This window comes from Podarcis filfolensis (genome assembly GCF_964270895.1).
Source record: "Podarcis filfolensis genome assembly, chromosome: 1".
NCBI lineage: Eukaryota > Metazoa > Chordata > Lepidosauria > Squamata > Lacertidae > Podarcis > Podarcis filfolensis.
This window is the reverse complement of record NC_139604.1, coordinates 10,990,400-11,567,115: the sequence shown is the minus strand read 5'-3', so window position 1 is coordinate 11,567,115 and position 576,716 is coordinate 10,990,400. Positions and strand designations below refer to the sequence as shown.

At 42.7% G+C, this 576,716-nt stretch overlaps 8 protein-coding genes and 1 long non-coding RNA gene across 39 annotated transcripts; 5 read left to right on the top strand and 4 right to left on the bottom strand.

The window, feature by feature from the left end:
• Nucleotides 1-124,701: 124,701 nt before the first annotated feature.
• Nucleotides 124,702-146,630, bottom strand: LOC310742126 (SUN domain-containing protein 2-like). 3 transcript variants are annotated; one of them, XM_083571012.1, is made up of 14 exons: nucleotides 146,467-146,630; nucleotides 145,538-145,664; nucleotides 144,852-144,965; nucleotides 143,829-143,971; nucleotides 139,386-139,502; nucleotides 135,921-136,022; nucleotides 132,026-132,097; nucleotides 131,102-131,165; nucleotides 129,501-129,627; nucleotides 127,977-128,055; nucleotides 126,378-126,481; nucleotides 125,487-125,654; nucleotides 125,220-125,315; nucleotides 124,702-124,857 (listed from the first exon to the last, which is right to left on the bottom strand). In XM_083571012.1, exons 3-14 carry the CDS (start codon nucleotides 144,959-144,961, stop codon nucleotides 124,744-124,746), a joined length of 1,296 nt encoding a protein of 431 aa, XP_083427138.1. In that variant the 5' UTR covers nucleotides 144,962-144,965; nucleotides 145,538-145,664; nucleotides 146,467-146,630; the 3' UTR covers nucleotides 124,702-124,743. The 3 variants fall into 3 exon arrangements, with proteins under 3 accessions (XP_083427138.1, XP_083427137.1, XP_083427139.1); XM_083571011.1 differs by having other exon boundaries at nucleotides 144,852-144,962; XM_083571013.1 differs by having other exon boundaries at nucleotides 144,852-144,962; nucleotides 145,576-145,664.
• Nucleotides 140,858-516,863, bottom strand: COQ10B (coenzyme Q10B). 3 transcript variants are annotated; one of them, XR_014538770.1, is made up of 6 exons: nucleotides 516,590-516,750; nucleotides 510,542-510,691; nucleotides 508,680-508,872; nucleotides 506,305-507,966; nucleotides 502,871-505,973; nucleotides 500,019-502,814 (listed from the first exon to the last, which is right to left on the bottom strand). XR_014538770.1 is itself a non-coding variant. In XM_083573035.1 (5 exons), the coding sequence occupies exons 1-5, from the start codon at nucleotides 516,664-516,666 to the stop codon at nucleotides 501,329-501,331; spliced, it is 690 nt and encodes a 229-aa protein (XP_083429161.1). In that variant the 5' UTR covers nucleotides 516,667-516,863; the 3' UTR covers nucleotides 500,019-501,328. The 3 variants fall into 3 exon arrangements, 1 of the variants encoding a protein (XP_083429161.1); XR_014538769.1 differs by lacking the exons at nucleotides 500,019-502,814; nucleotides 502,871-505,973 and adding an exon at nucleotides 140,858-140,932 and having other exon boundaries at nucleotides 506,920-507,966; XM_083573035.1 differs by lacking the exon at nucleotides 502,871-505,973 and having other exon boundaries at nucleotides 500,019-501,496; nucleotides 507,865-507,966; nucleotides 516,590-516,863.
• Nucleotides 165,933-351,802, bottom strand: PLCL1 (phospholipase C like 1 (inactive)). 3 transcript variants are annotated; one of them, XM_083626703.1, is made up of 6 exons: nucleotides 351,029-351,802; nucleotides 206,423-208,894; nucleotides 202,327-202,530; nucleotides 197,730-197,805; nucleotides 190,737-190,846; nucleotides 165,933-166,253 (listed from the first exon to the last, which is right to left on the bottom strand). In XM_083626703.1, the coding sequence occupies exons 1-6, from the start codon at nucleotides 351,209-351,211 to the stop codon at nucleotides 166,077-166,079; spliced, it is 3,222 nt and encodes a 1,073-aa protein (XP_083482829.1). In that variant the 5' UTR covers nucleotides 351,212-351,802; the 3' UTR covers nucleotides 165,933-166,076. The 3 variants fall into 3 exon arrangements, 2 of the variants coding, with proteins under 2 accessions (XP_083482829.1, XP_083482828.1); XM_083626702.1 differs by lacking the exon at nucleotides 351,029-351,802 and adding an exon at nucleotides 210,985-211,546; XR_014551352.1 differs by lacking the exons at nucleotides 165,933-166,253; nucleotides 190,737-190,846; nucleotides 197,730-197,805 and adding an exon at nucleotides 201,602-201,989 and having other exon boundaries at nucleotides 202,184-202,530; nucleotides 351,029-351,775.
• Nucleotides 365,946-401,401, top strand: BOLL (boule homolog, RNA binding protein). 13 transcript variants are annotated; one of them, XM_083572301.1, is made up of 12 exons: nucleotides 366,246-366,416; nucleotides 379,015-379,158; nucleotides 379,782-379,873; nucleotides 381,505-381,559; nucleotides 382,820-382,895; nucleotides 384,933-385,060; nucleotides 385,960-386,031; nucleotides 387,105-387,152; nucleotides 388,122-388,250; nucleotides 392,671-392,766; nucleotides 396,259-396,297; nucleotides 397,657-401,401. In XM_083572301.1, exons 2-11 carry the CDS (start codon nucleotides 379,030-379,032, stop codon nucleotides 396,286-396,288), a joined length of 855 nt encoding a protein of 284 aa, XP_083428427.1. In that variant the 5' UTR covers nucleotides 366,246-366,416; nucleotides 379,015-379,029; the 3' UTR covers nucleotides 396,289-396,297; nucleotides 397,657-401,401. The 13 variants fall into 13 exon arrangements, 9 of the variants coding, with proteins under 9 accessions (XP_083428432.1, XP_083428427.1, XP_083428431.1 ...); XR_014538680.1 differs by lacking the exon at nucleotides 366,246-366,416 and adding an exon at nucleotides 368,634-369,349 and having other exon boundaries at nucleotides 391,813-392,766; XM_083572303.1 differs by lacking the exons at nucleotides 366,246-366,416; nucleotides 396,259-396,297 and adding an exon at nucleotides 368,634-369,349 and having other exon boundaries at nucleotides 397,657-397,847; nucleotides 398,507-401,401.
• Nucleotides 397,657-451,934, top strand: RFTN2 (raftlin family member 2). Of its 3 annotated transcripts, XM_083629709.1 has the most exons (11): nucleotides 397,721-397,847; nucleotides 402,365-402,562; nucleotides 405,270-405,483; nucleotides 409,990-410,173; nucleotides 410,479-410,590; nucleotides 412,176-412,491; nucleotides 416,934-417,137; nucleotides 419,584-419,705; nucleotides 422,505-422,608; nucleotides 446,189-446,267; nucleotides 451,135-451,934. In XM_083629709.1, exons 1-11 carry the CDS (start codon nucleotides 397,842-397,844, stop codon nucleotides 451,399-451,401), a joined length of 1,806 nt encoding a protein of 601 aa, XP_083485835.1. In that variant the 5' UTR covers nucleotides 397,721-397,841; the 3' UTR covers nucleotides 451,402-451,934. The 3 variants fall into 3 exon arrangements, with proteins under 3 accessions (XP_083485836.1, XP_083485835.1, XP_083485837.1); XM_083629710.1 differs by lacking the exon at nucleotides 402,365-402,562 and having other exon boundaries at nucleotides 397,657-397,847; XM_083629711.1 differs by lacking the exons at nucleotides 397,721-397,847; nucleotides 402,365-402,562 and having other exon boundaries at nucleotides 404,792-405,483; nucleotides 451,138-451,934.
• On the bottom strand, nucleotides 452,451-484,623 carry LOC310743017 (MOB-like protein phocein). Of its 2 annotated transcripts, XM_083573054.1 has the most exons (8): nucleotides 472,479-472,623; nucleotides 462,089-462,151; nucleotides 461,131-461,231; nucleotides 460,279-460,321; nucleotides 460,000-460,086; nucleotides 455,912-455,991; nucleotides 455,246-455,357; nucleotides 452,451-454,728 (listed from the first exon to the last, which is right to left on the bottom strand). In XM_083573054.1, exons 1-8 carry the CDS (start codon nucleotides 472,536-472,538, stop codon nucleotides 454,597-454,599), a joined length of 678 nt encoding a protein of 225 aa, XP_083429180.1. In that variant the 5' UTR covers nucleotides 472,539-472,623; the 3' UTR covers nucleotides 452,451-454,596. The 2 variants fall into 2 exon arrangements, with proteins under 2 accessions (XP_083429180.1, XP_083429181.1); XM_083573055.1 differs by lacking the exons at nucleotides 452,451-454,728; nucleotides 455,246-455,357; nucleotides 455,912-455,991; ... (3 more) ...; nucleotides 462,089-462,151; nucleotides 472,479-472,623 and adding exons at nucleotides 478,473-478,708; nucleotides 479,702-479,791; nucleotides 481,192-481,356; nucleotides 484,489-484,623.
• LOC310743450 lies at nucleotides 472,749-479,695 on the top strand. Of its 4 annotated transcripts, none has more exons than XR_014539031.1 (3): nucleotides 472,749-472,763; nucleotides 474,858-474,996; nucleotides 479,195-479,686. It is a non-coding gene; the product is annotated as an uncharacterized lncRNA (long non-coding RNA). The 4 variants fall into 4 exon arrangements; XR_014539028.1 differs by lacking the exon at nucleotides 472,749-472,763 and adding an exon at nucleotides 472,827-472,928 and having other exon boundaries at nucleotides 479,195-479,695; XR_014539029.1 differs by lacking the exon at nucleotides 472,749-472,763 and adding an exon at nucleotides 472,889-472,904 and having other exon boundaries at nucleotides 479,195-479,695.
• On the top strand, nucleotides 484,943-500,168 carry HSPD1 (heat shock protein family D (Hsp60) member 1). Of its 2 annotated transcripts, none has more exons than XM_083629599.1 (12): nucleotides 484,943-485,254; nucleotides 487,337-487,512; nucleotides 490,131-490,383; nucleotides 492,701-492,783; nucleotides 493,053-493,148; nucleotides 493,354-493,447; nucleotides 494,476-494,644; nucleotides 495,381-495,480; nucleotides 497,321-497,566; nucleotides 498,447-498,621; nucleotides 499,294-499,472; nucleotides 499,573-500,168. In XM_083629599.1, exons 1-12 carry the CDS (start codon nucleotides 485,062-485,064, stop codon nucleotides 499,717-499,719), a joined length of 1,911 nt encoding a protein of 636 aa, XP_083485725.1. In that variant the 5' UTR covers nucleotides 484,943-485,061; the 3' UTR covers nucleotides 499,720-500,168. The 2 variants fall into 2 exon arrangements, with proteins under 2 accessions (XP_083485725.1, XP_083485726.1); XM_083629600.1 differs by lacking the exon at nucleotides 484,943-485,254 and adding an exon at nucleotides 485,300-485,911.
• A 23,232-nt stretch (nucleotides 516,864-540,095) lies between the features above and the next one.
• SF3B1 (splicing factor 3b subunit 1) lies at nucleotides 540,096-568,689 on the top strand. Of its 6 annotated transcripts, XM_083626281.1 has the most exons (25): nucleotides 540,096-540,942; nucleotides 548,340-548,506; nucleotides 548,714-548,815; nucleotides 550,235-550,349; nucleotides 552,156-552,235; nucleotides 553,254-553,421; nucleotides 553,979-554,216; nucleotides 554,738-554,950; nucleotides 555,212-555,333; nucleotides 557,059-557,256; nucleotides 557,349-557,450; nucleotides 558,042-558,221; nucleotides 558,740-558,826; nucleotides 559,067-559,337; nucleotides 560,770-560,915; nucleotides 561,010-561,156; nucleotides 561,704-561,829; nucleotides 562,548-562,769; nucleotides 564,024-564,206; nucleotides 564,303-564,414; nucleotides 564,510-564,630; nucleotides 564,872-565,003; nucleotides 565,671-565,943; nucleotides 567,094-567,310; nucleotides 568,047-568,689. In XM_083626281.1, the coding sequence occupies exons 1-25, from the start codon at nucleotides 540,708-540,710 to the stop codon at nucleotides 568,203-568,205; spliced, it is 4,116 nt and encodes a 1,371-aa protein (XP_083482407.1). In that variant the 5' UTR covers nucleotides 540,096-540,707; the 3' UTR covers nucleotides 568,206-568,689. The 6 variants fall into 6 exon arrangements, 3 of the variants coding, with proteins under 3 accessions (XP_083482407.1, XP_083482409.1, XP_083482408.1); XM_083626282.1 differs by lacking the exons at nucleotides 540,096-540,942; nucleotides 548,340-548,506; nucleotides 548,714-548,815; nucleotides 550,235-550,349 and adding an exon at nucleotides 550,406-551,826; XR_014551280.1 differs by lacking the exons at nucleotides 558,042-558,221; nucleotides 558,740-558,826; nucleotides 559,067-559,337; ... (9 more) ...; nucleotides 567,094-567,310; nucleotides 568,047-568,689 and adding an exon at nucleotides 551,771-551,826 and having other exon boundaries at nucleotides 540,777-540,942; nucleotides 557,349-557,400.
• The last annotated feature ends 8,027 nt before the right edge of the window (nucleotides 568,690-576,716 follow it).

The following is a 576,716-nucleotide window of genomic DNA, read 5'->3' as shown; positions in this document are numbered from 1 at the left end:
TGGCCAAAGTCTCTCCCCCTGGACACCAGGCCCATTTCCCCGATGATGATGATTATGATGATGATGATAAGTGCATAAAGAGGAATGTACACAAGTTTAATCCCTGTAAGTTGCATGCTCTATTTATCTCCCGCTTGGGCTTCTGCAATGTGCTCTACGCGGGGCTACCTTTGAAGGTGACCCGGAAACTACAATTAATCCAGAATGCGGCAGCTAGACTGGTGACTGGGAATGGCCGCCAAGATCCTATAACACCGGTCCTGAAAGACCTACATTGGCCCGCCAGTATGTTTCCAAACACAACACAAAATGTTGGTGCTGACCTTTAAAGCCTTAAACGGCCTCGGCCCAGTATACCTGAAGGAGCGTCTCCACCCCCATCATTCAGTCTGGACACTGAGGTCCAGCTCCAAGGGCCTTCTGGTGGTTCCCTCATTGTGAGAAGTGAAGTTACAGGGAACCAGGCAGAGGACCTTCTCGGTGGTGGAGCCCTCTCTGTGGAACACCCTCCCATCAGATGTCAAATAAATAAACAACTATCTGACTTTTAGAAGACATCTGAAGGCAGCCCTGTTTAGGGAAGTTTTTAATATTCTGTTGAGAGCCGCCCAGAGTGGCTGGGGAAACTCAGCCAGATGGATGGGATTCAAATAATAAATTCTTCTTCTTCTTCTTCTTCTTCTTCTTCTTCTTCTTCTTCTTCTTCTTCTTCTTCTTCTTCTTCTTCCCATGATCCTTGCTGTGCGGCTCCTTGAGGAAGGGGACAAGTGACCCAAGTGCAGTGTTGGTACAACCTGTTCTTCCTCCATGTGCTTCCTTTCCATGCTCTTTTAGTTTCCATAACTCTCTCCCCGTCGCAGCTTATGCCTGTCTCTACTGCAGTTTGTTTGTTTGATATTGTTGCTATGAAATTGTGATTCCAACTACTGCAACCCATCCTAAGTGATGTGCACACATTAGAAGTGTGAGGTAAAAAAGTGTGACTGGCCCAAGAATTGCTGCAAGAACATCAAACCTATCCATTTTGAAGGAAATCAGCCCTGAGTGCTCACTGGAAGGACAGATCCTGAAGCTGAGGCTCCAACACTTTGGCCACCTCATGAGAAGAGAAGACTCCCTAGAAAAGACCCTGATGTTGGGAAAGATGGAGGGCACAAGGAGAAGGGGACGACAGAGGACGAGATGGTTGGACAGTGTTCTCGAAGCTACCAGCATGAGTTTGACCAAACTGCGGGAGGCAGTGGAAGACAGGAGTGCCTGGTGTACTCTGGTCCATGGGGTCACGAAGAGTCAGACACGACTAAACGACTAAACAACAACAACAACATGTGCCAGACCTGCTTAGATCTGAAAAACCTCATGTCCAGGACATGCATGGTGGGTAGACCACCACAAAACATGGCTGCAACTTTTATAGATCAAATGCAATGGCTGCAGAAGCAAGAATCCATGGAACTGGCTCCCAAATAAGGATTTGGGAACTTGCATCCTACAGCCAAACATTTTTCAGCACCTAAAGCAAAAGGGAACCATAAAATCACGAAAAAGGAAGGTTAAAAAAATCATTGCAGAATTAAAACCCTATCCTTAATGTATTTTGCCTGAAATAATTGATAGCCTGCTGTTGGCATATTACTGAATTGCTGGTAAAATATCTAACTATGTAATACAGTGTAGCCTGAGGGTAGAAAGGAGGGCCAATAGGATATAATTTTCTTTTTTTTTACTCTTCCCAAATGCCATGACAGTACCTGCTTTACAACTTTGTACAAACTGAAGAGCCACTCATCTATGTCTAAATGAAAATGACATTACATATTTTCTATGATTTATTAGTAAACTACTAAGTAGTAACATCAAGCTTTTAGGAAAAGATTAACAACATTATGCTGCAGTAACCTGTCATTTTCATTTAAGTAAAAGCTGTTGAAAATGCTCACTCTTTGCAGTGGAACATACAAAATCCCTTGCCTAATGGATGTAGAAATGGCCTTAAATCCCTTTTGCACCATAGCATTAAAAACAAGTTATTTGTGTTTGTGTGTGTTCTTCATACCCTGCCCTCGCTACACACACACAATTATGCTAGAGCAAACAAGGCTATCTGAGGATGTTCCTTTCATGGGTTTGCTTTCTTTATTTTCTGATTGTGTCTAACCATTTGAGGGGCCTTCAACAACATCTGTTGCCCCCTTTCCATTCTGTCGCTTATATTCCCTTTCCTGATCCTTTGGCACATGAATTTATTCCCTTGAATTTAGTGGTATGTGCTGTTTCTGTTTTACTTCTAATTGTATATATTATATAAAAAAATGCACATTTAAAAATGTTTTTCAGTTCATTTACACAGATGGCGTTAAAAATTCTGCACACACTAGGCCACACTCCCAACCTAGACTCCAAAAACTGGCAGCATTCATAGCAGCACAGAATCTGCACATCACAATTCTCTCAGAATTGCTGGAGGGGATGCGGGAAAAGAGGCGCCATTCTCCATCTATAGTAGGGCTGCCCACAGGTATTTAAATTCTGGACAGTGCTTTTGTTAAGTTGTGGGTGAACATATCAGACGACACAGCGATTCTTCAAACAGCTCTTGTTTATTCACAGGCCAGAACAGAACTGAACTGAAGGGTTCAGTCAGCCTGCTTATATACAGCTCCAGTAAAACGTAACTGTAACAATTTTCTAAAACTATCCAATCACTGAACGTCACTTTCGATCCCTTATTTGCATAACTATCTACAGTATCCCCCTGCTGGCCCAGGGTGAGAACTTCAGTACATAACAGGTTTGTCAAGAAATAACCAAATTACTCAAACATCCCATTCCAACCTCACAGCCAATTTGTTTACTAAATCCATGAGACAATTAGCTGAAGAAGTTCAATTCACAGGAACTCTTGACACGGTTGTTGGTGGCTGCCAGAACTTCAATTGCCCCCAAATGGAAAACCTTGTGGGAATGGTAATTTTCACTTTGGGATAAAAAATATGTGGAGATTTGCATTAGCTAAAAAAAAAAAAAAACACAGCTCCCAAAGTATGTGTTGTGAAAGGCTCAGAGGATCCTGAAAAAACTGTCAAACAGCTATTGCCATTAGAAATAATAATATAATAATAATTTATTATTTATACCCCGCCCATCTGGCTGGGCTTCCCCAGCCACTCTGGGTGGTGTGGTGTTTCCCATCCTAGGTGTGTGACATCATACTGGGTTCATAAGGAAAGGGTTAACTAAGTGTAATAGGACTAACCTATAGGAACCCAAGGGGAGGAGTTAGAGTTAGAGTTGTTAAGAAGTCAGTCTGGAGTTAGAGAAGAGGGAGGGAGGATAAGTCTGTGGGTTGGGCTAGTCTGATGTGAGAGAATGAGAGAATCTGTTAAGAAGAGTCAGTCAAACAGTTGAGATAATCAGTCAGAAGGTATTAGGAAGGTATAGGCCGGTAAAGAAACTAAGGTTAATAAACTGACAAGAAAATTATCTGAGAAACCATAAACTTGTTAATGCTTCTAAAATAAATGTGTTTATTTGGTTTAATTTTAACAACTGTCTGGACTCAGTGTGTACCTGAGAGAAATGGGTTGGTGGCAGCGGGGAAGCAATCACAGTGGTGGCACAGGGATCAATAGACCGTCAAACGTCCAGGGACCCTGTGTGATCGCCACAGGCAGCTTCCAACAAAACATTAAAATACAGTAATGCATCAAACATTAAAAGCTTCCCTAAACAGGGCCACCTTCCTAACGTTTTGCCAGAGTCTCTTTTCTTGTAAGCTGAATCCACTGGTTTCGGTTCTGCCTTCTGCAAAACAAACTTGTGTCACCATCCATGCGGCAGCCCTTTAGATACTTGAAAGTTGCTATCATGCCAACTCTTCTCCAAGCTAAACATGCCCAGCTGTCAGGGACTGGGCAGAGGAGGAATGGTGGAGACCGCCTCCCCAGCCTGACCCTTCCAGAGAAGAAGGAGACAGTTCAGAATTACAACAGGGGTTTGAGGGAGGTCACAGCTCAGGGGCAGATGAGGGGGAAAGCTGGGAAATAACAGGAGAGGAGGAGGAAGAAGAAGAACATGCACCAGGGGAGAGATAACTGATGGACTCAGTGTCTTTAGAAAGCATTCCAGACCCACCCCCTTTACCAGAAAGCCACTTCCGACCTCAGGAGGAGGTGGTGGTGTGGGCTTCATGTCCCCAACACTTTTTGCGGAGGCTGGCTCCCAGCCCCGTGTGATCAGGGGAATCCTCTGCCGAGTCATACCCCTGGCCAGCCAGTCGGCTGGCTCAGGGGGTGTGGCTTGCCGCATTTAAGGCAAGAGGAACGTCCTCTTTTGCCGCCGATCAGCTGGGGAATTTCCCACCCACCCACCCTTCAAGGTTTCTCCTTTGACCTTGCTATGGACTTTGGTTGGTCGCCGTTAAGGGGCCTGGTAGGAATTTTTCCACTTGGCAAATTGGCACCAGCCATTTGGTTTTTTCGCCTACTTCGTAGCAAATCATCACAACTCCCTCAGTTTGGCAGTTTGGCATTGGTAGGGGTATTGTTATGTAGATCAATGGGGGGAGGAGCGCCATCACCTCCCCCGGATATTGAAGGATAGTCCGGTAAAGGATTCCGGGGGCATGGCCCCGTCCGAAGCCTAGGGAGGCCAGGGCCCAAGGCACGCCCCAAAGCAGTGACCCCGGGGGAGTGCCTAGTTGATGTGCATCAGCAGGGCTCCCTCTGCTGGTGTTAACCCTTCCCAGCCTTCAGGCAAACAGACTGAAGCCGGAAAGTCGATTAGGACCAATGCCTAAGCCAATACCACTCATCACCTGTAACCAATAAAGTTGTGGCCAATTTTAGCCCATTAACCTAAAGAATGGTGTCTTGTGTCTTTATTTCTACTGGTGGGAGGCGGGAATTTGCCACGCAACCCGGCGGGCCTTGAAAGTAGGAGAGCAAAGAGCTCAAAGGCAAAAGGCCCTTCCCAGCACCCATAGCAATGACTCATGAGGAAGTGGGAGAGACGGGGGGTGGGGTGTTTTGCTCGGAGCAACCCCGTTACTCCAAGAGGCTGCATTTCTAAGCCTCTCTCTGTGAATATTGAATAAAAAACATTGGTAAGAACTTTCCTTGTCTTACCCATTCCTGGCAACCTACCGTAGGGGGTTGGATCCTCTGGCGCTTGACACCAGCTCCCTCGGCTGTTTCAGGCAATACTAGTTACGTTTGAATTCCACTAAAATGAATGAGGAAGGTTAACTTTCTGTGAACTGGAGCTTTGATTTAGATTCAGTCTCCATTTCCCATCACTGCCCCGCTCATGATATTACAATACATCTAAAGGTAAAGGGACCCCTGACCATTAGGTCCAGTCGTGACCGACTCTGGGGTTGCGGCACTCATCTTGCTTTATTGGCCGAGGGAGCCGGCGTACAGCTTCCGGGTCATGTGGCCAGCATGACTAAGCTGCTTCTGGCAAACCAGAGCAGCGCACGGAAACGCCGTTTACCTTCCCGCTGGAGCGGTACCTATTTATCTACTTGCACGTTGATGTGCTTCCGAACTGCTAGGTTGGCAGGAGCAGGGACCGAGCAACGGATTCGAACCGCCAACCTTCTGATCGGCAAGTTCTAGGCTCTGTGGTTTAACCCACAGCGCCACCCGCGTCCCTCCACAATACATCTAGGCTATGTCAAATAAATTCAGGTATTATTCAAGCGTTCTTTTTCCTATAAACAAATTACTGATGTTTCATTCCCAAAGCTGTTCATTCCCAAATCATTGATAGACAAGCACAGCCAAAGATGGCTTCAAGATAAACAAAGACAAATGGAAAAAGAGGACTGTTGGGTTTGGCTGTCAATTGTCAGATGAAAGAGGTGCTTAAAACATCATTGGAAACAATAGAAATACTTTTTTATGGCCTTTGTGTCAGGTCCTCAGTGCTGGAATTGTATAAAAGGGTGTCTATGTAATATACAGACCAGTGCATGTTTTATGTTGCAAATAGCATGAAGTCAGCATTACAATTTTCTAATGCAGTAGCAGAACATCTGGAAAAATAAATTTGTTTAGCTTGAATAGCAGATCTATTTATTGAGCCTTCTTTCAAGAATATGCACATATCAACACTGGGATTGGATTCTCAAAACGGGGGGAGTGAAGGGAGGGGGTGAAGGGGTCTGGTGAATTCAAATTGATGCACTACTTATTCCACAATAGTAATTCAATTAATGATTTTATAGACCCTATCAGTCAAATGGAATATAGAATCAAAGCAATTAACTTGGTTTGCCAATGCAGCAGTCTCAATCTCCACAAAGTGCATTGCAAAAATTTACCTTTTGCTGTGTGCCAGACAGAGCAAATTGCTTTTGAGGTTTGGAACTTCTGTTTTCCACACTGAATTCCTTGAAATAATATCAGGACGTTTCTTGCCGTGACCTTGAGGCATTTTCATGATGGTGTTCCAGCTACAGTGGACTTTTGCACGTATGCCAGTATTGCTACTATTGGGAGATATAAAACAATTCCCTTGGGTGGTTGTTGTTGTTTTTACTTTCTCTTGCAAGGAACTCTTGAAAAATAAACCCATTTGGGCTTTGGAGTCCAATACCCAAATCTGTGCCCAAAGTAGAATATCTAAGCAAATTGCCATCTGCCACTCTGAAAGAAGATTGAATGCACCTTTTTCTCAATTCACTAAGAAAATATGACTGCACAGTTTCTGTCAAAGCGATGGCAAATGTTGATGCTTTGCCCTTGCATCGATGCAAAGTCCCTGGTGTGCTCAATGTACGAACAGCCACAGGGTTGCAGGAGAGCTAATGTCGCTTTCCACTTAGATCTGCGACCATTAATGAGATTTTCTCAGGATATGCATGGGAAGTGATATGAAGGACAGGAGCATCTGAACACTTTTTGGGACCTGGGAGATGCTGGGGAGGAGTGTAGGTGTAGGGTTGCCATATAGCCCAGTTGGCCAGGTGTTGACTATGTCCTAGCCATTGCACTGTCGGACTTGAGTTCGACCGGGCTACTCCTCCGGTCGAGTCCTCCGACTGTGATTAACGACCTGAGCCTTTGATGAGGCTCCAGGCACATTCCCTCATTATTCAGAGTGTCCAAGCAGCAGAAGAGGATGAGAAATATGAGCTACATTGCTAAGAGTTTCATTTCTAACTACACAGACAGAAAAGAAATATACATCCTCTCTCTGTGAAAACATCTTGAACTAGAACTAGTTCCTTTTTTAAATGAACTGTCCAAGCTCTGATTGTGACATAACCAGAGCTTAAGCACCATGGAAACCAAGTTGTTGGGGTGTTATGTTTTAGGCAACCACTGAACCTCTTGGGCTTGCTGATCAGAAAGTCGGCAGTTTGAATCCCTGCAACGGGGTGAGCTCCCGTTGCTCTGTCCCAGCTCCTGCCAACCTAGCAGTTTGAAAGCACGTCAAAGTGCAAGTAAATAAATAGGTACCACTCCGGCAGGAAGGTAAATGGTGTTTCTGTGCACTGGTTTCCGTCACAGTGTTCTGTTGCGCCAGAAGCAGTTTAGTCATGCTGGCCACGTGACCCGGTTTGTCTGTGGACAAACGCCATCTCCCTTGGCCTGAAAGTGAGATGAGCGCCACAACCCCATAGTCACTTTTAACTGGACTTAACCATCTGGGGGTCCTTTACTTTTACCTTTTATCTCAACCTTGTGCCCTCCAGATGATTTGGACTAGAATTCCCAACATCCCTGACCATTTGTTGGAGCCAGTGTGAGTTGTACACATGAGGTAGAGGCAGCAATACCTATTACACTTATCTGTTTACCCAAGTTTTTATGGGCTTTTTAAAAAAAAAACGTTTCATATACTTCTCGGTTTTCTCATCGTTTTGTTGCATTGTGATCTCACTTTATCTCATTTTTAGGAAATTGCATTGACAGTTATTGGTGTGTTTTTACTGAGTCAAAAATTATATTAAGGGATATAAAATTGTAATAATTAATGATAGTCCCAAATATATCAAGGACACCAAGCTGGGGGGGGGGGGCTAATATATAGGCATTTGCTAAGTCACAGAGGCTGCAGATGTGACAGATATTTGATTTGATTTTATAAAAAAATGCACTCTATTCTGAACAATATGGCTTGGGTGGGGACCTGAGGCCCAATGTGGTCCTGTAGGCATCTCTGTTTGGCCCCTGAGATGACACCCCTCACTTGCCCTCCTCCATACCCTCCTCATGTTGGTGACCCACTTTTTAGACACAAATCATTTCGTGACACAGTAATTTACTCACAAACCAGAGGTTAAACTAACCCCTTTCTGGCCCTGGGAGGAGCACAGTGAGCATTCACATGACACACCGACAGTCTGCAGCCGACACACTAACATGTCGCGACACACAGTTTGGAAAGCTCTGAGCTAGGGGATTCATTTTGTTGTTTTTGTTTAATTCATCTTTATTGATTTAAAATATCATCTTACATATATATTACAGACAGTTACATCAAAATTAAACACAAAAATATAATAGAAAAAAGATAAAGAAAATAAAAAGCGAAAAACAGTTAACAATAAAAAGTGACTATTGGTTATAACATCCTGTCTTTTCTGATAAAGTATTCTGAAAGAGACTTCCAATCGTTCTCGTCGTACTTTTTCTATTGTCTTAATTTTATCGCACAGTTTGTTTTATAACTTTTCCTGTATATTCATCTAGTATATTTATTCCTTTTGTTTATTATGTACAAGTATCATTCAGTTCTGCTAGGATAACGTCATTATTACAATATAATCTTATATATTCTTTGAATAGTCTCCATTCTCTGAATATTTTTTGATTTGGGGCTCCTCTGACTTTTCCACTCAGCTTTGCTAATTGAAAATACCTGAGCCAGGGGATTCAAATTCCTGCAGTTCAGAAAATAATGTTTCACCATACTCAGAAACACATGCATATTCTGTGCTATACAACTATAGTAAAAAGAAAATGAAGATGAACTGCTATTTATCTTTTGAGAAAGATTTCAAAAATCATAGGTCAGGGTGTGGGGAGGGGGAGATACTAATGTTTGGTTTTAAGTCTTCATCTGACATGGCATTCAAGACGTCAGTCCTTCCAGGTCAGGAAAAGCAAGATTCAAATTTCATCAAAGGCATTTTCCCCCTCATATTTGTTCATGGTTCATAATCATCTCTGCTATTGTCTCTTCTGGAGGTTATTGTTATGCTGTTGATTACAATTTGTAGATTTACAGGGAATGTAAAAGCAACCACAATGCTTGATCTCAAAGATCCCAAGGACAATATTGGCTTGAATTCATACATCAATGCAGGCTTTGTGCTTCACTGTTGAAAATATCTACCCAGATGGAAACACCAGGACATGATTCAAAGCTCATTGCAGTAAAATGAATCCAAAGACTCCCAATGGGGGGAAAATATATCCCATGCATTGGGAAACTTATGCCTTGGGACAAAGATAGTTGGTTCATTTGTTCATTTTTACCTCAGACCCAGTCACATTAGTGTCATGTCCAATCTTCTGACCCAGTTGATTATTTTCTTTCTTTTGACTTGATTTCCAAGAGGTGATGGTTCTCAAGATTTTGCTCACATAATCCAGACCTTCGGTGTCAGTGCCTGAAATGAATTACTGTTTATATTAGAAACTTCGTTTAATAAATTAGGTCTGGTCTATGAACTGTCAAAGTTCTGCTACGTCTGTAATTCATATAGAACAGATGCCTTTTGCAAGACTCTTAGTTAGAAAGTAGGCAACATGATTGCTTCCTTTTTGCCATTACTAGGTTCTGTGGGTTGAGCTATCTACTGCCTATAGAGAATTAAAAACAATTTAAGAGGGCATCTGGTAGAAAGCACTCTAAGGCACCAAAAAAAATTGTTCCATATACAATGCGCTTCTGTTTAGGCCAGAGAATTATTCAGTAATTGGCACTTGTTTAAATAGACCATTCAGAATCAGTTTGGCTTTGGTTTTCCAATTGCAGATTGAGTTACTGAACTTTCTTCTTTCCAAACAAGAAACTTGGGGAGTCCTGATTTTTTCCAGCATATTCATGGCACCACTGTGATTAAGAGCAACAGCTAATTTTTGTACAAGAAACAAACACATTTTTCAAAAAGTGACATAAATAATTCAGACATTTTTTCCCCAGATTGTTTATAAATTATATATATTTAGTTTACTCTGGCCTAGTTTTTTTTTGTAAAACTGATTTTTTGTTTTTTAATGAAAGGTAACAGCAGCAATTTTTTAACTGCAGAATTGTAAATGGTAAGGGGAGTCACTGATGTGCCATTTTAACTTTTGGGCTAGCAGTTTTATTTAAGATAGTAAGCCAAATATCCTCTGATTAGACTGGGCTGTTGGAAGCCGACCATTCCATTGTTTATATTTTGCAAAGCACTCTTAATGTGGGAACAGTTGTCACATGAAAAGTTAATAATGAAGCATATCTATAAGGATATAAAATAATGTTGTGGAAACATCAGTTCGCATCAACTGTTATAAGTTCAGACACTTGGAAATTTTCCTTCTATAGCTTTAGGTGACAACATTATGCTTATTTTCCCCCCTTATTTCTTAAAGCTTGATTTGTGCATTCTAATTCTTTTTGGGTTCATCCTCCCCAAAAAAATGCCTGTCTGAAGACAAGCCGTTTTGAGTGGAACAGCTGTCCAATGAAAATTTCATTGTTCTCCCTAGTAACACATTAAGATTTCAATAAAAGCTAAACCCATCGCTGGGGGAATTGAGAGTGAGTTTCCTGTGTTCCTGTGCCTAAGAAATGAAAATGAAGCAGTTAACCACGGGAAGTCGCGATGGCAGATGTGTGTCACAAGTGAATCGAGATTGGTCAGTTTATGGCGGATGTGGCCTGCCAGCAGTTGCTCACCTTTGGCCATTGAAGCTAAGAACATCTGAACTGGGACAGGTTCCCGGCCTCGGATCTATATTAAGCAAACCTCACAACCAAGACTGCAGTGCTAACCCCACTTATCTGGTGCTTCCGAGTAGACATGGTTAAGTTTGCACAGCAACCATTGATGAGCAAATTATCCATTTTGGTTTCTCTCTCTTTTTGCAATTTTAAGTTCACTTCTCCATGTTTTCACACCAGTTTGTGATTTTTTAATTTTATTTAAAAAGTCCCTGTGAAAATTCATCAGCATGTCAGTCAAAATTTATCCTAACACGCACACAGTTTTTGCCTAATGCACACATTTTTGCAAAGGAAATTTCCCTAATATAATGCATGTTTGCACATTATTCTCACTATAAAGTATCCATTTCAATGTTTGCCTTACTATGCGATTTTTATTTTTATTTTTATTTTTTGCATACTTTACTAGCCTGGACAACCTCATGCAAAATTCAAAGAAGCGCAAATTTTGAAGAATGGCTGTACTTCAAGTTTGTGTCGTGGTTCAGAAAGTGAGAATTGGGTAGATTTGCCATTAAATGTACTGAAATTCTCCTTCAGCCATAAATGCCCAGGTAGGACCACTTAGGAAAACAATCTATGGTCCCTGTTGCTGTCTCTAAAAATAATATTGATTTGATGGAGTGGCATTTTGTACAGAGACTTCATTTGAAGTGGATTTGGGAGTGATTTGTTTTTCTTAACTTGGAAAGAATACATTTTAATTATAATTCCTGGGTTCTTAGAATTCAGATTTCATGTTAACCTGTAGAGAACCTAAGGCTGCATGGGTTGATATGTTCTTGATACTGCCACCGGTAAGGCAGTGTTGGGTTTTAACAACAGTGCAGGACCATCTGTACCTGGTCCTCAGAACACATTCTACATCCAATTTCAAACCTGGTCAGCTTTTAAAGACAATATGTAGATAGTAGGAATATAGGGTTTCTGAAGGCTAAGGGTTAAATGGTAAAACCCTGCCATAGATTATGAATAGTCTGAGGGAACTTTTGATGGAATAATGGAGTTATCCAGGGGTTGCCAACTGACTAGAAAGAAATGGCCCAGACTGCTCCCATGCCTTCAGTAGCTGTCTCATCAGAAAAATGACAGCTGACACTTTTCATGCTGTGGACATCAGCATTAACATCTGCCCATGTATCTAGTTCAGAGGTCGGCAAACTACGGCCCGTGGGCTGGATACGGCCCGAGGGGCTCGTTAAACCAGTCCCCGGCCCTTGCCACCCGCTCAGTCAGTCCCTGCACAGAGCTAAACCAGCGCGGCGCACCGGCTTAGCTCCACACGGGGACTGACTTCCGGGACCCAACCACAGCTTCCTATTGGCTGCAGGAAGCTCCTGCAGCCAATAGAAAGCCGTAGGTGGCGCCTCCTCCCTCGCCATGGCTCCGAAAGCACATACGCACAGGTGTGCGTGCCCCCTTGCATGGGCGCTCCGGCCCGCCGGCAGAAAAGTTTGCCGACCCCTGATCTAGTTCTCAACAGCACCACAACAAAATCTGATTTTAAACGCTGGCAATGTTATTGTACTTCAAGCATTGCCTCCTCCTAAGTGTACCTCATGTGCACTTTCAGATCAGATTCACGGGACTCCCGTCCCTAACCCCGGGGTGAAGTGGGTGATTACAGAGTCTTCCTGGTGGTGGCTTCCCTTTTTCAAGAGGCTAAAAAAAGCTCATGAAAATGTATTTGTTTGATCGTGTGTATCAAACACAAGATTTTGGTTTTATTTTTTATCATTGCAAAGTGCCCTGGTATTTTATGGCGTGGTGATCTAGAAATATAAAATATAAGATGAATAAATCGATTCTTCTTCTTCCCTATAGTGATATAGGGTGAGTTACAAATATTTTCATTTCAAATATGAAATGATAAAACTAAATCCTTCATCAACAGGGAGAATCCGCCAATCTCTGCAACAAGTGCAATATTCTCTGCTGGAAAACAGAATTCCCTCTCATCCCATTCAGTTTAACAGCATCCCTGTTTCTCCAAACTCCTGGCTGCCTGAGCGATTTGGATGTAAATTTTGCAAGGCACTTTGAAGATTGAACGTCTGCTGTACTGCAAAGCCAAATTAATTGCTTGATTCTGTATTCCAATTGACTGAGAATACAATGTTGCATCTATATATAATTATAAATTGAATTACTATTATGAAATAAGGAATGCATTTCTTCTGCATTTGCCTTTCCCCCTGCCTCCTATTGATGAGACCTAAATTGTATCATCGGCCAATGAAGTTTGTGTGGCTCATCATAGGCTATCAGACCAACTTCCCAGGGTGCCTAAGTTGTGGCCCTTCAGATGTTGTTCAACTCCAAATCCCATCAGCCTCAGCCAGCATGGATGATGGAAGTTGTAGTGCAGCAGCATCTGTCAGTCTGCAGGTTAGTTTCCCTTTTCTTAGGCTCAGGAAAGCTTTACAGCAATGTAAGAGCTATCATGATTCTAAAGTAACTCACCTCCTGTGTTTTTCCAGGAGTTCTGCTTTATGTGTGTTTTTTCCTAGCCAGCAGGAGAAAGAGGGTACAGTCTGTTAAGGGAATACCATAAGAAGACAATCCACACTACTGAAGAACAAGAGACTTCCCCAGTCTAGCAATCTGTTTCAATCCAGGCAGAGGGCCTTCTTGGTAGTGGCACCCGCCCTGTGGAACACCCTCCCATCAGATGTCAAACAGATAAACAACTATTAGACTTTTAGAAGACATCCGAAGGCAGCCCTGTTCAGGGAAGTTTTTAATAGCTGGTGTTTTACTGTGTTTTTAATATTTTGTTGGGAGCCACCCAGAGTGCCTAGGGCAACCCAATCAGACGGGTAGCATATTGGCGCTGTGGTCTAAACCACTGAGCCTCTTCAAATTGCCTATTGGAAGGTCAGCAGTTCGAATCCACGTGACGGGGTGAGCTCCCGTTGCTTTGTCCCAGCTTCTGCCAGCCTAGCAGTTTGAAAGCATGCCGGTGCAAGTAGATAAATAGGTACCGCTACGACGGGAAGGTAAACGGCGTTTCTGTGCGTGCTGGTTTCCGTCACGGTGTTCCGTTGCACCAGAAGCAGTTTAGTCATGCTGGCCACAGGACCCGGAAAGCTGTCTGTGGACAAACGCTGGCTCCCTCAGCCTGAAAGCGAGATGAGCGCCACAACCCCATAGTCACCTTTGACTGGACTTAACCGTCCACGGGTCCTTTTCCTTTCTTCTTCTTCTTCTTCTTCTTCTTCTTATTATTATTATTATTATTATTATTGTTATTTCTAATAGTGACCAGCTAGATGCCTACAGGAGACTGCAAGCTAGGTGTATAGACAATAGTCTTCTGCCATATTATGTTCCTTGCTCCAGACACTCAGAAGTACACTGCCTAATATGAAGGTTTCATTCACTGAAAGCCCTGTCCATAACGTTGCTTCTAACTCATGGGTAGGCAAACTAAGGCCCGGGGGGTGGATCCGGCCCAATCACCTTCTAAATCCGGCCCATGGATGGTCCAGGAATCAGCGTGTTTTTCCACGAGTAGAATGTGTCCTTTTATTTGAAATGCATCTCTGGGTTACTCGTGGGGCATAGGAATTCGTTCATTTGTTTTTTCCCAAAATATAGTCCGGCCCCCCACAAGGTCTGAGGGACGGTGGACAGGGCCCCCTGCTGAAAAAGTTTGCTGCCTCTCAATGAAGTACCAGCAGTCACTGTTGCTCTTGTTTGTAGGGAAGGGTATCTGTCTGGAGCTGGTGGGAATCTGTACATGTCTGCCCTGTGTGGTGAATTACTGAACTGCAGGTGGCAGCCATATTTGGTGGAGAAACTTCCAACCAGACTCCGCCCATCCAGGCTATTGCAAAGCAGACAGAAAGGAGTATAAGGGTTTTCTTTGACAATTGCGTGTTGCTGGAGCAACTAGAGCTTTCTTGGTTCAGGGAGGCTTGTGCATCCTTAGTTATTCATTGGTTTGTGCCAAGGGTTCTGGTTCCTGGCTGGAGGCCCACCCCAGACTCATGGCTGAGCCCTTGTAGTGCCCACTGCAATATGCCTTGCCTTTGAGTGTCCATAACAGGAACCCTCACGTGGTATTTTTCAATGGGATTTTAAAAGGGAAGAAAACGATCTCACTGTAGCAAAAAAGATCCTGCCTTGTCATAATCCAACTCAGGGTTTGCAGCTCAGAAAACCTACTCCTCGGCTTCCCCTGAAGCATACAAAATCTCACATTGATTTCATTGTTAAATGGATTAAGCCATTTATTATGGAGAGCTTTAGTTAATGGGATTTGTACCATTGTCAAAAGTAGTTTGCTAATCATTCAAGCTGCGGCAAATTATTGAGGAATATTCATTCGGAGCAAAATCCTTGACTTCAAACTGAGTGTGTTTGCAAAACACAAGGCTTGCCGCACTGCAAAAGAGGGGATATTGAATGGAAAGGAGAATATTGCCTCAACGGAGCACATAAGTGTCTGACAGTTCTCTTCGAAGAAGGATTACTTTGCTCAGTTCTACCCTAGCCTTTCCCATATGGCAACAATGGTGTTCAGAATGTCTGGCTAGGATATGAGAGATTAGGGTTGCCATATTCCTGAAAGTGAAAATCCAGAGTTGTTGAGCTTTGCTTTGATTTTTGTAAGATTTCTTTTTACAGTCACACCTCAGGTTAAGTACTTAATTCATTCCAGAGGTCCGTACTTAACCTGAAACTGTTCTTAACCTGAAGCACCACTTTAGCTAATGGGGCCTCCTGCTGCTGCCGCACCGCCGGAGCACAATTTCTGTTCTCATCCTGAAGCAAAGTTCTTAACCCAAGGTACTATTTCTGGGTTAGCGGAGTCTGTAGCCTGAAGCGTATGTAACCTGAAGCGTATGTAACCCGAGGTACCGCTGTATAAAAATAGCCCAGCTTGCCATTCGTCTGGGTTTCCCCATACATTTTGCCGATTCAGCAAAAATCTGCCCACACGCCGTTTTAGTGAGCAATTCCTGGACATCTCCAGGAAAACCCAGATAGATAGATAGATAGAGATAAACTTTATTCGCATTAGCCAATGGCCATAGCAACATAAAACAAGCGATATATACAAATAAAATATATACAAATAAAAAAGACAGCAATGGGTAAAAAGGGCAATCAAATGGCCAAGATTATCGTTCAGATAGTGGCCCTTAATCTCATTGGACCTTCGATAAACGTAGCAACCTTTGGACATATGGTAGCCCCATGGGAGATCATGGGTTCAAATGCCCACTCAGCCATGATGCCTACCTTGGGCCAGTCATTATTTCTCAGCCCAACCTGACCTCAGATGGTTTTGTGAAGAAGAAGAGTTTGGATTTGATATCCCGCTTTATCACTACCCTAAGGAGTCTCAAAGCGGCTAACATTCTCCTTTTCCTTCCCACACAACAAACATTCTGTGAGGTAAGTGAGGCTGAGAAACTTCAGAGAAGTGTGACTGGCCCAAGGTCACCCAGCAGCTGCATGTGGAGGAGCGGGGACGTGAACCCAGTTCACCAGATTACGAGTCCACCACTCTTAACCACTACACCACACTGGCACACTGGTTTTGTGAGCATAAGATGGAGAGTAGGAGAGAAACATACCCACCACCTTGAGCTTCTTGGATGAAAGATATATAAACAGTGGCTATACCCTAAACAAAACAAAACAAAAACATGTGAGGGAGCCCAGAAGGGCCAAAGTATATTTCTAGGTGGGTCAGTTGTGTCCCGCATGTTAAGAACTCTGGAAGAAAAATAGCAGCATGTGTTAATAAAAAGGGTCCAGCAATGTGAACCCTCTGCCCAGCACCACCCATAGATATAAATATAATAAAGAAATAAACTGGATTACGGTTTCTTGTAGGCCCAGAAGTTCTGCTCTCCCACTTCTGCAGCCATACAAGCACTGCAGTGTGTAAGACCTCTCTTCTATGAGTTGGGAAGTTCTCCCCTAGGTGCCCAGTGATAGGTCCCTAGTGATGAGCAGAACCTGGAAAAATCTGGAAGTCTCTGGGCTACCAGACATAATTCTGTGTGTGTAAGCAGAGGCCCTGCGGAGAATATTGGGCTATCCTCTTTACCAGTGTAGCTCTCATCTTTCCATGGTTTTGCTGCATTTTCTCTTCACTAACCACTACACCAAGCTATTTGCTTTTTTTAAAAAAGACATGGGTGAAAATATTTTTGGACGCCTGCTGCAATAGGATTTATATTGTGCCAAGCCTACATCTGACCCACTGCTGCTCCTGATTATAGGGCTGTGTGTTCTGTAATGAAAAACAAGCATATTTATAGAGACAGGTTTCCTATTATCCTAAGAGGCAGCTGTTGCTCTGCTGAGATCCTTTCTTTCTTTAATTAGTTTAGCGGAGTAGTGTCTGTTAATTTCACTCTTGACAGTGATCTTTGGCCCCAGTTTCTGGAGCCTTAAACAATATTGTCCCCTTTTAAAAAATAAAAATAAAAACCTCAAGGCCCTCCACCATTAAATATTTGATTTGATTTGTTCTATTATACAGTATATTAAATGTTATTCTGCCAGCTAAGTATATATGGGTGTGATCCAAGGGCAATTGAAGTTAATGGCTCTCTTTCAATTAGCGTCAATGGTCTTTTTTTATTAAGCACCGTAGACGTGCTTTCTAAATAGCACTAATAATGTTCTGACTACACTAATAAGGGAATTTCTTATGAGCCACACATATGAGACATGCATGGTTCACCAGGCATGACTGCAATGCGAGCAGGGGGATAAGTGATTGGGTGAGTGAGGGTCCGTTTCATCACCCTAAATAGCAGTTCCTCCATCAATTTTTAAGTCGTTGGAGAAGGGTCAGACACAATCGTCCAAGGACCATTCCCTGGAAAGCTGTATTTATTTTAAGCAGTGTGTCGGCAGCAGGGCTTTTCCTCAGCCAGAACTCACCGAAACTCAGTTCCGGCACCTCTCTGGTGTGCACTATTGCCATTATAAGAGAACAAGGAAAACGTAACGTAGACAATGTAACTTTTTAATGGTCAACTCTGCAAAGGAGATACTTGTTGAAGGTCTTCTCTGGACTTGAAACTGTTGCTTGTTTTCTTGAGGGGGACTTAGGAAAAGATTCTTTATTGTAACTTTAATGACTGCTACAGTGTCCCCCTAGAGGAACATTGAAGCTGTACATCCAGTTGGGGGATTTTTCCATTCTGGACTTTGGGGATTTTCCACGGTAAGACTTGATCGTGGGATCGACCTTGACTCATAGACAAAAGTGTGATGACTGATAGGACAACAAGATCGGGCAAGGCTAGAGTGCAGCAGCCCAGCACAGTTTCCCAACAACGTAGATCATCTGTTCCCGGCCCTCCTGTGACACAGGGGGAAGATTTTGCACAAGCTGGGTCAAAAGGAATGGCTTCAGAAGGGGATTTTACTTCTGTGTTAAATAAAATTTATGAAAAATTGGAAGGCCTAAGCAAACAAGTTACGGAACAATCAACTAAAATAGACAGGAATACTGCCAGCATTAATAATCTGGGACAGAAGGTGAATTCCAATACAGAATCTATTGAAAAATTGCTGGAAGAATCTGCGTCTAATCGAAAAATAGCTGAGGAAGCAAAAGAAAAAGCAGTGGCTGTAGAGGAAGAAATAAAACCTATGCGCAAACAGATTGGGGATCATCAGTCACTTCTGTCTATGATTGAACTGAGGGAGAAACAGACCAATCTGAGGATCAGGGCAGTACCGGAACTTGAAAAAGATAACCTAAGTGACTACCTTACGCAGGAATTTGGAAAATTTTGGAATTTGGAGCTGGAGAAAGACTTTAAGATAGTAAGTGTGTTCAGACTTGGAAGAGGAGGGAGAAAAAACAGGGTGAGAGACTGTTTGGTTACCCTCCAAACGAAAGAAGAGAGAGATAAAATACTGAGTGCGCACTTCCAGAAGACTTTGGAGATCAACGACTCGAGAGTGGAGATTTTTAAGGATATACCGAAACATCTATTGGATCTTAGAACCAACTACGGAGATCTGGTGGCCCTACTGAGAAGAAACAGAATTGTCTTTAGGTGGGAATTCCCCCAGGGACTATCTTTTACCTTTAAAGGGAAAAAGTTCAAAATAAGATCAGTGGAAGATAAGGAAAATTTTTTGAGAGACCACGAAGAAGACCTGCGAAAAGAAGTACTAGAAGAGCTAAGAGCTTTAAGATCAGGAGTACTAGACATAGTACCACCACCTTTGGGACTGGACAAACTAAAAAAAGCGATACCACCGTCAGAACAAGAAGAACTTTTGGGAGCAGTTGGAGGAGAATAGAATAACCACACCATGTCTCTGCAATTATTAAGTTGGAACATTCATGGATTTAATTCCCCGGAGAAGAGGAAGAAAGTCTTTCATTTATTGAAAAAGGAACAATTGGACTTAATTTGTTTACAGGAAACTCATGTGATAAGGCTTCACAGGAAAGTACTGATTAATAAAAGATTGGCTCAAGAGTTTATTTCATCGGACAAGGTTAAAAAGAGGGGAGTTGTTATTTATGCCAAAGAGAGCCTATCACCGAAATTTGTTTTCAAAGATGAACAAGGAAGATTTGTGGCAATTGAGATTCAATCACAAGGAGAAAAATTCCTGATTGTAGGAGTTTATGCACCAAATGAGGGGAAATCTGAATTCTTCAAGAAATTGCATGAGACATTGCTTGACTACATGGACTACAACATTATTATGATGGGAGATATGAATGGAGTGGTATCTACAAATATGGATAAGTCGCAGAGACAGGTTGTAACTAAAGATGGCAGACTACCAAAAACCTTTTTTGAACTGACTGACAATATGGACTTGATTGACATCTGGAGAACTAGGAAGCCCCTTGGAAGAGAGGGAACATTCTTCTCTGAAGCCAAAATGACATGGACAAGAATTGACCAAATATGGATAACTAGAGGACTGGCACCTAAGACTCGAAAAGTGGAAATTTGCCCAAAAACTTGCTCCGACCATAATGCGGTGAAGATGGACATGAAACTAACACCAATCGGTTCCTTCAGATGGAGGATGAATGACACCTTATTTAGAGATCAAGAGGTTACCAAGAAGGCCCCAAAAATCTTGAGAGATTATTTTGAGATAAATTTGAATACCACGATTGAAAAAAGAGTAATCTGGGACGCAAACAAAGCGGTCATGAGAGGGTTTCTGATTCAACAGAACGCAATAAAGAAGAGAACTCAAAATGAGAAAAAAGATAAAATCTTGGAAAAAATAAAAGAAGGAGAGAAGAAATTAAGAGCGAAACCAAAGTCGCAAGAGATTCTGAGAGAAATAAAGCTATATCAAGTACAATACATGAAAATGATAAATCAGGAAGTAGAATGGAAAATTAAGCAGATGAGACAAAAGACATTTGAATCGGCTAATAAATGCGGGAAACTGCTAGCCTGGCAGATGAAAAAAGACAAAAATTAAACACCATCACAAATTTGGATGTGGAAGGAAAGAACATACAGAATCCATTGGAGATTAGAAAGTGCTTCCAGAGATATTTTAAACAATTATATACACAAGGGCCACAGAAAGAGATTGATATAGACCAATTTTTAAGAACAAATGGATTACAAAAAATCTCTCAAGAAAATAAGATAATGTTGAATCACAAAATTACAGAACAGGAGGTTGAAGGTGCCATTCAGAACATGCAGTTGGGTAAATCTCCAGGGCCGGATGGTCTAACCTCCAAATACTATAGATCTTTGAAAGACTGGTTAATTCAGCCACTAAAGGAGGTCTGTAATGAAATTTTGGAGGGGAAAAAGGCGCCAGAGTCGTGGAAGGAAGCTTACATTACACTCATACCGAAAACTGAGTCTGAAAAGACACAACTTAAGAACTACCGCCCCATATCTCTGCTTAATGTGGATTACAAAATTTTTGCTGATATCTTGGCTAATAGATTAAAAAAGAGATGCATGAAGAGATGCATAAAGTTCAAGCCGGCTTTCTCCCAGGTAGACATCTGTCTGACAATACGAGGAATATAATTAACATTTTGGAGAAGCTGCAAGTGAACATCAATACCAAAGCAGTTTTAATTTTTATAGATGCGGAAAAAGCTTTTGATAATATTTCTTGGAATTTTATGAAGAAAAATCTTCAGGGAATGGGGGTGGGCCAAGGGTCTGAAAATGGTATAAGTGCAATTTACTCAGAACAAAAGGCTAAGTTAATAGTTAATAATGTGATGACAGAGGAATTTAAGATAGAGAAAGGGACATGACAAGGCTGCCCAATTTCCCCATTGCTTTTTATTTCGGTTCTGGAGGTTTTGCTGAATATGATTAGAAGGGACCGTCTAATTAAAGGTATTCAGGTCAGAGCCAAACAATATAAATTGAAAGCTTTTGCAGATGACCTAGTTTTGACGTTACAGCAGCCAGAATCTAGTACGAAAAGAGTATTAGAATTGATTCAAGAATTTGGTCATGTGGCAGGATTTAAGTTGAACAAGTCAAAAACCAAAGTGCTTGAGAAAAATTTTACACCAATTGAGAAAGAGAGGTTTCAGAAGGAGACAGGTTTAACATTAGTTAAGAAAGTAAAATATTTGGGGGTTAATATGACTGCTAAGAATTTAAATTTATTTAAAGATAACTATGAGAAATGTTGGACAGAAGTGAAAAAAGATTTGGAAATATGGTCAAATTTGAAGCTTTCCCTGTTGGGTCGAATTGCAGCTATAAAGATGAATGTATTGCCAAAAATGTTATTTCTGTTTCAATCATTGCAAATTTTGGACAAGATGGACTGTTTCAAGAAGTGGCAGAGAGACATTTCCAGATGTGTCTGGCAGGGCAAGAAGCCTAGAATAAAATTTAAAATATTAACTGACGCAAAGGAAAGAGGTGGATTTGCCCTGCCAGACCTTAAACTTTATTATGAATCAGCAGCATTCTGCTGGTTGAAAGACTGGCTGCTTCTTGAGAACACAGACATTTTGGACCTAGAAGGTTTTAACAACGTTTTTGGATGGCATGCATATTTGTGGTACGACAAGGTTAAAGCACATAAAGCATTTAAAAACCATATTGTCAGGAAAGCATTGTTCAATGTCTGGATAAGATACAAAGATTTACTGGAAAATAAAACCCCAAGGTGGCTGTCACCAATGGAAGCGAAGGCTCAGAAAAATCTCAATATGGAGGCCAAATGGCCGAGATATTGGGAAATATTGGAACAAGAAGGAGACAAATTGAAATTGCAGAGTTTTGAGAAATTAAAAGATAAAGTGCGAGACTGGCTTCATTATTATCAAATAAGAGAGGCCTATAATTTGGATAAAAAAAATGGCTTCCAGGTGGAAAAATCAAAATTGGAAACAGAACTGTTAGATCCCAAAACTAAGAGACTTTCAAGAATGTATAACTTGCTGTTAAAATGGAATACGCAGGATGAAACGGTTAAATCTGCTATGATCAAATGGGCACAAGATATTGGTCACAACATTATGTTTGCTGACTGGGAACAGTTGTGGACCACTGGTATGAAATTTACGGCATGTAATGCCTTAAGAGAGAATATTATGAAAATGATTTACAGGTGGTACATGACACCAGTCAAGCTTGCAAAAATATATCATTTGCCCGATAATAAATGTTGGAAATGCAAAGAAAATGAAGGTACATTCTTTCACCTTTGGTGGACGTGCCCAAAGATTAAGGCTTTCTGGGAGATGATCTATAATGAAATGAAAAAGGTATTTAAATATACCTTCCTGAAGAAACCAGAGGCCTTTCTCCTGGGCATAGTCGGCCAAATGGTGCCAAAGAAGGATAGAACTTTCTTCATGTATGCTACAACAGCAGCAAGAATACTTATTGCAAAGTATTGGAAGACACAAGAGTTACCCACCCTGGAAGAGTGGCAGATGAAGGTGATGGACTATATGGAATTGGCGGAAATGACTGGCAGAATCCGAGACCTGGGAGAAGAGTTGGTGGAAGAAGATTGGAAGAAATTTAAAGACTATCTGCAGAAACACTGTAAAATTAATGAATGTTAAAATGATGTTGGATTGAAAATAAGTGGCATTAGCAACAAAGTTAATAAGAATATGCAAAAATGAATTGATAAATGGATGAAAATATAGAGTTATAATATGTTAAGATATAGAGTTAAGATAAACGAAAGAGGGTAAGGATTTGCTGATCTGACTGTTTAAATGGGAATACAAAAAGGGGAGGTGTGAGGAGGTCAAGGAAACAAGCTAATGAGTTTAAAGTTACTAAAAACGGATTTGTTTTTAATTCTTTGTTATCTATTTGTTTTTTGTATTTTGTATTTTTATTCTTCTTTTTTCTCTTTTATGTATTTTTCTATGTCTTCTTTTTTGTATCTTTTTCTTTCTATGTGACTTTTTTCTATTTTGCAAACTTATGTTTTTGTAAAATCTCAATAAATATCTTTTAAAAAAATAAATAAAAAAAAGAAACTTTCAAGGTTAGTGAGAATAAAGAGAAGGCCTCAAGGACCTTCGCCACCTGCGATCTGCCGATGACGCCATCAGCCTTGCTTAAGCTGAAGGCCTTGAAGGAAGCCTGAGGTAACTTGACAGGATTAGTGAGGAATGTGGACGCAGGATCCTTTTACAGAAGACCCCAATCCTATTCCTTGCAGAGACAGAAGTGAAAGAGGTGGGAGTTTATTGGCAGTCAGCAAAGAGCGCTAAAGAAATATACCAATATTAGCCAAATAATAAATCATATTGCAACTCCCCCTCACGTCCGCCTCTAAAGACATGTGAAGTGGCAACTAGACAGCGCCTCTAAGGAAGGGATAGAACAACAGCCACTTCTCATATCCAAAATGGTCTTCCACAGATATTCTGTACACAAAAGAAACCTCAAGGGTAAGTGAATTATAAAGCCACGAAGGGGAGCCTGTCTTAGTCTATAATGAGGCGTCTGAGAAAGAGTGGAAATATGAAAGAAGCTGGATTTTGACAATGGAAACCAGGAGGCAGTTGATTTTCACCAATAGTTTTGAATAACAGTAGCAACCTAACAGTAAAGAAAGAGAGTTTCATTTGAACAAAATGGTGCGGAAAAAGAAAAATCCAGTTTCCCTGTGGCTGTTTTACAGCTGGAGGAAAAGGTCTCTGCCTCAGATGTTCATTTGGTATTGATTTTAAACCGACTTTCAGTTGTTATTGTTTTTAACTATTGTATTTTTTAAAAAAAAAAACTATTTCAGCTGTTTCTATTATGTGTTTTTAAATTGACTTGATGCACATGTAAAAGATGATTCACATTTGCTTTTCCAGGCTGCAATCCAAATACCCATTTTGTTGGAAGGAAGTCCCATTGACTTCAATGGGACTCACTAGTGTGTAGGCAGCTGTACAATTGTGTTATCAGTTAAATAACAATACAGCACTGTATTTGGATATCTCAAACCAATGCTATCAGTGACTCAATATGCGTCCTGCTCATGGGTCACACGCCACAGAAAACTAATTTATACAGCGGTACCTCGGTTGCCGAATGCAATCTGTTCCGGAAGACCGTTCCATTTCCAAAACGTTCGACAACCGAGGCGCGATGGGCGATCAGCATATTCCATTGAGAAAATGGAGAGATGCGCCTGGGAAGCCGTTCGACTTCCGAGGTGCATTTGAAAACGGAAGCATTCTCTTCTGGATTTTTGGCGTTCAAAAACAGAAATGTTTGACTTCCGAGATGCTCGAAAGCTGAGGTTCCGCTGTACCAGCATCCCTCCATCTGGTGCTGTCCAGATGTTTTGGACTAAAAATCCCATAAACACCAAAACCAGCAAAAGGATAGTGGGAACTGTAGTAAAAAAATAAAATGAAAAATCTGAAGGGTACTAGGTTGAGGAAGGCTGACATGCTTATGATCAGCTGGTAGACAGATATGGCACGAGCCAGTAATTAAGAAAGCGATTTGCAAAAATATTTGATCAACAACACACTAAAAATATTCAGACATACACTGGTGCCAGAACTCACAACAAACGTTTTCCTTGTTCTCTTATAATGGCAATAGTGCACACCAGAGAGGTGCCGGAACTGAGTTTCGGTGAGTTCTGGCTGAGGAAAAGCCCTGCTGCCGACACACTGCTTAAAATAAATACAGCTTTCCAGGGAATGGTCCTTGGACGATTGTGTCTGACCCTTCTCCAACGACTTAAAAATTGATGGAGGAACTGCTATTTAGGGTGATGAAACGGACCCTCACTCACCCAATCACTTATCCCCCTGCTCGCATTGCAGTCATGCCTGGTGAACCATGCATGTCTCATATGTGTGGCTCATAAGAAATTCCCTTATTAGTGTAGTCAGAACATTATTAGTGCTATTTAGAAAGCACGTCTACGGTGCTTAATAAAAAAAGACCATTGACGCTAATTGAAAGAGAGCCATTAACTTCAATTGCCCTTGGATCACACCCATATATACTTAGCTGGCAGAATAACATTTAATATACTGTATAATAGAACAAATCAAATCAAATATTTAATGGTGAAGGGCCTTGAGGTTTTTATTTTTATTTTTTAAAAGGGGACAATATCGTTTAAGGCTCCAGAAACTGGGGCCAAAGATCACTGTCAAGAGTGAAATTAACAGACACTACTCCGCTAAACTAATTAAAGAAAGAAAGGATCTCAGCAGAGCAACAGCTGCCTCTTAGGATAATAGGAAACCTGTCTCTATAAATATGCTTGTTTTTCATTACAGAACACACAGCCCTATAATCAGGAGCAGCAGTGGGTCAGATGTAGGCTTGGCACAATATATATATTTTTTTTAAAGATATTTATTGAGATTTTACAAAAACATAAGTTTACAAAATAGAAAAAAGTCACATAGAAAGAAAAAAATACAAAAAAGAAGACATAGAAAAATACATAAAAGAGAAAAAAGAAGAATAAAAATACAAAATACCAAAAACAAATAGATAAAAAAGAATTAAAAAACAAATCCGTTTTTAGTAACTTTGAACTCATTAGCTTGTTTCCTTGGCCTCCTCACACCTCCCCTTTTTGTATTCTCATTTAAATAATCAAATCAGCAAATCCTTACCCTCTTTCGTTTATCTTAACTCTATATCTTAACATATTATAACTCTATATTTTCATCCATTTATCAATTCATTTTTGCATATTCTTATTAACTTTGTTGCTAATGCCACTTATTTTCAGTCCAACATCATTTTAACATTCATTAATTTTACAGTGTTTCTGATGATAGTCTTTAAATTTCTTCCAGTCTTCTTCCACCAACTCTTTTCCCAGGTCTCGGATTCTGCCAGTCATTTCCGCCAATTCCATATACTCCATCACCTTCATCTGCCACTCTTCCAGGGTGGGTAACTCTTGTGTCTTCCAATACTTTGCAATAAGTATTCTTGCTGCTGTTGTAGCATACATGAAGAAAGTTCTATCCTTCTTTGGCACCAATTGGCTGACTATGCCCAGGAGAAAGGCCTCTGGTTTCTTCAGGAAGGTATATTTAAATACCTTTTTCATTTCATTATAGATCATCTCCCAGAAAGGCTTAATCTTTGGGCACGTCCACCAAAGGTGAAAGAATGTACCTTCATTTTCTTTACATTTCCAACATTTATTATCGGGCAAATGATATATTTTTGCAAGCTTGACTGGTGTCATGTACCACCTGTAAATCATTTTCATAATATTCTCTCTTAAGGCATTACATGCCGTAAATTTCATACCGGTGGTCCACAACTGTTCCCAGTCAGCAAACATAATGTTGTGACCAATATCTTGTGCCCATTTGATCATAGCAGATTTAACCATTTCATCCTGCGTATTCCATTTTAACAGCAAGTTATACATTCTTGAAAGTATCTTAGTTTTGGGATCTAACAGTTCTGTTTCCAATTTTGATTTTTCCACCTGGAAGCCAATTTTTTTATCCAAATTATAGGCCTCTCTTATTTGATAATAATGAAGCCAGTCTCGCACTTTATCTTTTAATTTCTCAAAACTCTGCAATTTCAATTTGTCTCCTTCTTGTTCCAATATTTCCCAATATCTCGGCCATTTGGCCTCCATATTGAGCTTTTTCTGAGCCTTTGCTTCCATTGGTGACAACCACTTTGGGGTTTTATTTTCCAGTAAATCTTTGTATCTTATCCAGACATTGAACAATGCTTTCCTGACAATATGGTTTTTAAATGCTTTATGTGCTTTAACCTTGTCGTACCACAAATATGCATGCCATCCAAAAACGTTGTTAATACCTTCTAGGTCCAAAATGTCTGTGTTCTCAAGAAGCAGCCAGTCTTTCAACCAGCAGAATGCTGCTGATTCATAATAAAGTTTAAGGTCTGGCAGGGCAAATCCACCTCAAGAAAACAAGCAACAGTTTCAAGTCCAGAGAAGACCTTCAACAAGTATCTCCTTTGCAGAGTTGACCATTAAAAAGTTACATTGTCTATAAATAGTGCGACTCTCAGTGCAACAGTTCTAGTAAACCTGGCAGTCCGTTCCCAGGAGTTAGATAATTGTCTCTATTTTTTCCAGAAGTAAAAAAGTCACTTTTCCCTCTCCCCCCCCTCCACTAACCTGGGGGGGGGGGAGTTCTTTCACTTTGATGTTCGGATTTGGAGCTTTTAAAACACCGCTCTCCAGGTCTTAGCTTAAAAAAGTCTTTGCTTTGATCTGTGTACAGAAACGGAAGGCGGACTTCCTGTTTACACCTTCCCGCTTCAGTGCCAAATTAATCCCTTTTTTCTCCTTTTAGTCCCAATTTCTTAAGCTTCACCTACTCACGGGTAGTTGTTTAGCAGCCGAATTGTCACAGGAAAAAGGTCAGCGCTCTCCGGCAACAGCTGTGCGGCTTCACCCCACGGAAAGAGCGATTGACTCTCAGCACCGCGCCAAGCTCCCGTTACGCTCCGGAGCCCCTTGCGGGGTTCCTTCACAAATCCGGGGGGTGCTAAGGGTGCCCGCCGAGTCCCACGTTCACAGGCTTCTCCTGCCTGTGATTTTCGAAAGGGTCTCCGCTTCGCCGTAGCGGACAGACCCAATTTCCGCGGAGCTTCTCCCTCCAGACTAGAAGGAGACCGCCATTGCCGTTGGCGCCGCCACCTTGAAAGTTTCCTCCAGGTGGGAGGTGAATTTTAATTTTAATTTTAATTTCACCCTTCAGAATGAACTTTGAACTCCTCCTTAAATATCATTGTTCTGCACATGTAGATGTGCCTTAAGTTATTCACAAGACCACATGGGTCTTCTTCATTCTCATCCAGAGCACTCACAATGCTGTCCATTTGCACTGAGGCAACGTGCTACTTGCGACGGACAAAAAGAAAACATACAAAATGACTTCCAAAACAAAACGCTTGTGTGATTCCAGCCCTGTCTGCAGAAGGCTCAGAAGAGGGTTTATGAAAGCTAAGAAATGTGCATGTATTGAAAGTATAGCTGTTGGGTAAATGAAGCATAATAGGGCTAGATGCAACAGCTCTCTTTATGTGAAAATGAAACAAGGACAACCTGATCTGGAGCTCAGTTAATTGGAACAAAATGGATTTAAGCCAGCCTGACCCCATTGACTTCAATGGAACTAAACAACTGGGTAGGCATTTAAGGCATTTAACATTTTCCACTCTCTACATGTAGGGATTTCTCTAGCTGTTTGATTCAGTCGGGGCAATGTGCGGTCAGAAGTTGCACTCTTGGGCAGCCCAAGTGAGGTGGCTGCCTCAGGAAGCTGGTTTTTGGTGACATGAAAGGACAGCAAATCGTTGATTACTTAATTTATTATTGTTGGGTTTGTGGGACTTCCTTCCTCGGGGGGGGGGGGGATACCGTATTTTTCACTCTATAAGATGCACCAGACCATAAGACGCACCTAGTTTTTAGAGGAGGAAAACAAGAAAAAAAAATTTTGAATCCCAGAAGCCAGAACAGCAAGAGGGATCGTTGTGCAGCAAAAGCAGCGATCCCTCTCGCTGTTCTGGCTTCTGGGATAGCTGCGCAGCCTGCATTCTCTCCATAAGACGCACATACATTTCCCCTTACTTTTTAGGAGGGAAAAAGTGTGTCTTATAGAGCAAAAAATACAGTAACTATGCCACTCTTGGCTATTGTGCACTGGGTTTGTGCCTGATCCATCTCAGGCAACAAAAAGTATTTGGGGGATTGTTTTGTCTGGCAAGCTGCTATGTTTGCATAGATAGAACATTCATAATTGTGAGACGCTGAATTCTGCCCCATTTCTGTTGTTTTACTGCTGCTGTCTTTATCCTGATTTCATTGTTTTGATTCTTATTTTATTGTTGCATGCAGGCATTATTATCTTGCAAGCTGCTCTGGCATATATATTGAGGGACGGGATATATTGTTGGTGTCCGTCTTTCTCAAGAAACAATGGAGTACACCTCCAGGGAGATCACCAAACTGCTGCATTAGGAGCACTGAAGTGGGGAGCAAGGCTACACAGTGTGTATGGAGGTCCTGCCTAGATGACAAGATCCCCCTCTTAGCTTCGCTGATGTGGTCCAAAGGAAAGCAGGGCAATACATTTGTCACCAGCTCAGCTGCAGGATTATACTTGAGACATTCTGCATGCAAAGCAGATGTTCCGTCCCTGAGTTTTGGTTCTTCCCCACAGGAGCCCTAGCATCCTTTGCATATTTACACCTAAACTTTCCATATCAGTAAAAGTCAGTACAAACTTTTATAGAGGAGAACCAATTCACCTTCTAATAACCACAGCACTTGTTTAGCATAGTGTTAAATTTACTTAAATGTTTTAGCAAAGGAACAAAAACAAACCCGTAATGTTCTCACCTCTTCTGCTTCAATGCTGCAGTTGTTGCTGCAAGTTTGTGTGAACAGATGTGTGGGATCCGAAGAAGAAGAAGAAGAAGAAGAAGAAGAAGAAGAAGAAGAAGAAGAAGAAGTGATAGAGAGCCAGAGTGTGGTGTAGAGGTTAAGAGCGGTAGACTCGTAATCTGGTGAACCGGGTTCGCGTCTCCGCTCTTCCACATGCAGCTGCTGGGTGACCTTGGGCTAGTCACACTTCTCTGAAGTCTCTCAGCCCCACTCACCTCACAGAGTGTTTGTTGTGGAGGAGGAAGGGAAAGGAGAATGTTAGCCTCTTTGAGACTCCTTCGGGTAGTGATAAAGCGGGATATCAAATCCAAACTCTTCTTCTTATTCTTTGAATAACGCATTTGGTAAAAATAAAATAATGCTACTAAATAATGCTACAGTGAATGATGCAGATTACATGCAAAGGTAAATGTAAAGGTAAAGGACCCCTGGACGGTTCAGTCCAGTCAAAGGCGACTATGGGGTTGCAGCACTTATCTTGCTTTCAGGCCAAGGAAGCCGGCATTTGTCCACAGACAGCTTTCCAGGTCATGTGGCCAGCATAACTAAACCACTTCTGGCGCAACGGGACACTGTGATGGAAAGTAGAGTGCATGGAAACGCCGTTTACCTTCCTGCTGCAGTAATACCTATTTATCTACTTTCACTGGTGTGCTTTCAAACTGCTAGGTTGGCAGGAGCTGGGACAGAGCAACAGGAGCTCACTCCATCATGGGGATTTGAACTGCTGACCTTCTGATCAGCAAACCCAAGAGGCTCAGTGATTTAGACCACAGCACCACCTGTGTTCCTGCATGCAATGGACTGCGCCCCTGACCCCACCATCCAGCAATGTATTTCAATTTAGTCAAGGAGGTGTTTCAATGTTTGTCATGATTAGATTAAATGACTGCATACTATACTTTGCAGCAGATAGCAACAGAAAAAGCTTCCCTACCAGAAGCATTTTATAGAAGCTTTCGTGGAGGACTGAGGTAAGGACAGCGCTGCTCATAGCCTGCTGAGAGCACACCAAAGAAATATATGCTCACCTAAATCCCATGAACCATCTCCAATGATGCTGCCATCGCCTCCTTTTCTACTTCTCCCAAGGCACAGAATGGCAATGGAGGCAGAAGTGGCAAGAGGCAAGTGGCAAAAAGCCTGACAGGTTTTTTTTTTTTCTTCAGCACAAAAGATGCAGCAATTTTTGTGTGAGGCTGAATACCTCCCAGTCCTTGACTAGAAGAGACACTCGATAGCATGGCCTTTCCTCCAAACTGCTTTCGTGTGCTGGTCCCATGGGTTACCCAAGAGACAAGGTCCAAGTCCGGTCCGTGGTCAAAGGTGCAACATGGAGGCAGTCCGTAGTAGCTGAAGCTGGGTGCAGGGCAGGGAGTCAGGTGAAGTCAGGAACAAGCTTGCAAGCAGGGAGCCAGGGCGGGTCTGGAGCTCAGGCAGGAAAGCAGGACAGGGTTCAGGCAGGAACTAGCAACCAACAATGTTGCTCCCGCAACTTGGGACTGCAGCTGGCCGGCTTTTATCTGCCCCGAGGCATAGGCGACCCCAATCCTCAGGTGACTCGCCTCTCCTGGCCTGGAGGCGAGCACTCCTCCTGCAGGAACTTAGTTCCCTGAGCCTCTGCAGCTCAGGAGAGGCTGGAGGGTTACTGGACCCAGAGACAACCTCACCTTCCTCTGACGGGGCTGAGAGTGGAGCACCTGCAGGCAATGGGTCCTCCATCCCCTCAGGAGCCAGAGCAGACTCAGCTGATGCCTGCACCTGAGGATCCAGCACAGGCGAGGACCCTTCAGGCTCAGGTGCCAGCCCCAGCTCAGCTGGTTCTGGAGGCGGGGAATCCTGTGCAGGCTGGGATCTCTCCGAGTCTGAATGCGAGGCCATCACATTTCATGAGATTCCCACCTGTCCTTGGGATTCTTCACAGTTCTAACACTGCCAAGCATAGCGAGAAATGTTTGGATTGGATCTTCTTCATTCCAGGAAAATTGTGGAAGGAGGCCCGTTCCCAAAGAAGGCAGCGGGGCCTGGATTATATCACAAGAACCCATCTCACCGTCAGAATCACATGACTGCAAGTAGGTAGTGGACGGAGATTTCCCTTTTCACCACAGAGACCTGGGTTTTGATCCCTACCCACTCATGAAGTCCTCCTTGTAAATTACAATTTAGAAGCAAGATTGTGTGCAACCCAGGGAGGCGTAAAATGCTCGTTTTGCTAATAACCTTGGGATATTAAATTACATTCTGTACATATACAGCAGATAGCTGTATATAACTCTCTCTCAGCATCCTCTAAAAAGAAAAGTTAATGTGATGCCTCTGGATTTGTGCTCTCTAGTGCCTCACTGACTCCTGAGAACCTGACACTACATGAACCTTTTCTTCAGCACTGCCCCATGACCTGCACTTAATGGAAGTTAAGCACACTTCACGGATGACAATCCATGTATGAGTGACTCTCAAGGGTGCGACAGTCGTGGCTTTGGCTGCTTTGAAAAGACCGATTTGCTGCTTCTGAGGGCACGTTAGTGGTTTTAAATGTAAAGCGACTTAGGACCTCCTTCCCTTGATTATAAAACACTACTGTAAACAGCACCAACGGAAATGAAAGCAAGAACCTGTATTGTTCTTCTTCTTCTTCTACTACTACTACTTCTACTTCTACTTCTACTTCTTCTTTTTCTTCTTCGTCTTCTTCTTTTGCTTGGACTCATCTTGAGCTTGCTGACAGATTATCTTTGCCAATCCTCCAGAGGTTCTCCTTTTAAGATTTTTGACCAGGTCAGCAAACTAAAGCCATCAGCATCACATAGCATTCATCTGAGTAAAATCATGAGAGTTCTCCCACACATGCTGAAAAATCAAAACTGAAAAGGACAGCATGAAGCAAATAGCTTGGCTAGAAGAGGTGTGCCACTATTTCCCTGTCTTTAAGAAGAAGAAGAAGAAGAGTTTGGATTTGATATCCCGCCTTTCACTCCCTTTAAGGAGTCTCAAAGCGGCTAACATTCTCCTTTCCCTTCCTCCCCCACAACAAACACTCTGTGAGGTGAGTGGGGCTGAGAGACTTCAAAGAAGTGTGACTGGCCCAAGGTCACCCAGCAGCTGCATGTGGAGGAGCGGAGACGCAAACCCGGTTCCCCAGATTACGAGACTACCGCTCTTAACCACTACACCACACTGGCTCTCAAGCTCTTTCGAAGGAGCAAACTTCTAAACTGAATGTTAACAGAGTCTTTTCCCAATACACATTTGCGCATCGACGTCCCCAAGACACCCCCCAATAAAACACAATTGACACATGATTTTTAGTTTAAGGTTTTGGGCATAATTTTGGCCACAACTTTATTAAAATTACAAGCAATGTGAGTGGTTGCTTAGGCATTGGTTGCAATTATCTGACCCCGCACGGGGACAGACTGACATTCGCACGCCTGCGAAGTCAAAAAGGAAAACATTTTGGGGAGAGAGATGGGACTGGGTACCATGCCTCACCTCTCCCCAAATGCTCTCAGGGGCTCTTGCGTGGCCCTAGCCCCTTGCCAGGGGGTTTCGGACAAAAGCATGGTGAGCCCATAGCTGTCAACTTACAGATTTGAAAATAAGGGACCAGCAGCCTCGAAAATAAGGGATCAGCAGCCAAAATAAGGGATTTTAGTCAACCAGCTGAAATACGAAGTTAAAAGGTACCAGAGAATTTTGGAGAGCAGCGCCGGTTTTTAGCCCTTCATTTCCAGAGGTTGCTGCTCAAGACACCAGCCGATGAAACACTGCAATTAATTAACTACAGGCCTCAACCACTTTTCGCACAAAACAAAGTCCAAGCTACGAAGATGCTGCTGCAGTTCTGTATCTTTTCTCTTGTGCTCCATCTGCAGTTCTCAATTCCATCAGGTGGGACGGGAGGAAGGGGGGGGAATAGCACCTGAAGTAAACCCACAGATCAGACTATCTATGCTAGTCCACCACTACAAATCTATGGGAGAAGCACTTGTGGTCCTTCCCTTGTAGCCTTGGAATACCTGCCCGTGCCTTCGCCGCCTCCTCCTCTCTCTGAACTGCTTTCTCTATGGTTGCCCTCGCTCTCCTCTCAAAGCTCCTCAACAATTCATAGGCCATGCCAGGCTGCCCATCTCATCTGGGTCCTTTGGTGGCACAGCCGCAGTACGACCTAGCGGGAACGGGGGCGATGGGCAGAGGGGAGGCCCCAGGCAGAGACGCTCAGTTCGGTGGCACCGAGGAAGATGGCGGCGGAAGGCCTGAGGCTCCCGCCAGTCTTGGCGGGGAGGGGCTCCCAGGGGCTGAGGCTGGTGAGAGGAGGCCGGAGGTGGGTGGGCCGGGCAGCCAAGCAACACAGTTGGAACCTCCCTCCTCCTTGGCCGGCAGGGAGGGAGGGAGAGGAGCTGCTTCCTTTGAAAGCGGGGAAATTTAAGGGACATCATCAATAAGGGACAGCAGCGGGACACAGCGCTGGGATAAGGGACTGTCCCTCCAAATAAGGGACGCTTGACAGCTATGCTCAGGCCCAGCTTTCATCTCAGATGCAAGTACAGCTTCATATCCTCACCTCTCCTTTCATTTTCTGTTCCAATCATTCTCCATCTAGAGCAAGGAGGTGGAACTAGTAACCCTCATCTCTGACAGTTTGCCTTGCTGGCTGGGGCTCATGGGAGCTGGAGCCCCACAAATCACACCTAGTCCTATATAAAGTTCACTGCAGTTGTCTAACCTTGAAATGGCCGAGGCCTGAATGATGATCACGTCGCCTGCGGGTGCGAGAAAAGGGCACAGCCTTCTCACCAAGTGGAGATGGTTGTCTGACTCAAATGCAGGGGTGATATTGTAAGAATTGCAATATTACAAATCTAGGTTGGATGGCAGTGTATTTTGGACAGCCATCAATTTCTCCCCGATTCCATATCAGCTATGTTTGATGGGCATTTCTTCAAAAGGGTCTTGCATTCTGGCTAAACATGTGTTGTGTGGGTGTTTCTTTTCAGTTTGAGTCTTGCTCCTGTCTGTATTTGTCATATAGTGCTTATGCTTATGCGCTGCGCATTAGTAACTGCACAGCTGAACGCAGAAGTCTGTTATGTGGTTGGCATACCATAACAAAAATCGGAATAAAGGGAGAAAATCAGTAAAAAGAAGGTAGTATTTTAAGGAGCCTTCCCTGTGATTGTGTTATGTGTGCAATGTTAGACTTCTTTTAAAAACTACAAAACGCTTGCAGTACATAGAAGTTTAAAGTCAAGGATATGTCAATGTTTCCGCTCCTCTTCAAACTACCAGTAGATTGAAAATGCAACCTTTCTTTTCATAAAACATTAGAGGCAACAATTCAATTATTACTGCATTTCTGCCTGGTTTTGTATTTTAATTATTCCTTACCCCTTCACTACGGACTATTCAGCGTATTCACTCACCACTAGAGGAACAAAATGTTTCAGAAACACTTCAAAAAAAGACATTCTCCTTCAGGAATTAAGCACAGTTCTCAGTAAGAGTTCACTTAACTATTCAGAGAATAATGACCAAGATGTCAAATCCTTGAAACCCAAGCTTTGAATATATAACAGCAGATACTCATGGTGCCACCCACAAAAATATACACATATGTATATGTCCTTCAGTAAAAGTGAAAGCAACTTAGGATGCTGCCCATATTTCTTTTTTCCTTTTTTCCTTTTGTTTTATCTAGCACTACTGTGCTTTTCACTGTATTGTCTTCCTTTTCAAAAGAAAATTCAGATCTATGGAATTATACTGAGAACTTATCGGCCCTTAAAGCACAATTCCTATCTTAATAATGATAGCGACGGTAACAAGGTCTCTTAGCAATTCATCAGCAACTATCTGTTCAATTATCTCAGATAATTTCTTAAGCAGAGAGTTTGTTTTCCGTGGCATTCCATGACATGTGAGAGAAGAGCCCATTCTCCTTCATAAGGACCATTGTATTTGACGGTAACTGTATTAGCTCAGATGGCGAGCTTCTCTCCTGCCCTTTTCATTTCTGGAGAGTACAGAGCCTTTGTCGGAGAAGTTCACCAAACAACCTGCTTCAGCTCTCTGATTCTATTTTTCCAGTACAAAATAATAAGGGGAAAAGTTTGCTATTCAGCCTTCAAAGCAAGGCTGAGCTGAAACCATCCAGGAGGTCCTGGTTTTGTTACTGTTGGGAGGGGGGGGACTTCTATGGTTTAAATGTGTTTTCGGTGACCTCAGAAATTATTCTCCCCTGCTCCCAAGTCCATAATAATAAATAATAATAATAAATTTTTATTTATATCCCGCCCTCCCCAGCCGAAGCTGGGCTCAGGGCGGCTAACAACAATAAAATAATACAAGATTCTAAAATCATTTCATTATAAAATTAATTCAAATCAAATTGTTGGCAACCATTGGGCTAGAGTTCTGTGAAGATTGCCAAAGGAGGGAGTCAGGCTGTGCCCTGGCCAAAGGCTTGGTGGAACAGCTCTGTCTTGCAGGCCCTGCGGAAGGATGTCAAGTCCCGCAAAGCACTGCTCCCACGGGACTGATCATAAGACAAAGGGTTGCAGGGTCTTGTGAAGTTCAAGAAAGCTTAGAATATGCTGTCCATGGGCCAGTCTACAGGGGCTAAGCTTGAATTAGCTCTTCAACAGAACTGAGCAAAAACTCAGATTGCCATTATATAGCCATGAGTCATGGACTGGTTGGACTTCCCAAGGGAAGAAGGCCTGGGGAGTGGTGGGGGGATGACAATGAGTGGTCAGATGGAGAAGAAGGTGGGAGAAGGAATTTTCAGAGGCAAGTAACAGGGTTTAGTGAGCAGGAAGAGGCTGTGACAGAGAGCAGTCCGGAAGCGGAGGCAGAAGTGGAGGCTGGAGAGGAAGGGAGCCAAGAGGAAGAGATGAGGCGGGCTGGAGAGGAAGCCCGGCTGTCTTCCCCTCCTGCTACAACCAGTCCTTCTGCACGTCTCTCAGGACCAGAAGAGGCATGAAGAGGGTGGAACAGAGACAGACATGGCAAAGAAGTCTCAGATTGCTTGGGAAGGACCTGGGAAGAAGGAGACTTTGGGAAACTATGGGGAATTTCACTCCTCCCAACTGCCTCATAGGATTCAGATCTACTGGGAAGAGTTGCTATGCTCACTAGGCCAGAGCTGTTTTGTTTCTTTGAATACAGAGTTTTCACATGTGCCTTGAGAGTTATTCCTGACCTCCTCTTCACTCCCGCCTTGAAACTATGCACAGCTCCTCTCTTGAACCATGAGAATTAGGGTTTATCCACATGTACCTTCCCCCTAAGGGACGCGAGTGGCGCTGTGGGTTAAAGCACAGAGCCTAGGACTTGCCGATCAGAAGGTCGGCAGTTCAAATCCCCGCCACGGGGTGAGCTCCCATTGCTCGGTCCCTGCTCCTGCCCACCTAGCAGTTCAAAAGCACGTCAAAATGCAAGTAGATAAATAGGTACCGCTTCAGCGGGAAGGTAAACGGCGTTTCCATGCGATGCTCTGGTTCGCCAGAAGCGGCTTAGTCATGCTGGCCACATGACCCGGAAGCTGTACGCCAGCTCCCTCGGCCAATAAAACGAGATGAGCGCCGCAACCCCAGAGTCGGTCACGACTGGACCTAATGGTCAGGGGTCCCTTTACCTTACCTTCCCCCTGCTTTTTCCAGGCGTGGTCTGCACTTTAAAACTCCATGTCCAAGTGCCTTTTCTTGGTGTCAATAGAGCGCTATTTTCTCAGGGAAAGTTCTGGGACAAAAAACTCCACTCAGACACTGAGCTTTTAAGTGTGGACATATACCTGGGAAAAGTGTGGCAAAAGGTACGTGTGGATAAGCCCTGAAAGCAAGGATGGGGAACTGGATCTAAGAAGTGAGTCAGATTATTTCTTCTTCCACGCCACCCAATTTTGAAAGGAAGGTGTCAATCACCAGACATCGCTATGAAGCCTGCTTTAGAGGAGAGTGACTCTTAGCGCTAATCTGCAGATGGGCACTGAGAGCTATCTCCATTGAAGGGTATTTGCAAGCACTTTGAATATATACTACTACTACTAATAATAATAATATATTATTTATTATTTATGCCCCGCCCATCTGGCTGGGTTTCCCCAGCCGCTCTGGGTGGCTCCCAACACAATATTAAAAACACAATGAAACATCAAACATTAAAAACTTCCCTAAACAGGGCTGCCTTCAGATGTCTTCTAAAAGTCAGATAGCTGTTTATTTTCTTGACATCTGATGGGAGGGCGTTCCACAGGGCGGGCGTCACTACCCAAAAGGCCCTCTGCCTGGTTCCCTATAACTTCACTTTTCGCAGGGAGGGAACCGCCAGAAGGCCCTCAGAGCTGGACCTCAGTGTCCGGGCTGAACGATGGGGGTGAAGACACTCCTTCAGCTATACAAGCAAACAGACTTCAGAGGGGATGTCCTGCAATGCCCATCAGTTAAATATAAACAGCTTACAAATGGACTTCAGAGTGATGGCTTTCCATGACTGTCAGCTGATCTGTGCTATGAGGGAGTCCTACGTGCCAATGAATTGTCTGGAACACACTTTTAGCTCCAGGTTTCCCATTGCTGGGAAACCTACAGGAAAGGGAAACTGTTATGTACTGAGTTGAATAGGATCCAAAATGCAGCAGTCTGATTGGTCCTAGAACAATAGGATTCAGAATGCAGCAGTCTGATTGGTCCTAGAACAATAGGAATCCACAACCTGATTGGTCTACAGGAGAATCCTGGAATTAGCCAATCATGTGGGGCCCATTGTGTAATAATGTATGTAAAGCAGACATTCTGGGGGAACTTCCATTCCTCCTCACCACTATGAGCTGAATAAAGAGCATGAAATCCACTCTCAACTCCGAGTATATTTCAAGAACATACACAATTCCCAACAGGAAGGTAAGCTCAACCCCACACCCCCTGGAATGATAAAGTCTAATGAGCCTTGTGAATGATGTAAAACCACATCAACAGGTGCCTCTTTTTTGGGGGGGGGAGAGAAAACTTTCAAGAACTTGGACAGGGTTCAGTACAGCACATCTTTGGGGCTGCCTCCTGTGTTGCTCTGCACATTACTTTGTGTCTAGACTTGGATCACGCACACCCACACGCCCCTCTTTGTCTGTCATAAAGAGCAACTCTGCAGTGATGGGCATGAGAAAACAATCGCAATTGTCTCTAGGCAGAAGAGCACGAAGTAGCTCATGAGTGCCCCCTAAAGTCCTTGAGAAGTAAGACACCAGGAGTAGTAACACTGCGCAGGAAAACATGTCTGTTCCTAGAGAGCGCAGGAAGTCTGGCGGCTGGCCAAGCAACAGAGATGCTCTGACAGTGGGATTCGGATGTACAAATTAGGCTCAGAAAATGTCACTTGGAATGATTTTTTTTTTCCAAGGCACCTTCACTGCCAATTTTAAATCTTAGAGCAATAGAAGAAATAACTAACCTTATAAAGACAAACGTAAGGATAAAATAGGGACAGTGTGTTTCTAGGAAATAACAAACAGAGACTGGCCCTCATAAAGAGGAACAACAGGAGCATATGAACACCTATATATTTAATTGTACACCTATATATTTAATTGGACTGTGGTTTCCCAGTTTGTGTGCACTGGGTATGTTGTTGTTGTTTAGTTGTTTAGTCGTGTCCGACTCTTAGTGACCCCATGGACCAGAGCACGCCAGGCACTCCTGTCTTCCACAGCCTCCAACAGTTTGGTCAAACTCATGCTGGTAGCTTCGAGAACACTGTCCAACCATCTCGTCCTCTGTCGTCCCCTTCTCCTTGTGCCCTCCATCTTTCCCAACATCAGGGTCTTTTCCAGGGAGTCTTTTCTTCTCATGAGGTGGCCAAAGTATTGGAGCCTCAGCTTCAGGATCTGTCCTTCCAGTGAGCACTCAGGGCTGATTTCCTTCAGAATGGATAGGTTTGATCTTCTTGCAGTCCATGGGACTCTCAAGAGTCTCCTCCAGCACCACAATTCAAAAGCATCAATTCTTCGGCGATCAGCCTTCTTTATGGTCCAGCTCTCACTTCCATACATCACTACTAGGAAAACCATGGCTTTAACTATACGGAACTTTGTTGGCAAGGTCCACAAGCAGCTAAGTGCAGGCATGTGATAGTCATACCTGAGTAGCTAAACCATGCACTTTTTAAAAAACGTTTCTATTTAGGGATAGTGGGTGGGAACATTTTTTTTCAATGTGAGAAAACTAAACATAAATCTATGCCTAAAATTTAAATAAAGGAATATAACATGACTTTTAATTTTATTTATTTATTTGGAATATATACTGTGTTAGCCCTGAGACATTCTTTAACACAGCTTACAAAAGATTGTCAAGATCAAATCACACCTGGCTTACAGTTCAATCCTATGTGTGTCGTCTGAGAAGTAAGTCCCATTGTAAGACTGCCATCCCATAAGGCTTTCCGGAGAAGCTCCGTTGAATTTAATGGGGTCTACTTCTGAGTAATTAATAAGGTGGCCTGACTTAGGCAAGACAATAGATCCTGGTTCTATGAACATGAAGTATATTTAGCTGCTATTGATTTTGCTGCCATCAAATTAAATGGTAAACTTCCCCAGACTTCAAATAGAATTGCAATCTCATTTTTAATGTTGCAAGGAAGAATAATAATTAAATGCTGGCTTTCAGGTTGATGATTTCCACTATAGAAAAAAATTACAATAAATTATCTTTTTTTCTGCTGGAGAATGGAATAATGCAATGGAGGCTGGGTGTTTCAAGCACACATTTACACCCCCTATTACTATTAGAACATAAACAAAATCCACAATCAGTAGAGGAACCATTAAAATATTTTCCATTAACCAGGAATATATTTTCCTCCCATAGAAGTATCACATAGATGTCCTTTTAAAAAGGTAATTTCATATGGGATACCAAAGGCATTGTTAACGCCCTACTTTATTTGTTATGTACTGAAGTTCTCACCCTTGGGCCAGCAGGGGGATACTGTAGATAGTTACGCAAATGCAGGATCGAAAGTGACGTTCAGTGATTGGATAGTTTTAGAAAGTTGCTACAGTAACGTTGTACTGGAGCTCTATATAAGCAGGCTGACTGGGCCCTTCAGTTCAGTTCTGTTCTGGCCTCTGAATAAACAAGAGCTGCTTGAAGAATTGCCGTGTCGTCTGATATGTTCACCCACAACTTAACATTATTCATAGACCTAGTTTGCAGATAATGTTCAGCCAAACCATGGATTAGCAAAATGTTTGGGTTCCCAGAGCGAAGATTGAGATCACTCTGCTCCTTCCCTGTTCCTCCTGAAGCCTCACTCCCCCAAGTGTCTCCCCAGGCAAACCACGAACGACAAACCCAGAACAAACCTTGATTTTATCTTATGGTTTGGCCAGAGCGAGACAAACCACGTGCCCAAGTATTAGACGTAATTTTAAGCCAAACCATGGTTTCGCTCAGGGCCGTACAGCAGCAGCAGCATAACCAGGGGAGGAGCGCCGCGACTGCAGTCTTCGCTCCGGGAACTTTCTTGTTGACACTATAATCTACGATTTGGCTTGGCATAAAGTGCCAATGAAGCCCTAGCGTTCCATGTGAACTGGGCCATAGTGTTCTCAAAAGGAGAGCAGGGTTTAAAAGCACTAGCAGATTGAACATAAATTTGACTGAATATATATTTTTATTTATTGAACTTGTCTACCGCCCTATACCTGGAGGTCTCAGGGCAATTCACAGAAAAGATCACAATATATAAAATCAAAATAAAAGCAATAACCCAGTAACACCCCTCCCCTCCCAAAAGAGCCGCATTTTAAAAGGGTATAGGACAGGGGTCAGCAAACTTTTCAGCCGGGGGCCAGTCCACTGTCCCTCAGACCTTGTGGGGGGGGGCAGACTATATTTTGGAAAAAAAAACAAATGAATGAATTCCTATGCCCCACAAATAACCTAGAGATGCATTTTAAATAAAAGCACACATTCTACTCATGTAAAAACACCAGGCAGGCCCCACAAATAACCCAGAGATGCATTTTAAATAAAAGGCCACATTCTACTCATGTTAAAACATGCTGATTCCCGGACCATCCATGGGCTGGATTGAGAAGGCGATTGGGCCGGATCCAGCCCCCAGGCTTTAGTTTGCCTACCCATGGTATAGGATGATCAGGTTAAAAAAGGCCTGGTTAAAAACGAACGCTTTTGCCTGGTGCCTAACGGTGTATATTGAAGGCGCCAGGCAAACTTCCCTGGGGAGAGCATTCCACAGATGGGGAGCCACTGCAGAGAAGGCCCATTCTCATGTTGCCACCCTCCGAACCTCTGGAGGAGGAGGCACACGAAGAAGGGCCTCAGAAGATGATCTCAGCGTCCGGGTGGGTTCATATGGAAAGAGGCAGTCCTTGAGATATTGCGGTCCTGAGCCGTTTAAGGCTTCATAGGTCAAAACCAGCACTTTGAATTGGGCCCCGAAACTAATTGGTAGCCAGTGCAGCTGGACCAGGATCGGTGTAATATGCTCAAACCGTCTTGCAACCTGGCCGCTGAATTCTGCAATGGAACTATTGCATGACCTTCAGCAGCTTTCAGATGCATGAAGTAAGCATGGCATGCAAATTTTTCACCAAGGCAAGGGTCACCAATATATGCCCTCCAGATGTGGACTACATCTCCCATCATCCCTAATCATTGGCCATGCTGCTTGGGGCTGACTGAATTTGTAGTTCGCAACATCTGAAGGATGCCATATTGATTATTCCCTGAGATGATATCCAATTAAATTATTCTCAGAGTAGGCTCATTGGGTTATATCCAACATCAGTCATACGCCAAGTGGCATCTTAAGTCCATTTTTCTCAAGCAACTTTCCAAAATATATGGTAGATTATGGGTTCCCCTTTTCAAAAAATGCTGGTGCGGTTCTGCCAATGAGAACTTTTACTGAACACTGTGATGCACATGTATGTATTGCGTGGCGAGTTCATGCCTCCCCCCATAGAAATAAAGACACAGGACACAAGAATTCGAGTTAATGGGTCAAATTAGGCCACAGCTTTATTGATTACAGGAATTGAGCGGTATTGGCTTAGGCATTGGTCCTAACAAATAACCGGCTTGAAGGGTTAACCACCAGTGGGAGGAGTCCTGCTGAGGCACGTCAACTAGGACCTCCCCCGGGGTCACCGCGTGGGGGCGTGCCGTGGGCCCACACCTCCATAGGCTTAGGACGAGGCCACGCCCCCCGGAATCCTTTACCAGACTACCCTTTATTTAGGAGAAGGTGATGGCGCTCCCTCTCCCCCTTCATCTGCATAACAAGAGACTGTACCCCCACCAATGCCTACCGCCCATACCGTGGAGTTGTGACGGTTTGCTATGAGGTAGGCAAAAACCAAATGGCTGGAGCCAATCTGCCAGATGGAAAAACTCCTACCAGGCCCCTTGACGGCGACCAACCGAGATTCATAGCAACGTCAGAGAACCTAGCCTAATGGGTGGGAGGGAAGGGAAAGCCGGGTCAGCTGCGGCACAGGAAAGAGGGAGGTCCTCGGCCACGCCAGACCTAAGTAGGCGAGGCCACGCCCCCCACGCCCGCCGATTGGCTGGCACGGGGTATGACGCGGCCGAGGATTCCCTGCTATCGCGTGGGGCTGGAGTCAACCCCCGCAAGTGTGGGGAGGGGCGTGAAGCCCGTAACCCCTCCTCCTCCCTAGCTCGGAAGTGGATTTGTTGAAGGGCATGGTAAACAGATCAACAAAAGCGACAAGAAATTGATTTCATTGAAAAAAGCAAGAGAACGAAGAAGAGAGCACTGTATTTTAATAAAACCGTGAGCATGTTTATGGCTTGTTTCCTGTTTTCTCTAAAAAGCTTTCAACCTTATCTTAACCCTTGCTTTAGAAAATCCATTCAGTGCCTATAAGAATTCAGAAAGCATGGAGTTAAATAAGTTTGCTCACCCTCCCCCCCCCCAACCTCAAACAATTGGAATCAGCAGTTTGCATTATTTTAAAAATGAATGCTGAGAATCAGCAATTTTCCTTTTCTTTTTTGCCTTTCTTTTTTTTTAAGATCTCGTGTTGTTGGGTGTTTTTTTATATATATTTAAAGTGGAAAACTACATTAAGTGCAAGGCTCTCAACAAAGAAGCAGTCATAAAGCCTAAGTAGTCTTGGAGTTATAAAATATGTCCGTTGTGGCAATTCCACTGCCAACAATGAAGTTTTAAGCATTAATATGCCTTCATTGCAGTTTTAATGCCTTAATATTGACTCTATAGCTCTTTTGGGTAATTTTGCTTTCTGTGGTACTTGAAAGGTGATGATGTCAGCATTCTTCATACTGATTCATATGCAGGTTGATGAAGCTGAGTTATTTATTGAGTTCCATTATATTTTCTATAAACATTAGTTCTCAATAAACAGAGACATTTAGCCGAGGGTTTATTTATTAAATAGGTACTGTACAGATGGTTTTGCCACACATGATGTGCTGCAGAGGATATTACTCAGGAATAATCAGCTGTGTTATAGCTTGGCTAAATTAATAAGATGATAATGATGAAATTGATGCTTTTGAGCTAGGCTTGGTAAATGGTTTTTGCATAAACAAACTGATAAATTTGAGAAGCAATTACTTGCTTGTCAAAGATAAAAACACAACAGGGCCCATTTATAGTTAGGTCCTATTTATTTTTAAAGATTGTACCAGATTTTATGTTTAATACGCTGCAATTAAAAAATAATACTTAAATGAAGAATAATAAAAAAAACCCTAACTTTCTGAGTTTCTCCTTCAAATTTGAAGATGCAGCACTGCTTGGTTAGACATCAAGTAAACTTTTTTCAGGGCTTTCAGGGAGGAGAATGGGGTGGGGAATCAAGGCTGAGGCGTGAAAAATATTCACATGAGCTCATTGTTTACAAATGCAGCCTTTACAAATATAAAGATGTGTGTGTGTATGTAGTTAGATAGATCAACACCCATGCATATATATAGAAATATATATAAACACACACAAACGTTAACACAGAATACCCAAGCATTGACTTATCCTTGTGCCTTTCCTTGACACCCCCTCTCTGTGAGTGGAGAGCCGCATTCATGGGAGAAATGTACACAACAAATGACACACATCTGGGATGTCTAATAAGGGACCAGCTCTGCCCAAGACTCTACTTCGAAGATGGTGATATTCAGGTCTTTTCTCCAGGGGGAACTCACTGGAACTCAGTTCTGGCACCTCTCAGGCAGGTGCCACTGCCATTCTAAGAGAAAGAGGGAGGCGTTCATGGTGAGTTCCGGCACCTCTTTTTCTAGAAAAATAGCACTAGTGATATTAAATATCTAAACAAATCATTGTTGTTTAGTCGTGTCCGACTCTTCATAACCCCATGGACCAGAGCACGCCAGGCACTCCTGTCTTCCACTGCCTCCCACAGTTTGGTCAAACTCATGCTGGTAGCTTCGAGAACACTGTCCAACCATCTCGTCCTCTGTCGTCCCCTTCTCCTTGTGCCCTCCATCTTTCCCAACACCAGGGTCTTTTCCAGGGAGTCATCTCTTCTCATGAGGTGGCCAAAGTATTGCAGCCTCAGCTTCAGGATCTGTCCTTCCAGTGAGCACTCAGGGCTGATTTCCTTAAGAATGGATAGGTTTGATCTTCTTGCAGTCCATGGGACTCTCAAGAGTCTCCTTCAGCACCACAATTCAAAAGCATCAATTCTTCGGCGATCAGCCTTCTTTATGGTCCAGCTCTCACTTCCATACATCACTACTGGGAAAACCATAGCTTTAACTATACGGACCTTTGTCGGCAAGTGATGTCTCAGCTTTTTAAGATGCTGTCTAGGTTTGTCATTGCTCTAAATTAATAAGTAAATGTTATTGTCCATATTATAGGCCACACTGGCATTCAATATCTCATTCTTTGATTTAGCGGGTTCTCCTCCTATAGAGCACGTGTTGGGCAGAGATCACCAGAGCTACCCTTGTTGTTGCAGGTGGGTATGTTTGGATAGCCACAACTACCCTATTGGTCTCTAGGGTTGCTGGGAGTAATTTGGCCAATGGGAGAACATGCAAGCAGCAATATGAGAGACATATAAATACCGCTGCATGTTGCATAGAGATTTCTCTTTCGCTTCGTGCACCGGTTCACCGACCTGCCCTCCCTAATTTGGGGGTATATATGACCTTGCTGTGGGGACATGGGTGGCGCTGTGGGTTAAACCACAGAGCCTAGGACTTGCCAGTCAGAAGGTCAGTGGTTCGAATCCCCGCGACGGGGTGAGCTCCCGTTGCTCGGTCCCTGCTCCTGCCAACCTAGCAATTTGAAAGCATGTCAAAGTGCAAGTAGGTAAATAGGTACCGCTCCGGCGGGAAGGTAAATGGCGTTTCTGTGCACTGCTCTGGTTCGCCAGAAGTGGCTTAGTCATGCTGGCCACATGACCCGGAAGCTGTATGCCAACTCCTTCGGCCAGTAAAGCGAGATGAGCGCCACAACCGCAGAGTCGGCCATGACTGGACCTAATGGTCAGGGGTCCCTTTACCTTTACCTATGACCTTGTTGTGCCTGTCATGGGGTCACCCACTTTGGAGCGGGGACCCGGGGGGAATTTTGCCATTCGGCTGATTGGCTGGTGCCATTTGGTTGTCGCCTACCGCATAGCAAATTATCACAACTTTGTAAGGTTTGCGGTTAGGCATTGGTCAGTGTGATGGACAGGGTCCTCACTAAGCCATTTAATAATTGGCATTCATAGGCCTAAGTGCAATATGGTGCTGTATTAATCTTAAATTGTGACATCTTGAACTCAAATTAGAATCCCGCTTGCTATTGTTTCGTGTTAAAAGTGCAAAACGGTCAACTCCTAAAAAGTGCATTGATCCAACCAGACTTGTACCCATAAAGGTTGAGAGAATGATGACCTCGGGTACGTTTTGCAAAAATAATAGACGTTAACTTTGTTACTTTTGGTCTTCAAGTGGAAATACATGCTTACAACCATGTTCTGGGTTGCTTTCCCCCAGGAGAAAGCACTCTTTAGTGCTCAATCAGAGCAAATGGCGATTCGGGTTTCCTCCGGACTGACGTTTGTCCCAGTTTAGCACTAAAGAGCGGGTTTTCTCTAGGAAAGGAGTGCGGCAAGTGGGAAACAACTCAGGTCCAGATTTTCTCTGTTTCCCCCCATGCTTTCTAGGCAAGAGGATGAGACCCCAATTTAGCACAGGCTCTAGTTTTCCCCACCCCTTGACTCTGTTTGAAGTGCTTCTTTCTCACTCTCACTCTCTCTCTCTCTCTCCTCCTGCCCCCTCCCATATACATAGACACACTTATTTCAAAAATAGAAAAAAATGCATTTTCAATCACAAGTACAGTTTTGTCACCTTCTGTTCTACCAAAACATCAGGATCACACACACGGGAACTTTTCTCTTCCCTATAATGTGTGCCACCTCGCTCCTCTTTCATTCATGAGTAGAGTGATTTCATTGCCTACCAGAGTGGAATGCGAAAGTGACACTTTTGGACTGAGGACAGGAAGATGTTGCTTTTTTTATAATAATAATAAAAAAAGAATGAACACAAAGGTTCCACTTTACTACTGCTTGGAAGGAAAGGATGCAGCATGTGTGTGTGTGTGTGTGAGAGAGAGAGAGAGAGAGAGAGAGAGAGAGAGAGAGAGAGAGTGATTCCACTTCAACAGAGAAAAACACCTTCGGCATCAGTGGCCAATAAAACATCCTATCTGAGTGGAGTGAAGATGAGGCTCTCTTACAATTAAAGATGGCCAACAGGGGCATACTAGGCGATTGAAGTGTCCTTGGAGAATTCACCTGCATCTCTGAGAATAAAATGTGCAATGGTTTTAATGGGTATAGAAGGACGGTCCTGTTTTTACGCTAAATAAATGTATGAAGTTTAAAATGTAAAGAGCTATTAATAATTGCTATGCATATCTTGGCGGTACGAGGCTCAGCGCCTGGGCGACACACTTGATTGCATCCTAAGCAAGTCGGGGGCTTCAGCCTTGCCAGGTTTCAGCCTCTACCGCTTATCTTCAAGACACGTGATTAAAGCTGTCATAAAGGTTTGCAGAATTCAAAGAAATGCATCCACTTCGCAGACACCAGCCAACATGGTACAGACCAGGGAAATGGAAGTGGTTTCTGTTGGCCTCACCTGCAACAATGGAAGACCTAAAAAGGTAAAGGGACCCCTGACCATTAGGTCCAGTCGTGGCCGACTCTGGGGTTGCAGCGCTCGTTTCACTTTATTGGCCGAGGGAGCTGGCGTACAGCTTCCGGGTCATGTGGCCAGTATGACTAAACCGCTTCTGGCAAACCAGAGCAGCGCACGGAAATGCCGTTTACCTTCCCGCCAGAGCGGTACCTATTTATCTACTTGCACTGGTGTGCACTCCAAGTTGGCAGGAGCAGGGACCAAGCAACAGGAGCTCACTCCGTCACGGGGATTCGAACCGCCGACCTTCTGATCAGCAAGTCCTAGGCTCTGTGGTTTAACCCACAGTGCCACCCGTGTCCCTAATGGAAGACCTACAACCCCCAAATTAGTGCTCACTCCTTGGAGAGACTGTGGGTTGTGGGGGAAAGACGGGGAAGACAGTGGGGCTCGTTGGGGGACTGAAGAGGAACTGGATCTTGCTGCACTCCTAACTGCATCAGCTGGAGGCATGCAAATGTCCTCAGAATAAACAGGTATCCGAAACTAGATGGGGCAAAAATGGCACAATCGATAATGGCATGGGAGGGAGGGTTCATAGAAGGATCTGGTCCAGATTGAAACTGAAGCAGGGACTGGGGGAGTTAATTTCTTGTCCCGTCAGAGTTAGAATCTGAATCAGGGTGACCCACAGCTGCTATGAGCACCCAGGGGGGAATCCTAAAAGCTGAAGACTGCAACTGAAACAAAGGATTTCTGGCTTTCAGGATAAAGAATCGAAGTTTCAACAACAGATATTGAATAATGATTTTAAAATTTTGTCTAAAATGTATAAATTGCTGCTTGAATGGCACTTAAAAGATGAGGAGGTTAAGTCGGTTATGATTCATTGGGCCAAAGATTTCGGGTATAATATACAGCTGAGCGATTGGATAAAACTATGGAATGAAGGTTTAAAATTTACTGCATGTAATGCAGTAAAAGAAAATGTGATGAAAACGATGTATAGATGGTATATTACACCAGTGAAGTTAGTAAAAATGTATAAAGTCAGTAATAAATGTTGGAAATGCAAGGAAAAAGAGGGAACGTTTTATCACATGGTGGGAATGTAAAAAAGGTGAAATGCTTCTCGGAGATGATATATAACGAGTTGAAAAAAATGTTGAAATATACATTTATAAAGAATCCAGAAGCATTTCTCTTGGGTATTGTTGGAAATTATATAAATAGAAAGGAATATAAGCTTTTTCTATATGCAGTAACAGCAGCAAGAATGTTATTGGCCCAAAAATGGAGGCAAGAAGAATTACCAACGATGGAAGAATGGAGGATGAAATTAATGGACTATGCGGAACTTGACAAACTAACAGGAAGGATTCGAAACCGGCGGGACCAGAAATTCACCGAAGACTGGAGTAAATTTACGGATTATTTGAAAAGTATTTGTGATGACCAGACAACGTTTGTAGGTTTACAAGAAGTTCTGTGAGGAATAAGATAAGAAATATTGTAAAAATGTAGAAGGAGAGATGATATGTTAAAAGACGTAAAGGCAATATTAAGTTAGGAAATGCATAAGAAGTGATTAAGATGGAGGATTATCAGAGGTGCTGATGGAAGTCCAATAAGATTGTATTTGTGATAAACTGTGTGGTATGTTTTATAATTTTATATGATAAAAACCAATGAAAATGTTTTTTTTAAAAAAAAGAAACAAAGGATTTCTGCCCCCTCCATGAATGCATGCCCCCCACAGGAATTAAGCACCTCCCAAAGCTGTTATTACGCATGGTTTGTTTTTATTGTCATCATCTAACTTTGCTCAGGGTTTGGGGTGGTTGGGGAGAATAGTATGATTCTCCTGACACAGGGGGAAGCTTCTACAAGGAATGAGAGATCCTTGGACCGCTATTGTGAAAAGGAGATTCGCTTAGACGCTTCTTAACTGTGTCCACAGAATCATTCTAATTAGAACGGTGATTTAAACCCAGCTTGTGTCATTCTGATTAGGCAAATCCTACAGATCTAGACCACTCAGCTGAGGTGTGCTTCCGTTCGTGTTGCTGACAGATGCCGATGTCACTTCTCAGGGAGCTGAGCATGAATTCATTAAGCAGCTTCCCTTGAAATCCCTTGAACTATGATAATTCCTCAGATGCTTACCTGGGACAGTGGGAGAATTCAAATAACGGGAAGCCACTTTAGTTTGGGTCAGCCTGCCCCCTTAAAGAGCCTAAGTATGTAGGCAGAAAGCTTTTTCGGAGAATTGCTCTCCCACCTACCCCATGCTGTAGCATGGAAGATTCTAGAGCTCTGTGACAAGGCTACTGTCTTTGTAGCCGAAAAACATAATGATTTAAAGCTTCTTATTGCTCCAGTACAAGTTTAGTTGCCTTTAAAGTCCCAAACGGCCTTGGCCTAGTATACCTGAAGGAGCATCTCCACCCACATCGTTCAGTCCGGACACTGAGGTCCAGCTCCGAGGGCCTTCTGGTGGTTCCCTCACTGTGAGAAGTGAGGTTACAGGGAACCTGACAGAGGACCTTCTCGGTAGAGGCGCCCACCTTCTCGAACAACCCTCCCATCAGATGTCAAGGAAATGAACAACTATCTGACTTTTCTGAAACATGAAAAGATGTCTTTTCTAAGACATCTGAAGGCAGCCCTGTTTAGGGAAGTGTTTAATGTTTGATATTTGATCGTGTTTTTAATATTGTGTTGGGAGCCGCCCAGAGTAGCTGGGGAAACCCAGCCAGATGGGCAGGGTATGAATTATATTATTATTATTATTATCATTATTATTATTACTACTACTAAGTTGCACTCTCCTTTTTGAAGCAGTTGCCCAGACTGGCTTGTAACTCCCGCTTCACTTCCTATCCTTCTATCTATGGTGAATCCCAAGGAACCCTCTCTGTGGCTGCCTGGCTCTCTGCTTGGCCACACGCAACAAACACCTTGTTCTGAGAGGCAGGGCTTGCAGGCTGTCAGCAAAGAAACTGTCAGAGTGGCTTTGTGGTGGAATGGCCGAGTCTGATTCCTGTCCCTGTCCTGTCCTGGGGAACCTACCTGTTTCCTCCTCTCCATCATCCTTCAAGCTCCCAGCCTCCAGCACTTCCCAGCTTTTCCCCTCCTCTGGGGTGTGGCTGGTTTCTCACCACCAGGAGCCAGGAGCCAGGAGCCAGGAGCCAGGAGCCAGGAGCCAGGAGCCAGGAGCCAGGAGCCAGGAGCCAGGAGCCAGGAGCCCGTATCCAAATTCTCTCCCTCTGTGCTTTCCTGGGGGGGGGGCGATTCTTGGCTAGGCAGCTTCCACCACTCCTGCTTATCCAGCCAGTCCCTGATATTGGGTGTAGCTCAGGAGCATGAAGGGTATCTGGGCATCAGAAGCAAGCAACATAGAGAAAGCAGAGGTTTCTCATGTGCGTTCCAAGATATTCAAGAGACTCCACGACAATATTGCAACACAAAGCCAGTGTATTTTTCGGGCATCTCTGAAGACAGGCAGGCATTGTGTGTGTGTGTGTGTGTGTGTGTGTGTGTGTGTGTGTGTATTTGGTTGTGTGTGTGTGTGTGTGTGTGTGTGTGTGTGACAGCTGTCAACTTTTCCCTTTTCTTGCGAGGAATCCTATTCGGAATAAGGGAATTTCCCTTAAAAAAAGGGAAACGTTGACAGCTATGGGGGTGGGAGTGGAGGAGGAGGAGTGATCTTCAAAATAAATCCTGTGACAAGAGAGGCCTGGGGCATTGTGCAACCTGACTGAATTTCACACCAAAATAGGGGAGTCTGGAAGCATCCCTCTGCCACAGAGCTGTGACTTTTCTCCAACATGCATCTTTAAAGCCCTATATGGCTGAGGAGTGCGAGTCTTCAAGGGCTGCCCCTTCCCATATGAACCACCCCAGACTCTGCAGTCTTCGCCAGAGGCCCTTCTCTGTGTGTCCCACCTGAGGAAGTTGTGGAGGGTTAAGAACACAGGAGAACACCGCACAGACTCGTGTTCTTCCCTTGCCACACTGGCTGAGCCCTTAGAATGAAAATAGGGTCTGGGGCTGAGCCTGAGATGTCACACCTACATTCCCTCGACTTCCTGCCCCACCTCAGGAGACCTCTCTCTCTCTCTCTCTTTCTAAGTGGCCATTCCTTGATGTAACTGTGAAGAAGAGCCTCTGCTGTGGTGCCCCTCTGTGCCCCCACCTTTTCCACCCTTTTGACTGGCATGGAAGATCCTCAACGGGAAAGTGGATTCAAGTGCTGAGGGCAGGGCTTGGAAGCTGAGCTGCTGCACAGCTAGGCCCTCAAAATTCACTTTGTTCTTCTTCACATCCGGATAGGCAGCCTTCCTTATCTGTGACCAGTGGAGTGTTCTGTTTCCATCTGTGTATTTCATCTCAGCCCTCCCTCCCACCCTTTGCCGTGGAGAGTTAGGATGCTTTTCCAGCCTTCCCAATCTTCTTAATATGCGGCTTGACTATGCAGGTAGAATGAGTTCCTCTCAAAGCTGAGGCGCACACACACACACCCCATATGCACACTGAGAAGTGGGGGGAAGAAGCTCACGTCCGTGATTGATGCACTGTTTAATGCCTACGTACAGAGTCTCAAGTCGAACTTAGTGCTTGTTTGGGAAGGAGCCTTTCAAAAGGCACCCTTGACAGGAGAATCCACTCCCCCTGGTCTTTGAGGACAGAGCCACCAAAGGAGAAGGTAAAAGGTAAAGGCCCCCTGGACAGTTCAGTCCAGTCAAAGGCGACTATGGGGTTGTGGCGCTCGTCTCGCTTTCAGGCCAAGGGAGCCGGCGTCTGTCCACAGACAGCTTCCCAGGTCATGTGGCCAGCAGAACTAAACCGCTTCTGGTGCAATGGAACACTGTGATGGAAACCAGGGCGCACGGAAACACCGTTTCCCCTCCCGCCGCAGTGGTACCTATTTATCTACTTGCACTGGCGTGCTTTCCAACTGCTAGCTTGGCAGGAGCTGGGACAGAGCAACGGGAGCTCACTCCGTCACAGGGATTCGAACTGCCGACCTTCTGATCAGCAAGCCCAAGAGGCTTAGTGGTTTAGACCACAGTGCCACCCCTGTCCCTGTTACCAAAGGAGAAACCTTCAGGCAACTGCACTAAGAATGGAGAGGGCTTTGGTTTGTCTCTCCAGGTCTATCGTAGTGGTGGTGGGTAACACGGATATTTCAATACAATCGTCATTGGATTCTAGCAAATGCTGCAGGCATGCTAGAGAAATGGCAATAGAGGACATTTTCACATATAAGGGATGTAGCCCAGTCAGTGTGAAGACTCACTTAGTTCAGTGATGTGCCACAGGGGTCACCAATGTGGTGGGCACACACATGTCCTCGTGGCGCATGCCTGGTTGCAGTGTGTATGTTGTGCTCACAGCAGTTCCCCCAAGTTGGCAAATGTGCTCACAGGGCCTGTGACGTAGCAGCTAGACCACGACTGGGGATACCGAGGTTGGAATCCTCACTCAGGCACAAAGTTCATTGATATCGGTACTTCTCAGCCACAGGGACTTTCTGTTAGGATAAAATGGGTTGGAGGTGGGGAGAGATCTATGTCCATCACCTTGAGCTCATTGGAGACGGGTGAGAAATGGATGGAATAAATAAGTACACTTGTGAGGAACTGCAGCCTCGACACTTTGGTAAACCTAGCAAAGCAAAACTCTGAATTATCTAGGAGGTTAATTTGCTTTACAAAGGCCTGGGGCCAGCTTTCTCTTCTGGACCAGCAAAGCTAAGAAAAAAGAAAGGCACACGACCTCTAGGTTTCCTGCTCAGTGTGCACTTGATAACGGCCTGCAGCCAATTCTGGTACTGCGTTTCCTAGAACATGCCATTCACATAGGCTTTTTAGGCGCACACTTAGATGTATGCACAAAAAAGGTAATGTGTGGAGCCGTCCTTAAAGTCCATGTTTGAATATACAGTGGTACCTCAGGTTACATACGCTTCAGGTTACAGACTCCGCTAAACCAGAAATAGTACCTCGGGTTAAGTACTTTGCTTCAGGATGAGAACAGAAATCGTGTTCCGGCGATGCGGCAGCAGCAGGAGGCCCCACTAGCTAAAGTGGTACCTCAGGTTAAGAACAGTTTCAGGTTAAGAACAGACCTCCGGAACGAATTAAGTACTTAACCCGAGGTACCACTATATGATTTTTACTCTCCCCTTTGAGCTTAAATACAGCCGGTCGCAAAAATAAAATTAGATCCTCCACAGCCTCCAACATTTCTCTGATGGAAATAGGGACATCCCATTCCATAACAATAATTTTACTATTTATACCCCACACATCTTATTGGGTTGCCCCAGCACTTTTGGCAGCTTCCAACGTATACAAAAGCATAATAAAACAATAAATATTATTTTAAAAAACTCCCCTATGCAGGATTCCCTTCAGACGGCTTGGGGACTGGATAACTCCATACCCTCCAACGTTTCTCCAGTGAAAATAGGGACATCCCAAGGAAAAGTGGGACATTATGGAATCAAATCAGAAAGCGGGACAATTTCTCTAAATCAGGCACGTCCCTGGAAAATAGGGGCACTTGAAGGGTCTGAAACTGTAACATACCTGCGTGCGGCAATTCAGGACTTCTTGGCAAACCTAAATACTTGTCTAGAGGTATTTTCACACCTCAGGTTCTAATACATAATCAGAGCTTCGGTTCCATGGCTTGCACATCCAAATTAATTAGAAATTTATATGGCCAGGAGTTCAGTTCCGCCTGCATTTAAGACAGAGGCCATTACTGCTTCTGTATTTGCTCTCTTCATCATGGAATAATTATCTGCCCATTTAGAAAATGCAAAATTTGTTTCTGTTTTTAATAGAGGCTTCAAACCATAAAAAATATTCATCTGAACTGCAGAGCTTCAAAAGGCCCTCAGTGGAAAGCAAATGTTTGACTCCAGGTGCACTTTAAATGAGACAGCTAGTTGTCCATATAGATATGCCACTTGGATTTTATTTAACTAGCCATTTAGTCTGCCCTAACCCTGTGGTTCAGAGCGAGCAATGGCACTTCTGTATTTTATTCCAACATCATGGCAAACTTGTAAATTAGAGCGCCCTTCTTTCCTTGTGTGCTGATGAGGTGCTGAGAGGATCACCCAAAAGCATCCAGGAAATGTATTGCTAAGAAAAGATTTGAATCGAACCCTCTTAGGTCTGTCAGTCACACTTGCTAGCCAACGGATGCACCGAACTTTCGTTCGCTTTGACTTTACAAGAAAATAAACAAGTAAATAATGCTATCCTGAGCAAAGCTCACATGCTACTGGCAATATTGCATTCACACGACTCTCTTGAGTGGCCTGCCATGCAATAATTAGGACAAAGCCATGTTTATAATACCATGAAGATTTGGGGGCAATTGAGATGAAACTATGCACTGGTGGGCCTTGTTCATTCGTGTGAAGTTCATAATACAAACCCTATGTTTGTCTCTAATCCAGGGAAGTCCAGCTCAGGGCAAGAGAAAATGTCTATTAAGTGCTGAAGAAACACCCCCCCCAAGTTTTGCAGAAGTTTGCAGGAGATGGACGAGTAGCAAAATTCACAAAAGGGCCACATTTGTTGTTCTGAGATTGCAATTCTCTTCACATATATCAGGGATCAAGCCATGTGTGAATTCAACAGGCCTTAAAGGTAAAGGAGCCCTGACAGTTATGTCCAGCCGTGGACAACTCTGGGGTTGCAGCGCTCATCTTGCTTTACAGGTCAAGGGAGCCGGCGTTTGTCCGCAGACAGTTTTTCCGGGTCATGTGGCCAGCACGACTAAGCCGCTTCTGGTGCAATGGAACACCGAAACCAGAGCAGTGCACGGAAACGCCGTTTACCTTCCCGCTGGAGTGGTACCTATTTATCTACTTGCACTTTTTGGCTTGCTTCCAAACTGCTAGGTTTGACAGGAGCTGGGACCGAGCAACAGGAGCTCACCCCGTCGCGGGGATTCGAACCGCCGACCTTCTGATCAGCAAACCCAAGAGGCTCAGTGGTTTAGACCACAGTGCCACCATAAGCCTACATAGGATTGTGGAGCATTGCTACCATTTGCGGATATGAACTACTGGGCATGTTGACAAATAATAATAATTTGAATATCACTTTCCAGTTTGATGAAGAACTTACTGAACAGGGAAGTTCTCGTGAAGAAAGGTGGATTCGGTCTTGATTTCCTTGGGTATCAGCATCTAAGGCTGCGGTCCTCACCCTGTCTACTCAAATGTAAATCCTATTCAGTGGCACTTTACTCACAGGTAGGTGGGTTGCAGCCCCTATCTCCTGAAACCCTCTAGCATGTGGCAAAGAGCTTTTAAAAAAAACGTAGGGGAATGCAAATAAAATTTGACATATCCAAAATGACAAGAAGCCAGCACCCCACCCTGTACGGGAAACTTGTAGGAAACCAACATCACAGCTTTCTTCTTCTGTTAACCTTCTGTCAGAGTTCTTTCCAAGCAATTACCACCAAAGTGACTGAAAGGGAAATCTGGCAGGGTATATTTCTGCCAAATTTGTCTCACAGCAATACACAGTAGAAATATTATTTTGGATTGCTCATTTTGGGCCTGATCCCACCACTTTTAAAAAAAAATGTCTCTGTTGCTCTTCGCTCCAGTGTCAAAAAAATCAAAAAACCAGTTATCCTCTGAATAAGCTTCCATATACAATATGGTTGTGCCTATTGTTTCAACGAGAAGAAAGCAAGGAGAGAGAGAGAGAGAGCAGGTTGTGAGGGAACATTGTGTTAACATTAATGTCTGTAATGACTTGCGACATCACAATGTGCCTCAGGGTCTGTGTCTTGTTTGTGCTTTTAGCAGTCCTGTGTGATACAGCACCGGCACCCCCATTTTACAGATGGGGAACTGAGGCTGAAATATTCCATTCTTCCCAAAAGCCTCCCCTTAAAGGCATTACCCAAGGCCTCTTGGCTGAGCGTGGGATTGAACCCATGAAAGCATATTTGGATCCTGCACTCTTTCTGTTGACTTTACCATGCACTTAGAAGCAGTTATGTGATACCTGTGCAATAGCTATGTTCCACGACCTAGATCTGTCCTAGAACTGAGGTGCCAGCTTCTCAAAATAATTGAGGGGGTCCGCCGCGATATCCTGATGTCACACATGTGACATTCTGAAGAGCAAGGGGTTGGCACTGAAGGCCCTCTGAACATTGAGGGGACCCGGCCCCCTAAAAAAACAGGGGAGGGGACTATAGTACCTTGGCCCCCAGTAGCCCTAAACGGCCTCAGCCCAGTATACCTGAAGGAGCGTCTCCACCCCCATCGTTCAGCCCAGACACTGAGGTCCAGCGCTGAGGGCCTTCTGATGGTTCCCTCACTGCGAGAAACAAAGTTACAGGAAACCAGGCAGAGGGCCTTCTTGGTAGTGGCGCCCTCCCTGTGGAATGCCCTCCCATCAGATGTCAAAGAAATAAACAACTATCTGACGTTTAGAAGTTTTTAATGTTTGATGTTTTATCATGTTTTTAATATTCTGTTGGGAGCCGCCCAGAGTGGCTGGGGAAACCCTGCCCGATGGGCGGGGTATAAATATATTATTATTATTATTATTATTATTATTATTATTATTATTATTATATCATCATCATCATCATCATCATCATCATCATTATAGTTGACGCCTATGTCCTGGACAGAAACACACATTGCCTTGACTCCCCACCCCCTACCCCGCTTCACTTATGACTTTCTTAATATTGTCATTGAGATTGTCCTTCTTCGCTACAAATGAGACATTTAGACAGAGCTTCTTTTCAGCCGGAATTCACCGGAATTGAGTTCTAGCACCTCTCAGGAGGGCGCCATTGCCGTTATAAGAGAACAAGGGAGGCGTTCATGGTGAGATCTGACACCTCTTTTCCTAAAATATTATTATTATTATTATTATTATTATTATTATTATTATTAATATTAATATTATTATTATTTGTACCGCGTCCAACTGGCTGGGTTGCCCCAGCCACTTTGGGCGGCTTCCAGCATATATAAAAACACAGCCAAACATTAAACCTTAGAAAGCTTCCCTATACAGGACTGCCTTCAGATGTTTCCTAAATGTTACTGAATTAATCGTCTCCTTGACATCTGATGGGAGGGCATTCCACACGGCATTTAGAGCTCTTGTCTAGTCTACTACAGTGGTACCTCGGGTTACAGACGCTTCAGGTTACATACTCCGCTAACCCAGAAATAGTACCTCGGGTTAAGAAGTTTGCTTCAGGATGAGAACAGAAATGGTGCGGTGGCAGCGGGAGGCCCCATTAGCTAAAGTGCTACCTCAGGTTAAGAAAAGTTTCAGGTTAAGAACGGACCTCCAGAACAAATTAAGTTCTTAACCCGAGGTACCACTGTACTAGAACGGTTTTACTACAGATTGTAAGAAGTGAAAGGAGGACTCTTCAGCACGCCTATGCCCCTCAGACAAAATGCCACAAGGTTGATTGGGTCAAGAGATTTTTAACATGGGAAAATTTATCCAGTGGCAAGGTGGGGGAATCAAAGGAAAGTTTGTTGTTTCGTATTGGAATACAAGCCACAGCAGATCCTTATTCATTATCAGAAGAGATCTAAATATTAAATCAGCTGTAACTTCCCTCCTCTTTTGTATCATTTTTATTATTGTTCTTACCTTTGCCATTCATTTCATGCAATTAATTATTATTTTACGGTCTGTAGTATGATAAGCAATGACAAGTCATTGGGAAACTACTGTTTTATTGTAGGCTTAGTTAATGTGCTTTTTGAGAAATATTAACTTTTAAAGTGTTTAAAAAAAATAAAGGGGAAATCACTTCATGGCGAGGCTGCCACCACAAATTGGCATGCACCAACCTCCACAATAAACAGACTTTTGTGGCAAAACCTGGAGGAATTTTGGCATCGCCAAAGACTCTATTTGGTCCTTCTTTCTCCCATAACCCATAAAGAGCCTTAAGATGTTCAGAGGAGACCATTCTGGGAAAGAGTATTTACAGAAATAAGCAAAATCATGAATCAGAAGAAACAATGTAATTGAAGCCTTGGTTTATTAACAATATTCAAAAATATTCAACTTAATTTATTAAGTTGAACACCCTCCCATCAGATGTCAAGGAAATAAATGACTATTTGACTTTTAGAAGACATCTGAAGGCAGCACCGTTTAGGGAAGTTTTTAATGTTTGATGTTTTATCGTGTTTTTAATATTCTATTGGGAGCCACGCAGAGTGGATGGGGAAACCCAGCCAGATGGGTGGCATACAAATATTAAAACTGTTGTTGTTGTTACACAAGGAACTTATTGCTTTTCTTCTGGTGGTGTCACGATCACTCATAGCAAAGAACTGGAGAGGTCATGATTACGTCACATCACACAATGGAAACAGAGCACATGGAGTATGCTTTATCTGAGAAACAAAGAAGAAGAAGCTCCCGTTTTATCACTACCCTAAGGAGCACGTCAAAGTGCAAGTAGATAAAAAGGTACCGCTCCAGTGGGAAGGTAAACGGTGTTTCCATGTGCTGCTCTGGTTCGCCAGAAGTGGCTTAGTCTTGCTGGCCACATGACCCGGAAGCTGTACGCCGGCTCCCTCGGCCAATAAAGCGAGATGAGCGCCGCAACCCCAGAGTCGTCCGTGACTGGACCTAATGGTCAGGGGTCTCTTTACCTTTACCTTTAAGGAGACTCAAAGCGGCTAACATTCTCCTTTCCCCTCCTCCCCCACAATAAATACTCTGTGAGGTGAGTGGGGCTGAGAGACTTCAGAGAAGTGTGACTGGCCCAAGGTCACCCAGCAGCTGCATGTGGAGGAGCGGGGAAGCGAACCCGGTTCACCAGATTACGAGTCTACCGCTCTTAACCACTACACCACACTAGTGTACAAGCCCTGAACAATGCATCTGATATAGACATTTTTGTTGAAATATGGTGTTCAAATGATGGCAGGCACCCACTGACTACGCACATGGACTTATGGAAAAATCTGATGCCTTAGTCTTCTGTTCTGGGACTTGATGGGAATGGGGAAAACCAATTGTTCTGTTCATGTTTATATTTTTGAAAACCAATAAAAAAAATCTTTTAAAATAAAAAATACCTTCAGAGGAGGCTCTAGTCATAGTCCTACCCATGTCTGCAGTTCATTATGCAGTAAACTGGGACAGGGCCTTTTTTGTTGTGGCCTCACAGTTATAGACATCTCTTCCATTAGAAATGTCATAGTCTCTCCTGTTGTCAGCCTTTCATCACCAGATTAATGCATTTTTGTTCCGTTGTGCCTTTTGGAAAGCAGAGTGAGCAGAGAACTCTTTTTCTTAATAATGATTATTTTTTAAAAAAAATTACACATATTTGAAGACAGCTACAACACAGCAACAATGGACTTGTGCTGGCAATGCAGCTATTGCATGTCTTTCCCCCATGCTCCCCCAAAATCTTATTGGGGCACCCCACCCCCATAGCTGAATTTGAGGGTGCACAGGGGCTCATCTCAGAACAGGAGAACTGGATACTGCCCTATATTTGTAAAATCCCTGTTATATCTCCCTCTCAGTCAAACTGTGCTTGTTAATGGTGTGCAAGTCTGACACACTAAGAATGCTCTTGATCATTTGTTCCACTGTTTATTATCCAAATTTATGCTCTGCCCTTCAAGTAATGTATCAGGGTAACAATAAGAATATTATAAATTAGTATAATGGAACGTCAATTACTAAGGTTGAAGGGGGCAGGGGTAGATTTCCCATTGTTTCACTAGTGTTTTTCTCGTGACTGTGGAAGGAGGGCCACTCTCAAGAACTCACCCACATCCGTTTATTACGAAAATGAGCCAAAATGTATAATAAGGAAAACATAGGCCGGGAATCCATAATGACAATTCAGCGTCTTTCAACGACAACACGTCACGCCGCAGCAGTGGAAACAAAGGACTTGAGAAAACCACTTAGAATGGTAAAACACAGAACATTAACAAAAGGAGCGCCCAAACACAGGCATTTATTAACATGTAAATAGACTGAGTCAGCAATTAGTCAAGACTCATTATAATTGAAGAGACTATAGTAATTAAGCTGCCATCGATTTAATTGTTCCCATTTAATTTAAGGTAAATATTTACTATAACCACGGTTTCTTCTTGACTTCTGCATGGAACGGAAATATATTGATACAGGGCTTGGGATCAAACTTCCCTCGCAGCTTTAGGAAATGTGCGTTCCAACCAACTGTCATTCCAGAGTGTGTGTCTTAACTGCAGAAGCAGCTCAGCCAAGGCAGCGCTCTGGAGCTGACAGATCTTTTGAAACTATGCAAATCAGAAAGGCAGGTTTGACTCCAAATGGAGGCTCATTAAAAGTCGTTTCACATACTCAAGATTCAGTGTCTTTCCTCCTCCTCCTCCACCCCTTTTTTAAAAAAAACAACAACCCACAAATTTCATCGAACACCTCATGAGGCCTGTTCACGAGGTGAAATGAACATCCGTGAGGGGGCCGACCATGGCGTGAAGAGCCTTGCAACTGCCATGTTTGACGTCACATTGGCAGGCTCTGTGGTGGGGCCGAATTGCACAACCGTATTGAAGCAACACTGGGTGTTGAAATTTTGCACTCCTAAAAATTTTGTGCCCGGGGCAGCTGCCCCTGTGCTCCCTGGACCCCGCCCCCATGCTATGCTACTGGCAAAGGGGAAGGGACAGCGGGGCCCATTATCCAAATGGAATTATATCCATGGTTCTATAGATACAAGCGATAGATTCTATGGGTTCTATAGATACAATACATGGTTCTATAGATACAATAGCTCTATAGATCCATTCTTAAGGAAATCAGCCCTGAGTGCTCACTGGAAGGACAGATCCTGAAGCTGAGGCTCCAGTACTTTGGCCACCTCATGAGAAGAGAAGACTCCCTGGAAAAGACCCTGATGTTGGGAAAGATGGAGGGCACAAGGAGAAGGGGACGACAGAGGACGAGATGGTTGGATAGTGTTCTCGAAGCTACCAGCATGAGTTTGACCAAACTGCGGGAGGCAGTGGAAGACAGAAGTGCCTGGCGTGCTCTGGTCCATGGGGTCACGAAGAGTTGGACATGACTAAACGACTAAACAACAACAACATAGATACAAGCTACTGTATTGAAGGATGCGTCTCTATATATTTTGCATATAAATGTCATATTATATGTAGCGGGGAGACAGATGTGGTTCTGTGCCTGCCATACATTCTGATTTGTTATAAAAAGGCCTTTCTAGCCCACGCCTAAGTATGGTTACAGTGGGACCTCAGTTTTCGAACGTAATCTGTTCAGAAGTCCGTTCGAGTTCTGAAACGTTCAAAAACCGAGGACTCAACAGCCAACAACTAAATCTCTGGATCTTGCACTCAGCGGAAGCCGTGTGACATGTTCAACTTCCGAGGCATGTTCAAAAACCCTAGCATTTAACTTCCAGGTTTACGGCATTCGAAAACCGAAATGTCCGACTTTGTTCGAAAACCGAGGTACCATTGTACTTGGGTTTGGTGTGTGTCATCCCTTCCACCATCATAATGTTATTTAATTGTTGTGTAAACTACCTTGGGAGTCCTTTACAGGGCCAAACATCACATGCACACACACACACACACAAATACACTTTTTTAAGAAATAAAGTTCAGTGTCCAAAATTGTATCCTTACCACCCATTTAGAGCCCAATATGGGCATTTCACACCTCCCCTTCCTGCCCACCTGCCATCTTGAGAAACTAATCAACCACACCATTAGCAATGCCACTTCTGCACTGGCTGCAGAGGTGGCAGGAGGCCCACGCAGCTGCCATCTTGGGGGCTTTGGCTGCCTCAGTCTGCCTAATGGCAGAGCCACTCTGTCGCCACGGTAGCAGGGATGCAACCCTGCCTAGGAGAAGGCCAGGACACTGAGGGGATTCTCATGAGATTTTGCCCGTTGAGGAACCATATACGACAGGTGGAAGTGGGAAGCTGAAGAAGAGACACCTCAGGCCTTCGCTCCATTACCAGGAGACAAGACTGAGCAGGAGAAGGGAGAACCAAACACTTTTTTAATCCTTCTGCTCCATTTCTGAAGGAAGGAAGGGAAATCCAGGTGGGCCAAAGAGGGAACCATGACTGAGGCCTTGTTTAATCTACCTGCTGCAAGTGGAATAGCTCAAGGGCAGTGACATGCAGTCAGTGGACCTGGGGGACTAGGCTAGTCTCCTAAATGCTCCTGGTAAATTGGAGTATTAATATATTAAATCCTGTTGCCTCCTTCCCAAAGCATGGGAAGCTTATGCCCGGATTAGAGAAGGAGGTGCAATGCTCATGCATGCAATGTGGCCCCCAGTAACCCTCGCAAGTTTGGCGCCCCTGGACGCCAAAATACCACATGAAAAATACCACAGCACTCCCCTATGAAAAATACCACAGCACGCCACTTCTCAAGGGTGCTGCATTCAGGCATTGTAGCCCTAGTTCTAGGAAAAGTTATGTAAAGGACCTCTGGACAGTTAAGTCCAGTCAAAGGCGACTATGGGGTTGCGGCGCTCATCTCGCTTTCAGGCCAAGGGAGCTGGCGTTTGTCCACAGACAGCTTTCCGGATCATGTGGCCAACATGACGAAACTGCTTCTGGTGCAACAGGACACTGCGACAGAAAGCAGAGCGCACGGAAATGCCATTCACCTTCCCGCCGCAGCAGTACCTATTTATCTACTCGCACTGGCGTGCTTTCGAACTGTTGGGTTGGCAGGAGCTGGGACAGAGCAACAGGAGCTCACCCCGTCATGGGGATTTGACTGCCGAACTTCTAAACGGCAAGCCCCAGAAGCAGGCTTCCTCAACCTCGGCCCTCCAGATGTTTTGAGACTACAATTCCCATCATCCCTGACCACTGGTCCTGCTAGCTAGGGATCATGGGAGTTGTAGGCCAAAAAACATCTGGAGGGCCAAGGTTGAGGAAGCCTGCCCAAGAGGCTCTGTGATTTAGACCACAGCGCCACTAAGCCTCCAGAACAACTTGTTTTATGCAAACTTTCAATCTGGGAACCCTGTGGGCGACTATTTAGAGATGGGGTCTGTCATTTGAATTGAAATACAATCCCCATGGTTGAGAAGACCATGGCCTGTGGGCATTTCACTCTGCTGCCCAGTGATGCTAATGGATTACTTCAAGGCTCTCGCATCTTTGATTTCTTTTGTTCTTTAGTCGTTATTCGTGTCCGACTCTTCATGACCCCATGGACCAGAGCACGCCAGGCACTTGTGTCTTCCACTGCCTCCCACAGTTTGGTCAAACTCATGCTGGTAGCTTTGAGAACACCGTCCAACCATCTCGTCCTCTGTCGTCCCCTTCTCCTTGTGCCCTCCATCTTTCCCAACATCAGGGTCTTTTCCAGGGAGTCTTCTCTTCTCATGAGGTGGCCAAAGTATTGGAGCCTCAGCTTCAGGATCTGTCCTTCCAGTGAGCACTCAGGGCTGATTTCCTTCAGAATGGATCGGTTTGATCTTCTTGCAGTCCATGGGACTCTCAAGAGTCTCCTCCAGCACCATAATTCAAAGCATCAATTCTTCGGTGATCAGCCTTCTTTATGGTCCAGCTCTCACTTCCATACATCACTACTGGGAAAACCATAGCTTTAACTATACGGACCTTTGTTGGCAAGGTGATGTCTCTGCTTTTTAAGATGCTGTCTAGGTTTGTCATTGATTTCTTTACCTTAAATTAAGGCAGACTTTTAATAGAGGATTACTCTCTGATAGTCCTTCCTATTGAGGCTTCCTGCATACAGAGGACTGTTCTAAGTCAAGTAAAACACAAGGACACCCTGGTGCCTTTGCTTCATTGGGACAGCTTCTGCTTCTCCATTTTTCCATGTCAATCACTACTTTTCCACTGAGCAAACAGACCTTCACTTCCTCCCAAGCACACCCTGTTTCACTGGCCGTGGAGATTACTCTTTGTTCTTGCCAATTAAGGCAGCGCATTCAAACGGCTGTTGAAAAGTCACTGTGTCTAAACCAGGTTACATGCATGTGGAGTATGAATATTGTTCAATATCGCCTGAAAGGGGGGATTATTTTTTCCCCCTCTAAAAAAGAAATATAACAAAGTGAACATTTGTCAACTGGGCAGCAAACAATAAACGGATCTTTTTTTTTTTTCCTATATAAAAAAAATGACAATCCCCAAAACCAGTAATTCCTTTTTAAATAAAAACAAAAATGAGAAACAGTAACTATTAGAAAATCCCACCTGGTGCTTTTTCTGTGTTAATGATGCTTCTTAAATTGCATGTGGGTAAATGGTAATTTTGTCTCACACCATTAAAAACTAATGGAACCCTTGATGATAAGAAATGCCATAGCTAGCTTGTTGGAAAACGTTTAATTAATAAAGTAATAAAATTATTGTAAACTAGTGCAGTTTCACGGAGAATTCAATGGGATATAAAACAGATAAAACGTCCAAGAGAGTTGGTAGAAGAAATAAACGCTACTATACAGTAAAGGCAGGGTATAAAATGAAGCTAAAATTCAAATCAGCTGCTCAGCTAATAAAATGCTATTACACTTCCGTTCAGAGGCTGGGAGTGGGGGGGGGGAGGAATCGAACAGTCCAATTCACAATACAGTTAAACTAAAATCCTCAGATTTAAAGATAAATCTCCTTAGACACTAGTCTTTTCCTGTGCTAATTCACACAACCTTAAGTGCCTGGTGGGCTCCAGAGGGCAAGAAGGCAGGCATTTACTGAGGCGGAAAATAACAGAACAAAATGCCCAGACTAATGAACCACGTAGGCTGCATTCACACAGCAGTATATTCTGATTTCCCCATTATTTCCCAAAATATTTCAGCTTTCATGTGACGTGAAAGTCACTTAAGGAAGCCTAGCGGAATCTGGTGGAAGTTCCGCACTCATTTCTGTGTTACTTGCTTCCAGAAAAAGAAAAATCCACTTGCAAACCTATTACAGTGGTACCTCAGGTAATTCGTTCCAGAGGTCCGTACTTAACCTGAAACTGTTCTTAACCTGAAGCACCACTTTAGCTAATGGGGCCTCCAGCTGCTGCTGCGCCGCCGGAGCACGATTTCTGTTCTCATCCTGAAGCAAAGTTCTTAACCTGAAGCACTATTTCTGGTTTAGCGGAGTCTGTAACCTGAAGCGTATGTAACCTGAAGCGTATGTAACCCGAGGTACCACTGTAATCCACAAAAGTAAAGTGATGAAATCTGGGGCGACATACTGGCATACAGGGACGCGGGTGGCGCTGTGGGTTAAACCACAGAGCCTAGGGCTTGCCGATCAGAAGGTTGGCGGTTCGAATCCCCGTGACGGGGTGAGCTCCTGTTGCTCGGTCCCAGCTCCTGCCAACCTAGCAGTTTGAAAGCACATCAAAGTGCAAGTAGATAATTAGGTACCACTCCGGCGGGAAGGTAAACGGCATTTCCGTGTGCTGCTCTGGTTCGCCAGAAGCGGCTTAGTCATGCTGGCCACATGACCCAGAAGCTGTACGCCAGCTCCCTCAGCCAATAAAGCGAGATGAGCACGCAACCCCAGAGTCAGTCACGACTGGATCTAATGGTCAGCGGTCCCTTTACCTTTACCTTTTACTGGCATACAAACTTTTCCTGTTGTTTCCATGGTGGATCATGCAGGGAGGGGGCGGGGATAGAAGCACACATATTCAAACATATACAGCTTGTGAAATGGAGGTTTCATTCAGCTATCATGGCCAATAAATCTATCCATTTGTTTAATTCTTTTAAAAAAAAAAAAAAAACCAGCTATGTTAATGGCCACTGCCGTTCCTGGTGATTGATGGAAGCAGAACAGGTTAACACTTCACTGCTTAGAGTCCTCTCTCAGTTGCTGGAATTCAGCTCCCATGAGTCCCAGTCAGGATGGCCAGTGGTCAGGGATGGTGGGAATACTGTTCCAGCAATATCTGCAGGTTCCTCACATGTGGTTTAGATGAAGCATTACAAATTTCGCACATAAAGTTGGGTGCAAAGATGTTGCAGAATGCTACCCAAAGCAAAAAATGATTCAAAAGTTCAGTGTTCCAAAAGTGCTGCCAGACGCTAAGACAGTTTTTAGTCACATTTGTAGCACATCCATCATGATTCTCCATTTTTTCAGGGCCATGGCCATGTTTAGGAATATTGTCTTCTTTGTCTTTTTGTTTTTTAAAAAACAACAGATCATGTCACTATACATTACTCTCCAATTTACCCTTTCGGGGACTTCCGCGAGGTGGGACAACAGGACTTCCTTGCCCATAAACTCACCTCGGACAAAGTCGTTGAAAGTGTTCATTTCACTACCTACGTTTTCATGAGGGGAGGGGGAAAGACCCACCATCTCCTCAGTCAAGTGAAAGGCTGGCTAAGGGGCTTTCTCTCACGAAAGCACTGCTCCCTGTCAGTGTTAACTTTGCCATAAATGACATGTTTTCATTTGGCAAAAAAAGGAACGCGATTTTGATAACATTTTTTTTTCCTTCTGAGGCAGATAAATTGACTGCTTTGACATATATACATATTTTTAAGAACCTGTCAAGGATCTGTGTCTGTTAGTGAAACTCAAAGCAACATGCTGTTACCTTGTCAAATACTTTCTCGAGCTATTTAATATACCGCCCGTCCCCTGGGAGAGACATGGTTTGTTTGTCCAAAACAGCCACTCTGGTCAAAGGTCTGAGTCAATATTTAATTGTTTTTTGTCCCCGAACCTAACTCCCCCCCCCCCGGGGGGAATGTTTGTCCAGGTTGCCTACTTTGTTTATTGATGAATCTACATTCTTTTTTTTTTACAACTGCTTCTTTCTGGGTGATCTGATTGGTCCAGGTGGATCAGAACCTTCCATTTCAGATACCCCCACTCAAACCACTTTGAGCAGGCTTGTGTGGCGGCTTGGCAACATGGCGGCTTCTGCTCTTGGCGAAGGAGAAGAATAGCCCCATTCTGCATGAGCAAGAAGCCTCCCTCAGCAAAGGAAAATGCAGCTGCCACGAGAGCACATATGCTCAGATTCCTGTGAAGCTGGAGAGATGCCGTCAGCAGCTAGGAATTTGCATAGGAGTGGATTTTCTGCAATCTGGAGACCACTTCTGCAGCATCTGGTATTGCGATCACATCAACATGGTATGCATTTTTTTAAAAAAAAATTAAAAATGGAACCCATGAAGGAAGTCTCCTCAAGACCATAAAGTTTCTGAACATCTCATCCACACACAGTTAAGCAAATTCACCAACAGGATAGAGAAGAACTTCCAAATGCAGAGCATAGTACAGTGGTACCTCGGGTTAGGAACTTAATTCGTTCTGGAGGTCCCTTCTTAACCTGAAACTGTTCTTAACCTGAGGTACCACTTTAGCTAATGGGGCCTCCCACTGCCGCCACCGCCGCACGATTTCTGTTCTCATCCTGAAGCAAAGTTCTTAACCCGAGATACTGTTTCTGGGTTAGCGGAGTCTGTAACCTGAAGCGTCTTTAATCTGAAGCGTCTGTAACCAACCTGAAGCGTCTGTAACCTGAGGTACCACTGTAGTAGACTAGACAGGAGCTCTAAATGCAGTGTGGAAAGCCCTTCCATTAGATGTTAAGGAGATGAGTAATTCAATAACGTTTAGGAAACATCTGAAGGCAGCCCTGTATAGAAGAAGAAGAAGAAAAAGAAGAAGAAGAAGAAGAAGAAGAAGAAGAAGAAGAAGAAGAAGAAGAAGAAGAAGAAGAAAAAGAAGAGTAGTAGTAGTAGTAGTAGTAGTAGTTTGGATTTGATATCCCGCCTTTCACTCCCCTTCAGGAGTCTCAAAGCGGCTAACATTCTCCTTTCCCTTCCTCCCCCACAACAAACACTCTGTGAGGTGAGTGAGGCTGAGAGACTTCAGAGAAGTGTGACTAGCCCAAGGTCACCCAGCAGCTGCATGTGGAGGAGCGGGGAAGCGAACCCGGTTCCCCAGATTACGAGACTACCGCTCTTAACCACTACACCACACTGGAAGCTTTCTAAGGTTTAATGTTTGGCTGTGTTTTTATATATGCTGGAAGCCGCCCAAAGTGGCTGGGGTACCTCACCATGAACGCCTCCCTTGTTCTCTTATAACGGCAATGGCACCCACCTGAGAGGTGCTAGAACTCAATTCCGGTGAATTCCGGCTGAAAAGAAGACATGTCTAAATGTCCCATTTGTAGCCAAGAAGGACAAACTCAATGACAATATTAAGAAAGTCATAAGTGAAGTGGGGGAGTCAAGGCAATGTGCGTTTCTGTCTAGGACATAGGCGTCAACTATTATTATTATTATTATTATTATTATTATTATTATTATTATTATTATTATTTATACCCTGCCCAATTGGCTGGGTTTCCCCAGCCACTCTGGGCAGCTCCCAACAGAATATTAAAAACACAATAAAATATCAAACATTAAAAGCTTCCCTAAACAGGGCTGCCTTCAGATGTCTTCTAAAAGTCTGGTAGTTGTTGTTCCTTTTGACATCTGGTGGCAGGGCGTTCCACAGGGAGGGCGCCACTACCGAGAAGGCCCCCTGCCTGGTTCCCTGTAGCTTTGCTTCTCGCAGTGAGGGAACCGCCAGAAGGCACTCGGTGCTGGACCTCAGTGTCCAGGCTGAATGATGGGGGTGGAGACACTCCTTCGGGTATACTGGGCTGAGGCCGTTTTGGGCTTTAAAGGTCAGCACTAACACTTTGAATTGTGCTCGGAAATGTACTGGGAACCAATGTAGGTGTGATGGCCTGGGATTTGGACTCAGAGGCTGAACCTGAGGAATCCCAGCCTGCACAGGTGTCCCTGCCTCCAGAACCAGCTGATCCGGGGCTGGGGCCTGAGCCTGAAGGGTCCTCACCTGCGCTGGATCCTCAGGTGCAGGCATCAGGTGAGTCTGCTCTGGCTTCTGAGGTGATGGAAGACCCATTGCCTGCAGGTGCTCCACTCTCAGCCCCGTCAGAGGAAGCTGAGGTTGCCTCTGGGTCCGGTAACCCTCCAGCCTCTCCTGAGCTGCAGCGGCTCAGGGAAGAGAGGCGGAGGGAACTAAGTTCCTGCAGGAGGAGTGCTCGCTTCCAGGCCAGGAGAGGCAAGTCACCAGAGGATCGGGGCCGCCCTATGCCTTGGGGCAGATAAAAGCTGGCCAGCCCCACTCCCAGGTTGCAGGAGCAATGTTGTTGCTAGCCTGTTCCTGCCTGCACCCCGTCCTGATGGATCTCCTGACCTCACCCGACTCCCCGCCTTGGACCCAGCTTCAGCTTTGATGGACAGCCTCCATACCACACCATCGTCCTCGGACTGGACTCGGACCTCGTCTCTCGGTTAGCCCCCGGGACCAGCACAGCAGGTCTTTCAAGAGCGGTGTTATGTGATCTCGGTGGCCGCTCCCAGTCACCAGTCTAGCTGCTGCATTCTAGATTAGTTGTAGTTTCTGAGTCACCTTCAAAGGATAGCTCAATTGGTTAGAGCATGGGGCTGATAATGCCAAGGTTGCAGGTTCAAACCCCGTATGGCACAGCTGCATATTCCTCCATTGCAGAGGGTTGGACTTAGATGCACTGGCAGAGAAAGGGGGGGCGGGGGATTAATGGGGACATAGGAAACTGTCTTATACAGAGGCAGATCATTGTTCCGGCCAACTCAGTGTTTTCTATACACTATCAATACACTTCTACCTAGAGAAGCTGAGAATTGAGACCTTCCCCTCCATATTTTCCTCCAAAGCGACTGAGTAAGAATAATGTTGGATCTAGCACTGCGCTGAGCTTTTTTTGGGGGGCAGGCTTTAATTTCCGATTTCATTTCACCACTTTCTACGTTGGCTTGCTGGACTGGTGCAGGAAGACGGAAGGCCACCAGTCTTGACTTAACGAACCTGGTACAATATATCCCAGCGGGGCTGGTAATTTTGGGAGTTGGTGGCAGCAGAAGCAACAAATATGCTGGGGCTTCCTTGGGCTAGAGCCCACTTTATCAAAAGCATGGTGACCACCTAATTGGGTAAGTGTATACGCACATATGTAAAGAGAGGAGGAGGCAATGTGTGTTTACAGAGTCCAGAAGGCCAAGAAAAGGAAGAGAAAGGTTTCTCTTCTCACTCTGCAAAGCCCAGTTGCAAAACCCAATGTGCGTATGATCCAATCACAGTGGCTGTGACTCATTCCAGCCTACTGATGATGAATCAGCCTAGCAAGATGAATAGTGTAAAACGGGGATGGGGAACCTCAGACCCAAGGGCCAAATACACCTCCTGCATTTGGCCCCTGTGACTCTATTGAGCTCATGACTGTCAGAGGTTCAGCTTACACTCGAGTAGGACCCTGGCAGAGACACATGCCCGACAGGCATGTTCCCTCCCTCCTGGTCGCTCGTTCGGGAGCTTCAAAAGCTTTCTTCTGCCCGAACATCACAGCGACCGATGCCAACTGACACCGACACACTTAGGGATCCACAGAGTTTGCGCAGCTTGCAGTTTGCGCAGACCTCAGCAACTCAGCATTTTGGCTAATCTACTTTATTTACATATAAACACACATGTAGCACTGCAACATGGCTCCCTCTCTCTCTAGCATCAGACAGCAAAGAGAAAAAGACCAAAGGACAATAGTCCCACTTCACGGAACACAGTAACACAAACTTCCTGTCTCCATCACTTCCCACACTGTGGAGTCAAAACATATACCATCATGTGATAGACAAAAATCCCATGACTGCAATCATGAAGCAGGAATTCTAACAATGACCCCTCTCCAAGCCACACCCTTACCCATTCCTTCTCCAACTTCTCCGGTGGCTTAGCCTGGCTGGAATGTGTCTTCAAACTCCCCCTGTCCCACCCCCAGTTATATTGTATTAAATTTTCAAAGGAATTCACACATACACTCCAATGCATAATAATTTTTTCTTTCATTTTTTTTTGACTCCCCACCCTGTTATCCATGGTGTTGTTTTTTATTTCTCCCCCTTGCTGCACCCTATCTTCTCTGTCCTATACCATAATAACAATTCAATAATCTATAACTCCTTCTGTTGCTCATGGTTCAAATCCTGATCGCGAATTCCTCATACTACGTTATTTCTTTAAATAGTCCAAAAAGGCTTCCATTCTTTCTTCAACAAAATGACCACCATCGAGTTCTCTTACTTTAGCTGTTAACTTTGCCAGTTCCACATAGCAAGGAAGTGTCCTCAAGCTGTGCCTCTTGGCATTCAAGATGAAGAATGGCGGCATGTCTATGTGTGCAAAAACCTCTGGCTTTTGTGTGCTTGGGATGTAGCCTACTGTACAAAGGATGATCCCTTATATCATCCACATTTGCCTCTGGCCATACCCAATGCTTGTATATGGCCCCCAGAAGGCAATGTGGCCCTGGGGCAAAAAAAGGTGTAAATCAATACCTATGCAGAAGGAGTAAACACTGTTTATAGTCAGTGTGCTGGTTCCTACCTTTATTGAACCCGAATCTAAGTAGAGGAAGGGTGCCCATGCTGAACCGAAGATAACATGGCACCACCAGGAATACATATTCCATTTCTTTTTGAAAATCAGCCAAAATCTGGAGTTTGGCAATGCGTTCCGACATGTGAGACTTCGCACAGCTCAGGCAGAACTAATTAATCTCAGAGATCATGCCCCATTACATTCAAGATTTAAACTGTCAATCAGAGAAGGGAAATAACAAAACAGTCATTTGATCTCTTGTGTGCCAGGCATCTGTTCAGGTCTAAGGACCTGTTATAGTTCCAAAAGAACAGCAATGAAGCAACAGGAGATCAGCATATATAAAAGGCATTTTTTTAAAAAAATCTGTTTCAGAGAAGATGGCAGCCAATTGTTAATCCATACTTCTGAAGGTAAACTCAGAAAGATTTATAAGTGTGTGTGTAAATCGGGTAGCCAATGAAATGTAGGCGGGTTCCCACAAGGGAAGGCACAGTGAGACCAGCAAGAACCTTTATTGAACTAACAGAACTGCACAACAGGATTAAAGCAACTGCTTATATACATTTCTAAAGGCCTGGGCCACTCCCACTCCCAACGTGATTGGCTGACTAAACGTCCAAGCTGTGAATCATGACTCAGAGTTTAAGGGCCAATGGCAGAGGCCCAAAACCTGAAATGTTCTGTGATTGGATATCATGTATTGAATCAGAACACAGGGGCTCAGAATCCTTAGTCCAGACTCAAGCCCAGGCAAACACAGACCACTGAATACATAACAGCCAACATGGTGCTTGTGACGTTAACATATGAGAGTGCTGGAGGTGAAATAGTTAAACAGGTTACCCAATCAGAACCTGGGGGGTGGAGTCAGAGGGACTATAAAACCAGCTCTGGGAGGGGCAAAGGGAGGAGTACGTTGGGAGTTGGGTGGTTGGTTGGAGTGGGAGTGAATACAGATAGAGTCTGTGGGTAGGTTGAGTTAGTGTAGCGAAATAACCTGAGTCAGGAACAGTTAGGAGCTAGGAAGACAAGTACTGTGGTACCTCAGGTCAAGTACTTAATTCATTCTGGAGGTCCGTACTTAACCTGAAACTGTTCTTAATCTGAAGCATCACTTTAGCTAATGGGGCCTCCTGCTGCCGCTGCGCCGCCGGAGCACGATTTCTGTTCTCATCCTGAAGCAAAGTTCTTAACCTGAAGCACCATTTCTGGGTTAGCGGAGACTGTAACCTGAAGCGTATGTAACCTGAGGTACCACTGTAAATATCTGAGAGGTGGTTTAGTGAGTGAGAGCAGGTAGTGGAAGTTATAGGTCTGGATAGGCACCCCATGATTGTAATTGACTGAGACTGTTTATGAAACCACACGCTTGTTAAACTGCAATAAATAAACAGAAGTTTATGTTCCAACTCAACCCTGACTGGACTCAGTATTGTCCCAGGTAGTGCCTGGGTGGTGGCAACGAGAAATAAAGTGGTGGCACAGGGATCAATAGGCGGTGAAATGTCCGGGGATCCTGTGTGATCACCACAGTGCTCTCCAAATGTTGTTGGATTCCAACTCTCCTCCATTCCTGCCTGCCTCAGGGATGATGGAAGTTGTAGCCCAGCAAAATCTCAAAGGCATTATTTGACTTGGTTCTTCAGGCACCGTTCCTGGGGGGAAACAGTAACTGAGGGTACATGTATCTGCCCCACCTCCACCACAGTGAAGATGGAAGCAATGAATGCTTTGCAAACTCCCTCTTTTCCTCCCCAAATCCTTTCTCTCCTCTGCAAATAATTGCCCAAATAGTCTCCCTGGCTGGTTTCCTGCTTCCGATATAAGACTTAGTCATAGACATAGGGTGGATCTACACACGGGAGGGCGGAGAGAAACCCTATAAATAAGTCAGAAATTAAATCATTACAGTGGTACCTCGGGTTACATACGCTTCAGGTTACAGACTCCGCTAACCCAGAAATAGTTCTTCAGGTTAAGAACTTTGCTTCAGGATAAGAACAGAAATCGTGCTCCGGCAGCGCGGCAGCAGCAGGAGGCCTCATTAGCTAAAGTGGTGCTTCAGGTTAAGAACCATTTCAGGTTAAGAACAGACCTCCGGAACGAATTAAGTACTTAACCTGAGGTACCACTGTATAACAAAAGGGAGAAAAACACTGGAAAATCGCATAGAATTTTTTTTTTACTCTCTGGTGCCATCTGGTGCGGCATGTTTGTAAAGCATTCAAAACGGTGTTTCCTTACTAATGTAGCTAAGTCCAAAGTCCCATTTACGCTACACAGTCGTACCTTGGATCCCAAATGCCCTGGAACTCGGGGTGTTTTGGCTCCCGAACGCCGCAACCTTGCAAGTGATCGTTCCAGTTTGTGAACATTCTTTTGGAACCCGAACGTCCAATAGGGCTTCCGTGGCATCCGATTGGCTGCAGGAGCTTCCTGCAGCCAATCAGAAGCCACGCCTTGGTTTCCAAATGTTTTGGAAGTCGAACGGACTTCACAAACGGATTCCGTTCGACTTCCAAGGTACGACTATATATTAATTCATTCAAATCTGGGATCTGTGAAGTTGGCGTTTATATGATATTTAATTAGTGATAATTGGAAATGTGTCTGTTTGTCCAAGATGGTTGACGGCGGGGGTTGAAGTGACTCGTTTTGCTCTCCTCTTCTGAAGTTCCATATGCAAACATCCAAAGCCTGTCAGTGAGAATATCAGCTAGTTGTTCCTTTTACGTATGGTTGCCTTTTATTGTAAAAGAGTCAACCTGTTCATGGCATGCCTTTAAAAAAAATTTATTATTATTATGCAGATTTGTCAGGTTTAGTTTCTGTGGCGTAATATCGGGACACTGATGAACGCCTTTTGGTCAAAATACGCTTGGCATATGTTGAAATGTACTGTGTAGTATTCGGCCTGTTGAAGATTTATTATTGGAGTGTTCAATAAATAACAACAACAACAACAACAACAATTTATTATTTATACCTCGTCCATATGGCTGGGTTTCCCCAGCCACTCTGGGCAGCTCCCAACAGAATACATTACAAACACGATAAAGCATCAAACATTAAAATCTTCCCTAAACAGGGATGTCTTCTAAAAGTCAGATAGTTGTTTATTTCCTTGACATCTGATGGGAGGGCATTCCACAGGGTGGGCGCCACTACCGAGAAGGCCCTCTGCCTGGTTCCCTGTAACCTCACTTCTCGCAGGGAGGGAACTGCCAGAAGGCCGTCTAGTGGGCACAAATGAAATAAGGCATTTATTCAAGTAGAGAATATTTATCTAGAAAATGTTGTCTCCCTGTCCGACAATCTAAAAATACATTTATCTACTAAATTCTGCTATTGTATACCTCTTTAAAATCCTACATGGTTCCCTGAGATTCACTGTGTAGTATGTCCTAAAACTCAATGAAACGTTGAGTTCGCTTTCTGGTTTCATCGTCAATCTAAATATTATTCACAAACATATCCCCCTGTTATAGTCCTTTCTTTTATTGCTGCTCGTTCATTCAAATCTTATTCAAGAATAGTGTTCTTCCCTCCCTTTGCCTAGTAAATATCTTTTTATCTATCTCCTCCATCTATCATATGCATTTCTTTGTGCATAAAACCTTAGGAAATGAAAGACAAATGTTAGGAAATATTTAAACTATGGACAATATTCCTATGAAAGTTTAATGTTCCCAAGCCTACAGTTCCCTAATACCTAACAGTACGAGTTCTGTTGCAATATTTGCCCTAATGGAAAACGATAAGTGGCAGTCCTCCAATGCAAACCACCAAGAATTGAGCAATAAAACAGTAAAATAAAAAATAAAAATAAATGCTAGCTTGGCATTTGAAGAAAGAGGAGATGAAGCGAGAACTGCTTTCCGGGATAATAAAGAATTAACCACAAATCCCTTTTCTATTAAGCACAAAAACCCCTTATATTAAAATGACACACATCCCCAAATGCTCAAAGAGTTGTGTGCATTGCGATAGCTCTTCCACTTCCCTGAGACTCTCAAACCCGTGGAGCTCAAATATACATTGAACAGATTCTAACTCCCCACTCCCTGCTGACAAATAAAAATATATCTCTAATGCAAAGTCTATCTATGGAAAGCCTGTAGTTCAGTGGCGGAAGATCCTAGGTTCATTCCCCTAGCATCTTCAGGTAGGACTGGGAAAAACAGAGCCTGAAATCTCAGATAGTCACTGCCAGTCCGTCTCGTGAGCTAGAAACTGATGGGAAGACAGGTGAACTAATGCCAGTTCACTGGAACAAGCAAAGATTACCAAAGTTGAAGCAATGATTCTTCAATATCAACTTTGTTGGACCGGTCATGTTGTTCGGATGCCTGATCGTCTTCCAAAGCAACTACTCTATTCCAGACTTAAAAATGGAAAGCATAATGCTGGTGGTCAACAAAAGAGGTTCAAAGACTCTCTCAAGGCAAATCTTTAAAAATGTAGTATAAACACCGACAACTGGGAAACACTGGCCTGCCAGCGCTCCAGTTGGAGAACAGCCTTTACCAAGGGTGTGATGGGGTTTGAAGACACTCAAACTCAGGACACAAGGGAGAAACGTGCTAGAGGAAGGCACACTTGGCAAATCCACACTATGATCACCTCCCACCCCGGACACCTATGTCCCCACTGTGGAAGGATGTGTGGGTCCAGAATTGGCATCCGCAGTCACTTACGGACTCACTGTTAAGACCGTGTTCATGGAAGACAATCTTACTCAGCTATGAGTGATTGCCAAAGAAGAAGAAGACTAAGAAGACTGATGTAGATGGACCCACTAATAAGTATATTGTCTGTGTTTGTTTGGCAGTTTAATTTCTGTTCCTATTAAACCTAATAGACACGCTTCCGGTCTTTTGGGGAAAGTATATCTAAATATTTTTTTGAGTTCGTTATATTGATTCCCAAAAAATTGTTACCTTATCGCAGGTCCACCACATATGGAATAGTCCCCATCTGCCTTTTTACATTTCCAACGCTTTCTTTCCTTTTTTCCTATATTTGGAAATTTGGAAAATTTCCTATATTTTTCCTAAATTTGGAAAATTAATTTAAAAAATTGAAAAAATAAAAAATAACAATGTTGCTGACTTCTACTCTACAATTTTACAGCTCTCTGGTTCAGGTGAAATCAGTGCACATTTAAATAATTCCATTGCTGGAGATGTAGAAAAACTGACCCTTATTCTATCATCCGTTGGCACACAGGTAGATATTATTAGACTGACATATATAGCTCAGTTGGCAGAGCATGAGACTTAATTTCAGGGCTGTGGGTTTGAGCCCCACATTGGGCAAAAGATTCTTGCATTTCAGGGGATTGGATGAGTTGTCCCTCATTGTCCCTCCCTTCCAGTTGTGATTCTATGATTCTAGTAAGTTATATAAGGTCATAAAATAAAAGCATTGCTTCTTACATTTCATAAGCAGAGTAATGAGAAGAGATTTTAACCACTTTGATGCATTTTGCTTCAGCAGTGAGTCTTCAGGAGTTAGTAAATCCCTCAACAACAATCAATGCGATGAAACAGAAAAGTGTCCCATGTCGTCAAAATTGTACAAAATATTTTATTTCAAATACGTCGGCTAGCCATCATGTCAAGAAGAATGGGAAAGAATGAAAACAATGAGCTTTCCCAGACATTGTGTCAATTATAAATCTTGATGAGCAACAGTAGGAGCAGCAAGATTTGCCTGGCATGAGTAGGTTTTTTTGTGGGTTTTAGTCATTGTTTTTACTTTGCAGAACTGACAACAAATCAACAGGAACCGACAAAATAAAAAATCCTTCACTGAAAGACAATATTGCTACTTGCTATGGGTTGGTATCCAACAGTGGTTTTGTGCTAGTGGAAGCACTTCTGCAAGCACATGGCAAACTACCATATTTTCTCTCGCTCAATTGCAGCTTTCTGTGCCATATCCCAGATTTCTCTGTATCCTCTTTCCAACCCCTACACTTTCTCTCCCAAACATTTCTCTCTCATAGTTTTTGCCTGACTTGAATATATCTTTGAACTCTGATAATGATTATTTTATACATAGGTACCTGGAGCAGTACCTATTTATCTACTTGCACTTTGGCGTGCTTTCGAACTGCTAGGCTGGCAGGAGCTGGGACCGAGCAACGGGCGCTCACCCCGTCGCGGGGATTCGAACCGCCAACCTTCTGATCGGCAAGCCCTAGGCTCTGTGGTTTAACCCACAGCGCCACCCACGTCCCTTACATACCATCCAACATTTCTCCAATGAAAATAGGGACTATTTCATCATCATCATATAAACATATCCTCCAACATTTCTCCAATGAAAATTGTCATTGGTGTTGTTTTGTTTTTTAGTCATGTCCGACTCTTCGTGACCCCATGGACCAGAGCATGCCAGGCACTCCTGTCTTCCACTGCCTCCCGCAGTTTGGTCAAACTCATGCTGGTAGCTTCGAGAACACTGTCCAACCATCTCGTCCTCTGTCGTCCCCTTCTCCTTGTGCCCTCCATCTTTCGCAACCTCAGTGTCCTTTCCAGGGCGTCTTCTCTTCTCATGAGGTGGCCAAAGTATAGGAGTCTCAGCTTCACGATCTGTCCTTCCAGTGAGCACTCAGGGCTGATTTCCTTCAGAATGGATAGGTTTGATCTTCTTGCAGTCCATGGGACTCTCAAGAGTCTCTTCCAGCACCAGAATTCAAAAGCATAAATTCTTCAGCGATCAGCCTTCTTTATGGTCCAGCTCTCACTTCCATACATCACTACTGGGAAAACCATAGCTTTAACTATACGGACCTTTGTTGGCAAGGTTCAAAATAATAATATCTATTCAAAATATTCTATTCAATAACTATTCAAAAATAACTATTCAAAATAATAATAACAATAATAATAATTATATTATTTATACCCCACTGATTTGCCTGGGTTGCCACAGACACTCTGGGTGGCTTCCAACATATATAAAAACGTAATAAAACATTAAAAGCTACTACTGGGCTGCCTTCAGGTGTCTTCTAAAGGTTGTATGGTTACTTATCTCCTTGGTTCGGGGGGGTCACATAAGTCCATACCCTCCAACATTTCTCCAATAACAATAGGGGCGTCCTAAGGAAAAGGGGGGCATCCCAGGATCAAAACAGAAATCCATTATTATAGAATAGGGTGTCCCTGTTTTCTTCGGAGAAATGTTGGAGGGTATGTTAAAATAAGAGAAAGTGTGACCGCAAGGCAAGAATGTGGAAGCAGATGGGGCTCTCCTGAGTTGTCGCTAGGAGCTCAGCTTGTAGACTCAGTTCCAAGATTGAAAGGACAGGCTGAAAAAGATCCTACAGCTATCAGGTTATCCACACCTGTGATTCTGAGATAAAGAAGCAATGGCTATTCCCCCTTCACTTAAAAATTAAAGTCTGGCTTGTTGTAACCCCCGGTCTGTCCCAAAGTTTATATGAAACCATCTCCATCTTGGAACCGAATCTACAAGCTGACATCACAGCTGCAACATTCAGCCTATTTTTATTTTTTTTTTTTGCACTTTGGAGTTGTTGTTTTTGTTTTAATTCTGCCTGCCCACCCTCACCTTGCCAGATTATGGGCTCAGGATTGATAACTGGAAAGTTTGTCACACCTTTTGTGACAATTTGATTGCCCGCCACCCCACAAAAAAGGGAACTGCTTAGTTATAGATTGGGGAGTTTGAGGAGTGAAAAAAACGTTCCAGTCCTTTCTTGTATTTTTAAAACCTAAAATGAATTGAATTTAAAGTTGTTTTTAGGGGTTTTTAAAAAAAAAATCATGCAAGATCCACTGAGAAGAAAAGGCACTTTAGCCTTAGAGTGATTCTTTAGCGTATATATATATATATATATATATATATATATATATACAACTGAGATGGAGAGGCAAGTCCTTCACAAGTACTTCATAAAATACTAAACAGGAGTTCAGTAGGAAAGCTCTTGTCGCATCTCAGTTAGGGTGGTTAGTGCCGGTTTTTGAGCTACGGTACCATTTGCACTTGTCTCGCTCTCCCTTTTGAAAACGTATCAGAAAAGTTGTTGTTTAGGGGAATAAACTCTTTATCCATGCATATCTTATTTTCTCAGCACTAAGAAGGACTCTGATTCTGTCCCGGATATGCATGTCAGATGCATAACTGATTAGTGACAAGTGACACAGAAACAGAAAATGCTCCGTGTTATGATGAATAATAAACTCGGGCAATTTTATGCAAGGAAGCATAAGGCGATGACTTTCTGCACTTCCCCCCCCCTCCTATAAATAATATGGATCTCACCAAAATAGAGAAGTGCGGAAGGAAGAGAAAGTTGTTACGACGAAGTTATTGGGTGCATTTCCAGTTCCTGTATTAGACTCATACAATCACAGAATTGAGAAGTGGAAGGGACTTACAAAGGATCATATAGTCCAACCAACTGCAATGCCGGAATCTTTTGCTCAATGTAGGGCTTCCACCCAGGACCTGAGATTAAGAGTCACATGCATTACTGACTGAGCTATCCCAGGTTTGGAATACAGTGGTACCTCGGGTTAAGTACTTAATTCGTTCCGGAAGTCCGTACTTAACCTGAAACTGTTCTTAACCTGAAGCACCACTTTAGCTAATGGGGCCTCCCGCTGACGCCGCACCGCCGGAGCACGATTTCTGTTCTCATCCTGAAGCAAAGTTCTTAACCTGAAGCAATATTTCTGGGTTAGCAGAGACTGTAACCTGAAGCGTATGTAACCTGAGGTACCACTGTAATACTGAAAGAGTAACAATGGCAGCACAACCAAATGCAGAAAGAAGCACGTTCACACTTAGAGCCAGTGTGGTGTAGTGGTTAAGAGCGGTAGACTCATAATCTGGTGAACCGGGTTCGCTTCCCCGCTCCTCCACATGCAGCTGCTGGGTGGCCTTGGGCCAGTCACACTTCTCTGAAGTCTCTCAGCCCCACTCACCTCACAGAGTGTTTGTTGTGGGGGAGGAAGGGAAAGGAGAATGTTAGCCGCTTTGAGACTCCTTCAGGTAGTGATAAAGCAGGATATCATATCCAAACTCCTCCTCCTCCTCCTCCTCTTCTTCTTCTTCTTCTTCTTCTTCTGTTCTTCCCAGGGAAGCCTGTATACAGTCGTAACCTCGGAAGTCAAACAGAATCCGTTCCGGAAGTCAGTTCAACTTCCAAAACATTCGATTTCCAAAGTGCTGCTTCTGATTGGCTGCAGGAAGCTCCTGCAGCCAATCGGAAGCCCCGTCAAACCTTCGTCTTCCGAAAGAACATTCCAAAATGCAACAATCACTTCCGGTTTTCGATCATTCAGGAGCCAAAACGCTTGACTCCCGAGGTGTTCGGGAGCCGAGCTATGACTGTACAGTCACACCTCGAGTTGAATGCGTTTCGGGTTGAGCGCGTTCGAGTTGCGCTCCGTGGCAACCCGGAAGTAACGGAGCTCAAAATGACATCACACGCATGTGCGGTAGCGGCAAAATGTGACCCGCGCAGACACGCCGTCGCATCTTGCATTCCGTTCGGACTGCGAACGGGGCTCCGGAACAAATCCCGTTCACATACCGAGGTACCACTGTATAGGGCAGGGGTCAGTAAGCTAAGGTCCATGGGCCAGGGTCGTTTAACCAGCCCATGGACCCCCGCCGCCCACTCGGGGACACCTGCTCAGTCGGCTCCCGTGCGCCACACTAAACCAGTGTGGAGCAGAGCAGGGACCGCTGTGGCGATCACACAGGGCCCCGGACGTTTGACGGTCTATTGACCCTGTGCCACCACTGTGATTGCTTTCTTCGCTGCCACCAACCCGTTTCTCACGGGTATACACGGAGTCCAGTCATTAACAAATGATCAAGTTTATTTTATAGGCATGAACAAGCTTATGGTTTCAGTTTATTTTCCTAGGCAGTTTCTTAATCTTAGTTCCTTAACTGTCCTATGCGTTCCTAACAACTTCAAACTGATTATTCCAACTATCTATCTGACTCCACCTAACAATTCCTCTCACTCTCTCACCACACAACTCGACCAACCCACAGACTATTCTCCGTCCTCCTTCTCCAACTCCCAACTCTCAACTGACTTTCACACAACTCCCACTCTAACTCTAGCCCCTCCTATCAGTTTCTCTCTGGCCAATCACATCACACTTATTTAACCCTTTTCTTATGACCCACCTAGGAGGCAAACGCCACAACTGCCTTCCCCGATGCTGGCCAGCTTCCCATTGGCTGCAGGAAGCTCCTGCAGCCAACGGGAAGCTGCACTCGCCTCCTCCGTGCCAGAAGTAACATTTGCTCATGCGTGCATGCACATGCACTTTGGCCCACCGTGGCATCTGTGGGACCGTGAACCAGGCCAATCCACAAAAACTTTGCCAACTCCTGGTAGAGGGATTCAAGCCCAAAAGCTATCACCTTGATGGGGGGGCGGGGTAGATCATTGTAGTGATCATCCGTTTTAGATAAATGCACAAATAATCAAATAATTGATCAACGTGCCATATAGCAAAGAATAAGGCGAATGAGCTTGATTCCCACCCCCGGTTTGAATATCATAGTTCTCTGTGCTGACCAAGAAAATAGTTTTCTTAAAATATAGACTTTAAAAGCTTTCCTAAAGATCTATCTAGTATCCGAGGGTGGGGAAACAATCTGCATATGTCCACTTCAAAACATATTTTCCATTACTTTCATATTAAAAAATATTTACCATCTTTTCTAAATTCTATTACTAGCATGAAGAAAAATTAGATTTCTATGACTAATTAAAAACACTTGGTGGAAAATGAAATAGCAGGAGGGAAAGAGCACATACAACATAGACATTTCCGTGCTGAGGCTGGGATGAGCTGCTTCAAGCATACTCAGGAGTTTGGGGGTGTCTAATGGCATATCTTGAGAGTCCCCTGGACTGCAAGAAGATCAAACTTATCCATTCTGAAGGAAATCAGCCCCAAGTGCTCACTGGAAGGACAGATCCTGAAGCTGAGGCTCCAATACTTTGGCCACCTCTTGAGAAGAGAAGACTCCCTAGAAAAGACCCTGATGTTGGGAAAGATGGAGGGCACAAGGAGAAGGGGATGACAGAGGACGAGATGGTTGGATGGTGTTCTCAAAGCTACCAGCATGAGTTTGACCAAACTGCAGGAGGCAGTGGAAGACAGAAGTGCCTGGCGTGCTCTGGTCCATGGGGTCACGAAGAGTCGGACACGACTAAACGACTAAACAACAACAACAATGGCATATCTGAAACTATTTTTAAAAAAATTTAAAAACTGCCCTAATTCTGAAGGCAATTGGCTGATTTGGAACGCAACCTGGTTGGGTGGAATTTGAGAAATTGCCATCCTTCCACCATCGTTGCTTGGATATGCATAACAGTCTTGCACCTGGGGCAAGCGCCCCAAACCTACGCCACCGTTCTAGACCACCCCTTCCTCCTTTGCAAGCAAAGCACAATCTGGGTCTGTGTGTCAGTCCAATGACAACTTGAACCAGCCTCTGGTTGTCATAAGGTATTTATTCATTCATTCATTCATTCATTCATTCATTCCCCGCCCATCTGGCTGGGTTTCCCCAGCCACTCTGGGCATCTCCCAACAGAATATTAAAAGCATGATAAAACATCAAACATTAAAAACTTCCCTAAACAGGGCTGCCTTCAGGTGTCTTCTAAAAGTCAGTTGTTTATTTCCTTGACATCTGATGGGAGGGCGTTCCACAGGACAGGAGCCACTACCGAGAAGGCCCTCTGCCTGGCTCCCTGTAACCTCACTTCTCGCAGTGAGAGAACCGCGAGAAGGCCCTCGGTGCTGGACCTCAGTGTCCGGGATGTATGGTGGGGGTGGAGACGCTCCTTCAGATATACAGGGCCGAGGCTGTTTAGGGCTTTAAAGGTCAGCACCAACACTTTGAATTGTGCTCGGAAATGTACTGGGAGCCAATATAGGTCTTTCAGGACCATAGCTGTCAACTTTTCCCTTTTCTTGAGAGGAATCCTATTTGGAATAAGGGAATTTCCCTTTTAAAAAGGGAAATGTTGACAGGTATGTTCAGGACCAGTGTTATGTGGTCTTGGCAGCCACTCCCAGTCACCAGTCTAGCTGCCGCATTCCGGATTAGTTGTAGTTTCCTGGTCATCTTCAAAGCTAGCCCCAAGTAGATTGCAACATCACAACCAAGATAGTGTCTGCCATCTTGGTCAGATAAACTGCTGGGTAGCAGAGTGGGTGGTACAGCAATCCCAGTTTACTGAACCAAGGGCAACCTGGGCACCCTCATCCATGATTAAGTCATGAATAATTGAGGTCTTGTCATGTACTGGTCTTGCATTAAATAACCATGCACACAAGCTGGTTTGCACTGTGGACTAGCAAAGAGGAGCCCAGTTATTGGGGGGGGCAGGTGAGAGCAAAGAACAAAGCTAGCTCAATCTGTCATCTAGACCTACTACAGCCAAGGCCTCATACCAGGAGTCACTGACTCTGCCAGTTGTCTTCTTCTATCCAACCTGCCTGTTAAGGAGACAAGCTATAGAGATCAGGCCTTCAAAGCTTGCCCGTGTTCTCCGTACGAGGCCAAATTCTGTGTTCCAAAATACAATCACGGTTGTACGGATTTCTAGAATCCCTGACTATATGACCGAGCACTGTATAATCTACATAATCTGCTTTACTCTATTTGATTATAGTGTAACAAATGTATTTTGCACTTTATTTACATTTGGTAAACCTTTCCCAGATGCCCCATACTCTGATATTTTGTATCCCAATTCCTATACCATCAAAGCTGCGAGCAATTCAAAGAAAAGTTCTTCAAAGGCTTGTGACATTTGGAGAGAAATTGCGAAAACGCATCCTCTTTGAAAACTGGAGGGCTGCATGGGAAACGAAAGCAAAATAAAATACTATTTATATACACTGCTTCATTTTTTTAAAAGGAAATAGTAATTATCAAATGCCACCAGATTAATAAACAATTACCATAGTAACACCAGCAAGATCTGAAACATATGCTTATCCATTTTTAACGTGTAAATGGAAATAGAAGACAGCTGAAAGTTCCTTTGATTCCCTTTGTTCCAAAAAGACAAGTGACAAATCCATTAACAGATCCTTTCATGTCATCTCCTCCACTACTGCACTTTGGAACTGTATCTGTAAATACTGTGCTAGCAAGAAATGGCCATTCAGTCTTTTATTTTCATGGAGCATCTACCAAAAAACAAACAAACCCTGGACCTTATTCATGAGAACTACTCTCTGGACACATGTGAAATTACTATATTGCACAAAAAAGTACAGTGGTACCTCGGGTTAAGTACTTAATTCATTCTGGAGGTCCGTTCTTAACCTGAAACTCTTCTTAACCTGAAGCACCACTTTAGCTAATGGGGCCTCCTGCTCCCGCCGCGCCGCTAGAGCACGATTTCTGTTCTCATCCTGAAGCAAAGTTCTTAACCCGAGGTACTATTTCTAGGTTAGCGGAGTCTATAACCTGAAGCGTATGTAACCTGAGGTACCACTGTAAAGGTGCATCCATAAGGAAAACAAATTAAGTTAAAGCAATAAGACATTTCCGCTGCCCTAACAAAGGACTTCTTGGTTTTTCTATCCTATCTCATCGCTCCATTTGCCATAAATGCTTTCTATTGGAACACAGGAATTTGCCTTCCATGGAATCAGACCATGGCTCCATCTAAGTCAACGCTGGCTGTCCAAAATGACAGCTACTCTCTAAGGTCCATCTCGAGATACCAAGATTGGTTGGGTTTGTCTTCTCTGATAATATGCTGTAACTACACTAGAGATGTGGGAGGAATTGGGTCTACTTTGCGCAGCAGACCAACCAAATCTGACACTCCCAGACTTGCTTGAAGATCACAAAGGAACTCCCGCTCAGATCACACAATTCTCTGGATTTTGCAGTGCATCCGTGGCGCACAAAAGGGGCACACAAAATTGTATGTAAAAGATGCATACAAAATGAGTGTTTTGATGGTAAATGCATTGAGAAGCATTTATTTTCCTCCGTGTAACTGTGTGATGGGGATAAGGTGAAACATGTACTAATAGGCTGACCACTGTTTAATTATCAACAAAGCTATCCCTATAGGGATGCTCCACACACTATAGTTTATACCATGGGTACCAGTTTTCAGTCAGTGTTTCTAGATTTGTGTCCTTAAAATGCAAGAAGCCTCCTCTCATTCAGGGCTCCCAGCTAGTTTACATGTAAATTTAGTGGGACAGAGCTAAAACAGATTTAACAAGTTTTCTAATTTCATTGTTTGAACCTAAACTTTCAAATTTCGCCATTCGCACTTTTAATGCGAAACCCCATTGCTTAAGATTTTGACGGCATCTTTTTGTTGTTTGGGTTTGGCAGTTATCAGACATAAAACTTCCTAAGCTGTTGCTGTCAAATACTGTCTGATACTTAAAACCTCTGCACGCCACTCATCAAATACAATAAAATATTCGGCGCCATTGTGTGAAGCAGCAATACACTCTGATCAACGAAAGCTGCAAACCGCAATGGAAAGGAAAAAAAGAGATTGTACATACATCACAGAGGTCAACATTCATTCCATAAGCATGCTTGGATGGCAAAATACGCAGATGTTCTGTAAGAAACACATTTTCCCCAGTTTAACAGATTTCTGCGAGATCACATTCACCCGGTGCTATACCAGCTGCACTGGCTCCCGGTGGAGTACAGGATCAGGTTTAAGGTGCTGGTTTTAACCTTTAAAGCCCTATACGGCTTAGGACCCTCATACCTATGGGACCGCCTCTCCTGGTATGTCCCACAGAGGAACTTGCGGTCTTCAAATAAAAACATCCTGAAGGTCGCAGGCCACAGAGAGGTTAGGCTGGCCTCAGCTAGAGCCAGGGCTTTCTCAGCTGCGGCTCCGATCTGGTGGAACGCTCTGTCACAAGAGACTAGGGCCCTGCGGGACTTGACATCTTTCCGCAGGGCCTCCAAGACAGAGCTGTTCCACCAGGCCTTTGGTCAGGGCACAGCCTGACTCCCTCCTTTGGCAATCTGCACAGAATTTTTGCTTAATGGTTGCCATCAATTTGATTTTAATTAATTTTATAATGAAATGTTTTTAGAATGTTGCATTATTTGATTGTTGTTAGCCGCCCTGAGCCCGGAATCAGCTGGGGAGGGCGGGATATAAATAAAATTTATTATTATTATTATTATTATTATTATTATTATTATTCCTTTGGACATGCCCGTCAGAGTCCATTGCAGTTGAAAGGAAAGGCCCTGTTAACAACATGGAGCAATATAGGTAGCGTTTGGGACCACAATATTTGATGCTGTAAGGGAACCACATTTGGGGTTTGTGACTGGAGAGGGTTGGGGAGAAGGTTGCTCAGAATATGGCATGTCAAATAGAGTGGGAGGGGAAATCGACAGGAGGCTGGAATGGCAGGTGAGCTAGAGGTGGAAATTTTGTCCCTGCTGACGTCTGGAAGATGGAGAGAGGGTAGAGGGGATTAACTTGGTGGGAACGGGATTAGGAGATATCTGATCACATCGATCCCCCTTTTCAGTTTACAGTGGTACCTTGGGTTGCATACGCTTCAGGTTACATACGCTTCAGGTTACAGACTCCGCTAACCCAGAAATAGTACCTCGGGTTAAGAACTTTGCTTCAGGTTGAGAACAGAAATTGTGCTCCGGTGGCGCGGCGGCAGTGGGAGGCCCCAATAGCGAAAGTGGTGCTTCAGGTTAAGAACCGTTTCAGGTTAAGAACGGACCTCCGGAATGAATTAAGTTCTTAACTCGAGGTACCACTGTACTGTACATTTGCCTTCATTGTTCCTCGAATAAACCAGCTCTTGTTAACCCTGGGTAACCGTCAGCGAAACCCACGCTTAAAGGTTTTGAGCAGCTATTCCGATACCTCTACCTGCACGGAGCTGTTAGCACGGTAAGACAGGGACAATCGTGTAGACCCTTGGCACCTATTTGGGATCCGTTTATTTCTGATGGTTAGAAATCATACACTGGCAGGCGATTACTTTAATAAAAACGTTCTGATTTTGCAGAAAGCCATATTCAATATTTGCAGAAGGAAAGCAGGGTTTTTGTTTTAAGTATTTTAGACCTTGGAACGATGCTTCCTATCGAAATTTTAGAGGAGGGAAATATGACAAATCCTGCAGTTTTATTCTCCTCCGTAGCTTCCCGTTACTAAACCAGCCAAATGCCACCGTGGAAATGGGGACTTTGCATGTCATCTTGATCTGCGGCTTCCAACCCCCCCCCCCCTTCATTAAAGCTTTAATGCTGCAATTATGGTCACGTTGCCCTATTAAAAAAAAAGGAAAAGGCAGTTTACTTTAAAAAGTGAAATTGCATAGCCTACTATTTAATTATACACAAATGTAAATGGCCCATTTTTCCATAACTGGTTATTACAGCACTGTTTTACTTTCTGAGTTTTCACAATCTCTAAAACCTACAATGCTTCCTGCTATATAATTGTTTTGTTACATTATTGTTTTCATCTTATTTTTTTCTCCCCCCCTCTCTCTCTCTCCCTTTTTAATGCGAGTGCAGCAGGAGGATAAATCTTGGTTTTAAGCCAGCCAGTACTTTATCTACTTAAGCTTTTATAGATGAAGATTGCTGTAATTATCAGAATACCCGCTTATTTCTGAAGTATTATCTTGGCAACCTGCTGGCATTTACAACCAATTAACAAGCGTTGCCCATTAGTTGCGTAAGGAGTATCGTGGAGTAAACCTATTGTGTGTTAATTTTCTATTTTAGATAATCAGTTTGGCCATCCAAAATGGAAAGGGGAAGAAAAGAAAGGTTTGACACGCAGTGGCAAGCGTGTAAAAATTACAACGTGCTTCCGAGAGACAAAGGTATCCAACGACATAGTGATTACTTCACTGTCGTCACCATTGGGTCTTAAGTATTTATTCCTTTTATCTCTTCTGGAAGATAAATTATAAAGTACAGCTTCGGCAAAGTAATCATGTGCCTTCCTCTCCAACTCTCTCCCCCCCCCGCCCTCCCCAACCGACTGGCTTTTCCTCCTGTCCCCTCCTGTTTGTAATTACATCAAATTGTACAAGTGTTAAACACTATTTAAAAAGAATTTTTTTAAATTAAAAAAAGACAAAGAAAAGAAAACTGGCGGCCGATGGGGGGGGGGAACAGGCTCCTGTCGCCTTTCTATTACTATTAAAAAAGAGAAACATGAAGGACTCCTTGAAAAGATATCACTTGTAAGTGGCCTCATGTGCGCTGCATTTCCATCCAGCTTATCATCTTTGTTCCATTATTTGTGTTGCTCTCCCTGTTTTAAAAATGGGGCAGAGATAAAGGCAAAGGACCCCAGGATGTCCAGTCAAATTTGACTATGGGGTGTGGAACTCATCTCCACTTTCAGGCCGAGGGAACCGGCATTTGTCCGCAGGCAGCTTTCCAGGTCATGTGGCTGGCATGACTAAACCGCTTCTGGTGCAACGGGACACCGCGACGGGAACCAGAGCGCACGGAAATGCTGTTTACCTTCCTGCCACAATGGTACCTATTTATCTACTCATGCTGGTGTGCTTTCAAGCTGCTAGGTTGGCAGGAGCTGGGACAGAGCAACGGGAGCTCACCCCATCGCAGGGATTCAAACCGCCGACCTTCTGATCGGCAAGCCCAAGAGGCTCAGTGGTTTAGACCACAGCACCACCCGCGTCCATTAAAAAAAAATAATGGAGTAAACTCCATGAAGGGAGGCAAAGATGATGGGCAGAAAAGATTGACCCTTGAAGGAAAATGTGGGACACAGAAGAAACCCCTCTCAAAAGTGGGGAGTGCTTTAAATTCACACACTGAGGGAGACTCCTAGCCCTGGGGAGCAGCTCACCCTAGTAGAAAAAAATTGCCTCCTTCAGTACCAGTCCACTCATACCCCCATCAATCACTTTGGAAGCAAGGAGGGCTTTCTGCACAAATTATTCCCAGGTAAATTCCTTGTCTGTTCCTGGTTTCCTCATATGTGCCAAACTCAGCTCTTTAATATTTGTTGTCGTCAATTGCATCCAAGTGGTGAAGTGTCTGTTATTGCAGTATGCTGATTTATTTATTGATGATATTTATTTTAGATGCATAAAAGTTATTTTTAAAAGTCTAATGGGGAGATAATGGATCAGCCTTTCGAGTAAAGCTGAAAAGTTACTGCTTCATATGACTAACATGCAGAAAGATGTTCCCTAAGTTATGCAGGGATTCAAAGTCATTGAAATCATTGGAGGGTTGCCATACGTCTGGGAATTCCTGGACATGCCCTCTTTTGGGGCCCCTACATGCCTATCCGGGGGAATTTTACAATGTACCAGAATGCGGCAGCTAGATGGTGACTGGGAGTGGCCACCGAGACCATATAACACAAGACTTGAAAGGCCTACATTGGCTCCCAGTACGTTGCCGATCACAACTGAAAGTGTTGGTGCTGACCTTGAAAGCCCTAAACGGCCTCAGTCCTGTATACCTGAAGGAGTGTCTCCACCCCCATCGTTCAGCCCAGACACTGAGGTCCATCGCCGAGGGCCTTCTGGCGGTTCCCTCACTCCGAGAATTGGGGTTACAGGGAACCAGACAGAGGGCCTTCTCGGTAGTGGCGCCCACCCTGTGGAACAGCCTCCCATCTGATGTGAGGAAATAAATAACTGTCTGACTTTTAGAAGACATCTGAAGGCAGTCCAGTTTATGGAAGTTTTGAATGTTTGATGTTTTATTATTATTATTACAGTGGTACCTCGGGTTACAGATGCTTCAGGTTACAGACGCTTCAGGTCACAGACTCCACTAACCCAGAAATAGTACCTCGGCTTAAGAACTTTGCTTCAGGGTGAGAACAGAAATCGCACGGCGGCAGCGGGAGGCCCCATTAGCTAAAGTGGTACCTCAGGTTAAGAACAGTTTCAGATTAAGAATGGACCTCCAGAATAAATTAAGTTCTTAACCTGAGGTACCACTGTATTATGGTTGGTGGTGGTGGTGGTGGTGGTGTTGTGTTGGGAGCTGCCCAGAGTGGTTAAAGAAACCCAGCCAGATGGTCGGGGTATAAATAATAATAATTTATTATTATTATTATTATTATTATTATTATTATTATTAGTTTTAATTTTGTGTGTGTGTGCACCCAGTGGCAGAGGGACTATCTGGTGATTGCCCTATTAAAAAGCTCAACAACTTTCTGTGTCTGGATTTTTGACTCTTGAAATATGGCAACCCTATAAAAGTGTTATTTTGACTGGATCATGCCTATTATTATTAATTATTGTTATTGTTGTTATTTTTAACAAAAACAATAAACTTGACAAAGAAAGCAAAGGGTTCAAGATCCTGTTATTACAAAAATGGTGCCATTACAAAATCCCATTATTGCCAAAGATGGCTATTATCTACTGAGTTTTAAAGACTTAAGCAGGTTTTTTTTAAAAGCATGGTTAGATCCCAACTATTCCACAGATCAGGATGGTTGAATGGTTCCTGCTGTAAAATGAAAAGAAATGTATTTTATTAAATGAAGTGAACTGTACAATGATGCCTTTTATTTTCCTCCTGTGGATTGGTTTCATATTTTGCCTCAGCATAAGTTAAACAAAATTAAGACTATGATTATGCTAAAACGATGGAGCCCATTAAAGGAAAAGATAGAAAATGTTGAACTCCTCCAACAAAGTCATAAAGAATTATCAACTGTGCAATTAGTAAAGACTGAGCATACAAAGTGAAGTCTATTAAGTCATAAATGAAGGAGAAAAATGTTGTGCTTGGCAAACTGATGAGTAGATTTGGCTTAATTATTTTGAATTAATTGCTATTGGCTACAATAATTGGAAAATTAAAAATTTAAGGTATGGCCATAAAACCATTCCCATAAAATGAATCTGGTAATACAACCAGGCCATTTGTTTAACTATTTAGCATACAAAAGGCAAAGCAATAATAAGGATTATCTGGCAGAACTGTTCGGAGGAAGGAAGGCTTAGAAAACTGTGTTGCCTGTTCATGTCATGTTCAAGCTGAAGAATGTCAGTATTTGTCCGGAAATTCCATTTTGGTGAACTAAGGCCAGAACCCTAAGCGCTGCTTATCCTTCAGCCCCATTAAATACAATGGGACTTACTTCTGAGTAAGCATGTATAGGCTAACACTTCCTTATTCCTTCAGAAACATATTTGTGTTAGAATTTGGCCCGTATCTTATCGTCTCTTAGAGCAGAAGGAGCAAACTACCATTTGCAGACAACTTTTGTTCTGTAATAAGATGATAGATAGATAGATAGATAGATAGATAGATAGATAGATAGATAGAAGATAGACAGGCAGAAGCTGTTTTTCTATAGTCCGTATATGCTCAGGAGTATTTGGCCCAAGATGCCAGAATATTTGCAAATTTATGTTGGAGTATTAGAAATGGATATGAAACAACTGGTTGGTTCAAAATTGGGAAAGGAGTATGACAAGGCTGTATATTGTCTCCCTGCTTATTTAACTTATACAGTGGCACCTCGGGTTAAGTACTTAATTCGTTCTGGAGGTCCGTTCTTAACCTGAAACTGTTCTTAACCTGAAGCACCACTTTAGCTAATGGGGCCTCCTGCTGCTGCTGCGCTGCTGGAGCACAATTTCTGTTCTCATCCTGAAGCAAAGTTCTTAACCCGAGGTACTATTTCTGGGTTAGCAGAGTCTGTAACCTGAAGCGTATGTAACCTGAAGCGTATGTAACCCGAGGTACCACTGTATGCAGAATTCATCATGCAAAAGGCTGGGCTGGATGAAGCCCAAGCCAGAATTAAGTCTGCCGGAAGAAATATCAACAACCTCAGATATGACACAACCTTGATGGCAGAAAGTGAGGAGGAATTAAAGAACCTTTTAATGAGGGTGAAAGAGGAGAGCACAAAATATGGTCTGAAGCTCAATATCAAAAAAACTAAGATCATGGCCACTAAGCCCATTACCTCCTGGCAAGTAGAAGGGGAAGAAATGGAGGCAGGGAGAGATTTTACTTTCTTGGGCTCCATGATCACTGCAGATGGTGACAGCAGTCATGAAATTAAAAGACGCCTGCTTCTTGGGAGAAAAGCAATGACAAACCTAGACAGCATCTTAAAAAGCAGAGACTTCACCTTGCCGAAAAAGGCCCATATAGTTAAAGCTATGGTTTTCCCAGTAGTGATGTATGGAAGTGAGAGCTGGACCATAAAGAAGGCTGATCGCCAAAGAATTGATGCTTTTGAATTCTGGTGCTGGAGGAGACTCTTGAGAGCCCCATGGACTGCAAGAAGATCAAACCTATCCATTCTTGAGGAAATCAGCCCTGAGTGCTCACTGGAAGGACAGGTCCTGAAGCTGAGGCTTCAATACTTTGGCCACCTCATGAGAAGAGAAGACGCCCTGGAAAGGACACTGAGGTTGCGAAAGATTGAGGGCACAAGGAGAAAAGGACGACAGAGGACGGGGTGGTTGCACAGTGTTCTCGAAGCTACCAGCATGAGTTTGACCAAACTGCGATAGGCAGTGGAAGACAGGAGTGTCTGGTCCATGGGGTCACGAAGAGTCAGACACGACTAAATGAATAAACAACAACAACAAATCGACCAAATGGAGAAGATTCAGTCGTTCTGTCTTCCACTCTCCACACCAACCAACCCATTCTCTTCATAGTGACAGGGGTTCTAATGGTATCAAGATGCATGATGTACAATTCTACGGCTAAAGCTAGGCAGGTTAGGGCCCGCAAATTCATGAATTTGAGACTTCAAAGGCTCAGCCCCTTAAAGGAAAAGTAAACTTGTAAGAAAGAAATGTTCCATTGTCAATTTGTAGTTTCCTTTACTGCCGAAAACAACAGAGGTCAAGGAAAGCCAAGGAAGCAGAAGGCGGGCACCGAAACAACTTTGATAGGATTGCTAATTCCTATCAAAATTATGAGGTCATGGTGACCATCTCTTGCTAGAATTGTGCTGCAGAAGTGTGAAACCTCCATGAAAAATGTCACCGGTTTTAGTGAAACATCTGAGGAAATGTCTTCAGATGTTTCTCAAGGAGAAGTCTAGAAAGTCATACTGAATGCGATGGGAAAGATCCCATGACAAGACAGGAACATACACACGCATGTACACACCTGAAAAATTTCATTTGGCTTTTCTAAAGTCTTTTGAGCTCTGTCAGCAATTTCTCAGATGTTTCCAATGGATTGTGGAGCTACCAAATTCTCATAAGCACCGCTGGGGAAGGTTTTCTGGTGGTAAAGTAAGTGACTGGGGTCAGAAAACCGATGATGTGCCAGAGGGCCGTCTCAGGAAAAGCAACCTGGTTGTGGCACCTTCTCCCCTCAGAGGTTCAGCTGGCGACCTTAGTCTTTCAACACCAGATGAAGATGTCCTTCCACCAGACCTTGTGAATGTGCTGTGAATGTGCCTCCGATGCACAAACCCTCCAACATTTCTCCAATGAAAATAAGGACATCCTATCCATAATGATTTTACAATTTATACCCCACCCATCTGACTGGGATGCCCCAGCCACTCTGGGCAGCTTCCAACATATATAAAAACATAATAAAACATTGAACTTTTTTTTAAAAAAAACCTCCTTACCTATGCCTTCAGATGTCTTCTAAAGGCGGTATAGCTACTTATCGCCTTGGCTTGGGGCTTAAGGGTTGCATAACTCCATACTCTCCAGCATTTCTCCAATAAAAAATAGGGATGTCCTAAGGAAAAGCAGGACATTCCAGGATCAAATCAGAAACCAGAATGGCTTCTGCAAATCAGGGACTGTCCATGGAAAATAGGGACACTTGGAGGGTCTGCAATGTACATATGTGTGTGGCCTCCTCCCTTTTCATCTCTCTTCTTCGCAGCAGGCCCCGTACCAGTGGTATCATGCATTTGAACATGTAACTGACATGGCTTCCTCCAAAGAATCATGGGCACTGTAGGTTGCCCACCCCAACAGAGCTACAGTCCCTAGCACCCTAAACAAATTACAGTGCCCAGGATTCTTTAGGGCAAGCCATGTGCTTTAAATGTGTGTTAAGTGTGCTTCAAATATGCGCTATGAGTAAGGTAAAAAGGTAAAGGATGCCTGGATGGTTAAGTACAGTGAAAGGCACTCATCTCACTTTCAGGTTGAGGGAGCTGGTGGTTGTCCACAGACAGCTTTTCAGATCAGACCATGTGGCCAGCATGACCAAACCGCTTCTGGCGCAACAGGACACCGTGACGGAAACCAGAGCGCACAGAAACGCCATTGACCTTCCCGCTGCAGCGGTACCTATTTATCTACTTGCACTGGTGTGCTTTCAAACTGCTAGGTTCGCAGGAGCTGGGACAGAGCAACAGGAGCTCACCCCATCGTGCAGATTCAAACCATCAAATTCTGATCTGCAAGCCCAAGAGGCTCAGTGGTTTAGACCACAGCGCTACCCGTGTCCCGGAGCTATGAATATGACCCTTCAGAAGGATTGGTTTACAATGATTTTTCACTGTATTTTGTTTTTGTGTGTATAGTTGCACTTTAAATTGTTGCACCTCACTTCGATATTACTTCTGAGGAGGGGTTGGATATAATTCTATAGATGAATGAAATAATTTCTACTCGATAAGCAGTACAACAGCAATTATGTTTTTTCCACTCTAGATCTACAGTGGTACCTCAGGTTACATACGCTTCAGGTTACAGATGCTTCAGGTTACAGACTCCGCTAACCCAGAAATAGTACCTCAGGTTAAGAACTTTGATTCAGGATGAGAACAGAAATCGTGCAGCGGCAGCGGGAGGCCCCGTTAGCTAAAGTGGTACCTCAGGTTAAGAACAGTTTCAGGTTAAGAACGGACCTCCAGAAAGAATTAAGTTTTTAACCCGAGGTACCACTGTATTCGCGCAGATTCACATTGTCAACCATGAATTGAGAACGAGGGATAGGCAGTCACTTACTTGGGTCGCAGACCTTGTCAGATACTTGTAGGCATAATCAGGTAAAGTGTTCTCTTTCCAATACACAAATAATACTAAATGTGGAAAGACTTAACATTTGTGAGGACCCTCCTAAAAATACCTTTCAAACACTGTGACTCTCCCACTAGTTACAAAAGTAATAAGCCGAAAGGGAAGAAATTCCCTCACACACTTCCAATTGCTGAATTAAAAATAATAATAACGTTAAGTCAGAAATGATTGATGCCTGTGACCCTACTTCATTCTTGCCCTCTTGTATTTTTCCCATTTGATTTCTGCTTGAGTGGAATATAAAAAAGTCTTGCCGTATCCATTATAAGACTTGAAGACAAGCAAGTTCACTGCCAGCAGCTACTCCACTTATTCTTTTAAATGGAAATTTGCCGTCTGCTATATCACACAGGGTGAGGGGAGGGGGAATACAGAACTATTTTTTGCAGCTTGTTCACTGAACAGATTATTGGAAGGGGGAAAGGCATTTTTCCCCCTCTTACAGATTTCCAAATACCATCTTGGCAACTTGAATTGGGGGAAACAGTCTTGCTCTCATATTTCTACTATGCTTCATTCGGAAATTGTAACTACATCCATGGCAATAATAATAATAATCCAAGCTCCGAGGAAATTACCTGTCGAAGGCTCCATTTCTAAACTCGCATTATGCACAGTGGTACTTACTTCCAAGTAGACGTGTGTTTCTTTTTCAGTAAATTCCTCAGGTGATTTGCAGGATTTGGTTTTTTAAAATAGAGGTTTGCAAGATTAGAAAAGACTGTCCGGCAGCAGTGGTGATGCCTAAACTTTTTTCTGATAAATTTATACGCTCAAACTCATCCAGTTTTGACAGCCACTAAAGTTCTATCTAAACCTCTCTGAAGTCATCAGGAGTTATCTGCTGACTGCAAGAAGTTTCTGATGAGACGTTAAGTGTGTGGTGTTGCCCAGCAGAGCTGCCTTTCCTGGAAATAGACTCCAAGCACCTCAGGTAAACTCAGACATGAACAGTTTTATTTAAGTGCAGTAGACTGGAGGCAGGTCTACACTTACGGTTTTTAACGCTAAAAAGGAGTTAAGGATTGGTTCTGAAAACCATATAGCCACATGACATTCTTTTTTAATGTTAAAAATGTGATACCAGAGGGCACTCAAGAGCTTTCCCCATCCACAAACGGGGGCAGACCTTGTGGAAGAGGAAGGGAAAGAGAAATCAAATGTCTTGACGTTTTTGAATGATATTTTAAATATCATTCTAATAACGTTTTAAAAGATGGGTGTAGATCCATCCCGGGAGTCCCGCTTGCACCTCAGCCTGAAGGTCTTTGTTGGCTTCTTCCTCTCAAATATTGTATTTTTCCATGTATAAGACTAGGGTTTTTTCCTAAACAAATAATGTCAAAAATTGGGGGGCATCTTATTCACGGGGGCCCTCTCCCCCCATTTTCTTCAACCGGAGTCCCCCAAAATAGGGGGCATCTTATACATGGGGGTGTCTTATAGACGGAAAAATACGGTACTTCTTACCCTAGGAACTAGGGTTTAACGGTATACACAAAGTAAGATTATATTGATGAAGAAGAAGAAGAGTTTGGATTTGATATCCCGCCTTTCACTCCCTTTAAGGAGTCTCAAAGCGGCTAACATTCTCCTTTCCCTTCCTCCCCCACAACAAACACTCTGTGAGGTGAGTGGGGCTGAGAGACTTCAGAGAAGTGTGACTAGCCCAAGGTCACCCAGCAGCTGCATGTGGAGGAGCGGGGAAGCGAACCCGGTTCACCAGATTACGAGTCTACCGCTCTTAACCACACTGGCTCTCATATTGATTAGGAATAGGGATAGAAGGTAAGGTTGGTCTGAATTGTGACTGCATATTCAATGCATGGTAGGCCCACCCATTAAGCGGAGTGAAGCAACTGTCTCAGGCTGCACCCCTGCAGATACTTCACCCACCCCACCTCCTCCACCACTGGCAGAGGACACCACCGGCATGTCCTGATCCCCTGGCCCACCTGGCAGACAGTGTGCCAAGATGAAGTTCCAAGTCCAGAAGCCAATCCACGCAAGCCAAGTCCAAAGATCAGGAAACGCAGTCCGGGGTCAGTCCAAGTAAGCCAAGAGACTTGCTCAGCTGTCAGTCTCGAAGTAGAAACCCGTGAAGGTCCAAGCAGAATCCCAGGCGAGGTCCCTGGACGTGGGCAGTTGAGTAGACACAGCACCTCAGCTCTGCTGTCTTCTTATACTGTGTCTGCTGTGACCCTCACCTGCTCTCAGCTTGCCCCAGCTGTGAAATCACATGCCTCCTTCCTCACCTGGCCAGCTAGTGAACTAGGCTGCGGGCCCTGCCCACTGTCCCCTACCCCTTAGGACCTGCCATATTCGTGGGGACAGGGGCTGCTCTGGCAAGGGGTCCCGCTGCTCAGCTTCCTGTGCACTAGCCCCTGCCCCTCATCATTCTCTGTCACCCCATGAGTATTGTCTACAACAACCTCTCCTTCCCCATCCCCAGCTTTCCCCCGTGTGACTCACTCCCAGTTGCGACACCTCACCAGAATCCTCTTCCTCTTCTTCCTCCTCCCCCGAAATCCTGCCAGTTCATGACATCCCGTCATCAGCCCCAATTTCCAGCAAAATCTCACCAGAATCTCATGAGAACTCACAGATCTCAGAGGCCAGGTGGCATTGCAGAGTAGAGCAGTGTTAAGAATAGTTGATTTAATTCACGCAGAAATGAAAGATGTACGTGTACTAATGGCTAAATGTATATTACTGGAGGGTTGCTAATACTGGGGTTTTCCCAATGGTGCTTTCTAAAGGACTCTAGGCTCCTTAATGGATTAATGAATGACTGTTGATTGTTTTCTGCTCTGTGCTGAGAGTAAACCATAGATCATGTGATGAAGGTATTGAGCTGCAAATTGCCCTTTTGAAGGGAGTTGCCATTGAACCAATGGCTTCAAGTTACAAGAAAGGAGATTCCGGCATACGAAAAGAATTTCTGACGGTAAGAGCTGTTTGACAGTGGAATGGTCTCCCTTGGGAGGTTGTGGACTCTCCTTCCTTGGAGGTATTTAAGCAGAAGTTGGATGGCCATCTGTCATGGATGCTTTAGCTGAGATTCCAGCAATGCAGGGAGTTGGAATTGACGCGGGTGGCACTGTGGGTTAAACCACAGAGCTTAGGACTTGCCGATCAGAAGGTCGGTGGTTCAAATCCCCGCGACGGGGTGAGCTCCCGTTGCTCTGTCCCTGCTCCTGCCAACCTAGCAGTTCGAAAGCACGTCAAAGTGCAAGTAGATAAATAGGTACTGCTCTGGTGGGAAGGTAAACGGCGTTTCCATGCGCTGCTCTGGTTCTCCAGAAGCGGCTTAGTCATGCTGGCCACATGACCTGGAAGGTGTACGCTGGCTCCCTCGGCCAATAAAGCGAGATGAGCGCCGCAACCCCTGAGTCGGTCACGACTGGACCTAACGGTCAGGGGCCCCATTACCCATTACCATTACAGGGTCCTTTCCAACTCTATGATTCTATAAAAATATGGATTGAATTTGAGATGCCACAGAGCTATGATTCTTCTCCAAGTTAAAGACCCCAGCTCTGCCTTGTAGAGAAGAAAGTCATGTATAATAGATAGGGATGGAAACAGGGTTGCCTCTCCTATGGAGCAGAACTGTTTTGAAATAAGATATTCCCCAGAAAGTCTAGGATGGGGTGGTTCTGAGGTTAGAGGGAAGAGATGGTCAATTGATATTGAAGGTGGTAGAAACAATATAGCTTGGATCTAAAGAACTGTGGGATGACACCCTCTACTGCAAGAGGGTTTTCCACCATGCCTTTCCCCATGCTCCTATGAAACCTACTCTTGAGGATCATGGGATGTCATGGAATGGCACACAAGACCACTACAGGGCCAAGCTGGAGGCAGGATGGTGGAAATCTGCCCTGCTGGGAGTCCGAGGGCCCTGTTGCCACTTCTCTCCACCTGGCCCAGGGCGTGGCCTGACAGACTTCATAAGAACTGCTGCTGCTGCTGCTGCCCAGCAAGGACTGGGATATTTTGGGGGAAGTTTTGTCGGGAGTTTTTGCTGTTATCGATATTAAATTTTTGTATCTTTATTTTTATCTGGAAATTGTTCAGCTTGGTTATGTAGTTTTTGTTGTGTTTTATTTATTTTTACGACTACTTTGATATGTTTGTAACTAGGTACCGTATTTTTCGCTCTATAAGACGCACCAGACCACAAGACACACCTAGTTTTTGGAGGAGGAAAACAAGAAAAAAAATATTCTGAATCTCAGAAGCCAGAACAGCAAGAGGGATCGCTACGCAGTGAAAGCAGCAATCCCTCTTGCTGTTCTGGCTTCTGGGATAGCTGCGCAGCCTGCATTCTCTCCATAAGACGCACACATGTTTCCCCTTACTTTTTAGGAGGGAAAAAGTGAGTCTTATAGAGCAAAAAATATGGTAAATCTTTTCATATTGTAAGCCGCCTTGAGTATTGTTTTAACTGTGGAAAGGCAGCATACAAATGATGATGATGAATGATGATGATGAATCTTGGACACGCAGAAAGAAACTCTTACTTGGAAGTAAGAAAGAGATCTTCATTCAGGCAAGTGATGGTAGACACAGTGGTCAGGAATCACAGCTGAGGAGTTCAGGAGCAGGGCAAGAAAATCAGAACTGGAAGAAAGTGACAAAGATGTCCCAACAAGTTTCCCCATCCCTCCTGCCAAGCTATTAAAGACAAGGTGTGTCATGCTTACTCTTGAGGCTCTCTTGCCTTGTGGAGATGGGAATGAGATTTCAAGAGGGTCTGCTCCCATCTACGAAGGTGGCATGTGGTTCTTTTCTCTTTTTTTCAAAAATTGTATTGATTTTCCACATTTATCACAAAAATGACATAATAAAACACACAGCAAAGTAAAACACATTACATACAATGAACAAAACGCATAGAAAAATTGTTTCTTCAAATTCCTAATTCTCATTACATTGATAACTGACTTCCTCGAATCCCCTCTAGCTGAATTTTCTTATATCACCTGTATAACAGTTCTCCATATTCATATTTCTAAAAATGTTAACTCCTTTCATTTACTAACCTCTTGTCCTTTATTAATATTCTAATCCTTAATATTTACTACCACACATTCTTATTCTACCCCTAAGCCTATTTATTACTTCCAAGTATTTTCTATTTATCTTATATCACAATATTTAGCTAGATATTCTTTAAATTTCTTCCAATCCTCTTGTGTCTCCTCCTCCTTCTGGTCGCGGATTCTTCCAGTCAGGTCAGTCAGCTCCAAAAAGTCCAACATCTTCATCTGCCATTTTTCTATTGTTGGTATTTCTTGCGATTTCCAGTTTTTGGCTAATAAATGTCTTGCCACTGTAGTGGCATACAAAAACAGTCTAACATCTTTTTTAGGCAATTCCAGTCCTAGTATTCCAAGTCGAAAGGCCTCTGGTTTCTTAATAAATGTATTTTTCAACATTTTTTTCAACTCATTATAAATCTTTTCCCAGAAGTCTTTAGGTGGCATCTGGTTCTAGGCAACAAGACTACAGCCTCCTAAGTTCAGACATGGCTTTCTCCTGTTCTGCCTCCCCACTTCACGGATCAAAGCCATCCCCAGCCTCCACTGAGGCTTTCTGTTGTTGTTGTTGTTGTTGTTTAGTCGTTTAGTCGTGTCCGACTCTTCATGACCCCATGGAACAGAGCACGCCAGACACTTCTGTCTTCCACTGCCTCCCGCAGTTTGGTCAAACTCATGCTGGTAGCTTCGAGAACACCATCCAACCATCTCATCCTCTGTCGTCCCCTTCTCCTTGTGCCCTCCATCTTTCCCAACATCAGGGTCTTTTCCAGGGAGTCTTCTCTTCTCATGAGGTGGACAAAGTCTTGGAGCCTCAGCTTCACGATCTGTCCTTCCAGTGAGCACTCAGGGCCGATTTCCTTAAGAATGGATAGGTTTGTTCTTCTTGCAGTCCATGCGACTCTCAAGAGTCTCCTCCAGCACCATAATTCAAAAGCATCAATTCTTCGGCAATCAGCCTTCTTTACGGTCCAGCTCTCACTTCTAATCCACATGAAATCTGGACGGGGGGAGCCAGCATTCCTCTTTCAAAACAACCGAAGTTGGGGCAGAGATTCCCATTCCCCCAACCCAAGTTCCCACCATTCAGGCCCCCCTATGTTTATTTCTCCCACCTCTTTCGTCAGGGCCTGCTGACCCCAACCTGACCCTGGCAGGCATCATCACTTCTTTGAAAGGAAGCATCAGAGCGACAATATGCCATTGTGGTCATGACTGCGCTGTTAGACTTTATTCAGTTGTTTTGCTATCTGCTGCATTCTGTCCCACCATTGGCAGTTTATAGCATCAAGTTTGGCTGAGAGATGGCAAGTTGCCCAAAGCCACTTGAGGGGCAGCACCAAACGAGTGAGGATTCCCCTTGTTCCTTGCTCTACATTCAAGTACGACTGCAGACTCTCTCTTTACCAACGCATAAATTCCTCCTGGTACCCTTCATGCTGCCACAATTGCTCTATTCACTTCTCTCAGGTGTGCTTCAAATTTGCTGGGGCTTCAGTGTCTGCGTTGCTAGGAAGCAGCTGTTCGCGGGTAAGGCCTTAGTGTGCAAGTTGTATTTGCCATAACGCGTTTGTCTCTCAGCAATGACACCTTGCTTTTCGATTCGCGGCGTTTTGAAATCCCCTTTCTTGTATAGCCTTTCATGTCGCTGTGGTCTCATTCATTTCCGTTTCTTGAGGAAAGCTTCCTAGACAAATGCTCAGGTTTTCCATCATTGTTCCTGACATTCTGCCACTTTCATCTGGAGCGGAGAATCTTAGGAGGCTCCTTCGGAGAGAATGTGGTTAATTATCGTTTCCCTTTGAGTGGAGACAACCATTTGGTTGATTTGCAACTTTGTCCCTGGCTATGGTACAAGGAGCACTGGAGAACAGGGTTTTTCCTCCTTTTGCTGCTAATAATCATAATATTTCTACCGGGGAGGGAAGGTGGCGTTCAGAAAGATGCATGCTTCCTGCTGAAGAAAAGACCTAACTACAGTCATACCTCATGTTATGTCAGCTTCATGTTAGGTTCTTTCAGGATACGTCCCGCGGGTACCCGGAAGTACCGGAAAGGGTTACTTCCGGGTTTCGCCGCTCATGAATGCGTAAACACACAAAATGATGTCACATGCATGCACAGAAGCGGCGAGTCGCAACCCGCGCATGCGCAGACGCGGGTTGCATTCTTTTCATGTTGCAAATGGGCCTCCGGAATGGATCCTGTTCGCAACCAGAGGTACCACTGTATTTGAGACACTGGTGAAATTGTTCAAGAATTTGCCTGCACTTCTGCCAATACTAGCGAGACCTTGACTGAGCTTTACTGAAACCACTGCACCCTAGAATCAGTTTTTAGGCATCCTCAGCTGGCTGCTTAAAATATTCTCTCCTTGCTTTTTTTTAATCATCTCCTTTTGGCATCCCTATGAATATAGTGAATATTCCCAGTGTGGAGGCTAGTCTCACATAAACAACTCATAGACATGGTTCTCACAGAAAGACATCAAAGTGCAGTGAATATGAAACCCAGTTCCTTCATTCGTACTCATTATTGCCATGTTGTCAATGCCTTAATGTTTCCACTTGAACAAACTGTTGGTAGCAGAAATGGTTAAAAGGGGGGGGAGAGACTGCAAAATAGTTTATAATAATCACCCATTTATATCTCAACTCCCCTAGAATTCTCTTTAGGCATTTGTAATGCACATTAGAGGGACGCGAGTGGTGCTGTGGGTTAAACCACAGAGCCTAGGGCTTGCCGATCAGAAGGTCGGCGGTTCAAATCCCCGCGACGGGGTGAGCTCCCGTTGCTCGGTCCCTGCTCCTGCCAACCTAGCAGTTCGAAAGCACATAAAAAGTGCAAGTAGATAAATAGGTACCGCTCCGGCGGGAAGGTAAACGGCGTTTCCATGCACTGCTCTGGTTCGCCAGAAGCAGCTTAGTCATGCTGGCCACATGACCCGGAAGCTGTATGCCGGCTCCCTCGGCCAATAAAGCGAGATGAGTGCCGCAACCCCAGAGTCGTCCACGACTGGACCTAATGGTCAGGGGTCCCTTTACCTTTTAATGTAGATTAAGGAAACAGACAGGATAAGGGCCAAAGCTGTTGTGATGAGGGATCTGAAAGCATTATGAAAAGAGGACTTCTCCAGAAGTGTCCAACAGTTCTCCAAATGTTGTCAATGGTGTATTTTTTAAAAAATAATTTTTATTAACTGGCCAATCACATCAAATTAAATCCCATCACATAAATTCCAAATTACAAAGCCAAATTTTTAAATTTTGTTGGGGGAACCCATACTTCAAGATCCAAAGGGGGATTCAGATCATCTTCTTATTACTGCGTTAATGTCCAAATCAGTCCCAATCAGTCCAAACAAAATTCATAATTCTATCCAGTCTTATCTTGGTGTTTCCACATCATATCTTGTTCATATAACTTCTATTTTTCCTTTACGATCTCCTCTGTTAGTCTCCTTAAGCTGATAAGCAAAATAATAATCCTGTGTGGATTTCCCGTTCCTCCACTAAGTCCAGATGGTTTCCATATATCTCCTTCGTAGATAACATCGCTCTTTCCATCATAAATTTGGCATTTGACGCTTTTAAGTCCCACCGAGAAGTTGATCCACGATATGTAAACAACTCTATTTCTCTCTTTCTCCTCCCAGACCCAAGAGCTCCAACAATGCCTCCCAAGATGGCGACGGCATTTTTAACTGCGTCATTCCAAAACTCTTAGCTTTCCAGCTTCATCTTGAAACATTGCTTTGGTTCGAAAGTTTATCTCCACACAGCCTTAAATCCACAGCTTAAGTCCTTAGTTTCTGACTCATTAGGGGAGGGGATTCTTGTTAAATCACATAAGAAAAAGGAAGGCAGGTTTTTCCCCCCCTCCCCCCTCAGTCATACCATATCTTGACGTATCTTCTCATATTTTATTCTTGTCATGTTATCAGAGATCTCTTCTTTCAGCAGTCTTTACTCCCCTTTTTCCTTGAAGCATGTGCAATTTATCTCGTCCAAATTGTTTCTTTTGAAGATGCTTGCAACTAGCGGCGCGAATCAGGGACGGCGTCCAGGAGTGCCGGAATCCCACAGGAGGGCTTTGTGCCTAGTGCCCCCACCCCCACAAATTCGGGGGTGGTATAGGGCACAGCAGGCAAGGGCCGTCCCCCCCACAATCCTGGGGGGGTTAAGGAGGCTAATTACCCCCATCATAACCTCCAAATTACCTTGTGTGGGTCGGAGAGATGTTATTGTCAGCCATCTTTCGATGCGCCACCTACTGACCCCCCCAAATGTTGTCAATGGTGCATTGTATCGGGGGGGGGGGCTACTTTGAAGGTCTGTAAGGCATGTATGTTCGAATATTTCTCGCTGTCCAATTTCTGTGATCATTCACCGAACTTTCTGGTCACACCTTGTATTTCATCCAGGGTTGAGGCAGCAGCAGAGCATGCTTTAATGCCCCCCTAGATGTGCGCATGGCCAGCCCTTGCCACCAATGCCAGAGCAACACCAGCTCCAGGCCACTTTGTGACTGTTTCGGTTGGTTTGCGAACTATTTTTGGAAGCCAAACGTCCAACAGGGCTTCCGTGGCTTCCGGTTGGCTGCAAGTGCTTCCTGCAGCCTATCAGAAGCCGTGCTTTGCTTTCAGAACATTTTGGAAGTCAAGCAGACCAGTACAGGCCACATGATCTCCTGCAATGATTTTGCAAAGTTTTTTTGCAGATAAAGTCGATCAGATTTGGAAAGAGGTGGACTCCACCGTGGGAGCAGGGCCAGGGCGGGAGAGTGCTAGAGTCCTGTCTAGTTAAGTTGTGTGGGATCAATTCCAATCTATTACCTCTGAGGATGTGGACAGGCTGCTTGGACGAATGAAACCAGCTTATAAAAGCTAGCCGGGAAGGGCAGGGTGATGGGCTTTGCGGGGTGGTGAATGCTTCTCTCTGTGAGGGAGCCTTTCCAGACCGGCTGAAAGAGGCGGTTATCAAACTGCTTCTTAAAAAACCATCTTTAGATGCTGCCAATATGGCCAGCTATCGCCCAGTCTCAAATCTTCCATTCTTGGGCAAGGTGATTGAGCAAGTGGTTGCTGAACAACTCCAGGCATGCCTGGAAGAAGCAGACCATTTGGATCCCTTCCAGTCGGGATTCAGGCCTCATCATGGGACTGAAACTGTCTTGGTCGCACTGGTCGATGATCTCCGGTGGGCCCGGGACAAAGGTGAGAAATGAGGAATCATTCTGGACTCACAGCTGTGCATGGACTCACAGCTGTCCATGGAGGCGCAGGTCAATTCTGTCTCCAGGGCAGCTGTTTATCAGCTCCATCTGGTACTCAGGCTGAGACCCTACCTGCCTGCAGGCTGTCTCGCCAGAGTGGTGCATGCTCTAGTTATCTCTTGCTTGGACTACTTGGTCACCTTTGAAGGTGACCCGGAAACTACAACTAATCCAGAATGCAGCAACTAGACTGGTGACTGGGAGTGGCCGCCGAGACCATATAACACCGGTCTTGAAAGACTTACACTGGCTCCCAGTACGTTTCCGAGCACAATTCAAAGTGTTGGTGCTGACCTTTAAAGCCCTAAACGGTCTTGGTCCAGTATACCTGAAGGAGTGTCTCCACCTCCATCGTTCTGCCCGGACACTGAGGTCCAGAGCCGAGGGCCTTCTGGCGGTTCCCTCGCTGCGAGAAGCCGAGTTACACGGAACCAGGCAGAGGGCCTTCTCTGTAGTGGCACCTGCCCTGTGGAACGTCCTCCCACCAGATGTCAAAGAGAAAAATAACTAACAAACTTTTAGAAGACATCTGAAGGCTGCACTGTTTAGGGAAGCTTTTGATGTTTAATAAGTTATTGTATTTTAGTGTTTTGTTGGAAGCCGCCCAGAGTGGCTGGGGAAACCCAGCCATATGGGTGGGGTATAAATAATAAATTATTATTATTATTATTATTATTATTATTATTATTATTATTCCAAGGTACGACTGTGTAAGAGAACAAGAGAGGCGTTCATGGTGAGTTCCGGCACCTCTTTTTCAAGAAAAAAACAAGACTAATATAGTTCTACCAGTTTTTTCACCAGATTTCTAAATGAAATCTCGTTTTTAATTCACCAATAATAATAATAATACTGCTGTGGCAAAAAACCATTCACAAAATGGCAAAAGACACATACTTGGCCAACTCAAAGGTTTAGAGGTCTGATCCAAATAACAGATCAATTCCATTGAACGCTTGATCCGAGTCTTCTGTTTTTAATGGTGGTATTGAATGAATATGCATTATATTAATGTGCATTTTTAATTAAGAGTGTTCATTTTTTTAATGTTCATATAATTTTATTTTATTTTTACATTTTGTAAGCCACTCCTATTTGGTCATTAAGTGGTATATAAGACGCAGTAGTAGTTTCAGGAGCCCTATGATTTCTTAAGACTTGCGAAGAGGAACAAATGATTCAAATTGCAGTCCTAAACACACCAGGGAGGAAACCCTGTTGAACATAATGTGATTGCACTGTAAAATATTAAGAACGAACAATTTGCTCATTTAGAAGACACATTTTAACCCCCAGATACTACTGAAATTCAGCCAAGCAGTGCTCTCGCACACTTTGAAATCAACGAAACTTTAAGAGTGTTTAATTTTGACGGGATTGAGACCATGTTAACGTAAACTGATTGTGGTGGGTGGAAGAGATGGAGTCCAAGTAACGATGAAGAAGGAGGTCGTGTCCGGTTTACCTGTCAACGGACAAGTTGACAAGGCTCCCTAACTTCACATTTTAGCAAACTTTTCAATTAGCACCCTCTCCCCTCCCCTTGCTATTTAAATATGCTTAAAGTAATGGTTTTCCGTAATTTCTCTCTCTCTCTTTTCCCCCTTTGGAAACATACCGTGCTATTGTCAGCTTTAAAAAGAAGCAATTTCCTGACTTTTTGAGATTGAGCAGGTCAAGGAAAAATTACTACTGTGGAAACCCTGTAATTAAATAGACTAGACAGCTGCACTTATGAGAAACTAAATTTAAGTTTATGCTATTAATACTTGATTTGGGGGTGGCACTTGGAGTTGTAAGCAGAAGTTAAATTTGCTGCCAACCACCCACCCTCCACTTGAAACACATTTTTCCCCTCCCTTTTTAAAGAAGAAAATCTTTTTTTTTTCTTCTCAAAATAGCCTTTCCTTTTTGGAAAATATATATATATTTCTAATTAGCTGATAGAGCAATTGGAACATGCATCTTAAGAAAAACTCCTCTCTCCCTTCCTTTTTAACTTTCAGTTATTATAATGTTATAATTTGGGCAAAATAGGTAAAGGTGAAAACAACATATATGCTCTTTACGATCATGGAACTAGAAAAACACTTTAAAACATTCAGCTAACTGAAATAAAACACAGTTTCCCAAACTGCACTAACAGTGCATATATACTTACATCTCACACATCAGTTTAAAAAAAAGTACAAATGCAGTCATTTTAATGTTTGCAGACTGCCAACTATATATAAAGGCAAGGTTTTCTGAAGAAAAATTTAAAAATATCTTAGATTCTTGGAAGATAAATAAAGGGATGGTTGTTATTATTTCTTCACAATATCACTATTTTGAAACGGGGGGGGGGGGATTGTCAGCCCATAGCATGAATCTCTGGAATAACTCTTTCAAAACTAAGTTTCCCAGAAACCCAAAATAAAAGTTGGCATATGACGAAACGAAGAAGGGGAAAAAGGAGAGAGGGGGGAGTTATTTTGAAGTGGCAATACTCATGATTTTCCACAATGGGGAGTTATTCTAAGTCTTGAGGTACATTTTGCTTTCGTTTTCTCAGAACACGTGTCACTGGCTAAATGGGACTCCTAATATTATTTTTGCCTTTGGGAAAATCATGGAAGTCTCTCTCTCTCTCTCTCTCTCTCTCTCTCTCTCTCTCTCACACACACACACACACACACACACACACACACATATACAAAACAAAAAAAGTCTTCACAACTTTCCCCCCAAATGCATGCAAAAGCAATTAATTAATACACCTTTAGCCAAAAGAACATTACAACTACATTGTTTCAGGCAGATTTTTATCTGTGACGCCATTCAAAAATCCTTTATTAGGCCTTTTATCCAGAATCTTTTTTTTATTATTATTGCCATCTCTTTGTTCCTTGCATTACAGAATATGTGGAAACTGAGAGCTTGCATCTTCGAGTGGGGCGGGAACTGAAGCCGGGTGTATGTGCTAAACCGATCCTTAGCAGTGTCAAAAGAAATATACATGTCCCAATAGGTGTGTTCCTAGTTATCATATATTTAACTAAATTGATTCAACAACCGCTGGTAGGTGACACGTATCAAAACATGTCACATATATGCACATTAGGTAGATTGATGAATACACCAATAAAGGAAGCAATAGTAACTGGCAAAATATTTCAGATCCATGTCTGCTTCGTGTTTTCGTTCCTGCGTCTGCTTGGCGAGTCGGTAGCTGCTTTTTCCCCTTTCGGTGTGTGTGTGTGGTGCTGGAATTCTGTTTTCCAGCTTCCCTGATTCCATGGAGTAAAGGAAAACTGAAAAGGAAAGCTTCTCATCAGTAGATGCAGGCATTGCAATAATAATATTAGATTCTCATGCTGTCACGAAGCAGTCTACATGTGAGCACATCCAGGGATAAACACACGCAAAGAAGACCTGCTTGGAAAGGGTGATTAGAGATTGCCACCTACCCAAACGAGCTTTGCTCACAAATCAGCAAATGTGTTCCTCTCCTTAAAAGACATGGCAGCGGCAAGAAGTGACGGCGACTATTTAAAGCATAATTATGCACTGCCTCCAGCGTGCAGAATGCTTTTGCTTAACTTCAACCAAGAGTTAATTGATAATGCCACTTTGCAAAAGCACTGGGCCTGCACCACGCAGTCGTGTTTCAGCTACGGCTCAAGCAAATGGTTAAAAAAAAAGAAGTCTTTTCGGATCAAGAAAGCTTGTCATTCTTCAGATCTGATTGTCGGCTCTTGTCAGCAGCTGTGAGGATCAGCAGAAATAGTAAAACATGTGTGCTATGGTATACCTGGTGAAATCTAATAATCGTTTTCTTAAGAAAGAAAAGAACACTTTTGCTGACTGAGCTGCTATTTTCAGCTCCAATGCAAGATTCAGATTGCTTTTACTTTTCTTACTTGCTTATCAAGTACTTCAAGGATGCTTTGTGAAATAAATACTTTTGGTCTTCCGTTGTTGTCAGTTGCGCTGGGATCTAGTGGAAATTCTAATGCAGTTGAACGAATCTAATGAACTATACAATGCACAATTTATAGGAAGCCCTCAAACTAAGGAGATTACTGGAAGTCTACACCTATGAAACTCCTTGCATGGCATGATCCACTGCGGTCATAATCTACCACAAGAAAGGAGTGGAAATAACTTCCGCTCCTTTTTGTATGGTCTTCGAAGACAGGAATTGCCTTGATATATATTTCCCCCCGATTCTGTTGGCCTTATTTTCAGTCCATGTTTTATGTGTATTGAGAACATTCTTTTCACATCTGAAGAAAAAGTAAGATCAATAATAGCAATCAATGGCACAGTAAGAAAAATGACAGCAGAATCATGGAACTTCTAGCTTTAAAGTTTTCTGCTTTTAAAAAGCATGCTTCTGTTGTCCAAGCAGAGAAAGGGATATACTTGGCTGTGAGCAGAAGAGTCACATCAGCTGGTGCTTTGGAGTGGATTGTGTTTCAGGCTAAAATAGAGCATGTCTGTTCACCAGTGTAAAAAGTGGTGATATATGTTCATAGGATATGCATGATTCAAGGAATGTGATAAGTATATTTCTGTTCCCAACTGAATCACTTTCCCCTTCCCTCTGCCCTGCTTCCTGGTCATTAAAAAAAAAAAAACTACCTGACATTATAATTATTAGTTGCTGTTTCTCTTCTCCCCCCCCCCCCCCCGAAAAATGAAACTCAAACTGACTTACAAAAATGAACGTTAAAAACAAGGCGAAAACTTACCGTATGTTTTGCTCTATAAGACTCACTTTTTCCCTCCTAAAAAGTAAGGGGAAACGTGTGTTCGTCTTATGGAGAGAATGCAGGCTGCGCAGCTATCCCAGAAGCCAGAACAGCAAGAGGGACTGCTGCTTTCACTGCGCAGCGATCCCTCTTGCTGTTCTGGCTTCTGAGATCCAGAATATTTTTTTTCTTGTTTTCCTCCTCCAAAAACTAGGTGCGTCTTGTGGTCTGGTGCGTCTTATAGAGCAAAAAATACAGTAAAATGCACAAGTAATGTAGACTAATACATCCAACTTAGCCCCATCCCACTAAAAGATATGCAGACAATTAAGATCCAAATGTCTGGGAGAACCAGAATGTTTTAGCCTGGTTCTCAAAAACAAATAGTGATAGTGTCATGTCCCTGTTTTCCAGGGACATCCCTTATTTAGAGAAGCCATCCCGATTTTTTATTTGATCCCAGAACGTCCCACTTTTCCTTAGGAGAAAGGAAAGGAGTTTCCACTGGAGAAATGTTGGAGGGTATGGAGTCATCCAACCCCCAAGCCATCTGAATGCAATCCTGTATAGGGATGTTTTTGTTATGTTTTTATATATGTGGGAAGCTGCCCAGAGTGCCGGGGGCAACCCAGTCAGATGTGTGGGGTATAAATAGTAAAGTTATCATTGTGAAATGGGACATCCCTATTTTCACAGGAGAAATCTTGGAGGGGATGACACCATGTCTTCGAAGCACATTTGAAGCACATCCATCACCGCCACTGCTAAGCATTGTGGACACTGTAGTTTACCCCTCATTGAGTTACCACTCACAGCAAACAAACTACAGTCCCCATAATTCTCTGGGGGGGATGTGTTATGAATGTGCTTTGAATGTATGGTGTATCCACAGATACAATTTATAATGAAACTCATCATCTGTTGGAGGTCCTCATGCACTTGCTCGTACCTGAACATGAGGAAACTGAATCATGAATATAATGGGCTGTTCCATGAACCCACAGACAGGTGGTAAATCATACTGAAATGTAGATATGAAAACCCCCTTGATTCACTGATCAAGTAGGGTACATAATCATGGTTTTGCACACGCGGGACATCTGTTCTGTATGCAAGTAGCCATGTGAAAGGACAAACCACCCCAGGGATTAGCCTGCCAAACATGTAAAACAGGATATTTACAGGCATTTAACACCCGCCGTACGTGTAAACAATGTGAAAGATGCAGGAACCAAATGACAGGAAGGGTGCAGGCTGCAAGTTGCTATCGGCCCCTGTTGCCCAGTGAGCTCTAAATCTGGATCCAGCCAGAAGTGGATTTAGGGGAGCGTGATCAGCTCAAACTCACTGCACGCAGAGCCATGGGGTCCCACAACTATGATGTAGAATGGATGGTGAGAGGAAGGGAAGCCAAATTTTGGCATCACAAAATTCCGCTGGAATTTGAGACCCCCAGGTCCACTACAGAACCTGCTCCTCATCTGTCTGCTACACATAGCATTAGGTTTAATTCTAAGCATACTTGTTTGCGAGTATAACTCACTGAAACCAGAGGGGTTTGTTCTTTAATAAACATTGTTCCGATTGTGCTGCAAGTCTGACACGTGTATTTGTAGTGCAAGACTTTGAGGCCAACAGCTAATGGGCAGCTTTAGTACGTCATTTGTACTTTTACCCTCCTTTTTTTTTTAAAAAAATGTTAGTATGAACATGTTTGTGTGTGTTGATCTAAGTGCATTTTCCCCACCTATACTGCCTTAAAAGTTGTGGCATCAGCTCACTTGTTCTTCCATGCAGTTGTTACAACGGCCTTAACTCAAACTATAGTTATGACCATTTTGTCATGCGGCTGTTTAGCCTTAGCGTGGACGTTTTATGCATCTTGTGGAACCTTTGACAAAATAATGTCGCGCAGCAACAAGTGATCTTGTTTAGAAAGCATACTTTTCAAAAGAAGCTTTCTGGCACGGATTCCTCAGTAAGCAGTAATCAACGGAGACGCTCCTTTGTAATTTTTCTGTTTCAGAAATAATATAGGAGTTTACTAACAGGAAGTTTGTGGGCAGGAACAGTAAACAGTCTCACGGTCCATCTGTTATTATGGGATGCAAGAAAGCTGAATAAGGACTTTCTTTTTTAAAGAGGCTATTTAGGTGGGGTTTTTTAGGGATCAGAGAACTTTATGGGCAAAGGGGAATAGTTTAAATATTATTAATCAACCAAAAATAAATAAATCTAGAAACCAGATCTCACTTTGTTTTCGTTTTCTGAATTAAACTATCTGACTTTAACCAAAAGTCTTATAGATGACCCAGATAAAATACTTTAAATGCTGAGGCACAATCCTGCCCATGTTAAGCATTTTAAAGTCCCATTAATTTCAATGGGCGTTTAGGAGGTAGTAAAACAAATGCTTGACTTCCATGGGAGCTAAAAAAAATAAATGCTGATGTTTGGCTGGATGTTGTCTTTTGTGTTCAGTTGTTAAGGAGGGAGCTTTCTTTGCCTTAACTACCAATTGGGTTGAAAAATCAGATGATACACTCCTGCTGGAATTTCCAGGAAAGTATCTGCTATCCTGGGTGGGGGGGGGGGTGACAGAGTTACCTTCGCTTGCTTTCTGGGGCGAACTGAAAAAGAGTTTCATGGAGAGAGAAGGATGTCACAAGAGCTGTAAAACAGACGGCGGAGGGGGGGGACTGGGTTATGGCTGGAACTTAATGCTTCATGTTCTGGTAAATAAGTGCTAACAACTATCGCACGTTGATTCCTGCAGCAGCGTAACTTCTTATACCATTGATTATAGCTTCCTTCCTTACAGAATTGACTCACAGATAAGGATGGAAGGATCTGTCAGCTTCACTTCTCTTGGTTTCTCGTTTGTTTGGTTTTTTCCTGTCTTAAATTTGGTTCTCCGCGTTTCTGGAGAAATTTGCAAGGGTTCTCTTTGAAAACCCTCCTGAAAATTCTTCGGCATTTCAGTGCCAGTTTCTCCTGATAAAACACATTTGTGGTATGGATGCCTGGCATTTTTGCAAGCCGTTTGTCCTAACATAATGCATTTTTGTATTGTACTATGCTGATACAAATGCACACTTCCACCAAATAAATGCATTTAAAAAAAAAAAAAAACCAACCACTGTTTAGAGAACAGCATAGCAAATTTCAGGTAAGTGCAAATTTCAAAGGAAGGTTTTTTTCATTTCCCATTTCAATTTGGAAAGTGCGAGCTCAATAAATTTTGCTTTAAATATGAACTGAATCTAATTTGTTCCCTATCCTTGTTTGCAGGGTGCGGGGTTGACATGCCATGGGAGGGTGCAAATGATTCGGGCTTGGTTTTTTAAAATTGCACTTAGCTCTGTTGGTACTTTTGTGAAATATTTTGGGTGATATATGCAACGTGGTGTCCTGCTTGTACAGATGGACTTCCCCTTCCTCTTCTTCTCTTCCTCCCAGCAGTAGCACCCACTGTTACGCACCCATATCTGCTTAAAAGGGTTGAGGAAGATTGCAGTTTGCAGAATCAGGGTAGGAGAAGAAATCAGATCATGTTAAATCTTTCCCTTTGGAATTAATTTCCCCTAGATAGAGCAATGGGAATCTAGAAGGAGAATGCAGTCACATGTATCATATGGTCACTTCTACAAAAAGAGATGGTGATTTGTCAGAGAAGAGGTTTGGACATAACATCTTCTCCTTCACATCAACGAATGATCTTCTAATCTACAGTAAAATATCAATGCTTACGAAAGCCTTTCTGTAACCAAAAGCCAAATCCGGAAGTATAAGTCAACCCAAATTTATATTTGAAGCAGTTTGGTTAAAATAATGTTTTTATTTTTCAAGTGAGTGAAATTGTTACTCAGCCCAATTATAACATTATCTGGATTCATCTCTAGGCTACTGCTGTGTTAAAATAAATGTTCCATTGGATGTGAATTTGACTTTCAAAAAAAGGCTTGTATTCACAAAACATAAGGACATGATTCAGCCAAATAGAAACAGTTTGTAGTCCCATTAATTTCTCTAAACAGAGACCATGCCCACACTATTTCAGTGTAAGAGATTAAAATCAGCATCACACATAGCATAATGCCATTTTGTAAATACTATATATCTATAGCCTGATTGCATGCATAATTCCTTCAAAGTAGCCCCCACTGACTTCAGTGAGATTACTCAGTGAGTAACAACACACAGCACTGCAACCCAACCTCCCAACCCCTCGCTAGTCGCAGATAATTTACAGGAGCAGATCTATTTACATGTTTTATTGTATGCATTCTAGGGTTGCCATATTTCAGAAAATGACAATCCGGACAAAAGAAGTTGACTTTCTTTGAGGAGAGTACCGAAGTTGTTGAGGTTTTCTTGCCCCCAATTTTTTTTCACCCCCCAAAAATGAAGTTATCCTGGTTACCATATGTCTGGGGAAACGGACATTTAAAAATCCGCACAGACACCATTTTCAGGATCAAAATCCCAGGGGTGTCTGGGATTTTATGGGTGTATGGCAGCCCTAATATATTCATGACAGTATTCAAAAATAATACCCAAATTGTGTTAGAAGCAAAAATGCATGCGTAGTGATATTGCAAACTTCAGGCACCTGAAATTACACAGGGGGGGGGGGATGTTTTGCGAAGGTAAGATGACAGATTCGTCTCTGCAGCACAGGAAAACAGATACACGGGTACAATACTATTTGCTAAATTGCAGAGGGGCAGGGAGCCATGCAAATCTTAGAACGATGGCCAACATACTGTTACGCGATGCCTTACAGACTAGGGCCACAGCCTTGCTTGGAAGAAGCGCTCTTGAACACCGTGGGACCAGCAAAGCGGCACAGCAGTGGGTTGTAGCAAATTTATTCTGGCAAAGGGTTTCATGGACTTGAGCCCACTTTGTGGTGCGATGGCTGTTTGGCGTTATTCCAGTGTTACCACTCGAACGCTAGATTTTCTTTCCACCCTCTGCAAGGGCGCCATCTTCTGGTTTTCCATTCGAAAATCAACCCTCTACCTGAAAGAAATGCAAATTTTACGGGGAGATTTTTACAGGGAAAAGGGTTTGTGTTGTTATGGAGGGGGAACTGCTCCTTTTCTCTTATGGGGTACCCAAGAGCCCATGTTGTTGTTGTTTAGTCATTTAGTCGTGTCCGACTCTTCGTGACCCCATGGACCAGAGCACGCCAGGCACTCCTGTCTTCCACTGCCTCCCGCAGTTTGGTCAAACTCATGCTGGTAGCTTCGAGAACACTGTCCCACCATCTCGTCCTCTGTCGTCCCCTTCTCCTTGTGCCCTCCATCTTTCCCAACATCAGGGTCTTTCCCAGGGAGTCTTCTCTTCTCATGAGCCCATATAGAGTCCTTTTGTAGATCCCTCTATCAGTAGGAGAAAATAACAGAGACCAACCAGAGAATATTGAGAAGCAAAGCAGCTAGTAAGCCTGATCTTTATTAAAGCTGTTGCAACAGGGTGCTCCCTGCACACACACACAGGGGGGGACACCCCGAGCCATGCACGCAAGCCCTTATATAGGCATTTTAAATTGCCCGCCCTGGAGTCCAAGACCACCCCCAGAAACATCATACATACCCTGTTTCCCCGAAAGTAAGACATCCCCCGAAAATAAGACCTAGTTCCAGTTTTGCCTCTCGCTGTAATATAAGGCTCCCCCGAATATAAGGCCTCCCCGATAATGCCACCCCAGAATATAAGGCCCCCGAAGCTACCATAAGACGTTGTACCGTATACAGGTAATAAATTTTCTTTTTTTTTTTTCAACAATAAATGTGTACCGTATTCTTCTTCATGGAAAAATAAGACATCCCTTGAAAATAAGACCTAGCGTGTCTTTGGGAGCAAAAATTAATATAAGACACTGTCTTATTTTCGGAGAAACAGGGTACATCACAGAAGGGGTGTGGCCCAAGACCACCTCCCAGATACATCAGAGAAGGGGCGGAAATCTGGGTGTGTTGTTTCTTCCTGTCTGCCAGGTTACCTGATTGGATTACCTGGGCATCCTGGCCACTCTTGTCTTATGATAACTAATCAATTCCTGAATCCAGGTCACAGGCTCACACCCTATTCATATCTTATATGTGTCCTCAAGACAGGATTTATGAAAGAGACATTGGGGAGATTTTCCATTTCCTTGCAGAGAAATATTTGAGGTCATTTTGGGAGAGAGAAAATGGTTTCAGGACTTTTCTGTGGGTTTCAGACATGTGGTTTACATATTTGCATGTGTTTGCTTGGTACATTTATGAACATCTATTTTATAGATGTATACCTTAAAATTCTTATAACAATGTCCATGAATTAAGTCTCATGTCTGAACTCGTAATTCTCAGAACTGTCATATCTTCAGACCTGAACAACACCTCACATTTTTTACTTCCCTCAGTCTCCTATATTTCCTACATTTTCTCTAGCTGGAAAATATCGATGGTTTTGTCGCTGCCATGACTTTGGTCGACACTTCAAATGATATTATATATCGCTTATTCGTTACACTTTCAATTGCATTGAGGAACGGGGAGAACTTCAATTCAGATCTCACTGGAAAAAACAGGATCTATAAAAATTCACGCCTTCCAAAACAGTGTGCAACCTAAAACACAGCTGTCTTCCAAAAATTTGCACTTCTCCCAGTTTGGCTAAGAAGTTTGCCAAGCAGACAAAAACACATACATTAGGGGGAAGTATGAACATTCAAATTGGCAGCCTTTAAAATACAGTTTTGCCGCTGTAGGGGGTGGAAACAGAAGGCTATTTTAATTCCCCACCATGTCCCCCATCAGAGCTGTCCGAAAATATTTTTCCTGCCTGAAGTGAAGGACAAAATGCTCCCTCCCACAATGCAGTGAGAAACTGACTGAAATGGCAGTTGAATCAGAGCCCCGCCACCATCTGCACTAGAAATATAAAGCAGAACCATACCACTTTAAGCCAGTTTTCACCAAAAAAAATCCTGGGAACTGTAGCTTGCTGAGAGTTTTTAGGAGAGCCATATTCTCCTCACAGAGCTACAATTCCCAGAGTTTCCCGGGAAGGGAGATTTTGACTCTTAATCCAGGATGGGAATCCGACTCCTTAATAACTCCTGTCAGTGGCCCTTTGGGTGTTGTTGGACTACAACTCCCATCATCCCTGACCATTGGCCATTCTGACTGGGACTGAGGAGAACTGTAGAGTCCAGGGAGATACCAAGGACTGAACCTGCGAACCTCTGCACACAAAGCATATGTGCTCTACCGCTGAGCTGTGATACACCTCCTTTTAGCTAGCAGGTTTATTTGCCATTTTTTCCACATTTTTTCATTCTTTTTTTAAAGAATTGTTTCTGGTGGAGATTTGGTGCGCTCCAGTGGCTGCGGGTAGACACTGCACCTATATTCAAATATTTCTTACCAGAAAATTATCAGAGCTTGTTACTCTCCACGTCCGTTCATGTGGTAATTTCCTCTCTGTTTTGGGGAAATGAGCTGTTGTCTGTGGCATTTCACTTCAGCGGAGCCTTTATCATCTTGTGATATATTCTGTATCACTGCTCTAAGCTCTCAAACTTCCTCTCCTTCCCAGGGCCGACTCAAGACATTTTGGCACCTGAGGCGAACCACATTTTGGCACCCCCTCCCCACCAAGGAAGAAGGGCTGAGTGAACATCTACATCAGGAACAAGGTAGAAATAAAGATATATATTGGGATCTGCTGCCCCTGTATTTGGGCCGCCTGAGCCAGTTGCCTTATGGGTGGGCCGGCCCCACCCCTTCCATATTTCTGAGGTATTTCATAGTTCACTTCCAGACAGATTGCAGTTCTCCCCCCCCCCATTATTTTTATTAAATTTTCTGTTTTACATTTTAGAATATTCATTTAAACCACCTTAAAATATCAGTGACTTCCCTTCTTCTCTTCCCATGTTTCATTTTGCATAACATAAATCCCTGCGTATTTCATATAAACTAAACCATTCAGTATTCTATTATTACATCCATCAAAACTTATTTACACTGTTGAATTTATCTTAATGCTGCCCACGTTTTCAAATATACACAATTTCCCCCCATATATTCAATAAACATTTTCCAATCTTCTTTAAACATATGTTTTTCTTGTTCTCTTTTTCTGTGTGTTAGGTCCACAAGCGGCACATATTTCATCAGTTTAAGTTGCCATTCTTCTTTGGTTGGGACCTCGCTCATTTTCCATTTGGGGGCTAACAAAACACGGGCTGCAGTAGTGGCATACATAAACAACCTTTTCTGACACCTGGGAATTTCCATCTGAATTAATCCCAACAAAAAGGACTCTGATTTTTTAGGGGAAAGTATTTTTAAACATTTTTTTTCCAATTCACTATGAATTATTTCCCAATACTCTTTTACCCTTTTACAGATCCACCACATATGACAGAATGTACCCTCGGTCTCATTGCATCTCCAGCAGTTCTAGAGCTTCAGCTGGACTTTGGGATTGCCGTTTAGTCTCAAATGGCAAATGTTGTCCATCTCTTCTTTTGTGTCCGTATCTTTTTCTTCACATTTAGACAGGAAGCTCATGTTCATACTCAAATGTAGGAAGCACATCTGGTTCCGTTCACATACCAGGGAAAGAAGTTCTTCATGTGCTCAGACAGACAAGTAGGGAAGGGCCAGTATCACCACAACCAGCTTCATGCATTTGATATCCCATACACACTTTCCTGGGAGTAAGGGCCCCTCCAGACATCTGTTTTATTCCTTCTCCTTGAGGGACTGCCTTCCCAGGTTGACAAGCCCACTCTGCCCCTCACTTCCCTTTACAATACATGCAGAAACCACCTTCTTGATTGTTGGACCTGCTAGGGGGTCTCGTCTGCTCAATCCACTAGAGCCTGTCTTTGCATGCAGGTAAAGTCCCTTAGTCACTGAAGGTTTGGGACCCATTGGCTACCCTCACCTGGTTTAGCCAGCCAGCTGAAGACATTGGCTCCCAGTATGTTTCCGAGCACAATTCAAAGTGTTGGTGCTGACCTTTAAAGCCCTAAACGGCCTCGGCCCAGTATACCTGAAAGAGCGTCTCCACCCCCTTCGTTCTGCCCAGACGCTGAGGTCCAGCACCGAGGGCCTTCTGGCGGTTCCCTCCCTGCGAGAAGTGAGGTTACAAGGAACCAGGCAGAGGGCCTTCTCGGTAGTGGCGCCCGCCCTGTGGAACGCCCACCCGCCAGATGTCAAGGAAATAAACAACTATCTGATTTTTAGAAGACATCTGAAGGCAGCCCTGTTTAGGGAAGTTTTTGATGTTTTATCATTTTAAAAAAATATTCTGTTGGGAGCCGCCCAGAGTGGCTGGGGAAACCCAGTCAAATGGGTGGGGTAGAAATAAATTGTTGTTGCTGCTGCTGCTGCTGTAGTTATTTCCTGGGATGTGGTCTCTGTCACAGGCTGACAGCTTCTAGGAGCCACAGGTGATAGCTAAGTGCAGGGTGGGGACCATAGGTGAACGAACTACCCTAAAAAGAGCAGGTTGTGTCCCCCACCAGAGGTACCACCCCTTCCCCAGTACCCCATAGTAAGCAAAGCCAAGCAAAACTGAAGCTGCAATCCTATATATACCTATTTGAGAGTAAGCCTCATTGTATACAGGGGCTTCATGCCAATAGGATTGGAGTGTGCAAGTCTTTGCAAAATAGTCATAATACATTCGCAGGACGCAGGTGACACTGTGGTCTAAACCACCGAGCCTCTTGGGCTTGCCGATTAGAAGTTCAGCGGTTTGAATCCACTCAACAGTGGTGAGCTCCTGTTGCTCTGTCCCAGCTTCTGCCAACCTAGCAGTTCAAAAGCACACCAGTGCAAGTAGATAGTTAGGTACCACTGCCGCGGGAAGGTAAACGGCATTTCCATGTGCTCTGGTTTCTGTCACGGTGTCCCATTGCACCACAAGTGGTTTAGTCATGCTGGCCACATGACCCGGAAAGCTGTCTGTGGACAAACACCGGCTCCCTCGGCCTGAAAGCAAGATGAGCGCCACAACCCCATAGTCAGCTTTGACTGGACTTACCCATCCAGGGGCCCTTTACTTTTTCCCCCTTACCATAATACAATACACTGATATATTCAATTGTCAGTGAAAGAAAATTGGGCTCTGCTTGTAGTTTGGCCTCAACATTTGTTTTTACTTCCTGCAGAGGGCTGCAATCCTTAGGTCATCAGAGAACTTGGGGAGGAGGGAGAGATTGAGCTTGCTCCATGAAATGCCCATATCTAAGATTGCGAGAAAATCAAAATTAGTTTTATCAGCCTAATAGGCTGCACTCATTTTGAGAGAAACCGTTTTATTCTGTCATGGGAATGAAATGTTCTGTGCCTGGGTGTGCTGGTCCTGGGGGCTAACCGAGAGGCGAGGTCCGAGTCCAGTCCGCAGTCGATGGTGAGGTATGAAGGCTGTCCATCAAAGCAGTAGCTGGGTCCAAGGCAGGGAGTCTGGTGGGGTCAGGAACTCCGGCAGAAGAGCAGGACAGGGTACAAGCAGGAACAGACTAGCAACAACGTTGCTCCCACAACCTGGGACTGGAGCTGGCTGGCTTTTGTCTGCCCCAAGGCATAGGGCCGCCCCGGTCCACAGGTGACTCGCCTCTCCTGGCCTGAAGGCGAGCACTCCTCCTGCGGGAACTTAGTTCCCTCCGCCTCTCTGCCCTGAGCCGCTGCAGCTCAGGAGAGGCTGGAGGGTTACCGGACCCAGAGGCGGCAACCTCCTCCTCCCCTGACAGGCCTGAGAGTGGAGCACCTGCAGGCAATGGGTCCTCCATCACCTCAGGAGCCAGAGTAGACTCAGCTGGTGCCTGCACCTGAGGATCCAGCACAGGTGAGGACCCTTCAGGCTCAAGCCCCAGCTCAGCTGGTTCTGGAGGCGGGGAATCCTGTGCAGGCTGGGTTTCCTCAGGTTCAGCCTCCGAGTCCGAATCCCAGGCCATGATACTGGGAAAGCATGCATTTACAAATCTATTAAATCAAGTGTTTTTTGAACACCACCCGGGTGAGACTATAACAGAGCAAGGACTTTATCCCTCATCCCATATGGCTGTGAATGTCTTCTGCACCTACACCCTGAGTGGCATCATTACCTTGCCTCTGCCCAGTTTTGGCATTGGGGCACACTGCCATTTCCCAAAGTATGCCTTCCATACAGAGTGTTCCTTTAGCTGACATACATGGGCATACATCTTGCCTCCTCAGGCAGACTTCTGTACAGCGGTACCTCGGTTTTCAAACATCTCCGGTAACAAACGTTTCGGTTTTCGAATGCGCCTCGCCTCGGAAGTCGAACATGAAACGTGGCTTCTGTATTGAGTTTTCCATTTTCAGGCTTCCGTACTGAGTTTTCTATATTGAGTTTTCCAATTTGATGCTTCCGTGCTGAGTTTTCTGGTTTCGGACGTTTCGGAACTCAAACGGTCTTCCAGAACGGATTACGCTCGAAAATAGGACTGTGATGTGCCTAGAGTTACATCTTGCATTCCCTTTCCTTTGCATTCCGTTTCCTTTTGCCGCATAGACTACGTTTTTCCTCCAGCTTAACCCATTTCATGCATCTGGTGCCATTGGCTCCAGATCACACAAAAGCTGATGGCACCAGAATGCAGGGGTTTGTACTTGCCGGTCTTTGCTCATTTGTCCCATGTCCAGCATGGAAATCAACCCAGCAAATATGATCTGCATTCGCTGTTGTCGCTTTCAGTCTGCAAACGATAGGTAATTGATTACATTTCCTCCTCCTCCCCACCCCCCTCAATCTGCATTGCATTTCCTTTGCATTGAAATGAATGGGGTCGAATAATGTAATGATAATAAGGGACCCGGGTGGCGCTGTGGGTTAAACCACAGAGCCTAGGACTTGCCGATCAGAAGGTTGGCGGTTCGAATCCCTGCGACGGGGTGAGCTCCCGTTGCTCGGTCCCTGCTCCTGCCAACCTAGCAGTGCGAAAGCACATCAGAGTGCAAGTAGATAAATAGGTACCGCTCTGGCAGGAAGGTAAATGCCGTTTCCGTGCGCTGCTCTGGTTCGCTAGAAGCGGCTTAGTCATGCTGGCCACATGACCTGGAAGCTGTACGCCAGCTCCCTCGGCCAATAAAGCGAGATGAACGCCGCAACCCCAGAGTCAGTCACGACTGGACCTAGTGGTCAGGGGTCCCTTTACCTTTACCTTTCATGTAATGATAACATAACTTAGGTAACTAATTACGTAGGTTGTGTTAGGTGACATAATTTTCACCGCAGCAGACAGCAAGATGAATAACATAGCGTCTGGTGGGAAACAAACCGCAGTGGAGTGGAAACAGTGTTGCAGAGAGGAATGGGAAATGAGGCCTCCCTAACAGTGATTGACCAAAGGATACCAATATCACTTTCACATAATACCAGATGTCAAAGAGAAAAACAACTATAGACTTTTAGAAGACAACTGAAAGGCAGACTACTGTATTTTAATATTTTGTTGGAAGCCACCCAGAGTGGCTGGGGAAACCCAGCCAGATGGGCAGGGTATAAATAGTTCAATTATTATTATTATTATTATTATTATTATTATTATTATTATTCTGTCTCAGACCACCGAGCAAGAGGGTCTGAGGTTGGAAACCCTAACGAAAAGCCACAATAACAATATTAGCCACAATAACAATAAAAATATGCTATGATGGGCTTGGCAGAAATGACGAGCAGAATCCGAAACCAGGGAAGAGAAGCAGCGCAAGAAGAATGGAAAAAATTCAAGGACTATTTAAAGAAATATTACAAAGTTAATGAAAGTTAGAATGATGTTGGACTGGAAAGTAAATGGTTACTATTAGTAATGGTTAAGACAAGGAGAATAAGGAAGAATAGTCTAAATTTAAATTAAAATAAGGGAAGATTTGCTGAACAATCGATAAGAATTTGGAATACAGAAAGGGGAGGCATGAGGAAGTCGGGGAAGATAGGATATGAAATTAGGATATGAAATGATACATGTTATTTGTTTTGGTTTTGTTTTTGTATGTTTATGTTTGTTGTATTGTGTTTATATCGAAAAATAAAAATATTATAAAAAAAAAATAAAAAAAAATATGCTATGATGTACCGTATTTATTATACTGAATTTCTCTGATCACTCCATTCGTTCTCCATACACACGAAACCCATAGATGCAGGTGTAGTTTGGATGGTCCCAGTTGCTCAAAATCTTCAAGAGCAGGTATTGAAATTTACCTGAATTTTCTCTCTGAAAATACAGGGACATAAATAAAAGGTTACTGTTTGCTTCCTGTAAAGTATATTTTGTTGCAGGAGTGCCAACTTGGCACCGCAAATGTGGGTGCCATGTAGCATGCATGAACCTGGCACAGAACCTGGCACTGTTGACCTCCTTTGTAATATTCTATTTTGAAATCTTTAAGATAAAAGTTTGGTTTTCTGTTAGTTATGTTGCTTTGACTGTATACTCCAAATTTGACTTTCTTCAGAAATGTTTGATTCTGTATAGTTTCACTGATGTTTTAATATGCTGTAAACCGCTTAGAGGTTTTTCTTAAAAATATAAAGCAATATAGAAATGAAATAGAATAATAATAATAATAATAATACCTCCAGCTTGAAAGTTTGCATAGGGAAACCATCGATTCTGTAGACAAATGACCCTAAAAAGTTCCCTTCCTCCTTCTCAAAATCATCTTTGAATCCCTGAGAAGAGACAAAAGGGGAAAGCTGAAGAGATATGATAAGAGGCTTCAAAGAAATGAACCAAAGGTTGTTATACAAACATTGATAAGTGTTCTTTTAAAAAAAACCAAAAACTTCCACCTTTAAAATTTCGCAATGCAAAGTCCTGAAAATCATAGGGAAATTACTCACGTAGATAGAGAAGTTCTTTGGAGCACTGGTTATTTCTTCTGTGTGAGAAATTTTCTTTGAAATGTGATCCAGGGTCACAGCGACCGGGCAGACGGCTTCAGACAATTTGATGACGACATAGCCTTGAGAGCCTTGCATGGCCCAGCAATTCCCAGGGGTGTTATCCCGCTGAAAAACAAAACAGTCTCATGCCTATCAAGAAGACAGCAGACACAAATCTGGAGAATTCAGAAAATAATTGTCGTTTGTATGCGAATTACACTAAAGACTCAAGTAACTCTTTACAAGTCCCCAACAGTTGGTGCTGCTGGGGGAAACAAGAGTTTGTCCCTACTTTGGCAGCCAACACAAGACAGAGGTCAACGTGTCTGGACACCTTTATCTGGTTGTCACTAGGAAGCAAAACTATTGGAAGAGTGTTAAGAGGTTGCTTTTGGTACAGAGTACCTTTCCTTAGACTTGCTCTTAGTGGGACGTTATCTGTTGCATTCCTGACCCCGTTGGTAGAACATATATAATAAGCCTGTCCCACCCTGTTATGCCCCACTCTGCCTGTTATGTACTGAAGTTCTCACCCTGCGCCAGCAGGAGGATACTGTAGATAGTTTTCACTCAGGTCCACATATGCAACTAAGGAATTGAAAGTGACGTTCAGTGATTGAATAGTTACAGTTTCATGTGTTGTGCTTTTACTGTATATTTCTTTTGTCTTAATGTGTATTAGTGTTTCCGGCTTTGGGGGGGCGCTCTTGGCTAAATAGGGGTGTACAAATAATCCATGCCATCAAGACTGGAGGGTAGGTGGATTTCTCTGCTGGATGCTTGAGAGGTAGTGGCAAGGAGTCAAAAAAATTGAGAAGGGCCCCAAACATCGCTTTCCAAGATTCCTACCTCAAGAATCACTTCTGGCGCTCGTGAGTAATCCCAGCACAGCCCCAACATGCAAACCTGCGCTCCTGTTTCATAGCTTTTGCTGAATTTTACGATCGATGCACCTACAGATATTAGGGCATTAAATAAGGAGGGTTCCCCCCCCACACACACACACAAAATCAAAAATTAGTAAGAGAAACATAGAGAATCCAATCAGAATTAAATTATCACAGTTGGCAAGTGCTAACCGCAAATCTATCGGGGTTTCCCAGTTCAAGTCAAACAGCCTCCAATATGGATTTGTTTCATTACTTCCACCACGACTCCTAGAATGAACATTTGGCAATGGAATGTCGCGTTCTTCATTTTTTTTTAATACATTTCTACAGAGTTCATCCCTCTCATTTTTCTTTGTTGAGTCTATCAGTAGCTGCCACGATGTGTGATCATCAAGCAAATCCTATAGGGCTTTTTTTAAATAAGGTGCCGGTACTCACCATAAAATTGTTACAGTAAGTGCCACACTTTCAATATTTGGGGGTGACAGTACTGCATACCCCTGAGTACCCCCGGGGGGAGCACTGCCTGTTTCTCCCCTCTTTCTACTATCCCTTCTCCCTCTTTCTCTCTCTCTGATAACTCAATCATCTTTCTCTCTTCCCATTCCTTTTCCTCCCCACCAAATTGGTTCCTGGGGGAGGGACAGATTGGTCTGGTCCTGAAGGATTCTCCTCCCCCCGCACCCGCCTTCCATCATGTCATCCATTTGGGCTTCCTTTCTCTCCCCCCCCTTTCCCTTCCGACATGTAATTTGGGGAACAGCTACCTGAAATGCCCTACCTTTGCCGTAAAGCCTACATAGTAGAATGGTGCGATTATACCATATCAGACCCTCTAAGTATCCCTATTTTCCAGGGACAGTCCCAGATTTACGGAAGCCCCCTAGTTTCTGATCTGATCCTGGAATGTCCCACTTTTCCTTAAGGTAAAGGTAAAGGGACCCCTGACCATTAGGTCCAGTCGCGGACGACTCTGGGGTTGTGGCGCTCATCTCGCTCTATAGGCCGAGGGAGCCAGTGTTTGTCCGCAGACAGCTTCCGGGTCATGTGGCCAGCATGACTAAGCCGCTTCTGGCGAACCAGAGCAGTGCACGGAAACGCCGTTTACCTTCCCACCAGAGCAGTACCTATTTCTCTACTTTCACTTTCTACTTGCTTTCGAACTGCTAGGTTGGCAGGAGCTCACCCCGTCGCGGGGATTCGAACTGCCGACCTTCTGATCGGCAAGCCCAAGCTCTGTGGTTTAGACCACAGCACCACCCGCGTCCCTATCACTTTTCCTTAGGACATCCCTATTTCCCTTGGAGAAATGTTGGAGGGTATTCCATATTAATATGAAGTTAGAAGCCTGCAGCCAATATTCTAGTGGATAAATATTTGCACACACCAGAAATCAACAGATTCAAGAGAGGAGTTATTCCCCTCATGCTATATCGCTGCTGCTTCCACCCCAACACCACCCTTCTTCCCCGCTCACTCCGTCTCTGTCTCACTGTTCCCTTGAAGCTCTGCTGCCTCCTAGTGTTTGTCTCCCACTCCATCTTTACCCTCTTCTTACCTGCAGATTTCAGGGCAAAGTCTTCTTTTTCAATCTGGTTGCTTTCTACTGCAGTGCCCCCCAATTGCTTGAAGAGATGCTGTCACAAAAAAATATACAATTGAGGTGTAGGAGAGAGAGCCCACCTGCCGCAATGCAAACACATGCCCGTTACTGCAGGTTATAGAAATAATTTCTCTTCACCCATCCTGAGTCGTTTTCCCCGGTTGATGTGGCCAAGTGGGGAATATACAATGTCTGGATGTGGGGGTTGTGGTGAGGGAGAAGCTTCAACAAAGCAGTCAGGGATCAGTGGAGGAAAATGAGGGGAACCACCAAGTAGAGGAGGAATGTTATGACTTTGGTGGACACACGAGTGCATCCATACCAGAAGTATTGTGTTGTTTTCTTCATAAGCAAAGACATCACCTTGCCAACAAAGGTCCGTATAGTTAAAGCTATGGTTTTCCCAGTAGTGATGTATGGAAGCGAGAGCTGGACCATAAAGAAGGCTGATCACCGAAGAATTGATGCTTTTGAATTAGGGTGCTGGAGGAGACTCTTGAGAGTCCCATGGACTGAAAGAAGATCAAACCTATCCATTCTTAAGGAAATCAGCCCTGAGCGCTCACTGGAAGGACAGATCCTGAAGCTGAGGCTCCAATATTTTGGCCACCTCATGAGAAGAGAAGACTCCTTGGAAAAGACCCTGATGTTGGGAAAGACTGAGGGCACAAGGAGAGGGGGACGACAGAGGACGAGATGGTTGGACAGTGTTCTCGAAGCTACCAACATGAGTTTGACCAAGCTGCGGGAGGCAGTGGAAGACAGGAGTGCCTGGCGTGCTCTGGTTCATGGGGTCACAAAGAGTCGGACACGACTAAATGACTAAACAACAACAACAAATTTAACTTTCATCTTCTTCTTCTTCTTCTTCTTCTTCTTCTTCACTGTCACCCTTAACCTCTACCAGCATTGATAGCCCTGTTTATGGCTGACTGTGGAGAGAAGGCATTTTGCACAAGGCTCTCCTCTTTGGGTGATTTCTTAGGAATCGCTGTGAAAAGACTGTAAAGGATTCATTTATTTATTAAACTCATATCCCACCTTAGACAGCTAACACTGACCCTATAAATACAAAAAGACCATCATATCAATTATATCACAAAGTGTTCATTTTTATTATCCCTGATTGTATGTGATTCTCAGTAGGCTACGTTCACCAATATGATCTGTGTGGGAAATATTTGGATTTTTAAGATTTTCTAGTAAATATTGTTTTTATAAACACCATCAAAATATTATTGCCTCTGTAGATTTTTTCTGAGATGGTCAAATTGAATGTCTTTTTTCATGACTAAAATTGTTACAAGAAATTTTAATCAACATATTGTGCCCGTCTTGGCTTACGTGGGCAAACTTCTTTGATTTGTCAGTTCACTTTCAAAGGGATGCATTACCTGATTGACTGCTAGCCAGTGATAACTGATAATTAGTTATTATAAGTCAGAAGCGTAAATAAATTGTAGCTCAGGTGATCCTCACCTTCTGGGACTCCCAGTGTCCATGGACACTTCCGAGGGCATCTACGAGGCTCTGGAGACCAATGACGTTTTGACGGAAAGTACTGATCTGTTTCTGAAGATTCTGCTGAAGGGCCTCATTCTGGCGACTAAGCAGAAATGTGCAAAACAATCAAAATATCCACAGTATTGCTTAAGCCTAAGCAAAATAGCTCACCATGGAGTCAAAGGATGGATTGTGTGGCTGTAGGGTCCTGGGGGTGGGGGGGATTTGCTCTTCTTTTAAAAAAAGAACAAATCAGAATATTATCAAATTTTAGAAGCAGAGAGGGATAGATATTAGACTTATTTTTCCAGGAGTCATACATCATAGGGAATTTGTATCTGAATTTCCAGATCTATATATCGGACATATTAAAATGGTCATTTGCCTTGTGCCAGTGATCGGAGAGCCGTATTAATTCCTTGTTTTATTATTGATTTCCTCCTGACACCTTTCATTGCAAGTGAGGGATGAGGGCCTTTTCTGCAAAACAACACCTACTACAAACCAGTTTTCTTCTTCATTCATACTGACAGGAAGGTCAGTGCTAAAATATTCTTTCGGTGCACAGCCTGCCAAAGGTTGCAGACACATCAATCTCTCTTCCTACTATATTTTAACAAACTTGCTGTTGAGTTGCCAGCCAGGACCTGAGTCGCATCTTTATCAGAGTATAATCATGTTTCTTTCTTATGGTGTGTGTGTGTGTAGATATCACCAGCCTTTTACAAGAACCACCTTCTGCCTTGCTGTGCAATTATCAGCTTGCATTTTAGGAGGCACAGATATCGCCATTCAAAACTAACCCATGGATTATGGCAGAGTTGGGGAACCTGTGGCCCTCCAGAGAGCATTGGACTTCAAATTTCCATCAGGCCCAGACTGTAGGGCCAATAGTAAGGAACGATGCAAAATCTGGAGGCCCACAGGTCCCCCATACTGGCCTTATCCAAGGGCAATAAACATCTGGCCCTCTATTATTATTATTATTATTATTATTATTATTATTATTTATACCCCACCCATCTGGCTGGGTTTCCCCAGCCACTCTAGGCGGCTTCCAACAGAATATTAAAATACAGAATATTAAAAGCTTCTCTAAACAGGGCTGCCTTCAGATGTCTTCTGAATGTCAGGTAGTTGTTTTTCTCTTTGACATCAGGTGGGAGGGCATTCCACAGGGCGGGCGCCACTACCAAGAAGGCCCTCTGCCTGGTTCCCTGTAACTTGGCTTCTCGCAGTGAGGCAACCACCAGTAGGCGCTCAGCGCTGGACCTCCATGTCCGGGCAGAACAATGGGGGTGGAGACGCTCCTTCAGGTATACTGGACCGAGGCCGTTTAGATGTGGCTGGCCTACATCTCCCATCATCCCTGATCATGGACCATTCTGGCTGCAGCTGATGCTGGTTGGAGACCAACAAGATCTGAAGAGCCACATGCCCCCATCTTTGGAGCATGGGTTTTCATCTTTGCCTCTGCTAAGCTCATTCAAGAGAATCAAACTGCATTTGCGTGTTTTTGCCTCAGGCTGAATTCAAAATGACAGTGTGCCTAACATCCATTGAGGAAGTTGTTTTACCTCAGCTGTACCTTCATCACCTGCTTGAAGGTATCAGAGGGGTTGCACAAGCCGTACAGAAATCCTAGAAGGAAACACGAACCACATTAATGGCTTTTTGAACCAATCAGAAAACCCATACACTTTTATCAGGATTAATCAGCAGAACGTTGTATTATGTCTCTTCTCTTGTGTAGCACAGTTGAAAATATGTTTATCCACTGAATTCAGTTAAGCATGCTTATTGTAGTGGAACAAAAATTGGCAAGATCCATATCATTTGGAAATCTGGATTCATCTCATGGCTATCCACTGGGCAGCTTAAAAATTACAGTGGTACCTCGGGTTAAGTACTTAATTCGTTCCGGAGGTCTGTTCTTAACCTGAAACTGTTCTTAACCTGAAGCATCACCTTAGCTAATGGGGCCTTCTCCTGCTGCTGCGCCGCCAGAGCACGATTTCTGTTCTTATCCTGAAGCAAAGTTCTTAACCTGAAGCACTATTTCTGGGTTAGCGGAGTCTGTAACCTGAAGCGTATGTAACCTGAAGCGTATGTAACCTGAGGTACCACTGTAATCCAAATCTGCCTGTTGGTTGGTGCTAGGCCTCAGAGGCAAGATGGCAATAGTAGACTTGTTCACGTTATGCTCAACACAGGTACAGACTGTACAAGTGTTTGTGTGAAAAAGGACATCCTTGTTGATTTGTAAAACTCTACAATTTGTGTACACAGACTACATACCCATTGAATGTTAACATGTGAACACCCCAGATATTTTTGCATGGCCACCACACACAAATTCACTCTTGTGTGTGCACGCACATAGACATACAGCACACATAAGTGTGACTTAGTAGAAGTCAAGGTCTCAATGGATCCCTGTTTTTAGTAGTCTGTATTTGATACACATTACAAATAAATGCACAGCTCTTTGAGGAACATACCAGAAAAGATGCCCAACAAGAATATTAGGGTCAGAAAAGCCAACATCTTCATGACAGGCCTTGGATGGTCTCCTGAGAAGATATAAATTCAAGTGGAAATCATGGAAATATATGATTTCTGAGCAATTGTAAATGGAGCATGCATACGCCTGAAAAAGGCTAACATTAGCAAGCAAGTCTATGTATGCTCTCTTCCTGTTATCAACATTGCTGCAGATTTTGGCTTTATTTATTTAGGATTTGTTTACTTAGGAAAGCAAGGGTCCCATCCTCTATAGGTAGAAAGGAGATGGGTGGAACAGTTTTGCTTGTTTTTATAATTGTGACTAGGGGTCTAAGAGGGCATCACTTTTTGTCCAGTCCTGTGGTTGTCACACGCAGCACTGTTTCTGCTCTGCTGCAAATTGTCTTCTGCTAAGAAGTACATTATTTGTCTTGTTGCCCACTATGACAAAATATAACTTATGTGATCTGTGTAGCTATTAGAGAATGTAATAAATTATGTCTCATTTGTGGGCTGAAAGCAACTACGGAAAATATGGATCATATTCACTGGACTTATTTCCGTTCCAGACATAGGACCAATGAGCAAGCATTGGCAATTTCTGCTCCCATTTCCATTTTTATCTGACTTGGCCAATATCCCTAACTGAGATTGGTTTATCTGTTTCTATAACTATATATTATGGGTTGTATCCATATATATAAATTCAATAAATAATAATAATCACAAAAGATGTCATGTTCAAACAAGGACTTTTGCTTGTGCAAAGGAATCTGCTCTGAAGGGTTGGGGTGAAACCTAAAACAGATTTGGGGGTGCAAAGAGGGAAGAGAGGAAATGAAAGTTCAGTAACATGAGCAGAAGTTCTTGCACAATTGGGATGACTTCACTGGATTCAATCCTATGTTGCTATAACACACCCTGGGACCTTAAGGTGAAGAGCGAGTCAGAATTCTTGTAGATAGATCTAGAACTCATTCTCCTTACTTCTCTATTTCTGTTCTCCAAGTGAAAATATTTCATCTTAGTTCAAAGCTTGTTATTTGAAGCCTGTTCTGATAATAATTTTATTAATTTTCAATTTGTTGTTTAGTCGTTTAGTCACGTCCGACTCTTCGTGACCCCATGGACCAGAGCACGCCAGGCACTCCTGTCTTCCACTGCCTCCCGCAGCTTGGTCAAACTCATGCTGCTAGCTTTGAGAACACTGTCCAACCATCTCATCCTCTGTCATCCCCTTCTCCTTGTGCCCTCCATCTTTCCCAACATCAGGGTCTTTTCCAGGGAGTCTTCTCTTCTCATGAGGTGGCCAAAGTATTGGAGCCTCATCTTCATGATCTGTCCCTCCAGTGAGCACTCAGGGTGATTTCCTTCAGAATGGATAGGTTTGATCTTTTTCCAGTCCATGGGACTCTCAAGAGTCTCCTCCAGCACCAGAATTCAAAAGCATCAATTCTTCGGCGATCAGCCTTCTTTATGGTCTAGCTCTCACTTCCATACATCACTACTGGGAAAACCATAGCTTTAACTATACGGACCTTTGTTGGCAAGGTGATGTCTCTGCTTCTTAAGATGCTAATTTTTTTTTTAAATTACCATTCAATAATATCCCCATTATAAAAATGCCAAATTATAATACAATTACTAATACCAATCATTCAAATACCGAATTATATAATTTAGATGCACAACCCCCTACGTGCTAGATTTGATGGTTTGATTATTTTCTTTATTTCTGCATTCCAAAATCTAACTAATTTCAATTACATTCCGGTCAAAATAAGAATCCCTTATACAACAACTGCAATATTAACAACTTCCATTCGTATACACATTCTATATCCTTGTTCTTCCTGTGTGTGGCAATTATTCTGTCTGTGGTGTTTTTTCCTGCCCTTGTAAAATTTTATGTCTCTCTTTTCCTTGTTGTTGCTGTTCTCCATCACGCCTTGGGTGGAGCCGCTATCCAATTGTTGTTTCAGAAATTTCTCCATCTCTCCATCCCATGCTTCTTTGTTTTGCAACTTTAACAACAGCTGCAAAAATCATCATCCCAATAAATAACCTGTTTTCACCATTTTCCCTCTGAGGCTGGGAAGAAGAGTGGTCTGTTGAACTGAAGATGACTCAGTAATGAACCTTATCAGTTCCTTGGCAAGTTCACAGACTTCTTTCATCCTTCCGTCCAACTGAAGATAAATGAGCATTTATACTTCCAATTAAAGCCTGTTGAAGCCCGTTCACACAATCAATTCACTGTTGATGGTTCTCATATACATCCACCAATGCATGCAATATTTGTCTTTTGGGAAGGTTGTGGTTCAAATTAGAGAACTTGATTAAGGGCAGAACATTGAGAAGATGCATGCTCTCCCTGTTTCCCTAAACCAGGGGTAGGGAATTTGTGGCCCCAACTCCTATCTACCCCAACCTGGATGATGCGGACCATTTGGATCCCTTCCAGTCGGGATTCAGGCCTCACCATGGGATTGAAACTGCCTTGGTCGTGCTGGTTGATGATCTCCGGCAGGCTAGGGACAAAGGTGAGAGCTGTTTCCTAGTTCTGCTGGATCTCTCAGCGGCCTTTGACACCATCGACCATAACATCCTTCTGGACTGTCTAGAGGGGCTGGGAGCTGGGGGCACTGCTATAAAGTGGTTCCGCTCCTTCCTCCTGGGCCGTGTTCAGAAAGTGGGGGGGGATGAGTGTTCAGACCCCTGGGCTCTCACTTGTGGGGTGCCTCAGGGTTCCGTCCTCTCCCCCATGCTTTTTAATATCTATATGAAGCCGCTGGGAGAGATCATCAGGGGGTTTGGGCTGGGTGTTCATCAGTATGCAGATGATACCCAGCTCTACCTCTCTTTTAAATCAGAACCAGTGAAGGCGGTGAAGGTCTTGTGTGAGTGCCTGGAGGCGGTTGGAGGATGGATGGCGGCTAACAGATTGAGGTTGAATCCTGACAAGACAGAAGTACTGTTTTGGGGGGATAGGGGGCGGGCGGGTATAGGGGACTCCCTGGTCCTGAATGGGGTAACTGTGCCCCTGAAGGACCAGGTGCGCAGCCTGGGAGTCATTTTGGACTCACAGCTGTTCATGGAGGCACAGGTTAATTCTGTGTCCAGGGCGGCTGTCTACCAGCTCCATCTGGTACGCAGGCTGAGACCCTACCTGCCTGCGGACTGTCTTGCCAGAGTGGTGCATGCTCTAGTTATCTCCCGCTTGGACTACTGCAATGTGCTCTACGTGGGGGTACCTTTGAAGGTGACCCAGAAACTGCAATTAATCCAGAATGCAGCAGCTAGACTGGTGACTGGGAGTGGCTGCCAGGACCACATAACACCAGTCCTGAGAGATCTGCATTGGCTCCCAGTACGTTTCCGAGCAAAATTCAAAGTGTTGGTGCTGACCTTTAAAGCCCTAAACAGCCTCGGTCCTGTATACCTGAAGGAGCGTCTCCACCCCCATCATTCAGCCTGGACACTGAGATCCAGCACCGAGGGCCTTCTGGCAGTTCCCTCATTGAGAGAAGTGAGGTTACAGGGAACCAGGCAGAGGGCCTTCTCGGTAGTGGCGCCCGCCCTGTGGAATGCCCTCCCTTCAGATGTGAAGGAAATAAGCAGCTATCTTCTCTTTAAAAGACATCTGAAGGCAGCTCTGTTTAGGGAAGTTTTTAATATTTAATGCTGTATTGTTTTTAACACTTGATTGGAAGCTGCCCAGAGTGGCTGGGGAAACTCAGCCAGATGGGTGGGGTATAAATAATTATTATTATTATTTTAACCAGCAAATGGTCCACAATCAGGGATGGTGGCAGAGGAGTTATCACCCAACAACATCCAGCTGGACCAAAGTTCCCCCACTTCTTCTCTAAAACTACTCAGCTAACCTACCTGCATGTTGGAAAGCAAGAGAAACTGGGTTGGTTCTCAGTTGTGTCCCGGCTCCGAGGAGAGATGGACTGCTGTAGCTCTTCATCTGCTGCACTTCTATAACTAGCAAAAGTAAAACGTCACCTCAATAAAGGTAAAGGAACCCCTGACCACTAGGTCCAGTCGTGACCGACTCTGGGGTTGCGGCGCTCATCTGGCTTTATTGGCCAAGGGAGCCGGCGTACAGCTTCTGGGTCGTGTGGCCAGCATGACTAAGCCGCTTCTGGTGAACCAGAGCAGCACACGGAAACGCCGTTTACCTTCCCACCAGAGCGGTACCTATTTATCTACTTGCACTTTGACGTGCTTTCGAACTGCTAGGTTGGCAGGAGCAGGGACCGAGCAATGGGAGCTCATCCCATCGCGGGGATTCGAACCGCTGACCTTCTTATCGGCAAGCCCTAGGCTCTGTGGTTTAACCACAGCGTCACCCGCGTCCCCACCTCAATAAGCATCTCTATTAAGGGCCAAGGGTCTGTAGCTCAGCGTCAGAGAACATGCTCTGCACGCAAGAGGAGTGCAGCTCAGTCTCTGGCACCTTCCATTTAAAAGGATCAGAGATCAGGTGATGAGAGAGGCTCTTCTTCATCTGAGACCCTGGAGAGATGCTATCAATCAGAGTAGACATTACTGGGCCTGAGGGACAAAGTAGCTTCCTAAGGCTGGCTTGCAATTTCTTACTTTCCCATGTTCTATATTTCCTCCATTTATTTTATTAGCAATATTTACAGACCACCCTGCAACCAAGTTCCCAGGATGGTGAGAAAGAGAGAGAGAGAGAGAGAGAGAGAGAGAGAGAGAGAGAGAGAGAGAGAGAAAGAATAGGGTAGAAATTGTTAAAAGAATTTAAAGGTCTCAAATGTCAAGTAAATATTTGGACAAAATAGGTCAAGGTAAATGTGAAAGCAACATACATGCTGCTCTTTACAATCATTGAACTAGAAAAACACTTTAAAATGTTCAGCTAACTGGGGGAGAATTCGGAACCGGCGAGACCAGAGATTTACCGAAGACTGGAACCAATTTGCAGAGTATATTAAGAATATATGTGAAGGTCAATTAACGTTTGTAGGTTTTCAAGAAGCTCTGTGATAATAATGGAAAGAAATATTGTTTTATAATAATTGTTAAGATTAATTTGGTTAAAAAAACAAAACAATATAGACGCAAGAAATTGAATAATTGTGAAAACATGAAAATTACCAGATAAACTGAAGGAAGTCTGAAAGTGGAAAGATTAGATTTGGATGTATAATTCAAAAGGAATGTTTTTTGTTTGTTTGTTTGTTTTTATTATTTACTGTTAAATTTGAAAATTTTATAAATAAAAATTTTTAAAAAACAATAAAAAAAGTTCAGCTAACTGAAATAAAACACAGTTTCCCAAACTGCATTTTCAGTGCATATATACTTACATCTCACACATCAGGTTTTAAATATATATATATACAAATGCGGTCATTTTAATGTTTGCAGACTGCCAACTATATATAAAGGCAAGGTTCTCTGAAGAAAAAAATTAAAAATACCTTAGATTCTTGGAAGATAAATAAAGGGATGGTAGTTATTATTACTTCACAATATCACTATTTTGAAACGAAAGGGAGGGGAGAAAAGAACTGTCAGCCCGTAACATGAATCTCTGGAGTAACTGAAATGACAACAGTGTAGGCCCCAGGAAATGCTCTCTAGAAAGGGCATTCTATAGCTGGGGTGCCACCACTTAAAAGGCCATATCCAGGAACAACAGCGGGTAAAACTGAGAAACATGCTCACTTACTCGCCTTACACTCTCTGAGGCCCCAAAACTGACTAGCTCCTTCCATTTCCCCAACTTCAGTTCCACATTTAGAAGAGAAGAGTTATACATTTGACGTGTTCTATTTTAGAGTAAAAGTTTGAATAATACTTTTATGGGTACGGACAATGATTTATTCCAAAAGGTGTCAGTTCTCATGCTTCCAGTTGCTTCAAATGGAGCAATATTAATTTCGGCAACAAGCCCATCAGTAATATTGGAGGATGCCCTCCATGGAGAAAACACCATGCTGAGGACGCCCTCAGAGCTGAAGTCATCCTTGACTGCAATGCTAAACAGCTACCACAAAGAGGACTATGTCTCTGACTGCCTGATGCAGAGTCCCCTTCCATCATGGACCTCTGTGCCTCTTCTCAACAGGTCATGTGCCCCATCTCCAAATGGAGCTTAAAATGGTAAAGGACCCCTGACACTTAAGTCCAGTCGCAGACGACTCTGGGGTTGCGGCACGTATCTCGCTTTACAGGCTGAGGGAGCTGGCATTTGTCCACAGACAGTTTTTCCAGGTCATGTGGCCAGCATGATTAAGCCGCTTCTGGTGCAACGGAACACCAAAACCAGAGCAGCGCACGGAAACGCCATTTACCTTCCCACCACAGCAGTACCTATTTATCTACTTGCACTGGTGTGCTTTCAAACTGCTAGGTTGGCAGGAGCTGGGACCGAGCAACGGGAGCTCACCCTGTCGTGGGGATTCGAACCACCAACCTTCTGATCGGCAAGCCCAAGAGGCTCAGTGGTTTAGACCACAGCGCCACCCGCGTCCCTAAATGGAGCTTAGAGGGAGCCATATTGCTGCTGCTAGCTAGCTTTGTTGTTGTTTAGTCGTTTAGTCGTGTCTGGCTCTTCGTGACCCCATGGACCAGAGCACACCAGGCACTTCCGTCTTCCACTGCCTCTCGCACTTTGGTCAAACGCATGCTGGTAGCCTCGAGAACACTGTCCAACCATCTCGTCCTCTATCGTCCCCTTCTCCTTGTGCCCTCCATCTTTCCCAACATCAGGGTCTTTTCCAGGGAGTCTTCTCTTCTCATGAGGTGGCCAAAGTATTGAAGTCTCAGCTTCAGGATCTGTCCTTCCAGTGAGCACTCAGGGCTGATTTCCTTCAGAATGGATGCGTTTGATCTTCTTGCAGTCCATGGGACTCTCAAGAGTCTCCTCCAGCACCAGAATTCAAAAGCATCAATTCTTCGGCGATCAGCCTTCTTTATGGTCCAGCTCGCACTTCCATACATTACTAATGGGAAAACCATAGTTTTACTATACGGACCTTTGTTGGCAAGGTGATGTCTCTACTTTTTAAGATGCTGTCTAGGTTTGTCATTGCTTTTCTCCCAAGAAGCAGGCGTCTTTTAATTTCGTGGCTGCTGTCACCATCTGCAGTGATCATGGAGCCCAAGTAAGTAAAAGTAAAAGTAAAATCTCTCACTGCCTCCATTTCTTCCCCTTCTATTTGCCAGGAGGTGATGGGACCAGTGGCCATGATCTTCGGGTTTTTTGATGTGGCGCTTCAGACCATATTTTGCGCTCTCCTCTTTCACCCTCAATAAAAGGTTCTTTAATTAGCTTACTTTTCAAGAGGAAATGTACCCAATACACAAACATACCTAGAACAAGTGGCTTCTGATCAGGGCACATCACGATGTTAGCGTTGGGTTCCATCGGTGGAGGAGTTTCAAAACAATGTTGTGCAATTAAAGGATTTTGATCAGGCAAGTCTTTACCTATTAGAGACAGATGACATCGTTAGCACAGAGGCCCAGAGGAATCAAGGAAGGAAGAGCTTGATGCTTTGGATTTGTATAACATGCACAATCAAGTAAGTAAGAAATGGGTTGCCCTCCCCAGACCCAGTGTTATGTACTGAGTTGAATAGGATCCAAAATGCAGCAGTCTGATTGGTCCTAGAACAATAGGATCCAGAATGCAGCAGTCTGATTGGTCCTAGAACAATAGGGTCCAGAATGCAGCCGTCTGATTGGTCCTGGAACAATGCAGCAGTATGATTGGTCTGCAGGAGCCACCCAATCCAGCTCCAGATGGAAGTGAATCCACAACCTGATTGGCCTACAGGAGAATTCCAGAATTAGCCAATCACGTGCAGCCCATTGTGTAAATAATGTTTATAAAGCTGATACTTTGGGGAAACTCTCATTCCTCCTCACCACTATGAGCTGAATAAAGAGCATGAAATCCACTCTTGACTCTGAGTATATTTCACCCAGCTTAAAGGTTTGCTGTGGAGACAGCGGGAGAATGACTGCATTCCTTGTGGACTCACATGCTCAAGGCAGATAGACCACTGAAAGTGCAGTGGGAAGGTTTTTCCCCACATAGAGAACTAAAGCATAAGTCTCACCACCACAACCACATGGCTTTTAAAAAGTAATGGACTATGTGATGTTTACAAAGCTGACAGCAGAATTAAGGGATCAAAATAATGAACATTTTATAGAAGAATGGAGGCCCTTTGTGGACTATTTGAAAAAACACTACAGTCAAATGAAATCATGGGCAGGATTCAAGATAGGAGCTGTGGAAGGAAAACCAGAAAGTACAGTCGTACCTCGGAAGTCGAACGCCTTGCGACTCAATCGTTTTGGCTCCCAAACGCCGCAAACCCGGAAGTGAGTGTTCCAGTTTGCAAACGTTCTTTGGAATCCGAACCAGAAAGGTCTCCCACCTAAGGTTTAGCATTACATGTGAACTCGACCACTTCATTTTTCAGAAAGTGCACCCTGATCTGCATCAGGACTACAGTGCACAGGGAAGGGAGGTTGACCCCTTTCCCCAATCCCCTTACTGTTTTCCAAGCCCTGCCCCCCTAGCAATCACTTTTTCCAGCTGTAATTTGACCATGAAAGCAAATGCATTGGTTCTCAAATGCCTTGATTCCCAAATGCCGAAAACCTGAAAGTAAGTGTTCCTTTTTTAAATGTTTTTCGGAAGCCGAATGTCCAATGCGGCTGTCGGCTATTGTTTTCAAGCACCAATCAGAAGCTGCGCCTTGGTTTTCAAACATTTCGGAAGTCAAACGGACTTCCAGAACGGATTAAGTTTGGCACTTTTGTTTCTGATATTTATTTTGTGTTTTTGTTTTTGAGGCTTTTTCAGTTAATTTGTTTTTGTGACTGTGTGGAACCCAATTCAGCTTCTGATTGATTGATTGATTGATTGATTGATTGTGTGACTGCAGAAATGGATAATGACTATCATCAATGCAGATAAGAAAAAATAATAATTTTAATGTTTATCATCTACAATACTGTCTTATTTATTTTATAGTACAGTACACTGATTATTGCTTTCATTTTATGGATCAGTGGCCTCGTTGGATAGTAAAATTCATGTTAAATTGCTGTTTTAGGGGTTGTTTTTAAAAGACTGGAACGGATTAATCCGTTTTGCATTACTTTCTATGGGAAAGAGCACCTTGGTTTTGAAACGCTTTGGTTTTGGAACGGACTTCCGGAATGGATTAAGTTTGAGAACCCAGGTGCCACTGTAATGTTTGCAGCAAAAAAAAAAAAAGTTAACCGCCTTCTTATAATTTGGCAAAAAGAGAATAAAGCTATAGAGACTAGTATGGCACAACATTTGAGCTAACTCATTCAAGATACCATATTGCACATTCCGTTTCCCACAGTGTTTACTTTAGGCCTTATCTCCTTCACCCCATAAAGCAAGTGTTGTGGGAAGTTGAACTCGATTCCAAATGCCGATTTGAGGATTATGTCCTAAGCACACCCACCAAACATCACTGTAATATCTCAGCGCTCAGTGGAAATGTTGCATTATGGTACATTTTTGTATCTTTCATAGCCCCTCTGAAAACCCGGACAGGAATCAAACTCGGGTCTGGAATGCAAAACTGCATTGTGGAGTTATGCATACCAGTTTTTATTCTGGAATCTCAATCTGCAAGGGAGATGCTGTTTTACAATATCATTCTTACCACTTTGATGCAAGGAATTAGAGACCAGGGGTTTGGTTTTTTTGCTTTGCTTTTAATGTTCCGATATTAATGGTATCGAACCTTTGGCATTCGGCTTGATTTTGCAGGCCTGCATTTTATGACTCCTGCGCTGCTTTCCCTTTCCTATCTGACCCTGAAAGTGGCGCAAATGGCAAGATGTTTTGCTATGTCTGCCGTGAGTTAGCGCCGCAATCGCCTTGAGAGCTTCCAAGGAACAGATAGGGGCAGGAATGTCAACAACCCTTTCGAAGGCCTGGATGCTGAGGAAACAGTGATAAAGGAGGACATCTGAGAACCCAATGTCCTGAGCAGTTAAGGGGCACCCCAAGGTAATTGTGCGGGTGAAGTTGCCAGTATGGAGCCATGCGTGTTTTACTTCTCATGACCTGTGGCCTTTCTTGATGTATGTAGAAGAATCATAGCTGTCAACTTAGAAATTTGAAAATAAGGGACCAGCAGCCTCAAAAATAAGGAATCAGCAGCCAAGATAAGGGATTTTCCAGGCACAGGTATGTTCAACTTCTGAGCCCCTCCGAGCCAAAGGCAGAAAGCCCAGCCAGCAGCCAAATGAAGCCTCAAGCGGTGGTTCCCACAGCGCAGCAACCCGGCAAAGGGGATGCAGCAAGGGAAACCACTGTCACCTCTCCGCTGGGAAGCGCTGATCAAAGGCGAGTCCCCAGGCAACGCAGCTGATTTGATTGGCACAAGGCATGCAAGCTCCACCCCCCAGTCGTTCTTAGACTCCTTATTGGGTGAGCAACGCAGCCAAGCAACCCAGTTGGAGCTTCCCTCCGCCCTGGCCGGCAGGGAGGGAGGGAGAGGAGCTGCTTCCTTTGAAACCCGGGAAATTTAAGGGACATCATCAATAAGGGACAGCAGCGGGACACAGCACTGGGATAAGGGGCTTTCCCGCCAAATAAGGGACGGTTGACAGCTATGAGAAGAATGCTTGACTCTTTGTGTGCTGTGTTTGAGCCACTATATAAGCTTTGTTCGGGACAGACTTTTTTAAACTGGTGGTTCAGCCAGAACAACCAGTTGCTAGAGCATGAGACCCTTCATCATGGGTCATGGGTTTGAGCTGCATGTTGGGTGAAAGTTTCCTGCATTGCAGTGCTCCTTTCCAACTCAACAAGTCTGTGATTCTGTGACATTCGGAATATGTTGAAACCCCATTAAACTGGGCTCTGTCCTATTGCAATACAGTGGTACCTCGGGTTACATACGCTCAGGTTACATACGCTTCAGGTTACAGACTCCGCTAACCCAGAAATATTACCTTGGGTTAAGAACTTTACCTCAGGATGAGAATAGAAATCGTGCGGCAGCAGCGGGAGGACCCATTAGCTAAAGTGGTGCTTCAGGTTAAGAACAGCTTCAGGTTAAGAATGGATATCCGGAACGAATTAAGTACTTAACCTGAGGTACCACTGTACAGTCATACCTCATGCTACGTCTGCTTCATGTTACATTCTCTCAGGTTACGTCCCACAGCGACCCGGAAGTACCAGAAAGGGTTACTTCCAGGTTTCACCGCTCGGGCAGTAGTGCGAAATGACATCATGCGCATGCGAAGAAGCGGCGAATCGCAACCCGCGCATGTGCAGACGCGCCACTGCGGGTTGTGATCTTTTCATGTTTTATGAACGGTCCTCCGGAACGGATCCCGTTCGCAACCAGAGGTACCACTGTAGTTAATAAACTGGATCCCTAACTGGATCTGCTTGCTGCAATTCACTTGGTCCCATTTTTATTTAAGCTTGGCTACGATTTAAAGTGACATGCCCATGTCTCGCTCGGCCACTGAGGGAGCAAAATTAAATCCAAATAAGGCCATTTGTGCTACACACAAACAAACAAAACTGCAGCTCGGTTGGTTCAAGCGTGGTGCTGATAACGGCGAGGTTGCAGGTTCAACCTCCTATGAGACAACCACACATTCTTGCATTGCAGGGGGTTGGACTAGATGACCCTCGGGATCCCTTCCAACTCTACGATGCTATGATACACACTGAACATGCGCAAGGCAAGTTAAACCAAAAGCCTCACTTCACTTGGCCAATGAGACACTCACTACAGCAAGGCTGCATCAGGTCTTCCGATCCACTGCTTTTCGCCCCCCAACTCTTCTGGGAGCAAGTCTCCTTCCAGGTTTTGGAATCCCATTTTGCTTCTGAGGCAAGAGAGTTGCGCTTCCTGCGGATTCTTTTGAAAACCCTGAGAAAAGAAAGCTCAAAGATTTTTTTTGTGGTGAGAGAGGGGACCTTACAGTGAGGGGAACCCATGGCTCAGCAGTACATGACTACATTGCCAAAGGAACCGGGTTCAAATCCTGGTGTTTCCAGGTAGGGCTGCCAAGGACCCGCTGCCTGAAACCCCGAAGAGCCACTGCAAGTCCGTTAAAGGTAAAGGTAAAGGGACCCCTGAACATTAGGTCCAGTCGTGGCCGACTCTGGGGTTGCGGCGCTCATCTCGCTTTATTGGCCGAGGGAGCCGGCGTACAGCTTCCGGGTCATGTGGCCAGCATGACTGAGCCGCTTCTGGCGAACCAGAGCAGCGCACGGAAACGCCGTTTACCTTCCCGCTGGAGCGGTATCTATTTATCTACTTGCACTTTTTATGTGCTTTCGAACTGCTTGGTTGGCAGGAGCAGGGACTGAGCAATGGGAGCTCACCCCGTCGCGGAGATTCGAACCGCCAATCTTCTGATCGGCAAGTCCTAGGCTCTGTGGTTTAACCCACAGTGCCACCCACGTCCCTTGTGAGTCCGTTAGGGAGGAAATGCCAAAATGGACAGATTTGCTCATCCTCTGCGAGTCTGTTAGGGATGAGCAAATCTGTCCCTTTTGGCATTTCCTCACTTTTTCTGTATCATCCAAAAAAACCGAAACCAAAAAACCACCCAACTGCAACCTCCCTCCAAGATGATTCCATCATGCAGTGCCAGCTCTGGTGCATTGCTTGTATAAGCAGAATCCTGAACCAAAGAGCAATGGGAAGAACACAAACCGTTTCCACAAACACTGCAATGCAAGCAGGCCACAGCACAATGTTATTCTTACATAAACCAGGGCACGGTACCCAAGCTCCCTTGTACCTCCTCACTCCCGTTTCTCGGTACGAAATGGGTTTCAGCCTTTGGAGAATGGCCAATCTTTCGCTGCGCCGTTCCAGTATAATCCTTTCGCTGTGGCATTCCATGGTCATCCTGCTCAACATGATCAATAATAATAATAATAATAATAATTTATTTATACTCCGCACATCTGGCTGGGTTTCCCCAGCTACTCTGGGCAGCTCCTGACAGAACATTAAAAACACGATAAAACATCAAACATTAAAAACATCCCTAAACAGGGCTGCCTTCAGATGTCTTCTAAAAGTCAGATAGTTGTTTATTTCCTTGACATCTGCTGGGAGGGCGTTCCACAGAGCAGGCGCCACTACCGAGAAGGCCCTCTGCCTGGTTCCCTGTAGCTTCACTTCTCGCAGGGAGGGACCTGCCAGAAGGCCCTCAGAGCTGGACCTCAGTGTCTGGGCTGAACGATGAGGGTGGAGATGCTCCTTCAGGTATACTGGGCCGAGGCCGTTTAGGGCTTTAAAGGTCAGCATCAGCCATATTGCACATGAAGTGTGATTTCACGCATCCAGAAATGCGATCCAACTGAATCACAATACGGGCAGCAAGAAACCACAGCGAAGGATATTCACCTTTTGTGCTCCTAATGTGCCACAGCAGGGAATAGTGCCATGTGCAGAAATCAACATCCCGATATATCTCACCTTTAACTTAGTTGGAAAAGCCAGTTTCTGGTCCTTACTGCTACAGAGATGGGTTTGGAACAGTGAGGGAAACGTATGGCAAAATCTCAGAATTGAGCAGAGCAACGAAATGTTTTTCACCGACTCCCTGCAAACCAGAACCAAGCAATAAATAAATCATTTCAATCTTCACTGTGAACCAAAATCAATGAAATTGGCTGAAGGAATTCCATGGGTACATTTGGAGTTGGTGCACGTTGCACAGCCTCCTGCTGAAACCATGCAACTTTTTATATATATATAAAAAAAATGTTTCAGGAGGGGCAAGTGCCCCTCTTTTGTTATGCTAAAGTGCAAGGTTACCCTCTGGGTGGCAAAATTGGAGAAGCAGAACGACTAATAAAGCAGAATTCTCTGTGGATAGTATAAACCCATCACTAACGCACTATTATTGCAGAATAAGGTAAAGGTAAAGGGACCCCTGACCATTAGGTCCAGTTGTGACTGACTCTGGGGTTGTGGCACTCATCTCGCTTTATTGGCCGAGGGAGCCGGCGTACAGCTTCTGGGTCATGTGGCCAGCATAACTAAGCCGCTTCTGGCGAACCAGAGCAGCGCACGGAAATGCTGTTTACCTTCCCGCCGGAGCGGTACCTATTTATCTACTTGCACTTTTTACATGCTTTTGAACTGCTAGGTGGACAGGAGCAGGGACCGAGCAACGGGAGCTCACCCCGTTGCAGGGATTCGAACTGCTGACCTTCTGATCGGCAAGTCCTAAGCTCTGTGGTTTAACCCACTGCGCCACCCGCGTCCCATTATTGCAGAATACAACTGCATAAAAACCCCCAACCAACCCAAGTCCAGGGGGACCCATCTATAACCCCTTACAGTTTCATTGCACTATCACAAGGAACGTTACAAATAATTCTATAAGAAGTATTACTGACCTTACAATGCCTAATCCTTCATCTCCCGACCTCAGTAACATCAACTTGAATGAAGGATATCCAAATGTGGTACTTCTATGTCCTGAAAGGGAAGTGATTCCAATGTATATGACTGGAAACAAATTGCATGTATTTCATCCTTGAGAGGCAGCATATATAGAGGCCTCCTATGAAACAGTTTGAAGGTAAAACAAAATGACCTCATAAACGACTTCACTTTGGTTACACTGCACCAGGTGTGAGGTCATGCAGGAGCCCCAGGAGCTGCACTGTGTCATTGACACTTAGGAAGAAAATCCTTCATCATATATATCCAAAAATCAACCTCTAGGCGTATGGCTCTTGGCTCTCCTATCGCTGGTACCCTGGATACATCATGGCAACTTTTCCATTTAGTATTCATTAAACTTCTGGTGCCTTTTATTTACTTAATTTGTTTCCTCTCTTCTTCTGCCTCTTCCCAACGCTCAGGGCAGTTAACAACAGGTTTGGTAGAGTGAAATATAATAAGAACAGGCATATCCCAATGGAAAATGTTAAAAATAACCCCCCAACCATCAGGTGTTAGCAATCAGCCTGGACAAGAAAGAGTAGACTGTGTATCGTCAACTATGATGGAGTACTAAGGAAAAGGAGATCCAACACTGAGAGACAACTGACTAAGGACACATTATGTTGTGTTTTTGTTGTTTGAAGGTGTTGCACAGACGGTACATTCATGATAGTCCTATTGATTGATCATCATGTCATGATGCAGCAGAAAGAAGAAAGCACCCTCTGCAATATGGAGGACCCAAGCTATTGGAATTGATGGAAGCTGGAAAGAGATTCATTAAATAGGTTGTCCTCTACTTCTGTAAAGCTTGCCCCTATTGAAATAACTGACTAGGACTAACATGGTTTACATGCTACCGGGAATGCGGGTGGGAGGCGGGCTGTGGCCTTAGATTTCCCTTTTCAAGTATTGCATGTATGAATGTGGCCCATAAACCACAGAGATCACATTGGGGAGAATTCCAATGGCAGTGGAGGTGTGTTTTTCAGAAACATAAAATGCTGAGAAATAATTTCTCCCCTATCAATAGGAGCCAATTGACAGCTACAAATGGGAGGTGGCTCTGAGACAAATAGGGATTGGACGAGGGAAGTCTGGCAACTTACACAACTATCTAAATTAACTGGAAGTTTTAGGTGAAGGGATGGAAGACAGCAAAAGCCGAGATTTGAGGAAGGATGTGTGCAGAGTGAAAAACAGGGAAACCAGGGATCTTGTGGATACATACAGGATCAGATGCAGCCTTCCTCAAAATACTAGTAGCTGAGGGACAGCAGTAGGAGACGACTGTTGCCCTCAGGTCAGTTTGTGGACTTCTCTTAGGCATCTGGTTCTCCAGTCAAGGAATCTGGCACTAGACTTGATAGACCTTTTGTCTGATCCAACAGGACTCTGATGTTCTGATAAACAAAGGCTAGGATAAGCCCATATTATTTTATTTACATCCCGCCCTCCCCGGCCAAGACTGGGCTCAGGGCAGCTAACATCAGGTATAAAAACAATTTATTAAAATACAACTTAAAAACAAGTGTAAAATACTACTTAAAATGCAGCCTCATTTCAGTAGAAGCCCAGATCAAAAACTGTTTGGGGGGGGAAAACGTCAAATCTTCACCAAGGCCAACTATCCAGACTGGTCCTACATGGGCCAGAAAAGCCAGGGAAGTCCCCAGATAGGGGTTCCAGCTCTTCTTCCTCCCCGAGCTCAGCAGAGGCGGCATTGGCAAGGGGGGTGGAGATATTCCGGGATCAAACCAGAAGCTGGGATGGCTTTCATAATTCTTAGACTGTCCCTGGAAAAGTAGGGATACTTGGAGAGTATGAAGCAGTCCAGATGAGAACATTAAAAGAGCAGCGGGGTTTTGTCATGGTTTAGAAAGGAGAATCTGGCATAGACAACACAACCTTCTTCAAAGCAGAGAGAGCAGCATTGTAGCTGCACAGCAAATTAGTCTAAAAGAGAAATCTGGTGTTCGTTTTTGATTCGGCCATCCTTTCAGACAACCGTATAAAATACATTCTTTTGATTATACTCCAGTGTTTAAAAAGGGAGGGAGAGGCATTATCTCGGTAGGAGTTCTTACTGCACATCATTGAATAACTTTGTGTGTAATAAGGTTGTTTTTTAAGCTGTGCATTCCCAGGCTGAACGGACCAACAATGTAAAAACTCAAATGATCTCTTAATGGTGTTTTAGGAGTCTTTTCTTTTAACTCACCAGCAACAGATCTGTTGTGAGTCATGCCAAAATTTCAATATATTGCCTTATAATGAGAGTAACCAAGTATAGAGAAAATCTATCTGAAACACCCAGACGAACAGCTGTAGGAATATGCCTCAAAGCTAGTTTTATGCTTTAATTAACAGGACACTTATTTAATGTTTAATTGTCTCAGACAGTCAGCCATTCCAATTCAAGAGGGAAAATTGAACCCAATAAGCAAGATAACCAGAAGCACAAAGGAACCGCAACAGGCTTGATTTTGTGGAGGAAATTAGGCCTCTACGTAGAAGTGTGGAAGTGCTCCTGGGCTCAGCTTTACATCCAGTGCTATTTTTATCACACAAAAAAAGAGGTTCTGGAACTCACCATCAACACCTCCCACATTCTCTGAGAATGGCAATGGCGCCCACCTGAGAGGTGCCAGAACTGAGTTCTGTCGTGTTCCGGCTGGAAAAAAAAGCCCTGTTTACATCTGAATGACCCAGTGGCACTGGGCACCTTTCTACAAGTTCAACTGGTGTACCACAGTGTCTCACACTAGATGTAAATGAATTGTGAAAAAGACTCTATGAATTGAAAGTGGAGATGCCCTACATACTTTGTTTGTTCTGTTTGTTCCATGAGAAAACCTTTAATAAAAAACTAATTAAAAATAATGAGTGTGCCATCAACTCTTGTTTCTGAGCACGTCAGGCCTGGCTATGGGGATATGTCAATTTCTATCCTGCCAATTTCCTTCTCAGCCCAATTCATAATATCGGCGATTAAATAGTTTATAATTCATAATATCGGCGATTAAATAGCAGTGAGAGATTTTACTTTCTTGGGCTCCATGATCACTGCAGATGGTGACAGCAGCCACAAAATTAAAAGACGCCTGCTTCTTGGGAGAAAAGCAATGACAAACCTAGACAGCATCTTAAAAAGCAGAGACATCACCTTGCCAACAAAGGTTCGTATAGTAAAAGCTATGGTTTTCCCAGTAGTGATGTATGGAAGTGAAAGCTGGACCATAAAGAAGGCTGATCACCGAAGAATTGATGCTTTTGAATTCTGGTGCTGGAGGAGACTCTTGAGAGTCCCATGGAGAACAAGAAGATCAAACCTCTCCATTCTGAAGGAAATCAGCCCTGAGTGCTCACTGGAAGGACAGATCCTGAAGCTGAGGCTCCAATACTTTGGCCACCTCATGAGAAGACAAGACTCCCTGGAAAAGACCCTGATTTTGGGAAAGATGGAGGGCACAAGGAGAAGGGGACGACAGAGGACGAGATGGTTGGATAGTGTTCTTGAAGCTACTAGCATGAGTTTTTTAAAATATATATATATAATTTTTATTAACAGGCCAATCAAATCACATTATTTCCAAATCACATTAGTTCCAAATTATACAGCCAGATTTTTAAATTTTTGTTGGGGGTACCCATACTTCAAGCTCCGAAAGGGGCCCAAACATCACTCATGTTGCTGCTTTAATTAAACAGTTCTATCCGGTTCTGTCCAGATAGTCTCTTTGTTACTTTCCTCATCTTCTTGTTGTTATCATATATTCCTTTCTTTGCGATCTCTGATAATCTTCACAAGCGGGTTGAAAACAAACATCCTCTGTGTGGGTTTTACACTCTTCAAAAGTCATATCACATAAAGGACAGACGCCATTTCCACACCTCCGTAAAGAACTTTCCCTCAGTCTGTCCGTTGATTTCCCCAGGCTTGCCAAACATATCTCAGGGGGCTCTGCCAGGTCAAGATCACATTCCGATAACCATACATTCACATTCCGATGACCCTGGTCCTCCTCCCCCTCGTCCTTCTATAGGCAAGCCTGTCTTAGCGAGACGCTATTTGTAACTGTGTCATAAAACTTTCTTCCATTCCCCGATGTTTTTACCAGTCCTCTCTTTGATCAGTAATTCATTCCACACAGTTCTTGAACTCCTGCTTGTGATTAATAAATTGCAATGATGCTTCTCTCTGGAGGGGAGGGTTATTGATACTCACATAAGACAAAAAAAGAAAAGTTTTTTCCTCCCCCCCCTTTCCGTTTCTCTCCAACATATCAGTCTTTTAATGATCATTCATCACTTGATTTATTTGTCCAGCCCGTCACTTCGCTCACAGAGATCCATTAATCAGCAGTCTTTACTCCCGATCTTCACTTGATGCATGTGCATTAGCTTCTTTCCAATTATATATTTCCAATTATATATTTCGAGCTAATGCGAACCAGTGCGTGAATTAGAGACAGCGTCAGGGAGAGCCGGCCTCACTCGAGGGCTTTGTGCCAAGTGCCCACACCCCCTTCTTTCAAATCCAGGGGTGAATTATGGACACAGCTGGCAAGGCAGTCCCCCCCCATTCCCTTGGGGGGGCAAGGGAGGCTACATACTCCCATAGCAGCCTCTTAATTACCTCGTGTGGGTCGGAGAGATGTTATTGTCGGCCATCTTCCAATGCGCCCCCTGGTGGCCTCCCCGCTACCAGCATGAGTTTGACCAAACTGCGGGAGGCAGTGGAAGACATAAGTGCCCGGCGTGCTCTGCTCCATGGGGTCACGAAGAGTCGGACACGACTAAACGACTAAACAACAACAAATAGATTTTGTCCAGGACCACCTCCTCCTGTACCTCCTCCTGCCTCATCTCTAAGGTCAGAAAGACCACTCCCCACATTAAATGGGGGGGGGTGCCCTTTGCGTGGTCGCGCGCAGCCCCCTGGACCCTATGCGGCACCATTAGCACAGGCTTGGCTTCGCCTTCCCCAGGTGGGATACCTGGAGGTCTCCGCCTACCTCAGCCAGTTACGCAATCCTGCCTGTGGAGGCGTTGCCAAGGTGATCAGGCCAGGTAGGGGAAGGGGCCACCTGCCCACACAATAGGGGGAGGATCTTACCTGGGAATCGTCAGTCATCTCCAGAGCTTCTCCCACCCTACCCACCCTCAGTTAAGACTTCTTTTGCAGGTGAACCTTTTCTCCACAGGTACGTGGGCGCTGCTATGTCAGGGTCGCTGTTGAAGGGCCGGAAAGGAATTCTCCTGCATTGGCAGGTTTGCCTTTCCCATAGCAAAACGTCACAACTTTGGCAGTATCAGGCCTTGGGTGGAATCCTTTAGTCTATCTTCCGTAAATGGGGGTGGGCGTGTAGCATTGACCCACGCCCCCCTCCTCTTTGCGGCGGCGATACAAGGGTTCCCTGTTAAAGGGGTTGTTTGAGGGAAGGATTTGGCCGTATGCCTAGAGGTTGTCATTGCTCTCCCCTGCGACGGCGGCGTAACAGGGGCGGGCTCTCTCTGCTTGAACATATGTTCTCCAGAGCCAGCCCAATCCCCACACATTCTGGATAACCCTGATGTTCCCCAGATCCCCGGCGGGGGACTGGGAGGGATAAACGCCCAATGCCTGAGCCAAGGTCTACCCACATCTGAAACATAATAAAGTTGTGGCCAATTTTAATCCCATGACACGTTGTCTTGAGTCGTTATTCCACATGGGGGGCGCCCTGGGTTTGGGGGACTCCGCCTGTCCATACAATGAAAATAACTTCCCTGTGTCCCAGCCAGAGGGTAGGCACAGTTGATGACAGAAAGAGCCAATATCTTTTCAGTGGCTGCAGCAATATTATGGAACACCTTGCCCTATTAAGAACAGTCGCTCCCCACCCCACCCCACTCAGTGGTCTTTCACTGGTGGATAAATACATATTTATTCCAGCAGGCTTTTCCCTGCTAAATATATGCTGTTTTACATGCAGGCTATGTTTTTATCTGTGCTTTCTGCAATGAAAGTATTTTTATTGCATTAATAAATATTTTTATTGTTATAGGTTAATATGCAATTTTATTAATGAATTTTAGCGTATTCATCTGCAGCATCTTATTCCTATAGTTTTAGAACCACATTTGCTCCGGGTTTGTTTCCAAGCCCAGTCCAAAGTGCTGGTTGTGGTCTTTGAAAGCACTAAGCAGTGAGGTTATCTGAAGGATGGCTTATCTTCATAGAAGACTGCCCATCATTTGAGAACTTGAGCGAGTCTCTGCCTTGTGTCCCATTATTGTTCAAAACTAGGCTGGTGGGGATTGTAAGGCCGAGTGTCTCTGTGCGGTGACACCCGGGTGGAATCTAGACACATATAAAAATGTTTTAAAATATATAAAAATTCTTTTTTAAAAAAAGTTTTGAAAAACATATTGAATCTGCCATAGCTCACCATCGCCATCTAGTGTCACATTTGTTTAATGCACTTTACAATGTTTTATTGGCAGAGTCCCCAGTCTTTGGAACTCTCCTTCTGAATGCCTCCTCTCGTTTTCCTTTCTGAATGCAGGTTAAGGTCGTTCCTTTTTTTTTGGCAAGCATTTTGCAGTGGTTGAGTCTGATGTTGTATCTCTTTGGATGTCTAAAGCATTTTCTTAAATTGTGCATGTGTGTTTCAACCTGTGAGATTCTTTTCAGCAAAAATGCCACACAGAACTAAAATAAGAACACCTCCTTTTCTATACTTTCTGGTTTTCCTAAAGAAAGGTCCCCGACTTCTCATTCCTTGCCTACACAAAATATTCTGAATGTATAAAATGTGCTTTTATGATAGAAATCCTCAAAGCATTGCGGAGACACAATGTGCCAGAAGTTTCTGTTCTTCACAGACTGTATTTGCACACTGGGTGACTAGCAGCAGATTCCCATTTTGTCTAAAATAACCAAGAACTGGGGTGCTGTCTTCTCTTTGAAGCTGCATTTCAAAAGAACCATGTCAGCTTCATATTCCAAGAACTGTTTCCATAGATGTATAGGACAAATTACCATTTTGCACACCATTTCTCTCTCTCTCTCTCTCTTTTTTGAGAAATAATTAAGTTATGGGGTGTCTCAAAAGACCTGATTTCCCTCAGATTAGGTCTCCAAATTACTTCCACCACCCAAAATAAGCTCACATAGATTGAATCTCTTGCAGTCATATTATTTACTTACTTATAGCATTCATAATTTATAATTCCTCTTATATAAAAATTTATAATTCCTCTTATAATTTATAATTCCTCTTTTGGCTAAGAGGAAGGCGCGTGATCAACTCCCACTCAGAAACCAATGTCCCCACTATGGAAGGATGTGTGGATCCAGAATTGGCCTCCACAGTCACTTACGGACCCACCGTTAAAGACCATATTCATGGAAGACAATCTTACTTGGCTACGAGTGATCACCAATGTTAAGTTGTGGGTGAACATATCAGACGACACAGCGATTCTTCAAACATCTCTTGTTTATTCACAGGCCAGGACAGAACTGAACTGAAGGGTTCAGTCAGCCTGCTTATATAGAGCTCCAGTATAACGTTACTGTAACAACTTTCTAAAACTATCCAATCACTGAACGTCACTTTCAATCCCTTATTTGCATAACTATCTACAGTATCCCCCTGCTGGCCCAGGGTGAGAACTTCAGTACATAACAACCAAAGAAGAAGGAGTATTTATATGTCATACTTTAGCTTAGCCAAAAAGACCCCAGCTGACCTAATTGATCACAAGATGTAGTGTGCACACACTATTTAAATAGCAATGCCCATTAACTCGGGGGGGGGGGGGCAGCACCCTCAAATATTTTATTGGTGGACCAAAGGGACCTTGGCCCCTGGGAGTTGACTCCTATGTGTCATATGGTTCTTCCCTCAGACAGCTGACTTACTTCATTTATATGCCAAATTTAAAGAAATCTTTAAGAGGTTTGCAACATAGGTGAAACCATCTCAAATATAAAGAAAATGCAAAAACAAAAAACCCCAGAAAATGTCACCTTAAATATATATTTAAAAATGAAACACTAAATAAAGCATTTGGTGTCAAAACAAGCATTGCATCTAGAAATCAGCTACAAAAAAACAAAGAAAGAAAACCCTGTATTGTAAAACAGTAAACAGCTAGACACAGTATCTTATCATCATCCAGAAATGAAATATTACAGATGAAAATTAACAAATATAAATTACTCATTTTTAAATAATATAACTGATGACAAGGCAAAAGAAAAATCAACTCCAAATTATTTCCATTTTTGGGGAGAAATAAATTGGTTTTCTCTTATTTCATTGCATTTCTCTTATACAATTGTTTGATGCTGATGAAGACTTAATTCAACCAGCTGTACCCCACACTGCGATTTGTACTATACCACAGTAGCAGAGGAAGAATCTATTTTGTGTACACACAAAGTTTCTGTTTGAACCGCAGAAGAGGGAATGGAACAGATCAAACTTGAAAGTTAAAGTGTTTATAAGTTTCACGATCTTCAGATTCCCTCATTTCTCCTAGATTCCTTTTTTCTTTGAGCAAGACTAAGGTGAGCAACGCAGCCTTCGTATCATGTTCACCCCTCTGGAATTATTCTGAAATAAAGCAGTCTGTCATGTGAAGCAGTCTCTCTGTCATCCATGCGCCGCTTAATTTATCAATAGCTGAAGCATGAATGCCTGGCATCATCCACAGCCTATCATTTGTTCAAGAATCTGTTGCCATTCTCCAGCTAGGTTGCAAAAGAGCCAAATCATGGATGGCAAAGTCGTTACATTTGTAAAGTACATTCTAATGGGTGCTTTTCATCACTTCAGGGTTTTCCCCAGCATTTATTCATACAGCTAGCAGATGCGAAGTGCTTGAACACGTTGTCCCATTTAAGCTACATGTTGTTATTTACTTACCTCTTAATGCAGCATACATATCTTAAAACTCAGATCCTAGCATTCATTTCATACATTCACTGCCAACCTAGCAGTTCGAAAGCACGCCAGCGCAAGTAGATAAATAGGTATCGCTGCAGAGGGAAGGTAAACGGCGTTTCCGTGTGCTCTGGTTTCCATCACAGTGTCCTGTTGCGCCAGAAGTGGTTTAGTCATGCTGGCCACATGACATGGAAAGCTGTCTGTGGACAAACACTGGCTCCCTCAGCCTGTAAAGTGAGATGAGCGCCACAACCTCAGAGTCGCCTTTGACTGGACATAACCGTCCAGGGATCCTTTACCTTTACCTTTTTACATTCACGTATGTGTTCAGCTTAGGATAGTTCCTTACCTTACCTCCAAAGTCCACTGTTGTGTATATCAGCAATAAAATACCTTTAGCCACATTTGTGGGTTGTTGTTTTTCTTAATCATACGTTTTTATTGATTTTCATAAAATTTAACAAATTAAATTCAGTTTCCACACAATATTCCCTTAGCATTTTGACTTCCCACCCTTACTTCCATGACGTTTCTGTTCAAATAATTTTATCCACTGCCTTAAATATAATATAACATATATCCTACTTTATCATTCTCATTCCTTTGCTTATATTTCCAGGCCTGTCCACGATTTCACTTGACTATAATATTTTCTCAGATGAACCGAAAAGGGCCTCCACTCTTCCACAAACCCACACACATTTTGTGAATTATAAAAGTTAGTTTTGGACACTATTTACCACACCTCTGCACCTTGTGTTGTAAAAATTCCCCTCAGTGGTAGACAGGATTGTCATCTGACCATCCAGGGTGGAAGAGCTTTCACCCCCAGTATAAAGCAGCTTCCTAAAATTTAACATTTAATACACACTGGAAATTCTAGTGCTTTTAATCTCTGCTATTTTTCAAGAAAAATTGGTGCCCCAACTCTCCATCAACACCTCCCTTGCTCTCTTAGAATGGCAATGGTGCCCACCTGAGAGGCACCAGAACTGAGTTCCAGTGAGTTCTGCCTGGGGAAAAAAGCCCTAGATATACAATTTTTTTTGAAAAGCATTGAAAGTACTCAATTAACTGAGGTTCTCCCCCACCCCTTGGCTACACCCATGCTCAGCGCCTCTGCTTCATAAGGTCTGTGAAGCTAAAAATGTTGCTCAGAGCTGCTTGGTGGAAGGATGCAATGAACATAACTAAAATGAAAAGGGAATCTCACTTGACTGAGATTCCAACCACTAGCCCAGGCATTCAAGATAAGAAGGAACACTCGCCACTTTTCACAGAAAATAGATAGTAACGCGTCAGTAAGCTGTGAGTAATTCAATACAGTGAGAAGCGACTGGCTCAAGTCAGCATGTCTTACATCAACTTCGATCTCCTCATTTCGAAATCAATCTCCATTAAATATACAGCTTCTAAAGGAAATGTATGAGCCCAATAGCCAAGGCAAACACAATTGAATTGATGGTGGTGGTTTTTTTCTGCTTTTCTGCCAAGATAGATAGATAAATAGACAGACAGACAGACAGACAGACAGACAGACAGACAGATAAATGATAGATGATAGATGATAGATGATAGATAGATAGATAGATAGATAGATAGAGAGAGAGATAGATAGATAGATAGATAGATAGATAGATAGATAGATAGAACAACAACAATCTTTATTACGGTCCAGAGACCCAACAAATCGTTACAAAGCAATACACAATTCATACAGCCTACCTCCAGGTTAAACAAGCATTTTGTTCAGAATATAGGGATCATTGGTTCTTGCAACCACCAATAAGAACTTTGCCACTGCTAATGTTCTAGCATTTTTCTGGTCTTCCAACAGGAACCTGACATAGTGAGCCTCTGATTTTCCCGGGAAAGGTACCAGCAACGATAGTATCAGTCAGTGGCGTAGCGTGGGGGGTGCAGGGGGGGCCGGCCGCACCGGGCGCAACATCTGGGGGTTAGGGTTAGGGGGCGCAAATCCACGGGTTAGGGGGCGCAAATTACTTGCCTTGCCCCGGGTGCTGACAACCCACGCTACGCCACTGCTATCAGTTCAACCCTGGCTTGCTCATATTTTGCACAGTGCAACAAAATATATTTTATGGAATCGATGTCTTGAGCACACGAGCAAAGTCTGTCCTGGTAGGGAACTCCTCTCAACCTGATAGATAGATAGATAGATAGATAGATAGATAGATAGATAGATGATAGATTAAGGTTACCAGATTTTTTCAATGAATCCAGGAACACTTTTCAACTTCAATGGATTTTGTATGGGGACTGATTTGTAAATCCAGGGACTGTCCCCGGGAAACAGGGACATCTGGTAACCTTATGATAGATAGTGTGTGTGTGTGTGTGTGTGTGTGTGTGTGTGTGTGTGTGACCATCCAGATACAGCTATAGCACGAACTTGCTTTGCTGCAATAATCAACCCAATTCTCGGCTCACTGAAATATCTGAAGTATGAATTTAAATGTGGAGATACTAAACCAGAACTAAAGCAACTTTTCAACGTCAGGGACCACTCCAGATATTACTCTGGAAACCAGAACCACCCAACCCTTCCATGATGGTTGTTCTACACACTCAAGTTGGTTTCGCCTAGCACAAGTGTGGGGAACTTTTGGCCCTCAAGGTCTCACTGAACTACAACTCCCAAAAATGACCCCTATTCCTCTCAGAGACCTATAGTCCACAGAGTTCTCTGAGAAGAGGGATTACCTGTTAAACCTGTCTGGGAACTGTAGTTCTGTGAGGGGAATATGGGTCTCCAACAATTCTCCACACTTTTAACAAATCACACTTCCCAGAATCCTTTGGGGGAAGCTGTGGCAGTTGGAAGCAGTATGATACTTGCTTTAAATGTCTAGTGCAGATGAGGCTAATAGAACTATGCCCCTTAAATTCTCGTTTTCTTCCATTTTTTGGTATCCCTTAAGTTTATATACCTTTTTGTTCTCATTCAGAGGGGAGGTGGGGAGATAACTTTGTGCTGCAGAAAGAAATACCATGCAATTTAAAGGTCAGTCCATTCAGGGTTTTGTTTTTTAAATCAACTTTATTTTTAGCAAAGATCAATAATTTGCTATTCAGGTGACTGTCAAAGAACTTGACTCTCTGGGACACTTGAAGAGAGATGTTGGTTGGGCATTCAATTCCGTAGGGCTTGCTTCTGAATAGACGGCAGTCAGGGTTGCTCTGTGAATGGGAACCTCCATGTTCATAGGGACTATAACCTTGAATACCAGTTGCTGAGGACAGTGGGGTGGTAATAGGAGGAGAGGACTGTCAATCAGTCCATCTTCCCACTGTGGAAATTGGGATGCTATTCTTGATTATCTGATGCAGCAGCGCTCTGCTTAATTTCTTATTGTCCGCATCATATCCACCAACGTATGCAAAGCTACAGATTGGGGTTGTTGTCACATTTCAGAACACGGAGAAATTAAGCAGGCGATTCCCTACTCTGAGCAGTGAGATTGGAAAGGCTACACGTTTTGATTTCTGTCTGTCAGAAGGATGTGAAAAGATCCTTGTTTGCAAAGTACCATCGACGTGGTTAGTAAAGGTAAAGGGACCCCTGACCATCAGGTCCAGTCGTGACCGACTCTGGGGTTGCGGTGCTCATCTCGCTTTATTGGCCGAGGGAGCCGGCATACAGCTTCCGGGTCATGTGGCCAGCATGACTAAGCCGCTTCTGGCGAACCAGAGCAGCGCACGGAAACACCGTTTACCTTCCCGCCAGAGCGGTACCTATTTATCTACTTGCACTTTGAGGTGCTTTCGAACTGCTAGGTTGGCAGGAGCAGGGACCGAGCAACGGGAGCTCACCCCATCATCGCCGTGGTTAAGAGTGTGCAAAAGCTGTTGGTCTCCACATAAATATGACACAGGAAGAAGTAAAACAGATTTCTCCACTGTTGCCTGCAGCACAATGCCTTTCCCAGCCTGTTGCCTTATTGGGGATTAGACGTTGGTGTATAATGCCAGTGGCAGATGTTTGTGAGAGGTGTGGAGAAGAGTCTTTTTGTGTGTATGTGTGTGTCTTTGCCAGTAGAGGGTGCACACACCATACTTCCCTTAAAACACACAAGCGTTCATTGTCAAGTCTATTTACAAAGGGCACATTCAGACATCAAAAATTTGCTCCACGCACCTAAGGTTCTCACATTTTGTACTAACCTTGCAGGCTTGTTTGTTTTAATTTTTTGGTTTTACGGGAGGGGGGGATATTCAAAGAAATTTAGCAGGTGAAATCTGCCCCTTTCCCTTTGTGCGAGACAAAGCTCGCCCAGTTTTATTCCGGTTATGCTGCTGCTAAAGGGATACGAGCGAAGCCAATATAAACATCGACAGCCGTATTTACAGTCCTGGGCCAATTTTATGATAGAACCAGCGATCTGGGAAGGATCTAAGGAATGTGAGACTTCATTCCAATGAGCAGAGCACCCAAACCAAAATTTAAACTTGCCCCATCCTCACTAATTGTTTTAGTTACAAAATTTCTGTTCAGTATTGCCTTAGCTACCGTATTTCTAGGGACGCGGGTGGCGCTGTGGGTTAAACCACAGGGCCTAGGACTTGCCGATCAGAAGGTCAGCGGTTCGAATCCCCGTGATGGCGTGAGCTCCCGTTGCTCGGTCCCTGCTCCTGCCAACCTAGCAGTTCGAAAGCATGTCAAAGTGCAAGTAGATAAATAGGTACCACTCTGGCAGGAAGGTAAACGGCGTTTCCGTGTGCTGCTCTGGTTCGCCAGAAGCGGCTTAGTCCTGCTGGCCACATGACCCGGAAGCTGTACGCCGGCTTCCTCAGCCAGTAAAGCGAGATGAGCGCTGCAACCCCAGAGTCGGTCAGGACTGGACCTAATGGTCAGGGGTCCCTTTACCTTTACCTTACCGTATTTCTACTCTCATCAAAAATCCATCAAAAAATTGTCTTAGAGAGATTAACATTAATGCAACAATTAAAAAAAGCAATGTCGTTTGACTTCATAGTGACTTTGCTATCAATCCAGTTGAGGCTACAGCTTGCCTAGGATTATGGGATCATTTTCGGTTGATGGAGCCAGTTGATGTGGACCACCAGCTTGCTGTCTGTGATTTATCCAACCATATACCCTCTGGAGGCCTGCTCTTCATGGCTGATTAAAGTCAGCCAGAGTGGGGTGGCTGGGAGAATCCAGAGTGTTGCGATGGGGAGCTGACAGCCACACTTAAAGAGGCCGTGGTACACCTGCTCCTTAAAAAGCCCATGTTTAAACTCAATGGCATGGCATATCTACCAGCCAGCTGCCCATATTTCAGGAGTGACAGAGAGAGTGTGGTGGCAGAGTAACAGCAAGAGTTCCTGATGATACAAAACCATTCCCAAAGTCATTTCATCCCCTAAAAATATTTATGACCTATTTTTCCACGAGTCCCTTCCAACTCTACAATTCACGACTGTATGAATAAGTAAAAGGAAACAGAAGTTAGCTATAGGGTTTTCTGAAGGTTTTACTCTGGATGTAAAATGGCTGGATTCTGTAATTAAAAGAAGAAAATACACAAAAACTTGTTTAACGAAGAGAATTCTGAAATTTATTTGGAAAAATAGGTCATAAATATTTATGGGGGGGGGAGACTCTGGGAATGGTTTTGTATCATTGGCTGAAAAAGAGAGAGAGAAAGCTGTTGCTGTTTTCATCAAAAATAATGTTATAGAAACCTCTGTTACAATCTGAATGGCTGTGTCTTCCTCACTGACATAGTCTCTAGCAACGCGCATCAAATTCAAGATAATATCCCCATAGGAGGTGTCCTGCACTGCCGATTTCTCAGCTGAAATTGCAGCGACAATCCAGTTTCTTCTCTAAAGGAATAACCAGTAGTTTCGATTAATTCAGCATTTTAGCTATGGCTTGCTGAACGTTGCTTTCATCACACCTGCCACAGAGGAGATTCACCACTCTTTGCCAAACACATCTCTGTGTGTCGTCAACGCACTGGTAACTGTTTCTAGGTGCATTTCCATGGCCTCGTGTGAAAACTCACAGCTACCAAATATGCATTTACTTCCCAGTGCTAACAAAGATTTGTTTTGCAGTGCTATATGAATGGGACTAAGTGACTGAAGGCACAAACAAGCAGGCTTGGCTCACTTTCATGGTGGATGATTCAATCAATTGCCTCCAACAGCACGGCTTTCCTTACAGTCGAATGCTCTACTTCATTGGAGTTTGTGGGTTCTTGAACTTTGTTGATAATTCCCAGTGAGATGACTGCATGCTGATGGATCTGCAGCAGTCCCAGAAGCTTCACAGATATCAATGGAGCTCAGGTCAAAGTCATAGGGGTCATCCTGGAGATGAGTTGGGAGGATCATCACGATTCTGTTGAGTTTTCAATATATTCTGCCAGCACATCGCTTGAATGCAACAGAAGGCAATATTAGCTTGATTATGACGACTTTGATTGATTTGGGAGGAGGGCCACTTTACATATTGGGTGCTATTCAGCTAAATAAGTAGCGCAAAAGTTTTGGGCCGTGCAGGTGAACTCTCCCCCTTCTCTTATATAGGCTGCTTATCTTTAAACTAGACTTGGACTGGATATTGCTGAAAAGGTGGAGACCTTCAAAGGACACCTTCAACTAGAAGGCTGTTCTCTGTCAAGTGGGAGATACGGCCACCCTGGAATTGCTACAGCCACAAAGTTCAGCTCTCGGGCTTGTTCAGTAGCAATTGCAGTTCTCACTTCGCTTGGTTCTTCTGTCTCCCTGTGCAGAGCTCTGCAGTCCTTGGGAGGCAAACTGTGCCAGCATATGTGGTCCTGCTTGCATCCAACTCAGGCATGTGGACTCCTTAGCAAAGGAGGAATGCACTGCATTACCCTATATAGCTTTATCCCAGCCACATTCTGATACTGTCAATCAGAATATTCTGGTCCTGGCCTGACTAAATCCTAGCACGTCTGGAAGATGGAGAGACCCTTTGCCACCTTTAAAGATCTCCATGTGTGCGTGGGCAGAAAAGCTCTGAAGACTTTGCTCCCAATAAGAATATGAGTTCTAATTTCATCATTTAGAAAGATCAAGTGATTCTTTAGTTGGATTTAACCCATAGCTGTCAACTTTCAGATTTGAAAATAAGGGATCAGCAGCCTCGAAAATAAGGGATCAGCAGCCTCACCTGTCCCGGGGACAGTCTATGGGATATCTAACAATCCAGGACAGCAACAGGAAGCAGCGGGAAACAGCGGTGGAATAAGGGAATTTCCCACAAAAAAAGGGAAGGTTGACAGCTATGATTTAACCATATCAGCCAGCAGTTAACCAGCAGCATGTTTGCCAGGACTAAGCCAGGGCTGATCCATTCTCAGTAAATTACTTTGTTCTCAATTTGTGGTGTGGTTTAATGAGTAGGTCTGTTGCCTCATAATATTCCATGTATCTCTGTTTAGTAAGTGATTGATCTAAAGTGAAATTAATATAGTTTTCCTACTGTTCACATGCTATTGAAGGCAAAATTCTGAACATGTATTTCATCAGTGTGCAGTAATTGACTTAAAACATGGCTCATTTTTTTTCCATAGCTTTACTCTCTCAGAAATGTGCAACATGAACATAATAGTGTTAAGGAATCAGAAAAATAAAACAAAATAACTTAATGCATACAAGATTTTCAGACTGTCAAAATTTCAACAATTGGCCTTTCTGTTGAGTAAAATCAGCACATTTGTTAATCAAATTAATTTAAAAAGCTTTTCAAAATAAAAGCAATGCTTAAATAAATATAGTCTCTTATATCAATAGAACACTACTTTCTAATAGAGGTAATGCAGATACATACTCAAGCACTGAGAAGACTGAAATATAGGAACACCATTAAGAATGTTTGAGCCAGACACTTTGAAGGATGGTAAAATGAAGACTTTTTGTTTTTGGTTTGATTATGTCCTCCAGCTTCACCCTGAGACAGAACCCTAGCAGACAACAGTTTCAGCATGAAGTTGAGAATCGCTGGCAATCATTAAATTTCCCAAGCTATTTATTTCTGCTACTATGCCTTCTGTCAAATTCCTTCAAATTTCTAGCACATCACATTCACCGAATCACACTGGCGTGGTGGAAATGTGACTTGAGTAGACTGGGGAGGAGCCATGTTTGCGCTGGAATCGTCATGTGACTCATGCACCACTGTTGACGCACTGCCAGCTTTGTCACAGCCCAGCAAATTAGTGTATTTATATAATGACATCAATACGCATAACACTCCACTTAGTAACATGGTAAGTTTGATAGTGTGATTTCCAATAGCTGGTCGGATTAGAGTTTCATTCAACCACTCAGCTCTCACCAGATCATCCCTCTCTTCCACCAGCTATATTTCGTTGTGTGCCTGCCCTTGGACATAGCAAAATTAGGCTATTGTGTGTTTGCCTTAGGCCTGCTTCTCATGTTAAAAGTGTGAGTTTATTCTCACAACTCTCCCTGAAAAGACACGCTGAGAGAATAACACCACACACAACTAGCGCTAGAGAGAAAAGACTTGAGAACTGCAGAGCAACGGCAGTTCAGCAAGTCTTTCTTCTGAGTAGCATCATTCCATGATGTTATCTCTACAGTGGTACCTCAGGTTACATATGCTTCAGGTTACAGACTCCGCTAACCCAGAAATAGTGCTTCAGGTTAAGAACTTTGCTTCAGGATGAGAACAGAAATCATGCAGTGGCGGCGCAGCGGCAACAGCAGGAGGCCCCATTAGCTAAAGTGGTGCTTCAGGTTAAGAACAGTTTCAGGTTAAGAACAGACCTCCGGAACGAATTAAGTACGTAACCCAAGGTACCACTGTATTTTGAAAAAAATAATAACGAATTCCTAGGCCCCACAAATAACCCAGAGATGCATTTTAAATACAGTGGTACCTCAGGTTACATACGCTTCAGGTTACAGACTCCGCTAACCCAGAAATATTACCTCGGGTTAAGAACTTTACTTCAGGATGAGAACAGAAATCATGCTCCGGTGGCGCAGCAGCAGTAGGAGGCCCCATAGGCTAAAGTGGTGCTTCAGGTTAAGAACAGTTTCAGGTTAAGAACAGACCTCCGGAACGAATTAAGTACTTAACCCGAGGTACCACTGTATTTTGAAAAAAATAATAACGAATTCCTAGGCCCCACAAATAACCCAGAGATACATTTTAAATACAGTGGTACCTCAGGTTACATACGCTTCAGGTTACAGTCTCTGCTAACCCAGAAATATTGCTTCAGGTTAAGAACTTTGCTTCAGGATGAGAACAGAAATCGTGCTCCGGCGGTGCGGCAGCAGCGGGAGGCCCCATTAGCTAAAGTGGTGTTTCAGGTTAAGAACAGTTTCAGGTTAAGAACGGACCTCCAGAACGAATTAAGTACTTAACCCGAGGTACCACTGTACTTGTATTCCTAGCCAGACGCGTAACTTCCGTTTGAATGCAGGCCCATGTTTGACATGTATCATGAGAAATAGCCCTTGCTAGTTTTATGCGGGATTGTTCATAGGAACAAAGTAAGCAGAATGAAGTTCTTTGAGCTTTATCTCAAGCTCACAGTTTGTATAAACTTCCTTCAGGTAATGACGCTGGGAAACATTCCAGAGTTACTAAGGAGCACCTTCGTATTCTATTATGTCTAAAGGAATATTTGATATCTCACATTTCATAACCAAAGCTTGGAAATCACCCCATCCCTAATTTTGCAGAGCTGAAATATCACCCTGGCTTCCTTGCATGAAACAAAATGGCCAATTTATTCTATTAATGTGAGTGCATTGCAAATCATGATTAGCAAAAAAAAAAAAAAAAAAGTTAGTGGAATGTTCATCAGAAGTCCCATTGAGATCTATCCAAAAAAATTCTGATTGTTTAATATTTCATCAACTTAATTTAATAGGTAAATTAATTATTTATCATTCCCACTATGCTGAGGAATCCATTATTCATCCATGCCAATAAAAGATTAGGTTCGTGTGTGTGCTTTCTTCTGCTGGTAAAATCTGTATTACATAGTTGGAACAGCACAGTTTATTAGAAGCTGCCACTAAAGCAACAGTATGGTACAAAGAAGCATTAAAACTAATGTGTTATGCATTCTCTCTATCCACCAAGATCTGCAGAATGATAAAACCAGTGCTTTTTTCTGGGGGGACGCAGGGGTACACATACCTCTAAACATTTTGTGAATCTAAATTTGTCCTCAATGAGGGGCAGTATTTCAATATGAGTAGGAAAATGAGAGTACCCCTAAACATTTTTTAAAGAAAAAAAGCACTGGATAAAACTCTGATCAAAGATGCCAAAATAAATAAGGAAAAGGGCTAACAATGTAACTTCATGACAGAGCATTTACTAGATCTCCCCACACAAACACACACACACACACACAGCTTGGATTTATTAGAAATATCACTACTTCAAGAGTTTAAACTTGGATAAATGAACTCAAATAAAACACTGGCATTGTGAGGATTTTAATACTTCTGATATCCGGTAGAGGGCAATCTAGTGCGGTCTTTTCTCTTTCTCTTTTTAAATGTGTTAAAAAAATAATTTCGGGCTATTGAAATATATGCCATTGCCAGACAGCGATGGTCTTCTTTCACAGCCTCCCATTCTCATCGCCAGTCTCCTTTTCTTCTATTGCCTCCAGGCACCGTTTGGACTTGGCATCCAAAATCCCGGTTCTGCTGAGTCCACATGACAAACAAGCCAGTTGGACCTGCTTCATGTTCTCTATGGCTTCGTTCTTGGCGTTCTTCAGTAGATCACCTTGTCCCTACAAATACACAACAAGCACACAGAAAGAAGATGAGTCGTGAATAATGCAAGTCCTTAAAAAGATAAAGAAGGGCTGTCTTTCCTTTCTCTCTCTCTCTCTCTCTCTCTCTCTCTCTCTCACACACACACACACACACACACAAACACATACACTTTGTCACAGCATAACATGCACAGACAACTAGTCTCAGCCAAGAGTGAATGATAGTGGATGCAGCTGTTCTCTCCGATTTAATACATTATGAGCTGCTGGCAATTCAAGTGAGTTATTAACGCCTCTTTAACCCATCTCCTGGCACTAGAGAAAATGGACAAAATCCAGCTAGCAAAAAGGTGCCTTAAATCCTATTGAAAATAACAGTTCTTAATCATGTACACCCATGCTATGGACTGATGAAGCTGACTCCTGTCTGGACAATGCTGCTGAGAGCAAATGCTTAAGGGGGGGGGGGAGCACCTTTGGAGAACCTAAGAATCAAACCAGAGTAGATATTTGTTAATCAGCTGAAACACTGAGCCAGCATCAGAACGAACATTTACATCCTCTATTCTTGTTAATGTTTTAGTTGTAATAGTATCCATGGTATAATTATTCAATAGTTTTATATAAAATCAAGAGTGGATCCAAAATAGTCAGATTCCCCCCCCCCATTTCAACTAAAGGGCTTATTGGGGTGGGGGGTTAGCAAACTCCAGAAAAGCTGTAATGAACATATTTTCCCCATTCCATTCTGTTTGTAGGCTCACTCTGTCCTGCATTCCTAATTCCCCTTGCCTTCTAGTTCAGCTTGCAAAGTTTCCAAAATTAATTTTGGAATTGGCACATACAGTTTACTGTAGTACAGGTTACTGGCGAGTACCAAGGAATAAACACATTAATAAACTAAATCACAGTGCAAAACTAATAAAACCCAATCCATGCAATGATGCAATCACATCAGAAAGGTTCACCATCACCACCCCAAACCTCCACACAGAGAAAGCACATGTAAGTGCTTTGGTGGTGATGTAAAGGGCCTCAGATGGGGTCCCTTCAGACAACTGCTTGATGTATCTCCAGTGGGAGTAACTCTGCTACGTTCAGCACATGAAGGAGAAGGTCTTGTGAACGAGAAAGAATTAATTTCCGTGCTGTGATTATTTAATCAATGAATATGTGCATGTCAGCAATCTTATAAGGCAGGAAAATGCAAACCAAACTATGGCAAACTGCGCATGCACAGCCATCTGAACTTAAGTCTGGAACTCAAAACCAGATCCCAGCACTTTGACAGAGTTCCACCAGCTTTTAGATTTGATTTTTGGCATTAGCTGGACAGATCATGAGAGTAATGATGATGCTTTGGAGACAAGACCAGGTCACCAGGAACCACAAAACTGCGTGAGAAATTCACATGGGGAGGAATCTGTAAGCATCCCTACAGAAAAGCTCCTCTTTGGGGACATTTTAGAAGAGCACTGCAGCCACCGAGGATCAAAGGCATGCAGGTCCTTAAAAACACTAGCCATAAAAATAGAATGGAGAAATCTGTCAAGCACAACTCCCACAGACGGAACTGTAAGCTTTGCGTTCTAGCTGAAGGGCAGAAGAGAACAATTCAAATAAATGAAGCTTAGGGCTTACACCTTTCCAGGAAACACAGGATTGCTTCCAAAAACAGAAGCTCCATGCCCACAGAAAACTCCATGCCCACACCTGCACTGCCAGTAATGTGGAGCAGGCAAGGAAGCAGCACAATGCAATGATGCCAGTATTCACATAGCCTAGAAATTTCAGCCCATCACCACATTCTCCACAAAGGATAGAACCGGAACACAAGAGAGGAAATATCCTCTTGCTACTGTGCATCTGTGCACTGAGACCACCATATTTCTTACAATGATTACAATTCACCTTTTTCTCCCCACAGAGAATGATCCCAGCGTGGTGTGGAATACGAACCTGCAAATGACCAAAGGGAACAATCTCAAGAAGCGTGAGAAATACATTTTTGCCACATTCAGTGCAAACCCGCAGACATCTGCCATCACTCAGCTCATGCACAATCCCCCCCTTTTAGCAAAATTTGGCACTTGGTGAGAACCTGTTGTGACTCGATGATGCACTGACACATGCCATGTGATTCTGCATTCGCCCCATTACTCCAGTCCTGGCAAAGAAGTTGAGAGAGACAATGGTAGCTGGCAAGGTTCAGAACCAGTAAACAATGCTTGGGAACAATAGCAACTAGATATACCAGCATGAGCTAAGATTGCATCACAAACTGATAACGTCCGGGGTCATTCAGTCATTCTGCTAAACAACTTAGTGATACAAAGGAGCCCCTGTTCAACAGGATGGCTCTAGTGTGATTTCTGTGCCCATCCAGCCCTTTATGCCAGACTTCTTTTAAATATCATTACAGCTTTAACTGGTCGACTGCTTCACGACTCCTACAAAGAGAGCATGTAGGTATGAGCACAAAACCTATAGGTAGCTTATAACACAGTGTAACTGCACACAGTGTTTCCATTCCATCCATGCACACTAAATACATGGACATGAAGTGAAAATACTCATGTAAGAGACAATCAGACATTATGATCTGCAGATCTGCTTCAGTTATGGAGAAAGCGCAGATAAGCATCTGTGAATATGTGTATGTGTATGGATGGATGGATAGATAGATAGATAGATAGATAGATAGATAGATAGATAGATAAATAGATAGATAGATGATAGATAGATAGATAGATAGATAGATAGATAGATAGATAGATAGACAGAGATAGAGATACAGGTAAGATAGTCTCTAGGATGGATAGAATCCAAATCTTTCACTGAGACCCAGGAGCAGGGATGAAAGTTGTAAGGGCCACTCATCTTGCATTCGTTATTGTTGTATTGAATGATCATCCCAGAAAATCACCCTACGATTTCCTGTTTTGAAGCTGCCAGCAACAGATTGTATCACTGGATTACCTGGGGATCATGCAATAAACTAACTGGCAATCATAAATGTTTGTGAATCATTCATATACTCCCATGTTGATCAAAGCTAAATACCATGGGTAGACAGATGGATTGGCATTGCATCATTGATGAAATGCAGTGATTTCTTGTCAACTGATGGCTCTAACAAGACTGTTCTCAGAGTTCAGTCACGACAGAGGGATGTAAAGCAATTCAGTTTGAGCACTAAAAAAATATCAGGGCTATACTGTTCACCACAAATCTAAAACGTATAATCCTTCACATTGCCTCTACATAGATTTTCTTCTATTTAAGTCACTTGTTCTTAGAGTGGCATGTACAGAATTTTTGAAGGAAATTTGGCAAGCGTTTTCCTGCTCAAGTTAATATTGCTTTGTAGTCTGTTTTCTACAGATTTGGCCTGGGGATGGGAGAAAAATTGGATTCGGCTCACATTCATAAATCTACCTAATTTGCACTTTATAAAACAGTTTGTGAACTGAAGGACAGCCATTCTTCAAAAGTTGCCCTTCTCCAAATTTTGCAATGCAGTTCTCCAGCCAAGTAGTGCGTACACTTTATCTTAGCATACACATTATTATTATTATTATTATTATTATTATTATTACCTACCACTTCAGCAATTAAAAAATAAAACATCAAGAACATAAGAAGAGCCATGCTAAATCAGACAGATGGCTGCATGAATCCTGCAAGCATTCTCCTCTCCTGCTATTTCCAACAACTGGAATTCAGAGGTATACTGACTCATTCAGTGGAGGCAGAACATAACCCTCAAGAATAGTAGCCATAAAGGTAAAGATAAAGGGACCCCTGATCATTAGGTCCAGTCGTGGCCGACTCTGGGGTTGCGGCGCTCATCTCGCTTTACTGGCCGAGGGAGCTGACGTACAGCTTCCAGGTCATGTGGCCAGCATGACTAAGCCACTTCTGGCAATCCAGAGCAGCGCACGGAAACGCCGTTTACCTTCCCGCCAGAGCGGTACCTATTTATCTACTTGCACTTTGACGTGCTTTCGAACTGCTAGGTGGGCAGGAGCTGGGACCGAACAACGGGCGCTCACCCCATCGCTGGGATTTGAACCACCGACCTTCTGATCGGCAAGTCCTAGGCTCTGTGGTTTAACCCACAGCGCCACCCGTGTCCCTATCCTCCGTAAATAAGCCGTCCAAGTTGGTGGGCATCTCTGCCTCTTGTGAGAGCGAATGCCATAGTTCTGCTATGCACTATGTGAAGAAGCACTTTTTTTGTCTGTCCTAAATCCTCCTGCTTTTAGTTTTATGCGTTTTAATTTTAGGAGAGAGAAATAAAAACATTCCCCTATTCAAATTGCAATGACAATGTATATTGCAATTTGTTATGTACATCCCCACTCCCCAATTTTCATTAAAGTTTTGTTGGCCTTTGAGGAAAACACACACACACCTGCTTCATGTGAGCAAGGTGAGAAAACAAATAATGGTTCTGAGTAACATCTCACAAGAAAATGAATGACAAACAATGTGGCAATGCTGTTATACTTCTGCAAGGGATAATTTCCGCGGACATGCTCTTGTTGAGAAGCCATCTGTTTGCTTTGAGAAAATTGGTTGTGAATATAATCTACTTAAAAGGGGGGGGGGTGCCAGCAAAATTATGTCAACACCTTAACAAAACCAAATACTAGAAAGAATGTGGGGTTAGTTCCAAAAATCTGGTTAAACCAAAATAACCCCTGGAAATAAGTCACTGCAATAACCTGAGAGCACAGAACCATTTTCTTGGCGCACACACACATAAAGAACTCGTTATTTCTGTCAGACAAAGAAAAATCACATTCCTCTATCCTAGCCTTCGAAGGCTCCTGCTTCTTTAGCTATTGATGTTATCATAGAGTCTAGAAATAAGTATTAAACCGTAAGAAAAGGTTAAAGACAGTGTCTGATAGGATGATACAGTAGGATGTTTAATGCTGTATTGTGTTTTTAATATTCGATTGGGAGCCGCCCAGAGTGGCTGGGGAAACCCAGCCAGATGGGCGGGGTATATATAATAAATTATTATTATTATTATTATTATTATTATTATTATTATTATTATTATTTTAATAAAATAGTAAAGGGCTTATATAAAAGGTGGAAACATTTGGCAAACACCATTCCCTTGAACAAAACACACTCCCCCTTTCATCAATTTTTCAAGAAGGCCATCTTCCGAACAGTCATCTTCAGAGGGAACATCCTCCAACACACATTTAGGTGGGCGATACCTGATCAGGTAGCTCAAAGTAACTGGACTTCACTAGCAGCTTCTCCATGGTTCCAGTCCAGAAGGCTCAGCAAACATTTATACACCATTTTATTTCAGCACCATTTTGGTTTGAAAACTAACCCTCCTAAGTCACAGCGACATCATTGCACAGCCAATCCTATTGACAAAACGGAGGGCAAACATGATCACTGTAGTCAAATCTGATTGGGTGGAGGATGAGGTCACTGTTACTAGGAAGAAGGAGGGCTATTTTTTCAAAGAAGACGATATTGAAGTCACCGCCATCTATAAATATAAGCAACATGGTTTTGCTGAGGCCATCTGGCGAGCTATGGCCCCGCTAAGGGCTGAAAAGCAGAAATGAAACACGTGCCTTCATTCTACTATGTGATCATGAGAGCACCAGTGTACCACACAAATCACACAGGTTGGTTTCACCTACACTGAGGACACATCTGATGTGCAACCGACTCACAGATCTGTGCTTTTGCAGGCACAGAATGACAATCAGCCTCTTACATATACACATTTGTGGGCACATGTAAAGCTAGGGATAAAAGAGGAATCACTGGTGGTATTTTTGAGCCCATCACCGATGATTACTTCAGTTGAGATACTGTTCAGGAGGTTGCGTTTGGCATTTATTTGCTCCCTGGTGAGCCACTGCTTTGCCTAATGATGGCTCACGCTCTTCCAGACTTTCCTTCAAGGAACTTGCCAAAGCAACCATCTGCATATATAGTAAGCACACCACAAAGGAGTACCAGATAGAGTTGCTAGTAATGTTTGTTTCAGTGAACATTAAGGGCCCTGGATTATTCTCCAGCTCAGATTACCATCTAAATCAGAATTCTTGGTTTACCCCCTCCCACCCACTCAGCCTCCCCCCTCCCCCCAGTTTCCCACCCACCTCTTTTAAAACACTTTTTCCTGATCACCAGCCTGGCAGCAATAAGACGGATGCTCCAGGCACTACGAGAGATAAGGAAGGCGGTACTGAAGTAGCCCTGGGGAAATCACTTTCCCACGGACCCCTGTAACCTTTTGTCCTGGTACACTGGTGTAACATGTCAGGTGCCGGGAAGGAAAAGGAGGGAGAGACCTCATTTTCTTTGCCTCCCTGTGGCTGGAGTGCCACTGTCACTGGATTGACCAGTAGGTAGTGTTAAAGTGTCGGAGAACAGGGTGCTTGGGTCAAGGATTCTGCTTTGACTCAGAAATCAGTCTAGCTATTTCATTTGGGAAAAGTAACTTGGCTGATTTCCAAGCCAAAGCTTACGCAACCTGAGGGTGGTTCACCCATCACAGTAGCCAAGACAGTAAGTTATGTATTCAGAACTGGGAAGTAAGAAAATGGAGCAACAGCAGTAGAAAGTTATTCCTTTTAAGGCCTTAGAAGTAAAATCTAGAATGCATGTCAGCTGGAAATCTGAAGGCATGCTTTCATAATTTCTGTACGGAAGGTTCACAATAAATGAGTAACTAGAAACATTTTACAAAGATAATATACATGAAGGGGCTTAGCTAATGTATGGTAGGTGCAATGATATATTAAGTATTGTTTTTAAATATTGTTTTTAAGCTAAGGATTAAACACCACAAATCTGGAATGGAGTCCCTAAAATGGTTGCGAAGCTGGTGCCAAACCTATTGCTCTGCTTTCCTTCGGACCATATCAACAAGGTTTGAGGGGGTATATTGTCACCTAGACAGCCCAGGCCCTCCATACACACTGCCGAGGCTTGTGCCCCAGGGAGGTCACTTTGGTGATGCTAATGCAGTTGTTGAAGCTACCAGCATGAGTTTGACTAAACTGTGCAGCGCTCCGTCTCGCTGTTCTAGCTTGGGGTTAGCTGCGCAAAGCCTCCGCAGGACAGCGGGGTGCCTTCACCCTGCTGCCCTGCAGAGGCTTCACAGGCTGTCCCCGAAGCCAGAGCAGCAAGAGGCTATCCCAGAAGCCAGATCCCTCTTGCTGTTCTGGCTTCTGGGGTTCAGATTTTTTTCTTCTTGTTTCCTCCCCCCCCCCCAAACTAGGTGCGTCTTATCGTCCGGTGCGTCCTATAGAGCGAAAAATACGGTATTTCTAAAGATTTTTATTATCTGTAGCAGATTTGTGTGCTTTTCAAAAGTGACAACAGGAGAGAAGAACAGAGACAGTGAAAGAGTAGGGGTTTAAGAGGGTTGCTTATATTTCAAGTACAGGTGAAATGAGTTACCAGAGGCAGGGCTTATAGCACCCAACAGCTGGAATTAACAACCCCCCACCCATTTTTCTATCCTTCCCACGTTAGATAGGACTCATTCATTAGTATCCCCTGTCAAAACAAAAGCAGGCTGTGAACAAGAGAGACAACACATGGGATTTAACCTGTGGGCCATCAGTGAGGGGCAACAGAGAAACCGTTCAAATAATCAAGGAAAAATCTTAGCAGCCATAGGCTAGAGGTCATTTCATAGCATCTGACTCCTTTAACAGCTTCCAGCCACTGATCTGAGCCACAGGGGTTCTATTTGCATGTTTAAGACATGAACTCTGGCGCTCAATGGGTGAAGTGAATTCCTGCTTAACTATTCTCCACACTGGAATATGTATTTACACAATTTTGATAAGCGCTTAGACAATAACTCTTATGAAGCTGTCACAAAGCTAAAGGTACAAAACAGCTAGCAAGATGAAACCAACCTGTAATCTACATACATGTCAATTACCCGTCAGATTTTATTTCCTTGACATTGAACATCTGAACATATTTGGAACTGCATCACAAGTAAAAGGCTTTGTTACACAATTTCCTGAATCAATGGTTGCCACATGTAATTGTATCTATGCAGTCCTTAACATTGTTAAACATGGCAAAGACTTTCAGTGCCTAAACTTAAGCTTTCACTGAGAGCTGTATATTAAATAGCCCCTTCACTTTATTTAAAGTGCAAAATCAGACATCCTACAACAAAAGAATCTTAAACAAGTTAATTATGAGGCTTTATGCTTTCCTCAGTTCTGAAAGGCCTGGACTGTGGATTATGACTAAACAGGCCTATTAAAGCAGAGAAGATTAGTTTGGCTAATTCCATAATAGTCTGGAGAGAATTCGCTGTACTGCTAACTGGCTGTTTCAAGGCCCAAGGCAAAATCTGAGCAACTGAAGTGGCAGAGAGAGAGAGAGAGAGAGAGAGAGAGAGAGAGAGAGAGAGCGCACAGCTGTCTTGCCTGCTGCAATACCTTCAGTTAATTAAGACATTGTGTATCTCAGCTTTTTTCCAGATGTTGGAAGAAGGCAGTCTGAAAACACCTTGGGACAGAGCAATGGGAGCTCACCCCGTCACAGGGATTTGAACCCCTGACCTTCTGATCAGCAAACTGAAGAGGCTCAGTGGTTTAGACCACAGCGCCACCCGCATCCCTAAGGAAGATAACCACCTGTAAACTGAATATCTCGAAGTCACAGAGCAGCCAATGAAAGATACATCCCAAATGGGATGTATGTATCACCAAGGCAAAATTTTGGTCACAATTTTGGTACTGAAACAAACAAACAAAGCCAAATGACCAGATGCCTGATAGATGGTGAGGGTAAAATCAGAAATATAAGCCTAGAGAAGATAAGTCCTCAGCCTGTATATATATATATTTTTAAAAAAAGATAAATAAAATGGAAAGTTTTGGTATTAACATGTAGAAATCATCAAGCTAGACTAAAAGTTGCTCCAAAATGTTGGAAGACCCTGCAGGAACTCGTGGAATATGGTGCATAGAACTGCATTAAATAATCAGCAAATATTGGATGCAACACCTTACATGAATAGAAGGATGTTCCATTAGTCCAAAGGTATCACTGGATAGAACCTTAGCTCCGTATCTTAAAAGTGGACAGTTAACCACCCAACCTCTACCTAGCTAATATTTAGCTTCTCCTAGTTTGACTTATTAGCCAAAATTCAGAGCAGCCATCAACAACAACCTCCTACCAATTTATTCTCACTTCAGAGTAATGTAAGATGGCTTGGATGACCACCAAAGATTTTGGACCTCAGTAATAAAAGCCAATTAAAACATCATGCTATATTATGCCACTGTGCTTTAAACAAAATTCTGTGCCAGAACCTAAGGTGAGTTCTTAGAGATCAGTGGTACAGTGCAAGATTCTTGTTTTGCTATGTCAAGCAAGATTTTTACAGCCAAAATGAGAACAGGCTTAAATGCAAATGATATTTTTTTCCCATCACCTTGTTATGCAAGCTAAATTATTGTGTATTAGCCTGTCAAATGTAACTAAAAATGACAATCTGTACCTCAAAAATTGTGATATTGGAATATCTGTTTCTCGAGAAAAGTAGAAGTGAATTTGATGTCTACAATATGTCTTAATCCTCAAGATCTCCACTGGACTCAATAACTGAATCCTGCTGTTTCTCTAATATAGTCCTTTCCAAGTTCATCATTACAACAACATAGAAAAGCTGATATAACCACATCAGCAAGGCACAAAACTTTAACTAAGGTTCAGCTTGCAGATTATTTTAGCTGAATACTGACAGAGGTTTTAAATGTGAAATGTGACGTTAACAAGAACATATATTATACAGGTACCAGTGGGGTCTGCAAGATAATGATGTGGTACTTCTGTTTGGGATTCCAGGTGCTCCATGCTATTTCATCACACCTGTTCCTTTTGCCAATCCTGACGCTGCATTCAATGCCTACAATGTTTTTTGTACTTCTCCAAACCTCAGAGGAACTCTGAGTCTGCTGATACCTCCCCTCTTATCATGGATGGTGCCATTTTGGCTACACAAAGACAGCACTCAGAGCGTTGAGATCACTAACAGCAGCATATACAACATTCATCTAGAAGCTGGGATTGACCTCAACTCCTTGATGTTACCCAGATTCCCACAGGTGTAACATGCAAAACATAGGGGGAAAAGATGGTGTGAAATGCAAAGGAGTTTGTTTGTTTTGTCTGCCTCTCTTTTCTCATTCTGGAACAAACTTTGTCCCTTCTTCAATCTGGTACCACCAGATATTTTGGCCTTCAGTTCCCATCACCCCCAGGCAGTTGGGCTAGAGGCCATATATACTGGAAGTTGTAGTCCATAATAACCTGAAGGGCACCGGATTGAGAAAGGCTGCCTTAGACAGAAAGAGACTTGAAAGATGCCTGCTCTTGTGCCTGTATACACAACTTTCAAGGTTTTATCCATCTAATAATGTGAATCCAGAAACAACTATCTCCGTTCTCACCAGAGAATTGCACGGTGAACCTAAAGATGAGAATATGACAGCCTAGCCTGCGATTCTGCGCCAGCCCCTCCTGGGATCAGTGTGTCTGATGCTTCTCTGTTATACACTCAGATGACTCTCTCACAGCATATCTGACGTAGGAGTTGTCACCTTTTTCCTATTGTTGTCTAAAAATAAATCGAAGCCTTCAGGGATTGCCTCTCTGTGAAGTTTGGGCAAGCAGCGCTTCTTTAAAAAGCAAAGCAAAACAAAAACTATTAGTAGGAGGAATGAACAGAGGCTTTACTGCTCTATGCTCTTCTTGACATTCTCTGGTTCACTTGACCTATTTAAAGCTAGCTGTAAGCTGTCAAGGATACAAATTCAAATGACTGGCGTTTTCTAGCATTGTTTTTACTGTAAAGCCTTCTTTTTATCGAGAGCACTGTAATCCTTTGATCAGTTTAGCGACTCTGACAGCTCTGGTACAAATCCTCTTCAACACCTTCTACCTTAAGAGCTCATAAAAGCTGCCAGTCTCACCGTAGCTGGAGAAACAGCAGCAGTAAAACAGCTGCTCTTTGGTCTTGAGCCATCCGAATTCAATACAATATTACAAGGCTTTTGTTTTACCTGTGTAAACTAGAGGCTCTCCCAATCCCCACCTGCCACTCACATGCCACAGCTAAGCACCCCAAATGGTCAGGAAGCAATAAGAAGCAAACAAAAATAAAGATTTTGTCCAGGCTCAAAGATGAAAAATTATCCCTGCACAGTGAAGATATAGTTGGGTATGGGCAGCAGGAAAGTTGTTTGACACCTGTGGAATCCAGGCAAATCTTGTAAGGTCCTGGCCAATTTGGTAATACACGCTGCAGTATTACACTCTTTCCTCTTATGCTTTCTCCTTGTTGGGTAAACAGTTAGGAAGCTTCCCTTCTCTACACTTCTAAAGTGACTGCTATGACTTTGAAGTGACTACTCTGATATCTAACCCAATTACAGGGACATTTCCTTCTTGGCACAAAGCAATTCTCATGCAGCAAACAGCTCGACATACAGTTCTTGGGAGGTCAAGCATGGGAGATCTCTTCTGGTTGTAACAGTAAACATCAGGACGCTCCAATGTTATGTTTGAAGATAGATTCAAGTGATTGTCAGGAGATGAAGTGTTATGGTTGCATTATCTTGTTGTTGTTACCAAGTGCCTGATGATACAAAAAGCTCTCTGCACATGGAAAGCTTGTAATTGGGAAGAAATGTTCCAGCCCAGCTGTCTTCCTGAGATGCTCATTTTCTAAGTGCACATAATTTTGTTGTGCACATAATTTTGTTTTACATGGGCATTATTCAGTCACGTGACAACTCGATTCCCATCTGCCAAATGTTCCTAATACAGTCCAGGAACATTTTGCCACTTTACCTACTTACCTACAACCTACCTACTACATTCACGTGAAATGATTTCCAGGCTGTCAAATGATTTCCAAAGAAAGTATCCTTCCACAAAGAAGGAAGTCTCCCATCAATTTAACACAGTATAGTAGTATTGATTTTATTTAAACCCAAGATGTTATTTTATTGGGGCAACATTATGGCTCTTGTTTTTAAGGCCTGCTCAGGAAGCCACACCAGCATAAAAATACATTTGTTTATTCAGTACTGTTTATGTTAGCATGGGATCTCAGAACATCAATTGCTTTTTTTTAAAGGATCTATTTAAAAGTACAGTAATTCATGTTAAGTTAATTTCGTTTCTAACTGGAGAAAAGAAGGACCATCAGAGATGAGAAGATAAAACCAGTACTCCCAGAGAAGTATTTTTAGCTTTTAAGGCAAATGATCATGAAATTTAAAATTGCATTACGTGTTTTTGCAATAATACATCTGTGTGATTAAACCCAGCTCTTCAGAGATAAGACCATTACTAATGGACAACAGGATATTTATAAGCGCCAAATGACCACAAATATACTGTAAAGATAAAGCTGTACAAAAAGGGACAGATTCGCATAACATTACCTTGGCAACCCTTTTAAACAGGAAAAGCTGCCTTTGGAGGAGTAACCTGATACTGAAGATCATATGTTGCGGGTAGGGGCTCAACAATTCCATGCCTGCTGTTTCCTTATTCCAAATCACTCCACCTCTGGACTTTGAGATACAGTACAGTCGTACCTTGGTTTTGGAACAGCTTAGTTCTCGAACATTTTGGATCCCGAACGCCACAAACCCGGAAGTGAGTGTTCCAGTTTGCAAACCTTTTTTGGAAGCCAAACGTCCTCTGCAGCTTCCATGGCTTCCGATTGAGTGCTGGAAGCTCCCGCAGCCAATTGGAAGCCGCGCCTTGGATTGTGAACGTTTTCAGAAGTCAAACGGACTTCCGGAATGGATTACGTTCGAGAACCAAGGTACGACTGTACTGGCAAATGCACATTTGGACTCCCCTGCGGTTCAGGAGCCACCAGTAGGTAATTTAGATTGGGAAATGGATTGTGTATACACACACCCCACTGGCGCTCCTATTCTCTTTGCGCATTGAGAGGTGGCTTTGCATGTTTAGAAGGGGCTGAAATAACATTAGGCCAGGGGTCCCCAAACTAAGGCCTGCGGGCCAGATAAGGCCCAAGGGACTCGTTTATCTGGCCTGCGGCTACCCCTGCCGCCCACTGCCGCCGCCCACTCTTACCGGCGCTGCGCTACATGGCTGCCCATTTCCAGGTTGGAGGAGCACTGGAAATAGCTTGTGCGCATGCGCATGCATTATTTGTGCATGTGCAAGCATTATTTCCTGTGCACATTCGGGTCGGAGGAGGCCCGTGCACATGCGCACAAGCTATTTCCGGTGCTCCTCTGACCAGGAAGTGCGCCGGAAATAGCATGTGCACACGCGTATGGGCACGCGCTCCCCCGCCCTCCGCGCGATCGGCACTGGAGACACCGGCCCGAGGCGCGGTAAGTTTGCTGACTCCTGCATTAGGCACATCTAACAAAGAACAGTTTCTTGTTCTTCACTGCTCACGCACCTTGGAAGCGTTATCAAATATTGTGCATCAAAGTTACATCTACTCCACATTCAGGAAGAAATCACAATACTTAAAAAAAAAAGTCTTTTCTCAAATATATACCGTATTTTTTGCTCTGTAAGACTCACTTTTTCCCTCCTAAAAAGTAAGGGGAAATGTGTGTGCATCTTATGGAGCGAATGCAGGCTGCGCAGCTATCCCAGAAGCCAGAACAGCAAGAGGGATCGCTGCTTTTGCTGCACAACGATCCCTCTTGTTGTTCTGGCTTCTGAGATCAGAATATTTTTTTTTTGTTTTCCTCCTCCAAAAACTAGGTGCGTCTTATAGAGCGAAAAATACGGTGAATGATGCAATTTGGGCAAATCCATATGACTGCCCATCCTGCACCATTTACCTTGCCAGTCATGTTGATGGGTGAAGGAACTAGTGCCCCGCATAATATTGGTCATCATATTCTGAGATTTCACCAGGAACTCTCCACATACTTTAAAGTTATATATTTGCAGCCTGGATTGTGCAGGCTTTTCTATGCCAACTGTACCCTTTAAACTGATGTAAATGAACAGCATTCCTTTCTGTCACCTTGCCTTGCTTCCTTTAATTAGTGCTCTGCAGGAGCAAAGCTTTGATGTTCATGCCCTAGTTAAAAATGTCATCATTTCAAATAGAGGGACAACCATGCGCAGGATATACTTCCAAGATATACAGGTAGTATATTCAAGAGGACTGGAAGTATAAAAACAACAGCCCCATGCTCTTAGGGAAGCAGTCCTCTTCTATCAAGGAGGCTGCAGCTGCCTCATTTTCCACTAGGAGATTAAATAATCTGAAGCACCCCTCTGAGAACTTTCTATGTAAACAGTATTCCTTTTACACTCAACAGCTCTGCTCGTGTTCTGTGTACAAAGTCATAGCTACTGAAATTAATGGCTAACATAAATCCTTGTTACCCCCGGAAAGTCAACAGTGCAACTGATTCTGAGACAGATGTTGCCTATATTCCAATCCTTAACCCATTTAACTTGGAAGTTATCTCCTATGGATCTCAAGAGCAATTTGCTTCCAAGAGCACAGCCTAAGGGTCGCACACATTTCATGTTTAAGAGTACACCCAATATAGTTTAAGTGTGTACGTCTAAAAGGGTTAAGTGTGAAAGTGACAAATACATATATCATACCAACAACAGAGGGGGAAAGCACTAGAAAAAAAACCCACAGCTGCAAATAAAAAAAGTCTAGTTTAAATTCTAAAAGCAGAAAATAAGCAACCTGTGAAAACACGGAGTTTAAAATAATAACAATAATAATTTATTATTTGTACCCCGCCCATCTGAAGAAGAGGCTAATGAGTATAAAGACTGAGATTTCTACCCAAAATATAAGGACAGTAGAGCCTAGAGCACAATATTTAAAGACGTCCAACAGCTCTTTTTCCCATAGAAAGACATCAGTGCAACTCCCTGTTCCCTTTTCAAACGACACCAAATTAGATGAGGAATTTGGCGCCTCCGACATTTCTACGGCAACAACACCTAAAGAACTCTATGTTGCTGACAATCTGGAGATATCCAGCACCAAATCTACATCTGGACCTTTGCCTAATGTTCCAAAAACTTATCAGAATGATCAGCCTTCTCTACTGTACTCCTGGCGAGACAGGATGGACAGATCTTTCAAATTCGAATCTGGCTCTTTGTTGGCCAGTGATCCACATTTTATAACACATACCTCATTAATACTTCCACAGCCACAGATAGAACCAACAATCCTCCAATTAACTCAGGAGGGAGAGGGGGATTGACAGTTAATGAAACACCATGGGACTGTCCCCCCTGCTTGGGGTACGGTTGGTTGGGTTTTATCTTCTAGGGATACTTACCCTACCAGACCTCCACCTCTTTCCCATACCATTTTGACCCAGGAGTCCTGGCCCAAGGATGACTTGTTATTGAGGGGATGTTACCCATCTATTGGGGAGGCTAGTATGGGATCTGGGATTTCCACAATTGAAGGGCTAGGGAGGAATGGCGGTGGGGCTAGATATCTCTATCGGCGAAGGGTTTCAAGATGCAGTGATCCTCGAACCCCTTCCAATCTATGCCCCATCCCAAGGGATGAGGGTAGGGAGAGCAAGGATTACACACCTCCGTCATTGGTGCTGTGCAATGCCAGGTCCATAGGCAACAAAACCGCCACCATGCGTGACTTTTTTGTCTCGCAGGGGATTGACCTGGCTTGCGTGACGGAGACCTGGGTACGGGAAGGCGAAGTAGTCTCCCTACATGAGATAACACCCCCAGGTTTCTCTGTCCTCCATCAATCGCGGACTGTGGGTCGGGGGGGAGGAGTAGCGTTGTTATTCCAGGAGGATTGCTCTTTCAGAGCTCTGCCATCACCGGCGATCTCCGGCATTGAATGTGTTGGTCTTGTGTGGGGCACCAAGGAGAGCTTGGCTGTCTGGCTGGTGTACCGACCACCCAGCACACCTGCAGCCACCCTGTCAGACCTGCTGGAGGTGGTGGTGGGCTGGGCCTTGGAGTTCCCAAACCTACTGGGTTTGGGAGACTTCAACGTCCATGCCGATGCCGCTCCCTCCTCACAGGCTCTGGACCTAGTGACTTCCATGGCAACACTAGGGCTCTCCCAGTTTGTTTTGGGCCCCACTCATCAAGCAGGCCACACGCTGGATCTGATCTTTGGGGCTGGCATAGCTGTGATCATGCTCCCCGCTGTGGAAGTGCCATGGTCTGATCACTACGCTCTGAAAGCCAAGATTGACTTCCTGCTCCTCCCCGGCTCGGGTGGCGAACCTATTTGGGCTCGTCCGCGAAAACTGATGGATCCTGATAGATTCCGACAAGCCTTGCGGAACCCTGCTCCTCCTGGCGACTCATTAGATGACCTTGTTGAGGACTGGAATAACCGGCTCTTGGCAGCCATTGATGAGATCGCGCCTAAGCGCCCTCTGCGACCCCGTCATAACCGGGCACCTTGGTTTACTGAGGAGCTCCGGAAAATGAAGCGGGATCTCAGACGGCTAGAGCGAGTATGGCGACGGACTCGTGACGGAGCCTCAAGAACATCTTATAGGACGCTTATGAAAGCCTATGAGATGGCTATGAAAGCTGCTAAGAAATCTTACTTTGCAGCTTCCATTGCATCCGCTAGCTCTCGCCCGGCACAACTTTTTAGAATAATTAGGTCAATAACATCCTTAGGAGGACAACCAAATTTAAGCACAAATTCGACCCACAGCTGTGAGGCATTCGCGAGCTTTTTTGCGGAGAAAGTCCTGTTGCTCTGCCGTGACCTCCCTGCCAATTTAGATACAGTGACTGAACTGGAGGCCCCTCGACTGACTTCAGGTCCAGTGTTGGACCATTTCGATCGGATACTCCCTACTGATGTGGATAAATTCCTCCAAGTTGGTAGACCCACCACCTGCCTCCTTGATCCGTGCCCGTCTTGGCTGATTAGGGAGTGTCCAGATGTTGCGCGGACCGCCCTGGTTGAAATTATCAATTTGTCCCTTGACACGGGGACATTCCATGGGGAACTGAAGGAAGCAGTGGTGTGTCACTCTTAAAGAAAACTTCATTAGATCCCTTAGACCTATCCAATTACCGCCCAGTTTCAAATCTTCCATACCTGGGTAAGGTAATTGAGAGAGCAGTTGCTGAACAGCTTGGTAGGTTTCTGGAGGAAACATCGGCATTAGATCCATTTCAGTCCGGTTTCCGTCCTGGTTTTGGGACGGAGACGGCTCTGGTTGCCCTAACAGATGATCTCCGTAGACAACTGGATCGAGGCGGGTCAGGACTGCTGATCCTTTTAGATTTGTCAGCAGCCTTTGACATGGTCGATCATGATCTTCTGGACCACCGCCTCGCAGACGTGGGGATACAGGGCATAGCCCGTAACTGGCTGTGCTCTTTTATCTCTGGTCGGGGACAGAGGGTGGCACTAGGGAGGGAAATGTCGTCGCGCCACTCCTTGGTGTGTGGAGTGCCGCATGGCGCAATTCTCTCCCCGATGCTTTTTAACATCTTTATGCGCCCCCCTTGCCCAATTATCCGGAGCTTTGGGCTGGGCTGTCACCAATATGCTGATGACACTCAGCTCTATCTGCTGATGGATGGCCACACCGACTCGGCCCCGAACACACTGACCAGATGCTTGGAAGCTGTGGCTGGATGGTTTCGTGGGAGCCGATTGAAACTAAATCCTTCAAAGACAGAGGTCCTATGGCTAGGTCGGGATGGCATGGGGATGAGGGACCAACTCCCTTCTCTTGCGGGGGCCCAATTAGTGCCATTGCCTTCCGTTAAGAGTTTGGGTGTAATCCTTGATGCCTCCCTTTCCATGGAGGCGCAAGTTACAGCAACAGCCAAGGCGACATTTTTCCACCTTCGCCGCATCAAGCAGTTGGTCCCTTACCTTTCCCGCCCCGACCTGGCCACAGTGATCCATGCGACGGTCATCTCCAGGCTTGACTACTGTAATTCGCTCTACGCGGGGCTGCCCTTGAAGCTGTCCCAGAAACTCCAGCGGGTACAGAATGCTGCAGCGAGGCTCCTCACGGGGTCTCTGCCATGGGAGCATATTCACCCAGTGCTTTTCAAGCTGCACTGGCTCCCGGTGGAGTACAGGGTCAGATTTAAGGTGCTGCTTTTGACCTTTAAAGCCCTTCACGACCTAGGACCCTCGTACCTACGGGACCGCCTCTCCTGGTATGCCCCATGGAGAGCCTCAAGGTCCATAAATAACAACACCCTAGTGGTCCCAGGCCCTAAGGAAGTTAGATTGGCCTCAACCAGAGCCAGGGCCTTTTCAACTCTGGCTCCGGCCTGGTGGAACGCTCTGCCTCATGAGACCAGGGCCCTGCAGGATCTGATTTCTTTCCGCAGGGCCTGTAAGACAGAGTTGTTCCACCTGGCCTTTGGGTTGGAGCCAATTTGATTCCCTCCCTCCCTCTCTTTCTTTTTTCTTTTCCTTCTCCTCCTGCGATGAGGCTACATTTTAATATTTTATTGTTCCATTATTTTAATGTTGTATTTTATTTTTGTTTTTAAGTTGTAATTATTCATCTTGTTTTTATTATTGCTTGTAAGCCGCTCTGAGCCCGGCCTTGGCTGGGGAGGGCGGGGTATAAATAAAAAATTATTATTATTATTATTATTATTATTATTATTATTATTATTATTATCTGACTGGGTTGCCCCAGCCACTCTAGGCAGCTTCCAGAATATATAAAAACACAGTAAAACATTAAACCTTAAAAAGCTTCCCTATACAGGGCTGCCTTCAGGTGTTTCCTAAATGTTTTAAAAAATTATTATTATTATTATTTATTGCCAGGGCAAATGAAATGTAACTGCTTCTGTTGTTGTTTACCTAGCATCAATTTTTGTTTATTTTGTTTTATTTGCTACATTTACATCCAATATTTCCTCCAAGGAGCTCGAGGTAAAACTTCATTTTGTCCTCAGAAAAATCCTAATGAGGTTCTTTTAGCAAAGTATTGGAAGACACAAGAACTACCCACGCTGGAAGAGTGGCAGACGAAGGTGATAGACTATATGGGACTGGCCGAGATGCCTGGCAGAATCCGCGACCAAGGAAAAGAGACGGTGGAAGAAGATTGGAAGAAATTTAAAGTTTATCTTAAGAACTGTTGTAAAATTAATGAGTGCTAAAATGTCATAGGTAAGGTAAAACAGAATTGCAGCGATAAATGATTGAGTAAGAGAAAAAGGATCAAAGAAATTGAATCATAAGTATTGAAATTAGGGGTTGCTGAAAAAGTTTAAAACAGGGATGCAGAAAAGGGAGGTATGGGGAAGTCGTTGAAATAAGGCTTAAGAAAAAAAGGTTATGAAATTATACGTGTTTATATGTTTGTTTGTCTATGTATTGTTAGTTGTGAAGTGTCTTATTCATGTTGGAAAATCAATAAAAATTTATCAAAAAAACAACAACAGAAAAATCCTAATGAGATAGGTTTGGCAGATTTTGGTGACTGGCCCAAGGTCACCCAGTAAGTGGGGAATTAACTTGGGGTCACTTGTAAACGACCTGTTTACTGAGCACTCTATTCTGATTTGTTTGCAGAGAAATTAGATGACTTTGTATCCAGCAAATGTTATCCGGTACTTTCAAGTGCATTTGCCTGTCACGTTTGTTATCATAAAAAGTCAAATTTTTGGAAGCAGCCTTGTTGCACAAGAACTCCAAATCAACTTTAATTGTGCAACCTCAATTTGTCATACACCAACAGGTGGCTGGCAGGTGGCTTTGGTTTTCCCAAAATAGCCTGTTGGGTCAAATTCCAAAGTCTGTCAGGTCTAGTTGGGCCCACCAGCCAGAGTTTTCTTATCACTGGTATAATGCATCATGCAATCATCTTATTTCCAAATATCACAATCCTCAATGCTACCTACTTTCTAAAACAGAGTTCTTCAAAACAAGTAGTTATTTATTACAAAGAAGTAAAGATTTCTGCAAAAAAAAAAAGTATTCAGCTTACAACTTAATGATAAAATTGATGCTTAAAAAAAATGCTTTGAAAAATTGAGTGGAGAGGAGATACTCCTGTTGTAAAATGCTTGGAAACAAAGCGCTAAATAAAAAGAACCACTGACCTGAAGATCTCACATTCTTTGAAACAACTGGAAGCAGATCCTACTTGCTTGACAACACTTACTACATCATCCCCTGGGGTGGCTGTTTTCCAACACAAAAGCTGGCAGCCAGGAGACATGGGGAAAGTGGGTTGATTAACTACCACCTGGGAAAGATTGGGATTACAATGATGCTACCCTGAAATTATGGTAGAGTTCACTAAGAAGTTTCCATTGCTAAATAACAATCAAGTCAAAGCCCATTAAGAACACTGTCTTGTACATGAATAGGATCATGCAGGAAAATATCTATTTTTAGCCTCGTATAAGAAATGCAAAACCTAGTGCTGTCAACAAGCAAAAAGCAACTCTCATGGGGGCGTTGATGAAGTGCGTCAGCAGAAAACAAGGATACAATAGGGCTCTACAAATCTAATAGCAATTGACTTGGTTTTACAAATCTTTAAAAGAGACAATTTAAAATCCACTGCCAGAATCTGGCCTAGCCTAATTGGCCTCAGGCAAAAAATCAGTGTTGGGGACAGAGGGGCACGGGCAGGAGAGGCAGTGAGACTATTCCCTAGGGTCAAGACACTATCAGTCATCCATGTTCACCTCCCTATGTCAAAAACCACTAGATCTTAATCATCCATGGAGCGGGGGGTGGGGGACATAATAATGTCTGGTGACTTCTGGATTATTATTGTAAAATTTAGTTTATTACAGTACAGGGACCAGCAAAGCCTTCTGCTTGTATGAAATGAGCTCTTCATTAGGATCTGTCTGCTTATGAATAATTCAAATAACATTGTCAGTTGCGGCCTTTTTTTGCCTAAAAGGAAGAAAAAAATTGAACTTCAGAGAGATGCTAACTATAGTGTAAATGAAGACGGGGTGAACAAATAACTCACTGCGGTTCTGGAATATTTCTGAAATGAAGAAAACAAACACATCCTAGTTTTTATCTCCGCAGTGAGCTGTGTTTTGCTCCACTGGAGTATCACTGCCAAAGGTGGATTTTTGGGTGCCACAACCCTGCTCTGCTAGGAATGACAGAGCGTAATAATAAAAGAGTTTGTAAGTAATCTGCTTGTTTCAATACCGCAGAGCTGGTTTCTATATAAGGCAATGCAATCAGGTGTAAAGGTATGCACACTGGGCAAATAAACCCTGATTTCACATCTACACTCAGGGGGTCTGAATTGGCAGCAACCTGACCTTGTGGTCGCAATGGATAGCTCAATGATATATGGCAGCTGTGAAAAAGACAATGCATGCCATGCATGCTGGGCAGCATTAGGAAACAATTGAAAATAAAACTGCCAATGACATAATGCCATTATACAAATCTATGGTGCAGAGACATCACCTTGCCAACAAGGGTCCGTATAGTTAAAGCTATGGTTTTCCCAGGAGTGATGTATGGAAGTGAGAGCTGGACCATAAAGAAGGCTGATCGCCAAAGAATTGATGCTTTTGAATTCTGGTGCTGGAGGAGACTCTTGAGAGTCCCATGGACTGAAAGAAGATCAAACCTATCCATTCTGAAGGAAATCAGCCCTGAGTGCTCACTGGAAGGACAGATCCTGAAGCTGAGGCTCCAATACTTTGGCTACCTCGTGAGAAGAGAAGACTCCCTGGAAAAGACCCTGATGTTGGGAAATATGGAGGGCACAAGGAGAAGGGGACGACAGAGGACGAGACGATTGGACAGTGTTCTTGAAGCTACTAGCTTGAGTTTGACTAAACTGCGGGAGGCAGTGGAAGACAGGAGTGCCTGGTGTGCTCTGGTCCATAGGGTCACGAAGAGTCGGACACGACTAAACGACTAAACAACAACATGGTGCAGTTACACTTGGAATACTGTGGACCAGGGGTCAGCAAACTTTTCCAGCAGGGTCCACTGTCCATCAGACCTTGTTGGGGGCCGGACTATATTTTGAAAAAAATAATGAACGAATTCCTGTGCCCCACAAATAACCCAGAGGTGCATTTTAAATAAAAGGGCACATTCTACATCTGTAAAAACACGCTGATTCCAGGAGCGTCCGCAGGCCGGATTTAGAAGGCGATTGGGTCGGATCCGGCCCCCGTGCCTTAGTTTGCCTACCCATGCTGTGGACAGTTTGAGTCACCTGACCTCAAAAAGGATATTGTATTTCTCCCTCTCTCATAACCCTAGAACTCGGGGACTTCCAATGAAGATGGACATTGATAGATTCAGGACAGACAAAATAAAGCATTTCTTCACACCGCACATTCTTTTTATCAGCAGAATTCTTTTCGCAGGGTGTTAGAATGCAATCCTAATCATCTACAGTACATGGGCTTGTTGAGAGAGGGGAGAAACTTTTTTAAAAATAAAAAATAAAAATTAACTATTGGATATATCCTTTCTCTAAAATGGTTGTCCATAGAATAGCTTGTCCTATACTCTCCATCTCTGCTTGCCTTTCGTTTAGAACTAGAAGCTGCCCATATACGGTACTTTCCTGGTTCATAGAACTAGATAGTTCTTTTTGCCTTGCTTCAATTTTTCTAGTTCTATATTAAAGTTGAAAACATTAATTGTTGAACCAGGGACTAGTTTGCAATTTTTTCTATTTATCCTACAGTTTCAAAATTCAGTCTTTCTATCTCGCAAACCTTTGTCTTGCTCAGGGAACACTAGAGAAAAGATACAACTGGCTGCCAATATGGATGGAGGCATGGTTCTTTAAGCGATTCATGAAATAATGAGTCAGGACTGAACAACAAGATGCCTCTTGCAATGAGTGAAGACATTTGTTATCTGTGGAGTCAACAGTTCCTGGTGCTCAGTAGAGATTACCTAGAATCTGACATCTCCCACACGGTGGAATGTGGCCAGATCATTCAATGTATTAATCTTATTAGCTAAACTGGATTTAGGTCTGAATAAGAAGATACCCCCACATTCATTGGCACCCTCAAATAGGGATGGGAGGGAGAGAGTCTAGTTTGGTTCACATTTTAATGGAATCTTCCTTAGTCAAACATCACAAAACAATACGGAAACCGAAATGCAACTGCTTTTGGAATTGAAACTTCCCTGAATGTTGCAATGTAGTTCTCCAGCCAAAAATGTGCAATAGCATGCAAATAGGCATTATATTTGGGGAAACGGTTTGCAAAAATGTATATTTTTGCAAAACTGCATACAAGTATATGTACATTAGGATAAATGTGGATTCAAATGCTGAATTTTCATGAAGACGGTTATTTTAGGGAGGGGGCGTTAACTGCAAACTGATGAGGAAATTGGTGAAGATTGGAAAAAATGAAAAACCAAGAGAAAGCAAAATTGGCAGATGCATCCATCCCTATGTTCAGATCCCCTTTGTTGGCATTTCCACAAGACAGCCTGCACACTTTATGTTCCCAACTCACTTCCAAATCTATCACTAGATTTCTGGAAATAAAATGCTACTTTGTTGTTGTTGTTTTTAAAAATCTTAATCAAATTATTTTAATATGCTCTGGCATTTATACAACAGCGCCTTATGTTGAATGAAACCAAGTTGGCTTATACACCAACTGAGAGGAGCTCTCACAAGCACAGATCTTTCCAAATCCTGCTCCCAGGGAACATTTCTAACTGGGAGACACCTAGAACTAAATATGATGCTCTGAATCTAGATTAGTTTACTCAAGATTTAATCCAACTGAAACCAATGGAACCATGAGACTAACTTAAGCCCTACTGGGCTTTAATAGAGCGAAAGTACAACTAACTTACAGGACAATCCTAGTCATGTCAACTCAAAAGTAAGTCCCACTGGTTTTCAATTGGTCTTATTATCAGGTAAATGTGCATAGGGACAAAGCCTTAGTCTGGACCTTTTCTTCATGCAAAACATGCACTCTTTCGATGAGCAACGACAAGTCGCACTGTGCTAGTAGAAAACCTTATGCCAAAAGGACCATGACATAGTGCTACTTTGGATATAACCTGGAGTCATTTTAAGAACATAAGATTAGCCAGCTGGTTCAGTCCAATGGCCCATCTAGTCCAGCCTAAGGAAAGCTTGTAAACAGGACATGAACACAACAGCAATCCCCAGCAACTGGAATAAATTCTGTCTCACAGAAAGGACAAATCTACTTTTGGCTGTCCCCTGAAGCCAAAGAAAAACCAAAGAACTCCACAGACTATAAAATGCTTACAACCAATCTTATTAAATTTTATTTGACGAAGGATTGCTTTAATCTCTTAATGTAATGAAATGCTCCTCTTCTTTATGATTGTCATACATCAGCATTTTCCTGCCATCATGTTAATATTCAATATACTTTTCCTGTTAGATGTAAGCAGAAGTTTCAGACCTAGATTCTCTAGAGAAGGAAATGTGTCACTTTTGTACTTACCTTTAACACAGTGATATCCCATGCAAAACTCTCAATGGCTTTGCTGAGCTTCCTTCCTTTCAAGCCTTCCTTTGTTCCCAGGTCATGAAGCTCTTCATGCAGTTCCATCCCTAACAATATATTTGGCACATGAACAAAGAGCAAGACATGAGGGAAATGCAGTTACATATTTAAACAACAACAACCCACATTTATGGGCTCACTGTGCCCCATGAGGATTTATATACACAGTATATGTACACCATCCTCCTCATGCCATCCAGATGTTTGGAGCTACAACTCTCATCAGACCCAGTCAGCAAAGTTGGTCAAAGTTCAGGGAAGATGTAATCCAAGACATTTTCCCCAGGCTGCGTGTCGAAACAGGGATGGTTATGCAGTCCTATGCATATTTACTCAGAAGCAATTTCCACTGCATTCAATGGAGCTCTTACCAGAGGAAGCATGCAGCCTTGCATATTAGAGAAATATATACCGTATTTTTTGCTCTATAAGACTCACTTTTTCCCTCCTAAAAAGTAAGGGGAAACGTGTGTGCGTCTTATGGAGCGAATGCAGGCTGCACAGCTATCACAGAAGCCAGAACAGCAAGAGGGATTGCTGCTTTCACTGCGCAGCGATCCCTCTTGCTGTTCTGGTTTCTGAGATTCAGAATATATTTTTTCCTGTTTTCCTTTTCCAAAAACTAGGTGTGTCTTTTGGTCTGGTGCATCTTATAGAGCGAAAAATAAAGTAATTCATTATAGCAACAAAGCATCCATGAATCATACTGTTTCCACATGGTCAATGAAGGTAAAAAGGTAAAGAACCCCTGGACGGTTAAGTCCAGCCAAAGGTGACTATGGGTTGTGGCACTCATCTCGCTTTCAGGCCAAGGGAGCCAGAGTTTGTCCACAGACAGCTTTCCAGGTCATGTAGCCAGCATGACTAAACCGCTTCTGACACAACGGGACACCGTGACAGAAACCAGACCGCACGGAAACGCCTTTTACCTTCCCGCCGCAGTGGTACCTATTTATCTACTTGCACCGGTGTGCTTTTGAACTGCTAGGTAGGCAGGAGCTGGGACCAAGCAACTGGAGCTCACCCCATTGTGTGGATTCGAACCACCAACCTTCTGATCAGCAAGCCAAGAGGCTCAGTGGTTTAGACCACGGCGCCACCCACATCCCACATGGTCAAAGAGGTAGCAATGGAATAGTGGCAAAAACAACAAACAAACATAACCACGACAGGCATTGTTTCTCCAAGCCTCTTCTCAACTCCTCCTGAGAATATTCCAAAGGGAATTTGAGGAAGGATATCCCGGAGATGCTTACTGTCAACCATGAGCAGTAGCTTAACATTTAGTTCTGCTTCATAGTCACTAAAGCATGCACCTCAAAGCAGTACCTGGGCCACTACCACATGGAAGAGGCAGGCTCCTTGGGGCAATTTAGGTGAGCACAGTGGGCGAAACCACACTCCCATACAAATGATTATTGCAACAGGGGGCTGCCTTTGAAGATGGCTCGGAAACTGCAGCTGGTGCAGAATTCAGTGGCCAGGATGCTTGCCGGGGCAAGATGGTTTGAGCATATAACACCAATCCATGACTGACTGCACTGGATGCCAGTTAGTTTCCGGATCCAATTCAAAGTGCTGGTTTTGACCTATAAAGCTTTAAATGGCTCAGGACATCAATACCTCAAGCACTGCCTCTCCCCATATGAACCAACCCAGACTCTGCAAAAATCATCTGAGACCCTTCTTCATGTTCTCATTCCACAAGAGGTGTGGAGGGTGGCAATACAAAAAAGGGGTCTTTTCTGCAGTGGCCCCCTGTTTGTGCCTCTTCCCAGGGAGGCTCGCCTGGTATCATCATTATATATCTTTAGGCACCAGGCAAAAAACTTTCTCTAAAACCAAGCTTTTGGCCTTTATCTGTGGCCTTTTAGAAGTGGGTGGGAAGTGTTTAATGTATCTCCCCCTTGGTTTTAATGTACCTATGTGGAGTTTTTTGTCTGCCTGTCTGCCACTTTGGGTTGCCTTGGGCAAGATAAAGCGACTAACAAATTTATTAAGTAAATAAATAATCCAGCCGAGGGAATTATGGCCGCTCATCAGTTCATATGTTAAGTTCCTCATAAGAGGGCTGCACCTGTTGGACCACTCTGTATGAAGAAATTGGTCTCAGTCCAATGTGTACTCCTATAGACCCTCTGTTTGTTACCGTATTTTTCTGTGTATAAGACGAGCTGGAGATTGTCAGCGGCTATTAGGCGTGTTATTGGTGGCCGTGGCAAGGTCTGGTGTTGATTGGATGTCGCTGCAGCAATTGGGCTGGTGATTGGTGGCTTCTGCTGTCGAGGGGACAGACGATAGGTGGTTCTTGTGACGCGTGCAAGTGTCAGAATAGGTCAGATGGGTGAGCGATTTTCTGCAATCCCCCCCTCCAAAGCTCAACAACTCTGGGCAATCTCCCCCCTCCCATTTTCTTAATTTGGAGTCCCCAAAAAACAGGCATCTTATACAAGGGAGCGTGTTATACACGGAAAAATATGGTATTTCTTCTGCCATAAGATGAGCCATGTTGGATCAGACCAAAGGCCCACCTAGTCCAGCACTCTGCTCTCACAGAACAGCACCCTCCCCACCTGAGATGCCCTGCAACTGGTAGGCAAAGGTATGCTGCCATGGGAACGCTCCAGGTAGGGAATATGAGCATCTGTGAATAGGGCAACCAACTCTGGCTTGCATCCATAGGCACATGCAGTGTACAGTGGTACCTCAGGTTAAGTACTTAATTCGTTCCGGAGGTCCGTTCTTAACCTGAAACTGTTCTTAACCTGAAGCACCACTTTAGCTAATGGGGCCTCCCGATGCTGCCGCACCACCGGTGCACGATTTCTGTTCTTATCCTGAAGCAAAGCTCTTAACCTGAAGCACTATTTCTGGGTTAGCGGAGTGTGTAACCTGAAGCGTATGTAACCTGAAGCGTATGTAACCCGAGGTATCACTGTATCTGGTAAAACAGAACACACTGGTGAAAAGGCACCAGAATTATCATGATGAAGATGTATAGCTCCAATTAGCTGTGCTGCTGGCAATTCCCTTGTGCACAGTAATGTGATTGTTCTTCTCAGAGAAAGAAATGTTTATTTGTTTGTATGTTTTTGTACAAGTAGAGGACCTTGGACCTAGCTGCAAAGAATTAAATGCAGATAGGCTGTAGCAAAATAACACAATTACCTTAATTCGGCTGCGTCAGTGGAAAAAATATTGAATGCAGTTAAACCAATTCAAGCCTTAGTTATATGGGCTTCATCTCATTCAGTTGCTTTAGTAATATTAATCCAGTTACTAAATGGAATAAGCTCTGTTTAAACAAGGTTTTAACGAAGTAAGCAAGACTGTTACTGAGGTTTGTGCTGCTTTAACTAGATTAATTCTAAAATCAATTTAATTAAGCTGATGATACTTTCTAATTGAGGTAATCTCTAAAACAGATGACATGTGCGCACACACTCACAGAAGGAGTAAGGCTTTGGATCATCTAGATACAATAGGCAGAACAAATCATTCACCACTTTGGTTTGACAGTTGGCTCCCTACCCCCAAGTGAGAATCTTTGTTGTCAGATTCAAAAGCAGAGCTAAGAGATGCTCACAGAAAAAATTACTTAGCCCGCTTGGCTCATACTGCAGTAACACCATGGTTTGCTGTATTTAAATACCAACATGGTTTCGAAAAATTATTTAACCAGTCCATGCTAAGGAAAACTCCTCCTGTCCTTAAGACTTCAGCAAATGCCTTCTGCAGTTGTAGAGGGAAGGTACTTTAGTCCCGCCCTGGGACCTTCAAGTGAAGAGTGGTCTATAAACATTTCAAATGAATGAATGAATGAATGAATGAATGAATGAATAGTATTGCTTGTGACCTAAGGCATTGGCTGTGAGGCTGAGGGATTAGAGCAGGCACCCCCAAACTCGGCCCTCCAGCTGTTTTGGGACTACAGCTCCCATCATCCCTAGCTAACAGGACCCCTGGTCAAGGATGATGGGAATTGTAGCCCCAAAACAGCTGGTGGGCCGAGTTTGGGGATGCCTGGATTAGAGAGAAATCCACAGAACCCTTTGGATTTTCCTCTATAACTCAGAACGCATGAAGTGAATGTGTACTACACTAGCTGTTAAACACCAATCAGACTGTTATCCCACCCACCAAATTTATTATTCATTTATGAATCACCTTTAACACATGTCTCAAGGCGATTTTCAGTCATAACATAAAAACGGAGAAAATTGTTTCAAAAACAATGCAAACATACACACACAAAAAGAAAAACCTGAAAAGAGGTTTAGAAACAATGAAAATAAACACATTTTCTTCCAGCTGGAAAAATATCCAATTAAATTGGTTTTATTCTTATGATGCTCATATGTTTGAAATTTATGGATCACACAGCCGACCTTGTTCTATTTATTCTTCTTACAATCAATGATTTTGACAATGAAACTTTAAACGAATTTAATAAGGCGCTGTGATATGGATAATGATGCTTTAAGGCATGCTCTCTAGGATATGATACTTTGAGATTATAAGATGTTCTGTGGGCTACTATATATTATTGTGCACATGTTTCATCTTGGACTGCTGTTATTCTTGAAAACAACCATCAATACAAACTTCCCCAAGACAGATAATATAACCTACATTGTCTTGTGCTCTGCTTTGCTCCAGGGGCTTTGAGTCTGGAGCAAGAAGATAAACTTGTATGGGAGATGTAGGTTATGAGCTGCCCTGGGAAAGTTTGCACTGATGGCCATATTACGGCAGGGGTGGGGAACTGAATCCCGACAAAGAGCTGGATCCAGAACTGGCCCACCATGCGCAAGTGGAGCTTGTGCTTATGAAAAACTGCAGGCTGTTCATCTCAGCGTAATCGCAAGTCACCCCCTTCCAGAAAGAATATCATACGTCAAATATCACACGTCAGGATGTATGGAGTTTACTGGAAGTAATTTTGATGCTTTCTTTTTTAATGTAAATTTGCCCAGAACTTGTGGCATTAGTTAAAAGCCTTGCTTTGTAAGCCCTCCCATTTGTAGACAAAGTGACAGCCACCATAACCATTTACCAATCCTAGGATGCCTGTCTGACAAAAGCAATCCCGCACCCTGCCCACTTATTTTATGACTGTATTTTCTGCCATCATAAAAAGCTGTACCTTTCCGGACAATTAGTTCAATGCAAGGATAGTGGATCAAACAGCCGTGGTTAAATGCTCCCGTCTCATTGATTTCAGTGAAAGAGACCTTAGTGCATGCTTGTAGGGAGGGCGGGGGCTTAAACTGCACAGCTTAAGTAGCTGCTTTTACACACTCGGATACTATTTCAGAGGTTTTTCCTCCTGTACAACACAGTAGTACTTGGGGCACTGCTGTTCTCCCGGCTTCGGAGAGCAGCCCATCACTGGCACTTCCCAGAGCGAGAAGGGGAGTGGGGAGGTGTGGATTGCTCAGAGCTGTCCAGTTGGGCAATGCCAAGAGTATCAGATTGGCTCGGCCATGCCGTGCCAGCACAGTCCTGAGCTCTCCATGCCTTGGCAATTCCCCTCTGCTAAATTCCAGTGATGTGACGTGTTCTGAAACAAGGAGAACAGTGCTGGTCCCCCACTACACCACCACATGGGTCTCTAATGTTACCACAGGAGCCCTGGGGGTATGGGAGCACTCATGCCACCTTTCATGATGTGAAAAAACCTGCCCTGCCATTTTCCGAACGTTCCTTTTTAAACTCCTTTGGCATTTAATTTATTAAATCCTCTGCGTCCCCTCTCATTATTACAGACCATATCTGACCTGTTCAATGAGAGACGGGGCAGTGCTATGAATGGACAATCCCATGGGTATTCTGGTTGGTCACTGTGAGAAGATGATGTTGAACTAGCTCCCCAGTAACAGCCTCCCCTATTATTATTATTATTATTATTATTATTATTATTAGAATTTATATGGGCACGGGTGGCGCTGTGGGTTAAACTGCAGACCCCAGGGCTTGCCGATCAGAAGGTCAGCAGTTTGAATCCCTGCAACGGGGTGAGCTCCTGCTGCTCGGTCCCTGCTCCTGCCAACCTAGCAGTTCGAAAGCACGAAGTGCAAGTAGATAGGACCGCTCCGGCGGGAAGGTAAACGGCGTTTCCATGCACTGCTCTGGTTCGCCAGAAGCGGCTTAGTCATGCTGGCCACATGACCCGGAAGCTGTACACCAGCTCCCTCGGCCAGTAAAGCGAGATGAGCGCCGCAACCCCAGAGTCGGTCACGACTGGACCTAATGGTCAGGGGTCCCTTTACCTTTACCACACTGTACCTGGAGGTCTCAGAGCGGTTCACAGAAAAGATCAACATAAAAACAACAATATATATATAATCAAAATAAAAACAACAACCCAATAATACCCCCCCAAAAAAGAGCAGCATTTTAAAAGGGTATAGGATGTCAATTGGATCAACCAAAGGCCTGGTTAAAAAGGAACGTTTTTCCTGGCACCTAAAGGTGTATAATGAAGGTGCCAGGCAAACTTCCCTGGGGAGAGCATTCCGCAGACGGGGAGCCACTGCAGAGAAGGCCCATTCTCGTGTTACCACCCTCCGAACCTCTCGAGGAGGAGGCACACGAAGAAGGGCCTCGGAAGATGATCTGAGGGTCCAGGTAGGTTCATATGGAAAGAGGTGGTCCTTGAGGTATTGCGGTCCTGAGCCGTTTAAGGCTTCATAGGTCAAAACCAGCACTTTGAATTGGATCCCGAAACTAATTGATAGCCAGTGCAGCTGGACCCTAATCTTTGGACTACAACTCCCACCAGTCCCCATCAGCACAACTCTGCTCCCACCTCCTGCAGCAAGGAGGGATACTGTATCCTTAATGGGCAAGAGCTAGAATGGAAAAATATTTGGGATGATTATTGCCAAGGAAGTCTCTTGAGTATATTTAAAACTGAAAGAAGGTTACCTGCTTTCTGGCACTGAACTATCTTGTCGTAAACAGCATCTGACGTTTCTATAAGGAATCTGCTTTCTTGAATCATCTGTCAGGGAAAATAAAACAAGAAAAGTTGCTCTTACCAGCTTTGCCTCTCAGGCCAGAATCCCTATGTCGAAAAGCCCTTATTCATTCACTCCTCTAAAACGCTCCCCATTTTGTAACAGAAAAAATGATAAGGGAGATTCAATGAACAGTTTATGTCAATTAGGCATTATCTTGACAGACAGGGGGAAATGCAAGATACAATGTCAGGAGGAAATGAAGGCAGGAGACAGACAATTACAAGCTTCAGGACATCAATGCCTCGGGTACTTCCAAATGAGCAAAGCTGTCTCTCCAGTTGCAATCATGCACATACTTAACTTTGGAGTTGTTTCACTGAAATCAGCAGGACTTCCACGTGAACCTCCATGGTATTCAGCAATCAACTGTGTCTTATCTCATTCATGATGCTGCCAAATGTTACATCCAACTGTTAGGTGACGCATTTGTGAGCATCAAGTGTAAGGTAAGAGTCTAGGGCGCACCATTTCCCATTCCCACAAAATGGATGAGGAATAAGGGGAGAGCCGACATGATGCTGTTTCCACCCAGCTCTCATTTAAAAGCAGGGACAACTGTGACTTTTATCACTGAGAAGAACGGGAGTGCAGAGCCTCCAAAAAATTAATCATAGGTAAAGAAAAAAGAAAAAAAACAAACAAACCAAGCTTCACGGTACTTCATGGGGGAGGGGGAGTCATGCTACACTTTGTCTCCTTTTTAAATAATGCTGAATGGAAGCACTCGTACTGAGTTTGCACAGTGGGGGGGAGCACAGGATCTCAAATAACTGTGAATACTAAAAAACAAAACAAAAGTAACCCTTAAAGAATGTTTATTAAATTATGCAGTTATTGGGAGGGAGAGTGGACAATGCACACCTTTAAACATCTAAAAGGCATCCCCAATTCTTGCTTAGTGACATTTCATGCAAACACAATCCAGCAGACATCAAAGTAAAAGCAATGTGCGTTGTGTGAAGTTTTATAACCAAAACCCCAACACTTTCATAATGAGGAACTTTTACCCAGAGCAGACCTACTGAAAGGTTTTTCTGTGGCACCCAAAAGTTGACTACATATCTCTCTGTGTGTAGCTGATAGATATAGATATAGATATAGATATAGATATAGATATAGATATAGATATAGATATAGATATAGATATAGATATAGATATAGATATAGATATAGATATATACATCGCCAAAGAGTTGATGCTTTTGAATTATGGTACTGGAGGAGACTCTTAAGAGTCCCATGGACTGCAAGAAGATCAAACCTATCCATTCTGAAGGAAATCAGCCCTGAGTGCTCACTGGAAGGACAGATCCTGAAGCTGAGACTCCAATACTTTGGCCACCTCATGAGAAGAGAAGATTCCCTGGAAAAGACCCTGATGCTGGGAAAGATGGAGGGCACAAGGAGAAGGGGACGACAGAGGACAAGATGGTGGGACAGTGTTCTCGAAGCTACCAGCATGAGTTTGACCAAACTGCGGGAGGCAGTGGAAGACAGGAGTGCCTGGCGTGCTCTGGTTCATGGGGTCACGAAGAATCGGACACAACTAAACGACTAAACAACAACATACATTTATATATACATATAGACACTCTCTCTCTCTCTCTCTCTCTCTCTCTCTCTCTCTCTCTCTCTCTTACAGGGTGGCCTTCAATGTCACACTAATTTGATGGTTACATCACTGCAAGCATTTCTGCTTGCCAGACAAAACAATCTCCCTAGTACAGGGAGCAGGAGAGGGGGGAAGCCCCATTAGGCTATCTTTCACTAGTGCACTGTGTTAGTTGAATCCGGCCCATATTTTTATTTATTGATAACTCCCACATACCCCCTTGATGTGATTCTGTGGTGTCGAAAGGTTTTTGTGACCCCCCCCCCTCACCAATAATTTGTCCCTCTAAAAAATGCCATACCCAACTTTCACACTTTGGCCCCCAAAAAGGTGGCCCTCACTCCAAAAAAGATTTGCCGCACCTGCACTAGACCGTTTAATCCAATGGTCTGTGGGCAAGACTGTATATGGGATTATTAAATAAAAACAAAGATCAGTTTACAGTTCAAGCATTTTGACTTAAGGTGACTTGTATATCCAGGTCGAAAGGCGGCACGGCAGCCATCAGTGGTGGGGCATATAGTTGTCAAGAGAAAGAAAAATGAGAATCAGACAAACGCTCTTTGTCTGTTTATATGGGATAAAGCCAATAAAGCAGGCAGTTAATTGTTAGAAAGATAATTGCTAAGGGTCTCTGAGCAACTGCATCTGCTTTGTGTGAAATATCAGAGCATTTCGTGCACCACTGAACACGCACTGCCACGTAGACAAATTTCCTTCAAAAATGTATTCACATGACTACAAATACACACAAATCTCAATCACTCAGAAAGTCTATTATAATGTATTTAATGAGAAATTACACACACACACACACACACACACACACTTGCAGTCCAATCCAATATGAATTTTGCTCAGAAACAAAACCAATTTCTGTTGGTGTGGTTTACTTTCAAGCAAATACATCATTAGGCTACAGTTCTCTACATGATATTTGCAAGTCAGTCGACCCCACTGAACAATATAGGGCTAACTTCTGACTAAACCTGCACTGAATCAAGCTGCAAGATCCATGGGTCACTGATTTTAAAGGACACCTATTAAAAGATTTACACCCTAACCCAGGTATCAACACCATCATTTCCATATTCAGGTACACGTCTCTTAAATTCAGGAATCAGGATTATTGGGTTGTTCTTGTTTTTATTTTGATTATGTATTTTCTGTTTTTATATTGTGATTTTATCCTGTGAACCACCCTGAGATCTGTGGGTATAGGATGGTATACAAATAATAATAATAATAATAATAATAATAATAATAATAATAATTTATTATTTGTACCCCGCCCATCTGGCTGGGTTTCCCCAGCCACTCCGGGCGGCTTCCAACAAAGATTAAAAATACATTAAAAACTTCCCTAAACAGGACTGCCTTAAGATGTCTTCTGAATGTCAGGTAGTTGTTTATCTCTTTGACATCTGATGGGAGGGCATTTCACAGGGCGGGTGCCACTACCGAGAAGGCCCTCTGCCTGGTTCCCTGTAGCTTTGCTTCTCGCAGTGAGGGAACCGCCAGAAGGCCCTCGGACCTGGACCTCAGTAATAATACCCACTAAAATCCTACCATATACTGGCTCAAGTTCCTAAGCCTAAGAACTACATAGCTAACCTCAAGAACCAGTGTGAGCCAGTGGCAAGTTGGGGGCTCCGCAAAACTGTTTGGCTGAGGTGAGGGCAGCCATGCGCTCCTCAGCCAAGCAGTTTAAAGAAAAGGAGGGAGGAACAAGCTGTATCGGAGCCTGGCTGATGCAGCTAGATTCTCACTCTGTGCTGGCATGAGGGGCAGACTGCGATAGTTTCACTCAGCGGTATATCGCTGGTGAAACTGCCGCAGCTCTGAGTCCTTCTGTCTCCAGCAGCCGGCTGCAGGAGCTGCAGGGAATCAGGAGCGGTAATGGTTTCACTAGCGATATACCACTGAGTGAAACCACCATCACGGTCTGCCCTTTATACCGGTCCTGGGCAATATATCAATATATCGCCCAGGCCTACTCCCCAGGGAGAGTCGCCTGTCACCACCATTGAATATATTTTTTAGAATCAGGCAAAAACATTTCTTTTCTACTAGGCCTTTCCCTTTTAATTATCCGTGGCCTCCTTCAGTGAGTGGGACCTTTTAGTCCTGCCTTTTGAAAAGATGAATGCATTTTAGATTTTCCTCTTTTTTATTATTATTATCCTGGTTAAATTTATGTTTAATTGATTTATTGTTGTAAGTCACTTTGAGTTTGTTTTGTTAAAAAAGTGATTAATAAGTTTAATTAATTAATTAATTATGATACCTTCGCATATCTCCCTATCACACATCTATTGCCCCATTTGTGTACTAACATGGTCATCTGATGCTTCTAGCAACTGGGGGGGGGGGGAATACTTATTTCCAAGTGGAAAACATTAAATCCATTTTGTATCCTATAATAGATACCAATACAGACCAGTGGTTGTCAAGAGGCTCCTCTATCCTATTTGGGAAAGGTAGAAGATGCTACACAGAGAAAGGCATTGATCTTCTTAACAGGCTTGGTGCTGATGTTTATTTTTATATAAACTCAATATCATCCTCATCCTCATCATTAGCAGTGGCAAAGTTTTTATCGGTGGTTGCAAGAACCAATGATCCCTATATTCTGAACAAAATGCTTGTTTAACCTGGAGGTAGGCTGTATGAATTGTGTATTGCTTTGTAACGATTTGTTGGGTCTCTGGACTGTAATAAAGATTGATGATGATGATGATATAAACTCAATATAAACAAACAAACAAATAAAGTTGAGTTTGGGGAAATACAAGTCATAAGCCAATATGAAAGTCTATGAGAAACAGAGTTGGCTCATGTTATTTCCAATATAAACCAGATAACAACAACCAAAAAAACCACACCATACCAGGTCGTATGCCGCTAGAACCTTCTTCTGCACATCTGTCAATGTCCCCAAAGGTTCTAGGTAGGGGAAGTTGTCTTTCATGCAGAGGGCCACTGAGGGAACATTGTCGCTGTTCATAAGGCGTGAGGACAAGGTCAAAATGCATTGCTTCAGATTGGTAATTGGTGGGAGTCCACAAAGCTCTTTAAGAGACACAATTGCATTCTGTTGAGGAAAATAAAAGCATCAGTTTATACTTACGGCAGGGAATCATTCCAATTTATTTTATAGAGCTAACTGTAACTGTAATGAGGAACACTGGACTCTTTAGAACAGCGATGGCCAACCTTTTTGGCCTGAGGATTACACTAAAGGTTCACCACCTATCTGAGGACCGTATGCTAGTGGTGGGTGTGTCAGAAACGGATTTAGAGCAGCACAACTGGTTCTCCCACACAGGCACCTAATCTAATGCCTCCGACCCAAAATTTAGTAACCACTTGCTTTGAGAAGGAGGCATTAGGGCTCTGACAGGGTCCTAGAGTCCACCCATCTCTTTCCCAAAGCCTAGTTAGTGCTTGCCCAGTTTTGGGAAGGGCACAAGGAGGGCTCAAGGAACGTGCCAGAGCCTCATGCCTTCTTCCCAAAAACCAGCACCTCACTCACCCAGTTTTGGGAAGGTGGCACAAGGGCCGGGGGGGGGGGCATCAAATTTTGTACATCACAGCAGCTTCATAAACTTCCCATGGAAGTGTATTTCTGTAAATACATGAAGTGGTCCTTAGAGACAGGGCCGATGCCAGGTTTCAGGGGACCTGCTATGGTGTCCTAGTGAGCCCCCCCCCCTTCACTGCTAAGTGGGGCAGCAACATGCTACCCAGCTTGCCAAAGGAATGCCAGGTGAGAAGCTGCCATCTTAATTTCCCCAAGAAACCTCTCAGTCCGACATCAGAGCCCCAGAAGCATTCCAGGGAAATGAAAATCACAGCTACTGCAACTTAATCACTTGGTGCTTCTCTTTTGAATGCTGGAAACTTTTTAAAAAGGAAGCCACAAGCAGGAGCTGAGGGCCCTCTGAGAACCATGGGCTCCACCATTTCTGTAAACTTATCAGATGCTGATTTCAAGCCTGCTTAGGGATCTCGAGAAGATTTCAAGGCTTAATTTTCTTCAAGAACATGCAATAGACTGAGCTCTATTTTTATCAGCATTCAAGTTTGCTTTTTTTCTTAATGAACTGTCTCCTAAAATGTGTGCTCATATGCATGAGCCTTAAAATATTTCTCTTGTGTTTCCTTTTAAGACAAAAATAGAAAGGTATCTGCTTGATTTTCTTGAAATACTCAAAACTAGAGTCAGGGTGTATTTAACGTCTCACTGAATAGTAATGTGTGCCCGGTATTTTTAACCTATATTTTCAGGCTATAGTTAAAGGCAGAAGACTTGTCAGCATTCAATAAAGGGCACAAGCTTCCATCGTGGCACAGCTGCATCCTCTGACTGACACATTGCATAAGGAGTCAGTTTACAAGTCATACCAGGAGACTACAGGCACAACCAAAAACCAATTTTCCGTTTTAAGCAGGCATTAAGGAAACCTGGGGGACTCAGGTCGCGCTGTGGTCTAAACCACTGAGCCTCTTGGGCTTGCCGATCAGAAGGTTGGCAGTTCAAATCCCCGCAACAGGGTGAGCTTCCGTTGCTCGGTCCCAGCTCCTGCCACCCTAGCAGTTCGAAAGCATGTCAAAGTGCAAGTAGATAAATAGGTACTGCTCTGGCAGGAAGGTAAATGGCGTTTCCATGCGCTGCTCTGGTTTTGGTGTTCCGTTGCGCCAGAAGCAGCTTAGTCATGCTGGCCACATGACCCAGAAAACTGTCTGCGGACAAATGACGGCTCCCTCGGCCTGCAAAGCGAGATGAGCGCCGCAACCCCAGAGTCGTCTGCGACTGGACTTAACTGTCAGGGGTCCTTTACCTTTTAAGGAAACCTGGGATATATACACCTTGGTATGCTAGCACCCAAGAAGCCTATAGGAGAAGCCATTTATTTCCTTCAGGAAACTCTTCCAGAAAGCTGGACATTATATATGCCCTATCTGTTCCTTTTCATGCACTGAGAAAGACAGCTCCGAAAAAACACTGAGGAAAAGAGGTGCAACTCCCTCCCAGATCTAGCTCACCCCTACTGGGCATGGAGCCACAACACAAGCTTCCTGGAAGTGGGGTTGCTTCCACTTGCCAGGAGAGAAAGAGGTGAGTTTCTCCAGCACTGCATCCACCTTGCCTCTTAATCCCTCCCCCATAAGCAGCAGCACCCCACTCCCAGGAAGCAAGGGAATGAACAAACCAATCAAACGTTCAACATTACAGCAGTGGACTCCCTCCCAAGTACAAGGGAACTGAAGGATGCTGTGTGATGCAGTATGAGCCTTTTAGAAACCTAATTTAAATTATTATCCATTACACATGTGTTTAGTCACCGCCTAAACCTCTTCGGCTGCCACAAACCATTTTGTTGCTTATCAAGTTCAGCAGTAGCAGATTTGGAGAGAGTACAAAATTCCATTACAGACACTGCGTTGCTCCAAAGGCCACCTGAATCCCATCAATCCCAAATTATACAAATTGGCACTGAACCTGCATTCTGCTACATACCATTGTAATCCAAGTAGGACAGAAAATGAATGGAACATCTGTGTGTATGAAAGTAATTATAGTCTATAAAAGTGAAAGAGCAACTCTCCATCATTTGGCTATACTAACATTTCTCGTTTTGAGTAGGGCTTTTTTCTCTCTTTTTCTGTACAAGCATATTTACAAACCAGTTCCCAACAGGAATTCACAAAAACACGGCTTTTAGATATAATTAAATCAGCTGCTCTCTCCATCTTCTGACAGACGGCAAAGGGTGTTGTCATCTAAATGCATATTGCAACCTCATTCATTTTTGTGCTAAATGTAATTTGTCTTTAAGGTGTTTCAATAAGATCTGTATTTTCTCACCACTTGCTTATACATTATGGTAAGGATAAAACTGCTTGCATGAACTGTAGACATGTACTTTCACTTGATTAAAAAACATGTTGAAAAGAAGGATGCAGCGGCCGGGGGGGGGGGGCACACCAAGTTTTATAGAACAAATGAATTAATCTTTTATGGGGAACTTTAAACCCTTTGTAGGACCTGCATCAATATACTTTATTTTTCCTGGTGGAAAATTTTAATTTATTGAAGACCATTCCTATTAACAGAAGAAAGTAGACTACCAGTCCTGTAATATTTCATGAAACAGACATTTAAACTCTGACTTCTAACTTCTTTCAGTGCCAAATCCGGTGCACACAAGAATGCTGTTCTTAGTGTGCAGGGACTACAATGGATTTTAGCATGTTTTTGGTACTGGGCTGCGTCATCAAGTCTGTGTAATACAGAGATATACATACAAAAATACACTGAGAGTATGCGGTCATGTATTAATTACTGCATACACATATGTATTTGTTTGCAATTGCATCTGGTTTCTTCAGTCCTTCTTCGGGGGGGGGGGCAACAGCGAAGAGAAGGTCATAGGAATCTGGCATTTATGTGTACAGATGCACAGCCTGAGTCACAGCTGATGACAGTATGTGCAGTGGGGGCAGGCATGCAATCTGACTGCCTTGCCACCTCCAGAAGATCCCTCTTGAAGCAACCTTCCTCAATCTGCTATCCTACAGATGTTTCAGCTACAACTCCCTTCAACCTCAACAAGCATGGCCAACAATCAGGGATGGTGGGAGCTGTAGTAGACCAAAAGGCTGTTGAAGAGAAATCCAGAAGAACAAGGATAGCATGGTGGAAGTTGGGAACTTCAGGTTACAAGGGATGCAGAGGACATCCTAACATAAGGTTCAGCTCATTGACACTTGAGAGGTAGGGTCTTGGGGACTGTTCATTCAACAACACCGAAAGAATACAATTTAAGTGAGCTACAACATTATTTACTAATGGGGTGTTGCATCATTTGCGATAAGATCCCCCCGTTATGAAAATATCATTAGCAGTTATTTTGACTTAAATAGTTGGTTAAATCAAGTTCTAAAACAAATGAAAAGAATGAAGTGGTACGTTTCATTACCTGCATATTTTCCCGCATGTCAGTTGCCTCTCTTAATGGATGTATCGCTGGTTTGAAGATGTCATCTACAATCTTAAGACTTGTGTTCCGCAGCATGGTATAGTCTCTTGTTTTCATCCCTATTCTTGCGGTCAGGCTGCGTTTATGGGCCTTCCCTCCACCGCTTCGGTTAGTTATTGCAATGTGCACAAAAAGCGTAACATGCTCCATAAGGTCTCCAACAAAGGAGCGTAAAGGTATGTGCCGATAGCCTGGCTGTATACATTCTAGGGGGATAGCGCATTGGCCTATGAACTCATCTCCAATGTAATCATCATCCAGCACAACAAAACGGATCATTGCAAGCTCTGGTAGGTTTATCTCAAACTCAAAGCTCTCGTCAAAAATGGGGTTATCACTGTTTTGCTGAACGGTTTTAGTTCTCTGTTCTGTACAGTCTGCAGGAATGCCATGGACTTCTAGGAACACATAAGGATCTATGACATCCCCCTTGGCGCAGGCTCCTTTTGGCTTGGGAAAGTTCTGCCCACTGATGATTTTGACATGCAGAACTTGAGGAGAGGCCCCTGGAACTATGCCCTTTGTATTCGCACTGAAATACGAAACTTCTTCTCGCATAACAGAAGGTCGAAGAACATAACCGCATCCTCCGTTTTGTAGAAACCAACCGGTATGTAAATCCATCATCGGCCCTGGCGTTTGATAATTCATGGCCACTATCTGGCAACCACAGTTCCAAAAATCCTGCGGATTTAAGTTACTGGAATCTATTCTCATGGCACTAGGGTATATTCGAGACAGAAATTTCTTATTGTAATTTACAAAGTTCTCCGGACACTCATTTGCAATTCTGCTAGCATCTGCTTCGCTAAAGGAACAGATTTCCCAGTAATTCTGACTTTTCATTGAGTGCTCAAAATCTTTGAATCTGACAGCTCTGCATACAGATACCAGGTCAGACAGCTCCTTGCATAACCAAGTCATCTTGGGCGTCTCCACAGACACTTCAGACATTCTTCGAGATATTTCAGCTTCTTCATCTTCATCACTGACTTCTCCCTCTAATAAATCCTCACCATCAGGCAGTTTCTTCCCTTTGATGATAATCTTCATTTTCAGTTTCTCTGGAGATGGAAGGTAGGCTTCTGACTGCGGTGGCATATCAGTATAGAGCCTGTTTTTAAAAATCTTCTTCATCTGTTCAACCATAACCTTCTGCTGCTGTATGGAGCAGTAGTTTCCCAAGCAAAGAATAAGAGGGTACTGTGATGAAACAAAGGCAAATTTGTTGATCACCTCAATGACACATTGAAAAGATAGAGGTGACGTCATGCTGTTACGATTGCAGATGATGGGCTCCTTATCTGGACCATCACACACATCCAGTTCGATACATCGACAGCTCATCTTCAGTGCCCTGACATAGCCATTAATATCAGCTGGCCCTCGCACCTGGTCTTCTATTAGGTAAGTATTGTGAGATGAATTGATATAGTAATGTGATAAAGGCTGGGTCATATCTTGGACAACATTTTTATGTGCAGGGTCAAAAATATCACATTCCGGGGACAGCAAATACTGAGTAAATCCATCAATTGCCAGAAAACCCTGCAACCGCCCTTCCTCCGAAAATTCATACCTTTGAATAATATCAAGACACATTTCTTCAGTTGCTTGTGCCACCCCTTGCTCAGCTTCTAAAAAAAGCATGAGGTCATTGACATCTAAGTATTCTTTGTTTTTAGATATTTGCACCAGCAAAAAATAAACTTCGGGTCTAGTGCAAAGCTCAATGTATGCTTCACAAAATTCCTCTTTTGTTACACGGGTCGTTAGCTTCTCTTTGCTTCTCTGGATTTCCTTAAATTTTAACCTGATCTTTGACTCCTTTAAGGCAGGGTTCAGCCGCTTTATTAATTCTACAGCTGTGTCTTCCAACATGATCCCATTACCATCGACATCTGCGGCTTCAAACACAGACTTTAGCCATGCAAAACGTGGAGTGTCCTGGCTACCTTCTATCAAATCCAGGCACTGTTTGGCACGGGAAACCAGGTACCTCAAACCTGACACCCAAATGTTGGTCACGTCTGCTGAATTGGCAACGAGATCCAGTGACTCATAATTCTCCCCATGAATTATAGAGAAGGCACAGTCTTCGGAAATTTGATCTGCTAGCCCATTGTTTCTGAATGTTTCTGTGTTTTTCCCTAACCGGACCTCTTTCACAGCGGAAATTTCGAGTTTGGCCTTGTCAGGATCTTTCTTAGATGGTTCCCAGCGAAGCGCTTGTGAGTCAGTGTCCAGGGTAAAAAAACGATTATAAATACGGGAGTTTGGCCGGACTTTCTTCAGTTCACAACCAGCCTGCATGAAGCTGATGCAGTCGTTGGCGCTGCTTATTTTCTTTTCCGATGGCATGCTGCTGAAGGACACTGTTTTCTTGCGTCCACATTTTTGATTTGCAGGATCCTGCAACACAATTTAAAAAACAAAACACAATTAATGCCCTTCAGATCAAATGGTAGGTAGAGAAATGACATGTTAAGTATAATGGTCATTACCACACTCAACAAGTGACTGACTAAATAACATTCATCCATTAAACTGCACATGGGCTGGTATAAACTATTTTGCAAGAGGTGAATGACAAGATGATCCTTTACCCCTCAACAGAAGCTAATACAGGATTGCCATACGTCCGGATTTTCCTGAATACAACTGGAATACTGCAGTCAGCAGCAGTGCCTGGGCAGAAATTGGGAAAATGTCCGGTAAAATCCAGGTGTATGACAACCCATGTTGGCAGTGCCATTTTTGCCGCATTTCCATAAAAATAGCTCAAAAACGGCATTTTTACCCAAAAAGCTCAACAACTTTGGGCAAAACTAAAAGAAGCTCAACAACTTTGGCAGAAAAAAGAAAAGCTCAACAACTTTTCTGTCCAGATTCACTGTTTGAAATATGGCAACCCTAGTCTGGCACATGCTCCTACTTCAACACTGGCCATTGGACAGTGTTCTTCACCACACTTGAGGGCAGAGAACTGGTATGAGGGATGTGTGCAGAACACACACAGCCCAGTGCTTTTAACACCTTGATATTACTCTCCCTACACTCTTCACATTTTCTGCCTCAAGCAGCTACCTCACTCTGCCCCACAGGAGGGCCGGCTGTGGCATGGCTGCCATCAAGTACATAAAAAACAAAGAGTCTTGGGGCAATTTAAACACTAACAGATTTTTTTGTAGCATAACTATCAGCACAACAGCAATCAAAGGGGCAGAGTTAAATAAAGGTGATCAAGACAAAAACCAATATTATCAAACCACTTTAATTCTGCTCTGCATCCTGAAGGATGAACAAAAGAAAACCACAAAATTATAACCCCTGTCTAAAAAGCTGGTTCACATTTGTTACATGACATATATATATATATATATATATATATATATATTCTCATTTCTGTGGCCCAGCCACAATCCATTCTACACAAAAGTTTGTCCATACTAGTGCTTTTTTCGGGGTGGGGGGGATGCAGGGGGATGCATACCCCTAAACATTTTGTGAATCTTTGTACTTTTGTTCATTTATTGTATTTATTTGTCCTGATTTGAAGTATAAAATGGTGATTTTCTTGAGTCAAAATGAGAGTACTCCTAAACATTTTTTTAGAGAAAAAAGCACTGGTCCATACCACTGCTGACCTACAACTCTAATCTCCATCGACATGCAAAGCACTTTATTTTTTTAAGTTACAAGGATTTTTAAATAGAAGTGGAATCAAAGCAATTCTACTGAACTAACCAACAATAAGAGAAAGTAAGAGTAAAGAGAGTCCAGTTGTCATTTCAAAATCCAGTAATGTTAGTGTCAATGACCCACAACAAATTCCCCCTTGAATTCCCCCCATTAAATAGGACTTCTATGTAGGCACTGGGTAGCATATAAGTCTATTGTGAAAGGCAAGTCCCGGCTTTAGAACTCATCTATTAACAGTCTCTGAGTAACAGAGTTTTGAGAATGCTCAGCAGATATGGAACCTTTAGAGGTAGTAGTTTGCCTGAAGATGTTGCTGGACTCCCAACTCCCATCAACCGCAGCACATGGCCAATGGTCAGAGAGGATAGGGGCTGCAGCTCCAAAACACCTGGAGGCTTACAATCTTGCTCCCCCAATGTAAAATCTCCCCACTTTCAAATGGTTTAACCAGAAAATAAACACCTGAGAAATGTTAAAGCATTGTGAGAATCCACTGACTTTGACACAGGAGTTTCACTATGTGTCAACAAGGCCTCAGGCAGAACGGTACAGGCAGATTAGAGAAGGAAAGAGAGAACCAGTCAGTGTGAGTAAAATGAATGCGTAGAAGTACACACAGGGCTTGAAGACCTAAGTATGAATGAGACAGAAAGAGCAGAGGCAAACAGGAAGAGATCCAAGGGGCAAAGCAACGGTGTGCTCAAACTCCAGGTCTTCTCACTCCACTCATCGGTTCCCTTACGCGCATCCTGAGCCCATATACTCATTCCTGTTTCCCAACCCCTCCATTTCTGTCTTGCCTCTTTCTCCAGCGATATGCCTTCGGCAGGAAGAGTCAGGAATTGTGACGGTGTGTTTCCGAACGTGGAAGGAACGGTCAAAAATTGTGACGACGTGCCTCCATACTGGGCAGCAGAACCAGCCAAAGATTGTGTCGCTGAGCCTCCAGGTGGGGTAGGAGTGGCAACGGGCTGTGGCAGTGAGTCCTGAGACTGGGTATGAGAAGTCACAGACTGTGAGGATGTGCCTCCAGATGAGGCAGGAACAGCCACAGACTGCGTCGATGAGTAGATGCAAGCAGCTACAGACTGTGAGGACGAGCCTCCAGATGGGGGAAGAACAGCTACAGACAGGGATGATGTGGCTCCAGACAGGGTAGTAGCAGCTATAGACTGTGATGATGTGCCTTCAGGTGGGGTAGGAGCAGCCACAGACTGCGACGATGAGTCCCCGGATGGGGTAGGAGAGTCCACAGACTGTGATGATGAGCTGCTAGAATGGATACAAGCAGTCAACGCTTTCAGAGGACTCAACATTTAAGCACCTTGCTGTTGTGTTCCCTGGCAACCTGGGTGGGCAAAATGGCGTATCTGCCTTGCCTTCCCATTGGTCAGAACTTAAGGCCAGCCAATCAAGCACAAAAAGAACACTCAGTACCCAGCCAGAAGCTGATAGAATTCATGACTGCAGCTTTAATGCAGCTAGGTAATTTATTTAAAGGGACGCGGGTGGCGCTGTGGGTTAAACCACAGAGCCTAGGACTTGCTGATCAGAAGGTCGGCGGTTTGAATCCCTGCAACGGGGTGAGCTCCCGGTGCTCGATCCCTGCTCCTGCCAACCTAGCAGTTCGAAAGCACGTCAAAGTGCAAGTAGATAAATAGGTACCACTCCGGCGGGAAGGTAAACGGCGTTTCCGTGCGCTGCTCTGGTTCTCCAGAAGCGGCTTAGTCATGCTGGCCACATGACTGTACGCTGTACGCCGGCTCCCTCGGCCAATAAAGCGAGATGAGTGCTGCAACCCCAGAGTCGGCCATGACTGGACCTAATGGTCAGGGGTCCCTTTACCTTTACCTTTACCTAATTTGTTTAAATATTTGTAACCCACACTTCAGCACCTTGCGGGCACCCCTCAAGATAATTTTCAAAACCCAGTTATCTAAACAGAGGGCCAAACCGAAAACTAGAATTGGATTTTATCCTAGACTGTACATTCTAGTGGAAAGAATTCTGACTTAGTAGATTCTGAGATGAAACTAGATAAATGTTTAAAATGCAGAGAATGCCCTGCCCTGCCCACTTTGGCTACAATTGAGGAAAGGAGCACTATTTGGAATCAGAGAACAGACATCATAATCCTCCACCCTTTCATTTGTAATTTGAGCACTGAATTAGAGGAAATTAGGAGACTGTGAATGAATGGATGTGAATGTGAAAGGATCTTCCTTTTAAAATACATGGAACTGGTGTATAATGGCTTCACTAACCCATACCAGACAGAACTTTTGCAGCTGAATTCTGAATTAATTGGCGTTTCCAAATCATCTTTACAGGCAGTCCCATGTAAAATTCATTACAGTAGCCCAATCATATTGTAGCTAGAAGGAAGTCCTGGTCTCAAGACCTTTTCTAATGTGACAAATGCTGTATTTGTTTCAACACACCTCATCTTCTTTTCAGCTCACAATCAAGTCCAATGGTAATCATGAAGACATTCTTAAAAAGTGTGTCCATATGTCCTACTCTACAGAGGACAGCCATCTATTTGGAGAGCCTTCCAGTCCAAGTCCTAAAGCGGAAACAGGGAAGGGAAAACAGGGGCCTTGAAGTTGCCTATTAACAGTTAGCAACCGGAACTGTGCTAACTATGCAGGCACCTGTTAACAGTGCAGGCACCTGGTTACAGTTTCCTTCACTATGGTGAGATGTATTGTATTTCTATTTAATTTTTAGCAATTATTTCCATATGCAAATTTTATGCAAGCCTGTGCTCTCCTTTGTCCTTCTATTGGTGATGAATGTAATACAGGAACAAAAAAAATAAACAACTTTACTGTGAAAATAGTTGGCATGATTCTCTATTTTTGGACCAAAACATCTATTTAAAATATCAAATATTGGATAAAGGCATAACAATTTGGGAGTTTTAATTAAAAAAAAAAAATTCTGTCCTAGCTACTTGAGCAAATCAAAACCTTAAGCTTGCTCTTTCACACCCTTTATTTGTAAATATTGGTATCTCCCTTGGATAGTGAAATATTAGAATGATCTGTAGTACATTCAGGACAAAATTGTAGGCTTCAAGTACCACTTAAACCTCCACACCTGGTGGGAAGGGGGCAAGGGGAGGTGAAGGAGGGGAGGAGATAATGTGTTTGGCTATATGCCAAAATGACAGAACTAAAAATATCACTACAAAATAAAAAGTAAAAAAATCCCAAACCACACTTTACTTTGCATTCCCTCTTTTCTGCTCATTCTCTCCACATGCAGTCAGCATTCTGTGGCGACTGAGCATGCCCAGTTCTCATTAGGCTTGAGCGTGGGTGATGACATTTTGGGAACATAAGCAACAGCACTCACAGCTGAACATCGTAAATAATGGGAATGAAGCGGTGCCCACCGAGAAGACTCTTCAATACTGCTCTGCATCTACGCTCTTAGGAAACAAACAACAACATTCGTTTCTATTATTCTAGATCAGGCAAGGGGAACTTTTGGCCCTCCAGATGCAGCTGTACTACAATTCCCATCACCCCTGGTCACTGGCCGTGCTTGCTGGGCTGGTGAGAGTTTAGTACAGCAACATCTGGAGCACCAAAAGTTCCTCTAAATTATGAGGCCAATGTCATTATGTTCTATTTTCACCCTCCCATGTATTTGTGATTTGAGGACCCGATCCCCGCTTGGGGAATGAAGACACGTGGACACAGTATATTAGGTTAATGGGCAAGAAAAGGCAACAACTTTATTGATTACAGCATGTGAGAAGGTATTGGCTTAGGCATTGGACCACAGCAAATTTGACTCCATCCACTCGGAGAGGGGTGAGTCTGATGAGGGGTTAACCACCAGTAGGGGGAGCCTGTTGATGCCAGTACAACTATAAGCTCTCCCCTGATGTCACCGAGGGTCGTGCCATGGCCCCCCGCTGCACAGGGCATTGGACAGGATCCACGACTGCTGGATTCCTTTAACGGAATACCCATAAGTGAAGGGGTAGGCGATGGCCACACCTTGCCCTTCCATACACCAACAACACATTCCAATGCCTAACCACCAAATACCAAGAAACTTGTGACGATTGCTACGAGGTAGGCAAAGAAAACCAAGAGGCCGGTGCCAGTTTGCCAATTGGAAAAAATTCCTACCAGGCCATCTGGGCAACCAGGGCGACCAACCATGGGTCCACAGCAAGGTCGAGCAAGAAGCTACGCCCTAAAGGGAGTGGTGGGTGGGTGACTCGTGGAAAATCTGAAGCGCAATGGTGGGGAGAGCTGGCGCGGCCGCATTTGAGCGGCTAAACCATGCCCTCCGCAGTGGCACCCAATTGGGTGCCCAACTGGGAGGCGTGGCGCGCCAGCGATGATGAGAGGGCAGGGGGCAAAATGCCCCCTGCGTGACGCGGGAATCGTCTCCCGCTCATAATCCCTCCCCTCCGGAAGGAGGAGAGGCTTTCTCAACACAATGTTATACGTTGTGTAGATGAACTCTGATATAAGGTGCCATCCACAGCTCACACAGTTGCCCGAGAGGGAAGTAAAGAAGAGGCAGAGTCACCAAGCAGTCTGGAAAAAGCAAAACAAACCAAAAACAGACTTCTAAGTTTCCAATACTTAAAAAGGTCTCCTGCTACAGTATCAATGGATATTTTTACAGCAAGATAATTTGCTTCACCCATCAATCTGTTACAGCTCAATGACAATTAGGATTAAAATAAGGAGAAAGCCAATTAAACCAGTACATTAGGTCAACCCTACCATTATGCCTACAGCTCAGAGACACATTTTATTTGTTCCAAGCTTTTCATATTGCAATTTATCGCAACGCTAATACAAAAGTCTAGATGCCAAGTATAATTGAATGCAGCTGATTATAAGGTGGCTCTCAAAGATCCTTTCAACACATGGTTTAAATGTAAGCCCTTGAAGAAGTTCTGCTGCCACAACAATTTCCAGTAAAAATACAGAATAAATTCAAGAATTTTTCCCTCTGAGTTTCTATCAGCTTACAACATGAAGAGAAACTTACAGGTATGGGTCTTCGCTTCAAATGTACAATGCAATGTGCCTAAAGAAATAAAAATCTCATAGAGGTCTAAGCAACTTCATTCCAGGTAAATCAGTACAGTGGTACCTCGGTTTATGAACTTAATCCATTCCTGAAGTCCATTCTTAAACCAAAACAGTTCTTAAACCGAGGCGCGCTTTCCCTAATGAGGCCTCCCACCACCGGTGCCCTTCCACCGTTCGGTTTCCGTTTGTAGACCGAGGTAAAGTTTGCAAACCGGGACACTACTTCCGATTTTGGGGGGAGTTCGTAAACCAAATCATTCGTAAACAGGACTGTTCTTAAACCGAGTGTTATGTACTGAGTTGAATAGGATCCAAACTGCAGCAGTCTGATTGGTCCTAGAACAATGCAGCAGTATGATTGGTTGGCAGGAACCACCCAATCATGCTCCAGATAAAAGTGAATCCACAACCTGATTGGCTTACAGTAGAATTCCGGAATTAGCCAATCATGTGCAGCCCATTGTGTAAATAATGTATATAAAGCAGATGCTTTGAGGGGACTTTCATTCATTCCTCCTCACCACTATGAGCTGAATAAAGAGCATGAAATCACTTTGCGACTCTGAGTATATTTCACCGAGGTACCACTGTATAGGATTGCAGCGTTGGACACATTTCAGTCTCTTGACTTTAGTGAACATAGGAGTCAAACCATTGCTCCAGCTAACTCTGTAATGTCTGCACTGGGTAGATGTGACTCTCCAGGGTTTCAAAAAGGCGTCCCTCCCTACCCTACCTGGAGATGCTGGGGGTTAAACTTGAGACCTTCTATATGCTCAGCATTGAGCTACGGTCACTTTCCTTCAAGGAAACCTTTAAAAAGAAGGGACCATCTTAGAAGAGGCATCCCGCGTTCTCTCCTTCGCAGCAGAGAACACCTCTTTTAAGGAATCCATGGCCTCTTGCTGCGGTAGCACTCCATGGAGTGATCTGCCACCACCTCAGAAACCCCCCTCCCCATGCCACCTCTACAGCAGTCTCTTGGTGAATAGGAAGCACTGCTAGCCTTCTTCCACCCCTGGGGAGGAAACACGAGGGCTGCCTTTTAGGGTCTCCTGGGCTCTGCCCCCGCCCAGCATGATTCAGAGTGGGCCCCTTTTCCCTCTGCAACAGCCTTTCATTCCCACTTCACCCATTGGGTAAGGCTGATTTACTTCCTCTACCTGCCCCGCTACTGTTCCAGATGTAGATCTTTATTTTCCTCTTGTTCCAAATATGCAGGTGAAACTCAGAAAATTAGAATATCGTGGAAAATTTCATTTCAGTGATTCAACTTAAAAGGTGAAACTAATATATGATAGACTCATGACATGCAAAGCGAGATATGTCAAGCCTTTATTTGTTATAACTGTGATGATTACGGCGTACAGCTGATGAAAACTGAAATAAATGAACTTTTCCACCATATTCTAATTTTCCGAGTTTCACCTGTAGGTCTTCATCCACCCCTTCTTCCCTGGCCAGGGGGTGGGGACATTTGTGGTTCACCCTAGGTGCTAAAATGTCTTGGGCCATCCCTCCTGTAGTGGCCTTTCAATAAACCACCAAGCCCTCTATTCCGTGACTTTTTAATATGAGGTGACCTGCATTGCTTTAACTATTGCTGTTTACAAGAGCAATCCTAAAGGGGTGAGAGAAAGAGAATCTGTGTTGGATCTACTGCCACTTCCTAAGTCCTTCTGGGTTCACACTTGCAGGGAAATAAGGGGGGGGGAGCTTTTTCAGGATTTCCCCCCTCTTCATTCCCCGTCATTTTACTCTTTTTTCCTTCCTGTTTGCCGGTGGGTGGGCAAGGAGGTCCAGATAAAGTTATGACTTTGCAACTAGTGGAACCAAAGCTTCCCCTGATTTCTGGTGGCAGAGCAGCAACAGCAGGAGAGGTTTCTGCCTCCAGAATGAGGCATAAGGTACGGTAACTTTTTCCCTTTTGTGCCAGTTACTAACACATTACAGCATGGTGCACATTGATTAAATCATGGCATCAAAAGCAATCGTGATGAAAATTGCACACTGGTAGACCTGTAAAGGGGAAAGGGGCTAAAAACTGTAGCGAGTTATAGCCTGAACCAGATCTGGAGACTGCAAATAGGTGAAGGATAAATGACTCATTTGTTGCTGCTGCTCAATACAAAAGAACAAGTCATTTGGAACCCTGACATCTGGGGAGTATTTCAAATGGGAAATTTTGTAAGCAGATCGGTCTTTTAAAAATTCATTTTGCTAATGCAACATAGGTCTCCTACAGATTCCTCAGCACTTTTATCAGTGATGATAAAGCAATGACTCAGCGCCCCATTAAATGTTACCCTAGCTGTGTGGAGAGGCTCCTCTTCAGCTCCAGCGTGACAGGGTCAGCATTTAATGGACCCAAAGTAAATGTGTGGAGAGTCGTATGTAGGGAATCCCAGCTGTGGAAGAAGCATCCTGCCCAGAAGGAGAGAGGAGGAAGACTGTTGGGAAGACCCTTAGCCCCCCACCCCGTTGGATCATTTAAATGCTGATCCAGACTTACAGGACCTGCTCACAAACAAATGGCTCTCATGAGGTGGGGCAGGGACGGCAAACATGGTTCCCTCCAGATGTTTTTGGACAGTCAGGGATGATGGGAACTGTAGTCCAGCAACATCTGAAAGGCACCATGCTACCTACTCCTGAGACCCTGGCAGACATGGTCTGGTTTCATCATACCATCAGCTCTCTTACAATGGCAATTATCTATGGATTGCATTTTCTGATATATATATTGACAAATTAGACGATACCACTCAGATTTTTGTATGGGCTGCCACTGACCTTGATGGGCATCTTTCAATTAAGATTGTGTTCATGAATATGAAGGAACGCTTCAACACATTCAGCTCACATCAAATGTTAAATTAGTAGGTCCTGACACATTACTGTTTATATTGCAAAAGTTTAGGATGTTACCGCTTAATTTTTATTTCAGCAATTCTTTCTTTCTTTCCTTCCTTCCTTCCTTCCTTCCTTCCTTCCTTCCTTCCTTGTCTTTCTCTCTCTGTGTGTGTGTGCACACACATGCACGTACACACACAAACTATATGATCATTACATAGTAGTCTAGCATTTGATCTGTCCACACCTTTCTTCTGGCTGGGAGATTGCTGGGTTAATTTTAAAATAATAGTAGTAATAATAATTTTAAGAATAGGCTTAACACTGCAGCTTGTGCAGACATTCAGCATGGCTACAGCAGCTGATGACTAAGTATCTTAACAGCATAACTTTCCTGATTGAACTTAAATCAAATGGGGCTGATATGGGTGAATAACCCACATTTGAGAGGGTGACTACTTACAAAATTTCTAAAAAACAGGAAAAGCTTCACTAGAAAAGAGACCAAAAGAAGACACTAATTTGCTTCTTCTTCTTTCTTTACAAAAAAAAAAAAATGCAGATACTAATTTATATGTATTGCTGCAAATTTATAAATCATGACTATTGAAACAGAAATCCAAGACCATTCACCAAGGTGAAGGTTGTTGATGGGTTGCCTGTGTGCCTGTTCAATTGACTGTCCAGGTATGAATATATTGGCAGGCACCTTCAAGGCCTCTCTTGCTCTCCTTTCTTGGGGTTCTTCATCTCTAAAGCAGACTTGGACTTGACGGCCCTTCAGATACCAGATGCCTCCAAAAGCTGGGTACCTTCAAAGAGAAGACTTTCTCTGGCAGGTCTTCATACAGACAACTGTCCTCTGTAACCTAAGGATGCATGGCAACCCTAGGTGTAGTGATTATGTTGTAATATAATAGGTCTATAATGTTCTCAGAAATCTATTAAACTTCCCCCATCCCCACTTAGAATGCCTATTTCCTATCCAGTTTATTGCTGCTATTAGAATTAATGTGATGTCAATTTCCCTGAAACTGATACATAAATTCACGCCAGTCCAATCTGCAAGTGTAATTCCAGTCCACTTTCATTTACCTCGCCAAATGATGTCAGATTTTAATTAAAACGCTTTAGCTGAAAATTAAATGTCAGCAGTGATGCAGAGTTGCCGTTAAAGGGGTGTATCAAATAAGTAGCAGACATTTTAAAAAGAAGCAAAGGCGGCAGCACGTGGCTAAAAATGATGATAATGGAGCAACGGAGGAACACAGTGTGTGAAAGAGGAGGATATAAGAAGGGTAATCATGGGCTTTTATACAGTATCTGGTCTCCTTGGTAAGATGAACATGAAGAAAAGGACACATTACCAGGGTTTCAGGCAAGTAACATTCCCAGCTCTACCTGGAGAGGCAACAAGGGCGAGTAAGACAACAAAACCATCTGGAAAAGCAACTCGCATCTCCATATATACAATGGTAATTGGGACAAAGCATGGCTTCAAGCATTATAGATATTGTAGGTGGGTGATCAGCACATTGTCATTCCTTGATTCCAACCAGGTAATGTCTGAAGGATGATTCACACAGCAAGCACTGTCCTAGATAACGATGATACTCAGACAACAACAATACCCACACAGTTTTATGCGGACAGGAAGTTGTATTTTCCCAGCAAGAAAAGATCATTGTTTGAGTGTGGCTGGGCGCATTCAATGTGTGCAGCATTATCTTGAGGGGAAACATCTGGATCATGCTCAATAGCACAGTAAGAACTGCATTAATTATTGCAGGAGGGCTGCTTTTTCTAGAAATAGCCCCTTTACCTACTGTTGGGTTTTTTTTGGAAGCTAAAAAATATTTCTTAAAAAGGATCAGTTGCTTCAACCATGATTATTATTATCAGTGCCTCTTTTCAGCACTTCTCTCCTTTTCTCGTTAAAAAGTGCGACACTTACTGTAACAACTTCATGATTAGTACCGGCACCTATTTTTCTAGGAAAGAAACACTGATTATTATTACTTGCCAGAAATTGTTTTCTGCTTTAACTTTATGTATCCCACTGGAGAGCAGCCATTATTAATGCATGCATGCTTCTGGAATGTGTTTTGCTGACCATCCAATAAACAGCTAATCAAAGATAAAGATCTAGACATTGTAACATCCCATTTAACGTTTATAGCCAAAAAAATTAAACAATTCTTTCTTTTAAAGAGATGTTGTTCTAGAATACTGTACACACTGGTTATCATTCCATTTTAATTTGCAAGGGACGCACAAAGTGTATTTTTGATTGTTATACATTTAATTTCTCAAGGAAGGCTCAGCATTAAATCTGATGAGCAACCTATGCAGTAGGGATTTTCAGAAGCTTAGTACTTGTTCCACTAAGATCAAACCCTGCAGGCACCATCAGCAAATTGTTCTCTAAAGACATGTCTGTCCATTTCCTCCTGCAGCCCTCAAATCTGTATTTGTTTATTAGCAGCTATGGACTAATTTCCTCTTTGTTGTTCTGCACTACAGGTTTCTCACATCTGAAGATGAAGTTGGACTGAAAACCCAGATGACTGTTTGGTTCGAATATAGGTAAGCTACATTTTCTCTTATTAAGAGAGCCTGGGAGGAGTAGACAGGGTCTGTGTGCTGATTGATGGTGACAATAAAGAACACTAAGAGCTGATCCAAATAATCTAGGAATGAGTTCCATATTTTTTCCAAAAGGCTTCCAGCATCTGCCTTCTAGAGGCAACCCACTCTTTAGATGCCATTTCATGCTGCCCAAGCTTGGTTTTCTGAATCTTTAACACAAAGCCCTTTGGTATCTGTGTGTACCAGGCCTGAACCAAGACTGCTGTGGTTGAGAAAAAGCCCCTACAGCTGTGATATGCCCCAATAATAGATTCCCAAGCAGTTAGCTACTAAAACCACATGCCAGATGCTCAGGTGCTCAGGTGCTAAGACCTAGTTTATTCATTGAGGTTGCACTCCCAGGTAAGTGTGTATAGGGCTATTGCTTAACAGTGCACAAAATTAAATGAGCAGGTGGAGTTCAAGGTAAAGCTGATGCATCTCGCCATCTCACAGATCAAAAGTCCCTACAGGGTGTGCAGTGTCACAACACTGGCAGGACCAGATTTCTGCTGTCTTTAAGTGTTTAAGTATTAAGGACAAGTGGGACACGGGTGGCGCTGTGAGTTAAAGCACAATGCCTAGGACTTGCTGATCAGAAGGTCGGTGGTTCGAATCCCCATGACGGGTGAGCTCCCGTTGCTCGGTCCCTGCTCCTGCCAACCTAGCAGTTCGAAAGCACGTCAAAGTGCAAGTAGATAAATAGGTACCATTCCGGCGGGATGGTACCATTTCCGTGCGCTGCTCTGGTTCGCCAGAAGCGGCTTAGTCATGCTGGCTACATGACCCAGAAGCTGTACGCCGGCTCCCTCGGCCAATAAAGTGAGATGAGCGCCACAACCCCCGAGTCAGCCACGACTGGACCTAATGGTCAGGGGTACCTTTACCTTTAAGGACAAGTGGGGGCTGAGGGGACAAATGCACTAGCTCTACCCTCTAGCCCCCTGTCAATGTTCTCATTACCTTCCATGGGTTGGAGGGTGAGAGCCTCCTTTGCTAGTGACAAGTGTTCTAAATCATGTGTGGAGCCTCCATAAGGTCAAAAGGTCCCTGTTTCAGAAGAACATCACCCACAATCTGCAGTGCAATGGGAACAGCAAGAGGGGCAGTGCTATCATGTTTGTCCCTCTGTGCCCTGCCCTGCTTGTGTGTTTACTGAACACTTAACATGAACACCTCTGGGTGCTGCCAAACTCCAACTCCCATCAGCCCCCAGCCAGCAAGTCCAATAGCCAGGCATGATGGGATCTAAAGTCTACCAGCATCTTCCCAAACCCTGAACTAGAGGCATTATTATGCTTCTGCACAAGCAGAAGAACATCTTTGGATTTCATTTCACTTTTTTTCATGAACCCATGTCCTCCTCTGGGGTATGTGAAGCAGATGCTATATTATGAGGTATGCAACAGTCCTTCCATGATTAGAGAAGTGCACATCCTTAGCAGACACACACATTTTGAACTTGTCTTAAATGGCAAGCTAAAAAAGATCCAAAAAGGTGGCATTTGCTTAACTAACGTTAAAGAGCACCAAAGAGAACCTTCGGATGCCCTTTGATGGATGGAAATTCTAATGCCCGGGAATGAATTTTTCAAGCAAAATGTCCTAAGAATGTGTTTCAGGGTCCTGAAGAATGAGAACTGATAACCTTTCACATTGTTGCTGAGATATGGTAACCTTCCCATACTTGTCGTTTGCCGAGAACAGGTATGATTTATTTCATCTACAAAAATAGATACTCCTAACAAGCCAACCTGATAATTTGATTTGAATTCTGTGTTATTAAATTTAAAAAAAAGTTGAGTGGAAAATAAGGTGATATTTTAAAAGGAATGTTAAGAGATTAGGATTTGCTGAATTAACAAACTGAACTGGAGAACAAGAAGGGGAGGTATGAGGAAGTCAAGGAAACATGTGATTGAAAGATTATTATTGAAACTGAATTGTTTTTAATATTTTTCTTTTTCTTTTTCTTTTTGTGTTTATATAAAATTGGAAAACTTAATAAATATTCATTAAAAAAAAAAGATAATTTGATTTGAATTCTGAAGCTCACAGGCTGTAAAAATTCCAGATAAAGTTGAAGCATAAAATTGTACATTCCACTGGGCTCGCAACAGACCTTGTTCTGCAGTCCACGACCCTGTTCAGATGAAGTACTTGGACACGTGCCAGTTGTGTCATGTGCATGTCTGTGTGACTCTATATCAGCTCAAATCTAACAATCTGAACTCAGCTGGGTCGTTGCTTAACCTTTGCACGCACATAACAATTAGCCGTGGAAAAAAGAACCTGGCTTTTTTACACTATCATTTTTTCCTTAATTGATTGACTTCAACATCTTCCAGTCTCTGACCAGAACATATAGGTCATGCATTACACTTGCTTGTTATTCTAAAACTTGTCACCTTTCAAAATGGTTGTCGTATTTGTTTAAAAACAAATTAAATATTGTTTTAAAAGAACTGGGTGAATTTTGAGCAATTGCACCCATTCCCCCCCCCCCGGTAAAGTTGGTTTTGTTTGTTGCAGGAGGAAGAAAGCAGTAGGGGAATTGAGCCCTCTTCAGACAGTGTGTACCATATTTTTTGCTCTATAAGACTCACTTTTTCCCTCCTAAAAAGTAAGGGGAAATGTGTGTGCATCTTATGGAGCGAATGCAGGCTGTGCAGCTATCCCAGAAGCCAGAACAGCAAGAGGGATTGCTGCTTTCACTGCGCAGCAATCCCTCTTGCTGTTCTGGCTTCTGAGATTCAGAATATTTTTTTCTTGTTCTCTTCCTCCAAAAACTAGGTGCGTCTTGTGGTCTGGTGCGTCTTATAGAGCGAAAAATACGGTACTTTGTACCATTCTAAAAAGGAGGACTGCACTTGTCGGACCCACCCCTGACTTCCGTCCATTCATCAGCTCCCTGAACACTGAATCTCTTTGTGTAACACATTCAACTTCATACATGAGGCTTACTGTGAATTACTGTGTGGAGCTTGGGTTGAGATCCCCATGCATCACATTCCAAACAGGCTGCCATACGGCAGAAGGCTTCACATGGGCCAGCAACCACAGAGATTCTGGTTGATTTGGGATAACGGAAGTTGCAGTCTAGCAACATCTGGGTAGCGTCAGCTTCCTCACCTTGCACAAGAGAAATGGAAAGTGACTTTAAACCCAGGGACCCTCTGTCAACTACATCTGCCTCCCCAATTTATCTTGGTGCAGATGGAAATAAAATATCCCGCAGATTGTGCTGATGATGTATCCTGCTCTGCAGTTCATTATGGTTAAACTAGAAAAATACTAAAGACATGTTTCTTGATAAGCCTGACAGATTACATAAAGTCATTGGAGTTTTACAAGGGGAAACATTTTAAAATGTGTTGATTAAATTATGACTAACGACTTGGACCCATAGATATAAATCTCTAATCTCATCAGCACTAATGATCTCCTGCAGAAGGAAGAAGGTGTTTTATTCACTAAAATAAATAAGCTTTTCAGGGCGAAGCCTCATAGAAAATGAAGTACACTCTCCAAATTGCCTTTCACCAGGCTCATTTTAAAGGGGGGAAATGGATCACGAAAACAAAGAAGGCATCATGAAATCAAGCCACTGTGGGTGGTTTATAAAAGCTAAACCAATGTTTTGTATCCCTTGAAATTACCCATTAGGCTTGCATTCTGAGCTGCTCAACCTTCCAAAATTATTTTTACATAGACGTGCCTTGGATTAAATAATGAACTACCGTATTTTTCCGTGTATAAGACGCCCCCTATTTTTGAAGACTCCAAATTAAGAAAACACCTCTCAGCACTACTCATGTATAAGACAAGCCCCAATTTTGGTAAAAAAAAAACCCCAAACCCTAGCCTTATACATGGAAAAATACGGTAAATTGTTAAAATAATTTGCCTATAACCACAATCCCAAAATTGGCAAGTTCCCTAGATGATGTTAGAAACATTATTGGAAAAATGGGATAGTTAATGGAAAGGAGGAGAGATCTCGAAGACCCAGATCATATACAGATTGCAAGTCTTTCCCCCACCGCTTTCCCAATCCTGCTCCGATCGTATCGGGGAAGAGGCTCACAAGGGCTTTTGAAAGCCTCCCCCACCCTCCTGTTTTAATACTGGAGTGAAGAGGATTTTGACTGGCGAGCTGCCCTGCCCATCTGTCAATCATATGATGTCATAATGGCTTCACACTGTTGGCAGCTGGGTGGCCCCACCTACCTATCAAATATGACTCACAAAGCAATTCTTGATCAGGATCTGGCCTATGGCATACCTTGTTGGCTTTCTTTAACTATTGTTACAACCATCCTACACTATATTTCTTGCACCACGTTCCACAGGCTACATAACCCTCTCATAGATCAAGTATGCAGGGAGTGGAGGGAAGAAATTGAAAGTGAATTGTTTACTGCTTGATGAGATATTTATTCATTTCTCATTTTTTAATTCTTTCCATCAACGAAGTCCTTTGGATGGTTTTCAAAAGCCATGAATCAATAAAATACAAATGTACAATCAGATAACATCAAGAAATATGCTAAAAATAATTATAAGTACAGGCAATGTAGGCCTATCAGAAACCAACATTACATCAGTATAAAACTAGCCAAAAAACAGCATAGGAATTAATTAATGTCAAAGAACAATGGTGCACTAAACACATGTAACTCAAAGATGCACTGTCAATGAAAAGGCCCCAGTACAGGTTCCATTCAAGACTCTATAGGAAGAGAGTTCCATAAATGGGGTGCCAGAAACCAAAATAAACTCTTGTCTGTCTCACCTCATTTGGCAAGGGCAACTTTTCTTCTTGACCTTACTGTAAGCACCGACTCGCACATGAATGTGAATCAGACAAATACAGTACTTCACAACTTGCTGATATTGTTCCACTGCTGCAAAACATCAACCACATGGGTGTGTCCAAAAACATGTGTTGCTCAGTCAACAACATCCCTCCTGTGTTGGGGAGCAATTGTGTGGGAAGGACACACAGAACTGCCTCCACCAACATCATCCTGCTATTTAAGGTGCTTGCAGTGGTATAGGACGAAGATGGGGGGAACCTGTGGCTCTTCAGATGTTGTTGGACTTCCATCTCCCATCACCCCCAGCCACCATGGCCAATGGTCAGGGATGATGAGAGTCCAATAGCATTTGATGGGTCACAGGTTCCTGGTTACAAGATGTCACCATGAGAAAATAGCTCCACGCCACTACAGGTAAAGTGTTGAGATCAGTGAGTGATGTATACACACTTGGGTTCATCTAAGGTGTGTCCTCTTCATTTAATGGGCTTTAGCTACTACAACAAAGAACATAATAAAACCTTAATATAGATGGGTAGCGAAATGATCTCTAAACATTAACTGTGCTTCTGTCTAGTAGCGGCTGAAGAAGGTTCATGCTTAACTCGTTAGGAAATTAGCACTGTGCTTTTGTTATTACTCTTTGAACAAAGGAATAAGGGGTGGTGGTGAACCACAGAGAGAATATAGCTACTCTCTGACCCTCTGTAATAAAAAGCCATATAATTTACTTGACACTGATTGGAAGCAAAGGTTAGTGATTCACACCAAATTAACACAGCTCTACTACAAGTGCATTACTTATGTGTCATTAACCACCATCCCAAGAGAACTGACTAATCAATGACAGGATAAATTTACTTGCAGGCGCATTTTCTGAATGAGAAAGGAGCAGAAAAGGTCTAACGTGCCAGAGATTCTACACTGAATATAGCCTAACATTTGAACATATTGAGCAGCTTGAACATGATCCAGAGCTGGTCTCCCAAGTTTCCTTTAAAGTCTAACAAACCCTGCACTTAAAAAAAGATAACAATTTTAAAATCCTCCTCAATTACACACATCTATCACTCTAGAGTGGTAATTTACTGCCCACAAGGCATAGCACAGATTATATCAGAGATGGAGTGATCCTCCAGACTTTGCTGACTACAACTCCCATCAGCCCCAGCTAGCATGGCCAATAGCCAGGAATGATGGGAATTGTACTCCAAAACATCTGAAGGGAACCATGTTGGCTATCTTGAATATACAGTCCTTTCTCTGGAATATGTTTACCAACGTTGCTTGTTTGTTTACTTATTATTATATTTTAACATATAGCCCAAGTGTCATTCAATGATCCTCCCCTCCATTTACAGTCACAACCACCCTTTGAGGTAGGTTAGGCTGATAGTGACTAGCCCATGGTCACCCAGTGAGCTTCATGGCTGAGTGGGGATTTCAACACAGGACCCTTCTGTCCTAAGCAAGTCCTAGTCCAACTCTAACCACCACATCACACCACACTGTCTCAATGTATGGCAGAACTGTTTTTTCAAATGGATTTTGGAACACAGATGTAGGAGACTCTCGTTTTACTTGTTGGGATATTAGTGGGAGCTGTTACATCCCACCAGGAGAATCACCTGGTGCTGTTAATTCCCTGGGCTGCAACACTTCAAAATGTCGCTATTCACTCCTAGTATAGAGTCAATATGGAAACTTAAGGTAATTTTCAGGATGAAAGAGCTGTACTCTACTACAGATTTGTAAAAATGTCAGAAGAAGGGGGGACCCCCTAATAGGGGAAAAAATCAAATATGTTGAATTCTATTCTGCAAAAAACATTATGGGAAGAATGACAGGTTTTAGTAAGTCTTTTATTGGCAGAAGTATGACCATAGTGTATCTCCTCTAATCTCTGATCCCCCCAAGGACTTCCTGGTGCAAGCCCTGATCACTTTGGGAAAGTTCCTACTCTCAGAAGTGCTTTGAGATTTGCTCTAAAATGCAGTATTTGTTATAATGAAATATGTAAACAGTTCTGCATCAAGGTCCTAGACAGACAAAACAGAATGAGCCTATTAACAGAAATAATTTGCTCATAAATCAAAATTATGCTTTGTCAACTCAGCAATAACTGTTATCCTTGACAGAAGGCTCATGAAATCATAATGAATCAAATACATTTACCTAGGTCGTAGGTTTAGGTCATAGACCTCAAGAGCACACGTTCACCTACATCAACATAAGGCCAGAACAATATGCTTTATTAAGCTTCCTCACAACAACAACACTCTCTCTCTCTCGCTCTCTCTGTGTGTGTAAGAGATAGATATGCATGTATAAAACCTCAGCGCCTAGGACTTGCCGATCGTATGGTCGGCGGTTCGAATCCCCGCGGCAGGGTGAACTCCCATCTTTCGGTCCCAGCTCCTGCCCACCTAGCAGTTTGAAAGCACCTCTAAGTTCAAGTAGATAAATAGGGACCGCTTTATAGAGGGAAGGTAAACGGCGTTTCCGTGCGCTGTGCTGGTGCTGGCTCGCCAGAGCAGCTTCGTCATGCTGGCCACATGACCTGGAAGTGTCTTCGGACAGCGCTGGCTCCCGGCCTCTTAAGTGAGATGAGCGCACAACCCTAGAGTCGGACACGACTGGCCCGTACAGGCAGGGGTACCTTTACCTTTATTATATGTCTATATATGTCTATAATTCCCTCAACCTAGTGCTCACCACAAGTTTTGAACTACAACTCCTACAGCCATGACCATCTCGGAGTCCCAAACATCTAGAAAACACCAGATTGGAGAAGAGTGGCATTATATTTTCTATGTCAACTGACCAGCATATGCCATACCAAACAGTATTCAACCTCATTCAAATATTAGGTTATGCGCTGGCACAAACATGTACCAGACTATTTTGCTTTCGTATAGTCCTATATGGATTATTATGAATTTTACAGCAATAAATCAAAATTCAACCCCAACAGGGGAGAAAAATGAAAACTATGCTCATGCATTTATTTATTTATTTTGTCTGTATCTTTAAAGGTTGCAGACTGACATTCAATTCAGTACTGTACAACAGTATAATATACCATTCAATCCAATTCTACTCTTTTGAATCTTGGAAATCAAAGTCTGGAGGACATCCATGAGTTTAATTACAGAAGACAGGCATTCAGTAGTCAACATGGTAATCTCCAGATGTCCATGAACAACAACTCCAGTTATTCTCTACCATTGGCCAGGCTGGCTGGGGCTGATGGGAGCTGTAGTTCAACGACATCTGAAGGACACCATGTTGGCTATTCCAGCTTTAACCTAGGCCAGCCTTCCCTCAACTTGGTGCCCTCCAGATGTTTTTTGTCTGAGGCTGATGGGAGTTGTAGTCCAAAACATCTAGAGCAGCGCTTCTCAACCTGTGGGTCCCCAGATGTTGTTGGACTACAACTCCCATCATCCCTGAGCTCTGGCTTTGCTAGCTAGGGGTGATGTGAGTTGTAGTTCAACAACATCTGGGGACCCACAGATTGAGAAAGGCTGATCTAGAGGGTAGTAGGTTGAGCAAGGCTGGCCTAGGCTGTGCTTTATTACAAAGGGCTTTATTACATTTTTATATTAATAATAATAATAATAATAATAATAATAATAATAATAATAAATGTACAAACAACACCCTTGGAGGCAAGATGTTCCACATATCCACAAAATGTAAGTCCAATCTCCAGAATAAATAAATAAATAAATAAAAATGCAAATGGGCTGAGCACATGAGTTGGTGCTTCTGTTTCCACCCCAGCCATAATTTTAAATGAACTCAAAACAGAGGGAATTAAGATCTGTGTCATCTGGTGCCCAATTTCTCAGCCACTAACTTTATCTGCCCAAAGTCTCTCCCACTTGCCATTCAACCAATGCTATTTGTGTATACCTACTACTTACAATTCACATTGTTCTCCAAGTTTCATCACTGCTCAATTTAAAAACAGCAGGAAAAGTAAAACGTGGAAATGAACATTTAACATAAACTGCCTGCTCCTCCTGCTGTTGCTCTGCCACTGTAATCTCTCCTGTAAAGAGAGTTAATTTCTTCCTTTTAAATCCCCCCCCCCCCCGCAGTTCCTTAGGCCTTTCCATCCTCGTATTCTTTAAACAAAAGGTTCAAAGTTCCTGTGCAAAAAGTAACAATCCCACTAGGAGTCAATGGGAGTGCATCACACATTTTTCCCATGAACCCTTCCCATCCTTTCCTACACACTGGCCTCACGAAGATCATCTGTGGGAGCGAAATGTCCTTGCAAGGCTACCGCTGAAACTCAGGAGGGCTGTGCAGTTGAGACCGTCTCGCAGCAAGCAGCTTATTTGTGTAGGAGTGTGTTTATTAACATTGTCATTCTCAGCAGTCTCTGTACACAGTGCTCAACATCTGTGCTAAAGTTCAGACCAGCAGTGGATTATCCAGAAACCTTTTAAAATGTCAGCCACCATTTGCATTAATTCACAAGATAAAACACTTAGAGCGCTCGGAAATCTCCTAGTCACAACTGAGCTCAAGGTAACTTATGGAGGGAAGGGGTTGGGCACATCTGAGCTTCTAATATTTTATATCTTTCTGTATTTCTATATTCTAATGTTTTCCAACCTGAAATTCAGTTTGCCCCATTTCTCCACCAGTTCATGATTTAAAATAAAATTTTAAAAAAGTCTGCATGAATATTCGTACACATTCCTTTGTGTGTTTCTTTTAATATATGTATTGTAGTTCCATCTTGCCCAATATTTTTGGAAGCAATTGTCCCAAATATAATGTATTATGCACAAGTTTGAGAACTTTCTGAACCCAATTACCTCTCCCTCTCAAAGTAGCAAGATGGGTTCAGGAAGAATCCAGTATTCAACTGGGTTTAGGTCAGATGTTACTTTCTACCTGGCAGCAAAAGGACACGTGGAGACTCGCTCCCCTCTCATAGTAGGTTGGAAAGCAGGGTAAAGGTAAAGGGACCCCTGGCCATTAGGTCCAGTCGTGGCCGACTCTGGGGTTGCGGCGCTCATCTCACTTTACTGGCTGAGGGAGCTGGCATACAGCTTCCGGTCATGTGGCCAGCATGACTAAGCCGCTTCTGGCGAACCAGAGCAGCACACGGAAACACCGTTGACCTTCCCGCCGGAGCGGTATAAATTTATCTACTTGCACTTTGATGTGTTTTTGAACTGCTAGGTTGGCAGGAGCAGGGACCAAGCAACGGGAGCTCACCCCGTCGCGGGGATTCGAACCACCAACCTTCTGATCGGCAAGCCCAAGGCTCTGTGGTTTAACCCACAGTGCCACCGGGTCCCTGGAAAGCAGGGTGCATGTATAGAAACTGTATGCCTTTTAATACCATCCACCAGAGAAAGACAGGAAAAGAAGGCCCTGCTTTTGAACTTCCAGAGATGTCTGGCATTCTGGAAACAGAATGCTGGACCAGGTAGACCTATCCTCTGATCCAGAATGGGTCCTTCTTATAAGAAATGAGTAGGAATGGGGGGTGAAATTCAATTCAGTTTGCATTTGGAGACAAACCTACTTAATTAGCACTTTCGGAAACCATAGAAGAACTCAGCCATCCTTCAAAATTCTCACTTCTCTGAATTTTGCAATGCTATTCTCCTACCAAACAGTGCTTATGAAAATGCATATGTTAGGGGGAAGTGTGCAGAAAAATGAAAATATTAATGACAATAACATACAAAAATGCATTCTATCAGGGGAAATTGCTTGCAAACTGCAAGTGGCGCAAGCACGCCACACAGAATGAGGTGAGCACATCACACAGCATGTGTGCACAGCAGCTGTCGCATTTTGAGGGGGCCAGCCCATTTCTTGAAAAATTGGGGGGAGCCTTTGGCCACCCCATATGGCACCCCTGCATTCAATATTTCACCTTTAAAGAAACTCCCATCCATCTTGGACTCCCTTCTCATTGAATATTTCTGAACATGGGATCTCACCCAGTGACTCCTTAAGCTTTTTGAAACTGGCTTTGTTAAAGTCCAGAGTGCATGTCTGAATACACTCAGCTTTCCCTTGCCTTTGTATCATAAAACCCAGGAGGACATGATCACTTCCTCACAAGTTTCTGAGTACTTCCACTTTGTTGATCACGTCTTCCCTGTTAGTGAGGACCAGTTCCAAGATAAATAACCCCCTTTTTGCTTCTTCCATCTTCTGGGAAATAAAATTGTCAGTGAGGCAATGGAGGAATTTGTTGCACCTTACAATTTTGGTAGAGTTTGAGTTCCAACAGATATTGAGAAAATTGAAGTCTCCTGTGACTACATCTCTCCTTTTGAATGTTCGGCAATCTGCTCTAGGAAGGCATCATCTACAAGCATATTCCACAAAAGACCACATGTACAGTCCTTTCCCCATATTCCTAGAAACCTCTGGTTAGCACAGAAGTAAATCACACTCTGTAAAATGGGCATTTTCATGCAATGTGCCCATTCCCACAAATGTTGGAGGTCTTTTATGTTCACTTCATTATATTTTATTCTTATTTGAAGCTCACCAATTGGAAAAGGCTTCCAGTTATTGGCCTTAGAAAAGTGGCCCAAGGTGCTTCTCTGTTTCCAAGCTTAACAAAATTGGCATGTGAACTGATACTAGCAAAGAGAAAGCAATTACAGAAAACAATAACTCCGCAGAAGGGGGACTATGCATAACTCTATCATCTCCATCACAACCATCCTCAAGGGAACTAGTAGAAAAAGGATTTACAACTTCTTTTTTACTGTAACTTCTACTGCTTTTACTAGACCAGAGGCTTCATTTCATTATCTGTTATTTGTGTTACATTTACTGTAAATGCAATCCCCCCCCAAAAAATAAGATTTCTCTTGTATCAATATATTACTGTCATTTTTGTCTGTTGCCACCATGGCATCCGAGATAAGATACTGTAAAGACTTAGCAGGAACTCATCAAAACTCTTTTATTTCTATATATAAAGTTAAACATCAAAGTTACCATTGAAAGGTATTTTGAGCTTTATTCAATCATTTCAGCAAACTGGTGAATAATTCAGCCTGACATTAAGCGATGGCAAAAAAATACAGAGAAGTCCTGTATGTGGTCATCAGTGCTGTGCTGCAGCAGTTGGGCGTTCAAAAAGCTGAAGTGGATGTCCTAGGAGAGTTGGGGCCAGAGCTGGAGGAGATCCATAGGAGAGCCAATCCAAAGGCAGTCTGCATAAAGTAGTATCTGAACTCAGAAGACCACCCTGAGGAGTGCTGAAGTCAACATGCAAAGAAAGCAATCAGCTGTGGAGAAACTGGCAGGTAGACAGAAGGAGGAGGAAAGCAGAGACACAGGGAAGTGTCATAACTGAGTGGTAGAGCATCTACCTGAATTTGCCATTATTCATTACCTGCAGGTGTTCCTAGGTTCAATCCCCAACATCTCCAGAGAAGGCAAGGAGAAACCCCACCTAAAATCTTGGACAGGTGCTACCAATACTAAGCTAGATGGACCAGTGGTCTAAGCTTGGTACAAAGCTATATGCTATATATTCCTCATCCAGAAGCATCTAGACCACATGAGAAACCAATGGGATGCCTAGAAGCTGTGACACATGAGAACAATACCACCCCCTTTTTTCCTCAACTATAGGCTCAGGTAGCTAACCATCAAGAGCAGCAAAGCACAGCCCAGGAAGCAGCAACTGTGTGATCAAGTTACATAGAAAGAGAGGGGGTAGAAGTGGCATGATCTGATGTTCACTGCATTCCTCCTCATGGCTTCTTTTCCAGAAGTGACCTCAGCTGGATGAAAGGTTCTCAAGGAGAAGAGCTGCAGGGAAGAGGTTCTGTGCTCCTGTCCTGAACACCCCTTTGCTGTAATTAATACAGGTACACAGTAAATCCCTCCCAATCCGTTTTTCTATGTGATTGGAGCAGATCACACAGAGCTGCCACATATTTAATTTGGCCCCCGAGTCCTGGCTGCTCCTCGATGTTGATTACCCAACATGGGAATTTCCACTGAAGTCCACAGAACCATGTCAACTTCAAAATGATGCAAACACATTTTTAAAATGGTTGCAGGGTTGCTAGATAGCCTCTTATTTTAAGTGGGATCTTCCCCCATAATGTCATAGTTCTAGGAATTATGAGCGTCATCTGTCTCAAAATGCAACAACTCCACACAATCTCATTGACTGAATGCCACCAAGCCAAACTCCTTCATTCTTACAATTACAATCTAGCAACTTTAGTGACTGGTAAGGGAGGTCCTCTCAGGAAAAGCCAAGCCCTTCAGCTCAAAATGGATGCCCAAAGAATCATGGATATGAAAGGCTCCATATATCTCAGCCACTATTTTATCACTGCTCCTAAGAAATGAAGAAGTGTGAGCCCCGTCTGGCTAACCCTAGCCCATGTCAAGCCTCAAAACTCAGGGAAATATGCAGTGTTTACGTCTGTTGCAACGTATTTTCAAAAATCTGTTTTCCCCTTTCTCTCTGTTGAACTAGAACATTCAAGCAAGCAACAAGATATTCAGTGCCTAGAAGGGAAAACGAATGGCAATATATTCTTCAGTGAATTTATCTCTTTCGATTCTCTCAAAGGTAAAGGCTTCTGCACTTATAAACAGCCTCTCAGATTTGTCTGAAGATGTTTCAACATCACTCTTTCTCATGCCTGGTAATGGGGATGAGAAACTGCTTCCATACTCAAATATGTTAAGAAATCAGGCAAGGAATGAGGTATTTCAGAAGCTGCATGGCCATTCTTGATAAGTTTGACAATAATATAAATACAAGAACCCTTGAAGATGCATAGAAACTGAAATGAACTCTGACAGACCTTTTCCTGAAAGGGCGTTTTTTGCTATTCAGCAGTAACAATGAAAAAAAATCTAAGAAGCCATCAGTCAAAACAGGAAGAGGGTTTTTTTTAACCACCAACTACCTTCCCATACTCAAAAGCATAAAAAAGATCAATACTATTGATTAGAACCTGCAAAGGAAGGACTAGGCTGCAAACATCCAAAGGGCATTGTCAACTTAACTCCACAACAACTAACTGCTAGGGGAGGCTATGACCATGCAACAGAGTGAACAAGATATTCTCAGAATAAACATTTATAGCTCCTAAGGATCACTTTCTGACATAATATTCATAACAGCTCCGATCTGTTGTACAGAGTGCGTGTGAGGACAGCTTTGGTCTGCTCCCTTAAAAGGGACAGTAGTGGAAGGGGGGGTGGATGTGTGTAAGGGAAGGGGAAAATAGGACTAGGATCTCTACATATTCCGCAACTCAGCCAATGAGAGGCAGTGGCAGGTATGGATGGATTGGTCTATTTCCATCCCATTCATTTCTGCATATTTTTCATTCACTGTTCTGTTATGTCTTGTTTCCACATCCTTTTCTAAAAAATCGCACTTGTGTAGTATTTTGATTGTATTTTACATATTTTTGATCACATTTTAGGCCAGATTGTGAATATAAGCAACCTTTTAAAGCACTGTTTGCAGCAGAATATAGATGTTTTACCCATCACCAGACGGGCTGTGTGGCATGGCAGTATGGGAGAGGGCCTTCTCTGTGGTGGTGCCCTGTCTTTGCATCCAAGTGCAACCTTTCAAGGGCACTTAAAGATAATACACCTTTGCCAAGGCTTTTAGTGGGGAATATGTAACTGCCTTATTTATGTTGCATATTTATATGTTTCATAACACATGTTTTTGTTTATATTGTTTATACTGCATTGTTTTTTATGGTTATTTTTAAGTGTAGCTCATCCTGGGAACCTTAGATGAAGGGCAGATTTATGCCTTGACAAATAAATAAAAAATGAAATGAAATAAACCCAGGCCTCCCTGATCCTAATGCAAGGCTCTAACTATTACACCACACTGATGTTGACTCTAATGTCTGCTGCCCTTTTGCTTTGACTCTTTGTTAGGAAGAGGATCAATTTAAGCTTCTCTTTATTTTTGGTCATGTTTTTAGGACTTAGTGGCCTTTGCATCCAATTCCCTGGAGCTTCCACCACATCCTTTGCACACAAAAAATCCAAATAAGTACAAGCAACTATGGAAAAAGTTGAAAATCCACATTAGGCCTATTAAATATTGAAGGCGAGGAGAGGGGAGGGGAGGGGGGCATTGCAATGTAGACCATCTCTACTTTCAATCTCTAAAGCCGGTTAACTCAAAGCAGCAGCAGCAATAACAGAAACTTTATTCCATATCCCTGTTAGTTCGTGAAGTCGCTTGGTAAGCGCATCTTTTAACCACAAGATGCTTGCTAATCTCAAAGAACAGGAAATGAAATAACAGTATTCATAGAAATCAGATGCAGTCAATAAATGAACAAAATGCTGGGTTATTAGTTTTTGGCACAAACCCCTTCACTTTGTGCCTTTAAAAGGAGTGGGGGAATGAGAGCAAGGGGTTCTCAAGGGATTCGCCATGGAACCCATTTTCCGTCCCTGTTCCCATGGTGCTGAAAACCTTTTGGCTCCATCATTTCAAGGCTTTATTCAGCCTCCCAAAAAGAATCAATGATATTTCAGGGCTCGTCCACCCTTCCACTTGTCCTGTGCCTAGAAAACACAGGTCCTAGAGCAGGCATAGGCAAACTCCAGCCATCCAGATGTTTGGGACTACAATTCCCATCATCCCTGACCACTGGTCCTGTTAGTTAGGGATGGTGGGAATTGTAGTCCCAAACATCTGGGGGGCCAGAGTTTGCCTATGCCTGTCCTAGAGGTTTTCCATATGTCTGAGTTGTTTTGCCTTTGCCCCACCACTTTCCCCCAGAAAAACGCACTCTTTAGCACTAAATCACAGCAAATGTCAGTCTGGAGAAAACCCATAGATGTTTGCTCCTGTTCACTGGTAAGCAATGGGTTTTCCCAGGGGAGAGCAGCAGGGCAAGAAGTGTGAATGAGCCCTCATTTACTGTTCTAAGCTAAGGATTGATATGAGGATATTCTTCTGCTACTGCAAAACCATCAGGGCTTCAAAATGTCCAGAAATTTTGCATCTCTAGTCCTAGCACGGTCATTCACCCCCCAAAAGTTCCTATTAGACTCTAAGTGGTTTTGGTTCTGGCGGGGAAGGGGGCTGCAACAAGAGGAAAACACAAAATATCCCAGTAATCTTCTTCCTAAATAAGACTTCGACACATCTGCAAGTTATATTTTTTTCTGAAAAGTTTGTGGTACTTGCAGTGATGTGTTTAGTGTCACATATAGTTTAGCCCTAATATTATCCATTGCTCAGTTCCAACCAGTTGTTGCGTACACATTTAACTCCATTTCACATCCATTATGTACCTTCAACAGCATGCAGCTGAACACATTTGTACATTCAGCAATTTAGTTTCAGGTTTCCAGAGTTCAAACAATAAAACATTCATAGATTTGAGGGGGGGGGAATGCTTTGTGAAATCTATTTTCTTAGACTTTTCATGACCCCAAAGTTCACACCTCACTGAGGCTGCGATTCAAACAGTTACATCATACAGCAAGCACATATAAACCATTTCCAGGGCAATCTGCTCTGTGTAAAATGGCTCTCTGAGGTGTTGATTAGCATCCTGCAGCTTCTTTGAACAGCCTTTGCTTCTAGGCTGAGATTTTGGGGAGCATCTTGGGAGGTCAGCTGGCCCCATGCTTCAGGTGAAGTTGGTGCAAACCGAGAAATGTGTTCGCTGAAGGCTGGGTGTGTAGTCAGAGTCTCAAGGGCACGGAGTGAACTTGCAGGTTCAATCATTCAGCCAAAAAAGTAAATGTACAGCAATCTCCAAAACAACAATAAAAAAGATCCTCCAGGCACATGTTCCAAGGCTATGAACTTACTAGAGTCAACTTTCCAAAAGAGTGGGTTGTATCCAATAGGAATGTCAGAAAATTCTGACGGAACAGGCGTGGAAATTGTCAATGTTCGCTTATTCGTCCCAAGTCCAGAAGGGGAATCAATTCAGCAAATACAATTGGCATGTTGGGATTTGTTGCCAGCATTTTTCATTCAATAAAACTGATCTACCACTTGACTGTAAGAAAACACTTCAAAGCAGTTTGAGGTTTCTTTTTGTACCTTTCGGCGTACAAAGAACACATAATTGATTGTGTCCCCCCACCTCCATACACATTTCCTTTTGCATTGAAATGAATGGAGTGGAATAGTGCAATAGCAATGTTATTATATAACTGACGTAATTACTTAGGTGAATTATGTAATTTCATCACAGAGGGCAATGGTACATATAACAGTTTTTGGAAGAAGTTGAACATCAGAGGAACAGAAACAGTGAACAGAGGGCAAAAAGTGAGCACAGGGCAAAACGTGAAATGGTGCCTCCTTACATTCTAATATCCAACTACTATAACTTTTACTTAGAGAAGACCCACTGAAAATAATGGATTAGTCATATGCATTAATTTTAGTGGGTCTACTGTAGGGATGCGGGTGGCGCTGTGGGTTAAACCACAGAGCCTAGGACTTGCCGATCAGAAGGTCGGCGGTTCAAATCCCTGCAACGGGGTGAGCTCCTATTGCTGGGTCCCTGCTCCTGCCAACCTAGCAGTTCGAAAGCACAAAGTGCAAGTAGATAAATAGGTACCGCTCCGGCGGGAAGGTAAATGGCGTTTCCGTGCGCTGCTCTGGTTCGCCAGAAGCAGCTTAGTCATGCTGGCCACATGGCCCGGAAGCTGTACGCTAGCTCCCTCAGCCAATAAAGCGAGATGAGCGCCGCAACCCCAGAGTCGGCCACGACTGGACCTAATGGTCAGGTGTCCCTTTACCTTTTCTGTAGGTAGGGCCAACACGGCATACACTCCAATTAATTTTGCTCATTCTTGTTTAGTCACATACAATGGCCCTACTGCATGGAAGCCAACATGCGAACAGCTCTATGCGTGTTGCCTTTAATAGTGCATATTTCTTCCTGGGGCAGGGCCAGTGGAGCACCCAAGGGTGGAGCTGGGTCAGCAACCTGGCACCACTCCTCAGTAGTTTAATGATTATCCCTTCATATGATTAGCACATGGGGGGTCTTGTTACAAAGAAGGAAAGGCACGCACTTCCACAATCCAACACGGACTTGCACAATTCAGCGGCATCCGAAACAACGGGAACACAAGACAAGTGAGTTCTCTTTAAAAGTATCTTGAGATGTTTGCTCTTGCTTTTGTCCTCTGGAATCTTTCCAAATTCCTGTTAACAGACCATTCAGAATCAGCGGTGCATTTGCTCAGAGCCTGATCTTGATAAGGGATGCTATCATTCTTGTGTGAATACCAATTCGATTTGACGCTCTCGAAGCAGAATGTTATCAGAACCAGACCTGGCTTTTGCACCAGGAACGACACATGGGGAATACCTGTGACAACTGTGACTTGGGTTCAGAGCATCTCACAGGGTCACAAACACAAATTCTTCAGCAAGAAGGTATTAACAAAATCCTGCAATATTCAGTGGTATGTTACCCCAGTTTTATTGTTGGAATCTTTACATTCCACCTTTAAGGTAGGTCAGTATTATCATCTCCACATTCAGAAAAGCCAACAAGCCTTTTAAATGGAGATCCCAGTATGCATCTGTACAGGATACGAAATTGTTTTTTATATATGAAATTGTTTCAAATTGTTTTTCTATATGGAGTTGCTTTTACGTATGGAATTGTCTTTTAATTGTTTTTTCTTGCTGATTTTTTTTCAGTGTGGTTGCTTTGGCATGTTTTACAGGATAAATAAGCAGATAAATAAAATATTGTGGATGAGAGACTGACAGATTTGCCTCTGTTGAGTTCATGGCACAGCAACCAGGAACTCCTAGATTTATAGCTCAGTCATTATGCTGCACTGGCTCTTAAGACAAATTAGCAGAACCAGGCACAGTACAAAATTATTTGACTGTATGTCCCCGGCTTAGGGACGCGGGTGGTGCTGTGGGTTAAACCACAGAGCCTAGGACTTGCCGATCAGAAGGTCGGCGGTTCGAATCCCCACGATGGAGTGAGCTCCCATTGATCGATCCCTGCTCCTGCCAACCTAGCAGTTCGAAAGCACATCAAAATGCAAGTAGATAAATAGGTACCGCTCTGGCGGGAAGGTAAACGGCGTTTCCGTGCGCTGCTCTGGTTTGCCAGAAGCGGCTTAGTCATGCTGGCCACATGACCCGGAAGCTGTACGCCGGCTCCCTTGGCCAATGAAGCAAGATGAGCACCACAACCCCAGAGTCGGTCACGACTGGACCTAATGGTCAGGGGTCCCTTTACCTTTATGTCCCCGGCTTATGAATTTAGCCCCCCCCCCCCGCTTGCTCGCTCACTCTTTAGCTCCCTCCCTCCCCACCTCAGGTAGGTTCAGAGCTCCAATTGCAAGCTCTTTCCAACAACCCATATAATATAATGCATTTAAAGCATCCTTATACCACTTTAACACTCATTGCTTCTATTAAAGAATCATGGGAACCAGAGTTTGTTAAGGGTGCTGAGAGTCATTCAGAGACCTCTTAAAGAGATACAGTTCCAAGCACCTAACAAACTACAGTTCCCAGTACTCATTGGCGGAAACCATGACTGTTAAAGTGGCATAAGAGTGATTCAAATGAAGCTGTGGGTGTGACCCACATCTCTGATTAATTTCTTTCCCACCTGGAAGGGTTTTTTTAGCCAAGCAGCCCAGTAGCATCTCTTTCATAACCGTTCACAAGTGTCACAATCCACTCCAGACATTTCCTGCTAATTTCCTTATCTATGATTGTCTCACCTCCTTTTGAATAAAGGTAAATTCAGGTGCTACTACAACTTACTACATAAATTGTATGGTTCCTCTTAATTTTATATGTTGATTTTATAGAGTTATCACTTGTCTATCTGCCATTTTGAAGGCTCCACTTTGTGGAACAGGGAAGCCAAATATAAATATTGCAATCAATTGATAAACATGCATGTGAAAGAAGGAAGGGCAAGACTCAATGGCTACCAAAAGCATGAAAAGCTTAGAGAAAATGAGCTTGGTGGACATGAGACATCACTAATGAAAACATCAGCAGTTTCTAAGTATTTGAAACGTACAGAAAACCTTTACAAGCTATCATGGAGATGTATATCACACTTTATCCCAAGAGCAGTAATGAAAATGGAAAGTAAATCCATTTCATTCAGAGATTGTGTGAAATGTGCAGAACTTAAACCAAGTCTGCACAGGATTAGGAGTATCCAAATGAAAAGTGATGATTAATAGTAAGGTGCTTCAAACAGATTAGACAAATGAGCTATTCAACCAAGAAAACTCAATTAATGAAATGCAATAGACCTGGCCTAAATGGCACAGTGTTAGTAATGTTAGTAAGGATATCCTCTTGATTTCCCACACAGACCATTTGCCTTGTCTTCTTCTTCCTAAACTTACCACACTCCAGTTTCTTGTTTCAGCTGACTACCTGCCCCTCATCCCTACTCTCTTTGCTCCTTGCAAAAAGAAGAAGAATAGAAAATAGCAAAAGCATGCACAATACAGAACTTAGATTTGAGTGGGCATACCCACAAACTTCCCAAAAGACATGAACCCATTTGGATTATCAAACTACCTGTGGAAGTTTGGTCATCTGTACCATCCTGCCAATGGAAAGGAGTATTTTTGCCACATATCTGATATGGACATGTGGTAAAATGACTGCCTGAATAGGCTTCGAGTTTGGGTCTGTTGGTGCTGTGTTATTCTTCCAAACTGCCACTGTTCCTCTCGGCGAAGAAGCTTGTGTCTGTTTCAAAGCTAAATATGCTGTTTTATGACACATCTCATAAAGAGATCTCCAGTTGAGATACTGGAAAGCTGACAGCCTGTTGTTTAACCATTCCCGATACAACTCCAGACATTCTTATTCAGTTTTAATCAGTGATGTTAAAACGACCATGTCCCATGAGGTCTGTTCACTAAACAGCGTCTGTGTCTCTGGCTCCACGAAAAGCCCTGATGCCATTTTGTTTTCCTGATGTTTTATTCATTCATAATGAGCCTAATATGCACATTACGATTCTTGGAGTCATAGATGTTCTCACACGAAATGGAAATAAAAAAATGCCTCTTTTAGAAGGTCTCCTTCCTACATTTAAGAGATCCCTGGGGAATTATGTTTACTCACACAAGACCCTGAATGAAAATAAAATTTAAACCAATTTGTGTACAACAAAACAACTAATTACTGAAAATTACAGGCTGGGGAAATAGGTGGTGACTTGTTACTGCAGAATAAACACATTCAATTCTACTTCAGCTCCTTTGGCCCCTGTTCAGACCATTTGCTCAGAAAGAAAAATTACAGGACTTGGGTACATGGGGAAAGTGAACAATTTCACATCTCTCCCCTCTCACTGAAGCAAATGGAAACTTAGCATTTGATTGCCGTAGGTTCCATTCTGGCCCAAGATCCTCACAGCCAGCCTATCTCAGACTCTTGAAGAGCTTGGCAGGTTGTACATTTTCTGTGCTTTGTGTGTCCGATTAAAATTTCCCTTTCCCTTGAGTTAAAATGAGAATACCCCTAAACATTTTTTTTAGAATAAAGCACTGCTCTTGGGGGGATGGGGTAGTGTGAATTTCCCCATTATATTTCATCCACATGTCCCCTACATTGGAATTAGAAAACATTTAAAAACGTGCCGATTGCTTAAGCCTTTTGTAGTCAAAATCAAACCACTTTTTTAAAAAAACACACAATAAAGAACTCCTATTCCCCAGTCCTCTCTCGACTATACTTACCTAAATCCCTCCCCTAATCAAAGATTGTGCTGATCAAGAGGTAGAAACTAAAATAAGATGCCAGAGTAATCATGGAGGGGATAGGCAGCTGCTGCAGCAATTCTCATAAAAAGAAAGTTTGTCGAGACATCCTGGAACCATTCTGACACTGCTAATTGGTTAGTCTTCCAAGAGGAAGGCAATCAACTTTAAAAAAAAAACAAACGAAAAAATAAATCAATCCGTTTTAATAGCTGGCAGGATCCTTGTTAATAAACTTTAGTAGAACACAGTGGCTGCACCTTATCTCAAGAACTATAGCCCGCCATGAAAAAGGCATTTTTTTGTGTCTCTTGTATCCATGTGAAAAAGAAAATGTTTTATCTGGCATCCTCAGTGACAACCTAACAGGAACATATTGCCTTGGCATGCCATTGTTCCCAGGCTCCTCCTTTCCCTTCTCTCCAGCCAGCAGGAACCTCATGTGATCAAAGAGCGCAATCCTCCTCCTGGAAGTCTAAGTTAGGAGCAGGACTGAGCAGCTGCCAAGAAAGTCATGTCTGCCCTTCCAAAAACCCTGCCAGGCTGGGGGAAGGGAGGGTTCCCCGTCCCCTGCTTCCCTTTTTCTTTTTAACAAATAAAAAGCTTTCCAGACATCTACATCTTTCCTAGTGGTATTTAGTTTGCATGTTTCAAGCGTAGGCTATAGCACCTCTCAGTAATGCACAATGCACCCTGACTTTTATACACACCCAGATTCCAGGAGTCTGGAGTAAGTTGTTCTGAAGATGAGAAGGGAAGGGCTGGGGCAGAGGGCTGTGTGTGAGGATATCTAAGCCAAATCATGCAAACAAGAGGGATTTTTGCTGTTTATGTGGCAACCAAAATCTCAAATGAAAAACAAGGGACAGAGAATATTAGCTATATGAGGAAGCATCTGTAAATGAAGCAAGGCTGGCGAAGCACCCATTGCATCTGGCCATGCAATTCCATACTGCTCGGTATGGAATTCTTAATCTCAAAGAAACTTAACCCTTGTGAGGTGAAGCTGCTGAAGGCTGGTTCTTGAAAGCCTCATACAGCTGGCTCAGTTCTCAAACGAAAGGAACTTATGCCTCAGTGGCTGCCAACCTCCAGTTCTGAGGTTACCCAAGGGCCTGAACTTGCTCCAGCCACTAATTTGTTCACATGATCCAGTGATTTGAGAGCAATGAGAAAAATCAAAAGGCTGTTCATCTTGGGACCAAGTTAGTGTTAAAACACATTCATTTTAAATCCTCAGGGTTTCTCATTTTTGTAACCTGGAGTTCATACCTCTATAGGGAAACATGGGCTTTTTATGCATGTGTACAAGTGTTGCTGGTTGACTGTCACATCAAGCGATGGTTCTGTTTGTGCAAATGAGTCACTGCAGCTGGACTGCTACAGCCGGAACATTCGTATTACACACTACCAATGCAAACACGATGCTTTTCAACAGGGCCACGCATTCTGCTGAGAAACCTTTCATAAAAAGCCATTAAACAATGGGGAAACAAATGAGATACAGAGACATGTTTCTAAGGCAATGAATTAGCCTCAAGGTGGGCCCTTGACCCATAATGTAATCAGGGCAAGGAAAAATGTATAGAGGTGAAAGCAGGATTGCAAAGAAAAGGTCCTGCCCCCAGTTCAGTATAAAGACCTCCATGGAGCCCATGTAGATCCCATTATGTGCATGTAGGGCTTTCTCCGTGCAATCAGGAACCCAGGAAAAGCAAATTTCACAAAGACATAAAGTTCCTGCTAATGTACATTCCAGCAAACAACTGCCTTTCCCAATGTGTTGTTTTATTTGGACCAGGCTCCTCTGAATCACAGAGTTTCCATACACTCCCCCTTCCTTTGTATGGAGGGACTGAAGCCCATTACAACTGCTAACCAGCAGCGTTTTTTTCTCTCTGTTTTGTTCCAGCAAACAAAGCAGTACAACTCCAGCTCCTTAACTGTGTTTCTCTCCCCCAAACATTGCACTTTACACAAAGGAAGGGAAGGGCTATTGTTTTGCTTGTTATTTTAGCACTGCTCCAAGAGCGACGGATTCCCCTGCTGCTTTGTCCCCATTTCCCCTCACGTTCTGTGTGCCCCACAGGATGTCACACACGATTCACCTACTTGAAAGTTTGAAGTGGAGTCTCTGTCTTATTCACAACAAGCCTCTTGCTGCCCTGCCAGATTTGCTAATTGTTGCCAGTATATTATATTAAGGGGGAAAAGAAATGAAAACTTCTTTATGGATGTGACTAAATTTTCCATAGTCAAATCTCAATTACACAGGTCAAACAGAATTGTCTTCTGAAAATATTAATTAGATGAAGGTGATGAAGATGCTTTCAAGCAATCAAAACAATTCACTTTGTAACTGTAATCCTCACCAGGCTTGAAAGGAAGGGAAGGGAATGGTTAAAATCTGGCCCTTCAAATGTTGCTGAACTGAACTCCAGCTCCCATCAGCCTCAGACAGAATGTCCCAATGTTCAGCAACATTTGGAGGGACACAGACAAGATAAATTGATATTACTGTCCTTTCTATTGCAGATGGAGGCAGCATATCTGAAGCTGCAACAAAGTGGTTTGCCCTGAGGCCACCTACTGAAGTCACAGCAGAGGCAAGATTCAAACCAGAGACTTCCTGATTTGTAGCCCAGTATCTTAGCAGACAAGCCACACCAGCTAACTTTCATTGATTGTATGCTGCTGTTGTAAAGCAATATTTACTAACACGAAAAAAGTGAAGTGGTACGGACTACCTGGCCAAAAAAGCCATCCAATTTTTTACAGAGACAAACCGCTTTGCACCTCTGAATTTTCTTGCCTGCCGCCTCTATTGGGTCCTGTCAGAGGTATAAGGTTTTGTTATAAAAGTCTCATGATGGTACTTCATTGTAGTTCCATCTGCCTTGCTCATTTAGCCCTAGCCTCACCCATATCGTTGGACAGCCCCTTTCCTTAAAGAAACAGACAATTTAACTCTAATATACAGTGGTACCTTGGGTTAGATATGCTTCAGGTTACAGACTCCGCTAACCCAGAAATAGTTCCTCGGGTTAAGAACTTTGCTTCTGGATGAGAACAGAAATCATGCTCCGGCGGCGCAGCAGCAGCAGGAGGCCCCATTAGCTAAAGTGGTGCTTCAGGTTAAGAACAGACCTCCAGAACGAATGAAGTACTTAACCCAAGGTACCACTGTAATACATTTCAAGAAAGAATAAAATAGTGTGGGTGCTCTGCCTGACCCACCTATTATGTCAGGGAGCCAGCCCAGCAAAGACAAAGTGTGAAATGAACATTGTAAATCTTATAGAAATACTCCCATGCTACAAGTGTGACTTAGACCAGAACTTTGTGCCTTTTGTTACCAGATGAGAACAGAATGTAGAACTAGATGGGCCTTTGGCTAATTCAGCTGGGCTTTTCTTTTGTACCTGCCTGTGCCAACTCACTTTCACCACTGGGTCCTAATTTACACAATCCCATATCCTCCAACATTTCTCCGATGAAAATAAGGACGTCCTAGGGAAATGTGGGACATTCCAGGGTCAAATCAGAAACTGGGACAGCTTCTGTAAATCTGGGACTGTCCCTGGAAAATAGGAGCACTTGGAGGGTCTGCAATCCTGAGGCTAATGTTGGTCCTGTTTTGCTCAACCCGTGGCAGTTCCTTTGTTAGCTGCAACAAATTTAGGCAACTTCATCTAGTGTCAAAATTGTACAATTATAGGTTAACATCAAATCTTGTTTAGCTGCTCATGACAAACGAAATGTGCAGAGAGCGACCCAGGAGGGAGGGAGGAAAGAAACCAGCTAAAAGTTAGCAGCTCCTGTGAAAGACGTCTTTATCCCTTGTTTATTCAGGAACGTTTTCTCTCTCTCTTCATCTATTCCTACATGCCTGTCTCCTCACCTCTCTTTTAACAATACTCGATCTTTGCTAATTATTTTACAAACTGATCTGATCCCCACCCCCTAGACCAATGTGTGGACTGAAATGTGGTGATTTGCTGGTTTTCTCACTTCCCAAAAAATTGCAGTGCAGTTCTCAGGTCAGGAGGGAAAATAAGAAAATACATTTTTAACAGTGTCTTTTTTTGAGAGAGAAAATAGTTTTAGAAATGCTAAATTTTGAGAAAATAGTTTACAAGTACTTACTGAAATGCACGTTTTCATGCAGATGATTATCATTATTAATAAACGTGAAGATGGGACAGAATGGACCTATAGCTCACAGATGAAAATGATGTAGACTAGAGACAGACCAAGCCATCCATTCCTAACCTCTTGTTCTGGGAGTCAAAACATATTCTGAGCACATATCACATCTTTTATAAAAAGTAGGGATGAGAAACTTGCAGATAAAGCTGGACTACAGTTGGACTGTAGTTGGACTGCGACAGCCCCAGCCATCATAGTCAATAGTCAGGTATGGTGGCAATTGTAGTCCAACAACATCTGGAGGGCCCCAGGTTCCCCATTCCTGATATAAAAACCCTCTTTGTGAACCATACTCTCACCTACAAGTCTAAGCATTCCCAGGATTCCTCCTTCAGGAACTGCATTGACTACAAAATGAGTTTTTTGTGAAGGTACATTTTTTCACCTTTGGTGGACATGCCCAAGGATCAAGGCCTTCTGGGAGATGATTTATAATGAAATGAAAAAGGTATTTAAGTATACCTTCCTGAAGAAACCAGAGGCCTTTCTCCTGGACATGGTCAGTCAACTGGTGTCAAAGAAGGATAGGACTTTCTTTATGTACGCCACAGCAGCAGCAAGAATACTTATTGCAAAGCATTGGAAGACACAAGATCTACCCACCTTGGAAGAATGGCAGATGCAAGTAATGGACTACATGGAAATGGCAGAAATGACCGGCAGAATACGAGATCAAGGAGAAGAGCGGGTGGAGGAGGACTGGATGAAGTTTAAAACCTATTTACAAAAACACTGTAAAATCTTTGAATGCGGATGACATTGAAATGAAATGAAGGGGTTCTAGTAAATAAGGGAAACAAGAGTATGAAAGAAGGGATAGACATTGGATGAAAATCGGGAAAGTACAATACGTGAGGGAAATTATTTAAGGATAAAACTAATAAGAATGAATTTGCTGATCAATTTTAAAGTGGAATACAAGAAAGGGAGGCGGGTGGAAGTCAGGAAAATAAGGTAATGAATGATAAGAATTTGAAAAGAGGTTTTTTTCTTTTTTCTTCCTTTTTTTCTTTTTTTTAAATTTTTTAATATCCTTTTCCTTTTTAATTGTTGGTATTTGTTGGTGTTTTAATATGTATTGTTCTTTTTAGTATGGTTTTTTTTCTTTTTTCCTTGTAAAACTTAATAAAATATTATTAAAAACAAACAAACAAACAAACTGAGTTTTTTGTGTGTTTTTTTAAAAAGTCATTACATATATTTTTAGATTTTTTTTTTAAATGCGATGGAGCATCTGGAGGAGAAGCTGGGCCTGGTGGTTTACAGATCACATCTTAGAAACCACTGGGGTAGGAAATACAGCCTCTGCTACAACAAAAATAGGCTGTATTTGGTATAAATGGGAGTCTTCAAAATAGGATAAGATTACAGGGACAGTTTCAACCTGACCCACGGAACTAGTGCTAGGAATCTTAATGCCAAGGTGGGTCCCAGTTGGGCTTCCTGTGGCCAAGTGCTCTAAAAATGACAGGTACTACTCAAACAATCGAGGAAGTCCTAGATTCCTGTCTCTTTCTTGATGCTGGGGATGTGGGTGGGGGGCAGATAGCAGGGAGGAAAGACTACTGCAGATTAGTGTTCTTACAGCCCTGTCTCTTGCACCCAGAAAAGTATTCCCATGTGCAGCTGAGCTTTTTATAGCATGGGCAAAAATATCTCAAGTGGGCCGTTCAAAACATATGTTGTAGAACGGCACATTACACATCGTTTAATGTCACATGTCTATGGCTGACAAGCATTGGTCCAGGCTTCAAATTAACTGATTGTCTATGGCAAGTAGAAGAAGTTCCCTGCAGGTTAAGTAGGCTGATTTGTTTCAGATTCAGTGGAGTGCCCAGGTGTGGTGCCACAGAATCCTCTATTCAGTCTCACCTGTAAAGGGTGTTAAGCCTTGCTTCGAAATCTACTGCATGCTGACTGGGTGAAGTGAAAAACTCCTCCTAGAAAGGCACACAGATTGCACAAACAAAGGTTTCCTTGGATCCCATCCAAGTAGATTTTAAATTTCCATTTTGAAGCCCAAGGGAAGACAGCTGGGGAAAACCTGCCTCGTTCCAAGGTAGACCATTGATCCATCTAGCTCAGCACAAGCTACATTGATTGGTAATGGCTCTCTGGGATTTCAGACAGGATTCTTTCACAGCCCTACCTGGATTTGTAAAAAAATAGTAATAATAATAATAATAATCCTATAATTGAACAGCAAGTAAAAGCATCAGGCTGCAATCCTATGCACACTTGCCTGGGAGTAAGTCCTACTGAACTCAATGAGGCCTACTTCTGAGTAGGTATATATAGGATTGCACTGCCAAGTTTACTGCAAACGGCATTTAGCCTTACAGAGATCTCTCATACCTTGCTTTCCTCTGTGTATCTCCTTACTGAAAGAAAATAGTGCCCTTTATTTCACTTGTCAGTATTATCCTTTGCCTCTCTCACTTGACCTTCTTTGTCAGGAATTCCCGCATCTCCTCTGTCTCCTCTAAGCAATGGTTATACATCCTATTGTTGAAAATATTCCAGTCTCTGGCTATAGCTATGCCGCTTACCATCGTCATCACCAATGGGCTTTAGAAGTCACACCACAGTAATTAAAGAAGACCCAAGCAACACTTCTCAGAATCTCCAGAGAGGAATAACCACAGCAATGGCAACCCAGCTAGGTGCCCTTCCTTTCCTCTCTACAGCGTGTAGGTGAGAGACAACAATCTGGGGAGGAGGCCCAAACACCACCAATACCAATTACTGCAAACCGCAGGAGACTGCAGCTGCAATCTGGTTGGTTACTGTAGGAACAGGATGCTGGACTAAATGAACTTTTGGCCTGATCCACCAGAGCTCTTCTTATGTTCTTAAAGAGCTGTCTACCCTGCAAGCTTTTCATGGAATGCTTTGTACAAATACCACAGGTTGAAAAGCAGATATGATGAGAAATGTTGCTTGGGTCTTCTTTAATTACTGTGGTGTGACTTCTAAAGCCCATTGGTGATGACGATGGTAAGCGGCATAGCTATAGCAATTCTCAGTGCAATAAAAATGCAAGCCAAATGCTACAAAGCCAAATGCTCAACCAATATTTTTTTTAATAATAATAATAAACACCTAAATGATAAATTAAAAGATCTAACCTCAGGACACAGTGCAGCAAAAGAGAGTCATAGCTAACTTCTGCTGAAATCATTGAGACTCATGAGATGTGCCAATTCCATTCACTGTGTGGCAGGCCAGGTCCTACCACAAAGCAAAGTGAAGAAGGTTCTAGAACTAATTTGGGGCATTTAGAGGCAATAGATAGGAAAATGATCCTTTCCAGCTGAAATCAACATGATTTAACTGCTTAACTTCCACTTAGCCATGTCCTTTGCTATCTTGAGTGGATTCTCCAGTTCGTAAGGAAGGATATGCCATCTTACTTATGCTCTCTGCCTTCATCAATATGTCTGGGGAGCTGGTGCAGCTAAGTGGCTTAAATTGTAGTGGTGAGCCAGGAACTCCTTGGCTCCTTGAGATTGGAGAGACTGGAGAGATAATATATGTGCAGCGTTTCAAACTCTTATGTTCCAATGTGCTTTTTTATTCTCTCTCTCCAAAAAGACACAGTTTGCAGATCAGCATGCTCTTGCCTACTTCTGCCTTTCAGGCACATTGCTGGGCAGGGAAGTAGGAGGCAACAGGTAATCATCAATAAAATGAAGTGCTCTCAAGTTGTCACAGCATCACCCGTAACATTTCAGCAGGAGATGGTCTTTGTTTTATGGTTGTCGCAGTTGCAACTCTCCCCAGACCACGCCTGGCTAGGACGTGCCCTGGAACTCTGACAATGCCTCTCACTTGTCTGGATGAAGAAAACAGAGGGGTGTGAGAGGGTTTGTAGAAACTATCCTAATGAACAAAAGTAAAATTCATCTTTGTTGCTTTACCCGTGTTTGTCTCTGGCCCCAGTCACCACCAGCATGGGGCCCTCTGAAGGTTGCCCAGATGAAATACGGTCTTCAGACTGAAAAGGGATCCCTCTCCCCACACACCCCGGAATACGAGGTTCTCTCCCAACCCTACTTTATCTTCAAAACAGCCCTGTTAGGTAGATTAGGCTGAGAGGAAATGATATGGCCAAAGTCTTATGGAATGTTTTGCAATGAATTTTTACTCCTTAACGCTCTAATTCCACTCATCTGAGTGGGTAATATAGCTTACCTTGAAGCTGACACTCTAACCCAGCTTTCCCCCAACCTGCTGTCCTCTGGATGTTTTGGACTAAAATTTTCATCAGCTATTTGGAGTTGTAGTCCAAAACATCTGCAGGACATGAGGTTGTGGGAGGCTGCACCAACCACTTTGCCTGAGATTTTCCACCTGTGGCCTATGGAACATTAGTGGCCCATGAGCCGCATTCCAGTATGCTGTAATACAGTATACAGTTTCTGACTCACACTTGCATGCTTGAAAGAGTTAGCCTGAGCTGAGGTTGCTACTGGGGGTGCAGCTTAGGCTCCCAGCAGCCTTTTGCTTCCTCCCTCCTTTTCTCTCAGTTTTTTCTCTTTGTGCTTTCTGGAGCAAGCAACAAGCTATGAGGCCATGGGCTCCCTGCAAGTGAACTGAATCTCTCTAAAAGGAGATCTTATACCCTGCATCTTTGCTAACCCAAAGATTGGGCTGTCCTTTTGGTACGGGACCAAGAACTTTCTTTTTAAAGTTGTTTGAAACAGTTTTTTTACTGCCAACAGATGGATTTGTTTGATGCAACTTCTGGAAACTCGGGTATGTAAAACATTCACGTATTTGCAAAGCTAAGTGTCTGTGATTTATTCTAGTGTAAGTATTTTTGTGGAGAACATTGCCTTAAAGGTGGGTGGTGGTAGATGCAAATCTAGTCAAGTTTTAGTGGGCTTGGTGCAATCACCATTGTGCTTAGTTCTGCTACAGGAGAATAAGGAATCTCTTTTCTAAATCTCTTCCTCTGGTAGGTGATCCACATAAATGTTATGGAACTAAGATTATCTGTACTTGATCTTGCCCCTTATCTATTTATTGTTTCTGATGATATAAATCAAGGCCTAGGCCTGTGATTCCCATAATACAGTGCTGGTTTTGATGGTGATGCCAGCATTGAAGGGGGAAGCGTTGTTAAAATTTGAGCTACAGATGTGTTTTGATTTGTAAAACAAACGTTCCCCATTCTGGGAAATGATATATAATGAATTGAAGAAAATGTTTAAACTCACCTTTGCAAAGAAACCAGAAGCTTTTCTACTAGGTGTAATAGGAACAGTAATTCCCAAAGAACAGAAGCAATTATTTATATACGCCACAACAAGAGCCCGGCTCCTGTTAGCCCCAAAATGGAAATAATAACCGTTACCAACAATAGAAGAATGGCAAATAAAACTTATGGTCTATGCAGAAATGGCAAAACTGATGGCAAAACTCAGAGACTCTGACAATGAGAAGCTTAAAAAAGAATGGGGAAAAATTATTGTGTATGTGTACAGAAATACTGCAAACAAGTTGGTACACTGGCAGGTTTAGATTAAGCACTTGTTAGTAAGGAATTAGAGAATGTAAAGGTGTAACAAGTGGATAAAAATGATAAGAAAATGCAGAGAATGATGTAAGATGTAAAGAACCAGTAGAAGAGGGTGAAAGGAAGTCTTGAGGTTTAAAGAAACTGAAAAGAAGGCTTGTAAAATAGTAGGATTTTTTATTAGAAGTATACATGTTAGATGGTGGTTTGATTTTTGTATCCTTATTTTATTATTTTTGTAAAAAATAATAAAAAAAATACAAAAAAAATGATTGGAAAACGATCAAAACATTTACAAAGTGGGCCACTGAGACCCTCAGAAATTCTCAAACAGTCTACAAGAAAAATAAGTTGAGGACCAGTGCACTACACTCCATGTTCACTTGTGCCTGTGTTCAAACCTTAACTAAAACAAACTATTAACACCAGAATACTAAGTGGAAAACAAAGGAGTGTGAAGACTGCTGTGTTAAAAAATCTCCTTTTGCTTCTAAGCCTAACCCTGAAATGCTAATTAGGACAACCAATCTGCCCTGTGCCATCTCATCTCCTAAATGAGATGCTATTTTCACACTTAGCAACATTGCTACAACTTCAAGCTCTTGGTGGGGGGGTGTTAACAGTCTGTTACAAGTCCCCTGAAATCCCAGGCTTGAGCCTTCAGTGCCTCAAAGAGGCAGCCTGATCTTTATCGGCATTTAATCTATTTGCTGACATTTTGTTGCAATCTAAGTAAGACATACCTGTTAACATTTTAAGTGAAAGGAAAGCATACCACACAAAAAAATCCTAGGCCCAGGGGGAGTAGGTGTAGAAAAAGACAGAAAGGCCACCAAGGACTCTTATATAAAATCAGAATTCTGATCCTCCTGAAACCACTCCAGAAATTAAATTGATTCCCACAAAATGTTAAGACAGCCACCAGTTTAAAGGGTTTTTTAAAAGAACCAAACTGGTGAGAAGTATGCATCTACCAATACCTGTGGCATTAGGCATTACAGCTAAGCAGGTGTCTTCCATATTCAAGCGTAATACACAAGGGGTGAGGAGCCTGTGGCCCTCCAGAAACTCCTGAACTACAGTTCCCATCAGCCCCGGCCAGCAGGGGTAGTGGTCACGCTAACATTTACTTCACATACATTAACATGTACAGATCTATACAAATCTAAACTCATTTCTGAACAATCCTGCCATGGATGTATATAAGCCTTGCAGAATATACTTATATAAGTAAAAGGAGGGGGGAATAATAAATGCAATAGTGTTTTTAACAGCATGAAAAGCTAGAGAGTGTTGTAAATAAAAATATGCCCTTTTCCCTTATGGGGTATCGAAGAGCCCATATAGAGTCCTTACATAGGTTCCCTATTGGTAGGAGAAAATAACAGAGGCCAACCAGAGAGTATTGAGAAGCAAAGCAGCTAGTAAGCCTGATCTTTATTGATCTGTTGCAACAGGGTGCTCCCCTCACACGCGGGAAAAGAGGAGGACCCACAAAAATGCTGTGCAAGGGCTTATAAAGACTTTTGAAATTCCCATCCTGTAGATCAAGACCACCCCCAGAAACATCATACATACATTACAGAAGGGGTGTAACCTAAGACCACCCCTCAGATACATCACTAAAACAGAACATTTGCATGTTGTTTTTCTCCTGTCGCTTGTTTATCTCCTGTCTGGCAAGTTACTTGATTGGATTGCCTTGGGAGCCTGGCCATTCTTTTGTAGTGGTAAAATACTTATTTCCTGGGCCAGGTCACAGGCTCACACCCTATTCATATCTTAAATGTGTCCTTAAGACAGGATTTGTGAGGAAAGAGACAATGGGGAGACTTTTCCAGTTTGACCTTGCAGAGAAAACATTTGGTCAGTTTAGGAATCAAAATGGTTCCAGGTTGGTCTTCCTGTCTTGATCTATGTATGCGCAGTTATGAACATTACCATATATCTAAGACCATAAAATTCCTATCACAAGAGTTAGAATGAAGTGGTTAGAAAGAGGTTGGTAAAAATCGCAGACCTAAAGAGGCTGCAAAGGTTTAAAAACATATTTTTAGCCTATTCCTTTTTATGGCTCTCCATCCCACAGACGCTGTTTAATCTTGTGCTGCTAAAAACGGTGCCATATGGAATTCTTTTCAAGGAGTTTTTACTACAGCTTTTCCTCTCTTTTTTCACAGTGCTGTTAAAGTAGCAACACTTCTCAGTTACAGAGTGCTCTTTATGTTCAAAGCTGTTAATGGATATGGAACTGTAGGTTTCAGAACCAGAAGACAGCTATGATAACCTAGCTTGAATTTCAAGCGTATAATAGGCTACATACTTTTTGACTAATGAATCACTTGCACTTTTATGACTTCCGCTGCATATCCTCTTTTTCTGTCAAAATAGCATTCCCTGACTCAGGGTTCCTAGATATAGTTTGACTACAACCCTCATAATCCTTGAACATTGGCCACACTGGCAGGGGATTATGGGAGGTATAGTCCTATAACAACTGGGGATCCAGGGTTGGGAAAGGCTTGTTCAGGAACCACAGATGGCAATTGATCAAACTGCTATAGGTCCCCAGTAGAGGAACGATGTGCTTATATAGTCAGACTTGCAGTTCCGGATACCATCATGAAGGAAATCTCCATTCCAATAGTCTCCCTGGAAGAGACTGTGCTAACGTGGAGACTTTTTCACAAACTAATGAAAATTAACATGGTGTTCCCTTGAAGCTACTGCTGCAAAGTGTGAACTGAGTTTCTCTGTGGACTGGTGAACTCCACCCATAAGAGATAAACTCCTTGCCACTACCCACAAGGGGGTGGAGGTGGGGAGATAGGGCACATCAAGAACTTCTAATCTTGCCATGGGTTGCTGATGTTTGTTATAACTAATTGAAGTGTAGGATGTTAATCAGTGATTCATTAGCTAGGCTCAATGTTTTACCCTCTGTACTACTACAAGGAAGATTCATGTCCTCATGGGATTAGAGAGCATGAGTCTTTTAATATCTCACTATAGTATCCACTTTGTGCAAAGCTCAAATTGAAATTACTGCTAGATTTAAGGACACCTGGGATGAACCAACTGGATGTTTAATTATTAACAGATAAACAGATGGTGGTTTTAGCAAAAATAAAAATGTGAATGGGCCTTTCAACTGTCCTTCTGGACAATAGCTACTCACGGTTTCTAATTAAGGCCCAAGAATGCACACCATCAAATATATTGGTGAGCATTTCACAGGGTTATTGAAAACAATGCATTCTGCCCTGTAAAAATGACACATGAATGAAATGCCTCCCCCCGTGAGGCTTATGTCCAATCTCCTACATTCCATGAAATGCAGCACAGGGAGATATTATCTACATGTTGCTCAGTCAAGATTTTCTCTCCCTTTCTGTTTCTGTATTTTAGAAATCCCACTGCATGTGCTGCTATTGTGATGCAGTGCACTTGTAAAATAACCAAACTCTGCTTAGGGCCTATATCCCCCGATGTACACAAAAATGGGGGAAATAGAAAAAAACCAAAAGTCTATGTTCTGAGCGTCTTTGCTTTCTTCCTTCAATTTTCACTTTTAGGTGCATTTTGCGGTTAGCGATTCTCATGCTCCTAAAGCTGTTGTCCTTCCTAACCTCAGTTTTCAGAGCAAGGGATTGGTAGCACTGGATAGAGATAACAAATTCTGACAGGAACATGACATCTGCCACCCTGCCAGATTATGCAACCTTTGGATTACATAGAACCCATGGACTAGATGCAAAGGGTTGCGAAGGAATATATGGTTGATCCTTCCCAGATTTTTATTATCAGCCTATTGCATTGAGAAACAAAAGCCAGCATGTCTGCAAGGAGGCATATGATGGTACTAAATCAGCCCGTAGGAGCCACATTGCTTACATGTTATGTATCATGGCAAGGGAGATAAATCACTTGAACCTCCATGAGTGCAACTGTGGAGGCAACAGCAGCCACATTGGTAAGAAGAAGAAGAAGAAGAAGAAGAAGAGGAAGAAGAAGAAGAAGAAGAAGAAGAAGAAGAAGAAGAAGAAGAAGAAGAGGAAGAAGAAGAAGAAGAAGAAGAAGAAGAAGAAGAAGAGGAGGAGGAGGAGGAGTTTGGATTTGATATCCCGCCTTTCACTCCCTTTAAGGAGTCTCAAAGTGGCTAACATTCTCCTTTCCCTTCCTCCCCCACAACAAACACTCTGAGGTGAGTGGGGCTGAGAGACTTCAGAGAAGTGTGACTGGCCCAAGGTCACCCAGCAGCTGCATGTGGAGGAGCGGAGACGCGAACCCGGTTCCCCACATTGCAAGACTACCGCTCTTAACCACTACACCACACTGGCTTATATACACTGGTACGTATATAAGGAATGTCCAGTAGGCAAGCATCAGAAGGCCCACAACCATAATCAGAAACTGATTGTACTCCTCAGACTGATTGCTCTTGCCCTGGTGTAAATACACATCTCTGTGGATTTATGATGCTCTAAAATGGGTTATTTGGAAGCATGTCTCTTTGCTCTCAGTTTCATCTAATATTTTCATATACTCATTTTTACAGCTCATTAGCTGCAAAATCTAACATAATGAAGCCCCAGTCTAACTACAGTCTCTTGATGTCCTATTAAAATAATATGGTCATTAATACAATTCATAACTATTCATACAACCCAAAACAAGAACTAATGTTATAAATGACCCAATTGCTATAGCGATGTTTTAATTAATATTTTTTCCAAGAATCTCATCATGCACAATTTCTTCTGCATCAGACAGTGTTGACCTGCGGGTCGCTCATGTTTATGCCCCACAAACCAATTTGTACACATAGCAGCCAGCTATAAAGCATCACAGTTAAGCATCATCCCCAAAATAATAAATAGATGGAGGTTTGCCATATTTCATAGACAAAGCTACGTAGCTTTTGTTTAGAAATAGTAAATTTGCCGTCATTAAGATTCTGAACTTGGATATTAGAGTGAAACAATAGGGCAGAATATAAATATCTAAGAGTTTATGGATGCTGCGATCTTGTACCATTTCTGAAAATCCTTTGCCCCAACTTCTCAGATTAATCGACCATTTGGAGGATCACCCTCCAGAGAGCATATTGTGCTGAAAGGAAATAGATTCAATGCCCAGCTCATTCAGTGATAATATTAGGAACTGTGTAAGTGAGAGAGAAATCAAAATAGTTATCAGGTCACTTCTCCCACACAATAGCTTTCATAGAGAGTTGGTCCCACCTCACCCAATCCCTTTTCTGTAAGGATTTTAGCTTTATCCCCATAGTTCTCAGTCCCAGCTCATTTCTCCACATTTGCCTCATTATCCTCATATGGTATTAGGATTATTATAAACATTAATTTAACATTAACATTAATTTAGTTTGTAAATCGCCTACCATGGAAACACATCTAAGTGATCAACAATAAAAAAACCCAACAATAAAAAACTACTTCAAATCCAACACTTAAAAGGCTTCTTGAAAAAGCATGGCATTTAAGTGGTGCATATGCTATTGGTGTACATGCACTCATGCACACAAGCACACACACATATATACACATACACACACAGCATCCTACAATTTAAGAAAAGGGAAATAAATTATTTTAAATAAGTAAAAAAGCAAGCACTGTTCACTTCATCCAAGTCTTCCATCTCCCACCTACGAGCTCAGATGTATTTGCGACTCTGCCATTTACAAAATGGCAATTGAGTTACACCTACTAACATCATTAATGTAAATCTGTTCCTTTCAAAACGTACTGCCTTGTTATCTTCATCTGTACTTGTTGTTCTGATGCCCACTTTCAGTGCAATCTAATGCACCCACTTGTAAAGGTAATGTTAAAATAGGAATGAAAGTACTTTTTTATTTTTTGCTTTTTCAGTCAATCACATTCATTCATGATCATCCAATCATCCTTTAAGTAGTCCTTGTGATATCAAAAGGCTGACTACTCAATTGGCTATGGTCATGGTGAATGGGGCATTTGCTTTTTGTGGTCTGGAATTTGGCAGAATTTCCTTTTTCTTCTTTTTTTAGAACATCATACCCGTCCCTGGACAGCAAAGTCTGAAGGGATCAAAGGCTGACAATTCCTTCTAGAAAATGTTCAGACTTGAGCAGAGTCTTTCTGCAAGGATTCTTCACAGCATTGGGAATGTGCACTTGCTCTTTAAATTTGTCACACGGATGCAACGACCAACAGGACATTCTGAGAAGTCTACTGATTCTTAAAATCTTTGAGAGAGACTAAGCCAGGGATGGGGAACCCATGACTCTTCAGAAGTTATTAGACCACATTTTCCCATCATCCCCTGAACAGTAGTCATGCTGGCTGTGGCTGACAGGAACTGGAATCCAACAGTATCTGGAGGACCACAGGCTCCCCATTCCTAGGCTAAGGAAAAAGGACTCCAACAAACCAGTTCCAGTGCCCTGCACAGACCCTTTATTCTGCTCCAATTCAGAAGGGTTATCCTGTGGCAAGGGATGTTGCACTCCTGGTCCACTAAAGTTGACACCCCACACCAGCTCTGTTCCATCCCTGCCCTGAAGTGATTCTGCCTGGCTAAATTGTATTCTTGGAACTAGGATAATACCTCCTGGGTGGAGGAAGAATATGGGTGTCAGGGGAGCGGGCGAGAGGAAACAAACTTCTTGTTTTGGGATGGCTGGAATGTAGCATGCTGGAAGCATCATACCTGCTACTCTACCTACTTTTGTCTCCACCTACTTTCCCCTCTGGCCACACCCACCCCTGGCATGTGCCCCTTGGAAGGTTACTGTAATTAAGCAAAAACCATACCCTCCAACATTCCTCCGGTGAAAAGAGAGACGCCCTGTTCCTTAAAAATAATTTTACTATTTATACCCCGCCCATCTGACTGGGTTGCCCCAGCCACTCTGGGCAGCTTCCAACATATATAAAAGACAAAATAAAACATTTAAAAATTTCCCTAAACAGGGCTTCCTTCAGATGGCTCATGGGTCAGATAACTCCATACCCTCCAACATTTCTCCAGTGAAAATAGGGACGTCTTAAGGAAAAGGACATTCTGGGATCAAATCAGAAACTGATCCAGCTTCTGTAAATCCAGGACTGTCCCTGGAAAACAGGGACACTTGGAGGGTCTGCAAAAGTATGTGTTACATATATGACCACATATTCTTTCCTTGCCTCCATTTTCCTCTTGTGAACTTGTACGATGGTAAGGACCTGTCAAACTTGTCCTTTACAATGTGCCATGTATATAGACTGTATTATATCAATTAATATGGAACGCGGGTGGCGCTGTGGTCTAAACCACTGAGTCTAGTGCTTGCTGATCGGAAGATCAGAGGTTTGAATCCCCACGACGGGGTGAGCTCCCGTTGCTCGGTCCCAGCTCCTGCCCACCTAGCAGTTCGAAAGCACATCAAAGTGCAAGTAGATAAATAGGTACTGCTCCGGCAGGAAGGTAAACGGCATTTCCATGTGCAGCTCTGGTTTGCCAGAAGCGGCTTAGTCATGCTGGCCACATGACCCGGAAGCTGTCTGCGAAGAAATGCCAGCTCCCTCGGCCTATAGAGTGAGATGAGCGCCACAACCCCAGAGTCTTCCGCGACTGGACCTGATGGTCAGGGGTACCTTTACCTTTTTATATCAATTAATAATAATAGTAATGATGATGATAATGTGATTGAGGAATGCCTCTAGGCTGGGATACCCTCAGGAGGCCCTGTGCTGCTGAAGCTCTACTGACAGACACTCAAGCTGTGTACACACCATATATTAAAACACATTCCTATCTATAGCTATATATATATATATATATATATATATATATATATATATATATATATGATATAAATAGATATATCTCCTGGGAACTATAGTTTGTTAAGGGGGCTGCGAATTATACCTCTGTGAGGACTCAACTACAGTTCCCATTATTCTTTGGGAGAACTCGTGTGCTTTATATGTATGGTATGTACACAGCCTCAGAATGCCTTCCTTTGTGTAACCCATACATAGTTCCCTGCAACTGATATTGTCTCTATCTTTTTTCCTTTTTGCCATTTCATCCCTCCCACTCAATTCCTATCGCTCTAGTAAATGCCAGGGCAACATGTACCCAAAGGAATAGGAAGTTTCTTATCACAATATTCTTGACTGATCCAAGCAATCACAAGAGGGTTTTAGGGAAGGAAGCAGCTTGTCTATCTGTAATGGACTGAGTGATGGAGAGGCAGGGGGCAACAAAATTCATCCTTGAGCCCTGGAATCTCTTCTTCCTAGTGTGTAGCATAACTACAAAGTAGGAACCCAAAGTAGGCCAATGAGCTATAAGTATTTTTGTCACACTGTTTGAACTGGTGACATTTGTGAATACATATAGATAAAAGATAAAACTAAGCTCATATGTGAAATGCTTATCCAATCTGCAATCCCTTTAGGGTCATTATTTTTTATTTTAAAATAAAATAAAAATAAGAAATTCATAGTGAAGCTAACCACCATATGGCTGAAAGGCTTGTATACAATTATTTATACGCAATATAAAATCTGGCACCTACTCAGACTGAAATTTGTGGTAACAGAAAATCTAAAATATTATTGCAATAAACCCTTCTTTCTGTAATAGGCCAAATTGCCATAAAGAGACATATTCCAAGTTGTCCACTTTCTTTTCTTGTTCTACATTCTGCATGGTAAATCCTCCCCATATTCATCGAAAGAGATGAACAATATTATTCAGAGTGCTAGACCTAACTTTCTTTCTCCATAAACCACCACAAGAGCAGCAATCCAGCTCTATTATAATGTCCGTTGAATCCACTATCATCTTTCCCACTGTATCGTAGCATGTGTCCCTTTGGAGCAAACATTAAAAGCCAGGAATGTGATCCAGCCAAAATTGAGCAATGTAATTTAAAATGAGGGGATCCTTTAAAAACACATTGCTTACTTCTCCACCTGAGCCCAATGGGACTTACTAGTGCTCACGGTAGACTGGACTGTACCATAAATGGTCTTTAAGCATTGTGGAACAAGGGCCACACAGTGTAAAGTGCAGGGTTTTAAAAGCACTGTCCTCGTGGGATAAGTAACATTAAGGCTGCAGTTCTGTACCCATCCACCTTGGAATAAATTGCACTGAGATTTAAACAGATTAGGCATCTCTGATGATTAGCCCAAACCAGAAAAGAAACTTCGATCTTTATTCATGAAAGGTTGCAACAAAAGAACCTTGATGAGCTCATTTCCCTTCAGCAGCAGGAGGATGAAAAATGGTTTGTTTGGCTCAAAATAGAGTTTTTAATTATTCAGTAATGTTATCAATTTGCATTTAGTTAAATAAGGACCAAAAAAATTAAAAAGTGCACATCTTCAGAATTCATGCGGCCATACTGGAAGCATCGAGGAAGATGTTACTTGGAAACTTTGCACAAAACAGAAAGGAATAGGATGGAAATAACTCCATAATCAGGTGAGCATTTCAGAAAAATAATATTTTTCGTCGCATTTACTCTGCTCCACATGTTTTCCAAAAAAAAAATCCCCAGTAGCCTAGAATCTATCTGGTAACAACTCTACCAAGATCAAAACCTTTGGAGGAGTATAGTGGATGCTCTATTTCTGCCCCCCCCCCCAATCTACCTTTCATATTGACCATATCCACACCAATACAGTTAGAGAAGTATCATGCCACTTTAAACAGCTATGACTTCCCCCAAGGAGTCCTGGAAACTGTAATTGGTTAGGGGTGCTTAGAGTTGTTAGAAGACTGCCATTCCCCCCACAGAGCTACATTTTCCAGAGTTCCCTCAGAAAAATCAAAGTGGTTAAAAATTACAACCCCATACAAAAACTGCAGGCTTTTACCCACTCAACAGTATTTAATTCCTAAAATATGGAAGACTGCCTATAAATGATCCAATTCTGACAGGGAAACTCTTTCCCTCCTGATCTCAGTTGTATGTTTACAGTTACTCAGAGGTGTGGGGAAAATCACTATGCAATACTCCAGTACACTAGACCTGAGCCCTAGCACTGAAATCCAACTCTGGTGCTAAATTTTGGTGAGCCTTGACTCAAACAAAGCCTCATAAGTAGGTTACTTTAGAAGAAGTACAAAATATGCTAAGGAATGAGCCAGACATGCGCTAATCAATGAGAGACGGCATTGATCTTGGCTGGGGAACAAAATCTTTTAATATATAAGGATAGCTCCTTTAAAGGTGGAAGCAACACATGGGGAATTTCCATGCATGCAACTGGTGGCCTCCTTTCATTATTATTTCCTTTACTGTGCCTAGGGAAGCAGTTTAAACTCACCAATGGAAAAAAATAAAACAGTGGTGGTGTTTTTCTGTCTCTTGTAATCTGGGGAAAGAGGCAATGATCCCTTCCCTCACCTTGCAACCCAACTTCATTTTCAGAAGTACTTAAATTTATATTTACCACTTAACTTCACGCAGCACGAAACAGCAGCGGTCTTTTGTTTTCCACAAAAAGGTGGTTTGATGTTTGTCATGGTTTCAAAAGGCAAGTAAGCTGCAGGGAAGCCTTTCATATTGGATCAGAGCGCAGAAGAGTGGAATGATGCCTTGTGCAATAAACTGCTTCATTATAGGTGGAAAAGGTAGCGGCAAGTAGGCATGTAAGTAAGACCCACCAAGCTGGCCTATGTAGCTTCTGGAATCTTTCTCAGCGGTTCTTAGATTTTAGAAAAAGATTTGTTGTTGTTTAGTCATTTAGTCATGTCCGACTCTTCGTGACCCCATAGACCAGAGCACGCCAGGCACTCCTGTCTTCCACTGCCTCCCGCAGCTTAGTCAAACTCATGCTGGTAGCTTCGAGAACACTAGCCAACCATCTCATCCTCTGTCGTCCCCTTCTCCTTGTGCCTTCCATCTTCCCCAACATCAGGGTCTTTTCCAGGGAGTCTTCTCTTCTCATGAGGTGGCCAAAGTATTGGAGTCTCAGCTTCAGGATCTGTCCTTCCAGTGAGCACTCAGGGCTGATTTCCTTAAGAATGGATAGGTTTGATCTTCTTGCAGTCCATGGGACTCTCAAGAGTCTCCTCCAGCACCATAATTCAAAAGCATCAATTCTTCGGCGATTAGCCTTCTATATGGTCCAGCTCTCACTTCCGTACATCACTACTGGGAAAACCATAGCTTTAACTATACGGAACTTTGTTGGCAAGGTGATGTTTCTGCTTTTTAAGAAAAAAGATAGCCTAATGTAATAGTAGCTTACCTGATGTTGGACTACAACTCCCATTATGCCTGACCATCAGTCACCCAGAATGGGGGCCAAGAGGAGCTGAGGTTTGACAACATATAGAGTGGATCTTGTTGGCTACTCCTACTCTAATAAGTCATGAATAACCATTAAAAAACTCATTTTGTTTGCTGTGGACAACAAGGCGATACAAGAACCCAGAAAAGAATATGCTCAATATGAAAAAATAGCATAGTTGTATCAATATGTTATTGTTATTCTTAGGGAACATCATAGAACATCATAGTGGGGGCGCCATTATGGTGTAACAAATTCCCCCAAGTTTATCTCCCAAAGCACCTGGAGAATAGTCTCTTCCCAGGACTATTATTTACACTTTTGCATCCTGAGAAAGAACAGATATCACAGACATGCAAACTATTAGCTTCTATTGCTTTTCATAAGGTGTGTCCATTTGTGGACAACAGCCTCAGCCAGAAGTTGGGCATTTAGCATTTGCCAGTCTCATACTGTGGAGCACCCTTCCAGAAGAGATTCAGCAGGAATCCCACTTTTAACTTTCAGGCATATCTTGAAGAATTGTTTAAGAATTGTTTAACCAGTGTGGTGTAGTGGTTAAGAGCGGTAGTCTCCTAATCTGGGGAACCGGGTTCGATTCCCCGCTCCTCCACATGCAGCTGCTGGGTGACCTTGGGCCAGTCACACTTCTTTGAAGTCTCTCAGCCCCACTCACCTCACAGAGTGTTTGTTGTGGGGGAGGAAGGGAAAGGAGAATGTTAGCCGCTTTGAGACTCCTTAAAGGGAGTGAAAGGCGGGATATCAAATCCAAACTCTTCTTCTCTTCTTCTTCTTCTTCTTAAGCCAACAAGCCTATGTCGTTTCTCGAGTAGCCAGTCCCTTCAGTGATGCCCTGCAATGCTTTCAATTGTTTTTTATGCTTTTATATTGCTCTACAGCACCCTGCTATTTTACGATAGGACAATATACAAATACTTTTAAAAATAAATAACAAAATATCCACCTCCACTTATAGGCCATGTATGCTTCTACAATTAATATAATCCATCCTTCTCAATTAACATTTTTGAGCTACACTTAACTATTTTTCTTTAATGTATATATGCTCCAGAAGATATGGACCCTTCCCCAATTTCTTCTAACTTAACACATAGAGGCATTACATCATTTATACTTTGCTGGGGTTTTCATTTAGAATATTGCTACAATGTTTTAACTCTTTCCACTGGTAAAGGCAAAATGCAGCTGGAAAATGTAGCAAGGATGAAAAAGTGGTACAGTACTTCTTCTTCCAAAGTGAACATGTGCATTTAATCCATATTTGCCATTTAACTGGTTCCTTTTTATGTTACGTGTGGATTTCTAGGCAGTGCTACTACTGGAGAAGGGAATGTCTACAAATAACTGTGGCTGAGTTAACATTTTGCCCCAGCCAGATCTGCCTTCCTGTAGGCTTGAAGGTCTCCAGCTAGAACCAAGACTGACCTTCCTCATCAACGTATAGCTTTTCTGGCTCTGAACAGGTAAGCAGGAGTACCTGACAGCAGCCTAGTAAAGTGCTGGACAGAAATAAGCTACTTCAACAGCAGATCCTAACTGCCTTACTGGGAAGTAAGGCTCACTTGAACACCATAGGAATTGCTTCCAAGGAAACATGAGTGGAATTAATCTCTTAGTCACTTTTAATGTTTGTTTCTCTTAAATTTAAAGTTATTTAGCTGCTTTTTACGCTCAAATAAAAATTGCTTAGATTACCTCCCAGGGAGGGAGGATGTTTATATAAAAACTGCTGTAACTTGTTCAGAGCCCCACAGACTTTTGTTGGCTACAAATCTAATAAATACAAAAAGTACTTCATGCTCCCCAAACCAGAACTTGCAACAGGGAGCAAGGGCATGGGGGCAGATGCAGTCTACCAGTCCTGTCTTTCCAGATCCTGCCCAGCATCTCTTCCTAAAGCAGGCATGGCCAAACTTGGCCCTCCAGCTGTTTTGGGACTAGCTAACAGGACCAGTGGTATGCAGGTGGCACTGTGGGTTAAACCTCAGAGCCTAGGACTTGCCGATCAGAAGGTCAGCGGATCGAATCCCCGTGACGGGCTGAGCTCCCGTTGCTCGGTCCCTGCTCCTGCCAACCTAGCAGTTTGAAAGCACGTCAAAGTGCAAGTAGATAAATAGGTACCGCTCCGGCGGGAAGATAAACGGCGTTTCTGTGCGCTGCTCTGGTTTGCCAGAAGCGGCTTAGTCATGCTGGCCACATGACCCAGAAGCTTGTACACCGGCTCCCTCAGCCAATAAAGCGAGATGAGCGCCGCAACCCCAGAGTCGGTCACAACTGGACCTAATGGTCAGGGGTCCCTTTACCGTTACCTTTTAACAGGACCAGTGGTCAGGGATTATGGGAATTGTAGTCCCAAAACAGGTGGAGGGCCAAGTTTGGCCATGCCTGTAAAGACTAGGTAAAGGGAAAGAGAAAGAGGCAGCTATAAGGATAGGCACCTGTGGGTTCACTCCCTGAAAGACAAAAGGCACCTGTAGACTGGGAATCAATCACATACCAGCAAAAGATCAGACATTTTGTATTAAGGAAAGTAAGAGAAATATTCACCGTGGAAAGTGTGAAATGACATTTGCTTAGATATAATGTCATCTAGCCTCCCCACAAGCAAATTATGATGAATGCTCAATAAACAGGTAATCTGAAAGCACCTGTGGTGCAGTGGCTCAGTGGTCAGAAGGCTGGTGGTTCGAGCCCACCAAGGGATGGCTGTGGGCAAGATTCCTGTGTTGCAGGGGGTTGGACTAGCTGACCCCCAGGAACCCTTCAAACTCTATGATTCTTTGAGTTTTTCCACCAAACATCCATCTACCTAAGTGATTGGACTTTGACAGACAGACACAGTTGTAGGCTCCGGTGTGTGGAGGGGAAGGAACCAATACTTGAGCAAGCTAAACTTGTGTTTAGCTTGGATGGGAAACCACTGGGAGTCGCATAAGGGCAGAAGGTTTTTTCCCCCTAAAGGAAGACATAGTTGCAATGTGGGTAGGGAGGCACCCATAAGAAAAGCAAATCCGAATCACAATACATATACACAAATATTGGAATAAACTATTTCAGATAAACAAACACACCAAATTAATTAAACAATCTCTGAATTACACCTGAAAGTAGTTCCTATAATTTCCAGGTGAATTGAATATGAATTTAAGTTGCTTTTATAGCAGAACTTTGGATGATTGTTTAATTCAATTCAATTTTAATTCAATAATTTATATATACAGTGTATAAGGGTTTCAACTCACTAAACTTTGATTGGAGCTGTTGCATTTACTTATCTGAAAAGTGATGCTGATTGATATTCCAACTTAAAAATTATAATTGCTGAGAAAAATAAATGAAAGAATTGTTAACAATACATCATGTGTATGCTCTGATGTTTTCTTAATCTTCTTATGCATATTTCATACTTCAGCAAAGCAGCTTGTAAGATTCTGAAGGCTTGGGGGGCAGGGGCGGAAATGCACAGTGAATGGAATTGTGAACTGAACCAGAATATTATTGGTTCCTTTTTGGAGGGGGGAAACTTGAATTGGAACTAGAGTAATGTCTTTTTGGAAGGGGTGAACTGAACCTGGACTGAATTCTTTTTGAAAAAACAAACTTTCTAAGCCAGGCTCCCTCAGATGTTTTGAGACTACAATTCCCATCATCCAGATGTTTTGAGACTACAATTCCCATCATGTCTGACCACTGGTCCTTCTAGTTAAGGATCATGGGAGTTGTAGGCCAAAAACATATGGAGGGACAAGGTTGAGGAAGCCTGTTCTAAGCACTGCATATACATCTATCCATGCCTCTTTTTCCAATGCCTTTTTTTCATTCTCTCACCCAGTGAAGAGGAGAAATCACCCCTAATGACATTACTCCCATCAATCTAACTGCTTTCATTCCATTAACACATCAGATTACACCATTATGAAGTGATCAATATTGTTTTGCACTTTCCTAAGCAACAGGTGGCTCCAAGGGAGGAGAGGGAGGGGCGCTTTGGGTGCCTTTACATAATAAACTGTTTATTTACAAATGTACAGGCAGAGCAGATGTGAATCAAGGAAGCACTTGCAGTGACAATGCTATTCAATGGAGCAACAGTCCTTCTTGCTGTCCCTGCCCCCTGCCCAGCAGAGGAACAGCATATCTTGCAGCCCCCAAAGCGGATTGTTCTTTCCATCCAGAAATCTCTTAGCAACCTTTTCCAGCAAGCTCCATACTCAGAGATGATCTTTCATCTCTTCTGCCCACACTCATGTAGCCTCTAGGAAAACAGCTATTCTAAGTAAACCAAATCAAGATTGGAAAGGACAAAGGAAATCTTAAGAGAGGCAAAAACAGGTACCGAAAAGGAAGCAGCTATTGCAGTTGCAGTTGCATAAGAGAACACAGTGAGTGATTTTCAGTGATGGGCTGCATACACATGATACCTTCAAAGCACTTTTTTCCCCCTCAAAGAATTCTGGACACTGTAGTTTGTGAAGGGTTTCTGAGAATTATAACTCTGTGAGGGGTTTCCAGAATTCTTTGAGGGGGGAAATGTGCTTCTAATATGCTTTAAAAGTATAGTGTGAATGCACATTTCTACTTGGCCCACTGCTTTCCCCCAGGAAAACCTACTCTTTACTGTTGAATCTGAGCAAACCTCAGTTGGGTTCTCCCTGGGCAGACGTTTGTTCCAATTCAGCAGTAAAGAGTGGGTTTTCCCAAGAGAAAGCAGTGGAGCAAATGGAAAACTGCTCAGACCCCTGCTTTTTAGGCAAGGGACAAATGACGTTTGGGTGAATCTTTAGATTGATTGATTTCAATGGTACTACTTTGAGTATAACTTGGTTGTATATAACACCCACAAACCATTATTTCCAACATGTTTCACATTCCTTTTTAAGGGAATGTTGCCTTTATCAATAAGGGAAGGAATCCTATGTCTGCTCCAACCTACTTAAAAACAGTATGACCAACTGACTAACCTTTTTGTATACAATGGTATCCAAATGGTGTCCTTTCACTTACAATGCCAGTTTTGATTCAACAAAGGTGTCCATTAACATAAGGGGGAGGGAGGCGATTTTCAATATTTTCAACATTTCCCCCAAATGATTTCAAGGGGCTGATTTTTTTTGGGGGGGGGGAGTATGCTAGAAACTTCGGGGGAAAGGGTGCATCAGGAAAAATCCCATCCCTGCCCTCTGATTAACAGACAACTCTGTTGGAGCAAAAGCCTGTCACCAATTCGGATTCCACCCAAAGATAATTTCTCTTGAAAATGTTTTCTTCAATACCACCATTCCTGACATAGCTGTTTCCCTATAAACAAACTTTACCTGTTGAGACCCAAAGGATGAATTTCATTACATTTGCTTACATCCCCCTTCCCCATTACATTTCAATAACATTTTCCTGCTCCTGGATAATTTTAGGTGGTGCTTGAAATGGAATAGCTTGTAGCTAAATTTGAAAAATCATGATCTCACAGTTGTCTTTATTGTACCTACCCTAACCATTGGAGCTGGCTTAACTAAAACAATTTCTCCATAGCTTGCTTAATCTAGGTTTCTAGTAGCCTGTAATTTATGTTCAAATAATGCTTCAGAGTAATTTGGTATTGATTCAAGAGCATCACACAGGATCTTTTTTTAAAAATACAGCTTCCGAAAGGTCAACTATTTTCTTTTTCCTTTGCTCAGTTCTTGCATTTGTTCCCAGAAATTCAGATTTCATCTGGCTAACCCTTGTGAGAAGTTTGGTCACCATCACTGAATTCTAAACTTCACCCACTTCTTCTGCATACCAGAGAATTACCAGACGGTAAACAAGCAGAACCTGTACCTTGAATAATTCAGAACCATTTTCTTCTCAATTTCAACAAATTTCAGTTTATAATTAATCCACTGACTATGGATTACAAAACATACGAAGCCACTTTATACCAGGTCAGGCAATCTGCAGCCCAATCCTACACTTGTTTTCTTTTAAGCCCTGCTGTGCTCAGTGGGCCTTACTTCCTAATAGGAATATTTAGAATTGTAGCCTTAGTCTATCTAGCTCAGTACCATTGAGTCTGGCCAGAGTCTCAGGCAAGGATTCGCTGAGCCTGCAATCCAAGATCTTTTTTAAGCTGAGATCTCAATGACTGAACCTAAGATATTTCACACGCAAGCAAATGTTCTGCCACTGAGCTATGGCCCTGTCATATAGATAAGTACTCTGCTCAGTCTTCATTGGATTTGTGTGATGGTTAATATGCAAGAAAGCAAGTTCAATTACTTCCAGAGAGAAAATATTGTCTATTTTGATTTAGACCAAAACCCTTTCCTTGAAAACAGGAGTGCAAAGTGGAGCTGCAGAACAGAATGGAGAAATTGCTTCAGAAATGGGTAGGGAAGTTGAAAAGGGAGCTTAGTCACTCACTACATAGGGTCAGAATGGTAAACTCTAGAGGATTATTATGGGGAAAATGGTATGGGGCTTGGTGAACAAAGTGAGTGGGGACACATTCCCTAGTACATGGGTAGGCAAACTAAGGCCCGGGGGCTGGATCCGGCCCAATCACCTTCTAAATCCAGCCCACAGACAGTCCGGGAATCAGTGTGTTTTTACATGAGTAGAATGTGGCCTTTTATTTAAAATGCATCTCTGGGTTATTTGTGGGGCCTGCTTGGTGTTTTTACATGAGTAGAATGTGTGCTTTTATTTAAAATGCATCTCTGGGTTATTTGTGGGGCATAGGAAATCATTCATTTTTTTCAAAATATAGTCCGGCCCCCCACAAGGTCTGAGGGACAGTGGACCGCCCCCCTGCTGAAAAAGATTGCTGACCCCTGCCTAGTACAAAATAAAAAATAAAACCTTTATGTACCTTCCTACAAGGCAATGCTGAAAGATAATTTCATTCACTCCCTCCAGATTCACATTCCATGGTGACATGTGATTTCAAGACATAGCAGCCAGTGTGAGCTTGTACTTTTCCTTGGATGAGCCCTGCATGAAAATTACATCGCACCTTAATGACAAGCTCAGATGTAGTCGTTTATAAGCACAATTCTCCAATATGTGCTGGATGTGACAAACCCCAGCTTGATTTAGAGCAATTGTGCGGAAGAATCAGCCAGACACCCAAAGCTATTGAGTTGGAAAGAAATTCTAGTTGCTCCCAAGTGACTGCTTAAGGATCAGAATGTTAGTAAGCATCATGGGACAGAGCCTGCATTTTGATGTAATTAGATCCAGAACAGAATCAACTAAATGGCCATTGTTGCTTTCTATTGTCAGTGTGCTCATAAAACAAAATCAGCAGTTATTCAGTTATTCTGCAAGCAGGATGCATGTAATTTAAGATCAGGCACAGGCATTGGCCATATGATGATGCTGATTTATTAAATTTATATACCATCCTTCATCCGAAGCTCTAGGGAATTAATATGGGCAATATGTAACATAAAAACACTAAATACATGAGACTTGCCATGTGGAAGTCATGTTTTCACTGGTATTCCCATGTGTGGGCACAATATGTAAGCCACCAAATCTACACAGTAACAATACAGATACTTTCAAGAGGGTCCTAAGAGGGTCCTAAGAGGGGCCCAAAGGCAACCAATGGCATCCTACTGTCATGCACAGCAAATAAATATCAGAAACATAAAAGAACCACAATAGATGTGACACTAATTGGAAGGATGCAACTAGCATTTCTAGTTATTGTAGGGTAAATGGAAGTGCATACACATTCCATTCTGAGCTACTATCAGCCCCAGGAGGGAAGCTTCCATTAACATCACCTCTAGCCAAATCCTAACGATTAGCATGTGACTTTCCTTGTATAGATTGAACAGTTCTGTTTCCCATGTGACTTGAGTTCTTTACTATAAATACTGGCGCCATCATGTTTTGTCCAAGTTTTCAGCAATCTTTGGCAATCACCCAAAACACTTTGACTCAGTTTGGCGTTATGTGTGTTAGGGTTAGATTTTGGCATGCATAATTTCCACACACACGCACACACACACCTCCACAAACTCCAATTTCCTCCCTTTTACAGCAAACCAATGACATGTTGTTACATCCGAAGTGACAAATTATCATTTGTGCTCCAAACCAGAACAGCAAACTAAAATGAGTAACCAACATGGTGCTCTCAAAACGATTTGGGCTACAACTCCCATCTTCCCTGACCACTGGCCGTGCCAAGTGGGACTGATGAGAATTGCAGTTCTAAGCACTGAATATCCCTGTTCTTACAATGCAGCAACCTTGCAGGTTTGGGTCTGGTACTGTAAGTGCCTGAATGGAGATCACCTGGGAACCCTAATGATGCCACCTTGAGTTTTATCATCGAAGAAAGGCAGGATGTAAATGTAACTGGCAGTGGAATCCTGTGCATGAATCCTGAGTTTATTGTGTAGTGTGTGTGTGTATAGCAGGGGTGAGGAACCTGTGACCCTTCAGAAGTTGTTGCACTGCAACTCACATGAGCCCGCAGCCTACATGTCATGGATGATGGGAGTTATAGTTCAACAACACCTGGAGGGTCACAGGTTCCCCATCCCTGGTATATAGAATTGCAACTTTATAATGCAGTTTATATCTGCAGTTTTAATGGACTTAAATTCACTGGTAAAATATTGATAAAATATATTTTTTTTAAATAGTCTGGAAGGCAAGAGAAATTGCATCTTCCCTATTTGAATTTGTGTAACTTTTAACCACGAAGCTGAACACAGCCCAGCCATTTATGTATGGTGTCCTATCAGGAGTTCAGCAAACCTCCTGCTTCCAAGGCCAGCCTGAAACAGCAGTAATAAAGGGATTGTCAAGGATCTAGCAGGCCTCACGACATGGCATGTGAGTAGCAGTCAGTTCTGTGGCTCATAATTCTGCAGTCTGATTTAGTGCAAAAATTAGAATGACACTATTTACAGCTGCCAGAGAAATACCCTGTTATTCCATTAGAGATGGACAGAGCAGTCTTTTTCTGGTTCATGTCAGTATATTATGTGCCATTCATAAACTCATTCCAATGCATTTCCACATCATTCTGCAATTAAAAAAGGATTATATAAAATTCACATTTTTGTAAGGTATTTTACCCTAATATTGTAAGCATTTTAGACACATTTGGTACTTTTTTTAGCTAACAGCTATATCACAAAATTCTGAGAAATGCAAAAACTGAAGGGTCATGGCATTCCAATTTGTATATTAATCCAGGAAGTGCAAATCAGGCCTGTTTGTTGTAAATCACTTCAAGACTTCTTGTTGTGGGAAGTGATTCATAAAGCCAGTAAACCTAGCCTAACAAGATTGCTTCTAAATGTGTACTGAACAAAATCCTCAAGCATGTCTACTTTCTCTCTCTAGAAGGTCAGAAGCTTGCAAGCCATCACTTACAAAATCTGACTCGCCTCACCCACTGCTTCTCTCAAAACTTTCCTAAATCATGCCATGCTGACATGACTTTGAAAGAGAGAAAATATCCTGGTGCGCCATGCCTCAAAATGCTACCAAAGCATTTTTAACCTTATTAGCACATGGTGAGATGGAAGCAACACTCAACAACATTCACAACGGTGTTGTGAAGTGATGCAAGCAATTTGATTTCAGCTAATCTTTTGTTGTTGTTTTCTGAGCCACAGTTCTTTGTCTTCTTAGTTGCTTGCCACATGAAATAGCAGTATGAGAAGGGAGAGATTTCTGAAATTCAAGCAAACAAACAAAGCCACATGCAGAAATTACAATCTTGAGCTATGATCACAGATTTTACTGCCCACATAGCACTCCCTCAGGAATACATGTTTGACCTGTTCCCTTAGTTCTTTTTTAAAAAACAACAACTAGACTTTCCTTAAGTAATCCATAAATAATCAAACTGGATGAGATCAAGGAACTGTCTTTTGGTTATGTCATTCAGCAGAGTCCTATGCACATTGCTTGTACTGTATTACCAGGAGTGGTGAAATTCAGGCTCAGGGCTGAATGTGGTCCTCCAAGTCTCCTTCTTTGGCTCTCAAGACACTCCATAGACCATGCCCCCTCCCTAAGTGACACACATCCTCAGCCCTTCAGTGCTTTTGGCCAGCTGGAATGTGTCCTGAAACGGTAATACTGTCTCTTACTTGCATGGATGGAGGACAGAGATGTAAAACAAGGTAAAGAAACCTACTGACTTCTGAATGACTGGAACATTTCCTTTCTCGTTTCCATTTTCATAATAATTCTGCAGCATCCCTACTTAAGGATGAGATCTTAATGATGGATGGTTGAGTGGGGAAAGGGGATGGAAAAGTGGAGAAACAAAACTTTAACTTTCCATCTCCCTCTTCCCCTCCCCACCAAACTTGACAGCCCTTTAGCCAAAGTAAAGGTGCCATTATTTCACATTTCATACAATGAATTATAAGTTAATTGCAAATCCAGACCTGCACTTTTTAGTTTGGGCCAATATCGAATGACTGCTGCTGTTGACTCATCCCCTTAAATTCTCCCCTCCTCTAAAATTCATGGAAGGCCAGCTTCTCTACCTTCAAACAGTAAATCCCAAGTGCTGAAATGAAAGTGCAGGATTGTTGCTACAATCTCCTTTTAATGTTTGTTTAATAAGTTGTTTATCAGTCCTTAGGCACCAGTCAACTGGGATCTGCAATATAATAGGAATCCATAGTCACCCTGTGAAAATTAAAGGGAGAGAGCAAGAAATAAGATTGAAGGAGGAAGAGAGAGACTAGACAGCACAATAATGATACTGCTAAATGCACTTGCATTTGGCAGACACAGGTAATTCCTGACTATTGCTGAAAATTCTCATGCACCAACTGATAAATGCTGTGAAAAAATCAGGAAGAGACTCAGATTGAGACGTGGATGTTTCTGGGGTGGGGGCAAGAGGGGCAGTTGCCTTTCCCCCAGATAAGGCATAATATCCAAATTTCTTGCTTTCATATATTAAAAAAAGAAGAGGTTTCTAGCATTTTGTAGAATCTGAGATATACCGTATTTTTCTGTGTATAAGATGCCACCATGTATAAAACGCCCCTAATTTTGAGTAACTGCAAATTAAGAAAACACCCCCTCAGCACTACCTGTGCTTAAGACGAGCCCCAATTTTAATTTTTTTGTTAAAAAACCTAGTCTTGTACACAGAAAAATACGGTAATTAAAAATGTAAATGCACTGTCCTTCTCAACCTTTCTTGTTGAGAAAACTAGCATGTTCCTCCCTTCCAGTGTTTCATTTTGCCACCGCCACCACCCCAGAAAAATTACTGCAGATGTGCCATCTCTCCCTCAGGATTGTGGGTGCCTGCCACCATAACACAGACATGCGACGTCACACACACATGCCTGCAAGTAGTGCATGTGATGTTACACACATGGCGTGCAACATCGTGTCACATTTTTGGAGGGGGGGCTCCGTGCTGGTGTGTGCATGTGACATTGCACATTTGTGTTGTGGCGGCTGGCGGCAGCTCCTCTTCCTCCTCCTCTCCAAAACCAGTGAGGCACCTTTTTCCGTGGGGAGGGGCTTGGACACAGAGGCAGAGAGACTCTGCCCCCACGTCTGAGCCCACCCCACAGAAAAGGGTGACTCACTGGCTGGCTGCGGAGGGCAGAGCTGAACTGTTTCTCTCTTGGAGGCCGTGCCATAGAGGCTGGCTGTCTCCGGCTTTGCACATTGAGTTTGTGGGTGCCAGGCCCCCACAATTATATCCACCTATGATGGATGGGAAACTGAAGCCAAGAGACAGTGATGTACCCCAAAGTTGACCAAGCACAGCTGAGTAAGGATTTTGGCTGTGATCTCCAAAATATGGTTACCAGATTTTTTTCAATGAATCCAGGGACACTTTTTTTTTTTAAACTGAGTAGCAACAGGGAATCAGTAGTGGGGATGGCGAGGCAAAAGACCCTAGGCCCAAGCACATGGGCATATTGTATAAAGGTGCAAAGCCCTTCTTTCACACCCTGTGAAACATAAATGTGCAGTTTTTTAAAAACTGGGCAACGGCGCACCACCCGCCCGTGACTTCCGAGCCTTCCCTGATCTCCTGTCCCCTTCTCCCTTTGTTTTGACAGATTGGGGGGGGGCTCAGGAGTTACGGGGGGGTGGCTGTTGCCCAGGAGGGGACAAGGCACACAGTTTCTCTACCAGGCAAGGTGCAAAGCCCTTCTTTCGCGCCCTGTGAAACATAAGTGCGTAGTTTTTTTAAAAAAAACTGGGCAACGGCTGCCCTCCCAAGCCTCCCTCCGTCAAAACAAAGGGGGCAGGAGATCTGCACTGCCAGACGTCCCTGGTTCCCCTTCAGCAGCAGCACCAGCAGCGGCAGTCAGCAGCCCGGAGCCAGCCTGGTAGCGCAGTTGGCTCTGGCTGGCTCTAGGAGCTGCTTGCTGCCGTGGCGCCCACTATTTTTCCTCTCTGGAAGTCCCCATATGATGTGTTGTTTTGAGGCTACCGCTGCCACGTTTCCCGGCGACAGATTTGCAAATCTGGGGACATTCCGGGGACAGAATTTGTCCAGGGACAGATTTGCAAATCCGGGGACTGTCCCCGGGAACCAGGGACGTCTGGTAACCCTACTCCAAAACCCAGGTCTCTTGGATGCCACTGGCACTCTGCAGAAACTCCTGCACTCTTTACAGAAAATAGCCTCAAGGGTAACACTGGCGTGCATGGCACTTTAAGGGCTAATAAAAGACATTGTTGCCTGATCCATGTTGTTTACAATATACAAGCTGTAGCTTCAGCTGGAACAAAATGTGTTAGAGGATCACAGCCAAGGTTAGATAACAATCACGGAATAGAGGAGACGACAGAAGGCAAAGACGCACTGCGGGACGGGGGTGGGGAGTGGCATGACTTTGTTTTCATGTTGTGATCAACAGGCTGTTTCCATTCTGAGGAAGTTATTCGTATTAAGTTGTCAGAAGGCAGAAGTACACTCCCATCCTGTTATCATCAGTGCAGCTCACAGGAGCATCATGGTCTCATTGAAACTATTTCCTTTTGAGGCATACCAGACTATACTGGTGGGTAGTGAGATTATTAAGATGCTTTGAGGAGGTGTGCAAGAGTCCATTATAGGAAAAAGTACAGAGCCATTAAACCCCCATAGTAATGCTCACAATATACAGTTTATTATCTCAGAGGACTCTGTGCAGAAGTTTTGCTCACTTACAATGATGCTACAGGTTTTGGGGAATGCCTCCCTTGAGGTATCACTCGATTACTCTTCCCTCAGCTGAATGTATGAACTGAGTCTATTGAAAAGTTTTGCATCTGAAGCAACAGAAAGGGTTCCCCCTGTAACATTGCATCAGTGACAGTTCATTCATTCACACATGCATATTATAGTCACAAAGTCATAAAACATGAATGCGAGAATCAGCCCTTCGACGTGTTTCCCAGAAAGGGTGGGGTAGGGGGTTGTTTTTGCAGAGTGTTTACCAGTTTCCAAGATCACAATGCGTTTCTTGGATATTGGGGCTGGAACAAAAGCAAGCTGTAGAGATGTTTTGAACCATGGTGCTTTCATGAAAGCATTTTTTCTTTTTCTTTTTGAGTCATACTTCTGGAAATCTGCCAGTGTGATGTATGCCTCTATAGAGCACTTTGATGACAGGGACTGAACAGTGGCATGTTTATCTCTAGGTCACTTGAGCCAAGAACAATGTTCTCATCACAAAAGCAACAAAAACAAGCAAAATATACAGGGGTAATGAAGATACAAAGACAGATTTTGAATTATTGACTTAAGACCCCTGCATTTGCTATGGGGAATGCCGCCAAAAACAGCCTCTCCTGGGTGAGAGAACACCAAGCTAACCATAATACATATTAGTACTAATAATGGGATGGGAGAGTTCTACAGAGTCAGCTTCCATGCCCCACTCTGTGTTTCTTGCAGCTGCTGTAGCAATGCTTGAGGATTTCAGTTTCTGTGAATTCTTAAGCAAACTGAACTGACCTCCTGGAGTAATGTGCTGATCCAAAGGTAATTATTCTTCAGATTTCACACTTCTCTGAATTTCACAGTACAGCTCAGCTAGCAAAAATCATACCAGAATACATTAGACTAACAAACTTAATTTCAATAGGGACAAATGTAAGGTTCTGCACTTAGGCAAGAACAATCAGTTGCACAAATATAAGGTGGGGGACACCTGGATTGCCAGTAGTACATGTGAAAATGATCCAGGGGTCTTCGTATACCGCAAGCTTAATGTGAGTCAACAGTGTGATGCAGCAGCAAAAAAAGCTAATGCTATTCAAAGTTGCATCAACAGAAGTGTCCCAATCAAGGGAAGTAATAGTACCACTCTATTCAGACCACACCTGGAGTCAAATGTCCAGTTCTGGGCACCTCAGTTTAAGAAGAATATTGATTAGCTGGAACCTGTGCAGAAGAAGGTAACTAAGGTGATAAAGGGTCTTCAAACCAAGCCTGATGAGGAATGGTTGAGGAAATTGGATATGTTCACTCAGATAAAGAGGAGACTGAGACGAGCCATCTTCAAATATCTAAAGAGCTGTCACACGGTGGATGGAGCAAGCTTTTTTTCTCCTGCTCCAGAGGCTAGGACCCAAACCAATGAATTCAAGTTACAAGAAAGCAGAATCCCACTAAACATTAAGAAGAACTTTCTGACAGTAAAAGCTGCTCCACAGTGGAACAGACTACCATAAGAGGTGGTGGACTCTCCTTCTCTGGAGGTTTTTAAGCAAAGGTTGTATGACCACCTAACATGTATGATTTGCCTTCCAACTCTACAATTCTATGATTCTACGTGTATTTTAGGAAAAAATATGGAGAAATACACACAGTGAAATAAAATATGTATTTTTAAATACAATTTTTTATGTGGATTTAAACAACTTTAGGATAAGTACAGAAATGGGACAGAACAGACTCACAAAAAGGACACATGTGAAACTGTTAGGCTGATCTAGTCATCCATATTCACAACCTCATGGCCAAGTTTCATTGCTACCTATTTTCGGTAGGATGGGGTGGGTCATCATAAAACTCATCATTCAAGAACATCCCTTTGGCAAATGTGATTACTGTCAGAACCTCAAAACAATAGAAACAATTATTGTTGCTCTTGTTCCTAAGTCTGGAGTTGGTTACATGCTCCAGGTGAAAGGAACTTTTGCACAGAAAATATTTTTTTGCTGGTAAGGTTTAAAAATGATTTCATTTATCAAGCATAGCAAAAGTGTCATTTGGGTTTTCTCAGAATTAGTCCGTTGTTCTTGGCTTATTTCCCCCACAGCCCCTTGGCTGAATGCACATTTGCTTTACTTTTCCAGAGACAAAGCATTATTCCTCTTTACCTGGCATAAGTTGATCATCCTGGAAGGATCTGGCTAATGATGCAATCTGTTTGGGGACATGAACTAATGCCTCACATATACAGACAGGCATGATTCCACATAAGTTTTGCAATGCCCTTATCAGCATGTCCACCTATGGTCTGCAGCTGCAGGTGGGCTTCCTTAGTCCCCTGTTCCTAAGCAACTGTCTCTGTTGGAAGCCAAACTAACCTGGTAGACTTTCTGCACTCCTCGCAGCCATTACTGGTTGCTGATCAGGGTCCACGCCCACTCCTTTGCAAACGGAAGTGCTGGACTAGAATCCAGTGGAGAGACTTGACTGGAGGAGAGGCAATTTTCTTTTATTCTTCCCCATCTGGAAGCCCTCCGCACCACGCTATTCCGGAGGGCCTCCAGAGCAGCTTTGCAAAAGGCACAAGAGGCTTCAGTTGGGAAAGAAGAATTGGTTAAAACAGCCTCCCTGTCCCCTGCCTCCACTGTGAGCCAAACAACGCTAATCACAAGCTTCGTTCCAATCCACTGCCTTTTCATGTGCCTGCATAAAACGCTCCCTTTCCCCCCGCAGACTCTCTTTACAACAAAGCACAAATGCAATCTTCGAAGCAATGCAGGTGGAATTTCTAGGTGTGAAAAATGCTTTTGAACAATGTCCCTAGAAGATGGCACCCAACCTGGTGCCATTCAGATGTTTTGGACAACAACTCCTATCATCCCTAATGATGGGCCATGCTGGCTAGGGCTAATGGGAACCACAGCCTAAAATGTCTGGAAATGGCTGCAGCAGAACATTTCGTATTGCCTGCATGAGCTACAGTAAGATGAAAATCTCAAGGATCCGAGAAGGTGACTTAGCCTTCCACGTCCATAATAAGAATATGCAGGAAACAGAGGTCAACGCTGACCCACGTAGGTTCTGAGTAGCATTCTCCTCAGTGAGGAGGGAAGTAAGTGAAGACATCTGCATTATTTTATTATCACTACATGGCAGTGTCCTCCTGAATATTAATTATAATGTGAAGTAGGGGCACTAAAGCAGCAACATCCCATCAGCTATGATTCCTCCTGTGCTTAAACACCCGGCAAATGAGGGATTCATTTCTTTTTGTTTTTTGGGTTTTTTAAAACTTTTATTTTGCTTTAAACAGGTACGTATAAATATAGACAACCAAAATTACAAAGGAAAATTCCTTAATAGTAATTGGGGGAAAACTAAAAAAAACTACAAAAAAATATCGAAGTACATGACACAGAACATAAGCAACTATGGGAAAGATAAAAGAAAAGAAAAAAGAAAAAGAAAAAGAAAAAGGAAGATGAGCCAAAGCAGGAAAGCTCATCTATTGTACACTTCTGTCAAGTTCACAACAGATCATTATTCTTATCCATTATCTCTATCTGCATTCCAAAGAAATCCCTCATCTTGGTATCAGGGAGCATTTCTCTATGCGATATCATTCTAAACATCGCCAGATCTTTCTTGTTGAGCCCTTGTTCCCTAAATAATTACTTAAACATTCCCATTCTTCTTTCACCAATTTTTTAGGTTTATCTCTTATTGCATCTGTTATTGCATCTGTTATTGCATTTCCTTTTGTATTTTGTGAACACCTCAGGACTGGAAAGCCAAAAAAAGGCTCATGGCTGAGCCTGGAAATAAATACAGGCATCCCCCCCACTGACACAGGTGTTAGGTTCCGGGTCCTGGCACAGAACTGAAATTGTGTAGAGTGGGGAACACCATATTTTGTTTTCCGTTGAACAGTTATGCAAGTATTTTGTAAGTGTGTGTGTGTGTGTGTGTGTGTTTCAACAGAACACTGTACTATAACCTCACTTTGTAACAGGAGTACTTCTGTTCAGAGTTTCAGCCAACTGCCCATTCCCTGATCTCAGATACTCCATTCCATTCCCTGGTTTTCTTTTCCAACAATATTTCATGGCTCCTGAGCATGCTCAGTCCTCCTTGGACACTTCTTTTAATTGTAATTCCGCAAACCAGTTTCACTAGAGCATGCCAATCTCTCTTGTTTCTCAACAGTCTCACACCCACTTCATTTCTGTCAGCACTAGCTACCTGAATTTACTATGATGCTCCCTCTCTAAACAATGTTATTTTACCAAACCTCTTGGGCCACCCTTGCCCTTTCTTTATGATGCTGTTATCTTATGATATAAATGCAGTGATCTGCCTCTTCTATCAAGAGTTAGCGACAGTGACCAACTTATAGCTCCAGGGTATACAAGTGTTCTCAGCTTCAGGTCTTAGTATAGTAATACTGGAAAGAACCCATATTTCTTTTTGTACTGTCAGATTTTGAATGCACACTTAAAAAGAAAATCCCACCCATAAAGCATGCAAACTGCCCTCTGCATTGAGAAACAAGATATTGAGAGGGAGAAGGAAACATATGCTCTCGCTTATATTTTTTCCAAATTGCTTTTCCAAACAATCCAACCATATGGATGTAATTTATAAAAACCTGAGTCATGCTGTTGTTATACCATTCATCGTCATTTATCATATACAGGAGGGAAAGACATTGCCAAATTACTGGCCCAGTTCGGACATCACACTAAGCCATAGTGAACAACTATGGCTTAATATGAACACACAGCATGTTGGTGTACACTGCTCAAAAGTTCTCATTTCCTCCTCTCCTGCTGCCCCCACAGTGCCAGGAAACAAGCCAGAGTTTGATTTGCAATAACAGCCAAACCCAGCTCATGGTTGGTTTCTATCAAAACAAACCATGAGCAATGAAACTCTTTTTTCTTAGCTTACTGCTCATAGTTTGTTTCGGGAAAACAAGTCATAACCCTGGTTCAGATGGCACAACAAGCCATACTCTGGCTCGTTCCCCAGTGGTGTGACAGCAGCAGAAACAAGGGAGGAACAAAGCAATAACTTTTGGGCAGCATGCCACCAGCACAATGCTGGTTTCTTATTAAACCAGGGTTAGTTTTTAACTATGGTTTAAAACTGATGTGAAAACCAGGTCACTGTAAGCTGAACCTTTGATCCATGAAATCCAAAGCCAAGACATTTCAAACATTTTAAGAAGGTCATTCACAAAGTTAGTCAGCAAGGGCTTAGCCATACACTTTTCTCTTCAAGCTAGCCTTTATTTCTTCCCCAACTATGGAGATTTCAGAGTCCATTGTGAAATATTGACTTAAGAAAAACCAACTGTATAAGGCTCTCCTGTGCTTGACTTTCAAGCGTCGCAGCAACCACTCTTACCCAAACTCTCACAAGGGGGATAACCAATATACCACGAACCTCTGGAAATGCAAACACCAGGATGCTTCATAGGTTAAAGCATGGTGGGCCTTAGATGGCTATGAAAGTCGAGTTTCCCCACCACAACCCAAAGTGCTCTGGAGGGTTGGGTGGGAACCTGTTGTACAAGCAAAAATCTTTGTGCTAACAGGAGAGCATTAGCACTGCTTTGGATATAAGCCAATATCTACGCAAAGCATACTTGCAAAAGTAGCAGTATGCCTGGGTGCAATGGTAGTTGGTGAAGGGGGGTCAAACCGGTGATCTCTGCATAATTTCATTTTTCAATAGATTAATTTAAAAGGAGCCTCAGAGCAGCCAAATTAAACATTCAAACATGTGCTGTTTAAAGGAGCTAGAATCACATTATGCTCTTGATCTATGTAGGAGTGTCAACACAATGTTCAATCATTTTAATAAACCTTCCTTATACGTATTTATAACATCTAGCAAATATTAGACACACAGCAAGGCAGCCTTCCTAGTGTTTTTACTAGCTGCCTCTATGCTCTGTGCACCTCCAACTTTTAAGGCATTGAAGGTCATAACTCAGAATCTTTACAGCCTGAAAATGTACACTACACTGACGTCAACAGGGTGTTCTTTTTTATTTTTATTCTTTAAAATATCCCAGTGACAATAACAGACATCTGATAATACTTTCTAATTGGTGGCAGGTGGGTGGCATGGAGAGACACAGATGCAGCACTGATTTTGGGCCAAAAAGTGAGTATCCTATAATACACAATACCTACCATAACTGCCTCCAATTCACAAAAACTAATTAAACTGTACAAAAAAAAAGATATGAAGCTGAATAGTATGAATATTATTATTGTTTTGTCGCTAGAAGTCAAAAGGATGACCATGGACTTTTAAAAGATGGCAATAACTAAAAATTATGTACTTCTTTTACCCACCCAAGAAAACTGGGTCATATTGATGTATCCATTTTTTAAGAAATGAAGGACATGCTAGATCCCAGGGCAAAATTAACTGGTATGTCTATTAGCAAACTGAGCTGGTAAGTGCGGCCAAATCACAGCCACTGGGAAACAAGTAGTAAGAATCACCATGTTGGTTGGAACCCCAAAGTTTATAGAAATATAAAAAAGGAGAACTCTCCTCCCCACCCGCAAAAATCTATGAGGACTGAGCATGTTCAGTGACCACAGAATACAGTGGTACCTCGGGTTACAGACGCTTCAGGTTACAGACTCCCCTAACCCGGAAGTAGTACCTCAGGTTAAGAACTTTGCTTCAGGGTGAGAACAGAAATTGCACAGCAGCAGCAGTAGGAGGCCCCATTAGCTAAAGTGGTACCTCAGGTTAAGAACAGTTTCAGGTTAAGAACGAACCTCCAGAACAAATTAAGTTCTTAACCCGAGGTACCACTGTACTGAATTTGTTTTAGAGAGGGCCATAAAATGGAGCATCATGAAATTGGCATAGGCTGGCCCTTTTGCTACAGATCCCAGTGTTATGTGGCATCATGAGTTTAGCTGCCAGTGGCGGGAAGCAGGAAAACAAAACCACATCACAACACAAGTTGTACTAGACATTACAGAAAGGAGGCACTACATATGCAATGATAATCTCTGGTGACAGCCTCGCATTTACTGTAACATCAAGTTTGATGCTAGATTAGACACTGACAGATGCAGCCTCTGAATCATATTCTGCGCTGTGCAGATCAAAGAGTAAGCTTCCCTAATCTCTAAACTCCAAAGAAAGTACTTCCCATGCTCACACAACTTATTGAGGAGTAAAAAGGAAAGACTCCAAAACCTTGCATTTCATTACCAACCTCAGGCTCTAGTGGGAGCAGTGAAATGTTATCTTTCTTGAAATCTGCATTCCTCCGAGCATTCTTACTCCCAATATTCAAAATATTCCATTACAGGAGAAATGGCACAAAAGCAGAGTTTAAAGAAAAAGATTTATTCAGCATAAAGAGGGGATATTCATATCACATATGTGGCTCTCACAGTTGGCGAGCCAGAGGTTTCTAGCAACTAACATTTCACTCCTGCAGTTTGGAGGTAAGGACTAGACTGTGACTTAATCTAGTACTTAATCTTCTAGACTTAATCTTCACTTTCAATTGCATGGGAACTACTGCATCTTGGGCTCCTTCTATACCACTCAGTAATATCAGAAGCCTAGTGCCATATGGGCAGAGTCCCCATTGCCCCCTCTGGAATCAAGAGCAGCACTGCTGTGGGAACAAGTCACCATATGGAGTTATTCCATATGACCACAGACTTCCATTATCAAGCAATTCTGGAAGGAGATACACTCCTAATTTTGATCCCCTAGTGTCAATGCTAGATCTTAATCTGGGAGTGGGGACCTAGAATCATAGAATCATAGAGCTGGAAGAGACCACAAGGGCCATCGACTCCAACCCCCTGCCAAGCAGGAAACACCATCAGAGCACTCCTGACATATGGTTGTCAAGCCTCTGCTTAAAGACCTCCAAAGAAGGAGACTCCACCACACTCCTTGGCAGCAAATTCCACTGTCGAACAGCTCTTACTGTCAGGAAGTTCTTCCTAATGTTTAGGTGGAATCTTCTTTCTTGTAGTTTGGATCCATTGCTCCGTGTCTGCTTCTCTGGAGCAGCAGAAAACAACCTTTCTCCCTCCTCTATGTGACATCCTTTTATATATTTGAACATGGCTACCATATCACCCCTTAACCTCCTCTTCTCCAGGCTAAACATGCCCAGCTCCCTTAGCCGTTCCTCATAAGGCATCGTTTGACCAAGGTCGTTTCCAGGCCTTTGACCAGGCCTTTGGGTCCTGCCTGGAACTCCAAATTTGCCTAGTGTGGACCTCTTGGTAATATGTTTCTAATAGGCCATCTCTCTCAGGAGAGCCTATGTTCAGTGGCACCTAGAGACTCTTAAAGGAGTTTGCATGAGCTCAGATTAGTGGAAAGAGAAACAACAGAGTTCCTTTCTTGCAACACGCCTAACTGCGAGGTACATCACGCAGGAACTCGTCTTTGCATGAACCTCCAGTGTGGCAAGTGTGTTGGACTCTGAGCTAGAGGAGGGTTCAAATCCCCATGAAGCTCTTTAGGGGAGCTTGGGCCAGTCAAGTCTCTCAGCCTGAAGCTACCTCACAGGATCAAAATGGGGAGAGAAGCAACTTGCCTGCCCTCTTGAGCTCCTGGAAGGAAAGGCAGGAGAGACATGCAAGACTCAAGTAAATAAATCTCACCAGGTGGTTGCTGGTCCTCCCTCAGACTGCTCTCGCTATCTGGCATTTCTGCCTGGTTCAATATTGGTTCTGCAAGTAGAAGGTTGCATATGGGGAACCTGAGGCCCTCCAGATGTTGTTGGACTTCAACTCAAGCACCATGACCAACAGAGGCAATGGGAGTTGTGGTCCAGAAACATCTAGAGGGCCTCAGGTTCCCCATCTCCATCTTAGTCCTTGCAAAACAATGTGGATACAGTTTTACCATTGTGCTAGCATCTCTAACTATGTTTTGCAAGCCTCACTGGCACATATCTGCCAATCTTTCAACATCTAGAAGATTTGAGACTAACATACCTCACATATTTTTAAATGAACTTCCCCAGTAATGGAAGGAACCATGCAGTTGGCTCCTTTAGCCAATGTCTGGCATTACAGAGTGGCACAGAAAGGAGTTATGGTGCAAAAAAAGTGGTTCACTTTCCCACCTGCCTTCTGTTTGATTATGGCCTAAAACCCAAATGCTGAAAAGGAAAGCAGATAGTATTACAAAATATGCAAAAATTAAAGTATAAAACAGATTGGTCAGGAAGGAAGGGTTAGAGACCCTACGTGCAGGGAATGCCTAATCTAAAATCTATTTTTTACTGTTTTCATTGTAATTATTTGTATGTTTTAAACAGGTTTTTATATGTATATAGTTTTAATACTATCAATATTTAATTGTTTCTTAATTATTATTATATGTTTTTAGAAGTTCTAAAAGAATAAATAAATAAATAAAATTATTTAGAAGTTCAAAATAAATAAATAATAAAATCACACAACCCCAATATCAAATCTCCCAATGTGGAAATAAATAAGGCATATGGACCCACCATCTCCAGTCACGTGTGTTGCCTCTGGGCAAGAAAAAAACACGTGGAATGAGGTGGTGATCTGCAGAATTGTCTCATAGCCACCTTAGGCTTTCAGTTCTTGTTAGGACCCACACAATAATGCAGAAAAGATCAATTCCAATGCCCAAGGTGTAGCAAGGTTCCTTTAAGGCTACTGTGAGGAGGGGATCACAACAAACAGATGCATCTGAGTATCGCTGCAGTAATTTCTTTGTCATCCCTGGAAACAAAGAGTGCAAACACAATTCATATTATTATTCTAAGCACACAAATGACCTCTCTAATGAGTCTGGCAAAACAGATAATTTTAAATTACACATTTCTTATGCTTGACGTGGCATCTGCTTCTGCACCTTAGTGAGGACAAATATTCAACTCTGGGGCCTAAGTGAATGCCAATATGTTCAAAAAGAGATTTGCTCAAAATTTCCTTGACAGCAGCTGCTGAGCTTTCAGAGGTTATAAATCCATCCTCAAAGTGGGTTTTAGGATAAACCGGTACAGTGTGCACACAGAAGGAAATTAAAACCGGAAAAGCAGAAAAGATAATTGCCAAAAATAATAAAAATGAAAACAGAAGAAAAATCACATGCCTGGATTTTAGCTTCTCATTTAGCAACTTAAAGAAAAAGAACTAAAGAACCTTACTATTTACTCCTCCCGGTGAAGCAAAAATGCAGCCATCAACAGGCCTAGGTCATTTACGCAGGAATAGTTAGAAACATAAAAGGCTGCCTTAAACCAAGTCAGATCACTGCTCCATCTAGCTCAGTATTATACAGACAGGTAGCAGCTCTCCAAAGTTCCAAACAGGGAGCCCTTCTCAGACTTTCCAGGACATGCTGGCAATTGAACATGCAAAGTAGATTGTCTACTACTGAGATATGGCCCTTTCCCCTTCCATTTATTTGTGTATCTAGTACTTTTATATCCCACCTTTCTTCCATCATGGAACTTGAGGCAGTATAAAGGGCTTCCTGTGCATTCTCCTATCCAAGCATTTACCAGAACCTGGGACCAATATGTTGCTGTGAGATTACCAAATGGTGTGTGAAGACTGCATGTGCGTCACCTTTATCTTGCATGAAGTTACCTATTGTTTTCTTGCTTGCTAATTTTCTTATCCTAAGGTAATAAAACCAACAAGCAAGCAATAAAACCTTAACTAAAATTCCAATGCAACAGTGTACCAAATGGCTGAAATAAATCCATTTTTAATTTTAGCCAGATTATTACCAGCATGAGTGACAACCAGATTTCACTAGGGAGAGAATTCTGGACACCGGGGGCTGCCACCAAGAACACCCTGCCCCACCCCACAAGCCATGCCCACTGATGGCAGAACTGGAAAAGTCTTCCCCACCTAGCTGAAAGGTACAAGGGAGCAAGTATTGGAAAAATTGAACTTTTAAGTACTTGGTCCTCAATTCATGTAAGGTTTTTGACACCAGTTACTTATCACTGTACTTAACAGAATGCAATGCTGAACATAATGGACCTACTTCAAAGCAAATAATCATACTAATAAGTTGGAATTAAAAAAATACTGAAGTAAGTCGAACAAAACAATAAAAATTATAGGACAAATACCAAAATAACAACAACCAGGGCAGTATACCTGAAAGAGACTTAAATCAGGTAAGCATAGTACCTAAAATAATTAGGAAAGCTGAATTTCACGTTGTACCATGGAAAGAGAGTCCCATGTGTCTGTATTTGTTGTATATATGATAAAATCCCACCAAACAGCACAGAATGTTTCACGATCCTCCAAGTCTTCGGAAACACATAATTTATGAGTTGTTTTTTCAGCTAGTGCTAAACTCCACATGTTTTTATACCACAGCAAGAGTCACAATTCCTGTACATTTTTCCATTTGGGGGCAACTGTAAGTTCTGGGAGCCACCAATATTCATGTCAAGAGTTCCTAAGAGTTCAACCCTTTCCATAAGTTTGATTTTATTAAACTTATCTTATAGCCAGCCTCTCTAAACTAAACCTACCATTCAAGCATTTCTCAACGTAAAATACAGTCTTGTCAGATTTCATATGAAGGGCACGAATGAGTACAAAACATCACACTGGAAAAAACCAGGACCACATTGTCACTTTGTGGTGCTACTGTGGGGCAAACAAAGATTTGCTCTTAGAAAACAAACACTGTCCCATTCATTAGCAGTTCTGAACATCAACCTCTGGGGATCAGATTTGTAACAAGAGGAACCTACTCAACAGCTGGTCTAATAAAGCAGAATTGTCAACTTTTGATTCCAATAATATTTGTTGATTGCTTAGGAAGACCCGTCTGGATCAGGCCAATGGTCCTTCTAGTCTCACTGTGGTCAACCAGCCTACAGTAAGCCTGCAAGCAGGATACAAGCACAAGAACACTCTCCCCTCTTGTGGTTTCCAGCAACAGATCTATAAAGCAAAATAAGAGTTTCTCCCTTCACTCTCTCTCTCTCTTCAATTCTGTCTGGAGAATATATTTCCTCCCTTCACAGTTTGCATAATGTTTCCCTGAAAATGTTATCAAACTGCATTCATGCTCATTACTGCTAAAGGGACAGATGATGAGACTGTAGAAAGTGACAGTTCAAATAACTGTAGAGAGGGCACTGTTCACATTAAATTTCTTTCTTAAAAGAAGCCGATTTACAAGAGCTGGATTTTTTGTTTGTCAGAGGCGCAGAGTATAGTATAAGAAGGGGAAATATCGTTACGCCTCACCCCCACCTTTTAACAAATAAACAAACTGGGGGACAAAATGTTGTTTTTGTCTTCTTTATATATGAAAATGCGCACACCATCACCAACGTTTTGAAAAGGTAAACATAATAATAGCAAAGTAAGTACCAAACTGAACTTATAAATAGTGGGGGAAGTAATATACTGAATACCTGTAGTACATATTATTCCAGGATTTGCACAAAAATGTGCTCAGTTCTCTCTAAATTTCTCTGAGATTTGTTGCCCTTTTGGACTCAGATATAATTGGTGATTTCCATCATTTTGCCGACAGGTAATCAGGATTTGGGGGTGGAGAAAATGTCAAAGGGTAACAACATATGAATATACTTTGAATGCTCAGTTAGATAATCACAAGATCCTCAAAAAAAAAAGCAGGCAAGCCAACTGCTCAAAAGTAAATGACTAAGCTGGAAAACTACCAGTTATATTAAAAAATAAATAAATCACTATTTATTTTTAAACTACTAAACATATACCACACCTAATTAGGTCCCCAAGGCAGCTAACAAACAAGCTGGTCAAGATAATGTCACATTTCAAAAACTCAACTATAATCATTTTAAAAACAAACACTCATAGCATTACAAATGTACATTTAAATGCAACAGAGAAATCATTCTCCAAGGGCCCTCCTAAATCTCTTTGCTGGCCTTCAAAAGTTAGCAAGGGGTGTTATTTAGAAAGTCTCTCAAAAGGACAGAGACTTTAAAAGCCACCTTCATCTTGTCACCATCTTTTTTAGCAAAGCCATTTGTCAGAGAACGGCGTCCCTGGTTACCTGAGGGCCCCGAGGGTGATCACATGGAAGAAAGTTTTAGTTTTAAATGTGATCACTTAACAAACCATCTGAATTTGCTGGCTTGGCCAGAATGTCACCTTCCTTGTCATTCACAAAAAACAACAACAGAAACTGAGAAACTAGAAGAACACTTCTGCCCAGTTCACACAAAACACTAAGCCAAAGCCTGGGTAAGCATAAATGTGCAAGACAGCAGATACTCACAGGGATCTGCTGCTCCTGCTGTGTTGAAATCCAGCACCAAGACATGGTTTGCCTTAGCATTATACCCAAACCCAGACATAGGCTCATGGTTTGTCTCACTGGTCTGGACACACCACAAGCTGAAGCCGAGGTCAGTTCCAAAAGTATGTCCTGAAGTAAAATTAAGCAGTATTCTTCAGAGATTCTTTTTTGAAGCCTGAAGTTCCTTTGTGTAAAAACACAAAAACTGAACTGGTTCCTTTCTGCCTGTGCTTAGCACAACTTACCACAGACTTTACCACTTCTAAACACTTTGAAAAGTACAAACCTGATCTTATCAATAGCCACATATCAGTTTTCCTATATACATCGGTCATGTATGCAAGAATTATAGTAGAGCTTGGAGGGCAGATGTTGCTCCTTTGCAAACGTAATTCTTCAAAGGCTGAAAATGCATCCTGGTTCTCAGTGCAACAGTTGAGCCTGCTGAACAGAGAACATATTCATGCCATATTTAAAGTTGGATTATTGCCATTCCTGCAGGGTACGTATTTCTCCGTGAAGGACAAGTCTGGTAATTGCAATTGCCACAATTCCAAAACAAAACGCTTTCAAGCAGAAATGCCTGATGTATTTAAAAAGACTAGCTTATGAAATTGCTCAAACCATAAAGACCGTTATAAAAGAAACGCATACCATAAAACTCCGGATCTAAAAGATGACACATTGTGGCTTTTAGCATTTCTGTTGTTTGAAACATGCCATTTTATATAATGTCCCACAACACCTAGAAAGACTCACAAAATTTCTGCTTCTCAGTGATTTCAAACGTCCAGGCTTGCAGTCCCCCACCTCTGTGATGGGACTATGCAATAGCAGAAAGTGCACTTTTGAATAACTTACAATGTTTATATTTTAAACATTCACTTACTGATGTGATGCAGTCTCATCATGCGGGGGACTGCAAATCTGACAGTTTGAAATCACTGGGAAGCAAGTAACTTCTCTGTTGGCACCCAATTTATGGAACTTTCCCAAAAGAGATTCATCTTACCACATTTTTACCGTATTTCTCAAGAAGGGGATACCACTTTGTATCTTAAAGCTTTTCCTGTACTTTTGAAAGGATTTTTCATGTTGTTTGTGTGTATGGATAAACTGAGTGCTGCTGTATTTATCATTCTTGTTTTATTGCCCGTGTTACAATTGAATTTGTTGTACCTAATTAATGTAATTTTAATATGTGCATTGCCTTAGATACCATCATGAAAGCATCTAATGAGCAAAAATAATTGCCTGCACTCCCTCCATATGAAAATTTTACAGTTCAATGAAATTTTGTCACTGGAAACACTTTCAAACAAGCAATCCTCCTCCAACATTCTGCTTGCAGGACTATAACACGTCTGTCCAAAACTTACAATCAGCTCTATTCCCTAGACACAAAACTCTGTTGCCAATGTTGATGGATATTATAATTCACGTACGAAAAGAACAACAGTGTCTTTGGGTGGGTGGGTGGGGACTCCAACAGTCTTTGACTTGAAACAAGTCAAAAAATAATAATATTATCCATTAAGCATGTTAACAGTACTGCAAATTGCCTGTGTGGCGGTAATATCAGCATGTATGCACAGCACTTTTCCAACTAATTAAGGACACCCATTTCTCAGACTCAGTTTAGTAGCATGTTTAGGTTTCTTTATTCTCTCCCCCCCGCCCTCTTTTTCTCTCCTCTCTTTTCCTGATTAATGAGGTCAGGAAAGAATACTCCATGCCAATAATAGTTTGTATTAACCACAGGAAGCACAACTCAGTACTTTTCCTCACAGTGACTGTTGGGCTAAAAAGGAAGAAAAGAAAAGAGAAAAAAAGCCCAGGCAACTGTATACAGTAAAGTCTGAGCACACAACCCAAGAAAAAACCAGCTCAGCCTGCCAAGAGTGCTACAGGAAGTTTAGTAAGTGACAATGTAATTTAAAGCAAAATGCTTATTTGAACTACGAAGAAGCAGGATCATTTTTTATACCTATCTGGCATATACAGACAAAAAATAAAATAAAATCCAGAAAATGCATTGGAAATGTCTCTTGTGCCAGAGGCGGCGGCTGATTCTTATTTGCATATTTCAGAGACATGGCCGTTCATCACTATGGCTGCAGCAGTTGCCAAAACCTGGGGAAGGGTTTTTGCGTGGATTCTTGTGGCATAGTTAGCTTCAATGGCCAAAAAAACAGCCCTTCAAAAAAGACCAACACATTATGATAGAAATAAGGAGACTTGGGGGAGGGGGTTTACTGAATGAGGTTTCTTTTGATATGCCTCCTGGCTGCTAAGGCTTTGGCACACACTGCTTTCAAAGTTGTCACTAAACTACAAGGAAAAGAAAGACACTATTGAAATTGCAAAAGCAGAAAACTGCTGTTAGGATGTGGGTTCGCTTCATTCAGGACATAAACGCACCACGAGTGCAAGCAATAAAACAGCAATACCCAAGTGTCCCCTTTGAGAGCCAAAAGAATCATGCAGGGTGACCACACAATTTGATCAACGCATGTTTGCCCCAGACACCCAAAATGCAAGGGTGTGGGGTGTGTATGCCAGGGTTATCTCTCCCATCAGCTCCAGTTAGCATGCTCCATAGTCAAGGGTGATGGGAGGTGGAGTCCAATAACATCTGGAGGGTCACAGGTTTCTCATTCCTCGTCTACCCTCTATTTTGCACAATGGAACATACAGAGGACGCATATGATTCCTCACTTCTGGTATCCAATCCAGGCTAGGTAAGAACTGTTTAACAATAGAGCATAGCAAGGCAACACAAAGGAGTGGACCAGATTTTGCTCTTCTCCTTTGTACACTCCTTTTTTTGAGACCCACCCAGCCCTGCTTTGCATATGAACCAAGCAAACACATGTTCAACATATACGTGGTGGCCCTGCTCATCTAGTCTGGCCCTAAATCAGAGCAGTTTCACACAACCTCAAGTTTATCCAGTGGAAGCAACCAAAAAGCCATATTCATACAATAAAACTAAGCCTGAGTGCATCTATTTATTTACTGGGTTTATATCCCACACTATTCCACACACACACTAAAAAAACCAAAGCAGCAAACAGGAAAACATGCTAAAATAAATCATATGAAAACTCAAAATACATTGCAGCAGCCGAAAGGTCCAGATAAAAATGCCAATAAAACTAGGAAATAGCTCAGGAGCAATAAAAGTCGACTATATTTACTGAACTGAAAACCAGAGGAAAATATATGCTTTTAGCTGGCTCCAGAATTACATTGAGTGTAGGTGCCAAGCATGCAGAACCAGAGTGGGTGTTCCACAAACAAAAATGTTGGGGAACAATTCACAAAACAGCTTCTGCAGCATATCTAGGTGTGGTTCTCAATGACAGAAAACAGGTGTAGATCTCCTCCAGACACAGCAGAGGGATCATGTTTCCTTTTAAACAAGACAATGCCTTAAAAAAAAAATACTGGTCAAATGTGGAAGACGTGTGTATACAAAGTTTACAAGCTTGATTTGCAGTTTAGTGTGTGCAGATGAAATCACCCTTACAAGAATATCATTATCCCTAAGATTCTCTCTCTCTCGGAAAGTCTGTTATTATATTGTTTTCGCCCAAATGCTCATCAATTTTAAAATTGGATTGGCTCCTTAATATTTTGAAACTTTGCTAAAGAAGTGCCAGTTACTATCCAGTCTGGAGAAACAGATCACACAGCATAATGCCTGGCTGGCAATAAGCCTGATGACTGGCCACTCTACGGGCCAGTTTTATACATAGCCTTCCAGCCAAGTTAGCAGGCCATAACTACCTTTCGAGCTGTCCTGTGACACACAGGTGTATACAGACAAGCTGGCCTGATCAGCTTTTGTTCTTCTCTGAAAGTACAGGCTGCCATCAACATTTGTTTTTTGAAGCCTTACTTTATCCAAAGCAAATCCGTTTTGCACATGGCATTTGTTTTACCTCCAGCACGAAGCAATGACCTTCTTAAGCATGCATAATATCCTTTTAAGGACTGGGTCTGAACTCGGAAGAATGGTCCCTTATAACTCATGGAAATTGCCCTTTACCTGCCGGTGTCACTGCTTCAGCCTTTATTAGCAAAACCTCACACTTTCAAGATGATCAGAGTCACAGCATGCAAATAGCCAAGTGAAAGTAAGTGGGATACACACCTGCCAATTCCTCGAAAGGCTGTCATCACTTGCATCAAATCTGATTCAAGAGTCTGTAACCAGCTTTCACACAGCTGTTTTTTACTTGCACCACAGTGACTTTCTGAAACAATTCCCCAATGGGAAGATCTAAGGGCTAATTCATGCATTACAATCCTAGCTGTCTACCCAAGATGTTTTCAAAGTTTCCCTAAATGTGCATAGTGTACTTGCCTTGAGCAGCTGCCCCTTCAACTCTTTTCTCATGGTTTAAAAGAAAAGGAGGTGAATGCATTGCCCTACATGTTCTTACCAGCCCTAAAAGTCCACTGTGACACCACTTTGTTGTTGTTGTTGTTTAGTCGTTTAGTCGTGTCCGACTCTTCGTGACCCCATGGACCAGAGCACGTCAGGCACTCCTGTCTTCCACTGCCTCCCGCAGTTTGGTCAAACTCATGCTGGTAGCTTCGAGAACACTGTCCAACCATCTTGTCCTCTGTCGTCCCCTTCTCCTTGTGCCCTCCATCTTTCCCAACATCAGGGTCTTTTCCAGGGAGATTTCTCTTCTCATGAGGTGGCCAAAGTATTGGAGCCTCAGCTTCAGGATCTGTCCCTCCAGTGAGCACTCAGGGCTGATTTCCTTCAGAATGGAGAGGTTTGATCTTCTTGCAGTCCATGGGACTCTCAAGAGTCTCCTCCAGCACCATAATTCAAAAGCGATCAGCCTTCTTTATGGTCCAGCTCTCACTTCCATACATCACTACTGGGAAAACCATAGCTTTTACAGCCAGCAGCAAATGGTGCATCCTTCTTTCAAGTTCAGGGCCAATTTCCTTACATGGTAAATTTCAGATCATAGGAGCAGAGGAAGCTGCCTTATACCAAAGTCAGGCCATTAGTCCACCTAGCTAAGTATTGACAACATTGACTGGCAGTGGCTCCCAGGAGTTTGGGACACCCCTACCTGAAGATACCAAGGATTGAACATAGGACCTTCTGCATGCACAGTGGATTCTCTACCACTGAACTATGGTCCTTAGCTGAATATAAGTAAGAAGAAAAGAATATATATACTGATTTGCCACAGGTGTTTTGATTTAGGTCAGGACTGTGGGCCAATAGTGTCCGACGATTTGTGACAATTTTGTTCTCAAGCTTTGCTCACAATTTCAAAGCGAGTGTTGGCCCCATCCAAAAACACAATTCCACATGGCACTCTATAACCAGAAGTAAAATTTTTAAAATGTACAATGGAATGCCAGGTTGATGCATCATTTTTCCAAAGCTAGTACACTTCTAAGCATGGATCTTGCTAACTAAACAAGTTACAGTGAAGATCAGCACTCTAAAGGAAATAAATTTTGTTCCCCAAAGTCTAAGTGGTATATTATAAATGTAAAAAACTTATGCCTGAGAATATTTACCTACATGTTCAAAACTTCTACATGGAGCTCTTTTATTCTTCTGAAGCCGTGGGTTTAAACCACAGTTTAAAATGAAACAAAAACCGTGTTTAATTACCATTTCTAGTTTCTCATAGTCCTTGTTATCTTGGGAGTATAGTCCACTTATTGCAACACTTTAGAATTTCATAGCCATTGGCTTCCACTACAAAGTACTAATGAGTGGGCTTCAAAGAGATACCTTAGGCACAACAAGTGGGATTTTTGACTACATGTAAGGCACACACATCCTTCCTTGCTGGCTGAGGTTGAAAGGAGTTGAAGTCCAAAACATCTAGAGTCCAGCAGGTTGGAAAATTACATTACACACAGTTTTTGAAAGCCCTATCCATTTCAAAAGCAGTTTTGTTATGTGACACCATTCAAGAAACAGCACAAAGATTCTTTGGGCATGGAGAACTAGTGATGCAGTTCTTTTAATCCCAGCCAATATTTATTATGTACCTGAACAACTAAGTGTTGTACAATTGATAAAGGACATTTTTTTAAAAAAGGCTATGTTCTGCCATTGCCAAGAGGTAGTCACAATGCACAGTACTACTGTGTTATAGAATAATTTCATTAGTTTCAACTGTTTCTCTTGGCAATGAGGTGTGCTATCCCTCATTTTAAAGAAAAGCAGAGCAGGATTGCTGCTAGGATTTTAGAAAGCACCGCACCCAAAAGAATAAGCAATATTCAGAAAACAGAAGCTGCACAGTTGAAGATGGGTTCTGCATGACTTGTTCCGCAAGCTTGAACACAGTGATATCAAATTCATACCTGCATTCTCATACTTATCACTTTAAGGGGGAAAACAGAATTTATTTACTCAATAATGTTACAGAATACAAAGGAACAAAGCCGGCTTTCAGGTTATTTTGAGATACAACATGTTGAACCCTTGCACAATAATCCTTTTCTGTTACACATAGTTCCTGGGCTAATGAGTTGAATCATATGGTTCCTCAAAAAATAACAGAAACTATGTACCATTGCTCATTTCTGCAAACACTGCTTCCAAACATCCCATTTACAAATTGTAGCTAAGTACATTAAAATCGAAAGGGACGTGGGTGGCGCTGTGGGTTAAACCACAGAGCCTAGGACTTGCTGATCAAAAGGTCGGCAGTTCGAATCCCCGCAACAGGGTGAGCTCCCCTTGCTCGGTCCCTGCCCCTGCCAACCTAGCAGTTGGAAAGCACGTCCAAGTGCAAGTAGATAAATAGGTACCGCTCCGGCGGGAAGGTAAACGGCATTTCCGTGCACTGCTCTGGTTCGCCAGAAGCGGCTTAGTCATGCTGGCCACATGACCCGGAAGCTGTACGCCGGCTCCCTCTGCCAATAAAGTGAGATGAGCGCCGCAACCCCAGAGTCAGTCACGACTGGACCTAATGGTCAGGGGTCCCTTTACCTTTACCTTTTTACCTTAAAATCAAATTGAGTTAACTAATGATGCTATCCTGATATTGACCAACATTTTCATTGTTTGTTTCAGATGTCTCCTTAATCCCAATATTATTGTTATTTTGAGAACATTTTACTTATATTACAGGAAACAAAAACTACAATTCAATCTTTATAAATTGGCATGGGCAACATGTTTGATATGGCTCAATTCATGGCCCACAGATTCCTTGCACAGTTCCCAGATCCTCTGCCTCCATTTCCCACTGGTTAAGGCCACCTCTCCTCTTCACCTTCCACCAGACAGTCTGGCATTGATCAGGGAGTATGATATATCTGCAGTACAACCATTGCAGCCTTCAGCTCCATCCGAACCTGCCAGAAGGGAATGTATTGTGTAGCAGGAATTGGGGTTGGTGCCTCTTCCTGGCCACCATGGAGAAAAACCATGATGGAGATACAGATTTACAAGCTAAGTAGTTTTGTCATAATACCTGGTAAGTGAATCCAAGCGGCAAAAATAGTTATGTCATGCAAATAGGCAGACATCAGACTGTTGGCCTGGAAAACGTATAAAGTCCTATATGGCTTTGGTACAGAGTATCTGAAGGACCATATCTCCCTATATAAGCCTGCCCAGGCTTTGATATCTTTAGGTGAAGCATTTCTCTTGGTCCTGCATCCTCATAGGCACATTTGGTGAGGACACAAGAGACGGCATTCTCAGTGGCTGCTTTCAGACTATGGGAGACCCCTTCATGGGAGGCTAGGCTAGACCTCTCCCTGCTTTCCTTTTGCTAACAGGCAAAGACTTTTTTGTTTACACCGGCCTTTGGCCACTAACTGGATGTTATGGCAAGGACTTTTAATAGTGGGTGTTGTTTGGTTTCTTCTCCTCTTGTGTTTTTAAATGGTTTAAAGTAGCTTTAATTCAGTGTGCTTTTAATACAGTAACTGATTTTTTAAATGAAATAATATTTATAACAGTTACGTTTCCAGGCTGTATTTGTTTTTAATTCATGCTGTAAGATGCCTTGAGTCATGACATACTGGGAGAAAGGGGGGACATAATCTTTTTTTTAAAAAAAAAATCTAAATATCAGGTCTCATGAGCTTTAACTAATTGGCATGCTGTCTTTGATGCCCTTGTTTCAGATCAGAAAAACAATGCAGCTTCCTGGTAAAAGTCGCCACCAAAATCTTAAATTGACAGATTCACTACATACCCAGTTCTTTTGAGAACAACAAAATGCCGAGAATTACAAAATTGGGGGAAGAGAACATAATTAGGAAATAAACAAGGATCTTTACTACAGCAAAAGAATTATGCTTCTCTGATGGTATGATCAAAACCAACAGCAAAACTATTTTTTTTTGGGGGGGAGGAAATAATGCCCCTTGAGATGGATCAGCAAAAAACATGGTTGAGTTTATTACACAGACACGAGAAGATGAGATAAAACAACAAGATAAAACCTCCAAAATAGCAGCTGAATAACCAAAAATTGGTGCTTCACTTGTGCAGCCCAGCATTAGCTTTCCTGTTTTCTTTTTTCAGTGGTTACCTTTCTATTTATTAGCATTCACTAATGCTGGCAAAATGGGATACTATTAATAACATGTATTTGATTGTTTTCCCATGTGCAGTGTCCTAAATGGCAAGCATAATTTTAAAAAATAAATTAAGTCTAAGTTAAATAGGGGATACTATCTCACCTTCACCCCCGAAAGTAACTCTACAACTATTTAAACAATGTTCAAGATCAGGGGTGAGCAACCTTTTTCAGCCATGGGCCTGTCCACCGTCCCTCAGACCATTTGGTGGGCTGGAATATATTGGGGGGGGGGGATGAACGAGTTCCTATACCCCACAAATAACCCAGAGATGCATTTTAAATAAAAGCACGCATTCTACTCATGTAAAAACACCAGGCAGGCCCCACAAATAATCCAGAGATGCATTTTAAATAAAAGGACAGATTCTACTCATGTAAAAACACGCTGATTTCCAGACCATCCACGGGCTGGATTTAGAAGGCGATTGGGCTGCATCTGGCCTTAGGTTGCCTACCCCTGTTCAAGATGTTTGAAAGGATGCAACAGGTTCACACATCCAAAGTGAAAGCAATGTGATACAAAAAGCATTCCATTCACCTTCCATTCCATTCCAGTCTGGTTGGCTACATGATAGCATCATTGTTCCCAGAAGGAAGAAGAGTTTGTGTTTTTTATTTAAAAAATATGGTACCAAAGGAGCAACCAATCAAGGGACAAACAAGACACCAAAGAAAAAAGTGAATAGGTGGGTTCTGAAAAACATTTTATCTACTTTCTGCCTTGCAATTTTTTGTGGGCAAACGTTCTGAGCAGTACTACATTAAACCCCCAAAATGTGGTTCCAGTGTATGGTGTTTACACAGCCTAGGAGTCAGTTCACATGTTTACCCATCATGTAGCGGGAAGACACCCTCATCCATCACAACACAAAAAGTAAGTGTGTTGACATAAAATAAAGATTGACACAGTGTGTCTATGTACAAAGGAGAGAAAACTCGCACCCATTCCACATGAAATACCCAGGATTTGAAGGGATGTAAAAGAGTTCACAAAGGATGTCAAATTTAACAAATCTCGGTCCTATGGGGGATTTTAAGTCTCTCTGCCTATAAGCTGGAATCAACCATGAGGAATACAGCTCAACATCTTTAAGTACTTTCTAGTGACCATAGTGAAGGGGAGATTGCTTTTTAAGGCTTAAATGGAATTATCAGGCCCTTGGACAAGAGCAAAGCACTTTCAACAGCTAGACTCCAGAGTGTAAGCCAATGCAAAGCTGCTTTAACATCCCTGTTTGTTTGCAGTGGTTTTGCTAGAAATTGCATCTGCTACTAAACATGATCAAACTAACACCTTTATATGTTTTCAGGCTTCTTTGCATCCATGCACTCCTATATATCCATGCATTTAAAGCGCGCTGGTTCCCCCAAAGAATCATGGGAACTGTGGCACACCCCTTGCAGAGCTACAATTCCCAGCACTTTTAACAATCTATGGTTCCTAGGATTCTTTGTGGGGGGGTACCGTGTGCTTTAAATATTTGGCGCAACTGTTTAGATCTGAATATTGGGGAACACTCTGAAAATGGACCTAAAAAGGTGCAGCCCTAGCCCCTCCAGGTGCTCAGTGTGATCTCCTCTGCGCATCTCCTCTTGTGAGTCTTGTCTTAAATCTCAGTGTTTTAAGTGTTTCTGTGCATGCTGTTTGTTGCTTTGGCTGCTCTTGTGATCAACACCATTACATTTCCCTGGCATAGGGAGTATTTGCATCATTTGCAAGCAACCCTTTGCACTCATTATCAGTAGAAATATATGCACACCTGTGCATTAATATCAATGTCATAAAGGCAGAAGGGGGCTATATTAGTGGTAATATTTACAATTCAAAGCACTTTTACCTATGTAGATTAAAATGTGTGTGTGCCTAATAAAAGAAGCAGGGAAGCTCATGTTTCTGCTACAAAAAAAATGCTAAGTGCTTACTCATGAGACATTGGCTTTAATGAGGTTATGTGGCTTTTATGCAACAACATCAAAAGCACACTTCCCCCCAAGGAATCGCCACTGAACTAGCTGCTAGAAAATGCTCATGGGAGACTGAGGAGAATTGTACAGGATTTCCCAAAAGATAAAAACAGAAGCATTGATCGGTATCTAGGGTAATTAATGCTATGCAAAGATTGTACTGGCATTAGAATTGGCCGGGAAAGGTTATTCGTACTAGATTTTTAAACATTCTTGTTGTAAATAACCTTTATCGTAGACTTTAAACTTTTCCTGAAAAATAAAAAGAACTTTTCTGTCATTTCTGATAACGCCCGTGTCATTTTCACTGTGAGGGTTTTGTAAGTCGCTTTGAGAGATTCACTAGGCTACAGAGGAGGATATAAGAATTCTAAACAAGTAAAAAGAATAATTTTTATAATCCCAAATCCTGCCATATTAAAAATAGGGTTACTGTTGTTGTTCTTTATGAAAGTTTCACAATGGACATTGCACATTGAGCAAAGCATGCTAGAAAATTGGGAGACAGCCCTACAGTTCCTAGGAGGCCATGCCAGGGGAATAGGATTTGCAAATCTCCCTCTCCATGGATGGAGAGGGCAATCTACCCTCAGAAGCCCTCTCTCAGACCAGCTCTCTGCTATACATTTAAGGCAGTATCATTTCACTTTAAACTGTCATGGCTTCCCCCAAAGAATCCTGGGATATGTACTTTGTTAAGGGTACTGAGAGTTGCTAAGAGATCCCTATTTTCAGTTCTCTTTGCCTTGACATGTCACCCTCTCTGTTTCTAGCCTGTTTGACATGACTCTTTTACAGCCACTTTCACTCTACAATGTACATAATTTCTTCTTTGTCAGCAATTACACTATAGACAGTGTCTTGATTCAGCAGTTTCAACTGAACATGTTTTTTGGTATAATGACATATTTACAGGTAGACCGGACTAGTGAAGCATTCCCTCCTTCCCCCCCAAAAAACACATGCACCTCAGGTGTTACTTTTATCTTATAAAGCTTTTTTAAAAACCAACACCCTATTGAATTTATTACTAAATTAACATTTAAGCGGAGAAGGGGGCTTTTTTTTGTCCCCCCCAGCCCCAGGGACTTTAGTAAGCACAACAAAAGAGAAAGGTGAACAAAAGGTGTGGGAGGGGGGGAATTCAGTTCAGCTTGCATTTAAAGGTGAACTTACCTAATTTACAGTTCCCAAAACAACACTCAAACTAAAATGCACCCACCCTTCCCCTAAATTCACAATTCTATTCTCCAGTCAAGCAGTGTGTACAAAAGGTGTACATTAAAAATGCATCTATTAGTAAAGATACAAAATACACTGTATTGGGAAAGACTGTGCAAAAGTGTGTGTATTAGGAGAAATCTCCACTAAAGTGCTGAGGAATTTTCATGAGGGGTTTTTTGTTTGTGTTTGTTTGCTTGCTTGCTTGCAGGGGGTGACATTTTGATGGAATAATGTAAAAAAAAAAAAAATGAACCCAAGACTAGAAAAACAAGAAACTGAGAAAAACCAAAATTGACATGTTTGTCCATTCCTATATTGTGCCTGGGTAGAGGAGGCCTTAGGAGTTGGCTCTGTTCCTAATGCAAGCACAGCCTTCTTCCCCCACTGCCTGTAGAAAAGAGAAGGGAAGAGGTGTCCAGTTCTGGCCATTTTCCTCACGGGAAGCTGGAATATTGATAGTACACCACACCTGATTCTCCTTAGGTTATAAAAATACAACAACTGTAAGCCCCATCAAAACAAATGACATTTGAATGTTTGGCTTGTTTGTCAAGGGCTAATAGTTATTGATTTCTTTTCAAGCACCTTTGGATGCCTCATGGAGGTTGCTGCACAAAAGGGAAAGTGATGCAAACCAGTCTGTTTCCTAGGAAATTGTTAAGGCGCCAATGAAAGCACAACCTGAGGAGAAAGCAGCCTTCAAAAACGTTTTGAAGAAAATCACATTTAATTTGGGTGGTGGTGGGGAAACCCCACATGCTCCTTTCAACGTAAAATCTCCAAGACTGTTTGCCATATATACTAAATGCAATACAAGTTTAAAACCTTAATTTTAAAACGGGAAACAACACAAACTGATAGAAACAATAAAAGCCAAGTCATAGAGTTAGCAGAAACAGTATTCATTTATCAATGCAAAATGAAAGCTTTCTAGAAAAGAACTCTTGGTTTTGCACCTTGAAGACCTATCAGACTTCCTTCATGAAAGGTTCCACAGCCACTCACTATATATAGTCCTACACAGAGATATACCTTATTAGGTAACTGGGGAGATACAGATTCTCTTAGGAGAAGCTCAACATCCAGATAGGTTCATATTGGTCCTTAGATATTCTGAGCACAGACCATTTAGTGCTGAGGTAGTCAATTTGATACCTTCCAAATGTTGCTGGATTCCAATTCCCAACCAGCCTGGCCAATGGTGAGAGATGACAGGAGCTGTAGCTGCACAGCACCTGAAGGGCTACACCTTTGAACTGTTGAGATTCATTCCCCATGTTTGCAGTCATGGGATTGTTGTCTATCACATGATGGTGTGTTTTTATTTCACAGTGTGGGAAGTGACGGAGACAGGATGTTTTGTGTTACTGTGTTCCGTGAAGTGGGACTATTGTCCTTTGTTCTTTTTCTCTTTGCTGTCTGATGAGAAAGAGGATGGAGCTAAAGCAGAATGCTCCGAGTGTATTATATGTAAATAAAAGTAGATTAGCCAAAATGCTGTGCTACTGATTTCTGTTACGCTAACTGCAAATACTCTGCAGGATCCCTAAGCATGCTAATGCCTTTTGGTATCAGTCGCTGTGATGTTCGGGCAGAAGAAAGCTTTTGAAGTTGCCAAACGACTGACCAGGAGGGAGACAACATGCCAGTCGAGCATGTGTCTCTACCAGAGTCCTACACGAGAGTAGGACGCTCCTAACGTCTTCAAAAAGGTTGGCACTTACAGATGGACCCAGAAACCATGTGGAAGCCAGAGAAATTTTAACACCAATGTCATATTTCCAGATAGCCTTCGGTATTAACATTCGCCACATTCTAAACCAGTGGTAAATTTCCAGACAGTTTTCAAGGGCAGCCCTATGTGAAGCACACTGCCGTAGTCTTCAAACAGAGATATTGCTCAGCAATAAGAAACTGGAATGAATACATTGTATAAACTCAGCTCTAGCATGGCAATTCAGAATGCATATGGCACAAGCTCAGCTGCTTTGCCAACTGGGCTAATGCTGGACAAATACTGCCTGTGGAAAGGCGCACCAGATTTTTCTTAGAACTTCATTCAGTTAAGTTCCCTAACTGAAGCATGAGAGCGACGGACATGCAGAGAGCAATACGAAGTGGGGGGAGACAAAACTAGAAAAGCTGAGGACATAAATCCATTCCGAGCTCTTACAATTTAATGTGTACAGCAGGTCCCTGCTTTCCCCCTTCATCATAATCTAATTCTTCAGCCAAGCTTAGTTGCATAACCCTGCACAACAGGGCCTTTTTCAAAAATGAAAAATGAAAGACAAACTGTCGTTGCAGCTAAGTAAAAGCGGAATAGGATTAGTGTATTGACTCCTTGGTTATTCTGCTTTCAATCCAAAAGTTCAAGGGGAGGTAAGGAGAGAGGGAGAATTCTATGAAGCAGAAGCCACAGCAGTAAGTGGATAACAGCCTTCAAGTAGAACTGAATATTAAACACACTAGAATACATGAAGCCCGCTGGCTCTTCCACTTTCGTTATTCATTCTGAAGCGCCAAGAGGCAAGGGAATATTTTTAAAACCAAGACTGCGGTTTTGATTGGTGAGTGGCATTATACCTTGCATGCATTCGTTCGCAGCACATTCGAGCACCAACAAGCAATTTGACCGAAAGCCCTAAATCGGTATGGAAATGAAATGGGACGTGGTCTGAAGTGCTAGTACAGAGCCCAATCACACTTGTGAGTATACCCCTTGCCCAACAATTTTGTGTGATGTGGGACACACCTTGTCCTGACCACAAGTGGCACCCCACAGCTTAAGATGGATGCCTGTGGGTGGCTTAGCCAGGCAGGTAAAAGTTGCAGGACCTTGGACAGTTCCAAGCAGGAAATGTCCTCCAAAGATGTCTAAAGCTTATCTACCACCTTATATCCTTCTTGGGCAGACCTTCAGTTAGAAGGCCATACCTTCTAACTGAAAAAAGGAGAACCTTAAAATGGCAGTCTTTTGGCTTGAAGCCTTGCACTCCCATTTGCCTTTTGGACAATTCCACGGTGAGCAAGATCCAGGAAGTACAAAACACCTAGTCAAACAAAGGGAGCCAGTTCTTCACAGAACACCACCACTCACACACGCACACAAAAGCTGGATACTCAAGCTGCTTTAAGAAGTTCTGAATGTTGCTGAGGGCCACCAAAAATGGCCACAGGGGCCACATGCAGGCTGCGTGTTCAACCACCCTCTTCTGAATGCTTAGCTGAGCTTCATGATAGGTTAACCAGCATTCAAAATTGCAGTACATAGTGTTTTTTTAAGTGAAGTATGCATTTCAAGGTCTTCACCTTTTCAGCAGAATCTGATGAAGTGAATTCTAGTCGGTGAAAACTTAGCCAATGTGATGCCCCTCCAGATGTTTCTAGACTTAAGCTCTCAACATCCTTGACTTTTTGTCATGATGACAGGGGCTGGTGTGAGTTGGGAGCCCACAAGCTTCAGGAGGGGACTGTTATGTTTTTAGACTACATTTGTTCAGTGCTTAGATATTTTCTAATATTAGGTGGTCTAGAAATGTTTCCAGATTAATCAAGAACACATTTCTGAGCCTTCAAAGAAGCAAAGAAGAAGAGAGCCAGTGTGGTGTAGTGGTTAAGAGCGGTAGTCTCGTAATCTGGGGAACCGGGTTCGCGTCTCCGCTCCTCCACATGCAGCTGCTGGGTGACCTTGGGCCAGTCATACTTCTTTGAAGTCTCTCAGCCCCACTCACCTCACAGAGTGTTTGTTGTGGGGGAGGAAGGGAAAGGAGAATGTTAGCCGCTTTGAGACTCCTTAAAGGGAGTGAAAGGCGGGATATCAAATCCAAACTCTTCTTCTTCTTCTTCTTCTTCTTCTTCTTCTTCTTCTTCTTCTTCACTCACTGAATTTTGTTTGTTTCTTTGTTTATTTTTGCTGCAGCAGATTAAGATAAGAGCTCATCCACTTTTCCACTTATCCCATGCCTAGAAAGCACAGGTCCGAGCAGTTTTCTGCTTCACCTGCACATTCCAGGCATAGGGGAAAGCAGTTTCCCCCTTGCCCCATTCCTTTCCCAGGGGAAACCCACTCTTTATTGTTGCATCAGAGAAAAATATCAACCAGGAGAAAACGTGAATTCATGTTTGCCCTGACTGAGTGCTAAAAAGCTGGTCTGCAGGGGAGGGGTGTAATGGGACAAGAGGAAGTGTGGATGAACCCTAACATGACTTCCCTCTGGAAGTTGTTGCATTAAATTGCCAGAAGTCTGTAAGATCTGCAGGTATAAAGTCTCCTGATTCACTTAAGGCTATCCAATGAATTGTTTATTAGTTATATCACAAGTATTGTAAATCAATTTTGACCTAATTCAGTTCTGTTTTTGCTTTTTCTTGAACGGGTACACATATAAGCCTAGGTCAGTAAAGATCCAAGGCAAACTTTTTCTTTCCCTTTGCACAATAATGCCTACATCTCACTTTTTAACATTGACAGGCAAGGCTAACGCGTTATAAAAATAAATAAATAAGATGCCTAATGAAAAGCTTTGGTTCTGTTCCAGAGAAATTTGCATAGATACTCTGGAATAAATACTATAGGGAAACAAACCTCAGGGCAAAACAGATGCAATAAACATACCCTATGACATCTGAAATTGATTTTGCTAGCCTGGCAAATCACTCAGTACAGCTTTCCAAAAGGGGAAAAAAACCACAAACATTATACAGCAAATGCACAGCTAGGGACCACAACAGTATGGAAAAAATCTCTATTATCTTTTCTCAGCGTCATTAGCTGTTATATCATTTAAATGCCTTGAATCCCCTTGTCAGATATGAAATTAAGTTGCACTGGAGTGAATCGTAGGCATTAGCTATCACATTACTCCAAGTGTCAACTACAGGCTTTAGAAAGGAGATGGCAAGGAGAGAATCGATTGTTTTAAAAGAAAAACTGCTTTTGGTTTTAAGTTTTTTTAACAGCAGCAGAGCAAAATCTGATTATAACACTGCATTTAAACCAAGCAATACCAGCTGAGGTTTTTAAGTCTGTACCCTCCTCAGAGATTTACGTACCAATGGGCATATAAGAGCACCCAACTAACAAATATTAAATGTATTGTGATGGCAAACCCACGGAAATTTCCGTTTCGCACAAACAGTGTAACATGCATGGGCCTGAACAAAGACAACAATATTTTGGGTGGGATGAATCGGTGGCATTTCAAAAGACACACAGCCTTTATCCACCTACAAATAGACAGAGGCTTTTGACACACCTGCTGTGGAAAGCAGGTAGGGAGCAGGCTAAGTGAAAGAGCAGTGGAAAGTACAGTAACCCCATCTCTCTCTCTCTCTCTCTCTCTCTCTCTCTCACACACACACACACGCACACGCACACGCACACGCACACACACACCCCTTCACATCCTTTTGGATGCAGGCATGATCTTCATCTTCATAGCCAGCGACATTAATCCAGATCAGTTTTTCATTCCACTAGTTTTGTTAAATAGCTCAGAATACTTCTAGGAGGCCCCTAGATGTGCTCTTATGCTCCATCCAGAATCAAAGCAACAATCTCATGCAAGCCCTCCAGGTCTCTCCATCTGGTGTTAAGGATTCTCTCCAGGCCACAAACCTTCCCACTCTTCACCAGCCCTGCTTTTCACCCTCCTTCCCTGTTTCTGCCAGGGGCTGGAATGCATTCTGTGTCTGGCTTACCTGAACAGAGGTTAGAAAGGGGTACATGAGTGCATGTAGAAACTACCCTACTGCACAAAGATGACACGTGCATCAATTGATCTGCCTATTTTTACCTCTGCAACCCCTCCCCCAACAACAGCACCGGCTTGTTGCCTCTTGAAAGGCTGACCAGAAAGAAATATTGCGCTTTGTCTGTAAAAGGTTCCCCACCCCTACTATAGATACTGAACATGGGGAGGTGGCACTGCCTCCAACATATGCAAATCCAGTGCGAAAATATCTTCTTGTGGTATCTGAAGGAGTGTGCATGCACACGAAAGCTTATACCAAGAACAAACTTAGTTGGTCTCTAAGGTGCTACTGGACAATTTTTTTATTTATATATATATATTTCGACTGCGTCAGACCAACACAGCTACCTACCTGATTCTTGTGTGCAGTTGTGTATGTTTCAGAGTCCTGGTAAAGTAGGGTTCCCAAAGACATAAATAGTCCGCTGCGCATCATACAGTTTTATATGCAGAGTTCTTCTCAGACAATACAAAGAATGTGCATATGCTGGGATGGAGAGAAGGACAAGGTTTGAGGGGTCCCAGGTCTGCCTGTGCCCACTGGTCTGGCACTAGTGGCATTCCTGTGTCAAAAGGAAATTAATAAACAAAGCAGCAGCGTTCAAAGTACACTGTCTCATTACCACTTGCAAATACAGTTCTTCCTTACATTACTTACCTAACACCGCAAGTTAAATTATTAATGGAGCATGTGTATCTTGGCATCTCACACACACACTTGGCTTCACTTAGGGCATTTCTGATGTACTACAAGATACTCCGCCAGATATTAGGGAAGTCATGCCAGATCAGCTCTGTGTACATACTAGCAAAGCTAAGCGGTCGATTAACTCTGGTCAAATTACATGGCTTTCACAAAGCGGGGGAGCCAGCAAAAGTATGCAGCAGTTTTTAAAATATGCAAAATAGCTTTTAACACATATTTTATATTGCAAATTCCACACCATCACTAGACACTGTGTGTGCTACTATACGTGAAGCAAGTGTATTGCTTGCTGAATGATATTTTTTTAATTGGGATAAGAAAATTAAAATGATATAATGCCGATTTGATCATGTAAATTTACATTTTACACAAATGCAAAAAATGACTAACACAGATAACCTAAAATATCTTACCGCCATACAGTACAATAAATCCAAACATGTTTCAACCAAAACACATCTTCCTCAGTAGCTACTGAGGAAGTGGTCACTGTGGAAGTACATACATATGCTGTTTGGGATATACACAAATTATGAATTCAGAAATATTTTGAACAATCAGACTCAGTTATTTAAAGTATTAGTTGTTTGCACCTACCATTGACTGAAGTGAACTTGAACTAGCTGTGTTATTGTAGGTGGAAACGTCAGAGTGGCTAAGAAATAAGCTGAGCTACTTCTGATTTAATTGAATTTTTAAAAGTAGCTTAGAAAATCCAGTCTGTTTTTTATAGGTTTGTCCCCACTCTCCTCCCCAAATAAAAGCCCCCTTCTCAGTTTTATGTCACAATTGGGTGGTGTTTGGAGAATACTTTTTAGATTTTATTGCTAGTGAAAAGGCAGCCCTGCACACAATATTAATTATTGTCACCCTTTAAAAGATAATATAATTTTGGTGATCTGTGTGACGGTTGTTGTGCATGACAGGAAATGGCTTTTGCGATGCGTCAGCCAGAACTATATTTCAAATGTAACCGCACTATAGATTTATATCCCATTCTGCTATACAAGAATGGAATGTGAGAAACATCTGCACTTCAATCGCTTAATCATAATTCCCTGGAAATTCTGGGAGTGAGAGAGAAAGAGAGTGGTCTACAGAGAAAGCCTGCATCATCGTTCTTAGACATTTGGAGGTTAAAAAGTAATATTTGCACTGGGATGCAAGAAGCCCTCTGCATGGGCCTAAAATACTCCAGCATGTGGCCAGGACTTCGCAGAATTTAACTTCTATCTGCAGTCCCCAAACACCGTGTCAGGCAGGAACATAGGAAGTTGCTTTATACCATGTCAGATCATTCGATTGTCGTTTTAAAAGCTGTATACCACAAACATTAGTCAGTATCAAGAAAGCCAGCATAGTAAAATTACTAAGCCTGAATCATCTCCACAGCGTTTCACAAGTCTTTGGCGATACTGAATGCACTCTATTGTGCTTAACATGCACAATAAACAGGTACCATATTTCCATTTTCCTAAAGCTATGTGCAATTGTTTTGCTAGTTCCTCTGACAGAACAGCAGAGAAACCACACTAGAGAACCAAGGAAAACGCTTCTGCTTTGTTCTGTTTTTTGTTATTTCTATTCTCAGCACCACCAGACTACTGGTCCATCTAGTTCACTTTGTCTACACTGACTAACAGGAGCTTTCCGGGGTTTTAGGGTTCTTTCCCTGTCCCTACTTAAGAGATGCCAGGGAATGAACAAGGGACCTTTTGCATGCAAATCATGCAGATGCACGGTATATGGTGCACTCCCTGATTCTCACGAGTAGCTTTTCAGAATCTGCAGAGGCCTGAGGGGAGAGGCCATTCAGAAAGTTCTAGTTTGTGCACACATCTTCGGGGCTTGAGCTTAGTATTCCAGATGTTTTGTACTACAACTCCCATCAACTCCCGTCAGCATAGCCAAAGGTCAGGGATGGTGGGAGTTGAAGCACACAACATCTGGAGGGCACCACATTGGATATGTATAACAATGAACTTTACAGAAAACCTTAGTATACCTCAGTAAACTTTAGTTTACCTCTGTAAAATTTACAACTTGTAAAGCAGCTCTAAACCATTTTTTCCCTGCATTAGAAAAGAGGGAAAGCATTATGAGAAATAGCAGCTTGAAGGGGGGAAACTTTGAATTAATGGCTAAGCTGTGGTTTTAACAAGGGCCTACAGACTTGTAGCACACACTCTGATGCCCTTCCCTCACAGAGCTACAATTTAATGAGGAAGACGAGAACCATATATACCACTTTGAGCTCCTTGGAGAAAAATGTGGGGTATAAATGCAATAGATAAATAAGTTTCCAGAGTGGTTTAGCAGTCAATCCCCCTTTCCCAGGGAACTCTGGGAATTATAGCTCTCTGAGGGTAACAGGGGTCTCCTAAGAACTCTCAGCACTCTTAAACTACAGTTCCCAGAATTCTTTGGGGGAAGCCATTACAGTGGTACCTCGGGTTAAGTACTTAATTCGTTCCGGAGGTCCATTCTTAACCTGAAACTGTTCTTAACCTGAAGCACCACTTTAGCTAATGGGGCCTCCTGCTGCTGCCGCGCCGCCGGAGCACGATTTCTGTTCTTATCCTGAAGCAAAGTTCTTAACCTGAAGCACTATTTCTGGGTTAGCGGAGTCTGTAACCTGAAGCGTATGTAACCTGAAGCGTATGTAACCCGAGGTACCACTGTACTGTTTAATGTGGTATAATAGTGCTTTAAATGTAAGGTGCAGACAGAGCCTTAATCACCACCAAGTGCTGCACAAAAGGAAGAAAGGGAATAAATATTCCCAGCATGGAACAATGTTACCATACAGGCCTTCTCAAATGCACACAGAGTTAATATTATCAGTCATTGCTTCATCTCCCCCACAGTCCACCTGCAGACAGAGATAAAAAACAGGAGGAGGTGAAAGGGTTGTACATCTTCAAGGGCAGATTGAACGAAGGCTCGCTGTGGAAATGTGGCCATTCTCATAAATGCCTTTTTAAAGAGAAATCCAATGTTTCCAGAATATTTGCTTTCTGTTCCCAACCAGTGAAACACTATCACGTTTTGCATTTAAATTTCAAAGGATATCATTGTTATCTTTAACACCTTGCAGTTCCTGAGAGAAACTCAGCTCATTTACAGTTGACTTCAAGGAACGCACTAGCAAAACGTTGGGGGTAGGGAACCTTGTCCAACTTTAAAAAATAAAGTAGTCTCAAACAGTAATGTTTGTCCTCAACAGCAAAAAATCAATTCAGCAGACAAATTTAGATTGCTATCCTGAGCACATTTGCTTGGACACAAGTACCACTGAACTTAGAAAAATTCAGAAAAATATGTTTAGAGTATAATTAGAGTGTAAGACACATGAACAGACAATAAATCTGCAAATCATTTGATAAATTTACTGTCTCACAGCACAGTCCTATGCATATTTGTTCTGAATATCCCCCCCTTAGTGAACAACGAATTTGTCCAGTTCGGTCCATGCATTCATGCAAACCACCAAACAAGAACGGACCTTAAGATGATGAAGTAGCCACTACGCTGACAACTATACATTAAAAGCTAAAGAAGGGAAGGGAGTCTGTGCCCCTCCAGGTGTTGCTGGACTACAACTCCCATTATTCCTGATCAATGCAGTTATGCTAGGTGGGGCTGATGGGAGCTGGAGTCCTACAACATTTGGAAGGACAATGATTTTCCATCCCTGTTAAAATTAATAAATGAAATGTTGTATTTAAGGGCTACAGTCCCATTTGAGGGGGATCTATTGTTCTTAGGACTACAACAGAAAAAGCAAACAATTGTTGCATAAATGAGGTTACAGATTAAGACTGCTACATCTGAAAAGCAAAGTCCATTTTTGTCAAGGACAATATCCTATTCCTGATTAAACTCATGCCACATATGGTTGGCAGCAACTGCAACTCTGAACAACTCGTGTGCATTTTTCCTTTCTTCTCTCCCAACAACTGGGGGAGTGGATTCCAAATTTCCTATTATCTTATCTCAGCTTTCTGAGTCTTTCTCTATTTTAATAAAAGCTGCACTTTTCTTTCTAAGCATGATGGACAAAGGGCGTCAGACACTTTTTTTTATCAGTTCAGAAACATTACTAATAGTATCAATCTGAAGAAAACCACTAAAGCAAAACAGGCACCAAGCAAAAGAAATAAATCATCCAACCAAATAAATCCAAGACTGAAGAACCAATTCCAGGCTCTGCTGAGCAAGAGCTGGTACTCAGCTCCCAGGACCAGCATGAGAGGTCAGCTCTGACATTTTCTTGCTCCAGCATTGGAAGATGCCCCATCCCTGGTGCCTAAGCAGCAACAGATGCTGACAGTGCCACTGCAGCCTTGAAAGAAAACCCCAGGTTGTAATATAGGAATGCTTTGGGGGGCAGGCAAAGAGGGGCACAATAAGGGAGGATCAATTACAGCCATTGGTAGAAATATCACACACAAAAGCAGTACCTATTTATCTACTTGCACTTTGATGTGCTTTCGAACTGCTAGGTTGGCAGGAGCAGGGACCGAAGAACGGGAGCTCACCCTGTCGTGGGGATTCGAACCGCTGACCTTCCAATCGGCAAGCCTTAGGCTCAGTGATTTAGACCACAGCACCACCCGCGTCCCCAAAATGTAAAGGTAAAGGTAAAATGTACATTTGCTTTTTAAAGTGTTTCCTTTGTGCTTATTGCACATTCACACATGTGCAGCTATAACAGAGGCCAGGCTCCAAAGTCTTTTGATGCCATGCATGACAATGCAAAGCAGGTGTAGGTAACCTTTGGCCTGATGGATGTTGCTGGACTACAACTCCCAGCAACCCAAGCAAGCATAGCCAATGGCCAGAGGTGATGGGGGCTGTAGTTCAGCAACAGCTGGAGGGCCAATGTTCCCCATGCCTGATGCAAGGAAGCTGTCCCTCTTGCTTTGGAAATAATCATATTCCATTTTGAACTGTGGTGGCTGATTCAGACAACCATTTCATCACCCGATGTATGTTACAGTCACCAAGGAATGAATGCATGTGTGAACCAGCCCAAATGAAGGAGACTAGTACTCTAAAAGACCTCTCAAATCAGGATTTATCCATTTGTATTTACATGAATGTATGAATGAGAGCTGCCCATTCCATTTCTCAGGTTTCAAAAAAGTCTGACAAAGACATGAATACAATATATGCTTTCACATTCCTGCTGAATTAACGACACAAGATTACCATTTGAATACTCACACTGTTAATAACACTGAACAGAGTGTTGATGGCTCCCACATTTCTAATGGGTGTATTATTCCACTTAGCCACTTCACTCCAGCAAACTCACCTCCAGGTTTGCTATTTTTATTGTTGCACCCAGCTGATACCCAGAGAAGAAATTACATTACACTCAGGAAGCATGTACTATATAATAAACATGCACACTTAGATTTCATCTTTGTTCAGGTGACAATGATATGCTAAGAATCAGGTGTTCAAAAAGGCAGGGCAATTCAAACTCGCATAGATCTTTTGTTGCAGAAATTGCAAATTCAGCTTAAACCAGAATTAACTGCAGTTACTGACACTGTAGGAAGCAAGAGCTCTTGCTTCCTTGGAAATTTCAGAAATAATTACCAGCAGCAATAGCCAGGTCAAGAGTACAATGATCAGTCAAATGGCATTTCAAGACAGTGATGAATAGGGAAAGAAATAGCTGTATTGAATACACTGGAAAACCAAGCAGATTAATATTATTTAAAAAAAAATAAAAGTTTCAGAAGACTAACCAATCCTATTGCATCTTTTAATTGAAAATGGTGGCACACACTTTGCTGTCTGAGTAACAGGATCACCTGCTGTAAAGTAGTGAACAGCCCTTGGCTCCAGAGAGAAAAAGAAAACTAGGTGTTGTGCCCATCCTGAATATCTCCACTAAACCAAACTACCTTGGGATCCAGTGCCACAACTATCCAGGCACACCACATTTTGCTTTATAAAGAGAAACAGAGGAGTGAGTTCACTGGTTGGCATAATCCAACCATTGAGCTAAAACTTACATCCACTTCTCCAAAACCACCTTCTGCTTCAACACAGTACTTTGCAAATATTAAGCAGGATTGTTATGACAATGCTTATGTATTATGACAAGAACACCTACTGTATTAAGCCATTCACTTAAGATTAGCATCACAAATGTGGCAGCTCTTTTGCTTTTTAATCCCAGTATAAGAGGGGGAGCCAGTCAGAGACAGGAGGCAGGAATGGTTGGCAGTAACAGAGCAAACTCAGCTCCCACAATGCAGAAATATGCTCTCACATATTACCAATGCTAATTGCTAGGTGCTTCAAGTGTCAGATATTATGAACAGCCATGGGAGAGTTTTTAAATTACTGTTCATCATCAGTAATTTATAAGCGTTCAGGAACAGAGAGGAAGGAGGATAATGTCTACTGGGGAATAGGAAAATTAACATCTTATAATTTTCCCAGTATAACCTTAGCAGGGTTACTCGGGTTCCAGTATAATCCTTTACCTCCAGCATAATGTAAAAACACTTTTTTCTAGAGCAGGCTTCCCCAGTCTAATGCTCTCCAGATGCTCTGGGCTATGACTCCCACCATCTCTTACCATTTGCTATGCTGACTGGGATAGACAGGAACTGTAGTCCAAAACATCTGGAGGGACTTGGGTTGAAGAATGCTGTCCTAGTACAAGAATAAAACGTGACCAGACAGTTTTGTTTAGCCAGCAATACCTTCTTAAAACATTGTAGATTTCAACCATCAGGAGTTTGTGACTTTGTTTTTGCATCGAGCTTCTAGTCTCTATGTCTGCAGATATTATGTTAAAATCATGGTACCAAATAACAGCTCTTCAGCACTCAGGAGGCAATACTGAATTGAATGAAGTGGAGATTAGACAGATCATCCATGCAGTATGTCATCACATCGAAAGAAAGCAGGAAGGGACAGCACATTTATTACAAAGGTGGCGTTCTGGTGAACCTTGGGCAGAGCACAGCAAATAATTTTTCCAACTTTTGACATGAAAATTTATGGTACCGAACAAAGCCTGGGAAGGGGCATGGACAGTGTGACAACTGTCTGTTCATTTAAGGTATAGCTATTTCAGTTTCTAGCAGCTCCACTCCTACCAAACATACTATCTGCACAACCCCAACATCCAAAAGGGCTTTACAGTATATGTGAATAGGGAGACCTTGAATTAGGCGCAGTAGTTCATTGTCAAGCAGTGCAAAGCCTTCAAAATTAGAGTGATATGCTACATCTTCAGTGCACCCAAGTATCTTCAAGAATAGCCCTTTGCACAGCCTGTAACAGTAACTTATCCAGAATGAATGACCAGAATGTTGCAGCAGTAGAATCGAAGTGGTGAATAACTGTGCTCACAGCAGGCAAATGGGTACTACCCGTCCGACTGCCATTACTGTCGTTGCTATCAAGCATAGATGTGGGAGCTGGCCCAGAAGTCTTGGGTGGGGGGGCACACAGGTTTTGTGCTTTATTTCTGAAGCTGTAGGTCTAAAGAGAGTACTGCTGCTTTGTGCTGCCTAGAAGTCAAGCCAGCATTTCTACCTCTGCTGCCAAAGGTTGACATGGGCCAATGCCAGCAGCTCAGACAGGTTCAGAAACAGTGCAGGCTTCTGCTTGTGCTGAAGTCAGGTACACAAAAACACATATGTCCTGGCTAAATGGTATATGAATTTGTTTGCACGCATACACACTTTTTTTTGAAAAAAAATAATATATATTAAAACCGGAAGTAGAAAAATAAAAAGGAAGGCCATGTTTTTCAGGTTAGATGGCAACCCTAGTTGTTGTTTTTTAAGTGACATATGTTATGGATAATCCATTGTCTTCTGCTTCAAAATGCCTTTTGCCATTTTTGAGAAGCTGACAACAATTTCCCCCCAAAATGGATTAAGAAGTATTAGGGGCCAGGGAGAGAAAAAGAAAGAATGGGATGCCATGGGGGGCAGTTCAGACTCTTAAAAGGCTACCAGCATTAGCTTCCTTCACACTACAAACTGCACCTTTCACTTCACTTTGGTAAAAACAAAAACAAAAATTTCCTTCCAGTAGCACCTTAAAGACCAACTAAGTTAGTTCTTGGTATGAGCTTTCGTGTGCATGCACACTTCTTCAGATACACTGAAACAGAAGTTGCCAGATCCTTCTATATAGTGAGAAGGTGGGGAGGGGTATTACTCAGAAGGGTGGTGGGAATGGGTGATTGGCAGATAGCTGTGATGAGCCTGTTGATGACTCTTAACGACTGCAATAGGTCTTACAATAGGTCTTACTTCACTTTGGTACTTAGCTTTCGTTTAGAATGCTTCAAATGCCTGTGGAGGCTCTGAGAACCCTTGTGCTATAGTAAGGCCAGTGCTTTTTATAATTTAAAAAATGAGGTGCCAGTAGGAAAGTGCCATGGGTGCCAGCAAAAAAGACTGTCATACGCAACAACAACAAGAGAGGTGCCAGTAATCTGTACCAGCAAGGACTGTCACACACACACACACACAAACCATGAGTAAGGGTATGGGAACCTGTGGTCCTCCAGATCCACTCCAATTCCCATCAGCCGCAGGCAGTAAGGCCAACAGTCAGGGGTAATGAGAGCTGTGGTCCAGCAAAATCTGGATGGCCAAAGGTTAGCCACCCCATCGTACTTAAATATTCAGTAATACTTAAGCCATTAGACAAACCTGATACAAGTCTGTTTAGTTTCCATGAAGAAACTAACAAGAAATGTTACAGTCAATTACCATTTCTCGTGGGGGTTCTGTTCCCGACCCTAAGTGCGTCAGCGGAGTGCATATAAACGTGCCCCGCCCCATTATGCCTTTTTAGTGACACATTTACAGTAGTGGCATTTTGGGGTTTGGTGTCATGCACTTGTGCACAACCATGTATCATTCAAACATGTGTTAATCAGTTGTTGCCTGTATAAATTAAACGTAACACAACAGCAACCTAGCACTGAGGGGAAAACGTAAATTTAGTGTCCTAGCTTTGTACTGACATGATAATAAAAATGTCAGCACTCCCCTTGGAGCTGATCCATTAATCATCAGCCCTTCGTTGCTTTTCTCAAAGTCATGCTTAAAATTGTGACATGGATTAAATGGAGCTATCGAGAAAGAGAATGGATGGTAGTGCTTAGAGTTTATTCTAACATTTCCACTTTGTTGTTTATGAACTCCACTCATAAGCATTTGGTGCTCCAAAGACTTTTATTCATTTATAAATAAAGCAACCTTAGCATCAATCCGCAATTTTATATTTTGCAAGGGGATTAGAATACTAAGGCCTAACAAGGAAAGGACAGGAGCAACACTAACAAGGATTAAAAATGCATCGCATTAGGCTCCCTGGAAGGGCTGTAGGACCATAGAACACATATCTTGCGTGTGTAGAAAGTCTCAAGCTTCAATCCGTGGTGCTTGGGACGGTCTAATTAAAGTCTAATTAAAGTTTCAGTAATACTCACCACAACTTGGCAGGTGGGACAGTAAGGGGGAAGGATGAGAAAACATAGTTTGGGGGAAGCTTTGAACCTTTCCTAATGCTCAGTACAGGGTCAGCTGTAATCAGCTTCCATACAAGATGGCAAGGGTAGGAACCACATAGTAAAGCTTAGATAGCTGCTGGGGTGGAAACCAGTTCTTTACCTTCCTGTATAGCTCAGCATAAGGCTTCACAACAGTCAAGCTTTCCCCCTCCAGGCATTTTGGACATCTCCCATCAGACCCAGCATGATAAAAGTTTTCTAAAGTTTTCTAAGAGTTGGGCAAATATTAAGTAAAACAACCCTACTCTTCTTCAAAGGTTTACATTCTCAAAGGATGATTTCCCCTAATGAGTGCCATCAGCGAAAGTCCTGAGTGAGGGCTTGTGCTTGAATAATGGGCTTTCCCCCTCTCCTACCCCAGTGCACCCTTGTGGCCCCAAAATTGGCTCTGGGGAAAATCAAAATAGCATGAGGATGGAGGAGAGGGGAGATCATTCAGTCTGACACTCTGATATCCTTGCACAGACAAAACGTTGGTCATAGCCCAACACTGAATTCCTCTCAGACACCAAATGGAAAAAGGGGCAGAGTAGAGAACAGGAAAACAAGCACATTTGGGCACTTATTCTTCATAATTCCAAATAGTTTCATAACCAGCTGGAATAGAAGCAGATGGAGACACTTCCAGAGAGATGAGCTAAAAGGTAGTTAGTCCCAGTCAGGGCAATGAAGCAAGCCACACTGTCTCACCTCTTCCTCTGCTCTGCTTCAACCAGGTGGAATGGCTGCTAATACGTAAGGAATAAAAATACTTATCTGGTCACTCAAACCACACTGGAATGTCAACAGAACTTGAATGAATATGTTCAAAGTCAAGCAGTTTTGCCAAGTCCTATACATACATAAATTAATGCACCAGCTTTATCTAGCGTACCCTTATTTGGGGACACTTGAAACATGCTTCTGAGCTTTGCTGACTTGGTATTGCAACAGAAGTACTGCCAAGGGATCCTGAGCTTTTCTTGTATAAAAATATCTTTAGGATCAGTGGCTGCAAAAGTCTGGTTTGTTTTCATCTTCCTGTATACACAACTGTGATTGATGACTAGTTTCAGCTTCCCAAGGAAAGCACAAAAACAGAGCAATGGTTATTTTCATCCTGCAAACAGCCTTCCTGCTGGGAACAATATAATGAAACTTAGCAGAGTCAAACACGGCTCAAAAGGGGCTCTTCAAAGCATTGTTCAGCAAGCAATGCTCAAATGCTTCCAAAAGCTGTGTGCATGATTGTGCAAGACATGAAAGAATGGACTCCACTAGTACTGGGGGGACAAATCTTATTGTTTTATGAAAATCAACATTTTCATCCAGCTCAGGGTAGCCAATGTGGTGCCCCAATGGGGCCCCCAGTTGGCACAGCCAGTGGGAAGGGTTTGTTAAGAGTAGTAGTCCAGCAACATCTGGAGGGCAACCCCTAAGGTAGCTCAGCCTTGCAAATCTCTCTTGAAAAAGACAACACTTTTGCATGCACTTTTAGGGCACTGTTGACAATACTGATACTTTATTAGGAAGCAGGTCTGGTTCCATTTACAATCGAGGGGGAGACCATGGCTCTGTTATTATATCAGACTGTGAGTGTGACCTGGCAGGACCCCCTAAGACGATCGAGAAGTGAGTGACAGGTCAGCGAGGATCAAAGGGCAGACTTTAAGAATGTTTTGTACGGAAGTGTTGAAATGGCGTCTGTCTGTTTGAATATGGCTCTTGGAGGAACGGAAAATCCACACAGGATATAACAACGTTTGTTTTCAACCCACTTGTGGAGACTACCAGAGGTCACAAAGAAAGAAATATATGACAACAACAAGATGAGGAAAATAATAAAGAGAAGATTGGACAGAGCTGTGAATACTATTTGGACAGAACTGTGAATATTAAAGCAGCAGCAAGAGAGATGTTTGGATCCCTTTCTGAGCTCGAAGTATGGGTACCCCCAACAAAAATTTAAAACTTTGGCTTTGTAATTTGGAATTAATGTGATTTGATTGGTTTGTTAATAAAAATTATATTTAAAAAAAAAGACAATACTGATACTAAGGCAACAGGCATATTCAGATGGGTGTCATTATGAGTGGAAATGAAGGAAGTCAGCTTCTGCCAGTTTAAGTAAATGACACAGATAAATTATGCAAACATATCACCTCCTCTGTACAATGTTCATCAAACTACACTGTCCTGTAGAAAATACGGAGTTTGGAAGATGGCGTATTTCCAACCACATAAAATGCCACATATCGTTTGCTTTTGACAACTTTCCCCTTAGGGCTGTTTCACACTGTATGCAGGTAGTGTAGATCCTGTAAAAAAAAAAAAAAGTTCCATGCATCTGCTATAAAATATGTCAGCAACTTTCCACACAGATCAGTCCTTTCGTATGGCAAGAGCCCACACCATTACTACCACATGAGACTTCATCATATGAATCTGAAATGCTGCATGGAGTCTCTGAAAAGTAGAAGAGAATTTCATAGTTGATTCCCACCACCTGTGTAACACAGTACTTACTCTAGAATATACAGAATATAAATGGAGTCGCTTATTACTTAACCCTACAGATTGTGCCCAGATGAAGCCAGGTTGGAATCCTACTCTTTGCCATCTAGTTTTCTATGATCAGGGATGTGGTGGAGAAGCATTCTCCCTCAACATTCTCCACTGGCATAGTCTTAGGAACACTACTGCACATACATTTTCTAAATACTTAGATGAGCTTTAAGGTTCCATGAATTTGGCACAGTATAAACATAACAATACAGTGGTACCTCAGGTTACATACGCTTCAGGTTACATACGCTTCAGGTTACAGACTCCGCTAACCCAGAAATAGTGCTTCAGGTTAAGAACTTTGCTTCAGGATGAGAACAGAAATCATACACCGGCGGCGCGGCGGCAGCAGGAGGCCCCATTAGCTAAAGTGGTGCTTCAGGTTAAGAACAGTTTCAGGTTAAGAACGGACCTCTGGAACGAATTAAGTACTTAACCCGAGGTACCACTGTAGTGAGGAAACATTTTGGCATAATAGTTCGCTGAATGATAAAAGCATGCTTATTCCACCAAAGGTTAAAATTAGGAATAAATATACATATTAAATCTGTAATGCATTGAGTGACTTTTCTCTGCTTTAATATCAAGCTTCAGCAATCCACATTATTTGGCTGAGATACACCTCAATGTAGAGGCAATATTCCATGTACAATGACAGCCTCAAGCATTATTTACCAACCATATTCCCAATTTTGATTTTCCTTTAATCCTAATTCCTTGCCTCCCTCTATCCAGAATGTCAGCAAGAAAAGACTATAAAATAAATAAATTACAAGCATAAACTAATTAGATTCTCCCCTTGAGTCTATAAATTAAACAGCCAATTTACAGCTTTTAACTGATAAGGAGAGAAAAAGATTACCTGCTTGCAATTGATTTAAAATTATTTTACCGGGGGGGGGGGGTACTGCAGCAATTTCAGTGTTAGAGCTTAGAGCTACTTCCCAAAGACACAAATGTATATGCATGCACAAGTATACCCAAGATTAGAGAGCCATGCAAGCTTTTGGCTGTAGGTAACTACAATATTTGTACGTCAGCATATTCACATTCATACCTTGGTCTCTCATATGTATTTACATTGGCCAAAGTCAGGAGGAGAGGAGGTGGAATGCACTGTCTTAGTCAAGTCTCTGTGACATCATACAGGATTTCCCTTTGTCACAGCCTTTTCTATTTGTCTACTACTGATCACTCCCCCAAACTTCCAATTTGGAAGAGGCAAATTATTGAATGATGCAGCCGTTGTTGTACATACTTTGATTGTAAAAATCAACCTTGTTTGGACTCGCACTGAAAGTATGGTAGTAGCAATCTCCATCATTTTCGAACTAGCAGCATTTCTGGATAAACGAATAATGTATTCTATGAGATCAATGCATCTACCACCCTGGCTTTTATGAAATCTCCTCAGTCAGGCAAAACCAAGACGCATCCACTCTAAACTGAAAAAAATACCCATACATACACTTTTGAAGCAATGCTACTATTCAAAGCATCCTTGCGTTAAGCTATCACAGTTTCCTAGCTTCAATGGCTATCCAATGACACGTGAGCTTTTAAGCACACTAAAGACTGGGAGCAGTGCTATGAAAAGACCATGGTTTTGCAGAGAGGTTGTAAAGGAAATCATCTAGAGGAACTAAAGATGGCAACTTGTGTGACTATTTTATGAGGATTCAACCAGTTCTTCATAACTAGTTCCAACCGAGTAAACATTTGTTTTTCTGCAACCAACTGAGCAATCTCTTACTGGTCATGTTCAGACACGCTAAATCATAGTTTGGCATGAAAAGAAAGTGTTTCAACAAGCCTTTATCTAACACATTCCCTTCCCTTCTATCTCTTCCTCTAGTGTGGCCACATAACATTCAGAAACTTCCGTTTCCAATTTCAGTTACCAACAGTTTAAGTGTATCCATACCTGAAACTGTGGTTAATGTTAACTATGGGTATACTGTAACTCATCAGTATTATCATTTCTTTACTACTGGTGTACAGAGGTGGCTATATGTAGTTCAAGAGACATCTCTTTAAGTTCTTCTGTTCTTTGTGGTGATCAAATATTTGCAGAGGAAGATGTAAATAAATTAGTAACATCCTAAAACGATACCAAAAAACCCCACTTTGTCAGCCACATCAACAACAACAAGTGGTGATGAATATTTGTGAACAGCCAAAAGGATAGGACACTTCATATGTTCAAGTGGAGAAACCTTAACTGTAGCACCATTGTTTCTGTTTGTAAAGCAGACAGTGGCAACCTGTCCATGTAATTTAGGTCAAGACATTCTTTGCCAAGTTTAATATTAGTCTCTTAATCACTTATGCTGTACTTTAGCTGCCAACAAGGCTTCAGAAAAATTGCATGTCAATTATTTCTAGAAAGCGCAACAAATAAAAGGAAATGGAATGAAGTCCATGCACCGTAACTTCTGGTTAAGCCAAAGGAAACAAAGACTGAGCTTAAATTGAACAAAGAACTTATGCTCAGTCTGCAAAGATTTTCCCTAAACCCCTTCGGCAACATCTTTCACTTCTCTCATCTGCTGGGAAAATGAAGTTTGCATAGACCACGGCATGCATGTAGCCCAGCTTTATTTATTGCATAATACATGTCTAATGCTATCAAGAGAATGCCACATCACTTTATGTACAGTAACATTTTGAACTCATAAGAATTTGATTTCGCAGAGCATTTGTTATGGCCAGTAGTAACATAAATATTATATACATGTTGTGACAGCCCAACTAGGAATCAATTGGCCTGTTTATATGTATGGGAATGTAAGACTCCTGGCACTGCATGTCATCTGACGTAATATCTAAATATTGCATACCCTACAGCATGCATGGATCCAATACACATGAAATTTAACCTTCTGTTTTTAATACGTATGGCACTACATGCCCCAGGAAACGGTGCAAACTGGTCTACCATGTGGCATGTGACTGATTAAGTAAATGTTGCTCCACAAAAATGAATCACCAGCATAGACAAGAGCTTGTTGGAAGTAACTGGGTTTGAACAGGCTCTTAGAATAAGCTGTCATCACTGTGCTGATCTGCACAGAGCAATCCCAAACATATCAGCAAATGGAGAAATCTGTGCTTAATTATCTGTAGTATATCAAGTCCAGACCTTAAAGAATTGCATTAATGCACTGAATCTCTGGAATGGAACAGAGTTAAAAAAATAAAAGTTTTTAAAATGATAGTACATTATAGATTGTCTTCTCTAACTTACTTTGGGGGTTGCCAGCATGGCACCCACAAGCACCAATGTATTCACAAAAGTTCTCAGTAGTAGGTTGATTCAATAATATATATTATTCCTCTTTAAGATTCATCCTACCCATTTTATTCTATGCATAAAAAGTATACTCAGCCTACCATATTTTTCTGTGTATAAGATGAGTTTTTTTGCTAATAAAGATTAGTAAAAAATTGGGGGTTGTCTTGTACATGGAACATTGGCATCCAGGGGGATTTTTAAAATATTTAAGCATATGTCCAGGATTTTGGCTTGGGTGGGCTGAGCTGGTCCCTCTGCTGTTCCCCCTTTCTCCTCCCCTCTCTGGGCTGCATGCTGGCCACTGGCTCGCCTCCTGAAGCCCATGCTGGCTCGACCACTGGAGCAAGAGCAGCTGCCACCGCCACTGCTGAGAGCTGCCTCAGCTACCTCTCCTTGCCCTTCTTTCCTTTTTTTCCCTCTTCCCCTCTCAAACTCCCAGCCTGCCCCCAGCCCACTCACCACCTCCCTCAGCTCAGTTTGCTTGATGGCATGGCCTGGCGCAGAGTGGACGCTGCCTTCCCCCGGCTCTTCCTCGGTGTCCTGCTTGGGAGCCTTCTTCCCCTCGCTTCCCCGCAGCAGCAGCTGCCACCGAGGGGGAGCATGCGGTGCCCCAACTGCTGCCTTTGCTTCTGCACCACAGTGCACTGCATGCACCTCATGCTGGAAACTGTGAAGGCGATTGCCCAAAAAAAGATAAACTTGCCACCGCAGATCAACAAGATTTTCACTTCTATTTAAGGGTTTTGGTTTCCTTAATTTGGGGTTCAAAAAAATAAGGGTAGTCTTATACATGGGGGCATTCTATACATGGAAAGATACGCTATTTTTATCGTACCAGCCTGGTGTGTATTTTTGTTGTTGTTGTTAACACAATAAAAATATAAAAAGGCAAAAGTTCTCAATATTTCCTCAAAAATCCACAAGGTTGTGTGCCCTTCCTGCTCAGTTACTGCTTGCACCAGTTTGGATTTTTCTACATTGAACATGCCCCCTTACACATGCCCACATTTAGAATCTAACAAAATGTTAGACTTAGAATCTAAGTCTAGACACTCATCTTACCCAGTGCTCTGAACAGAGGACAGGTATGAAAACCTTCACTCTTTGAGCAAGCATGGTAGTGACTGATATGGGTGCCGTTTTCCTATTGATGGGGATCAGGAGCAGCCTGTCTACACCATTTTGTCATTCTGTATATGTTTAGATGTGGCAACCATTTGGTGATGGGCACCCACAAAAATTCAAAATCTGCCCACTGGTTCCCAAAAGGTTGACAAACCTGTCTTATGTACTTTTTGTGCTATGTGCTTGCACTGCGGCTTTTCAAAAGACTATATAATCAAGTTGCATTTACTTCTTGAAATAAACTATATCAAACATTGCTTATTTTTGAGTCAGAAATACCAGTCACAATTAGATCCTTTTTATAATTATCAGACAATCCTGAGTGACTGTGAATGCTTCCCCCGCCCCCCGTATTCTTTCTGTCTCAGACTTGGGAGGAGAAATTCTGGATTAGTCTTGTGCCTCCAGTGTATTTGATCCACTATAATGAACACCTCATTGAATTACACTAATTACAATGATTGTGATACTTTAGAATACATTGTCTGTTTTTTTCTCCAAAATCTTTCACCATATTTTTCCTCCCACAAAATAAAATTATATTTAATGTCAGCTTTTTTGGAGAGTATTTTAGAAGATTCATCTTGTAGTTTTAGGTGTCCACCTTTGATGTCATCACTTAAACAGATTCAGTGTCACTAGAAAGGTTCTTGATGGATTCCAAAAAGTATCTTGCATCATAAAGTATCACAGAAATTTTGAAACACTCTCCACTATCTGTGCTGTTCCACTTGGGCACCCATGGTACCTAAATGTACCCAGCTATTTTAGGAATCAGACCAGAACATAGTGCATTACTGTTTGTTAACATTAAAACTGTCATTAGATTATTCCTGTATCTTCAACGGAGGGTTGATCAGCAGGTGAAGCTTTTCCTCACATGGAGCTAAGCAGTTAACACCATTATTTGCTAATCACCGTAGTAGCTCAAACTGCAGTTACAATGGACTGACACAAGACCAGTTCAAATATTCTCAATCGTACCTAAAGCCTGTCATCTGAAGTCCACCACTGTTGCCTAGAAGCCCACAGCCAAATAATTACTTATTTCAAATAAATATGTAAAACTCAGTCTCCACCCATTCCCTTGTCTCAGTTTCGAAGCTGTTCTGCCCTTTTCTTCAAGTCTCCTTCACCTACCCTTATTTCCCAGTTCCAATCTTTCCTTCACCCACATTGCCTCTAGGCTTCCGGCCCCTTAGTTACCCCACGACCACAAATCTCAGACTTTCCAGTCCTCAGGCTGCTCTAAAAACCTGCTGTCCCTAGGATCTGTATGGCATTTTAATACTAGCTAAAACGAAGCTTTCCCCTCTGTTAATAAACAGAACTGGAAACATTCCAACTGTTTTGTTCCCTGAGCACTTGGAATTTTTGTGAACATTCCATGACATTGCAGCAGCTGCCCAAGGCTTCACTGCCACAAATGCAAAACAACACTGATGAGAGGGAGCAAAGTTCAGTAAGAGAGAGCACATATGCTTTGCATATATAAAGGTCCCAGGCTGAATCCCCAGTACATCCTGCTAAAGGACCTCAAGTTTGGAGCTGCTACCAGTTTGGACTAGACAATACCAAGCAAGATGGGGCAGCGATATGACTCAATATAAAGCAACTCCACCTGTTCAGGGTCAAATAAACCAATCAAGACACACAGATTGTAGCACAAAACTAAAAACTAAATAAATCATGGCCAGTTCCTTAGGGAACCATTCTTTCCCTTTGATATTGCTTTAGAACCAGGATTCTCAAACTTCAAAAAACTAATTCCACTTTTAAAATTATGTGCCTAACCACCACCTAATTAACAATACTAAACCAAAGAGAGTAAGACGTCTATTGGTAAACAGAGTGCTGAAATGGAATCCTACAGAGCTTAGGCAATCTAATAAAAATTTACCTAATTAAAAGTGGAATTACTAAATGCTGTTTCAATGTGTTCCTTTGGTAAACAAGCTATTTGTCTTACATGCTTATAAACTATGGGGATCATTATCTTGCCAGGGAGAGGTTTTACTTTTAAGATAAGTGACTCGTGATTAACTTACAAATTTTATGTAAGACAGAGATCTCTCTTTTTGTAACTTTTCTACCGACAAGATATTTTTTCATTCATGGGTTGCTAGCATAGCACACAGTGGTTTGTGACATAAAACAACCTCTCTCAGCTGGTGGCATATAGTTAACTTTTGCATTTATTTGCATGTATCGCTAACTCAAACCTGAAGCAGAGCCACCATGGCTTCCAACTCAATGCATATATAATTGATGAAATCCTGAACTAATATATAATGCATATATAATTGATGAAATCCTGCACTAAAATTCAACTTAACACCAAATAAGGCTACCATGGAATCAGGCTCAGCATTGCTGTGATGCAGAAAAACTATGGTAAAAGCTTATTTGGGCATAACTTGGTATTAGCAAGTACCATATTTTTCCATCTATAAGACTCCCCCATGTATAAGACGCCCCCTATTTTTTGGGACTCCGATTTAAGAAAATGGGGGAAGATCTATCCATGTATAAAACCCCCCCAAATTTTGGACATTAATTTTTAGGGGGGAAACCTAGTCTTATACATGGAAAAATATGGTAGTAGGTGGGCGGATCAATATGCTCATTTTCCTCCAGTATTTCCACCCCAAGCATCAGCTTCCCAAAACTTATTTAATTTGTACTATCAGTTTTTATGCCTAAACATTTGCTATCCTGACCAACAAAACAGCCTCAGCACACACACTTGCAGAAAGACACAGGATTGCAGAAAGACTAACTGATTCACATAGCCTTTCATTAGATTTCTTGCTTGTATATTGGTTTCCCAGTCTGAAATAAAACAGAAAGATACTTTGGTTTGGCCATCTCCATTTCTTTCCTGCCATAAAGACTACCTCTTTTTCAGCAGCTCTGGACATTAGTACAGCCAGCAAAAGTGGAAGAACACATAATTAATTTCCACCTTTGATAATGTCTGAAGCCACTTGCTCTCTCCCAAGACAGACACCCAGGAGTATCAACATGCTGAGCTGAACAAAAACAGCTAATTATAATCTATCTGACTCAGAATTCAACCCCTGCTGTTCAAGAAAGCAGCAAATTCTGCCATATTTTAACTTTGCATCATTGAAGTAAAATCACTTTTATAGTGCTGAAAAATGGAACTGTCCTTGCCCCTTGTGTCACATGAAAGCAAGTGTCAGTATTGGCAGAGTTATCTCATTCTGAATAAAGTTCAGACTCAACCACTTGTAGTTGGGGGAATACAAAAAGGTGTGCAATGCTGTGCACCTTCAGACATTGCAATATCCATTTCTTGTTGTTTCTTATGTGTCCAGCAGTAAGTTATAGAACTTCCATATCCATTCTAGGTTTTAAGGCATAACATGCATTCTCTCTCGTTTCTAAACCATTACCAGGAATTAAACCTGTTATCAGCATCAGCCACAGGTGACACTCCTTAAGAGATCCTGTTGGGCGTAGCCACTACCAAGAAAAAGGATTTCCATGTGGTAGTATAACATAAGAACACAGAAAGACACACACTTTTGTAGTCCATTCCAATTGGCTAGCCAAATGCTAATACATTATTTCTTATATATTATATATATTGTCCTACTGTATATTTTGGAAAGTTGTTTTTATGCATTTGGACACCTCTAAAGACGCGGGTGGTGCTCCGGTCTAAACCACAGAGCCTAGGGCTTGCCGATCAGAAGGTCGGCGGTTCGAATCCCCACGACAGGGTGAGCTCCCATTGCTCGGTCCCTGCTCCTGCCAACCTAGGAGTTCGAAAGCACGTCAAAGTGCAAGTAGATAAATGGGTACCGCTCCGGCGGGAAGGTAAACGCCGTTTCGGTGCGCTGCTCTGGTTCTCCAGAAGCGGCTTAGTCATGCTGGCCACATGACCTGGAAGCTGTCTGCGGACAAACACCAGCTCCCTCGGCCAGTAAAGCGAGATGAGCACCACATCCCCAGAGTCATCCGCAACTGGACTTAACAGTCAGGAGTCCCTTTACCTTTAAAGACATCATAACCAAATTTTGTTGATGGTTCCCTATATCAAGGAGCACACTATTATCTCTGTTGGGATACAACTGGGTGCTATTTTGAATCAAGATGACAGACTAAACTGTTCAAAACAGCACTGATTTTAACCACTGATTTCACACAAATATTTAATAAGCAAAGCATTTTGTGCACACATGGGGTTCTGTTGGAAAATGGCACCCCTGTGTCAACTTTTCCATCTCACCACTAAAACGTGGGAAATGACATCCTTTTGTCATACATTACTGGATAGTGATGTAATGCAGGATGAAGGGATGAAACCTTCACATCTAAGAAAAAATGTTGCTGAAAGTTATAGGTAAGAACTTCATCGAAAGATATCAATTTCAATGGCAGTCTTTGGTCATATGAAAGATAGCTTCTATTCCTAAGCCATGGAATGAAACCTTGATTCTCCAGAACCTTATCAGATATGGGCAGCTGGGCCAGTAATGCTCACTTGTAATCCAGCTTTTTGAACAGGCAGGCTATGGAGTGTCATATGGAAATGACCTAAGCTTCCTGCTTATTAAATCAGGGCCAGGAAATGGCCAGGAAATGGGAGTTGGGGAAGAACGCATTCGTCTGTTTTTTGCAATGATGTTTTGACAAGTATTCCTGTTCTTATACTGCTATTCTCATCTTGCTAGCCACTTTGAGAATGTCTGTGTCCCATTTTCTAGTTGTGAAGTGGGGAATGCAGGGAAGCAAAGTATCTATGCTAAATGAAAACTTCCCTTTGAGCTTTCATACACATTACGAAACTGAAGGGAACGCAGGTCTTTGCCGTTGTAATAACCAAAAGGATCAATGACATTGACAGAAAAGTGGTATATATTGTAATACAAATTAACAACAAAAAGAGTAAGGAGAAGATGGCGGCAAAGAAGCAAAGAAAGAACAAGAAGGGAGAGATACTAGAATATGCCTTCAAAAGGTAAAATCATTTTGATTAGCCTTGCAGTCTTTATGTAGACAAAAATCCTCCCTTAAATCTAGATCCAAGGCAAGGGGAGTAATTCTTGTTTGAATAAAACTCTGGGGATCTTTTTAAAGTGCTTGCATATTGAGCTGGAGGAGAAAGAACAAACTCACAGATTTTCTCACCAGAGGATGACACAAGGCATTCTCTGCTCTATATGTTAACGGCTGAAACTAATTTATCATCCCAGATGGTATTGTAGGAAACCTAGCCTGAGGGACACAATATAAGAATTAACTAGATGCTCAGTAATTAAACAGCTTCAGAGACTTGCCTCATTTGTATCATGCCAGCCATTCATAAAGATTTCACCTTCCTTGGGACTCAGCAGCTATTGCCTGCTAGTTCGATTCAAATGCTCACTTACGGCATTACTATCTTGAAGAATGTTTTCCTTTTATAGTCATCGAAACCAGCTTGTGTCACACAGATTTATACAAAGAAGGTGAAGCCCTAACTAAAATCTGCTTTAAAAAATACACAATTGTAATGTACAAGTTAATGGAATGATTCATCACAGTGATGAATTCATGCTCTTGTCCTTAGGCATCATGCTCACATTTTACCGGGTTGGAAAAACAAATACTCAAGTATGATGTCTTTATAAATATTGAGGTTTCATGACTCTCTGGTGAATGAGGCAATGAGGTAATAACACAAAGCTACTGTTTATTTGAATTAGGAATCCGCCTGCTTCTACTATCTCCAAAATATTTTGTCTTGTGGGGTAGCTTTTCATCAGATGAAAAATCAACTGAAGGCAGACCTCTGGGTAACATTTTGACACTTTCTTTTGACAGAAACATGGCTAAAGCTACAGATTTTTTAAAGGGGGGATGATAAAATTCATTAATGGATTTTAAACCAAGCAATTGTTCCTTTTAGAGATACACAGATCAGACTATTTCCAGTTCATGTAAATTTAGTATGTATTCATTCATAAGTCTGTTACGTATATTTGAATATATAACAGTGCATGCACGGCAAAGTACAGTTTATCCAAAAGTACACATTTTTTATGTTTTCTATATTGATAGCTGTATTGGCAGAACTGTGAAATCCAAAGGATAACTGTATCTTGATCTGTGCACACACACCATGCATTTAAAGCACATGACTTCCCCCAAAGATTCCTGGGAACTGTAATTTGTTAAGCTCTGTGGGGAAACTAGAGTTCCCATGATTCTTTTTTGGAGGCTGGTGAATGTGTTTTCAATGTATGGTGTGTACCAGGGGTAGGCAACCTAAGGCCCGTGGGCCGGATGCGGCCCAATCGCCTTCTCAATCCGGCCCATGGATGGTCCAGGAATCAGCGTGATTTTACATGAGTAGAATGTGTGCTTTTATTTAAAATGCATCTCTGGGTTATTTGTGGGGCATAGGAATTCATTCATTTCCCCCCTCCCCAAATATAGTCCAGCCCACCACATGGTCTGAGGGACGGTGGACCGGCCCACAGCTGAAAAAGGTTGCTGACCCCTGGTGTGTACACTGCCTTCATCCAAGAGGTGCAAATTAGGTAAATTAATTTAAAAATGCAGGTTAAACAAAATGTTCCTCTATCCCTACTTTGTTTCATCTTTGCATGCTGATTTTTCAACCTCTAGCAGAAGTGATGGGTATTTCTAACCACAGGGGCCAGTTCACATTTAGCAAGCTGGCTGCTTTTTTTCTTCACACATTATCTCCTCTCTCTCCTGGTAAGAAAATGACATTGAGAAGTATCAGTATAAAGCCAGGCTATATTTGGATCCTTATTTATTTTTCTAAAATATTTATGTCCCATTTTTCTCAGCTCACAAGTAAACTGCGCAAAAGCGGATGACATACAACTAAAACAGTAAGATCAAACCAAAATAAAATAATAAATAACACACAATGCAGCAGGCAAAAAGTTCCAGGGAAAGGAGAGGAAAGCCAACCAAACAACTTGCCCAAAATTTAAAAAAGCTTCCAGGAGTTATCAAAACATTGTAAGGGTAGGAGTCAAATGGATTTCCCTGAGCAAGGATAAAGATAGAAGTTGAATCACCGAGTTGGCAAGGACCTCAAAGGTCATCAACCGCCTATGAATGTAGGAAATTCACTAATACAATATCCTGGGCTGGTGGCTCCCAATCTCCAATGAAGGAGAATCCAAACAGCAGAACACAAATCCAGGCAAGCAAAAGTCTGGCATGTATTTGTTTATTACATTTATATCCCACCTTTCCTCCAAGGAGTTCAAAGTGGTATGTACATTTTATCCTCACAACAACCTTGTGAGGGAGGTTAGACTGAGAGACTGTGCCAAGGTAACCCAGTGAGTTCAAAGGCTGAGCAGGCATTGAACCCTGGTTTCCCGGGTCCCAGACCAACACCCTAAGTACAAACTCCTCAGGCCAGAGTCATGAGTGAAGTCCATTAACTTTCCGAACCACTCCATTTTGTTGTAGTTGCACCAGGTGACCACACTAAGAACCCTGTACTGTACTAGAAGAAGTGAAATGACTGGTTGCTCCATTTCATTTTGTATGCTGATTTACACTTAACACAGAGCACAGCTTGCAAGGTGTTGCTGAGGACAAACCACATGTCTTTCAAAATCCATTATCATGATTGGCCTCTACATCCAAGAGGGGGGTGGGATCCCATTATTTTTTTAAAAAATCCATCACACCTTGTCATTATGTATTGAGCAGGTTAACTATCCATTTGTTATACACAGTTTAGCTGAGACAAGAACAACAAAGAATATCAGCACAGGAAAAAGTCCCAACAGAATTAAAGTGGTACCTCGGGTTACAGATGCTTCAGGTTAAAGACGCTTCAGGTTACAGACTCTGCTAACCCAAAAATAGTACCTTGGGTTAAGAACCTTGCTTCAGGATGAGAACAGAAATCGTGCGGCTCAGCGGCAGCGGGAGGCCCCATTAGCTAAAGTGGTGTCTCAGGTTAAGAACAGTTTCAGGTTAAGAATGGACCTCCGGAACGAATTAAGTTCTTAACCCGAGGTACCACTGTATTTCATAGAGCCCTGTGTTTATAAACCAGCAACGTTCAATGTTGTCGACAATACTTTTCTCCTCACAGTGATGGAGCAGCCAAAAACGACACACTCCAAGTCGACAACACTTATATTTCCCCCAGAGGAAAAAAGAATTCTGAACAGTAATCCTGCCGGTTCTTGTGTTCAGGTGACTTCTGCTTTGCTACTCTAAATACAGTTTTGGGAGGTTAACATTTGCATATGCTCAGGCTTCACCATGATCATTTTCTATACAGGAAACTTATTCTTTAAAACAACAACTGAGCTGCAGTCTATTATTTGTCTTGTCAACAAGCAGAGCCATTATCATGTTTCCTCTAATAGCAAAGTCAGGTGGTTTGAGTTTGGAAACAAAACAAAAGCATTCAAGAACAAGGTTGCTGATACATATGGGGTGGGCAACCCTAGGTTTGGAGAAGTGAACATTTGTAAATTAAAAGGACTGAAACATACACACACAAATGAAACTGCCCTGTAAGCTTCCAGAACCTTCAAAAATTTGAGAACCTAACAATATGAAAATACTTGACTAACTCGTCTTATTGTCTGAGAAGGAAACTTTCAGACTCACATAGGAATTCCTGTTACAGGTAGGTAGCTGTGTTGGTCTGCCGTAGTCAAAACAAAATAAAAAAATTCCTTCCAGTAGCACCTTAGAGACCAACTAAGTTTGTTATTGGTATGAGAAGAAGTGTGCATGCACACAAAAGCTCATACCAATAACAAACTTAGTTGGTCTCTAAGGTGCTACTGGAAGGAATTTTTTTATATAGGAATTCCTGTTGATGCTGCTTTTTGTAGCAATCTTCACTACTGCACCCACACTGGTTTTTGACGCAACAGGCTGGAGCATTTGCTTTACTTTTTAAAAAGTGCCTGTGCGCACAAAGAGTAGAAGAGGAATGTACTGGGAACAAGAGAGTTGCTCTTGCTTGTCCCATAGTGAGAATGCCAGCTTTCATGCTGGTGACAACCCAGCAGAAGTGGGCATGTCTACATGAGAATTAGTTTCCCTTGCGCTTTGCCAGACAAGGAGTCATGTGCATCTGAACAACTTGGGTAACCAAGGCACGCAAGAGCAATAAACATTTTAAAACTTATTTTGTATCAGCAATATTGTTTGAGTAGAGAAGAAATAATCCATTGTAAGATGATGCAAATTCAGGTTACAAGCCTTCATCAGTTACATCTGCTGAAACTTCCTTGCTTCAGTGGAATTAAACAGGCAGAACTGGGCACAGGATTGCAACGACAATTATTCCTGCTGCCAACTAACACTAACTTCCCATAATAAAATTTCTAACTGTGGAAATTTTTACATCTCACTTGTGTTTGTCTACTGCCAGCAAATGTAATCCTTTAAACCCGACCTGTGATTTAGCTCTGCTGAAAACACATAATGACATTTCCAAAGCATTTCCTAAATGCATTCAGTCAACTGACCTGTCTTTTTAAATCAATACTTCATGACTGAAGCTTTAGTTGTCGCAAAGTCCTTTTTAATACAAACAGGATCAAGGATTGAAATGCCGGAAAGATCTTACTGTTTGTGCCCAACTGGCAAGAATTTTCCTCTTTCATTACACTAAAATTGTAGAGCGAAAAATCGGTGGGTTTCTACAGTGAGGGTTGGCAGCACCAGGCTCTTGCTGAGACCCACACCTCCACAGGGGGCCGATTGGTGACCTGCAGAGCCTCCTAGCTATCACTTCCTAACTTGCCTTGCCCTCTTCCTCTGTGGTTGCAGAGATTGGGCCAAGCAGGAACAAGCAAGTGAATGGGCAGCAGTGACACAGGTGGGAAGTTGAGCCCATTCATAAGAACATAGGAAATTGCCTTATACCATCAGATCACTGGTCCATCAAAGCTCAGAACTGTCTACTGTGACTCTACCAGGGACGGAGGTGGCACTGTAGTCCAAACCACCGAGCCTCTTGGGCTTGCCAATCATAAGGTTGACAGTTCGAATCCCCACAACGGGGTGAGCTCCTGTTGCTTTGTCCCAGCTCCTGCCAACCTAGCAGTTTGAAAGCACACCAGCGTGAGTAGATAAATAGGTACCGCTGCAGTGAAAAGGTAAATGGCGCTTCCATGGCTCTGGCACAGTGTCCCATTGTTCCAGAAGCAGTTTAATCATGCTGGCCACATGACCCGGAAAGCTGTCTGCAGACAAACACTGGCTCCCTTGGCCTGAAAGCAGAGATGAGCGCCACACCCCAAAGTCAAATTTGACTGGACTAAACCATCCAGGGGTCTTTTACCTTTACCTTTTTTTACCTTTACTGCGACTCTCCAGGCAGAAAACATTCCTGACCCTACTTGAAGATGCCAAGTACTGAAAAAAAGGACCATTTGCATACAAAGCAAGTGTTCTACTACTGTGCCATGGCGCTTCTCCCTGAAAGTGGAGGGGTGGAACCAGCTATAGCATAGTCCTTGTAGTAGTAGAACACATGAATTCATGTCTTTAACTCAGAGTCATGTGGGATATTTTAGAGATATGGTTCCTATAATTCCGATGTGCACTGCCCTGATCAGAACTCCCTCAACTACTGTGCGAATTGGAAGGTAATTTCCTCCGTATGTTGTACTCTCCAAATTTTATTACACAACTCTCAGCTCAAAAAATATGCCAAAGTACATCAAAATAATATTTTAGATCAAAATATATTTATAAGAGATGGATCCATCCACTCTTAACTCCATGTCCCACAGGCAAATAAATGCTTAAGAGAGTATATATCCTGTCTAACATTCAGCTGGCACTACAGGAATGTAAGTGATGTTATAGGTCATGAATGCTTTAACATATTGGTTTGTTGAGCTGCAAAATAAACAGCACAGGCAGAAAGTATTTGCAAATGTTATAGGAAAAAGAACATAATGAGTCAACTTCGGCCCATTGGTTTCCGCTGCCCTGCAAAGGCCAAGGTTATCAGCAGTGAACAAATTCAAGGGGAAGTCATTGTACTCCATTAGCTAAACTGTCATTTTAATCAAGGAGGCACTGGAGCACAGCTGACTGAACAGTGCACAGACTGTTAGGGGTGAGGAGAGGACTTTGCGCTCAGAAAGAGCAGGGGAAACACCTTGAACACTACATTCAAATTAGCCTAACAGTGTGACATGGATTACAGTTATGCATTCATGTTATACAAAACCTCCCTCTCTCTAGGTTTTTGTATAGTCTCATAGTACATAGGTGAACAATAGGTATTTCCTTAACAGACACCAATGTAGGAAGCACATACATCTGTCTAGATGGGGATGATCCAATGCCCTCTGCAAGACTCCATATTGCTCACGGTGGCGCTTGTATGTATTATAGCAGGGATAGGGAACTTGTGCTCTTCCAGTCTATTGTTGAATGACAGCTCCAATCATCCCTGGGTCATTGGCCAAGCTGGCTTGAGCTGATGGGAGCTGGAATTCAACAACATCTGAGGGCCACAAGTACCTCACTTCTGCTATATAAGTTTTAGTCTCTCTCTCTCTCATGCTGCCTGAAGAACAAAAACAGGAAGAGGGGGAGGCTGCTAATTGAGCAGATAACCTCAGACACACCCATATCAACCATGCTCAAGGTACATTACCTATGGTCAAAACAATGACAAACAGGATTGCAACCTTGACCATATGAATAGCTGCAATACTGAGCAAATGAACAACATTCTGAGGGAGAGATGCTGAAGGGGGAAACAATGAGACTTGCCTTTTAAAAATATATACATTAATTGCTAGACATTAATTGCTAGAGTTTATGGCTGGAAAGTGTTTGCTCGTTTTTAAGTGCTTTAATGTTAGATGTGAAGGCAACAGGACAAATTACTCAAAGAAGCCATTAGTGGCTATAGAAATATTGATAAAGTATATTTTTAAAAACATCCTAGTGACAGGATGTAAACCTCAGCTAATGGTAGATTCACTAGCTGGTAATAAAGTAGAAATTCAAGATCATCCTATTATAAACCTCTCTGCTCTCAGTAAACTTCCCCCATTATTTATAAGTGTCCTATGCGGGAGCTCTGTTGCTCCATCTACAGTATGATCTTCCCCTCAAACCCCATGGCGATCCCAAAATGTATACCTATGCATAGTTAGCAAAGTCTCCTCAGAGATTGATTGCTTTGATGCTCTTCCCCATATTGTGGTTCTTTTCAGTCCAAGTAGCAAACCATTCCAGCTTTTTATTCACTCTCTTACACTGCATGCCCATCTCTGCACATCTGAAAATAAATCAGTATGGTGGGGTAGAGAATACAAGTGGTGTTTTTAGTCATTTTTTCCAAGACTTCCCCCATCTATTGCCTAGAGATGACAGATCACACCACTGGAGGTTGTACAAACTTCATGTGATGAATAACATGTATTTTAAATCATCTGAAACAGGAATGGAAAACCTATTATCCTCCAGATTATGTTGGATCACAACTCCCATCATCTCTAACTTTCGGCCAAAAGTTTTGAAGGAGTCCAAAAATAGTGCCGCCATTGCAGCATGAAAACAAATGTTCCAGCACTTAAATTGATGAGGTGAAAAAAAAATTGGACTGTGGCAAAACGGGAACAGTTATTTCAAGTTCCTGACTCGGTGAACCTGCAAGGACTCTGGAAAATTTATCTTTGGAAAGAGAAAGTAAGTTTGTCCCCTCTTATCAGACTGACTTTAAAAAAAAAGAATCTGCAAAGTCTATGCATAATTCTTTATGTGCAGATAAGTGAATTTTTGGTTAAGGAAAATACGGAACCCGCATGTATGTATATTTAGGACAGGATTGGTGTACTGTTTTTATTGTTAATATGACAGTGTTTCTTTCTCTCTCTCTTTTTCTTTTTCTTGTATCGGGGGGGGGGGGGGAATGCATGAAGAAGGTCATGCATATCTTTCTTAGCCAAGCCAGGGAGCAACCAATCCTCACCATCTATTTCCTTAAGGCCATATTTTAGGTACTGTAGTTGAAGGCTTATGTGGATTTAGGACAGAGCTGCTGAAATGCCCAGAGCAAAATGGATAGGCTTTAAAAAAGAAAAAAAAGTTGTTGTTCATGGGCAATGGAAAACACATAAAGTGATGGGTTTAAGACCACCGCCACAAACACATTGTTAGCTTAGATGAAATACTGACTTAGCTTAAAATAGAATTTGCCATATAACAGGGTAAACACAAGTTAGGCTATTGCTATCCACACACATCTGAATACAAGTCTGCCCCAAAGTATCAAAACAACTCCATTTGGATGCACCCATTGATGTGGGATGGAAACTTTTCTGCAGAATTGTTTTCAAGACAGAACACTTTCGTGTGTGTGTGTGTGTGTGTGTGTGTGTGTGTGTGTGTGTATTTTCTTTCATTTTACCAGTTTATTAGGAACAATGAATGAATGCCAACTGGAACTACAATAATAGGCAAGCTGGGGAGTTTCAAAATTTTAATTAATGGTTTTCAGTAATGTTTTTCAGATGATTATCCCTAGCAAGTATGCCAGCCAACAGATCATGCACAGTTCTTCAGATGGCTAAAATTTATTAGTGTGTCAATAGTACTCAGTGCCTTCATTTTTATTCTTAAAATTTAAACAATGGAAAGGAAATGCACTGTAAGACTTAAAGCACATTAAATGTGCTTAAATTTTCCCTCCCAAATATTTCAGATCAAATGTTTGTGGTGTACTGGGTTAAAATATGAAGAGGGGTACTTTTTAAAGGCTTTGTTCACTAAATACTAGCTAAACATGATCACTCCCCAGGGCATGCAAAAATTTTCCAATGCAAGCTGAACATTTTCTAATTCTAATTTCTAATTTCACAGAACACCCACATCACTAGCTTCACCTACACTTGTCCATAGGTGGGAAATAGGCATTTCTGAAGTGGAATAAATGCCAATCCAAAGCATTTGTGGTTACATTTAAATTGGACACATCTTCAAAAAGCTTCCCAAGGTAAAATGGTCTCTTTAAAACGACCTCTCTCTCTCCATTATTTGTGGTATTACCTATATATATGGACAAACAAGAGCCATGAGGTGGCACTGTACAGGGAGTATGGGAAGATGGAACATCACCACATCACCATGGAGTCTCTCTTAACTCTACATGGTGTCAGAGTGTAAAGTAACTATACAATCTCTACATCTGTGGTAAGAGAAAACTGCACACATGGAAAATGTCAGATGTAAATTCCTCCACCAAAGAAAGTGAACAATATGTACGTGGTATGTGAAACTCAATCTGAGATATAATATCCACTGGATGTAGCCCAGAGTTTTGACAAGAGAATCAATTCAGATACTCAAAACCTTATGGTTGTAGGGATGTTAAAATTGTACATGGCCCTGACATTCTATTATTCGACAGTATAGAAATATTCTATTCTATAGTGCCCTAGTACAGAAAATATTATTAATTATTTAAATTTGTATGCTGCTTTTCCATATAAATCTGCTTGAAATGGCTCAGAATAAAACAACAAAAAATGGAGAGCCCTACATCATAACAACAACAACATTTTAATTGATATCCTGCCCATCTGGCTTGGTTTCCACAGCCACTCTGGGAGTCTTACAGCATATATAAAAACACAACAAAACATCAAACATTAAAATACAGAATATTCTATACTAAAACATATCTAAATATAACATGACAAATCCAACAATAACTCAATTTATGTTAAACCATTTTTATTTGATTTGATTATTTAATTTCTATACCACTTGATATATTAAAAATATCTCTAAGCAACAACAGACAACTTGAAACAAATATTCCAAAAATACACTGTTAGATATAAAAATGTTACATTAATACAGTCGTGCCTCGCAAGACGAAATTAATTCGTTCTGCGAGTTTTTTCGTCTTGCGAATTTTTCGTCTTGCTAAGCACAGAACTGCACCTCTTCGAGCAATGCACCCTGGGTATTAACGGTTTTAAGAAAAAGGAAACAAACTTGCAAGACATTTTTGTCTTGCGAAGCAAGCCCATAGGGAAATTCGTCTTGCGAAGCAACTCAAAAAACTAAAAACTCTTTCGTCTTACGAGGCATTTGTCTTGCGAGGTACCACTGTACAAAGTTACACACACAAAGACACACACTATGTGGGTGTGGGTGTGGGTGTGCACGCACACACACACAAAAAAAAAACATGTTTGTTGAGCTTCCCATGGGTCCAAGGTATTCACAGCTCTTTCTTCACCCTCTGTCCTCTCCTCCTCCAGCTGCTAAAACACCATTTTTTAAAATCTGGTTCTTCTTTCCCATTTTTCCTTTCTATGGGCTTGTGCCCTTCAGATGTTTTTAAACCACAGCTCCCATCAGCCCCACAGTCAATGTTGGGTGTTACTGATGGGAACTGTACTCTAAAAAAAATCATGGGAGGGGCAGCTCAGGAAGACTGGTGTAGCCTCTGTGCTAGTGTAGCGGCTAGAGAAACCCAGCTGGATGGGTGGGGTATAAAAAAATTATATTATTATTATTATTCATATCAAGAATTCAGATTATCCAGTCATCCTAATGATTATCTGTATCTCTGGCATGCCAGAACGAAGGCATATTTGCAGAAGCATCCTTGTAAACTTCAGTTTAAACTTACTGAGGAAGTAACAGATGCACTTAGATAGTACATCTTAGTTACATATTGGGAAGATGTGATTATTCAGATTCTGAAATATTATGCATGTGTCAGCCCTGTTCTGCAATGCTCCTTTGGCATCATGCTTGGCTGGCTGTCTCAAATCTGCATTACCCAGTAATTGCTCTACCGAAGCATAATAATTTCTGTGGAATATGTAACGAGCTAAATCACAAATCAGAGGCCATGCTAATATGGTCTCTAATGGGGAGAAAAACCAATTTGCTTCGCATAAAGAATGCTACAGATGACCCCTGTGCAAAAGACATACAGTTGGAAACCACTGTTTTACTTCCCTGTTCAAGGCAACCTAAGAAGAATGGCATCAAAGATTGGCCAACAGGTACATATCCCACAAAAAACAATTTCATAACTTCCATGGTTAGACACCTTGGAAAATGTGCACATCTGTTATGTTTTATAGCAGCTGGTGATGGCAATATCCCAGTTCACCAAACAGAAGCAGGAAACTGGTCAGATAAACCTTTGGCCTGATCCAGCAGGACTCTTTTGACCTTTAATCTCAGTCAGTCAAAATAAGTCCTAAAAACTAATCTTTGAGGAAAGTATAATCCCTCTTTATGAATGACGTGCTGCATTTTCTGTTTTGCTTTTAGGTGGATTGTGAGAATCTATGGCAATCCTGACCCCTTCCACAGCCTCCCACCAACTCCCAAATCCCAGTGCTATCCTGTTTATCATCAGCATCACTGAAAATCAATTCCAACTTTTACATCAATTTCAATTGCATATTTATTATTTAGACTATAAACTTTTCTTAAAGGAGCATCAGTTTTGCCACATTTTCATAATTAAGATGCTTCATTACTGAGAATAATGTTACTTGAAAACAATGACCAATTTTGCTTTAGTTCATTACTGTTCTCTAGACAACCATTGTATGATCACATTAATTTGCAGAGGCTGTCCAAATATTTCATCATAAAAGAAATATGTGGTTTCTTTCTGTAGGAAAAGCACATTAGATTTCCTATAGAAAGAGGCCACATTCTTCTTTTATGATGAAATATCTGAATAGCTTAGGCAAATATAGATTTTCTATAATGGCCCTATCTACATCTTTTTCCACAGTAATGCAGTAACATCCCACAGGTTTTTATTTTTGTAAACCATGTAGAGCATTTTTATATATTAAAAAGATCAAGCAGTATATAGATTTTGCTAAATAAAACGTGGTGGAACGCTCAGTCACAAGAGACTAGGGCCCTGCAGGATTTGACATCTTTCCGCAGGGCCTGCAAGATGGAGCTGTTCCGCCTGGCCTTCGGCTCAGACTCACTCTGACCCCTTATATGGGATTTGGTATATAAATTTTCCCTTGGCTTCTTTGCTGGCCCATGTAGGACCAGCATGGATAGATAGCTCAGGTGAATATCTGACGTTTCCTCCCTTTATAGTCTTGATTTATGGGCTACTACTAAAATGTAGTAAAATGTAGTGGTGCTGTGGTCTAAACCACTGAGCTTTGAGCTTGCCGATCAGAAGGTCGGCAGTTCGAATCCCCGCAACGGCATGAGCTCCCGTTCCTCGGTCCCTGCTCCTGCCAACCTAGCAGTTCGAAAGCACGTCAAAGTGCAAGTAGATAAATAGGTACCGCTCCAGCGGAAAGGTAAACAGCGTTTCCGTGCACTGCTCTGGTTCACCAGAAGCAGCTTAGTCATGCTGGCCACATGACCCGGAAGCTGTACGCCGGCTCCCTCGGCCAATAAAGCCAGATGAGCATACCAGAGTCGTCCGTGACTGGATCTAATGGTCAGGGGACCCTTTACCTTTACTAAAATGAGGCTGCATTTTAAGCCATATTTTAATTAACTGTTTGTTGTTTGTTGTTTGTTGTTTGTTGTTGTTGTTTTCCTTTTACATTTTATTGTATTTCATATTTGGTGTTAGCTGCCCTGAGCCCAGCCCTGGCCGGGGAGCGTGGGGTATGATTTTTTTAAAAATTATTATTATTATTATTATTATTATTATTATTATTATTATTATTATTATTATTCAGGCTCCCCAATTCTAATTTATCTATAGATTAATATCTGGTTGGGGATATACTAACAAATCCTTAAAAGAGCACCTTTGTATATGTGGATCAGGACCTATCGAGAAGCTTGTACATTACATTTTATATTGCCCATTGTATGATTCACCCAGAATTAAATTTATCTCCCCTTTTCAGATTGCCTTAGGTCAACCAGATGATTTGAAAATCTGAAAATTAAATGGCTGATGGCAGATGTCAATAAGTGCATCAGCTACAGGGTGGCACTATTTGCATTAGTGGTAAGAAAGATAAAGGCAACCTTTCTGGATAGTGCAAGTGACAAACCCCTGGGATGCTGATTAGAAGGAATGTTTCTGAATTTTGGATATTGTATATTTGTCCTGGTCTGGTGCAGGCAATGTGTTTCATTTTATAGTTTTGTGATTTGTGCTCATACTGTATTGTGATGGTCATTGGCTATAAACAATTAAATTTACTGACTATAGACAAATTACAGCAGGATAGGGAACCTATGGCCTCTAGATACTTTTGGATTCCAGCTCCCATCAGACCAGCCAGCATGACCAATCACTGGGGTGATAGTTGTGGTCCAACAATATCTGGACCACAGGTTCCTCATCCCTTACTTAGGGTGTTTAGCGCTACATGTTAGTTACCCCTCAGTTCTATGCTAAAAGGAAAAGCCAAAACATGCAGAAAAAACACACCCAAACCTTCACGCCTTTATTGTGTAATCTGGCACAGATTACAAGCAATATTACACGGAAACTGTGTTAAAAATGATATACCTTTTACTTTCTTCACTTCAGTACAATTAATGTTTTCACCATATTCATTTCATGAGGGTGTTTTCACAAGTAACGCTGATTATAGTTTTGTCCTAAATGTATATCCTAAAAATATATATTTGTTAACATTCAGCAGTTTCATGTAGATGTTAAACAGCATAGGGGATAAAATCAAACCCTGATGAACCCCACAATGAAGGCTCCACAGGGCCGAAGATCACTCTTGAAACATCATCCTCTGGAAATGACTATCCAAGTAGGACCAGAAGCACTGTAAAACAGTGCCACCCACCACTAACTCAAACAGCCACTCCAGAAGGATACCATGGTCAACGATATCAAAAATCACTGAGAGGTTAGGAAGAATTAAGATGGACACATTTCCACCGTCTCTCTCTCTCGCTCTCCCAACAGAGATCATCAGGGCAACTAAAGCAGTTTCTGCATGAAAGGCAGAAAAAGGCAGAGTTTTGTTTATTATTATTATTATTATTATTATTATTATTATTATTATTATTACTTATACCCCACCCATCTGGTTGGGTTTCCCCAGCCACTCTGAGTGGCTTCCAACAAAATATTAAAAATACAATAAAACATCAAACATTAAAAACGTCCCTAAACAGGGCTGCCTTCAGATGTCTTTTATTTCCTTAATATCTGGTGGGAGGGTATTCCATAGGGTGAGCGCCACTACCAAGAAGGTCTTCTGCCTGGTTCCCTGTAACCTCGCTTCTCGCAGTGAGGGAACCGCCAGAAGGCCCTCAGAGCCGGACCTCAGTATCTGGGCTGAATGATGGGGGTGGAGACACTCCTTCAGGTATATTATTTATATTAATCACTGCAATTACAGTGGTACCTCTGGGTACGAACAGGATCCGTTCTGGAGCCCCGTTCGCATCCTGAAGTAAACGTAACATGTGACTGTGCGTGTGAGCGGGTCGCATTTCGCTGCTTCCGTGCATGCGTGTGACATCATTTTGAGCATCTGTGAATGCACAGAAGCCTTGTCGTACTCCTTTCCCAATTATGAACCAATCAGTTGTTCCATATCCAGTTCTAACTGTAGCTTCTTGTCCCACATAGAGATTTCTCAGGAGACAAATGAGGTGATCAGGCACTCTCATTTCTTTAAGAACTTGCCATAGTTTGCTGTGGTCAACACAGTCAAAGGCTTTTGCATAGTCAATGGAGCAGAAGTAGATGTTTTTCTGGAACTCTCTAGCTCTCTCCATAATCCAGCACATGTTTGCAATTTGGTCTCTGGTTCCTCTACCCCTTCGAAATCCAGCTTGCACTTCTATTAATAATGGGCAATTCAGAATGCACCCAATTCAAAGTGTAAGGTGGATCTTTAAAAAAATATAGGGCCCAAATTAATTCATCCAAACTCAGATCACATTCAAGTTGGACTATGCCATCTCCACAACTCCCATCAATATGTAAGATAGAGAAAGGTTATTTAGCGATGTCAACATACAGGCCACGAGACTTTGGACATATTTAAACTATGGATTTATCTTCCACAAGATGCAGTGATGACCAACAACTTGGGTTGCTTTAAAATACAATGAGACAAATTCATAGGTGAGTGAGTCTATCAATGGCTACTACCCACAATGTCTATGTTCTACCTTCACTGTAGGAGGTCTAGCTGCTAATTGTAGGTGGGGAGAGTGAAGGCTTCCCATGGGCATCTGGCTGGCATCTGTGGGAACTGGATGCTGGACTTTGGCCTGATCCAGCAGGGCTCTTCTTGTGTTCTTACCATATCCAGTCCCACCAGCATCTGCCAGTGAAAAGATTAACTTTGCAAAAAGAACAAGGGAGCAAGGATTCATGAGAGGCTGTCCCTCTTGAGACATTTTGGTGTTTCAAGTTGGAAGTTCATGTTCTCAATATGTTAGATAGGTAGGCCCCCCCCCCGTGACTTTTATTTCATTCGCTCTATAGAAATAACATTCAGAAACATGCAGCCTCATCTAATGCATATTTCCTCTGAAGTCTTATTTAGTTCAAGGAGGTGTGCACAGTGCTTCATTCCAAGTTTGCTTTATTAAAAGAAAAAGACAGGCGTGTACTCTCCTTCTGGCATCCTTGTATTGCAAACCAGACATCTGAAATATCTTAACTGCCTGACCCACAGTATCTTATAAGAGCACAAGCTGAATGAAATTAAGCATTAAATTCTCTGTTATCGGTGGCTTTTAAAGGGTAAAGATGTCAGTGAGATGAATAGAAGTTCCTGAAGCAAAGAAAACCAGCCCATTAGCAAGGCACTCGAATCACTTTCCAAGGAAGACATGCCTTCCAGCTACTGAAAGTCAGAACAGCTTTCCTGCCACTCATAGCTGTTCAAGTTTAAGAGCTCCATGTGTCTCACCCCTTCCTCAGTCCATCATCCAAAGGATGTTGCATCATTCACAAGCGCTGTCAGAGACAAACTACACACTAAACATTACTGGAACAAATTGCCAACAAGGTTTGGTAAGGTGAGGGTTAAGGGTGTTCAGAGGAACTTAACCCTTCCCCTCACCATTTTTCTGTTGATCCACCTCTCCCCACCCCCCACAATATACTTCTCCAACTCCCATGAAGTGCCAGGTGCATGCTTACAAAGCTGCACACTACACAAGCATGCTTTAAAAGCCCACTTAAAAACAAAATGAAATGAAAAAACAAAAAAACACCTCCTTGCGCTTGTAAAACTATCTAGTCAAAGAGAAGTATTTCCATTTACTATCTCCCTCTTGCAGCCTTAAGTGGCACAATCCACTATGCTGAACTGAGCAAATGTATAATCGCTAAACATGCTTCAATCTTGTAAGGTCTTCAGAAAAAACCATAGCAGCACAATGCCCATGAAAGCGAATGAGGATTATGCCAGAGGGTCACCTTGAGGATGCTACTTACTCCACAACTAATAGAGAATGACAACTTCCTCCATGAACGTTGAAATTAATAAAGAAAAAGCTGGTTTACAAGACGTTCACCATCAGCAAGTCAACCAGTAGCCTTCTTTCCTACAGTTTTTTCTTCTAAGACTGGGAGGGAGAGAGAGAGAGAAAACTACAGATAACAAAAGATCAAGCAAGCAGAAGAAACATTGCAACCAGATGGCAGCAGAAAGATACTCAAGGAATTCCAGATCAAAGTTTGTTCTGTCCTGCATGTTGGGTGGGGGAGCTTACTGAAACAAAGCAGATGGCAATCAGCAAGACACATGGCATCTTCTATCATTTCCATTCATTTGTAGCACTACATCAGAGTAAGACGTAATAAAAAGCTTCAAACACCTCTTATATGATTAATAATAATAATCAAATGTCCCTTCCAGAATACCATTTTTGAGCCTTGCAATATCTAAATATGTCAAATGTCATTCAGTGGGCATTACTCCCAGATAAGTAGGGTTAAGTTTGCAGACTTACTCTGTACTCTTTAATCTGACTAACAGCAACAAGCATTCTGATGGGGTTGTTGTTTTAAATTTTGTTCAATAATTATGATAAATACCATAATCAGTGACATGGCTCTGAAGGTCCAAACAAAAACTGAAGCTAATAGGTGTCTTTCTTGGTTGCTCGCCACCTAGCTAGGTGAAATTAGTGGGCAGAAGTGAGATGGCCTTTTCCATGGTGGCACCATGGCTCTGTCCTTTGCAGTGAAATAACCATGAGAGTTGTGTTTTCATAGCTTGGGCTTAGTGAGTGTTTTATTCTTGGTGATTCAAAAAGAAATTACCCTGAATTTTAGATTTTTGCATTACTGTTGCATTTTTGCATTTTTATTATGTGTGCTACACTGAGACAGTTCTGCTCAGAAAGGCAGCCCTTAAATACTTTTGATAAAATATTAACTGGCTCAGACTAGATTATCCACAGATTTCAGGAAACAATCTACCAGATTAGCAATTATAGCAAGTGGCGCTGTGGGTTAAACCACAGAGCCTAGGACTTGCTGATCAGAAGGTCGGTGGTTCGAATCCCCGCGACGGGATGAGCTCCCGTTGCTTGGTCCCTGCTCCTGCCAACCTAGCAGTTCGAAAGCACGTCAAAGTGCAAGTAGATAAATAGGTACCGCTCCGGCGGGAAGGTAAACAGCATTTCTGTGCGCTGCTCTGGTTCACCAGAAGCGGCTTAGTCATGCTGGCCACATGACCTGGAAGCTGTACGCTGGCTCCCTCAGCCAATAAAGCGAGATGAGTGCCGCAACCCCAGAGTTGGTCATGACTGGACCTAATGGTCAGGGGTCCCTTTACCTTTACCTTTATCAGAAAATTAGCAGGCAGCAGCAAGGAATGCTCTTGTCTTGTGTATTCAACCTACCAAGGCACCTTACAATCACAACCCTACAAAGTACCAGTAAGTTGTTAGAGGGAGAGAGCTTTGCAAGACCACTGAATGGTCAGCCACAGCAGGGCTGAGCAAGGATATGAACCACATCCATACCTGAGCACTCTAGTCATCATACTAGCCATGTAGAATCAAGTAACAGACATACCATGCCGCATGCAGACAAACCATAACACATGCAGGAAAACGGGCTAGGAGATGCTCATCTTCCATCTGAGTATAAAGTATTTTTCCCCACTTCTAAATATAATGCTCCACTGAACTCCAAGAATGACCTGTCTGCTGACACCCTACTTCACATCTCAAGAAAAGGCCACATATAGGGCAAATCTATTTCTTTGTTTACCCAGAAGTCCAATTTTCATTGGTACTTACTCCCTAGTCAGAATACACAGGATTTCAGTCTTAGCAATTCAGAACCTCCCCAGTCAGCACATAATCGCTTATTATTACCTCCACTAGGTATGTTTTGTAATGTAAAAATATACTTCTGTGGTTTTCAGAGCCACCCCAAAGAAGCAAGTTTCATCATAGGTCACATACACAAACAGCATTCTCATAATACATCACTTTCATTTTTTCTTTTACATACAGATCTCTAGCTCTTTAAAAATAAAATACAAATGATTTTTACATGGTTGCGGCTGGCTGGCAAGATAGCTACAGCAAGGGAAAGCTATGGAACTGAACTCTGCTTTTAATATAATTTCATAACATATGTCCACTGTCAAATAACAATTAACACAATTACTAAATGCTTAGCAATCTGTATGCTGTGCCCCAGCATCTTAATAAAGCTTCTCTCTCAAAAACAGGCATAATACTTCCCTTTTCTCAAACTCTGTTTTTAAAGTATTCACAGCAACTATTCCTTGTACAGTCACTCCCCCAAACAAAAACAAGAAAAATCACTTTCCATATAATCTTCAATTCAAAATAATAACTACACTTGTGCACCCCAATCTTTATACTCCCCAGTCTTAACTCCTATGCTGTTCAGAAGATAACACAAGGTTATGTTTAGTAGTTTGAAATTGTCTGAAGGTCCAATTTCATTACTACCATAAGGCAGGCACCCTCCCTCTACTGTTTTAGATGCCTGCTTATTTCAACAAGCTTAGCCAGACATATAAATTTAGTTATCTACACTGGTTCATAACATTTTGCCTAATTTATCTGTGCATTCTTGATTTTATATTGTTTTACACACACCCATTACAGATCTTTTAAGATTAAGCACTTTAGTTACTGTATTTTAATGCAGAAAAACTTAAAGCGCTGGTGGTAAACTCTGCATGATGCAGTCCTGACCACATTGGAAGGGACCCTGAGGATCATCTAGTCCAACCCCCGGCAGTGCAGGAATATGCAGCTGTCCCATACAGGGATCGAACCTGCAACTTTGGTGTTATCAGCACCATACACTAACCAACTGAGCTATCCAGTGCTGTAGATACATGGCTGAACCTTGAATGTGTACATATGTTTCTACATAGAAAGCACATAGGTAAAGGTACCCCTGACCATTAGGCCCAGTGGCGGATGACTCTGGGGTTGCGGCGCTCATCTCACTCTATAGGCCGAGGGAGCCGGCGTTTGTCCACAGACAGCTTCCGGGTCATGTGGCCAGCATGACTAAGCTGCTTCTGGCAAACCGGAGCAGTGCACGGAAACGCCGTTTACCTTCCCTCCGGAGCGGTACCTATTTATCTACTTGCACTTGATGTGCTATCGAACTGCTAGGTGGGCAGGAGCTGGGACCGAACAACGGGAGCTCACCCCGTCGCAGGGATTCGAACTGCCGGCCTTCTGTTTGGCAAGCCCTAGGCTCTGTGGTTTAGACCACAGCGCCACCCGCACCCCCGCAGAAAGCACATAGTCTGACTAAAACATAAATTGAGCCCACTTGATGGCAACTTACTGAAAAGATAAGCTGCATTTCCTGCCCAAGCTTGTTCAGCTCCTAGCCCAGGCTGGACAGCCAACCAACGGAAGAATCTTCAGTAACTCAGGGATGGGAAGAAGCACCTGAACGTCTCTGCTTTGCAAATTTACACAACTGAGTGGGCAAAATTGGGAGCCTAGTTTACCGCTCCTTAAGCATCCTTCCTTGTACCCAATGAAAACTGGGCACACAGCAATAATCAAGGATAACTCCAGGGCCAAAGCTGTGGGCATCTTATCCCATAATTCTTTTTCTACAAATATCCTCTTGATCAGACTTCATTTAAGCAAATGAAGAAGCTCCTCCCACTTGATTATTCCCCATATGTGTTGCATCATCTAAAAGTTTTTCTGCTGAGTAAAAAAATGTAACACTCACTGACGGTTTCCTAGTTAAGCTGGCAGGGCTTACTGTACTGTTACCGTATGATTTTACCTGCTTCACTAGCAGCAGATTCAATTTAAAGCAGATCTGAAATCAAACTATGGAGCGCAGCAGTTGCTCCAAGCACTTCCAGGAATAAGCAGTAAAAAGGGTGGCGGCAGTACGTGAAGGGATGCCTGATTTGGAGTAACTCCTGCTATCCTGGATAGAACCAATTAGCTTAATGCAACCATCCGAGATGCAGCCTCCTCCAAGAACCCTTTAAAGCACCACTGCCAAACAGCATGGCCAAGCCAGTGCAAAGGATGAAATGCAGGCACACGACATTGAAGCAAAGCGCAATGTAGCTACTCCCTGGAAAAAGGGAAAGTACGAACTCCTCTCCTGGCTGTTATTTCCAAGCCTAAGTTAGGAAAAGCAAACAACCACAGCACATGTTGACATGGCGTTCATAAGAACCAGTCATCCAACATCATCCTTACCCGCCAAAGACATTCCAGAGGATTACACATTATTCTGGTACAATAAATAGTCACAGCAAGAGGGGATGCAGGTAGCGGTAGATCTGACTACTGTATAGGGAAATTTCCTCTCTTTTTTTCTACTTCTATATTTCAACTATTTCCCTGCTTGCAACAAAGAGAACTGACCACGTGGTGAGCCAGTCCTCAGCAAAAGGAGGTGGTGGTGGTGGTGGTGGCTCTCTCCATCCATCACCTGTGACAATCCTCTTCCTTTTCAGAAACTACCGAGCCCCCTTCCTCTCCGCATGTTCCACTTGCAGCCGAACCTCAGAAAAGAAACTTTTAAAGGAAGCAAGTCGGAAGTATCTCTACCTCTCCCCCCCCCCAAAAAAAATCTCCTTCCTCTGCATGTACCGAAATACACGCCGGATTTCTCCTAGCCTTCCCTGAACATCGCCACAGCTTAGGTGGCCTAGACAGGCGCCCCCAAACTGTGTGGGTTCATGGTTTTCTATTAAAAGGGGGTGGCGCTCGTCGGAGCTGCGTTACACGTGTAGCCACATCCCGGTCGCAGAGGGATGGAAAAGGAGAGGAGCTGATTTTTTGTTTGGGGAGCTAGCAGCAGCAGCAGCATCCCGGGTGCAGCGAGCGAGCCGAGCGGCTGAACACGCGCGGCGGCGCCGGGCGTCACGTGTGAACGAACCCACCCACCCTCAGGCGGCCAATCCTTACCTTAATGATGCTGCTCCTGCGAGGGGTCGCCCTGGCCGCTTCGAGGAGGATCGCTTCGGGGTCGGCGGCGACGGCGGCCAGAGACACCCCGCTCCTGCGCTCCCTCCTCCGGGGCGCCTCGGGCTCCGGGAAAGGCTCCGAGTCGCCTTCGCCCGCCGCTGGCGCCGGGGTTGCTTCTGCCATCGCGAAGCGGAGCCGCGTCAACTTCGAGGGACGCCAGGCTGAATAATAATAATAAAAAAACCCCTTTTCTCCTCTTCCCCCTTCCTAAAGCGCCGCTGAGGCAAGTTTCCGCGAAGGAGACGTCGCGCTCGCCTGCTGCAGTTTCTGTGGAAATATGAGGAGAAAAGCCGCCCCGCTCACTCGCTCGGGCTCAGGCGCCCCTCCGCAGCCGCCGGGGCTCCGTCGCAAGCGGGGAAGGGCAGGGCGGGGAGGCGCTAAACTTGGGACAATGAGGGAGTTTTGCAGCTGAGGAGAACCGTGAGGCGAGGCGAGAGGCGCACTCCGCCTCCTTCTCTTGCTGCTGCGCGCGCTCTTCGTCCTCTTTCTCTCTTTCCCTCACACCCATTCACTCGCGCGGGGGGCGCCGGTCACGGCCAGGAGGCGCCCCCTATTTCCCGCCCCCTCAGAAGCCACATTTCAGCGCGCACATCTCCGGGCTCCCCGCCGCCGCCGCCAACCGGCAGGAAGTGCCGCCGGTTTCAACTCCCCTCACACACACACACACTCGCGCGCTCTCTTTCTTTTCTGTTGTGACAGGGCCGGGGCTTGTGTGTTTTGACAGGCGGAGGCTGACGGGCAGCAGCCCCGACCACTCCGCCGAGGGGAAGCGCTCGGCTCGGCCAATCGCCGCGCCGAGGGGGCGGGAACGGGGAGGCCCAGAGAGAGCGGAACGCGCTCCCTTCTGGAGATCGCTAGGTTTCCCGAGCGGAGCAGAAGAGCCAAGCCGGAGGGGTTTCGACGGGGCGGGAATGTACGGGGTTGGAGGGCATTAATTAGCCTTTGGCTAATGAAGTGGCCTGTGATCTTTAAAGTTGTGTGTGTGACGGGGGGTTGTTTTTGTTTGTTGTGTTTTTATATTGTAAACTGCCCTGTGATCCTCGCAGGAAGGGCGGTATAGAAATTTTAATAATAATAATAATGCCACTCCCTTCCTCATGCAGGAAACCCACAACTACAGCCCAGTTTTATGTCTCTTTTCTCAAAAAGTAACCACCTTTTTAATCATTCAGGTCCACTGTTTGCAGCCCTGTCATAAGAGATCTGGAGGCCAAGATCACTAAGGAGTCTAACAGCCCATAATGATTTCAAATATAATAGCATAAAAACTCAAGTCGTCAAAAGTTAAAAAGGAACGCACGTTTTAAAGGGTTTTGAAATTAGAAAGGTAACATTTCCTGGCACCAAAACAGCATCAAAAAACGTCCGCTTGGAAAATGGCTCTCTGGAAAGGGCGTTCCACAGCCAGGGAGCCACCACTAAAAAGATCCCGTATCCCGTGGCCACTTTACTATAGGTTCTGCCTTCAGTATTGTAAAACATACCATACCAAATGCATTTTCAGTGATGCTGGTTACTGCCCAAACATAACTTAGTTAACAAAAGAGGAAGAGTATGATCCGAAATGAGTCTTATTTCTTTTTCACTTCGCAGTTAGATGCAATTTTGTATAAAGTACATATTTTATCCCCAGAATCCACACAGTGTTCAAGGTTTCTTTCTATTTAAATAAATAAAACACTCAGCGCTGTAAAATTACTGCAGATACGATGCATGAACATGAAAGGGGATAAAATGTTGGATATTTCTGGAGGTACTGGGGAAATTGCTATCATAAATAATTAAGGGCATGTCATATCTTACCTTTAGCCAATTTACTGGTGGACATTTGTTCATGCAGTCCGTAAACAAACGCCCAGGAAAAAGTGGAATTAGTTAGGTTAGCCTAAACTAGCTGTCAGGCTTTGTAGCTGGTGAAGTACCAGGAAATGATAAGATCTTTAGGCAGCTGCAGTATTCATCTCCTCACTTACAAGGATTCCTATGGGATGAAAGATGTAACTGTTCCCCCACCACCACCATCGAGAACTGCCGTATTATCCCAAGGTGACTTGGGAAGAGCTGTTGCTTTCTTCTGATTGTGTTTCCTATGTGCACTGGATAGCTCAGTTGGTTAGAGTGTGGTGGTGATAACGCGAAGGTTGCAGGTTCAATTCCCATATGGGACAGCTATATATTCCTAAATTGCAGGGGGTTGTACTTCATGATCCCCTTCCCAGTTCTATGATTCTACTTTTATGAGAGCTAAGGGATCTCTTTCTCTATTTCCATTTCTGTGGCCAGAATTGGATTAGTAAAGGTAAAGGGACCCCTGACCATTAGGGTCCAGTCGTGACCGACTCTGGGGTTGCGGTGCTCATCTCGCTTTACTGGCTGAGGGAGCCAGCGTACAGCTTCCGAATCATGTGGCCAGCGTGACTAAGCCGCTTCTGGCGAACCAGAGCAGCGCACGGAAACGCCATTTACCTTCCCGCTGGAGCGGTACCTATTTATCTACTTGCACTTTGATGTGCTTTTGAACTGCTAGGTTGGCAGGAGCCGGGACCGAGCAATGGGAGCTCACCCCGTCACGGGGATTCGAACCGCCAACCTTCTGATCAGCAAGCCCTAGGCTCTGTGGTTTAGACCACAGTGCCACCCGCGTCCAATTGTATTAGTAGCCCGGTCCAAATATCTTGACTCGCAACAAGAGGCTGCATGGAAGGATCAGATCAGTGGTACTTGGGACTTACGTACATAAATCACCCATGTTCAGAAAGTTTCAGAATATTGTTTCATTTATTTTATTTTAGATATCTTTGCCAACTTTTAAAGCAAAGCCCTCACAAGGTGGCTGACATAAAAAGAATAAAACAATCCTATGCAGCCATTTTAAAAAGTACAAATTTCTGTCCCAGCTTCTGCCAACCTAGCATTTCGCAATACACCAGTGCAAGTAGATAAATAGGTACTGCTGCGGCGGGAAAGTAAACGGCATTTGAGTGCGCTCTGGCTTCCGTCACGGTGTCCTGTTGCGCCAGAAGCAGTCTAGTCATTCTGGCCACATGACCTGGAAAGCTGTCTGCAGACAAACAGTGGCTCCCTTGGCCTGAAGCAAGATGAGCATCGCACCCCATAATCGCCTTTGACTGGACTTAACCATCCAGGGGTCCTTTACCTTTACTTAACCTTACATTACATGCAGGGCTTTTTTCTGGGAGTACTAAAGGGTATGCAGTACCGGCACCTTTTTATTCTAAAAGAAATGCGCTGCCTACGTGATACTGCACGGTGGTTGGTGTGTCAAGAGAAAAAATACTTTAGCACATTACCCTTTCTCGTGTTCTGTCACAATGTGAAAAACCATGTGCTGATGCTGCTGGACTTTGGAGAGCATGGCCAGAACCTTCACTCTTTGGTCCTTTGCAGCCTTGAAGGGCGGTGTACTTTTGAAAGAGTTTAACTGCTTTGAAAAATAGCCCTGAGATCAGGCAAGAGGAAACTTTTCAGAAACAAGATCGCCCTCTAGCTTTTATCTGTAGAACATTCGCTCAGCAAAGGTTAGCGTTGCTCTCAAGGAGCAGCCAGATCCTGGAGGCTTCCCTTTGTTGGGCCTGCCAAATCAGACTGTTCTTCACCATAGAATGACCCTTGGAATCAAATCAGTTTAAATGCTTTGAATTTTGGTTGATGTCAAGGGCTATGAGCTGAACTCAGCATGCGCCAGAAATAATGACACACGCCAGGGCTCTCAGCAAGTGTGAGAGAGCCTTGGGTAAGGTGCCCCCACCCTGAGCTCCTGCCCCCCCACTCCAGCAAAATTAACAGGGGTAGCAGGTTGGATGGTGCTCATGTGGTGGGGGTCGACCCAGAGGTATTTCAGCACATTTAAAGCGCACAGCTTCTCCCAAAGAATCCTGGGGACTGCAGCTTGTTAAGGGTGCTGGGAACTGTAGCTCTGTGCAGGGTAAATATGATTCCTGTGCTTATTTGGTCCTTTAAATGTATGGTGTGGATGGTGCTCTTCATCAAAGTGGTATGCTCTTAAAAAAAACAAATGCTGACGATGTTGATGATGCAGAGGCTAGCATTAGTCGTGGTGGGCTCTCCAGTTCCCACAGACCCTGGCACTCCAGGACAGGAAAACATGTTATTTACATTTATGTATCACCAGTAGCCATCTTGAACAGGGTAGCTGAAAAGTCGGAACGAACAAGCAATCAGGATTACAATGTCCATCTTTGGGTGAGGTGTGAAGGAATATGAGGCCATTGCCTTGCTGAAGCTAATCAAGCCTTGGTCTGGTCAATACTTACACGGGTGATCACCTGGAATCCACATTGTGACATTCCCAGCAATCCCTCTCTGGACCCTGTCTCTGGATTGCTCAATCTCCCAGCTACACTAAGTCTTGACTTCTGCTTAAGATATCTGCTGCCGACACCTACTGACTTAGAGAGCAGCAGGACTCCCCCCCTCCCAAAAAAAAATATTACAGTGGTACCTCGGGTTACATATGCTTCAGGTTACATATGCTTCAGGTTACAGACTCCGCTAACCCAGAAATATTACCTCGGGTTAAGAACTTTGCTTCAAGATGAGAACAGAAATCATACTGTGGCGGCGCGGCGGCAGCAGGAGGCCCCATTAGCTAAAGTGGTGCTTCAGGTTAAGAACAGTTTCAGGTTAAGAACGGACCGCCGGAATGAATTAAGTTCTTAATCCGAGGTACCACTGTACAATCATACATGTCCAAAGTCTGTCTTGGGGGCCTAATCCGGCCCACCATTCGATTTAATCCTGCACCCGTGGCAGCTCAACAACTTTGGGGTAAAATTGTAAAAAAAAAAGCTCAGCAACTTCAATCCCGTGCTCTCATGCAATTTTGCAGAGCAACCCCCCCCCCAAGCCATGATATGGCATGTCACCCCAAAACACACATTTATTGGTGCCGTGCCCAAGAAAAGCACTTTTTTGGAGAGGAAATGTGATGCGAAATCACGCAAGATCATGGCAACCAAAATGGCTGCTGTGATAAAAAACGGGAAGATGGTATCCTGGATTTTGGCTTCAAGATGTTGGAGAGAATGCACAGGTGTTGAGGTGTAACATCCACTGAGCTTGAGCATAGGAAACATAGACATTTGTTTAATTAGTGAACCCAACAACTAAAACAAATTAAATGGAAATCATTAAAGGCTGCATGCTTTTGACTTAATTTTCTGACTTGACGTAAACAATGGCAGAAAGATTTTAAATAGCCAGTGACCTTGAAACACCTGGAGAAATCAAAAGGTCTTCAGGTGGTGAAGACAAGAAAGCTGGCGTCAATAGAACCTTCCAGAGAGGAGCATTCAGTAACCAGGGCACCCCGGTAGAAAAGGCAAGCTTTTCTCAACCTCACCTTATTTCTGAATTTAGGAATTTGGAGAAAGGCCTCTGACGATTGCCTTAATAATTGGGTGGCTCCAAAAGGGAGGAAATACTCCTTCGAGTATAAGGGACGCGGGTGGCGCTGTGGGTAAAACCTCAGCACCTAGGACTTGCCGATCGCATGGTCGGCGGTTCGAATCCCCGTGGCGAGGTGCGCTCCCGTCGTTCGGTCCCAGCGCCTGCCAACCTAGCAGTTCGAAAGCACCCCCGGGTGCAAGTAGATAAATAGGGACTGCTTACCAGCGGGAAGGTAAACGGCGTTCCGTGTGCTGCGCTGGCTCACCAGATGCAGCTTGTCACACTGGCCACGTGACCTGGAAGTGTCTGCGGACAGCGCTGGCTCCCGGCCTTTAGAGTGAGATGAGCGCACAACCCTAGAGTCTGGCAAGACTGGCCCGTACGGGCAGGGGTACCTTTACCTTACTCCTTCGAGTATCCAAGACTTGCACCCTTTAAAACTCCTGTTTTTAAATGTGCTAGGAAATTGACTGGGTGCTGGTGTGTTACAGAATTTCTAAACTGGTGAGATGTGTTCCCCGATTCCAGTCCTGGTTAGCAATCCAGCTGCCGTATTTTGTATTAACTGAAGTTACTGATGTTACTGGATGCAAAAATAAAGAAGTCCAATAACGCGACGTCAGAGCGTGGCAGGATAACTGTGGCAAGGTTACGTATATCTGTCCAGGACAGTTTGCAGACAGCACACCAGCTATAACTGGTAAACTTTGTGTCCCTGAGGGCTTCTGATTATCGGATCAGCTCCAAGCTGCAAGCATGATCCTAGGGGAAGTGCAACCACGTAGAAATAAGGTAAGAATCTACTGCTTCTTTTTAATTTCCTTTTGGAAATCGTTTTTTTTAAAACAACAACCTGTATAATTAGCAATAACATTGCTAGTAAAGTAATGTTTGGCAAAAGATAGATGATAGATAAATAGATAGATAGAGATGTTGATGTTTCAAACAGTTTTGGGAGGAATGTTCTATTTCTTAGAAAAGTATAGGGCTTTTTTTCAGCTGGAGCTCACCGGAGCTCTGCACCTCTCAGGTGGGCGCCATTGCCATTAAAAGAGAAGAAGGGAGAAGTTCATGGTCAGTTCTGACACCTCTTTTTCTAGAAAGATAACACGGGAAAAGTGGATATGCTTTTGCAATTCTGGAATCAAACAAGTATTTGTCGCAATCTAAGCTTAGAGGTGTAAGAAATTATATTTTAAAAATACACAAAATGGGCACCCGTGCTTAATCGCATTTTCTTTTTAATGTGAGTCTTATATGAATGGTCCACTGAATATGTTTAAGCCTTAATCAATTGCTTGCTAACTGATGGAATGTTTAATGCATGGCATATTTAATGACAACCTATTTCGTGTATTGTGTATATACACTTTTTCCTGTTTGTATCGTTTGTGTATAGCATAGCTTAATGATAGCACCGTTTACAAATGAATATGCTGTGTTCCATCTTTTTGATATATTGGTATATTCATTTCACTCAGAGGCAGCTTACCCTAAAATCCCTCAAGAAATGCAATGAGGCACAAAAATATGAAGTCTGGATCAGAATGCACAGGTCCATTAAATTCACATATGGGTGGGTTTTTTTCAATTTTATGAAGAAGTATTACGGACTTGTAATGTCAGCTGGTACAATGGAATCTATTTTTAACCTCAGTCTGCGACATAAACCTTAATTTTATACATATAAAATCATAGACTCATAGAATTGTAAAGTTGGAAGGGACTGGGAGGATTATCTAATACAACCTCGTGGAATGTTATATGTCAATCTTTCCTCTTTATCTGTATTTCTTTCTCCTCCTTTCACGGACCTTTCTTGTCTTAAAAATATCACTTTTTAAAGGGGGAGGGCTCAGCTTACTTGTGGGTAAGCTGAAGACCACTTATCTCTACATCAGAAGATACAGTGGTACCTCGGGTTACATACGCTTCAGGTTACAGACTCTGCTAACCCAGAAATAGCACCTCGGGTTAAGAACTTTGCTTCAGGATGAGAACAGAAATCGTGCTCCAGCGGTGTGGCAGCAGCAGGAGGCCCCATTAGCTAAAGTGGTGCTTCAGGTTAAGAACAGTTTCAGGTTAAGAACGGACCTCCGGAACGAATTAAGTTCTTAACCCGAGGTACCACTGTAATGTTGTTTGATAGTGTAGCAGTAATAAACCAAACTGGGGCAGCATTTCATGGAAGTGAACAGGGACGAAATGTGAAAATGGACTGCCATTTTACAATGGTACCCACAATGACTACAAACTCACTTCCCTAAGAGTTTATTCAGTGTGTGTTATTGTGCCAATATAATATTATTTTTTCCAATGTGCACCATTATAATTTTTCAACACGAAAATCCATCAGGCATTTTGTTTCCCATTCACCTAGCTCTCTGGCATCCGTTTGTTCCTATTCACAGCCATCTTAGACTTAATTGACCTAAAGCAGTTGGTGTCGTAATTTTGCCGTTTCGCTCCCCCACTTAGCCTCTAGACAATTCATTAACCTTTTTATTAAAAGGTACTAATGTAGATCTGGAGGCGGACAACCTTCATCTACCCCTGGTATTGTGAAAACTGACAATTCATTCTTATCTCTCATCGAAGCAATTACTGAATTACAACAGAATTGGTAATTTGTATCTTGTCATCAGAGCATCGCAAAAGTTTATAACAGGGTGAAAGTAACACAAGGTGACGTCAGCAGAAGTTAACTCGCACTATAATAATAATAATAATAATAATAATAATAATAATAATAATAATTTATTTATTTATACCCCGCCCTCCCCGGCCAGAGTTGAGCTCAGGGCGGCTAACACCAATAAAATCACAGTAAAAACATAATGGGAGGGGGAAAGAAAAGGAAAAAACCTCCCCCAAAACTCAATTTAAAATACAGGTTAAAATGCAATTTAAAATGCAGCCTCATTTTAAAAGTAGCCTTTAAAATAAGCTGCAACACACACTACCTCAGAATGCTACATTTCACTGGCAGATCGTAACATGCCCCTCTTAAAAACCTCTTTTAGCAAATAAGAAAATGAAATATTAAAATAAAAGGGGATATGGGATAAAATGAATTTATGCAAATCCGAATAAAATCTAAATGAATATAAGGATAAAACAAACTGAAATTTCTGATTCTTCTCTGACAAGACACAGCATTCTCTCTTAAGAACCGTCTCCTCTTATCAGTTACTGCAAATAAGTCATTGTCCCAGGATAAAAACATTATCGAATTTGTCAGATGCTTTTACTGAAGGATGGGGCCTCACTCTTCACCCACATTAGGAAAATCCCAACTGAATTACAACAGGACATTCCCTATTATTCCATAGCTTTGTAGGAGATGTGAGGGTTAGCCCATCAGGTCAGCAGTGAACAGTGAGATGAGATGGGGACACTTACCACACACACACACACACACACACACACACACACACACACACACACACACATGTCCATAGCTGTCAATGTAAGGGAAATTCCCTTATTCCAAATAGGATTCCTTGCAAGAAAAGGGAAAAGTTGACAGCTATGCACCCGTCTCCCATGTCACTGCTGCACACTGGAATGGAAAGGGATGAGGCAGCAACGAGTTTGCCATGTTGCAAACTCTCCGGGACAGCTAATTGGGCACGCCTACCGGTGTGTTTGGGACACGGGTGGCGCTGTGGGTTAAACCACAGAGCCTAGGACTTGCCGATCAGACGGTCGGCGGTTCGAATCCCCACAACGGGGTGAGCTCCCATTGCTCGGTCCCTGCTCCTGCCAACCTAGCAGTTCGAAAGCACGTCAAAGTACAAGTAGACAAATAGGTACCGCTCCGGCGGGAAAGTAAACGGCGTTTCTGTGTGCTGCTCTGGTTCACCAGAAGCAGCTTAGTCATACTGGCCACAAGACCCGGAAGCTGTACGCCGGTTCCCTCGGCCAATAAAGCGAGATGAGCACCGCAACCCCAGAGTCGGTCACGACCAGACCTAATGGTCAGGGGTCCCTTTACCTTTACCAGTGTGTTTGCACCATGCAGATCTGACCACCGCTGTGACCCTCTGCATCTATGAGCAGCCTCGCAGCCCTACCCTGCTGTCTGCTATTGCATAAGGCTTTTTAAAAAAATCCAAGTATTGCTAAATCCATGTGACATCTCTAAAACACAGCGGCATTTGGCATGTGTATATGGGCCTCAGCACAAGCCCATACCGATGGCCAAAGTCATACATGTGACGTCAGTGAGGGTCGTTTGCTGTTGCACAACTGTGCTCACAGCAATGCTGTCTTAAAACAATTTGCAACGTTTACCTGTCAAGGGGTGTTTCACACACCAATCAAAAGGCACTATTTATGCTGCTGATAGAAGTCTGCTGATATAAATCTAATAAAATTAGCATTTGTTATATTCTGTGCTTTTTTTCTGAGGGTCCTCAAAAGCATGCAGTACCAGCATACTTTTGTTCTAGAAGAAAAGCACTGGTTATATTCACACTAATCACTGTTTGGTCAGATTTTCTCCCTTCTACAGTTGAAAAGGAACAAATTGCCCTTCCTCTTCATTCTGCAGCACCAGACAAACATGTTGTCCTTGTAGATATGTTGTTCCTAACACAATCAGTGTCTGACGTGTATTAAATTCAAAACTCAGGAAGGCAACCTTGAGTTTCTTTCTCCCTTTGCTTTGTTTGGGCTACAGCTTGCAGGATATACATTTTAAAATAAAGATACCTTGCAAAGAAGCAGAAAACAGAGAAGGACAAGGTCTCATGACACTGTCTGCAATATATTGGTGGTGGATCAGACACTAGTACAGCATGATAGGGAACATGCCCCCCCCCCCGGCAGCATTGTTGGACTACTGTACCCATAATCCCTGGCCAATAGCCTTGCTGGTTGAGGCATATAGAAGTTGGAGTCCTACAACCTCTGGAGGACCACAGGTTATCCACTATGTAGCCAAGCATTCTTTATTCAACAGTGGCCAACAAGATGTCTCTGGAAAGTTCACAAGAAATTGAATTATATTGAAATTGAAATACTTTATTGTCACTTGTACAACTTGTATACAGTGAGATTACACGAGCACCCCCCCATTCAGCTCTCTTAGTCTTAATTCCCCTCGTTTACTGACACACACAAACACACCAAACCCGAAAGTCAGCTGCCCTGTTGTTATCTTTTCATTCAGCAGCCTAGCAGCCCACAGATAGAAGCTGTTCTTTACCCTGTTGGTGCGACTAATCATGCTTCTATATCTTCTGCCTGAGGGCAGGAGATCAAGAAAGTGCCGGCCAGGGTGTGAATCATCCCTGAGAATTTTCCTCACTCTCCTGAGGCAACATTCTTCTGCTGTTTCATCCAGCAGATTCACGGGACAGCCCATAATATCTTGTGCTGTATTCACCACCCTCTGTAGGCACTTCCTATCAGTTATGTCAAACCAGCGTACCACACCCTGATGCAGTATGAAAGGACACTTTCTATTGTTGACCAGTAGAAGGAGATCATCAAATGTTGATTGACATCGTTCTTCCGCAATACTCTGAGGAGATGGAATCTCTGTTGGGCTTTCTTAACCACCTGGGTTGTATTTATTTTCCAAGTAAGGTCTTCACTGAGATAAACTCCTAGGAATTTAAAGGAAGAGACTCTCTCCACACAGCCCTCCCTGATGTACAGCAGAGCTAGTTCTCCTCTCTTCCTACGAAAGTCCAACACCATCTCCTTTGTCTTGCTGATATTAAGGTGCAAGTTGTTCCCTAGGCACCATGTAGAAGAAGGACATGATGTAACACTCTCCTCTATTGTTCATCCCCATTGTTGAATAATGGAGTCTCTATTTGTCTACATATCCTGAAACATTTATCCGATGAAAATAGGGACATCCTATTTCATAATAATAATAATTTTATCATTTATACACTGCCTATTTGATTGGGTTGCCCCAGCCACTCTGGGCGGCTTCCAACATATATAAAAACATAACAAAACATTAAACATTTTAAAACTTCCCCATAGAATGCTGCCTTCAGGTGCCTTCTAAAGGTTATCTCCTTAGCTCGGGAGTCACATAACTCATAAACCTCAAACATATATCCGATGAAAATAGGGATGTCCTACCATACGCGGGTGGCGCTGTGGGTTAAACCACAGAGCCTAGGACTTGCCAATCAGGTCGGCGGTTCGAATCCCCGCGATGACGGGGTGAGCTCCCGTTGCTCGGTCCCTGCTCCTGCCAACCTAGCAGTTTGAAAGCACGTCAAAGTGCAAGTAGATAAATAGGTACCGCTCTGGCAGGAAGGTAAACGGTGTTTCCGTGCACTGCTCTGGTTCGCCAGAAGTGGCTTTGTCATGCTGGCCACATGACCCAGAAACTGTACGCCTGCTCCCTTGGCCAATAAAGCGAGATGAGCGCCGCAACCCCAGAGTCAGGGGTCCCTTTACCTTTACCATACCCTCCAACATTTCTCTGATGAAAATAGAGACGTCCTAAGGAAAAGTGGGACATTCCAGGATCAAATCAGAAATTGGGACGGCTTTTGTAAATCCGGGACTGTCCCTGGAAAACAGGGACTCTTGGAGGGTTTGCTAATATCCATTGATAGACCTGTATTCCATTAATCTGTATAATCCGTATTTAATCACCCTCTGAAGATGGTTATTCAAATAGGACCGGAACAGCTGCAAAACAGTGCTACCCACACCAACTGAGACAGCTGCTCCAGAAGAATACCATGGTTCATGGTATGAAAAAGTGCTGAAGGATCAAGGAGGATTAACAGGGACACATTTTCCCTTTCTCTCTCCTGATAAAGGTGTAGGGTGACAAAGTTTCCATGCCTGAACTTTGCTTTAAATTGATCTAGAAAGTCAGTTTTATCCAAGAGAGTTTCGGTTGGACCACAACACTATTTTCTTTTGGGTGTCTCCTGAAAACTGTGGATGGGATTCACCTAACATGCCCTATCTGCGGCAGCCCTGTGCAATGACTTCCACTTGCACAAAAGGCTTTCCCACTTCTTCCCCCCAAGTCGCTGAAATTGGCTCGGAGGGGTCAGGAGAAGCCCCAGAATAGCACATGAAGGGAGGAGACCGGGGATTGTTCCATCTGGCAAACTGAAATGCAACATTCATCATAGCTCTACGTTGAATTCCACCATGTTTTATTTAGACAGGCCTTTAAGATGAGAATTTATTTTACCAACCAGTATTTTATTTATTGATCGTGCTTTCATTGATCTTATTGCGATGCTGTGTTCTAATACGTTCTGCCTTGATAATTTATTTAGTACAGTGCATTCTATAAATATGTAAGTAAATAAACAAATAAACTTAAAATGCTTTTTAGGTGCCCTTCCTCAGAGAAGTGTACAAAAATACAGAAAAAAATTGCACAGCATATAAATATGTTAATGACAAACAACAAAACCAAAAGTAGTCCAAAACCATAAAACTAAAACATGGGGGGGGGAGCAGTTTTGACTAACATTCCATCTAAAGCTCTGGGCAATAACTACCAGTAAAAGGAGCAGAGAGGAAGGATGAAAGAGAGTGGCAAATTATGTCCGAAATGAGAATGCAGGAAGAAATGATAGAATAATGTCAGTATTTTTCATATGATTATACTAGTCTCTGCCTCTGTTTGCCACCATTTTGTTAACACAAGCTGGCCTGGGACCATCGCTTTTTTTATTTGTGGGTCTCAGTCATTTTTTGCTGTCTTAAGTAGGCCCTGCATATAGCGAGACTGAGAACCTGTGTGTTATGTACTGAAGTTCTCACCCTGGGCCAGCAGGGGGATATTGTAGATAGTTTTCACTCAGGTCCGCATATGCAAATAAGGGATTGAAAGTGACATTCAGTGACTGGATAGTTACAGAATGTTATAGTTGCGTTGTAGTGGAGCTCTATATAAGCAGGCTGGCTGAACCCTTCAGTTCAGTTCAGTTCTGGCCTGTGAATAAACAAGAGCTGTTTGAAGAATCGCTGTGTTGTCTGATATGTTCACCCACAACTTAACACTGTGTCCATCCAAAAATGTGATGTTGTACCGTCACACATTTTCTGAATCTACATATGACAATGCAGAGGTGGTCAGTGTGGTGGCCTCAGATGTTTTAGACTGCAACTCCCAGCATCCCTGGCCACTGGAGCAGATGATTGTACTCCACAAAATCTGGAGGGAACATTAGCTACCCCTGAGATAAAGATACAACAGGAAATTGGTTTCTTTTTTAATCCACTTGTCTGCTTTTGCCACCTTGCTTGAATGCAGTCCACTTTTCTTAACCCCTTATGCTATTCTATTCTATTCTGCTATTCTACTAGTATGGTGGCATCTCAGACTGCAGTCCTACGCATACTTACCTGTGCATCTCAGTATTTGCTTCACTGAACTACGACTCAAGCCCTCTGGCAAGAACTTGGTTTCTAGCGCTGTGCTTGTATAATCAATCCGGTTTGGAGCTAGTAGAAAACTGTTAAGATTCTTCCACCTAACTAATACTTCAGTCTTCTACACACTTACCTGAGAGTAGGTGGAGTTTACACATATAAACTTGGGCTGCATATTGCTGTTCATGGTGCTGCCAGAAGATACATGTTTGGCAGCCAACTTTACCTTCTTCGCTTCTTACTTCTAATGCATTTATTCTCATTTTCTGCACTCCTTTTGTGTAAGAATGATGCATCACTCTTCCATCTTTTCTCTTTTGATGACTTCTGACTTTAGTGACATTTCTCTCACTCCTAGTCCTTCCTGCCCAGTTTTTAATTATCATTCTGATTTCATTTTCTCACTTTTATGGAAACCATAGGTGTTTATTTCAATTACATTTAACAACTGGTACTAGGACTTGTGCATCGGTTTGTGACTTTGTTTTTCCTAGAAGGCAAATTTTGGGGATGCGGGTGGAGCCTGTGGTCTAAACCACTGAGCCTTTTGGACTTGCCGATCAGAAGGTTGGCGGTTCGAATCCCAGCAACGGAGTGAGCTCCCGTTGCTCTGTTCCAGCTCCTGCCAACCTAGCAGTTCGAAAGCACACCAATGCAAGTAGATAAATAGTTACCGCTGCAGCGGGAAGGTAAATGTCGTTTCTGTGCACTCTGATTTCCATCACGGTGTTCCGTTGCGCCAGAAGTGGTTTAGTCATGCTGGCCACATGACCCGGAAAGCTGTCTGTGGACAAACGCCAGCTCCCTTGGCCTGAAAGCAAGATGAGCGCAGCAACCCCACAGTTGCCTTTGACTGGACTTAACCGTCCAGGGGTCCTTTACCTTTTTTTTATAAGGCACAGTGAGAGAAATATCAGCCACAACACCACAGTGGCATTTTATATATTGTGTTACATGTTCATGATCCAGTTTATCATGAAAACTCTTGCATCACTCCTCTCTACTACCATTCCTGTTGAAGCTTGGCTGTCAGCCAGCCTGGAATCAGGTGTGCGCGTGTGTGATTGTTGGCAAAACGATACCCCGAAAGGGGGAGGAGGAATGCAAGTGTCAGAAAGCAAACAGCACGCAGGAAGGGATCTGCAGCCAGCGGCTAGATGCTGCCACCTTCTGCTGCTCCGGGCTTAGAAATAAGATACTACCCCTGCTATTGCTGTTGGTCAGGCCAAGGTGTAATAATTCTCACTGCGCAGAGGTGAGTAACCCCCCGACTCGACACACTTTGTGGTTTGTGTGTGCAGGAGGATCTATGTAACTCTTGAGAGCTGAGCGTGCGTATTTCAGGACAGCAAGTTTCTCGGAGTGAGTGACAGCAGCAACAGGACAAGGGGAGGTGGCAGAGGTGAGCAGAGAGTCTTCTTTCCCAAGCATGGCAAATAAACGCTGGTCTCTTCTAAGCAGCACTAGGGGCGGAGGCTAAAACTACAGATAAGCAATGCAAGGATAATACAAAACGGTATGGGCATGCGGGAACCGGTGGTGATGATTTTTGGGGCAGGGGTAGGAGGGAGACTAGGAGGAGCCATGGATTGAAGGGGCAGGGTAGGTTTTCAAGGAGGGGACAGAGTTTATGTAATCCTGGGGTGCCAGCTGAGATGTTACAGAAAGTGGCAAAAGGAAGGACCAACAGGTAACAAATGAAGGGGAATAATTAATGTGAACTGTTTAAACTGCACGATGCAATATGAAAATATGGAATTGTATACTTTTTTGGCAGCCAAGAGGTTGAGCTATCTTCCTCCTCAATATTCTCCTGAAAGACTGAAAAATGCTTGGTCTTGAGACCTTAAGATCTCTCCCTATAGGCTAGTCCATAATGGGCGAACACATTCAAATGAATTCTGTAGCTGTAATGGGTGAGGAGGACCAATGTCAGAGCTTTGTGACTGCATGTAAGCTGATTTGTTAGGATGTGTTAGTTGGACCAACGATTAAATAATGCTGGTATGTAATGATTAACATACATAATTGCTGTCTAGCAATACAAGGCCGAAAGAAGAATGTGGGAAATAGGTTCAGCTACAAAATACCCACAGATGTCAGTTTATCAACAGGCCAGGCTTTTACTGGTCCGTATATACCGTATTTTTCGCTCTATAAGATGCACCAGACCACAAGACACACCTAGTTTTTGGAGGAGGAAAACAAGAAAAAAAATATTCTGAATCCCAGAAGCCAGAACAGCAAGAGGGATCGCTGTGCAGTGAAAGCAGCAATCCCTCTTGCTGTTCTGGCTTCTGGGATAGCTGCGCAGCCTGCATTCGCTCCATAAGATCCACACACATTTCCCCTTACTTTTTAGGAGGGAAAAAGTGAGTCTTATAGAGCAAAAAAATAATTTGTTCTTCAAGCCATTTGATAGAAGGGAAGAATATATAAAAAAAAAACCCATTTGTGTCTATGTTTTCATTGTTAGTGCTCACATGTATTTCTAGGAGTAAAGGCTGGCTTGCCTCAGAATGTTGTAAAGTTGTAAAGCTCATGCTATTAAAAAAAAAAGCCAGACTTCCTTCCTTGACCTTTGTGCCACTACCAACGTGCATAGCTATAACCCTAAATTTTTTACTCAGATTAATTTACGGCTGAAAGCATTTAGGGTGAGAGCACACTGGACACACTTGGAGACACTTGTCCTTAAGGTGCCAGGATTGCTGAAGTCAGGAGCTGAAAATCCTGTATATACCGTATTTTTTGCTCTACAAGACTCACTTTTTCCCTCCTAAAAAGTAAGGGGAAATGTGTGTGCGTCTTATGGAGCGAATGCAGGCTGCGCAGCTATCCCAGAAGCCAGAACAGCAAGAGGGATCGCTGCTTTCGCTGCGCAGCGATCTCTCTTGTTGTTCTGGCTTCTGAGATTCAGATTTTTTTTTTATTGTTTTCCTCCTCCAAAAACTAGGTGTGTCTTATGGTCTGGTGCGTCTTATAGAGCGAAAAATACGGTAAATTATGGTAGCATTTGTGTGGAGGCCATTTTTGGGAGAAAGTATGGGCTGCCGAGTGGCAACTAACACAAAATAGTCTTACGGGAGAGATGTGTAGAGATGTATACGATATTAATCCAGAAAGCGGCAGCTAGACTGGTGACTGGGAGTGGCTGCTGGGACCATATAACACCGGTCCTGAGAGATCTGCATTGGCTCCCAGTACGTTTCCAAGCACAATTCAAAGTGTTGGTGCTGACCTTGAAAGCCCTAAACAGCCTTGGCCCAGTATACCTGAAGGAGCATCTCCACCCCCATCGTTCAGCCTGGACAGCTTTGAGGGCCTTCTGGCAATTCCCTCACTGCGAGAAGCCAAGTTAAAGGGAACCAGGCAGAGGGCCTTCTCGGTAGTGGCACCCACCCTGTGGAATGCCTTCCCATCAGATGTCAAAGAAATAAACAACTATCTTACTTTTAGAAGACATCTGAAGGCAGTCCTATTTACGGAAGTTTTTAATGTTTAATGCTGTATTGTTTTTAATATTTGATTGGGAGCCGCCCAGAGGGGCTGGGGAAACTCAGCCAGATGGGTGAGGTATAAATATATTATTATTATTATTATTATTATTATTATTATTATTATTATTATTAAACAACACGGCAGCAAGTATAGGGAAGCCTTGTAACATGTAATGTTTTACGTGTTATGTTTTTATATATGTTGGAAGTGGCTGGGGCAATCCTGTCAGATGGGTGGGGTACAATTATTATTATTAGCGTTAAAAGTTCTGTTCCAATGCATATATACTTGAGAGAAATGCTTGATGCTGCTGTCTGAGTTAGGCCTAAACCAGCCAGGACAATAGTGATAGCATTTCTGATACAGCCATATGGATGTGCTTGTGAATAACTTGAAACTAACAAGGCTTGTACTTTCATATTTGGATTGTATTTGCCTCCGAGGTCTGCTCAGAAACCTGAATGGAAATAAGTGTGTGTGTGAGAGAGAGAGGTTGGAGATGAAATGCTAAATAGGACAAAATGCTAATCTTCAAAGTCGTTCCTCTCTTCCTGCCTAGAGATTACATAGCTCACAACTGGTCATGGATGAAAGCCGAGTCTCTGGGCTTCCAGAAAGTAGGACTTAGGTGGAATTTGGGGGGTCCAGGAGGCCAAAGAAATCTACCGCCCGCCTAACTTTCAGGCTCCGCCCAGTCCCCTAAACACAACCTCAAACCCTTTCCCTCCCGCTTTTACCCCACCTCTCCGCCAAGCCGAGGCTCCCACCACGTGTGGGGAGCGCGAGTTTGCCGCGCCCGCCCGCCCCCCGTTTTGCCCCAACTCCCGCTTCGCCCTGGGGCTGTGTTGAGGGAGAAGAGCTGCGTGCGCGGAACGTGCCCGCCGGGAGACCGCGAAGGCCGCCGTGTAGACGCGCGCGCGAGGGGAAGAGATGGAGCCCGACCCCTCGGTTAGTATTATGGGGGGGGGGGCAGGCCGGCTCTGGGGAGGAAACCGTTGGTTTCCTGAGGAAACCGTTGGGGCAGGTTATCTAAACACAGGGAGGCCGGCGGTTGCGGCCGGGCAGCTCCGACGGCGGCAAAAAAAGGCGTTTTATTAGGCGGTGGCGTTATTTTGTGGGAGTGGGCGAGCGTGAGGCGGGTAAGAGAGAGGGCGCGAAATCTCCTCAGAAGCCTCGACGGCGGTTTCCCGCCAAAACCGGCGAGCGAGGCCCATAACGCTCCCGCTCCCTCCCTCCTCGCTTTAGGTCACGAGACAGGCGTTGGCCACGCCCTCCCTCCGTCAGCACGAGCCCCTTCCCGCTTTTATCCTTCATCCTAAGATCTAGCCCCGGCCAACCGCCGTGCTCGCGCCAGCTGCTTTTCTCTCCCAGAGCTAGCGCTCCTTTTGCGCGTGCGCCCTAACGGCGGGAGAAGGGCGGTTGGAGCTGGGGGGGGGGTGGAGGGGGAGCGAGGTTCTGTCCCGCCGATAGATGCGGCGAAAAAGCCGAGGAAAAGTCCGTGCCAGGCGCTCCTAATTCCCCGTCATTCCTTCTGTAAGTGCTTCCTTCTCTCCGCCCGCCACTTTTCGACGCCCTTCTGGCACTCATTGTGTCAGCCTTTCCCGCTTTGCCCCCGTCCCCTTTTTAGCTTCTAAAACAGTGTTTCCAAACAGCTGTTTTTGGACTGCAACTCCCATCATCCCTAGCTAGCAAAACCAGTGGCGTAGCGTGGGTTGTCAGCACTCGGGGCAAGGCAAGTAATTTGCGCCCCCTAACCCGTGGATTTGCGCCCCCTAACCCGTGGATTTACGCCCCCTAACCCTAACCCCCAGATGTTGTGCCTGGTGCGGCCGGCCCCCCCTGCACCCCCCACGCTACGCCACTGGTCAGGCGCGGTCTTGCTAGATAGACGCGGGTGGCGCTGTGGGTTAAACCACAGAGCCTAGGGCTTGCCGATCAGAAGGTCGGCGGTTCGAATCCCCGCGACGGGGTGAGCTCCCGTTGCTCGGTCCCTGCTCCTGCCAACCTAGCAGTTCAAAAGCACGTCAAAGTGCAAGTAGATAAATAGGTACCGCTCCGGCGGGAAGGTAAACGGCGTTTCCGTGCGCTGCTCTGGTTTGCCAGAAGTGGCTTCAGTCTGGCCACATGACCCGGAAGCATAGCTGTCAACATTTCCCTTTTTTTTAAGGGAAATTCCCTTATTCCGAATAGGATTCCTCGCAAGAAAAGGGAAAAGTTGACAGCTGTGCCTGGAAGCTGTATGCCGGCTCCCTTGGCCAATAAAGTGAGATGAGCGCTGCAACCCCAGAATCGGTCACAAACTGGACCTAATGGTCAGGAGTCCCTTTGGACTACAACTCCCATCATCCCTAGCTAGCAAGACCAGTGGTCAGGCGCAAGGGCCTAGCCAGGCTTTCATGTAAGGGGGAGGCAGAACCTCAGTTAAGTATTTGTTATTGATTTACTTCATTTGGGGGGCAGCTGCCCCCCATTGGCTCCACCCATGATAATGGGAATTTGGTAGTCCAAACATAGCTGGAGACCCAAGTTTGGGAAATACTGTGGACTCTAGAACAAGAGAGAGAAAGAGAGATAATAAAATTAAGGGAGAGCATCCGCTTTCTAGTAAATAATCCCGCGAAGAACTTGGCAGTGCCAAGTTGGTAACTTAACTGCGGCACTAAGGAGTTTATTAGAGATGCCTCTTTCTCATTTGGTGGGTGTGTTTCACACGTGGTGTAGGGTTTCGGATCTGCATTTGGCGATTTGAATATAAAAATGAGAAGTCTGATTGCAGAGTTATTTGCTAACGCCAGATGAAAAGGCGGAGTTCCTCTCGGTACTTCCAACTCGTGACATCTTTTGGCCTACTTTTGGTTTGTTAGTTTTCAATCAGTTATGTACATGGAGTCTCGCAGTCCTTTTTACAAAGTGTTATTGATTTATTGAATTTATATACCGCCCTATACCTGGAAGTCTCAGGGCAGTTCACAGAAAAGATCATAATATATAAAACCAAAATAAAAACAGTAACCCAATAACATCCCCCAATGTGTTGGGGTGGGGAATACAAACACGGATTTTAATGAGTATACAATATGACAAAATGCAGAAGTAGTAAACAAAATATCCTGGGTGATTTTTTAAAATGGCTTCATCTGGAGCTGCAAATGTAACCGAAACTGCACCAGTAATCTTCCCTGGGTATATGAGGTGGGGTGCTACAATAGAAAAGGCACTATCCTGGGTCAATCCCATATACACACAGAAAGGTTTCTGATGAGGATCTTAATAGCTCGGCAGGTTCAGATGGGAAAATGCAGTACTTAACCCAGCAAGGATGGAGTTCCATGTATATTGAACATACTGAAAACCCTTGTTTTCTTGGTACCTCTACATATCCAAAAGAATCATTTTTGGTAACACATATGCCATGAAGAAAATGCCTCAAAATCATTATTTGTTTTATGAAGAGTGTCTCTATTTCTAGAGAACTTGATATTTTGGTTAGATTGAAGAGGTGAGGGGTGTTGTCTCTGTTATTTGCTGGATTGAATGAAATATCAGGACAGTTCCTTTGCCGCTACCCCTCTGCTCCAATCGCAAGTAGAGGACAGCAACTTGTTGCATTGCTCTTTGAGAATGCTTGGAATGCCTCATAGGTATTTCATACCTGATGGGACAATCTGCCACCCTTTTTTCCAGTTTGAGGCTTGGGAATAGGCAAGGGCTTGTCACATGCAGTATGTCAAGCAAAACTGTGCATCCCATTTTCTTTATACGTGTGGAGACTTAGCATATGTGCAAAAACATGCAGAGTTCAATATGTTCAACAGATGTGGAAATCCATCATGGGTTATCTCATGGGTAAAGCTTGCTATTGCTAAAACTAAATTTGTAAGTACTGTACAGTGGTACCTCGGGTTACAGACGCTTCAGGTTACGCGATTTCGGGTTGTGCAGTGCGCCGAACCCAGAAGTACCAGAACGGGTTACTTCCAGGTTTTGGCGCATGCACAGAAGCGCTATATCATGCTTTGCACATGTGCAGAAGCGCCGAATCACGACCCGCATGTGCGCAGAAGCGGTGCTGTGGGTTGCGAATGTGCCTCCCGCACGGATCACATTCGCAACCCGAGGATCCACTGTAAATGTAATGCCAGGAACAGATTCAGGCCCAAACAATATGCTACTCACAAACACCTTTAGAAAAGGAGCTGTTTTGGAGTGGAACTTACCGGTAACCTCTTCCTTCCCGCCCTCTGTTTCACTTCTCCAAATTGCCATGCATGTTTTGAGAAGTCACCAGGGTTCAAGCAGTTGCAGTTGAGGCCTCAATATGTATGTTCAGTGTTATGGCTAGAAGAAAGGAGGAAGGTTTTAGAACCTTTGAAATCCACATATTCATTAAATCCATTTATTCAGCAGTAGGTCCCACTGGAGGTTTCTCACTAGGACATAAGTTTAGGATTGTAGTACTAGGTAGGTAAACAGAAACCCCAGCCTGATAGAAAGGACAGCCAATTTTATTGTATTATATTTTTCTTACTTAAATCTTCAAGAAATTACTGGCTTAAAATAATGCTCTGCATTGCCTTACTTGAAATTCTGCCTTCTTATCTGCATTACCTTGTATTATTTTGTATTTTTGAATTAAATTAGTTCTTTATAATAGCACTTCATCCTTGTGTTCTGAATTAAATGCTCATTGCCTTAGGCTTCTTCCTCTCACCCTGTCATCTAATGATTGCTGTTATGCAGACAGTAAAGATGTGCTATGAATTTGTGTATTCCCATTGCATTTTTAAGTGTTTATCATCACAACCAAAATACAGATAAGTAATATACAGGAGCAGATTGCAGTCTTGAATTACCATAATGGGAGTACGGTAATGTTTTGTGTTGCAGTTAGAAATTATGCTGTGGGCAGAACTTCAGTGCTGAAACTGAAAATACAGTATTAATGTTTTTCTCTTAATGGCCTATATGCACGTAAACATATGTAGTAAAAGATTTCATTGTTAATAACATTAGAAGAAAGGACATGATTTTGTCTATTATGAGATCTCTGGTTGTGTAGGCAGCAACTATTTTAGGCGCTGACGTGCGGGTTCTTTTTGCCCTGGGAGAGGACCAAATCGGGGCTGGGCATGCTTATGAAGGGTATGGGGAGTGGGAATGGAACCCCCAGGCGAAATAGTCTCTGCCTGTACAGTGGACCCTCCTGATACGAACTTAATTGGTTCCTGGGGTCCGTACATACCCCCAAAAGTCTGCATCTAGAGGCGCTGCTTTTGCACACGTGCACGGCGCGATAGAGCGCTTCTGTGCATGCACAAAGTGCGCAGGGCGCTTCTGCGCATGCGCGCGCAGCGAAAGCAGAAGTATACACTTCTGGGTTTACCACATTCACAACCCAAAAGTTACGTTACCTGAAGGTAACATAACCCGAGGGTCCACAGTACTTCCTTTTACATAACCTTGCTTTGTGCTCTTAAGTTATTGTGGGGAAAAGAGCACTAACTTTATAATTTTACTGGATAAAATAGATGAAAGCTACTCTGAGGTTCTTTTGGTTCTGATTAGTTTGATATGGTCTGTGTGCTTAACTGATTAGCTATTGAAAACTCCATTTTTAAACCAGAAAATACACTTTAAAAATGTCAGAATTCTTCCATGGAAAAGCTCCAGCCAATATCTCAAAAAAGAGTCTCGGTTTTTCACAAGCTGCAGTAGATTTTAAGAGGGCCACAGGTGGCGTTGTGGTCTAAACCACTGAGCCTCTTGGGCTTGCCATTTGTAAGGTCAGCAGTTCAAATCCCTGTGACGGGGTGAGCTCCAGTTGCTTTGTCCCAGCTCCTGCCAATCTAGCAGTTCAAAAGCATACCAGCATGAGTAGATACCGTATTTTTCGCTCCATAGGGCGCACCTAGTTTTCAGAGGGGGAAATCAAGGGGGGAAATATGATTCCCCTCCCCAAGCTCTGGGAGCAGCGGACAGGCTGCATGCAGCCTGTGCACTTCTCCCAGACCTTCTCCCTGCTATTGCGGGAAGTGGGGGAATTCCCCCATCTCCCGCAAAAGCCCACAGGAGGGAGAAGGGACTGACTCGGCCAGTCAGTCCCTTCTCCCTCCTTGGGGAAAAGCCCCCAAGAGCGGTGCGCTTTTTAAAGACTGCGCGGCTCCTGCGGGCTAAAGCTAAAGCGCTGCTTTCCCCCACCTCCAGCCTCAAAACCAGGTAGGGGAGTAGCGCAAAGGCATCACTCACCTTCCCGCTGCCCCCGGAGCCTGTGGGGCTGGCAGTGGGGGGAAGCGCTGCTTTCCCCCACCGCCAGCCTCAAAGACCAGACTCTCCTGGCTTCAGTGAAAGCAACGCGAAACCTCCGGAGCACAGGCTTCTGAGGCTTCGCGTTGCTATCGCTGAAGCCAGGGAGACTGCATTCGCTCCATAGGACGCACACACATTTCCCCTTAATTTTTGGAGGGGAAAAAGTGCGTCCTATAGAGCGAAAAATACAGTAAATAGGTGGTGCTTTGGTGGGAAGATAAACAGCTTTTCCGTGCAATCTGGCACTCGTCACAGTGTTCCGTGTGCCAGAAGCTGTTTAGTCATGCTGGCCACATGACCCTGAAAAGCTGTCTGTAGACAAACACTGGCTTCCTTGGCCTGAAAGTGGAGAGGAGCGCTGCACCCCATAATCGAATTCAACTGGACTTAACCGTCCAGGGATCCTTTACCTTTTCCCTCTAGATTTTTAAATGCTTTTTTATGAAAAATTGTTTATAAATCATGGTGAGGAAATATAGGCTAAAGAGTTGTGTTCTTCAATTATAGTTTATTAATATCTTTTAACTATTTCCTTTTAATAACTTTTAACCCCTCAATTGACATGTCAGTGTATTTTTCTTTTCCAAATTGTTTTTTTCTTTTTCAACAGACTCAGGAAGGACCTTGTCGTGGTTCTGTTGCTCATAGCAGACTGTGCTATGCTAACGCTTCCTGTGCATTCCTAGATACTACGCTATGAACAATTATGACAATTTTTTTCTGGATGAGAAGCTGAAGTTTGGAATTTATTGGCTGAATATTAGGGACACTGTGATAATGTATTTTTTGTTATTGTTTGATGGTTAACAGCAGTCAAACTTTATCTCATGTTGTTCATTGTCATTCTGTGCCTTCAATCTGGAGCAAAAGGAGAGAAAATTATTATTATTTTAAACAATGATGTTTTTTAATTATTAAGCAGAGGTTTGGGTTTAGAAATGGTTAAAATAGGTATAGTGAAATTTTTCTTCCAGCTCTTCATTTATTTTTGATGGGTATCCATTATCATGATCCTTGTTGGCGGCGAGGGTTGTATATACGTATACAAATACACAAACAGTATATACTGCAGGAATATATATTTATGAAGTTGAAATGGCACCATTTAGAAAATCTTTGTGGAACACCAGTGCCCCCCTGGTTGGGAATCACCCAGAATTGCCAATGAGACCTGAGCATGCTCAGTGGTAATGTAATGCTGACTGGCTGTTGGGAAGGATGGAATGGAGTGCCCTATAGGAGGGTATGGCAGGGTGTCTGAAATCCTGAACACGAGCACTCAATTTTACAACATTTTCTTGCAGGTTACACTTGTTTCAGTCTATTCAAAAACAGTTGTTACAAAGCTTTAAGGCCATGATTTTTACAACAGAATTTTGTTCGGATTTTATACACCATTCCCATTCTCTGCTAATTTCATGTTCATGTAGTGGGAATATTTTGCAGGAATATTTTGAAGAATATAATTTCTGTTGTGAAGACTAATTTTTTAAAAATGAACTAGAGAATGTTTTGTACAATATAATTGTGGGTTTTTTCCTATGCAAATATCAGTCTTTTCCTGGTTAGTGTTAGCAGTAGTGCCATATGGTCTTGCCCGGCATAACCATAGTTCCTACTGGTTTTAGTTTCTAGCTTATAAACTAATAATGGTGTACCTTTTCCTTATGATTCAACTAGTACAGAAATAATGCTAACTAGGGAAGAAGGAGTGGGTTTTTTAGTTAATTTTTGATATTTTTCAACATAGGATACAGTAAAAACTGAATCAATCTAAAGAAAGAAGTAACAAACCAAGAAAAAGAGAGAAAGAGAAAGCTTTCCCCTGTTCCCTCAGTCTCAAACCCTGAGAGAGTCTCTCTGGCTTACCTCACATCCAGGTCCCTTCATCTTATGTCCATCACCTTCCTCTGTGTATCTTCATTTATCTCAAATATACTTATTCAAAGAACAAAACATACATGTAAATAGGGTTAACAGAGAGAGTTAAAAGTCATAAAGTAAAAGTAAAGGGACCTCTGACCATTAGGTCCAATCGTGAATGACTCTGGGGTTGCGGCGCTCATCTCACTTTATTGGCCAAGGGAGCTGACGTACAGCCTGTGGCCAGCATGACTAAGCCGCTTCTGGCGAACCAGAGCAGCACACGGAAACGTCGTTTACCTTCCCGCCGGAGTGGTACCTATTCATCTACTTGCACTTTGACGTGCTTTCGAACTGCTAGGTTGGCAGGAGCAGGGACCGAGCAACGGGAGCTCACCCCGTCGCGGGGATTCAAACCGCTGACCTTCTGATTGGCAAGTCCTAGGCTCTGTGGTTTAACCCACAGCACCACCAGCGTCCTGAAAAGTCATAGAAAAAGCAAGATATTTAAAAAATAAAAATAAAGAGAGTCTTCCGATTCTCTGTCTACCAATTGTGTATATGACAATTATTCAAAATATTTAAAGTATGCACTTCAGAGCAAATTCTAGCTGAATTAATAACCAACTTTTTCTCATTCTGCTAGATGTTATTTCTCACCCTCCCAGGCACCTTGAATTCACATTTTTTCACTCATGAAGTCCAATATAGCACTTCAATTATTACCTTCTAGTGTCCAAAATAATCTCAGAAAGTAAATTTTAGTCACCCTGATTTTGCAGTCAGCAGGATTTCATTTGAACTGGGTCATGGATCTGTAACCAAAAGTTCTCTTCCTTTGAAAGAAGGAACTTCTTCCATCAAAAAGTTTGCAGAGGGTAGAAAAATGGGATTCTGCTGCACCAAATCGCCAATTTTAAATTGTCCTGCAAGCCACACATAAAGAATGGGAATGTCTACTTGCTTGTTCTGCTAATTTAAATTTTGGAAGAAGCTCTTTTAAAAGATCGCATAGTTTGCAAACCTACACAAATTTAGCTCTAAGTACCACTAAATTCAATCGGACTGAGTGGACATATACAGGATTGCACTGTTAATCAGGTGTGATGTCTTTTTTGCACACATGTATGTTCCCAGCCTCTTTCATACATGTCCCATCTCATCATGCAAGTTGTAAGACTGTAGTCCTGTAGTCACACTTATCTGGGAGTAAATCTTTGAGAGTAACACTGGGTTTTCCAAAATAAATATGCATAGGACTGCACTGTAAATGGCATAGAGAAAGAGGTAAGTTGTCTCCTTTTCATAACTATGAAAGGATCAATCTGCCAAGCTGAAATTCATCTCAGTTTCTTATTTTTCTGATACAGTACTAAGTTCAGTTCTCCACCTTAAGCTGTTGGAGTCAAGGATCCTTGGGGCAAGGAGAGAGTAATTAGGGATGTAGGAAGTGCTTTCTCTTGGTTCATAATTCTCCATGGCTCTTAGCTTCAAAGGGATTAGAACCTTTAAAAACTTGTAGAGTTGGCATGCATCATGCGACACGACCCCCCCCCCCCCCCGATACCATAAACAGTTAAGGAGTATGTATATCTCAATTTTCCCATCTTGTTTTCCTCCCCCTTAGTTTTTCTTCAACTGACACCCTAAATATTCTGTTTCATGGAGGATGGATGGTCCTTGTTGGGTCATTTAAGGGCCCCCCCTTCTCCTCACCCTTTTAATTTACAAACAAATTAAAAGGGTGTGCCCCACATAAGCTGTGAGTACCCTGGTTTCACTATTCCAGTGAGAGGCCTGAGACCAAGTTTGCTATTGGATATAGCATGATTATGATAAGCAAAAACTTTGTCCTTTTCATTTTTTATTTGATTTGTATTGTATGAACCTTTTGAATTTTTTAATAAACCGTATTACTTTGCATGTGCATAAAGGGTGGGATATAAACACATTAGTAAAATACTTAAACATTCCGGTCTACAAGTGAATTGGGTGTGTGTGGAAAGGTTTCAGCTTGTTTTTATTTCTTGATAATTAAAATAAAACATCAGAATTAAAAATCATAAGAACATTAAATATTATCTACCATTCTCTTGTTGCTTTCAGAATGAATTTATTATGATTTCTAAACATAACTAGGTGCAACAGGTGAAGAAAAGGTAGTGTGTACCAGGTTGAAACCATTTATATGAAAGCAAATTCTATTAAAATCAATGGAATATACTTTGAAGCAAATATTCAGTGAACTAACTAGCTTATATGTACCGGTATATAGAATTCAGCTGTCAATCTTAGATTTAGTGTATGTGGCATCCTGAATGAAGATACTACCGAAGGTAGCTTAGTACATCAAAAATTAAATAATAGCTGTGATTTGTCTTTTTAGCATTTCAATTTTTTTGTGTTGAAAATAAATCTTAACAAGACTATATTCTCTTAAACAGCAAACTACAAATCAGATGCAAACTGATTCTCTGTCTCCGTCTCCTAACACTGTGTCGCCAGTGCCTTTAAATAACCCCACAAGTGCCCCAAGATTTGGAACAGTCATTCCTAATCGCATCTTTGTTGGAGGAATCGATTTTAAGGTATTTTTTTTTCTGATCTTGGTTCCTTAGCAATACAATCATTTTTTTTCCACTTCTGTCTTAATAGGTTGCTTATATCATTTGTTGTATAGTTTTATGTGTATAAATGTAGAAATTAGGCTCTAATTTTATGTATTTGTTGGACAGGTATAGTGCTACTGCACAAGAATTTCAAGATACAAACACCAACCAGTGAGAAAATACTGGATTTGTTCACTTTGCTTGTCCTTCTCATCTCTAGTAAACTGTTACTTAATAGAAAAGAAAAGGAGAAAGAGTTGTAATTTTGGGCCTGGTAGAGCCTAGAAAGTTTTTAGCCCAAATCCTCTTCCAACAGTGGTTCTAAGGGGGCAGGAACTTCTACTTAACCTCTACTTGAAAGGTTGCCTTTAAGGCCAGTAGACTAAAAAATAGTATTCAAATTATGATTTTTGAAAATTGAATTTAAAAAGACAACAGATATGATTCAGTTAGTGGAATTGTTGATACAGAATGGTGTGATCAATATTAATGTGATTTAAAAAATAAAACATCCCATAAAGGAAATCAAAGTTAAATGATGATTTTAAGTACATTTATAGCAATGATTTGATGATGTAATCATTTTCTTTTTCTTTTACTAGACTAATGAGAATGACCTAAGGAAGTTTTTTTCCCAGTATGGCTGCGTCAAAGAAGTAAAAATAGTAAATGACAGAGCTGGAGTATCAAAGGGGTTAGTACAATAAACCATTTGTTGATCAAGTAGAAATAATACTAGTTCATGCAATGCATGCAGGAAAAAAAGCCTTATTACATAATTAACAAGACATGAGCACCTTAAAACTACAACCCCATACGCACTTAACTTGGATTAAGTCTCATTAAACGTAGTAGGGCTTGCTTTTGGGTAGATGACTTGCATAGGATTGTACTCATAGTTAAAAATCAACATTTTTTCCCTACAGTGGAGGAGGATATCCTCGTCTGAGTTGCTCCTCCTGCTCACTCCAGAAGGCAGAACTATGCAGTCATAGTCATTCATGGTACATTCAGGTCCTGGAAGGAAAGTACCAGCTCTTTTACAAAAAGTTAAAAGTTTACAAAGAGTTACAAAAAGTTTCCTATTTAGAGGTAATTAGTATATATCAGTTTACGCTATGATTTTCCAAACCATAGGAACAAAAGGCAAGATGGCATTTCATGTTTTCACAGACTAGGGTACTGTGGTTGACTATCTCACAACCACAGGCTTCTCCCCTTGTGGAAGTTCTAAGGGAGACTCTGCCCACTGCCCCGCATGCTCTGCTTGAATTCTCTGCTCTAGCCTCCCTCTTTTTCAAAAGCCCACACTCCCCATCCCCAATTGGACTGCACAGGTACAGTGATGGGTAAGAGGCCGCATGCATTCGGAAGTAATTCTGCTGTCAGATCTTGGTTGGGAGTGGTGCCAATTGAGGCTTGCAGGTAACTGAAGGTGGGTGGGAGTTTGCTTCCCCACTCTAAAGGTGAGCTAGCCAAATATGGGCCAACAGGCCCCACCTCCAGGGTGGAAAATCCAACAGGTTGGTGCAAGACTTCTTATTTTCACCACCACCACATCCACGTTCTCCTTCAGCTCTTGCTACTGTCCTGAGGTCCTGGTGCTCCTCACTGCTCTGAACTGATAGACCAAAATGCCATAGGCATTGCATTTCCATCTCACACAGAGTGCTGAAGGAAAGCTGCTCCTCCCTCCACTTCCATTCAGCCCGACCTGCCATGGGATATGCCGCTACTTCTGTCAGTCAAGTCTTCCCAGTTCACAATGTGGCAACAATCTAGTGAAAATAAAGTATAGAGAGTATACATACATACAGGCAAGCAAGCATGTAGACAGACTTCTGGTTCATTATGTTAACTATACATATAAACATTTCTGTCAGTTACCGTTTTATGTATGTCATCTTGGTTTAATCCATTCATTCACAAACTTGAATATGTAACAAATGCTGAAATTAACCCATAATAAGGTGTTGCGCATTGATAGAACAGATTAAAATAGGAAACTTTAATGACTAGTTTTAAGTAGAATAGTTTAAACTAAGTTTAAACCGTGGTAAAAAGCCACCATCCTGGTAAAGGCCATGAGAACTCTAATTTGTTTTGGGGAAGCCAGCCAAAAGATTATGTTTAATGGATTTCAAAATCTGGCTTTGTTTGATATGGTACATATACTGATCCATAGTGCTCAAGTCAGTCAGTGGTTCTTCCTCATTTTATGTGATATTAGCAGAGGCATTCATTTTATGCATGTCAAGCAGCAGCTCTTGTTTGGGAAGGTTGCAAATATAGTATATGCTAAGAAAAACATGCTGTTTTACTTAGGTATGGTTTCATCACATTTGAAACTCAGGAAGACGCTCAGAAAATACTACAAGAGGTAAACATGATTTCATTAAAAATTATATATTTGTGCACAGATAGGAACTGGTAATACCAAGTAACATTTGTTTATGGTATGGTAGTGGGGAGTGCCTGGTGCTGCCCACAAACCAAAAAATATTGTGATTTTTAAATGGATAATGTCGTTTGTGAGTTTGTGAGTTTGGACCTGCCACACCAAAAATCGAGTGAAGTTAATCCAAAGTCTTGTTTTGGTCCACTGCCTTGATTCCAAATGGTGCCTGGCATTCCAACGACAACAATCGCTTCCACCCCCACCTCAAAAAGTTTCATGCCAAGTTTGGGAACAATATTTTGAGAGGTGTCCAGACGTATAGAGTACAAACAGATGCACAGAAAAAATGAACTACTTTGTAAAATAATGTGGTACGTTAGACATGGGGACCTGCAAAAACAGTTTGTACTCTTATTATTTATTGGTTCATTTGTTTAGTTTATAATTTCACTCTTCACCCAATATTTGTAACACAAGAGTAAAAGCATTGAATACAAAACATAAAACAGATAAACATTACCAAAGTATATATAAACAGCAACTGTCAAAATTACTGGCATATTAACTCAACCACTATCTGAAGGCTTGGACAAGGAGGTACATCTTCAACCGCTGTGGAAAGGTAAACTATTTCAATGCCAGATTTACTTCAGAAAGGAGGTGATTCCAAAGATAAGGTCCTACTACTGAGAAGGTCCCATTTTGTGGTACCTCAGGGAGGCTTGCCCGGCTTTCTTCATTACATATCTTTAGGTGCTAGGCCAAAACATTCTTCTTCTCCCAGGCCTTTGGCTAATTTAGCAATGCATGGGAGGTATTGTTTTTTGTTTGTGGCTATGGTTAGTTATAGTTATAAAAGTTATAAAATTTATAATAGTTATCAAAGTTTTATGGATCAAAATATTATGCATTTAAATCCACTTGAGATGGTTTTATTTATTTTTTAATCCACTCTGTTTGATTCAATCCTTATGATCACTGTAGTTAGTTATAAAGCGCAGTTGAATACATTATTTAAACAAATACTTGTCCAGTTCAAAAGAGTCTTGCTCACCATTTGGCACAAAACAAAGGACTGAGTTCACAAGACATTTCCATTAAGATTTGAGGTGAACTGAAGGTATCTGTAAAACGTGTTGTTGAGATGTTATTGGGATGTTTGAGACATTCATTATTTGAATACATTTGAAAAATAAACTATTAAGGTAAATAATTGTATGTATTTTCTTTGCTTTGGCTTAGGCTGAAAAACTAAATTATAAGGATAAAAAACTGAATATTGGTCCAGCAATAAGAAAACAACAAGTAGGGATTCCTCGTATGTATTTGCTTGCTTGCTTGCTTCCTACCCCCTACCCCCATCTTTTGCGGGTGTTTTGGAAAAATCTTGGGCTATGCCAGTGCTGTGAAGAATTATTTAGGCTACAATCCTATACACACACACTTGGGAGTAAATTTCTTTGAACTCAGTAGTATTTACTTTTGAGTAGACATGCATAGGATTGTACTGTTACTGTTCTATTTGCCTACTAGTGAGTGTTAATATTCTCTTAGCAAGATTACCGTATTTTTCGCTCTATAGGACACACCCAACCTTGTTTTAGAGGGGGAGAACAAGAAAAAAAATATCTCCCCCTCTCTGCTCAGCGCTCCTTCAGCAAAGTGGCAGGAGAAACGGATCCCCTTCCATTTCTCCTCCCGCTTCGCTGAAGGGGCACTGCGCAGCTCTCCCTCTCTGCTGAAGCCAGGAGAGTCTTGCTCTCCTGGCTTCAGCAAAAGGAACCCGAAGCCTTTGGAGCGCAGTGCGACTTCCCGCTGCACTCCGAAGGCTTCAGGGACAGCCGCCTGAAGCCTTTGGAGCGCAGCGGGAACTCGCGCTGCGCTCCGAAGGCTTTAGGCGTCTATCCCTGAAGCCTGGAGAGCGAGAGGGGTCGGTGTGCACCGATCCCTCTCGCTCTCCAGGCTTCAGCAAAAGCAACGCGAAGCCTCTGGAGCGCAGAGGGACTGCTCCCTCTGCGCTTTGGAGGCTTTGTGTTGCTATCGCTGAAGCCAAGGAGCCTGCATTCGCTCCATAGGACGCACACACATGTCCCCTTAAATTTTGGAGGGGGGAAAAGTGTGTCCTATAGAGCGAAAAATACGGTATCTATAGTCGAACTCAAGCTCATGATAGTGGAAGGCTTCTGGCCCAGCTGAGGCACATGCCTTCTGATGGTGATACAGAGTTGATTCTTTTCATCACATTAGTCCAGGCATAGGCAAACTCTGGCCCTCCAGATGTTTGGGACTACAACTCCCATGATACCTAGCTAACAGGACCAGTGGTCAGGGATGATGGGAATTGTACTCCCAAACATTTGGAGGGCCGGAGTTTGCCTGTGCCTGCATTAGTCAGTTTCATAGAATGATTCTTACTATTCTTACTATTAAATTGCAGTGAGCTGAAATTTTCTGTCAACACATTTTGCGATTTAGAGGGAAATTCTGATGTTGTGATTTGAGGGGATTAGGATGGGGTGGAAATGCTTCTCTGCTCTGTGTTGATGGGGGACATGTCTGACCCAGAGCCCACAGTCACATTTGTGGAAAGTTCTGTAAGCTTAGAGGTACAGGATCAGAAATGGGACATATTGGAGATTCCCTTTGGTTTGCTTGATCCAACACCATTGATTCCTCTGAGAGGCCCTAGGATTGGATCTCTCAACTACACCAGCCTGGAGCTGGCACAGTTAATCCCTCCAACCAATTATTATAGTTAAGTGAATTGGTTTCTTGCCCCAAAAACTAATGAGTGAGAAATTAAACAAAAGAACTGCCAAGATAAAAAGAAGAAGACCCAAGCATGCACACGTTTCCTACCTTGGCCAGCACAAGCCAGCAGGGCCTTGAAAATGGTGGAAACTTCGGCTTCGCTCCCTCCCACCCACATCCCAGTTAAAATTGCTCTACTCGTAATTGATAAAGTATATTTACAAGCATCATAGCTTGGATCCTAAAAGTGTGTGTGCTGTGTTCTGCTCACAGAATAGGGTTTTTCTGCCTCTCTTCCCATTGCAGTTCTCTGCATCCTTCAAAAAGCCACTTGTTGAGAGTCAGCCCCCAACCCCTCATCGCGTTTGTGTGCTATGGAGAGCTGTAACTGCAACCTAAGAAATTTGCAGAGGTTTAAGAGCTCTCAGTGTGCAAGTAGAAGTGCTTTCTGCTCTCTTGGGTTCAAGTGGTCTGTTGGATCCAAACCCATATGTATTAGATTTTTTTTTTTAAGGATAGAATGCAAAGTACCTGTGAGGTTTTTTTTTAAAGGATAGAATGCAAAGTACCTGTGAGTTTTCAATTTTGTTACTGCTTATTTTAGGATCCAGTATAATGCCAGCAGCTGGAACAATGTACTTGACTACTTCAACTGGATATCCATACACATATCATAATGGTGTAGCTTATTTTCATACTCCCGAAGTTGCTTCTGTTCCACAGCCATGGCCTGTACGTAATTTCTTTTGTTCTGAGACAATGCTGATGTGCCAATAGCTGTTTGGGTTTGTTATTGTTAGATTTTGGAAATTAAAGCTAATCGTCTTCTCTGAATAGCTATCAGCACTAATTTATATAGTATACATTGTTGCCTTTCTAACTGTGCAACCTTGTTTCATACCTCTGTTGTAAGCAACTTTTGTGAAAAGTGCAACTCTGCTGTCCAGTAACAACTAAAAAGTATATTTATTCAAAGGGTGCAGTATATTCCCCTGAATATAAAAAAGGAATTGAGGGAGTCAGCAGGAATAACTATGAAAAAGAATTTGGATGGGCAAGCAAATGGCAAATGCATGCAACACAGAATTGTAGCCATTCTATGGGCCCTTGTAACTTTGAAATAATAATAATCATAGGAATGATCCTAGTCTGATTCTCCATAGGATTTCAAAGAATCATAGAATTGTAGAGTTGGAAGGGACCACAAGGGTCATCTAGTCAACCCTCTGCAGTGCAGGAATCATTTGCCTAATGTAGGGCTTGAACGTACAGCCCTGAGATTACTGGCAGTTTTGTGTATGCAGTATCCCACTCCAAATTCACTTTGTGGTGAGTTTGCGGCGTTCGGGAGCCAATTTATTTGGGAGTCAAGCCGTTCCAGTACCAAGGTACCACTGTACTGTGGTTAACTATGAAAAGTGTATTGAAGGGGAATTTGTTTTGGAGGATAAAGGAGGATAGATAGCAAAAGCCCAAATGGCACTTCTGATCTGTGACTTAATGTAAATGATTTGTTTGTTTGTTTATAATTTAGTGCTTTAGTGTATTGCTTAAAATGTATTTCTTAGTAGCATATTAATAATTCTTTGGACAACTCAGTAAGATTCTAATTGCTGTTCTCTTTTTTAAAGTCACGTTCTATTTCTAGTTCTCCTGTGATGGTAGCTCAGCCTGTTTATCAACAACCTACATATCATTATCAGGTAAAAAAATAAATGATGCTTTTGGCTACTTTATGGCAGCATAGGAGAGGAAATTGTGCTTCATAGTTTAATTGACTTCATAGTTGTTTGTTTGTTTGTTTGTTTGTTTGTTTTACCACTCTAGCCTAAAAAAAAATAAAAATCTTAAGTGGTTTACAGTAATATTTATATTTAACAAAAAAATATTTTCAGAAACCATAAACCATTATGGAAAGATGTATTCTTAATTGAAGCAGGCTCAGTAGTACAGTGGTACCTCAGTTTAAGAACACCCCCGTTTACGAACTATTTGGTTTACAAACTCCGCAAAACCAGAAGTAGTGTCCCAGTTTGTGAACTTTACCTCGGTCTAAGAACGGAAGCCGAACAGTGGAAGGGCACCGCCGGCGGGAGGCCTCGTTACGGAAAGCACGCCTTGGTTTAAGAACAGTTTCGGTTTAAGAACGGACTTCCAGAATGGGTTAAGTTTGTAAACCAAGGTACCGCTGTAGATGGACAGCCAGTGTATATATTTTAACAATGGTGTCAAATGGAATCTTTGAATGTTGAATTGGAAGGGACATGTTCTTGGCCATGTGAACCCATCAGTAGTCTGCCCCCCTGCCCCCCCCATTCTGCACCAGCTGGAGCTTCTGAACCGGGCACAAGGGCACATTGCAGTAATCCAACCTTTAGGTTACCAACTCAAGAACTACTGTGGTTAGATTATCCCTGTCCAGGAGCAGTCCTAGCTGATGAACCAAAGCTGGTAAAAGCCACAGAGGACACTTGGGCCTCTGGTGACATAAATGTATCCAGAAGTACCCACAAGCTAGGCATTTGCTCCTTCAGAGTACAAGGTCAGCCAGAGCAGGTAACTTGCCTATGTCCTGAACATGGGAACCAAAGATAATTAAACTATTATATGTTATTAAAGAAAGAAAGATTGACAATATGTCCACCTTGGCGTATATTGTGTTTAACTCTGCTGTATTGCTGTTAATGTCTTCAGCATATATTTTATTTTACAAACGGTGTAAATGTGGAATTTGGGGTGTTTTTTTTTAGCATACTGTTGTTTTCAATTACCACAGGCTCCTGCACAGTGTCTTCCAGGACAATGGCAGTGGAGTATTCCACAGGTAAATCATATTCAGTCTCCATAATCTGTTTGTTTATTTATAACAATTATATTGCACCCTTCCTCTAAGTAGTGTAAGGCAGTATAAATAGTCCCCTTTCCTCCACTACTATCCTTGGAACAATTATGTAAGATTAGATTAGGGCTGTCAGATAGTAACTGGCCAGAGGTGACTAGTAGCCTTTGTGGCTGGGATTTGTGGTGTGGATTTAAACCTAGTATACCATACTACTCTCTGTGGGTTTGAGGTATACACTTCATGATGCCACGTGATACTGATTGCTCCTGGTGGACATGCAGGTCCAGACTTAATGGAATGAAATGGACTTTTAATTCAGGGGGATACTGCTGGTGGATGGGAGTGGGAGGAGTAATTTTTTGCTGTTTTCATGGGGTTTCAGCCCCTTACCATTCCTGAGAGTGGGGCTCCCTCAGCCCTCTGGGAGCAGTTATTCAGAGAGTGAAAGTGAAGAGGCAAAAGTCTGCCTATAGGAGCATCCCCTGAGTGGAATGCTGCTCAGGGAATATTCCTGCTGGCAGGAGCGAAGTGTGGGTACAAGCCAGTAAATTCACATCCTAGAAGTTTCAAAATTATACAGTTTCAAAATACGGCCTTCAGTAGATTCATTACATTACCTCAGGTATTAGCTGGGACTGTTTTTGGTGCATAGTCCTAATTACTTGCTTGTAGAATTTTGGGAGGAGGGAATGTGATGGAGATGGAAGAGACAAACTCTTTGAGTAAGCTAGAATTCAATTCAAACTGGAAACAAGCTGTCATTCAAATGCATGCACACGTTTTTGAACACATGGGTTTGTAAGTGTCAATGCTAAGAGTACGTTATTCCACTTAAATAATAGTTATCACATTTGCATTGAAATCATATATTACAATTTTTCTTCTTCTTTAGCTTGAATTCTTCTAACAGTTGAGAGTGTCATATGCAAAACAATGTTTTCTCTTTTTTAGTCTCCTGCCTCTCCCACCTCATTCTTTTATCTACATCCTTCTGAAATTACTTACCAGCCCCTGGAGATTGCGCAGGATGGTGGATGTGTCGCTCCTCCTCTTTCCCTGATGGAAGCTGCAGTTCCAGAGGTACTTATACTCAGAAAAAGTATTTGTAGGCTGCATCTGCTCTACCTATTTAATTATTTGTAGATAATTTGATAAGATTGCAATGTATGAAGAAAGAATTTGCTATAATCAAACATTTTAGAAATCTGCGGGGTACCTTTCAATGAGGGCTGTGTGCTAGGGGGCCATTCATAGACTGAGTATTCTCCATTCACATATGAGAGAAAGTAATTAGCAGTACTAATTAATTGAGTATACTACAGTGACACTTACCCCTTCGGTAGTCTCACTGAATGTAGTGATCCCTTTATTTTATCTTACAGAATTTTGAGGGAACAGTTTGGAAATAAAGCCCACTTCTATCAGTATAGCTCTGGTCTTTTATCGGTTCGGTATTGCATAGTCCTGATCTCATATCAATTTTGTAGGGTGCTTCCAGACAAGGGACCTTATATCACAAAAAGGTTATACAGTAAAGGCACTTCTGCATGTCCTCCATGCCAGTGGGTGGAGCTTGTCAGATTGTATCTGCGTTGGGTTTTTTCTGTCTCTCCCCTCAGTCATTCCTCCCTTGTTCTCCCCTACCTTTTCCCATTCTGGGCATGTGAGCAGATATTTCTGTATCTGTGTCCGTTCACCTTAAAAAATAATTATCTGAAAAGTGGTGCAGGAGCAAATGTTGTGCAGCTATGAGTTGAGTTTTTGATAGGTATTTCAATAATCCCCCTTTATTCCTGCTGCCAACATCAGATAATGTTTATCTGAACACACCCCTAGTGTAACCAAATAATAGGCATGTGGTGTAACACAATTTATTTATTTATCTTTCTTTATCTTATTTGTTACTTTATTATATGTACAACAATGGCTACAATAATACTGGTTCTTTACTAATCAGCTAACCCTGCTACACATTCATCACCAATTCACACACCATCTACCAGGCAATCCCAACAACACTCCCACCCAGTCACCACTCATTCTCTCCCACTCTCCATAACGTTTAATTCCTCTAATTTACTTAACATTCACCTTGGGTACTCCATACATACACGTGCTTACAATATTACGTACAAAAGCACCAGTCTCGTAAGGTCTACATTAAATTGCTGTATTAATCTTTTAAAAAAGTCTGATGCATATATTGCAATGTACTCCAGCATAATCCTTCACATGTACTATGTGGAAATCTTGAAAGAAGAGTTCCTCTGAAGTGGGTTAGTGGAAGTAGACACATATACATTGGTTGGATCTAGACACAGCCAGGAAGCGCTTCAATTAAACACATTGCAAACTTTGTACAGTCATACATTGGAAGTCAAATGGAATCCATTCTGGAAGTTCGGCTTCCAAAATATTCAGAAACCAAGGCGTGGCTTCCAATTGGCTACAGGAAGCTCCTGCAGCCAATCGGAAGCCGCGGAACCTGCGTGGGACATTTGGGTTCCAAAGAGCGTTCGCAAACTGGAACACTCACTTCCGGGTTTGCGGCGTTCGGGAGCGAGTTCGACTCGCAAGGTGTTTGACTCCCGAGGTACGACTGTGAGAAATTGCGTTGGCAAAAACGGAACTTCACAGCACCATCTGGTGTCACAGTGTTATAATGCATATAAAACGCTTTTTCTAGCTGAGTCCATTGTTTTGGCTGCTAGAAACAAAATAGCTAACTTACGCTCATGTGAGGAGCCAGTAGAAATAGGGGTGCACTGATAGAGCCACCCACTGAAACATCATCGCACACATGACAAACTGCCCACCCTAAAAATCCAGATGAGCAGTAACCATGGATGGATAATGGGTTATTTTTACTTCTGGGTTTTTGTGTTGAAATCTAGTTTAGATGTAAAAAATATGTGTTGGCATTTTGATGGCAATAACATCATGTGGATGCTGTAAAAAACATGTCATCCACAATCCGTCTGGAAGCAATCTTAGTCTTGCTACTGTGTGACAGAACCCAGTAAACTAGCTTTTTTATTATATGCTATTAAATTCAGTTTGGGTTCTGCAAACATAGGCAGTATATTCCTGGCTGACATTAGAAATCCCTTTCACCACCAATGCTCGTAGAAGCATTTGAAGGATCAAAATAATAATAATAACAACAGTAAAATGTATTATTATTATTTATTAATTAATTATTACTTTCACAACCCAGCTTTACATTTCCTGTGCAGTTATGTGTTCTCTATTATGATGGTCTCATTTATGAGGTGAAGCCCTTAGTCTTGAAACTTGGTTTTAAAAATGTCACATAGAGAGAAATGTACAAATATCCCACTTTCAAATTTTTAAAGTAATCAGGATGTCTTGACTGCAATTTGACATCTAGCAGGACATAAAATTTAACTCATACTGAACAGCAAACCAGCACAGAATGGTCAAACCCACACATGTTAGTATAGCTAAATTTATATAAGTGTATGCATGCATGCACACACACACAATAGTGGCATTCAAGCAGGCATGGAGGCTTCCATCAGTGGAAGACCTTCATGTAGAATCAAGTGGAAGGTTTTCCTGACCATGATTTGAGAAGTCGAGAAGATCCCAGTTAACTTAGGTGTTTGGTAGTTTCATTGTCCCATTCATATTGTTGCATGCCACTCCAATCTCCAAACGGTGTGGGATTCTAGGGTTCCAGGTGCTTACTTGGGCTTCGGTTTCCTCGGAATTAGGGAAGGTGGAAACTGTGGTGTCTTTATGATATATGGTTTATTTACACATATATACAGCCTGAGCCTACAATAGAGGGGCTCACAGCACCAACACTGCAGAACGTATTATTCCCCCAATAGCCACAGCCTTGGATTCAAGCAGAAATCAGACATGGCTCTTACTCAGGCTTCTGTCTGCTTCTGGCTCCTAGCTCACCCCCCTAACTCTGGTTTTTGTCCTTCTAATTGCTAGCCAGGTTGGGGGGGCACCCAGCCAGGTGAAAGGGGATCTACCCATTTACCCTCTGACACAGAGCAACTTCCTTTCTTATATTAACAACCCATACTTAGGGCCATTATGGCCCTTGGCTGGCTAACTCAACAATGGGATATTCCATTTGATTCCAACCCTTTTTGGAGCCAGGAATTAGACGAGACTCAGGCATACAGCCTCTCTTTCCCCTAAACTCTCAACAGTATGAATAGAGATAAATAGGAACCCTGATATCTTAGCAAGTTAAACATATTTTTTAAAATAAAAAATAGAAAAGAGAGTATAAATATAGCTGACCCCATAATTGTTAAGGCATACATGGAGTATGAAGTGCTTCAGGTTTGCTAAGTTAACAAATATTTCAAACAGCTGCTGGACTCCACAGTAACTCTGTTGACTCCGGAGGGTTAAAAATAAATAACTTAACCATTCATTTCTCATCTACTTTCTGTAGAGTTAAAATGGGAGACACATAATCTGCAAAGAACCATGAGTGCCAGTAGGCATAGAAGGGGCATAGGCAATCTTTAGTCAAGATATGTTAGCTCAATAAGTACCTGAGAACAAGCTAAATTGGGGGCGGGGGGCACTGTACAGTAGGGATGGAAGGATCTGTCAATTTCAGTTCTCATTTTTCTAATCTTCATTTCAGTTCTCCACGTTTCTGCAGCAATTTGAGAAAATCCTCAAGAAAATTCTTCAGCATTTAATTTCTCCTAATAAACATACTTTGTATACATGTTTGACTAATATACACATTTTGCAAGCAATTTTTCTAATATAATGCATTTTAATCTGTTGTTTTCACTAATCTATAATTTTATGCACACTTTTCCCTAATATATGCATTTTTTATAAACGTTGAGAGAACTGCATCGCAAAATGTGGATAGGTGTGACTTTCTTAGGGTGGCTGGGTTTTGGTTCTTACATTGTTTCGGAAAGTGCAAATTGGATTGATTCGTTTTTAATGCAAAAGCAATCAAATTTCTTCCCAGCCCGTTGTGCAGTAGATGGGCCAAAATTCTATAGATATACTTTGGTTTGCAAGTTATAAAGTTGTCAATATAAGATTTCCCCCTTGCATCATACATTATATACATTTAGCACTGCCAGTTCTGCATTATTACATGCTTCCACTAATTATTTAAATATACTGTGGATCTCTTCCAGTCATTTTGAACCTTCCTGGCCCCAAATCAGGTAAAAAGGTGTCTGTAATAGCCCTAACATCTAACCTACAACAAGCAGAAGTCAGAATCAGGTCTGCACCTTTACATCTATTCTGACAAAAACAAAACAAAATACCTGGAAATTTGCAGGTAAACAATTAGCCCAAGGTCAGTTGGGTTCTTGGATAACTAATATAACATTAAAAAGCAGTTCTGAAATGATGGAATGAAAATTGCTTTCTGTGCACATTTTTCCTGTTTATGCTATTTTTAATATATACTTGTTTTGTAAATATATTTGTTTGTAAATATGTTTTTCAATATTCATTTGTTTACCAGCCATATTCTGATCATGGAGTTCAAGCATATCACCAAGTTTATGCTCAAAGTGCCATAGCCATGTCAGCCCCTGTGATGCAGCCTGAGTCTGTTAAAGTAAGGTCTATAACCTTCTTTTTCTTTGGGGGCGTGTTTTAGCTGATGGGGACACAATTCAAGTTGGATTGGGAGGTGATAGTGTGAGAAAGGCATAAAATACCCTTTCCCTTGCAAAAGTATAGGCATACTTAGTTTTAATTTTTTTTTATTGTAAATCACATTGATCTTTAGGAAAGGTGAGGCAAAATAGATTAAATAATTAACAAAAAAATGAAAATCCTTCGCCCCTTGATGTTGTTCTTTTTCTGACTTTACACTTGAAATTCTTTGAAACATTAGATGTTTGAGTAGATACTTAGTATATGGCATAGTCACAAAAATATTTCCAGTAGAGGGTGCTACAGTACTAAATGACATCACCAACGAAATTCAGTAGGAGCTAATCAGTAACAAGCTATGAAAAATGATAATCATAGAAATGTTTCAATGAATTACAAATACTATTTTCCTTTTCTATATTTTATTTTATTTTTCAAAAAATTAATTATCTGACATTGTTGCTAATTGTGTGAATGGTGACATTAGCAGTAGCAGCCGGTGAGGTGGGATGAAAGCAGTCCTCAGCTGGGAGTGGGGGGGCGGGTGTCCTCATGGCCATCAACAGCTGCCTCTGCTGTAACTTTGTGGTGTCTTGCCAATAAGGGCAGAGGGTGCCTGTACTCTCCACTGCCTTCTATTGCTTTGAGTGAATATTTGGTGTGTAGTTAAGCCTGGCAGAAACTATTAAAAGACATTAGTCTACTGCAGAAGAAAGAGTTGCTCTTCCTTTGTTGTTTTAGTTAGATTTGTAAAATCATTTTGTAAAAGTTATATCACGGTGTCTTATTTTTTTTCACTTCCCTATTTATGTTGCAGTATATACTCTTAGCAAGGTGTAAAGGAATTTGTCCTTCAAAATCAGTTCAAATTTAGCTAATTAGCTATACACATACTTGCTTTGGGCTAGACTCATTATAGGCAGAAATAGGGCTAACAATTTCAATGCAGTTGTTTTTTTTAACTTCCTGAAATAATGCTACACACTGCTCTGCTTACTTACACTATTGTACTATACAGTACAATTGCATCATGCACAGAGGTTATGTTCTGGGGATGGCACTTAAACCCCAACCCCAACCCCCCTCATGACCATCTTTACCTTTAAGCAATTTGCAGGGCCGTCCAAGTTCTCAGAAGAGCCTCCCAAAGCTCTGTTAGCAAGCCCGAGAGCTTAAAAGCTCTTTCCATGCCAGGAAAAACCAGGGCAGAACAAGGTTTTAAGCTCTCCATTTTGCGTGCAGTTAATTTGTGGTATTTCAACCAGCCAGCTTTCAACCACATAAGGTTGAAATCATGCAAGACACCATTGAACTGTAGTTCTTTTTTCCTTTATTTCAGGCTTAAAGAATACTAGCTGTAGTTAGCTGCATTTAGAGCTTGGGTTCTTTTCCTCTCCTTTGACCTTAATGGGCTACATAATCTTCTGAGACTTGAAAAAGGAGTAAGAACCCTAGCCAGACATGCAGTTGGGTCTGTAATTATGTTTCTGCTTTCCTCCTTCTGTGGAGTATGTCTTCCAGTGCAGAATCATGCATCTACCATACTTGAGAAACTTGCATGTTTTTATTAATATAGCTGTCTACATGTACAGCTCTGAGTATGGAAAAGTTCTGAAGCTTGGCTGACCAGTGCTGTAGCAGATGGTTTACAGGGTGTGCATAGAATCATAGACTTGGAAGGGACCCTGAGGGTCATCTAGTCCAACCCCCTGCAATGCAGGAACGTATCTTCCTGCTTAGATTTTTGTGTTTTGCTGCTGCTGCTGTGGCAACAGGAAATTTTGTTTTGTGGCTGCTAAGCAGATTCTTTTTCCTTTTCACTAGTTAGAATTCATTAATAAAGCAAGCTATTGGGTAGTTTTGTTCCCTCATATATTTTCATTTGGGAATCCTGTAGACCTCTGAAAATTGGGGAGGCATGATGTGCCCAACTCAGTATTAATCACAGCTGAAGAGGCATACTCAGAGCAACATCGTGCATCAGCCCTTGGTACTGAGCTGATTTCTAGAGATGAGGAAAAAACATAGAGAAGGAAATGGCTAGAAAGCAGTCTACATAGACCACAACTTGCTAGACTAGCTGTGCAATAGGCCATCCACAGCTGAGAAAATGGCACACCCATTGAGTTTTCAAAGTCAGATTTTCTGAGTTCTGAATGAGAGGCAGGTGTTTTAGTTTTAACATTGTGCATATTCCCTGGAAAAGTGAGTGGAGAAAATGTGGCAGTTCCACAGTAAATGCAAAGTGTGGAAGCAGCCCAAGTGACAATCTGTCAAGGAACTGAGAGGACAGAAATTCTCTACACCATGAAAACTGCATGTCTGAAAGATGACTAAGCTAGAACCCTACTATCTGATATCCAGTATTCAATATGTTGAGCGCTTTAGTGCCTTCCCTTTTATGCCCACCTGGGGAACTCAGGTATATGGTATCCAATCTGGGCTGCATGTTCATGTGTTTTCAGCCATTTTAAAGAATGGAGTGCCTTGACTCCTGAATGCATAGCATCACAAGCCAGTAATTTCTTTTAAATAAGATTAAGCCTAACATTTGTTATCTAGGGATGTGCCTTTTTAAACAACAAATATGCAACTAACCAGGACCTATTATTTCAACTTAAATTTGTTATAAAGCTAATGAACATGCCCACCAATATCTTCTAAATGTCCTACAGCTCACATACCATTGCCACCCAAATTCGCCAGAAATCCATCCATCCCTGGTTGTATCCTGACAGGTTATAATTATTTGGCTTCAAATAAATTCAGCATTGTGTTTGGACCCACCAAAGAGATGGCTACCAAAAGCAAACTTCTCCAATGAAGAATCTCCAATATTATAGAATGGAGTTGCTACATCTGGGCATTTCAGTAAGAATGGGGGTCCAGTGGGCTGTTTTCATGGAGCTGGATACCATGTCCCTAAATCTTGACACCCCACTGCTAGCCCTAGTATGTCACGAGTGCTTCCTTGCCTTCCATGTTCACAGAGACACCTGGAACTGGGAATAGGCAGCAGCATAATGTAAGAGAGACAGACAGGAGTTTATGCCTTAATCTAAACCAGGGAACCTTTGGCCTTCTAGATGCTATAGGCTCAGACATGTTGGCTTCTGTCTCTTGTTTTATCTGCAGTTATTTGCTCAAACAACAGTTTTCTGTGACTTACCTTGGAGTAGATTACAAGATGGATTTAGAAAATCCGCCCCCTCCCCAGTTTTCAACATGAATCACAGTATATATAGCTCAATTGGGGTGAGGAATCTCCAGCCTCCCAGTTGGGCCTCTAGGTCTAAAACAAATGGGGAAACCTTGAAATAAACAGGATAAGCTTCACATGCTCACTTAGGAATGTAAAGTGAACAAAGTAAACACTAACGAATATTCAGATAGCAATTGATCATACTGTTTCTGTCTAATAACTAACAAGGTGGAGTTAATTTATTCTCAGGGTTTGGAGATGCTGATGCAGTACTTCTAGGAGTGATAGGTATGCTACAGTATTTTCAATACCAGTTCATCAACCTGGGTATTGTTCATCAACCTGTATTTTTTCCCACCCAGTTATGGGCAATTCTAAAAGACTTGGGTAATCTCTTTCCCTTAGATTAGAATAAGACACATTCCTTTGAAACCTCAGCCTTGTTCAGATAGTTCCAGGCTGATGAATCTTCCTTGTGACCTCTGTGATTACTTCCAGATAAGTACTTGGGACAGAGGAGAGATATATATTTTCTAATAAAAATTGTAACCCATTTCCCCCCCCCCCCAAGAAGAGTTGTCCAAAGTGGCTAACAACAAATATAAAAATAAGCGACAGACAATGCAACTGATTTAATAAAGTGTCTCATAAGATTTAGCAATGGTTGGGATTTTAGGAGCGTTGTCTTTCTACACAATGCACACACATTGCAATAATCCTTTCTAGGAGCAATGAACATGAGTGACCATGGCTGGGTCTGGCTGCCCAAAGAACAGGAAATCAGAAATTAGTCATGCTTTGATGCCATAAAAAACAGTGGGAATTAAGTTAGACGTTACTACCTTAAGTCTCATTAGTTCCAGTGTGGCTAAAATAGGACTAGTTTCCTCTGGAATACGTGAATTAACCCAGATAGTACTGGGACTACCTTGACTGAATAGAGAGCTGGCATCCCGCAAGTACGTCATTACTGAAGCTACCTGAGAGCCTAGGAATTTCATGGTTGTAAAAAGAGAGAGAGAAAGAGGTGATTTCAACCTCTTTCAGAAGCTGCTGTTCATGAACCTGATTTATAGGAGACTGTTCTTGGCACAAGACTAATCGAGAAGAACGATGTAGTACGTAACATGCTGAAAATCAAGTGTAGGGATTTGCATACATGTACTAATTATTTGTGGATAAATAGAAAATTTTGCATAATTGACACTTGGCAATTCACATTTAACCAGAGTGATCACCTAGGACTGATGGGTTTGCTGATCAATCAGAGAATTCTTTGAAATTATTTTCCCTCAGGAAATTGAAAACAATCAAGAGCAAATTTGCTTTATTATGGTATAACTCCATAATCTTCAACAATTCCATGGGAAAACTAACATGCCAGAGTTTCTTTTAGTGCTTTTTTAAGTCGGGTGGGAAATAGTTTTATATAGTCTTGTTGTTGCTGTTACTGTTTTAATGAAATAGATTTGTGTACCACTCTTTATCCAAAGATCCCAGTTTAGTTCACATGTGGTCATTTTGTGTTGTAAATTAATTCCTTGCTTTGCAGACTTTGTTTATATATTTAGCAGAACTGTCATATACCTGCTTAAAATGTATTGTAATAAACTGCTATTTTGAAATGTAGTTTTTTCCTCTTTATAGGAAGCCAGGATACATTCTGTAAGAAGAAATTTTTCTCATCCTTCTTCTATGAGTTTAAAGCCTCGTTACGCACGAAGTCCTCACTTTCATCCTAGAAAAGATTACAGATCAGATGACACAGTGCTCACTGCTCCTTCCTCTACAGACACTGTTAAATAGCACCATAGTTATACTTTATAGCTAATATGAAGGTGTGTAATTTTGTAGCTCCTAATGTATATTGAATACTGCTAAGTCAAAATGTCCTTGCTTTTTGTAAGGTGTTTAAAGACCTTGCACTTGTAAACATAAATTGCAGGATAAAATCATGGTTACCTTTATCAATTGGTATTCTTATATGGTGACAGACTTGTAATTGAGAAATATGCAGGCTATACATGTGCTGTTTATTATGCCATTTAAAACTAGCGTATTTGTGCTGCAAACCAAACTTAAAATTCATTTTCATCTGATAGGTTACAAGAATGACTAAGTACAATATTAAAAAACGTTTTTGCTTGATGGAAAACGCATGCTATGCTGGAATCCGAGTATTTTATTTAACATTTGTATTTAAGCATATTTTTGGTGGTTTTTTTTAATAATTTGGTGCAAATACTGTTTTACATATTGCAACTGAAATAAAATCAATATTTTTTTTTAGTTTATAAAAATTAAAAGTAGTTCCATCTGCTTATGTCCGCATATTTTTTTCTGATTTTTGTGACTGATACTTTTCTGAAGGATATAAAATACTACACACATTTTTGATACTATTTTGGATGTGCAAAAATACAAGCTTTGCATTAATAACATAATCTATTACAGTATTTGAAAACTTTCATTAAGCCTTTGTCTTCTCCCTGTGCAGGATCAAAATGAATCACTGCCTGTATCATGTCCTGAGGAGGAATACAATTATCCTCTTCGCTACAAGGATTTGAATTGTTTATTCCCTGCTTTTGTTTTACAAGCTTTTTGCTGTAGTCTTTCAATTTATACTTATTCTGGCATAATAAATATGCCTGCTGTATTCAATTAGAATTGAAGCCTTTTTATCAAAGGTGAAGTCCAATTGTTTTATTTTTTTAAAAAAGTCAGGTAAGGATTTCATAGAGTCAGTAATACAACGTCAGCAAGGTAGCATTTAAATAAATCTTTTAAGAACTACTGATACTGTCTTAACAGCGAACTGGAAATAAACAAACATTTAAATACAACCTTATTACCTGCTTTTCCCACAGTGTACCTACCATTACACGTGGTTGGAGTTAGGATAAATTCAGACTTTTACTAAAAATTTATTTTTCTAGTAACATGTTCACTCTTGAGTCTTTAAATAGTTTTGCACCTTTATAGAACGTAAAAAGATCATATGCAAAAATAATTTATACCTTTTGTAAAAATGTTTGTGATAACCCAGCAACTATCAGGTTTAAGTAGTTTTTATGTCAAGTATAAAGAACTTAAATGGTTGGGGGTTATCTGTTTAATGTTACTGTTTTTATATTTGCAGAGGTTTTAAAATATATCTGTATAAATGTGTTCACATCTATTGAAACTGCTTTATAACTGTGAAAGGATTTGCTCAGTTGTATATATCCTTGTAAACAATATAAAAGTAGCCAAGAAAAGGCCATGTGTTCTGTTACTATGGCATTATTTCTAAGTATATCATGAAACTATTGTATATAGCTTATTTCATCCAAGCAATCAGGATCAGTTTTGAATCTTTTGCTTGGGTTCCCATTTTTACTTCGTGTATTAGACTAAAAAAAGCATAATTTTCTGAAAATATTTCAAAATTGAGATGTCCAAAGAATGTCTGGCATTTAGAACTGCAATTTAGAAAACAATGTCATTCATACTTGAAATCCTTTGTTCTTACTGCTTGCGTTACGGAGTTATTGATATTTATATCAGGTTAAATAATACCCAAGACTTTCCATTTTAGTTAATTCATTTAAGAGAGCAATATAAACATCAGGCTTAGATTTTTTTATCCCTGTTTGGCGAAGAGTAACTCAATACACACAAGTATAGTAATATAAAGAAATGTCTAATGCATAAACAGGTCTCTCCCTCATACCTAATTCTAAGGGGTTATAACAGAAGTAAGAAAGCTGTCTTCTACCCTTTGTATCTGAGGGCTGTTATCAATCCTTTTGAAATGCATGGATTTTTTTTAAATTCAACATTACATTATAGAATTTGGGCTAATACCTGGTCAACCATATTATCTTGAAGGCTAGTTGAATCTAATCTATTCCTTCCCCCGTATTATGTTTCTCCATAGAAAAAAATAACTCCTGAGTCTAGTGTACTTATTAATTCACCTCATTTATATATTGAGGGTTAGCAAGCAAACATTAACAACACCACTCTGTGTTACAATCCTGATTTTAAAACTTTTATTTGGGATACATGAGGGAATCATATTTGCCATAGATTTAGAGATTGAATGAATTATTTAAGTAATGTTTACGATCATAACTCCAAACGTATTTTAAGAAATAAGTGAAGAACTACCATAATGTTAATTAAAACAGGACTTTTCCTATGACTGTTTTGAAATGTTCGAAAAATGTGAACACCAGATTGTTATTTGTGCTAGTGAACTGGGGAAAATTCACTTTAATCATCACATTGTCATTTGACATATCACTTTGCTATTTCTTTATGCTTTTTAACATACTCTATAATCCATGTAACAAAATAAACTACTCAACAAACTGCATTCTACTAATAAGATAGACAAAAGTAACAGAACACATGGCTTTGCATACAGACTTTCTACCTGTATTTTAGTATAGTTTTACAATGTAAGTTTATTGTAATATGTGTTAGTGTAAATGTTAGGGTAAAATGGTAGTTTTGGGACGCTCATACTGCACCAGCTTTTTAAGAAATGTAAATGTCACAAGCAAGATATTTGAAGAGATACGTATACAAATATACTAAGACACTAGATTTTTTAAATACACAGTAATTCCATATTACTGTGGAGCTCTGATTTTGAACAATGCTACAAAGTATAGCAGAAGAGTATTATTTTGTTTTGGGCTTCATTATTGGACAGTGTCGATCAGAGCTTTTGGTGTGATAACAAAACATAGCTGTAAAATGGCACTTGAAAGCAGGATGTATCGTGGGGTATTCTTTAACATATTTTCAAAGGAATATAAGAGTTTACTTTTGCCATGGTAATAAGGAGTAGTTCATAAAAATGCTGATCATAAGTAGAATGTTTTTGCATTGTCATACAATTCTAGCTAAATTAACAGGGTACCAACATGGCTCCTTATGCATTTACTATAGTTCCTGCAACCTTAAGTAAGTTAAGATAAATGTACAGAAAGATGTTTTATCAATAATTTTATAGTACTTCAAAGTTTTACAGATTTGTTCTCTACTCATTTTTTGTTTCAACTATGGGTATAATCCAGTTACACTGCAGGATTCTGTTAGGCTCAGTAGAGCCTTGATTTACACAAATCCCAAACAAGCATGAGGCAAGGAAGCAGCGTTGTAGGCCTATGTATGGACTTTCCATTCAACCTAATGCCTTTTGCACAACCTCTATACACACAATGGAGAAAGCATGTCTCTATGAACTATTTGTGCAGGGCTGCTAGGCCCACACTGGACTGGATTCTGCCATGAATGTATGATATACAGTAACAATATTGGTTCCTGTAGCTTGTACCATTTTTAAGAAGCCAATGGCTTTGTAACAAAAGTTTCATCTAAATAAAGTATTCTTTATCTACTATTGGTAATGCAGATTTATTTTTTAGAAAATAATAGAGACAGCAAAATAAAAGCAAGTTAGGGGGGTTTCATATAACACCTTATCATCAAGAAACATAATCCTGGATAGAACTATTTTGAAGGTGTCAGGTCATGGAATAGTTTAGATCTTAATTATTCCAATTCAGGGGTATCCTAGAGGGAGGACAAGGAGGGGGGTCATTGCTCCCCTTCTGGTGTTTCAGACCACATGGCCACATTAACTCTACCTGTGTATTGAGCAGCTATTGTTATAAACAATAAACTGGGCAATGTGTTGCTGTTTGATCTTAGTTGCTGCTGCTGCAGTAATAGGATGTAAAACGAAATTAACCACAAAACATAGATCCTTAAAATACCGCCGCCCCCCGCCCCCGCCCCCCCCCCGTTTAATCTTGAACAGAATTTCCAAGAGTAAGCCTTTAAACCTAGCTGAGAAACTCCTCTTCTCAAATAATTTTGCCCCTTTCCATGTGAAATGGCTCGCAGCTCCGCTTGTATTCTATGGACAAAATTAATTGAATGCAGTATAAGACCAGGTGCCCCTCACCAGCTCCAGTTGTGCTATTGGATGCATGCCTTTAATTTGTTTCTGACCCAGCTACGTGAGAAGTTGAGGCAGCTGTGCACAGGAGGTCCTGGGTCCCCAGCGATACATAGGAAAGGTGCTCAGCCTACAAGAATCCTCATCCGGTGTACCCAGTGACTCTAGTAGTTATCCTGACTCCAAAGAGCCTTCCACTAGCAAGTGAGGTGTTGTAGGCAAGGTGCAATAATGGCAAAATGCAATATCTAGACAGCATTTTGGCTCCTCGGGTACAACGGAAGAACTGGCTTTATATTTGAGGGCAGTTGGTTCATCAACAAACATATGGGACATTTTGAATTGTTTTAAATATGGTTTTTAATGCTGTAACCCACCCATCTGTTGTATGTGCAGCCTTTGAAACCTTCAGCACGTTCCTTGAGAGGGCAGTGGGACACCCAACAGGTCACCCACTGCCTGGACATTTTTTGTTTGTTTGCGGGAGCTGGTGAATCCAGGGGCTGCCAGGACCTGCTAGCGGCCTTCAAGTGGCTATATGACGACTTAAGAGGTAGGTCCTCGCTGCCCACAAAAAAGCTTAAGGGTCTTCAGGTAAGCTCATTTATTTGGGCCTCTGGGTAGACTCTGGTAGCTTCCTCAATCCCTTCCACTCCTGTTTGCCATGGTGGCGTTTAATGCTGTACATCTCCCATGGGTGCTTCCCAGCCGACTGGCAGCAAGAAACATCCCAGCAGCAAGGGCTGATGGAATGCAGACCAGATCTTTGCCCTCCTGCCATGCCAACCCTGCTTATCTGCTGTAAAACCAAAATTAAGTGGCCTGTTTCAGCCCACAAATGCCTATTCATTGTGCTTATTTCCACTGCTCCAATGAGCCTGGTACAGAATGATAAACTGCTGGAGCAACATGAGATCTTTAAAATCTCAATTTGACATGAAGACCAGGAACTAAAAATAACCCCTGCATGACTAAGCATTTTTGTTGTTGTTTAGTCGTGTCCGACTCTTCGTGACTCCATGGACCAGAGCACACCAGGCACTCCTGTCTTCCACTGCCTCCCGCAGTTTGGTCAAACTCATGTTAGTAGATTCGAGAACACGGTCCAACCATCTTGTCCTCCGTCATCCCCTTCTCCTTGTGCCCTCAATCTTTCCCAACATTGGGGTCTTTTCCAGGGAGTCTTCTCTTCTCATGAGGTGGCCAAAGTATTGGAGCCTCAGCTTCAGGATCTGTCCTTCCAGGGAGCACTCAGGGCTGATTTCCTTCAGAATGGATAGGTTTGATCTTCTTGCAGTCCATGGGACTCTCAAGAATCTCCTCCAGCACCATAATTCAAAAGCATCAATTCTTCGGCGATCAGCCTTCTTTAGGCTCCAGCTCTTACTTCCACACATCACTACTGGGAAAACCATAGCTTAAACTACATGGACCTTTGTCAGCAAGGTGATGTCTGCTTTTTAAGATGCTGTCCAGGTTTGTCATTGCTTTTCTCCCAAGAAGCAGGCATCTTTTAATTTCGTGACTGCTGTCACCATCTGCAGTGATCATGGAGCCCAAGAAAGTAAACTCTCACTGCCTCCATTTCTTCCCCTTCTATTTGCCAGGAGGTGATGGGACCAGTGGCCATGATCTTCGTTTTTTTGATGTTGAGCTTCTATGGGAAATTTGGGCTGTTTTGTCTTATACAGCTGCCCCCAGTGCCTTTCTCTATCTCTGCAAGTCTAAAGAGAGAGATAAAAAATTCAAAACAGTGTTAACTAATATGAATAATTTAATAATAATTTTATTATTTATACCTATAACTATAAATGTGTTGTCTTACTCTCAAGGAAACTTAAATAAGCTGTATAAAGAAATCATTCATAGATGGGTCAAAGTTGAAGCAGTACATTTACTTGTAAGCGCTGGAATCATATAATCAGAATTGTAGAGTTGGAAGGGACCTTGAGGGTCATCTAGTCCAACCCCCTGCAATGCCGAAATCTCTAATGCTAGCTGCCAACTTGCAGGGGGCTTAAGACGCCTTTGAACAATGCAGTTGATAAGATTGTGGCTTAGCTAGGCTGCATGCCCTGAAGAAATTAAAATAAATACAGTGGTACCTCGGGTTAAGTACTTAATTCGTTCCAGAGGTCCGTTCTTAACCTGACACTGTTCTTAACCTGAAGCACCACTTTAGCTAATGGAGCCTCCTGCTACTGCCGCGCCGCCGCCGCACGATTTCTGTTCTCATCCTGAAGCAAAGTTCTTAACCCAAGGTATTATTTCCGGGGTAGCAGAGTCTGTAACCTGAAGTGTATGTAACCTGAAGCGTATGTAACCCGAGGTACCACTGTATAAGCAACTAGTTGAAAATCTACTCCTTTGCTCTTTGCTTGCAAAAAGCCCCTAAAACAGAAGCTTTAAGAATTAACTGTTAGCTTAACAGAAAGATTGCCATAGAGCTCTTTCTTGTATAACATTAATCAAATCCCTCCTCTGGGTTTGCTATGATGTACATTTCATACTTTTTCTAAATGGGACCTATCAAAACCAAAGAAGGTGCTTTTTAAATATTTTTTAACTTACTAAGTCAATTACTCCAAATACAATTTGTACTGCTCTCTAGCCAAGAGAGTCTTTTGCTATTGTGTGCATTTTTCCCCAGCTGTCCTGTGCTGAAATCACTTTGCGAAGGAAGTCAGATCCAAACTCACATTTAAAACAAGAGTCTGAACTGCTTTTCATTTACTTTGCTCCCCTTTGAGATGCCAGAAGCAATTTCCTCTTGAAGTTGACTTCCTTTCTGGAAACGATTTTGTCTCAAACCATGTTGAGGCTCTCTGGTCCCATTATCTGACTAACTTGCTCTTTTTTGTTCCCTTTTCTTTGCTACTGCAGCAAAACAGACCTTCTGGCTGCAAGGGAATCGCGCTGAAGTTTTGCAGCAACTTTTTATTTCGGTTGTTTTCTCACATCATTATCAGCCAGCCAAGAGAGACAGACAAAGCACTCATTGGTGCCCTCTGCAACAGAACACTGCTAGCGGGGGCTGGCTGTAAATTGACGTGGCATGGAAAATCTCTGCTAAGTTTCTAACACTTTGTATGTTCCTGCAAGAGCAGTAACACTCTTGTCCAGGAGGACTTCGTCGCCTGAAAGCATAAAGGGTTATATGCCTGGATGTAACTATGGCTGGAAAATTCCTCCTGTTTCTAACTTGGGACTTGAATATTCTTTTTTCTTTGGTGTTGTGGCTAGCAGTAAACAGCATCTAAAACTTTGAGATTCCTTCCTCTCTCTTTTTTTCTCCAATCAGAGGGAAACAGATTTTGTGGCATTCTCCATTTCTACCTCCACCCTCTGCACCTTCCTGCTCCCTGCGGCTGCGACCATGGGGTGCGGACTCAGAAAACTAGAAGACCCAGATGATAGCAGCCCTGGAAAAATATTTTCAACGCTAAAGAGACCGCAAGTGGAAACAAAGACGGACTCTGCTTATGAGTACATATTGCTTGATTTTACTTTGGAAGGTAGGTATCTTGTTTCAGCAGTACTCTGTGCCAAAGGCTTAAACGGGCAAAAGTTTTCCTTATTTTATTTCTTTGGGTTAGATACGGGGAAACTAATTCACGAGAATCTTTCAACACCAGTCACTGTTAATCATTAGGCTAATGGTTTAGAAATGTGTTAAATTGTGCGTATGAATGCCAGAAAAAAATGTGTATGCACGTAACAGTTAGCACATTGGTGCCTCTGTTCAGAAAAAAAGGTCTTTTTCCAAATCTGTGCATAGCTGAAAGCCAGTTTCTGTCAGTATCGGCAGTTCTGTTAAACTTGACAGTAAGCACTACTTAAGATCACTTCTACAGTGGAAAATACCTTTTAGCTTCCTATTCTTTGTTTCATGTTCTGTTTTGCTTTTGTAGCTCAGGCATGGAAGGAACACTGAATGTTGTACAGTTAAAAGGCAGACTTCCCTCTTTTGTAGGGTTTTTCTTGTTTCTAACCGACTCCCTGTCCCAGGAAGTTGAAAACATAAACAACCGACCCCAGACAGCTTCCCATTAAAAACAGGCAGTTCTGTTCAGCTGTACAGTAGTTGCTTCAGGGACTCATAATTTTTGCTGGAACGTTTTAGTGTAACTTCTCCATGGCTATACAGCAGTTTTTGTGGGTAGCTGATACTAGTTTTAAATGCTATGGTTGAAGTAGCCAGAATATATTAATGCAGATTACAAGTATAGATTTCATGAAGATTGCTGTGCAGGACACATTTTAGTCCGTTACCTGCATTTTTGGCTTTTTCATTCTGTATATACAATTCATTTCTCTTTGGGTGAAGCAAAACTTCTTTGTGTGGAGAAACAGTAGCAACAATGACAACATACTTTTGAGTCTCATGCTGGATTACCTAATACATAAGCCATATACCGGTCTATAAGTTTAAATTGGCAATTGATTTAATGCATTCTAGATTTTGTTCACAGCTTTTGTTTTGCTACATAGTACGTGCCATTTTGAGTTGCATAGCTTTTGCATTCCTGAAAGTAGTCTGATGGTGGTTATTTCTTGTAAAAAACAATTATTTTTCATTAAAACATACGTTTTAGCAACTGAACACAAGGAGGAGGGGAGGTATCTTTACATCACTGCAGTGTTCCATGACATATACCGAAAAAATCAGGGTTCGTGCCAGAATTTCTGTTTTGCGAATGGAAAGACTCTATTCGTGGAAAGGGTTGCAATCTAGCAGAGACTCCTTCTGGTAATCAGAAGGTGGTAATCAGGCCCAGAGTCAGGAACTGGCCTGGTGGGGGGCAAATGTTAAGCCCCAAAGAACCCACTGGGGCTGACAACAGTCGCTGGCATCTTCCTTCTACTTTTTCACTACCAGGGCAACCCACCGATTTCTTTTTCCCAGAATGTTTCTGGGCATAGATGGCTGCAGCCTTGGGCGGCGCTCTGCTTCAAAGAAATAAAGATGGTGGTGACCAGTCATCCCTCGCAGCTGTTCTGGAACCCAATATTTCCCCCAACACATCAGCTGTGCCATGTGAGCTGGATCGCCTCTGTCCTATCCCGGCCATTGCAACAGGAGCCTCCGCTGAATTGCGGACTCTTCTGCAAACAGGAGTCCTTCCTGTTTACAGAAATCTGGGACTCCTGTGCACCACCTGGCGAGCTTATTACAGAGGATCTTGCCAGCATCATGGATGTTGGTGTGTGTGTGTCCCAGAGGGCATCATGCCCAGATCCCCCCCAGAACTGGTGCCAACCCTGGAAGCAATTTTCACAAATTCATCCTTCCTCTCCACCACCTCCCACACTGTTCTGGAGTAACCCCACCCCCTGACCCTCTGGAGCAGATTTTCAGGGAGAAGGAGAGATCTGTCGAAACCCATTTTCCACAAGCAGCGCTGTGAGCGGAGATCCCACTGCAGCAACTCTGAATCTAATCTGTCAGCAATATTGTGCTTAAATACTTTCCTGTTGTTAAATTCGCAAACCCTTCAATGAACACGATCTGAATGTTTAGATGCACTCCGCTAGTTTTCTGTACAGTGGTACCTCGGGTTACATACGCTTCAGGTTACACACTCCGCTAACCCAGAAATAGTGCTTGAGGTTAAGAACTTTGCTTCAGGATGAGAACAGAAATCGTGCTCTGGCGGCGCGGCAGCAGCAAGAGACCCCATTAGCTAAAGTGGTGCTTCAAGTTAAGAACAGTTTCAGGTTAAGTACGGACCTCCGGAACGAAGTAAGTACTTAACCTGAGGTACCACTGTAATCTCATTAGGATTTCAGCAAAGACACAAGACCCCTTTTACTTGCAGTCTGATACAGTGATGCATATTTACTCAAATGTAAGGCTCATGTTCAAAGGGACGCAGGTGGCGCTGTGATCTAAACCACTGAGCCTAGGGCTTGCTGATCGGAAGGTTGGCGGTTTGAATCCTGTCGACGAGGTGAGCTCCTGTTGCTTGTTCCCAGCTCCTGCCAACCTAGCAGTTCGAAAGCACGTCAAAGTGCAAGTAGATAAATAGGTACCGCTCTGGCGGAAAGGTAAACGGTGTTTCTGTGCGCTGCTCTGGTTCGCCAGAGGCAACTTAGTCATGCTGGCCACATGACCTGGAAAAACTGTCTGCGGACAAACAACGGCTCCCTCGGCCTGTAAAGCAAGATGAGCGCTGCAACCCCAGAGTCATTCGCGACTGGACTTAACTGTCAGGGTTCCTTTATCTTTACCTTTTTAAGGCTCACGTTCAGGCAAGTATTATTGCAACCATAATCACCTAATTATGGATGTCATCCTAATCCTAAAAGTTCATAATGATGTGTCTGTCTGCAGCTCAGAGGCAAGAGATACATCTCAGCAGTTCCATGGTACAATTACTGCTTCTAACGTTCTTGTGCAGTCTTTAGAACACTTAATCTTATGTTTTTGTTTGCTATCTTAGCAAAAGTTTGGAGCTGGCTATAGGTCACCTTGTGCAGCAGCTAGGATTGACGTGTGTGTGTGTGTGTGTGTGTGTGTGTGTGTGTGTAACAAACAATGCCATCTAAATATGACACCTACATGTAAACATTGTACAAAACCAAGAAAACAGACACTTAATGTTTGGAATAATTCATCTACCTTACATGAACATTCCCAACAAGCTTCAGCCACATGATACAGCTATAATATAATACCATTTATGTGTGAATATTTTATTTAAGAGCATCCACATATTAACTGGTGAATGTCTAAAGGGACTAATTATATTGTACCATTTTATGGATACAGTTGGGTACAGGCCTGCATTGTCCTGTGCTGCATATTTTAATGCATAAACTGAAAATGTATTTACGTATCTAAAAATGTATTTATAGATTACCCTTTTGGGAATAGTTGAACATTGATTGATACATCTAGCATACACATATTTGTTTAGGTCTGGTTCCTGCCTAAATACTGTCATCAAGCTGACTGAAAATTAATTTATAGACTCTGCATGTCATTTAAGTACAAAGTTTTCATTTCATTTCATTTTTTATTTTATTTTTGTTTGCCTTTTGTCCATCCCGGGGGAGAAAGTTACTTCTAGCATAACAGAGTTAGCCTAACAGTGGTTTGCCTTAAAATGTTGATGTCTGTAATCTGTTGTTTTATATCTGTGTTATTGGGATTCAACATTATTTTGTTTTCCAAATTCTGTGAGCCACCTTGAAAGCTCTCTGTCCTGAAAGGAAGCTTAGAATATAACTATACAGAATCAGTTCAGACCCCAAAACAAATTTGAGCAAACCGATGAAAAAATGCTGGCATCTGAGCTCGTCTAATTTTGCAATTTCCATTGGCTGAAATTATGGTTCAGAGCAACCGATAACTCTATGGTGCAGAATCTAATATTGAGAAGGAATTCCACCTGCTGAAAATCTCAGCTTTTTCCTTCTTATTTACTTTTAATAGATACAAGTACCTAGCTCCCACTGATGCAAAAATAGGTTCAACAATATGTGAACAATGCCTGATGAAATCTAAAAAGCCATGGGATAGGTTAAGTAGGATTTGTAGGGGACAAGGCCTTGGTGCCTTATCCAACTCCTTAGCCCTGCCCACGAGTAGCAAAATCAAAATAAATTGTGCCAGGTAAAAACCTACCTACAAATGTGTGTGGTTTATATAGGTCAGAGAATCTAGCTATCTTGATGTATAGAGTTTGTGTTTCTTAAATAAAGGTTTTTAGTATAGACTACATTCCAGCCCTCGATCTGTACTGTAGCCATAATAGCTACTATTTTAATTTTTATAGCTTTCTCCCTGCACCTGTTGTTGTAACCACTAATCCTTCCAGCTTCTCTGAGTCAGTGGTGTGATATAGAGCCATAAGCAGAACAGCCAAGTTGTTTTAATTTCTCCTATTAGCAGATACCTACAGCGAAACCCCACATTGCAGCTTAAATTTTATATACAGAATATATATATAAGCTACTGTTTCTGTCCAGTGCCGTTGGAAGTCACTGAAATGTTTGTGGAATTGAAATCCCTTTAGCTTCCTCAAATCCAGAGGCGATCAAGATCAGCTCTGTGCTGGAAATTGCAAAAAAGGTGGAGGAATATTATACGAAAGGATATGTGGTAGGAGCTATTCACCCTGTTTTGCTGTCAATTGGACGAAGAAGACATTTTCCAGCAAGTCACATTTATCGAGTCGTACTACTGCGTCTCAAACTGAGGTATGCATCATAGTAAATAAGTGTTTCTATTATTGTTTAATGTATTTATATCCTGCCTTTCTCCCAAATAGATAAGAGAAACATAGAGCCAGGCCATAAATACTTGGTCTCAAAAGGTAATTCAGTTGCGTTCCAAGTAACACATTTGGGCGACTTTGTAATCAGGCCTCCATGGAGCATTAGCCAAATAAAAGAGTTGCCAAGACTGAATTCATAATATTTTGGAACGAAGGAAGTTGTGCGTGCTGGCATTTTGTACAAGATACATCAGACTGTAACAAAGGCTGCTTTCTTTCTGTCTCCAGCCAAAAGCATCAAGCACTGAGAGGGCAAAGACAACCCAGACTCGTGATTGAGGAGTGTCCTTCGACATATGAAACGCTAACAAATGAGGTGGTCAAAGGACTGTTGGAAAAGGTAGGACGGTCTTAACAATTCCTCCTTGAAATATTTTGCTTGTAGGATTTTCAACATGTCATGTAGGTTAATTTTTTCCACATGTGACTGAGCCTCCTCCCCTCATATGCGCTTCTCAGCTAGTCACCTCTTGATTTGCAGACCATAGTTTCATTTTAAATATGAACCTGCAAATGATGGCTTGTTCTTGTCTCGCAAGCCTGGGTTATACACCAGGATTTAATCCTGCTTCATAGGGCCAGCACAATCCATAGTTTGCTAGTTCAGATGTAATGAACTATGGCTTGTTACAATCCGCAATGTAACTGATGATGGAGATGTCGTCACGCCACTCCTTGGTGTGTGGAGTGCCGCAGGGCGCAATCCTCTCCCCAATGCTTTTTAACATCTTTATGCGCCCCCTTGCCCAGATTGTCCGGAGCTTTGGGCTGGGCTGTCACCAATATGCTGATGACACTCAGCTCTATCTGCTGATGGATAGCCATACCGACTCGATCGCGGACACACTGACCAGATGTTTGGAAGCTGTGGCTGGGTGGTTTCGTGGGAGCTGATTGAAACTAAATCCTTTGAAGACAGAGGTCCTCTGGCTGAGTTGGGATGGTATGGGGATGAGGGACCAACTCCCTTCTCTTGCGGGGGCCCAGTTAGTGCCATTGCCTTCCGTTAAGAGTTTGGGTGTAATCCTTGACGCCTCCCTTTCCATGGAGGCGCAAGTTACAGCAACAGCCAAGGTAACATTTTTCCACCTTCGCCGCATCAAGCAGTTGGTCCCTTACCTTTCCCGCCCTGACCTGGCCACAGTGATCCATGCGACGGTCACCTCCAGGCTTGACTACTGTAATTCGCTCTATGCGGGGCTGCCCTTGAAGCTGTCCCAGAAACTCCAGCGGGTGCAGAATGCTGCAGCGAGGCTCCTCACAGGGTCTCTGACATGGGAGCATATTCACCCAGTGCTTTTCCAGCTGCACTGGCTCCTGGTGGAGTACAGGGTCAGATTTAAGGTGCTGGTTTTGACCTTTAAAGCCCTTCACAGCCTAGGACCCTCGAACCTATGGGACCGCCTCTCCTGGTATGCCCCCTGGAGGACCTTAAGGTCCATATATAGCAACACCCTAGAGGTCCCGGGCCCTAAGGAAGTTAGATTAGCCTCAACCAGAGCCAGGGCCTTCTTAACACTGGCTCCGGCCTGGTGGAATGCTCTGTCTCATGAGACCAGGGCCCTGCAGGATCTGATCTCTTTCTGCAGGGCCTGTAAGACAGAGTTGTTCCGCCTGGCCTTTGGCTTGGACTCAGTTTGATTCCCTCCTCCTCTTTCTTTTTCCTTTCTCCTCCTGTGAAGAGATTGCACCCTAATGTTTTAATGTTGTATTTTAATCTTTTAAATTGTATTTTAATCAACATGTGCTATTTTTGCACACCAGTGCACACTTCTTTCTTCCCGCACCCATACTCCTGTATAAGGAAAGCATCACATGCAAATGACCCCTCACATTTGCATTTCTGAATAATAATTTAGAAATGATTTCTAAATGCACACAGCTTAATTATAACTGTATTTGTGTGTTGGGGGGGATATATATAGATCAACGATGCCGCAAAAAGAGGAATGAAGTTTGTCGGATTTATAACACAACCTTGTCCAAAATCGAAAATCTGCAATGGCACAAGCACAGATGGGAATGCAGAGTCCGATTCAACCCTAGGCAGAAGGAGTAGGGAACAGAGAAGACACAACACAGATGACAGTGATAAGCCCTGGAATGAAGGGACTCTGAGTGGACAGTCCTCTGAGAGTGGCATAGAAGAAGAAATCCAGCCAGACATTGGGCAGTTGCGGGAGACAGATTTTCATGATGGAAGAGAAGGCAGTCCAAGCCCCACTAAAATGAGGAAAGAAGGTACTGAAAATTGCTACATATATAGTCTTAACTATTTCCAAGGAATGTAAGTATCCATTTTTCGACACGATTACCATCCAGACTGGTTCAAGATCTGAAGGTGCTTTTGGACCCAGCCATCCCCCCCCCAACATTAGCAAATACTGTATTTTTTGCTCTATAAGACTCACTTTTTCCCTCCTAAAAAGTAAGGGGAAATGTGTGTGCGTCTTATGGAGCGAATGCAGGCTGTGCAGCTATCCCAGAAGCCAGAAGAGCAAGAGGGATTGCTGTTTTCACTGCGCAGGGATCCCTCTTGCTGTTCTGGCTTCTGAGATTCAGAATATTTTTTTTCTTGTTTTCCTCCTCCCAAAACTAGGTGCGTCTTGTGGTCTGGTGCATCTTATAGAGTGAAAAATACAGTGGTGATGGCAGGAGGTGATATACCAATATATCACCCAAAACCATTTTGAAGTCCATATCGTGATACTGGTTTCATAATTTTTGTCCTGGCGATATATCGCAAATCATGGTGTGTGTGCGTGCTATGCAGAAATCACAATGTGGAGAAAACCGTGATGCCAACCACCCTTATTTCCATCCTTATTTCAGACGTCATAATGTATCAGTACATCACAATGTTTAGCTGGTGATATATCATGATGTTGAAAACCAGATATTGCCCAGCCCTACTGTTCGCCTCTACATAGTTCCATCCTTATTTCAGATATTGTGATATATTGATATATCATGATGTTTAGCCGGTGCTGTTTCGCGATGTTGAAAACCAGATATCACCCAACATGGCTTCCCAAACACAAAGGTCGCTGCGGGGCAGGGCAATCAGCATGGCGAAGGCAGTGTCAAGAGTGTCCGGTTGGTGGCAGCGGTGCACCTGCACTGCTCCAACCTCCTCACCTCCTTGCGCTTCTCCCTCTACGTTACTGGCAACAACCTCCATGATGGGAAGCCGGGTAAGCTCCAGCAGCCACAATGGCCAGCTTCAACTTTTATGAGTTCCTCTTGCTGTGCAGGCTGTGCCCCTTTTTAGAGCAAGGAAACCTTACCATGCTGATCCATGGTTTAGTGACCTTTGTTATTGCAAGGTACTCCTTAAGTGCGGGTGGTGCTGTGGTCTAAACCACCAAGCCTCTTCGGCTTGCTAATCAGAAGGTCGGTGGTTCGAATCCCTGTGACTGAGTGAGTGTCCCAGCTCCTGCCAACCTGGCAGTTCGAAAGTACACCAGTGCAAGTAGATAAATGGGTATCACTGTGGTGGAAAGGTAAACGGCATTTCCATGCATTCTAGTTTCCATCACGGTGTCCCATTGCTCCAGAAGCAGTTTAGTCATGCTGGCCAAATGACCCGGAAAGCTGTCTGTGGACAAACACTGGCTCCCTCGGCCTGGAGTGAGATGAACGCCACAACCCCATAGTTGCCTTTGACTGGACTTAACCGTCCAGGGGTCCTTTATCTTCACTCTTAAGTGAGGCTACTCTTGAAGATGAACTTCCACAACAGGGGTGGGTCCCCAACATCTGGAGAGTCACAAGTTTGCCACCCCTATGGTATAAGATAATCTAGAAGAGGCGAGGGCTTTCTTGACAATGACATTCTCATTATTGTAAGGTCCTCTCCAAAAAGGTTCACCTGGTGACAACACTGCTGTCATTTGATAGCAGGCAGCAGAATTTTTATTTGCCCATGCATTTTAATAGATTATATTAATTTAACTGAACAGGTTTTAGTCTGTTTGAAAGTTTTTTGCTGATTTCTTGTTTTTGATGGGGTGTGGTGTGCTTTTATGCTGCACACCACCCTGATATCTGATTGTTTATTTTTAAATAAAATAAATATTAATTTAGCCTGGAGCGCTTACAAAATGCTTCAGCCCATCTGCTGATGATTGTGGCAAGAACATAGGTAACCCGTTCCAATGTAACTCCACTGAATGCTTGTGGCGTTTTGGGCCCAGCTCAACATGTTGGTGTTGACTTCACAGCCTGAAACAAACCTAATTCAGGGAACTGCCTCTCTCTGTGTGAGTCCCTTTGCCAGCTGCAGTCCTCAGAGAAAGGGTTGCTCCATATTTTCACATGATGCCGCATGCAGTCATCATCAGCTGGTCACAGGACTTTTGTTGCAGTCACCCTGAGGTTTTGGAATGTCCTCCTGAATGAGGTCAGAAATAGCGTGTCCCTGATAGCATTACAGAAAGGTTGCAAAATTCATCTATTTTGCATGGCATTGCTTCAATGAATATGATGGTCATTGGGTGTAGTCTCAATTGCTAGGATGTGGTTTTGTGAACTTGAAATTGAATTATTGGTCATTATCACATGCATGCATTAGGGACGCGGGTGGCGCTGTGGGTTTTATTAGGGATGCGGGTGGCGCTGTGGGTTAAACCACAGAGCCTAGGACTTGCCGATCAGAACGTCGGCGGTTCGAATCCCCACGATGGGGTGAGCTCCCATTGTTCGGTCCCTGCTCCTGCCAACCTAGCAGTTCGAAAGCACATCAAAGTGCAAGTAGATAAATAGGTACCACTCCGGCGGGAAGGTAAACGGCGTTTCCGTGCGCTGCTCTGGTTCGCCAGAAGCGGCTTAGTCATGCTGGCCACATGACCCGGAAGCTGTATGCCGGCTCCCTCGGCCAATAAAGCGAGATGAGCGCTGCAACCCCAGAGTCGGTCACGACTGGACCTAATGGTCAGGGATCCCTTTACCTTTACCTTTATTACATGCATGCACAGTGCCCTTATCCAGAAGGTCCCCATAAACCTATGGGCCTGTTTTGCCACCTCCCCAACCCCAGCTACAAATGTGGATGGAAACAGGCATGTGGGTATTCTACACACAGCAACAGGATGGCCTTCAGTAGGAACAAGGCGTCTGTGCTATGAATGGGGCAGAATTTCAATTGAATTTGCATTTAAAGGCCAACCTACTTAATCTGCAGTTACTGAAACGATGCACAGACTGAAACATGGCTAGCCTGTGAGAACAGCCCTTCTCTGAATTTTGTAGTGCAGTTTTCCCACCAGGAGCTGTGTGTGCATATACTGGGCTCAAGTGTGCATAAAATGCACGTGTAAGTGAAATCAACGTACAAAACAATGAATTACATTAGGGGAAATTGTTTTGCAAAAAAAAAGATATATTTGACAAAAATGTCTTGCGAAATGAGTATGATGAGGAATTTTTGGAAATAATGGTGAATTTTCAAAAGGAGTTGGGTTGTTTTTTTGTTTTAAGTAAACTGATGTGGTATTGTGGAGTACTGAACTCAAGCTTGGGAAACTGAAAGAAACAAGAATTAACAGATTTGTGCATCCCTGGTCTGTGAGCATCCCCATTTAGCCCCCTGACTTTCCTACAAGTTACTTGGATTGCACATTCAGCTCAAGCAAAGAGACAGGGGGGGCGTACAAAAAATATGCATTAACCTCCCATTTCTCCTAATCACCAGTTACACCATCAGTAGGCATGCCAGCAGGTGACATGGTGGTGGTGAAACAGAACTTGGTTGACATACGGTCCCATGTGGCTGTGCCCACATTGGATCAAAAAATGCTCTTCCTCTTCTCCATCTTCTTCTCCATCTTCTTCCCCATCTTCTATTTAACACAATGTGGTTTTGACTACTGGAGGAAGAGAGTAATGTAAACCTTTTGTGGCTTAGGGAAACTGTTCTATGAAAGTCTTACGGAGCTTAGGAAGCTGCTAAGGTCTTTGCATTTTCCAGACAGAGGCAGTGTAGGCATTCTGTATTAACCGAAGAACAGATATAGGGCACAAAGATAGGTAATCAAGAAGAAAGTTATAGCAACTTAGGCAAGTATGCGCAGAGTGAGAAAGGTGAATCTTAGAAATGTTGAAAAGGAAGTTGCCGTTGTCTGAAGTTCAGTATGGGGAAAAATCAGAACTCTTTGAAGGGATGTCAGCAGCATAATTGCAGAGACCAGATTATGCCGTGAGATGCCAGCAGTGTAAAAATAGATTGGATAGATGAGAAAATTAGAGCACTGAGAAAGGGGATGTAAAACAAGACGGGCAAAGTGCCTAGGACTGGGCAGGGAAGATTCAAAAGCAGAGCTGTCCACTCAAAGAGAGACAGAGAACGAGCGTTTTGAGAGTTAGGAAAAGAACTCAAAGATGAGACAGCCTTGTTCTGTCTAAGGAGAAGGAGGATTTCAAACATTAAGCACCTCTATTAAGTTGTCTGTTGGCTCAGAAGCTTCCAGCATATTGACTTTCAACACCCTACTTGAGTTTAAAGGGTTTTCCTTTGCCATGTTGAGGCTTTGTGTCATGATCTATGGACAAGTTTAAGTTTCTCCACTTGAAATACTTATAACTTCTCTTGATAAGTGTTCCATTTTCAAAAGGTTAATCTTAGTTACTCCATTCCTCCAAGCCCTCGTTATCCCTGACTTCTTTATTTCCTAATTTCTTATCAGAGAACAAATTGTATACAGTCTTCAACGTCTTCGAGGATGATTCCACCTGTTGGACATATCACGACGGTGTTTTGTCTCTAAAAGTATCAAGGAAAGGACCAGTGATAAGTACTTTGGATGCTGACTGGCTAGAGTTAACCACGTTTTATTACAAACAAGGGTTGTCCTTAATTGACTCATTCGTACACTGGGAGGCTTCTAAAGGTAACTGTAATCATACCATTCGTCTCTTTGCACCTGAAAAAGGCGATAATAGTATTATTTATTTCAGAACAGTAAAGGACCTAGATAATGTAGTGGCTTCTCTTACTTAATCAATGTTGTACAATAAGAGTAGGAAGGAGGAAATGATTATTGTGAGGGAAGAGACAAACAGTAGAGAAATATTCTATTTTTTTCAGCAAGTAATATTTTTCTAACAACATTAATTGTTCTTAGAGAATTAGATGGCAAAAAAGTAGGGGTGTTTGTGAGTGAACCGACCTGATTCACAACTCCTAAACTAATACACGGATAGGAACACAGTTGTCTTTTGTTTTTCTGAATTTTGTGATACCATTCATAGCTCTAATAATGCATCAAAATGCATATAAAGCAGGAGAATAGCACATAATTGGTTACTTATGTGATTGGAAGTTCGGGCTTCAATGTGATTATTTGCTAACTGAAAAGCTTCAAGTTCTTTAAAGTAGCATGCTAATTTTTCGCCCAATATTCATTTCTTCACTGTTACCATCCCTGTTTGTGATAGTTGGGTATGAATGGAACAAAGGGCATCAAGAACAGTTTCTTTGTGTGAGGTTGCTTCTCTAAAGAGCTGCTTCTAACAAACATTTCACACAGTCCTTGTATGGAAGATATTCAAGTGAGAAGCATTAATAGCAAAATGATGACGTTAAGAAAAGCTCTTAAGTGAGTAATTTTATGCCTGCTTAGTGCTTTATATTTTACACATTAACATAAAGTATATGTAAACAAACGATAATGTGGTTCATTTAAGAGGTCTTCTTAATGTTATCATTTGGCTATTAATGTTCATTTTAATGTTTTCCATAACTGATTTTCCCTGTATGGAAAATAGTTGAACATAAACAATTTTAATATGGCAATTGGATATATTTATTAAAATGTTTTTATTCCTTTATCTTTGGAAAGATAACCTTTCCAAAGAAATCTACCTTTCTAGATTTTGTTTTAGTATGTCGTGGGTGATTGACTGTGTTTGGCATTTACAGAGAAAAGTACATACAGTATAGTAACGTAACAGATCGTGGAATTTAAGTGTGGGGACTCCACAAGTTGCTAGCGCCATTACTTGGAAGTAGCAAATGATGCCCTGAGTCGATCTGTAGGAAAAATGTGCCATCCCCCTTTCTCAAAAGGACCTCTAAAATGGTCATGTGTTAAGAGAGAGAAGGAAGAGTGTGCTCCCAATGTCTCACACTGATGATGTCACTTCTGGGCTCACTTCATTCTGCAGCATTCTTCACAGTGATGATAATGTGTGAGGGTGTGACATCCTGGTATACGCGGGTGGCGCTATGGTCTAAACCACTGAGCCTCTTGGGCTTGCCAGTCGGAAGGTCAGCGGTTTGAATCCCCGTGACGGGGTGAGCTCCCATTGCTCTGTCCCAGCTCCTGCCAACCTAGCAGTTCGAAAGCACGCCAGTGCAAGTAGATAAATAGGTACCACTGTGGCGGGAAGGTAAACTGTGTTTCCGTGCGCTCTGGTTTCCATCATGGTGTTCTGTTGCGCCAGAAGTGGTTTAGTCATGCTGGCCACTTGACCCGGAAAGCTGTCTGTGGACAAACACCGGCTGTCTTGGCCTGAAAGCGAGATGAGCGCCACAACCCCATAGTCGCCTTGGACAGGACTCAACCATCCAGTGGTCCTTAATATCCTAAGAAGTGTGAGAGAGAGAGGCAGGCAGGCAGAGATCATCTGAACATTATACAGCTACAACAGATCAGAGGACAACAGTTCAGGCACTGTTCTCTCTCTTTATCTCTCTCACACACACCCTTATATCTAGCACATGCAACGTGCCAGGAATCAGGTACAGTGGTACCTCAGGTTACATACGCTTCAGGTTACAGACTCCGCTAACCCAGAAATAGTGCTTCAGGTTAAGTACTTTGCTTCAGGATGAGAACAGAAATCGTGCTCCGGCGGCACGGCGGCAGCAGGAGGCCCCATTAGCTAAAGTGGTGCTTCAGGTTAAGAACAGTTTCAGGTTAAGTACGGACCTCCGGAACGAATTAAGTACTTAACCTGAGGTACCACTGTACCTTCTTTTTACAGGCTCTTTAGGAGAGGGAAATGACATATTTCTTCTACACAGTAATTCCATACCAGGTTTGTCTCTCTCTCTCTCTCTGTGTGTGTGTGTGTGTGTGTGTGTAATCTCTCGTGGAGAATAGCACTAGAAGCTGGTACAATCCACACTTGATTCCATGATCAGTTTAGTTGGTAAAGGTGACATTATTTTTCTCTGTAGACTCCAAAGACAGAAGAGTGCTGACGTGCTAAGACAGAATAGGAAGAAAAACACCCTCATTTGAATGTAATAAAAAGCAGCTACAGTAATGATATATTTCTTAACAATTCAAGCTTTCTATCATTTACTTCCTTCTTTTCTTGTTTCCCCAGCTGACTACTTGCCCAAATCATTAGAAGGCTTATTTATATATGAAGAAGAAGGCACAGGAGTGCCCGGTTCAAACAGGAAAGGAAATGATGCCATTGTTGTAGAACAATGGACTGTAATTGAGGTAAATACCTTGTTTTTGTTTTTATGTATGCAAGTTAGTCTCATAGGTTTGTTTGTCTCCAGATTCAGAATGATATTGATTACAAATTTAGTTCAAATTAGTAAATCAGTATAAGCCAGTCTGTAAAATGGGTGCAACTGAGTTGGCTTGAGTTGGAAAACCCAGTTACTATATTTTCTTGTAAACACTCTTAACTAATACATAAATATTACTAAGGAAATATTGATACAGTGGTACCTCAGGTTACATACGCTTCAGGTTACATACGCTTCAGGTTACAGACTCCGCTAAACCAGAAATAGTGCTTCGGGTTAAGAACTTTGCTTCAGGATGAGAACAGAAATTGGGCTCCGGCGGCGTGACGGCAGCAGGAGGCCCCATTAGCTAAAGTGGTGCTTCAGGTTAAGAACAGTTTCAGGTTAAGAACGGACCTCCGAAATGAATTAAGTACTTAACCTGAGGTACCACTGTAGTGTAGATATTGGTCAGGCCTTTAAGGTTACATACCGATTCAAACTTTTGAGGCACACACTAGCACATTGTAGTATCTGCTACTTAAAATACATCATAGCAGATTATTTCATTCAGCAAGAAGCCTCTGAATAAATATCAGGAGCTTGCCACAGTTGTATATTGCGATTTCTGCGTCGCACATTCTTATTTGAACATTTCATGCAAAATACGCCTGGCAGACAAACCTGAAAAACCACACATGGGTTTGGGTTGATGTTTGGTTTGGGCCAAAGAAATTAGCCACTGTACTGCTGACAGTATATATGTGGTGGCAGCTTCTGCTGGAAAAACTGAACCTCTTGCTGAAATGATGGAAATGGTTTCTAGGAAATGACGAAGCACAATTAGCTGACTCGTTAAGTTCCCCAATCAAGGTGGCCTCTCAAAAATGTGTTTGCCTTTGAAATATTTTTTTCCCCACCCCACTTTGGAGATGAGGGCAGCTTTTCTAACCACTAGGCATTCTACTTTTAAATTACACTGCATTTCAAAAATCCTTAACTTTGGAAGGGTAAGCCTTTTTTAAAAAAAAAAGTAAGGGGAATTAGTGCATAAAATAAGTACCGTATTTTTCACTCTATAAGACGCACCAGACCACAAGACGTATCTAGTTTTTGTAGGAGGAAAACAAGAAAAAAAATATTCTGAATCTCAGAAGCCAGAACAGCAAGAGGGATTGCTGCGCAGTGAAAACAGCAGTACCTCTTGCTGTTCTGGATTCTGGGATAGCTGCGCAGCCTGCATTCGCTGCATAAGACGCACACACATTTCCCCTTACTTTTTAGGAGGGGAAAAGTGAGTCTTATAGAGGAAAAAATACGGTATCTAGTAAAGTAGTTCTGTTAGCACCGGGGCTTTTGGCTGAGCAACTGAGCTTCCTCTCCCCGTGTGCCTCCTGCACACCCCATAAATCTGTTCTCCCTCCTGAGTAAATTTGAAGTATGGGGACATGCAGAGAGAGGAAGTTCCATTGTGTAAAAGGAAATCCTAGTGCTCGCAGAACTACTTCAGAACTACTTTGTTGTATTATACCACCCAATGGCTCGATTCTGATGACCATGCATTCAAACAGAAGGAAGAAGCAGCAAACTTAACTTTTCATTTTAAACATGGCTTGTTTCCTCATCAGCAAAAGTGGCTTTGGCAGAATATCCAGATTTCTCCCACACACAATTGCTATGTTTGATCAGCATTAATTAAGAAAGCAGAATCACAGACTCATAATTTCCTTGTTTGCTCTCAGTTCAGCGACAGAGTTAAAGGTCAATCAGGCACATAACATCCTTTTCCCTTTTCTTTTTGCTTCTGTCATGGGAGGAAGGGCAGGGCACACATTAAAGTTAAAGTAATAATATAGTAAAGTAATTATAATAACAAATAACAACTGGGTATGGGGGAAAGAGGGGAGATGAAATTTATATGTGAGAATAACATGCAAATCAGATCCAATGTACGTTTACCAAGTTTGAATAGCTAAATAACCAAGAATAGCCAAATAACATAAACAGACTTTGCCAGTAATTGTCTGAGCTATCTTCTTAGGTTTAGCAGAGTTAATTGTGTTGGGCCAATAATGCCATTTTTCAGAGTTCATCTGCCTGCCACGCACATTCTTTTTCAGTCATGGGATTAATCGGGCATTAGAACTGCCGTGCCCTTCCTGATGGGGGGGCAGATGCCCCCGCCGCCTATCAGAAACTGACTGGATCCTAGCCTGCACCCTGCTTTGGCAAATGGGGATGCCGGCTGGGACTTGGACTGTGCCAGGGGGCGGAGCCAACAGAACGGGTAGGCTTCCCTCGGATCTGCCCATTTAACCAGCCTGTACCTGGGGCTCTACCTGTTTGTTCCCTCGCCGGTTTTCCCGACCCACCCACCCTCAGTTTTTAGCTGATAGTCAATAATAATAATACAGTGGTACCTTGGGTTACATACGCTTCAGGTTACAGACTCTGCTAACCCAGAAATAGTACCTCGGGTTAAGAACTCAGGGTGAGAACAGAAATCTTGTACTTAATTCGTTCCGGAGGTCCGTTCTTAACCTGAAACTGTTCTTAACCTGAAGCACCACTTTAGCTCATGGGGCCTCCTGCTGCTGCCACGCCGCCGGAGCACAATTTCTGTTCTCATCCTGAAGCAAAGTTCTTAACCCGAGGTACTATTTCTGGGTTAGCGGAGTCTGTAACCTGAAGCGTATGTAACCCGAGGTACCACTGTATTTGGCTTGTGGAAATGCTTGCTGCTCTCCCCAAATATACTAATGCCTCTGGGTTTTTTTTTATATAGGGCAGTGAAATCAAAACGGATTATGGTCCTTTGCTACACACCTTGGCTGAGTTCGGTTGGCTTTTAACGTGTGTGCTGCCTACTCCAATCATCCGACTGGACAGGTAGATGAAAACGGTGCCTTTCTCTCCCTAGTGCATGGTAGCCCGGCTTGTGGGGACATACCTGCTCCTGACAACACACGGGGTCTGAAGTGATGCCACCTGGCAGGCAGGGCTTCTGCTTTCACCTGAGCAGCTCTGTCTCAGAGGCACAGTTCTCCAGAAGCACCAATCAAGGGCTTTCAAATGAGTCACACGCACACCCAAAATTAAAATGCTGAGCAGGGTCTCCGTCCCTCCTGTCTATAATAATAATAATTTATTATTTATACCCCGCCCATCTGGCTGAGTTTCCCCAGCCACTCTGGGCGGCTCCCAATCAAATGTTAAAAACAGTACAGCATTAAATATTAAAAACTTCCCTGAACAGGGCTGCCTTCAGATGTCTTTTAAAGATAGGATAGCTGCTTATTTCCTTCACATCTAAAGGGAGGGTGCTCCACAGGGTGGGTGCCACTACTGAGAAGGCCCTCTGTCTGGTTCCCTGTAACCTCACTTCTCGCAATGAGGGAACCGCCAGAAGGCCCTCAGCGCTGAATCTCAGTGTCCAGGCTGAACGATGGGGGTGGAGACGCTCCTTCAGGTATACAGGGCCGAGGCCGTTTAGGGCTTTAAAGGACAGCACCAACACTTTGAATTGTGCTCGGAAACATACTGGGAGCCAATGCAGATCTCTCAGGATCGGTGTTATGTGGTCCCGGCGGCCACTCCCAGTCACCAGTCTAGCTGCCGCATTCTGGATTAATTGCAGTTTCCGGGTCACCTTCAAAGGTAGCCCCACGTAGAGCGCATTGCAGTAGTCCAAGCAGGAGATAACTAGAGCATGCACCACTCTGGCGAGACAGTCTGCGGGCAGGTAGGGTCTTAGCCTCCGTACCAGGTGGAGCTGGTAGACAGCCACCCTGGACCCAGAATTAAACTGCACCTCCATGGACAGCTGTGAGTCCAAAATGACTCCCAGGCTGCGCACCTGGTCCTTCGGGGGCACAGTTACCCCATTCAGGACCAGGGAATCCCCCACACCTGCCTGCCCCCTGTCCCCCAAAAACAGTACTTCTGTCTTGTCAGGATTCAACCTCAATCTGTTAGCTGCCATCCATCCTCCAACAGCCTCCAGGCACTCACACAGTTAACCAAGTCAGCCTGAGGTGGGAGGTTTCTCAGTTCTGTTTGTAAGCAGCAGCTGTTGGGTTTCTTACCTCATTGTGAGGGTCTCCAGCTGTTTTTGGACTGCAACTCCCATCATCCCTAGCTTAGCAGGACTAGTGGTCAGGGGTGATGGGAATTGTAGTCCAAAAACAGCTGGAGACCCGAGTTCGGGGATCCCTGAATTAGAACAATTATGGTATCCCTCTTCTGTGATAGATTCAAACAGGAGCGACCGTTTCACTGTAATTACAAAGGCTACCAACTACTTCACCAGAGTTTGTTGATTGGGAAGTAAAACTGTCCGCGTAATTTTGGTGGTGGGTGGAGTACAGGAACTGATCCAAGCAAATACGTATTTTTTTCCAAGGGAGTTGACCTAGTTTCTGAATCAATTCTTCTTTTTAAGTGGAAAAGCAGCGCTAGTGTTCCAGATAGTGTTGATAAAATACTCGAGTGCGGGGGTTTTTTTTTCTAAGGGAGAAGAGTACATTGTTGTCCCAGAAAAGAAAAACAGAAGCAACTGAGATTTGGGAGTTCCCTGTTTTGTTTTTAAAAAATTGTAGCCTGAAAATCTCCATCAAGACTTGAGCTCTGTTTAAAAATCTGTCCTGAAATGTTTGGGGGTTTTTTTGGTTATTTTAAGAGAAGAATCATGTGGTGTGTGTTTTTTGTCCCATAGTTTCATTCTGAATATTTTCTGCACTTTTGTTGTGGAAAATAAATTGGGGGATTTATTTATTTATTTATTTATTTATTTATTTATTTATTTATTTATTTCCAACCCATCTGGCTGGGTTGCTAAGTCGTAAAACTGAATCACAAAAACTGTTACGCAGTAGTGAGACATCTGTCAAAAGACATTCATTTTAGCATGAACATGGTATCGCTGTTGTCTGAATATGCTCATTTTTTTCTGATCAACTGAAACCTTTAGAGCAGCGTCGCATTTGCTATTTTTCAGGATCTGAAATGATCAAGTAGGGAAAACCAGCAGAAGGGAAATTGTCCCAAATTGCTTTCCATCAACATCCTTGCGGATTTTAACCACAACAAGCGTTTAAAGGCAAACAGGAAACGGCTCTTGGCTTGATTGCCTGTAGAAGGGAACCGGGGCATCATAAGCAGAAAAGGGGAGGTAGAGGAAGTCGGAAATATTACATAACTAGCCAACTCTTGCAGACAATGATATTTGAGTTATTGAGTGGTATGATTTATCATGTGCTAATACTGAATGAGCACTGTTTCTAAGCCGGGATGGGTATGACTGTGGAAATAAAAGCAGAAAATTAAGGGAATATTCCAGACATCGGTAGACTAAGGAATCTCCACCACATGGTGGGATGCAGACGTGCATTATTGAAATATAGTCAGAGTCGAGAGTGGATTTCATGCTCTTTATTCAGCTCATAGTGGTGAGGAGGAATGAAAGTTTCCCCAAAGTATCTGCTTTATATACATTGTTTACACAATGGGCTGCACGTGATTGGCTAATTCCGGAATTCTCCTGTAGGCCAATCAGGTTGTGGATTCACTTCCATCTGGAGCTGGATTGGGTGGCTCCTGCAGACCAATCATACTGCTGCATTGTTCTAGGACCAATCAGACTACTGCATTGTTCTAGGACCAATCAGACTGCTGCATTGTTCTAGGACCAGTCAGACTGCTGCATTGTTCTAGGACCAATCAGACTACTGCATTCTGAATCCTATTGTTCTAGGACCAGACTGCTGCATTTTGGATCCTATTCAACTCAGTACATAACAATTATCAACAGCACATGCAGCCAGCCTCACAGAATTGTAGAGTTGAAGGGGAACCCAGGGGTCATCTAGACCAACCACCTGCAATCCAGGAATCTCAACTAAAGCATCTCCAGATGTCTTCTAAAGATTGTATAGTTACTTATCTCCTTGACATCTGGTGGGAGGGTGTTCCACAGGGTGGGTGCTGCTACCAAGAAGGCCCTCTGCCTGGGTCCCTGTAACTTTACTTCTCGCAATGAGGGAACCACCAGAAGGCCCATGGAGCTGGACCTCAGTGTCCGGGCTGAACGATGGGGGTGGAGACTCTCTTTGAGGATGGATGGAACCGTTCAGGGCTTTAAAGGTCAGCACCAACACTTGGAATTGTGCTCGGAAATGTACCAGGAGCCAATGGAGATCTTTCAGGACTGGTGTTATATGGTCCTTCCGGCCGCTCCCAGTCACCGGCCTAGCTGCCACGTTCTGGATTAGCTGTAGTTTCCGGGTCACCTTCCAAGGTAGCCCCACGTAGAGCGCATTGCAGTAGTCCAAGCTGGAGATAACCAGAGCGTGCACCACTCTGGAGAGACAGTATTCATGTGAGATGTTTTAATTGCTTTCAAACTGTTGTAACCCATCCTGGGACTTCATGCTGAAAGGCAGGCAAGTAATCTCAATAATAAACAAAAGTAATAGAAACAATAACAGCTACTCTTAAATAGAAGGGCTCCAATCCAACAAAGTGTGCATATAGACTTCTTTCATTTTTTAAGGCAAAACCTGTAGTAAGACACTGTTTGACAGAAAAGACTAAATGGGGGTCTCCTCCTTTACTGACTAGCAATTCCAATTGCTGTTTGCATAGCCCAGGGTGTTAGATCAGGTTGGCGAATCACACACCTTGCACGTGAATTCCTCATCTTGCTAGGGTTCAATCTAAGGAAGTTAGATTAACTTCAACCAGAGGCAGGGCCTTTTCAACTCTGGCTCCGGCCTGGTGGAACGCACTGCCTCATGAGACCAGGGCCCTGCAGGATCTGATTTCTTTCCACAGGGCCTGTAAGACAGAGTTGTTCCGCCTGGCCTTTGGCTTGGAGCCAATTTGATTCCCTCCCTCTTTCTTTTTTTCCTTTCCTTCTCCTCCTGCGATGAGGCTACATTTTAATATTTTAAGGTTTCAATATTTTAATGTTGTATTTTAATTTTGTTTTTAAGTTGTAATCATTCAACTTGTTTTTATTATTGCTTGTAAGCCGCTCTGAGCCCGGACTTGGCTGGGGAGGGCAGGGTATAAATAAAAATTATTATTATTATTATTATTATTATTCATCCAAATGTCTGCTTCTGGCACACACATATGTGAGTTGGAGTGCTGGTGTAATGTCTGGCAAAACCATTACATGATTTACCATATTTTTCGCTCTATAAGACGCACCAGACCATGAGACGCACGCACCTAGTTTTTGGAAGAGGAAAACAAGAAAAAAAATATTCTGAATCTCAGAATCCAGAACAACAATAGGGATTGCTGTGCAGCGAAAGCAGCGATCCCTCTTGCTGTTCTGGCTTCTGGGATAGCCATGCAGCCTGCATTCGCTCCATAAGACGCACACACATTTCCTTTTACTTTTTAGGAGGGAAAAAGTGAGTCTTACAGAGCAAAAAATACGGTATATTCAAAATTTCAGTGTTATGTCCTTCAACTGATAAATCATTTCCACTGGTATCTATTCTGCAAAGTAAACATAGCAACAACATCATTAAAAATAGGCAGACAGAGGAAATGCCACATTAATTAGTATTGTCTGATGGGTTTTATGCTGTCTTTCACATGGCGGATTTCCTTAAGAATGCAAATCACATGTCTGAATACAGAACAGCATATTCTGCAGTCTACGGTTCTCTTTCCCTCCCCGCACCCCCCACCACTGACTTTGAACTCTTAACATCAGAACTCCTGTTGAATCTTAATATCTTTTAGTATCCCAATGTCTTGTACCTTTCGGTGCTAAATGTAAGGACAGAGCTGTTGTTTTCCCCAAATCAGCTGGCGCAGTGCTCTGTGCAGAGAATTAAATCAGGGAATGCCTACCTAAAAGAATAAATAAAAATAGGAAATTATGGGTTGGTTCCTAAGACACAAGAGCAGAGTTCTACTCACACAACAGGCCTTTCCTTCTAAGTCCCTCTGGGCACTCTGAAAATCAACTCGTGAGGCTCGGGGTATCAGAGATGGAACCAGGGGGCCTGTACCTTTCTTGAACAGGTGCCTTACTCACGGTAACCTTTGGATCCAGCCATATGCATAAACTTCTGGGTGCAACTACTAGAGTAAAAGCAGTCACACACTTGAGAATAAATAAAACAGTGAAAGAAGCACTCATTAGCTTCCCTCTGCAGCTTTCATTTTCACACTCATATTCTACCAATTAACAGTTTTTTGCAGACCGCCAAGCCATCCCACCAAGTGATGATGCAATTGCACTGCTTTGAAAAGGTGTGAATCTCCAGTAACTTAGCAGTAAGAACAACAAAAGAGTCTCGTGGCACCGTAAAGGCACCTTATGTTCACGGACCACAGTCCACTTATATCTTCTTCCTTTTTTTTTTGGGTGAAGCAAATGAGAGCAGAAGGAGCTCCCCTGACTTGAAGACTTTTGGGTCTGGCTGAGCTGTTTCAATAATAATAATAATAATAATTTATTTCTACCCTGCCCATCTGGCTGGGTCTCCCCAGCCACTCTGGGCAGCTTCCAACAAAGATTAAAAATACATTAAAATGTCACACATTAAAAACTTCCCTGAACAGGACTGCCTTCAGATGTCTTCTAAATGTCAGGTAGCTGTTTATCTCTTTGACATCTGATAGGAGGGCGTTCCACAGGGCTGGTGCCACTACCAAGAAGGCCCTCTGCCTGTAGCTTTGTTTCTCACAGTGAGGGAACCGCCAGAAGGCCCTCAGCACTGGACCTCAGTGTCCGGGCTGAACGATGGGGGTGGAGACGCTCCTTCAGGTATACTGGGCTGAGGCCATTTAGGGCTTTAAAGGTCAGCACCAACACTTTGAATTGTGCTCGGAAACGTACTGTGAGCCAATGTAGGCATTTCATTTTTCTCGTTGCTGGCTTGATAGACATATAGACTATCTGCTGCTGTTATTTTTAACTTGTTTTTATTAAGGGTTGTATCCATTGGTGCCCTTCCACAACCAAGTTCTTCCGTTCACAGTCTTTGCTAACAGGACAGGAGGAGCAATGATTATTGTCATTCCTTCCTTCCTCCTGCTGCAGCCCACAACCACCATCTTCCATCCCAGAATCATCAAATTGTAGATTTGTAAGGGACCATGAGGATCATCTAGTCCAACCCCCTGCAACCTTGGCGTTATGAGCACCACATTCTAACCCACTGAGCTACCCAGTCCCAGAAAACCGGAAACAGATTTTCAGGGAACTGTACAGGGGAGGGAAATTGGCAAAAAGGCCCTCTCCTCCTCTTGCAGGGGATGCAGGTGGCGCTGTGGGTTAAACCACAGAGCCTAGGACTTGCTGATCAGAAGGTCGGTGGTTCGAATCCCTGCGACGAGGTGAGCTCCCGTTACTCGGTCCCTGCTCCTGCCAACCTAGCAGTTCGAAAGCACGTCAAAGTGCAAGTAGATAAATAGGTACCGCTCTGGCGGGAAGGTAAACGGCGTTTCCATGCGCTGCTCTGGTTCGCCAGAAGCAGCTTAGTCATGCTGGCCACATGACCCGGAAGCTGTACGCTGGCTCCCTCGGCCAGTAAAGCGAGATGAGTGCCGCAACCCCAGAGTCGGCCACGACTGGACCTAATGGGCAGGGGTCCCTTTACCTTTACCTTTTACCTCCTCTTGCAGAGTCATCCTGGATCAAAAGTCTTCCCGCGTGTTATGTACTGAGTTGAATAGGATTCAAAATGCAGCAGTCTGATTGGTTCTAGAACAATAGGATCCAAAATGCAGCAGTCTGATTGGTCCTAGAACAATAGGATCCAAAATGCAGCAGTCTGATTGGTCCTAGAACAATGCAGCAGTATGACTGGTTGGCAGGAACCACCCAATCATGCTCCAGATAGAAGTGAATCCACAAGCTGATTGGCTTACAGTAGAATTCCGGAATTAGCCAATCATGTGCAGCCCATTGTGTAAATAATGTATATAAAGCAGATACTTTGAGGGGACATTCATTCATTCCTCCTCACCACTATGAGCTGAATAAAGAGCATGAAATCACTTTGCGACTCTGAGTATATTTCACCGCAAAAAGAACAGCACCAGCAAATTCAGCCCCAAGAAGTGTGCAACATGCCCTCTTTAAAAATAATTAAACGTCTAATCCCATATATACAAAAACCAACATAGCCCCAGCAATTAATTCATTTCTAATTACTTCTTTCTCTATAAAATATAATGAAATAGGAAGCACATCCCTCTGGCCATGGCTGTGGCTCCCTAAGCCTGTTTTTCAGTCAACTTTATTTCCTTTCCCAGGATACTGCAAGAGAAGCCTGTTCTGCCCTCAACAAACTTGTAACAGCTATCAGCTTCAACAATTGAACTAAATATACCCTTCAAAGCAGCCAAATTAAAGAAAAAAACACAACTGTTAGGAAGGCGAAAAACAGTGTTAGAAAGGTAAACTAATTGCGGTGGCATGCTATCTCCTCGTCAGCCTAAGTTATGCATTCTTTGGCAAAGGCGTAAAAGAGAAAGCGGGGGGGGGGGGGTGAGAGAGAGAGATTTAACTTATAAAAGAAACTCCTTTTTAATGCACTTTCCCTCCCTCATTGAAATTCAGTAGAAATTCCACCATCACTCAACTCAGTTGTGAATTAAAGTAAGCCCCTGGACATTGTCGTGTTCAGCATTTTAATAAGCCCAGACATCACACATGTTAAATTTGTTTCCAGTCTAAGTAGCACTCGCCTGCTTCCTTGTTAAAATCAAAGTTTTGCCATCGTCAAACTATTTTAATTATTCCGTGCCTTTGTTCAGGAGGGTACACAGCAAAGGAAATGCCTCGTTGCCAGACAAATTCCTGGGATCAGAATCCTGCACATTTTTTTAGCTATCAGGAAGGTTTGCATGTAATACCAAGTTTCTTCCTCCTCCCCCTCTCACCTCCCTAGTCTTTCCTAGTGGAATCTTTGGAGTTACCGTATTTTTCGCTCTATAGGACGCACTTTTTCCCCTCCAAAAATTAAGGGGAAATGTGTGTGTGTCCTATGGGGCAAATGCAGGCTCTTTGGCTTCAGCGATAGCAATGCAAAGCCTCCGAAGCGCAGAGGGAGCGCTCCCTCCATGCTCCGGAGGCTACGCGTTGCTTTCGCTGAAGCCTGGAGAGCGAGAGGGGTTGGTGTGCACCGACCCCTCTCGCTCTCCAGACTTCAGGGATGGCCGCCTGAAGCCTTCGGAGCGCAGCGCGAGTTCCCGCTGCACTCCACAGGCGTCAGGTTCCTTTCGCTAAAGCCGGGAGAGCAAGAGCTGCACAGCACCCCTTCAGCCAAGCGGGAGGAGAAATGGAAGGAGCTCCGTTTCTCCTGCCGCTTTGCTGAGGGGGCGCTGAGCAGAGAGGGGGAGAATTTTTTTTTCTTGTTCTCCCCCTCTAAAACAAGGTGCGTCCTATGGTCGGGTGCATCCTATAGAGCGAAAAACGCGGTATTTCAATAGCCTGAACACTGGCTCCTTAGGCACATACTAGTATGTGGTGGTACTTAATGCCAATCGACATGTTTCACAGAAGATGCATGTATCAACCTTCCAGTGTATACACATGTCTGTGTATGCATTGTTTTTAATTAAAAGTAGCAGGGCTGCAAATTTGATGGGAAGAGTTGGTCCCTGCCCACCCCTCAAAAAAACTCCCAAACAGCTTTTTAATTGCTCCTCTTGCAGGACCAGAGACATCACCCATTAACTCAGCAGGGCAGTGTAGGAATATGTAGGAAGCTCAAAAGCAACAACCAGCAATAGCAAAGGGAAATGGAAATGAGTTAAAGAGAGTGGAAATGAGGGGGAAGAGACAGGTACACATTGTTCGATGGGTTAGGAGGCCCAATAACCGCGCTGCGTGAAACTATCTTAATAAAATAAACTGCTTATATTTGGAGCCCTTCCAGACAGCCTGTTTACTGAGGATTCATTCTGATTTACCTAATGGTCAGGGGAGCCATCGGGTGGGGGGCTGAGGCCCCCCAAAAGATTTCAAAGAAGGGTTTGGGTTTTGCCACGGCTGGGTGCACACAGTTGCTGGTGGTTATGTCTTTCTAATAATAATAATAATAATAATAATAATAATAATAATAATAATAATGTGTTTTTTATACCCCGCCCATCTGGCTGGGTTTCCCCAGCCACTCTGGGTGGCTTCCAACAAAACACTAAAATACAATAACCTATTAAACATTAAAAACTTCCCTAAACAGGGCTGCCTTCAGATGTCTTCTAAAAGTTTGGTGGTTATTTTTCTCTTTGACATCTGGTGGAAGGGTGTTCCACAGGGTGGGTGCTACTACCGAGAAGGCCCTCTGCCTGGTTTCCTGTAACTTGGCTTCTCACAGCGAGAGAAACCCCAGAAGGCCCTCGGTGCTGGACCTCAGTGTCCGGGAAGAACGATGGAGGTGGAGATGCTCCTTCAGGTATACTGGACCAAGGCCGTTTAGGGCTTTAAAGGTCCGCACCAACACTTTGAATTGTGCTCGGAAACGTACTGGGAGCCAGTGTAGGTCTATTCAAGACTGGTGTTATATGGTCTCGGCGGCTGCTCCCAGTCACCAGTCTAGCTGCCGCATTCTGGATTAGTTGTAGTTTCTGGGTCACCTTCAAAGGTAGCCACACATAGAGCGCATTGCAGTAATCCAAGCGAGAGATAACTAGAGCATGCACCACTCTGGCGAGACAGTCTGCGGGCAGGTAGGGTCTCAGCCTGCATACCAGGTGGAGCTGATAAACAGCTGCCCTGGACACATAATTGACCTGCGCCTCCATGGACAGCTGTGAGTCCAGAATGACTCCCAGGCTGCGCACCTGGTCCTTCAGGGGCACAGTTACCCCATTCAGGACCGGGGAGTCCTCCACACCCGCCCGCCTCCTGTCCCCCCCAAAACAGTACTTCTGTCTTGTCAGGATTCAACCTTTTGGAAGTGGATGTGATAGACCAGAGATGTCCAACAGGTCGATCACAATCTGCTGGTAGATTCCTGTGAGGTTTTGGTAGATCGTGCTGGATCTCTGGATCCCTTTCCTTAGCGCCGCTAAAATTTACTCCTTCCCTGCCCCCTCACCCCGGCCTCCGTTGTTGTTTGATCTCTGGAAGGGAAGATGGAGCTTTCTCTGCGCTGCTGTTTTCATCCATACCGATCTTTTTGTGAGTGACTTTACCCCTTTGTCCCTTGCCTTTAACCCCCCCAAACGGAAGTTTACCCCCCCAAAAAAAGCTTTTTTAAAACCCCTAAAAAACGGGGCTTTTCTCCTCCCTAAAAAGCTCAGCAACTTTGAGCTGAACCCCCCAAAACAGGGGTAGATCACTGCCAGTTTTTAATTCTGAAAGTAGATCGCAGTCTCTTGAGAGTTGGCCACCCCTGTGCTAGACCAGTGTCTTGCCTGGGCAGTGGACTGAGTGGTGATAAAAATGACGGCGATAAAAATAATAAAGGAAGATTGTACAGTGTATCTTAATTTTCTTAATGCAGGGAAAGTCAGCACAAGCAGTCCAACCATATCCAGTCATCTTTTTGTGACAAGGCTCTGTGGCTTGAACAGCTGTGATTTGCATGCGGAAATTCAGCAGTTCTGTCTCCACGTCAGGAAGAGTTGCACCTGTTGGATTTTATCAAGCAGCTGTTAAAGGCACAGAACATTTGTCAAGGGGAAAAAAAGGTAGCGACTCCAGGCCATAGCTGTCAACTTTTCCCTTTGGTTGCAAGGAATCCTATTCGGAATAAGGGAATTTCCCTTAAAAAAAGGAAAACATTGACAGCTATGCTCCGGACATAACAGACCAGAGCCTTGTCTGGATTGTTCCTTCAAGGGGCAATCTGTCCCTGTCCAACAAACACGGCTCCCCCCATTAAAAGATGGCGATCCAGCATTTGATCTAATATGAAACATTTTAAAGCAATAGATTTTGCCCCTTGCCAGATTCAGGAAATAGAAAATTGTTTTCAATACTTCTAGATATTTGTTTTCAATACTTCTAGATATTTGTTTTCAATACTTCTAGATACTGAGAACAAGATTTCTCTTTCCGTTTTAGCTAACTTTAGTTGCATCAAGGCCTAACAAGTCTAAAACATTTAGACTTTGATGCAACTGAATGTAGTTGTGACGTGATTCAGTTCATTTGAAATCAGTGATGCAAGTTAATTGCAACTGAATTAAATCCTGTTGCTTTCAGTGGTGCTGCAGCTATTTGAGAAAGTAAGAATTGTTCAACAGTGGGACGGTCTCCACCGGGAGCTTGTGGACTGTCCTTCATTGGAGTTTTTTAAGCAGAGGTTGGACAGCCATCTGTCATGGATGCCTTAGGTGAAATTCTTTCATTGCAGGGTTTGGACTAGATGACCCCTGGGGTCACTTCCAACTCTAGGGTTCCATGAAATGTTGTTGTTGTTGTTTAGTCATTTAGTCGTGTCCGACTCTTCGTGACCCCATGGACCAGAGCACGCCAAGCATTCCTGTCTTCCACTGCCTCCCACAGTTTGGTCAAACTCATGCTGGTAGCTTCGAGAACACTATCCAACCATCTCGTCCTCTGTCGTCCCCTTCTCCTTGTGCCCTCCATCTTTCCCAACATCAGGGTCTTTTCCAGGGAGTCTTCTCTTCTCATGAGGTGGCCAAAGTATTGGAGCCTCAGCTTCAGGATCTGACCTTCCAGTGAGCACTCAGGGCTGATTTCCTTAAGGATGGATACGTTTGATCTTCTTGCAGTCCATGGGACTCTCAAGAGTCTCCTCCAGCACCATAATTCAAAAGCATCAATTCTTCAGCGATCAGCCTTCTATATGGTCCAGCTCTCACTTCCCTACTCGGCATAGTTCATAGCTTCTCTGAGTTATTCAAGCTCCTTCGCCACGGCAAGGCAGTGATGCATGAAGGGGATGAAATACTGTATCTTCACGCATTTCCGCCCCCCCAAAACCAGCTTCGATTCGAATTGAGAAAAAGAATAACCTAGCTGTGTTCCAAACTAGTAGTGTTGCAAAGATTGTAATAAAAATGGGGCCATTGTGAAATAACAGAAGTATCAGTATGGTTGGGGGAATCCCAAGATTTGCAGAAGTACAAAAATATCTTCACACACACACAAAAGATCAGACTGGTGTCTGCGCAATGAGGAACGATGGAATGTAGACTGTCAACTGGAAAAGAGAAATGGAAAGAGCATGGGATGCCCAGTTTGGAGAGACTAGCTGTCTAGAGCCCTGAACAGGAGCACATTTTACATGTGGATCCTTTTGGATGAAAGGGCAGGGTAGAAATCAGTTAATTACCGTATTTTTCGCTTCTTAAGACGCACCTGACCATAAGACGCACTTAGTTTTTAGAGGAGGAAAACAAGGAAAAAAATATTCTGAACGAAACAGTGGATGTATGATTTTTGTGGTTCATGCTGTTGCCACAGACATGATACGTGATTTGATGGTGAGTTTCTCTCCTCATTGCTTGCTTTAGTATTCCTGTCTCCTCTCCTTGCAAGTTCACCATCTTTACCTCCCCCCTCCCAAGCAGCCTCCTTTATCGCAGAGTCCCTTATCTCCCTCCTAATCGCTTGCTGATCAGCTGCTCAGTGGCTTCGTTTCAATACCCCCTTCCCTCTTTCTTTAAAAAAAAAAAAGCACAATCTGCTTTTTGCCCCTGGGCAATTCGGCTCCAGGGACCACGCATTCGCTCCATAAGATGCACAGATATTTCTCCTTACTTTTTAGGAGGAAAAAAATGTGTCTTATGGTGCGAAAAATACGGTAACCGAATATTGAGATAAAGTAATTCTTTATTTACTAGTCTTTTTGCTTTTGTCTGTAAACGCAACTGTCTCGTTAAAACCAAGACGGAAAATGCACAGACAAGACATTTGAAATCTACGTTTGCAAGCAAGCTCTCGATGGAGGCTGCAATGTCGTAAGAGATGCTTTCACACCAAGGGGAAAACCTATAAATGACTGGCCGCAAGCCAGAGCAAAAGTTGATATGTTTATGAAGCCCTGTTGGTTTCAGTGAGATTCATGGCCATTGTCTACGGTCATTGCTATCAAGTTTGTTAATACTGCCGATGGGCTTGTGAAATAACAGGAGTGATTTTGTGACCTGTTCTTCTTATGTTCTACTTCTGCTTTTGTCTTTATGCAATGCTTTGCTTCTTCTAACATTCTGACACCCCTTTCTTATTTAAGCCTCAAATAATCTAACAGCACAATCTCAACATGGTTTACTGAGAAGTCTTATTATACAGTGGTACTTCAGGTTACATACGCTTCAGGTTACATACGCTTCACGTTACATACTCCGCTAAGCCAGAAATAGTGCTTCAGGTTAAGAACTTTGCTTCAGGATAAGAACAGAAATCGGGCTCCGGCAGCAGCAGGAGGCCCCATTAGCTAAAGTGGTGCTTCAGGTTACGAACAGTTTCAGGTTAAGTACGGACCTCTGGAACGAATTAAGTTATTAACCCGAGGTACCACTGTATTGTAGTTTTATGTTGCAAACTGCCCCAATATCTATGGGTATAGGGCCGTATACTAAATCAATCAATCAATCAATCAATCAGTAGGGCTTGCTCTCAGGAGGTGAGGGAGTAAGCGCTATTGAATTCAGTGGTATTTATTAGTGCATTTCTTCCATTTGTATGCCACCATTTTCCTCCAAGGAGCTCAAGGTGTGACATACATAGTTCTGCCTTTTTTCATTTAATTCCCACATGAACCCTGTGAGGTAGTTTATTAGGCTGAGAGGCAATGACTGGCCCAAGGTCACTAAAGGACATTCTGGTCTCCCAGATCTTAAAGGTAAAGGGACCCCTGACCGTTAGGTCCAGTCGTGGCCGACTCTGGGGTTGCGGCGCTCATCTCGCTTTATTGGCCGAGGGAGCCGGCATACAGCTTCCGAATCATGTGGCCAGCATGACTAAGCCGCTTCTGGCAAACCAGAGCAGCGCATGAAAACGCCGTTTACCTTCCCGCCGGAGCGGTACCTATTTATCTACTTGCACTTTGACGTGCTTTCGAACTGCTAGGTGGGCAGGAGCAGGGACCGAGCAACGGGAGCTCACCCGTCGCGGGGATTCAAACCACCGACCTTCTGATTGGCAAGTCCTAGGCTCTGTGGTTTAACCCACAGCGCCACCCGCGTCCCTCCCAGATCTTAGTCATACTCTAACCACTACGCAACGCTGCCTATCTGTCTACTTCTGAGTATAAATGCTTAAGATTGCATTGTTAGTCTGATTCTTCAACTCTGCATCCTTTTTCTTTGACTGCTTCCATTCCTTTCCATAAGAAGTTCACTTCCGTCACCCACTTTTAGAGACTCAACCCCCATTTTTCTCTGCATACTCTTGCTGCTATTTTTATTATGCTCACTTGCCTTCCATCCTGAGCACTGTGCCCCTTTGATCTCTCCCCCCTCCAATCCCAACCAGCTCTTTCTCACTTCCTCTTCAATTGCCACCCTACCCCCTCTTTCCTTTGCATATCCTTGACTGCTGGTCTGTAGGCAAGACCACAGCTTCCTTAATCACTAATACAGAAGCTAGTTTTCCTGTGGGAATCCAATAAAAATGTTGTTCTGTATCATCAAAGATGCTAAAATTATACCTGCAGAGGATATAAACATTTGAAGATTGCCTGACTTAATCCAGCCAAAGCTTAACAATTTGGATTAATTTCAGAGTCTTCCTTTCTCGATGAAATGAATTGAACTTTGAAATGATTGACTTGACCTGGCCGTGTACACAATAACGTTTACTCCAGCTCGAGCGCACTCCCACCGCTGGCATTTGAAGCCAAGTAACGCGGGTGGTGCTGTGGTCTAAACCACTGAGCTTTGGGCTTGCCGATCAGAAGGTCGGCAGTTTGAATCCCCGCGACGGGGTGGGCTCCCATTGCTCGGTCCCTGCTCCTGCCAACCTAGCAGTTCAAAAGCACGTCAAAGTGCAAGTAGATAAATAGGCGGGAAGGTAAACGGCGTTTCTGTGCGCTGCTCTGGTTTGCCAGAAGCGGCTTAGTCATGCTGGCCACATGACCCAGAAGCTATACGCCGGCTCCCTTGGCCTGTAAAGCGAGATGAGTGCCACAACCCCAGAGTCGTCTGCAACTGGACCTAATGGTCAGGGGTTCCTTTACCTTTACCTATGTATGACATTAGACACTGTCCCTAGGTATCCTGCAGCTTCTCGAAAAAATACTCCTGTTTGATGTGCTTCCCTTCAAACCAGCTTTCATCTGATTAAAAAACGGAAGCCATGGTCGAGCTGAGGTGTGTACATTGCAGGCAGTTGTTGCACATGCTCAGATGACTGCTTCCGTGAATTGGAGTTGGTACAGGGAAACAAATCAGGTAATGGGCATAAAGTGAAGGCGTTCCCGCCCCTGCTCAGGTGTCTGCAACAACATAAAAATGTGACTTGAAATGCAACAGGGGATAACGGCCCTGCTGCATTTTAAGCCGCAAATTTGTACGCAGCCTGGGTCGTGCACTATCTTTGCAAGGACTGAGTTTAGTATCATAATGGCACATTATGCATCAGCGGTGTAGCTAGCTGCTTGGGCGCCTGGGTAGGGCGGAGCTTGCTGGCAACTGAGCCACTACGTCGCTCCCAGGAGAGACGCATGGCTCGGGCACACTGCAGGCCCCGTGGTGTAAGGGCTGCCCCAGTGCCACCCCCACGCCCCCCCAGCTATGCCTCTGTTATGCATTTATATGAGTCGCAGAAGAAGAAGAAGAAGAGTTTGGATTTGATATCCCGCTTTATCACTACCTGAAGGAGTCTCAAAGCGGCTAACATTCTCCTTTCCCTTCCTCCCCCACAACAAACACTCTGTGAGGTGAGTGGGGCTGAGAGACTTCAAAGAAGTGTGACTAGCCCAAGGTCACCCAGCAGCTGAATGTGGAGGAGCGGGGAAGCGAACCCGGTTCACCAGATTACGAGTCTACCGCTCTTAACCACTACACCACACTGGCTCTCCTGCAGGAATGGGGTGGGCCAAATTGTTTCCCTCCTTTCCATCCCTAAGGGGGAAAGGTAATAGGGTTCACAGCAGCTGGCGGTTTCGTTTCATTCCACTTTTAGCTTGCATAACCGCCTTTCTATATTACTCTACGCAAGGCGGTTTACAAGCTGAAGAAACAACAAATATCACACACCTTATAACAATCTGATCCATTTATTTAGTTTTTATATTCTGCTGGAAGCCACCTGGAGTGTCTGGGGAAAACCGAGCCAGATGGGCAGGGTACAAATAACAAGATTATTATTTAAATTATTATTATTATCTAATGCAAAACATAAGTTAAAAATAAACAACTTACATCAAATAAAATAATATTCAATAATCCGTTAGTGCGCAATGAAATTAAGTATCAGCAAACAATAATTAAAAAGAAGTTCACTCCTAACAATTACAATTAATGATTACAAAACTATAATCAGTAATCCAGGCTATGTGGGAATAGAGGAAGCTGCTTTATACTCAGTCAGACCATTTGTCCATCTACTCCAGTATTGTCTACACAGACTGGCAGCAGCAACTTTCCAGGGTTTCAGGTAGGGGACATTGCCTGAAGTTGCCAGGCATTGAACCTGAGACCTTCTGCCTCCAAAACACCTGCTGTGCCCCTGAGCTGTGGCCCTCCCCCTGAAGGAGTGTCTCCACCTCCATCGTTCAGCCTGGACACTGAGGTCCAGCGCCGAGGGTCTTCTGGCAGTTCCCTCCCTGCGAGAAGCGAGGTTACAGGGAACTAGGCAGAGGGCCTTCTCGGTGGTGGCGCCCGCCCTGTGGAATGCCCTCCCAGCAGTTGTCAAGGAAATAAACAACTATCTGACTTTTAGAAGACATCTGAAGGGAGCCCAGTTTAGGGAAGTTTTTAATATCTGATGTTTTATCATGTTTTTAATATTCTGTTGGGAGCTGCCCAGAGTGGCTGGGGAAACCCAGCCGGATGGGCGGGGTATAAGTAATATATTATTATTATATGTAGGAACCCCATGCAAAATGCACATCAGCGTGTTTCCATTAACACTTTACTAACCCTGCCTCTCCTCTCTCTGACATGCTGCTAGAAAGTGAACCACCAAAGGGTAAGCTGAATTGTGCCGTATGCAAATTTCCACAAAGACCTTCCTGTGTTTCTCATCTTTTGGGGGTCAACTCAGCTTCACTCAAGCCAGGCCTGGAAGGGGTGCTTGGAGCTAGAATCTTTAAATATGGTGGACTGGACTGTCTTAATTAAATGCATAGTGCCCTTGCTGAGGAAAACGTTGCTTTGCGTATATTGATGGAGAACAGAAGCGACATGATTTTGGTCACAGCAATTCACAAAGTGTGTTGCTGTTTGTCTTAAGCCCATTTCTGTGTTCAGATAGAAGTGCTGAAACTGCTTTTGTGAAAAGCGTCTGGCTTAGAGGTGGTGAACATGCGGTCCTCAAAATGCTTTTTTTGGTACTGTTTTTATTAATATTTCATTAAGAGAATTTCGTTTGTAAAAAAGATTAAAAAAGAAGGGGGAGAAAGAAGGAAAAGAATGAGAGAGAATGAAAAAAGAAAGACAAAATGCTGTTACATTTCCGTGCATTGTTATACAGATCTATGTATTCTTTTTATCCTAATAGACATATAATAGTCAGTAGCCTAACCCATTCTGTGTAAACTCATTCCAAATAACATTGTATTAATCCAAAGAAAGACTGCGTCTATAAACTGTCCATTCATATGTTCCCAGTGTTATCAAGCCATTGTTAAAGGGGAATCATATCTCTATTTTTCCCATTAACCAGTATCAGTCTCTTGGTCACCATTAGTGCACGTAGAATCCATTTTCGCTGTCCTATTGTCAATTTCCATACAATGGGTATATAGTTCAAGAGCACATTCACCTCTGAAAATCTTAGAAATTTCCCCAAGTGTCTTGCTTGTAGAGTCCAGCACTTTCTCCTAAAACTTAATGAGTGTGGGACACAGTAAAAGCATATGTTTCGAAGAAGCATTATCCATATTACATCTCCAACAAAGAGCTACATTAGATAGTCTTTTCTTATACAAATTTAAGGGAGTCCAATAGATTCTAAATTGTATTTTCTGTTGGAGAAGTCTTAGTTTAAGATCTAGCGATACATCAAATACCAAAGCCAAATGTGGTCCTTTAAACATTATTGAACTACGGTTCACAGCAGCCGTAGCCAAAGTAGACAGTGATCAGGGATGATAAGAGTTGTAGCCATTTACCACAATATCAGTAAAGATAAAGTAAAGGGACGCGGGTGGCACTGTTAGGGCTTGCCGATCAGAAGGTCAGCGGTTTGAATCCCTACGACAGGGTGAGCTCCCGTTGCTCTGTCCCTGCTCCTGCCCACCTAGCAGTTTGAAAGCATGTCAGTGCAAGTAGATAAACAGGTACTGCTCCGGCGGGAAGGTAAATGGCATTTCCGTGTGCTGCTCTGGTTCGCCAGAAGCGGCTTAGTCATGCTGGCCACATGACCCGGAAGCTGTACGCCTGCTCCCTCGGCCAATAAAGCGAGATGAGTGCCGCAACCCCAGAGTCGGCCACGACTAGACCTAATGGTCAGGGGTCCCTTTACCTTTACCTTTAAGTAAAGATCAGTACAATCCAGGATAGAATTAAGTGCATTAAAGCACATTGTATTCTGTGTACTGTGGTGTTCTAGTTAATTCTACAGGCTTTGTAATAATTCTGTGGGCAGGCTAAATGACTTAAGAGTCCTCAACTCCAGATGCTTGATGGAATGACATGTAACATTGGCTTCCTTAGCAAATTCCAAACTTATGAACTGGGTGACATCCAACTAAAGTTGAAAATGAAAAATAATAATAAAAATAATAGCAGCTGTGACTCAGGGGATAGCATATGGCTAAGCTGAGCACACACCCAGGCAATTCTGAGAATGTCCCTTTCTCAGAAGCTGCTCTCCACAGAATTCCCAAATTGCTGTTTCCTGGACCCTGAATTCAAGACAGAGTGCTGAATTCATCTAGCCCAGAACGCTAGCAGAAGGCAGCTCAAGGACTCCTGCTAGCACAACTGCCCCCCCCCTTGGGCTTGTGCAATAATCTACAGTGGTACCTTGGGTTACAGACGCTTCAGGTTACAGACTCCGTTAACCCAGAAATAGTACCTCGAGTTAAGAACTTTGCTTCAGGATGAGAACAGAAATCGTGCAGTGGCAGCGGGAGACCCCATTAGCTAAAGTGGTACCTCAGGTTAAGAACAGTTTCAGGTTAAGAACGGACCTCCAGAACAAATTAAGTTCTTAACCCGAGGTACAGCTGTACCCATATATCGCCCAGGACCGGTATTAGGGGCAGACCGCCATGACAGCTCCTGAGTCCTTCTGCTACCAGCGTCCAGCACGCTGAGGGAAAAACAAACTGCAGCCAGGCGCTGGAGGCAGAGGGACTCAGGAGCAGTGGCGGTTTCACCAGCGATGTACCCCTGAGTGAAACCGCCAGCTTGTTCCTCCCTCTGCTTCAACAAGCCCCATGTCCCTCTGGCTTGAGCACGCTGAAGGGACATGGGGCTTCCGCAGCTGGGGGGCAAGAAGGCTCGAAGAAGCACTCCTGCCCCCCAGCTGAGCCTTGCCAGTCTCCCTTGCCTTCCGCCACCCTGGGATGGGTGAGGGGAGGTGCCAATGGGCTGCTTCTTCATCCAGGGAGGAAGAGGCTTGCTCCTGTCCCTGCCCGTGCCAAGGCTGCGGATGAGGCAGGCCTACAAACAGAGGGTTGGCACCACTGCCTCATCCGCCGCTGCTTGGACATGGGCTCTTTTCTGACATTGTGATATACAGTGGTACCTCAGGATGCGAACGGGATCCGTTCCGGAGCCCCGTTCCCATCCTGAATGGAACGTAAGACGCGATGGCGCGGGGCGCGTTTTGCCGCTTCTGCGCATGCGCGTGATGTCATTTTGAGCATCTGCGCATGCACGAGTGGCAAAACTTCCGGGTTACTTCCGGGTTGCCGCGGAGCGCAACCCAAAAGCGCTCAACCTAAAGCACATTCAACTCGAGGTATGACTGTACCGCCATATCGCAGTATTTGGCTGGCGGTATATTATGACGTTGGCAAATAGTTATCGCCCAGCCCTACCCCCCATGCCTGCCCCAAACTTACTCTGGAGGGTCAGGAGAGACCCCGGGGCAGTGCAGAGGGCGAAGGAGTGGGGTTGTTCCATCTGGCAAGTAAATACCATATTTTTTGCTCTATAAGACTCACTTTTCCCCTCCTAAAAAGTAAGGGGAAATGTGTGTGCATCTTATGGAGCGAATGCAGGCTGCGCAGCTATCCCAGAAGCCAGAACAGCAAGAGGGATCGCTGCTTTCGCTGTGCAGCGATCCCTCTTGCTGTTCTGGCTTCTGGGATTCAGAATATTTCTTTTCTTGTTTTCCTCCTCCAAAAACTAGGTGCGTCTTATGGCCTGGTGCGTCTTATAGAGCGAAAAATACGGTAAATGCTTGCACTGATGGGGCCATCAGAAGAATGTGGCATCAAGTTCCCCTTACAGTCTGGAAATTTCATGTGATCTTTTTCCACAGGCAAAATATTTTCAGGGCATGAACATGCTGTCTGCCCAAGTTTAAAAAGCTGTTGAAATCCTCCCCCCCCCCTTATGTGCAGCCCTTTGAGACAAAATTCAGCTTGTATCTAGGTGGTCGGTGGATATACCACTGGGGAATGCAGCCAGTTTTCGATACGATACGATATCTTTATTGTCATTGTCCCATACAGAACAATGAAATTGAAAAATCTACATAAGACATTTAAAAACCCCTAAAAACTCTGAAACCCCATTTTAAAATACAATATACTATAGAGACTCCTTATAATGCGTTTAAAACCAGAATTGCATTTGGATAGAAACTGTTTCTAAGGCGGCTAGTCCTGGTCTTTATAACCCTATACCTTCTTCCAGAAGGCAGAAGCTGAAAGAGATCATTTCTGGGGTGCGTACTATCCTGCGCTATCTCTGCAGCTTTCTTATGGCACCTGGCAGCATAGATTTGATCTAAGGTGGGAAGAGTGCACCCAGTTATTCTCTCTGCAGTCTTTACAACCCTGGACAGCATTGTTTTTTCCCTGGCCATGCAGCTCCCAAACCACACACACAGACCATAAGTTAATACACTCTCCACAGTACAATGGTAAAATGCCATCAACAGGTCCTTTGAGAGATTGTTTTTTCAGAGGATTCTCAGAAAATATAACCTCTCCTGTGCTCTCTTCATCAGGTCTTTGCTGTTTTCTCCCCAGGTTAGGTCATCTCTCAACTCCATTCCCAGAAATTGAAACACTGAGACCTGTTCCACGCACTTCCCCTCAGTAATAAGTGGCTAAATATTCAATTTACATTTCCTAAAGTCCACAATAATCTCTTTTGTTTTCTTTAAGTTAAGGAGTAAGTTTCCTCTTTTTTAAAAAAGAAAGAAAGAAAGAAAGCTGGCTAACCGTAGCCATTGCGTCAGTAAGTTTCTGCTTAGATTAGTAAGAAGAAGAAGAGCTTCAGCGGTGGGCAAGACCGGTCAGAGAGCCTCATCTCCTGACTTGACATCTGGCAGGAAAAATATCTTACCCTGGAGAAAACTAAGGCGTGAAGGAGACAGCTGGTTTGGAACAAAGGGGAGATTAAAAGCAGCTTTCAAACAACAACATAACCTTGCATGTCAAAATTGGTAATGATAGCACTGTCCAATGTGACTAAAATGAGATGGGCTGTGTTCTTGTGTGTGGACTGTGGAGGCCAGGGGTTGGGAACTTTGCAACCTCCAGATGTTGCTAAAACGCAACACCCATCAGCACCAGCAAGCATGGCCAACAGCCAGGGGTGATGGGAGCTACAGTTCAACAACATCTGGAGGACCAGAGGTTCCCGCAGCTGGAATAGATTGATAATGTGGGTGAGACGGGGCACAAACTGATCCTAAGTTAGTCTCTCACATTTCAATGAATAATAATAATAATAATAATAATAATAATAATAATTTATTATTTATACCCCGCCCATCTGGCTGGGCTTCCCCAGCCACTCTGGGCGGCTTCCAACAAAACACTAAAATACTGTAATACATCATGGATTAAAAGCTTCCCTAAACAGGGCTGCCTTCAGATGTCTTCTAAATGTCTGGTAGTTGTTGTTCTCTTTGACATCTGATGGGAGGGCGTTCCACAGGGAGGGCGCCACTACCGAGAAGGCCCTCTGCCTGGTTCCCTGTAACTTGGCTTCTCGCAGTGAGGGAACCACCAGAAGGCCCTCGGAGCTGGACATCAACATCTGGGCAGAACAATGGGGGTGGAGATGCTCCTTCAGGTATACTGGACCGAGGCCGTTTAGGGCTTTAAAGGTCAGCACCAACACTTTGAATTGTGCTCAGAAAAGTACCAGGAGCCAATGTAGGTCTTTCAAGACCAGTGTTATGTGGCCTTGGCGGCCGCTCCCAGTCACCAGTCTAGCTGCCGCATTCTGGATTAGTTGTAGTTTCCAGGTCACCTTCAAAGGTAGCCCCACATAGAGCGCATTGCAGTAGTCCAAGCGGGAGATAACTAGAGCATGCACCACTCTGGCGAGGCAGTCCACGGGCAGATAGGGTCTCACCCTGCGTACCAGATGGAGCTGGTAAACAGCTGCCCTGGAAACAGAGTTGACCTGTGCCTCCATGGACAGCTGTGAGTCCAAAATGACTCCCAGGCTGCGCACCTGGTCCTTCACCTGGTGGAAAGGCGGGGAAACCAGTTGCCAGAACAATTTAGCATCATTCTTTAAGGAAGCGTTTAATAGTAAGGACCAGGAAATATATTCAAACGGCCTTTTCTTCGTTGCTGACAGTGCTTTATATTCTCTTTTAAATTCAAGATACGACTTAAGACCCACCTTCCTATATTCTCTGCAAGAGTCCCTAAGATCTTTTTTCTTTCCACGACAATCATGGTCGAACCAGTCACACCCTGTGGAATTAATGGTTTTGTCACCTGAATTTACGTTAGTTGAGACCACATCCTTTAGGAGTTCAGTAAGATTATCATGTGCCTCAATAGAAGCTTCTGCAGATTAACCATTTATAATTTTTGATCTTAAATGAATTGCTGGTTCCGAATTGAGTCTGGTGTTAACTGCAGTAGACTACAGTGGTACCTCAGGTTACATACATTTCAGGTTACGGACGCTTCAGGTTACAGACTCCGCTAACCCGGAAATAGTACCTCGGGTTAAGAACTTTGCTTCAGGATGAGAACAGAAATCGTGCTCCGGTGGCAGCGGGAAACCTCATTAGCTAAAGTGGTGCTTCAGGTTAAGAACAGTCCTCCAGAACAAATTAAGTACTTAACCAGAGGTACCACTGTACTTCAGAGACCGTTTTATTATTTGCTTCATAGGGACATCTGCCTCGCGGTTTGGCATCTGTAATTAATTAACTAATAAGCAAACGTTCTAAAAGCAGCTTCTTTCATTTTTCAGCGAGGGAAATTTGGCCACAAAGCAAGTTGTTTTCCTCCAGAGGCCTGTTATGTGGAGCCCAGCTGCTCAGACGCCTGAGGTAAGAACGATGATCTGAGTAGGTATGAGCGAACAGAAAGATGCAGGTGTGGCTGTTAAAGTTAGCCTGTGTGGTTTGCAGGCGTCCACTGTGCTTCATGGCTGAGCAAGAGGAGTTTAAAGCCTCAGCCAGAGTTGTTGGCTCAGAGGACTTTGCCCAACTTTTCTCCTGTTCTCTTCTTTAAACTTGCTTCTTCACAAATAGGCTAAGATAGCACTGTGTAGACTTAGAAAATAATAATAATACAACAACCCCTAGCTTTCCCCCACCCTTAGATTCTTTGTTGAATTTTCTGCAAAACCATTTGGCATTCCACTGCAATCCAGGGCAAGCATACAAATTATGCCTGGGGCTGTGTCTGGGAAAGAAAGAACTTCATTATAACCCCAGCAGCAGCGACAGAGGTTTCCTCCCCCCCACTCCACAATAAGGAGCACATTGTGTGGGGTTACGCAATGACTAGGATGAGCTGTGCGACAGACTATTATCCGTTTCCTCACGGGTTGGGGAAAAAAGACGTTAAAAGGGCTCAGAATAGTTTGTGCAGTTGCTGACCTCAGATGATCCGTCGTCCAGCTGGGTAATTTCCCTGCGAGGAGTATCTGTGCAAAAACCACACTGGCTATTTTGCTGCTGCCTGGGCAGGGTGTGGTGGCAGAGGCCCCACGGCTTGCAGTTGCGCTCTCTCCATAGTCACCGTAGCCAGATCACTGGGTTATTATTAACATTTTCTCTTTTTTTCTTCTTTTTTTATAAATTTTTAATTAGATTTTCCACAAGGATAACACAAACCACAAAGCAGAATGATACACAAAAACAGAAGGGGAAAAAAGAGAACAATAAACAGATAAACAATAACAACAAACTTCATTCTTCACAAATCCAACCTTTTAAACATCTTGGTTGACTTCCTCAAATCCCTCCCTTCTGAGTTTCCTTGTAATTAAAAGTAACAGCTTTCCAATATCATTATTAAATAAACAGTTTCCAATTATAGTTCATCTTAGTCACTTTTCTTAACATTCTAAATCCCATTTATTTAATTATAACTTAGTTTAATCCTAGGCCTATTTGTTTCTTTCCAGTAATTTCTAATTTTTTATATTACAATATTTATTCAAATAGTCCTTAAATTTCCTCCAGTCCTCTTGAAACTCCTCTTCTTTCTGGTCGCGGATTCTTCCAGTCAGGTCAGCTAGCTCCGAAAATGTTAATTTATTAACATTTTCCTTAACAGGGCTTCCCTACAAGCTACTGTTATGGATACCTTAAATGCAACCTCTGGCAGTGAGGTTCATGTATTCCCAAACTTAGGGCTCCAGCTGTTTTTGGACCACAACTTCCATCATCCCTAGCTAGGATTTGTAATCCAAAAACAGCTGGCGACTACTGCGGCCCGTGTTTTGTCAGGCCCAAAATGGAAAACGAGCGAGGTCCCAGCTAAAGAAGAATGACAACTTAAACTGCTTGAGGACCTAACACAGAATAAGAGGACATACGTTTAAAGAAGATTGGAAAATGTTTATTGAATATTTTGGGGGGAATTGTGCACACTTGAAAACGTTGGCAGCGTTAAGATAAATTCAGCCGTGTATACAAGTTTTGATGGATGTAATAATGGGAAATTGAATGTTTTTGTTTATGTAAAATATGCAGGGATTTATATGCAAAATGTACCATGGAAAGTGAAGAAGGGAAGTCAGTGATATTTTAAGGTTGTTTAAATGAATATTCCAAATTGTAAAACAGAAAATTTAATAAAAATATATAAACAGCTGGTGACCCAAGTTTAGGAAACCCTGCTCTAAACTAAAAAGTCCCAAACACTGTTTCCCCATCCCTTCAGTCATTTGTGTTGCCCTTTTTTGAACCTTCCCCAATTCTTCAATATCCTTTTTGAGGCGAGGGAACCAGAACCGTGCAGAGTACTCCAAATGCAGTCACACCATAGCTTTGAATAACAGCGTTATGAAATCAGCAGTTTTATTTTTTATTCCTTTCCTAACGATCCCCAGCACGAAATGTACCCTTTGCCGCAACTGCTGCACACCGCCTCTGATCAAAGCATTCAGAGATGGCTGCACATTATTCCTGTTCGGGCATCAGAAACATGCAAGCAGCAACTGTCTAGTGCATCCAGTTCTCAGTCCATGCATGCACAAAAGCCTGTTTCCATGGGCCCATGCGTTGCTCTCACTGATTCAGGGTGAATGGCATGTGCAATAGAAAACATCTCCTATTCCTCAGTTTGTTCAAGGCAAATTCTGGATGTGCCCAGAAAAAGTTAGCAACACTTACACTGCGATCCTGCACATACCTACTCACAAGTACTAATTAATTCAGTGGGGCTTACTCCCAGTATATAGGTCCTATTGAAATCAGTGGGATTTAAGTCATCATGACTTTTTGAATTCCTTTCAATGATATCAACCAAGTTGCGTTGGATCTAAGTTAGCATAAACTTTTCTTTTAACATTAAGTGCTAACTTTAAAAAAATTATTAAATTGACATTCAAGAAAAACTGTCCTTTTAAGGAGCTCCAGAAAGGCACATTCGTTAACATTATCCATTATCTTCTAAGCTATTAAACCTAGAGTGCAATGCAAGTTTACTCAGCAGTTCAGTCCCAGTGGGGTTTGCTCCCAGGTCAGTGTGCTAATACAATTGCCTTAACAACTTTCTGTGCATAACATCCTCAGAGACTTAAGATTAAAATGTGAGGCATCAAGCACAAACCGCCCCCTCCAATTAAGAAATTTATTATTCCTACTTTTATTTTATTTTTTTAAAAAATAACCTAAAACAAAATAACTAGATTACAGTAATGTAACATTTATTTAAAATTATCTTCAGTGAATTGGCAGCCCTCTCTCTCCCTGTTTCCTTCCTTCGCTGCTTTTTTATAATGAGGAAAACAGAAGAAGGAAAGAAATGTGATCGGGGGAGCAGCTCTGTTTAAAAACCTTGGCTCTGGCTAAACCTCTACTGCATTACATGCCGAAGTAATATTAAGTTCTGGGAGATTTCCTTCCAGAGATGTAATAAGCTAAGCAGCACAGGCAGCATTTAAGAACTCCCATAACGTTTACGTACTTTAATGTGCCCTGTTTTTGCATAGGAGGGATATCAACTGGCTGCCCCATTCTGGCAAATACCTCCCACATACTAGTCCAGGAGTCTGAGGTTTTCAGTTACAACGAAATCAAAGAGAGGGTACAGAACAGCAACCTTATGCCTCAGTACCTCAAAGGCTGCAAAGGTCAAACAACTGCAGATCCCCACCCCCAGGGCTATTTGACACAGAATATTTAAACCCTAGGGCAGAGACAGACGGCCCTCCTCTTCTGTGCTTCAAAGATTCACCCGTCCCTTTTGATTCAGATCCTTTAGAAGGATTTTTCAAATCGCAGTCTCCTATAGCTAGCAGCTGCCATTACGTTGCTAAAGTTGCCCGCGTTGTGGCGCCTTGCAAATGATGCTGTTTAATAAACCATAGGCGCTTTGATGAGACAAAGGCTCCAAGCTTACAGGGCCACCCTGACCATGTCTACTCAGAAGTAAGTCCCACTGAATGCAAGGAAACTTATTCGCAAGTAAATGGGGTTGAGGATTGCAGCCTTTGTGAATAGGCCCATTGAAATAAATGGGACTCATCGGTTTCGATGGGTCTTCTCCAGGCGTTTTTAGACTTTGTAGATGACATGGAGTTCAGGGGGAAAGGGGATGAGGATAAATCTTATTCCTAGAATTTCCCACCCAGTGCTAAACAGAGGCTAGATAAAGGTAAAGGGACCCCTGACCATTAGGTCTAGTCGTGGCCGATTCTGGGGTTGCGGCGCACATCTCGCTTTATTGGCCAAGGGAGCCGGTGTACAGCTTCCGGATCATGTGGCCGGCATGACTAAGCTGCTTCTGGAAAACCAGAGCAGCGCACGGAAACACCGTTTACCTTCCTGCCGGAGCGGTACCTATTTATCTGCTTGCACTGGTGTGTTTTCGAACTGCTAGGTTGGCAGGAGCAGGGACTGAGCAACGGGGGCTCACCCTGTCGCGGGGATTCGAACCGCCGACCTTCTGATCGGCAAGTTCTAGGCTCTGTGGTTTAACCCACAGCACCACCCGCATCCCTAAACAGAGGCTACAGGAAAACAATTTTCCAGTGGGAAGAGCAATGCTCTAATCACACACGTCATGCTCCTGAGGCTCCGATACCAGTTCAAGTACTGGCTATGAAATATTGATTTAGATTCCTAATGCAGATCCAAGTCGTATCTCTGAGAGCTTACTTTTATGTTCTGCTTGGTTAAGAATGTCTTTGGAGAATTATTCTAAGTAACCCTCTAGGTCAAAATCGCGGCATCTCCAGCATCACAAAAATATGCTTTTGAGCCCCAGCCTGTTATGCAGACAGGACCAAATTAAGGATTCTTTATCCGAAAGCTTCAGTGGGTGTTGGGAGTGTGAGATTCTTTGCCTGTTGCATTAATTTTTGGTCCCTGTTACAATGTAAGAGTATGGTGCAAAGTTATTATTTGGCAGGGTCCCCCCCGTAGCTCACTTGCACAGCATCTAAAGGCTTTTCAAACTCCTGGGAACTTGGCTTTACCCAGCATTGGCCACACATAATTATGAAGACAGGGATGGGGAACTGCATGCCAGAATTGGAGCTAACTTTCGCTTCAGACAATAGATGTCAAAGTTTCTATCACTGCACAGGAAACCAGTGCGTGGGACCAGACTGTAAATTCTGCAAATATTCAGCCATTTCATCCCGATTCTTTTGTTCCCAGATCCAAGTGCACATTCTTTCAGCTCCCTTCCTCTGTGAACTCTTAATTCAAATATTCTTTTTTTTCCCCGTTTCAGAAGAAATCCACCAAGCAACTTAGAGAAGAAAAGGGAAAGGCTCCCAGCAGAAGTGTTGGATTAGACACAGCTACTTCCCAGCCTGCACAAAATACACAAGCTACGGATGAGTTTCATCTATCGCCTTCTGCAGAGTGTTGGCCCAGGGACAGAGCAGTCCACTTTGAAAGCTTTGCCGGATTCAGCAGCAGTGATGGCATACTAAGGGAACTAGATGATGGGCAGTTTGACCAAGAAGATGGAGTCACTCAGGTCACTTGCATGTGACCAGAAAATGGATTAGATGGACCTGTACATATTTTTTTTTAAAATGTAAAAATAGAAATTGCTTTTTATATGTGTCGGTATAATTTTCTCCCTTTGTCTTATACAAACATGTGCACATTATACTTCCCCTCAACTCTGTAAATATGCTCATAAAAAAGGGAAAGGTAAATAGCACAACTCTTATTTGTTTAGTGTTGGCAGAAGTGCTAACTTTTGAGTGAGGTCTGTTTTACCGGGATATTGAATTTCTAGAACAGCACTATATGACATCTCAGCAGTCTTTCTGTCAATTGGAAGCAACTGCAGATAGGGTGTTCCCTTCTGCAAAACATAAGACTTTTTACAAAGTGCTTGAAATGTAATACAGCAGCATTTCTCTTAATATACTGTTTTAAATATCATAAGGTTTAACACCAAATTAAAACTGTACATAGAGAACCGTGTGTCATTTTTAGGTTTCAGGTTTAAACTCTCCTCGTGTTAAAAGAGTGCAAACTCAAACACTATAATAAAAAATTGGTACTAAAAACAAATAGTGTGCAGTCATAAGTGTTATTAGATGGCTATTTGTGAATGACTGGAAATCATGACCGAGAGAAGAGAGATAAACGGGTTTAAACCCAGTGCCTTGATTTACTTTTCGTTGTAGAGGCCTTATGAATATATGATGCTGCATTGTACAAAGGTTCAAAATACATGTGAGATTAAAAGTTCCTGTGCAGGCTTTTAAAAACACAAATTGCATCAGCAGGAGTGATAATTAACTGGATCAGAGCAGTCAAGGGGTGGGAATTCGACCCTTTCCACCCTTGCAGCGATTCTAACAAACATTGCTCTTCTGAAGCTGATTATTTCCTTTATGGGAAAATCCTCCAGATAGTTTTATTTCTAATAAATCCTCTGCAAGTAAGACACGACACATTCAAGTCATCTCCAGTTAACTCAATTAATACAGACTCTTTGGCTACACCAAGGAATTCTATGTATGAAACTTCAGCAACTCTCTTGATTAAAATAATTTCAAAACAATTTAGCAAAATAGACTGGTATGGAAAAAGAAAAAGATTTAATTGCAACCTCTACTTTTTTTTTTACAATGTAATTCAAAAGACAGACACATCTCAGTTTCCCTATAATGCAGAATGTAAGTTAAACCCTCAATATATATTTACCATACAAAGTCAATAGTTTACTTATGCTTACCGAAGTTCTACAGTATCAGCCAGGCACATGTGTGCACACATTATCAGAGGTACTCGAGTCAACAGCATTAAAGAAGGTTACAAGCAGTGCCCCAGTTACTTAACTTGATAATATGAAGTCAAGTTTACAGTGCAGAATTGGATTTATTTGATAAAAACAAGATGAGCCATTTCAGAGGCATACACCAGAATAATATGGAGATGCGTTGAGATTTTGTTGCAGCCTCAAGCACCATGGACTTTCACAGAAATGCTTAATGGTGCTATTTCATTTTCCGGCTGGGGGAGGCTGCCCTGAATCAGCCATTTCTGACAATAACCATATATATCCTGCTACCTCTGAAAGGGAAATTCTTTAGCCGCTTGCTTTGAGGTATCAATCGCATCTACATTACTCAAGGTAGGCCTTACATTGGGTGAACTGACATAACTAGCTGTTGCTAAGAACACATCTGATGTGATGACCCTGTTATCCATTAAAACCATATTTTAAATTGAAAAGTAAGAACAGCACAGAGGGGCAGAACCTCTCAACAAAGCTGCCACCAACATAGCCCTGTTAAAAGCAAGTGGGGCTAAGTGTCCCTTCTCCTGTAAAGGGATGTAAGGTTGCATTCTTGCTGTTAGATAGGCCCAATTTGAAATATATTTTTTTGCAATTAAGGCATGTACACAATGCTAATCTGAAACACAAATTATGAATATTAGGAAATAAATTTGCACCTTTCATTCTGCGTTAATGAGCACTCTTCAAAATGAAGTGTGTGTGTGTGTGTGTGTGTGTGTGAAGTCAGCTTGGCAACATAAAAACCGAAACTTGCCCATTTCAACAGATCAAGGGGCACTGGTTAATGTTTTAATGTGAATGGAGAATACACCCACTTCAAAAAAATAAAAATAAAAAATCTCTCCAAGTCCATTTGATCACTGCTAGTGCTTTTAGATTTCTGCATTCATATACACTAACGCAAACCTGCGAATGCTATTCAAGGAACATACACTTAAGATTTTGGGGTGGGGGGTGGAATTCAATTACTGGAACATAAAGCAGGTAGTATTTGCATGGATGAAAGGTAAGACAGAATCTCCAGCTGCATGTACTGTGATGAGTAGGGTTCAAAATTCCACGGAACCCTTTTGTTACAAATGAGCAAGGCTATTTTGGCACACTCTGCAGTAGTGTAAAATGAACTTTTAATGCAAGGTATCACCTGTAAGCAATTACTATAAATATGCACAGGTATAAGCCACAGAGCACTTTACTGTAGGCAGAAAGGAACACAAATTGCTTTTACCCACTGGCAAGAGGTGCAGGAAGGAAAACACGGAGGGGAATCTTTGCCTTAAGGTGACTGAAGTGAACATACGGCCTTTTGCGATACACAAGTCTCCACCGATACAGAAAGGCAAGTCCATAAAGAAAAAATCTAGAATACACTTTTGGCAGTATAATAAGTGTTATCCTTTTGGTATTAATACTGTAATAATGAATATTTGGATACACACATACTACAAGAGTTTAGACGCTATATATGCGCACACCCAAAAAAGCAAAAGTTGGGCACTAAAACAAGGGTACTTTCTATAAAATACAAAACGTAAAGAGTTAAATGGACTTGCAAGCTTCTGGTGTTAGTCAAACTAAGGCTAAAATTCCAACTTCATCAGTATATAGGAAGCTTCAGGTTTAAACTGGACAAGGTCTGAAGATTGTGATCCAATGATTGTTTAGCAGCAATTTTACAGAACTGTAAATTCTTTTATTAACAGGCAGTATAAACAGATAATTCTAATTTTATTTAAAAACCATGAGTGCCACATTGAAGAATATACAGCTCATGAATAACTTAAACCATATTCCATATTAAGAGGCAACGCACACAGCATACAAAAAGTATACTAAACAAAGCTCTAAGGATACATGATTGACGTTTCTAAATGATATATACAGTACACAATGTTAATTACGGAATCATTCAGTCCACGACACTCATCATGCCTCACTTTCGCCAGAAACTGAATTCTGCACCTCCTCTTCTAAAATTGGTACGATCAGGTTATCCTTGGACATCAGGTTGTATTTCATCACAAATTTGGTAAACCGGTGACACAAGAAGGTTTCATTCTTAAGACAGAAAAATAAAAAATGCATTAATATACACACATACACACACAGAGCACACAGAAATGCCGTTTACCTTCCTGTCGCAGTGGTACCTATTTATCTACTGGCAGTGGTGTGCTTTCGAACTGCTAGGTTGGCAGGAGCTGAGACAGAGCAACAGGAGCTCACTCTGTCATGGGGATTTGAACCGCCGACCTTCCGATCGCAAGCCCAAGAGGCTCAGTGGTTTAGACCACAGCGCCACCCACTTTCCACAAGCTAAACAGAATTTCTACACATACCACATTTTGAAGCAAAAAGTGAGACTCAGCAGTGGTCTCTAAGAACAACTCAGTTTCAGTCAAGTTCAGAAATAAATGCTGGTACTAAAGCCAAGTGTCAATAAGAGCACAACTCTCTGACCAATCACAACATGACCTCTAGTTCAATACCGTATTAAGGTACAGTATAGCACAATCCTCTATCTACTCCCAGGCAGGTGGGTATAGAATTGTAGCTTTAGTAGCAGAGTACTTACTTCGTATTCATCAAATATTTGGCGATGATGAAAATATGCATGTGAAAATATTCTGTAAATCCTACGGCAGACCGATCCTAGTTTGGCTACGGAGGATTCCTTTATACTAACCCTGTAAGCAATTAAAAAAAAAATTATACATGGACCTTACTTCTGCTATTGTTGCACTAAATGTTTAATGATGGTTGACAGTATTACTTTCATATATTAGCCATATAAAAATTATTTCTGGCAGTAATTTGTTCACCAAATCTATATATAGATTCGTTCAGCCCAAACATTGAGGTCCAGCTCCGAGGACCTTCTAGCAGTTCCCTCACTGCGAGAAGTGAAGCTACAGGGTCTTCGCGGTAGTGGCACCCGCCCTGTGGAATGCCTTCCCATCAGATGTCAAGGAAATAAACAGCAATCTGACTTTTAGAAGACATCTGAAGGCAGTTTTTAAATGTTTGATGTTTTGTCACTTTATTATTATTATTATTATTATTATTATTATTATTATTATTATTATTAATAGTAATAATACACTGTTGGGAGCCGCCCAGAGTGGCTGGGGAAACCCAGCCAGATGGGTTTGGTATAAATAATAAATTATTATTATTATTATTGCCTTCAGAACCAATCATGAATATTTTTAAAAGCAAGCAGATTCACACAGAGCTTTACCTGCTGGGAAAATATTTATTGCTATTCAGAAGACATGCAGCTCCATCCAATGTGTGTCTGGTGTAGTCAATGGCAGGACACTAGAAAGGACCCAAGAAAGAGAGAAGAGAAACTGGAAATCCTCTTGCACAATCAGATTCCCATTATACAAATGGTTGGGCATAACTGAATGCCATCCGAAGTTATTACTAGCTCTGATCCTACACCCATAAAGATGGCATAGTAAGGGGAAAAGGTTGTCTTGCTTTAGGGGAATGAGCTTTTGTAGGAAAACACTCAGGATATTATGTATACGCCTATAAAGAAACAATACAATTCTAGGATTCTATGAGAACTGTTCAGATAATGGTTCAAGGTCGGAAAAAAGAAAGTCAAAACAATTGGCAAAGTAGACACTATTACTGAAGTAGGAACACAAAGATCATACCTACTGACTCAGACATCTAAAAACAGGAGCAGATTGTCACGCTGCGTGCAATTCCTCTTAAGAACTGGCATGAGAGTGACACACACAGAGTCACAGTAGCATACTCTTATTTATTCATCCATGTAACAATTACAAAACTCATTTCCAAAAAATAAACTCCTGTCAAACCTTGCGCTTCCCTTGATATTCTGTTCTCATTATTTTTAAAATGTCCCATTTATCAAACAAATGTAATATTCCGGGAACTACCATTTCCCCTGTGAATCAAGTCAGTTAATTTGCCCATCTCTTCAAGCTCTAGAAACTTCACTAGCCATTTCCATATAGCCAAAATATGGGCACAAGATTTTAGCTGCTAAATTTATTTTTAAATGTCACTCCCCGTGCAATATCCTCCTCAATCTAATTTATGCTATGTATTATTTACACATCCCAAAATCAGATGCCATCTGACAATTCCACCACTTCTCATACTGACAGACTCAATGAGAGACTTAAAAAAAAGACCCCACCAGATCTCATTCCATTTTTCTCCTGGGACAGAAAAATCAAGACCCATTTCCTACCTAATGCTCATTATACTGATCCTTCTTCCTAAATCCAAAAGTACTTTGTAGTTTTTTGCTGACATGCCGTTTGACTTTTTCTTCAAGCTGTCAAAAAGACAACTGTCTTAATGCAGTTGTGATGCGCCCCCCCAATCCTTAAATGGAAGTATGGAAACCGTAAAAATGTCCACACTCCTTTTTGAGTAATTTCATACCTTCATAACATCTCCCCATTCCCTTCCAATGGCCTAAATAAGATACACCATGAATTCCCTAACTTTCAGAATCTTCTGGTCCATTTCCCCTAAGAAACCTAATACTATGCCTTCATAGAGTACCTAACAGATAAATGTACACACTTAATTTCCTTTTTCCATATTATAAAAAGTTGCTGTGGAATCAGATTTTGCTCCAACTGTTCTCCTCTTTCCTTGACACCCACACCAATAATCCTAAATAAGTGTTGATATAAAGCTATTCCAGTTAGTATACGCCTTTATCCTTAGTTTGTAATAACCATACATTTAGCCAATTCAATTGAGCAGCTTCATAAAATGACAATAAATTTGTAACTGCTAGTCCTACTGTCTGATTGGAGGTATTAGCTTCTATTATTGGTGTACATCCTGACATATAGTTACCAAAATTCTCTGCTTTTCTATTCATGCAAATCAAGCAATATTCACAATGAAGTAGACAAAAATAGAAACCTTCATAAAATTGCTTGATCATATTTTACTTTGGCCATCCAAGACAAACTCATTTCTTTCATCTTTCTAAATCTAGTTTTACTTCCTGATCCAATGGCTAGTAATTTTCTCAGCCCTTTGACTATCTACACCACCTTTATTCCTAGATATCTAGCTTGTTTCTTTGTTATAATCACACACAAACACGCTTTCTGCCTGTTTATCTTATATCCCAAAATAGCACCAGAGTTTTCTATGATCTGAAACGCATATTTTTCCAAGGATAAAATTATGTCATCTAGATATGGTGCATTCCAGATCTGCCCTTTCAACCTGACACCACAGATCTTTCCATTTTGCTATAGTGAGTGGCTCTATTGACAATACAAGTAATAGAAGTGAGACGGGCAACCCGCTCTTGTTCCTCTAATTGTCTGTTCACCAGTATTCTTGCTGATGATGCAGAATAGAGATAAAATGGATTAAAGCAACTGAGAAGATTAAAGGCTTCCATGACAGCAAGCAAGCAAGTCAATTTGACCCTGTCAAATGCCTTTGTGGTATCTAAAAACAGTAATAAAGTTGTGTATTGTTATATGCTCATAACCTGTATGATTATCCCATGAAATACATGACACATGGTTAGTTTAAGCCATGGGTAGGCAAACTAAGGCCCATGGGCTAGATCCGGCCCAATCACCTTCTAAATCCGGCCCGCAGATGGTCCGGGAATCACCGTGATTTTACATGAGTAGAATGTGTGCTTTTATTTAAAAGGCATCTCTGGGTTATTTGTGGGGCCTGCCTGGTGTTTTTACATGAGTAGAATGTGTGCTTTTATTTAAAATGCGTCTCTGGGTTATTTGTGCGGCATAGGAATTCTTTTCTTTTCAAAATATGGTCCGGTCCCCAACAAGGTCTGAGGGACAGTGGACCGGCCCCCGTCTGAAAAAGTTTGCTGACTCCTGCTTTAAGTCCTCAACAATGTGCCTGATCTGTGGATGACTTAATCCTGGAGTTCCGCTTGGTGAGCAACAGAGAAAAAGAAAACAAATTAGGGGAATGTAGGAGTAAGTACTTGGATTTATTACCCTATATATTCACACTGTATTTGATATAAAAGCCCTGTGATCTCCTGACCTGGCTGTCCTGAGTCTGACCTAAATGCCAGAGGTTTTCTGTCTTGCTTGCTGAAAGGCTTACAGGATACTGGAATTTTCTGTCAAACATACAAAATCTAAAATTTATGAAAGTTGGAGGTTGCACTACCCCGACAAGACTGTGTGCTGAAGAGAGAGTGTTCCAAGTTGCTATTTGTAAGATGAATATGTGCTGTAAAATAATAGGTTTTTGTTTTAACACTGGAACTGAAATTTAGAATTTGTCAACACTGTGCACATTATCACAAAGGGATACAAATGTTTCACTAATCCGGGGGGACGGGGACAAAGAGTATATAAGGAATTCAATCATCAGAACTGACTGGAGTCACCTGGAGTCTATCACTACATCCAAAGGCTGTAACTGGCAATCACGATCCATCTCTGGACCAAATCCCCTCAGCTATTTCTGTATACAGTGGTGCCTCGCAAGACGAAAATAATTCGTTCCGCGAGTCTTTTCGTCTTGCGATGTTTTTCGTCTTGCGAAGCACGGTCCGTCGCAACTGCGCCTCTTCAAGCGGCTTTAGGAAAAAAGCGAACAAACTTGCAAGACGTTTTCGTCTTGCGAAGCAAGCCCATAGGGAAATTCGTCTTGCAAAGCAATGCAAAAACCGAAAAACCCTTTCGTCTTGCGGGTTTTTCGTTTTGCGAGGCATTCATCTTGCGGGGCACCACTGTATATTCTTGTGTAAATGCTCAGTAAGAGTTTATCCATGGAAGCGTCTGAACATATTTGTCTTTTCACGAACTATTACTATTCCAGTGTGAAGGCTCTGAGCAACATGCTACAGGGTAAAACTACCCAAGTTCTTATGCAGAAAAACAAATTATTATTCGGCTTGGAAAAGACTAATGAAAACTTTTTTTAAAACCCAGTAAAATGTGCAGTCATGGCTAGAAAACTAAGTTTGTCATAAGATGATGTCAAGATTCAACAGCTGTGGGCCAGGAGCAAATTAAATTGAACCATGACTGCTATGGTGACGTGGTTTGAAGGAATGACACTTGTATCTACTACTACCCACTACCAAATCACAAGTACACAGTAACTCATGGTAGCAGGTAAGTATACTCCTCAGATGAAAATTATAGCTGATCTCCAACTTGCACGTGTGCTTATCCTTCATGCTGAACAACTGAACAATCTTATAGACAAATAGTGAATGGAAAATGGTAGCAGGATAAGGGCTGGAGGTCCAGTTGTGTGAAGTTAATAAGCAGAGAAGAGTCTTGGCAGCTGCTTTTTATACTCCTTTCTTACCTCTTTGGGAGTTTTATGAGCTGCACAAAGAAATATCCACTGCTCAGTTGCTGTCATCTGCGTGCATGTATCCGGATGGCATTCAGTCTGTTGAAACATTTGTACCATAAATAAAGATTACGCCAGGCATAGGACCTCACATTCAAATTACTTTCTCTCTATTCCTACCACCATGACTAATAAGAAACATAGCACTGAAGAACAATATGAAGCATTAAGACACAAATACATAAAAAAGTTATTCTTAATTGTCAAAAGGAAGATAAAATAATAAATTACCTGAAGTTTAACCGCAAGGCCATTAAGCTCAAGACAGAACTGCCTAAAATTTTAGAACACAGAAGGTTAGAATTCAGTGGTGCCCAAACTTTTTTCAAAGAGGGCCAGATTTGATGAAGTGAAGCGCCATAAGGGCCAACCAAAGGGCCGACCAAAGTTGTTAACCTTTTTTTTGGATTTTACCCCAGGAAATAAACTGCCACAGGGGCTGGATTAAACCAACCGGCAAGCCGGATTAGGCCCCTGAAACAGACTTTGGACATGCCTGGGTTAGATAATTGCTTGCCTCCCCCATTAAAACACCACAGTCCAATGATTATGAACTACAATATTTTTGGATTGTATCTAGCATTATAAATGCTGTCATTTAGCATTCTCTAACTTGGTGTCCTTCACATGTTTTGGACTACAACTCCCATCATCCCTGACCACTGGCTATTCTGGCTGGGGCTGACCAAATACCTGGAGAGCAGTAGGTTCAGAATCCTGAAACCGTAATTTGTTATTTCTGGAATTAAAGTGCGGTCGTGGGGTGGGTGGGAATCATGCAAAAACTGGCTGGCTAGAGAAGCCAGGATGGCTGCATTTGACCCTTGGCCTGAAGTCCACACCCCCACCGCCCTGTAAACGTGAGTATATCATAAGAAATTTGAATTTAATCAAAATGGCTTTGGTAGTGACAGAAACAAGTATGATTAACCATTAAATCTATTTTTTCTTATGATACGGACAATGAATTGGACAATACCAAGCAGGCACTCATTCAAGGATGAAGGCCCCAAGGCCTTTTTTCAGAGACCGGTTTCAGTTAAGCTCAAACAATTTATTTATTTTTTACAGCACAGATCATACCTTAAGTGTTCATACTTCCAAACACCTTCATCCTGTCCTTCTGGAGGTTCAAGAATTTTGTCAATGTTTGAACAATCTGCCCTTATGTTTTGCTGGATATACTAGAGGAAAGAAATATTTAAATAAGATACATTTCACTGATAATAATAATGTCAGAAATAAACTTAACTGTGTTCAAGACTGTGGTAAAGTTTGTTGTAGAAATTTCTCAACGCACATTGTTACAGCTGGATCCAGTGCTGCTGCACAGCAGACTTCTGATAGCACAATAGATCTTCCCTTATCTTTTCCCTGCACACCCTCAACATCTGCTCTAATCTGACCCCGTTCTAATGTTGGGCCTCCAATGTTCCAAAATGGAAGAGCAACTGTTACTGGAAGCACAATATGTAATACTGACATATTAGAACGGGGTAGGCAGCCAGATGCGGCCCAATCGCCTTCTCAATCCGGCCAGTGGAGGGTCCGTGAAATAGTGGGTTTTTACATGAGTAGAATGTGTCCTTTTATTTAAAATGCGTATCTGGGTTATTTGTGGGGCATAGGAATTCGTTCATTTTTCCCCCTTCAAAATATAGTCTGGCCCACCACATGGTCTGAGGGACAGTGGACCGGCCCATGGGTGAAAAAGGTTGCTGAACCCTGTATTAGAAGGAACATGGGCTCAGTGGTCCAGAGGCTATTACTGTGAAGGCATTTGAGGATCGAACAAACCCAACTATAATTGCAAGAAAGAAAGCTAAGTAACAGCATGCATGGAACACCACTGTCTTCCTGATGTGCTAAAGGCTAACCTATCACAAACAATCACAGCTGCTCTTTACATACAAGAAAAATTGTCTTTGTAACTATAGAAATGCACTGAGATATATTCTAGGCAATTAACAAACAGCAAGAAGCAGAAATAAATGAAATGGGGAGGGGAGAGGTGGACAAAATGAACTTAAATATGATGTACCTGCTGAACTGCCAATGTGCTGTCCATTTCTTCAAAAGATTCATCAGGCCAATTATAAAAATCCTAAGATAGTAAAGGGAAAAAAAGACTTAAAGCAAACTGAAGAAAAACAGAAAGATTCCAGTCCAAAAGATATTCATTATTGCAAGAGCACTTAGAGTGCTATACATCAAAACAGAACAGACACAGCTGTATACTGTGCAGTTGCACACAAATGTCCAAGTGCAATTCCATTCTATTATTAGGAATGCTCAGCTGTTCCAACAAGACTGTAAAGTCCTTCAGGATATCCCTAATTTCACCATCTCTATTGTCCAATTCTGAGTTAATGCAACTAGCTGAATGTGGGGATCTAGTAGGACCAGTGGTCAGGGGTAATGGGAACTGTAGTCCCAAAACATCTGGAGGGCCAAGTTTGGCCATGCCTGGAAATTGTTGTGCTTGTTTTATTTATCAGCAGTTCAGCCTATGAAAAAAAAGAGGGTAATACTAATACTACCTATACTTTTTAACTTGCCAAGTTACCGACGGTTTAAAAGTCAAGCAAGATGGACTAAATTTATATGTATATACAGTGGTGCCTCGCAAGACAAAATTAATTTGTTCCGCAAGTTTTTTCTTCTTGCGAGTTTTTCGTCTTGCGAAGCACGGTTTCCCATAGGAATGCATGTGGGGATCTAGTAAAAGCTATTGCCAAGGCAGCAATATGCAACCTACACTTACAGCAGGGTCAGGTAATGACATCAGTGCAATATCACAAGCCATGACACTGCAATGATGTAGCAGTCTCTGTATCCCATCTGATATACTTATCGACCAGCAAAGCAAGTAGTGAGGCCAACTGCAGCATTCTAAATATTTCACTACAGAATTGCAAGGAGGAGAATATCTTAGTTATTCTACTGAGACATGTTCACCTATTACCTAATTGTCCTCAGTGACTACAAAATGTCAGCTGCAACTTTGCACACTTATACAGAAGTCACACAAATCAGTGAAACTTACCTGGCAGTGTACATGCACAGGGCCGGGCTATTAGACTGCAATCCTAAATTCTTTGGTTTTGGAAATAGTGCTATTTATTTCAATAGAACTTAACTCCATGCAAAAAAAAAAAAAATGTTCAGGGCTGCAATACAGAGTTTCCAATATCCCAGTGGTCAATGGTAAACTAGTTTTCTGTGATGGGCATTTTGACTATAAATACTTTTAATTAAATAGGTTGAATAAATATAATGGTAATAATTCCAGTTCTTTACAGTGCTATAGTCTGTCCTTGTTTGCTCTAAATGGATGCACTGAATTTTAAGATGTGTCAGGAGAAACTCAAAAAAGTTTACAATCTTTTCTAAATCTATCTATCCATCTATCTGCCTTTACATAATACACTGACAGTTATCAGCCCACACCCCTTTTACAGGAGACATTTAAGGTATGTCTCCCACAGCTTTCTCAAGAGGATGACTCATGAATCTTTTCAACTGGAAAAAACACCATGTTACTGAAAAAGAGTAATGCTATAGATAAGAACATACGTGAAAATGACTAACTTAGTCACATCATTTTTTTTTCACTATTCATAAAGGAAGTTACAATCAGATGGTGGACGAAAAATATCCCAAGTATGTCACAGTTTTCCTGCTACTTTTTTTTTTTTTTTAAAAAATATTTTTATTTTTCCATATAAACACAATACAACAAACATAAACATACAAAAACAAAAACAAAACAAAAAACATGTATCATTTCATATCCTAATTTCATATCCTATCTTCCCCGACTTCCTCATGCCTCCCCTTTCTGTATTCCAAATTCTTATCGATTGTTCAGCAAATCTTCCCTTATTTTAATTTAAATTTAGACTATTCTTCCTTATTTTCCTTGTCTTAACCATTGCTAATAGTAACCATTTACTTTCCAGTCCAACATCATTCTAACTTTCATTAACTTTGTGATATTTCTTTAAATAGTCCTTGAATTTTTTCCATTCTTCTTGCGCTGCTTCTCTTCCCTGGTTTCGGATTCTGCTCGTCATTTCTGCCAAGCCCATATAGTCTATCACCTTCATCTGCCATTCTTCCAGTGTGGGTAGTTCTTGCGTCTTCCAGTACTTCGCAATGAGTATTCTAGCTGCTGTTGTAGCATACATAAAGAAAGTTATATCCGTCTTTAACACCCCTTGGCTGACAATACCCAAGAGAAAGGCCTCTGGTTTCTTGGGGAAAGTATATTTAAATACCTTTTTAAGTTCATTATAGATCATTTCCCAGAATGCCTTAATCTTCGGGCAGGTCCACCAAAGATGAAAAAATGTACCTTCAGTTTCTTTACATTTCCAACATTTGTTGTCAGGCACATGGTAAATCTTTGCAAGCTTGACTGGGGTTATGTACCACCTATATATCATTTTCATAATGTTTTCTCTTAAGGCATTACATGCCGTAAATTTTATCCCGGTGGTCCACAACTTTTCCCAATCAGCAAACAAAATATTATGACCAATGTCCTGAGCCCATTTAATCATGACCGATTTAACCGTTTCATCTTGTGTATTCCATTTCAGCAGCAAATTGTACATTTTGGACAAATTCTTAGTACTGGGTTCTAACAGTTCTGTCTCCAATTTTGATTTTTCCACCTGGAAGCCAATTTTACTGTCCAGTTTAAACGCTTCATTTATTTGATGGTAGTGGAACCAGTCTCTCACCTTCCCTTTTAATTTCTCAAAACTCTGCAATCTCAATTTGTCCCCTTCCTTTTCCAAAATTTCCCAGTATCTTGGCCACTTGGACTCCATATTTAACTTTTTAACTGCCTTAGCTTCCATTGGCGACAGCCACCTTGGAGTTTTATTTTCCAGCAAGTCTTTATATCTGTCCCAGACATTTAGTAGTGCTTTTCTGACAATATGATTTTTAAAACTTTTATGTGCTTTAACCTTGTCATACCACAAATATGCATGCCACCCAAAAATGTTATTAAAACCTTCCAAATCCAAAATGTCTGTGTTTTCAAGAAGTAGCCATTCTTTCAGCCAGCAGAAAGCTGCCGCTTCGTAGTAAAATTTAAAGTCTGGCAGGGCAAACCCCCCTCTTTCCTTTGAATCCGTTAGTATCTTAAATTTAATTCTGGGCTTTTTGCCCTGCCAGACAAATTTAGATATGTCTTTTTGCCACCTCTTGAAACAATCCATTTTATCAATTATTTGCAATGCTTGGAACAAAAACAACATTCTTGGCAATACATTCATCTTTATAGCTGCAATACGGCCTAACAAGGAAAGCTTCAAGTTGGACCAAATCTCCAAATCTTTTTTCACTTCTCTCCAAGTTTTTTCATAATTATCTTTAAACAAATTCACATTTTTAGCTGTCATATTTATACCCAAATATTTCACTTTTTTAACCACAGTCAACCCTGTCTCATTCTGGAACCTTTCCTTTTCTATCTGTGTCAAATTTTTCTCCAAAACCTTTGTCTTAGACTTATTCAATTTAAATCCTGCCATTTGACCAAACTCTTGAATTATTTCCAAAACTCTTTTCGTGCTAGCTTCTGGCTCTTGCAATGTAAGTACTAAGTCATCTGCAAATGCTCTCAGTTTATATTGTTTAGCTCCGACCTGAATCCCTTTAACCAACTGGTCCCTCCTAATCATATTAAGCAAAACCTCCAGGACCGATATAAAAAGTAATGGGGAGATAGGGCACCCCTGGCGTGTCCCTTTTTCAACCTTGAACTCTTCTGTAACCACATTATTTACAATTAGTTTGGCTTTCTGTTCAGAGTATATTGCACCTATACCATTTTCAAACCCTTGACCTACCCCCATCCCCCGGAGGTTCTTCAACATAAAACTCCAAGAAATGTTGTCAAAGGCTTTCTCGGCATCCACAAATATCAAAACAGCTTTAGTGTTTATGTTCACTTCCAGCTTTTCCAAAATGTCAATTATATTCCTTACATTGTTCGACAAGTGCCTTTTTGGGAGAAAGCCTGCTTGGTCCCCGTGAATCTCCTCCATCAAAACTCTCTTCAGTCTTTTTGCCAAAATATCAGCAAAGATTTTGTAATCCACATTCAATAACGAGATGGGTCGGTAGTTTTTAAGTTGGGTCTTTTCAGTCTCTGTCTTTGGTATAAGTGTAATGTAGGCCTCTCTCCACGTATCGGGTGCCCTTTTCCCCTCCATAATCTCATTGCAGACTTCCTTCAAAGGTTGTATCAACCCTTCCTTCAAAACTTTGTAGTATTTGGAAGTCAGTCCATCCGGTCCAGGGGATTTGCCCAGCGTCATGCCTTGAATGGCATCTTCTATTTCTTGTGCTGATATCTCCTGGTTCAGTATTATCTTACTTTCATGCGAAACCTTTTTCAGCCCATTTTCCTCGAGGAACTGTTGTATGTCCATTTCTTTTTGCGGCCCTTGTGTGTAAAGTTGTCTAAAGTAGTTCTGAAAACAATTCCTAATTTCCGCTGGGTTGCTTATGTTTTTTCCTTCCACTTCTATATTTGTTACCGTGTTGAGTTTTTGTCTCTTCTTTATTTGCCAAGCCAGTAACTTGCCACATTTATCAGCAGATTCAAAAGTCTTTTGTCTCATTTGTTTAATTCTCCACTCTAATTCTTGATTCATCAGTTCCATATATTGTGTTTGATGAAATTTGATTTCTCTTAGAATCTCTTGGGATTTTGGCTTCGATCTTAATTGTTTTTCCCCTTCTTTTATCTTTTCCAAAATTCTCTCCTTTTTCTCATTTTGCTTTCTCTTCTTTAAAGTATTTTGCTGAATCAAAAACCCTCTCATCACGGCTTTGCTTGCGTCCCATACTATTCTTTTTTCTACTTCAGACCTTAAGTTGATTTCAAAATAGTCTTTCAAGGTTTTTTGGGCCTTCTTGCAGATCTCCTCGTCTCTAAATAAGGTGTCATTCATTCTCCATCTGAAGGAACCAGTTGTTGTTTGCCTCATCACCATCTTTACAGCATTATGGTCGGAGAAAGTTTTTGGGCAGATTTCTACTTTTTTTATATTCGGAGCCATACTGCTAGTCACCCAGATTTGGTCAATCCTTGTCCATGTCATTTTGGCTTCAGAAAAGAAGGTTCCCTCTCTTTCTAATGGGTGTTTTGTTCTCCAAATATCAATCAAGTCCATATTGTCAGTCATTTCAAAAAAAGTCTTTGGTAGTCTTCCATCTTTTGTTATTACCTGTCTTTGTGCCTTGTCCATATTTGTTGAAACCACTCCATTCATATCTCCCATCAAAATTAAGTTGTAATCCATATGGTCCATCAAGATTTCATGCAACTTCTTAAAAAATTCAGCTTTCCCTTCGTTTGGTGCATAGATTCCCACTATCAAATACTTCTCTCCTTGAGATTGAATTTCAATTGCCAAATATCTTCCTTGATCATCTTTAAAAATTTGTTTCGGTTGCAATTTTTCTTTTGCATAGATCACCACTCCTCTCTTTTTTACTCTGTCTGAAGATATAAATTCCTGTCCCAATCTTTTATTTATTAATAATTTTCTGTGTGCTCTTGTCACGTGGGTCTCTTGTAGGCAAATCAAGTCCAATTGGTCTTTCTTTAAGGCATGAAATATATTTTTTCTCTTCCTGGGAATATTTAAGCCATTACAATTCCAGGTTAGAAGTTGCAGAGCCATGATGGGATTATTTACTCCTTCCTCCTACAGCTCCCTGTTTTTGTTCCTCGTCTGTCGGTGGTACCGTGTTCGTGTCCAGTGATGGATGCCCTTGTCCTGGAAATGTCTCTTTCTGTAGGTCTTCTTCGTGTTCTCCCAAGAACTTGTCTTTATCGCTTACAGTCTTTATTCTTCTCTTCTTTCCCTTATATTTAAAAGACAAGCCTTGGGGAAATTCCCACCTGAATGGTATGTAGTTCTTCTTCAGCAGTGTCACCAGGTCTTTATAATGTCCTCTTGCGTCCAAGATACTCTTAGGGATGTCTTTAAAGATCTCAATAAAAAAGTCTTCAATTCGAAGGGCTGTTTGGTAGTGCAGGTTCAATATTTTATCTCGCTCCTCCTTTGATCTTAAGGTAATAAGACAATCTCTGGGTCGATTTCTCTTCTGTCTTATTCCCAATCTAAATGCACTTTCTATCTTAAAATCTTCTTTCTTCAGCTCCTGCTTCCAAAAATCAGAAAATTCTTTTGTCAAATCATCCACCAAGTTCTCTCCTTCCTTTTCCGGCACAAGTCTGATCCTCAGGTTCCTCTCCTTGCGTTGCATATCCTGCATAGAGAGTGCCAGTTCATATTCATCCAATTTCTTGTAAACTGGTGGAAATTTTTCCTCCGCAGCAGTTGCAATTTCCTTAGCTTCCTCGGCTATCTTTCGTGTTATAGATGAATCTTCCAATAATTTCCCAATTGCTTCTGCATTTGAGTTCACTTTATTCCCTAGGTCAGTTATACTTTTAGTATTTAGGTCAATTTTCCCGGAGATTTCTTCAATTTTTTTATTTGTTTCAGCAACTTGTACTTTAGTTTCAGCAACTTGCAATTTAGTCTCCGCACCTTGCTTTTTTAGTTCCTCCAAAGAGTCATTTATCTTCTCCAATACCTTAGCAAATGATTCTTCTGTAGACATTGCTTTCACTTTTGGCTTTGCAGCCACTATAGTTCCAGAGGCTCCTGTTACAGAAGCCCTTCTTTGCATGTAAGTGTCAATTTTGTATTGTCTGCCAGATCTCAAGGTTGTTTCTTGTAACTCCCCTTTCTCTTTACCATCTGCCATAACAAAGTCTTTTAGTCAAGGTCATTCCCAGACTTTGAGACTCACAAACAAAGTTCTCAAATTTTAAACTCCACTTGTTGCTGAAACAATTTGTAGGTCCTCTAGGGGGCGTAGAGTCAGTTCTATGCTTCTCAAAGTAATCCCACACTCTTCAAAAAAGAAGGAATAAAAGTTTCCTAGTCCCTTTCAATTTTTCTTTCCTTTTTCAAGGGGATCCCAGTCAATAGTGTCCTGTAAGTAACTTTGTAATACCACAGAAACAATGTTTCAAATTGGAAGTAACCAAAGTCAATTTGAGATATTTTTTAGCTTCTTATAGCAACAGTCCTTAGCCGGTTCCTTTTCTCCGGCAGTCCGATCCCAGGTTAAAGAGCAGCGATACTTAATCCAATTCTTTTAAATTGGCAGGGAAACACTTTTAAAATCTTCTTCCCCCCCCTCCTGCCTTCGGGGGGGGGGAGTTCTTTGCTTTGGTGGTGGATTTCTTAAATCCCGCAAGTTTCCTCTCAAGCAGTTACAGCTAGAGTGCCTTTCGCTTTGATCTTGCTACAGAACGGAAAGCAGACTTCCTTTTTAGTGCTTGTCCGTCTCGGTGCCCAATTTCTTTACTTTTAGTGTCCAATTATATTTTAGCGGTCAATCCTACTCACGGATAGTTGTTCTTTTAATCCAATTTCCCGGGAAGAAGTCAGCGCTCTCCGCTAATGGCGACGCGGCTTCGCTTCGCAGGCTGGGTGAAGACGACTCTCAGCACCGCTCCAAGACCCCTCCGCTCCTCCGGAGCCTTTAAAAAGGCTATTTCGCAGCGTCGGGGGGGCGCAAAGGTGCCCGCCGAGTCTCCAGTTCACAGGCAACGCGCCTGTGATTTTTAGGGGTCCCCGCTTCGCCGTAGCTGACAGGACCCGAACCCACGAAGCAGATCTCTCCCGGAGCTCCGGTTGAGATCCGCCATTAAGCGCTGGCGCTAACCGGAAGTCCTTTTCCTGCTACTTTATTCAAGCCTTAATGCTTTACCAGAAAACACTATAAAAACGCAAGTCATAAGACTTAATTTGCACAGAAAAATGATGACCAATACTTTACACAGAAATACTGGATTTTAAAAAGGTCTGGCTACATAATTTTAGCAGTAAGGGGAATAACTTGAAAATAACAACAGGCATCATATCTAATTTGGTATCCAGCCATTTGTATGACCAACATCTCAGTGATGCATATGATATGCAATCCTTCAAGATGAATGTACCTATCTAGTTAGTTTGCTATAGAACCAACTTATTACTGGGCATTTCATGCACACACACCCTTTTCAGTTGGTGCATTCCTCTGGTACTATCCCAGGATAACTTCACAAATGTTTTCTTTAACCTAAATTATAAAATGAACTTACTTGCCTCCAGGTTATTTCCTTCAGTCAAAATAAAGCACGTTGTATACGATACAACGGATACATATAATTTATAGCCGAGAATTTGTCTTGAATAGTCAAAACTTGCAGGCATGGCCAAACTTGGCCCTCCAGATGTTTTGGGACAACTCCCATCATCCCTAGCTAACAGGACCAGTGGTCAGGGGTAATGGGAACTGTAGTCCCAAAACATCTGGAGGGCCAAGTTTGGCCATGCCTGGAAATTGTTGTGCTTGTTTTATTTATCAGCAGTTCAGCCTATGAAAAAAAGAGGGTAATACTAATACTACCTATACTTTTTAACTTGCCAAGTTACCGACGGTTTAAAAGTCAAGCAAGATGGACTAAATTTATATGTATATACAGTGGTGCCTCGCAAGACAAAATTAATTTGTTCCGCAAGTTTTTTCTTCTTGCGAGTTTTTCGTCTTGCGAAGCACGGTTTCCCATAGGAATGCATTGAAAATCAATTAATGCGTTCCTATGGAGACCCCTTGCCAGGCTGGCGGTGCGGAGAAGGGCTTTTCTGCCCACCGCAAGCCTTCAGGACAGGTACGGGAACAGAGGGGAAGGCGCGCAGCGCTTCTCCTCTGTTCCCGGGGCTTGCGGTGGGAGGAGGGTTTTTCCTCCCCACCGCCAACATTCAGAACAGCATTCTGAATGTTGGCGGTGGGAAGGAAAACCCTCCTCCCACCGCAAGTCTTCAGGACAGCCATCCGAAGGCTGGCGCGGGGAGAAGGTCTCTCCGCCCCACCGCCAGCCTTCGGAGCAGCCTTCCGAAGGCTGGCGGCGGGAGGAGGTCTCTCTGCCCCACCGCCAGCCTTCGGAGCAGCCTTCTGAAGGCTGGCGGCGGGAGGAGGTCTCTCCGCCCCACCGCCAGCCTTCGGAGGAGGTCCGAGGACAGTGGGGAAGACGGGCTGCGCTTCCCCGCTGTCCTGGAGATTTCCCTATGGGCTTTCGTCTTGCGAAGGAAGCCCATAGGGAAATTCGTTTTGCGAAGCGCCTCCAAAACGGAAAACCCTTTCGTCTAGCGGGTTTTTCGTCTTGCGAGGCGTTCGTCTTGCGGGGCACCACTGTAAGTAAGACAAAACATACATCAGTACAAGTTGCATCCAGTTTTGAGAGGAAATGGCTAGAACGCACATACTCAAGACAGCAGTTAAAACAATACACCGAGAAAAGGGAGAGCGAGAGACAGAAAAGATTCGCATTTCTCAATACAGTAACGCCAACTGCTTTGAAAGGTTAAACACAGATAGGTGTAACCTGGGTCTTAATTACAGCAGGCAAGATTAATGTCAACACGAATCTCTGCCAAATGTGCATTTTTTAAAAAAAACACAGCAAGTACATGAGCAACCTCACAAGACACCAGCCCTGAAAAATACAGGCTAGACCGCTTCTACTCCAACCACCACCCTCCAACTCCTCCCAGCTGTATTCATGAAGTCACTGCCCCCTTTACACGCAATCTTCCCCATCTTCTCCCTGCACCCAGCACCTGAAGTCACCTTCCCAAGACCCCACCCCATGGACTCTCTCCGTGGGGCAACCAACTCCGTCAAACTCTTCCCTGCGCCCCTATATTCTTCTCCCCCAAACACCCTCTTTCCTCCCTGCACAGGTTACATACCGTTTCTTTTTCCTTTACCTTAAACCCTCCCTTCCTAACCAACGTCACGTCCCTAAATCCTCTTTATCTCCGAAGCAGCTGCTTTGAAAAAAAAACAAAACCCCACAACCCACGTCCCTTCCCCGCAACTCCCTCTTATTTTCCTCCCTTTCCAGAAATCCCTGCTCGAGCCGCAGGACACGCAAGGCCGCAGCGGGGCGTTCAGACGTTCGCGAAGTACACGGGGGTGGGGGGAGGGGAAGAACCGCCCACCACTTTTTTGGTCAAAGCCGGATCAGGACCCTGCCTGAACCCCCGACCTCCCCCAACACCCCCCAAAATAGTGCGGCCTGCCATTTTGAGGAGAACATCCCACCCTCGCGTTACTTTCCCCTTCACACCGGGCGGCGGCGGCGGCGGCGCCTCTTTCCACTTCCCCGGGGAACGGAGCGAGGCGGAGAGCGAGTAGGCCTCGGCCGCCGCCGGCTTCTCGGCCCCCGTCACCCCCCGGCCGCGCCACCGGGGCCCCCTCCGCCGCTGCCGCCGCCGGCACCCCGCTTCCCACCCGGAGCCAGGGACCCGTCGAGCGGGCGCCGGGCTTACCTGGGCCTTGGTGCCCGGCCTGTTCCTCCTCAGCACAGCCGTCCCCTCCGCCATGACCATAGTGACAGCGAGCGGCGCCAGGACCCGGATGCGGCGGTGGCACAGCAGCAGCAGCAGCAGCAACTAACCAAGCGGGGAGGGCGGGGGGAGGAGGAGGAGGGAGGCGGGAGAGGCGCGAGACGACGGACGGGACAACGCGAGACGAGCGAGCTTCCTCCGCGGGGAGGGGGGGGCCGAAAGCCCGGCGGGAACGGGTAGGAGAAGCACGTGATCGGCCTACGTCAGGTCGGCGGGGGCGGGAGGCAGGCGCGAGCGCCGAAGAGCAGAAGTCTCACAGGGGCGGGGGAGGGCAGAACAGCGCGCGCGCGGGCGCCCCCTCCTCCTCCTCCCAATAGCGGGGAGGAGGGCGAGAAGCGCAATAGAACGGCATGGGGAAAGGGGGAGGAGCGAGTATGCGGAGGGCGGGAAGGAAAGGGCGGGAAAGGGGGCTGAGGAGGAGATGTAAGCCGCCCTGAGGGCTTGTGAGGGAAAGGCGGTGTATAAATCTAGATACAATGGTAGCCATTAATCTGATTTTATAATGAAATGATTTTAGAATGTTGTATTATTATTTTATTGTTGTTAGCCGCTCTGAACCCGGCTTCGGCTGGGGAGGGCGGGATATAAATAAAATATTACTATTATTATAGATCGATAGATAGGGCGCCTCATACATAGGTGAAACTGCGCTGGAATAAAGCATAATAATAATAGTAATAATAATAATTGCGCTGCACTAGAAAGAGGCCTGGACAAAAACAAAGGACGTGCTGTTTTTTAAAAAATAATGGGTGTGTCAGAGAAGCTTGCTTAGACCGTTCACAGGAACAGGAGGAGGGGAAATAAAAAACACCCTTAACAGCAGGCGTATAATGAAATACTGTAGAATAATAATAATAATAATTAATTTATACCAAGCCCATCTCGCTGGGTTTCCCCAGCTACTCTGGGCTGTTCTCAACATAATATTATTATTATTAATAATAATAAAGTGATAAAACCAAACACTAAAAATTTCCCTGTACAGGGCTGCCTTCAGATGTCTTCTAAAAGTCAGATAGTTGTTTATTTCCTTGACATCTGCTGGGAGGGCGTTCCACAGGGCTGGTGCCACTACTGAGAAGGCCCTCTGCCTGGTTGCCTGCAACCTCACTTCTCGCAGGGAGGGAACCGCCAGAAGGCCCTCGGAGCTGGACCTCAGTGTCTGGGCTGGTTGATGGGGGTGGAGACACTCCTTTGGTTCAACTGGCGCAAATAAGTTTTTGGACAAAAATGCAGAGCGAAAGGCGGAGGTGTTTCTCATCGCTTGCGACCATGCTACCTGCCCTTGCTAACTTTTGACAACAGGGCAAGGCAGTGGCCAGAACATGTCACCTCGCAGATGCTTCTCGGAAACATAGCACATTATTATTATTATTATTATTATTATTCCATTTACAACATAACCAACTTTTCCTCCAAGGAGCTCGAAGTGGCATGCATAGGGCTCCCCATTCTCTCCTCACAATAACCCTGTGAGGTAGGTTAGGTGGAGAAGCAGTGGCTGCCCCAAGGTCACCTGGTGAGCAAGCTTCATGGCTGAGTAGAGATTTGAACCCTAGTCTCCCAGGTCCTACTCCACCATAACCGCTAAGCAGCCTGGAGAAGGCCAGACTGCCTCAGGGGCTTTTGAATGCACCTTCAGGAGAACAATGCTGATCTGAAGGGGGAAACTAGGAAGCAGTAAACAGAAATATTGCATCCACTTTTATTTGTGGTCAATCCAGCACATTTCTTAGCCTGTCCATTGTAACATAAGTGTTATGTACTGAAGTTCTCACCCTGGGCCAGCAGGGGGATACTGTAGATAGTTATGCAAATGAAGGATCGAAAGTGACGTTCAGTGATTGGATAGTTTGTATGCAAATGAAGGGTCGAAAGTGACGTTCAGTGATTGGCTAGTTACAGAAAATGGTTACTGTTGCATTCTAGTGGAGCTCTATATAAGCAGGCTGACTGAGCTCCTCAGTTCAGTTCTGTTCCAGCTTACAAACAAAGAGCTGCTTTGGAAGAATCACTGTGTCGTCTGATACGTTCGCCCACAACTTAACAATAAGAGTCATAAGAGTTCAGAGCTGGGTTTCCTTTTAACCTCTGAATGGAGCCTTTCCATTTTAGAAGAAGCATGGGTGAACTCAAAATCTTATAACTTTGGTCTATGAAAATATACAATTGCTACACCCTTAGTGCCTATGCCAAACATATCTACAGCTTCCCATCATTCATCAGGGCCAAACCCCAGCTTTTTCCCTCTCAAAAAACATTGGTCACCAAGGCCTTTCATATTTGCTTGCTTTTCAGAGCGGGTTTAGCAAAGCAAACAGAATTAATTGCCCTTGAGAAGATCACCACGGACAGAAAACTGGCCACAGCTCCTAGCTTTAGTAGCAGGTCAGGGAGCCTAGCTTTCATCTGTTGGCATAAAACCTTTCTATAAAAGGTAAAGTAACATTCAAAGAAGGTTTGGGGTTTGAAATTTTAAATTTGACTTGTTGCTCTGGTGGATCTATTCCATAACAAAAAAAAGGGGGGGAGCCTGGCTTTTGGTTTAATCAGGATCACTTTTTCACTCTAGAAGGGAAGAGGGTTTGGCTTGTATCGAGCTTTTTATTTTAAGTGTTGCAGAAATTGACAATTATTTGCACTCCTGTCACTGAAGCAGTGCAATCGCATGAACTCACTTTGTTCTTTAATAAAAATAGCTACCAACCCCCCCCCACATAAATAAATTTCCACTTAAACATGGGGGGGGGGTAAACTAACATGAATAAAATTAACCATATGTGCCAGGCAGACTAGACAATGGGACAAGGTGTGTAAAAGAACAGTACAACACCAAGTTTATCAATTTCTTGTTTTGCTTATTACATTTACATTTGTAGGAGCAACATAAACTATGGGAACAAAACTTTCATTGTGACTTGGCACCAAAAAACAGGTGTTTCCAGTGTCACTTCAGTTTCTGGCTAGATCAATTTCAACTCAGCTACTTATATACAGTACACTAATTTAATAAAGAGGACGGGTGTTAGGTCTCATTGGCGTATTAATAGGATCCAAAATGGTTTAAAAGAATACCCTAGTATTTTCATGTAGGAGCGCCAATCCGGAAGACCACCTACAGTACAGTGTGGCTAAAAAAGAGAGAATTATGTATGGGGAAATAAGGTGACTATGTACAAACATACCTTTGTCTGCTTTACAACAAACTGGAATTTGGGTAAAACATTTACTTGACAGAAAGCTAGAGGGAGCAAGGCACTTGTCATTATTTCCTTTCAACGAGAACCTGAATTTCTGGCGGTGGTCCACATCTTTCTAAGGAAGTTTGGGTAGAAGCAGGGGAAAGTGGGTGCACCTTTCTGACCTCTCAGTCTAATTAAGTCTACCATTTCATTCTTATCCAACTGTTATCTGGTGACACTGGGAGATCTGTGGTTCAGGTCTTTTTTATTTGCAACTTATTTGCATTCATTTCAGTAGACAGCACTTCAAATTCTACGATATTCAGAGCCACGGGAGTTTAGGGAGTGCCCTCATTCATACCATTCTAGAATTAAAGCAAACACCCACCCATAAAGTTCTGCACACTTGGAGGGTGGGGTTCAGATAGCATTTCTTGAATAGAATCCTCTCACCCATGCCACATGGCAAATCTATTTGATGATGAGGAAACTTCAAAATTAGTAACGGTGTCAATATGTGCTGTTAAAGGCAAAACCTAAGCCCTTTGGGCATACTTTAAAATAGTTTATTGAATCCTGGGCCCATACTATCATGCTTTGGATTTGTTTATGGTGTTGGAACTTTTTTTTCTCTCCCTCTCCACATGCACCTCATAAATTCCTTACAATATTGACTATCCCTGCTGTTAAGGGGAGGTGTAAAATATATTTTGGTTGTGATCCATAATTAAAGAGAATCATGGTTCGCAGCAATGCCCCTTCCTGAAGCTGACCTATCAACCACTAAACCATAAGCCAGTTTCAAATAAACAGTACTGTCCTTGTTCTCTGTGCTATAGCCTTGCAGTGGATGATAGAACATTCTCAGCTGTTGCGCATAACATTCTGCATAGCTTGTGCATCATGTCCCCCCATAATTTACAAGGGAGAGGCTCTTTATTTCTTGGCAGTTGAATCCTAAACATAGTGGCTTAGATACTGTTAACTTACGTACACAGAAGGAAAGATTCCCAAATTTTCCTTCCCCCTTTTTCCCTTCCTTTATGGAAGATGGGGAAGGGGTCTACCATGGGGTAGGTGGTAGAGGTTCTGGGTTTTTGTTGTCTCCACTGAGCTCAACTTCCCTCAGCTGCCAATTAGGGTTTGAATGCTGTTGCTTTAACCCGGGCAGAATTCACATGTTGGATTCCCATCTTTCGGATTGCTCTCCCCATCTGTTCTCTAGCCAAGCAAGTAATACAGTATTCTAAATCAGGTTTCTCATTCATCAAGAGCATTGATTGTTTCAGTGTCAAATTTTTGCATTTCATTTCCAAGCCTCTTGTTATTGTGATTTGCAGGTCTGGGTCTTGATGTGCCTTATATTATCTCTGCATGCCTTCCTCCATTTTGTTTTTAGGGCAAAAATATTTCCCACTTCTTTTCATTCCTTTAAACATTTTGAAAGTAATCATTACATTAATCAAAATGGGGGGGTCATCAGAGCATGAATCCCAGTGGCCAAGCTATCCCTGTCCAGGAATGGCTAGCAGCAGCGAAACCTGGGCAAAAGCACTCCATATTACCAAAGACCCCTGGCTCCAGTGACTTTGTGGTATTGAGGAACAGTCCTAGATAACCGTTCCTTCAGGGTATGTGCAACCCCATAAAAACAGGTGGTCCCCCAATTCCCAGACCTAGGAAACACCCCACTTCCACATATCGGTGGCATCCAAACTTCAGATTTTCTGATGACCTCATACAGCAGTTTCATATAGAGAGAACAGGGGACAGAACAGAACCTCGAGGGACTGCATGGATTAGTTTCCATGGGGGTGAACGGAAACCTCCCTATGCTACCCTCTGAGACCAGCCCTGCAATTAGGAGCAACACAGTGCCCTCCACTCTCAACCCACAAAGTTATTTCAATAAGATGCTGTTTCTACAGTATCAAAAGCCACCGAGAAATCCAAGAGAATCAACAAAGTTGCACTTCCCTCTACACTAAACAAGGCTGTATCAGTTCCAAACTGGAGTTTGACACCAAACTAGAATGGGTCCAGATAATCAGCATTCTCCAATGATGTCTGGAGCCGACCAGTAGGTGTCATCATTTTATGCCTGACAAAGCTAGTTTGGTTTTCTCAATATTGGATATGCTTCCCCTTGTTCGATTTGCTGGCATGCAGCATTTTGAACAGAATGCAGTAGCCTTTCTGGGAACTGTTTTACATCCCTAATTTTAAAGAATTGCACATTTTATTTCCCTCAAATGCTGGTAACCCTTCCGTGACAGCACAATAGCATGGCCATTTTGAGTTTGTGCACCCGTAGCTCCTAGTGAGAAATGTGATGTTTTCCAGGTTGGAAGCAATTATTTTATTCATTGACTTGAATAATTTTAGGGATTTAAGGGATAATTATACTTGACTTGTGAACTCTCCAAGCATTCTGATGCTTTTTTTCCCCCAAAGATGGAGAAATTGGTCCAAAAAGCTCTTTAGGATTCCACGTTGTAATGGCATGACGTAAAGAAGGCTGTATTGCAGCACAGGACGGATGCTTTTTTGGGGAAGCAGGAAACTAAACCTTGATGGTTTCATGGTTCTTTGGCTCCTAGTCTATACATCTTTTTTTATTATTATCACAAGCCATCACTGTTTCACCCTGAAATGCTTTGGCTACTTAATTAGCCGGCAAGCTGCTCTAAGTATATATATATTTTTTTAAAAAAAAACAGAACACACGGAATAAGATAGTAAGAAATGTATTTTGGCTATACACATTGTTTTATTTTGAAGTCACAATGATACTTGGTAATTTGGGAGAATTTGCATTTATTAGAAAATAAAGAAATTATTTACATGATGGAACAGAACCATTTGAGCACTTTTTGTGGAATGAAAACTTAATGATAATGGAGCAAGATGAACTGTTCAGTCCACATATTTTCCAAGAATATCACCATCTCTAAATATGAAATAGTCCTGCAAATAAAGAAAACAAATTTGTCCATGTTGAAGATAAACAAGTACTTCAAAAGCTGGAACACTGACGCTCTTCCAACACAGAGATTTATGACATGTCCTTGGATCAGTGCTATACAAATATTAACCCAAGGACAATTCTTCTACTTCATCATTGCTAGTGCTCTGAAAGGGGCTTGAATTCCCCCAGGACAGACTTCAGATGAATTGATTGGAATAGTTTACAGGAGTTCAAAAGAAAATTAAGAGATTCAGCTGGAATTCTTCTATAAAAGACCCATGTACTCTTGAGATTTTAAATCTCACCTAAGGTTTACATACATATACATAAACTTTTAACTTTCCCCCACTTTACATTGGTTTACAAACTTGTTTCCACAGATGGTTTGGCCCTAAAATAGTACATACAAATGCTAGAATTTGTGCAATGGTTGTTAATTTTTGAAATGCAGGTCACACACTTGGCAAACTTCTATTCCAATGCAGGCAAATTAAACCACAAGGAAATTACTGCAGTGGCTACAAGGGGTGAGTCTTGCCTGTTCCATACTCAGGTTTCTCCCCAAGGAGGTAAGTCACAAATGTGTTTCATTACTTCTTGGTAACAGGCCTAAAAGCAGTAAAATCTCTTCTCCCACAACAAAGGAATGGGGTTGCAGAAAGAGGACAGTGCCTATTCCAGATGCAGTTACTTCTGGATGGAGATGAAGGAAAGCAATGAAATGTTTATAGAAGGTAGGCAGAGACCGAGGCAGTGTGCATACATCTCGGAACATAGCATATGGAAACTATTAGGTATATGAGAATTAGGTGAGCAGACCACTGAGGTTTCTTGGGAAAGGGCATGAAGATTCTAACGAAATGTATGTGATCTTCCATAAAATTAAGAGAAGCACTGCTTTTGGCTTTGTTTATAAAATAAGTGTTTAAGCAAGTATAAAAGTGGCATACAGAGTATAATATACAGTATAGAAATTTAATTCACATACTAACCTTGTCATCCAGTACAACTTTTGTTCCACCATACTCCGGTAGCAGAACCTTCTCACCAACTTTTACACTAACTGGACGAGTCTCTCCCTCCTAAAGGGGACAAAGAATAGTTACTGGCAACGTATGTTACAATGCTCTTAAAAAGTTTTCTGTAGTGGAAATGCAGCTGGAATATTGCATCAGTTGGAGCTTCTGCACCAGGCCCAAGGGCAGCCTCAAAGCAAGCACACTGCCGTCATCCAATCTCAGGGCTACTAGTGCATGGTGGTCAAGTGATCCAGATCTAGATATGGCCGTAGCTGGCAAACTAAGCAAAGCTGGTAAAAGGCACTCGCAAGTCACAGAGGTCACGTGAGTCTCCAATGACAAAGATGTATCCAAGAGTACCCACAAGCTACGTACCGCAACCTTATCCAGAACAAGTTACTGGGACCACAGAGCATCTTCCCAGGCTTTCGGCACAAAGGCAAAATATAAATACAGGGCTGTATCAACACTACTGTTCCAGTACCTTGGCAGACTTCTGCATGCTCAATGTAACTACACACCCTCAAAAACTGCTCCAGGATACACACACCTGGAACAGATTTTGAGGGTACACGCAGAGAGGAAAGGAAAGAGGTGTCCAGTTGTGAAGTACTGGGTGCAACCCATAGTAAGTAAACACCACATAGACCGTTTATGAGCCACTTACCCAACAGGAGGGGGCAAGTAAAATGCATTTAGACGAGTGCCCTTTGCCCCCTCCCAAAACCGGAAAAGACACAAGGAGTGGCTGGAAGAGAAAGCGCTCAACACAACCTCCACAATGGCCTTCTCCAACCTGATGTTTTGTTCTCCAACTCCTATCAGCACCAGACAGCCATGGTCAAGTGCTGGGATGATGGGAGATGCAGCTTAGCAACAACTGGAGGGCACTAGGATGGGGAAGTCTGCTCCATAACATACATGTGTTACATGCACAAAAAACCCAATTCTTTCTTTCTTCCAATCTTACATCCAAATCCTATGAAAGTTTGCTTGGAGACAATGTTGTGCCACATTTAATGGGACTTACGGATAAGTTTGCATTGAGTTACAGCATTACAGGCCTTATCACTAAGAAAAGCAAGGAGTTCAGCTACCATTAGCTCTGTGCTATGAAGACATGCCAGAGAGTAAACGGCCACTGCCCATTCCAATTCTTTCTCAAATAGTCTAAGAGCTTGGGGGAAAGGATCATAGTGGTGGTTGAGGAAAGAAGAGGCGTATGGTGATGCTGATGTGTAAGTGAGGAAAGGCAGAAAAACAGCTGGGGGAGAGAAGCCTAGGAGAGCAGCAAGCAGATAATCACACCTTGAAATGTTAATTAGAAAGCTGCTGCCACTGTACCACACTGCTCATGATGCTTGGGGTAGAGTGGAGAGGTGATTTTGCCTGGAGCACTAAGAAATCTACATGTTTCTTATCTGAAAAGCTATAAAAAGCTTTGATAGGAAAGGTCTGCTTACCTTGCTTTTAGAGCCTGTTCCAACTGCCACAACAGTGGCTTGTAACACTTTTCCTTGTGATTTTTCTGGAATCATAATGCCTCCTTTAGTTACTGTCTCAGCTGCACACCTTTCCACCAATACACGGTCGAAGAGGGGAAGAAATTTTTTAAATGCCTGTCCTGCCTGTTAAAACAAATCGCAAGTCATAATGTACAATAAGCAAAATTGTGTCTCTCAGCCACAAGCACATTGTCATCTAAAGCAGCAAACATGTGATTCTACCACTTTTGCACCACAGTGAAAGGAATGGTGGGGAAATAAGGAAAAATCTGGGGGGAAACATATTTACACATATACAATCCCCATTATGGCCAATGAAGTGTTACACATGTCAGTACATTTTAGGTAAAGCAACTTCAAGAAAAAGTTAAATACTTTGTGTAGGGTTTTTTTTACACATGATCTTAAGATACATGCTTCCTAATTACTCAGTGACTCCTTTCTACAAATAAAGGACATCATGAATGTAAACCAACACCAAAATTATTGGCATCACATGCTGTTAAGAAATGAGTCTCATTCCACAGATCTTGTTCACATGAAGAATTCTGCAGAAAAAGCTATCTGAAAAAGCCATTTTCCCTAGAAAAAAAAATACCAACCTTATTTAAATATACCCAGGTGATCTGATTTAAAACAGTATTAACTACATTGGAATAAATAAATTTTGCACAAGGATGTGACTGGAAGATAGAAATGAAAGGTAGAGAGTTTTATTGCTTATGTGTTTCAAACTGGAAGAATAGGCATACCTGTAGCAATGGCTTTCGGACAACTTCCAAAGCTTTGGTGATTTAGAAACTTACAGATACCACAGAAAATCTACCAACATTCAATTTAGTGTAATAGCTTTATTAGGGCAACCAAATTATATCACAGAAAGGTATTCAAGGCTCATCAATAGGAACCTTAGGTTCAGGTTAAACTATAGCACGACAAGAAAATGTTTAACAGCAAGAAATGTAAATTAACATTCCACAGTGTAAAGCATGTTGAACTTTGGACATTATTAACACAGTTTTTTTGGGAGGCCATCTACTTGTGCCCACCCACTGGTGCACTGGAAGTTCGCTTGCACAACTGAATACCCCTTCCCCTTGTTCCCTCATAATCCCAATTCTGCTCTGACTTGAGGACTCTACGGCAGACTTGTAGGGCATGGAGGAAAAGGAAAGGAAATATTCTCATGCAATTTTAGATATTACCCGTTAACCAAAACATTTTATCCAATAATGTTTTGATCTGGGAGCATTAAAATAGTAAAGGGTGGACTTCTACTACTTTCTACGACTTCTACTACTTTCTGTAAAAAGCAACGTACAGTATTCAATTTCATATTTAAAAGGAAGCTTTTTGCAAGGCTAGATACAAAACAAATCCACATTTTAAAGCAGGCAACTATGTATGGGTTAAAGAGCAACTATGTAGGAGTTAATAGAATACCAGAGAGTGCTAAAATGAAGCTAGCCAGATCACATGACGCTGGCTCACTTTCTTCTCGTGGTTTCCAAAGATATCCAGCATGGACACTTACAGAAACAGCTAGAAACCAGGAGAAGGCCTGGATTATCTGTACTCTTTGGACACTAGAGGTCGCTGCTGCAGAAGGAAATTTGAAAGTCTTCTCGAACAAGCTAAGCAAATGGACAATGGAGACAGAGAAGGAATTACCTAAATGTGACCAGCAATTAAAGTATTTCCATTACCTGGGAGCGAGTCCCACTGACTTATTTCCACAGAATCCAATTTCAAGTCTGCAGTCTTCAACTCTGAAGACGAGTGATTAAGAGACTTTAAAACGTCTGAAAACCCATCCTCAATAAAGTAGTTTATTAAGAGATTTAACAAGTATGTCCCTTCCAAGAGTATTCAGCAACAAATATTATTAAGTAAAAATAAAAAAGAGTGTCAGCCACCTATTTGGATACAAGTCAGTAAAGCTTTTGCTAGAAACTTCTCTAGAGTTAGGAATTTACAATACATTGTGCAAAAATACTTGGGACTCTACACAAACTTTGGTTTACATCTTAGTAAGAGCATATTGTCAGCACCAACTCTTTCAACTGGTACCAAATTGCTTTAGATTAGTCCATCACATACCCCACTTTTGGCAATAACAATCCCTGCATGCTCCTACACTATTATGAGCAAGGAGACTGCTACAGAGGAGCAAGTCCCATAGGACTTACTTCTGAGTAGGTATGGTTAGGATTGTGCTGTAGCGATTTACCTTAAATCAACTAATTTATCCCAAAAAGGATTCATCTCATCTCCCATTACTTTGTCGCTTGCCCAATAATTCCTTTCCTTTGCAGCACTACTGAACCAACAACTATCCACTCTCAGTAACAGTCAAGGATTGATAGAGCAAAAAAACTGACTTTGCAATTTGCACTCTTCACCACACAATAGATACAAGTTGTTGCAAAGCAGAGGACGTTCCTGCCACTCACTGTCAAGAGATTCAGAAGATAAAAGGATAAGATAATAAGGAAGAATAAAGAGCACATGGAGTTGTCAGATTTGATTGACTGTTAAGTAACCACTCCTTCTTATACTGGGGAAGACAGGGTCAAGGAGGCATGTGCAAAAGACTTCCTCCTCACCACCTCACACCCCTTCAGGACTTGGAAAAGTACGATGGGCTTGAATCCCTGTACTTCCATGCTGCACGTGTGTACTCTACCAAGGGGTGGAAGGGACCACGAGGGTTATCTAGTCTCACCCCCGGCAATGCAGGAATCTTTTGCCCAAAGTGTGGTTTGAACCCATGACCCTGAGAGTCTCACGCTCTACGAACTGAGCTACCCCTCTGCACTAGCAACAGCTATCGCTATGGAGTTACTTTTCCAGGGATTTGCCTCGTCCACCTCCCGCCATCACGCCTTGTAGAGGCGAGCTGCATGCAGTCCATACATGCGTGCATCACGTGGAGGCTCCTGTATTGGGTGCGGTGGGGCTAGATGACCCTGGGGAAACCTTCCGCCTCTACAATTCTAGGCAGGCGTCCACTCTCCCCTGCCCTGGGCTATGCACTTTTGCACCGGGGCCGCCCCACCCTTCGCCAGCCAACTGAACCCCACTGGGGGTCCCCTTCTGCCTATTTTACAGGAGAACACCTTTCATCGCGAATGGGTGGAGACAGAGACTCAAGAGTTGCATTAATAAGAGGGAGGGGGGAGAAAGAAGGATATATGGATTATTCTTCCCAACCCTTTGCAAATACTTCTCGAGAGGAAAGCGCGAGCAGCTTACCATGGCGCGCGCTTTACAAGGGCTCCTGCTCCGGCTGCGAGGACTCCTTGCACCCCTGACCGACCCACAGAGCTAGCACGCGCGGAAAGGGTCACGGCCCGCGCGTGCGCAGACCTTGCCCCGGAAATGGCGGGGAAATTACTTCCTGTGGCGGTTAGCTGAGGAGTAGTGGGGGTGGGGAAGAATAGTTGGGATAGACTTTAAAACTTTTTCGGTTCGCGCTTTCTCATTACTTGCCGCGAACCAGATTTATTTATTTAAAAAAAACAACAGATAAGGTGTTCGGGTTTGTGGGCGTGAGGCGACACTCCCGCCATCTTGAGCGAGGGCGAAAGGGGAGCGGAGGTGACGCAACGCCCCGCGCGACCTTTCGCGAGCATGTCCATTCCAGAAAATTCTGGAACCGCGGGGCCCGGGAACCTGCGCAAGGCATAAACGCCCGCGGGGCCTTTTGCGTTTTGAAACCCGTCCAAGCGCATAGCGCAGGCGCTCCAAGCGAGAGAGCCCCGCCCGCTCAACCCACCCCTGACGTCTCCTGCTCCCGAGGCGAGGATTGGGCGGGGCGCGAGGGTTATGCCGCCAGGCTGGTTCCCGGGTTCCCTTCCGCGCCAACCTCTCGCGTGGGCTCTGGAGAGGGGAGGAGGAAGGGGCGGGGCGGCGGAGGAGAGTCGCGAGAGAGCCGCGCTGCTTCCCAGGCTGTGCGCGTGCGGTCCGAGCCGAGCCCGCTGCCGTTCGTACTGCAACCGCTTCCAGCCGCCGCCAAAGAGTAAGCAGGCGGCGGGGGGGGGGGGCGCGAAGGAGAGAGGAAAGGAAGAGCTTGACCAATGGGAGCGGGGAGGGTCCTGTGCATGAAAACGGGGTTTTCCCTCCCCGCATGGTCTCCTGACCACCCCCCTCCCGGCCGCACGAGGTGGTTTAGTCCCCATAGGGGAAAGGGTAGATGGGATCAGGGAACTCCTTATTGGGGGGGGGCGCGGCGGCGACGACGCGTGTCTCAGTGCTTGATTTTATAGAGACGTGACGGGGATAGCGGGAGAGAGAACCCATTTATCAGGGGGAAGAAGCGGCCTTTGCAGCAGCAGCCACGCCAAGCCTCTCCTTCGGCCCGAGCGCCTTTATTCTCGCCGCTCCCCTGTCGTGTGAATGCGATCACACGTGTGTTGGGAGATGGGGGGGGCGGGACCCGCGAGTCTTCCATGCCGAGGTCCGATCCTCGCTTTGACGGTTTCCGCTTAGGCTGGAACCCCCCCCCCCCAAAAAAAAAATAAATAAATCACAACCTTGCGAGGCTCTCGTGATCGCTTGGCCCTTTTTTTGCGTGGCTGATTGGGACCCTGGCACGTGCTCTGGCGCCCCTCTGCGACTTCCCTGGTGAAGCTGCTGCTGAAGGAGACCTTTGCGCGTTTTTTCCTCCACGTTAAAGGTGGGGCTGCGCCCCTCTCTTTCCCACCCCCCACCACCTCCGCCCTAGGGGGAAAGGTGGGCCAAAGTTAGCCTTCCCTTCCCTTTGCATTGCAGCGCTGCCCTCCTGGCGGCAGGGGGAGGCCTGGGTCCGCATGACCTTGCGTGCCGACCTGATGGTAGGAAGGAGCACGTGTGGGGGGCAAAGGATACGCTGGGCTTGTTCATTGAACTTTCTTCTTCCCTGTTTTCTCCTCCTGAAGCCTCTTTCCTCCCTCCCTCCCTCCCACCCATTCCATCCCACCCCACCTCCCCGTTTTCTTTCATCGGCTTTTCCTTGATGACCTGAGCAGTTTCCCTATCTCCATTATTCCTGGTATTTGGTTAGTTCAGCATTGTAGTTCCCTTGGCTCCTTTGCATTGAAACTTAACATCAAGGTAACTAATTGCAATCAATAGGATACCCCTTCCGATTTTTAGGACTGTAGAGTTGGGAAAGTCCATGTGGGTCATCTAGACTTAATGTCCTGAAAAAAGCAAGGATATGCAGTTCCCTGTATGGGGATCAGACCTGCAAGCTTGGCATTTTCATAACCAACTGAGCTATCTAGATATGCCCCATTAAGCAAGCGTTTGCTCAGTAGTTCTGATCATGTGTATATGTTCTAAAACGCACATGCACTCTGTTGAAATGAAATCAGTGCTGAAGTTATATAATATTTTCTCCCTCAGGATAAATATGTATGCCAGGGTTGTGAAACGTGGTTCCCTCCTTTTGTTACGCTCCTAACATTCATCAACTGCACCCAACATGGGCAGTGGTTAAGGAGTGGTAGTCCAGCAATATCTGGAGGGCCTTAAGTGTCCTATGCTAGTGTACAGGGTTAATTGGTGTTAGCACATAAAATAATAGAACTTTAGAGTTGGGAGGAAACCTGAGGGTCATCTAGTCCAACCCCCTGCAAGCAGGAATCCTGCCCACAGCTGTCCCTAGGTGGGCTTGACACCTTCTGGTTAATAGTCATTGTGCCACCTGAGGGACCTTCAAATGAGCAACCCGTATGGGTACATATTGTTGCATTGCAGGGGGTTGGACTATGTTTTGGGACTACAACTCCCATGATCCCTAGCTAACAGCACCAGTGGTCAGGGATGATGGGAGTTGTAGTCCCAAAACATCTGGAGGGCCGAGTTTGCCTATTCCTGGACTAGATGATCCATTGGGGTCCTTTCTAACTCTGATTTTTATGGCTGTTGCCAGTCATGCGTAGCCCTGTAATTCAGTCGCCATTTTTTTCAAAAGGCAGTGCTTGCATTCAGACGACTTCAGCCACTTTGTGTACCTTCAAGCAATGGTCGCGACTGAGCTCACGGCTACAGGCATGGAATGCTCTCTAGCAGTGGTTGTGTTGGCACTGATTTCTTTTAAAATTTCATTCGTTTGTAGAAATGCTCCGTTTACCAACAGTGCTGCGTCAGATAAGGCCGGTGTCCAGAGCACTGGCCCCGCACCTTACAAGATCCTATGCAAAAGAAGTTAAATTTGGAGCAGATGCTAGAGCTCTTATGCTGCAGGGCGTTGACCTTCTCGCTGATGCTGTGGCCGTCACCTTGGGACCAAAGGTACTGAAAAGGCTTTACTTGCTGTTATGCAGAAGCTTGTGCTGAAGGGATGAGCATAGTCCAAAATATATCCTACATGCTTGGGGTACGATCCAGTCAAAATTAAGAGCTTTGGGGTCTGACTGGTTTTTCAGTGAGAGAGGTGAGCATGTGCTTAAATAACCTTCCAGTGGAATCATTGGGGCTTAAAAGTGCTTCACTTTGACTGGATCTTGTTCTTTGGTTCCTCTTTAAAATAGATTGCTAGAGCATTCCTGTACATTTATTGCCACTGGCATACATACTTGACACGAATTAGAATTTGTTGCCTGGCAAGTAGATGAATGAGATAGTTGGGACATGTTCTTTCATGCATTCTCTCACTTTGCTATTCCTTTGCGCTAAAATCCTCAAAGGTTTCAAGTCTACATGGCAGCTGCATATATAGCTAGTTTGAGGGGGGCTAGGATTGCCATATAAGGCAGAATGCATCACTCGCTTGATCTCCTTTTTGCCTTAATGGTGGCTAGACCTTCAGGCAGGACAAGGGGCATCAAGAGGTGTGTACACAAGGTGGCCTTCATCTGAATTTCTTTTGGGCTTCTAAGGCCAGCCAGGGGAAGCAGCAGCAGGGAGTCTCGCTAAGTATTCTAGATGGAACCTTACAATACGCTACAGACATGAATCTTTAGTAATACGTAAAGTATCTCAGTTAACCATTAACGGTCCCAAAGCTCTGTCCGTCTTCATTGCAAACACTCACTGCTCTTCAGTCACATGCTCTTCCTGCCTCTCCTGCTCCCTGCTTTAGTTTCCTACACCTGTGTAACACATCCCTTTGCTCCTTTGTAGTCGCACCATTGTCCACTTGTAGCAGTCCATAAATGTGCTCATCACTGGTAAAATGTGCTTAAAGTGAGCAAAAGTCACAACAGTACTCTGGACAGTCGCTATACTTGCCCTCACACTGAACAGAGAGGCTCAGGAAAAAAACTGGTGATAATTTCTTTGGTGAGCTTTTTGGCTCAGCGCAAAGTTAGAAAGTTTCCCACAGCCCAACTGTGTCATACAATACCTTAGTCAAGCAAGACCTTGTTTCTCAAAGAGTGTCATTGCCAGCAGTGGGCAGAAAGTTTAGCTGGTTACCAAGGCTAATTGGAATTGGTGGACCCTCGTTTTAAGCGGGTCCTCCGATGTCCTCAGAGCTGGTCATTTTTAAATTTTTTACTAATCTGATAAATATGGCAAGATGATTTGCAGACAAATTCTTAGAAAAAGTTAAAATAAGGTACAAGAACAACAGAGTTTAGATATAAAAGCCACACGATAACGAACAACTAATTTACATTTTGTATTATCTATACCAGCAGTTTAAATAGAACTGTTCCTTTACATTCACATTATCTGTGCCCCCACTTCCTTTCATAAGATATTGCTGTTGCTCCCCTCCAACATTCATGGGTTGTTCGAAATGCACCATGTGTACGGATAAATATTATATATTGCTATATAAATATCACAAAATATGCCCCTACAGGCGTTGCAGCCGTGGCTGCTGTGCTGCGGTTGTGTCAATAGGTGGCAGAGAGGAACAAGCTATGTCTACGCTCAGTGTTCTGCAACCCGTGAGCACTCAGAATGATTAGTAGCTTGACAGGTGTCCCATAAATAAATATCATACAGTGAAGTTTTACAAGGGTCCTGTTAGAGCAAAAAAATTGTCTTTATGTAGCAGAATGTCCGTCCCACTTGCATGAGCACTAGCTATCCCCATATCTGTTCTAAAAGATAGAAGGAGCCCCTAAAACAGATTTTTTTGTGGGGCGGGGGGAGGAAGTTCCATTGTGCAAGTGTAAATACTTCATTCAACATTAGTTGAATGCCTGCTAAAAATATTTTATGTATGTATGTAAAACCTGAAGTTCAGAGCTGTAAACATTGGTTCCATGTGTATATCAAGCATCTTGACATAGCTCTCTGCTTACTAAGGTATCATCTGCTGGTGGAAAAGTCTGTAAATGTTAACCAAAGCCAGATTGTGCATCAACACTGCAAGCCACACAACACATAGTTAAACTAGTGGAACTTGCTGCTTCAGGAGGCAGTGGTGACCACCAATTCAGATGGCTTTAAAAGAGGGGTGGACAGATTCATGGGGGAAGAAGGCTATTAATGGCTGCTTCAAAATACCAGTTGCCGCAAACAACAGGAAGGGGGAGTACTCTTGTGCTCAGATGCTTATGGGCCTTCCACAGTTAACTCATTGGCCACTGGGGGAACAGGATGCTTGGCTAGATGGGCCTTTGACCTGATCCAGCAGGCTCTTCTAATCTTCTACAATCATGACATTGTAGAGTTCAGGGGGTCCTCTAGTCCAACCCCTGCTATGCAGAAATCTTGGCTGAAGCATCCATGACAGATGACCATCCAACCTCTGCTTAAAAATCTCCAAAGAAGGGGAGTCCACCGTCTTTCAAGGGAGTCGGTTGCACTGTTGAAATCGATGCAAGACATTGTTGGAGGCAATGGAGAGTGCATATCTGCCTTCCTGGAAAGCGTTGCGGCTTCCAGCCTCAGGAAGAAATTACCTTAGTAATCCAGTGTTTCATTGTGCGTGTGTGTGTCTCATGTTTTTACAGGGGAGAACAGTAATTATCGAACAGAGCTGGGGAAGCCCTAAGGTGACGAAAGATGGCGTGACAGTAGCCAAATCAATTGACTTGAAGGACAAGTACAAAAACATCGGAGCCAAGTTAGTTCAGGATGTTGCCAACAATACCAATGAAGAGGCGGGAGATGGTACTACGACCGCAACGGTACTGGCACGTTCGATTGCCAGGGAGGGTTTTGAAATGATCAGTAAAGGAGCAAATCCAGTGGAGATCAGGAGAGGTAATGATGTGGATAACGTTGGCTCAGACCTGCCAATTCCTCTAGTTATCTTCCTTGTTTATCTTGGAATTTGTTTTCAAATTGCAGTGGTACCTTGGGTTAAGTACTTAATTCGTTCCGGAGGTCCGTTCTTAACCTGAAAGTGTTCTTAACCTGAAGCACCACTTTAGCTAATCGGGCCACCGCGCCGCCGGAGCACAATTTCTGTTCTTATCCTGAAGCAAAGTTCTTAACCTGAAGCACTATTTCTGGCTTAGCGGAGTCTGTAACCTGAAGTGTATGTAACCTGAGGTACCACTGTATGTACCAATGTTGCAGAAACATGACAAGGTGCTACTTTCGTGAAAAGAAAATGGGAAGTGGGGTGTCTAATTTTCTGGTCATAGATATGCGTACATCCCTTCCTCGTACGCAGGTGTCCAGCGACCCACATCCAGTGGAGCTGTGGGCACGCTATTAGCGTTAGCTGAGTATCAGCAGGAAGTGAGTGTAGGTATTTGGCATCGCAAAAGCTTCTTTATTTACAACAGATCAAAACAACAAACATGATTGAATGTGAGCAGCAGCTTCACACACGTCTCCTCTGTCCGAAAGCAGAGAACAAAGAGAGAAAGTACAAAAGCACATAGAACGGAAATACAGTGTTTGAGTTCTGTTCCCACACTCCTATCGCTATGGAATGTGGATCATGAGATCCAACAGCAATGAGAGAATGAAATTACAGTGGTACCTCGGGTTAAGTACTTAATTCGTTCCGCAGGTCCTTTCTTAACCTGAAACTGTTCTTAACCTGAAGCACCACTTTAGCTAATGGGGCCTCGCGCTGCCAGAGCACGATTTCTGTTCTCATCCTGAAGCAAAGTTCTTAACCCGAGGTAATATCTCCGGCTTAGCGGAGTCTGTAACCTTAAGCGTATGTAACCTGAGGCACCACTGTACTAACAATATATTGTGACCCCTGTTAAAGCACATTGGTCAGTGAATTTTTGTATATTGTTTCTGGCAACAGCTTACATTACATGTTGTTTAACGAGCGTAATGATACCTGGGCTTTTATCGGTCTTTTTTAAAAGAGGCACATCAAATGCTTTTGTGGTCGTCTTCAAAAGCATGAAACAAGTGTGTTGAGGATTAAGACTCTGAAGGTCTGACTGCATGGCATAGTAGAAGGAACAGTTACTGCCCAAACTGAGTAGCGCATGCCCGCAGATAGTCTTAATAAGCAAATTGCATCTTCATCTTCCCTCCTATTGCTGCTTTGTGTTGCCTGGCACTATGGAAGTTGCATTTTTGGTTCTGCCTCCTGCTCTTGCCTTTTTAAGGCAGAGACAGATTCAAGTGAACCTCCATGGCTTCAGATTGGCGTTTCCCTAGCTGGTGAAAAGCCCTTGATGTTGGGGGTGGAGGTAACCAATGGCACAATGCACTGTGTTTTCCTAGGTGAAGAACCCCTCCTAAGTGAATGCTTTTTGGGGGAGAAATTCATGATGCAGGGAAGAGGAAGAGGCAGCACTATGACATGTGTGGACCCTATCTCTTCCTGGTGTTTAATGTGATAACTGCATCCCAGCAGTCAGGGATAATGCATTGTATGATCATTTATAGCCTTTTTGTTGCTCTTGGAGCATAGTGTGATGGTTAAGTTTGTTTGCTGTTGACTGTGTAGATTGTTTAGAATCATAGAATCATAGAGTTGGAAGAGACCACAAGGGCCATCGAGTCCAACCCCCTGCCAAGCAGGAAACACCATCAGAGCACTCCTGACATATGGTTGTCAAGCCTCTGCTTAAAGACCTCCAAAGAAGGAGACTCCACCACACTCCTTGGCAGCAAGTTCCACTGTCGAACAGCTCTTACTGTCAGGAAGTTCTTCCTAATGTTTAGGTGGAATCTTCTTTCTTGTAGTTTGGAACCATTGCTCCGTGTCCGCTTCTCTGGAGCAGCAGAAAACAACCTTTCTCCCTCCTCTATGTGACATCCTTTTATATATTTGAACATGGCTATCATATCACCCCTTAACCTTCTCCAGGCTAAACATGCCCAGCTCCCTTAGCCGTTCCTCATAAGGCATTATTTCCAGGCCTTTGACCATTTTGGTTGCCCTCCTCTGGACACGTTCCAGTTTGTCAGTGTCCTTCTTGAACTGTGGTGCCCAGAACTGGACACAGTACTCCAGGTGAGGTCTGACCAGAGCAGAATACAGTGGCACTATTACTTCCCTTGATCTAGATGCTATACTCCTATTGATGCAGCCCAGAATTGCATTGGCTTTTTTAGCTGCCGCGTTTAATTGCATAGCTGTACCGTGTTCCCTCAGGGGTGATGCTCGCTGTAGATGCTGTAATTGAGGAATTGAAGAAGTTGTCCAAACCAGTCACAACTCCAGAAGAAATTGCTCAGGTAAATGCTATCTCTTTCGTAAAACAAACATCTTCCTTCTCCCTGCTACTTTTATATCGTGTAGGTGCACCGTTTAAGAGGGCATGCTATATGTAATATTTCACTCCTTTAACAATATTGTATCTGTGAGAAAATGTTTTAGGCGCTATTCCTTAAATTTGCGTTGTAATGCCTCTTTGACTATGCTTTCAATACTCCAGCCTCTTTTTTTAAAAAAAAGGTAGTATTTTTAGCTAGTTCACGCAGACCTCTCTCTTTTTGTTGGACAGGTTGCTACAATATCTGCAAATGGCGACAAGGAAATTGGCAACATAATCTCTGACGCCATGAAAAAAGTTGGACGAAAAGGTGTTATCACAGTTAAGGTAAGGGTAACTCTAGTAAGGTCTGCTTATTGTATGCCAAAATAGGATACTAGCTCATTGTTGAGGAAAAGACCTCATCATTGTAGAAAAAGTGCAACATTATGGGGGAGCCAAAGATCTAAAACAGAAAATGAAGCAGCTTGTTATGAGATAGGTTGTGCACACAGGGTGCAGCTAATTTCCATGACCTTTTTTAAAAAAACAGGACGGAAAAACTTTGAATGATGAATTAGAAATTATTGAAGGCATGAAGTTTGATAGAGGCTACATCTCTCCCTACTTCATTAATACAGCCAAAGGTAAGTTAGAACAAGACTCACACTGTTCGTTTGCCTTAACAGCTTGGTTCTGTTGGAATAGACTAAACGCAATTTAAAAAAAAATCTTAGTAATGTGTTCCTTTTTGCCTCAAAATAGAGGTGTCTGCAAATATTAGAACCCACTCCCTAATTTACAGAATTAGATCTGTGGCACAAGTTGTGCCATCTTTTCTGGCATGTGATGTGGTTTGTACATACGGATAAGCACACAGGGAAAGGTGAGAGCTCCCCATGGCACTTGTCAGGAACTTAATCTCACGATCCAAACCTTAATGAAGCTCTTAGGGTTCTTGATGGAATACCCTAGGTACGTAACACGTGTTTGCCCTTTTGTGTGCCGTTGCTGACGAAGCTGCCTCACAAATTATAGGTGCTGGAACTCTCATGCTTGCATTTTATTTGCATACTTGTAAGTGAGGACCCAAATTTGGGTACAGGCCAAAAAAAAAAAGATTGCTACTAAAATAGGTAAAAAATGGAATCCAGCTTTAATCTTTCCCACAAGTAACAAATTATATTTCTCCCAAGCTTCCTTCATTTCAAGCAGCCTAATCTAGAAGGAAGTTGAAAAAGCTTGTTTTGTTTTGTTTTGAGCGTTACACCATTGTTAAAAATTTGGAAGCCGGAAATCTTTGATCTGTTGCAGATCACAGAGAGATCTACCACTAGATCCTGATCTACCTTCTGCCCATCCCTGAATTAAACTGAAATACTGTATGTTACAGGTTTCAGGTAAACAAAACCAGTAACATACAGAATTATGCAAGAATTAATAGTCCTGTTTTTGCATGTCCTTGGGTAGCATTTTAACAGCACTAAGTTCAAAGAAAAGTTGTATGTTAGAGACCATTGAAAGTCTGCTGTAATTGGGCAGGTTTTTGAAGCATTTCAAAGAAGGTGGCTGCATAATGGCTATGATAGGATTAGAAACGGAGGAATGTTAATAGTCACTATCTCTTGAGATAGTATTTTGTAATTTATTTCAATAATGTTGCTTTCATCTGTAGGACAGAAATGTGAATTCCAAGATGCTTACGTGTTAATCAGTGAAAAGAAGATTTCTAGTGTTCAGTCCATAGTACCAGCTCTTGAAATTGCCAATAATCACCGCAAGCCTTTAGTTATTATTGCTGAAGATGTTGATGGAGAGGCCCTCAGTACCCTTGTATTAAACAGGTAGGCGTGGAACAAGTATCTGTCTTTATTTTTAACACTTTTGAGTTTAATCCATTTGATCTTCCTTAGTGATCTTGCTGCAGAAAGGGGTAACTGTTGCAGGGTAGGGCAAAAATCTTCGCTATAATTAGATAAAACGTTTTCTTTTTCCAGGTATTGTCTGGTCCAAGAAATTGTACACTTTATAGCCAGATCATAAAGGAAATAAGCCTTATTGATTGAAGTAGGAAGTCCATAAAAGAATACTTAGCATTGCAGATCTAGTGGGCTTAAACTATGTGGGGGGGGGGGAGATGTTCATCAGTACGGTGGTACCTTGGGTTACAGACGCTTCAGGTTACAGACTCCACTAACCCAGAAATAGTACCTCCGGTTAAGAACTTTGCTTCAGGATGAGAACAGAAATGGTGTGGCAGCGGCAGCGGGAGACCCCATTAAATAAAGTGGTACCTCAGGTTAAGAACAGTTTCAGGTTAAGAACGGACCTACAGAACCAGTTAAGTTCTTAACCCGAGGTACCACTGTAGTCTTCAGCCTTTAATATGAAAACAAATTTAAATCCTGACAAATAAACAAACAATGAATAGGAGATCACTTTCACTGATTTTCGGTTGAGTTTTCAGTGTTGTCAACTATGGAGAGCCTTATTTTACCAGAACACAGTTGTACCATTTCGGAATAAAGACGTGAACAACTAATAACTCGGAGTGCTGACTTTCTCTCCTTTTTTTTCCAGACTGAAGGTTGGCCTGCAGGTTGTTGCCGTGAAAGCACCCGGTTTTGGTGACAATAGAAAAAATCAGCTTAAAGATATGGCAGTTGCTACCGGTGGTGCTGTAAGTAAATTTTCATATGTATCTTAAGTACTAACACTAAATAATTAGCATGGAATACTCATTTACCAGTTCCTTGCAGAGCCATCACTGGTTATATGTACTTTTCTAACAAAATACGATGGATGTTAATCCAGGTTGCCATAGGAACATGGGGACTTCATACAAAGACAGGCCATTAGGCCACATAACTCACTAGTCTTCCTCTTCTTAAGAACCCCAACCAACCTTGAGCCCAACTTTGTAGACCACCTTTTTTAAACCATATTTGTACAGTGGTGCCTCGCAAGACGAAATTAATTCGTTCCGCAAGTTTTTTCTTCTTGCGAGTTTTTCGTCTTGCGAAGCACGGTTTCCCATAGGAATGCATTGAAAATCAATTAATGCGTTCCTATGGAGACCGCTTGCCAAGCTGGCGGTGCGGAGGACTTTTCTGCCCACCGCAAGCCTTCAGGACAGGTACGGGAACAGAGGGGAAGGCGCGCAGTGCTTCTCCTCTGTTCCCGGGGCTTGCGGTGGGAGGAGGGTTTTTCCTCCCCACCGCCAACATTCAGAACAGCATTCTGAATGTTGGCGGTGGGAAGGAAAACCCTCCTCCCACCGCAAGTCTTCAGGACAGCCATCCGAAGGCTGGCGCGGGGAGAAGGTCTCTCCGCCCCACCGCCAACCTTCGGAGGAGGTCCGAGGACAGTGGGGAAGACGCGCTGCGCTTCCCCGCTGTCCTGGAGATTTCCCTATGGGCTTTCGTCTTGCGAAGGAAGCCCATAGGGAAATTCGTTTTGCGAAGCGCCTCCAAAACGGAAAACCCTTTCGTCTAGCGGGTTTTTCGTCTTGCGAGGCGTTCGTCTTGCGGGGCACCACTGTATTATGGTTTGCGACTGCTGCAACTTTGCTTGGGCTGTGACTTGTTACCGTGATGGGGAACCAGTATAATCCTTGACTATTGGTTGAGATTAATGGGAGCTGTTGTCCCAATGTCTGAAGGGTCATAGGTTCTCCACCTGTGCCAGCTGAAGATTGTGACCTAGCTCAGTACAATCAACAGATGTTTGGCAGATGTTTTCCTGAGGTTCAGGCAGTAATCTTTTCCCTTTTTGCCTAAAGATGTCAAGAGTTGAACCTGGCACCTTTTGCATACAAAGCACGTGCTCTACAACTGAGCTACAGATGTGTGTCAGTTTAAAGAAAGCACCACGCACTGATCAGTTGAGTCAGGCCTAAGCCATGCTATGCCCCGTTTACCATTGCATACATCATTGGTTGTTCAGTGCTGAACATAGCCCTTCTTTCCAGTCATAAAAGATTTGCTTAGAAAATAGATAACATTGCCAGTGTAAGCTCTGTGCATTAAGAAACCAATTCAGAATGTGAATGTAACGGGCGGAGACATTTGTAGTGGTTGAACCCAGGTTGCGAGTCCAAATCCGATTCAGCCATGGAACTTGCTGGGTGACTTTGAACCACTTGCTGTCTCTCAGTCTAACCTACCTCAAGGTGCTTGTGGGGATAAGATGCTGAGAGCAAGAGCTTTGTATGCAGCGTTGAGGTCCCTGAAGGAAAGGTGGGGCATTACCGTAGAAGTAAAGAAAATAAATCAACCAATTTTTGCAAATGTCCAGGAAGCTGTTACTTCCTGTAGGTCACTTTGCAATTACAAGTACAGAAAATCTATGTGAAGAATTAAAGAGTGTTAATAAGCCCATTCACTGACTTTAGTGGGCCTTTCTCTAGTAAGTGCGTTTAGGATTGCATTCCCAGTGAAGCTGTCTGAATGAAACCAGCTAATCAGTAATTGGAAAAAAGCCGTGGACTTTTTAAAGTATTTAATATTAATCTGTTTCAGGTGTTTGGGGAAGAAGGCTTGACCATAAATGTAGAAGACATTCAACCTCATGACTTTGGTAAAGTTGGAGAAGTCATTGTGACGAAAGATGACTGTTTGCTACTTAAAGGGAAAGGTGACAAAGTACAAATTGAAAAGCGCATTCAGGAAATAGTTGAACAGTTGGAGGTTACAACAAGTGAATACGAGAAAGAGAAACTCAATGAACGCCTGGCCAAACTTTCTGACGGAGTAGCTGTACTAAAGGTGAATCTGCGTATTATCATTATTCCTATTTTTTATTTTTATTTATTTATTTACTACTACTTTTATTTGTTGCTTATTGCATAAAATTATTTTACTATTATATACTACCTTGGAAGTAGAACTGAATCGGTTCTGGAAGTCTGTTCGACCTTCAAAACGTTCGAAAATCAAAACGTGGCTTCTGATTGGCTGCAGGAAGCTCCTGCAGCCAATCAAAAGCCATAGAAGCCCTGTCGGACTTTCGGGTTCCAAAAGAACGTTCGCAAACCGGAACAATCACTTCTGGGTTTGCGGCATTCGGGAGCCAAAAGGTCCGAATTCCAGGGCGTTCGACAACCAAGGTACGACTATACCGCCCTTCACTCAAGGACCACAGGGCGATTTACAATAATGAAAACACAAACATACACACATACAAAAAAGGTTTCTAAGCAGTTTACAGTTGTTTAAAAAAATACTTTATTGTAGATGTTTTAATTTGTAATATCAGAAGAATACAGTATTACTATTTTATTTACTAAATGCTCACCCAATAATATTATGAAAGAAAAAGTCCTATACCTGCCAACTAAAAGATGATCACCACAGTGACATTCACCAAAAGTAGATCACTGCACAATGATAGGCTTTTTTCCTGCAGGTGCAAGTAGCTCTCTCTAGGCTATAAAGTGAGAATAGGAAGCCAGCGGCCCTCCAGATGATGGTGGAGTCTGACCCGCATCAGCCCCATCTAGCCTGGTCAGAATGAGAGTTTTGCAGCCCAGCATTCCCTAGGGAAGGCCATACATCATGCACCTTCCCCTGCTATAGAGCTATCTTTGTGAAATAACTTTAGATTAGAGCTCGGAACAGCAGCCTAAAACAATATTTTTTTTCTTAGGTTGGAGGAACAAGTGACGTTGAGGTGAATGAGAAGAAGGACAGAGTCACGGATGCCCTCAATGCCACTCGTGCTGCCGTAGAGGAAGGCATCGTTCTAGGAGGCGGCTGTGCGCTGCTTCGGTGCATTCCGGCGCTAGATACTTTGACTCCAGCCAATGAAGATCAGAAAATTGGTAGGTGCACTATACATGCTTTAAAAGAAATGAAAGTAACAGTTAAGAGCTTGGATCCTGATAAAAGCTAACATGAGGTTCCCCAGTACCTTCTCCCTCCCTCAGTAGTTCCTTGCATAGAAACCTTGGTTCCTTGGGAGCATTTAACAGCCTTTCTTGGGGGGTGCAGACAGTTGAGTGGGCAGGAAACTCTTTTGGTTAACCTGTCTTTGAATTGCTCCTATTGGCTATGTTGGTGGGTGTTGGGAGTCCCTATATCTGGATGCCCTCAAGGTCATCATCCCTTAGAGCAGGGACTGGGAACCTCAGGCTCAGGTGCTGAATATTTCAATTTTAAGGATGCTTCTTGCTTGCCTGGGTAGAAAATAGGGGGGGGGTGTTGAAACTGGCCTACCATTAGATAACAATTTTATTTACTGCTCTGTCCATCACTGGCATATGTCCAAAAGGTTGTGCAGGTCAAAGGTTTCCCCAACCCTGATGTGGGAGGTGTTAAGATTTTTGAAAGGGACAAAAGGTCTGCTTCTTGTAGTCTTCTGGCAAACATATGCGCAGGATAAGAGAGGGTTGCTATAATCTTTGTTGGCTCCCTTGCTGGTAATGGGATTTCAAATGTACGCCTTCCGTTGCCGAGACTAGTTTCTGCTAACATCACTTACCTTTTCCTTTAAGGCATCGAAATTATCAAGAGAACACTGAAAATCCCAGCAATGACTATTGCCAAGAATGCAGGCGTTGAAGGGTCACTGATAGTTGAGAAAATCATGCAAAGCGCAGCCGACGTTGGCTACGATGCCATGCTTGGCGAGTTCGTAAACATGGTAGAGAAAGGCATCATTGATCCGACGAAGGTAGGTTCTCTTATTTCCCAACGGGCCTATCATCTCAACACAATAGATAATGAGCTGTACAAGTGTCTCACTGAAATATATCTTAAACTTCTTTTTTTAGGTTGTAAGGACAGCCTTGATGGATGCAGCAGGTGTTGCTTCCCTTCTGTCTACAGCTGAAGCCGTAGTAACTGAAATTCCTAAAGAGGAAAAAGAAGCTGCCATGGGAGGCATGGGGGCTGGCATGGGAGGTGGTGGCATGTTCTAATGCTCAGCTACAGGGATGCCCCATCATGGAACTACAGTGAGTGACCTGACAGTTTTAAGTAAAACTTCAGGTCAGGGTGAAACAGGATGGATAGTGACTGCAGAAGGGCCGGTGTTTGAAGAATCACTGTAACAATAGTTACTGGGTTTCGGTTTAGACATGCATAATCGTTTACAGTCATTGTCCATGCCTACAGATAATTTATTTTGTACTTTGAATAAAGACATTTGTACATTCCTGATACTGGGTGGAAGATCCGTGTACTAATGCTGTGCTCTAAACAGTTCAAGCACTTGCAGTTCTGTTAAAATCAGACTTTTATTGGTGCTTGCTATCACTAGGACATGCAGAAGCCATTGTGTGCAAGACTGAATAAAAATTGTGTACAAAGTAGACAAATATACAATTATGTGACAACTTTATGTAATAAAAGATTGCTCAAAAAGGTATATGTATTCACTTATTCACAACTCAATCCTGTTTTGTATCAGGTATGTGAGCCTGAAAACATTTCTTTGGGAGTACAGAACCAGATGCCAATCATTCTTAAACCTTTTTTCTTCTTCTAGGAATGGGAGAAAGGTTAGCCTAAATAGTTCCTTTGCCATCAGCTATATTGATTTTTGCTGGTTTTGCTCAAATTTGGAGAGCCCAAGGTTGTACTCCTTGTTCTTGCTCAAGATTAAGAGCTATTAAAGTTTAGGCAGCTACATTCTTCGCTTTATTACTTTAAATTTGTGCAACCCAGTGTATTTAGCATCACTCAGGATAAAATGCCACAGCTTCTCTTGATTGTGATGCCTAAATTTTAAAGACTCTTCCTAGTTAAAGGTAGTAATCTTGAAGCCGTTTTGGGAATCTGTTGAAAAGGATACATTGAGTTGCACAGCCAGTTATACAACTTTGGAAAACAGCAAAATTCAGTGCTAGCTGTAGAGAGGATTGCCCAAACACTTGCTTTAGTCTAGACAAAGGGAATAGTATGTTTTTATCCTAGCAAAGTTGTACTGTAATATACAAACAGAACTGTGAAACTCAAGTCACTTTAAAGTTTGAATTAATGACTCCTTACAGATTTACCTGCTAGAATCTTGTGAAAGCACTTGACAATGTCATACATGTTTATTGATTAAAAGAGCCCTTTATATATTCATTCCACTTACACACTAAACATTCCCTACTAAATATAGTTACACATACTGAGAAATTTGTTCTCAGAATTATATATGCTAATTTAAAGCTTTTCCTGAATAGCAAAAATAACTTAAATATGCATTTGAAAGACTAATAACTTAAAACTTGATTCCAATAGTAAATATTAGAAACACTGCAAAACATTAGGCAGTAGATAGTGCTGAGTTCCATAAAAACTGGCAAGAGGAAGAAGGCAATTTTGGTGTAGTTTATAGCTGCCACTCTTTATCAGCACCTTATAATTGCACTTGATTGAAGCTTTATATTATATACATCTGCATCTTACAGGCCTGTGTTGTACAGTAGTATTATACATAATTTTCAAATTCCCATGTAACTAGAAGCCCGCATGGGAGAACACTTCACGTAAAAACACGATGTCCAAGTAGTTTAACACTACTTCCCCCCCCCCCTTTTATGTGTGATGCACTTCGTGAAGCATTAGCTCTCGAGGTATGATTGTTTCTGGACCGTACAACTTGGATGCTCTTCTTTCAAATGCTGCAACCATCTGCTTAACGACTTCATCGAAGAACAGTGTGGCAAGCTGAGAATGTAGAAGGGAACGAAACTCAAAAGAAATCTGTTGAAACAAAGGTAAGTTGTGTCAGTCACTCACAAAAAGATGGCTAGGCCCATTCTTTTCTACATCCATTTCAGCAAAGGACCAAAGAACTTTGTGGATATATTCAAGGCAATTATGGAACCATAGTAAGTTCCTCTGGGTATTTTCCTCTTGGCTGCGTCATCTTATGATAGGCTCCCTCAGCTTGCAGCTAATGAAACCCCCTTGTACAGAAAAGGTTTTAGCTGTAGCTCTTTGCATTTTGCCTTCCACTTATCTTTATGCATAACCTTTTCAGTGCATATTGAATTTAGGTGCCAGCAGCCACATACCAATGTAAACAAAAAACATTTCAGTGTGGAGTACGTTTCTCTCTTGGATTTTCTGTAGTTGGGTAGTCTTCTGAGTTACCCTCAGGTCTCCTAATACCTTTTTGTGGATGTTATTTCACTTGCATAAGCATCACCACTTAGAGCTGGATTTAACCAATAAAAGAATTTATATAGGCTGAAATTTTAAGATAAGAAAACTGCACACCACCTTTCTGCTGATACAGGAATTAAACCGGTCACTTTTTCAATAAATGAAACAAAAGTAATTCCGCTACTGCCACTGTCATGTTACAACACGTGGTTGCAACCAAAACTACACATTAAGGATATGCATGAAGTCACTGAGAACGTATGCCTATTAAGGACATGACTCTTAAAGAAGTGAGAGGTCCAGGGGGTCTTTAGGCACCAGGCAAAATGTTCCGCTGTCATCAGGCCTCTGGCCTTTAGATATCTGGCCTTTTAGAAGTGGGTGGGATGCTTTGAATTATATCTTTCCTCTTGGTTTTAATCTGGGTTAATAAATAAAATCAAGCTGTTTATAAGCTGCTCTGAGTGCAGGGTATGCACCTTAGAAACCTATGCAGATGTAACACAGGTTGGAAAAGGGATCGTGGAGATCTGAAATTGGGCTCTACATAGCCCCATGGGTTTGGCCAGATCCATTAGATCATTACTATTTATAATTAATGACAATGCAGATCAGATCTCCAAGGAGGCCAATTCCATAAGGATATCCACCATGTGAGCAATTAGGTGGAATGGGCAGGGTTGATCCCATTCCCATGTAGATCCAGTCTGCTGTTATCTACTGCCTCTTCAGTCAGTCATTACAAAATCAAATTGAGAACAATGAAACATTAATTAGTAAGCTTTCAAGAGGTTTAGTTACTGTATTGGGGCATAATCCTAAACTATAGCAAAGAAAATATTTAAAAAGTGGAATCCCAAAAATGGGGAAGGGGGGAGTTAATTTGAAAGCTTTTGGCTAGAAATCCCTTATTCTGCTGGTTGTGGTGGGTTGCTGTGAAAATTCAGGACAGCAAGGAATATGATGAGCATTGAACATTTCCCTCTTCGTACCAGACTATGGTTGCAATGTCTTAAAAAACTGCTTGGGATTTATTCTGGTAGAACCACTCAAAAGGTCTGCGGCCAAATCTGCAATTCTGTGCAATCATGTACATATGTGAAGGCAGAACTAGAATTACCACAGCAAGCACAAGTTTGTGTGCTGAAATAATTGGGTGGAGCAGGTGAGGGACACTGATAAGAGTTTTTAAAAACCCTTCACATGCTGATTCTTCCAAGCAGTTTTTCTTAGTTGTAGAGCCCAGCTGGAACACACACTTTTTGTGGGGTGGGGAACTATCAGCAGGGCAGGATTAGAATTGAGGACCCTGCTTCTGATCACCTATTTGCAGCTGCAACCACTCTCAATCATCGCATTAGTGTTACAGGTAGACGAGGAAAGATGGGGTTACCAATGTAACATTCAATTTCCTCCTAAATTTATCTGAGCCAAGAGCAGTTTGTGCAAGTGCTAACTGAACACAACAAAAAATACAGAGTCCACCCAGTTTATTAAGAAGGTTCAACTAATTTGCAGAAAGTATGAAGGATCGGGAAATGCTATAGAATAGCCACATGCTTCACTTCCTTTCCTGGCAAGGTTTGAAGATGGTTTGTAAAAATAAGGCTGCTGCTGTTGTTTTAAATGTTGCAAACAGCAGTTACAGACTTTCAGAAGCACCAGAATTGGAAAGAGAGTGTGACTGAGCGTGCACAGCAACACACATTAATTCTTCTTAAACTTTGACAAAAAGTCAGAATACCCAAAGTGAAGGGATAACATAAGACTCTTAATCTCAGAGGGTTGTGGATTCCAGCCCCACATTGGGCCAAAGATTCCTGCGTTCCAGGGGGTTGCACTAGATGATTAGATTTAAAATGTGGAAGAACTCAAAAACAGCCCCTGGATAAATGAACTGTTTGCAACAGTTTGGTTTTCACTAGTCTGAACTTGCATGGCAATTCTCAAACCAATGTAGCTAAAAGGAAATTAAACAAATTCTCAAGTTACAGAAATGATCTCATCATGCAAGCTGTGCTCCTTTTTAAAAAGAGGAACACAAAAAAAAGAAGCTAGGGAGTTAATGGCAGGTGTTAGCAGAACTTTTGGACTGTTCATGTAAAAGTGCACTGGTTTATTAATAAGTTTATAGAGTCCAGGAAGAAATCCATGAAAAATATACTACCTGGGTTTATTTATTATGAGGCCTGTGATAAAAATTTTACAATAGTCCTACTAGGTTAGGCCTAGTCTGTGTGACCAGTCTGGACAATTTCATTGCAACTCAGCCAGATGGGTGGGGTGATAACAGCAACATTCAAGGCAGCAACATCAGGATATGAGGAAAAGCCTGTCATTTCATTAAGTGACAGCCAACCTTGGTATTCTCTTGGCCATGAGTCCTAGAAGGCCTGCTCCCTGCCTTGCAGGCCTTTTTCCACCTGACCTGGGATGGCGAGCCCTGACTGAGTCCAGCTAAAAGAGCTGAGGCTGCTGAACAGACTCTTGGGCTGGGACATGGGTAGGCAAACTAAGGCCCGGGGGCCGGATCCAGCCCAATCGCCTTCTAAATCCAGCCCGCAGACGGTCTGGGAATCGGCATGTTTTTACATGAGTAGAATGTGTGCTTTTATTTAAAATGCATCTCTGGGTTATTTGTGGGGCATAGGAATTCATTCATATATTTTTTTCAAAATATAATCCGGCCCCCCACAAGGTCTGAGGGACAGTGGACTGGTCCCTTGCTGAAAAGGTTTGCTGGCCCCTGAGCTGGGGTATTGTTTAGGAAGTTTGTTTAGGGTGTGGTTTGTTGCTCTTATTGCTGTTAATTTTTTGTATATTTTACATCTTATGATTTAGGAGGAAACGGTTCAATTTGGTTGTGTACTTCTTGATATTTTATTTATTGTTTATGAATGCTTTTGTTACGTTTGTAATCATGCAATTTTTTATATGTTGCAAGCCGCCTTGAGCATGGTTTTAATTTCTGAGAGGGAGCGTACACACAAATAAAGCGACTGATTGAACCGATTTCCACTTGCACAAAAATAATGAACATTCTCCCCATCTGAAGCCCCTTGCACCTACCCCACCCCAAATCTGCTCCTGAAGGTTGGAGGGATCTTCTGGAGAAAATTGAGTTGGAGTGGGACTGCAGGAGGGAGGGAGGGAGGGCAATCCCACCATGCCATCTAGTGTGATGCTGCATCCCACCCCACTGTGAGAGCCCCAAGGCTCCTTCTGAACCATAAGAAAACTCTACAACCATGAACCATAGGAGTAGGTTCTTGGGACTAACTTTCATCAATGCTATCTGACCTTTCTTGCTCTTTTCCTGAGAATGAACAATATATGGGCAGGGTTGGTTCTACAAGTTACAGCAGTCAACCCTCTTCCTCATACTACATGACATACCACTTGGAAACTAAGGGGACTTTCAGAAACATAGTGGAAGGAGGCATGAAAGATCTGCTGTTGAAAGAGGAAAAATCTGCAAGAAATGGCAGAAAAATCTGCCCGAAATGGCACTTTGGATCCTGCCCTATGTTGAAACTACAAATTAGTAGTAACAAATGAGAATCCATCTTCTGAAAAAATAAGAATTGAAAAACAAACTAAGTTTGAATGATAAGCTAGAAACAACACAAACAATGGTGTTTAATTGCTTCGTGAATAAAAGCCCGATTAAGAGTTTTCCAGTACCCCAAGTGTATTCAAAGCTATTTAGAAATCAGCATTCTTTCATAATATGTAGATAAACACATTTGAAGTGAAGATATTTCATATGCCACCCCTAGCAGAAAGAAAACTTTAAAGTTTATAATAATTTATGTTTATATATACACATTTAAAAGGCATGTTTAGAATTCAGGTCGTTTTTAGTTTCTTTAATTAAAATAAACACAGTTGGGAGCAACACACTGATGGCATTTGCACATTGTACTAAACTGCAGTTTACAAGTACTGTATCAGGCTCGTGCTCCCCTCCTCCCATGGAGTTTGGAAGCTTTCACTTCTCCTTTTGATTAACCACATTGTGGCACACAGGTATTATTAATAAACGGTGACCTTGAAAACCAGAACCCCAGGTCTTTTGTAAAAAGGTAAAGGGACACCTGACCATTAGGTTGTGGCACTCATCTCGCTTTATTGGCCGAGGGAGCCGGTGTACAGCTCCCAGGTCATGTGGCCAGTGGCATGACTAAGCCGCTTCTGGCAAACCAGAGCAGCGCACGGAAACGCCGTTTACCTTCCTGCCGGAGCAATACCTATTTATCCACTTGCACTTTGACGTGCTTTCGAACTGCTAGATGGGCAGGAGCAGGGACTGAGCAATGGGAGCTCACCCCATCGCAGGGATTCGAACCGCCAACCTTCTGATTGGCAAGCCCTAGGCTCTGTGGTTTAACCCACAGCACCACCCGCGTCTTTTGTACTGGGCCTCAAATCACTTCCCCATTCCCAACTTTATAGAAAAATCTGTTTGGCTAACAGGGCAACTGGGGACATGCTGCAGCACGCAGGAACAGAAGTGGTACAACAAGAGCTGCACTTAGAGGTCCAGCCTCTCCAAAATGAACACCCATAGAACAGCAGAAAATGGGGGTAGCAGCAAACATGCCCCATGACAGTGGTTCACTGCATCATCCTCTCTTATTTTTTAAAGCACTCTATCGTCGGGAGACAGCTGACTAGGCATGTACATATTGCTACTTTTCTTTTAAAAAATATACAGTGGTACCTTGGTTCTCAAACACCTTGGTACTCAAACGCTGAAAACCCGGAAGTAAGTGTTCTGGTTTTCGAACGTTTTTCAGAAGTTGAACATCCGATGCACTGTCGGCTATTGTTTCTGGGGCACCTGAACCAATCAGAAGCTGCGCCTTAGTTTTCAAACATTTCAGAAGTCAAATGGACTTCTGGAATGGTTTAAGTTTGGCGTTTTTGTTTTTGCTATTTTGCGTTTTTATTTTTGAGGCTTTTTCGGTTAATTTGTTTTTGTGACTGTGTGGAACCCAGTTCAGCTACAGGTTTACTGATTGATTGTGTCACTGCAGAAATGGATAAAAGCCCCCCATTCAAACAATGACTATCATCAGTGAAGGTAAGGGGGGAAATTTAATTTTGATCATCTACAATACTGTCTTATTTACTTTATAACACAGTACATTGATTATTGCTTTCATTTTATGGATCAATTGTCTCATTAGATAGTAAAATTGCTGTTTTAGGGAACCAAAGTGCCACTGTATTATATGTTTCTCAAACAAAATCTGTATTCCTGAGTAATCAAGATGGTGCTACGATTTAAGTGAGTTTAAAATGTAAAACTGCACATGTTCAGAGTATTCTTTTTACTTAAACAGGGTTGACAAAAATCACCTAATATGCCATCAAAATTTGTTTATATACACAGAAATTATTACGCAAATTTGTGTCATGAGCTTGGGTCCCAGTCTTTTAACTACCTAGCAATATCCCTGGCTTATCACATCCTACTATAGTTCCGGGTCAGATCCTAAATATGGTTAGTTTAAACAAGCTAAGCTTCAACAACCATGGTTAGTTCTGAACAAGCAAATCACAGTCAGTATTAACTAGTTTGTTGATTTGGGTGACATAACAAACTGCAGTTAAGAAAAGCTTCCAAACCCCTTGCAATCATGCAGCAGGGAGAAGAAGGAAGTGCACAAATCTGAGGTTCACTGTAGCTCATTCGTGCTCTTTCACACCTTACTAAACCAGGGGTAGTCAACATGGTGCCTGGCAGCTGTTGCCTGACTACAACTCCTTCATCCCTCACCATCAGTGAGGCTGGCTGGGTTAATGGGAGCTGTAATCCAACAACATCTACTGTGCAACATGCTGGCTGCCCCTGCCTTAAACTATAGTTTAGTGTGACATGCAAGCACAGCTTGTTATGGCTTTAAAGGTATATTTCGGTAGTCTGAAGAGCTTGGAAGGCTTATTCTCATACTTACTGAAAAATCCAAAGTACACGTTCTTGGATAGCCAGGGATTCCTGGACTGAAGCGCCACACTGTTTCCAGATGATTAAATAGTTTTCCATCTGTGCATGATGCCTAGGAAAAAGGTTAACCGTTTTAACACTTTTGTATCGGATTCAAAACCCTCAGACCTAGATGTTCAACTTATTTCGGCTTCCACATAAACTAGAACTACAAGACCAGAATAAAATCCACAATCTCTCATTTGTTATTTCATAATGTTAGAAAGAGTGCTTCCTTTTTAAACCCGGAGAAGCAGGAGGGGAAAGTAAAAGTCTCAAAGGTATGGGTAGAGACCATGGATCAGTGGGGGTCCCAGATTCAAACTCTAGTATCTCCACTTAAAAAGTTCTTAACAATGCCATCCGCGCTGAAAAATAAGCAAGGAAAAGGAGCCTCTGTTGGATTCAAGTGCTGTTCACGGAAAAGACAAATAGGATCCAACCCAATGAAACTGAAGGGAGCTGTTGCAAGTTTTTGAAGAATCTCTGCAAATATGTCTTATACTAGAGAAAACTGGCAATGTACGTTCCAGCGTATTAGCTTCAGGTTTCTTTTCAGCAGATATAAAAACAAAATAATGCATTAATGCAAAATAGGTGCATTATTTATTGCACTTCTGTTCTGTATAGAGAACCCATAACTTAAAACAAAAACTGGATGGGGAGGTAGCAATTTCTGGAGTGTGTGTAATCTGTATTGAACAAGCACATCTGTCTACATATAATAGAATGGCAGGAAAGCTGCAAGCAATTATACAATACAAGATGCTTTTAAAAAATCATTACCTTAACCAAATGAGGTCTCACTAGTGTACAAACCGAAGTGTATTTCTCCAACACAGGAGGAAATCCAACTTCTAAGTGTGCCTTGCAATATCCTGAGCGCTTGGATAACACGTCTGACTTTTTGCACCATGGCACAAAGTCCTTGTATTCACTTACAACTGCTACCACATCATACATTTCTTGCATAGAATACCTGACAAGAAGAAAAGTGGAACATAGTATTACAAGCAGTATTCAAAGGACCAAGTCATGCATCATTTTTGTGCTTTCCTATGCTTGAGCTCTTCAGTCATGAAATATATCTCTTACACACACACACATTAGCCTACCTCAGGGCAGCTGGGAAGATAAAAATGAAGGGAGGATGAAGAAATATGTGTGCCAACCTGAGCACCTTGTAGGAAGGGCAGGTAACATTTTTCTTTGGGGTCCCACTAGCTCCTGTAACCTTTTAACATTTACCGTATTTTTCGGATAGCTTGCGGATAGCTTCCTGAAGCCTGGAGAGCGAGAGGGGTCCATGCACACCGACCCCTCTCGCTCTCCAGGCTTCAGGGAAAGCCTGCATTCGCCCCATAGGACGCACACACATTTCCCCTTTATTTTTGGAGGGGGAAAAGTGCGTCCTATAGGGCGAAAAATACAGTATATATATATAGTTTTGGTACATACACTTAAAAAAAAACTAGTTTTCTTGACCCAACTAAAGTTTATTTTACGATAAAAGCAAAACGCTAAGGCTTTCCCTACTTTGAGAAATTTCTGAGCATACAGTGGACCACAGTTACCTTAAGTGTTTGGTATTTTCACTTTTCCATTCATTTCAATAGGAGTTAAATCAGGCTCAAACCTGTTTTACAGCACAATCCTATGAACGTACTCGGAAGAACTCAGAAGAATGTACTGTATTCAGTGAAGCTTAATTACTTCCATGTAAATGTCCGTAAGAGTCTACTTGGTGTTATTTGACTCAAGGGATTTATTTTTACACTTCAAGCCACATTGTAACAGCATAGCAATTTCTACCAAAATTAATATTGCCAGTACAGCTCTGCAAATTATTAACACAGAAATACACGCTTCAGCAACTTAACTACGGTAACCTACTTATGTATGGGAATCCTTTCACTGTAAACATGAAGACTGCTTAACTGTTTCTAAACAGTGTAACAGTTTTTATAACTTTAGGCAAAGAGCCATTCTGTGGTTTGGATCCAAAAGATACTTTGCACACGGAGAAAACAACTTCCAGTTGGACAATTATCTTCTCTCTCTGCAGCCCTCCAAACCTGTATTCTGTGCTGTTCCCAAAAAACCCCATTCTGAAGAGCAGGTTTCCATGGATACAAGGGGATGATGAGCCAGAAAAACCCTAGCACGGGTGCAAAACATAATAGCTTCATCAAATTTGTTAAATACCCTTGCCTTCCAAATTAGTAAAAAAAGTTCACATGTGTACTGGTGTGACAATATGACACTATACGGTGCACCTAATTTAAGCACACCATGTACTTTCTAAACTGCACTGTACAATATATTTGCTTCTAAATTAGACAACATGATCTCAGTGAAGATCCCCATCCCCATACAAAAAATTATGCAGCATTCCCATACAAAAAATTATGCAGCAAAGAGAGAGATGGGAGTCCCATGTTTGCCTCATAATGTGACTATCTGTGAAACGTAAATTCTTCAAAGACTGAGAATGAAGTAATTCACAAATAAATAAGACTTGAATCAATTTTAAGTAAACACATCTTGGGCAAAACCAATAGAAGTCGAAACATTGATCAAAATTTGGTCATGCAAATCAACACCATGCATTCATATACAATTGTAATTCTACTTATTTGTATACAAACCCTATAATTCTTCTTTCTGAATATTCTTTCCTTTTGTTCCCTAATGGTGAAGTAATGTTGAAGAAAGTTCTTCTTGAAAAAACACAGTGTGTTCCAGGTACTTGAAGCAGAGGGGCCTTGCTCAACAAAATTTCCCAAGAAGTCAAATGCCTGCAATGATTTAAATTTCTTTATTAGAATTAGCCCATGCTTAACAAAATAATTTATCATTTATCTAAATAATAATGTGCAAGATCCAGCGTCAAGCCAGAGGGCTGCCCCATCTCCTTTCCCTGAAGCCCTCTAATCTGCTCCAGAGGGTTCTCCAGAATTTCTGGAGCTGATTGGGGAGCTGAAGGCTTATGGGGAGAAGAGGAAGGGCAAGTCCCATTTGGCAAGTAGAAGGCTGTTGCGCAAGCAGGACGTCGCAGTTGGATCTCGCTCATTAAATCAAAATGTAACACAAGGACAATCATAGCTTGCAAGCTGTTCAGGATTAGGCTAACTTTTTAGGACAACCTAAATATATCTCAGTCATGAGAAAGAACCTGGCAACAGTACAATACAAAGGCCATCCACCCCTTAAGACTTGGCTCCATGTCAGTCTGAGGCCACGTTACCCTATGCTCATCTGTTTGAACTGCCCTATAGCATCTCTAATACTCTGTCCCTTTCTGCTATAAAACAGTAAAATGAGCTTGAACCACACATCCTTGAAAACAGTAATTCTTGTTCTTGCACAGGCAGGGATTCTTCAAGCTAGAAGTAGTAGTCACATGCTCCTCTGTACCAAAATGTTTTTCTCACCCCTCTTAGCACACCGAGAAGAGCAATCTTGCATAGGAGTCTTCTAACATCTTCTGTGACAAACTTGCTGGTAATGGTCAGGGGAAATTTCTCCCTACCCCTGAGGGTCCCACATGCCACAGATCTGCACTGGTACAAATGTTGCTGGCTTTGAATGAAAGGATCTAGATTTTCAAAACTTAACCATGGTGGCAAAAGCAATTCCACACTAATGTCAACACTGCTTGAAATAGCAACATTTCTCCACAAATGAAGGCCCCCCCTAGACATCTAAATTCTTACCCCCAAAGTAATAATGCTGGCAATATATGTGAAAGACCCTGAAAGGCAGTCACTTAAATAATTTTCTTGCATAATTTTCTTACATAATTTAGTGTTGCCATATATGCTCTGGAAGTCCAGAAGCAAGATACAATAGTGATGACCATTTTGTATAGTGGTCCTTCAGTATCCAGAATCCATATTCCCTCTCTAAACACAGTGGTTCGTGTTAGCTATCATAGCTGATAACTCCTGTATCATAAATTTGTTTTAACTTACAGTCATACTCACAAGCTTCTGAGAAAATCAGGAAAAGTAGGACGCCTTTTTCTGATCTCAAAACCCCTCAGTGTTGTGTCCAGAACAAAAACATTAGTGCAGATATTTTAATATATGCACTCAAGCATGTGCTAATAACTCTTTTTATGTTGGGATTTCAATTAAGAAATCTTCTACTTAGCTTGATGGCAAAATAACCACTTTCTTTAGCAGGACCAATTATTTTTACTTGCAAACTAAACACTGAAGCTTCTATTGTGTGCAGGATTTTTCCTTTTCATTTTGATCTAGCAAACTCTGCCCAGATCTTTGATATTTCACTTAACTGCTAACAATATTCTTTGGGAAACAACACTGGATGCAAAATTAATAAGAACATTAGGCTTCAGCACTGGTTTCAATGGAAACAGCTTTCCCCGCTTAGAGCAAGGAACTGCAAATAAAGAAACTGAGAGATCACTTTGAGCTCTCAGAGGTTTTACATTATGTCACTTATGATGTCAGGTGTGGGGTAAGTGGATGTGGTTGGGGGAAAACAGCCTTATGGGTCAAACTGGGATCCCTGACAGATAAAGCTTGGTCTGCAGACCAGAGGTCTCTCAGCCCTACTATTTTATTATTTATTAAATTTCTATACCACCCTTCATTAGAAGATCAATGTTCACATATGTAAAGTTATGAGTTGAGATTTCAAAGTGTGTATGTTTTTTTGGGGGGGGATAATTTAGCTTAGTGGCTGGGAATCCTCTATTTATCAAGGGAAAGCTGTGAAGCTTTTCACAGTACTGTATGTCCTCATCAAAACCTCAAATGTATAGCTTCAGCTATAAAACTAGATTAGAATTACAACATTAGAATTGAACAGGCACAAGGATGAGAAGTTAGAAATGAATTTGGCCTTTCCCAGCTGATCTCCTTGATCAAAAAAGTAATCTATGAATCACAGAACTCAAATTATCTATGTTTCAAAGTGCTGGTTTTTATTCTTCTTCTGCCTTGGGTCTCTGAACAAAGACAAGTATTGCATGCACCAAAATGAATAGAAATGGGAGACAGGCACTGCAGGGGAACCTTAGAGACAATAGCTAGCGTACTGTTGTACCAGTTTCAAAGGAATACTTTTTGTGGGCAACACTGAAAGCACTACTATACAGACTGTTGTAGTTATATAACATTTTTTGAAGGGCAACTAATTTTAACTTCTTAAATATGTATGTTAAGCAATGCCACAACTACAGGGGGGATAGCCGAGGGTTTTGCCCTGGGTGAAGCCTCCAGAGGACTCCCAACCTGTGTGTGTACGCAAATGCACGTGTGGGGGGGGGTGCCAAACTGGGTCTTTAACCCAGGTGAAATAAAGTTTAGTTTCCCCCTGTGTTTACTGTAGCAACAGGCACATTCTTTCAAAGTACCGTATTTTTCGCACCATAACACGCACCAGACCATAATATGCACATAGTTTTTAGAGGAGGAAAACAAGAAAAAAAATATTCTAAATGAAACAGTGGATGTATGATTTTTGTGGTTCATGCTGTGGCCACAGACATGTGATCTGACGGTGAGTTTGGGGTAGCCCAATGCAAAAATCCTGAGGATCCATGTGGATCCATGCTTTGGAACCATGTTTTTGCACCACTGCGGCCCCAGGCAACAGTGGGTGCATGATTTTTTTGGTGCAAGATGTAGCCATGGACATGCTATGTGATCTGATGGTGAATTTGGGGTGACCCAGTGCAAAAATCCTGAGGATCCATGTGGATCCGTGCTTTGTAACCACGTTTTAAGTGGGGAGGGAAGGAAAAGCACTCAAGGGACAAGGAACACGCGTGGGGTGGGTGGAGAAGGATGCTGTTAATAATGCAGAAGAGGGGTATAAGGGGAGAAGGCTCCTCTCCTCTCCCGCTTTGCTCCTTTAAAAGCTCTGCTTCTCTCCCTCCTCCCTGGCTCGCTGAAAAACTTTGCTGCTATTTAGCCAGCTGAGTGGGGAGGAGAGAGGGACAGAGAGCCTGCTTGCGAAAAAATTTAATCAGCAGACCATAGAATAAAAACCTTGCAGTTAGAGAGATTGTCAGTATCAACCAGATGTTACTAGACTCCAAATCTCAACATGCCCAATCAGGAATGCTGAGAGTTGTAGTCCAACAACACCTGGGAACCCCAAGGTTGAACAACACCAAATTAGAAGATACAACGATTAATTGACAGTTATTATTTGACAGATGCAATGATTAATTGGGGAGGTGGGTTCTGGCTAGTGATGCAGAGTGGGTAATTTCCAGTGGGGGGAATATTTCATCATTTTGTTAGCAACAATAAATGGATGCCAGTTACAAGTAATTATTAGGCAATTTTAGTAGCTGCAGGGTTTTTAACTTTCTTTACTAAGTACAACAAACATGCTAAATTAGTTCACTCAAGGGCATCAGAAAATTTTCTGATGCATATAATTCAATGCAACTTTACCCTAATTTGCATAGGGTGTTACAGGTAGGTAGCCGTGTTGGTCTGCCGTAGTCAAAACAAAATAATTTTTTTCCTTCCAGTAGTACCTTAGAGACCAACTAAGTTTGTTATTGGTATGAGCTTTCGTGTGGTATGTGAAGAAGTGTGCATGCACACGAAAGCTCATACCAATAACAAACATAGTTGGTCTCAAAGGTACTACTGGAAGGAAATTTTTTATTTTGTTTTGCATAGGGTGCTTTGCATCAGAAAATTTTCATAGGAAAAGTTACTCTAATTTGCAGAATACAATTCTCAAAAACACAACAACAACAACAACAACAACAACAAGCAAAAAACCAACCCACATCACTGGTTCTATTATAAAGACATCAAGAATCTATTTTCCAAGTTGAATATCTGTGTGTGGGGCATGGAAACGGGCAGGGTCTCTACTATCAGTAGTTACATTTTACCCTTGCCAAAAAACCCAGGGATTTGGAACATCCAAAGGGTGGAAAGGGCCAAGGGCTGTACAATCATGCAGCACATGGCAGCTCATAGCAGTGCAAAGGCATTAGGTTCTTAGTGGAATCTGGGAGTTGGAAAGGAATAAAGGCAGGCGAAAGTAAGCAGAAATGTGCTAAGACGATGAACAATCTCTGATGTTCACCATCCAAGCTCAGACAACAGGTACCAAAGAGCAAAGGGTCTTTGCAGGAGGAAAAGACTATCCTTTCACCTCTGAAAGGCAAAAGGGCTCAGTTTACAGTGCATGCATTGTATTGTTTCTTTACATAACAATGTTTTTTGTTAGCAGCTTTGGATACTAATGGGGAAAACGAAGGAAAACATTAAGGATGGGAGGCTGCAATCCTGTATTTGCTTACCCAAGTCTCAAGCTCAATGGGACTTAACTGCACTGTAAATAAAAGCCATAGGACAACATATCCTTTTCTTGCACTGTTTTTTTGTAGTCAGCAACGTTTTGCAAACAAGATGCCGCAGAAACACTCCAGACAAGCGTAACAGGCAAAGCGCTTCCGAGAATTGTCTACTAATGTTAATGAACTCCAGGCGGGTAGACAGGAGAGTCTCATAGTGAAAGTATTTCACTATTACATCCCCCTGCCCCTTAATATAAGAAGTTACAACAACAATGCACATTTAATTCCATATAATATATAGATGTTTAACAGGTGTGGGGGGGGGCTCTTTTAAAGAGAAATATTTCCACTTTGCTGCCTTCATTTCGTTGGGCATATTAAAGGCGACTTCCTACAACTCATCTTGCTTCTCTGGGCTTTTTGTTTCGTTTTGTTTTCTTGTGACCAGCTTTGTCCTGTGGTTTCTCTTCCATGGCAGAGGGCCAAGTTAGACAGCATCTTAAAAAGCAGAGACATCACCTTGCCAGCAAAGGTCCGTATAGTTAAAGCTATGGTTTTCCCAGTAGTGATGTATGGAAGTGAGAGCTGGACCATAAAGAAGACCATAAAGAATTGATGCTTTTGAATTATGGTGCTGGAGGAGACTCTTGAGAGTCCCATGGACTGCAAGAAGATCAAACCTACCCATTCTTAAGGAAATCAGCCCTGAGTGCTCACTGGAAGGACAGACCCTGAAGCTGAGGCTCCAACACTTTGGCCACCTCATGAGAAGGGAAGACCCCCTGGAAAAGAGCCTGATGTTGGGAAAGATGGAGGGCACAAGGAGAAGGGGACGACAGAGGACGAGATGGTTGGACAGTGTTCTCGAAGCTACCAGCATGAGTTTGACTAAACTGCAGGAGGCAGTGGAAGACAGGAGTGCCTGGCGTGCTCTGGTCCATGGGGTCACGAAGAGTCGGACACGACTAAACAACAACAACAAGAGGAGGAGGTGGAGGTGGAGGAGCGGGGGGGGGACCCAATTCTCCAGGTACCCAAGCCTTGGCCCCTTTCCACCCCTCCCCACAGCACAACCCGGCAGGGAGAGCGCGAAAGCAAGCGCGAACGCCACCTGTTGAACTTCTGCCTGTCACGCTGAGGGAAGAAGAGGCGGGGAAAGGGGAAACCAGAGCAAGCCTCACAAGGGCAGGGAGCCACCCTCAGAGCCGGTGGTGGGGTGACGTGACCTCCCTCGCCTGCCTGAAAAAGCTCCCCGGAGAGGCCGGGCTGCGAAGGGTGAAGCTCCCCGCACCCGTCGCCTCCCCACAGCCGGCCTTTCCTGGGTCTGAGGAAACTATTTCTACCCCCCTCAGAGAGCGGTGGGCGGGGCTTCTCACGACCCCGCCTTTCATACCTGAGAGCGGCTCTCCGCGGAGTCAAGGCCAGCCGCGCGGCGAGCGCCTTCCCAACGGCCCGGCCGCTCCGCGCCATAGTCGACCCTCCGCCGCCGCCGCCGCTTAGGTCTCCCTCACGGCCCCCATCCCAACCCTTCCTCCCCTCCCTCCCGGCGGCTTGTCAACTCCTGGGCCCCGCCTTTTGCCCCGCCCCTCTCGTAGGCCGGACCAATCGGCCCCGAGCGGCCCCCAGCTCTCAGCCAGTCAGCGGAGCGCTCGCCACGCGCTGCCCTCCTCCCTCTCTTGACGCGCCCCTTCTCCTTCGCGGACGCCTCACCCCGCCCACCCTCTTCCTCCCACCCCCGCCTCCCCAAGGCACGTGATTTGCCGAGCTCGCGCAAGGCCGTCGACAGGTTCGCGGGGCCGCGCGCGGTCACAAGGCCTTTTGCAGCCGGGCGGGCGCTTGGGTTACATAAGCGCCTTTTAAGCCCGTGGAAAGTTAAAATTAGCAGCCGATTGGTTGGCGGGGGTGCCTGTCACTTCGCTCTGTTGTTCCGCGGCGCCGCGCGAAACCGCCAGTCCTAGTTGGGTGTGGGAAGACGTCGGACCTCTTTTCCCTCCCTCTGCCAAAAATGTCCTCTCTCTTTCTTATATATTACATGAAATATAATAACATATATTATTATAAAATGTATTATATATTATATACGGTATATTTAACCGTCCCCTGTATGTTTATAGGGGTGGAGAGATAAAATATACATGTACACATAAGAGACACACACAAACGGGAAATGGAGATATTATCTATCTCCCCTCTCCCATAAATAAACAGGCAAAAGTTCGTATTCAAGTTGTATGGCTTGTCCTTGCTCTCAGTTTTCCCAACACAACAATCTGAAGTTTCAGATTCAGGCACTGCTCATGGCATCTCTTGGCCCCCAATCAATAAACTAGTAAACCCTCCCAACTTCTAAATGTCCCTATTTTCCAGGGACAGTCCTGGAATTACAGAAGTTGTCCCGGTTTCTGATTTGTTCCACTTTTCCTTAGGACGTCCCTATTTTGATCAGAGAAATGTCGGGGTGTATGGAGTTATGCGATCCCCCGCCCCAGCCAAGGAGATAAGTCACTATACAGCCTTTAGAAGTCATCTGAAGGCAGCCCTGTACAGTGGTACCTCGGGTTAAGAACTTAATTCGTTCTGGAGGGCCGTTCTTAACCTGAAACTGTTCTTAACCTGAAGCACCATTTTAGCTAATGGGGCCTCCTGCAGCCATGACACGATTTCTGTTCTCATCCTGAAGCAAAGTTCTTAACCCAAGGTACTATTTCTGGGTTAGCGGAGTCTGTAACCTGAAGCGTCTGTAACCTGAGGTACCACTGTATAGGGACACTTTTAAAAAAAATGTTTAATGTTTTATTATGTTTTCGTGTATGTTGGAAGCCGCCCACTGTGGATGGGGCAACCCAATCAGTTGGGCCGAATATAATTATACTTATAATGAAACAGGACGTCTCTACATCGGAGAGAAAAGCTGGGAGGGTATGGACTAGACCAGGCACCCCCAAACTCGGCCCTCCAGATGTTTTGGGACTACAACTCCCATCATCCCTAGCTAACATGACCAGTGGTCAGGGATGATGGGAATTGTAGTCCCGAAACATCTGGAGGGACGAGTCTGGGGATGCCTGGACTAGACATTTGCCTGGGTGGGGTATGTGTGTGTTGAACCCAGGCCTTGGTTCCTACCAAACCTAACATTGCATGAGTTTGCCAGGGGCAGCCACATTTTGCCTTTTCAGAGGAGTAAAGCAAGCCGTTTCATAGAATCACAGAATCCACAGAGGTTGAAGGGACCCTGAGGGTCATCTAGTTCAACCCCCTGCAATGCAGGACTCGCCGTCACCAGCAAAGGTAAGTGCTGGCATCTGCACCCCCAGTCATGCGTGTTCCCTCCCAGTTCCATCACAGCCAGGGCCCCCAAACAGCTGCATCTCTCCTGCCCAGGGAAATGGCTCCTGACCCCTGCCCAGCACCATCCCCTATCCCCATATGCCCTCTGCTTGCAGAGCCCAGGGACCCGAGTTCTGATCCTGCGCCACGATGGCTGGCTGGCCTATAACTACAACTGTCAGCAAGTGAAGCTGGTCCTACTGAAAATGTGAAAAATGCAAAAACAAAGAAATAACATTATTTATTAAATTTGTACACTGTACTGCCCTTCACCTGGGTTGTTTGCACATACAGTAAACCCGCAATGTAAGTGCGAGTTATGTTCTAGGGATCACATCTAAAGCCAAAAGCACATATAGGCTTAAAAGTCTTCCCCCCCCCGCATATGCCTGTTCCTTTTCTGGCCCGTATTTATTTTTCCAAAAGTTTGCCAAGCACGTAAAGCTCAGTGTGCAGAAGCTAAATGCACATAAGTTGCGGGCTTATCAAATGTTCTGCACATGACAAGAGGAATGGCAGTGCAAGAATGGGGAATAGAAGAAACAGCTTCTTACCCTTACAATTTGCTCTTAACTCCTATCCTTCTGTAAAACTGGTAACTTAAAAGCCCAGGCTCACAAAAGAAGCAAGGTCTTACTTAACAATATGTTAATGAAAGAGGAAAAAAACAACGGGGTCCCTTCAAGGGTTCAGCTTCTTAAGGAAGCCTGGACCTTCGGAGAGAGTGTACCTTTTAAGGCTCAAACCGGTCGAAAAATGAACATAGACCAGACCAGCAATGTGGCTATATTAAAGCTGTTGCAACAGGGTGCTCCCCCCACACGCAGGAGAGGACGACGACCCAGGACAAAGGTGTGCAAGCCCTTATATAGACTTTGAAATTGCCCACCCTGTAGTTCCAAGCACGCCCTATTCATATCTTAAATGTGCCCTTAAGACAGGATTTGTGAGAGACAATGGGGAGATTTCCTATTTCCTTTGACCTTGCAGAGAAATATTTGAGGTTCTTTTGGGGAGATAGAAAATGGTTTCAGGACTTTTCTGTGGGTTTCAGACATGTGGTTTACATATTTGTATGTATTTGCTTGGTAAATTTGTGAACATCTATTATATATATATAAGACCTTAAAAGTCTTGTAACAAGACCTATTATATCAAAGGCAGTAGGAATACGGTAACTACTCAACCCTGCCTGTTTCAGGCACAGAGGATTCTAAATGAATTATCTGCTGTTCAGGATCACACTCTTCATCCCCCAAGCAAAGTCTGATTCAGTCACATTTCTTGCCTCAACATACTTTGCTGAAGGGAAACAAAATCAGGATGGGGCTATACTATAGAACTAATAGAATAATTAACAGCACACTGTAAATAATGAAACTCGCTGAGATGGGTGTAAGTCTGTTTCAATAGCCTTAGGCAGAACTAAGCCATTATGGTGAAAACTTCAGCCTGCTGTATCTGCTTTTCTAAGTTTCAAGGAGAAATCCTGACTCCAGTTGACCTTCAGGTAATTCAGGACTGACAAATCTCCCACCCTAAGCAAAGGAAAGAACATTTACCATTTTTAAAGGAAGAGTTCTGCAACATCCGTTTCAAAAAGTTTCCGCTAGGCAGAGGCTAATCTTCCAGATATTTGTTCTATGTTTAGAAATGAGAGTGGCTAATTTAGGCCCTGCATTAATTAGATTCTTATTTCACAAGCAGGAGCACTTAGGAAAGTGTGGGATGCAGTCCTGTATGATTCCCCCCCCCCTTTGGGGAATATATTATCATCAACAGGCATTAGAACCAAATTCTGCAAATTTCTGGGATTAGTATATTTAGCTGTCCCCCCTTCCCTGGCAAACATCAGAAGAGACTACATTCAAAACAATGTAAATGTTTATTATAAAAATAATTATTTATATAAACAACAAACATTTGTTCAAATATCTAGAATACAGTTAAGATCCTTTTGGGTGGTAAGTCAACTAACTCATACACATAATGTACCTACTGAAATAAAGTCTTATTGATTTAAATGGGCCTGCTCTGAATTTTAAAAGCATTGAATGTCGCTTTTTATTTTTAGACTGCTTTCACAACTGTATATTGCTAAATATATATATACATATATATTTAGATGAGTCAATAAAAAATGTCAGTTCCTAAAACTGTAATGCTAATGGACACAGATGTATTTTCCCACTCTATGTATTAATCATTATCCTTTTAGTGTAAAGTAGAGCTGCAGTTTTCATGAGGATTTTTTTTAAAATGTCAGCAAAGAAGGTTTATATCTGTCATCGTCTGTCTTAACACACCACACTCCCAAGGAATGAATGAAATACATGCTAATAATAATGCAAATATAACCAAAAGCTATATATCTTTTTTCAAAAGCCTCTTGCAAATTTGAATTCTAAACCTAATAATTTATCTTGTCATACAGATACATTTTGTTTTGCCATTTATATCCAGATTTTAGAAAAGTTCATCCAAAAGCTCTCCAGAAAACTTAGTTGTCAAATATTCATGCAATAGCCAGCTCATTTTGGTATGGGTTTTAATTTATGTGTTACCAAAAGATTATTATTGGTGATTAAATCTGACACAAGTACCAAAACACGTTAACTTTTAAGGCCTTGGTATAACGTTGTAAAACTTAAAAACTCCATGCACTGTTATCTAGAAATAGACACCTCAAGATTTGATGTTTGCACTAAACTGAAGTTGATGCCCGCTTCCAAACCTGCCCATTGCCAATGTTTACTGTTAGGTTACTGTATTCTGAAAGAACAGTATTATTCCGAAAGCAAATTTAAAACTTTACTAAATTCACACTTTACTAAATTCACACTGAGCTACCATTAAATCCTTGCTTGATACAACTTTGGAGTCACTTATCAATATTTTTATTAAAATATCCTACTGACTTCAGAGGAGTAAATTAAGCAAACTAAGTTTAATATACTAATTTCAGGGTTTGTTTCTCATCAGAGAATTGGTTTTCCTATTTTAGTTCTCAACAGTAGATGATGCAAACATGTTGGCTATGATGTAAACAAATGTAAACCTAGTTCTGTGTTCTCAGACACCCAACAAAACCAAACTGCTTTTGAAACTGAAAGGTGTTTCAAAAGCGGTATGTGATATGGTGTGACAGTCAGCTGATTAAAGGGAAAGGAAGAGTAGATTTCACTGAGCTGACTCAAGCCTTCTACATGAATCTCGGCAGCTCTATAAATTCCAGTCCCTGCTTCAGCATTTTTACATGCAAGACTGCACAATAAATATTGTCGCCAGGTAGTATAGTCTGATTTTAAGCTATTTTTAAGAATGCAGAACCGTTTTTAAATGACAGAAGAGAGTAACATGAAGTAACAGATTTTAAGAACTTGAGATCTCTCGCAGTCTCACTAGCTGCGAGCACCTGGAAGCCTGCAGCAAAGGCAAAATACAAGGCATATTCAAAACTGCATATTTAATCAATGGTATCTTACTTCTGCAGTAAAAGGCAGCATGTTTCAGATAATACACAGAATTGAAAAACCAGTGGAAATGACACTAAAAACAGTGAATTCATTAGTAAGAGAATGTCAGAAAGGCAAATAGTCACTCAATGCTCTTATAAGAATGCAATTTTTAAAATCTTGACTTTTTCTTCTTCAAAAAATATCATCGTAGCCTTCTATAGCATCCTTGCTATTAGCAACAGCATAAAATTCACTACTGAACAAAGAAATCATCTCTTTGGATGGCTGAAACTGGTTGCAGCAAATCTTATTTCTGTGCATGTAAGCTCTGATCCTTAGAATATTTTCTAACAGGCTGTCCTGCGGCCTGTTCTTCAGCTTGTGCTTTATCAGATTCATTTGTGAAACTGTACACTCCACGGCTGCACTGCTGAAGGGCAGAGTGAGAAGTGCAAGGGCAAATAATCCTAGCTCAACAAAATCTTTATCTCCCACCTCATCTGTATGTTTTACAACCTCTACCCAGAACTGTTCTATCTGGCTATCTTCTGTGTTTGTCCAAGAAACTGTATCCAGATTCCTCCACTGTTGCTCCAATTGCAAGTGATCCCCTCTGTACAATGACAAAAACGACAAAGCTGAAAATGCAGGTCTTAGGGGACTCAGAACAACTGAAGGATTTAGAGCGGTGAGCGATTCAAGATGATCCACATTTGGGGGCAGCCGAAGCTTTATTTGGTTTGCAAGCTCAAAAACACAATCCCGGCACGTCGTTTGTATGGCGCCTCTAATTTGGCAAGAGATTTTGGCTTCTGATAATTCCGAAAGGAACACTTTCCCAAGATTAACTTCGGAGAGGGCCAGGTAGTTTTGCTTGCTTCTAATTTCATAGTTCATTATGGATGACCATGTTGGAAAGGCAGAAGGCTTCACGACTCTCTGTAACAGAGTCTTGTAGAACATCACTAACTCAGTAATCAGTTTAACTGGATTAGCAGTTTCCAAAAGAAATAACTTACTGAGCCTGTTTGCTTCCTGGACAAGAGGCTGCAGAAAAACCAGGTAAAGTCTGTTAAGAGGCTCAGAGTACATTTGATAGAGCAGCTCAGCACTGTAGTCCTTTTCAGTGTCTTTTACAGACTGAAAATGCAACTTCAGAGTATCATACAGGCTAAGTATTCTATTAATGCAGGGGCTAATAGACAGCCATCGCGCGTCGGTAACTTGCAGCACCTTCAGGGCAACCTCTCCAACGTTGATTGCAGCATACAGTTCAGCGTACCGTTTCTGGTGAAACGTGCTTTGAGAAAACCACAAGTAGGTCTGCGCAACCATATATTCTAGGTTCAGGGGAAGCACATCGATAGCTCTCGATAAGCACAGATAAATGGAGTGGCATGTGCACTTAATAAAAACACCGCAAGGATTGAGTTCATAAAACATTTTGAGCAGCGAATTTTTATGACCACATATACTTGCGCTGAGCCCATCGGCACCAATCCCAACACACCTCTTTATGTTGAGCTTATTTTCGTTTAGGAATGATAAGAGGGCCTCTGTGATTAGATCAGTGTCACTGAAAGTAATTAACCCTACAAAGGAGGATACAATGCATTTCAGCTTGTTGCTGAAGTATCGCACCATCAAGCAAAGTTGCTTCTGCGAAGATGCGGCGTCAGAACTTTCGTCAATGATTAAGGAGTAGTGTCCGTTGCCGATATCCTGAAGCAGCTCTTTGTGGACTGTAGGACCTATGATATCTCTTATAATTGTAGAGCACTTTGTCCTATGAAGGCTTATGTCTTTCTCAGCCATTCCACCAATAATACATCCCAGGTGATCAACAGTAAAAATGCTCATATGGCAAGCTATGTGTGTGGCTAATTTCAGAGCACACACATTTATGGAATCATTCATTTCCATATGCTTGAATTCATCGAATGTGTCTGGTTTGGCTCCAAATGACATTTCTTTTTCAAGTTGCAATGAATGCCGCTTTTCAAACTCATAGGAGTGTTTATCCACATTCATTGAAGGCTGTGAGAGCAACGCAACGTGCTTCTTATGCTTCTTAGTTTTACTGTGCGACACAAGATCGCTGTGGTGAGCTCTGATTTCACACATGCAGTATCTGCATGCTGCTTTTGACTCATCTCCTGGTACCCTCCGAACCCAGTCTTTTAATCCAGCTTCTCTTTCCCAGTCTCTGCAATACCTTTTACCGTACTTTTCCCACTTTCCAATCTGCTTGCGAGCCATCACGGTAACGTGCTCACCAGCACTCTCTGAAAACAAAGCAGAAAACATTTTTTTAAATGAAGTTTTAAAGCAAGTTTATTTTTTAAAAATTGCCCCTATGGAAAAAAACACAGTAAAGATTGGCTTTTGCTATAACCTTCCCACAAGCAAAGGTGGTAGATTTGGTTTCCTAAAGCAGTCAAGTAATGACTGCCAAGTTCTGAATTCTGAAGGAGCATCTTCCCCCCCCATCGTTCTGCCCGGACACTGAGGTCCAGCACCGAGGGCCTTCTGGCGGTTCCCTCGCTGCAAGAAGCCAAGTTACAGGGAACCAGGCAGTAGCACCTGCCCTGTGGAATGCCCCCCCCCCACCAGATGTCAAAGAGAAAAATAACTACCAAACTTTTAGAAGACATCTGAAGGCAGCCCTGTTTAGGGAAGCTTTTAATGTTTAATAGGTTATTGTATTTTAGTGTTTTGTTGGAAGCCACCCAGAGTGGCTGGGGAAACCCAGCCGGATGGGTGGGGTATAAATAATAAATTATTATTATTTATTATTATTATTATTATTATTAGGTGCCATCCCCACTCTCTGCCAAGTGGTACCAAGATTCCAGGGGTATTCCAGGTGCTCACCCAGGGTCTGTGCTCATTTGAAGAATTGACGATGAAGTGGAGACAGTTGTAGCTTTAAGAAATATGATTTATTCACATATTTACACCTGAATTTGGATGGAGGGCGTCTAGATCTTACACTACGGTCATCTCCAGCAGGACTTGTTGCCCACAGCAGTGCAGCACTGGATTCCCAGCCAGCCTTCAGCCAACCTGCCCAAGATGGAGCTCAGTCTCCCCCACTTCTCCTTCCCAGCACACCTTGATAAAAACTCTCTTTTCCTGTCACCTCTCTCACCACCCCATCACCTTGGCAACGTCTGTCTGCTCAAGATTCCTCTTAGATGGGCCATCAACGCCTTTGGTCATGTGCCTCTATCCCAGGTGAGGCCCTGGCTTGGAAAGGAAGCTTAGCCTGTATTTTCCCACTGGTCTGAATTCCTCCCCCCCCCCAATCCAGAACAATATTTATCCATTGTTACGGAAAGGGGGGGGGCATGTCTTCTTCACCTTCTTCTTCGCTACAATATATCAATTTATTTCCAATTGTCAATGTCAAAAGGGACTAAAATTTATAAAATTCATAGAAAATCAACGTGCCAATTTGCTCAATTTCTCTAGGACTCCATCACACCTCCCCTGTCCTCCATAATCCCTCAAGCAAGGTGTCAAGACCCTAATCCTGTCAAATCACTCTGCCAAGCCTTTCCTCCGGGCAATGCCAGGTGGCAGACTATGCATACATGGACCATTGTCTTCTCATCACCGGCACTCAGGATGTGCTTATCTGTGCATATCTCCAGCTCTGCATATTCCCCCCTCCCTCCTCCATATGTTAATCCGGTGTAACCCAACCTCTCCTTAATGTATTCATGATGTAATCTGTGTAACCCAACCTTTCCTTAATGTATTCATGATGTAACTGGGATGTGTTTTGCACTGTATTCTGGGACATGGGGGGAGTTTCAAAAGTTCATGTCACCCCTTTCTCGCTGTTCAATCTTGCCTTGAACCTGTTGCGCAATAAACTTGGATCTTCTGCAATTTGCTCCTGTCCGGCTGAGCTCATTTTCTTCCGCAGGGACCCACGGACTTAGTCCGATGAGCTGGGTGGCAGAGTAGCCCCGCACCCAGATTTTAGCCGTAACAGTTGGCGCCCAACGTGGGGCATGCGGTTCTCCCGCGTTGCTGACCGGGGGCCCCGAAATCTTCAGCCGGCACCGGGCCATTTTGCCTGGGAAGATCCTTTGGACCCTCGGCCATCCTCTGGGCGGTAATCAAAAGCCCCAGGAGTTCAGCCGGGGAGCAAAGAGGGATCCAGCCGGCTTATTCATCGATCCCGGGATCATCATAGGAGACACGTGAGTATAAGGAAAAGGAAAAAACCCAGTGCACTGGTGGGAAGGGGGTGGAATCTCCTGGCAACTGAATTCTCTGCCCTCCTCTCTATCGCTCCTTCTCGCCTGTCTCTTGGTCCAATTGGTGAGAGAGACCGTGGACTGCTGCTCGACCCAAAAGGGGGGTTCTGAGCTCTATCTCTTTCTCCTCTCAAACCCTCCAGTCAGCCGCACCAATTGAGAGTCCGAAAGTAAGACGGAGAGACCCGGCTTGGAAAGACAGCCGACTCTCTGCAACGGGCATCTCAGTTGAAAGCAAGGGGCTGGAGTTCTTCTTCCGAACTTCCCGAGCGCCCTTACGGAGGGGGCAGGAAGGGGTCTTGCTTTCTGTCTCAATCCCAGCCGCACTGGTCGGTGCCACGTAACACGTGTATCGTGCGTGAGCCCGCTTCCAAAAGCAAGGGGGATTTTCGGTTCAAAACTCTATCCAGGGATCACCCAATCTGGCACCGCACGGCGCGGGCGTCCAGTAGGGCCCCTTTTCCTGAGATTGTAACGATAGGTAGGAGGTTGCCAGGAGGGATAGCTCAAGAGGAATTGGGCGGGATTTGGCAGAGTGGAAAGGAAAACCCCAGGAAATAGATAAGTAAGGAAGGAAGAAAATAAGTGAGAAAGGAAGAAATAAGGAATTAGGTAGAAGAGCTCTCTAAAAGGAAACCCTGTTAGGAAGTTGCCAAGCAACAAGGAAAAGGAAAACCCTAAATAGCCCCCTGTACAAGTTACCCAAATCCTAATCAACCTCTCTCTTTCTCCCTTCTCTATCCCAGACACCCCCCCAAAACAGAAAAACAAAAAAAAGCAACAACAGCAATGCATGCATATATAAAGGGGTACCCAGTCAACCAAGCGTTGTGAGCCCTGCCAGTTTGATTAACTGGTGGTGTGTTTGAAGAGGCAAGGAAGCTCATAAAACCATGTGGGACCTTCCTACTAATTTCACTTAATGAAGCCAAAGGAAGCGGCCCAACTCCTTGCGATAACCAACTAAAGAATGAGAATATATATGTTTACATGTTGTCTGTTATGTGTGTTGTCTGTTAATACATATATGAGAATATGTATGTTTACATGTTGTCTGTTATGTGTGTTGTCTGTTCCTTCTGTCTCTGACAGACTGCCTTTCTTAAGTGTGCATAGTTTAAACTACAAGCTTGCTTCAAAATTTAAATCTAGGGAAGCCATGCTGGACCTTATCAATCTTAAAACAGAAAAAAACAAAAACAAAATGAGAATGAAGGGTGCAAATGTTTGTTATTTGAGAGAGGCTCCAAAGAGTCTTCCTCCGAGTAGCTTAAGTGAGGGTATGATTTTAAGCTGATGGTAGATAATGTTATGTTGAGTTTGTGATTCTACATCCGTGTTCCAGTCTTTTTTCCAGTATTTTGAAATGTGCTGTGAAGAAACTAATGTTTCTGCTGCAAAAGCCTAGTTGAGCACAATTGCTCTCTCTAGCTAAAATGCAGCGTATGTATTTCACTAAGCATATGCCTATGAAAGTATGGTGTTCCTTCTAAGAAAATATGTGAGTCCAGTTTTAACTTTGATTTGGTTGGACAGAAGAGTTATTGTAAGGCTCCTGATATCAGTCTCTATAAGACTTCCTGGCCTCTTTTCTCAGAAAATGCCCCCCCCCCGTTTCATTCTGTCTCTTTCAGTTTTTTGTTTTTTCCTCCCTTCTTACTTCTGTGCCAGGTAAATTTACTCCCGAGTAAGCTTCCTTTAAGGGAAACTGCAAAGAGGGGGGAGCAATCTTTCCTAAGGTACCCTGCATCTCACTTTCCTATGTGTAGTTATTACAAATAATAGTAGTAGTAATAATAATAATAATCTAAATTAGGCTTACTATTCCTCTGCAAGTTCAGGAAAAATTGTTCACTTTTGTATTCCCGTTAAATCAAATCTATGGCTGTTTTAATTATGCTTAATAAAAGATCCTCTCCCTATCTATCTTCCTTAGTACATGATAGGAGCATTGATTGTGCTCTCTTCCCCAGTAGTGCCTGTGTACATAAGTATGTGTGTGTCTCTTTGGTAGTACAAATCTTGCTGTGAAATCTTGCTGTGAATCCTATATTTTGGAGGGTTGGACTAGATGACCCCAGGGTCCCTTTCAACTCTCCCAATTTGTGGCTGTGTGGAAGGACATGTGTCCGCAAGCATTGGAGGGTAATTCTTAAATTCTGGTGTGGTGATGGAGTTGAAATTCAGCCTAGCTTTGCTCTTTAGTTTTAAAAGGTGAGAGGTGAAGCTGTGATGTTTTGAAGCACAACTGGTAATATCAAGCATTTGAGTGATTACAGTGTTTATCATTTTGTCTACTATTTAAAAATCAGACTTCAAAATCAATTCAAAGTTTAAGCACATACAAATACATATGGGCCTTGACCAATCCTGTAAATAAAGGGCAGGAAAATTTTTTTGTCTGCAAATGGTAAGGCTGAAATGTTAAAAAAAAAAAAAATCCTATGAATTCTGACTCTCTGGCCATTTTTTCCCATATATAAGGGCGTGGCATTGTTCCGCGAATGACCAGAGGGAAATCACACAAAATGATAGCCCTTTCCTGTAAATAAAGGAAGGAAATATGATCCCTGAGAAAATTTCTAACTTTGGTAAATGCTTGAATTGCGGAGTTTCTTGTTTTGTTTTAAATCTAACCCTATTTTTAAAAATCTACTCCTTACCCTTCATTTCCTTTATTCAAATGGTAATTTAGCCAAAATATTCAACATTTTCAATAGTATAAAAGGTTTGCTGAGACATGAACTCTGCACATGCACAGAGGCTAGATCAGCTAAAAAAAAAGGAAAAGAAAAAGAGAGAGAGAGGAAGGGGAGAGGAGGTTTGGAGAGCTTGGGCTGCAGGGAGAAACTTATCCAAATTTCCTTATGTAAAACTTGGAACCATTGAGGGAAATCACCCTTAATGTGTCCTTTGCTCCAGGGGCTACGTAAGACAAAAGAGTTAAGTACTGGACCGTCAAAGTCAGGAGGTTGCCAAGTTTCAAATCTTAACATGCCAAATTCTTTTCACAGGTAAATATCAAAGCATTCCCCCCCTCAATGGGATGTAAATCACAGACTTTGTTTGTGTGCATTTTAGGAACAGCATTTCCTGACAGGCTTCTCACATGAAATAATTTTCCCTTTTAACAGGATATGTGGACCCCGATAACAAAGTGTTTGTCCCTTCTTTTCTCCCACAGCAACTTTCTTTCTGTTCTGTGAAACAAGTCTGAATCCCTGCTATATTAGTGACTTCCATCTCTTTGCGGCTTTGACACTTTAAGTTACAAGTAATCTGTTTTCATTTATTTATGTCTATGAAATTAATTGAAGCACAACCAAACATTGTTTGTGGAATGGTATTTGTTTACCTTTTGCCTGAGCATTTCTTATTAATTCTGTCATTTTGGCTAGTTCAAGGTACTTACACAACTTTAAATTGCCATTCATTTTCTTGGTATTAAGTCATTTCCCAGTATTTTGCTATTAACATCCTAGCCGATATTGTCACATCAAGAAACACTCTTTTATTTTCATTGTTACTTCAGATTTCTTAAAATTGTGTGTCTTAGCATTTATTTATGGTTCCTCATAGGTCATTGTGTGTGTGTGTGTGTGTGTGTGTGTGTGTGTGTTATTATTATTTTGACCTTGTATTTTTTTTACAGTTCTCTTTCTCTACATATGGAGTAATTTTTTATTTAATAATATGGGAGGGAGACGATAAAAAACCAAAGTGAAGGAAAGCAAACAAACTTAGCAGATAATAACAGTAATTATATGGAAATGTGATAATAATATTGTAATGAATAAAAAGCTTAATCCGCTAAGATTTTTATTATTTGCAGCTTCCCGCGGAAACTGAGGACATCCCTTTTGCCTTTCGCCCCTTCCCTTTTCTAACTCTGTCTTTTAAGTCCCCAAAACCCTGCCCCTTACAGGATATCACTTCTACAAATGTGTTACTACAGATCCAATGAAAAGCTTCGCCACCACAAGACCTGCAACAACAACAGACACCAAAGTTTTCAAAGTGGCCACAGCTATCTCTTTCAAAGGATATAGACTGCCGGGGGAGTGGGCCTGACAAAGGGGGGAGGAGTTGAATTGCAAGGACATTTTCTCACTTTTGAACCTCAAGACTGTGCTCCGGCATTGAGAAGATACATGCGTAAAAATATCACAATTGTCTCAAGATATGCAACTGATACTTAATTAGTTTGTTTTGTATTATGTGTTATTGCGTAGGAATGTTGAAATGTGTCTGACAGTGTGTTATTTCCACAAATGGGGGGGGGCTATTTTGTGGCTATTTTTGTGTGTAATTGTTTTTATGTTTAATGTCTTATTCCTTACAACCCAGTGGAGGATTCTCATACATTTTATGCTTTTAACAGACCAGGCTATTATGTAGTCCAATGTTTAGAACTAGATAAATTTATAACCACATTTAGTTGTTTCACCTGGCACTCTGCCAACTTCCCTACCCATTTTAAAATGTGCTAAAACTCACTTTACCAAGGAGGAGCTTCATGAAAGTGCATATGCTTTGGTTTAGCAGGAATAATCCCTTATAGAGTTAAATTGACTTATTTGGACAAATGCCCTCTAAGAATGGTTTTATTTTAACAGATTGGTTTGAGAAGTTGGGAACCATGGGGCAAGATAAATTCAAATTGGACTCATTTTGAATTGGGCAAGTGTATCCAGGCTGCAATTAGCTTTTTGGTCCTTAAAGTGCAAGTGAGCATCTTCCCATGACTGCAAGACCAGAGCCTATAATAATAAAATCCCATAGAATGGCCAAGGCAAGGACATTTCCCTCATGACGTGCCCAAACCTGTGCCAGCTGGGGTGAGTGCCAGGCAACATGGTTAATATGAAAGCCCTAAGTGGATTCACCAGGGATTGCCACTACTATGACACCATGCCGGTGTGAGACCACAGAAGAGCTACCTTCGCACCTGAGAACACAAAAACGGTGGAGCTAAAAAAAAACCAAACTGCATTTTTTTTCAGTCAGTAGCGGACCTTCCTGCTAAATGTAAAGCATAGACCACTATTGAACAAAATACAACAGGTGTTCTTTTATGTGATATCCTATATCCAGCTATCTGCACTACTATACTTGCAAATGACCTTAAGAGGCATGGCTTGCAAGTCCCCTTCAGGTTTGCACAAACCCACACATCTAGTACGGTGGATACCAAGTTATTAGTGCATATCTATATAACATACACGTACATTATTGTATTGGTCCGTGTTGCTCCCTCCTTTGCTGCCCTGCTCAACCCACCTCCTTTTCCATTAAAGCCTATTCCCACTCACAGGGCACCCCTACCTTCACCGAGATTTAGGGTGCGGAGAAAAGATTTGCAAGTTCTTACAGAACTTTAATGCAAATCTATCTCCGAATGGGGGACTGTTACGGAAAGGGGGGGGCATGTCTTCTTCACCTTCTTCTTCGCTACAATATATCAATTTATTTCCAATTGTCAATGTCAAAAGGGACTAAAATTTATAAAATTCATAGAAAATCAACGTGCCAATTTGCTCAATTTCTCTAGGACTCCATCACACCTCCCCTGTCCTCCATAATCCCTCAAGCAAGGTGTCAAGACCCTAATCCTGTCAAATCACTCTGCCAAGCCTTTCCTCCGGGCAATGCCAGGTGGCAGACTATGCATACATGGACCATTGTCTTCTCATCACCGGCACTCAGGATGTGCTTATCTGCGCATATCTCCAGCTCTGCATATTCCCCCCTCCCTCCTCCATATGTTAATCCGGTGTAACCCAACCTCTCCTTAATGTATTCATGATGTAATCTGTGTAACCCAACCTTTCCTTAATGTATTCATGATGTAACTGGGATGTGTTTTGCACTGTATTCTGGGACATGGGGGGAGTTTCAAAAGTTCATGTCACCCCTTTCTCGCTGTTCAATCTTGCCTTGAACCTGTTGCGCAATAAACTTGGATCTTCTGCAATTTGCTCCTGTCCGGCTGAGCTCATTTTCTTCCGCAGGGACCCACGGACTTAGTCCGATGAGCTGGGTGGCAGAGTAGCCCCGCACCCAGATTGGGCGCCAACTGTTACGGCTAAAATCTGGGTGCGGGGCTACTCTGCCACCCAGCTCATCGGACTAAGTCCGTGGGTCCCTGCGGAAGAAAATGAGCTCAGCCGGACAGGAGCAAATTGCAGAAGATCCAAGTTTATTGCGCAACAGGTTCAAGGCAAGATTGAACAGCGAGAAAGGGGTGACATGAACTTTTGAAACTCCCCCCATGTCCCAGAATACAGTGCAAAACACATCCCAGTTACATCATGAATACATTAAGGAAAGGTTGGGTTACACAGATTACATCATGAATACATTAAGGAGAGGTTGGGTTACACCGGATTAACATATGGAGGAGGGAGGGGGGAATATGCAGAGCTGGAGATATGCGCAGATAAGCACATCCTGAGTGCCGGTGATGAGAAGACAATGGTCCATGTATGCATAGTCTGCCACCTGGCATTGCCCGGAGGAAAGGCTTGGCAGAGTGATTTGACAGGATTAGGGTCTTGACACCTTGCTTGAGGGATTATGGAGGACAGGGGAGGTGTGATGGAGTCCTAGAGAAATTGAGCAAATTGGCACGTTGATTTTCTATGAATTTTATAAATTTTAGTCCCTTTTGACATTGACAATTGGAAATAAATTGATATATTGTAGCGAAGAAGAAGGTGAAGAAGACATGCCCCCCCCCCCTTTCCGTAATAGTATGTAGTATCTCAACTGCAAAGTTCGTGAAAGCTAATCACCATTGATTAAACATAGGAAGGAAACAATGTGTTGCTGCGAGCTGATCAAAGTTTGTTCTAGCAGCAGGCAGCTGGGAGAGACCTGAAGAGTATTCAAATCCCACTTAGCCATGGACCACCGAATGGCCTTCATCAAATCATTGGTCTTATTCCTCCCAATTAAGGGGAATACAAATGACTTCCGACAAAAACATAGATGCAGCCAGAGCAGGGGTGCCAACTTGAATAAAATATTGGGGAAGGGTGGGGAGGTAAGCCCCATCCCACATAATTGATCACGACACGGCACCCCCCCCATTTGAATGGCAATGCTTATCAGCTTGGGGGGGCTGGCCCCCTAAATTATTTTATGGGGGGCGAAGAGACCTCAGCCCCTAGGAGTTTGGCTCCTATAAGCCAGAGATTGAACCAGAGACCCTCTGCATCTAAGCTAGATGTTATATCATAGAGCCACAAGCCCTTCCCTGAAGTAAAAGAGTGAGATTCATAGCATTAACCTGCTATGAATGGAGCAACTAGCAGTAGATGCTACAGTTTTAGAAACGAAACAAGGTACAGTGGTACCTCGGGTTAAGTACTTAATTCGTTCCCGAGGTCTGTTCTTAACCTGAAACTGTTCTTAACCTGAAGCACCACTTTAGCTAATGGGGCCTCCTGCTGCCTCCGTGCCGCCGGAGCACGATTTTTGTTCTCATCCTGAAGCAAAGTTCTTAACCCGAGGTACTATTTCTGGGTTAGCGGAGTATGTAACCTGAAGCATATGTAACCCGAGGTACCACTGTATAGCATTATTCATGTAGGGACCTACTCCACAACCAGAAAGAGGAACATAGAGTCTCATTCCCAATGTGCGTTCATGGTGGTGCTTCACAAGATACATGAATACGTACAAATATGATTGAATGGGACCTGCAACAAAATATTGCAGTGGAACCTCCCTACCAGAGGTAGGAAAGTTTCAAGCAATGATTCCCTCCGTGCCAGCGGTTCCACTCCTCCTGACCTGCACCAGTCTGGTTTCCCCCCCCCTAAAAAAAATTATTCGAAATTAAAACAAAACGTATTATCCAGAAACATATCATCCTTATTCCCCCCCCCCCCCAGTCTGTTTTTCTTTTATGGCTGCCAGTCTACAAACCCTGTGTTCATTCAGCTACTTTAATTACATTTTTTTGGCTTTAAATTAGCTTTAAAAAAAGCTTTTCCAAACCTCAGGATCCCCTTAAGCGTTGCTGTTGCAAAAAAAGAAAAAGAGGTTGATTGCTGTGTTCAGTGACAATTGCTTTTACCTGAAAAACTCGAGCTCTGGTCAGGCTTGTAGTAGTAGCTTAGAGGCAGTCTTTTCTAGTACTGTATTCCTTCTTTTATAGTATTTGTTTTTTTAAAGTATTTTTAATAGTATTTGTTTTTTTAAACCCATAAGCACCTGGCATTTCCCTGATCAAGTGAATCTCTCCCTTGGCTACCTTTTCATGGCACTTCGGAAACAATCCGGACGGGGAGAAAGAGAGAGAATGGAGCCTTTTTCACTCCAAAGCCTTGATATAAAAATAAATAAATCTAGAAATCACCCCACTCTACCAGCGCGCTTGATATCCGTCCTGCCACGAAGGAAGGCAAGCACAGAAACCAAGCGAGCTTACAAATTGGGGATCCAAACACATCTCTTTGTAAGCACCTAGGCGACAGTCACCTTTCCACCCTCAGGGGATGATGATGCCACGAGGCAAAAGTTATCAGGCCTCTATACCAGGTTACGCGCATGCATACATTACGAACCCATTCTGCAGCTGCCCGTTTGCAACTCGTGCCAAATCCCCGGAATCGGTTGCTGTTTCTGCAAAGCCCCTTTCGTTCTCTGCCCCACACCCCTACCCACGGAGCCTCTATGCTCACTACTTTTAAGACCCCCGACTCCCTGACATCCTTGCAGGATGAGATCCTTGCAGGGTGAGATCCTTACATCCTTGCAGGAGAGATCAGAAGCCCTTTTGCAATGCGATTCCTTCCCAGTCGGCTGCAAGCATAGGCGCTTAGCCTCGAGGAGCGTGGAGAGGAACCCTCTCCATCCCGGAGACAGCAGCTTTCTGCCTTCACCCGTCCATTTCCTCTGCTAGCAACAATCCCGCTTTGGCTAAGGCCCAGCCAATGGAGCCGCTCTCCCGCCTAGCCCAGCCCAGGCTCATCCCTCCGCCAACCGATTTGCAGTTGCTGCTGCGCGCAAAGCAGAGGGAGGCGCAACGGGAAGCGCCATGCGCGCTTCTTGGAGAGCGCATGGCAGGCAGTTGTGGAAGCGACTGGCAGGTTTCTCCTCGCGGCTGCAGCTGTGAATGCGGTGGAGACTGACTTGCTGTTAAAGCCGAGTAGTAGTCCATTGGGCCCATCACCTCCTGGCAAATAGAAGGGGAAGAAATGGAGGCAGTGAGAGATTTTACTTTCTTGGGCTCCATGATCACTGCAGATGGTGACAGCAGCCACGAAATTAAAAGACGCCTGCTTCTTGGGAGAAAAGCAATGACAAACCTAGACAGCATCTTAAAAGCAGACATCACCTTGCCAACAAAGGTCCGTATAGTTAAAGCTATGGTTTTCCCAGTAGTGATGTATGGAAGTGAGAGCTGGACCGTAAAGAAGGCTGATCGCCGAAGAATGGGTGCTTTTGAATTATGGTGCTGGAGGAGACTCTTCAGAGTCCCATGGACTGCAAGAAGATCAAACCTATCCATTCTGAAGGAAATCAGCCCTGAGTGCTCACTGGAAGGACAGATCCTGAAGCTGAGGCTCCAATACTTTGGCCACCTCATGAGAAGAGAAGACCCCCTGGAAAAGAGCCTGATGTTGGGAAAGATGGAGGGCACAAGGAGAGGGGGACGACAGAGGACGAGATGGTTGGACAGTGTTCTCAAAGCTACCAGCATGAGTTTGACCAAACTGCGGGAGGCAGTAGAAGACAGGAGTGCCTGGCGTGCTCTGGTCCATGGGGTCACAAAGAGTCGGACACGACTAAACAACTAAACAACAACAAACAACAAAGTCCATGTGGGTGGGTGGGTGCAGGGAAGAAGAAACGAACTGGTTAGAGCAGGGCGATGGCAACACCAAGGTTGCTGGTTTGATCCCCGTTGGAAACAGCTGCATATTCCTGCATTGCACAGCAAACACTCTGGCACCATGCAGAAGGACCTCCTCAGCACTCTGCTCAGCCTCAGGAACCCATCAGCACAGCAAAGAAAACATTCTTCTTTTTTTTGCATATAAATTTTTATTATTTTCTTTACATAATCTTTTTTCAGCAACATCCATCCATCAAAATATACAGTGGTACCTCGGGTTACATACGCTTCAGGTTACAGACTCTGCTAACCCAGAAATATTACCTCAGGTTAAGAACTTTGCTTCAGGATGAGAACAGAAATCGTGCCGCGGCAGCGGGAGGCCCCATTAGCTAAAGTGGTGCTTCAGGTTAAGAACAGTTTCAGGTTAAGAACAGACCTCGGGAACGAATTAAGTACTTAATCCGAGGTACCACTGTATACCCTTTTGCTCTGCCGAGCCATGACTTCTCTCCCTCCCTTCAGTTGGTATCCCTTGTCACATTTTTATCACGTATTTTATTCTTGCATCTTATCTATTTTGCATTGTAGGTGTTACTTCAACCCTGCTAGTGTTTTTAAGTTTTTACGGTTCTCGTTTAAATATTCAAAAAATTTACTCCCAATTGTCCTGGAATCTGTGGTCATGCTGGTCCCGGATCCTTCCTGTCAATTTGGCTAATTCCACGTACTGTAGTCTGTCATCTTCGCCTGTCACTCCGCAATGGTAGCAGCAAAGAAAACATTCTGGGCCATAAGCTGTCATGGAATTCCACTCAGTATTGATCCAGAGCAGATTCCAGTGTATAAGTCAGGACCTCACACTTTTCCTTCCCTCACCTGTGGTACTTTGGATATTGGCCTTCCTCTTCTTCCTGATATTGCAATTCTTCCTATGAGAAGCATGCTACTCTGGTAGCGGCAGCCCCATTGGACTTGCCAATGAATCTTGCTGGTTAATGCTAAAGAGGATAATTAGAATTGCTTTGTGCAAGAGGAGCGGAACCTGAAGACCTCCATGTCATTGAAATACTACTCAATATTGATCCAGAGTAGATTCCAATGTATAGTTAACAGAGTAAAACTTAAACACGTTGCAGGATTCTCCCCCCCCCCCCAAATAGACCAGAGGCAATTATATTTCATTCAGCAGAGCTTTACTGCTACTGAAGACAAATGAGCATAATGATCACAAATCCAATACATTCAGGATTGGCACTGTCCATGAGAAGTCCATTTGCTGCAGACGTAATTTAAACTTACAGTAACTTACAACAAGACTAAACCTTAACACTATATACATAACACCACACCAGAAGGAAAGAGAGATAGAAAAGAGTGAAACCCAGGCTCCTTCTGGCCTATTTCTAGAGTCAGCATGACCTTGACAGAAGAGATAAGAGAATCAGTTTAAGCCAGCTGTACTCAGGTTCTCTGAAGGAATAACCCAAACATCATGAAGCTTCTGCTTGTTTCTTTCACGCAGACAAGCTTCCAGAACCCTCTTGAATTAAGTAGAATAGGAATGATCTCTACACATCAGATCAATACTTTCTGCACCAAGAAATGCAGTTTTTTCTCCAACTTTTAGTTCAGATGGCAACAATCGCCTTCATCTATTTTTAATACATTGCACATGTACCAGCCACATTCATTTATTCTTCTTTCCTTTACCTTTTTTTACTTCCCTCTCCTTGCTGTAGGCTTTGGTCACTGCTTCCCATTTTCTGTGTCCTTGTTTTTTAGTTTAGGAATTGTTTCTGCTGCACATAGTATCACGGCTTTACATGTTGGAAACCGATGTTGACATGGTTTACCATCTTCTGTCTTCAGCTGAATGAGCACTCTTCTTCTCTACTGTGCATGATGGTTTCACTCCCTGAGATTCATTTTGTTTTCCTCCAAAAACACATTAAGTCCAACTGCTGCACATACATCTTGAATTTCTGTAGATGTTGGATTTTCAACTGCTTTCTCAAGCGATATTCCTTTTGGTTTTGTCTTCTTGTTATTTACATAGGCAGGATATATGCAGATGAACCGAGACTTATCGGTGGGCGAAGAAGGCACAGCCCAATTCATGGTGTCCGCGCCAGCACACAGCGCCGGGCCTTAAAGCCCAGCTCAACAGTAGCCTGGCTGAGCCACAATTGGGTCTTAACTTTTTTTTATTGCCTTCCAAATGTTTCCTGTGTCAACTACTGATTCCCCTATACAGTGGTACCTCAGGTTACATACACTTCAGGTTACAGACTCTGCTAACCCAGAAATAGTGTTTCAGGTTAAGAACTTTGCTTCAGGATAAGAACAGAAATCGTGCTCCGGCAGCGCAGCGGCAGCAGGAGGCCCCATTAGCTAAAGTGGTGCTTCAGGTTAAGAACAGTTTCAGGTTAAGAACAGACCTCCGGAACGAATTAAGTACTTAACCCGAGGTACCACTGTATTGCAAATTGGAGTTTTGCCCACTTTATGGAAGGGCTGTAGTTCAGATTGTTGTTATCCTCATATTGCAGGTGTGGAGCAAGGATCACAACAACCGTGTACCTTTACAGCATATTCCGGATGTGTGCAAGCGCTGATGTATACAGATTCATGACAAATCTTAAGCACCTAGTTTTTTATTTATTTTCTATAAAATAACAGATTCTATATAATCATCAGTTTGTCTGGTGCTTTACAAAGTTCTAGGGGACAAGTCCCTGCCCTGAGGACCTTGTAGTCTAAGAATGGGAAACAACAAAGGGGAGGAAATGGAAGCACAGATAAACAGGGAAGCAATATGTGGTTATTTCAGTTACACATGTTTAGGCTTAGTTGCAGGCTGAGTAGGGCAAAGGAACTAGAGATGCAATTTTTTAAAAAACAACCCACCCCTCCACTCCAATCCATGTACAGGAGTTTAATGTTATTTCAGCACTGGAGATGGGAAAGAGTTATACACCGCACCTCAGGGTAGCAGGTTAACTTGGGATGTAGTACCAGTCCCATGGCAAGCACAGCTCTCACTTCCAACACCAGCCCATACCCCACCCACAGCACCTGTTGCCTGGGACAGGTGGAAGGGACATTGGGAAATTTGAAGTAAGAGAGGTGTTCTGAGCGACAGTTCTGAGCACATAGGGCAGCCAGGGAGCAAGAGACACTCAGGATCACGGAGCTCGGGTAAGGATGATGATGATGAGTTACTGCATTGATATCCCACCTCCCTCCTCCAGAGCTCAAAGTGGTATTCATGGTTCTCCCCCTCATTTAATCTTACAGCAACCCTGTAATGTAGGGTAGGCTGAGAGGCAATACCTGGCCCAATGTCATCCAGTGACCTATACAGCTGAGTGGGGATTTGAACTCTGGTCTCTCAGGTCCGAGTTTGACACTTTAACTTATTATATTTGTGCTTTTTTCTTAAAAAATGTTTAGGGGTACTCCCATTTTGACTCAAGAAAATCACCATTTTATAGTTCAAATCAGGAAAAATAAATACAGTAAATGGACAAAAGTACAAAGATTCACAAAATGTTTAGGGGTATGCATACCCCTGCGTCCCCCCTGAAGAAAAGCAGATATGATATGATATGATATGATATTATTACTACCCCACCCTTCATCTGAGGTTCACGGGGCAGTTTACAATATAAAATATAAAAATATTTCCAATATGAAAACACAAAAAATGTACTATAGTAACAAACAAAAACATAAACTCCTGCCTGCATGGAGCAGAAAAGCAAAATAGACAGATGTTTCAGGTGAACTTACTTCTCTAACTGCCCATGTTTAAGGTTCTGATATTATTACTTATTATTATATAATAATAAAGTTCAGATGAAGGGTGGTATGCAAATTTTATTTTATTTATTTAGTGCCCTTCACCTACAGCTCTTAGGGCAGGGCAGGTTACAGCAGTTTTGAATTCAGTATTTAAAAGCAACTTGCCCCCCCCCCCCAAATCAGCTAATCAGTCATACTGAAACCAAGACAGCAGAGCAACCATATTAAACACAAGCGCTGCTCAGCTGAGATTCTCTATGAGCAGAAATGGAAAAAGTTGAAGGAAGTTCCCACCAAAGAAGAATGGACAAGCAAGGGGAAGGATTCTGCAAAATTACTGTTTTAAAAATGCTAAAATAAGGTGACCTGATGATAACTGTTTCATGGTTAGAAGCCCTTTTCGCACTTTAAAAAATAATATTGTAACATGATTAATTCACGAGCAGAACTTAGAGCTTACGAGCAACAGAAATAACTAGAGGCTATTTGTGTTATGGTTACGCTATAAAAGAGTGAAGGATAAGGTGCAGCAATGAGATGGAATTTAAAAACAAGAAGAACGGGATACGAAGTCGATTAAACAAGCAAAAGTTTTATTATGTGTTGGAATGCTATGTGAAATTTGTGGAAACTTAATAAAACATGTTAAACACAAACGCGCAGGGGGTCTGAGTGTACAACGGAAGACGCCTTTTCCAGTACACAAGGAACCCCGCGCGTCTCTAGGCCGAAACTCGAGGGCCGCTTGGGCGGAAGCAAGGCCCGAGACCCTTCCCCAGCCTTCTCGTTCTCGTCTCTATGGTTTCCTCGGCCAGCGTATACCCCGCCCCCAGCTTGCCTCAGTCGCGCTGCTCCGGCGCTTGCGCAAGACTCTCGCGCCTTCCTCCCTCCCCACGCCCTCCGGCCTGTCGGTCCCAGATAGCGGAAGTCGACGTCGACGAGTGGGCGGAGCTCGGCGGGCCCCTTCCATCTCGCTCACTGTGTTTGTCCCGAGCTCCACACAAAATGGCGAAGATCGCCAAGACTCACGAAGGTAAGGGCCGGGGAGGGCTGGGCCGGGCCTTCTTCTCCGGCTCGACTCCGGGCCTGAAACCCTCTTCCGCTGCCCCCCACGCCTCACGCGCTTCGGGAGAGCCGGAGGGCCTTCTTCGGGCGGCCCAACGGTTCGCGCGCCTCGGCCGGGGCTAGGCCTGCGCGTAATGGCGTCGCTGGCGCGGTCTCTTCCTTCCTCCTTCCCGCTCTGCCTCCCGCCTTTCCTGAGGCCTCCAGGCCTCAGCTCAGGAGACCCACAGGAAGCCTAGCCAAAGATGTGTGTGTGTTGGTGTTGTTTGTGAGAGAGAAATGCTCTGGACCAGAAACCAGCGTGAGCCGCTACACCCCCCCCCCAAAAAAAATCACGAAATGAACACCATTTTTATTTGTATTTATTAGTTTTACAGTACAAAACCGTGCGCGCAACACCGCGTTTCGCAATACTCGCCACGGAGGGCAAGTGCGAAAAGGAAATGGGCCCCTCGCATGTAATAATACTCGCAAGAGGCGTGCCACGATTTCCTCTATTTCACTTCACTTCATGATTTTGGTGGTTTTCAGTCAGTCTTCAGAGCTCCACTTGTTCTAGGCGCGTTTTGCGACGGGATTTCGGTTTCTGAGCTCTGGGCGCAGTACTTGCGCCTCAGATTAAAACTGCAGAGTGGAAGGAAAGGGGGACCTTTTTGTGCCCCCAACTACTCTCTGAAGACTGGAGAAGAGACCCTCTTTTAATAATAATATGGGGGGTGGGCAATGGAAGGACAAGACCAGGGGTAGGCAAGCTAAGGCCGGGGGGGCGGGCGGATGCGGCCTAATCACCTCTGTCCGGCCCGCGAGGGTCCGGGAATCAGCGTGTTCTTACCTGAGTAGAATGTGTCTTTTTATTTAAAATGCATCTCTGGGTTATTTGTGGGGCCTGCCTGGTGTTCTTACCTGAGTAGAATGTGTCCTTTTATTTAAAATGCATCTCTAGGTTATTTGTGGGGCCTGCCTGGTGTTCTTACCTGAGTAGAATGTGTGCTTTTATTTAAAATGCATCTCTGGGTTATTTGTGGGGCATAGGAATTCATTCTCCCCCCAATATAGTCCGGCCCCCCACATGGTCTGAGGGACGGTGGACCGGCCTCCTGAAAAAGTTTGCTGACCCCTGGACTAAAAGATGTGAAAAACGAACATATTTTAGCTGCAGTTCATTCATGTTCAGCTTTGTATTGTTATAAAAAAGCCTAGGTATTCTGTTGCTGTGCCCATAATCCAGGTTTAAGGTGCCATTTAGCTCCTAGCTTTCATATCTGTTTCTAACACTGGCTCAGGCGGAGGTTCTGTTTTTATAAACAGATTTATAGATATTTGTTTCTTCAACAGTGTTTGTATGGTTTTCGCCCGTGGCCTTTGGCTAGTGCAAGAAAGCTTGTTTACGTGCTCTTTCAGCTTTTGACTCAGTTTGTGGAAAGTGTTGCACATATGTTTCTTGGGGAGGGAGGCTTATTGCTTAACATTGAGGGTTTTTTATATGGGTCGCTTTGGGGGGGCAGTCCACATGGCCCAACAATGCCATGAAACATACTGAGGAAAGCTGCTAGGAGATGCAGAAGTGAGAAAAGAGGTCAAGTTAGAAGGTGGGGCGGTGTTCATAGTCTTAAGCGGCTTTTCTGCAAGCTTTGTGGCAAAAGCTGTGTGTGGTTTTTAGTGGCGTGTGCAATTTCCTAAGCACATCGGTGTGTTTGGAGAAATCTGGCTTTGCCCTTGGGAGGTAACGGTGAGCCTACCAAGGGCACTTGTGTTTCACTTTAAGCTTGATACCATAGCAGGTGTCTGCCTAGAAGTTCCTACCTGGTTGAACAGCTGTGTTTTTGTAAGGCAAAAGGGATGAATTTCTTACTTTAAAAGGTTATGAAGGGAGTAGCTTTCCAGACAAGGACACTGAACGAGTTTAATGTGGGAATGTCATTTTCCCCTAAACCAGGAATGATGCCATTGTAACTGAGCAATTAGTAATATACTTTATGCAGCTGGCAAAGAACATTCCCATGTTGATGTGGACAGAACCCTGTAGCAGAGGAGATTCTCCACTGCTTTCCACAAATGCAGTAACTATAAAAGGGTTAACCATGTCCCCTTTCTTCTAACTAAAGCAAGTAGGGGTACATAATCTCTTTCCTTCTGTGGTTCAGTACTGGCGTTTAATATATAGATGCTTTCTTTGCAAAGATGTGACTACTGTAGTTTAGCATTTAATCTCAAATGCATTTACTCGAAAATGTCAAATTGACATTGTCTAAACCATTATTCTAGGTAAGTGTGCTTTGGATTGCAGTATTAGGAACAATCTTCTCTTTCATGGTTTCCCCATCATATATACTTGTGATCTTGCTGCAACATGTATTGTTGCAAGGCTTCTTAACATAGCATCAATGTGAAGTTATAAGCTTGTAAAGTATATGAATATATAATTAATTTATGGTGCAGTAAGCCTAATCACAATAATACATAGTGATATTTATTATTGAGATTGGATGAGTTTACTTTTATTGGAGATTAAATGTGGGCACCTCAGTTTTACTATTGAATGGATTTTAGATGGTTCTGTTGGAGGCAGAGTGTTCTTAGTAGTTGGGGTATGCCCAGTTCCATTATGTCATAGTCACGATTCAGAGTTAAACAACCCTATCGTTAAATTAAAAAAATAAAAGTGCAGGTCTGGAAAAGGCTAGATAACTTGAACTCAGAAGTAGGGGGCTGAGTCAAATGAAGTACCCCCTTTAATAAAAGGGCTTTTCTGCCTGCGCAACAGGACCGCCTCTCTCTTGTCTCTCCCTGTGCACCTCCAAATCTATTCTCAGTCCACCAATACAGTCGGAACAGATTTGGAGAGCATGCAGGGATATAGTAAAATTTGGAGAGCAAGCAGCATGTAGTAAAATTAATTAATATAGTTTAACAAGAATTAGTTCCTCTCTTGCTTAAACCTCTTAATGCAAGCCATTCTGTATGTAATATCTTTTGAATGGGGAAATCTTCTGGGCAGACAGACTATTTGTATTTGTACTAATTGTACCATACCTAGTGGTTTGTGCAACTTTTTGCTGATAAGACAAAGTCGGACATATACATGCAATTGGGGTTAAGTGCTGCATCTTTGATTTCGCAGTTTTGGCTGTAGCAAGTTGTGGTGTACTGTATACTGTTGTCAGGGAACTGTCATCTGAGACGAAGGAGGTGAAAGGGCTCATGGAGGGTGAGAGAGACCACTCAGCGGAGGAGGGGACCAGCAGGGGGAGAAGTGGAGTTCCAAGGGAAAGTGAGTCGGAGGGAGAGCTCAGAGATACTTCAAGCGAGAACAGTGGGGGGGTTTCAGGACCTCCCGTAGGAACACCCACTCCTCGGCGGAAACTGTCACGCCGAGAGTCCAGAAGACGTGTTTCCGTTAAGGAGCTTTTATGCTGGAAGAAGTTCCGTAAACGCCCACTGTCCGATTCAACGAGCGATTGATGGAGCCACGCTTAAGGAGCTCCATCACAGACAGAGGTTTGGGAACTTAGCCAAACTCTGAGGGATCAGGATTTTACGCACAAGCAGCTCATCATCCCATCACAACTGTATACCCCATTTGATAAAAGCTTGTGTAGCAAGAAATTACTAGAACAAAAGAGGCAGGTATAGGGTTTTGAAGCCCAAATGATAAAATCTTCATTTTGTTTACTAAAGTGGTGTTCTTTTTTTTTGTTTACTAAAGTGGTGTTCTTAGCGAAAACAAACACACACAACCATTGATTTCCCAAACTAGGAAAATAATGAGTGCAGTAGCTTGCTCTTATCCTAATTGTATTTGTAAAGATGGTTCAAATAATGTTAATGTATCTATACTTTAATAAAACCAACAGTACAGTTCTTGTTCGTAATATAGGAAATGTAGCATGGATAAGAAACTTAAGTATTGTATAAATCTCATTTTCAACTAAAATTTAACCCCCCCAAAAAGGGGAGCATTTTTATTTTTCTTTTCTTTTTTTAATGATATTTATTAAGAATTTAGAGATTACAAAAAAAAGAAACAGAAAGCAAACAGCAAAAAAATTAACAACATATACGTTACAATATATAAAAAAATAGATAGAAAAAAGAAAAAAAATGTAAAAAGAAAAAGAAAAATACAGCAATAATAATAATAATAAAATAATAATAAAACACACATCCAATATTCCATCTCTTTGTCTTTCATTTACTTGTTTCATCGACCCCCTCACGCCTCCCTTTTTGTATTCTAATTTAATTATTTGTTTCAGCAAATTCTTTCCATCTTTCTCAATTTTTATTGGATAATTTATCTTAACAGTCTAACCTATCAATTAACTCAGCAAATCCTTTTCATCTTTCAAAATATTCTGTCATTCAATTTACCTTAATTTATTTTAACCTTATCTTACAAAAAAATACCTTAAATCCTAGAACTTAATACTTATTTATACATATCTCCTAATATCGTTTCTACTAAAGCCAAATAATTTCATTCCACCATTTTTCCTAATTCCCAAAAATAAATTTTACCCTAATTCCCAAAATAAATTTTTAAAACTTTCTTCCAATCTTTATCCAACGTCCCTTCTTCCTGGTCTCGGGTTATGTCAGGCCTTACTGTCCTTTCCATCTAGTCCATCAACCTGGTAACCTTATGCCCGAGGCTCTTAAGTCTTTTCCATGTCCCTTCTGCAGTTCTTCTTCTTGTTTATACCAGCACTTTGCCTTGTCTTTTGTTGGTCTCTTTCTTAATTTCTTTCCTTTCTCATTAAGGAGTAGGTCTCGGGGAAACTCCAACCCAAAAATATCTCCATCTCCCCTCAACAGATCAGCCCATTCCCCACAGTCCCATTCCCCACAGTCAACCGGGTAGTCCAGAAAATATTTAAATGCATGTTTCAAAGTCCCTCCAAAATTAAGGACCCCCACAACTCCAGACCCCCCTGGCCCACTCCAGGTTCAATCTTCAAAGACAGCGGCTTATGCTCCTGCAGAGCCTCGGTTCTATCCATTTGCGTTGCTTGAGGTTCAGCAGCAACCTCCTCCATTGTCTTCTGCATTTGCACTTGCCCTGTCAAAACAGGTTCCTGGGTTGGGTCCTGAGTGGTTTCTATATAAGTATTCACTGTTTGTCCAAAATTTTGAACTGCAACAGTCATCAGATTCATCTTCTCATGCATCTGCTCCAGCAAGGCGTTTGTCTTGCAAAAAGCAAGGACCAAAACTTCTTCCATATCCATTTTTGTTCAAGGTCATTGTCTGGTCTCACGATCCTAATCTCCACAGCTGTGAAATCCCCAGATCGACTCCAGCAACAATTTTAACAAGCTCCCTCTAGAGGGAACAATTTCCATTTGTATCCATCTTTTGAAGGCAAGTCCAGCAAAAGAAAGTTACTTTCATTTTTCAAACTTTGTTTCTTTTAAGTGCAAAAGGTAACTTTGGAATCAATTTATTTCTCTTCTTTAACTATCTGTCAAAAAACGTTCCATTCACAGTTGATGGGCTTCCCCAAAAGTTTCTGTCCGACACCCCGTTCCCAGGTTTGAGACGGTGGAAATTTATCTTTCTTTACTCTCTCTCTGCAGGCTTAAAGAATCAAAATTCCCCCTCTTTTCCCCTGCTTCCAAGAGGGGTTTTGATGGTTAAAAATGAAGGAAATTTAGGTCGTTATATACAACTCTCCAGACTTTGGCTTGCACAATTTTTGCTTCAGTCTATATACAAAAAGCGGAAGGCGGACTTCCTGTTTAGACCTTCCTGCTTCAATGCCAAATTAAAGTGTTTCTTAATCCAATTTTCCGTTCTACTCACGGGTACTTGTTTAGAGGCCAATTGTCCACAGGAAAAAGTCAGCGCTCTCTGGCAACGGCTGTGCGGCTTCACTCCGTAAGAATAGCGGTCGATTCAAGACACCGCGCTGCTCACCCCACGTCGCTTCGGATCCCCGAAAAAGGGGTTTCCCTGCGAGTAGGGGAGGCGCTCCTGGTGTCAGCCGAATCCCACCTTCCCAGGCTGCCTCCGCCTGGGATTTTTAAGGGGTCTCCGCCTTCGCCGCGGCGGCAAGACCCGATTTTCACGGAGCGGGTTCCTCTGAATCAGAGGAATTCCGCCATTGCCGATGGCGCTAACCCGGAAGTCCCGAGCATTTTTATTTTTCATAGCTTTCTGGAAATTTTACATCTCTAGGCAATAATGTATTCACCCAGGCATGTGGGGGTAAAGATATGTTTCCTGTAACTTTGCAGTTATTAGATATAAGCCTATTTTGTTAGTTTTTAGGGTTTTTAATGTATTTGCTGCCTTGGACCCCTTTGGGAGGAAAAGAGGGGATAAAAAAACCTAATAAGAATAATAGCCAAAAGTGGAAGCAAAACTTTCAGAACTCCCAACTCCTAGCCGTAGAGGAGGATCAGAAAGGAAGCACAGAAGACTCACTACAGCTAATTCCTGTTAAGTTATATTAGAGTGACATGCAAACATGACCATTTTAGTGCATGTTTTATTATCTGGGTATACAGTATTTAGACGGCCTACAGGAGAGTTGTCATAGTATGACCTTACAGTAGGCAGATCCAACAAATCCTGCAAGTGAGGCAATATTTTATGAACAGTGATAATAATAGTTAATAATAGAAGCTTAGAGTTGGAAGGGACCTTGGAGGTTATCCATCTCCCTCATCAATATGACTGCAACTTTCCTAACAGAAAGTTATTTCATCCTCTGTCAGGCCCTTCGTCTTTACATAAGCCACACTGCTTCCTAGGAATATGCTCACTCTCCTGACCACACCCCTTATCTGTGCCCTCTTCAAGTCCTTTTGCTGTGCTGGATTGCACCCTTGAACTATGACAGTGCATCTTGATTGTCTGAATGGAGGATTTGTGGGGTGTGTGCGTGTGTTTATCTCAAAACCTTTGATGTGTGTGACTGGAATGTCTCAACGTACGAAAGCATAGGTTACATCAGTGATGGCCTAACTTGGCCCTCCCGCTGTTTTGGGGCTACAATTCCCATCATCCCTGACCACTGGTCCTGTTAGCTAGGGATGATGGGAGTTGTAGTCCAAAAACAGCAGGAGGGCCAAGTTTGGCCATCACTGGGTTATGTTCATTGGTCCACCCACCACTTGCTTGCAGTCCCAGAAAGGTTTCCCCTTGGAGTGGGTGTCCCTTGATCTGAATATTTCCATCCCTGACTTAATACTATAGTTTCCTATATATGCTGTATGTGTTCAGCCCTGCAGTTGCTAGATTGCTCTTTAGTTATGCCTTGGAGAAGTTGATGAAATACTTCCAGTAACACCTTTGGTCATGCCTTTGTGAATCAGTTTAAAAATACATATATATATATTAAAGCATTTGAATCCTTTGTCATAGATATCGAAGCACAGATTCGAGAAATCCAAGGCAAAAAAGTTGCCCTTGATGAAGCTCAGGGAGTAGGCCTTGATTCTACAGGATATTATGACCAAGAGATCTATGGCGGGAGTGATAGCAGATTCGCTGGATATGTAACTTCAATCGCAGCAACTGAGCTAGAAGACGTAAGTACACCAATACGTTACTGTCAAAACAAAGTCTATCATATTGTTGAAATTGTTCTTAAATGAAAAGGTGTGCAAGTTTTACATTTCCGGCTACAGCTCCCATTTAAAGTTTGCAAAAAAAAAAAAAGCCTTCCATCCCGAAAACCATAATTTAAATACAGAAATGAACAATTAATTAAATCTTAAATGTTCCTGTTTGTATAGGATGACGACGACTACTCTTCTACAAGCTTGCTTGGCCAGAAGAAACCTGGATACCATGCACCAGTGGCACTCCTTAATGACATACCACAGTCAACCGAACAGGTGAACTTTTCAGTATATAATACAATAAGGAAGTAGGAGCTTCTATTTCCATTTCTGGGAGGAATAATGGGGACAAAATACTCAGTGAGAGATGTGAGAGATTTTACCTGTGGCCGTGCACACGAACATACACACTGCATGTGAATTAGTAATTTATTCTGTAAGCTGCTGAAACCTTCATGCAATTGTCTGCAATGATTACATTTCGTTGTGTGCCACTCATTGTTTTTAAATTTTAATTGTATTGTTTAACTTGACTTCTTCATTTAGAAGCATTTAGAAGCCACTTAATAGTATTAAACTATGTGGTGTACATATTTTTAAAAAAACCAATATGATTAAAAGTACAATAAAACCAATAAAACATTGATATAAAAATAAAATAGGAACATGGGGATTGAAATTTAAAAGGGTCTAATCTTACGGGTCCAGGGAAGCAATTCATGGTTATTGCTTCGTGTATGGCAGGGGGAAGAGCGTTCCGTGATACAGTTGCAATGGCAGAAAATGCTCAATTTCTGGTCATTGTCCAATCTTACATTATAGTATATTTTGCCACCCCCATCGTTCTGCCTGGACACTGAGGTCCAGCGCTGAGGGCCTTCTGGCGGTTCCCTCACTGCGAGAAGCAAAGTTACAGGGAACCAGGCAGAGGGCCTTCTCAGTAGTGGTGCCTGCCCTGTGGAACGCCTTCCCATCAGATGTCAAGGAAATAAACAACTACCTGACATTTAGAAGACATCTGAAGGCAGCCCTGTTTAGGGAAGTTTTAAATGACTGATGTTTTAATGTATTTTTAATCTCTTGTTGGAAGCTGCCCATAGTGGCTGGGGAAACCCAGCCAGATGGGCGGGGTATCAGTAATAAATTATTATTATTAATATTTTGCCTGGATGATCTATGTCACCTTAGAGGTTTGACCCGGGGAAGGCAGGTAGCCTGGTCCTTACTTGTTCAGGACTTTATATATAACAACCAGACCTTGAACATGACTTGGGAGCTATTTGGCAGCTAGTGTAGTTCCCACCAAGCAGGTTTAATATGTGCTTGTCCAGGTGCTCCGCTTAACTTTGCTGCAGCATTCTGCCCCAGCTGCACCTTCTGCAACAAACATAAGAGTGATTTGGCAAAAGATACCAGCTGTGAAGTTTACTGTTGGCAGTGAAGAAAAATTCTTGCTTTGGAAGGGTTTTATAGGGAATAATGATTAACTGTTTTTAAAATAAAAGCTAAATTAATTTGTAAGTGGAATATGGAATATAATCAGCTACGAACTGTAGTGAATTGGGAACACAATTTTCATTCAGCTGAAGTAGTCTTTCCTTTAAGAGGAAAAAGAAAACCTTGGGGAAATTTCCTTAACTTTTTACATTGCTGGCTCACAAAAGAAAACCCATATTTTGTGTTTCTGGTTCTTAGTATGATCCGTTCGCTGAGCATCGCCCACAAAAGATTGCTGATCGGGAAGATGAATACAAAAACCGCAGGCGGATGATGATTATTTCCCCTGAGCGTCTTGATCCTTTTGCAGATGGTAACTTACTTTCTCTTTTTCACTGGATCTTACGAGTTTTGTTCCCTTAAAATTGTCTTTAGCCCTTTGATTTCTGTTGGCATGCTTATAAATTCAGGAATTTTTAGTTTATGTAGTTTTAAGAGTTGGTTGAAATCGTAGTTTGCCATTTTGTTCATCTTTTATAATACAAATTTTCTTTCCAGGTAGAAGGACAAGAAAATAATGAGCCATTGCCATAGAAACACAAAGGGTTAAAGGTTTCTCTTTTTTCTTTTTTGCTTTGGGTTATGTATACTATACTTTGAGCAACTTGTATATTTAGTGCTCAAGAACCTTCCAGCTTTCTGGAAGGGTTCAGTCCAAAATTAGAACACAAGAGAATTGCTGCTTTTAAAATGCTAAGCAAACATGGCAGTTCATTCTCAGAAGGAAGATTAGCTACATGAAGCAAAAGTAACATTGAGAGGCTTTGGTACTTTTTAATAGTTCAAGTCTGTTCTGATGATTTTAGACTGTAGGTCAGAGCAAGGGGCAGTAGTGGGCCTGATGGAAATTTTCCTCAGGTGAGTCAGCTTGACAGGTAACCTGAGGGCACCTGTTGGTTAAAACTATAGTTGGTTGCAGGTTTTTGTAAATTAGCATTTCAGCCTGCATGAATTGATAGGGATATGGATTTTACTTGCTTAACTGTCATTGATATAAACATGTATTGTCAGAATTCACAGGCCCATACTAACTGTCCTTAATTTCTTTCCTACAGCAGTACTGCTATATGCCAGTCCTGTCTGCATTCTTAAGGGTGCAGTTCAACACATCCTGTGTAGATAATGGTGAAAAAGTATCCCAAAGGAAAGTCCTTATCAAAGCTAGTGTCAGAATGACACTGCCAATTGGGCAATGATCTTCAGCATAGAAAATGTATTAAGAATTTTATTTTGTCCTAAATATTAATGCTATACTACATGTATAGCCAATCTGCACATTAAGAGCCGTGCATCCTTGCTAAGTTTGTTACTATATAGTTGGGCTTCTGTAAAATATTTAAAAGTTAGAATAAAATTTAAGATATAGATTGGTATATCTTATGATGTGGGAAAAACAATCATTTGCCTGTGAGTATCCTTATAGTGAATATAGTTTATTGGAATCAGCTCACAATGTAATAATTGTGCCTTCAGAATCAGTGGGGGGAGAAATTGTGTGCTCTTTAAATGAAGCCCTTTAACATGTCACCACAAAATGAGAATCTGGGAATGGTTGTCCAGATTCATCGAAGCATATAGGCTGGTCTGTATGATAAAAAACAATTTTGAGTTATTATCTAGGTTTACAATAGTTCATAGTCAGATAGCATAGGCTTTATCAGCTTGAACAAGGTAATGTGTTGATTATAAATATCTTTCCAAAGTGTTACTAATGGTAAAGAGATAATTTTCTAGGCTTCTATTCTGCTGCTTGAAGTCAGAACTGCTGATGGAGACAAAGGCACGAAAGTGTACGTATTCCGGATTAGCAACCCAGGAACCCATCACTTCTGAAGACTCTTTTAACTGTGCTGTCATTTTATCATTCTTATCTCCTTTAAAAAAGATATTTGTTTTAAACTGTTGTAGTTATGTTTGTGTTCAAACAGGTTAAATTGATCAGCAAAGTGAATAAACGTAAGATACATGTAATCTTTTTTAAAAAAACAATTCAGTCAAAACAGTAAAATTAATTGATTTTGGCATAACGTAATATTAGAGTAGGGCAGTTTTAAAAGCCAACTTTTCCTAATCTCCTGTACTTATTATACTTCTGTCCTGTTGCTGTTCTCTTCTGCAGGAGGGAAGACACCTGACCCTAAAATGAATGCGAGAACATATATGGATGTTATGCGTGAACAACATTTGACAAAAGAAGAGGTGGGTTAAAATTCCACTTTAAATTTTAATTGGTTGCAGTCTAGGCTGATGATCAGGCAGCTTTTGAGAGCCCACCAATGCTCAGATCTCTCATGAATTGGTTCTCCTCCCTGTCCATCCTCCATTGACCTGTTTGTCCAATTGCACAAACAATTTTAAATTTTCCTATATGTTTTGGAGCAACGCCATGTTAAAGCATTGTAAGGAAATTAAATGATGGGTGGCTCAAAACCGCCCACTGTGGATCATAGTGCTGTTGCCAGTAAGTTCACATACGGAGGCAGCAGACATTGAAGGCACCCGGAAGATCGCCAGGAGTTCCTCAACTCTGATCCTAGTGCAACTGCATGTGACGTTCTTGGTGGACAATATGTGCAAATTCAGTGAATTGAATATTGTGGATTCAGCAAAACAAATGTTATCATGGTGAATTTGCACATGTTTTTCGGAAGAAAACATTTAATGGTCTTGTTCTTTTGGCCGAAACATTGAATCTGTTCAGAAATAAAAACCCAGGCTTCTGAGCCATGGTATGGAGCACCAGGAGAAAGCTTTAGTGTCAAGGATTCCTTCCTCCTATCCCATGCTTAGATCCAGTTGAGCGGGAAGAAACCAATTTATTGTCAGTTCAGACGTAATGGCAAAGGATTGCTTGCACTAAGCAGGAATATATAAGTTAGGGAGTCTGAGCAAGGGAGCGCATGCCATGGTTTGGAGGATCAGGAATATTGTGAGTACGTCATGTTCAGTGTAGCCTGTTGATATTTTTGGCTAAACTATTTGACATTAATAATTGGCAGATGCTTATCTGCAGAATTAAGTTATAGCATCAAAAAAGAAAGAAAAAAAGATTGCAGTTAGGGGATAGCCAACTGAATAGCTTTCAGGTTGACAAAAATGCAAATAAAAGTGTAGATCAAAAGATTTGAAAAGGCTCCACTAGCACAGGAGTGTGGAATTTATTTTAAGCTGATAGTATTGGAGGAATAAGTCATTTATTTGTTTTATCTTTTAACAGAGGGAAATTAGGCAGCAACTAGCAGAAAAGGCTAAGGCCGGCGAACTTAAAGTCGTCAATGGTGCTGCGTCCCAGCCACCATCAAAACGCAAACGGCGTTGGGATCAGACTGCTGACCAGACTCCTGGCACCACACCGAAGAAATTATCTAACTGGGATCAAGCCGAGGTAAGGCTGTGATGATAGTGGCTGCTTGTCTCAAGTCATTGAGTCCTGGAGTTTCACGAGCCTTTGCTGTATTTAGAGCTGTCCTTTTTTCTTACTTTGTGAATTCAAGGGCCACTGCCATGTGACCCTTGGGCCACGCCTGGCTTACAGCACAGAGAACAGTTAGGTAGTATGGATGGCATGGTATGCTCACCCATTTCACAGATTTCCATGGAGAGGGTAGAGTCCCCAGCACTTTGCCTCCCCTTTCATACAAACCAGGCACATATAGCAGTGTTCCCCAGCCTGGTGCCTTTCAGCTGTCCAATTGGCTGAGATTGATGGGATTTGTAGTTCAAAAAGAGGGCACCAGGTTGCCTTAGGACCTCTCAATCAGTGTAATGCTCTAATGTGGAATATATAAAAGCCACAAAGGTGAATGACAATACCTGCTGGGTTAAAAAAAAAGACAACCAGTGATCTGCACCTGATAGTTGATGTGAATTCCCAAGTATTTTGCAATCTTAAGTACTTTTGCAAGTAGTGCAATATAACACCTGTTTTTTTGTTTTATTCAGACCCCTGGACATACTCCATCTTTGCGATGGGATGAAACACCTGGCCGTGCAAAGGGTAGTGAGACACCTGGAGCAACACCTGGATCTAAAATATGGGATCCAACTCCTAGCCATACACCAGCAGGAGCTGCAACACCTGGGCGTGGGGATACTCCTGGGCATGCAACACCAGGCCACGGAGGTGCAACTTCCAGCGCACGGAAAAATCGATGGGATGAGACTCCCAAAACAGAAAGAGGTATTTTTATCATCCTGATCTGTTATTTGCTTGTCAATGTACATGAAACTCTAAGGCCAAATCCAAAGAACTTCAAGAAGTTCTATGCATTCAAGAGAGTACTGGATGTTTTTCCCAGGTAGCAGTCTCCTTTGTTACTATTAATACTAAGAAGAATGTCAATTACTAAGAAGAATGTCAATTCTCTGTTAGATGCGTGTGTCCTCTGACCAAAGGGGACAAAATTAAACTTCCATTTTCGCAGGTGGAGCCCCTCAGATTTATTTAAAGAAACTTATTTTAATCTTGATCTCTGAAATAAAAGCTAATAAAAGGATTGCAATTGCTCAGCAAAGCTGTGTATAACTAATACAGCTTTACTTATTTGCGAGTAACATTGTTCATGATTGCATTTGAACATCTTGGGGAAGTAAGAGTTTTGAAAAGGTTCTTGGAACCTGCAGTGAGTTTTCACTTTCAGAATAGATCATCTGTCTCTGTACACTGGAATCAGTTTGAAGCAAGTGGGTTTTGTTTTACAGATACTCCTGGACATGGGAGTGGTTGGGCTGAAACACCTCGTACTGATCGAGGTGGCGATTCCATTGGCGAAACCCCAACCCCTGGGGCAAGCAAAAGAAAATCACGTTGGGATGAAACGCCTGCAAGCCAGATGGGCGGGAGCACCCCTGTGTTGACCCCCGGCAAAACACCAATTGGTACACCAGCTATGAACATGGCGACCCCCACACCAGGTATGCTTGAATTATTTTTTTAACAGCCCAAGCGTAAAACATGGAACTCAGCAACGACCTAATGAAATAGAAAAGCGGTTTTTAAGCTTACTCTGCTTCTCCCTAAAGGGGCGTGCAATGCGTGTCTGCTTAAATAATTCGAGCTTGAAATTTGGCCGTGTGCGATAATGATGTATATATGCCTTTGCTTGTTTCGCCGTGCATTTGAACAGGGAGATCATTTGACGCAGTTAACAGCATAATCTGTTGATTTCAACGTAGGTCACATCATGAGCATGACTCCTGAACAGCTCCAAGCTTGGCGGTGGGAAAGAGAAATAGATGAGAGAAATAGGCCCCTTTCTGATGAAGAACTTGATGCCATGTTTCCTGAGGGATACAGGGTAAGCAGATGGACCCAAACCATCACATGCAGGATTAGTATGAATTTAGATAATGTTTTCCTTCACTTTAATGTGCCTTGTTCAGGAACGGACCTATGTTTTGAATATGTTTTGCATGTTGTGAATCAGGACCTGACTGATGTATCTTCTCCGTTCGTAGTAACCTAATAGTTTTTGTGCCTGCACCTTGAGCGATCCCTTTATTATTTTGCTTTTAAAAATCTACCATGAATGGTCTCAAAATACTTGATGGAATCCAGCCGTTTCCTAAACTTAACCATGGGAACCTGGATAGCTCAGTGGGTTAGAGCATGGTGTTGATGATGCCAGGGTTGCAGGTTTGATCCCCATATGGGACAGCTGCATATTCCTGCATTGCAGAGGATTGGACTAGATGGTCTTCAGGGTCCCTTCCATCTCTGTATGGTTCTGTGATTCTATTGGGCCTAACACAGAGGAACCTTCTTTGTATAGCTTGGTTCAGTTCAAAAGCAGCTTGCACTGGAGAGCGAGGTGCTCTTAAGGGAGAAGCAGTCTAAAAAGCCCTTGTGCTTAGAATTACTTGCTCTCTCACACACTCTTTTTGGAGATCCAGTGTCGTGTAGTGGTTAGAGCGGTGGACTCGTAATCTGGTGAACTGGGTTCGCTTCCCCGCTCCTCCACATGCAGCTGCTGGGTGACCTTGGGCTAGTCACACTTCTCTGAAGTCTCTCAGCCTCACTCACCTCACAGAGTGTTTGTTGTGGGGGAGGAAGGGAAAGGAGATTGTTAGCCGCTTTGAGACTCCTTAAAGGGAGTGAAAGGCGGGATATCAAATCCAAACTCTTCATCTTTAGTTCACACTAGCCATGGTCAGTGCTCTCAGTCTGAGGTGCTGAATTCTCCTTGGCAAAGCTGCTCAGGGTCTCCAGTGTCATCCCCTCCAGAGCAGCTTAAGTAGAGACAAAATTGGAAGATGAGCACGCTAAATTCAGTACGTGAGAGTTGGGCAAGATTTTAGAGCTGGCTCGCAGCACCTCATTTTCCCAGTGACATTAAGGAGGCCTCTGCACTGACGCACAGGATTCTTCTGGGGCTCCTCCAAGAAGCTGAGAAAGATGATGCCAACTGGCTGAGATCCAACAGATTGGACAGAGTTGTTTCCTGAGCAGACTCTTGAAAAGTGGTGCTGCTCAGGTGAGCAGCAGCCTGTAAATTGCCACTTCTGAGCCAGTTGGGGGCAGTATGGTTGCCAGCTGGCACATAGCTGTTTGTGTTTAGCAATTTTAATCGGAGCTAGCTGACCTGACTGGAAGAGTCCGCGACCAGAAGGAGGAGGAGTACCAGGAAGAATGGATGAAATTTAAAGACTATGTACTTAAATATGTTAAGATAACTTAATTGGAAAAACTTGCAAATATCAGATAGGTTTAGGATTTAAACATGTGATGTTAGAGAATAATATGCTTAAAGTTAAAACGAAAAGAAAGAAAGATGTTAAGTGATTAAGTTAATATTATGAGAAAAATTGGTTTTGGAAAACTGTTACAATGATATACACTGAAATTCAGCTAGGGGGATTTGAGTAAGTCACTTAACAATGTTACTAAGATTGGATCAAGTTCAGTTATGATTTATGTTTGTTTGTTTGTTTGTTTAGAATTTTGGAAAATCAATTTTTAAAAATTTGGGGAAAAAATTAATCTCTCCGATGATTGGTTTGAACACTTAACCTTTTCATTTTAGGTTCTCCCTCCTCCAGCGGGTTATGTCCCTATCCGTACTCCAGCTCGTAAACTTACAGCGACGCCAACACCTCTGGGCGGCATGACTGGATTCCACATGCAAACTGAAGACAGGACCATGAAGAGTGTCAATGACCAGCCCTCAGGAAATCTTCCTTTCCTAAAACCAGATGACATACAGTATTTTGATAAACTACTGGTGAGATTTTGGCTTGTCTGTGTTGTTTTCTTACACTGTATGGAGGTTGGTGTTAAATGTCTATTAACCAACGTACTTGTAATTAAATGTAGGTTGATGTTGACGAATCAACACTCAGTCCAGAGGAACAGAAAGAAAGAAAAATAATGAAATTGCTTTTGAAGATTAAGAATGGCACCCCTCCCATGAGGAAGGTAAGTTAGATCACTGCCCCTCTTACATCCACTGTTTATGCTCACTTTGTCTTGTGTTTGCCCTGCAATTTATGACTGAATTTTATTATTATTATTATGTTATATAGGCTCACTTTATAATTTCTTGCCGGAGCTGGACAGCATTTTTGGTTCCAAGACCCATCATTACTAAAATATTTAGAAGAGTGCTTCTAAAGACTGCTTAGAAGAGTGTGGCTGTGTTGATTTAGAAAAATACTTATACAGCTGAGTCATGCACAAAACCTCTAAGTGGTGTACAGCAAAAATAAAAACAAAGATTAAAAACAGAAATCTCATATGCAGCTTGCCAGTCGCATAAAATTCATTTATGATCTTGTTGAGATTCCTGTGTTTCAGGGGCTTGGAGTAGAGGACCTTTAGGGTTCCTTCCAATTCTACAGAAAAGGCCTGGCCTGTCAGTAAAATGAATCTTCGAAAGATGTCTAAAAACAAGGAGCATTAAATGCCATAGAGACATATCTCTTTATTTTAATTTTTTGACTTGCTGGGCTTTAGAATGAATAGAGCAGACTGTATCTAATGTTATGCTGCATTTCCCCTTTTCCATAGGCTGCTTTGCGACAGATTACTGATAAAGCTCGCGAATTTGGGGCAGGCCCGCTGTTCAACCAGATTTTACCCTTGCTGATGTCACCAACTCTTGAAGACCAAGAACGCCATTTGCTTGTCAAAGTTATTGACAGAATCTTGTACAAATTAGATGACCTGGTCCGACCATATGTCCACAAGGTTTGTCTCACTGGAATTTAGTACTTCCATTCTGAATGACATAATTTTAATGTAAGCCTGTGATGTATATATTCAGAATAACAGATGATTGCACTCCCTATTGTGTTGTAGGCTCATAGCTATAAATATATTATTTCCACAATTAAATGTAGAAAAAAGCTGTGTTGTTAAAACACTGTTGGTGCCCTTCAGGTAGCTGTGTTTAAATTTTGAATTCCAATTTATTAACTTAGCTCCTTAAGTTCTAGCTGCCACAGCTATAATATTATTTTTGGAAGTAGGAATGGTCCTTATTAGCATTAATTTATTAGTGCCAGGTACCAAAGTAGAAGGATAACAGAGAATTGCAATGTGGATTAAATAAATGCAAATGAGGGATTCTTTGGAATTGGAAAGCGTGAAACCTTCAACCTCTATGAAGCTCATTCTTGAGTTTAGCTACTACTGAAGTTAACATAGTTTTAAAGCTGTATTTGCATAAGACCTAAGTGTTTTAACTTTCATTTAACCCTTTTCAGATTCTTGTGGTCATTGAACCGTTGCTGATTGATGAAGACTACTACGCCAGGGTAGAAGGCAGAGAAATTATTTCCAACTTGGCTAAGGTAAACACACCATAAATTCTTTCTTTTTATTATGCTAATACTAGCAGAGATTGAAAACTTGACCTGGGATAACATAATAAGCGTATCAGCCAATCTGACTGCATATTGTGAAGAGGCAAGATACTGTTGCTTTATGGCTTTGAAAAGTGAGCACAGCCTTACCCGATCATGAATTTAGATTGTACAAATGCTTTGTGCAAGTCAGCAATAGCAGCCTGTTTGCTTATTTTGTCTTTTCAGGCTGCCGGACTGGCAACTATGATTTCCACTATGCGACCTGATATCGATAACATGGATGAATATGTTCGTAACACAACGGCTCGAGCCTTTGCTGTGGTCGCCTCTGCTTTGGGCATTCCATCTCTGTTGCCTTTTTTAAAAGCCGTGTGTAAAAGCAAGAAGTCCTGGCAAGCTAGGCACACTGGTATCAAGATTGTGCAGCAAATTGCTATTCTTATGGGCTGTGCCATTTTACCTCATCTCAGAAGTTTGGTTGAAATTATTGAGCATGGTAAGTAGATGTAAAATTGCATAGCGTTCAAGTCCTAAAGCAGGGGAGTTTTAAGTGAATGCTGTTAATGGGTCATATAACAAATCAGTGTTGTATCGGAGCATCTTTGATTTTCTCTTTGCAGTAAAGTCTGCTGGGTGTATGAAAGCAAAATGCAGAGAGGAGAATTTGGACTGTTCATAAAATGCATCTTACCTTTAGCTCCATCAGCAAAGTGTGCATTCTGGTTATCACAGTATTGCAAGTGACTAGCAGCTGGCATAGGAGGGACGCGGGTGGCGCTGTGGGTTAAACCACAGAGCCTAGGACTTGCCGATCAGAAGGTTGGCAGTTCGAATCCCCATGACGGGGTGAGCTCCCGTTGCTCGGTCCCTGCTCCTGCCAACCTAGCAGTTCGAAAGCATGTCAAAGTGCAAGTAGATAAATAGGTACCGCTCCAGCGGGAAGGTAAATGGCGTTTCCATGCACTGCTCTGGTTTGCCAGAAGTGGCTTAGTCATGCTGGCCACATGACCCGGAAGCTGTACGCCGGCTCCCTCGGCCAATAAAGCGAGATGAGCACCACAACCCCAGAGTCGGTCACGACTGGACCTAATGGTCAGGGGTCCCTTCACCTTTTTAGCAGCTGGCATACCAATGTAGTGTGTACTTGGTGGTGGAGATAACATCAATTTTACAACTTTCTTTTTTAAAAAAAAGATATTAATTAAGAGTTTGTATCAGTCTTGAGCCTTTTAACGCTATACAGATAAATAGTTAAGCTATGGGTAGACGAGCCTGCAGTATAGGAGACTAGGATTGGAGGCTATGCTGAAGTTAGGTTTGCAGTCCTGTTTGCCTCTTGGGCTTGTGCTACTCTTCAGGTTAAGACCTCTTTAGACCAGAGACTAAAGCTATACCAAGACCTGGGAAGTTGGTCAAGTACTGTAGTCATACACTTCAGAGTGGGGTGTAGATTTGTGACACCCTTTGGCCAAAGGCTTACCACCACTGGATTAAGCTGTAGGATTGGGATGATTTTGGATATTCTCACTGACTTGCTGAGGTCTCTCAAGACGTTGCTTTATAGCTCCAAAAATATTTTAACATGAATTGTGCGGGTTTTGGTAAGCATAGGGTGGGATCCAATTTAATGTCTGCCCGAAAAGGTTTGAGAGTTGCCATTGTTGCACAGGTGGTAGCACACAAAGCTAAACTGTCAATGAATTGCAGTTGTGCCAGGGGGTTCACAGTCTCTCTCACAAGCACAAGACTGTGTGCAGCACTTGTGTTGTACTAAGAAGGGACTCCTGTTCACAGAATGCCTACTGTGGTGCAAGCTGACTGCCACAACTGGGTATCACCTGAAATGTGTTGGTTGTGCCCTGATATCTGTTGACGTCACCTCAGTTGTGTCTCTGCAAGGTGAAACGAGCAATGTGTTTGTTTTGCAGGCTTGGTGGATGAGCAGCAGAAAGTACGTACCATCAGTGCTTTGGCTATTGCTGCTTTAGCTGAGGCAGCAACTCCCTACGGCATAGAATCATTTGACTCTGTTTTAAAGCCCCTGTGGAAGGGTATACGCCAGCACAGAGGAAAGGTAAGCCTGAGTTGCCTCAATCAGCTCATTTTTAAGAGAACATGCCTGGATATTATTGATTTTTAATCATGTTTCTAAAATTATGTACCATCAGGGTCTGGCTGCCTTCTTGAAAGCTATCGGGTACCTTATTCCACTTATGGATGCAGAATACGCCAATTACTATACCAGGGAAGTAATGTTGATCCTTATCAGAGAGTTCCAGTCGCCTGATGAAGAAATGAAAAAGATTGTGCTGAAGGTATGCAAATGTAATATCTCCTGATTGTTATTTGAGGCTTTAAAGAGTTGGATGTATGCAAATCACAAAGAAAGTTACACTTCCATGTGCTGGGAGAGATGTATTGGTAACTGTCAATTTTAACTTGTTAATAAAAACAAGTGTAATATTTTATATAATATTTTTTATACTATATATATTAATTACACTGTGTGTGTGTGTGTGTGTGTGTGTGTATGAGTGTATGAGAGAATATGAAATAGACATGGATCCTGAAAGGTAATAGTCTCACCATAGTGCAGAAAGGAATACTGAGATCAGGAGAAATGGGGGCTTGCTTAAGATCAGCCCAATAAGTTTGTGCTTGAGCTGTGCTTTGAATCAGGAGATTCCTGGGTCATGCTGTTGAATGCATTTTTTAATTAGTTGCCTTATAAGACAGGTTTTTTACATACTGCTTTTCCAGAATCATTTTGTCTATTTGGAATTGGGTATAATGAAACTTTTTTCCTAACTTTTTCTCAAGAAGAAATAGGGTATTCATGTTGGCTGTTTCCTCTCCTTCCAGGTAGTAAAGCAGTGCTGTGGAACAGATGGTGTTGAAGCAAACTACATTAAGACAGAGATTCTGCCCCCATTTTTCAAGCACTTTTGGCAGCACAGAATGGCACTGGACAGAAGGAATTACAGACAGGTACTGTTGGCTTCTTAGTTAGAGAAGGCTTTGAATAGATTTGGAAGTGTGTTGGAAACAAGCAATATTTGTACCGTTATAAAGCAGTTTCAGAAGAAACCATAAATGCTAATTCTGGGTGGATTACTGGAAGCCTTATTATTCATTTCAGCCATTTGTGTACCACTTCACACCTTAGTCTCTAAATGATGGACAGTGTGGTTAAAACAATAAAAGAACCATGTTTACACTACTGCTAGTTTTAATACAAACTTCAAGTTGCATAAAGTTTGGCAGTTCTTACTCAGTGAGAATATTCAGCTCAGATATGCTGTGTTTCAGCTACTCACATATACTATAGTAGTGATGCCACCAATAATAGAATTTTAGGACTGCAGTTCGATGCATATGTCTTAAGAGTAAGCCTTTTTGAACATAACAATTACTTCCAGGTAAATATGCATAGGAGCGGGTTGTAAGTTACCCATGCAGAATTATTAGTAAATAAACTTTCCATTGCTTGCAGATCAATCTATAGGGCCTACACCAATAGCAACCCTGAAGTTTCTGTATTTCCTGCATACTAGCAACCTCCCAAAACCTAATTTTAACGCTCACCCAAACTCTTTTTTTTTATCCCTAAAACATAGTTTTGCTTCTATTTCTTTTTGGGGGAACAGAATAGGGGTGGTATGGAACTTGCTTATTCAAAAAATAAAATAAAAATTGTCTGTTTCAGTTGGTTGACACAACTGTGGAGCTTGCAAACAAAGTTGGAGCAGCGGAAATTATTTCCAGGATTGTGGATGATCTGAAAGATGAAGCTGAGCAGTACAGGAAGATGGTTATGGAGACGATTGAGAAAATCATGGGGAATCTGGGAGCAGCTGATATTGACCACAAGCTGGAAGAACAGCTTATCGATGGTATCCTGTATGCCTTCCAAGAACAGACCACAGAGGTATATGGAAACACTCATAATTTCTATTCGGGGTTAAGTTTAGAATAATGAATAATAATTGTGTCGGAAAGGGAAAATCAAGACTTCAGATTTAAAAATTTACCAGTAACATAGTCCATGCTCAAAAACAGCCCATCTGCCCAAAAACAGCCCAACAAACATTCCCAGAAGTCATTTGGGACTCTGTGGGTAATAAAAGTTGCTATCCCTTTAGTTGTTAGGGGGCCATAGGAGATACCTGACAGAGCCCACACACTGTTTTATTCCCAGCCCAACAAATGACTGGCAACAGTCATCTGGATGGAGAGAGAAAGTACTCAGGCTGCAGCCACAAGTTCCTTCCTGTCTTTGATTTTGAATGAGTTGATACTGAAGTACTTGTGATGCTCGTGTCAGTTAAACCCACTTCAGTATAAGTCCCTACTAAGCAGCTGCCAATGGTGAATTGTTTTTTTTTCCATTTTGGGGCTCAAATCAGCTTTTACCATTCTGCTGGCGTGATGATGCAAGAGTTCAGGGCTGATACCTGAAATTGTGCTTGACTGTCAAGTCATGGGAAATGTAAAAAGTAAAGGGACCCCTGACCATTAGTACCGATTTATCTACTTGCACTGCTGCAAGGAGCTTCCTGCACTCAAGCAGAAGCCGTGTCGGATGTTCAGCTGCCGAAAAACGTTCCTAAACCGGAACAGTTACTTCTAGGTTTGCGGCATTCGGGAGCCAAGCCGTTCGAGAGCCAAGACACCACTGTACTAGTTTTTGCCAAGGTAAAAAGGTAAAGGGACCCCTGACCATTAGGTCCAGTCACAGACGACTCTGGGGTTGCGGCACTCGTCTCGCTTTACTGGCTGAGGGAGCCGGCATACAGCTTCCGGGTCATGTGGCCAGCATGACTAAACCACTTCTGGCGAACCAGAGCAGTGCATGGAAACACTGTTTACCTTCTTGCCGGAGCGGTACCTATTTATCTACTTGCACTTTGACGTGTTTTCGAACTGCTAGGTTGGCAGGAGCAGGGACCAAGCAACGGGAGCTCACCCCATTGCGGGAATTCGAACCGCCGACCTTCTGATCGGCAAGTCCTAGGCTCTGTGGTTTAGCCCACAGCGCCACCCGCGTCCCTATGAGAAATGTACATGAGGTCAAAACCTAGCCTATCAGAACGAGACAGCGAAGCTAGGAAAGTCAAATAACCTCCAATGTTGGTGACAAGACAATACTAAGACATTCTGTTTTATAACTTCCTTTAAACAGGACTCCGTGATGTTGAACGGATTTGGAACAGTGGTCAATGCTCTCGGCAAGCGAGTTAAACCGTACTTGCCCCAGATCTGCGGTACGGTTTTGTGGCGTTTGAACAACAAGTCGGCCAAAGTAAGGCAGCAAGCTGCTGACCTGATATCCCGTACTGCAGTTGTCATGAAGACTTGTCAGGAGGTAGATACTTTTCCTTATCACTTCTCTTAAACATTGCTTTTGTGTCTAGAAACGTTTGATTACAAGCTATTGTTGCTTCTTCTTTTTTGTTCATAGGAAAAATTGATGGGACACTTGGGTGTGGTATTATATGAGTACCTGGGTGAAGAATACCCTGAAGTATTGGGCAGTATTCTCGGAGCACTTAAAGCTATCGTGAACGTCATAGGTAAGTGTAGTTTTTATAACAAAAACAACAAAGTGAGTTTTTAATTTGGAAGGACGGAAATTGAGGCTCAAGCTATCCTTTTCTATGTTGAACAGGTATGCACAAAATGACCCCTCCGATTAAAGACTTGCTGCCAAGGCTCACACCTATCTTGAAGAACAGACATGAAAAAGTGCAGGAGAATTGTATTGACCTGGTTGGGCGTATTGCAGACAGGTAAATGACTTTTTGTTGTGGTTAAGTGTACAGTTAACCTTCAGGTCTATATTGTGTAGAGTATCTTTTATATATGTGTGTACTGTAATTTCTTTTGCACTTATTAGTACCTCAACATTTGCTGTAATGTTCAATCCAAAATAAATAGTGCAACTACATCTTGCGGATCTAGGTGTTTGTGTAAAAGGTTTCAACTTCCTTTTCTTCATTAAAAAATACTGTTCCTCTCTCTTTTATCCAGGGGGGCAGAATATGTTTCTGCAAGAGAGTGGATGAGAATCTGCTTTGAACTGCTGGAGTTGCTAAAAGCTCACAAGAAAGCCATCCGAAGAGCAACTGTGAACACATTTGGTTATATTGCAAAGGCTATTGGGTAAGCGTTTCCCTTACTGTATAAACACACAGCTCGGCACAATCTACCGTATTTTTTCTGTGTACAAGACAGGTTTTTTTGCTAAAAGAAGTTAGTCTAAAATTGGGAAATCGTTTTATAGATGAATGGTGAATGCACAGGTATTCGGGTGTGGGTGGTTCTGGCCTGATTTCTTAATTTTGTGTTCAGAAAAATACATGTCTTATACACAGAAAAATACAGTACTTCTCCCTCTCTGAAGTAGTGTTAACATCCCGTTTCCCAACATACAGGGTGATTTTAACCTCCTCCGACTGGGCCCATTGACATTAATGGACTTAAGTAATTAAGTCTGTTTATTTCAGTACTTCTCGATGTCAGTCATGTGTGTCTGGGGTTTGGAGAATGAAAAGTTAACACAACTGCAAAGAAAGGGGGAGCTAGATCCTTTTGAGCTATGCATCTGAATGAAAAAACTGGAGAAACAATGGGTATAACCAGTTACAAACCCACAAAATGTAAATCCAATCGAAAATTCGATGCTGCATTTATACCTTTTTAATTGATAATATGTGTGCATTACATATTACAAGGAGCAAGTATGAGAGGCCTTACCCCAAGGGACTTAGTCTGTGGGTGCCATGGTTCCTTTATTTTAACTTTTTTAAATGCTTTGTTCTTCTTCCAGACCACACGATGTGCTGGCGACGCTGCTAAATAATTTGAAAGTCCAAGAAAGACAAAACAGAGTGTGTACAACAGTAGCAATAGCTATTGTAGCTGAAACCTGCTCCCCTTTCACAGTGCTTCCTGCGCTCATGAATGAATACAGAGTTCCAGAACTGAATGTCCAGAATGGTGTATTAAAATCACTTTCCTTCCTCTTTGAGTACATTGGAGAAATGGGAAAGGACTACATTTATGCTGTAACCCCATTGCTTGAAGATGCTTTAATGGACAGGCAAGTAAAACCCCCTCCCCAGGCTTATGCTACCGTCTTCATCTTTCATTTGATGCACTTCTTCTGGAGAATTTTAAATGGGGGACGGACACAAGACTTGACTTGCTTTCTAGGCATATAATAAGCAAACACTGGAAATATTTGTAAAAGCAAAATTGACCAGAATACGTGATAAACTGCCTGTGTGAGCCACCAGTTTGGAGTAGGACTGATTTTCCTGGATCCCAAGTGCCTTCCCCTTCCCTGGAGGGATGGATGTTTAGAATCCCTGCCTCTTTCTCTTCAGTATACATATAGCAAGCTTAAACAATTGCCACATTGCTTGGCTGAACTTCATTTACATAGCTGTGGCTGGAAAAGATGGCGCTTGGTGTAGCATAACTTTCCACTTTTCTACTCTTTTTGGTTGATTAACATCTGCCCAGGGAGGCAGTAGTTAAGCCACTCTGAATTTATCCCCTCCTGGACTCTGGGAACTGTTCCAACTGCTAGCCTGTTACTAATTTTTTTTTTTAGCAAGATCAACACTGGATCTGTTTCTGGGTACAATTTGAAGTGTTAGTGTTAATGTATGAAACTCTAAATGGCTTGGGGCTAGAGTGTTTGAAGGCCTACCAACTCCCACATGAACTTGCTAGATCTTTAAAATCAGGCCCTTCTCAGAGTTGAGAGATTAAGCTGGTGGTGTTTGAGGAAATCTGTGAGGTACCAGCATTATCATTTGGGTGCCAGGTTATTCTCCAAGGCTTCACATGGTTAAGTGGCCTCTGCCGTTTAATTGTTCCCTTATTCATTTTTTAAAATAATGTTTCCTGATTGTTACAGCTGCCTGCTTATTTCTTCGTGCTTTTCCTCTACACCGTTGTGTGAATTTTACTGCTTTTAACGTGGTTGGTTTTTATTAATATTGTGAGTTGCCGAAATGAAGAAGCAGCGTAGAAGTATCTAAAACGATTGTGGCTCTCACCCAGACATACTGAGTTGAATCTATTGATGAGTGCAGCAGGGGGAAAAAAGGATGGACAGTGATTTTAAGAAGCTAAATGTCACCAAAATAGGTTAACTTCCAACATATAGTCATATTGTAACATACATTCTGTCAGCCTGGCAAAAACCAAACCTAAACACGTCTATGCAATTTCCTTTTCAGGGACCTTGTTCACAGACAAACCGCTAGTGCTGTAGTACAACATATGTCGCTTGGAGTATACGGCTTTGGCTGCGAAGACTCTTTGAATCACTTACTGAATTACGTGTGGCCCAATGTGTTTGAGACATCGCCCCATGTCATCCAAGCAGTTATGGGAGCGCTGGAAGGACTGAGGGTTGCTATTGGACCTTGCCGAATGTTACAATATTGTTTACAGGTAAATTTCCTTAAGTAAAAATGTTTGGTTTGTGAGCAGACTTTGGAATAAATCCCGTATCACATTTTTTGTCCGCGTTCTCAAGGTGACTTCTATGAACAAACACCATAAGCTCGCCTGAATAAATCAGGCAAGGAAAAACATTGGTTAAATATTGCACGACCATAAAACAGTTAACGAAGGCAGGGGAGTTCTTTGACATATTAAGAACTATTGAAATACAATTGTAGCAGTAGAATGACTGCTGGAATTTTTTAATTATAAGACACCTTTTTATTTTAGGCCATAGCTCATTCCTGATGACTTGCCTTGAAGCATCGTATTTAGGAAGCCTTGATAAATCATTAGCTGAAAATAGTCACAAATCAGTGTAACATTTGATTTGTGCTGTAGCTGAGCTAAAGATTGCTCAGGTTGTTATGGGGGAGAGCTCTGGGTGGATGTGAGGGGATTATGCATCTGCAGTGTGACTTTTTGCTACTCCCGTCCTCTGTGCTCCACTATACAAGATGTTTTTAAAAATGTTGAGCTTCAGCAGCTTGCAAGTTTCTTGGGGTGCAGGGAGGGTTAGAAGAGGGGAGAGGTATCCCCATTTTGTATATATTTAGTTGTGAACACCCTTTGCAACGCCTAGGATTGTGGCTCCCTATGGATAAACTGTCATTTCTTTTAAACAAATTGGGGGGGGGGGACACCTTGGAAATGTGATTTAATTCCCCTACTTCTATTTTCTTAGGGTTTGTTTCACCCTGCCAGAAAAGTCAGAGACGTGTACTGGAAGATCTACAATTCCATCTACATTGGTTCACAGGATGCTTTAATAGCACATTACCCACGAATCTACAATGACGAAAAGAACACCTACATTCGTTATGAACTCGATTATGTCTTGTAATTTTATTTCTCATTCTTTTTTTTTTTTGTGTTTAGTGCACAGCTATTCCACACTTGGTTCAGATCTGGTGATGTACAATTTTTAAGACACCGCAGATCACCGTAGAGCGGATCAGAGGCGCAGAGCTTTAGAAATCCAGTAGCATGATTTTTACATAACATGTCCTTGTTGATTTTGATGTTAAAGCCAGTAGTGACCAAGAGCAGTGATTTACAGAGTACTGGAAAGATTTCATTTTGGATTCATCTTGATGAGGATTTAGATTCCATTCCTTGTGTTTAAAGGGGCTGTTTATTTGAGAAATAAACATTTGTGTATAAAATATTAATGGTTATGTGTGTGTGTGTGAGCATTTTTCAAAAGGGAGACACTTTAACAAGTCTCTGATAGATCGTCAAGCCCCTTTATGTAAAAAGGTGGCATACTGCATTTTAACCCTCTTTGTCATACCCTAGCTTTTGAATAAATAAGAGAAATGTTCACATTTTGATTGTGGCGTCTTCATCCTGTGCTTGCTGTGTGGCGGATAAAATCTACAGATTTTGTACTTGCTGAGCGGTAGTGAGTTTCTGGCTTCCTTCACTCAATTCTTTTTTCCAAATCCCTCGCCAAATTCCTTATTCTCAGCAACTTTTTATTCTTGTATTGTGCTGCTCTGTTATTTCTGTGAAACTGAGGTGAGATGTTCTAGGAATACGGAAGAGGGTTGTTTTCACTAAGCCTGGGAAAACTGGTTGATGGTGCTTGATCCTTGTGGAAAACTCTGATAAAGAGAAAAAGCCAGTAGACTGCCGAGACAAAGAACAAATTATTACAGTGGTACCTTGGTTCTCAAACTTAATCCATTCCAAAATGGTTCAAAAACCAAGGTGCGGCTTCCAATTGGCTGCAGGAGCTTCCTGCACTCAAGCAGAAGCCGTGTCGGATGTTTGGCTTCCGAAAAACATTCGTAAACCGGAACAGTCACTTCCAGGTTTGCGGTGTTTGGGAGCCAAGCTGTTTGAGAACCAAGACACCACTGTACTAGTTGCCAAGGTAAAAAGGTAAAGGGACCCCTGACCATTACGTCCAGTCGGAGACGACTCTGGGGTTGCAGCACTCATCTCGCTTTACTGGCCGAGGGAGCCGGCGTATAGCTTCCGGGACACGTGGCCAGCATGACTAAACCACTTCTGGCGAACCAGAGCAGCGCACGGAAACGCCATTTACCTTCCCACCGGAGTGGTACCTAGTTATCTACTTGCACTGCGTGCTTTCGAACTGCTAGGCTGGCAGGAGCAGGGACCGAGCAACGGGAGCTCACCCTGTCACGGGGATTTGAACTGCCAACCTTCTGATCAGCGAGCCCTAGGCTCTGGTTTAACCCACAGCGCCACCCGCAAGGTAGAGTTCTGCAAATTTATAGTTAGATTATTTATAGTTTTCATCTGCTCGCAAGATTTGTAGTAAACAGCATAAATGTGTATGAAATACACTATGAAAGAACAGGCCCTTTGTTTTTGATACAGCAAAAGAGAAGTGTAGGAAATGTATTCCAGGTGAATAGTGACTTCAATTTGTAGGCATAAAAACAAATTATCCTTTAGTCTACACTGGCATGATTCAATGCATAGAGGTGATATCCAATGTGGGTGTGGCCGCTTGCAAAATGAGACTTTTAGTTTCTCTTCTCCCTCCCCTCCTTTCTATGCTGTCAAAATCTGCTTCAGATGGTCCTTCAACCCTCAGGGAGAGGAGAAGCAGCAGAAGCCCCATTGTTCAAGTAGACACTTGTTCACAGCATCCTGGATCTTACTGGATCCAGGCATTGACTAACCCGGAAGGAGATCTTGGTGTCATGGTGGATATCTCTGTTAAAATATCGACTCAGTGTGCCATAGCTGTGAACAAGTGAGATTCCAGGGGTCTTGGCGCTTTCCCAGAGTTCGTGTTTGCTTTGGATTTTGGACACAGCGGAGACTTTCACTGTATTTTTGAACTATGGTTTATTTACATACATAAATACAACCTGAGTCGACAGTGCAGGGGTTTCCAGCATACACATCTCAATATTATTCTTGGCTCCTGTCTTAGGAGCAGCAGGAACTAGTCTTGTTGCCTGTCTCTGTTCCAGCCAGCCCACCAGAAGCTCTGTAGGACTCCCTTCTCCCCTGCTTTTCAAACCTTGCACAGATTTCCTTCAGCCTATGTTCAAGCTGAAACCTAAACCTTTTCCCTGCCCACTAACATGCACAGCTGGAGGAGGAGCCCATTTGACCTTGTCTGGCCATCTCACCTTTTGATGGTTCATCATCAGCCTTTGTCCCCTGCTTAATGGTCCATTTTAGCAGCTATGCCAAGTTGGCCTGGGTTATAGGCATAAAGTAAATCCAGGGGTTTTAGTGATTGGCACAGATTAATCAAACTTTAATTATAACACTAAATTGATGAATTTTGGGGGTGATCTGGCACCCTGGAATTTGGATGAATATGCAGATCATGATAGTGGTTGCAGAGAGCTGCCTCTCCTTAATTGGGGCGTGGGTGGTGCTGTGGTCTAAACCGATCAGAAGGTTGGCGGTTCGAAACCCCGCGACGGGGTGGGCTCCCGTTGCTTGGTCCCTGCTCCTGCCAACCTAGCAGTTTGAAAGCACGTCAAAGTGCAAGTAGATAAATAGGTACCACTCCGGCGGGAAGGTAAACGGTGTTTCCGTGTGCTGCTCTGGTTTCGCCAGAAGCGGCTCAGTCATGCTGTCCACGTGACCCGGAAGCCGTACGCTGGCTCCCTCAGCCAGTAAAACGAGATGAGCGCCGCAACCCCAGAGTCGTCCCCGACTGGACCTAACGGTCAGGGGTCCCTTTACCTTACCTCTCCTTAAAATGTGGAGGACCAGCTTTTATTTAGCACAGCTGATTCACCTAACTACTGCCACCAAAACACTCGCCCCCCCCCCGCAAGGTCTCGTCTTTTGGAATTTGAAGTATTAACAGAGCATTACATCATTGTCTTTCACTTATAATTAGGTTGGCTTTTGCATTTTCTGAATCTAATTCAAATGTAAGAGGTGGTGGCTTGAGTTTTTACATAGGGCACCCATGTTTTTTGTGCACCATTCAGTGATTGAGAGGGCCACTTGCTCTACTATATCCAAAGGGCAGAAGCAAGGAGCCCTGTGTGCTAGCCACTCGAGGCTGTGGGTAGCTGGATGACCTATTTTGGAGTTCAGTCGTACCTTGGAAGTCGAATGGAGTCCGTTCCGGAACTCCGTTCGACTTTCAAAACGTTTGGAAACCAAAGCACGGCTTCTTGCAGCCAATCGGAAGCCACAGAAGCCCTGTTGGACGTTTGGGTTCCAAAGAACGTTCGCAAACTGGAACAATCACTTTCGGGTTTGCAACGTTCAGGAGCCAAAACGTTCGAGTACCAAGGCGTTTGGGATCCAAGGTATGACTGTATTGTAAAAGGCAAAAAAATAACCCTTAAAAACTTACCATGGAGGCAATTCTGCAACCCTCAGACACCTTATAAAAGCATCCTCAAGACTGTGGATTCTTAAGAACTCAGGATTTGATGCAGGCGATGGTCTGCCTGGATCAAATCTGGTGAGTTTTGCAGATTCTGCCTCCATCCTTCACTGGCAGAGCGCTACAACTGCACTGCTTTCCATTGGCCATCATATAACTGCATTTAAAGAGTGATTCACCATCCGCAAGCTCATGCTCAATAAAGATAATGCTGGACCAGAGCGAAGCAGATAAGAAAGAAAGGAGGTGACATGGGGAACACAGCACCAGTGAAGTGAAGGAAGGCACCCTTGTTTTAACTGAAATTCCAGTATTTTAACTCGGGCAATATATTTTTCTCTTTGTCCAAGGTTTTTACAGTGCAGGCATCCACATCTCTCTTCAATCTTTGCACTGTCCTGTAACATCTCTAGTGCTTGAGAGCATGTTTTTAGGACCCACAGTAGTTGTGATTGTAATTTCTTTCTTAATGGCTTTATTGTATTTTAAATTACGACCACAGCCTAGGACCTTGTGGGGAAAGGCAGGTAATGAACCTAATAATAACAATAAATGCTGGAACCAGGAAATTTTAATATCGAACACTGGTCTTGGCCTACTATTTCTTACCTTTTGCTTTTTATATTTTAAATTAAATATTAACTTTGTGGGCAAAGAAAGACTAAGGTATCGGGAATAATACATATCTTCCTGTATTGCTCTCTGGGATACAATGGCTCTGAAGGAAAGCACTTTGATTTCCTTTCTTTGAAACATCCTTATTAGGCATCTGTAAAGCATTTACATTCCTAGTTCTGGATCAAACTCTTTTTGTGCCTCATGTTACTTATTCCCTTCTTTAGCTAAAATGCTGTGTGGGATGGGGCGGGGAGGGGAGTGTATTGCTCTCCTTTAACTTTTTAACATGTATAGTGATAGTATTATATTTCCCCCCTAACAGCAGTTCGTTTTAGAAATTAACAGATAATGGGCGACCAGCAGGGAGATGAAGACACCGTGTGGGATTATCTAAATTAAGTAGAATATTCCACATGGTGTAATTGGGAAATTCATCACCGGAGGTCGCAGGGCTTGAATTCTTATTCAACGGAGTGGTCTGAAGATCTGTGCAGGAGTTTTGTCTCAGTTAAAATTTCCCCAGCCACTTAAAAGAGTGTCCGTTGAATGTCATCTAACTTAGGGAATGAGCAAACTTCAGGTTTGTAGAAGCGACTTTTGGGTTTTTTAATTGATCCCTGTGATCTGCCAAAGGTAAACGGCGTTTCCGTGCACTGCTCTGGTTCGCCAGAAGCGGCTTAGTCATGCTGGCCACATGACCTGGAAGCTGAACGTCGGCTCCCTCGGCCAGTAAAGTGAGATGAGCGCCACAACCCCAGAGTCGGCCACGACTGGACCTAATGGTCAGGGGTCCTTTAGCTTTAGGTACATATCTTTTTGTACGTGCCTCCATTTGGCGGATCACAGGGATCAATTAAAAAACCCAAAAGTCGCTTCTACAAATGACTGGACCTAATGGTCAGGGGTCCCTTTACCCTTTACCTTTTTACTCATGTACTATCTGAAACCAAAGGGGCTTATTGATGTGAAATATATTGGCATTATTTTCAGCTCTCCTGCCCCACTATCAGCTCTTTCTGCCCTCCCCACTTCTGGTCCTAAGACATTGAATCCAACTGTTCACCTTTCCTGATGTTGCTGGTGGACATAAAAATGCCCTCGCCTTTCTTCACCCTGATGTCAAATGCTTCAAATTAGGAATCATTCTGTATGGAAAATTGTCTTGCGCTGGACATCCAAGCTGACGTTTCCTGATTTTCCAAAATCAATTACCATATTTTTCTGTGTATAAGACGCCCCATGTATAAGACGACTCCTATTTTTTGAGCCCAAAATTAAATAAATATTTTAAACATTCCGTGTATAAGGCGACCCCCAATTTTAAACTTAAAAAATCTGGGGGGAAATATAGTCTTATACACGGAAAAATACAGTAATTTCATTTTATGAATTATGTCTGCTTAAACGTTTTGAAGTAGTTAACAATACCAAAATCAAAACAATAAAAATAATACAATTTCATCGATAAAACAAGCAAAATCCAATGCCGATACAGACAGGAATAAAAGTTTCCACTTATAAGGCTAGTTGAAAAAGGAAAGTATTCCACAGGTGTGGAATAGGCAATAGGGTGGAATCTCCAGAAGGAAACTTGAGATAGTGCTTTGAATAAAACTGCCATATGTCCGGATTTTCCCAGACATTACCGGGATTTCAAAGGCGGACTTGATGTCTGAAAGGTGGCACTTTGTCCTGGTTCTTAGACAAGTCAATAGAAAAATTGTTGTTTTGGGTTGTTGTTTTTTTTGGAGTTTTTGTAAAAGAAAAAGAAAAAGCAGCTCAACAATTTTGGGGGGCCCCTAAAGAAAGCTCAACAAATATATGGCAACCCTAGCTTTGAATATTGACAAAGCAATCCCATGTGTTATCTACTGAAAAGTTAAGTTATACTGAGTTCAGTTTTGTTTGCTCCCAGATAAAGTGTGAAATTGCAGCTTAAACGTGTAAGTTGGTTAGAAACTACATTTTTATTATTTTTATTTGTGATATTGTTGGTTTGATCCAGGGACTTTCCTGTTTCCTGATCGCAGGCCGGGAATGAGGCTGGGCCAAAACTGGGACAAGGTGGATGCAGGCCAGTGGCTATGGTTGTTATTTCCTGCGGTGTTCCATCTTTGAAATTTGCTTTTACAGTGGTAACTTTAAGATGTCCAAATGTACATTGCATGCACAGTTACCAGGCATTCTCTACACGAGGGAATAAATGGACTGGGAACCCTGGTAGCCTATGCTGTGAGGGGGAAAAAATGAAGCACGTGTGACAGTTGAAAGACTATGTGTGTTTATTTTTTAAAAGGCGTATGTTTCCACAGGCCATAAGTGAAGAATCAGACCAGGTGGATATATACCGGTAGTTGAGTCAACTTCCTGCCTATTCAATTATAGATCGCAAAGTCTTTAAGCTCAGGAGCACAAGAGCTTAGGTTCAAAACAATCTCAAGATGACACATGTCTCCAGTTAGAGTAAAAAGAATAACACAAACAACAAAAACAATTGTTTCCTATTGCTTATTTATTTGTAAAGTCTTATTATTTAAAACTCAACAAAATAATATCTACATATGAAGGAAGTTCCGGCCTACGAAAGCTTATGCCATAACAAAAGCGGTCACTAATTTCCCACAGACTGTTGTTTTTCAGACGCCATGTTGTTGTTTTTCATGGCGCCTGAGAGACCACTGTGGCAAAATGGTTATTGTTCCTGTAAAATATGCTGAAGATTTTATTTGTATTTAATATTGTGGAGGCTCTTGACTTGGTTCAGTTTTCTTTAAAGCTTTTCGGTATGCAGTTTTGAATTGGGTGGAGCCAGAGTGAAGGACCAAGCCATCTTGTGAGGGCCATATTTAAGGCAGGATATAAGTGCTTAACAAACAAATAAACGCTGGTGGCAAACAGGAACAAAACCCTGAAGAATCATGGAAATTGTGTTGAAGCTGCTTTGGAAAGGAGGCCATCATGTGAGCCTGTCAAAATTTTTACACATCACTTGGGAAGACAGGCGAACTAATGCCAGTGTACTGGAAGATGCAAAGATCACTATTCTTGAACATCAACTTTGTTGGACTGGTCATGTTGTTGTGTGGATGCCTGATCATCGTCTTCCAAAGCAACTACTCTATTCCAAAGCTAAAAATGGAAATCGTAACGCCAGTGGTCGACAAAAGAGGTTTAAAGACTCTCTCAAGGCAAATCTAAAAAAATGTAGTATAAACGCCGACAACTGGGAAACACTGGCCTGCAAGTGCTCCAATTGGAGAACAGCCTTTAGCAAAGGTGCCATGGGCTTTGAAGAGACTTGAACTCAGGACGAAAGGGAGAAACGTGTTAAGAGGAAGGCACACTTGGCAAACCCTCACCGTGATCAACTCCCGCCCGGAAAGTTATGTCCCCACTGTGGAAGGACGTGTGGATCCAGAATTGACCTCCATAGTCACTGTTAAGATCGTGTTCATGGAAGACAATCTTACTCTGCTATGAGTTATTGCCAAAGAAAAATTCATGGCATTGACTTGTCCTTGGGAATGGAAGTTGGAAGATGCTAGTCTGATCTCTGCTTATCACCCAATAACTTCCCAGTTTTTATACCTCCTCCTAACTCCATTTACTGGGGAGTAAGCCCCACTGAATAGAGTAGGACTTACTTCTGAGCAGACAAGGTTAGAACTGTGCTGTAAACCTCACTACATTTGGAGCTGGAATTCTGACTGCTTAACTCCCTAAGTCAATGGGATGTTTGGTGTGAAAACTGCTTGTACATAAATCAAGGTACACAAATCATATCCTGGTCTGTAGTAGCTCCATTGCAAACTTTGGAGAGTCTAGTCCGGAGTTCAGAGGAAGTGATGGTCAGCACAACTACCAAGTAAGTTGGCAACCTTAAATGTATCTTGGGAGTTTGCTTTGTTTCAGATCCAGCACATTTTACACAGTGCTTTTTGTTATGTACTGAAGTTCTCACCCTGGGCCAGCAGGGGGATACTGTAGATAGTTCAGGTCCACATATGCAAATAAGGGATTGAAAGTGACGTTCAGTGATTGGATAGTTACAGAAAATGGTTGCTGTTGCATTCTAGTGGAGCTCTATATAAGCAGGCTGGCTGAACCCTTCAGTTCAGTTCTGTTCTGGCCTGTGAATAAACAAGAGCTGTTTGAAGGAATCTCTGTGACGTCTGATATGTTCACCCACAACTTAACACTTTTAACCTCCCCTTGAGCTGAAACCAGGAATATAATCAACCTGCCCCCGTGGCAACAGCCTAGGTTTTTTATTTAATTGATTTCCCCCACAAAAGAAAAAACCACAATTATTATTTTTTGGCCTGGAATTCTGATTTAATAAAGGGTTCCTGGCACCAGGCTCTGCCTATAAGCTACCAGCTAGGCTGC

Coding starts and splice junctions, on each gene's coding strand:
- LOC310742126 (XM_083571012.1), bottom strand. CDS start 144,961: ATGACCATGGAATGCCACAGCGAAAGGATTATACTGGAACGGCGCAGC. Junction 126,482..127,976: donor CTTTGCCCTGAAATCTGCAG/GTAAGAAGAGGG, acceptor TAATATCTGTAG/GTGCATCGATCGTAAAATTC. Junction 124,858..125,219: donor TGCAAACTTTCAAGCTGGAG/GTATTATTATTA, acceptor CTGTATTTTCAG/AGAGAAAATTCAGGTAAATT.
- LOC310743017 (XM_083573054.1), bottom strand. CDS start 472,538: ATGGTCATGGCGGAGGGGACGGCTGTGCTGAGGAGGAACAGGCCGGGC. Junction 461,232..462,088: donor GCACATTGGCAGTTCAGCAG/GTACATCATATT, acceptor TCTTTCCTCTAG/TATATCCAGCAAAACATAAG. Junction 460,087..460,278: donor GCCTTGCGGTTAAACTTCAG/GTAATTTATTAT, acceptor ATGTTTCAACAG/ACTGAATGCCATCCGGATAC.
- BOLL (XM_083572303.1), top strand. Junction 379,159..379,781: donor TTGGAGGAATCGATTTTAAG/GTATTTTTTTTT, acceptor TTCTTTTACTAG/ACTAATGAGAATGACCTAAG. Junction 386,032..387,104: donor AACCTACATATCATTATCAG/GTAAAAAAATAA, acceptor CAATTACCACAG/GCTCCTGCACAGTGTCTTCC.
- RFTN2 (XM_083629709.1), top strand. Junction 412,492..416,933: donor CACTAAAATGAGGAAAGAAG/GTACTGAAAATT, acceptor ATTTCTTATCAG/AGAACAAATTGTATACAGTC. Junction 422,609..446,188: donor CCAATCATCCGACTGGACAG/GTAGATGAAAAC, acceptor TTCATTTTTCAG/CGAGGGAAATTTGGCCACAA.
- SF3B1 (XM_083626281.1), top strand. CDS start 540,708: ATGGTTTCCTCGGCCAGCGTATACCCCGCCCCCAGCTTGCCTCAGTCG. Junction 548,507..548,713: donor CAGCAACTGAGCTAGAAGAC/GTAAGTACACCA, acceptor CTGTTTGTATAG/GATGACGACGACTACTCTTC. Junction 564,207..564,302: donor TCATGAAGACTTGTCAGGAG/GTAGATACTTTT, acceptor TTTTGTTCATAG/GAAAAATTGATGGGACACTT.
- COQ10B (XM_083573035.1), bottom strand. CDS start 516,666: ATGGCGCGGAGCGGCCGGGCCGTTGGGAAGGCGCTCGCCGCGCGGCTG. Junction 510,692..516,589: donor CCGCGGAGAGCCGCTCTCAG/GTATGAAAGGCG, acceptor AAATCATTGCAG/GCATTTGACTTCTTGGGAAA. Junction 501,497..507,864: donor CGTGTACTTTGGATTTTTCA/GTAAGTATGAGA, acceptor TTGTTTCAACAG/ATTTCTTTTGAGTTTCGTTC.
- PLCL1 (XM_083626702.1), bottom strand. CDS start 211,500: ATGTTGAGTCCTCTGAAAGCGTTGACTGCTTGTATCCATTCTAGCAGC. Junction 197,806..202,326: donor TTCTAGCGGCATACGACCTG/GTATGGTGTGGT, acceptor TTTCCCTGACAG/ATGATTCAAGAAAGCAGATT. Junction 190,847..197,729: donor AGTTCAGTGCCAGAAAGCAG/GTAACCTTCTTT, acceptor ATATATTGTTAG/GGATGGAACTGCATGAAGAG.
- HSPD1 (XM_083629599.1), top strand. CDS start 485,062: ATGCCGCCAGGCTGGTTCCCGGGTTCCCTTCCGCGCCAACCTCTCGCG. Junction 493,149..493,353: donor AAGGTGTTATCACAGTTAAG/GTAAGGGTAACT, acceptor TTAAAAAAACAG/GACGGAAAAACTTTGAATGA. Junction 497,567..498,446: donor ACGGAGTAGCTGTACTAAAG/GTGAATCTGCGT, acceptor TTTTTTTCTTAG/GTTGGAGGAACAAGTGACGT.